General features: G+C 45.0%; 3 protein-coding genes and 1 long non-coding RNA gene across 22 annotated transcripts; 1 reads left to right on the top strand and 3 right to left on the bottom strand.

The window, feature by feature from the left end:
• Nucleotides 1-9,155: 9,155 nt before the first annotated feature.
• Nucleotides 9,156-18,532, bottom strand: PSMD6 (proteasome 26S subunit, non-ATPase 6). 2 transcript variants are annotated; one of them, XM_039482336.1, is made up of 8 exons: nt 18,510-18,532; nt 16,539-16,744; nt 15,629-15,774; nt 14,143-14,362; nt 13,918-14,026; nt 12,309-12,477; nt 9,601-9,678; nt 9,156-9,470 (listed from the first exon to the last, which is right to left on the bottom strand). In XM_039482336.1, the coding sequence occupies exons 2-8, from the start codon at nt 16,740-16,742 to the stop codon at nt 9,374-9,376; spliced, it is 1,023 nt and encodes a 340-aa protein (XP_039338270.1). In that variant the 5' UTR covers nt 16,743-16,744; nt 18,510-18,532; the 3' UTR covers nt 9,156-9,373. The 2 variants fall into 2 exon arrangements, with proteins under 2 accessions (XP_039338270.1, XP_039338269.1); XM_039482335.1 differs by lacking the exon at nt 18,510-18,532 and adding an exon at nt 18,158-18,424.
• An 8,169-nt stretch (nt 18,533-26,701) lies between these two features.
• LOC120368926 lies at nt 26,702-78,252 on the top strand. Its single transcript, XR_005582849.1, has 3 exons — nt 26,702-27,372; nt 35,829-35,953; nt 77,996-78,252. It is a non-coding gene; the product is annotated as an uncharacterized LOC120368926 (long non-coding RNA).
• Nucleotides 78,253-93,710: 15,458 nt separating this feature from the next.
• Nucleotides 93,711-294,830, bottom strand: PRICKLE2 (prickle planar cell polarity protein 2). Of its 10 annotated transcripts, XM_039482375.1 has the most exons (10): nt 221,293-221,498; nt 202,173-202,234; nt 181,254-181,353; nt 152,054-152,237; nt 138,172-138,285; nt 136,108-136,245; nt 133,457-133,660; nt 126,745-126,931; nt 118,282-119,145; nt 93,711-96,579 (listed from the first exon to the last, which is right to left on the bottom strand). In XM_039482375.1, the coding sequence occupies exons 4-10, from the start codon at nt 152,183-152,185 to the stop codon at nt 95,711-95,713; spliced, it is 2,508 nt and encodes an 835-aa protein (XP_039338309.1). In that variant the 5' UTR covers nt 152,186-152,237; nt 181,254-181,353; nt 202,173-202,234; nt 221,293-221,498; the 3' UTR covers nt 93,711-95,710. The 10 variants fall into 10 exon arrangements, with proteins under 10 accessions (XP_039338309.1, XP_039338305.1, XP_039338310.1 ...); XM_039482371.1 differs by lacking the exons at nt 181,254-181,353; nt 202,173-202,234; nt 221,293-221,498 and adding exons at nt 279,594-279,679; nt 280,013-280,072; XM_039482376.1 differs by lacking the exon at nt 181,254-181,353.
• An 11,014-nt stretch (nt 294,831-305,844) lies between these two features.
• ADAMTS9 (ADAM metallopeptidase with thrombospondin type 1 motif 9) lies at nt 305,845-455,358 on the bottom strand. 9 transcript variants are annotated; one of them, XM_039546993.1, is made up of 41 exons: nt 455,248-455,358; nt 454,184-454,560; nt 451,498-451,660; nt 432,565-432,851; nt 431,335-431,418; nt 431,110-431,234; nt 430,620-430,660; nt 430,389-430,494; nt 427,202-427,348; nt 425,733-425,874; nt 424,543-424,650; nt 414,455-414,600; nt 402,593-402,774; nt 402,367-402,503; nt 401,242-401,359; nt 400,875-400,970; nt 394,110-394,276; nt 393,868-393,997; nt 392,857-392,983; nt 389,122-389,332; nt 387,761-387,925; nt 386,141-386,305; nt 385,031-385,150; nt 380,633-380,737; nt 380,328-380,495; nt 379,831-380,118; nt 378,132-378,293; nt 377,356-377,532; nt 350,223-350,390; nt 342,764-342,937; nt 332,094-332,264; nt 330,018-330,212; nt 327,977-328,109; nt 327,621-327,715; nt 327,377-327,471; nt 327,150-327,283; nt 325,467-325,558; nt 322,140-322,244; nt 319,698-319,802; nt 316,840-316,934; nt 305,845-308,789 (listed from the first exon to the last, which is right to left on the bottom strand). In XM_039546993.1, the coding sequence occupies exons 1-40, from the start codon at nt 455,351-455,353 to the stop codon at nt 316,845-316,847; spliced, it is 5,907 nt and encodes a 1,968-aa protein (XP_039402927.1). In that variant the 5' UTR covers nt 455,354-455,358; the 3' UTR covers nt 305,845-308,789; nt 316,840-316,844. The 9 variants fall into 9 exon arrangements, with proteins under 9 accessions (XP_039402927.1, XP_039402928.1, XP_039402929.1 ...); XM_039546994.1 differs by having other exon boundaries at nt 424,543-424,647; XM_039546995.1 differs by lacking the exon at nt 319,698-319,802.
• Nucleotides 455,359-488,053: the final 32,695 nt, after the last annotated feature.

Here is a 488,053-nt window from a genome sequence, read left to right as displayed (position 1 = left end):
AGAATATAATTCATCGCTTCACTTCAGGCATGGACTATTGTGTGACAGAACTCTGATTTTATCAACATACCTATTCATAGAACATTAATCAATAGAAATGGCCTCCGAAATAGGAGCTGGCACTCCTTATTCAGGCAAATCTCCCATTGATGGTGATGAGAATTTGACTGAGTGAGCAGTTCTGTATCCCACTCAATATCTAAAGCCCTGAGCCTGCAAGCTGATCAGTGGATGGAGACTGATGGGGCTGGTCCACCCAAGTGGGTCAGTTTGCAGGACTGGGGCATAAGTTTTGGTCAAAGTCTCATTAGTAATGTGATGCTCCATGGTTGCATTAAGTAGCAGTAATTGTGTCTGTAATTTTTATCACAAAGGGAAGATTTTTTGCCCCAACTTTTCTTTTAAAAGTGTTGGGTTTGTGCGTGGGAAGGAGTGTTCCCATTTTGGGGTTTTTTTTAATGTTTTCTTCTCAGTTTATTATGTAGGCTTCAGTAGTGACTCTTAGGGCAAAGGATGCATTGAGTTGCTCAGGTAAAGTGGGATTTATAGTCCTCCATTAGACACAAAACAGCTCTTTATAGCCAAAATTACTTCTGAGGTAAAGATTTTATTTTCTGGCAAGTCACCAGTTCATCCATCTAGTAGTTGAGGCGTTAATGGTTTCCGATGATATTCTTTGGAACTCATTGCTGGCGTCTGTCGTTTCAGATTCCCTCTAACTTACAAATCGCTTGCTTACAAAATGAAAATGTTAGCGGGCGTGCTAAGCTCGAACCAATGGCATGAATCGACCGGGGCGGGGCATTCATTTGGGAAGGTCCACGTTTTATTTTAAGTGGTGATCTGTGAGTTATACAGTTACGGCTTCAAGCTCCCAGGTCACAGTGTATCTCCCCTTAGGGTCAACAGGATGTTTGTCAGGGTCAAGTGTAAAATTTAGTCTTTGTCATTACCATTATTTATATTGCCTTTGAGTCCTGCTCAGTAGCACTCAGAAAATCCGCACTCCTTTAGTACCCACCACTAGCTTTGTGTCTCTTCCTTCCCGTCTCCTTTCTGCTTCTCACCTTTTCCCCTGTCCGAGTTTCTCCTCTCTTCTTCCCTCTGCATTTCCTTTCCTGGAGGTATTTCCAGATGTCACCTCCCCATGGGCTCCACTCCCTTCTATACGCTAAGATGACCAGCAAGACAATAGTTAATGTCGACACTGAAGTTTCATCACTGGGCTTTAGAGATGGCTGGCCCATGAGATGTACGCAAGACAAGGGAGTTTGCGACTCTGAGCTACTGTTTCAGGCTGGCTGCAGACTCAGCAAGAGGCTGCACTGGCAGCTGCATTCGGTTCACAGTTGGAAGGTTATCTTGGCATTTTACTTTACTTTTTAAAGATGGATTATGGACATCATTCCTCATGTACCCTGGAGTTTGGTGGGTGAATAGTGTATGAAAGTGCTGCTATCTAAATGTCTGCTCTTAAGAGAGAAAAGGTGCCTCGAAGCTCCCCAGAAGCAGGGTGCATCGAACTCAGGACAGGCGTAATCCAATATGGTGTCACTTCCCACGATGTACTGAGGTGCGTGCGTGTGATGATGTCTCTCTCGTATAGCTTAGCTTCTGCTTGTCTGAACCTTGGTAGGCTACAGTGGCGGAGGGGTCCCATGAGGAGCCTGCTCAGTGCCCAAAACAGGTAGGATGGAACCCGCGGGATGGGTTACATAGCTAGGGTTAAGGAGCAGTTCATGGCTCCAGTGGTCCTGGCTGGAGGAGTTCAGTGGGGAGCCGGACAGCTCAGTAAGGGGGGCAGGTAGCAGATAGGATAGGGGGACACATCTGTCCTGAGATCTCTTGAGTAAGGGTACAGCAGGAGCCCTTGCTGAAGGAAAGGAGGGGTCTGCATGCAGCAGCTACCCCAGGTCCCCGAGGAGTGACTAGCTTATCCTTAAGGAACCCGTCCCTTGGATTGGCTCTGAGCCTGTGGCCATGCCCTGGACTGGGAAAGTGTTCGGAAGTGGCCCAGGGAGGCAGCCTCAGAGTCCTGCTTGGTATGGCTGCTATTCATAGAGCCCTGGATTGGGCCCAGTCTTCCCTATCAGCCAACCATGAAGGGGGCATAGACCCCATCTCCCACCCTCCTGGAGAGAAGGGGGGGTAGAGATATTGCACACCCTGAGGCAAGGGTGTGCAACCCACCAGGTTCCAGAGGTGAGCTGAAGACTTCCTTCTGTGGGGATATATATAGATGTATATATCTTGTTGGGACTGTCACCCCAGAAGGAGGTGACTCCACTAGTTTCCTGGCCAGAGGACTGAGTCACTAACTACCATAAGAGGGGACCGCAACACGGCTGGAGTCACTGCTCGCCAGGGACACTGGAGACGAGAGAGCTGGGACCCAGTGACCTAGCCACTAGGCAGCACCACGGGTAAGCCAAGCCCAGCCCAGCCACACCACCTGACGTCCTAAAGCCCATGAAGAGCAGTTTCTCTCCTGCACCTGCTCGGCATTTGAGCAAGTTTTCAGCAGCAGAGAAGCCTGTAAAGTAGAAAAGTTTGGGCCCAACAGATAACGTTCGCAATGTCTACCCTGCTGAAAATGGCAGGGCTCTTAAAGCAAATTGATCCAGCATGGCCGTTATGTTAGACCAATGGTCGGTCTAGCCCAGTATCCTGTCTTCCGACAGTGACTGGTGCCAGATGCCTCAGAGAGAGTGAACAGAATTATTGAGTGATCCATCCCATCATCCAGTCCCAGCTTCTGGTGGTTCGAGGCTTAGGGACACCCACAGCATGGGGTTGCGTCCCTGATCATCTTGGCTAATAGCCATTGATGGACCTACCCTCCATGAACTTCACATTTTTTTGAACCCAGTTATACTTCTGGCCTTCACAACATCTCCTGGCAATGAGTTCCACAGGTTGACTTTGCACTGTGTGAAGAATACGCGGTAAATAACACTTCCCATACAGAATCCCTTTAAATAAGAATCAAGGTTGGTGGAGTGTTGGTATAACCCAAAGATGTCGATCTCCTCTCTGCTCAGTGTATTTCTGCTGCCGCCAGGATGGATTCAGATTCTGCAAAATATAGAGGAAAAAAAGGCAGCCCGAGCTCCTGGGCTGCAGCTAGAGAATGCACAGCACATCTTGGGGAGCGAGTGGAAAAGTGGCTCCAAGCTATGGCAAGCCACAGTCCTGGGCCATCTGTGAACTACACTTACCCTTCCACGTTAGAGCACTCTGAGCTGCTCCTATTTGCACCCACTGCCACAGGGGCCATTGCAGCAACCAGCCCTTCGCTGCATATCAGGGGGAATTATTCCACCAGCTCTGCTTTTTATCACAAACATCCTGCGACAACAACTGATCAGAGATACGTGGTTGTGCCATCAATTGCCCAGGACTCTGATTTGTCTGAACACTGTTTCAAGATCTTGGCTGTTTGGCTCCAGTGCTACAATTACATATTTGATTCACCACTAAGCCGCAGCACGGGCTGCTTATTGAAGAAGAATGGCATTGTTTGTGGTTTGCTGGTTTCCCAAATTAGCTGTCGAGAGGCTCTTGAGAATTTTTAGTTAAAAATGCAGGCAAATTGACTTGCCTACAAGCCGGGTTCTAGGGGTTGAAACCTGGCTCAAGGACTGCAGCGAAACGGCTCGTCCACCCTACAGAAATGACCCACTTCTGACAATAAGTGGAGCTGAGCTGGTGCTCACCGCTGGTTAGTTTCAAGCATACAAGGCTGGAGCATATCCAGCTTATTTTAAAGCCACAAGCTTTGACCTGGTGCCAAATATGCCCCAATTCCTGACCCACTTCAATGACAGGTGACTTTTGTACAGTAGCCAAAAATCGAGTGTCGATTCCCAGGCGTGTAGGTTGGAGGAAGGCACCTGAGTGGTTTCCTGCAGAGATCAGTGTGAGGCCCACACTAGAAACACCTATGTGAAGCAGCTAAAGTGAGCATGTTAAGTGTGTGCACGGATGATGGTACGTTGTGGGGCTGGGCACACGTCAGTGAAAGAAGCAAGACAGTCTTTGGCAGAGCAGCAGGTAAACAAAGGGATTTCAACCAGGGTGCAGGGGTGTGTTACTGACAAGCTACTGAAGACGTCCCTCGTCCCTTCATCCAAGTGCAAAGGGAAAAGCAAGGTACCAACAGCCGGGCAGAGGCTCAGCCTCTAGCATTTCTGCAAACCCGCTTGGGCTGAGCGCACCCCAGGGTTTAGAAGTGCCAGGCAGGAGGGACTCCTGTCAGTACCCACTTGGTATGGTCACGAGTGTAGAGAGAGCCACAGCAACCTGTTTTCTGGCCGCCTGGTTCAGCCCTGGTAGGGGAGGGCACTCAGGAGATCAGCTTTCCTATTTTAAGTAAAGACACTTAAATGCAGAAGCTTGCACACAGTCCTCCAGGGAGCTTCTGCCAGGTCTTTGCTTCCTGGTTCCCTAAGCCTGAAAGCTTTGAGTAGGCACATCTGTCTGGCTGCTTGGGGTTTTAGCCCCCCGCTGAGGGGTTTTTATTTTCCCATTCACTCCCATCAAAAAAGGAGGAAAAAAAAAAACCAAAAAAACCTTTCGATTAGTACCTAGAGCAGGGGTGGGCAAACTTTTTGGCCTGAAGGCTGCATCGGGTTTCATACATTGTATGGCGGGCCGGCGAGGGGAGGGGTACATGGCCCAGCCCCACCTCCTATCTGCCCCCCCCAGACTTCTGCCCCATCCAACCCCCCCGTTCCCTGTCCCCTGACTGCCTCCGGACCCCATCTAACTCCTTCTCTCATTCCTGATGGCCCCCTGAGGACCCCTCCCCTTCTCCCTGTCCCCTGACTGCCCCTATTCAACCTCCTATTTGGCCCCAACCCCTATCCAGACCCCTGACCACCACCCCAACCTCCCCTGCCCTCTATCCACCCCCCCTTCCCCCCATGCTCCCTACCCCCTCACCGCGCTGCCTGGAGCACTGGTGGCTGACGGCGCTAGAGCCAGGCCACGCCACTGCCACCATGCAGCACGGAGACTGGGTCAGGCCAGGCTCTGCAGCCCCGCTGCCCAGAGCATTGTGCCGGCGGCAGAGCGAGCTGAGGCTGCAGGGGAGGGGCTGGGAAGGACAGTCCCGTGGGCCGTAGTTTGCCCACATCTGACCTAGAGGTCAGAGAAATGGGGATTCCACCTGGGAAAATACAACTGACCAAGGGCAGAGGAGTGAACATCCAGGTCACGCGTTTGCAAAGCAGAACCTCCAAGGGCCTCCGGTGGCTACTGACAGTGTGTTTGAGACGAGCCAGCAGTTTTCTACCAAGTAAGTGTTTCTGGGTTTGGTTTTGAGGGGCTGCACAGATAGGTGGATCAGGAAGCAGAGTCCTTTGGGGAGCCTGCACCTTGAATGCTGTATTTGGTTCTGGCTACATCACTACCAGCGTGATGTCAGTGCCCTGTGGTGGGATTGAGTTATGGGAAAATATGTGCAGTTGGGCCTGCAGCTTATGAGGCTTTGGGAGGGTGTTAAAACCAAAGCATGAGAGCAAGTGTGTAAGGTGCTACCCATGCAACCAGGATAGAACTAGAAGTCATGGGCATGAAGCAAAAGAATACTTCCCCCAAGCTCCGGGGCAATGCAAGTTAGCTCCAGGTTAAACACCTGTGGCTGGCCCGTGCCAGCTGACTCGGGCTGTTTAATAGCAGTGTAAACATCTGGGTTTGGGTTGGAGCCCAGGCTCTGAGATGTCCCAGAGCCTGGTCCTCAGCCCAAGCCTGAACAGCTACACTGCCATTAAACAGCCCTGTGAGCCCGTCTGCTGGCACCGGCCAGCCACGGGGATCTCAGCACAGTGTAGCCAGAGGTCTTGTTTGTATTGTTCATTCCTTGACCACTGAGGAGTTTCTCCAGCACCAGGTATGCTAAGAATCTGGGGAATGACTGGGGTGGGATTCTTGCAATCTTTGCACTTCACCTTTGCAGGAAGGCCTGGTTTTAGATTTGTACCACACACTGACATGAGCAAGAGCAGTCCCAGAACCTCTCGCTGTGATGTTGCCCAAGACACACAGGTAAATACAATGGGAAGTGCACGGCCTGTGAATGTCCTGGTCCCTTCCCCTGTTTCGCTGACATTTGAAAAAAAAAATGTAACCCGCCATTATATTCCTCATTCAGATAAATGGCATAAACCATGGCTGCTCTCTCTGAATCCAGAGGCTTAGTGGACAAACGTCTATTGGTAAGAGACAAGCTTCTGAGCTTACACAGAGCTCTTCTTCAGGTCATCTGTGAATCCAGACAGGCCTGGCCTTCAACCAGTGTCATCTGAGCAGTGCACCTGGCCAAGATTTCTCTCCCTGCTCAGCATCACCTATGACTATGATCACTGCAGCACAGCTGAAAGCCCTGAGTAATCACTGAAAGCCTGAGATCAGTCAGGTATGAACTCCCCTGACTCATTCTGCCAGCTCTTGACCCCATCAGGTCAGGGAGCGACAACAGGGGCTGTGTAGGTCAGAGCATGCGATCTCCTGTGGAGAAAAGAGTAGGGAGCAGTGGAATAAGTGAGGATTGGGGATTTTTAAAGAGGGGAGGGATTAAAAAATGAGGCCATGTATACCTGTCTTTAGTGCAATTAATGGTCCAGGGGATAAGGCTAATCACCCTGATTAAGCACTTTACTAGAATGAATGTATCCCAGACAGTTAAAAATAATCTTCAGTTTTGGTGGTTAGGTGGTGTGTTATTTATGCTCTGAACTGGCTCTCACAGCCATGCAAGTGAACTGTATGTTCTGAAAGTTTGCTTCATAGAGTGAACTTACTTTTGCAATATCTTAACATTCTGCTCTTTCATTTTGGCAGGAACAAAAAAAAAAAACCCCACAGATGTGAAGTCTTCACAAACAAAGGCAGTTCCTCAAGGAATCTAGGTACGGAACGGGGAGGGGTGGCATTACGGTGTACTGAGAATTATGATTTAGTTTCTTCCCTTGTTCTTAACTGAGTTAAAATATCTGCAAGGTCTTATTTGGGCATGTACTGTAAGTCCATATCCATACTTTGAGGGTGTCTGTTCTCTTCCCTGTAGGATTGAAATATGTATGTGAAAATAAAAAAGCCACGTTAGAATTTTAGTGAAAGTTTAATTCTGTGACAAAATACAGGCTAGCCCTATAAGGAGGAAAAAATGAAGCTGGGGCCCTTGTGCCCCATGTAATTAGTCCCTGAAGAGAGCTTTTGGAATGATGTTCCTGTTGACTTAGCTTGAATTGTCTTAAAAGGATTCACTTTGGCAGGTTCTACTTACAAGAGCTGTGTTAAAGGGCAGTGATTTTCTCTTCCTTTGGAGAGGAGCCACCTCATGGCATCATGAGGTTTAGAGAAAGTCATATCAAAGCACTGTCAGTTATTTAAGGCCTGTTCAAATATAACTACTGAGCAGAGGAAATTAATCTGTACCCCCCAAAAGTTCTATTAAACAGTCTCACCCCCAACCTTCAAAATCCCATTACTTGAGCCTCTGGCTCTTGCCACCTGTAGTGTGGTCTGGCCATGAGTGAATTAAAGGCAAGAAGATTGCTCATGGCCAGCCAGAACTAACCTGAAGTGTATCGCTACCAGCTTGCTACTCTTCGTCTAATATACAAGTGCAGGTTAGGAAAAGAAGCAACCAGCTGTTCACAGCAATGAAAACAAGCTGAGAGTGAAATACTGGATTAAAGGAAGGCTTGCTAATACAATGAAAAGAGAATCTGGATTCAAATTAAAACTCCAGCACTGTAAACACAGCAATTATTGTGAGAGCACCTACCACTGGCCCAACACATAATTAACTGCTTTAGCTGATGCCACAGCAACAAACTCTCAACACTCTCCTCCATTATTGACCAAGCGAGGCAAATTAATGAAGACCGGGATTTTTTTTAAACAGGGAATGTGCGTGAAATTTTTTTCATTTTTTAACACTGCCCACACTAGTATTGCTCAGAAAAAGTTATGGGTGAGCTGGCCACCTCGTCTTTCCCAACCAGCTGATTACAAATTCAGGTATTTGGGGGAGGGGCTGGGGCTGACCCAACTTCCTAGAGCATGAATTTCAGAACAATCCAGTGAAGCGTGATCTACACCATCATGATATAAAGTGACCCCTCACCTGCAGAGCTTGTGGCTAAGGGTGCTAACCTCCACAGACCAGCAAAGTGGTAGTTACTCAGACATAGGGAGATGCCCAGAGTCCCCCATGACACGTGGAGATAGAGTGTAATTATGGTCTTCCAAGCTCCATTCACCTGCACTCCCTTCCATACATCCCAGATAAGGGTTTTGACACCCATCGGCACAGGGGTGACCATCTTCCCTAGCAGATATCAGACCAGCAATGAATGCAAGGTAAAAAGGTGTGTCTCCCAAGCACTTTGAATTGAATTTCAGCTAATATCACTGCACTTGAGAGCTCTTCTTTTTTAGAGAAAGCTCTGAGCCATCCAACTCAAGCAAGGATGGTGGAAGCAGCTGATGGAGACTCGTGTTAAGGACAGAACTGTGTGTCACTGGGACAACAACTGAACCAGAGTTAAATTTTCTTTCTTTCTCCACAGCGTGTGATTTATACTGCTGATTGATGTATCAAATGGCATTAGTGTCTCCCACCGTTTCATACCATCATTCTGAAACTTGGAAATCTAACTCAGAGGTTAACCCCAGCTGCAATGCTCAGATAATGTAACTGATTAATGTTCTTTGCCACATAGAGCATTAGTAGGCAGCAAGCAAATATACCATTTTCAGAGCAATGTTACTTTAATCAATTAAAGTTACAATCTATGCAACTAACAAAGCTATGCCAATTCTGTACCATATTGGTTAGGGTGTGTGCTGCCGTATACCCTCTACTCGTTGTCTGTCAGCGTCTTTAGACTGTAATCCCTTCAGGATAGGAAATCTCTCTGTATAGTGCCCACCACCATGGGGCCTCAATCCCTAGAGACGCTTTTGGCTACTACTCTAATGTAAATATTTCCTTCTACTGTTAAACTATCTAGTTTTCTTAGTCCCAGAATGACTCATGGGACTTGTTCATTTGTGCCTGTCACTAGTTCTTTTTGCTCACAAATATTAGCCCTGCTTTCTAAACATAATAGTTTACTATGAAACAAAAAACTGAACATTGTACATTACATCCCACTGTATTATATATTTAATGAACTGGGATCTGAAAACATGAATGTAACGTTTATACAGTTTCGTTGTTTACATAATGAAGCAGACTGTAAAAACCCTACTTCTTTCTTATAATTTTCTTAGCTACCGCATATCAACTCATACAGTACACATTACTTCCAAAATGGTCTTAAACATCTACATTTTGCATTCCGTTATTTTTAAAAAAGTGTTACATATTAATTACTCTGGAAAGTTTCTGAACTCTATTTAGCAGCAAATCTCCTTTCTTGATGGTTTCTTGGTACTGCCAGTTCTTGCTATCGGGCCTACAAATTATGAAGAAAGGAGTTTATAGTAAGAAGTCACATTAAACCATGACAAGCTTTTCAATAACGCTGTCAATTTAGTAACTGTGATTAGAATATACAGTGTTAAACCAGATTATAGATACTGTACCTGTTAGTTTCGACTATCTCATTTACTTTGTCTATTTTGCAATGCAGTCGCCCAGCTGCAATAAATCTTGAAAGCTCCCTAATTAAAAAAAAAAAGTAGTATGTTAAATATATAGATGTTGCACAAAAGAGTTGCAGGCTCCCACAGTGTCTTGTTTTCTTACCATCCCACTTTTAAAGAAACGCTTTAAAGTTCTTTTTCCCCCACCGCTATTTTTAGAAGGGCCTTTCATGTTCCACCTTTGCTCATCTACTTCCTTTTCTTCTTTTAAGCTGCACCTCATTTGTTTGGACGTTAGGAGGTGGTGGTGTATTGTGTACACTTCGTTTTTATTCTATTGTACAGCTCCTTAGCATTTGACATTGTCTACAGTTACATTAGTGGAATGGCTCCAAGGCAGGGCAACTACAAAATTAGATGCTATTACATTAAATAACAGTGTTATTGCTTCCTAAAAGCTAAAGATTACCCTTATACTCTGAACCTGGGCAAGAACTCTCTATTCAGCCCAGGCTCCCACTGAAGCCAATGGGAGTTTTGTCCTGTCACCGAGTGCAGAGTGATGTATTTCATGCTTTGTGTAAAGTCACCTTTCAGTTCTGGAGGTTGAAGTAAGTTGTCAGAAGGCCACAATGCAAACATGGTTACCCCACCATTTCTATTTCTCCTACTACAAACCATGTCAGGCCCATTCAATCCAAAATCCATGTATGTCTCCCTTAACCTCCTGCCACACCTAGTGCAAGCATGCTGTGGCTACCAAACCCTTCCTATCACCTCCTGATGTTCTGAGCCAGTTGGAGGAGCCAACAGTCTCCTTACCAGCTGTGAGCACTCCCACTTCCTCCTCCTGCACATCTGTTCTGATTCTGCTGTTCTGATATCCACCAGCAGTGTTAAATGAACTATCCTCAGTGATGGCCAGTAGCACCTGTGCTCAAATTATTCTGATTAGACAGTCCTCTTCCCCCTTGCCACTGCCCTCCTATACCTCTGAAAAATTCAATCGTACAGCCTAATTCTCATGTTTCAGCCCTTCCTATAATAGAAAGTAGCCTTACTACACATTTTTACCCACCCTAGTCCCTTGCCTGAAAGTCCCCCACCCCCAAGTTATTAAAAACCATTAACATTTCTAATGTAGAGGAAAGCAGAGAGCAGTTTGTGACTTGCTCGCCACCATTTCCTAAGATCATGTGGTTAAACCCTGAATCCTTCCAGTAAATAGTCCATTAGAATGTGAACAAACAGCAGAAAAGACTGATGGTATGGAGGAGTCAAAAACCGGCCAATAAGTGGAAAACCTGTCTGACTGCCTGACTGACTGAAAAAAATTGGAACCATTTACAACAATCAAACAATATATGTTTTTTTTTTTCAAGAAAGTACACAAAAGTTTTTTTCATTCCTTAGAGTAGCATATAGTGTTTTGTTTTTTTATTAAATTTGCTGCTCTTTAATTTTTTCCAACTAATTCTTATGAGGTCATATCGCAATAAAACCAACTAGAGTGGATTATTATGGATCAAAGCGTGGATACTAAGGAAAAAATAATGCTGGTGCTGAGCACGTGCCTGTAAATTGATAAGGATTGGTTAAACTCTTCCTGTTGGTCTGTTTCCAGAGAACTGTTTGTGGCTAGGAAAGAAGTGACAATGAAAATAAACAAACCCATAGTAGAGCATGACAACATGAATAAGTACCTATAGTAAACCAGGTAAGTTACAATCATTAATATCTACTCTCTCACTATTAATAGAAACTGGTATAACTTAAGTGCTGATCTCATTAATATGATTATATTCGGTTTCCGTTCAAATGTTCTTTTTTTGCTTTACTAATTTATTTATGTACATTTCAATCAGGACTCAGATTCCTGCCTATTTTTTCTTAATTGGGAATATTTTAAAAAAATACTTATAGATGGAAGCAAGTTATTCCTCTAGAGGTATTCAAACACAAGCTGGCTGTTATAGGTATCAGAGGTAAATCCACTAATCTTTCACCCTAGATTTAGCTTCAAATCCCAATTTAGGTCACAGTGAAAACTAGTTGTAGTTCCAGTTCTAAGGTGAGACCAAACAAGTGCAGGCTGAGGTGTGATTTTTGGAAAGCTTGCACAACAGCTGCCTACACTTTACCTGATTTAAACCACAAATATCAGGTCCAATCTACACAGCAATTATAGGTGAGTCAGGCAATCCAGTTAAAACTTGTAGTGAAGATAGAACTTAAGTGTCCCAAAACTGAAACAAGGACAGTCAAAATTTAAAGAACATGATGAAATCTCATCTACATCATAACTTTTAACTGTGTTATATCCTCGTTCCCTAAATTCAATTGTATTCATCCAGATAGCCCTTGGTCTTATCATTTAAAGAAAAAAATATTTTCTTAGGTATCTATCTCATGATGCTTCATGTGTAAAAACTAAATATAAATTTCTTATGCAGAGAGAAAAAGAAATATTGGACAATGAATTTTTTTTAAACAGACTAAAGTTAAACTGATTTCTACACTTAAACATGAGACTAGTAAAAAATAATTTTGCATGCATACACAGATAACTTGGTTTGTGGATGGTCTAAGTAAATACCTCTTCTCTCTATTTGGTATTGTTTGTTTATTTGTAGCAGGATCATTGTAAACTTGTTACTTTTTAAATGATGACTAAAGTCTCTAACTTACAAAAGTTACTTTTAACTTACTGATCTATGAATTCTACACCGACTCCAAAAGCTTCTGCCATGTACCCTAGTGTCAGTGACCGGTAGGATTCTAGGAGCTGGCTGTATGCATGAATTCTCATTTCCCGTACGTAATAACGATAGTGAGGAGCAAACAGCCAATCTTTTTTCATCTCTTGCTCTACAATAGCTGAAAAGATAAAAATCACAAATACAGTCTATAATCTTAGAGTATATCTATTCTTGCTTATTACAAAAAAACAGAACAAAACACAAAGTTCAATAAGCAACATGATATGGTATGTGATTGTACTGGATCCCTGTGTCCCGTACATGTACATTGAGATACAAAGGCACAATCCAAGTAGATACTCACATTTTTGATAGTACTTGGTTTGTGTTTGCTTTATCAAAACTTGTTCTTAAGAATAACATAGTTGAGGGTAAGACTAGTTTTCTATTGAGAGGGTCTTAAATTGGCTTTAAGAAACTACAGATGCTTCAGGAGCTCTTGGTTTTTGTCACTCTCGCACTTGCAATTCTCAACAGCAGCTGAGATTTTCTGCTCTCTGCTTTTGGTTGCAGGGCAGCCATTCCGATCCAGTCTTCCCCAAAGTAAAGGGGAAGATTTTTTTTTTTTTTAAGTCTTATTTTTGCTACCTTAGAACCCATTTTCATGGAAACTGGAGCAGAAACCAGCAGCATGAAAACTGACAGAACAGTGGCAACAATAAAGAATGGATTTTAAAACTGTTTTCTTTCCTCATTTCTGCCCTGTTCCCATAGAAACCAGTTCTAAACAGCCCTAAATAGCCAGCAGCTATGAAATCTCCCCTTTATAATTTAAACCTGAAAGTTCAGGTTTTAAAAATCAACCTACAGAATTTAGACTCCTTTGGCTTCCTGAAGCATCCAGTGTTTTAACTTTAGAAAAAACTATATTCTCTTTTAAAGGAGGCCTTTCAGGGGGAGGGATAGCTCAGTGGTTTGAGCATTGGCCTGCTAAACCCAGGGTTGTGAGTTCAGTCCTTAAGGGGGCCACCTAGGGATCTGGGGCAAAATCAGTACTTGGTCCTGTTAGTGAAGGCAGGGGGCTGGACTCTATGACCCTGCAGGGTCCCTTCCAGTTCTAGGAGATAGGTATAGCTCAATAATTCCCATTTTAATAGAGTTAAGTACTACTAAGGTCTCAATTCTACAACCAGGAATCTTGTATTTGCACACAGCCTATAGGTCTGACCACAGAATTAGGACCAAAGATAGCAAACTGGCTCTTTGATCGCACCCTATAAAATGGTGCTAGGTGCCCAGACTGTAAGAACCTTCCCTCATCCAACCAGATGCCATCTTCCAGAATGCGCATTTTATAAGAAACATTTTAGAGAGCCATAAATCCATGCAAGAGCAGCTTACTCTACCTCACTGTGCTGCAAAGGAAGAGTGATATTTAGGAGTGATTCACCTAAAGCAAATGGAGGAGTTTAACTGTCAGGGGTTTGACAATACTAACTACATCTGCAGCCCATCCCCATGGCAATTCTACAAAGCTCAGCTATGATTTGCAGCAAGCTGCTCACAGGACCTAATGAGAAACACAGGGGAAAGATACTGGTATATGAAATATCCTTACCTAATGACTGGAAGAAGACTGAATAACGACATTCATAGAGTGAAAAGAGATACTGTCGTACAGTTGGTAAACTATGCAACACTTCCAGAATCTCTGCCCCTTTAATAACCTGAAAGCAATCAAACAACATTTAGAAGTTTCATATACTAGCGTCAGAGAGAGAGAGAGAAAAAATTAAGAATAATTTGATCAGCTTGAATCAGTGTAGTTGTTTGCTTTACTTGCCTTCTCTCTAAGGTCTGGTCTGTCTAATGCAATCATACTGACGTAGACAGTATATGTTACAAATGTTTTGTAATCCATAAGTTCATAGGATGTAAATGTTGAAACTGTATCAAGAAAGAGTTCTGCTGCTTGTTTGAAATCTCGAATAGCTACGCAGTAAAGACCTTGGTAGACTTTCAGACGATTTCTCCTGTCCCAGTCTCCTCCTTCCTCTATTAAACTTAAAACAAATAAGATATATGTTTACTTGTTTTCTTTATCTGAAATAATGAGTACAGTACATTTAACAAGATTAGAATGCATAAGGAAGTCTTAGTTATGAAGTGCACTATATCGTAACAATTAGGGCTTCAAAAATGCGCTTGTCAGTGATAGATGGGATGCTTTCCTTGGTGAGGCCAGAATCCAAGCTACATTTTAAAAAATTTAAAAATTTCTATCCTATTTAATTGTGATGCTAATCTTCCAAATGTGAACCTATGCAGTACTGTGATCCTGAGTCTACAGACACACACCTCCAATGCCTCTGTTGCTCACAGCTTTGTCCACCAGTAGTACACTATAATCATTTTTTAAAAATGCGAGGGGGGGGGGACCCAAAACCTATGGGCAGCAGTGAAACTTTCAAGACCCATGTAATGCTGCTGTAGCCACAAGCAGCAACGGAGGCCGGGCCAGGAGCCATTCACAGGGGAGAACACAAAAAATAGAGACTGAGGGAAAAGTAAAGTCAAAGATCTCTCATTGCAACAGCCAAGATGATGAGGAACCAGTAGTGGAGACCAGCTCATTGCAGCAGCCTGAAAGTGCCACGATGCTAAGGGGAAAAAAGTTCCTCTCCCTTCTAGCAGCTACAGGCAGGAAGAGGTTTGGAAATTCAAACTCAAACACAGGATAGCCAGGAGCAGACACAAAAGATTCAGGCCCCAGGTAGTGTCCAGGGGCAGCAAGCAGCCTCACAGAAATCCCAACACCTGCACCTCCCCACTCCCAGCAGCTGGAGATTGTAAGGGCACCAGCGTTTCTCCTATGGGATTGCCCCATGACTGACTGACGCAGCATCCACTCATCTTTCATATCTAACTCTAGCTAGTAGGTTTAGTCCTCTGGCTAGTGGGTATCTGGTAAGTTTTTCAAGCCCTGGTTATAATCGTTTGTGTCTTTCTTAACTTTACCCAGGACCATAATGTATAACAACTAGATTTAATTGCAAATTAGTAAATAATGAGAATACAAATGTCACTGTATTTTAATTATAAGCTCTATGTGGCAGGAACTCAGATTTCTTTCAGATTGCAAAGTGCACTGTGCACTTATAACAAGAATAAGTACTATTTTTTTAAATTATTAACAAATAAGCCAAACCTATTCACTAGCAATCAGGCAGTTCTATAGCTATCTTCAAAACTAGTGTTTTGTTAGACATATGCAACTAATGATGCTTTACTTCAAAAGGAGATATTTGCCACAAATCTAACAATGGTACCTTTTTGCCTTTTCAATATTCCGTGTGATGAGGTCATTATCCATGTAAAACAAACCAATTCTTAGAAGGTAGAACACAATATCCAGACGATGTCCCAGTGCCACAGTTTTGTCATATGTCTTACGAAAAGCAGTCAGAGCTCCTTCCTAACAAGACAATATTTTCTAATATTAGAACATAAAAAGGAACTGGCACCCCACTAAAATGTCTTATCAAGGGAAGCTGCCTTGGGCGTTACCAGGGTAGTGTACAGATTTATCTTGTTGAAAGGACATTTTAGCAGTACTGTGGGGGCAAAAAACCACAGGCAACTGAAATGTGTCTTGGCACTTAAAAAAGCTGGCAGCCATCTTAGAAAGCCAGTTTAAACTAAATTAGCATGCTCTGATCAAGGTGTATCACCCACAACAGAACTGTACAACTGTCTATCCTAAATAATTAAAATACCAACCTTCTTCAAAAAAGGAGATTAACATTCACAACTTGTCAAAGTTTAAATCTGAAGTTCCAAAAGTTACTCTCAAAATACCTTAACAGAGTCCCCAATGATTATGAGTACAGTAACTAATTCACTTTTCATATGCAATTATGATGTAACAGCTTAAAAACAAAACACTAGGTAGGTAGAAAATACTGTCTACAAAATGTTTTGAAAAGTTTTAAATGGCAAACTTTTATTTGTTCTCTTCTTAGTTTGCCTTTCACTTCCCAGTTTTACATCCCTTTCCTTTCTCTTGCTGCATTGCTTAGATCTCACCATTCACCCCACCCATGTGTGGTTCTATTTTCTCCAGATCATGAGTCAGCGGGCCTCCTCTAAATGGATAGAATGCATAGGAATGTGCCTGGTTTGAAAGACGAAGAATGATTTTAATGACAGCAGCCCAAGGAACCTGTGCCTTTAACTCACCTTGTCCCCAATTCGGCACAGGTACTCAGCCTTGGCCATCATTGCATCACGGATTTCACTCTCCCCCAAGATCTTTTCCGCATCTTCCAGTTCATTGTCGAGACGTTTCAACTCTTCCTCATTCGCCTTTTTCATCTTATTCAACAGCTCCATGTCCATCTGCCAGTCAAGCGGCTTGCAGAGTGCTTCATAGTATGGAGCCATATCTGAAAGAGAATTGGGGTAGCTCTTGCTGTCTTAAACATTGCTGCAGGATCCCATATCAATAGTCTGAAGTGCTAAAGGAAAACTCCCATTGAGGGAGGGATATAACCAGATTAGTTATCAGAAGCTGCCTGATAAAAGGACATTTAGACATTATGCATTGAAGATTGTGTTTCAGGTTCTCTTCCTGTTTGACAGTCTCCTGCCTCTTATGCACAACTCATTCACTTCCCTGGTCCCCAGCCTGCTCTTTAGCTACTTAGAATATCAGGGTTGGAAGGGACCTGAGGAGGTATCTAGTCCAACCCCGTGCTCAAATCAGGACCAATCCCCAACTAAATCCCCAAATGGCCCTCTCAAGGATTGAACTCACAACCCTGGGTTTAGCAGGCCAACGCTCAAACCACTCCACCTGCCTCTTGCTATGTTACTAGTCTGGCTGCTTGGCTATTTTCTTTACTTGCTTATACAGGTCTGTCGCATCTTACACTGGGGTTACGTTCCGCACTCAGTGCGTAAAGCGAAAATCGAATATAGTCAAAATTACACTGAGTGTAATGGTGGGCGGAATCACCCGCACTACAGGTACAGTATTAAAATTGTTTTTTCTCTTTTTTTCCGTTTTCGCCGACCACGTAAAGCTGAAATCATGCATGTTAAATGCGCGTAAGATGTGACGGATCCTGATGCTGGACTGGCACTGCTAGGTGTTACTGCAAGATAAACAACCATTTCTCTTCAGCAGTAGAGACCATGAGGCACAGAGACTGAGATGTACCCACACCCCACAGAATAAGGTGATGCTGTGAACTCCCCCACCCCTATGAGTGGTGGCAGGGCACACGGGGGGCCACAGCTTGTTACCAGAGGAGGGAGAGAAGCCCCAGGCTACACCCCCTCAGCGGGGGAGGGAATGGGGTCTGAGGTTGGGGGGATGTGGAGGGGGCAGGAAGGGGATTATGGGGGAGGGAGGGGTTGGGAACAGGGGATGGGGCTGAGAGGTCGAAGGGAATGGGGACTGCGGGCTGGTGTTGGGGGATGTGGAAGAACAGAGTGGGGGGGACAGAAAGAGGGAGGAGGATGGGGGGGAGAGGGCTAGAGCTGGTGTGGGGGGGAAGGGGGCCGGAGTGGAGGAGAAGACAGAGAAGGGAGGGAACAGGGGTCAGAGTGGGGGCTGGGGCCAGGGAGAGGAGGAAGTGAGGGAGGGGCCAAGGGCCCAGGAGAGGAGGGAATGGGGCAAGGGCGTGGGAGTGGGGTCCAGGGCAGGGGCCAGGAAGAGAAGGGGAGGAGGGGAGGAAACGGGGCCCAGGGAGGGGACCGGGGAGAGGAGGGAGTCGGAGGGGAGGGAACAGGACCCCGGGCCGGGGCAGCGGCGAGGGAGAGGGGGAGGGGGAGGGAACGGGGCCCGCACTGACTGTGGCGCCGCACGGCCGCCATGAGCTCCTCGCGCACGGCGGGGTCGGGGCGCTGCGGCCGCAGGCTGAGGAGGAAGCGGAGCTGGGCGATGCGCAGGTCGGGGTTCTTGGGCAGCCCCTCCTCCTCCAGGTTCTCCAGCGGCATGGCGGGGCCGGGCAGCGGGGCCGGCGGCAGGCAGCGGCGCGGCCAGTGACTCAGCCGCCGAGAGACGGAAACCGGCGGCGGCCGCTTCCGCCCGCCCGGACCCCGGCTCCGGCTCCGGCCCCGGCTCCGGCTCGCAGCGCCCCCTGCAGGCTCGGGGGAGCTGCCTCGCGGCCCCAGAGACCCCGCCGGCGCCGCGGCTCCCCTCACCCAGGGCCGCCTCCAGACCCCAGCTCCAGACCGGGGGGGCGCAGGCACGTCTGCGGGAGGGACACCGGCGCCGCGGGACCGGCGACAGGCAGAGCGCCCCCCGGCCTGCCGCCCTGCTTGGGGCGGGGAAATGGCTAGAGCCGCCCCTGCCCCCACAACGCCCTAGAGACCCCCGACTCCGACCGCCCATATCGCCCCCGACACCCGCCTGATACTCCGACACCCCCACCTCACACCCCCGACTCCGACCGCCCATATCGCCCCGGACACCCGCCTCACACCCCAACTCCGACACCCCCCAAAGCGGCACCGACACCCCCATATCACCCGCCAACACCCGCCTCACACCCCGACCGCTCCGACACCCGCCTCACACCCCAACACCGACCGCCCCATATCACCCCGACACCCGCCTCACACCTGACCCCATATCGCCCCCGACACCCGCCTCACACAACCGGACACCGACACCCCCCTATCGCCCCCCCACACCCGCCTCACACCCCGACTCCGACATCTCCATATCGCCCCCGACACCAACACCCCCCATATTGCCCCCAAACACCTGCCTAATACCCTCAGAGATATTCCCCATGATGCCCCAGACACCCTAACACCCTCAGAGACACCCCCATAAGTCCCCCGACACCGACCGAACACCCTCAGAGATACCCCCATAATGCCCCCAGAAACCCCAACCTCTGCCTAACACCCTCAGAGACACCCCCATAAGTTCCCCGACACCTACCTAACACCCTCAGAGACACTCCCCCTAATGCCCCCAGAGACCCCCCATAATGCCCCCAGAAACCCCGACACCCACCTAACACCCTCAGAGACACCCTCATAATGCCCCCAGAAACCCCTGACACCAACACCCCCACTAATGCGCCCGGGTCGCCTATGCTAACACCTTCCCCTCCCCCAATGCATCCCCCACAGACTCCTTCATATGAGACACATATTTCACCATAGACTCCTCCCACTGACACAGACACTCCTCCCCCACACATCGACTCCTCCCACTAAGAGAGACCCATACACCATGGCCTCAGTATAATCAGACTCCACCAATGGAGACACATGCACAAGCCACCAGTTCCTCCCACCCAAATTTTCAAATTTCTAATTTATATGTGAAACATTTCTGTCAGCTCTAATATTTCACACTTTTCTAACACTTTTCATCTGTTGCTGTTAGTATCACACTGCATAAAACATGTTATTTCTGCTGTAGCTTTCTTTTCTCCCTCATACACTTTAAGGCCAAAACTGACCATCTTGATCAGCCAGTCTGACCTCCTGCACATCACAGGCCACAGAATCTCACCCACCCATTCCTGTAATAGGCCCATAACCTCTGGCTGAGTTACCGAAGCCCTCAAATCTCAATTTAAAGATTTTAAAAGTTATAGAGAATCCATCATTTACTCTACTTCAACAAGCAAGTGGCCGGTGCCCTGTACTGCAGAGCACGGCAAAACACTCCGCCAATCTGACCTGGGGGAAAATTCCTTCCTGAAACCCAAAATGGCAATCAGTTAGCATGTAGGTGAGACCTACCAGCCTCATCATTACTTCTTATTTTTAGTGAAAAGTCTGAGCATTTGTGATAATTTGAGCTTATGTGATATTGTAGTTTGGCCATTAGAATAGCAAACTATTTTTGTTATTAGGTATTAGTATTGTGGTAGCCCCTAGTGATGCCGGCTGAGATGGGGCCCCATTGTGTTAGGTACTATACTAGTCAGTAGTCACTGCCCTACAGATTTTACAATCTAAGGCCTCTATGTAGGAAACCACTTACATAGACAAGACATATTATTTTTGAACTTTCAGGGTTGGCAGTACTGCCTATGTATTTATAATTTAGACTGTGTTCAATTTCTGTCTAATAAAATTTTACGATTGTTTTTTATCTGTCCAAATATCTCAGTTTTGTTATGTTTTCCCAAGTGAACACATAAAGCCCATGTATTTCAGTCCATTTCTAGTGGTGTGATTTTGTTTGGAGACTGTAACATTATCTGGAGTCACCAGATGGCACTATACATACAGATGATCTTGTATGAGTGATAGTGTAACCCGGTCATTAGCAAAACTAGACAATCTATCTCTGTGTTGTTTAGTGGAAGTCTTGAATTTGCGAACTGCTCCAGCAGAGTCGATAAATCATTTATAGCTATGCTGAAAAGGCTTAGGCTCAGATTACATCCCTGTGTTATTCCCCTCTCTTGCCTGAGGGCTGTTTGCAAATTGTTTATTTTTCTTCTGTATTTGATAGGTTGGTAGATTGATACAGTGTCATGTTTTCTCACTAATTCTAGTTAGTATCAATTTAAGAGTCAATCCTGGGTGCCAGACTGAATCAAAAGCTTTCTAAAAAGTTACATGAAGCAGAAAACTCTCATCTCCTTTTATTTTTTAATATGTTTATTGATCATCTGCTGGGTGAAATGCAATCAGCGGCTTAATACAGTTTGGTTTTTTATTATTACATAGTTACTGGCTAGACTAAAATGTATTATTGTTTTCATTGTGGGTGCTACAGAACAGTTAATGATGTTGTTGGTAATATAACGACCTCTGAGATTGTCTGAGTTGAGGCTCTCTCTCTCTCTGCTTTTTGAATGATTAGTCCATCTGACCTTTTCTGAGGGAAGTGTCAACATTGGGGAGGTTGGGCTAAAAATTTAAAAAGCTTTCTAAATGATTTCTATGTTGTGTTTCAGTATCAATTTGAGATGGAAATAAATTTACAAAGGCAAAAATGGCAGCCAAGCACCTAGTTCCTACAGACTGCTAAAGCAAGTTGGGCACCTAACTGCCATTAGTGTCTTTGTAAATATTACCTATATTATCTGGTCTGTATGATTTTCTGAATTTGTGTTTCTGAAGAGTTTTCTTGATTTTGAGTATTGTGAAAGGGGTCTTCAGGATGGTTTGGTGGTTTTAAATTGCATCTTCAGGTCAAATCTTTGTAAAAATTATGCTCTTGTGTTCTTGAATAAGGTTTGGGGTTGGATTTCTTCATATAGATCTTGGAAAGAATTGTTTTGTCCATATTTCACTACTTTGTATTCCTAAAGTTTTTCTTTTTTATTGGGTTTAAATTCTTTACAGGTTTGCTAATAGAAATTGTTACCCAATGCGTCTTTGATTTGTGCTAAATATTTTTAAATGGGATTTTTTTTATTATTATTCCTGTGGAAGCACTAATTAGTAGTTCTGTGGTGTGGTGAGTGCGAGATATGTTAGCTTCAAGTGTTTGTTTCAGTGTTTTAAGTTGGAGAGTTCCTTTGTTTTTCCCCTTTGCTTATGACAGCCTATATCAAACTGTTTTTCTTCTTTTTTCTTTTTGAATTTTCAGTCTTCTTTTGCTGGTTGTATTATGGTTAGGGATTGCTTTGATGATCTGTTGAGAACTCCGTGTAGGTCTTTTGCATCAATGTTTATGTCACTTGCCTGTTGGTCATAGCATTTGTTCCGGTTATCTATGACTAGGGTTTCAGGGCTCTTTTGTATTTTTCTTTTGATTCTTATCCCCAGATATATTTTGGGCAATCTGTATTGGTTTTGTGGTGTGTTGTTTGTTGATGGTATAATTTAAGAATATAAAAGCTGGTTGGCAGTGGTCTGATAAATATGGCTAATGTCTCAGCACACACAGACTCCCCTTGCACACTCATTTACATGCAGACTCTCTTTTTCTTGTTCAGACACAGACCTATTCCCATTAAACTCAATTAAACTGTTTACAACATTAAGAATTCCTTGTGAATAATTATGACAGGATTGGTTTCAGAGTAGTCGCTGTGTTAGTCTGTATCCACAAAAAGAATAGGAGTACTTGTGGCACCTTAGAGACTAACAAATTTATAGTAGCATAAACTTTCGTGGCATTGTACAAAATCTTATGGCATCGTGGCACGAAAGCTTATGCTACAATAAATTTGTTAGTCTCTAAGGGCTAGTCTACACTTACCAGCCGGGTCGACGCGGTGAGTTCGACTTCTCGGAGTTCGAACTATCGCGTCTAATCTGGACGCGATAGTTCGAACTCCGGAAGCGCCGGGGTCGACTTCGGTACTCCACCACTGCAAAAGGCGGTGGCGGAGTCGACCTTGGAGCCGCGGACTTCGATTCCGCGGCGTCTGGACGGGTGAGTAGTTCGAACTAGGGTACTTCGAATTCAGCTACGCTATTCACGTAGCTGAACTTGCGTACCCTAGTTCGACCCCCGCTCTTAGTGTAGACCTGCCCTAAGGTGCCACAAGTACTCCTGTTCTGTTTGTGACAGGATTGGAAACATAGGAATTGCCAGGCGGATCAGATCTGGAGTCCATCTAGTTCAGTATCCTGTCTCCAAGACTGACCAGCACCAGATTCCTCTGAAAAAGCAACCTCGCATTAGGCAGATGTGGGATAATATGCCCTCCCCCCCACCCCCATATTAGGTCTCCTAACTAATCTCCATTAGTTAGTGATTAGTTTTCACCCCAAAACTTGAGGGCTCATATCTCTTCCAAATTGTCTGATTGCATTAACTGAAAGCTCTGGATATTCTTGTTTTCCATGCAAATATTCAATCCCTGTTTAAATCTTGCTAAATTTTTGGCTTCTACAACATTCTATGGCAATATGTTCTACAGTTTAATTGTGCATTGTGTAAAAAAGTATTTCTTTTTGACGTGCCACATTTTAATTAGGCCCTAACTATTGTTACCCCTTTTGAGTGCCCATCCAATAAGTCTGGGTTTTGTAGGTTAGCCCAGTTAGGAGGAGAAATTGATGAGAGAGTTAGGTACCTTGGTGCAGTCTTGTTTGTTTACAAAGAATGTGCAAAGTCCTGTTTCCCTGAACACACGAGGAACCAAACAACAGCTACTAATCCTCTCTTCAGTAGCGGGTCCAGGCACCAGCGCTCCAAGCGTGTGCCTGGAGTGGCAAGCCACGGGGTGGCAGTCAGGCATTTGCCTGCCTGCAGGAGGTCTGCCGGTCCCACGGATTCAGCGGCAATTTGGCGGTGGGTACGCCGAATCCGCGGGATCGGGGACCTCCGCAGGCAAGCCGCCGAAGGCTGCCTGACTGCTGTGCTTGGGGCGGCAAAAAAGCTAGAGCCACCCCTGCCTCTCTTAGCCAGGTCCAAAAATCCTCTTTCTAGCTTCTCTCAGGGCCACACACCATGCTTATCCAGGCTGTGTCCGTAGCTTCCTTTTCCTTCAGTTTCTGTATGCTTTTCTTATTGTCTTCCCCGCTTCCAGTGCCAGAATCAAGTTTTGCATCCAGATCAGGGGCGGCTCTACGTTTTTGGCCGCCCCAAGCAGCCATGCGCGGGAGGCGCCCCGGAGCCGCGGGAGCAGCGGATCTCCCGCGGGCATGACTGCAGAGGGACCGCTGGTCCCGCGTGGCTCGGCTGGACCTCCCGCGGCTGCGGACGGTTCGCGGGTCCGGCGGCTCCGCTTGAGCTGCCGCAGTCATGCCTGCGGGAGATCCAGCCGAGCCGCGGGACGAGCGCCCCCTCCGCAGTCATGCCTGCGGCAGGTCCAGTCATCCTGGGGCTCCGGTGGACCTCCCGCAGGCATGACTGCGGCAGGTCCGCCGGTCCAGCCTGCCGCCCTCCCCGGCGGCAGAGGACGCCCCCTAGATTTTGCCGCCCTAGGCACCAGCTTGTTTTGCTGGTGCCTAGAGCCGCCCCTGATCCAGATGAGGTGAAGCTGTGGTGGACTGGATAGCAAGCCCACCATGCATTCTTCTGGCAATGGCGGCTCTTGTCCCAACGCTCAGCCCAGCTCCCCACTCTGAGCGTTGCCACCTGGAGCCCGGCCACTCTTCCATCATGACAGAGGGGTGACTGGGTCAATTTTGAGTGTGTGGCATTGCGGCATGGTACATTGGATTGCAGTGCCACATCGCAGCTCCCGGAACAACAGCCAGGCCCAATCTGTGGGACTGCAGCAGCTGCTGTTGGATGAGTATAGGGCTGGCTTTCTCTCTAGTCCTGTGTGAAAATGTGTGTCAGATTCCTCCTTTTGTGAATTGCATAATATACTTGAAAAGGCACACGCATACACCCCTAGCCTGTCAATTAGCTCCGCCAGTATCCACCCACATTCATTCAGTCAATACTTGGTGAAGGCCTTCGCCCACATACTTCACATTTCCGAGTGGCCTTGGACATGCCTTTGTTGTGAGTGGACACTGATATTATTTCATAAAGGAGCTTAACTGTTTTTGCTATCTTAAATGACAGACATCAGTTGCACCCGCCAGATTCAATGAGGTTTAGCCCAACCTATAACAGTATGTTGCTATGAGTGAAAAGAGAATAAGACAGTTGATTTTACTTTCAATGTGGTTTTCTATTATTGTTAAAGTGATGCATTTTGTTTTGGCAATTATATGTGAAAACCTAATTAATTTATTTTTCAATTTTTGTCTAAATATTTAGCCCACAGTTTTCTAAATGTATGTGTCTTTGTTCTTCCCTTACCTAGTGGTTGCTTGAAACAATAACTAGGAGGAGAGGAACCTAACTGTGTGCCTTTGATCTTTATTGCCAAATGTGTTAGAATTCAGGGAGGTAATTCTTATGTCACCAATTGTTATAAGAAGAAAATAAGGCTTAATTTGGTGGTAATAATTCTAATTTGGATTAAGATCTCTAAAAGAATCCAAATAAATAAATAAATTCCTTTGTTGCAAAAAGTATCAAAAAGTAGGGCTGAAATGGTCAGATGGGGAAATGGGATCAGAGCTCCTGGGATGCTTCTTTATATTCACATTACTTCATCCATTCCAGAACAGGTGTAGTGCTTGAAGAGGGGTAATGTAGATGCGCTGACATGGTTATTGAAATGGCTTCACGTGACATATTTATGCAGTTGTATTAGTTAATCCATTTTTAAACAGTTCTGCTGTGCTCTTAGTGTGAATGTGGAAGGTATAGTTTGAATAGAAAACTATTAGACTATTAACCTCAGATGATATGGTAGAAGTGAATAATATTGAAGTATTCAGTCTTCAAAATATGCAAATCTTTGTATTATCCAAAATTCAGATCACAACTCAAATTTGTTTTTACCGGCTCCCTGATTTTCCTAAAGACCTTCATATAAAATTGAGGTTTGCCACCATTAAAAAAGGACAATGCAGAGCTGCCCATCATTTCCAGTCTGTGTGCTGAGCCTGGCACCTAGCCAGCTGCAGCTGCTGAGCAGAAGGTCTCTGGCAAGTTTGTTGTTTTTCTTTTTCCTGTAAGGCCCAATCCTGTGAACACTTACACTAAGGAGTAACTTTAATCATGTGAGCAGTTCCACTTACCTCAATGGGACTACAGTAGAACTCTATTGACAGGCCTTCTGCCTCTTGGCAATCCCACTGTAGCAGGTCATGTTTGTCTGTTCTTATATCTGTGTGGTCCTAAATTCAGAAATAACAAGGAGAAAGTAAAAACAATGAGGAGTTTGGTGGCACCTTAAAGACTAACAGATTTATTTGAGCATAAGCTTTCGTTGGTAAAAACCCACTTCTTCAGATGCATGGAGTGAAAATTACAGATGCAGGCATTATTATCAGGGAGAAAGTAATTATATTTACCATTTAGTTGAAAGGATTAATAGGTAGGGCACTGTTTGGTAAAACTGCCAGCTGGCGCCAGTCCTCTCTGGGTGCATTTGTTTATTAAATCAAGAAGTATAACAACATTAACATATGTAAGAGCAACAGCCAGTTATGTTACACTATCCTCCTTGTTCCCCTTCAAACAGCCAGCCCTTCCCCACCACTAAGTTACAGAATTTCTAAGTGTACTTCCAGATACTTCTGTGCTAACGTGTACTCTCACGGGACATTAACACAATTCCTAAGAAAAATCCCTTTCATCTTTTTAATTCAACCTGGAAACCCAAAAGATGAGGCAGCTCTTTACATGGAGAGGTTTGTTTTCTGTGGCTGCCACATGGGATAATAAAAGGGCCTTGCATAGTCTTTCTGGAGCCATAACCAGCTCAGACCCAGAACAGCCAAAACAACAGGTGGAAACTTCCCAGAAGGAAGGTGCCTGGGTTTTACACACTGTCCCGTTTTCACTCACAGATGGTGAAATGTGCCTGTGGCTGCTGAGCTGATATTGTCTATGTTGACAGATACTACAGGCGAATAATACTTGGTGTGAAACTGAAAAGTGGGAGCCCAACTTCCACATCAAGGCTTGGTATTGCTGCTGCTGGCATCCCTCTCTCTTTTTTCTCATAAGATGGCTCCTCCAACAATCCAGTACTAACCCCTTCTCAGTCAAGGGAGCGTCAGGCAGGGCCATGAACCTATCTTGCCCAACACTGCTATCTTGATTTTGGCAGCACTGGAGGGCTCGCCTTCTTCGACTGCAGCAATGTGGTCCTGCCAGGAGTTTCTCTCTGCCTTTAGACCCCCTGCTGTTGTAGCCTTACTGTATTCCCTGCTCACTGATGCTTCTTCTCCTGTCATCTCTCTACCCTATCTTGATACGCCTGCTCCACTGACCAGCTTTGTGACACTTTAGAAGCCACTGCTAGCTAACTCCTGTTTCCTGAGAGTACAGTGTGCCAGAACCATGAGACAGTCACTTATGCATGAACACCTTAGCTCAGGAGGAGTTTATTACCCACCTCTCCTTTGTTTAGGTCTGCCCTGTGCTCCAGTGACAACATGGGGATTTTTTTTTAAAGAGTTACCCTTTTGTAAGTGAGCTGCACATATCAAAGGCAGAGTCTGGCAACTGTTCTTCATGCAGAACTGGTGGCATGTACAACTCTACTGAAGTCAGTGGAGAGACTGTATTCACACCAATGGTAACCGAGAGAGGAATCTGGCCCACTGAGTGGTAAGTAGTGAGGTAAAAAGTTTGGCTTGGGTAGCTGGAAGGAGTTACAGGACAGAATTCATTGGCTGTGTTTTGGAGGAAGGGGTCAAAACCCACAAGGGCTTTAGATGATGAGATGAAACACAGTGGTAGTTCAGTGAATGGGCTAAAGCACTGTTAATCCTCAGTCAATCTCCTGCTTTCATCTCTTCGGCCACAGATACTGGGCTGTAGCAGGGATGGGTGGACTGCTTTGACAAAAGAAGAGCCCTCCTACCTCTTTCTTCTGAACCGTGATCTATTTCTAGCACCGCGCCTAGTCTCCAGAAGTGATCTGGGTTGCACTGTGATGTGATGTGCTACACCTGCAAATTGCCACAAGGTGACAGTGTTTCAGAGCAATATTGAAGCATAATTTTACCTCTCCTTTTTGTTTTTTCACAATGTAAAGTGAAACTATGTCATCACTAAATCCTAACTAAAATGATCAGGTACCGCCAAATTATCACTAAGCAACAGTTGTCGAAATGCTTAGGTAATTAAAGCCATAATTGTGGAAGTCTGGGGTAGGCTGCCTGAACTCACCATAGAGATGATTTTGCCTCTTCTTCATCTGTCCAAATCCATTGTTCTTAAATCAAGAATGCTTGTTTCTCCTTATGAATTGCCTGTGAATGTTCCCACTTGGGGGACATCGGACTCTGACCCTTGGAATTTCAGGATACCAGTGCCTCTCTCTTAGGGCTGACAAACACCATCTTCCAACACTCCTTGTTTAGAGCTGAGGTTATAAAAGTGTCATGCGACCCCAGCCACCTACATTCGTTCTTTCCCAAGCCAAGCTGTGGATGCCAGTGCATGTAGCAACTTCTGATCCACAGCTCCCTTAATTTCTAGTGTATTAGGTACTTAGCTAGTTAGCAAATATTAGATAGTTTACATGATTTGGCATTTAGTTTATTCTGGGCCTTGGGTGCTCAGAGCTTTCAGTCAGGGCTGGTCCAATCTCCAAGGACTCAGATAAGCAGGGCAGATTTAAGTGATGTGGATTGTGGGCCTTCATGTTCCTGAAGCATATTGATTGTTTGTTCAGCCTGGGGGAAGAGCATTCCTCATATCACTGCATGGTGCGTAGAGCCTCCACACCCTTGCTGGCTCCAATGTCAGATCAGTCATCTGCCCCTATGAAGGGACACAGCAGTCCATCTTGGGCTTCAAAGTCAGGGACAGTCCTGAGGTCAAAGTCCACTGCAGATAGATCAGGTTCCAGGGCAGTAGTGTAGGACCCAAGTCTTCTGTAGGGCTGAAATCTCATTGGCACTGAGAACATCAGCTTTAAAACATGAGCCTGCCAATGCTAGAATTCCACCAGTGCAATGGCTGATTTTTCACTTATTAGGAACCCAGTGATTTGGTTCCATCATTGGTGCCATTTGCTCTGCAGGTAGCTAAGAAATCGGATACTAAGGAAGCAGTCACAAAGATTTCTCAGTGCCAAAAGCCAGTGTAGGTCCTCACTTAATCTGCAGGTGTCCATTAATGCCAAGGAAATCGGTACAAGGTCCTTGTTGTTACTGTCACCTCAGTCTCAAGTAATCCTCATTTCAAGGACACTTCAGTGCCTCTCTTCACTGCCATCAAACTAAAAAAAGTTAAACATAAAAGGTACCAAGAGATTTTTGGTGTTGGAGCTCTGAGCACCATCTCAAAAGGGTGGGAGGAAGAAATGTCACTATAGGTATGTCTGTAATGCAATCCAAGGAGTTATTTCAGTTCGGCAGGGTCAGCTCTGGCTTTTTTGCTGCCCCAAGCAAAAAAACCAGGGTGCAAACTTTCGGTGCCACTTACTTGGTGGCTCGCGGCTTCCTCCCCCAGCTGAGCTGGCGAGTCTCTGGGTGGGCGGTGGCTGCACTCTGGCTAGCTGGACTCCCTGCACTGCAGACATGCCCCGAGCAGCGGAGTGCGTGCCCTGGCTGGGGCGGGGGGGAGGGGGAGGGAGCGTGGGGAAAAGAGAAGGGGAGGGCGGCCAGGGCTTCCTTCAGCCGGGGCGTTCACCACTCAGCCCCTCCGGCAGTGCCGCCTGCCGGGAGGGCTCCGCACTGCTCCCGCCTGCAGGTGAATTGAAAGTCATCAGTCGACGGGGAGGGAAGGACGTGGGCTGCCCGGCTTGCTGCAGACCTGGCACTGGCTGGGGCAAATGGAGTGCACAGCTCTCTCCCAGCAGGGCATTCCCCTCCTCCACACCGCCACCCCCTACAGTGGTGCACTGAAAGTCGTCAGTGAAACAAAAGAAAAAACAAAACAAAAAAACACCAGGGTGCAGGGTGGCTGGAGCAGCAAACCAAAAAAAAAAAAAGGCAGCTGTGCCACCCTAGGATTGGACGAAATGCTGCCCCTTAGAATCTGCCACCCCAAGCACGAGCTTGCTCAGCTGGTGCCTGGAGCCGGCCCTGCAGCTCAGGTAGACATACCTGCTCCAGCTTTGCCTGGGCTAGCATTGCTAAAAATAGCAGTGTAAATGTGATGGTCCAGGCTTCAACACAGGCTGTACAAGTGCTTCTGGAACATGGGTAGCTACTTGCATTGCCAAAGACTGTGCCACCTCATCTATGCTGCTGTTTTTCACAGTGCTAGTGCAGGTTTGTTTACCTAGGCTGCGATCGCAGCGTGGGTTGCAATAGAGACATACCCTGTGAGACTAGGGATGTTGTGGCTGAGATATCTACCATGGCGCCTTTGAGGCTGAGGGCTCTTGCACCTCTTTTCTGCCCCAACATCTGTGTTTGGTGCAAATGTCAGAATGGATATTAGAGCGTCGCTTTCTGAATTCAGGACCATCTGGAAGCATGGCATCCCTTGCCTTTGCATTGCAAATGCATACGTGTACATGCCATGGACTAATTGTAGTATTTCAGCCATTGTGGTGTCTGATATTATGCTTAAGTATCCTTTGTACAGAATGACATTCCAAGCTGCAGTTTCCTCTCTCAAATGCTAGTTACATTCAGGGCCGCCCAGAGGATTCCGGGGGCCCGGGGTCTTCGGCGGCGGGGGGCCCCGCTTCGGCGGTAAGTCGGCAGCGGGGGGGTCCTTCTGTTCCGGGACCCGCCGCCAAAGTGCCCCGAAGACCCACGGCGGGGACCCCCCTCCGCCGAATTACCGCCAAAGCGGGACCCGCCGCCGAAGTGCAGCCCCCACTGCAGGTCTTCGGGGCACTTCGCCGGCGGGTCCCGGAACGGAAGGACATCCCCCCCCCCCCGCCACCGAATTACCACCGAAGACCTGGCTGCGCTCCGGCGGCGGGTCCCGCTTCGGTGGTAATTCGGCGGCGGGGGGGTCCTTCTATCCCGGAGAGGAAGGACCCCCCGCCAGCGAAGACCGGGAGCGAAGAAGCTCCGGGGGCCCAGGCCCCGCAAGAGTTTTCCGGGGCCCCCGGACCGAGTGAAAGACCCTGCTCCAGGGGCCCCGAAAAACTGCTGGGCCCGGGGCCTGGGGTAAATTGCCCCACTTGCCCCCCCCTCTGGGCGGCCCTGGTTACATTTTCTCAGACTGTTTGAAACCATGCTGCAATGCTCGGACAGCTTGTTTCATTTTCCAGGCTGCCCTAACTTGACTTTGGAACTGATGATACTTGAGACATTTGTTCTTTATCCTTCAGTTCACTGCTATGAACTGTTGAATGTAACACTAAGATCTGTCCTAGATCTATGCTTCCTATCAAATTAATATATATCTCTGTATCTTTTTGAAACCTAGGGGAGTGTTTTGCAGGGAGTTTCTCTGAATATGTCGTCTAGAAGATTGTGATCTGCTTTAATAACTGATTATTGTTGACATTTTATAATCTGTGGAACTTCTCACATCCAAAAATAATAATCTTTGTGTTTGATAAATTAAAGATACAGGACCAAAATCTCTGCTGGTGTAACTCCATTATCTGAGTGGCATTAAGCCACCAGAGTATTTACTCCGCATTCTCCTGTGTACATTATTAAGTCTTAGGATATTCAGAAAATGACCTTGTTTTGTGATCTTTCCATCTCAAGAATTTCTTGACTCTTTCTGGGGACTGGATGAATTCTTTTGTACTGAGCGCTCATTCCCGGCATCTCCATGTTGCTAATTTCTTTGAACCAATCAGACATTTGTTTCATTGTAATTGGTTTGGGTTTGGTTTGTAGCCTTTAAAAAAAAAATTAGTTGGATGTTTTCCGATCAGCAATTCCCCTCCTGTTACTTCAGCATTATGCTTTGAGATACAACTTTTCACATACTCCTAATAATAAATCTCTTTAAACTTTTTTTTCTGTTATTCAGTACATACTAACAAACGGTCATTTAAAGGGATTTATTAGCATGGGAAGAAGCAAACTAAACTATCATAATTAATTACAAGTTGGAGAGACCTTTGGCCTCTAATGGTCAGGAGGTGACAAAAACTAGCTATAGATCAAATGAGTGTGAAGGAGACCCACACACCCCTTCCCTACTTTTGTCCCAGCCATACCCCCTCCACTGACAGCATGGGCTGCAGCACTGTCTCTACTCCATTATAGGATCCCCCTACAAAACTGGGGTGAACCGCCCAGGGTCTGCTATTAATTCTTATTATTTTGTTTTATCGTTCCCTTATTTGTGTGATAGTAAAACCTAAAGGTACCAACAAAGATCTGGACACATAGTAAGAGACAGTTCCTGCCAAAAATTGCTTACAATCTAACTAGACAAGAGAGAAGTTTGAGAGGGGAAACAGAGGTATAGCTAGGGGAAATGACACAGCCAGCGTCACACAGCAGGTCAGTGTCAGGGCCAAAAACAGAATCCAGATGTCCTGAGTCCCGGTCTGGTTCCCTATTCACTGGATTATGTTGCTCACTGTTAGCAGTGCGATACCTAAGTGGGCACAATGCAGAATCTGTGCAAAATCTCATCACAATTCTGTCTCATGGAAATTTAAAGCTGAATTTCCCACTAACTCAAAGGTCAGTGAATACACTAGATGAAAGCTGATCTCTGTATATGTTCCAGCCAGAGGCGACACGTGGTGGGGGGGGAAGGGTATGCGGGGTCATGTGCCCCTCCCCCTGATTTGCTACTGGGCTTGTACTGAGCATGCTCACACAGACTGAGCATGCGTGGTAACACTGCTGAAGCCAGCTGCCCTCACTCCGCCCCTCCCCCCCCATCGGGTCATCTCTGGTTCTAGTATAAAGTACAGTACTTCATCAGTATAGAGTTAAGATTGTCATAATATGTATATTACCAAACCAAACTAATATTAAAATGCAGGGGAAATTGGCAAACACCATTCAGAAATCTCTGACTTACGCTTTTGAAATGCAACTTAAAGATAATTTTACATTTTGGACATTATATGCCAGAGCCTCACCCCATCTGAGGTTCTGGCCACAGTTTTGTGGATGCAAACTCTGAACTGTTAGAACCAAGCCACTTATTAGCTAGAAGAATCCTAAGGAAATGCTAGATTGCAAGTCTAAATTTCAGAAGAAGGACATTTTAGCTTCTCCTTTCTCCTAAAGTACAGATTTACTTCCGGAAAGTAACTCTCTACTCAAAGTGTAGATGGATGAACTTTGGTGGGGATACAGATTATTTTTCATATAGAACAAAAGAATCTGGGCCCAGATTTTTAAAGGTATTTAGGTGTTGCTGTACTCACTGTTGCAACACCTAACTGATTTAGGAGACTAAATCTCTCAAAAGTGACTTAGGCACTTAGGAGTTGGCGCACAGTAACACCTAAATACCTTAGAAGTCAACATCCATTGAAGTCAGTAGGAATATCTTTATTGGCTTTGATGGGCATTGGATTTGGGCTTTGGTTCCCTGCTATAATTGCAAATCTCAGTGCAACCTCTAGAACGCCTCTAGAATGAAGTAAATGAGACTTTGGCATGAGTAAAGTCTGCAGCATGAGGCCCATTATTTTCTTAAATAACTTAGAGTATGCAAAAACCCATGACTCTTCATTACCATTTGCCCTCCCCAGCTGCGTGCCTATATATTATGTCTTTTTATTTAAGTAATTTGTGCAGTACACTTTTACCAAATCATTGTTCGTATTGTGCACAGTTCCTTCTGGACTTTTCTGTTGAATCTGATTACTACCACATCGACTGCATAAAAATGTTCCTTTACTGTATAATTAACTTTATCTGCTTTGCTACAATGACTCTCACTGTTAATTACACGCACTTCAGCTCTTTCACAGCATTTCTAAGACTTTAAGAAGTGCTGATTACCCTTGCCCTGTCTATGTCCAAACGGAGGGTTTTCACATGTGTACAATTATATCTTTTTTTCCTTGCAACATTCCTGCTGTAATTTGGATATTGATTATACCATGTACAACATGATCTTTAAATAAACCATCTGCTTGGAATTCATTGGATTTGGCATTATTACACAAGCTGGAGGCAGAATGATTGCTTGAATCACCAGGTTGCTGAATTATTAGTGTTACAGTTAAGACTTTCCACTGAGATGATCTGGAATGGAGAACGGGATTTGTGAAATATTTCAATATTTTTGTCCCTTCTTTTGGTATTTTCCAATGCTTGATTTCGGTTAGCAAGCTCAGATGTCTCTACTCTGATTTCATGGAATAGTGTAACCACCTTTGCCCTCTGAATATTTTTTCCTTACAGTGTGCTGCTTTATTCTAGATATCATTGAAAATGTTGTACCATATTTCCAATTCTCTGCAACCAGGTTTCCTTCCGAGCTCACGGACTCTGAGGGCTTAATTTGTTTCACTGTTCTCTTTGCAAAGAGTAAGTCCTTTTCACATTATGTAATAAGAAAGGCTCCCAGCAAAAAAGTGTTAAATACACTCTCCTTAGGCCTGATCCCTTATCGTCTCCAGAGGAAGTGATGCCAACTACTCTGCAATATAATATTATCCTTTAAAACAAGCAGAATGTTGTAATGTTTCAGAACATTGTATTACAATAGCTGAGGATCAGGCTTACCCTAACAGTTAGTGAATTTCAGCTCTGCTCACTGCTGCAGAATGTACATGTGCCTGGAAAGCAGTTTCATAATGCCCACTGATTTGAACAAAACATAAAGTTAAAAGTCACATCAGGTGCCTTTAGTTTCACTGACTGAGCATCCTGGATGAACTCTATCCAGTGAGGGTTTAAGGGTTGTAAACGTTAGCATTATCACTCAGATATAGTGTTGTTTGTGGTTATGACAATGTGTAAGGGCCTACAGGTTTCAAACATGGGCCCATAGCCTCCCAAGCAACCCTCACACCCTGGCCACCCCCCGGATATTTCATCCAGAACTATTGGAAGTGAGGGGCTAGCAGAACTCTGACCCCTCCCAGGAGGATCCTGACTGGGGATGATGACCGGCCCCACCGATTTGCCCAACCACACTATCTAAGCCAGAAGGAAGCACAGGAAGTTGACTGAGCAAGTGAGAGACTTCATGGTGGGCTGGTGCACTGGACCGGACTCTTGCTTGATCCCTGATTCTGCCTCTGACCCCTGGATTGATTCCTGGACTCTGATTCTGGCTCTGACACCTGTCTTTGCCTCTGGCTCTGACCATTAGCCCTGACCACCCCTTCTCTGGTCACTAGGTCTAAGCACCCATGTCTAAGTCCTGACGGACTGTCCTGGAACATATTAATGTTCATTTTTTGAATAGTCTTATCCACATTAAATTTGTGATATCACTTTCATGACAAATTACAGGTGTTCGATAGATGAAGGCAGGGGTCGGCAACCTTTCAGAAGTTGTGTGCCAAGTCTTCATTTATTCACTCTGATTTAAGGTTTGGCGTGCCAGTCATACATTTTAATGTTTTTAGAAGATCTTTCTATAAGTCTACACACAACAATAGTTTAGTTATATATTATAAAGTAAATAAGGTTTTTAAAATGTTTAAGAAACTTCATTTAAAATTAAATTAAAATGCAGAGCCCCCCAGACTGGTGGCCAGGACCCGGGCAGTGCGAGTGCCACTGAAAATCAGCTCGCGTGCCGCCGTCGGCATGCGTGCCATAGGTTGCCTACCCCTGGATGAAGAGAACCCAAGGTGGCTAGGCAGTAAGCCTGTATCCCACCAAATGTGTATGGGATACAATACATCAGGCTAAATGCACAGGAGGGGAACTTTGGAAAGAACAGGACTGGGTTTCTGTTTCTTCCTGGAAAGGGGGAGAAATACAGATTTGGAGGGAGAACAACCCAGAGAGAGTCAGTGAGTTCCAATTAATGGCTTTGAATGGAAATGCTGCTAGTTTCATGTAAAAATACAATTACCAGCCTTTGGCCTGTGTACCATAAAACCTCAGTCTTACGTGGTGCTGAGCATCTCAACTCAATGGTTGTTCAGGATGGCCACTACCAAACAGGATCAGACCCTAAATTTCCAGAACTGTAGTAGCCCAGCTTCCCATAGCTACTTTACTTTAATCTGTTTTTCTCTTCCTTAAATGCAGCTGTGATTGACATTCCACTTTGAGATGGAGATTAATGCTGATCTCCCTGTGAACAAAAGATCCTACGCTCTTGTGGGGTGAAAAGGAACATGATGGAGGAGATGATCTTCTTGCAAACACCCATGGTCAGTGAATGAAATTGTTGTAGCATTTGACCCTTTGTAAGTGCTAAGGATTAGTATTGGTTTAACTTCTAGCATAGTTCCTGTAATTACTGGTACTCTGGAGTTTGTAGAGTTCTGTCTTTTATGTGGGAGGAGGTGGGGGTCAACACGTGGTCACTCTTATTTGGTCAGTTTGGTTTGGATTTATACAGTTTTCTTTTTTGTTGGTAATCATTTTAGTGGTCTATTTCATCTGAAATTTCTGCACCTTCATTTGCACATGTCAGTGTAAATCTTAGCAATTAGTTCCTGGTGGTCTTCTTATGTCATAACTGTGACTCAAGAATCCCTTTTTGACAACTGGCCAGAGGGTTACAGGAATATCTTGATTCTGGTCTGTACCTCCTGGTTCACCAAACATAAGAGCATGAGAAAGGCCATACTGGGTGAGACCAAAGGTCCATCTATCCCAGTATCCTGTCTGCCGACAGTGGCCAATGCCAAGTGCCCCAGAGGGAATGAACAGAACAGTAATCTTCAAGTGATCCATCCCTTGTTGCCCATTCCCAGCTTCTGGCAAACAGAGGCTAGGGACACCATCCCTGCCTATCCTGGCTAATAGCCATTGATGGACTATCCTCCATGAATTTATCTAGTTCTTTTTTAAACTCTATTATAATCTTGGCCTTCACAACATCCTCTGGCAAGGAATTCCACAGGTTGACTGTGCATTGTGTGAAAAAAATACTTCCTTTTATTTGTTTTAAACCTGCTGCTTATTAATTTCATTTGGTGACCCCTAATTCTTGTGTTATGAGAAGGAGTAAATAACACTTCCTCATTTACTTTCTCCACACCAGTCATGATTTTATACACCTCTATCATATCTCCCTTTAGTCGTCTCTTTTCCGAGCTGAAAAGTCCCAGTCTTATTAATCTCTCCTCATATGGCAGTTGTTCCATGTGCCTAATATTTTTTGTTGCCATTTTCTGAACCTTTTCCAATTCCAATATATCTTTTTGGAGATGGGGCAATGTAACAGGGAGCACTCGCCCTGCACTGGACTGGGAAGGGTTAACCCTACATTGTGCGCTGAGGAAGCCATGCCCCCTCAACTCTACTGGGCATGCTCCAAATGCAGCAGTATAAAAGTGAGCAGCTCAGCTCAGTTGGGGCTGCCTGCCGGAGAGTAAGATCACACGCTGCTGGCTCCAGCCGAGGATCAGCCGAAGTCAGAGACTGTGGGAGCCAGAGATGCTGCAACCAGGCAGATGCCAGGCTACCCACAGAGGTCCTGCAGAGTCCAGAGTTGCCAGGGAACCCTGTGACAGCCGAGATGCCCAGATTACAGCAGCAAGAAACACAGTAGGAAGCAGCCCAGAGGAAACAAATAGTGGCCCAGTTAGTGAACCAGAATATTAAGTCAGCATGTTTCAGTGTTCCCCCAATCTCCGCTGACTCAGTGGCATGCGTTCCTGCCACTACCAGGGCCCTGGGCTGGAGCCTGGTGGAGAAGGAGGGCCCAGGCTGCCACTACCTCCATTTCTGGGCATGGCAGCCTCCTTCCCTGACTGAGTCCACTTAACCACTAGGCCTTATTGCCCTGCAAATGGGGGTGAATCCGTTGTCTATGGCCATTAGGCCTTATTGCCCTATGGACAGGGATGAATCCGTAGACTTTGATCACTAGCCCTTATGGCCCTGCGAACTGGGACAGTTCTAATTGACTTCAGCCACGAGGCCCTACTAACCTGCTAAGAGGAGTGAATCCATTGACCCTGGATGCTAGGCCTTACTGCCCTGCCAAGAGGGAGGATCTATTGACTCTGGCCATTGGGCCATACTGTCCTGTTAAGCAGGGCTAATACATTGACTTTGGCTATTGGGCCTCAATGCCCCGCTAATAGAGGCAAGTATATTGACTCTGGTTACAGAGACATAGATGCTGGTGACATACATCCTGCGCCTACACCCTAAGGCGACCACATCTGCACACAATATTCAAGATGTGGGTGTACCATGGATTTGTATAGAGACAATATGATATTTTCTGTTTTCTTATCTATCCCTTTTTAAATGATTCCCAACATTCTGTTAGGTTTGTTGACTGCTGCTGCACATTGAGTGGATGATTTCAGAGAACTATCTACAATGACTCCAAGATCTCTTTCTTGAGTGGTAACAACTAATTTAGACCCCCTCATTTTATATGGAGAGTTGGGATTATGTTTTCCAGTGTGCACTACTTTGCATTTGTCAACATTGAATTTCATCTGCCATTTTGTTGCCCAGTCACCCAGTTTTGTGTGATCCTTTTGAAGCTCTTCGCAGTCTGCTTGGGACTTAATTATCTTGAGTAGTTTTGTATCATCTGCAAATTTTGCCACCTCATTGTTTACCTCCTTTTCCAGATCATTTATGAATATAGTACAGACCTCTGGGGGATACCACTATTTACCTCTCTCCATTCTGAAAACTGTCTTGTGATGGTTTCCCCTGGGATGCCATCTGGAACTGGGGTACCACTGAGACCCCTCTCCCACCAGCCTGGGCTCGCTCTCACTCTGTACTGCTGTGACAAGCTGCAAAACCCTCCAGCCTGCACTTTCACCAGCATTCATACAGTAGGGTCACACCCAGATGCAGTTACATACAGGCTCTGTGACCAGCCCCGGTGTAGGAAGGCTACAGCCAAGGCAACTCCCAGCTCCCCAGGCATGGAGCCCCTCTGGAGTATAAACCCAAAATTATACCATCTTGCACTGCACAGGGAACTGTACAGCGTAAGCTCATAAACTTTGCCCCCTCCCTCATTGTGGAGAGGAATATGCAACAGCCTTTGCCCCTTGAGCTGTGATTCTCATTCACTTCTGTCATAGGTCTCACCCCCACTTGGAGCTGTTGGGTTCACAAGATGGGGACCTGCATGGATCCTTCTAAACTTAAATCCTAGTTTAGATCTGGTAAAATCTGCCACCACCCAATAATGTACGTGTATTGGGACACAGTCCTTCCCCCAAAATCCTTGGGGATCCCAAGAGCCCCAAATCCATGGAGTTCTTACACCTAGGAGAAATAAACCATTCCCCCCTTCTTCTCTCCCCCCTCCCTTTTCCTAGGAGAGATACCGGGATCCAACTACAGAGGGATGCCTCCCCGTCCCCTTTCCCTGAGAATACCCAAAGAAAGATCAACCAAGTCCTTAATAGAAAAGATTTATTAAAGAATAAAAAGAAAGTAACTATCTCTGTAATACCAGGATGGAACAATACACAGAGTTTAACCTATAAACCTGGAGAGAATTCTCCCTCCCCCTTTCTTTCTCAGTAAAAGCAAAGTAACAGCAAACAGAAATAAAGAATTTCCTTCAGCAAACACACACTTGCAAATGTAGAAATCAAATTATAAGACTAATCCGCCTTTCTAATTAATACTCACTATTGAATAGTAGGAACTACTCCAGGAGAACTTGGAGACATGACTGGCCTCTCTTAGATCCAAAAAGAGAACTCAGAGCCAACAAGGAACACAGACAAAGGCTTCCCTCCACCGAGATTTGAAATTATCCTGTCCCTTGATTGGTCCTCTGGTCAGGTGTTTCTCAGGTTACTGAGCTTGTTAACCCTTTCCAGGTAAAAGAGACCTTAACCCTGATCTGTTTATTTATGACAACTTCGCTACAACTCACTGGTTTAGATAAAGCAAAAACAAGTTCATTAACTACAAAAGATAGATTTTAAGTGATTATAAGTGCTAGCAAAGAGATCAAAGCAGATTACCTAGCAAATAAACAAAAACGCAAACTGAGCTTAATATACTAGATAGGTAGGATATGAATTAGCAAATTCTTACTCTGAGTAATAAACACACTGGCATAAAGCAAAGGCACAAGCTGCCTTTGCCTTGCAACTTGGGTTTTCATACACAGGCTAGAAATCCCTTTAGCCTGGGACCATCACTTCCTCCCTGTTCAGTCTTTGTTCCTCAGGTGTTTCCAGGTATGTTGTTGTAGGGAGAGTGAGGTATCATGATGATGTCATTTCCTCATTTTATATCTTCTTCCCATTTGCTGGAAAGTTCTTTTGCTGTGACCTGGGTCAAACAGTTCCCATTATGTAGAGCTATCTCTGAGAGGTTTCTGTTGTACACAGCTCCTGGGATAATCCTTGTGCTTGTGTGCCTTTCCTCAATAATCCATAAACATTGTTTGGCCTTTTTACTGTTATACCTGAAAGGCTGCTTGTGGTTGTTTTCAACCTCACAACATGTTTCTGTAACAGATATATAGCCAAACGTCATAACTTCACATAGAAGGATAGCACATACAATCCAATGAGATATTAATGTCTAGCAGATCAAGACTTTTAGAATGATACCTCACAAGGCATAGTTTGTGCACAACATATCCTAATTATATGACAGTGGTGAATAAGGGGGTGCCAGGGTGTCGTGTGATGATTTATTCCTACCTTTTGTTTCCTGTCTTTTAACCAGTTACCAATCCATGAGAGGACCTTCCCTCTTATCCCATGACAGTTTACTTTGCTTAAGAGCATTTGGTGAGGGACCTTGTCAAAGGCTTTCTGAAAATCTAAGTACACTATATCCACTGGATCCCCCTTGTCCTGTATGGTTTCAAATGAAAGCCGTGATCATACTGGTCTTTAATATCACCGTGAAATGTATGTACAATACTATGTAAGGAGTTATGTGCATATATACTGAAAAATATGTTTTTAAAGTCTGTATCAAGGCATTGGTCACCAACAGAGGTGGAAAAAGGTTTTCCTCCAGACAGAAGGTAAGAAATTTAGCATTGTAAGCTAACACAGTGAATGCCCATGTACATTCAAAGTCAAATGTTATAAAAAAGATGCAAAGTCAATAGGGAAACAGTGCACAGAAAAAACAAGCCCCTGGTAGTTATCCTGTCTCTGAGAACAGGAGATAATGAACTTTGAGTTTATATGTAGGAGGCAAAGAAGACACCCTCTCATCCTGCACCTACAAAGGAAATGGGCAGTGTGTTTACATTAATAAAAATGGGATCTCAGCTAACCTTGGTTAAAAATGCTTCAAAAGACTTAGGTGGAGAGAGAAACTTCTTTTGCCAGGAGGTTAACCCACAGTTAAGTTTAGTCTCTATAAAGTGAGTTATGATTTTGTTTTATATTTAACCATTTGTTTAGAATATCCTTACTCATTATCTCTTGAATCTCTAGACTTCGATAATAAATGTATTTATAACTATAACTATATCTCAGTGCTGTGGTGTTAAGCAAAGAACTGGGTCCTGAGCTGAATCTTACAATCTGGTGTGTGTGCTCTTCCTGGCAGTAGACCTGACAACAGACCTGGTATTTCTGTGGGTAGCAAGTGTCAGGGGCTAGATATCACAGGGGACTGGGGTGCACCTATTGACTTGCAAAGCAAAGTACGGTCTGGCATAGGCCAGAAGAGAGTACTTGAGTGGTATGGCTGATGGTGTCAGGCAGCTGACACCCAGGTCAGCACAAGCATGACTCCCTCCTGCTGTGCAGCGATGATGCCAGCCTCTTCCTCGGGGGAGAGGAGGGGGGTTGAGGTGGGCTAGCCTAAACAGAAAATTGGGAGACTGTGGTGCCCTTGGCATGAGGCCCTGCCCTTCTCCAAAGCCCCACCCCTGCTCCTTCTCAGGTAAGTGCCAGCCCCACCTCCTCTCTCCTCCCCTCCTCCCCCGGGGCCCTGCCCCCTGGCCAGGGCGGAGGCTGGAGGCTGAAGCTGTGCAGTGCAGAGCGGCTGCTGTGCTGGCTGGTGCCACGGTGCGGGTGGCCATGGCATTCCTCCATCTCTCCTCCTGCTGCTGCTTGGGTCCCGGGGCTGCGGCTGCTCCTCAGCTTTCCACCACCCTTCAACTGCTCGGTGCCAGTAAGAGCCACCCAGGCCGGGGGAGGGACCTGGCTCCAGGGCCAGCATAGCCCTCAGGAGCCGGGGCTGGAGTGGGTCAATCTGGGACATTGTGGGGAGCCCCAGACCCTTCACCTGCCCTGGGCAGTGCTCCCCAGTGGGTGGGGACATGGGCTGGGGGATGCTCTCAGGCACCCTGGTCCCCTTCCTGGGCTTACTTGTGTGCTGCTGCTGGCGCTGCCTTCAGAGCTGGGCAGCCGGACAGTGGTGGCTGCTGGCCAGGCGCCCAGCTCTGAAGGCAGGGCCGCCACCAGCAGCAGTGCAGAAGTATCTGCGTAATATCTGACCTTTGCACTGGGAGGGATGGATACGTGGGGGCTAAGGCAAATTTCTGTGTGGTAATAGCCTCCGCAAGTTGCCCCTCAGCGCCGCACCTGGGCTGGTGGCAGGGGGTAACAAGGTGACTCTCAGTCCTGGGTGCCCCAAGAAACATTGCAGTAACTGCTTGGTACCTATAGAAATCTTTACACACTGTTATTTCATAAATATCCATGTAACAACCTAGACTAATCTGTGTTAGCTGGATAGAGAATTCAGTCTGCTCTGGGTTTGGTAGGTATCTACAGTTTAGGATTGCTTTAAACAGGGGTGAAAGTAACTGAGGACACTAAACCACTGGGGGTGGCTCTGGCCCCCGGAAGGGGCGGGGCCTTGGGCAGGAGGGGCGGGGTTGGGGGGGTCAGCAGCCCTTGGCTCGTGCCGCCTGGGGCTCATGTGTTGATTTAAAGGGACCGGAGCTCCAGACGCTGCTGCTGCAGTAGCGGCAGCGGCGTCCAGAGCCCCAGGCCTTTTTAAATCACTGGCCCCAGGGCAGCTGCTCCCTTTAACGTTGCTGCCCCTTCCCCTCCCCAGTCGGCAGCCCTGCTGATACGGACCCTACTGGCAGGGCCCCCAACGGGGGAGGCAAAAGGGGCAGGGACATTAAGCGCTGCCGCAGCAGCACTTTAATGTGGGCTGGGTATGGGCTGGTGCAGGTTCTTACTGGTACAGAGTACCGGCCCATACCGGCTCACTTTCACCCCGGCTTTAAATCAGAGGTGGGCAAACTACGGCCCGCGAGACCCTCCTGCCCGGCCCCTGAGCTCCTGGCCCAGGAGACTACCCCCAGCCCCTCCCCTGCTGTTCCCCCTCCCACACACCCTCAGCTCGCTCCGCCGCTGGCACAATGCTCTGGGCGGCGGGGCTGCGAGCTCCTGGGGCAGCACAGCTGCAGAGCCAGCCTGACCCGGTGCTCTGTGCTGCGCGGTGCGTGGCTGGCTCCAGCCGAGCGGCGCGGCTGTAGCGCCACCAGCCACCAGTGCTCTAGGCAGCGCGGTAAGGAGGCAGGGAGCAGGGGGAGTGGATAGAGAGCAGGGGAGTTCGGGATGGTGGTCAGGGGGCAGAGGTGTGGATAGGGGTCGGGGAGCCAGAGGGCAGGGAACAGAGGGGTTGAATGGGGGCAGGGGTTTTGGGGTCAGTCAGGAAGGGGGTTGGTTGGGGTGGTGGGGGCAGTCAGGAGAAGGGGTGATTGGATAGTGCATTGGATGAGGTGGAGGGGGGCAGTCAGGGGTGGGGGAGTCTGGGGGCGGTCAGGGGACAGCGAGGGGTGGATGGGGCAGGGATCCCAGGGCGGGCATCAGGGGACAGCGAGGGGTGGACGGGGCAGAGGTCCTGGGGGGCCATCAGGGGGTGAGAAGGGGGGGTCAGATGGGGGTGGGGGTGGGAGCCAGGCCACGCCTGGCTGTGGAGGCACAGCCTCCCCTAACCAGCCCTCCATACAATTTCAGAAACCCAACGTGTCCCTCTGGCCAAAAAGTTTGCCTGCCCCTGCTTTAAACATTTGCTTTTAGCTGACTAGAATTTCCACTTGCATATTGTCATTTTCTCTTGATTTGATTCTTCCTTTCAGCCTCCCTACTAGTTTACCTCCCACTCCCACAACATTTATTGCCAGTAAAGCTAAGTATTAATATGGCCCTTACTGCTGGCATTCCCTGTGCATAGTGGTTTGAGTTTCAAGAATTGATTCATAGTTATGATCCATCTTTTTTATTACCATTCCTGACAGCTTCCAGTTGGAATCAACATTTAGCTCTGGCCTCATTCATTTCCACCACCCAGTTGATCCATATAATGGTTTCCATTGATTTTGAAGTAGCCGTGGTCATCCCAGATACACACCTTTATTTTCACTTTGTAGTTTGTAATCAGACTTTGTATCTTGGGGTCCATCTATCTGTCTTCTTGTCGTTGTAGCTAGGTATTCCATGTGCATCCATCACTACATTATCTGAGAAAGCACTGGCCAGAGGGGTATGCTGGGACGTAAAATGAAGTCTGCACCCCCCACCCCCCCGAGGGGCTGGACTGAAAGCTTTCATAGCACTCCCTGCTCTTGCTCATCTGAGTAATTCAGAATGAGGTTAGAACTACCCGGAGACCAGGTGTATTGCCACACTACCAGGTCACTAGCTCTAGAAAATGTCAATAAAATTGGGGATAACCTTTGCACGTCCAAATTCCTTTTATCCTGGTCACATTTTGGATTAAGCTCAATGTTCACTTTCTTATTGCAGGTTCATGCAAAAAAATTGGCTTTTGTTTCAACATCTTTTTGTTATTTCCTCATCTACTCTTCCCCTTCTCCCACTCACTCCAGTCCACCCTGGTTTGCTCACGATGCTTCCTTCAAGTGCGGAGTGTTGATCCTTTGATACACTATCTTTTTCATTCTGGCACATATAATTCTTGGCTTTTTCCCCCCCTACACCAAACCCTGCCAACTTGTAAAACCTCTTCCGCTTTACTGTGCTTGTGTTGTTTTTCCTTGAGTTGACTATTTTTTTTTCCATTTTTCCATATGCTGGTTCCTTTCATTCGAATCTACTCCCTTTTTTTCTAGCTTCCTCTCTTGAATCCTTTTGCATGTAATCTAAAACACACTGCGTGTGAATGGAGGCCCAGAGAAGTATTTGCTCTGGCTCTTAACAGCACCTAGCAATGCCAATGAACTCTGAGAGAACGGATTCTCAAACCTGCAGTAAAGTGAACCTTTCCTGTAAATCCTAAAATGTGAGTCTTTCTCACAAACTACAGTAGAGATGATTGTCTGCCTCAAACCATACATTTTAATCAAATTCTATAGAGTGCATTCAGAACATATTTTGAGTTTAAGCCATGATGAAACATAACTAGGCTTGCAAGGATTAGATTTTTGTTGGTAAATATCGGTCAACACTGATTTCACCATACACACACACACTGACAAAGATATATTTCCATCGATAATAATCAAAATTTACAGATAGGCAAAGTAAGAAAAATGCTGTTTTAGAACTCATGAGAGTCAAAATCCAGTGGTTTAGACTTTTGAGCTAGGCTTGTTACAAATTGACTAACGAATGAATAGTAAAAACACGTATGATTTGTTGATTTAAGGATATTGATTGTATGTTTTGACATGTGATGTTGAAAATTTGTGTTTTAACAGTTAGGAGGTTAGGGTAAGGCAGGGTGGCTAATGGAAATAAGGATATGAAAGTGGAAATGACCACATCCGAGGTGAAAGTCAAACTGAAACATAATAATGGGACTAAATCGGGGATAATCTCCATCCAAGAATATTAAAGGAATTGGCACATGAAATTGCGAGCCCAATAGCAAGGATTTTTAATGAATCTGTAAACTTGGGGGCCATACTGTATAATTGGATTGCTAATATAATATCTATTTTTAAGAAAGGGGAAAAAAGTGATCCAGGAAACGGCCTGTTAGTTTAGCCTCAACTCTATGCAGAGTCTTAGAACAAATTTTGAAAGAGAAAGTAGTTAAGGACATAGTGGCAAATGATAATTGGGATAAAATACAACATGGTTTTACAAAAGGTAGATTGTGCCAGACCAACCGGATCTCTTTATCTGAGAAGATAACTGATTTTTTTAGACACAGGAAATGCAATACATCTAATCTACCTGGATTTCAGTAAGGCATTTGATATGGTTCCACATGGGAAATTATTAGTTAAATTAGAGAAGATGGGGATTATTATGAGAATTGAAAGGTGGATAAGGAACTGGTTAAAGGGAGATTACAGCGGGTCATACTGAAAGGTGAATTGGCAGGCTTGAGGGAGGTTATTACTGGAGTTCCTCAGGGCTTGGTTTTGGGACCAATCTTATTTAACATTTTTTTAATGACCTTGGCACAAGAAGTCAGAGTATGCTAATAAAATCTGTGGATGACACAAAGTCGAGAGGTATAGTCAGTACAGAGGAGGACTGAAATATCATACAAGAAGATCTGCAAGACCTTGAAAATTGGAGTAATAGAATTGGAATGATAGTGCAAACTGCAAGGTCATGCACTTTAGGGACTAACAACAAGAATTTTTGCTAGAAGCTGGGGACTTATCAGTTGGAAGCAACAGAGAAGGAGAAAGACCTGGGTGTATTGGTTGATCACAGGATGACTATGAACCGCCAACGTGATGTGGCCATGAAAAAGGTTAATGCAGTCCTACGATTCATCAGGTGAGATATTTCCACTAGATATAGGGACGTGTTATTACCATTATAAAAAGCACTGAAGAAACCTCATCTGGCTTGTTTAGCCTAACAAAACAAAGGCGGAGGGGAGATCTGATTGCTCTCTATAAATACATCAGAAGGATAAATACCAGAGAGGGAGAGGAATTATTTAAGTTAAGCGCCAATGTTGACACAAGAACAAATGGATATAAACTGGCCATCAACAAGTTTAGGCTTGAAATTAGACGAAGGTTTCTAACTATCAGAGGAGTGAGGTTCTGGAACAGCCTTTCAAGGGGAGCAGTGGAGCAAAAAACCTAACTGGTGTCAAGATTGAGCTTGATAAGTTTATGGAGGGGAAGGTATGATGAGATTGCCTACAATTGTATGTCGCCAATCTGAGACTGCTAGTAGCAAATATCTCCAAAGGCCAGTGAAGGGACACTAGATGGGGAGGGCTGTGAGTTATTACAGAGAATTCTTTCCTGGTGTATGGCTGTTGAGCTTTGCCAAAATGCTCAGGGTCTAACTGATCACCATATTTGGGATCAGGAAGGAATTTTCCCACTGTTCAGATTGGCAGAGATCCTAGGTTTTTTACCTTCCTTTGTAGCATGGGACACGGGTCACTTGCAGGTTTAAAATAGTGTAAACGGTGGATTCTCTGCAACTTGAAGTCTTTAAATCATGATTTGAAGGTGTCAGTAACTCAGCCAGAGGTTTATGGGTCTGTGACGGGGTGTGCATACTCCACATTGGAGAAGAAAGGGTTAACCCTCACACTGTGGGCGGCGGAAGTCCTGCCCCTCAGGCCGTGCTGGGCATGCTCCAACTCTACTGCCTAAGTATAAAAGGGAGCAGCCCAGCTCATTCTAGGTGGATGGCCGGAGGGGAAGGACCTTCAGCTGAAGCTCCAGCTAAAGATCTGCCACAGCCCTTGCTTGCAAGAGCCAGAGACCCCTCGAGCTGGATTGGAGGCCTGTAGCCAAGGAGCCCCAGAGGACCGTCCACGCTGAGGAGCTCATGAACAGCAGCTTCTGGAACTACGGTAGGAAGTGACCCAGGGAGGGTGAGCAAGTGGTATCTCCCACCCGAGTGAGGTCAGCATGTTTCAGTGGGATTCCCCACTGACCCAGTGACAGACCGCTCTGTCACTGTTAGGGCCTTGGGTTGGGGCCCGGTGGAATTGGGTGGGCCCGGGCCCCCCTACCCGGGCTGTCACGCCCCTGGTGGCAGCCCTCACCTTTCCCCACCATATTGACTCTGGCCATTAGGCTCTGTTGCCCTGTGTCTGAGGGCGACCATATTGTCTCTAGCCATTAGGCTGTAACTCCGGCCATTGGGCTGCACCACCCTGAGCCTGAGGGCTGTTAGCCGAACACTGGCTGCTGAGCCACCCTGCCCTGCACCCGAGGGCGATTACATGGACTCTAGCCGCTGGGCCGCACTGTCCTACTGTTACTCACACCTTATTGTCAACTATCTGTAATGGGTCACTCTCTTACCACTTCAAAAGTTATTTTTCCTTCCTTGGCAGCCTGCTGTCAATTGAATTGTCTCATTAGACTGACCTCACACCTGGTAAGGCAAATCACATCTTTTCCTGTATTTATACCTGCTCCTGTATTTTCCACTCCATGCATCTGATGAAGTGGGTTCTAACTCACGAAAGCTTATGCCCATATAAATTTGTTAGTCTCTAAGGTGCCACAAGGACTCCTCGTTGTTTTTGCTGATACAGACTAACACGGCTACTGCTCTGAAACCTGTTACTCTGTTCAGTAGTACCTAACTGTAACAAATGTGACTTCTGCATTTTCAGAGAATGACTTTGAATACTGATTTGCCTAAGTGCTAAGCAACCCACCAACCCCCACCTAACAAATCAATTGACTCATGGGCTCATATGAGCACAAGGGAGACCAATAGATGCCATTTAGAGTAGTAACTGAATAATGAGTGTTACTACTTTGTGTAGACACTAGCTCTTCAAAGCTCCTTGAACATTTATTCATCCTTCTGGTTGCTCCCACTGTTAGACTAAAGATAGAAGTTTTACAGCCTTGTTGGAGGAATTTATCTTTCCAAATGAAAACAAATTATCTGAGCTTTGTGACTTTCATATGTCTCTCTAGACTTGTGCCACTTTAAGACCCTTACATCCTGATTGTATTCATAGGATAAGTAAAATAACAGGCATTTCCAAGGAGAGCCAATCATTCGAAGAGGCTGGGATTCCATTTGCAAATCAGGGAAAGATCCTGGGTGGTGGTGGTCAATGATCCTTCATGGGGGAAGTCGAGTGAGAACTTTATAGTGTCTGTAAAAAAAAAACACCAAAAAAAGAGCCTTGTCTTTCTCTTTTCTTTCCATCAGATAGCAAAGTGCGTTTTATCGCTGTGGAGTGTTTTGTTTCTTGGTTAGCAGAATTTTTATGCTATCATTGTACTTTCTTAATAAGTTATTGGTTACGGGCCCCTTGTTTGATACAAACTTGGACACGGTCACCTGCGTCTGGTTTGTTAGGAATAGTAGAGAGACACTACATAACCATTGTGTCACAGAGGTGACCTAATTACAGTGGTCCTCATAAAAGCACCACCGTATTGCCTAGCAGGTACTTCTGTACCAGATGTGGACTGGGCACAGAGCAAGATACGCACCAGATGTGTTCATCATAGGATGCTTTAATGCTCTGCCTGGCATAGCTGAGTTTCAATAAGATATTTTACATATAGCAGCACCTAGTGGCTGGACAGTATAACACATTTAACATTCCTTTACGTTGCCTTTACCATGCTAGAGCTGTATTCACAATGGGCCCCGTTAATGAATACAGTGCAGTTATACTGAGCCCACTGTATTTCAGGCACATATTGCCTCTCCCTCAGATTCCAGCTATGTCTGTCTATGGAGAGGAGGGGTGGTAGGGATCAGCAGCCTGATACTTAGGGTCCGCACTATTTATCATCAATGCTGGCAGCATCCACAGGCAGCTTTTGGGTGATAAACCCGACTTTTGTGCATCCCTGAGGCCTGGCTGGATTTCCCTAACTGAGCACTATGAACCACTCAAACACAGAGCGTGTAAGGGAGGGGGGTTGGGCCAGCTCTGGGCCTCTCTGCCTTCAAATGGAGAAGAGGCCCTCCCCACAAACTCCTTTGCTCACACGAGTCAAAACGTAAAGGATGGAGGCTGCTCCTAGAGCTTGGTGGGATGATGGTTATTAAATCTCTGGTGGCAGCAAAAGAGAAGACATCAGATGAGGACCGTCTACCCCAGCTTAAACCAGGTTCCTGCTGTCATAGTCAGGAGCAGTCCTTGTGACAATGACCATTTGTCAGGGGTGACCTGGATCTTGAAAACTATAGCTAGGTCCATTGTCTGCAGGTGTGAGAGAAAACCCTGCTGGAAAGTCTGCAGTGAAACAGCCACCATTTTCTGCTTCTGTCTTATTTAAAGGGAGAAGCAGCACTCATGGAAAACTAACTGATAGGAGCCCAGTGTGGGGTTCCTGAAGCTTATATCTGTCATGACTTGTTTTTTGTGTCATTTTTCAATTTAAATGGAAAGAAGAGTCTCCCTTCTGGCTGCTGAGGCAGCTGCTTGTTTGCATTTCTGATGTAGCTTGTTGCAGGGGGATGCTCGCTTGCTCACTGGGCTCTCCTGTGGAGATATTTCTATTCTTGTTTGCTGTTCTCCGGATATAAAATAAAGGTCATTCCATCTGAAAGCTCCGTCTGCTCTTTCTTTATGGAAAAACGCCCCAGTGTGTGAAAACAAAGCCTTTGTGAGAGTCTGATTTCCAAAATGCCAGGTGCTCACTTTGTCTGCATTTGTGCTCCTCGGCTACGCTTCAGCCATTGCCTGCTAACTAGGGACAAATGCACAGAAATGGTCAGTTTTGCACCTGATTGGCCACTGGTGCCTGATGTGCATATTTGTTCATAAAACAGCATGCCAAATGTTTCTGAGATCAGGCACACGGCGTGTCACATTTGCCATCGTATAACAAAACTAATGTATGCAGAGCCTATCAATCTGTTGTTTTCACAGAAATGAGAGCAGTCACTGCCTAGCTGGAGCTCCTAATCTACAAGCATTTGGTGTGTGAGTGACTGTTGTTGCCCACCAGTGGATACAGAACCTGTTACTTAACAGGACTATGGAGTTCTTCAGCACTCTGGCTTTTACTCTCTATCTGGGGTTTTGGCACTAAAGGACACGGCTCTTGTCACAGCTGCTCTCCAGGTGTGATTTAGCTATAATAGTCTGTCTGCAGCATATGGATTTGTTACAAGCTTCCTAGATAATGCTAGAAGTCATTTATCTTTTTCCCAGTTAGAAGGACCCCATTAGAATTTACTGGAGACTGGACAGAGAGTGCCTGGCTATGCAAAAGCAACACATATCCTTGAGAAAGTAGGAAGGATTTTTTTTCATTTGACAGTTATCTGCAGAGTGGGTTTTTTTTTAATAAGCTCACAAAGCTTTCTTAAAAGAAAAGCTATTTTTCCATCTGAAATATTTTCATTTCATAACTGCGTGTGATGTCTAACATCCAGAAAGTCCTTTGCATGAAAATGTAGCTAAGATGTGTCAAAAAGTGAAGTGAGCACTGCTGGGGGAAAAAAAAACCCTGCCAAATTTGCTCTGTGCATAGAGATTGTGTGTACATTCTGACCTGTCTGAACCAGAGCAACAGATAATTATATATATGGAAAGGCTCTTTTAGGCTGGGGCGAACAACAGGGAGAGAAGCCAATCTCTGTCTCTCCATAGAGCTGGAAGAAATCTCAAATATTTCTGGTTGTCTGCAGAACAGCTGGTGGGTTCTCATCTATGAATCTAATTAAGCATATTCCTTGCCACAAACACTTTTAGTTCTATTTTTGAGATGCTGAATGCCTCTCCAAAATGTATCCTGGAGCATATTGCTTTCATACAGCATGCTCCTAATCCCCATTGGAAGGCTTTTTTCTGTGGCAAAATGAAATTGCACTCATAGGCTAACTCAAAACTCACCAAGTAAATAATATTGATTGATGTCCGGTTATCAGTAAAGCATCATGAATTAATGATGGTTGAATTTAATGCACTGGACCATGGAGGCTCCTCTTCAGCCTTGCAAGAATGACGAACCCAACATTTTCAAAACTTGTCTTGGTCCAGTGGTTAAGGTGCTAGCCTATGATTTAGATTGGTCCCTGCTCTACCACGTGCATGCTGCCTGATCTTGGGCAAGTCACTTAGTCTGCCATTTCCCCACAGCAGTTCCCTACCTCCCTGGGGCATTATGAAGATAAGTACAATGCCATTTTGGAGTATTCAGATATTATGGTAACGGAGGCTATCTAATCCCTAAAAAGGATAAGAATTTTGCTCACATGGTCAGTTGCAGATGCAGTGTTTGTGGAGTTCTCAGTTGTGGGCTAGAATGTAAGTCCTTAGAGGCCATAAATAAGTAAGTAAATAAATAATTGAGTGCAGATATTCTAGTTCACTATTATTGTGCATGTGTGCAAAATGCATCCGGTAAATTATCCGACTAGCATTCTTTGATCAGTTCTATTGCCTGCGTGGTTGAAGATCAGGTAGTTAGACATCCCTAACCCTGTCTTTTTAGCAGTGCAACCTCACTGACTGTGGTGGGGCTACACTGACATAAAACTGGTCAGGCCCCTTCTGGGCTGGGGCCCTTTGGAAAATGTGCCCTCAAATGAAACCAAAACATAAGTACTTTACATCTCTGTAGCAGCTTGTATCAGAGGCTCCCAAATCATTAATTTATTCTGGGATGCTCATCACCATAGTGTTTGTCTCATAACTTTAGACTAACATTATCCCGCTGAGCTAAGTAAATCGCATGATCCCCATTACCAAAAAGTGAAACCAAGGCCTAGAGACAGGTAGGGCCTTACAGACACTGGCTTGCACTGGGAGCAAAGCAGAGCCACTCTGCCTCCACAGATGCACCTGCCCATAGTTTTAGACCCTGTGAGGGATGAAACAGGAGCTCCCATCACCAGCCAGTCTGCTCCTTGGGATGTGGTATAATGGCAGGGCCATGACCCCACCGCTTCCTGCTCCGTTTGAGATGGCTAGCACCACTGTCCAATCCTATTGAGAGAGTCTTTTGCCCTCTTTATGGCTTGGGATTTTAGCAGTTCTCATGGCATTTCGACACCTCAGGCAGCTAGTCCCCCACTAAGCTGTGGTGATGGTATTTTTTTTTATCACTTATCTCAGAAAACAAAATAAACCGCAAATTAAGGGGCTACTGCTATGGGACATTTCCACGGCTGTTTAATGAGCTGGATTCGGTGCACTGATTTTCCCACTCCGGATGGTGGGCAGTGACTCAGCAGAGCAGAGTTGCCCCTGTGTTCAGGCTGTGTGGTCAAAGGAGTTTCACAGGAGGGACTTTCAAGTCAAAGGGCTGGATGGTGCCTTTACAATCAGCCCTGAGTATTGGCCCATGGAGCTGCATTGGCGCAGGAGAAGACTGGAGAATTAATTGTGACTGAGGCTCCCCTGCTTCCCTCTTGCCCTGTTCAGGGAGCAGCTTCCTCCTCTCTGCATTTCCAGCTGGATACCCTTGCTACTGAGTATGAGGGCCAGGCATGGACGTTAGGGCTACTTCTGCTCACCACCTGCTCCTTCCCTTCTCAGTCACAGCACTGAGCGTTGGATAAGTAACCCCGGCCTTCCCGCCCATTCACAATCTGAGCAGGGCCAAGCAGCGGGTAAGAGCTTTACTCTGTCGTGCTCCCCTGTGCAGCCGAGTAAGTGCTGTCGCAATCTAACCCAGAGGCCAGAGCTGGGAGGCCCAGGTTACAGACCCCTGAGCTGGGCCATGAAAATGGAATGGATGGCAATAATCCTAAGAACATAAGACTGGCCAGACTGGCTCAGACCAGTGGTCCATATTGCCCAGTATCCTGTCTCTGAAGCAATGAGCAGAACAGGGCAATTATCAAGTGATTCATCCCCTGTCATCTAGTTCCAGCTTCTAGAGGTTTAGGGACATCTGGAGCATGAGGTCACATCCTGGACTATCTTGGCTAATCACCATTGATGGACTTGTCTTCCATGAACTTCTCGTTATTTTTTGAAACCAGTTATGCTTTTAGCTTTCACAACATCCTCTGGCAATGAGTTCCACAAGTTGACTGTGCATTGTATGAAAAAGTATTTCCTTATGTGTGTTTTAAACCTGCTGCCTGTTAATTTTATTGGGTGACCCCTGGTTCTTGTGTTATGTGAAGGAGTAAAGAACACTTCTTATTCACTTTCTCCAACCATTCATGATTTTATAAACCTCTGTCATATGCCCCTTTAGTAATCTTTTTTCTAAACTGAACAGTCCTAGACTTTTTAATCTCTCCTCATATGGAAACTGTTCTATATCTTTATTTTTTTATTGCCCTTCTCTGTAACTTTTCCAATTCTAATATTTCTTTTTTTTGAGCTGGGGTAACCAGAACTGCACACTGTATTCAAGGTGTAGATATACCATGTATTTATGTAGTGGCATTATGATATTTACTGTCTTATTATCTATCCTTTCCTGATGGTTCCTAACATCCTGTTAGCTTTTGACTGCAGCTGCACATTGAGCAGATATTTTCAAAGAAATATCCACAATGACTCCAAGGTCTTCCTTGTATGGTAACATTGTTTTGTATGTATAGTTGGGATTTTGTTTTCCAGTGTGCATTACTTTCAGTTTATGACCATTGAATTTCATTTGCTACTTTGTCACCCAGTCACCCCATTTAGTGAGATCCCTTAGTAATTCTTCTCAGTCAGCTCTGGACTCGACTATTTGAGTAATTTGTACCATCTGCAAATGTTGCCACCTCACTATTTACCCCTTTTCCCATATCATTTATGAATATGTTGAACAGCACAAGTCCCAGTACAGATGCTATTTACCTCTCTCCATTGTGAAAAACTGACCATTTATTCCTATCCTTTATTTCCTATATTTTAACCAGTTACTGATCCATAGAGGACCTTCCTTCTTATCCCATGAATGCTTATTTTGCTTAAGAGCCTTGGGTGTGGGACCTTGTCAAAGACTTTCTGAAAGTCCAAGTACACTATACCAACTGTTCACATGCTCATTGTCTCCCTCAAAGAATTCTAATAGATTGGTGAGGCATGATTTCCCATTACAAAAGCTGCGTCCACTCTTCCCCAGCAAATTGTATTAATCTATGTGTCTGTTAATTCTATTTTTTTACTACAGTTCAAACAACTTGCCTGGTACTGAAGTTAGTCTTACTGGCCACTAATTGCCAGGATTGCCTCTGGAGCCTTTTAAAAAAAATTGGTGTTGTTAGTTATCCTCCAGTCATTTGGTACATAAGCTGATTTAACGATAGGTTACATACCAGAACTGGTAGTTCTGCAAATTCATATTTGAGTTCCTTGAGAACTCCTGGGAGAATACCATCTGGTCCTGTTGACTTATTAGTGTTTACTTTATATTTTTATTCTAAAACCTCCTCTATTGACACCTCAACTAGGGACAGTTTTGTCACCTTAAAAAAAATTGCACAGGTGTGGTAACCTCCCTCACATCTTTTATGAAGACTGATGCAAAGAATTCATATAGCTTCTCTGCAGTGGCATGATCTTTGCTGAGTGCTCCTTTAGCACCTTGATTGTCCAGTGGTTCCACTGACTGTTTGGCAGGCTTCCTGCTTGTGATGTACTTTTAAAAAAAATTTTGCTCTTAGTTTTTGTGTCTTTTTGCTAGTTGCTCTTCAAATTCTTTTGTGGCCTGCCTAATTATATTTTTACACTTGACTTGCCAGAGTTTATGCTCCTTTCAATTTTCCTCAATAGGCTCTGACTTCCAATTTTTAAAGGGATTCCTTTTTGCCTCTAACCAACTCTCTTTTACTCTGTTTTTTAGCAGTGGTCGATTTACTGTTTTTTCTATTTGGGCTATACATTTAATTTGAGCCTCTACTATTGTGTTTTTAAATAGTTTCTTTGCAGCAGTTTCAATCGTGTTAATGTTCCTTTTAATTTTCATGTAACTACATTTCAGATTTTTTTGCAGTTCCCTTTTTTGAGGTGAAATGCTATTGTGGTGGGTTTCTTTGATATTTCTCCCCCTACAAGGAATTCAGGTACATTATGGTTGCTATTACTGACTGGTTCAGCTATATTCACCTCTTGGACCAAATTCGTTGGGCCACTTAGGACTAAATCAAGAATTGCCTCTCACTTTGTGGATTCCAGGACTAGCTGTTCTAAGAAGCAGTCATTAATGGTGTCTAGAAATTTTATCTCTGCATCCCATCCTGAGGTGACATGTACCCAGTCAATATGGGGATAGTTGAAACCTCTCATTATTATTGGGTTTTCTGTTTTTGTAGCCTCTCTAATTTCCTTGAGCATTCACAATCACCGTCACCATCCCGATCAGGTGGTTGGTAATATATTCTTACTGCTATACTCTTATTATTCAAGCATAGCATTTCTATCCATAAAGATTTTGTCATACAGTTTGATTCATTTAAGGTTTTTACTATATTTTACTCTTTCTTTCACATATAGTGCCACTCCCCCACCAGCATGACCTGTTATTACCATGTACCATTGATTATCATCATTTTTCCAAGTCTGTGTGATGCCTATTATATCAATATCCTCATTCAATACCAGGCACTCAGGTTCACCCGGATTATTAAAAACCATCTTTAGAGTATTTGAAGGGGCAATACTGATCATTTGATGACCCTCACATTATACCCCCATCTGAATTCCCTGAAGAAAGGAAAGTAGCATCAGCCTAGGCAATGGAACAGCAGTGCTCCAATGGAAGCTAGAACACAGGAGAAGCCCTCTTTCACCAGAAGGATGTTGAGAAAGGACAAATGGATCCTCCCAGATCTTGACTCGTGAAGGGAGTTACACAGATACTAAAGGATCAAATAGGGTGGTAAGGGTATCTTGTAGGTAGAGGGAAATGGATCAGACCAGGGAGTGGTTAAAAAAAGCTAGAGATGGCACCTGGGAAGAGAGAGATGCCCCCCACAAATAAAAACTTTGACTGGTGTGGCTTTGGAGGTTTCTCCAGGTTGGATGTGCTTTTTTTCATTCTCCCCACTTCTGTCAATGTAGCTTTAATGGTATCAGTATTTCATCAAGTTGTCTGAACTATGCAACCTGGCGTATTTAATTCTCCCCTTCTGGCTTACAATACAATACATTGTTGTTGTTTTCAACAAGCAACATATGTGAACTTTTTTTTTTTTTTTTTTTTGCATGCACAACACTTTTTTCCCAGGCTATGCATTGATTTCAACTTGTGTTACACCGGGCATTGTGGGCAGTCTTGACATTTCAGAGGATCACTTCACATTTCAACACTGATGCGGGTTTTACATCCATGTATGTAATCATCAAGAACAGCAGCGTAGCTCTTTAGATTTAGGTGCCTCACCTATGTCTGAAAGCATTGGCTATTATCTATCTCACTGTAGAAGACAATGGATTTGAATTTCATTTTCACTTTGTTCCCATGTCATGCTGGCCCCAGAGCAGAGTCAAGAGTGTGAAGTGACAGCAGTGATTCTATTTGCAGATCATTTGAAGTTTCTTCTTGCCTCATTTCCTGGCAGGGTATTTTATACTTTAAAAAACAGAACTGATCCCTACTTTTGGGTGAGGGTCCAAAATAGGGCCCTCCCCTCTCCTGTTGAACTCACAAAGGAGTTCTCTTCCATCTACATCCCTCTTTTTAAGAGCTTTGTCTGATCCTGCACCATTCGACTTCAAAACGAACACGATTGCATCCTTTGTGGAAGTACAGCTGGGCTGTGTCTCTTTCTGTTCTCTCCGTGAGCTTGCTTCTTTTCCACTGATACATGTGAAATCAGCTGGAGTAACATCAGGACTGTGCCGAAGGCAGGAAAGGGTCACAGAGCAGCAGAACATGGAAAATGTATGGAAATTTGGTGTCGGGGCATGTGATCGAAAGGAATATTTGTATGATGCACCTGCATGCATGCGAATGAGTGGTATGGCAAATTCATCAAGAGCAATATAAACGTACTTCACACTGGCCCATTTCGCGAAAGCCAGTTTTAATAAAGTGCAGACTATTATTTCATGGTTTAAAGATTTTTCTGTAGAGTCCTGAGTTTTATTTCTCCCATGGTTGGGACCCATGTGCACTACTTGAGTGTAAATGCTAAACAATTATAACAGCGTATTAGACTCCACAGCCCGGCTTGCTGAGGAGTTCTTAGACCTTATATGAACTGATCTCTCCCACTCCTTTCCCTGCTCCATCCATTTGTATGGAAGTGGGCTCCTTTGGTCCCATTACATAGCACTGCCACAGCTGGTGCAAGAACCTTTTTTATAGCTTCCACCATCTGGACCAGCCTTCTTTTGTTTCCTCGTCTTGTGACAGTGCATCTCTTTTCAAACCCCATTGCCTTGCCTGTACCTCTTAATTTGGGTCTCATTCTGTGGTGGTTTAACTCTGTGAAGTTATGTAGGAAACAATTTGTAATGAAGCTGTTGTTCAAAATTGAGTTGCATCGGAAACACATGGTTAAAATCATGGCTGGTGTGGAGAAAGGAAATAAGGAAGTGTTATTTACTCCTTCTCATAACACAAGAACTAGAGGTCACCAAATGAAATTAACAGGCAGCAGGTTTAAAACAAACAAAAACAATGCACAGTCAACCTGTGGAACTCTTTGCCAGAGGATGTTGTGAAGGCCAAGACTATGACAGGGTTCAAAAAAGAACTAGATAAAATCATGGAGGATAGGTCTATCAATGGCTATTAGCCAGGTTGGGCAGGAATGGTGTCCCTAGCCTCTGTTTGCCAGAAGCTGTGATTGGGTGACAGGGCATGGATCACTTGATGATTATCTGTTCTGTTCATTCCCTCTGAAGCATCTGGCATTGGCCACTGTCGGAAGACAGGATACTGGGCTAGATGGACATATGGCCGTTCTTATGTTCTTCTAAACATTGTGATTTGCCTGTGCACCTCAACTAGTTAAATGAAACTATGTTCACTTGCATGTACAAAGTAAAGCTAAAAGCAATGGATTGCCACTAATCTGTTCTCTCTTATAGGAAGCATGATGGAGAATAAAATATATGATCAATCAAGGTATTTCTCTCTCCCCCCCTTCCCCGTGGCATCAGTAAATATCACACACATCTGATTTTTTGATATTTCTTTGACATGTTTCCAACAGTGTGACATTTGCTTGATGATGTCAGAGATGTGAAAGCAGGGCTCGGAATTGGAATGCAAATACGTTAACCCTAAAACTGTAGTGAGAATAGTTCACTGCTCATGATTATAAAAACAGCAGCAGATTATGAGGTAGCCCATAAAACAGAAGCATCTTATGTCCCAGAGGCTCTTGAAAAATGATGAAGGACCTGGATCTTCTTGAGTGCAATAGTGTGCTCATATAAAGCCCTATTGACTAAAGTGGGTCATCATGTGATATAAGGGTTTCCCTGTGCTTCCAGGATCAGGGCCTGAACTTCTCCATCAGCTGGCATTGCTTTGTTATCGAAACAAAGCAGCTCAGTAACTTATATATGAAAAATAGAATTTCAGGTGGATGTAATATATGACCTGGAAAATCCTCAGGGATTACAAAGAATGTGATCACTGACCCTCAAAAGAAAGCCAGAAGTGGTAAAGCTTCATCTCAAGAAATTGTTCACTGGGCAGCTTTTAGCCACTGTGTGAGCACAGTGCTGAATCTTTGGCCTAGCAGTTTAAGTCAGGTTTCTGAAACGTTTCTCTGAAATAAAGGTGAATCTTTACCCTTTTGAAAACTACTTAACAAATTCCATCCAAATTCAAGCTGAGCAAATGGTATCGGAAACTATTTGAAACATTCACTTGAATAAAAATGTCAAGTTTGCTCCACGCCCTTTTGTGTTCAACTTGGTTGAAATCCACCCCTTGCAGTGGGCCAGCACAAGACCTGTGAATCTACCTCTCAGAAGAGCCCTCTCTGCAAATAATCAACATGGACGTGAACAGGAGTGCTTATAGAAACAGATAATTTCAATGAATGTCCAATCTGAGCACGCACACCAGAAATTTGAGTTGAAGAGTTATACAACCAAGAAACAGAAGCAATATCATATAACCTATCTGTCCACGCAAAACTAACTGACTTCTCTTGAAGATTGAGCACGCTTGATGCTTCATGCACATAAACTATTAGCAGAACGAGGGCTATTCACTAGAGCAGGATTTAAAAAAAATTTTTTTTTAAAAAGGTCAATTCTTCACCCACACCCTTTCTTTTTTGCTTCCAAAATTTCAATAAAAATTTGGTCAGATTGTTGAAAATCAAAACATTTCAGCCGGTTCCATTATTAACTGATGCTATCTGGTGAATAATTCTGAATAACAAATGAATTTGCCCAAATCTCAAACTGCTCTAATATAATCTGCAACTAGGCAAAACAATCATCTATAAAATTACTTTCTAATAATTATTTGCTTGGCTCCATAAGTTACAAAGAAGCAGAGGACACTACACGCATGTATTTGAAAATGTGGGGCCCAATCCAAAGCCCACTGAAGTAAATTGAAAGACCCCCATTGACTTTAGTGGGCTTTGAATCAGACCTACAGTTCTGAAGTCAATTGGAGTCAAGGGCAATTGCAAGTCTCTTGCTTGTGCAATAGAGAAATGCTACTTGGAACCTTCAATAGAACCTCTCCGATGTGATTATTTAGGTCACTTTTGCTTGAATGTCCCTTTTATTAGGCAGAACAAGTGAACTCATCTCATTTCCCTCAGATACGCTTTGATAAATATACTTGATATAGCTGGGGATTGAGGAATAGGGTATGAAATGTTGCAACCTTTTGAAAGCACAGGTTGATTTAGATTCATAGCAATAACGGCAAAAATTGTAGTGTCTGAGACAGTTCTGCTGCCTCTTGTTAATTCCCCATGCATTATACTGTCGCCTATTTGGAGATGACCAAGGCAGAAACTCTATTATAACAGCTACTTGTGGGTGTGCACTGGGAAACTGCAGTTTCTTATGAGTGATTATAAGTGTCGCATCTGTTCAAGTTGCTATGGTGATGCCAAGGCTGATTATAAGCTAGGTTAACCACTTCAGTGCTTTTCAATGCACAGCCTCGTCCTGTGGATCAATGCTCATCCATCCTCGGGAATGCATGCTGCACAGCCCATCCCTTTGGCAGGGAAAAAGTGGCCTCAAAATAGACAGTATTGCAGTTTGGCCAGGTGATGAGTGAAATCAGAGCAGATATGAGTTATTGGGAACCACCGAAGAGTGTCTTAGATACCCGAGTAATACAAATGACAATAACAAGCCATAAAGCTCAGTGTTTGCAAATGGAGATGACTAAAAGAGGGGAAATCGGATACACCAAACACTTCCCCAACGGCAAATATACTGACAGATCCTCGTCTAGTGAAAGTCCACATAGTTCCATTTGAATTGTTCAACATTCTTTATCAGCGAATGCTCCAAATTGCTGTGCACTTACAATCAAAAGGTGGTAGACGCTTCTGGGGCTCATACTACAGCACTGAACAATCTATTGTTTCAAAATATGGCATGTACAGTGTAACCTTAAATACAGCATTCTCATAAATTAGCTAAGAGATTTATTCTGCTGTGCAGTAAAGGTTACTGTTTGGCAGCAGGTGGTTTTCTTTTATGTAACAGCTATTCTGTCATTACTAAATAAACATATATGTGATAAAAAGGCAACAGGGTTGACACACAGCTAATCTATTCTTAGATTTGGCATTTGCTTAGGTAAGTTTCACCACATTGTATCTGACTCGCCGCATGTGCCATTTCCCAGACAAGCAGATTTTCACTGCTAATAAATTCTGATTCTCATTTAAAATTCAAAACTACCGTGCAGCCTTCCTGCATGGTGCTCTGATGTAAAGCTTCCTCTCTTACCCTGGTGCTGGTGCATCTTGCACTATCAGCAGCCTGTCTATGGAATGGATCCTTCTATCATTTGTACATTTAGGGGTTCCACAAAATAGTCTTTCAGGGCCCATTTTTTTCTAGCTTTGGACAACTTTGGATCCAGAGATGAGGATGCTCAGCACTTGTCAGAATCAGACCTTTGGTGAGTGTGTATCACTGAAGTTCTTGGAGGTAGTATTAAGTCCCACTGGGCTTTTCAATGGCTGCTACCAAACAGGCCTCCTGGGTTCAGCTGGAGTCGGATCTATTTGGAAACCCTTAATCTGAAGCAAAGGCTCTCTCCTTTGGATTACAAATTTAGTGTAAAAAGAACAGGAGTACTTGTGGCACCTTACAGATTTATTTGAGCGTAAGCTTTCGTGGGCTACAGCCCACTTCATCGAATGCATGTAGCCCACGAAAGCTTATGCTCAAATACATTTGTTAGTCTCTAAGGTGCCACAAGTACTCCTGTTCTTTTTGTGGATACAGACTAACACGGCTGCTACTCTGAAATTTACTCTTCCAGATTTCAGTCATTTGACTGAAGGTCAAGAACACTCTTCTCTTTAGAGGACTGTAATGGAAACAGTGTTACTGCATATGGAAATGGGGCCAGGTGAGCTGCAGAGAGATGGGACAGAGATTCAAATGAAATGACAAGAGCTCTAATTATGGAACTGAAAATATGGACAGAAGTAGGTGAAAATCCCACAGGAGCTTTTGTCCTCTTTGAATTTCTTCAAGAAGTTTAAGCACTCTTTGTTCATCTTGCCTGAAAGTGTGAGGTTGGGGGGCCAACTGCTCTAAGAAATCCACAGGTTGGAAGAGAAAAATGTAGCGGAAAAATAAGCAAATTAAGGTTACTTAAGTCTAAAACTAACTAGAAATGTGTCAGCATTTCACCTCTCACCATTTCGTTAAACCCCACTCTTTCAAAGGTTAGGTGGGTGACCTTGGCAATTTAGGCCAAGGGAAAAAAGACTCAAAGAAACAGTAGAGGTTTCTTTTTCCCCCTTTTTGCAAGCTGTAGTTTGTCATTGCCATCCCAGGCTGCTGAACATGAGCTTACTTCCTGCTGTCCACCCACCTCCTGTCCTTACTTTAGAACTATTTTCTTAACGGATGCATAAGCTTGGCCAGATTTTCAAAAGCAGCCTTTATATTTGCACACCTGAAGTTGTGCATCGAAGTTTCTGCTTAAGTTTTTGCCCTCTCAAAATTTGAATTTAGGGCCAGAAGGGACTACTGCTAGTCTGACCTTCTGTCTATCACAAGCTAGCTACACTACTCAGCACCCACATACTGACTTCAGCATTGCTTGTGCCAGGGGAGGGATAGCTCTGTGGTTTGAGCATTGGCCTGCTACACCCAAAAATCTGCCTGGTGATAGGTCCTGCTTTGAGCAGGGGGTTGGACTAGATGACCTCCTGAGATCCCTTCCAACCCCAATATTCTATGATTGGTGCTCTTATGCACAAATTGAAAACTAACCGATCAACAGACATAAATACCAGGGCAAAATGGGACCCCATTGTTTCATAGATTCCAAGGCCAGAAGGGACCATTGTGGCCATCTAGTCTGGCTTTCTATGTAACATAGGCCAAAGAACTGGCCCAAAATAATTCCCTTTGAACTAGAGCATATCATACCCTCTCTCCACCACTGACACACAAATTAAAAAAAATAAAATCTTGATTCAAGAGCAGTCATTGATGGAGAATCCACCACAACCGTTGGTAAATAAGATCTAGCTTTCTGGACCATGTGTTGGGCTTGGGGAAGAGGCCTGAAACTCCTGACCCACCTGCTGTGCATCACGTGTAGTATGTCATTTCCTGCCTATGCTCTGCAGGTAGGTGGAGAGGCTTTGGATGTAACCTTCCTGGCCATACTCTGCTGCATGCTGAAAATTGGCTTTCCTTGGGCCTTAACTGAAGAAGTGGTGCTGAAGACCCTGTGAGAGCAGTAGAGTCTATTCATGAGTGAATAAGCAACATAGTATTGCAATGGAACCAGTGTGGTTATCGGGGCTATTTGAAGAAAGCATATCAGGTATGGAATTAGATCCTGAGCTTTTCACTTTAGGTTAACAAAATGGAGATTGAGGAGATACTTGAAGAGGAAGAGCTAGATTGCAAAAGCAGAGGCGATGTCACACAGTACTAGAGACTTTGCTTTTTCTAGGGCTAATATAACCAAACCATGTTGTGGTGTCTTACTTTACATCGGTCTAGGTATTACTGTGACGTCCCCCTGGGGATTAATGGATATAGTCTCTCATTTAAAAATATTAATTTCTTGACAATTCTTCACTTAAGATGTGGCTTGTTATGAACGAACACTAGTGTTCGTTTGTGTGTCTTAATTATTCCCCCCTCTCGGAATAAATGAGGGGGTGCGAATTCCTCCATATTTAGGGCTGGAGCTAGCTTCCTGTTTGAAACCCATTTTCATTTTGTTCTCCCTTTTCATATACATTACAAATGCTGAAAGTAAAAAGCAGTAGGGAAAAGAGAGCGACAATAGTGCCATTCAGGTCCTTAGTGTTGTTCCTCTGGCAGCCAAGGTAAAGAAAAGGTGCTCTGTTCTTCATTGACTCAAGGCCAGTCCCCACTGGAGATGCACTGGAGGTACTGTATCAGGCCCCCTGAGGATTTTCCCTCGTCCTACATCACCACCTGTTTCTGGCCTCCAGCATGGTGGCCAGGGGAGAGGGACCATCGATCACTTGATGATTACCTGTTCTTTTCATTCCCTCTGAAGCACCTGGCATTGGCCACTGCTGGAAGACAGGCTACTGGGCTAGATGGGTCTTTGGTCTGACCCAATGTGGCCATTCTTATGGCTGGGACATTCCTATGCCCTGGCAATCTGTGTCTGATGGAATGGCCCATTGGAGCCATGGGTAAATTGAGGATAAATTAGAGCATCCCCAGGCCTGCACCAATCAGTCCCTGTGGGGGCATAAAGGTGGCTTAAACTTACCTTCTCCCACACCACCCATCATCCTTCAGTTGCGCAGCAAGCTCAGCTCAAGTTGTCCAGGATTCAATCTCTGCACCAGTGTGCAATACTGGTTAAAGAAATAAACCTTAATCCAAATAGGCAGCATATTTACTTTTACTTTTTTTAAAAAAAATAATGCCTGCAACTTCAAATACTTTCAAATCTCCACAGTTCTTGGTTGAATGCATAACAGAAGCCTATGCTGAAGCATGTACATTCTGCTGAAGGAATTCAGTCTTTAACTACTTCTTCAGCTGGAAAATCAATTACCAAGGCATTTCTTTAGCAAACTTTTTGGCTTCTCTGGCAATAGCAGAGTGACGAATCTCCTCACGGAGAGTTCTAGATGCTTTGCAAGTTATTCAACAGGGCGTTTGAATTACTAGTATTATTAAATGGAAATCCTGCTGATGACAAGGATTGCTTGATATAAGCCACACAATCAGATTTGGGATTGCTAATGAGCGCGCTCCACTTTTAACCAGCTCGTGTCACACCAGGGTTGTTCTGGTTGTGTAATCTTTCATAAAGATGGATCCAGGTCACACAGAAGAAAAATTGTTTCTATGGGCAACAGACCCTTTAATTTTACCATGAACAAAACCTCAGTCCTGAAGAGATTTCATACACACAGTGACCACAGCATGGTATTCTCCCTGGGTCTGGCAAATTTCCAGACAGAGGTCTTTACAATTGGAAAGTTTTCCTTGGTTTAGCAATTTAGTGCTTACAAGAACCTTCTGTATTTCATCTCTCTGGGTTTCACTCGCTGCTTCAGAGCCTTGGCATAGGCTCCTACTTAGCTCTCTATTGTCTTTGCCTGTTCTATAGTTAATTTCATTCTTCCTCTTAGTTTCTTGAAACTCATGTGGTTTAATCTAACAGTGTTCACCAGTGTCCATATGGCGAGTGGTATGTTGCCTTTTTCATGATGAGCTGGCAGCCATTTTCATCGGGTTGGGATTTAGCATGTCATGTTTTTGAAAGAATTAATTCTCTTGAGTTGTTTTACAATATTGACTCGTCCAGAAATGGGAGGCAGAAGTTGGTGAGTTCAGCGATGTAGTTTTTCTCCACTTATCATGCACCTTATGGCCAAGTCCTGCCAGACATGCAGTTTGCCTGAGGTCTGAATGAAACCTGAGCAGAGATCTCGGGAATTGGGCCCCATTGTGTTTATGACTCATTGTTCATAGTGGCAGTTATTTGACTTTGAAAAGGGGCTATTGTGCCTGCATGTTGGATGCTTATGTCTTTTGCACAATGTTGAAAGCGTGGTATGATTATACAGAGGTTCAACAACCGCATTTCTTATTCGTCGTGTCCACGGAAATGTGTTCCGTACAATACACAAAATCATGCACCGCTGCCCTCTGGTGAGTTTTTCCTGAGTGAGAAGGACCTGCAGACCATGCAAGATGTTGGAGGAAGTTTGGTTTAGACTTATGGGGCCAGATCCTCAGCTGCTGTTAACTGGTGTAGTTTCATTGACTTCAGTGGAGCTATACCAGCTGACACCAACTGGGGATCTGGCCCATGTTCTGGAGCTATTGTAACGATAATGATAATACCTAGCTTCTAGATAGCCCTTTTCAGGCTTACACCTCAAAGCACTTTACAGAAGCGGGAAAGGGTTAGGATCATTATTTTCATTTTACACACGAGGAAACTGAGGCACAGAGTAGAGAAGTGATTTGCCCAGGGTCACCAGAAGGCCAGTGGCAGAGGCAGGATTTGGAGACTGGCCTGCTGAGTCTCAGTCCAGTGCCCTGCCCGCTAGGTATAATGATGGTGCAGTCCTCATTACAATATAATTAGGAAATTTTTAAAAGTGCTTTTCTTTTTCTTTTATTTCTTTGTATTCATTAGCTTGAAAGAAAGAAAGAAAGAAAGAAAGAATATATCAAACAATGTTAACTGGACAGTGTCACCTTTACTAACCTGAAAGCAAGCTCCCCGTACAAGTAGTTTGTTGTTATGACTCCCATCAGGTTAGTCACCTGTGATTCTGTAATTAAGCCAACATGGTAAGTGATGCTGAATGCTTCCCCTTGTTTGCTAGCCCCTGACATGCTGTATATCAAAATTCATCTCCTGTCGTACCTTTTGCAATAAATCACTACATTCATAAACATCCAGTGAATTCTTTGCTCCAAGCAAAACCCTTACCTCTCACAAAGGGAACAGTTAGGCCACGTCTACACTACCCGCCGGATCAGCGGGTAGGAATCGATCTATCAGGGATCGATTTATTGCGTCTCGTCTAGACACGATAAATCGATCCCCAAATCGACACCCATACTCCACCTCGGCAGGAGGAGTAAGCGGAGTCAACGGCGGTCAACTTGCTGCCGTGAGGACGGCCAGGTAAGTCGAACTAAGATACTTCGACTTCAGCTACGCAAGTTGCGTATCTTAGTTCGATTTCTCCCTCCACCCCCACCCCAGTGTAGACCAGCCCTTAGAGAGATAAGGTGGGTGAGGTCATATCTTTTATTGGACCAACTTCTGCTTGTGAAAGAGACAAGCTTTTGAGCTCCACAGAGCTCTGCTTCAGGTCTGGGACAATGTCAAGTCAGGCATAGTAATACACTCAAGGAGGCAAAGTTACCCAAATAATTCTAATTGTGAAACAAACTACTGGGAAAATAACTTTAAGAAAAATGTAGGTTTTATACGAAGCAGCTGAACAATGCCACTGAGTTCTAAAATACTCTGGCTAGACAGTATTTCCAGAGGTGCTCAAGCAATGTGCATTGAACCACAACCCATCAGTGCCTCGCTCCGCAGCCAAGTGTGCTTCTTATTGGTCTGTCACTTGTGCTCAGGGCCTTGCACTCAGTATTTCAGAAGGAACAAAGGAATCTCTCAGCCACTGGGGAATGATACATTCGACTTCAGATCAAGAAAAATGAAATCACTGGTCTGAGCACAAAATATTCAGTGGTAGCAGTCAGAAAAATAAGCCATAGGGGGCCAGATCATGTTGGTTTTTGACCACACTAGCTTTGTGGAAATGCAAAAGTGTTTGGTTTTTTTTCCCAACACACTTTTTCACAATATTAACTTGGCTGCTGTTGGGCCATATCTGGGTCACATGTGTGAAGTTTTACTGTCTTGCAGCTATCCAAGTGCAAGGTCCTCTTCTTGCAGGGCTTGAGGGAACGTTAGTCCAGTTTGGACTCTGAGGACATACATGTGAATACCATTTTACCCCTTAGGACGCCTCTTTACTTACATGGCTGAGTTACCACTGTTCTCTCCTCCCTACCAGCAACAAAGGGGAGTGCTGACTGCCTCTCTGGCGGACAGCAGTGCTGGCTGGCAGCAGGCACTTTTGAAAAGCTAGAGTGTGCCTAGCCTGTTCATGTGTGTAAGTATAAGCAGCCTGCCTTTCTTCCCCACTTATACTCCTGAGGACAAGAACAGTTACATTTGCAGTATCTGTGTCCCGGGGGGAGCACCAGGACTGCTTCCGCCTTGTACCCCCAGTGGCACAACCCACCCCACCGAGGGCAAGGAACAATGTAGAGAGCTGGTCAGATCCCAAGAGGGTAGCACAATGCAATATCCAGAGGGATGTAACAGCATGTCCACGCTCCCTGCTGGCACACCGGGGATGTCCTCTGAAGGCACCGTTCCTCCCAGAACTTTCCCATGAGGCAATGCTGCTCTGCACCTCCTCCTCCCCGGGGCTAGCTATCAATGAGACATTCTGGTGTTTAGGGAAGAGTGGTTCTCCTTTCCTCCCAGCACACAGGACTGGGCCTGGAATGGCATGTCTGAGGAGATTTCCTAGGTTACACTACAGTCCCCAAAATAGTCCAGGTTAACTGAAAAGTTTGCAGAGATGGAAGCATAGCTTAAAGCAGAGTTGGGCCCGCTGAAGATTTTGATTCAGAAGAGGATGAAACTCAGGTTTTGACTGAGCTCTGGGCCGGTTTGGTTGTAGGTTGTAGGAACCTTGAATGCCAAGCAAACACCAGGTGAACCAAAACTGAAGAAAATGTTCACACAGGCTCTTACAAACTGAAATGACCATGTTTCACCCAGCTCTTCTCATAGCTCAACATTGTAATTTAACATCTGTATATGGAAAAAGCTCTCAGAGATGTCAAGTAAGCCTAGTGTTTGGGAGAATCAAAGGTGGAGTTCAGGTTCCAAGCTGATGGCAATGAAATCTTGCAAGGCTTTGGCTCCAAATGATGGGAGTCTTGTGGTATCAGCAGTTCTTGCTAACTTTTGACCATTAGATCTGGGTGAATAATGAAACATAATTTGCAAGTATTTCACTCAACATTTTCAAAACTTTTTTTTTTTTAAAAAAGGTTGTAAATTTTGTTTAACCGCTTGAATATATAAAACACTCACCAGCTGCATAAGTTGGATAAATAATGGGGGAGAGAGGGGAAACCTTGCTAAATCCACACAAATCATGACATGCATGATTTGATGGCAGTAATTTGACCAGGTGTATTTACCATCTTGGGCTAAAATCTCAGAAGGCTTCTGCCTCCGAACTAGAACCGGAAATGTTACCCTTTCAGATTTTGGCGCTGACCCAGAATGAAAGTGAAACTGCACGGATGGAATCAGATCAAAGGGATTTCACACTTGGAATCCTCCACCCAAATTTTGGAGTGCTTGGATTGGCTGCTCTCTCCCAGTGTGTCGACACATGCTACTCAAGATGGCTTTGCTTGAAGAAAAATGCTACTTGGTGTTTAAATTCATAAAAGAAAAACAATTCTATGAAAAAGAGATGGCAAAAATCTATTCACCTGTCTTCAGGTGACTCATGTTTTCATAAGAAGTTGAAGCTAAAGTCACCAAACGTAAGTATTTCTGAAAATGTGCATCAGTTCTTGCTCCCCCTGATATCAACGTGAGTTTTGTGACTGAATTAAATGAGAACAAGGGTCAGCCTTTATTTACCATGGTAGTTTCCTGTTAGAAATTAACAAGACACTAAACGTAATGGGGCAGTATTTTAATATTCTTGCAAACAAACTAATGAGGTCTGTTAGTCGCTATGCAGCACTTTGTGGAACTCTTGTGCATTGCAGATGATAAATAGTAATCATATTCCCAGATGTTCGGTAGATGTTCCAGGCTTCATTTTTTTGGCTTTTTGTGTGTGTTGAGTTACTTGGGTACCGAAAATGTAAATACAGCAGAACCTCAGAGTTCCTAACACCAGAGTTACGAACTGACCAGTCAACCACACACCTCATCTGGAACCGGAAGGATGCAATCAGGCAGCAGCAGAGACCCCCCAAAAAAGCCAATACAGTACAGCACTGTGTTAAATATAAACTACTAAAAAAAAAAAAAGGGAAATTAAAAAAAAAAAAGATTTGTCAAGATAAAGAAACTGTTCTATGCTGGTTTCATTTAAATTAAGATGGTTAAAAGCAGCATTTTTCTTCTGCATAGTAAAGTTTCAAAGCTGTATTAAGTCAATGTTCAGGTGTAAACATTTGAAAGAACAGCCATGGCGCTTTGTTCAGAATTACAAACAACCTCCATTCCTGAGGTGTTCGTAAGTATGAGGTTCTACAGTGATGAGCTGCAAGAATGAGGAACAAAACAAAAGAAAGCTAATTAAACCAAGCCCCAAATAAAACATTTTGCCCAATCCAGTGTCAGCTGCTCATAAAAGAATATTTGTGAGCTAAAAACTGGAGATTAAAGGCGTCGACTTGCAGAAAAAAAGATCCTTTATACAGTTGAACTGAGTTCTTTACGATTCTGAAGGTCTCGGTGAAGCGTATACATAAAGAACTGAATGGAGCTTGAATGCACGTGATCTCAGCGCTTGCAACTGTTTTTCAACACGCAGTTCGGTGTGATGTGGGTGTAGCTGGAGCCAGCTGATCCTTTCGATGGAGTGAAGTGATGCACCGGGCTGACAACAAACAGCTACAACAAATAAAATCCATTTTTATGAGGCACTGAGGAAGAGCCATACCCATTGTGATGGTTCTCGGGGTACTCCCTTCATCTAGCTTGAGGGAGTCCTGCCTGTGGTAATGGGGGTGTCATCGCCCTAATATCATCAGCCTTTCAGCATTCAAGCCCTCTCCTCTGGGCTTTGCTAGCCCCATGTTCACCTTGCAGGTTAACAATGGTATCCCCCAGCTCCCCAATCCCTTTGAATCATTCTGTGATAGCCTGCCCCTGACTCTGCTTACTCACAGAAATCCCAGATCCTTTGCCCCCAAAAAGCTGAGTACCCCAGTTTATCAGTTTCACCTTAAACCTCACTCCAGTTATACACACAGCACTTGTAGTGAAACCAAAGAAGGTTTATTTGAGAAAGGACAGAGATTCTATTAGAAACAAGAGGGAGGGGTGGAAACAAATGGTTGCAATACAAAACAAAACCATGAAACGCGGATCTGAGCCTACTCTGATTAAGCGTTACCTTTCCTATCTAACAAAGCAGAATTTCCCTCCAAAGTTCAGCCTGTTGCAGAGGTAGCTGGCTTCCCAGGAACCAAGATCCAAGTTTTGGTGAGAACATCCCTACTCCCCAAGATGTCGCCCCAGTCAAAGATTGCAGAGGGCCTCTCCCCCACCCCATAGTGAAGCAGTCTAGACCAGTGAGCCTTGCATTGCATCATGCGCTAACTAGGGAGGGTGACAACTCCCTCACATGTGACTGGGCCATCACCGAGACATATTATTCCCTGGTGACTTTCACATCAAGACCATAAACCATAGGTCCAATATTTTTCCTTAAATATCACCTGTACATGTACCTTGCAATGATGATGAGTCCCAGTAAGTTAAAAGCTTTCTGTAGATACCTTAAATGTTACCCTTCCTGGATAAATATGTTGCAAGATGTGTAAGAGTTGTCAGGTCTGAGATGAAAGTTGTTGGCAAAGAACAGGAGACCCTTTATAAGGGAGCCTCTGTGTCATACCCATATGGCCACAGACAGACACACATTCGCTTCCTCTCAGCTCTCACTCTCTCCCTCTCACACACACACAAACACACACAGCTCATCTAGACCAGGATTTAAGCTGCGCTGTTAACACGGACTAGCTAATATGTTAACTAACCTGTTTTAAAAGCCTGGTTTAAATAACGGGCACTGACTTTAATTATGTGCTTTCATTGTGCTTTCAATGATGGGATCTGTTTTCACTGCAGAATTAACCCAAGTTCGTACTCTGGTGTTGGCCCTAACCCCTTTCAGCCCAGGCTAGCTGGCTGCCCCCAGGGTATAGGCTAAACCCCGCATGGGGCTTTCATTAGGGCTGTTAACCCACCCACTTAGCTGTGCAGCTGCAGGCTAAATCACTCCAGTGCAGATAGGCCTCCAATACTGTCCCACAATTCCTGCCGTGTGCCCAGAAAGACGCAGCCAGGCTCCCACAATTCCCTAGGAAAGACTCGGAGAGCAGCTGAGCTTACTGCAGTGCAAAGACCTCTGGGGTGTGATCCCAGAAGTCCTAGCGGCGGGCACAGGGGAGTGTGGCACCAATGAGGATGCAGTCATTTGCGTGTGGCTACTCACGCCCAGGCTAGGCAAACCCAGGTAGTCTGACATGGCTGCCGTCTGCCGCAGTGAAGAAATGGTTTGAGGCCATTCAAAGCCACACCCCTTCCCAAGGGAGGATATTGAAGAGGAGACTTATTCAGCGGGAAGGTCTGAAGTATTGTGAGACTGCACCAAGCTATGGCTGTAGGGACTAATCACATCGTCAACATGGAGTCAACAAAGGCATTTCCCAGTGAGGAACAGCTAGAAAACATTGTCTTGTTCCTGACCAGTCACAACATGCTGTACGATACAGTCACTACTAGCTTTCCTGTGAAGTGACTTTGCCTTCTCACCTCTCCCTTTTTGTGTTTTAACCCCACATGACCCATTGGGGTTAAATTAATAGCTGGTACTGAGCTCTGCACTGCCATGAGACGGGGCAAGTCATTCTTGGTCAAGCGCTTTTCAAATATGGGCAAGATCTTTAAATCTGGCCAGGCTCTGCTTGGTGTAGGACCTGGCAGCAAAGGTAGCCCAGGGTGTCTCTGATTCCTACCTGTAATCACCTCCTAGTGAGGCTGTTCGACCAGTGAAGCTTGCTGGAGTCCAGCATGTTCTGGACACTCCTGCTCCAAGCCCCAGTACAACCGCTATGCTCATGTGATAGAACCACTGTTCCCACTCGGGGCGGCTCACCAGGAGCTAGAGACACTGCAGGCTAAAGATCAGGCCCCGTATACAGCAAGCGAAGGCTTTAGCAGTGTGGCTTTATTGATTATTGATTCTGTGATGACACTGTGCTTGGCACTGTACAGAACACAGATGTGGTCAGTCCCTGTGCTGAAGAGTTAGCAGTCTCTTGGTCTCTCTACCATTGCAGAGCAAAATGCACTCTTTATTCTGCCTCTGCAGGACTCCCGGCATCCTCAAGAGAGCTGTTAGACTGAACTTTCGGCTTTTATGCGAACGAGGGTATCCCTGTACAAGTCACCAGGCAGGTACGTGAATACTAAACAGAACACGTGCAAGCAATAACAGTGCTCCAGAGGAGGGAAACTCCTGAATAAAAACATCAGGCCATGTAACAAGGCTGAAATATCCTGGCTTTAGCCATATGACTGTAAGTAGACTTAGAGGCTCCTTCAGTTACAGTAAGGATAAAATAGACCAGTCAGCCTTAAAGTGAGTGTAAAGGGGGTGGAGGATGATTGTCAAGAGGAAATTAAGGCCTTAAAAATACTTTTATAGCACCTATCACCCAAGAAGCTCTAATCATCTTACAAACAATAATTAAGCTTCATTACACCCCCGTAGGATAGAACAGTTATAGATGGGGAAACTGAGGCACAGAGATGTGTGTCATTCTGCCAGTTAGTGGCCGAACTGGAATGCTAAATAGTAATTATGTTTGATTGTTAAGCACCAATGGTGCACTCAGCTCTATATGAAACACAGTCCCTGCCCCCAAGGAATTTACACTGTGACTAGATTAGGACCTAGGAGTCTGATTCCCTGTCGTCTGTCGTGATGACTAGACCATAAAGGACCTAGCCTTATTTCTAAGGTATCAGTGATTTTTTCATAGAGGAAGATTGTAATTCAAGATCACATTCAAGGCTTAATGCATTTTTTATTTTATGAATGATGTATATGTACTGTGATACAATGCACATTCTTCTGGGTTTATTTAGATTGAATTGACTTGTTTGTTTGCTTATCAGTTCCATTTAGTCAGATCTTGCTTATGAAACTGACTGTATCTGCACACTTAAAAAAAAAAAAGTACAGCAGATATTCTTGAAACATTTGCCCCCACAACTTAAAAACATCCCTGGAAATTCTTTAGCAATTGATTACATGGTTTTGTTTAAAGTAGGGAAGCGGGTACTCTGCCACCATTTCATTAGCAGGAAGCACTGCAACAGGCAGGCAAAGTTGTGGGAAAGATCTTTACGTAAAGTCTGCCGCGTGGCCAGTATTACATGATGAGTGCTCTAGAGTTTGAGTGTCAGCAATCTAGACTCAACGGCCTCCATTCCTGCACCCGTTGGTGCGATACTAAAGTAGGTCCCTCCTGAAATCTCACCTCTTGCTCCAGTTCCACTCATCATACTACACCGTTTTTAGCTGCATCTCAATTACTCTGTCTGTAGACGCAAAGGTCAGAAGTGCTTTGAGCTTTGTAAAAAAAATATGCTATTGAGAAAGAGAATGTGGCGGGCACACAGTAAATTCTTGCAGTTTGAACCATGATGGAAGTGCACAGAAGTCAGCTTTCTCCTAAGGAAGATGGAGTGGTGGGAGCTTGAGGCTTATCTCTTTACCAGCTGTGTTTGCTGCTCGCCGTGAAGGATGAAGACACAATGAAGAATGCCTCAACCCAGGAGCAGGTTTCAGTGGAAGGGACGGTTGAGTCAAGCAAGTTAAAGTTTATGGCTTCCTCTTGTGCCTGAGAGAATTCAGGCAATCTAGACCAGTTTCCTTGCATTAAACACTAATCATAGGATGGCCAGGTGCTGAACAAATATGTGAGCATCTGGGAATAACTGTCTGGGTTAAGGAGAAGAGAATTATTTTCTTCCACAGTGCAGAGGTAGAAAATCATTCTGTGAAAGACTAAAGCTCTTTCTTCAAAGACATTGGATTAGATTTTCAAAGGTATTGCAGTGCCTACATGTTCAGATAGCTGTCTAGTGGGATTTTCAGATCACCTAACCAGGTTGGGTGCTTACCTCCTACTGAAGTCAAGGATTAGTAAATCTTTACTACTAAACCTGCCAAGAGATTCAAATAGACAAGCTAAAGGAAGTGACTAGAGACTTACTTAAGACAGACAAAGAAAGGAATTTGTAAGGCACCTGGCCAGCTGAGCTCATGATGGTGCAAGAAACGTCAACCTTGCTAGAGTAAGCCATGCTAGAGTTTGAGGGCATCTCCATTTCTTTAAAGCCAAGGCCACAAAACTCAGTGGGTAAGTGGCAAGAAGAGCTTTCCAACAGCAGGAACCAGAACACCGTTACAGTCCTCTCCATTGTCTCAGCATGGTTAGACACATCCTGAAACTAAACGTTTGCAAGACAATCATCCTGTGACCCTTGGAAAAGAGTCAAAACCTCCGGCTTACTGAATTTGTTCAGGTTTTGGCAATAGCAGAGGACAGCATGCTCCGGGACAACTTCCAAGGAAAGAAGGGAAAACATGGAACAGAGAGCCAAGCCCTTGGTAATCATTACTGATATCACAGGACTGAGTTGCTACTTTGGTGGCTAGATTAGAGAATTGCCCTACAAATTCTTTATTGATTAAAAACCTCTGGAAACTAGTGATACTGGGAGAACCTTATCAGTGGATAAGGTTTTCAAACATACCTAAGTCCCATTTTTAATGTCATTAGGGCTTAGGCTGCTAAAGGATTTAAGTGCTTTGAAAATGGGACTTTGGGTCCTAAGTCACTAAGGTGTAGATCAGCAGGTCTCAAACTAAAGGGCAGGCCTCCCAAGGGAGGTGCGGGAACGTGTCAAGGGAGGCACAAGCTGTGTGCTCGATTAATTTATTTTCTTTGGAAGAGCTCTGGCTGCCAGCCTGGGGTGGCTGGGCTGGGGCTCGTGCACAAGGGCCGTGCACACCTGAGTGGCGGGGATAAAGAGGACGGCTGGCGCCCCACCACCCTTTCGGAGGCCCTCCTTCCCCTCTGCCCCCATCCCTCACTGGAAGGCAGCCCAGGCTCAAGCTCTCTCCCCCCCGCACCCCCAATTCCTCAGCCTCGGGGTGGAAGCAGCAGCGCAGAAGTAAGGGTGGCAATCGGGTGCTAAGACCACGGTGAAAAGTGCTACTGACGACTACAGACACAAGCGGGGTGGGGAATGAAATAAGTTTGAGAGCCACTGGTCTGGATTCTCCAAAGTCTTTAGGTGCTTAACTCTCATTGACTTGAATGGAAGTCAGGCCCCTAAGCACCTTCAAGGATCTGGCCCTTAGACACTTTATTTCAGGTGTTTAAGGAGTGGTAGTGAATCAAATGGGAACAAAGAGGACAAATTGTCCTTCAAGATCTATGAAATTGCTCTCAGTTACTTACTGAATTATCCCCTGGTACGTTAGTCAAACGGCTCTAATAGGTGACAGACATTCTCAGAGAGAATGAGGACACCCTAGATTTCAAGAATAGCACAATTGTACAACAACACTGAGAAATATTTTCCTCTTCGCGACCTAAAAAAGAACAGCGTTTGTCAGCTAATGGCAAGGCAAGCCGTGGTTATCCAGGCCAGAAGCAAGCTCTTCTGCTAGGCAAGATAAACGGGGTTGGATACTTTTTTTCCCGGAGATTCAAGGACGCATATAGCAAAAGAGTAGCCTGAACTTCTCTTTACAGCCGTCAGCATTGTACGTACAGCTGTGTGTGTGACAGCACTGCTCCATCTGCAGAACACACCACCTGCCAGTTGTCTGACCTAGGGTAAGCTGGGAAGGAGATCCGTTAGAGAGAGAGAAAAAAAATTAACTGCTCTCCTTCTATTTCTCTTTCGTCATGCTGAAGCAGCGGTGCTGAATACTGATGAGGCACTATTTAGTACAACCCCCAGGCAGTCCTTTCTGAGTATTAAATGCTGGTACCAAATGCATGACCTTTGCGAGAACTCTGTTTTCTCAGGTTTCCCAGTGACAGGGCAGGTATTTTTGTAGCCTACTCTGGAATTTAAGAAGATTGAGTAGCCCACTTGCTGATAGCTAAGTAGCCCTGGTGTGTTTTTGTTTTGGTTGTGGGAAGGTGGATTCTCTGGAAGGAGAGGTGCTGGAGGCTTGGGGAAAATAGGAGGTAAATCAAAGGAGGAAAACAAAAAGCAATACACAGCATCAGGCCAAACCTGGACTCAACCCCACCTCCCACAAAGTGGGTGCTAGCTGATATACAGGCGGGACCTGGATCCCTTGAGCAGAGTTGGATTGACTATGGCCAGGGCTTGCAACCTTAGAAGGCTGAAGCTGAAGCACTGAGGGTGGGATTTCAGAAGTGCTTAGCGTTGGCCTCACTCTTCTCCCATTGAAGTCAACGGTCAAATGCCCACTGATGTCCATGGGAGGAAAGCTAGGCCGGCCCAGAGTTCTTCTGAAATCCAGTCCTTAAAGCCACATGGAGACACCTTAATAATTGGCTTGATTTTTCCAAGCTGCCAAACACCTTCAACTCCCATTGAAATCGAGCTCTGGCCCATCACACGTGTGCACGGATGTTACTGATTGATTTTGGTTTGGTTTTGCTTGCTCTTGCACACTTGCTGGTGCAAGCCCACAATGCATTGCACAGGGAGACTGAAATAAGCGAATTTATTCCACTTGCAAATAGGAGTTAGCGCAGGGGTCAGCAACCTTTCAGCAGTGCTGTGCCGAGTCTTCATTTATTCACTCTAATTTAAGGTTTTGCATGCCAGTAATACATTTTAACGTTTTTAGAAGGTCTCTTCTATAAGGTCTATAATATATAACTAAACTATTGTTATATGTAAAGTAAATAAGGTTTTTAAAATGTTTAAGAAGCTTCTTTTAAAAATAAACTAAAATGCAGAGCCCCCCGGACTGGTGGCCAGGACCCGGGCAGTGTGAGTGCCACTGAAAATCAGCTCATGTGCTGCCTTCAGCACCTGTGCCATAGCTTGCCTACCCCTGAGTTAGAGTATAACCATTTTGAGATCAATGTGGTTCTGATTATTTTAAAATCTTTTACTTCCTATTGCTGGCTCCTTTAGCACAGTCTATGCCCATCTGATTATAATTTGTCTGGGTGAATTCACTTGTGTGTGGCTTTTGAACTCTCTGTAACTAGGACTCCAGATTTCTGGGAGTTTCCCTGAGTATTTATGGCTTCAGAGCGACAGAGAGAATTTGAAAATGTGAATCTGCCCTGGGGGGTGATGTTTCTTTCTGCAAAGACTCAGAAGTACATTGCAGGATGCTTTCGAGAGGAGTTTATCATTTTCAGGAAGACGGCAGCAAGTTGTTCACTACAGGTGACAGTGGAGCTATCAAGCAGTATCCCACAGACTCACATGGAAAAAATATTTCTGCTCACCCACTAAAAATGTTCTCTGTCCTCTTTCACTTTGCTCACAGAATTTCATCCAGGTAGCCCAGTACTGGGCCCAGGAACTTGCGTGTGACTAAGGTGCAGCTTGCAGAAAGGCATCCAGTCCTGATCTGAAGCCATCAAGATGGGGAATCCACCCCTTCCCTTGGTAGTTTGTTACAATGGTTAATAAACTTCCTGGGTAAAAGGTTGGGCCTTATTTCTAATTTGTATTTGTCTGGCTTTGGTTTCCAGCCTTTGGTTCTTGTTCTCCCTTTCTCTGCTATATTAAAGAGCCCATTAGTACCTGTTCTTTTGCATATGACCATTCTTGCTTTCAAACTGGTTAGTTACAGTGGGGCAGCACTGGAAAACAGGGTGGCTTTACTGGAAGAGGGATCTTTTCTAAGCCAAAAGTCAGGCTTGTTCTGAGGCCTGAGTCTACTGCTCAGTTTGTTAAAGATGCCAAGAAGGCATTGAGTTGCTGGGAGTCTCACACAGCTCTTCTGAGTCAGAACCTATCTCTGGTAGGCGATTGCTGTTGACGTACCATAGAACAGCTGTACCAGATTTTTGCTAGAGAACAGGACAACTATACTTGCACATCACACTGGAGAAGTTCAGGGCACTTTACACATAAATTAACTAAGCCTCACAACACATCCTTGAGGCAAGTTAATATCTAGTCCCATTTTACAGATGGGAAAACTGAGGTACATGCTAAAGTGACTTGTTCAAAGTCATACAACTAGTGGAAAGTAGAACACAGCACCCTGGCCTCCCCAGGCCCCCTACTGCTCTAACTACTAGGAAACACTGCTTCCCCATACAAACACTCCAGGACAGTACGTGTATCCAGTAAGAGTTGGTTTGGTGGGCAGCAGTAAGCCATGAGCTGAAACAACGGGCTTTAAGGGCAAGCTGCTCAAAGAGAAAATGGTATGAGAATCCTTGGTGGAGCTCAGTTTAGTCCTTGGGGACCTGGACAAATATTGCAAAATAAATTCATGGCCATTCATGTGTTACTCGTAGATGGTCAGACTGGATGCTCACAGTGGCCTTGTCTGGCTTTGGAAGTGCCGAATAGCTGCAGTAGTAGCACATCCCTAGTGAGTTGCTGTGGGTAACATGCATGCCCATAGACAGGGCCAGCACATGCCCAATTCACCATGTAAGTTCCACTTACAGCCTCTAGTGAGTTGAATAGACGTTGGGGAAAACTGCAACCACTTGATCAAAATTACATTGCTACTTCCACCTGCGTCATCACCAAGGCCAAGTGCCACCCCAGGAAGCAGGTTTGACTTGTTTAACATAGCGGATCTGATGACGCAGTAGAGAGCCAGTGACAGTAGGAGTGTGTCAAGAGTTGGTTCTTCTGCCACCTGTTGCCAATTATTTTTATGGGCGTGTCATTGTAATCATGCCCCTTTCAAGGACACATAGGCCACATGCAAAATCAGTGGGACTGCGCTGGATGCAAAAATGGTTTCCTTTCGGGATGCAACCAAAGCTTGACTTGGAAGAATAATCAGCTCATTTCAGGGCACTAACTAGTGATGAGTGGTTGTACAGGTGCCGTGCTTTATAAACCAGAGGACCGGCGCTGGGCATCAGCAAAGCAAGCGCGTGCTTGGGGCGGCACAGTCCCAGGGGCGGCACTCCGGCTGTGGGCCGGGCTGGGCCGTGTGTCGCGCAGCAGCAGGGCGGGCAGGGCCAGCAGGCAGCGCGCGGGCTGCGAGAGCGGCGCGGCGGCGCATGATGGCCAGGTCGCGCTGGAGGCTGAGGCAGCCCAGGCAGGCGGCGGAGGCGAACATGTTGAGCAGCACCCGGTAGCTGCTGAGCTTCCCCAGAGCCGAGCCAAAGGGCCAGTGGCAGAACAGTGCCGTGTAGGGGCCCACAGTGGCAGGGTCACCGCGACGGCCAGGTCGGCCAGCGCCAGGTCGCCGATGTAGGTGGCGGCGGAGCGGCGCTTGGCCCGTGGGCCCCGCCACACGGTGAAGCTCACCGGCCCATTGCCCAACAGCCCCAGCACGAAGACCAGCATGTAGAGCACGGGCAGCAGCGAGACGGAGTCCGCCGGCCATGCGCACTGCGCGCCCGGCCCGCTCTCGTTCGCCTCCCCGTAGCAATAGTGGGGCTCACCGCCCAGCGGGGCTGCGGCCGTGTCCTCCATGGCACTGCACTGCGCCCCACCACCCCGACTCCCGCCATTGCCCCCTGCCCCCTGCGGCGCGCCCAGAGACCCACCCCTGGGTGCCACTCTGCCAGCCCAGCCACCGGGAGCTGGAATGTTCCGGGCCAGGGTCCTGCCCTCCGCCCCCCAGGCACATCCAGGTCCAGAATCCCAGCCCCTGACCCAAGCACATCACTTCTCCCCCCGCCCCACTTCCAGAGTACCCCACCCCCTGCCTCCCAGCACAGAGCGAAGCTTGAAGACAGAAAGGGAATGGGGGGGGGGCTCCCGTTTGCTTGGGTTGGGGGGGGGGAGTGGAATTGCTCCAGACCACACACTGGGGCGGGGGAGGGGGGGGGGGAACAACAACAACAAAATCATTGCAAAGGTGTAAAAGCCAAAAAAGGGGGGGGACTTTTTTTTGCTTGGGGGTGGCAAAAAACCTAGAGCCGACCCTGATAACCCATTATGTTGATGAGTTCCCTGCCCCCCCCCCACCCCCCTGAACAAGTGGTTAAGTATCATTGGGAGGCCTTTACATTTAATCAGGCTGCTAGCTGATGCCTGCACCCACAATTAAGATGTGCACTTAGTGTGTGGTCTTTTCTTAGGAGCACGTCCCCAACCCTTTTATCTAAGAATCATGCTGAACCTGCTGCCTCGTCTCTTAACTCTACATGCCATTGGGTTCTTCCAGCTGGGATTCCCCAGGCCACAGCTCAAACATGCAGGTTATGGTCACTTTGGGTGGCCCTTACCAGATGAGCTTCATTTTAGTTATAACCCGTCCAAGAAGACAGCAGCTGAAACAACAATTGAGCCCCCCTCCCCGTAAAAAAATATGAACGGAAATAATTTCTGAACAGAGTTTAAATGAATTGTAATTAGGGCTGTAATAAAATGAAGGGTGTGGGGAGCTGATAAAATGGGTACTAATTATGGGCTTAGCTTGACTGGTTTAGCCTCATATACCTGATCAGATTGTTAGCAAAAGGGATGACAGGCTAGCCTAGCTCCGCTCATCCAGCTGGCAAAGCTTCTAAAGAAAGAGATGGCGAGTCTTTTGGCAAAGGCGACACACTACGGCTTTAATAACTTGTCATAGACATTACACCTTTTGAGCTATAAACATGGCACCTTTTACGGTAAGCAGAGTGCCAGCACCCTTTCTTTGCTGGGGATGTGAACGTTAGTAACTGCAAAGTGATAGCAAAGAACATAACTCTCTAAGTGCACTTGTGTTCCCACAGGCTACAGTGCAGAAGGTCACAGGTGTGTAGCACCAGCAGCCTAGTTCAGTGGGGTTGTCAGAACCGTTTAATCATGCCCAATGTAGGCTAACAGAAAGCATAGTGGGTGCGAGAGAGCGGCCACTTCAGAGCCCAGCCTAGCCCTGTGGTTTCACCCTGTGTGCTATGTTTTGTATATGCATCATGATTGCCCAACAGTGTCGTCCTTTTACAACCTGAAGCACAACCCTTAAGCAACATCTGAACTCAGCGAAGGGAAAAGCAGCGCGGCACAGCCGTCTCCCTCCAGCCAGCCCACACGCTTCCTTTTGTTTGGTTGAAAATGACACAGGCTTACAGCAAAGCTGGTTGGCAGCTGAAACGTGGCATGTACGAAGCCCACCTTGGGGCCAGCATGTTTTCTTGGCGCCAACGCAGCCTTTGACATAAAGCCGCTGGGACGGCTTGACCAGCGAGACGACCAGTTCCAGACAGTAGGGTCACATGTAACGAGCCCAAAGCCCATTAACGAGGGTGACCATACAGCCTGTTTTGGCCTGGACAGGCCCTTTTTTTAAGCCCTGTCCCAGCCATCCCGGCAAGAGCAAACGGGCCTAATGCCCGTTTTGTCAAAAGCCTGGGGGGAGCAGGAATGTGCGGGGATGGGAGGTGCGGGGGGGAGCAGCGCTGCCAGCCCTGCTGGGGCTGGGGGGGGGGAGAGCCGGGGAGAAGGGCTCATGCCCTACCATTAACCGACGTGCCCTATAAAAGGAAATTGGTTTGTTGTACTCAGCAGAGGAGAGGCCCCTCTGGAGTACTGTGTCCAGGGGCGATGGAGTCTTCCTACGAGCGTCTCTCTGTGTGTGTGCTGGGGTGGGGTGGGACATGAGGCCCCCGCTAGGGTTGCCAACTTTCTAATCACTAAAACCAAAAACCCTTCCCCTGAGACTCCACCCCCGGTCACTCACTCTGCCAGCCACTGGGCCGCACCTGCCACCTGCAGAGTCGGGCTGGGAGGCGCTGACGCGACGCCGGCCCACCTGCCCAATGGGGCACAGTGGAGCCTGGCAGGAGTCAGTTCCCTCAGCGAGGGGCTGGAGAGGGGAAATCGGGCAGAGCGGTGGGGGGGTTGGAGCGAGGGACCGGAGAGGGGAAATCGGGCAGAGCGGTGGGGTTGGAGGAAGGGGCCGGAGAGGGGAAATCGGGCAGAGCGGTTGGGGGTGGAGAAAGGGGCTGGAGAGGGGAAATGGGGCAGAGCGGTGGGGGGCGTTGGAGGGAGGGGCCGGAGAGGGGAAATCGGGCAGCACGGGGTGGGGTTGGAGCGAGGGGCCGGCGAGGGGAAATTAGGCAGAGCAGGATGGTGGATGCGCTGGAGTGAGGGGTTGAAAAGGCAGGGCCAGATCTAGGGTTTTTTGCGGCCCCCCAAGCAAAACAAAATGTTGCCCCCCCCGGGCCTTTTTTGTGTGTGTGTCTGTTTCACATTTGCACTTTGCAATTTTTTTTTTTTTGGCTCCCACAGTGTGGGGTCTGGAGTGATTCCATTCCCCCCCCCCCCCAAGCTCTGTGCTGGGAGGCAGGGGGTGGGGTACTCTGGAAGTGGGGCGGGCGGAGAAGTGAGGTGCCTGGGTCAGGGGCTGGGATTCTGGGCCAGGATGTGCCTAGGGCGGAGGCCAGGACCCTGGCCTGGGACATTCCAGCTCCCGGCGGCTGGGCTGGCAGAGCGGCACCCAGGGGGGTGGGTCTCCAGGCGCGCTGCAGAGGGCAGGGGACAATGGCGGGCGCCCCCTTTATAGGCAGTGGGTGGCGGCAGCGGGGCGCAGTGCGGTGCCATGGAGGACACGGCCGCGGCCCCGCTGGGCGGTGAGCCGCACTATTGCTACGGGGAGGTGAACGAGAGCGGGCCGGGCGCGCAGTGCGAGTGGCCGGCGGACTGGGCGGTGTCCGTCTCGCTGCTGCCCGTGCTCTACGTGCTGGGGCTGTCGGGCAATGGGCCGGTGAGCTTCACCGTGTGGCAGGGCCCACGGGCCAAGCGCCGCTCCGCCGACACCTACATCGGCGACCTGGCGCTGGCCGACCTGGCCGTCGTGGTGACCCTGCCGCTGTGGGCCCCTACACGGCGCTGCGCTTCCACTGGCCCTTCGGCTCGGCGCGGTGCAAGCTCAGCAGCTACCGGGTGCTGCTCAACATGTTCGCTTCTGCCGCCTGCCTGGGCTGCCTCAGCCTCCAGCGCGACCTGGCCATCGGGCGCCTCCGCGCCGCTCTCGCAGCCCGCGCGCTGCCTGCTGGCCCTGCCCGCCCTGCTGCTGCGTGACACATGGCCCGGCCCGGCCCACAGCCGGAGTGCCGCCCCTGTCACTGTGCCGCCCCAAGCACGCGCTTGCTTTGCTGGTGCCCAGCGCCGGTCCTGTGGAGAGGGGAAATCGGGCAGAGGGGAGCCCAGCGCGAGGGGCTGGGAAAATTGGGGTCAGAGCCGGCACCAGACACCAGCCAAGCAAGCTCATGCTTGGGGGCGGCAGATTCTAAGGGGCGGCTTCCCTCCAATCCTAGGGTGGCGCGGCCGCCCTTTTTTTTCTTTTGTTTGCCACGCTGGCCGCTGTAGGGGGCAGCGGCACGGAGGAGGGGAGCACCCTGCTGGGAGTGGGCTGCGCGCTCCGTCTGCCCCAGCCAGTGTCAGGTGTGCAGCAAGCCTGGCAGCCCGCGTCCTTCCCTCCCCGCCGACCGGAGCGGTGTGGAGCCCTCCCGGCAGCCCCCCTTCTCTCTCTTCCCTCCCCCCCTGCTGCCCGGGGCACATCTGCAGCACTGGGAGTCCCGCTAGCCAAGAGTTTGCACTGTCCGCCCCACAGGTTTGGGTTTTTTTTGCTTTGCTGCTCCAGCTGCCCCACAGGTTTTTTTTGCTTGAGGCAGCAAAAAAGCCAGAGCCGGCCCTGAGTGGGGTGTGTGTGGGGGGGGGGGGCGGGTCAGGGACTGGACAAATAAGGATCCAGTGGGGTGGGGAGGGCCCATACTGAGAGGCTGGACAAATCGGGCATAGTGGGGTGGGGAGGTGAGGGGGTGGGGGTGGGGTCTGTTCCTGGAGCAAAGGGCTGGACTAATTGGGGCACAGCAGGGTGGGGGGGGCGGTAGATAGGTTATCCCCACTGTCTGGGAGCAGGCAGGTCTCACCGTCAGGCTGCGGGGGTGGGAAGAACAGCAGCTGCTGAGCAGAGCTGCTCCTCCAGCCTCCAGCAGCGGCTGCTGCTCGTCCCGTCCCGCCCAGTGGTCGTCTGTTCGGGTCAGGTTCCTTTTTCAACCGGACGCTCTAGTCGAAAACCTGGCAACCCTAGGCCCCGCCCACTTTGTGGCCCTGCCCCTCCTCTTCCCCCTAGTGTGAACAGAGTGTAACTGAACCAGCGATGGCTGCTTGAGTCTGCAGCCAGCCTGAAACAATGGCTTAGAGGTGTGTGACCGTCCCCACGTACTTAACAGCACAGTGAGACTACAAGTCTAACATCTAGTGCTAGCACTCTCGGTATCATCATTCCCCAGTTCAGATATTAGCCGGGATGGGGAAGGCGCTGGCTGTGACCCCCATGGGGAGGAGGGGGAGTTCCTGGGAAGGAAATGCAGAGGGGAGAAAAGAAGAGCCACACAGAGACAGGGAAGCGGGAGAAGAGCAGAGCAAGGACAGTAGGGGAAGGAAGCGAAACAAAGGGCAGAGTAGCTGTGGTGCTAAAGGTGAGGTTCCTTTTTCTCCCTGGGAGACTGTGACTGTCACTCACCCAGCATTCGTGATACTGCGCGATCAGTGTGCAAACCTCCCTGTGGCCTCACCAAGCTCTGCTGGGAATTGACAGGTGAGGGCTGGAGCCCCGCTCCTTTGCCCCAGCCTCGGGCCCTCAATTTAAAATGGAAGGTTGACCCTCTCCCGCTGTGCCTTTGCACCTGGTTCTATGGTGACTAAGCTGAGGTGGTTTATTTCAAAGGGCTACTTAGCAAGCCTGGGAGATTTCACACACCTCTGCCTGCTGCTTTCTCCCAGACGCTGGGCCAGAAATTGGGTGCAGAGTCCGTGGGTTCCTCCATTGCGTGTGGGAGATGGGATTGCAGCACATGTCGCTAGCTCAGGCACTAATCGCAGGACAGCTTGCAAGGGGAGCTAGCAGCCTGCGTACAGGCCCCCCAAGGGAGCCTGAGTCGGTGCTCAGGTAGGTAGCCTGTGGTGCAGAACATGCTGCTGCTGCTTCACTGCTGGCAATACCACGGCTTAGCGAGGGAAAACCTAGCTCAGGTAGGGCTCCACATGCTGCGTTCATACCTCTGCCGCGCAGACATACCCTGGAAATAGGCAGCTTCCTCCTATTAGACACACAGTTGTATCAAGCCTCTGGGGGGAAAGGGCCTGGTTTCTTTCACTGCAATCCTACTGAAAAGTTCCAGCTGCAGCGCAGACATCAGTAAAGCATTAGCTCCATTTTGCAGGGCACAGCGCTCAGGCTAAAATGTTCAAAAAGTCTCCTGGAGGCAGCCCACACAAAAGCTTCCAAGCAGGGCAGAAAGAACCAGATAGCAGCCCAGCTTCACAGCCTCGATGCCTTACAGATGGTGTTGGATGTGCTTGAAAGGAAAGCAGCTGATGGACGGGGGGGAAGACACAGGCCTTCAAGTTGCATTATGAATGTCCTGGTTTCTGGAGGAGGGGCTCACCCCCCGGCTTCCATTGACCACAGAGCTTGACTTCAATGGGAACCATGGGTGCACAGAGCTCTGAAGATCAGGATGAAAGAGGAGCTAAAGCAGAGATTAACAATGGCAATGTTGCAACATTCTTAGGAAAGATGGAGCCTAATTCACTGAAAATTAGAGGGAAAATTCCTTCCACTGCCAGAATCCCGGGGTGAAATTCTCTGCCTTGTGTTATGCAGAATTGCAGCCTAGAGGATCAGGACTGTCCCTTCTAGCCTTAAAATCTCTGCTGTTTACGCTGTTAGTATAAAAGGTCCATGGTATGTATAATACATTCAGTCAGCTCAGGCCTGTATGGCTTGCTCCTGGCAACATGGAACCTGATACAACCTACCATGGGTCGGGCTCTCAGTGCCTAAACCAGGAACCCCACCACTCGCTGAGTGATTGGGGGTGGGGAATGCCAGAGACTCACTTGAATGAAAACCAGTATCCATAAAGGAGTATCTCCCTCTGGCGCTGCTGCCTTGCAGCTAGTCCTTGTTCAAATAAAGGTGAGAGGTGTAAACCCTGAACCAAATGCACAGAGGGGGAAAAATGTCAGACACTTTGCACTGCAACTCAGCTCTGCCCTCTGGCATCTTCTGCAGCTGAGCTGGCTTCTGAATATCTTGGCCTCCGAGGCTGTTGGGCCTGCCAAGAGGGGGGGCTTTTCCTGCTTATTAGTGTCTGCCAAGGCAGACGTGCCAAAGGTTTGGATATGATGGTTGCTCTTTTCATACATGCACAGGTATGACAAACAAATAATCTAGAGATGGCCAGTGACCCTAGAAAGTCCTCCACCATTGACGGAGAGCCGGCGAAGCTTGATGTAGACATAGATGCTTCTTACGAAACCAACCTAGTTGAGGCAGGTTCGCTACATGAGATTACATCTCGTTCTACCTTGGAAAAAGCAAACGAGGGTGCTGCGAACTTGGGGTGGGTTTTGCAGTCAAAACCTTATTAGAACCCATGGTTGAATGTCCCGTTGCAACATGAATATCCATCAAAGTTTGCTTTGCCATTATCACCCTTATATATGGCCCAACACTTTCCTCCACCTCTGAAGAAGAGGACTTGCTCTATCAGCAATTCAGCGGCGTCATTAGTAAGTTACCAATGGTTGAGGAACTCTATCTACCAGGAGACTTCAATGCTAGAGTTGACTCAGATCACAAGATGTGGTTGCTATGTATTAGTCACCATAGAATGGGAAAAATGAACGACAATGGGCAAAGAATGTTGGAGCTCTGCACCCACCAAGGATTTTTCATTGCCCAACGCTTGCTTCCACGGTGATCCTCGCCGGAAGGTCTGGTGGAGACACTTCAGAGCTGGACCCTGGCACCAATTGGATTTAAATGTCATTTGTAGAAAACACTTACAGGATGTTCTCCACACTCTCAGTTTTCACAGTGCAGCTAGTGACACAGGCCATGAGTATGCATGTTGCAAAAAAAAAAAAAAAAGGCTTTCACTGAGGAAATTCCATCATACCAGAACCAGCTGTTGCCCGCACATTAACATCAACAGCACAAAAGACCAAGGAAGTTGTTTTCAATTTACTACAAATCTCAGGGAAGCTACGTCATTGAGTGCACCTCCCCTGAATGCTAATGCAGCATGAAATGCATTCAGAATAAATATCCATGTGGCTGCAATCTTAACTTTTGGTTAAAAACAAATCTGTACGTGATAAAGACTGGTTTGCAGCATACTCCGAAGAACTGCTTCCAGTTACTGAAGTCAGCTGTACTGCATACTTCCACCACCACATGTCCTGAGACGTGCTAAACTCAGAGTGGCCAAGAACACATTGCAATGAACAGCAAAGCAATGTGCCCATTCACAGTGGTCGGTATGTGCAAGAAGATGCAAACAGCCTTTGAGAATGGAGATCTGAGCGGTGTATATGATGGAATCAAGACCACAATAGGTCCTTCAGCCAAGAAGTTTGCCACACTCAAATCTCTTAATGGAGACCTCATTGACAGAAGCAACCATATGCAATGCTGGGTGGAAAACTATCACAAACTCTATTTGATTTAAACCACTGTTTCTGAAGCAGCACTAAATGCAAAGCCCAAGGCTCCAGCCTATTGAAGCATTGCTATAGAACCATCTATGAATGAACCACCTCCCTGGCCACAGGAAAAAAAATGCAATTCTAGTTGAAGTACCGAAACAAGGACGACAGATTGTACTTAAACATCTGGCCAATGTCTTGCTTGCCTGCTGGAGGGAAGAAGGGGCACCACACGATACGAAGGATGCCAACATCATAACATATAAAAACAAAGGAGATCAGTGTGTTTGTAACAACTAAAGAGGAAGCTATAATTTTAGTGTCGCTGGCAAGGCATTCACATGGGTCATTCTCAAAAGACTAAGGTCCTGATGAATGTATATATCCAACCAGTCAGTGCAGCTTTTCTGTTGACAGATCAACGATCGACACGGTCTTCACACTACGGCAATTGCAAGAAAAGCAAGGAAGACCTCGCTACATGGCCTTCATAGAGCTTACAAAGGCTTTTGACCCGGTCAGCACAAAGGGCCTTTTCCAACTGCAAGAGCGAATTGTCAAATATTAGAGGGGTAGCCGTGTTAGTCTGGATCTGTAAAAGTGGCAAAGAGTTCTGTGGCACCTTATAGACTAACAAATCTATCGGAGCATGAGCTTTCGTGGGTGAATACCCACTTTGTCGGATCCGACGAAGTGGGTATTCACCCACGAAAGCTCATTCTCCAATACGTTTGTTAGTCAATAAGGTGCCACAGAACTCTTTGCCGCTTTTAAAGCGTGAATTGGTTTCCCCACCTTCCAAATCTCAATCTGATTTGAGCCGTCCGTGGTGGCATGAAGGCTATAGACCAAGTTTAGTATGCTGAGGATGAAGTTGACAGCTTTGAAATCCATAGTGCTGTTAAGCCAGGATGCTCTTTGCCACCAACATTCTTCCCTCACTGCTTTGGCATGCTGTGGCATCTAGCACCAAGGATGTACAGCTCCATGCAAGATCGGGTGGAATATGCTTCACTAGTGCATGTCTAAGAGAAAAAAGCAACATCAAACACCTGCTAATAAGAGAACTTTTCACTGACACAGTGTTCATTGCATACAGCGAAGAGAGATGCTCCAGCAACTTTGCGGTAGCTTTGCTCCAGCTTATGATGGATTTGGCCTAACCATCAGTCTAAAGAAGACCATGATTACGGCACAAGGTGTGTTGGCTGCACCAGAAGTTAGAATAGCTAGTGCACTATGCTGGAGGTTGTGCACAAGTTCTGCTATGTATGATCTACAGTCTTGGCTAACTTAACTCCAGATGAATAGCTTAATTCTCACATTGGCAAGATACCACATTTGGCCAACTGACCAAGTGCATGTGAGGAAACAGGAAACTAACCCTGAACAATTAGCTACAGGGCTACCAGATGTGCGTTCTAAGCCTGCTGCTGCATGGTGGCAAGACCTGGCCCACCTACAGCAGGCATGAGAGAAGGCTAAACATCTTCCGCACCCATTGTCTTCACCAGATTCTAAATATCAAGTGGAAATCCAAAGTCCTTGACACTGAAGTACTTGAGAAAGCACAATTGCCACGTCTAATCGCTAGCCTCAGCTCGTTGGCTTAGTTGTTTGCACTGAATGGACAATGGGCGCATTCCAAAGGATCTCCTGCCAGGGGGAACTTGTGGATGCTCCAAGGCCACGGGGCTGATGTAGGCTCAGGTGCCAGGTTTGCAAGGGGGACTTGAACACTTTCAATACTGACAGGACATAAGCTGGGAAGAGGCAACACCGGAGGGCTGCACTGTGTCAGGGAGTCACGGAGGCTGAAGAGAGGTGGCTGAGAGAAAAGAGCGCACAGGGGAAAGCACAGCAGCCTCAAGACCAGTAGGCCGCCATCCTGTGCCTTATGCCGGATTAGCGGGGGTAAGGCCTTTTGGTTGAGAACTGGCTGTCTTAGCGACGCGTGGTGCTGCAGCCTGATACACAATAGCTGAACTGCGCTTACACTGTCATCTTTCGAGGTGGACAGTGGCTATTCTAGTATAAAGGAGATGCAGGTCCCAAGTATCTAGAGTGTCCTAAAATACACCCAAAGCAGCCTGGCCTAACAGTGAGGTCACATCTGGTGCTATACGCCGTATGTGAAATGATCTTTGGGGTTCTCCAGAGAGGAAGCCATCTGTATGAAACGGCTTCTCTGTAGTAGCATTTCTCACAAAACTATCAATACTCCAGGTCAGAGCCGTAACCCAACCAGATGATTCTGGTTTGATAGACAAAAACTGGGTTAAAAACTGAGTTCCCCCACCCCTGAAACCATACTTAGCATCATTCCTGGGGCTCAAGACAGAACACACCTCCTGCTCCTTAAAACTCTCCTCTGCCACATGCCTAAAAAAATTCAACAGCGGTCAGGCAGTGCTAAGATCACCATTTCTCCTGCTGACCAGTACTGTCTCATTGCGTCCTTGTGCTTTCTGGATATGTCATTGTCTGATACTTTGATTGTAAGCTCTTTGGGGCAGGGACTCTTTTTTTCTTGTGAGCAGCACCATGTGGCCCTGATCTATGGCTGGAGTTGCTCGACACTAATAATTGACAAAAGCATTATTGGTTCTTTCTTGTCCCCCTGCTTTTCTTCATCTGCAACTCTCCTCTAACAGATGTAACTGTACATACTAAAACAAATTATTTGTGTTGCCATAGTGCTTAGGAGCCACAGGCATGGCCCAGAACCCCATTGCAATAGGTGCTGTAAAATCAGATCACTTGTATAGGTGTCTCGCTATAATTTTAGGTGCCTAACTTTAGCAGCCATGTTTGAAAATTTTGACCTAGATTTTTGTGTTGTGTGACCAAAAGGGTCGCTCTGCCCCAAAATGTTACTTGCCTGGGTTGAGTGGGATAACAGTCCTGCATGCCTTTTTTCTTGGGTTCCCCCTTCTAATACACCTGTATTCTTGGAGTCATAAAATTGCGTTGAGAGAGGCGGGATCTCTGGGTGTGATACAGTGCGTATACAGTGGGGAACGGCTACAGAATCAAGCCATAAATTAGAATTAGCCTAAATATGGTTGAGGGTCTGGAACATGGGGGTTGGAGTTTTAGGTGGTAATCTGCACTGTTGGGTAAATATCTTATCCTCGAAACGTTCAGAGGGTTGACCACATGGCCATAGAAACATTAGCTGGGCTGTTGCTACCACGCCAAGCGTTGGGCTTACTTCTCTCCCAAACGGATGGGTTCTGTGACTCTTGCTTCTTTGATTGCTAATTGCTAAACTTTCATTGCTTCCTAGTCGCTCTGGAGGGGCCTATAATCTGAAACATATTGTGAGAACTCATAAGGCATAGGCCCGTTAAAGAGCTGGCATCCTCCCTTCTCCTACCTTATCATGGGCCTTCCAAACATTCCTCAGATAGTAAACCAGCTTGCTGGCGTTCAACCGTGGCACAGATAACACCATCCATCAGGCAGGGAGCAGGAACTATGGCAAAGGACTTCTCTCTAGCTCTTTGTCACAGGAGAGAAGCAGGTTTCAATTGTCTATATCAGGGGTCGGTAACCTTTCAGAGGTGGTGTGCTGAGTCTCCATTTATTCACTCTAATTTAAGGTTTCGTGTGCCAGTAATACATTTTAACATTTTTAGAAGGCGTCTTTCTATAAGTCTATAATATAGAACTAAACTATTGTTGTATGTAAAGTAAATAAGGTTTTTAAAATGTTTAAGAAGCTTTATTTAAAATTAAATTAAAATGCAGAGCCCTGCCCCGGACCGGTGGCCAGGACCTGGGCAGTGTGAGTGCCACTGAAAATCAGCCTTTGGCACATGCGCTATAGGTTGCCTACCCCTGGTCTATATGATGTGACTATATGTTTGTCTTTTATTTAATTTTGTTGCCATGGAAAATATTGGGGAGATGAATTTAAGCAAGGGGTAGAATAGTGTTTCTCAAACTGGGTCACCACTTGTGAAGGGAAAGCCCCTGGTGGGCCAGGCCGGTTTACCTGCCCCGTCCGCAGGTCCGGCCGATCGTGGCTCCCACTGGCCGCAGTTCGCCATGGCAGGCCAATGGGGGGCTGCTGGAAGCGGCGCAGGCCGAGGGACTTACTGGCTGCCGCTTCCAGCATCTCCCATTGGCCTGCAGCGGCAAACCACGGCCAGTGGGAGCCGCGAGCGGCTGAACATGCAGGTAAACAAACCGGCCTGGCCCGCCAGGGGCTTTCCCTACACGAGCGGCGACCCCAGGTTGAGAATCACTGGGGTAGAGTGTACATGGAACTTCTGGGAGATTGCTTTTTCCAAGTAGCCCTACATGAACACATTTGCTGTTGAATGAAGACTGGAGACATTAATATAGGGACTATTCTGGAGCCTAGAGAGGCTCATTGCTCTTTTGACCTTTACCGTACCGGACCCCGCTCTCACTTCCCCGGGCAGCAGGCAGCAATAGCGTGGAGGAGAAAGAGGCCGACAGCAGCCTGGTAGTGAGTGTGGCCCGGCAGCAGGAAGAGAGGGGCTGGCTTGAATGAGCATGCCCAGACACAATAATCCTCTCATTATAGCATGGCATTGTAATGTGGGCCATATTTTCAGTACCTATGGAATGGCCCTAGACTTCATTCATTAAGGTTCTTATCTTCTGCAAATCCAACCCATGTCAGTTGAACCTACCTAAAACAGCCTGGCGGATCGGGGCCTTAGAGAGGGATTATATTGGAAAGGTTGTAGCAATCATCTCTGAGTAGTGATAAACCCTGACCACCTGTTTAGGTAACCAGCAAATGTAACCTTATAGCCACTGATTTTATCAGAAGACTTTTCTTCCCATTTTTCTGTTGGTAATGAGAAGCCATAGAGGGCAATAACCTTTCACATTAGTCCTTAATCTGTTGGCCAAGAAATTTAAGAATTGACTATACAAACAACAGTTAATTCTCAGGAGGTTCAGTTATGTGAAGCACTTAGATCTGAAAGACAGCATGCGGACCTAAGAGATTCATTGTGTTTTTTAATCATTGACAATGAGTGAAAATTGTATTTTTGAGAAGCAAATTATATAAAGTACCCTGCTATTAATGTCATATTTGTCACTGAGAGAAGTAAATTGACCCTACTTACCAGAACTCTTCTGGATACTATCTAAAAAGCTGGGATTCTTGGTAAGAAAAATGATTTATAAATTACAGGTCAGCGCCTCACCTGATGAAAACTGGTGTCACTCTAGATTCCAAGAGAGCTGTGCCAATTTTCATCAGTTAAGGATATGGCCACATATGGGTAAAACTAATGAATCATGGTCACATTAACACAGCAGATTGCCAAGGAGCTCCTATATGCTGATTTCTCAATAAATCATCAAAACCAAATCATATAGGGCACTGTTTCTCAACAACTGGTTTGTGGACCAGTGCTGGTTCCTGAGATCTCTCTGACAGAGTTTAGGAAGGCAGCAGGCAGGTCCCTGGTATCAAAAAGGTTGAGAAGCACTGATGTAGGGGATTTAGTTAGTTTTTTAGCTTTAATTATAGAATAGACTGAAAATAAATTAAAAAAGCGACTCATAACTTCACAAGTAATAGACATTCTTTAAAAAACACACACACACACACACATTGGTCTTTTTCCCCTTTGGATCAATATTTCCATTTATTCCAACTGGAAAAACATTTGTTGTTTTAATACTTAGTCTTGTCTCTCTCTTTCTCTCTTTTTTTTAAAATAATCATCATCACATTCTCCTTACAAACAACAAAAATTTCCTAGCAATAGTCTGTGGTATGGAGACCTCCATCTTCAAGATTTCCCGCATTCGTTGCTTTTGACAGGCAATAGTTTGTTCCCAGTTACAAAACACGTTACGTTAGGTCCCAATCCCGCAATGGAATCTGCCTTTGTGGCTCTAACTGCAGGAATGGGTCAGGTGCATGCAGGTCTTTCAGTGCCTAACTATGCAGACAGGTGCTTTTGTAAACCCCTCTAGGTGCCTAACTCCCATTGACTTTTAGTGGTGCCTAACCTGTTAGGACAATCCCACTAGCCGCTTTGCTGCATCTTTAGGCACCTAAATATCTTTGTACCTCTGCTCCTTCTGCCACTGACATCAATGGGAATTTTACCATCAACTCCAATGGGAGATTGATTGAGTCCCCAAACCCTCCACAATACAGTACAAAAGCTGCTGTGAGCTGGCAACACCCTGGCCTGCTGGGAACACGTGAAAGAAATTGCACCCATATTACAACCCTACAGAAAATCTGCCCTCTTCATTGTCCCATCTGGGACCAGGATGAGACACACCTTGATGTCAGGACCCAAATGGTTTAAAGCATACAGAGAAAAACTCACATCCACCATAGCACAATACATTTGAGTCCTATTTATATAACACTCTACCATGTTGATGCTTTTGTAGATTGATTCTAGCTCCAAATAATGGGCTCAATCCCACCCTGGGACTACACACTCCAACCTCCTATTGACCTCCAAGGGAACTTGGGGTGGGGGGCATAGCTCCATGCTGGAATTAAGCCCAATGTGATTAGTTTGTTTTCATTTTATTATGATCTATGTAGCAGGCGGTGTTGAAGATTCCTTTTGGTAATGAACAGCAGTTAACATAATCCAGGAAACTAGAGCACCATAAAACAATTCTACACTCAAAACAACGTCATGCTGATATCACACAATTGCACCATTTACACTTTTATTTACTCCAAATAATAGTTCGGAATTTAGTAACATCAGCATTCGCTACAGAGATGGAAAATTCCTTCCCCCACTTTGGTTGTTAAAACTTTGCGGACATTTGGTAGTTGGTTCTATTCTAATTGACAAAAAAGTCACTTTTGCAATTGTAAAGACTCCTGTATGTCACTGATAGAGTAACTGAAAATCGAAGGTGTGAGCAGACTCCAAAACGCCATCTAGGCCTCTTTAAGATTGAACAAAGCATAAAATGTTCTTTTGATTTACCAGGAATGAAAAAACTTAACCCCTCCCCCCCCCACCCAGATTTCACTGATATACTTAATACATTTGATGGCAAAACGAGAAGGAATTGTGAAGTACCATTTGTTTAGCTCTGGCTGAAAACAATTATGAATGTGCATGCAGTTTCCCAGTGACTCCTAAGATATAGAAATTCCTCTGATATTACAAAATACAAAAATATTTTCTCCAAACTCTCATTTACATTGCATTTACAACAATCATGGAAATAACTTAGACTCCAGCACTGACTGAGAGACCAATTACTTACCAAAATGGGTACTGAAAACCAAAGCGGATTAGGAGAACACAAGCTATTCGCAAGCTATTGATTATAGTGAACAGTGGTAACTAAAACAGATGGACAAACTGGACTTAAAGAAGTGGCAGTATTTAGGAAGAAGAGGAAAAATACTAGGTAAATATTACAGGCTAAAGTGAATTGTTTTTTTCCAAAGTAAAATGTGCAAAATATATTCACCGTGCCAACGATTTATGACTACTTATAGAAGCCAATTTACAACCTTCTTACAAATCCCGTCTTCAGGTCTGTTTGTTACAATAAAAAGCGCATTGAAGATCTAAAACAGTGCAAGTTTATGAGTGAATTTACATTCTCAGAACGTGCCCCGGCAGTGACCCTGTTACGATATGATACAGTTTTTGCTCTTTTGTCTTTTTCGGCTGTGCAACTGTCCTCTGCCACCCAACGTGGAAGACTTGGGCATGCCATACGATCCGTATTTGTGCAGGAGCTCCTCGCTGGTAACGTATCGGAGATGGGCAGGTTGCGGGATTGGCTCCCCCAGGAAATATCCTTCATTGTCAGACTCCGAAGAGGAGGAGCAGGTAGAACACCAGTCATATTCGGCAAAATAGGGGCCCCATCTCTCCCCCAGATGGTTCTGCAAAGCAAGATCCGACACAGTCCTTGGACACTGACCATACAGGTCTCTGCGGGGGCCCTGTTCCATCGTCTCTCTGCAGCTTCTCTGATGCATGAATTGGTCATAGTCCTCTCTGGCTCGCAGCGAGGGCCTCTCTTTCAATCGGCAGCACTGTTCGCTGGCCAGATGGAGGGCGTTATCTGAGCGGGAGCGTCTGGACCGCCGGGATCTGTGTGGGCGGTAACGCCGATCGTCATCCCGGAGATTAGTTCGTCTGCGTGTGCGCTCGCTCATAGGGGGAAGTCTAGCACTATCCTGTCCAGGAATTTTGTTCCCTGGAATCCCGCTGTCATACTCAAAACTCTGATGCATCCTTCCATGCGATGGCATCTCTCTGTAACTGGCAGGATTGGCAAGGTTGCGCAGGTTCGGCTCCATATCTTGGTACTGTTGCACGGACAAGAGGCTACGGACGGACTCGGCACTTCTAAACTGCACAGAGGAGTTCAGCGTCCCCATATTACTCATCTTCTCCGAGACGTTCATTCCAGAATCTTTGCTCAGATCAGGCATTGAGAATCTAGAGAGGTGCTCCTGGCGCTTGGCGCCACCGTCCGCAGAGAGTCCTGGTGGGGAGGAGGAGAAAAAAGGCCGTTAACACGAGAATCTTCCATTGCAACAGCACAATGTGAGGGGCTGCAGTTTGCTTGGCAAAACCGATCCCAATTGTCAAAAGCAACCAAGGCCGAGAGCCTTAAAAGGTATTTAGGCACCTAACTCCCATTGGAATCACATCTGAGGATCTGGACAGAAGTGATTTTGGGTGCCTCACTTGAGATACCTGAAGGAGGCGTGATTTTCAGCAAGTGCTGAGCACCCTCGCTTTGGTAATCAAGGCTGCTTTAAGGTGGTGCAAGTTGCCTCCTTCCTCCCCCCGCAAAAATTGGGGGTTTCCAAAATTACCAGTCACTTTTCAAAACCCGGACCCAGTCTCCCCTCATATTTCTATTAGGACACGACTGAAACTTTGTGAGAACAACCAGTGCTATCCCTGGCAACGTTCATGCTTCTGCAGCAGTATCAGGCCTTCTGTCCTATGACAGCTCACTGTAATAACGAGTGGCACGATCAGGCACCATTCAGAGATGTCAGGGCTATACCTCGTGTAATACTATTTAGCCACTAGGCGGAGACATGGCCACAAACCGTTGAGCAGACCCATATGCCATCCTGTGGAGGACACTGGTGACACAGAGGTATTCCGGAAGGACAGAGCAATGTACTGTCACAAATCCCAGGCCACCAGAATATCACAGTAATAGCAGTGACAGAAGCCAGACCCTGATCCAAAATCACAGGCCTCCGCCACTTGAGCTCAGAAAGACTCTCCATTAGCTATTAGCAATATAGGGTCTACGTGACCCAAAGAGGAGCAATTCTGTCATCCAGGAGAGGGCAGTAGTGCAAACAGACACTAGCCCAGGGGCAGCCAATCTGTGGCTCTGGAGCCACATGCGGCTCTTCAGAAGTTAATATGCGGCTCCTTGTACAGGCACCGACTCTGGGGCTGGAGCTACAGGCGCCAACTTTCTGATGTGCCGGGGGGTGCTCACTGCTCAACCCCTGGCTCTGCCACAGGCCCTGCCCTCACTCCACCCCCTGCCGACCCCTCTCCTGCTGTGTCCTTGCTCCTCCCTTCCAGAGCCTCCTGCATGCCATGAAACAGCTGACTGGGAGGTGCAGGGAGGCATTGAATGGTGGGGCTGCCAGTGGGCAGGAGGCACTGGGAGCTGGGGGTGCGGGGAGCTGATGTGGGGCTGCTGATGCGTTACTGTGGCTCTTTGGCAATGTACATTGGTAAATTCTGGCTCCTTCTCAGGCTCAGGTCGGCCTCCCCTGCACTAGCCAGTTCACTACAGTGGTGCACATTGTCCCCCAGATGTGGGTGTGGTAAGAGGAAAGAGTTCTTCCATGGCACTGTGTACTTGCAGGCTGATGGTGGGCCTGGGGCCTGGCCAGGCTGTGGTGGGGAGGTATATGGAATCAGGCAGACACATATCTAGGGCCATGGAGATCCCCCAATACAGTGGTGGGATTCTTAAGGACCCCAAGGGGAGCTGGACTGCTACACAGGAGCAGGGGTTGCCAGTGCGGAATGGCCCTAGCCTTCTATTGATCCCTGGGGAACTGCCTAATTTGGGGGCAATTATCAGGGATCGTTGTGTCGATTCTCTGTCTAAGAGCCTCCTCTTGTAGGATGGGGAAGCCAGGCTAATATTAGCAGCGAGCCGTACAGAATGGCAACTGGATGGGAGTTCAGTGACTCTGCAGCAGCAGTAGAGGGCTTGTTACAAGAGCACAAGTCAGCTCACCATCCCCTTTGGACCGGGAACTAGACTAGAGCCAACGTCCTTTACTGTTCCTCCCAGCTCTGCTCACCCAGCCGGAGAGGCTCGGACTATCCGCTCACTGCTTGGGAACTGGCTGTACTCAATGCTCAGGTTGCATTCTCCAGATGCCACATTTCAAAAACTATTTCAGCTGAAGTATAGTTTATTCCAAATCAAATGTTGAAAGTTGACTTTGGCATTTTCTGATAACCTCTGCGCAAACTAATTGGTAAGATCTCTGCAGTATTAGCATGATTTAAAGCATGAGGCATGCCCCCTATGCCATCGCTGAGACATTCTGACTTTGCAAATTGGTTGAAAAAATTCACAAATAAATTGCTCTGTTTTTCTTAATAAAACTTTCCATTGCTTAATCTACAGCCTGACTTCTTTGGCATAAGCCATTTTCTGGCAAACTTCATTTTATTAAGGCCAAATTCTGCTCTCAGTAACCATGGTTTAAATCTAGAGCACTTCTGACAAAATCAAGATGTTAATCTGGACTTTCTGCATATTTTGGTCCCTGAAAATCAGCTGTTACTTGACAGAAAACTTCAGAGATTGACCAGGATTATCAAAAGTCCTCAGTTTTGGCTTAACCCTACTCCACTGAAGCCAATGGGAGTGTTACCATTGCAACATTGCCAACTCTTATCATGAATCCTACAATATTTGGTGTTTTTCTTCAAGCCCCAGCTCCTGGAGTCAAATTATTATGTGAGAATCTCAGCTTTCATTTTAAACAAAGTATATTTCTAGACCTAATGGTTATAGAGAAAAGCTAAAAAATGTGACTCCTAAAGACTCAAACACCAGAAGGCAAATAAAACAATGGTGCATTTTTATTTTTTAAGCCAATCTCATGACTGGGGAGGTGGGGGTGGGGTGAGACTCATGACTTTGGAACATTTGGGGGTTGGCCACACTGACTTTAATGGGAGCAGAGTGAGGCCACCCCTGCACACTTTTGAAAATCGCACCCATAATGTCTGTTTAGAAACAGTCCTGCTTTATGCTCGATGCCATTTTCATTTTTCCTTTCCTCATTTCCCCACTCCGTCATCACTATTGCTATTTTCCTGGCAAATGGATCTTTGCTGCTTGAACAGGTATCTTCTGCTCCTTGTTCCCCACTCTGTCACACCAGTCCCTTCTACAGCAATCAGTTTCAGGCTGTCACCAAGACAGACGTACAGCTTCAAATGAGGAATAACTGGCTTTTAGCAATAAGCAACACCAGCACCACTTTGCATTTATATAGTTTCAAATACCTCTGTGTATTTCCTCAACAGCAATGGATTAAGCCTCAATATCCTGTGACCCAGACAAAGGGAGAGAGAGCACCGCAAGCCTTCTCAGATCAGACATTAGAACCCACCTCTCCTGACTTGCAGACCCATGCTTTAAAAACACTCAGTTTCCTTTAATTCATCATCAGTAATAATAAAAATTACTGTATAGGGAGAGTTAAATACAATATGGAAGTAGATCTAGAGCTGAACAATATTTTTAAATTATCCAGGAGATATAATAGGCTCCTTAATCCCACCAAACAAGACATGTTTAAAGGAAATGCATGTGCCACCATCACACTGGGCTCTTATCATGTGGGAGACATGAAATTCTAAAGAGAGAATCATTTATTTCAGGTAGTGCCCATGATACGCTAGGCCAGGGGTTCTCCCAAGAAATTTTTTGGTGGCCTTAGCGTGTGGCCACCAACTCTTGCTGGGGGCCGCTCTAACAATTTTTCCTAAAATACTTAACTTTAGGAAAAACAAATATGCACATATCCATGTCCAAATCACTGTCATTTATTTCACTAGTGTTCTTTGCTGACTCAGTGACAAAAATAATGTACAATTGTCTCTATTCTTTACTGGACCTAAACAGAACAGAAAGAAAATAAGGTGCTTTGCAAGGTCTTGTCTTTTTTTATTCCTTTTTTTAAGAGTTGCTAGCTAGTAAGTCTGCTGCTTTCAGTTTTCACAGCAGCAGACTTACTAGCTAGCTGGGAGGCAGTGAAAAGTGATATTAACAAACATACCAATATCACTTTCCGCAGCAGACTTACTGAGCCGCGGCACAAGCTGGGTGACAAATGAAGCCCTGGACAGCGTGAGTGGGAAGTGGCGGGGTCCAGAGGCAATGGGGGATTGGTGAGCCCGAAGCCAGAGCTTGAAGCCCTGCAGCCGGGGGATGGAGCCCCACTGCCAGAGCTTGCCGCCCACCGCCCCAGGACGGAAGCTGGAAGCCCATGCGCCACGGCCCCTGGGAAGGTGGGGAGCTCACACAGGCTTCCTGCTCCTTTGCCATTTGTGGCTCCAGACAGGGGTGGTGAGTTGTATGGGCCCACGTTCCAGAAAATTCAGGGCCCCAGAGGCCTGGCTTCATCAACGTTAGGGGCTGGGTCTCTCCCCCGGCCCCGCCTACTGCCCCCTGCATGCCTCTCCCGAGCGTCCCTGCCTCACCTGCTCCCTGGAGAGCGGGCAGCTGCCCCCTGCGAAGGGAGCGGCACTGGCGGCAGGGAGGAGAGGAGAAAGTGCAGTGGCATGGCAGACCCCCTGTCCCACCAGGCGACTCTGAGGGGGCTTATCCTGTCTGGACCTCCTGGGGCACAGATGTGCGTTGTGTGGGTGGGAGGGGGAGGAGACGAGGGCCCCTCCCCTGGAGCTCGCTGATGCCGGTGGGGAGAGGGCTATGGGGGCCTCCTCTCTGGCCCCAGCCCCCGGAGAGCCTGCCTGCTGCACCCCAAAGTTTGAACTCGTCATCCCAGCCCAGCTCCACCCCAGAGCCTGCACCCTCAGACAGAGCCATCACTCAACCCCAACCCTCTGCCCCAGACCTGAGCCCCCTCCTGCACCATGAACCCCTCTTCCCTGGCAACACCCCCCGCACTCCAACTCTCTACCCTACCCTGAGCCTCCTCCCACACTCCAAACCCCTTGGCCCCACCCCATTAATTTTGTGTAATAATAATTAACAATGGATAAATTCTTAATAAAGTTACCCAGAGAAAAAGAACAAAAGGGTAATTCATCAAGTGACGGCCTGAGTTCGACCCCCAGCTTGCAAACTGACATTATACAAAAGAAAGATGTGGAAAATCTAAAAGATAAGAAAAGGAGTTTTCGTTAGTCTTGGCTATCAAGATTGACGTTGTTGGAGTACAACAGCGAATTAGACAGAGCTTTTTGCTTTTGAGGGTTATTGATCCAAGAGTGCTTGCTTGGTTGTTCCCGTATTCAAAAGAGTATTAATAACGTTGATGTTCTTAGTTAAATATTTTTTCTTACGTTAGTGATATTGTGCAAGATTGGGAAACTGTTAAACATTTACTGTTTCCGGTCCATTTTTACATTATTTTAAAGACATATATCAGTTTACAAGGCTGAGGTAGGTAGGTGTGTGTGTGTGTGTGTGTGTGTGTGTGTGTGTAGGAAGGGCGGGACTCTGCTAGGCACTATCCAAACAGAAGAGACACAATCCGTCCCTCAAGGAGTTCACCACCTAAAGACAGTCAGACAGACAGGTTTGTGGAAGGGAGTACAACATATAGACAATGACGTTTCTATTGGCCTTTAGCGCTGTTCCCCTTTTCAAAGATGTCCGAAGGAGGAGAGGGCAGGTCATTAGGGCATTGATGATTAGGTTGAAATTTGCGTTTGGTGATCACGTGGACGCCACAAACATCAGAGGTCTGATAAGTTTGCTACTAACTGACATAAATCGAATGTCCAGACAGACCTCCTTAAAAACTTGGCTAGAGATTGAGCTGGGTGGGGCTACATGCTCCCAGGCCATGTCTTGAGGATGGCAATGTGTTTCCACATTGCACAATTGGGTCAGAAGAAAAATAAATAGCAAGTGGATTTCTGGGTGGCTGCCATATGGTCCTACTCTTGTATACTGGCAACCCATCAACCCATGAAGCTTCAAGCGAAGAGTGTCACTGCAAGTAACAACAGCTGTAATAGTGAAAACAAACAGAACTGCAGAGGATAAACACGGCCAATGGTTACTTGGCAACAGAACATGTGATGGCAACGCAATACTTGCCTGTTGATGGAAAGGGACAAGAGGCACATCGCCATAGGAACTGCAGAAGGGGCAGACAGAGCATCAGGAGGAGGAGGAAAAGTTCTAGAGCAAAAGCTAAACGTCTGCCAAAGAGAAAGGCCCTCTCCTCTCGGATGGACTCACCAATACCCTGGGCCTAGATAAAACTTTATATATAAATGACACAGTTAAAAATAGGACCAATTTCCAAAAGCTAAAAGCCCCCAGAGCGCCCCCAACCAAATTTCTCCCATGCTTTCTCCCTCCCGTCTCCTCACAGGAAAAGCCTGGGACAAGTGATGTGCCTTGTTGTACACACCGGGCATCTGCTTCATAACCTTTGCTCCCTGCTACCGTAAGAACCTCTATGACCGAGGAAGTGGGGGGAGGAGGGGGCTGGAGCTGGCCTTGAAGGTACTTTGAGGTTCTCTGATAAAGGCTCTAGAAAAATGCAAAAGTAAACTCCATGAGATGCTCAGCAGATTTAGGCATCTAACGATGCAGAAAAGTGCCTACAGCTACATCTTTAGGTGCCTAATTCCCTATGGAAATCTGGCCCCGAGACAACGTGTGTATGACACAGTCACAAACACACATACAGTTAACCAGTTACAGTAGTTAACAGCAGTCCCCCTGCCTCCACCTATCGTGCAGCAGAACTACTGCATGATTAGAGGCCTTTCGACATTACTGCAATACAAATGACCAACAGTAAACGTACGGTTAACAAGACAGATGTGGAAGCTTTCGGTTTACACGTGACATTTATCGACATCGCCTCGAGGTACCGTTGAGCTGGCAGTTTGAAAGTGGCAGGTTGTAACGGGCCGAGTACTGGGATAGTTATATGCCTAGTATCAGCTACAGGCCCCAGAGTGCCAGGTGCCAGTTTAACCAGTTCCTCAGCATAGAGGGAATCCTCAGCTAATGCTGAGCTGACGTAGCTCTAAGCATTGTCCTATCGCAGCAGATGAGCATGGGGGAGGTGGCTGGGAAAAGAGGATGTGTCAGGAGCGCCTCTGCAGTCTGGCTAATTCCAGCTGCCAGAACAATGCCTTGGGGCCACGGGCAGCCAGGTGTAAATTAGAGCAGCCTTTGGGCTGCCCTGATTTATACCAGGAGCCAAACTGGCTTGTGCTAGCTCCAGAATTGTTTCTCTCCCAGTTGGATTCCTAGTACATTTTAATATAAATTCTGTTCCCCGACTAAGGTGCAATTGAGGAAACATGAGCCTGAGTCTCCACTCCATTACACGGGGTCTGTAACCATTATGTGAGTGTGTCCCCACTGACATCAATGGAGATATAAAACTGGGTGTGACAGAGCTGAGATCCAGGCTTTACAGCTCAGATCCACAAAGGTATTAAGCCTCCTAACTTCCAATGATTTCAGTGGATCTGGGCCTAGATCTTTAATTGTGATCAGTACCTTCCAGACTCTCCCCACTCACAACACACACTGAGCTAGGTTTCTTGAGAGTCACACAGAAATAATTTCAGACTACAGGGCAAGTGATGCAGCGTTATCTAATAGTGGGGTTTAAGCAGCATTTCTTAGGGTCCATGGGATTCTGGGGCTCTTCACCCACAGAGCCTCATTATTAAACACCCATCGAGATTTAGCAGAGTGGGGAAAATGTTGGTGATAGCATGAACCCAATTCTACCGTAATCACAGCTAAACAATCCCAGGGTAGACTACAGGACACACTCTGAGAAGCCCCCAGCACTGTTCCCGGCGGGAAGACACTCCAATGCAAACAGGAAGTCAGTCAGCTGTCCAGCAGCTGCACAGCATCATACCGCTACTCTGACCATACCCGTGGAGAGAGGTTAGGCCCGCCATAGCAAAGGGAGAAGCCAGCTTTTCATTATCTGGCTGAACTTGACTCAAAATAACTTTGCAAAACCTAACTAAATCCACTTGAAACTTCACAAAGACAAAGTCATGCCAGCATCATTTTTTCCCTACCAAGTCTGAAGCAAATTGGAGACAGTGTTGGTGGAATATGAGGGGTTCAAAACAAAATGAGGTGGGCTTCACTTTAGAAGATTTTGCCTCCTAATCTGTCAAAAAATAACTTGGCCTAGAAACTCCAAATTTGTTTTAATCTTGTTGACCTTGGCAATGAGGGGCACGTTTCACTGGTCTGAGATTGCTGGAGGAAATCAGCTCATTAATCAATGGCATTGATGCAGATATTAGGAATGCTGTGGAGCTCTTAAAGTGAGCAAAGCAAGGACATATGTTCTAGGCTATTCACAACCACAGGCTGTGGAATTCCTAAAGCACCTAAAATGCAACTGAAGCTTTGAGGTTGAGCTACAGGAGATGACTTAGTGATCCAAGCACCAGGGCTGAAATCCTGTCCCCACTGACGTCAATTTGCCGTTGACTTCAATAGGGCTAAGATTTCTAAAAGTCTCCATGAAGCTAGCTTTATACCTAGGGAATAGGTTGGCTCAAATATCCTGATTGCTCTGTCCAAACATCAGAAAATCCATCATGCATCCATCACGCGACGGATTTGCCCTGGTGTCCCTTACCAACCTTCTCCTGCACCCAGTCTCACGCCGCAGCCTGCCAGATAATGAAAAGCTGGCTTCCTTCTTTGCTATGGCGGGCCTAACCTCACCAGAGGCAGCTGCAGCTAAGGGCATCATATCTATATCATTTGTAAAGTGCTTTGGGCCAAAAGGTGCTCTAATGGGATATCTCCTATGATATTAGTCACAGTGCATGGAGTTAGGCACATGCAAAAGCCTTTTTGCAGGATAATGGCTTTACTTTAACGATAATGAATGATAATAACGTCTCTGCTTAAGTGTTATATCCCCTGCTTGATCAAGCAAGTGCCAATAAGTGGGTTCTAACCAGGTGTCACCCATTTTAACTCTTTTAACTCTGGGCTCCTTGTTGCTGTGGTGCTCTTACAACTAATGTGACTTTGCAGCTAGGCTGTCTATGCTTTGCCTTATAAACCACAATGGCCTAGATTCAAGGTGTCAGCATCACCAAATGTTAATACACGTGTCTGCAGGGTTTGAGATGTTCTCAGGTCCCGGGGCATCCAGCGGTAGTGCAGTTTCATATGAGTTAGTCGCGATTATGGTCTCAGATGTGTATTGACTCTCCATGGAGAAATGAGTAACTGTGTTTCCATAATATGGATGAATGTACCATTAACTTTCCATCTTCTCTTTTTTCTGACATTTGTTTTTTAATTACAATTACAAAATCCGGGGTGATTCCCCTTAAATTACTGATATTCATTTACAGCCCCCTTAGCTCCAGCTTAATGATGTGTTTCGTCTGGGAACACAGTTCATAATTCGATCAAGTGAAATGTTACCCTGGAAGCAAGAGAGAGGGTCCCTGCCATGCAAAGGATATTTTTCTATTAAAGAAATTTGAGAATCTGTTTCACCAGACTATCCAGGGGAGCGGAAAACTTACTCTAGCCCATGGCTGGAGCACGTTTTTATTGTACAAATATAGTTTTCCTTTTCCCCTCACCTCTGCAGGACCTTCTGAAATGTCCCTCTTGATTGGGATTAAATCACCATCTCCTGATGACTCTTCAAAGCCTCAATGTGAGGAGCCGGAACAACTGTGTGGCCTTGCCAAGCCTACTGCCGTGTGACTTGGCTGAAGGTAGATGGCTCCCTGGTGCTACCAGAGCATGGCACAGTGCGAAAGGCCAAGCATCTTGTTTTGCTGATTCAAGTCAAACTGTTGAATGAAAACACCTGTCTCATCAAGACACCATGAAATTCTAACCAAAGACCAAATTGAGCCTCCAGTGACTTCAATGGCAGCTGTGCTGGTACACTTGGTTCTTCCGTAAAAAGGCTAGAATGACGGGGGACTGCAATATCTCATTACACCCTGTACATTTCCAGTTCCAAAAAACACTAAAGCCTCAAAGCAAGACTGATCCCATCTACAGTCGAGAAATCTGTGCTCCCGCCCCCCCGATGCGAGGCTGACCAGATAGCAAGTGTGAAAAATCAGGACCAGGGGGGTGGGGGGAGAATAGGAGCCTATATAAGAAAAAGCCCCAAATATCGAGACTGTCCCTATAAAATCGGGACATCTGGTCACCCTACCTCCTGCTGTCTCATTGACAGCAATTGATCTTAAGCAACACTACTTCCAGTCAACAACTATGTAGTTACAGGAGTACACTCCCCCTAATGTAGATACACTGTACAAAGGTAAAATGAGGCTCACGGCCTGTAACAGCTTCCTTGCGTAACATCAGATTAAGCTGCATTGGTACAAACCCCGTTTGATGTCAGTGCAGTGAATCTCCATGAAGGGTTTGCAGTGGTGCCACTGCACTGACATAGGTGCACTAGAAAGCACAGACAGAGCGCTCAACGGAAATGCTTCCAGGAGAATCTCAACTCATGCTGCATATTGGTAACTTTGAGGATCCAGCCAAGGACAGACCTGAATGGGGAGCAACTATCGATAAAAACTGTAAACACTTGGAGAAAGACAGATGCAGCAAATAATGAAAAAAGAGCCAAGTGTCGTGCCAAGTCTTCAATGAGAGGCTCTACCTTCCTATGTGACACCTGTTCGCGACCTTGCTCCTCACAGATCGGACTGTGCAGCCACCAGAAAACACGAGATGCCGTGACATCATTATTGGATACTCGGATAGCCACACACAGTTACACTGGTTCACATGTCTCGAATGTAGGCAGGGCTTCAGTCAAAACGAGTAGCAATGCCCCGTTTCCATGCTAAAGCCATGGAAAACCAGCCTGTAGATGAATGCATACATCATCTGGAGGTCACTCCAGACCAGGCTCAAGTTTCCCTAAAAGCTTTATGAAGATGCACAAGACACGAGGTAGGTTTTGCAATGGTTTTACGGTTTCACTGTGAACATTTTTGCACAACACCAACTTAAATCCCACCCTCGTGCTGTCTCATTGACAGCAATTGGTCGTAAGGCCATGCTTGATGCTTTGCTGAACTGGGCAGAAAGGAGGTTTAAATAATGCTTGATTAGTTTATTATACCACTTGTGAATACAGCAATTCACTACCACTCCACTTCCTTACACTCACCACAGGGCAGGGAAAGCAAGTCCTCGGTGGGGCATAGTAACTGAGTGAAGTGTGTTAAATGTGTAAAGCTGGGCGTACGTTTCCAAAATCAGCATATCCTGATGAGCTTTGTTTAACTGCAGCTTCCACAGGCAGAACAGAACAGAACAGGACAGCTTCTTTCACTTCTAACCTTCCCTCCCTCAAATGCCCCCTGAAGCTGTTGGATTCTGGCGGTCTCTATAGTGCTAGGCAGCCACTTCCCTAAGAACCCACAGCCCATGAAATGGGCTTGATCTTAAATTCCACCCCAGGAATTGAAAGGAACTTAAGAGGAAGAAGAGCAGCACTGTCAGTGACTTGTTTATAGCGCAGCTTCACTCCACTTTGACCTTGGGATTTGCAGAAATAAAAGAGAACAGTTATATAACCACTGGAAATAGCTAAAAGTAAACAAGGCTGGGAGAGAAAGGCAAGGAACCTTGTAATTCAGAGACAAGCAAAGTGCCTGCCAAGCCGTTCATGATTCTGACACTCAGCTGTGCAGCTTGGTGCACTGTAAATCATGACGATTTTCTAATGATTTCAGGATACGTTTCTTGTCACAAACAGCTCAGACACCCAGCGCACTGAAAACAGCCACTATGCCAATACTGTCTGGATGAGAGATTTGACTGGAAATTATTAATGCAGTGTGCCTGGTGTAACCGCCTCATCCGCCATGCCACATTAGTGAAGCCGCAGTCTTTGGGGTACTCAGTGGGATAATCAGGGCAGGTTTCTACACCAGTCATTCTGCAAACAGGGCTCCCTCCCACCCCGATCTGTTTTGCATGCAGCCAGAAAAGACAGCCCACTTCTTGCAGAATCCTTCTGCTGCTCCTTTTGTCTGCCTGCTTTGCAATGGAGGAGTTTTCAATAGGAAAGAAAGCTGCTGAAATGCTTAGATTTGCACGAAGAAGGGGCCGGTTGTCATTTCAATGCATCATTTTGGGAACTAATTTCAGTTTTTCTCCCAACAACTGATTTGCAGGTGAGAAAGATGAACACTGTTCACAGGAGAGCAACAGTTGAGAATGTGTGAGCAAACAAGGGAGCACACACATTAGAGAAAGGGTCTGCAGAGCCTTCCAAGTGGCCAAGGCTGGATTTTACGACTCTCCACAAAACAAACAGGATTCCATCTCCTAGAACACAATGTCCTGGGTTTGGAAGGGTGGCTGACCGGTCAGGGAAGCACAACTATTTGATGCACAATTATTTTCTTGCAACAATATCGGGTTCCAAGGGTCCATTTGAGGTCTCGTTTTGTTTTGCAAAGCATATGCCTCTGTGCTTCTGTCTAAAATAAAAGTCAATGCCAGCAGCCTAGTGTTTACCACCAGAGATCCAAAAACAGCAAACTAGCATGTACTCACGCAAGGCGGGAGCATCTCAATATATACACAGACTGCAGGCCAAAGATCCAGGGGAATGAAGGAATGGAAAACAAGAGAGAGCACAGAGTGTACTAATCAGAGTTAATACACCTTGATATTGTCCTTGTCAGAAGGAGAATCTCAGGCTTCGCCTGTTTGATTGGGAAATGCAAGGGTCTCTCTATATATTTTGAAGTTGCACCAAGTCTGCTAAGAGCTGTTGCCATAGTGACTTGAAAGAAATGTTCCATTTTTCGGGGCTGGAAGGGAAGGGGGTGGCTGAAGACCTGGGAGAGGTCTCCCTGCCAGTGAAGAAGACAGCGACAGCTAAATGGAATTGGGAGCAGCGTGCTGCTTAGCTGTGTACTCGATGGTACAACAGTCTGGCTTTTCATCCACCGCCTTGCCATGAACAGCCGCATCCTCAATGCGGGTGGGAGGGGAAGAGAAAAGAATACGCGAGGAGTGGGATTTTCAGCAGCGCTCAGAATTGGCCGCACAGAGCTCCCCAGCTTCCAGGGACATCAGTGGGCTTTTGGAAAACCCAACCCATGATCTTTCATCTACCTTTGCAGCAACAAAGAAAAGGGAGAGGCTAGTTTGGGCCCCAGGTTTTGCAAGTATGTCTGAACTGCAAGAAGGGCTTTCGGCTTCAAATCCCCTCCTCACCTGGAGGAAGAAAGGGAAACAGATTGAAGGCACTGCCACTCCACTCCGTACACTGACAGACTCTCTCCACCCCCTCGCTTCTGACTCTTTGTCCAATGCAGGGAGGCAGATGGGCTTGGCAGCTGCCATGAAAGGCTGGGAACAGAGCTGCTCCAATGGGGTGAGACGCTATTTGCTGAGATTCCTATGGCAGTGGCCTCGTCTTGCCAAATATGGCTGACTTGGCACAGGGAGATGACCTTTTTAAAAAGGTTTTTCCGTCGTAAAAGGCCTTGTGCTTCAATGCCAACATGAAACGACTTCTATTGTGATGGTCTCACATCCCTCTCCCCCCCTTTTACGCGTGAAGCTATAGTTTGCAGAACATACTTGAGGGCAGCAGAGCTGGTAATTCTCTCCCTCTCCGTTTACAGGCGGTCAGAGTTGCTACTTGAGTTGCTATAAAGCTCAGCTGGAATTTCCACTTTAATTCCAGAACTGGGGCTTTGTTAGATATTGCAGCCTTCTTTTATGCATAATGCTTTCATTTTATGGCCACCGTGTTTACTCCGCTAACGCCCATTTGTCTGGCTCTTCCACCAGTCTGCATCGCGCCATAACCGTAGGCTGGAAATTCTTTTGGGCAGAGACTGCCTTTTACACCTGGTTGTTCAGTTTTTAGAAGAATCTAATTGGGGTCTCTAAGTGTTTTGTGATATAAATAACTCCAGTGGACACCTGCCCTATACCCGTTGAACCCAATTCTGCCCTGATTGATACACCAGGGAATCCCACTGACTTCACAGTAGTTACTCCAGATTTCCACCTATGTCAAATGAGGGCAGGAGTTGACTCTGTGTTGTTAACCTACATCGAGCTGGTTTTCTGGTTACAATTTGTTTCTCCTTTTGAGCCCTCCAACAATATCATCATTCAATGTGGGCCTAATCTCTGATACCTCCCCAAGTTGTCTGCAAACAAAGAGACTGTTATTTGACAGTGAAATTTTGTTTGCCAGTCCTTCTTAAAGGGGGCTATTAGACAACTGGTGTTGGAATCAGCAGAGAGAAGCTTTTATTGATAATTTGGCTGCTAAGTATGCACAATACTTTGCATCATCTTTGACAAGGTTATGAAACACCCATTGGAATTAAAATGACAATAGCAACAAGACAACTATTGGACTCAAGCTCAATTCTATAAGGGATTGAACACCTTCCAGGTTGTGCTTAATCTCTGGCAGGATCAGCTCGTTCTCATGAGATAAGGATCACAAACCCCAGAACACCCGCATCCTGCCAGTTTAATGAATTGAAAAAGGTTTACACCAAAGCTTCTGTTTCAATGATAGAATCTACTGTTGCTAATTTTGTGATGTTGGAAACTTCCATTTAATGGAGATTCCCAAAGTTGGCTGGCCAAAGGAAACTGAATATGATAGGCAGGGGAAAAGTAGCAGCCCTTCAAAGAGTGAGCCGCAAATGTCTTAACATCTCAGCTTCTAAGCTGGGTGACCCATTGCAGAGCAACTCAGAATGCTGAGGTTACTGGAATTGCAGCTGTGAGAATGCTAAAATGCCGATATACTCCCCCTAGTGGCTCCATTCTTGTTGGCCAACAAATAAGTACTCCTGTTCTTTTTTTGAAAATGAAGAGTTCCTTGCTCTCTGAAGAACTCCAAAGCACAAATGTTTTAATATTTCAGCACCCTGTCTGTTCACAAGAGTGAAGCCAGCAGAGAGGCTAGAAAGATGGCACAGCTGGGAATTTAAGAATGTTGCCGCACACTCTTTTGGAGGCCAAACGTTGGGCCTGCCAATTCAGTTCTTTTATGAACCTCTGTTGGGAGTAGAATTTCTGTAAAGTTGCCCATCTGATCTCAGTAGGACGATGCTCTCCGGCTTTCTCATAGAGTTCCAATGAGACCAGGCTGGCTCCAGACTGCGTTGGAAAACTAATGCATTTCTCCTCCCGCCTCTACTTCCGAGACTGTTTCTCATACATTTAGACATATTAGTCTAATCTCAGTGAAGGCACTGTAGCAATTCAGATTGCATCACAGATTACGATTGATATTGGGGCCAGGAAAACATTTAAACAAATCACAGTTAAAAAAACCCGACAGGGAAATGAGAGACAAAAACTACAATCAGGAGTCTATTTTCCTTTGTTGGCGTGTGTGGTTACGTCCCATAAATGTTAATGGAGATTATACATGCCCAGCTAGGGGAGAACAGACCGCTAGTGATCTAATTTAAATCCACAGCCAGAAAGGAAATGCAGGGTTATGGCTAACACTGCAAATTCAATGCTCTAACTGAATCTCAATAGATTAGCATACATGGTGTGACTCCAGAGCACATCCAGACACTTAGGGTGAGTGCTTAGTAGGTTTGCCCTTAACATTAGTGTTACGTATCTTAACTAACTCATTCGAATTGGCTCTAAAGGGATTAAGTAGAATCTGTTTCGAAAGAACCCCACAGGATTTCATGCCATTCTCACGGGTGAAAAGTCTGGCTTACAAAAGTCACCGCTGGGGCACACTTATCCATTCCAGTACTTATTATTCATCCAGTGCAACCATTTACTAGGTAGGACCACGAGGAAAGAAAGATCTGCTTGATGCCCACGCATTGGACTGAGACTCAAGAGATCTGTGTTCAATTCCCACCGGTGGCACAACATTCCTGTGTGACCTCAGGCAAGTCATTTAGAAGAAACTGGTCTGGCAAAGCATTTAAACATTTGTGAACCTCAAAGCCTGTCAGTACCCTGTTGACTTAAATGGGATTGCCCATGTGCTTTGCTGAATCTCTCTGTGCCTGCATTTTCCGCCTGTATCATGGGCACAATACTACTTTGTTTTTCTAGTCTTTGTCTGTCATTTAATTAGACAATAACTCTTGTGGGGGGGGAGGTGTCTCTTCCTGTGCGTTTGTACAGCACCTGGCACAGTGGAGCCTCGATCTCGGTTGGGGTGTCTACAGGGGCGGCTCTAGAAATCGGGCTGCCCCAAGCAGCGCGGAGCGCTGCGCCGCCCTTCCCCGGTCCCGCGGCGGGTCCCCTCTTCCCGCGGCTCCGGTTGAGCTCCTGCCGGCATGCCTGCGGCAGGTCCACCGGAGCCCGGGACGAGCGGACCTGCCGCAGTCATGCCTGCGGGAGCTCAACCGGAGCCGCGGGAAGACGGGACCCGCCGCAGTCATGCCTGCGGCAGGTCCGCTTGTCCCGGGCTCCGGTGGACCTGCCGCTGGCATGCCGGCGGGAGCTCAACCGGAGCCAAATGCCGCCCCCCCGGGAAACGGCCGCCCCAAGCGCCTGCTTGGCGCGCTGGTGTCTAGAGCCGCCCCTGGGTGTCTAGGTACTGTTGACAGTAATGCAGAAATAACAGTAACAATAACTTTTCACAGGTGGATGACACAGGTAGCTTTTTACCCATAGAAAATGGACTCTAGCCACACACCTGGTTATCTGCTTTCCCTGGCACCTCCAGCTAATTACTGGTTGAGCTTTAATAGAAACATCACAGCAGAATTTCCTCCCAGGATGGAGTCAGTCAGATTGTAACATGTGCTGTGCAGGTCAGAGACTGTTTGCCCTTCAGCTCTATATAAAATGAATGCTTTCAGTGATGTCATAAAAATATTGCACAGAGTCAGAATTAATCACTCCACACAGTGTATTTTATAAGGTGGAGCAACCGTGTGGAGATGGAATTTTAAAGGGACTTTTTCAGTGTTTTAGTACAAAGAGAAACGCTGGAGTGTTTTCCAAAAAAATGCACTCAAGCTTTCTTGGTGGGAGTCGCAAATTGCATGGATAGAGTGACTCTGCATGTTTACTTCGCTTCACTTAGGAGAGCTGCAGTTTAACGCTGTGTCAAGCAGTGCTCTGGAGCAAGAGGCACCGTAGGCTGGTTCTGATTTGTGACATATTTACTATGGCATTTGCTTTGCAGGGAGTCTGCACTGAGTGCTTTCCAAAAGCCAGGCTGAGCCATCATGAAAAGTAAAACACCCTGTGGGAGCTGCACGCTGTGTCATGGGCTGAGCAACAGCAGAGTGGGTGGGAGAAAGGAGCCCTGCCTCTGAGAGGAGAGGGCAGCTATACAAGGTAGCCTGTGAAGTACGTAGTTTTCTCTTCCACTACTCTACAGAACATAACCTAGCTGGCTTCAATTCCCAGCTCTGCTACCGATCTCCTGTGTGACCTGGGGCGAGTCACTTAAACTCTCTGTGCCTGAGTTTGCTATCTATTAAATGGGAATAACAATCCTTTCTTTCTTCTCCCAGGCAGAAGACAAGTCAGCCTTATCTCTTCAGATAGTGAATAATTTGGGGCAGGGATTGCCTCTTATTCTATTTGTTCTGTGCCTAGCACAATGGAGCCCTGATCTCAGTCAGAGCCTCTAGGCACCAGGGCTGTGGGGGGGGGGGGAGGAGGAGGGGGCAGGCAAGTGGGGCAATTTTCCCCAGGCCCCAGGCCCCACAGGGGCCCCGCGAGCCCTGGCCTGGCAGCGGTCTGGTCTTCGGCAGCATTTCAGCGAAGACGAAGACGCAGAGCAACTGAAGGGCCTCCAGCCGCCGAAATGCTGCCGAAGACACAGACCGCCGCCGGGTGAGTACAAGAGGCGCAGCTCCCCCGCTTTGTCCCAGGCCTCCTGAATCCTCTGGGCGGCCCTGCTAGGCACCACTGTAATACACATTACCATTGGGAACTATGATCACCTGGATTTCGTAAGTAATTGTTTGACACCTTCAACGCAAGCCTCAGCATTCTGAGCTACTTCTCCAGTAGAGAAAACTAAGCAGGAAGGAACAGATTAATTAACAGACATTAATAGAGCAAGTGTTTGGAAGGACAGTTTGATTTTAAGGGCAGATTTTCAAAGGTACAACTGGGAGTTGAGTGCCACTGAAAACCTCCCCGTAATGCTTTAAAAAGGGATGTCCTAAGATTAAATATAGAGATATTTTGCATCATAATAATTAAAACCGTTTTTTAAAACCTGCCTCTTGATCTGTGGCCAGATAACTTGTTACATGTAAGCTCCAAACGATGAAATAATTATTGAAATAGCTGTACACTGCCTGCATGCTGCAAATCCAGCAACAGACCTCAGTGCGGCCCGAGTTTATTTATGCTAAGAAAGTTTCCATATCGGGAGAATTAAGGGTGTGGGTCTGAGGCTCTCAGATTGCTTTCACCTACATACATGCGTATACCGATTTCTGAAAGCGATTGAATTTTGCCGTCTCTGTCCTCAATTTCAGATTCCCTTTTTGAACTGTATATAGGGTGGGAAGACTGCCTTCCTCTTATGTCCTATTCTGATCTTAATTTATGGAAGTTGAGCGGGGATCTGGCTGGAAACAGATTATTTCAACTTCAGGTACGGCGCTGGCACACTTCCTAGACAAACACACCAGAACCCCTAAGCTTGTCCTGAAGGCAGAGGAGTAACAAAAGAGTCCTGTCGGTCAGGCCATGGAAATTCATAACCCTTCTAAAATTCACTCAGTCTCCACTAACCCCTCTCCGCTCTCAAAGCCGATTGCTACAAAGGGGCTTCAGAGACACCTCTAGACTTGCCCCTACTTCGTTTCCTGAGTGGGGTTGGTCTGCCCTGAGCTCTCAAGGGCTGGCCAGGGCCTCGCATCTGTTCGCACAGTGCCGAGCATACTGCCAGCACCTTGTAAATAACAACAATAGCAGCCAATGCAACTGGACTCTGGGCCATTTCTAGGCAGCTAGTTATGAGGTGAAAGCATGAGAGGTAGATCAGATTTTCCGGGGGGAGGGGACCGTATATGCCTGAATCCAAACAAAGCTTGGCCGAAAAGAAAAAAGCCGGGGGCGGAGTGGGGGGGGGAGGGAAAGAAAAAGCAAAGTAAATATCTGTGGCTAACAAACCATACTTGGCATTTTCTTTTCAAGGAGGTTTCATGCTTTAGGGACTCCTGAGGAAAGGCTGTTAGCTGTGCCAGATTAGCGTGGTCATCTGATAACGTAAACTACTGTCGACTGAAGAAAAACTCCATTGCACTGGGGTCTGAATCAAACAGAAAGCCTGTTTGCAGACTAATGTGTTATATCTCCTAAGCCCCAACAGGCTTATTCCACACACACACTTTGCTGCAGCTAAGGAATGAAAAGCAAATGTAGTCAGACCAAGCGAATACTGAATATTTCATTTGGATACATTTACCGTCATGGGGGGGGGGAGGGGAGAGTGGTTTATATAAAAAGGAAACAACGCTACACAAAAGAGGGTTTATTGTGGGCCTGTCGTGGGTTATATTTCAAAGTATTTTGAAATAATTTTTGGCCCCAACTGCTGCTTAGGGGAGCTCCTTGGGCTCTTGTGGCTAAACTCCAGCTCTTCTCCAGCAGCTGGCATTAATGATTTTAAAGGAAGGATTAAAGAGCAGTGATGGGTTTGTTTTGAAATACATTAACCCCCCCCTCCAGAAATAATTATATTTAGTAAACAAATAAGAGAAATCAAAGTGAGGTGAATTCACGGTCTTGCAATGCTCAACTGTCTTATTAAACCTGCAAATTCTGGGATTTCCCCAGTTAAAGCGGACAGGACACTCCATGACTTGCATGCACCTTTGTCTTACAGACTGTACGGTACTTTCTAGGTTCCAGGGAGGTTGCACTGCTGGCTGTCACATACTGTGTTCTCACTCTTATCTCTGCTCAGTATCCCTGCTTCTGTATAGCTAGACCAGAAGAGGGGCACAAGCTGTCTTCTTTCCTCTCTTTGCTATTCTCTAGACACAATAGGGCATGTACCTCATTTGTCCTCCATCCTACCCTTCTCTCCTAGTCCTGATCAACTAGCATTTACATTGTAAAGACACCTCTCAAACAGATGTGTGGTGCATGAGATCAGCTAAGATGCTCTGGCCACTGGTCCCCAGGGGAGAGAGAAATGGTGGCAGGCTGCTCTCTTGACCTTGTTTCCCTCTCTTGGTCTGACAGCACCCAAGCCTATTGACTGACAGTGCCTACTGCAAAGCTTGCCATATCCTCAAGAGCTCTGCGGAGAGGCGGAGTCAAAAGTGGGGGGTTAATGGAGTTAGATGGAGGAGTGATTTCTGGATGAAGCTGAACAGGTGAGGAGTGTGTGTAACGTCTTCTCTTAAGCAAAGTAAGCTGTCATGGGATAAGAGGGAAGGTTCTCTCATGGATCAATAACTGGTTAAAAGATAGGAAACAAAGGGTAGGAATAAATGGTCAGTTTTCAGAATGAAGAGAGGTAAATAGTGGTGTCCCCCCAGGGGTCTGTACTGGGCCCAGTCTTATTTAACATACTCATAAATGATCTGGAAAAAGGGGTAAACAGTGAGGTGGCAAAATTTGTAGATGATACAAGATAATTAAGTCCCAGGCACTCTGCGGAGAGCTACAAAAGGATCTCTCAGAACTGGGTGACTGGGCAACAAAATGGCAGATGAAATTCAGTGTTGATAAAGGCAAAGTAATGCACATTGGAAACCATAATCCCAATTATACATATAAAATGATGGCGTCTAAATTAGCTGTGACCACTGAAGAAAGAGATTTTTGAGTCATTGTGGATAGTTCTCTGAAAACATCCACTCGATGTGCAGCAGCAGTCAAAAAAGCAAACAGAATGTTGGGAATCATTAAGAAAGGGATAGATAATAAGACAAAAAATACCATATTGCCTCTATATAAATCCACGGTACGCCCACATCTTGAATACTGCGTGCAGATGTGGTCGCCCCATCTCAAAAAAGATATACTGGACTTGGAAAAGGCTCAGAAAAGGGCAACAAAAATTATGAGGGGTATGGAACGGCTTCTGTATGAGGAGAGACTAGAAAGACTTGGACTTTTCATCTTGAAAAAGAGACGACTAAGGGGGGGAATATGATAGAGGGCTATAAAGTCTTGACTGGTGTGGAGAAAGTAAATAAGGAAGTGTTATTTACTTCTTCTCATAACACAAGAACTAGGGGCCACCAAATGAAATTAATAGGCAGCAGGTTTAAAGCAAACAAAAGGAAGTATTTTTTTCACACAACGCACAGTCAATCTGTGGAACTCCTTGCCAGAGGATGTTGTGAAGGCCAAGACTATAATAGAGTTCAAAAAAGAACTAGATATATTCATGGAGGATAGATCCATCAATGGCTATTAGCCAGGATGGGCAGGGATGGTGTCCCTAGCCTCTGTTTGCCAGAAGCTGGGAATGGGCAACAAGGGATGGATCACTTGATGATTACTGTTCTGTTCATTCCCTTTGGGGCACTTGGCATTGGCCACTGTTGGAAGACAGGTACTGGGCTAGGTGGACCTTTGGTCTGACCCAGTATGGCCATTCTTATGTTCTTTTGTTTGATCCAGTTATTTAGGGATTTTATGAGTATGTGCACCTAGCACAACGGACAGTCAAAACGGAAAACAAAGTATCCATGGAAGCGCCCTCTGGATTCAAACGCAAGTCACCAGCTCTGCTGCTGCTTGGCTCCACCACACAGCTGCAGGGCTTCAAACTCTGATTTTTGCATTGCAAAATCAATTAGATTGTCAAACCCGGGAGGCATCCGTACCTTTTCATCATCATCCACATGCACTCCCTATGCTGCTGCAGAGCTCTGCAATTCTACTTCCACACAGCAAACCCTTATTTTGTTTTAACAGGTGGATTCACCTACCTTTCTGTCTGGCTGCAGGATTAACAACAGAACATTGTACTAGCCGGTAGTGTCTTACCTGTGGCATTTGAAAGGGCGAGGGACTCCATTGAGCCCCGTGGCGTTTGCTCAGTGGGTGTTAGGTCCTCAGTGAATTTAAGTGCGTTGATTGGATGCCTTGTTCGACACTGTTGGGTAGACATCCCGCCTTCTTCCTCTTCATCATATTTTGGAACTTTGATGTTTCCTCTGGTTTCATTAAAACTCTGGTTAGACACATCGCTGTAGCTTTCTTGTGACCTAAGCCTTCCTGAGTAATAATCTTCTCTGCACTCCTGGATGAAGCTTCCATTATGCCCCTTCATCGCTATAGATGAACTTCTCTTTGGATTGCTGAAATGTTTGGCCCATAAATCTGGTTGAGTGCCTGGGACCTGTCCTGGGTTATAGGAAGTCCTTATATTACACTGGCTGAGAAGTTGCAAGGGGCTTTGGGATTGACTTTGCTCCATTTGATTTCCATAGTGGTAGAGTTCATCTCTGCTCCTCCATATGTGCTCTCTGTTTAAGCTAGGAGTCTGACTAGACAAACTCAGCAAATCCATCTGTAGCGACAGTGGGTCCACATCTGCAGAAAGTCTATTTGAGGTCACTTGCAGTTGACTGCACTGATTTAACATATTTTCCTCCACTTTCCCTTTGTTCTTGCCAATTTTGGCACTGCGACGGGACTCCTTTGCTCTTGCGTTCTGAAATGCTGAATCTGACGAATCCGAGCCGGTAGGATCATCACCCACGCTGCATGCCCTCGAACAGAATATCTGCCCTTGTTTTGGTAAGAAAGGTCGACCAAGTAGGGATTTCTTGCACTGAGCACAGCAAAAACAGGTTTCTGTAGCATGCCAATGTTGTCCGTCATAAGTCATCTGGCCCTGGTCAATACCTTTGGAGGAATTAAAAAAAAAAATAGAAAGTGTAAGATCTATGTCATGAACTGGAAGTTACTCCCCAGAAATTTCAGTGGTTTCATTTTCTAACAATACATGAAAGATAAATCAAGAATGAAAACACAGACGGTCCTGATTCTACCACCTTTCCTCATGTTGAGGAGCAGGCGCATAAAAATAATCCATATATAGTTCCCAATCCTTTGTTAACTTCAGTGGGACTACTAAATTGTGTAAAGCTAAGTATAAGTCTTCACAGGTTCAAGGCCTAACCCAGGGACTTACTCAATGTGAGAAAAGGCGGCACAACTGAGTCAGGGGTTATTTCATTTTAAATGGTTATTTCATATTTAAAATGGTAGGAACATGAAAGGTTCTTCACAAAGTTGTTGAAGACAATGCAATAAAACCACTAGCTGCTTAACCCTCTCCCCCCTCCAAAAACCACAACAACCCAGAAGAGGTATTTGTGCTGTTTTCCCAGTTACGAGACGTAGCCAAATATAAACCCATCCCTGTCCTTGACTGCTCTATTCCCTGTACATTTTAAGGCCCAAACTTATTTTAATTAATGTAGCTTCTTCTCTAAAGAGGAGAGGTAAAGAGACTACGTGAACAATCACCTTGGCTTGCTTTATAGTCAAAATCCATTAGGTAGCAGCCGCACAGAGGATGAAGTTTGCCTTCATTCAGCCCTGCCTGGCTTACTGAGGGAATTAAATTCATTGTAGGCCTAACAATGAGACTCTCTTCTGAACAAGCAGACTCACGAGTCTTACCAGTCATAGGTTACACTAGCTGTAACTGCAACTGATCACCACTATATCTACCCAAGAATGATCCCTGACAGGTTAGCTCTTCTTTGTACTCACAATGGGAAGCTGGCTTTAAATTATCTATATTCCCTGAAATCCTCTTTACTAACTGGTGTTAAAGTCTTCACTGCAGACAAATGTACCGTACCTCCACTCCCCCACACCAGGGTTCAAAATTCAACAAGGTCTAAAGACAATTTTTTTAAAATGGGGAGAGCGGGCAATGGGCAGTCTGTCCGTCAGCACTTAACCCACACAACCACTACACTGAAACACAGTCATTACATTGTCACTCCAACTTCCTGGGCATCCTGTGGGGAAGATTCAAAATGCCTTTTCATTCACCCTTCCTGTTGTGTATTTGGTTGTCGTCGTAATAGAATCTTGTGTTGCTATGGCAACTGAGTTGGATTATTAGGGGATAGCCCAGCCAGTTTGGGCTGGCTGTTGGTTAGTTCTGTGTGTGGCAATAAATGGCTCTTTCAAGGTTTACAGCTCTCTGTGTCTCCAGTGATTTCTTCCTAAAACTGTGGCCCCCAAGGATATAACAACGTGGTGACGAGGGTAGGATCCCTGTGCTGCCCCAGCAACAGAAGGAAGTAGAAGTTAAGGTACAAAAAAACCCACAAAAACCTTTTTTTGCTGCTGGAAGGGGGTGAGAACTGGCTTATTTGCACTGACTGTGCAAACTGAAACTAAAATCATGGTTACGCTTACAGGGCCACTGGAACCTTTTGAGGAGACTATAGTGCATTGGCATGTGTATACTGAGTGTTTTGAGCTTTTGTTATTGCAAATGACATTACAGAAGAGAAGAAGGTGCTAATATTCTTAAGTGTTGTAGCCAGAGACTAATTACCCCACCTAGTGTCCTGGAGGAGTGGAATGGAGAGGGAGGGACCTGGGCCCGCCCTCTTCTCCAGGTCCCAACCCAGGGGCCCTGAGGTTAGTGGTGAACTACTTGAACTGATGATTCCTCCCCCTGGGCTACTTCCGTCTCCTGCCCTTTAGCTTGTGGAGGGGCTTCTTGCCTTCCTTCTACACAAGCCAGGGGATGCATTGCTAAATTCTGAAGTGCTGACACACTTTGATCCATCCTTACCCCCACATTTGGCCTGCGATGCGTCCCCTTATGGAGTGGGAGCAGTCGTATTACACATTATGCCTTCGGGAGAAGAGAGACCTATTGCTTTTGCTTCATGCACTCTAAGCAAAGCAGAAACTAACTATGCCCAAATCGAACATAAGGCATTGGGAATTGTTTTTGGGATTCAGACGTTTCATCAGTACCTGTTTGGATGGAAGTTTGCTCTTCTCACAGAACATCGACCCCTGACTTCAATTTTTGGACCCTGCACAGGCATTCCTCCATTAGCCGCTAATCATATGCAACAGTGGGCATTGTTGCTTTCCACGCACACATATGAAATCAAATATTGGACATCCACTCTGCATGGCAATGCGGATGGTCTCTCAAGGCTGCCAGTCAAACATCAAGATATTGCCCAAAAGGAAATCTTTTACTTTGAACAGGTAGAGAATATACCCATCACCGCTATTCAGGTAAAGAAGGCAACTCAAGTTGACCCAGTATTGTCCCAAGTTATGGACTGGTGATGCATGGAACATCTCAATGAACCTCTCCGGTCTCACCTGACCTTGTTACCTACATGTCCAGAGGACAGAATTATCAATCCAAACTGGTTGCTTGTTATGGAAGAGACGTGTCATTATCCCACCACCATTGAGTTCACAGATATCAGAACAGCTCCATTCCGGTCACTGTGGAATAGTGCACATGAAGGAAATTGCACTAAGCTATTTTTGGTGGCCTGGATTGGACAGTGCTATTGAAGAGAAGGCAAAAGCTTGTATGTCATGTCAGGATGTGAGGAATGCACCCCAGTGGGCACCCCTACACCCATGGAACTGGCCTGAAAACCTGTGGCAACGTATTCACATTGACTTCGCTGGCCCCCTTGAAGGAAGCATGTTCTTGGTGGTGGTAGATGCCCATTCTAAATGGCCAGAAGTCTCTATAATGCAGTCCACTACTGCAGAGAGTACTATTCAAAAACTACAAGGACTCTTTAGTTATTTTGATCTGCCAGAACAACTTGTGAGTGACAACGGACTGCAGTTCATCTCTCAGGAGTTTCAAAAGTTTATGAAGGCAAATGGGATACACCACAACACTTCAGCACCATATCATCCATCCACCAGTGGATTAGCTGAAAGATTTGTGCAGACAATGAAACAAGCTTTGAAATCGGCAAGGGGACACTTATCCATTCAAAAGCATCTGGACACCTTCTTACTATCTACAGAAACACACCTCATGCTATGACCAAGGCATCCCCGGCCTTTCTAATGATGGGACGACAGCTGCACACTTGCTTTGATCTGCTGAAACCATCTGAATCCCTACAAATTGTGCAATGTCAGCAGCAAGATCAAGTCATCAGGAATGCACTCAGAACAAAAGACCGAACCTTTAGCTCGGGACAGCCGGTTTTGGCTCAGAATTATATTTCTGGAGCTAAATGGGTCCCTGCCACTGTCATCGTTCAAACGGGACCTGTTTCCTACACAGTCCGGACTGCAGAGGATCTCACCTGGCGGCGACATGTAGGTCAGCTGTTGCCAGGTCATACCAGTCCTCTGGACACATCTTCAGTTGAGTTGCCTGACTTCACCACCTCCAGTGAGACACCGAATCAAGAGTCACCTGTTCCTGACTTTTCCCCTCCATTACTGCTAGCGGCAGAGATACCCCTCTGCACAGCACGAGCTGATACCCCATCCTCACCCATTCGCCCTACGAACCCTGAGCCCATTGTCAGGCCTGTGCCCAAGACACTTTCGGGAGCAACACCAGAAGTCCGCCGTAATCCACCTAGAGAGAGACGGTCTCCTCGTCAGGTGGATCTTTAGCTAGGGCGAACCCATGGTTACGGGGCAAAATCATCCCCAGGGTTCAGCCAGGAATGGAGGCGGTCTACCCTCCTTCTCTAGTTAGTGTGTTTTATTTAGGGGACATTCTTATTGAGGGGGGAGGAATATGTTGTGTATTTGGTTGTCTTGGTAATAGAATCTTGTGTTGCTATGGCAACTGAGTTAGATTATTAGGGGATAGCCCAGCCAATTTTGGCTGGCTGTTGTTTAGTTCTGTGTGTGGCAATAAATGGCTCTTTCAAGGTTTATAGCTCTCTGTGTCTCCAGTGATTTCTTCCTAAAACTGTTGCCCCAAAGGATATAACACTTCCCCCCACAACATGTATTGCAAGCGGAGAGCAGTTACTTTGTATTTATGAACAGAAGAGCCTAACACCAAAAGAATTACAACAGACTGGTTCAAAGAGAGGCAGACAAAGAATGTGTGTGGTACATACGTGGTGGTCCTTTTTTTGGTCAAAGATACATGCATTTTTCGGGTGGGGTGGGGTGAAAACAGCTACTGAAGCCACAGCTATAATGCATATTGTTATGTGTTGGGTTACATTGCAATTCTTAGGAAAAAGTAGTTACCTTAGTAACTGCTGCATGAGATACAGAATGCTCAGGGCTAAAGAACATTATGAAGAATTCAATACAAGTGTGCACACAGAGAGTACATTTGACTAATTATATATATGTGTGTGTGTGTATATATATATATATATATATATATATATATATATATATATATATATATATTCCCATTAACCCAGGGGTGGCCACACCGACTCCGGGGCTGGAGCTACAGGCGCCAACTTTCTAATGTGCCGGGGGATGCTCACTGCTCAACCCCTGGCTCTGCCCCAGGCCCTGCCCCCTCCCCTGAGCCTGCCATGCCCTCGTTCCCCCCTCCCCCAAGCCTTCTGCACGCAATGAAACAGCTGATCGGGAGGTGCAGGGAGGGAGGGTCGGGGAGGTGCTGATCGGTGGGGCTGCCGGTGGGCAGGAGGCACTGGTAGCCAGGGGTGGAGGGAGCTAATGGGAGGGCTGCTGACGTATTACTGTGGCTCTTTGGCAATGTACACTGGTAAATTCTGGCTCCTTCTCAGGCTCAGGTTGGCCGCCCCTGCATTAACCCATTAAAATATAAAATATACCCATTAGCCCATTTTGTTCCAAGCTAGAGCTGCTTTCAGTGTAACGAACAAACCACTTATATTGCATTTCAATGCCAAAGGGAGAGAAGACAGTGGGCAGAACATCTGCACTGCACGCTATCAGCTTTTTATTCCGCCACATAGTGCCCTCTCTCCTGAAGTTACCTCCAGGAGAAGCAGGAGGTTTCCCTGCCCCTCATTTAGAGGCCCTGTTATACACCCCAGTTCTGCAAAGGTCTTAAGCTCATGCTTAGTTTTAACTGATATGGGGCTTAAACGGGGGGGGGGGGGCGGCGCAAGTGGGGCAATTTGCCCAGGGCCGTCTCCAGACCCCAGCGCGCCAAGCGCGCGCTTGGGGCGGCGTGCTGCGGGAGGGCGGCAGGCGGGTCCGGTGGACCTCCCGCAGGCATGCCTGCGGAGGGTACGCTGGTCCCGCAGCTTCGGTGGAGCATCCTGCTTGGGGCGGCGCAATTCCTAGAGCCGCCCCTGAATTTGCCCCAGGCCCCGGGCCCTGCAGGGGCCCCCATGAGAGTTTTTTGGGGCCCCTGGAGCGGGGACCTTCACTCGCTCCGGGGGCCCCGGAAAACTCTTGTGGGGCCCGGGCCCCTGGAGCTTCTTCCGCTCCGGGTCTTCGGCGGCGGGGGGTCCTTCCGTTGCCAAATCACCGCCGAAGCAGGACCTGCCGCCAAAGTGCCGGGTCTTCAGTGGTAATTCAGCGGTGGGGGGCCCCCGCCGCGGGTCTTCAGGGCACTTCGGTGGCGGGTCCCGGAGTGGAAGGACCCCCCGCCGCCAAAGACCCCAGGCCCCTGAATCCTCTGGGCGGCCCTCGGCTTAAGAACACGTTTACATTATTAATCATTTGCATTGTGGTAACACCTAGAAGCCCAAGTCCCGCTGTGCCAGGCCTTGTACAAACCTACAGTCAGGCCCGGCTCTACTATTTTCACCGCCCCAAGCAGCGCGCCGAATTGCCGCCGCGAACGACGCGGGCAGTCCATGCACCGTTAGGGCGGCACACCTGTTTCCGCGGTGGCGGCAATTCGGCTGCAGCTTTTGTCTTCAGCCAGAAGACAGAGGCTGTGCCGCCGCGGACAGCTGAACATAGAAGCTGCCACCAAATTGCCACTGCCGCGGAAACGCATGTGCCGCCCTAACAGCACACGGACTGCCCCCGCTGTCTGCGGCGGCAATTCGGCGCACTGCTTGGGTGCAAAAACACAGGGACTGCCGCCCCTTGCAGATTGCCGCCCCAAGCACCTGCTTGGAATGTTGGTGCCTGGAGCCGGCCCTCCCTACAGTAAAAACCATTCCCTCCCTTGAAGAGCTTACAATCTCAGCAGAAGACAAGAGACAGACCGACGGACAGCACAAGGTGACAGCGAGACAAGTGTGATAAGCATAGCAGCTGCTTCTCCAGTGTTGAGTGTTCTGAAGGCATCATAACAGACACCAGTTTTAAGGAGGGATGTGATCGAGGACAAAGTTAAGCACATCCTTAAGTGCTTTGCTGAAATTTTTTATTCCTCTCTGTTGACTAGTTGGTCATTTCATGTGAGAAAAAGGGTTCCCCACCCCCACAGTGAGGTACTGCATAAAAACGTGCACTTACCTACGGGGACAAATAAAGGCCTGTCTGTGCATCCATCCATGTAAAAAGATTTTTTTTTTTTTTACAATGCACAGCACAACAGCCAGGCAGATTCCAGAATGTAGTAACATTAGCTGCCAAGCTCATGTTAACCATTCTGATTGGTACCAGCTTAAGGAATGTCAATGTATCAGTGTTTAGGAAAGAAATTAGCTAGCACCTAGTGTACAAATGTATTTTTAGAGTACCAAAATATCAGCACCAGAAATCTAGATTAAGTCTGCAGTTGTTGTTGGTTTTCTTTTCTTTTTTTTTCTTTTTTTTTTTTTTGCTGAGCACATCACTTCTATTTGTGGATTAAAAAAGCAAATTGAAATGTTAATGATTTCTAATGAACACACATTTCCCCTTGGAACAGCTCATTAACCCACATGCTCCCTTTGAAAGCTGGAGTGAGGAGGATCAGCTACAACAAGTGCAAGAGTATTTAAAAGAAAATGTTAAAACAGACGGTAAATGAGTGAGTGAAATCCTTTGCTTTTGGTAGTTCTATTATCTCCTGACACTGCTTTCCAATGGTTTTCCGGTTTCAAGAAATCCCTCCCTAGCACAAAAGGGGATACGGTCAGCCTCTCTTTCTCCTCCCTGCAGAAGCAGTCATTTAAACAAATAAATTACCTTTCTTGATTCTCCAGGAAAAGTCAGATGTTTGCATCTATAGTTATTTCCTTTCTATACAATCCGCAGGGCAGGGACGTGGCTGGCAGCAGCTGTACATAGATTTTCCTGGCACAGCGGAAATGCGGCGGTATTGACTGAAGTCCCATACAGACTCCTGCACTGCCAAGTGCTTTCTGAAGGATTTATTGAAACAAGTAACAGTGCCAGAAATGTCCTTTCAAGTAAAAGTCATTTCAACAGGTTGCCTCAGGTGTGTTTCGCTCAAAATATCACCAAAACCAATGAAATAAAAGCAACAGCACAATAAAGCACTATATCACCATCCTAAATGAACCCACATCAAAAGGCGGATGGCTTCATTCCCCCCCTGACTTGTGCTCTCTCCTGTTGACAGCTGGCAGGGAATTTTGCCCTTACCTATGTGTTGTGCGCAGGTGTCGCAGTACTCCGCGTACAGAGATTCAAAGCAGTTGCAGCAGTACGGCCTGCCTTCCTTCATGATGTACCTCTGCCCCCCCAGCACCGTTTCGCATTCAAAACAGCAAAAGTGCTTCATGTGCCAGTGCCTCCCTTCGGCCTCGGTGCATTCGTCTGCAAAAATGATCTGGGAAAAGCCAGAGAAGGAAATGAGCCAACCAGGATCACAGACAGACAGAGAGAGAGTTTAGAATGTGGAAATTTGTGTTACACCGGTCATGCCGCTCACCTCCACCCACCCTGTCAGTTTCAGCCTACTGTTGTGTACTGCCCAACATGTGGACTGGGAGATCTCTGGGGGCAGGGAGTGTCATCTTTGTTATTTGTCTGTACTGCACCTAGCACAAGGAAGCCCTGATCCCCGATCAGGATTTCTCAGCACCACCCTATTATAAATCATCGGGGCTGGACATGGGATTTGGGGAGGAAATCGAAGTAAAAGAGCTGCCGTGGTTTTATTTTTAGCCAGGGGGATTGATTTTAATTATGATTTAAATCAGCAAGCAGGAAACCTTGATTTAAAACATCGATTTTAATTGTGTTTTGCATTTCTACTTCTTAGTTATTTTCTTAAAGAAATGTTGATTTGCATTGATTGGTCACCACTAAAATACGTTGAATTGCACCTAAATCTTGGCACTGAATTTGGTGCTTCTGTTTGCTACGCACGAGGCTACGTTCTAGCTATACACCTTTATTTAAACAATTGTTTGGCTTAACTCAGGTCCCCGACCTTTTTACTAAGGTGACCCATCAACTGCCATTCGTCTTTCTTTGGGACCTAATATTATCCCTGTTCCTCCACCTCTCCATACCTGCTCTGCTCCCCTTCTCAGCCCTGCAATCACCTGCTCTGCTCCCCTTCTCAGCCCCGCAATCACCCGCTCTGCTCCCCTTCTCAGCCCCGCAATCACCTGCTCTGCTCCCCTTCTCAGCCCCGCAATCACCCGCTCTGCTCCCCTTCTCAGCCCTGCAATCACCGCTCTGCTCCCCTTCTCAGCCCCGCAATCACCCGCTCTGCTCCCCTTCTCAGCCCCGCAATCACCAGCTCTGCTCCCCTTCTCAGCCCCGCAATCACCCGCTCTGCTCCCCTTCTCAGCCCCGCAATCACCCGCTCTGCTCCCCTTCTCAGCCTCGCAATCACCTGCTCTGCTCCCCTTCTCAGCCCTGCAATCACCTGCTCTGCTCCCCTTCTCAGCCCTGCAGTCACCTGCTCTGCTCCCCTTCTCAGCCCTGCAGTCACCTGCTCCCCCCTCTTCTCAGCCCTGCAATCACCTGCTCTGCTCCCCTTCTCAGCCCTGCAATCACCTGCTCTGCTCCCCTTCTCAGCCCTGCAATCACCTGCTCTGCTCCCCTTCTCAGCCCTGCAATCACCTGCTCTGCTCCCCTTCTCAGCCCTGCAATCACCTGCTCTGCTCCCCTTCCCAGCCCTGCAATCACCTGCTCTGCTCCCCTTCTCAGCCCTGCAATCACCTGCTCCCCTCTCTTCTCAGCCTCGCAATCACTTGCTCTGCTCCCCTTCTCAGCCCTGCAATCACCTGCTCTGCTCCCCTTCTCAGCCCAAGCCACATGCTCAACTCCCTCCACCCCCCTGGCTCTCGCTTTCCCAACCCTGTTCCCTTCTGCAGCCCTAGCCAGTATCTGTTCCCCTGCCACCAGCCTGTGATGGCTACCAGGCTGCTGTCTGTCTGCTCGCCGGTTCCGGTCACTTCCTCTGTGCTGCTGCTGCTTGGAACCCGTTCCCCACGTCGCTGCCTGCTGCCCAGGAAAAGTGAGAGCGCGTCCATGTGCGGAGGATCCTTCCTAAGACCCAGTGGTGAGCCAGGACCCACCATTTGGGAAACACTGGCATAATTTACCATTATTCAGATTCTTAGCTTTTACTTTTTTTTAATATTAGAAAAAAGGTGAATTATGCATTTCTGATTTAGTAGATGATGATTCATTTTTGTACTTATGATTTGTGCCAAGCTCCATTTGGATGGAAAGCCAACTTCAATTAAAAATGCACAAAACCAGATTTTTTTTTTAAAAAAAGAATAAAACTACCATGGATACATAAGAAAAAAAAAAGTTTACCAAAGAGTTGATCAAAACAGCTTTTTACATTTCAAACTAACTGCTTTATTAAAAAAAGTAAAGAATATCTGTAGTTAGTGAGCTGAACTGATTGTTTCTGGTCACCAGGCCCTTCAAAGTTTTAGTACCTGTAGATCTCATCCTCTCACACTACGGCTGTATCCAGAGATTGGAAGAGGAAAAGAGGCTTTCCCGCTCTTTCAACTCCCAATTGGTTTCTTGATTTTGAAAGAACTAGTCATTGAACTGAACTAGTGGAATAAACTGAACCGAAAAAAATATTCTCTTTGCACCTGCCGAAAGCGGCGACTGCTGTCAAAAGCTGACTTAGCCTTTCGACAGATTCTGGTTCCAGGTGCTTAGCCAGTGACTTCCACCAGTTCAGTAGTTTGACTCTCTAACACTTGGAAGCAAACGTATTGCTGAATATTTATTTTTGCATTCAATTTAAATGATTTTAATACATTATAAAATATTTAGGTTTTATCATAAGATGTCAATTTCAAAATTTAATTTTAATGGGTTTATTTTTAAAAAAATAAATCTGGATTTAATTTGAATAAAAAAATCCAATTTGAATAAAAAACTGATTTTTTTTTTACTTTAAAAAATCATCACATTTTATCCACCCTGTTGATAGCACAATATTGCAGGCAGGAACAGTACTTCACAGGAAAACAAAAAGATTAGATCCTGTAACCGGGCTCTTGCTGTAATAATTAGGATCACTGCACAAATTACAATGCAAATAAAGTCACGTTTATATTAAGGTTCCATTTGTACCTAGTGTATGAAGGGTTAATGAATGGTTCATAGATACGGTAAACATGTTACAGACGCGAGTAGTATGAGTTGTAGATGCTTCTGAGCACATCAGTGGATGATGTGAAGTCAAAGTAATAAGCAACTTATCGACCTGTGGAACTCTATTAATAACTGATTAACCATTTTTTAAAACATCTATTAATCATGTATTCACCATTTATAAAGCGAAACAAAAAGGATGTGAGAAGTGAGACAGCAGCAGTAGCAACTGCAATGCGTAGCGCCCCGACAATGCTTTTCATCCACAGATGGCCAATTGTTTTACAAAAAACGAGGAAGAATTAGCATCCCCATTTTATTGATGAGGAAACTGAGGCACAGAGAAATTTGCTGAGTTATTTGAGGTTACACAGTGAGTGAACAGCTGAGTTGGAAATAGAGTCTAGACCTTTTGATTTCTAACAACACTCCTATTCAGTTAGCTGCTTTGCTCTGTGACAGAGGCAGTACAGTATATTCCACAGAGAAGGTTAATCAGAAGCTTTGTTTTGCGGTTATTTTATATTATTTGTGATTATTGTTGGATGTAGAAGAAGTGTTTTAAAGAGGGAATTGAACAGGGTATTTGTACTAGAATTTGTAACAGGACTTTGCAAGGATAAAAATACATGAAAAAAAAATTACTCCGCTTAAAAGGACCAGAAACAGGGCCATTTCAATGCTTAGGAGTTTGCTTTGTACTGGTAACATTACAAATCTAATTGGATACATAAGGCAATGCTCTTTATACTTGATGTGGATATACAATGGGATTTTTATTGTACACTTGCACAGATGGGATTTAGGATTTTTATAATACTTATGGTTTTCCACACTTCAGTTTTCATAACTCTCAAAGCCAGAACAATTTCCTTTACCAGCCTTTAAACTGAGATTGACACTTGAGGAACATCAGAATCAGCCTTGAAGGTTTTTTTGTATATTTGCTCAGCTTCTCATATACCTTTTAATCTCCTCTATTAAGGTCTATTTCAATACAATGTAGAGTCAAACTCTACATATCATAAGATATAGAACACTCTCTCCTCCAGTGCAAAGGTGAGGTTTCCTTTGGTAGATCTGTGTACAGTGGAGGCACCACCACCCATGACTGGGCTGAAATTGCACCGCTTGGTATGTCATTACAGGAAAGTTACTGAAAAGTTCTCCAAGGCCCCTGACCCTGTGAGTAAACCTAGACCTAGGGTAGCGTGACCCTGGGCTGATTTGAAGCCGAAACCTCCCAATGCAAATCAAGTGCAAACTTGAGACCAAAGGGAAAAATGTTCATGAACCCTAACAAACTGAAACCACCAAATCTGATATGGCTTTGTGTGTTTTCTCTTCCACGTAGTGCAGAAGTTGAGCTATATCAGGTCTACACACACACACACACCCACACCCACACCCACCCCCCAGGCTGTTAGAGATACACTGTTTACATTGAAATGGGACTCTGTAGTTACACACAATGGAAGGGAAACCTCACGCCTTAATTAGGAAAATTCATTGTTTTGCCTGCATATGGTGTTGCACCTCAGTCCACGAAACTCAGAACACTGCAGTGTGAGTTTATTTTAATGTTAGTTGCCATATGCAGAGAGTATCCCAACACTAGCAATCCCACAATACGGTGATTATTTTTCTAAAGGAAGAACCTATCTAGAGGCAAGATTTGACTTCTGTCAAACTCTAGTAGCTCAGCAGGCCTGACATTTTTTTGTTTAGCATTTTGGATCTGAGCATAAAAATCTTTGCCTTTTATAAGTAACCAATCACAGTCCATGTTAGAGCTAAGTAAATAATTCATAACAACTCATTTACTTTATGAATCAGCCCTTTTTTTCCGGTCTGCGAACACATTGCGATTCTCTCAGATTTATTCATGATTTAACATGAGTCAAATTTTTTCACCAAGTTAGTTCTGAGCTCGGAAATCAGAGCAGCATTGCACAGTTGTGCTTGTCATAGAAGCTGGACAATATTGATTCTGCTCCATGACTGGATGAGCTTAAACACTTACAATCAGGCTTCTGGTGCAAATTATTGTGGAAAGAGATCTTCAGCTCCACTGGGAGGATTCGAATATTTCCACAATCTTTGGTGCTACTAAAACACAGTCCCACAAACGTTCATGGGAAGTGAATGTCCTTTAAAAATTGCACCGGGAATGTTCTGCAGTATTTGCTAAGCTCATGACATTACAGAAGAGGGGAAATGGTTGGCAGTCAATGCAAATTTGCATCTCTCAGCTACCTTGAACACAAAGGTACCATGAGGCTCTCTCCATCCAAAACAGGGTAGTACAAATACCCTGTTCAATTCCATACTGTTCATGCGAGGCCAACCAGGAGGCAGAAGTAGACTGTTCAGTGGACAGCCTAGTCAGAGGACAGGTGAGCTCCTGAGAATCCCCCACAGTTCAGAGTTGCTGAACTGGTAAATAAGCTTCCCTCACCTACGCACCACAGCCCCTTATCACGGGCCTGGACTCTGCTCCTCCCCATGGAATACACAGTGGTTTCTACAGCCCTCCAGCTGTGAGAATCCCCTTGAAAATCTCCCTAAGGAGAAGCCGAGACATGGGACTGTTCAAGACTACCTGCCTGAGCGGCGGGCCCATTCTCCCACCTGCCAGTCCTAGGAGAGAAGTGGTGCTGGCTGGAGGGGGAGTTGGGACCTACTGACATTGCTAAGGCCTGGTCTACACTACGCGTTTATACCGAATTTAGCAGTGTTAAACCGATTTTACGCTGCACCCGTCCACACAACGAAGCCCTTTATATCGTTATAAAGGGCTCTTAAAACCAATATCTGTACTCCTCCCTGACGAGGGGAGTAGCGCTCAAATCGGTATTGCCATGTCAGATTAGGGTTAGTGTGGCCGCAATTCGACGGTATTGGCCTCCGGGAGCTATCCCACAGTGCACCATTGTGACCACTCTGGAAAGCCATCTGAACTTGGATGCACTGGCCAGGTAGACAGGAAAAGCCCCGCAAACTTTTGAATTTCATTTCCTGTTTGGCCAGCGTGGAGAGTTCACCAGCACAGGTGACCTCGCAGAGCTCATCAGCACAGGTAACAATGCAGTCTCCTGAGAATCGAAAAAGAGCTCCAGCATGGACTGCACGGGAGGTACTGGATCTGATTGCTGTATGGGAAGAGGATTCCGTGCTAACAGAACTCCGTTCCAAAAGACGAAATGAAAAAACATTTGAAAAAATTTCCAAGGCCATGATGCAGAGAGGCCACACCAGGGACTCAGGACAGTGCCGTGTGAAAGTTAAGGAGCTCAGACAAGCCTACCAGAAAACCAAAAGGGACGTGTGCTGCAGGAACGGAACCCGCTGCACTTCCTCCCTGCAGGAATAATTTGCTGGTCCCCCTCATTTTGACCCATACGGCTCCCTGCCATTGGACTCTGGCGGTAGTTGGAGAGGCAGGACCCTCTCGGTTAGGATGGCGAGTCTCCCGGTCTCATGGCCAGAGGGCTGAGCACCGGTTGTAGTTAGTAGAGGTGCAGACTTGAATGGCCACAGGATACCCCAAATCAGTATCCCACAGCAAAACAGACAGGGGTGCTAGAAGCTAGGCGACTTCCACCGTCCAGTAATTTCACATATCCCATGGGCCAGTAGCCACAGAGGCAAGTTTGGGATGGATGAGCTGAGTTTTTAAAGAGGTGGCTCAGTGCTCTCAGAACTGCTCATGTATTCACACAAAATAGCATAACACAAGCCCCGGACACAAAGCCGAGCTTGTTCTTACCTCGTCACACGCCGCACATCGAGGCTTCAGGCATTCAGCGTGGTGTCTGCCACAATAAATCTTCCCCTCTTGATAAAAGTAGATCAGATCAACCAGCAGCTCATTGCAGACAGTGCATATGAAGCATGGTGGGTGCCAGCAAACGCCGTGGCCTGCTCTGGAGGCAAATACAGCGATGTCGCCTCCACTGATTTGGCCCCCGCACTGGCAGAAGAAGAACAAACAGGAAGAGGGCTTGTTTGACACGCCATGTTTCAGAAGCTGACTTACACAATGTGATAAAGCAGGAGCTTCCCCCCCAGCCTGACAGCTCATATGTTTGCATCCATCAAATGAAAGCTGGTTTTGGTGTCACCACCTCTTTGATCTTAGGCTGTGCTTTAGGGCAGCCCGGAAGGTCCCTAGGCGTTACAGCTAGCGCTCTCTGGACGTTAAAGGCAGCAGATCTGCACAGTTTCTCTGGAGGACAAACAAACAGAGAGAATTCTTGGGACACTAGTCGGCTACGATTACTACAGTGTCCCAAAGCTGGCTTGACTCCGGCTCTGCGGCAGTGTCTTTGCGGGGTGGCCAGTCAGATCATAGAATCATAGAATCTCAGGGTTGGAAGGGACCTCAGGAGATCATCTAGTCCAACCCCCTGCTCAAAGCAGGACCATACCCAACTAAATCATCCCAGCCAGGGCTTTGTCAAGCCTGACCTTAAAAACCTCTAAGGAAGGAGATTCCACCACCCCCCTAGGTAACCCATTCCAGTTCTTCACCACCCTCCTAGTGAAAAAGTTTTTCCTAATATCCAACCTAAACCTCCCCCTTTGCAACTTGAGACCATTACTCCTTGTTCTGTCATCTTCTACCACTGAGAACAGTCTAGGTCCATCCTCTCTGGAACCCCCTTTCAGGTAGTTGAAAGCAGCTATCAAATCCCCCCTAATTCTTCTCTTCTGCAGACTAAACAATCCCAGTTCCCTCAGCCTCTCCTCATAAGTCATGTGCTCCAGCCCCCTAATCATTTTTGTTGCCCTCCGCTGGACTCTCTCCAATTTATCCACATCCTTCTTGTAGTGTGGGGCCCAAAACTGGACACAGTACTCCAAATGAGGCCTCACCAGTGCTGAGTAGAGGGGAATGATCACATCCCTTGATCTGCTGGAAATGCCCCTACTTATACAACCCAAAATGCCATTAGCCTTCTTGGCAACAAGGGCACACTGTTGACTCATATTCAGCTTTTCATCCACCGTAACCCCTAGGTCCTTTTCTGCAGAACTGCTACCCAGCCATTCGGTCCCTAGTCTGTAGCAGTGCATGGGATTCTTCCATCCTAAGTGCAGGACTCTGCACTTGTCCTTGTTGAACCTCATCAGATTTCTTTTGGCCCAATCCTCTAATTTGTCTAGGTCCCTCTGTATCCTATCTCTACCCTCCAGCGTATCAACCACTCCTCCCAGTTTAGTGTCATCTGCAAACTTGCTAAGGGTGCAGTCCACACCATCCTCCAGATCGTTAATGAAGATATTGAACAAAACCGGCCCCAGCACTGACCCTTGGGGCACTCCACTTGATACCGGCTGCCAACTAGACATGGAACCATTGATCACTACCTGTTGAGCCCGACCATCTAGCCAGTTTTCTATCCACCTTACCGTCCATTCATCCAGCCCAGACTTCTTTAACTTGCTGGCAAGAATACTGTGGGAGATCCCACGGGCACGTTTCCTCCCTAGGCCTGTAAGGGGGGGAAATGGCCTTCCTGGCATGGCTGAGTTTCCGCTGCTTGGGGAACTCTATAGAAGAGCCAAATGGAGTAACTGCCTTGGCCAGCTGGTCACTTATCACTGCGCTGCAAAACCAAATGCTTCTGATGACTTCAGATGTACCAATGCTGCCTTTCCACTGACAGCTTCCTGAGCGGAACACCAGGGGCCCCATTCGTCCTTCCTCCATCTCCTGGCTCCTCCCTCTTCCAGCAGTCGCCCTTCCCACAACCCACTCTCTAAATGCCCCGAAACCAACCTCCCCTACTGATCCGGGCTTATTCCTCAACTCTCCCCTCTTGCCTGCACTGGGCTGCTTCCCTGTGGTTTTCCCACTCTCGCTTCCAGCCGGTTCCCTCATTGACACTCTGGGCGTGAGCTCAACCTAACTGCCTCAACCCTGTTTTGGGGGTCGATAACCGGTGTTGCAGGAGTGGTTCCTCTGGGGAGCACAGGCTGGAGATTAATCGGGAGTATTTCCAGCGGTGAGGGGGGCAGGATGGGTTGGGACACCTGCCTGGACTGAGTAGTGCATGAAATTGACACCACTGCCTGCTACCTGACCTGGGAAACCCCTAAAAACACCCAGCCCGTTCCCACTCGGGAGCTAGCCAGTTACCTAAGGGATAAATTCAGCCTTCTGGCAGGAGAACCTGGATGCAGAGGTAGAGAGACTGCAGTGCATGCATGTGAATACCAGGTGCATGCATCCTTCTCCATAGGCACAGGGGGATCAGACTTCCCAGTGCCCGACACAGGGACAAGAAGGGCTTACTCTCATTTAAAACAACCCAAACTAATGTATAGCTGCGCTTTCCACGGGGCAGTAAACCCCAGGTGAATCAACGGATGCCACTGGGCAGAATAACAACATGTCCCGTAATTGGCACTTACCTGTTCGCAAATGGCTCCAGTCATGGTGACAGGGAATGGTCGAACATTGCCTCTCCCTAGATTCTCCCTTTTCCTCTGATTGCTGAAGAGTTTTAGCTCCCTTTTCTCTTCCTCATCCAATGAATTACAATAGCGGACCTAAGAGGCAAGCAGGGATATTTTGCTTTACCATGAACAGAACCACAAACGTACCTGTTGTTACTGTGCCTACTATTTTCAAAGCTCAGTTGATTTACAGCCAAGTGAGAACTACTCCCCTGAGACTCGGCAGGGGTGATCTGGAGTAAATGCAGTTCTGCTGATTCAGGGTGGCTCAGGATCTGGCCCAAGTTTGGAAAGGCTGAGACCATGAGTGCTCTTTATAATCCAGTCTACTCATGCCGGAGGTATTAGAGCAGCCCAGTAATGGCTCAGCAATGGCTCTCCTGTAACACCCACTTTTCCTAAGTTTATGATGTGCTACTAATTATTTGTATGGGATGAAGACTCTATGCCCAGCTTCAGCGAAGGATTTATTAGCGATTCCAAATTTTTTTTGGGGGGGGAGGGGAGGTGGGAGGGAAATGGATGGATGTAAACAATCAAATTTATAATCTCACCAAAAGTTCAGCGAATGAGAGGTTTCCACAGCTCAGATATTATTTTCATGCTTACAGATTTGATCTGAAGCTAATTTGATCCCAATGGAATCGGGTTATGGCATTTGGGGAGAAATGTTACTGCCATGAGCAGTAACAGGCCCAATCCCACATTCCTTACTCACAGGAGTAGAGTCATCGAATTAACTGAGTTTCAATGGGAAATGGACGCCTAACTCTCTCCCTGGTTGCAGAAAAATCCCAGGATCAGGCCCCTAACTTGTAACAGCAAATTACCTATTTATTTATTGTCAGGCACTGCAGATTGTCAGGGAGCTGCTCAAGCTTAAGGCCTACAGGATTGGTCCCTGAAGAATTTGACTCTGTCCTCACCGCTGTTCGGAATTCTCCTGGATTCTGAGCATTGTATTTATATGGCATCTTGCCAGGCACAGACAAGCACATTAAAATACGACCTAGATAAAACAAGTCACGGACACGTCTTTCGCAGAGGAGCAATGTGCGGATCATTGTTTATGCAACGGAACTTCATGAGATATTCAAGTTCAACATCCATACTCATAAGAAAAGAATTTAAAAGACGGGGCCCTTTTTTGCTGTCTCATAAATAACACAGGATTTAGTAATTATCTGAATACACCTTAAATTGCTGTAAATGGTTTTGACTGGAAACTCAGAGTTGAGGTTCAGCGTCTATAAAATCACAGATCTTAACTCATCCTCTAGCTATTCAGCGCAAATACAAAATCACTCCCTGTTTAGAGACATTTGCAAGCCCTAGGTGAGATAAAACAGGACTTTGTATAGACTTTTGGAGTTCATTTAAAATCTAGCTCCAGTTGATTTAACCGGAACCTTAATACAATTGTAACAAAGTTTTTGCCTTTGAGTGTAGAAAGGTTTCTTCGTTTTGCACCCACCCAATTTTAGGCAGATGAATTTTAAAAATTAAAGCTAAAATTTGACTTTTATAAAACAAAACAAGAGCTTCTAAATATATAATGTATCTATCACCTTAATAGGGACTTAACGAGTAAGGATCTCAAGAAATTAATATTCTATAGAAAGAGCTCCCCTGTCTACAGGTTTTTAAACCATTCTAGAAAACGTAACAAAGAACTGGATACTTGTTATCGAATGCTGTAGGTTGGTTAAAAAAGTTAGGCTATTAAATTCTACAGGAGTTTTGCATAAGGGAGCTTCCAGTAATATGCGACAGCAAAAGGCACCTGGCCATACCATTTTCATAGCACAATATTCCAGATAGATGATAGAAAATGTAAAAGTTCATTGGTTCTTTTTAAAATGAAATCAAGAAAACTCCAACTGAGAGCTGCAGTAACGTACACAAGATTCTTTCAGTGGTTTGGCTAATCATGACACCAACGCTAAATTAAAAAGGTGCTTTCCCCTCACCGCCAAATATGATATTCTGAAATGTTTAAATTATTTTTAAACCACTCACCTCATTGTCATGTGGCGGCAGTTGGTGCAAAAGCTGCTTGATGCGCAATTTCTCTCCAGGACTGTTCACGTAGGGCACTTTGTCTTCCGGGAGGCAGCTGTAGTACTGGTGAACCTAAACATTAAAAAAGGGCACTGCAGTACAATTCCTTGATTGACTTTGACACATTCTTCTCAACTGACAGAACAGAACACTTGGAGAGCAAGTGGTCACTAAAAACTAAAGGTGCAAATGGAAAAAAAAAGCCTTTAAAGTTAAACGATCTGGTTATTCTATATCTATATTTATTTGGAAACAAAGCAACTAAGTTTGTTTTTAAAAAGAGAGAAAAGAGGAGATAGCAGGAGTTTCACGTCTAACCTAACTCTCAGGGGTTGAGCTTTACCGTTTTCTCTGTTAATGTCCATACTGTTAGCATGTTTCCCTTGTTCGGGAGAATGTGTTAGCACCTGCCTTTGCAACAGAGGTTAACAAGGCTACTCCCTGGCACCCGACGTGTTACTGGGTACTTCAGCCTCCACCTACTCTGAAACCCTCAAGGTCTTTTCTGTAACAATTTGTGAAAATAATCAGCAGATAGAACCTGTTGGAAGGCTTGTTTTTCTCTTCAGTCTCAGAGTATATAATTAAAACAATTATTTAAAAGTACAGCACGGTGGAGCGCAATGTGCCCGCCTCCTAGGAGATCCCGTGCATGTGTATGTGTGTGTGTGTTTGAAGTACATGCACAACTCCAACTCATCAGTTGTCTGGCTGATATTGAGGCTTGGGTGAAGGCTTGCTGGCTGAGGCTCAACTCAACGGAGACTGTGGTGATGTCTGAAGGCTTGGGAAGAGCGCCCAGAAGGTTTGACAGAAATTAAATTGTCCCCCTTTGTCCGCTCACTGGTCAGCTCTGAAAACTGCAAAGAATTAGCGGTGGGTATATGCTCAGCTGGCAGCAGCGGGCCAGATGGCTCTCTTTAATCTGTGCTTGGTTAGAAGGGTGCAGATCTCAGTACGGCTCCTCGTGCCTTCGCCACCTTGAGGTTAATCTCCAGCTGTGCATCTCTACTTTACGATTCCGTAGAAATTGAATCTAGAGCAAGATGCGGCTGCCTGCTAATTTAGCAGTGTTTCGCTCAGACAGCACAGAAGCTACAGTGGCTTCCCACCAGTTCCTCTGTGGAATTTAAGTTGGGTTTGGCCTATGAAGTACCAAGGGATCTGACCTTCCTGAGAGACCACCTCTCCCTGGGTGCCACCCCACTGAAACAGCAACTAGGGCTGCGGTACCCCAGCTAACAAGATCTTTCAAAGGACAGAAACTAGGGAGAGGGTCCTTTACCCTGGAACTCTCTATCCCACTGGTGCTTTCAGGTGGCTGCTGCCCGACTTACCTCTTCTCTTGGGGGCCTTTTCCCAAAGGATAAGTGAGGAATGAGGAATGCACGGCCAGCAGAGGCCAATTTATATTTTGAGAGCAGGAGAGGTTTAGGGAAGACTTCTCACCCTTTAGGTGGCCTGCCTTCCTCTAGCCCGTAAGGCGCCTATGGACACCCCACATCCCAATCACCAAACGGAGGCAGCAGGGCACAAAAGGACGGATGGGGGGAGCCATAGCATATTAAGGGGGAAAGCAGGCCAGCATCCCTAAGGGACTGATCTCCAATGGGGCTTGTGCTTCTGAGGGCTCATTCACACATGGCGTTATTCTGGAATAGCTATTGTACTTTAAGGTCAGACCCTATCTTAATCTGAAACAACTTTCAAGTCACTTAGCTGCTTCTGAAAATCTCCCTCCGCCACTTTATTTTGGAGTCCTTATCTGAAGCAATCCTAATCTCCAACCCTCCCGTTATTGCTTTCATACTGATGATGAATTTTTTACATGCCTCCATATGTATTTTTGCTCTGCTGATGGTAAGGGTCTTCCATGCAGTATGGACTGCTGGATCCCAAGAACCCACTGGGCAATATGCAATGATCCAAACAGATGGCACAGAATTAGTTTCGCTAATGCAAGAGACAGACAACCAACCTTCTAGTGTGGAAACCAGTAAAGAAACTGAAAGTTCCAAATAACTCTTATTTAAAAATAATAACTCAAATAATAAATACAATAATACTTACTTTGCATTTATAAAGCATCCTTCATCCAAGGATATCCAAATACTTTACAAACAATTAAGCCTTACAACACTGTGCCAGGTAGCAAATACTGCCCCGTGAGGGACGACAAACTGAAGCGTACAGATATGAACTGACTTTTCCGGGGTCACGTAGCTAGTCGGTAGCAGAATGACTTATACATTCCAGCAGGAGCTCTGACTGCCATAGCTTTCATCTGAGTGCTGGGCTATACCACCCTCCATATTACTGAGCTCTGCTGATTTCTCTTTGCAAGATTTCCACTCAAGTGTCTGTACCGATAGCTTAGCCTCTTTGCTCTGTATCACCTGGGCTCAGATTGTTGTAAGTGAAGATCTTATGCACAATGTGTCCTTGAAGTTGAAGGAGTCCAGAAATAATTTCTTCTTGACTAGCTGCCAAATTACATTATGTTGTTCAGGTCCCTCAAGTAATGAGCAGTAAGACACACACCGTACGCTAAAGGGGCTAAGGATCTAATGCAGGTCTGCAATCCGGTTTCTGGTAACTAGGTGTTTGTTTCCTGGCCATCAGACAGAAAGTTCTGCACATATGGCCATTAGTGCTTCCTCTGGGGATTTTTCCATTTAATCTCAGGAGACCCGCTGGAGCCAGCTCCCATAAATTTAGCAAAATATTTCTGTAGGGATGGGCAAATTAATTTGGAAAACAAACAAAATAAAACAAAAATAGCAGGCCCAGACCTGCGCGGCATTGCCTAAAATGAACCCGAAACATTTTGTCATATTCAGATCAGCTTAGGCAGGCCTTCCACGTGGTATCTGTCAATCTGCAGAGTCAGCAGAGGGACTGTCCTCATGAAGACATCTGTCTGTTCCCTACGAGTACTGACCCTCCTCTCTGGGGAGGTAATGCTTATTTAAAAAAGTTTGCTTGATTCTCAGGAGGCTGAAATATAATTTGTTTATGGCTTCTGGAGCAAGGAAATGGAGATCCAGCTTCTGAACTCTTGATGTGCTAGGAGCTGCGGACCTTGGTGTTAACCTACTTTAGAAGCTGTCACAGTTCTCTATGTTTAGTCTATTGTTTAGCTGTTTACTGTACCCTTAATGGCGTCTAGATATCAATTCACAGCTGGATAGGGAGTCTAGTTTAATGATTGAAAACTTTGTCATTGAAAACCTAAAACATGTCAGGTGCAGGCCCTAAGTGACTGTCTGTTTGTATTTGATTGTACAGAGCTAAAGTAGAGACATCTGAAAAATTTGTTCCTTCCAAGTCTCAGTCTGCTTAACTGTGAAATGGATATAATGTCATTTGTCTGCACACAGTGAATCATTGTACTTTTAATTCATCACGTGTAAAATACAGATGGAAGATGCTATGTAAGGACCTAATTCAAAGCCCACAGACATGAAAGGGAGTCTTTCCACTGACTTCTGCAGGCTCTGGGGGAGGCCAGAAATGCATATAAGATTTGATTACACCACAGAATCGTGTTGTAGCGTAACGCAAATAATGTTTTTTTTTTTTACTGTTAATTATTTTTAATTACTACATTATTCAGTACTTTTGCCACATCCAACATAAAAGTTCAGTTTTGTGTTATTTCTCTGTGTAACAACCTCCTTTGTCTGTAGCTATTTTAGCAAAAAGCACTGTTATAATTCATAGGCTCTTGAGGAGGCTAGGTTAGATTTCACTCTGAATTAATCTGTGTTCCTCTCTCCTCTGTGACTTGTGTCAGATTTGAATAAGATTGACCGTGAAGGAATTTAAAAGATCTCAGGCCAAATCCTAATAAAAGTTAACCCACGTCACAGACCCCAAGATACAACCTGGACCAGTAACCTGACAGTAATGGAAAAGAAAGGCATTGTAGGGTGGGACTCGGAAATACCGGCAAGGCAAGGGGAGTAGCTTCAACAGGCCTAGTCTTGCTTTTAAGGAGGTCTCTCTCTCTCTCTCTTTCTCTCTCTCTCACTCTGAAATTCACAAAACAAGCAGAGGAAAACAAGACTAAATGAAAGATACTGATCTTTATACTGATCGTTCTTTTCCCAAAGTATGCAAGTCTCATCTTCCCCATCCACCTCAAAAAGTAGATCAAACAATATACATTTTAAAGAAGACATTACTAGCAAAAAAGCTAATAAGTATTTTGGAAATTAATAGCTCCTTCAAGAGAAAAAAATTCCTTGTAAAATGAAACTAGGGGAAAAAATTCTTTAAAGTTGAGCCAACTCTATTCAATTAATTGAGGGAAATAATTACATTAGTACACAAATGCTTGTATTTTTCCAGTCTTAGTTCTGGGGCTGTTTTTGGTTTAATTCCTCAGTTTAGAAGTTTAACCTTCAAAGTATGAATAAATGATAATTTCAGATTCCTTTGGTGAGTCTTTTCTTCTAGTGACTAAGTATGCAGAACCTCTTTCAGAAAGAAAAGGTTGCACACACTGCAGGGATTCAAGCTATTGTTTCACAAAGACATTCCATGTGCAAGGAATGGGGAGTAGCATCAGCTGTCTCTTTTGCCTTGAGCTGCTGTCGCAAAGTGGGGCTCAACCATTTTTTTTCCTCCCAGGACAAACTCTGGATGGTATCTGAACATCTGAGATTGAGTGTTTAGAAATATAAACTGCATCAGCTGTTCTGAAAAATAATCGCTCTCATGTTTCTACAGCCACATGCCAACGAGACCCTCTTATTTACTTATTTCTCATTAAAATGTCAGTCTGGGATCTGATTACTCAAATTGCCAAAATAAAGCCCTTTTTACAGTTCAGACTATTCCTCTGCTTCGGTTTCATTGGGATCATTGTAGCAACAACCACCCGAAATACAATTCCACAACATAAATAACTTTTTAATATTTAAAAGCTTTATTGCTCTTAAAACGTAACACAGGGATACTGATCTCCCTCTTTGTTTTCTATCCAGATAGCTGCATGGTCTTCATTACTGTAATATCAGAGCCTTCAATACCAAAACCACAGCTCTCTAACTCTGGGGCTACGGGAGAACTTGTTTAGCTGTGAGAAAGTAACGATATTCTAGTGTCTGGCCAACACAACTAAAGGAGACGTGATCACATGGGCAGTGTGTTACATAGTTGGTATTTCCAACATCTCAGCTTCAACCCAGCCTGTCCTTAATGCCTTTCTTAGCAGGTGATGCATGTTGCCAAAGTTCCAAGATCATTAATGCAGGAAGCTTAAGTATCTGGGTTTGGTTGATATAAACACTGAACATGGGTTTTACACAGCTCCCAGGCTTGTCTTTTGAAGGTGTTGTGCAGGTTTCCTTTGAGGACAAGGACTAAGAGATCAGATACGGAGCGATCGCTTTGTGAAAAGCATTCACTCACGGATGATAGGGTGTTTTTGTCGTTTTATCATTTTTCTGTGCAAGTTCATTCGAGAGCATAGTGATTTTCTGGTTTCCCCCACATAGTAGTTGTTGGGGCATTTAGTGAACTGGATGAGATACACCACAGGTTGTGATTGGCATGTATAGGAACCGAGGATGTTGAAGGATCTCTTGTGGGGGGTATTGATAATCGTACCAGTGGAGATATTATGTCTGCAGGTTTTGCATCTGTTGTTCAGGCAGGGTCTGGCACTGCTTTGAGTCGGTGTGTCCTGGTCTGTGGGGAGCTTGCTTCTGATGATGAGCTTCACTCATGTGCTTAAAGTCAAGCACATGCTCAAGTGCTTCCTTGGATCATGGCCAGCACACTCAGAACTTTGCAGGGTCTAGCCCTATGCGAACTAAAAGCATTAGGTATATAACTGGGTGTGGATCTGCAGCATATTGTTCAATCAGGAGTTACTGAGAGGCACACATTTATATCCAGCCCATGGCTCTGTGCAAAATCCACGAACGTCAGCAGTCAGTCAGGGAGCAGGATGCATTGAAGTCCACCAGTGACAGCAGGATGATGAGTCACATCTTACATGTGACTAATCAGGGACCAGAAGGGGACTCATGAGAGAGAGCTCTAACATTGCTGCAGGATTTGCTTATGCAGCAGAGAGCTCCTGATTCTACAATCCTATCTGGGAACATATAGAGTTCTTATCCCTCCTCACTGACCCCTCACCGAAAGTGAATTTATCATGTCGGCATGGAGAGCTGTTTACATAATGAGGTGTGGGGCCGTTTCTGCTGGTACATGTGCGTGTATGTGAAATCCACTTGAGGCCTCATCTCATGACCCTCTGTGTGAGAGCTTGAAAACGAACGTTGGCTTAAGAGGGAAGAATGCAGCAAACAGTTTAAACAAGTCTGCACTGGCTTGAACTAGGAGAGCTGCTTCTGCAACTCATCCGGCGGAGCACTTAAAACTCAGGGATCCAGGTTCTAGTCCCACTCTGACTTCTCCCTGAAGACTAGCTTATTAAATGGCATTTTTACGAGACGGTTCATGGACTTTAATAGTGTGTGTTTAAAACTGACATACCTCTAAAGAAATGAACACTGTTCTCTTGCTGTAGTTGGAGTTTATATTTATGTGATTCAGACTGGGCTAAATTAAAAAAATATATACCTCCAGAATTTTGCATGTGCCCTTATTTACATGTCCACGGAACACAATTCTACAACTTCTATGCATGAAAATTACAGCATCTGCAAAATTAGAGGAAGGGTTAAAATCCCTCTGAAAATTTGGCCCATCATGTTTCCTCATGAATAGTATATGATACAATATATTTTGACAAACAGCCTTTGTATGAAGCCAACACATAAACAGCTAGTCAGATACCAGAGAGAGATGACTAGTACTTACTATTCGTAGTAGTCGTACCACGGTAATGTCTAGGCTCCCCTCACTGAGATCTGGGCCCATGTGCTAGACACTGTACATACACATAGTAAGAGAGAGCCCCTGCCCTGAAGGGCTAACAAGCTCAACAGACAAGACAGAAAGGAGGTATTATGTCCTCTATCTTACAGATGGAGATCTAAGGAGCGGTGAGATTAAATGGCTGGTTTATGGTCACACAGGGAGTCTGTGGCAAAGTCAGGAGATAAACCCAGATCTCGACTCCCAGATCCAATGGCTTAACCAGGAGACCATCCCTTCCCTCACCCACTTTCTGTCCAGGGCTGAGGCTGGACACTATAATTAAACCCAAGCTAGGAAGGCAAAACATTTTGTGAGGCCAATTATTTTTTCTATTTTAATACACGAAGACTGGATTTTGGCGTGAGCCTCTGGAATCTCTCCACTTAATTTCCTCCCTAAACATTCCATACTGGGCTGAACCATTGTTCTGGCTCAGAGAGACAGAGTGTGTGTGTGGGTTGGGGGAGGGGGTAAGAGGACGTGCACAGAGGGGTGAACTAGATTTGGATAACAAGTGTTGGAATGGACCTAGCGATAAACACACAGAGAACAAATGAAAACTCATCTAAGATTGGGGTGCGACCACAAACAATTTGACTAGCTAATGGAGCCCAGCGGCGATCACGCAGGAAGAATAAATAAATCTCTCTGGCAGGAAAGAAATCATATTAAAAGAATCCTTGTATGTTTGTTAGTATTTAAAACCACATTAATCCATATTATAATTGAGGAACACCAAGGTGTGCATATAATCCCATGCCTCCGGCGCTGGAAATCATTCTGTCTTTGATTTTAAGCCTCACGGTACAAGACAGGTGTACTTGGGTAAGGTGTATCGTAGATGAAAATCCTAGGTGGGATGAGAACTTCATCATCCTATAAGTCTACATGCACCCTCAAGGGCCCTTAGAAACTGGGGCTTTAAAATTCTGGAGGTCTAATGGCAAAGCACAGGTAGATCTGAATTATCCGGTGTACATCATGGGTCAGATTCTCAGCTACTTTAAAATCGGAGGCCATTCCTCCCCCCATCAAGACATCCAGGGCTGCAGAGAGGGTGGCATAGGACAAACGGCGACCCCTCAATATGCCAATTTACACTAGCTGAGGATCGGGTTCTTTTTATGGGGATTGCTCAGAACTCTTATTGGCAAATCAGAATTCTGCCATGTTTCTTATTCAATCATTATCCGGCAGTGTTGTTCCTGTTGTCTTTCTAGTCATATTTAAAGGAAGAGAGACAGGTAAAAAAAATATTAGAGTTAAAAATCCCTTTGTTACCAATGACCCCATAAACTTTTTGCTGGTTTTACTTCTTCCATTTCTCTTGGCATGGATGGCAGAAGTAGATGAGTCAGTTTCAGTGGTGTTCTACACAATCACACTCATGCTCTAGCAGAACTCTGCAAGGCTTCGTTTGCAAACATTCTTTACGCAAGCCGGCTTCATTGGCATTACAGAAAAAGAAGGAAATTGTGGAAAAATATTGACTAGTGTTAGATTTTGTAAAAGCCTGGGAGGGAAACGAGGAGGGGACAAAACCTAACTGTAGCCTTACAATGACCCTTTAAGATCACTTGTAAAAATGATTAGCAGTTATTTTATGCTGGGATCTACCAACTCACTGCATCAACCCCCCTCCTAACAGCACTAATCCCAGGCGCCTGCGAGAACTGGGATAATCATTTACTACAGGTACCGTCATTGGCATGTTTAGAAATCCACCGGAGCATACCAACTGAGAATTCTTTCGTATTTACAGTAGCATATAACACTTGGAGCCACACTAACATGCAAAGGTAGCGGATGTTGCATGCTGAAATAAAGACCTAACACTGTGGGATGTGTCAATTTTAATTTCCCTGTCCTTGATATTTCCCCTGCTTCTTACCTCTGCTGCCCAGGACACATACACTTCCAGTTTCAAAACATGTAAACTACTTTAGATTCAGTTTAAAGAAAAGAAAAATAAATGGAGAACTATCAGCATCTGGTTTCTGATGTTAACGGTTTATACAAACAAGCTAATTAACTCCCTGATAGTACAAGTCAGGGAAGGGAAATTCCACAAGAATCAAACTGCTCCAGCCATTTCCATCAGCTAGAGGACCAAATTGATCCCACTGAACAACGGGTTGGATTCTCCGCTTTATCATGATTACATTCAGTGAAGCAGAGAGAGAGGCAGGCGCCATGAACAGGGTTACTGTTCTCTGATTCCCAGCATCGCCCCACAGCATGTTAGAGGATGAATCTATAGAGACAATAAAACATATTCCAAGTAAAACAAATCTGTGAATCTAGAGCAGCGTGAAGCTACTGTAACCTGCGCCAGCTGGCAAAGGGCCCCAAGGGAACATCTGGCAGAACACAGCATGCCCTGGCCACTTCTCGTGTCTGCCACCAACACATCCGCTGCATCAGGGGCTGTAGTGAGGGTGACCTGGCTATACTGGCCTTTTCTCTGTTGGAGACTCCCCAACCCTGTGCAATCTTCAGCTGGGAGATGGGGTCTGATCCTTTTGCACAACCTGAGCAATGCACAGGTAGCAAAGCAAGGCAGAGCATCTAAAAATACATTTCCTTCTCCCGTATGCAAAGCTGCAATAGCTGACAACTAATTTAGTGGTTAAGTCTGCGAATTTGACTAAAGCTCTAGAAGACCCTTGGCTGTTCTTTGCCCTACAGCTTAACGGCAAGAATAGCTACTGTTGTAGCGTGAGGGTATTATAAACTAGGCCTCCTTTGTATGTGTCTAGCCAAAGATACAAAACAGAAGCCACTGCATGTATTAACTATTGAATAGATTCTCTGTGACAGCTGCTCATTTCACACCATGTTGCAAAGCTCTCAAGGCCAAGATTGCAGTGTTTGTTGTGGAAGAAATTGGTCTCAAGACCCTTAGCACTATTAATATTACCTTAGATCACATTTTTATAACTTTTAAGGGACTTGTCCTGAGCAACTGTGCTATCAACAAGAGGGGATTACATGTTTTTGCTACATAAAGGGGGGTTTGAGTCTGGGAATGACAGGAAACCCAATTGGAGGTTATGGGGCAGTTGAAAGAGAGGAGCACTAAATACTGTCTTTTGTTCAACTTACAGAACATGCCCATCACACCCCTTTCTCTCATATTATTGAGGCACAGTACAGATGCCAACATTAAGGCTGCATCAAGCTTTTGGTTTTGACGGGGCTTTTAAATATCTCTGTAGCTCAGTCTATATGACATTTCCGAAAAATCGGAACCAGCACTGACGCCGCTTTGAATTTCGAAAGCCATTGGGAGAGCAAACGAGTGCTCCTGTAACAAGCTATAAACCTGCAAAAATCCCTCCTAGTCAGAAATGAAGTAGGGATGTTAAAACTTGGTCTAAATTTCTCTAGCTAACAAACCACAGCCCCTGGGAACTCCAACCCCCCCACTCCCTCCTGCAGTGTCCGACAATATAGAACCTACACATTTACAATTTGAAATGTATGCCCTTAATGGCACATACCTGCAGGGAGCCCTGTGAAGATTTAGCTAGCAGAGCACCAGCTCCAGCCAAGACTTTAGCTCCTGACATTGTATCCCAGATTTCCTGAGTCAGCAGAGAGCGCTGGTCTGTGATTCCAATTTACTCATCTTTATTGTTTTTTTAATACGGAGATGCAAAACACATAAGAGTAATGAACTATGGAGGAACGACAAATACTGCACAAAACCGGTCTTGGACTGGATAGGCCTTCCCTATAGTGGTTCGTCCCTAGCCATCCCACAAACCCCTCATGGGCATATCTGTGTTTTCCTTCACCTAAGAGATAAATCCCTTTCCAAGAAAAAAGACATTTTCAGATAATCTTATAAATCGGATGCTCACAGAGGCCTTGATCCATTGAAGTCAAATGGGCTTTGGATCAGGTCCATGAAGCGATTTCTTTCATGCCAATGTTCCAGTCTTTTGAAATTGGGACTTAAGAGCTTTTCTGTCTTCTGAGATCAATTTTTTTCACAGCTGAGGTCAAATGACAGCCATTTTGTACAAGACTTTGTAGTCCCATGCATTGAACACCATTGTTTAGCTAATGTGGTTTTAACCCAGCTAATAAACACAATTCTTATATCATTATTTATAAAATCCTTGACCCCAAATTTCTATTACTGTTAAACAATGTGTGCCAAGTTACCAACCTGATTCTTACACGGTCAGCACACATCATTTTCCAATGGACCATCTTTGAACAAGTGGGCAAGAACCCACCCCATTCTTTGTCTGACTGCATCGACTCTACTTAAGATATACTTAAACATCTAGGTAGAGACTTTCTGGACCATCAGAATTCTGTAATGACATATCGAAGCTGTCAAAACCCGCTACCGTATTTGTGGACAAGGGATTTCTGGATGTGACCTCATATGGGAATGTGACCTCATATTCATTCATAATTTCATCTACAGATGCCAAAGGAAAATGGAAACACTTCTTTTCTTGCAGACCTTAGATCTACTGGGGGAACTAAACAGAAAAAGGAAACATTAAATCGCTGGCAACCTTGGACAGAAGCAGCAGTTTAAGACTAATTGGTCATGAATGATGGATGTTGGCCATCTTCTCCTCTGATAGCCTTCAAAGGCTCTTAGTAAATTATTGTGTCTTACTGAGATGGAAGCTCTGTGTTCCAAACATATCAAGAAAGCCCTAGTCTTCCACGGGATTATTTCCTAATCTACTCAGACTTTTTTTTTTTTTAAAAAGAGATTTTTGTAGAGTTGAAAACTGAAGAAAAACTCCCCCCACCAGCACATCAGAGAAATGCTATAGAAAAGTAACAAAAAACATGGAAACAGTCACTGTCCGCAAATCCATATTTCAGTAGATTTACTCCAGATTCACAGAAGCGAATCCAGACCAGATCAGAACGTGGCCCAATAGCTAGTTTAATCGCTGCCTTAGGCCTACACAGTTGCATAAGACACAGTGCTTCCAGGGACTCCACATCATGTACACACACCTGACTTATCAGCCAGGAAGCCATGTGCCGGGCTGCAGTTATGTACAACTCCAGTACCAGCGAGTTGCTGCAGAGACTGAATCCCCTCACTGAGGAACCCCAGTTATGCCTCTTGGTAACTGTTCTTCGCTCCACCTCCTGAGCCATTCAGGGGGCATCACCCAATGGTCTGGAACTTCATGAATGGACTGGGGCCAGATGTAGGGGTCAGGGCCTAGTAGACAGGCTGCAGGATGGGGGAAGGGACAGGTATCGTGTGTGTGGACTTAATTATGGCAGCACACCAGGGTCCCACCGGTTGCTTTTCCTAGGGAGCCTGCAAAGTCTAATATTGGCCTAGTTTTTCCACAGTATAGATGAGTCAGCCCTTAGAGGCTCATCAGAAATAGGATGGGTCCCAAAATGGCTCCTGGCTAAGATCAGCAGAAAGTCTTAAAGCATCCATCTTAGCAACAGCGAGTTAGGTTCACAGCACTAGACTTTGTTCGTTCAGAGTACGTATTCTGTCTCTGTCATCTCCGTGGTGATTACAGCCAGACCCAGAGTTGCACATTTGTTAGTCGGAAGATCAAATAAGGTGGACCGAGAACCATAACTAGAAAGTTAATATTCATGTCAAGGAGCAAAGTGACCTCAGAGAGAAGCACAAGCTGGAAGCTAATAGACTAAAATGGATTAACCTGGGCGGTAAGTCAGACTTTCAACATCCTCAGCAGCATTTTTAGATTTAAAAGACCCTGAACCAATGCTCCGTGCACATGCATTATTTCTCAGGATGGGTCTGCATTCAAAGCATCTTGGAAATAAAACAAGCACCCACACAAGGGGCTGACCTCAATGTTCTTTTGGAGCATGTGCCACCATTATATTGGAATTTGGGTTCTTTTGACTCTATATGTGTGTCCTCCGAGTCTCTGGGAAGGCACAAAGGAAATGTCTCTCTTGTGAAAGCTGAAAGAAAACAATGCTGAATCTGAACTAGCCCAGCTAGATGGCAATAGATGAAATGTAAGGTGCCAAGGAGTTTAAAGCCGGGATTGGGCATTGCTGTAATGCTCGCAGAGACAAGAAAGAAAAATGCAACTGGATTTTCTCCAGTCCGACAGATAATATTTACAGCCTATGGGTGGTGCCAAAATATTTCAGGAAATGCCAAAGGCTTTCGGAATAAAGCTAGGGAAAACAGAATATTTAAAGACAGCTAATATAAGACTAAGAATATAGGCTTCCCACCCAGTTTCAGCCTCCTTGCATGATTTCAAAACGATCACCATAGCAATTATCAAGGCTAACCTCATTTCACAATCTCCTCTGGAAATTAAGCTTTAAGTCTAAAATGTAAAAGCTCAGCATAAAGGCTAAACATATCAAGTAAACTGCAAGTAATCGAAATAAATGAACATTTTACACTGACAACATACTGGGATAAATCCACGCTACTAATTTCCTATCTAGAAATATGCAACCTTCATTTTAGTCATTTGAGTGACTTTATCCGGTGAGTTATAGATCGTGTGATGAGAAACCAAACCCATATGGGGAAAGTATGAGCATTTGTCCAGATCTTTAGAAGGGCTGGGTACCTCACATGTTCCTTTGGTCTTAGTGCAGGAAGTCACACAATTACTTTGGTTCCTTATGTGTCATGATATATAGACTCAGTTTTTCTTAAAGAGGAGGCATTACCGAAAACAGCTACAGTGACCAAAAAAAAAAAAAGAAAAGAAAAGAAAAAGGGGCAGGTTCCACACAGCACAAGTCCCAGCTTTGTCTCACTTGTTTACCTAGGCCACACTGTATCTGTTACACTACAGCACACAGAGACATCTAGTGACTGAAGAACATACTGCAAGTGAATATCTCCTACTCAACACCCCTGAAAAATCAGGCTAATTGTTTCTAAAAGAGAGTTTTAAAGTATATTTTAAACCAAAGGTTTTACCTGTTCTGGCTTCAGCCCTGGAGGCACCCATGCATACTCTTCCAAGGCACAGCCTGAGTCATCATCAGAAGTGGAATTCCTCTGAAAGTCAAACATGAGCTTGGTCACCGTCTTCTCCATCTCCAGAGGCATTACGGTTACAAAGTGCTCTTCTTGCGGGCACTTACAGTGAAGGCAAATCTTCCTGTAAATTGTGAAGAAACAGATCCAACTGTGAGTTTCATTTTGAAAAAGAAAAACAATCTGAGTGATCGCTGCCAATCAGCAGAGCTCAGATCCCAAACTATAAACACACACTCATTGGCAGCATGCCCCTGGCAATAACCCAATTCATCCAGAGCAGTTCTCTAATTCAGTATTCATGTCTTTCCTGGGGAAAAAAAAGTCCAGACTTTCTAAAACAACCTTGGAGAGTCAAGGACTGTATCAGATTGTTAAAGGTAGGCAGAGAGAGAATTGTTTCCTCCTTTATGCTGAGAAATAAACTTCCACGGGGCTAATAAATATGTGTAGAGCAGATTCTCAGCTAGTTTAAACTGGCAGAGCTGCAGTGACTTCAGACTGACACCAGCCGAGGCCCTGGCCTGTACTATTAACTAAGGAAAATGGCAGTTTAAATGGAAAGATGTGAATGAAAAGTTCCTTTGCCACTCTAATCGCATAAATCTGCTTTAAAATGGCATAAAACATATTATAATCTAAGCGTGTTCAATTAAAGGCTGCTATGAAACACAATCCCATGGCAATGGTCTCTCTTTCAGTTACTTAGATTGTAAGGTCTTTAGGGCGAGAATCATCTGTTACATGCGTTTGTACAGCACCTACCACAATGGGGTCCGATCCCTGACCTGAGACCTCCAGGTGCTACTGCAATACAAATAACTAGTAACAGTCACCCTAGAAGTTGCCATTCAGAAATGCACTAGTTTAATTCATCGCATGTATCGCCCTTTTTTTAGCTCATTCAGCCTGATCTTGCATTATTAAAGTCAAGGAGAGATTTTCCATGGTCTTGAATGGGAGCAGAAGGAAGCACTGGGGAAAGGCCAAGAAGATACAACACTTGATCTTAGCCAAAATAGTACAACCCCATTTACCTGAACTGCTTCAAGGACATTAAGCACAGTCAGTGAATGGAGCGATGGGAGACTGTGTAACCAGGGAGGTTGCTGGGTATGATTCACACTGCGGGACTGAGATTCAGAGACGAGGGAGTGGAGTTTGGATAAATTGGGCTGTTATTGGCGGTATAGGAAGATAAAATGCTTTTCCGTAACATGGCCTATCAGTGTGTGCTTTCTGTTTAATGTGCAAGACTCTGCGCTCACTTGCACTATTTACTTCAGCAATGATTTACGCTACTGCAGCAAGGGCAGATTCAAGCCTGCTATCTGTTACTCAGAAAGCGATCAAGCAATACAGAAAACAAGGGCAGGAATGGGTTTATAGTTTGCTGGTTTCTTTTGCTATAATTTACAGCCAAGGAAAACCTGAAAGCAGGACCAGGTAGACTCTGTGGCCTTTTTCTCCCAAACTTCCTTATTTCATTTTAGCCGTGGCTTCAAAGAGAGCTAATATTATTAGGACTCTGATCCAGTTTTTGTCTACATTTCCACAGAGCCCTTCCACCCTCGCAAAAGTCAAGAGGCTCCGTTAAGTCAAGCCAGGGAGATCTGCCAGATTTTCCCATTTTCTACTTTTCATCAGATCTAAAATACACACCAACCAAATGCACAGAGCGCGTCTGGCTTGCATCCAGTCCATCAAACGGGCTCAGTATAGCCTGTGGCTGTTACCTTAAAAAATAATCCAGGCACAATTTCATGTGAATACTTTAATTAATCAGCTACTGTGGAAAAGCAGAGCAGCTGGTTTCACAACTGTCTCTATCTCATTTTATGGTATGATTAGAAGCAGCTCAACATGCGGCAATATGGTAGGAATAAATAATGTTGTTAGAGGCTAATACTTAGCATTTCAGAATTTGATATGTATTCTAGAGCAGTGGTTCTCAAACTAGGGCTGCTGCTTGTTCACGGAAAGCCCCTGATGGGCCAGGCCGGTTTGTTTACCTGCCGCGGCCGCAGGTTCAGCTGATCGCAGCTCCCACTGGTCCGCTGCTCCAGGCCAATGGGAGCTGCTGAAAGCAGCGGCCAGCACATCCCTCGGCCCGCACCGCTTCCCGCCATCCCCATTGGCCTGGAGCAGTGAACCACGGCCAGTGGGAGCTGTGATTGGCCGAACCTGAGGACGCGGCAGGTAAACAAACTGGCCCGGCCAGCCAGGGGATTTCCCTGGACAAGCGGTGGACCGGCTTTGAGAAGCACTGTTCTAGAGGGTTTAGTTCTGTTTTACGAAATGTCATTCTCAGGATAGCAATCACATTCTTCCAGCCAGCCAGCAACACAATATTTTCAGCGTGGGGAACTAACAAAAAAACCTCCAATATCAGGGGGCAAAATGAAGACAATGGTGAATGCAGAGAAGAGAACCAGAACATACAGCAGATTTCTCATTGACTGAATTCATAGAATCAGAGAATTTCAGGGTTGGAAGGGACCTCAGGAGATCATCTCGTCTAACCGCCTGCTCAAAGCAGGACCAATCCCCAACTAAATCATCCCAGCCAGGGCTTTGTCAAGCCTGACCTTAAAAACCTCTAAGGAAGGAGATTCCACCACCTCCCTAGGTAACCCATTCCAGTGCTTCACCACCCTCCTAGTGAAATAGTGTTTCCTAATTATCCTAATTCCTGATGGTCTCTCTCAACAGAAGAGCAGTTCAAAGGAAAGATATAAATAACAGATATTAAAGTAGCAGTAACGTAAGCACAATGGAAATGGGTTTTACCCATCTCTCCCCAAACTGCTCATGTCACAAACATTGTCACTGTTCAGCCAATTCGTTATTACTAGTCGTAGGCTCCGATGCTACTTTTAATGTTCTATTTTCTTCCAGTTTGTGTGTCACGGGCACCTCTCACCAGGGGCCTGATCCTACTCCCACTGAAATCAACAGCAATGGTCCCCATACACTTCAGTGGGAGTCAGAGCAGGTCCCAGCGTGAATGTTTAGACTGTTCTACTTCTGGCTGTTAGTTTCATTGTGGGCTTCTAATCACATCCATTCTGGAGGAACTGGAGTAGCTCACACTGAAACCAGAACACTATCATAGATCGGACTGCCTTTTATACAAGGTACAGGACTGCGTAATTGTGACATTGTCTGGACAGCAAGATTTTTGAAAGTACAAACATTGTAACATTAAACAAAACAATCTATGCACTCCCGTCCAGCGATAGGGCCACAATATTTAATGGTACTTAACTGCCAAGAATGTGACCAAAGTTTTCAGTTATGAGATAAACATTTATGATGATTTTTTTAAATGAAAAAAAGTGTCTAACAATGAGAAGTGGCAGCAAAAAATGTGAATGGTCAGTCAGAATCCTTGCTTTACCCTACTTGGTCTCATCACGTCACTGATACCATGTCTATATACAACTCGGCTTGTGAGGAAAAAACCCAGGAAGCTTGTTCATACATAGCCTTGCTTCCTACACGTTTCAGTTATTTATTATTCTGCTATTTGTATTACTATAGCACTCAGAAGGCCAGGTCCTGGAGCGCAGCCCATTGTGCTAAGCATTGTACAAATGGTCTCTCCTGCTGTTACCATACATGTACATTTCACCAACTAAGGGATCCCGGCTGCAGACCTTCACTCTTATGGAGAGGACTCAGTTTATCCTTGGTGCAACTACACTGGATGAATTTGTCCCATCCCTTAGGGACACTGTTCATTTCACACTGTAGTCTGTGTATTAAAAATAATCTATTAAGGGAGGATGTTTTGTGTCCCAATTACTGTGGGTCAGTGCAATCTCCTAGCAGGAAAACGTCTGCCTGTATAAAGAATGGTTCATATAATCAGAGGAGCTGGAGAGGCAAAGATGAAATAGCTTATCTAGTTCATCTCCCCAGCTGTGTGGAATTGTTCTGGACACTGAGCTTTCCAAGGCTTTGCCCATTTCAGTGCTGAATGTCTCAGAGGATGGGACTTCTGTCATTTCTCTGGGAAGATTTTATAGATGTCAAGATCTTGCCATCAAGGAGTTGAATTTTCTACCTTTCCTCTCATTACACCATCCTAAACAACCCCACTTTCCAGTCTCTGACTCACTAGCATATTGTCAACCAGTATACAATGATCAGTCAGCCTGGGCTGCAGCCCTGTCGTTTTCTATAGAATGCCCTGGGGTCTGGTATAGCTGAACCATTACAATTTACTGCGCTACCATATAATTGAAAGCTGAGAAAATAATATTTTTGAAAACCTTATTTTATGAATGTTGGGGTCTGATGTTTCATGAAGGCTATATACCCTGTGGGTACTTTTCTTTACTAAAATATAGTTCCCATTTGTTCTCTATATGGGTAGACATATTTATCTTTGTTTTATGAGCTTCTAGCCCAATTCAATTAAAAATAATCTCCCTTAGTGCAAATCTGATAGAAACGTGTAGATTTCAAACTTCACCTCTGTGAGATGAAACTGATGAGGCAAAGGCATAACAATGATTGGTGCAATAAGCAGATACACCTATAATTATGCAGAGAGATGATGAAAATGAGAAGACAGTGCCAGTATTATATTTGAAAGGCAAAGGGGACCCAATTCTGACTCTGGTTTCACACTGGTGTCATTCCAGTGGCATCAATGGAGTTAGTTCTCATTTGATCAGAATCAAGCCCCGTGAATGCTCACCTCTGTATTCAGTATCACTAACACCATGACCTTGCAAACCACAGCAACTGGAACACTCATTGACTATTGCAAAGATGGTGTTTAGCCAGTTGTACATATGAGGTAAGAATATGAGAGTCTGGACAAGCTCGAGGTTTGTAGCTAGCATGCCAAGTACATTACCATATAAAGAGTAACACAGAGAGGGTTATAGCCACATATTTCACTGCGGGGTAAACCCATTAACTTCATTTTGTCCAGCCGGAAGCACTGACTTAACAATAGTGATGTTTTGATCGAGAAAGACTTTTATCTTTAAAGTTCTGGGCAGACTGTAACTTTTCCACATATGCAGAGGAACCCAAGGCTGTCTGAGAAAACAGTGTGTGCATTTGCTAAGGAGAAGAAAATTAAGCCAATCACTCAGCATCTTTCTAGAAATCTCATCTTCATTCCAAAGCAGGCCTTTCTGGCGTCAGTCTTTTAATAGTAGGGGTCTAATTCTGCCCTGGAATACACACACACAATCCCACTGATGGCAGTGGGGGGTTGCCAAGTTGTATTAGAGAAATGCTTGCCCTATGGTAATTAATATGATGTCAGAAACTCATAAGTAGCTATTTTAACATGCTTTGAAATTTCAGAGATGCCTTTGGGAGACAAGATCAACATGGCCAACCTCAAGCATTCAGAAACCACGAGTCAGGCTCCCCAAAATCATGAGATTGGCTTAGAAATCATGAGAGTTTTTTAAAAATAATAATTTGGGGTTCTTTTTATTTACTTTCTGTTGGGGTTTTTTTTTTTTGAGCCTTTCAGTTTCACCTTTTCACATTTTTCTGCAAAACCAGGAGGACTAGAACTTTTTTTCTTCAAATGATAGCTGAGATCCTCATGGACACACCTGACTCCAGGAAGTGGTGCTTTAAGAAAACACCCAATATCATAAGACTTGCAATAAAATCATGGGCGTTGGCAGTGCTGAAAATTCAAGAATGGATGCGGGACCAACTGGTGCAGGAAACTGGGGAAAATCACTGGGTTTGAAAAATATTAATAGCTTGTGAAAGGGGAGATAAAGAAAGGAGGAAGCAGGATGCTGGCTGCTCGGCTACTGAAGCTTGAGATATGGAACAGCCTTGGTATTTCTATTCTATAAGGAGCTACATAATTGTTTGCCCTACAGCAGGCCCAGGAAGGAGGGAGGTAAATAGGGAGAAAATAACGTTTCCTGGTTTCATAGTTTGTTGGAAAGAAGCCCTTGCTGAATTGACTTCACATGGGACCAAGATGTAACCTCCCTAAACACATTGAAAAATTTGTTCTACCCGGGGTCAACAATTCATTTGACGAAGTTACAGGATGGATGCATTTTATTTTCAACATCTGTCTTTCTGCTGTTTTCCTGGTCTAACTGCTGCTGCACTCTGCAGAGAAGGGACTAAACTCTGTTCTCAGTTACATCAACACTCTCCCCACTGGCCGCAACGGAACAGCTGAATAGAATCTGGCCCATGGGCTTCAAATTAAAAGGGACCTACTTGCCTCTCAGCAAAATAATCAGCACTCATACAGTTACCGCACTGCAAGAATAGCTCAGGCTGGCCTGTGGAGAACAAGGGCCCAGGGCAAGCTCTCTTGAGAAGCCACACTAAACCCCACCACGTTGTTGTACAGCTTAGCTGCCCCATGAAGATTACGGTAACAGTGAGTGGATGAGTACTAGGGAGTTATTAAGAGGATTGTAAACAGGCCTGGTGCTTCATACAACATAAGATGAGGCAGGATCTTTGCTCCCAAGAACCTGCAATGACTTTTAACTGGATGAGCATAGGGTAGCACCTGCAACTCAAATGACAGAGGGGCAGAGAAGAGATTCATGAAGGGGTGAGCTTTAAGGCGGGATGTGGAGAAGAGAAAGAGAGGCTACTTTACAAAACCTCTCAGAACTCGAGCACTAGAGTCTGCCAATGTGACTTCTCCCTGGATGGTGCAAACGTCTAGCTTCCCCAGAGAAACCTGGTGATGAAAATGAATCACCTGGTTGTGCCAAATTCTGTACTGCACAGCTCAGGGCAACAGGATTTTATACCCCTTCCCGGCCTGTCATTGCAGCAACCTTAGTAGCTCCTGCTGTGCTGAAAACCTTTTATTCTGCCCTGTTCTGGTTTAAAACCTTAGTTTTCTGACCAAAGTTATTTTCAAGGCATCATCCGCCAGTTTTGTCCTGTCTGGTAGCCTACTGCATAGTCACTGAACAACTACTAGCTCCAATGGTCGCTTCTTTCATTTCTTCAGTGTTATTACAAAGATGGTGGGCAACTGAGTCTGGGAGTGAAAAAAGTCTAAAGGGAAGTATTTCCAGTTCTGGTATCTTTGATATTTCATTAACGGTGGTGAGCTGCAAAGCAAAGACTGAGGTATGCCCACATTTATGGGCCAGATGATCCTACCGACCAGGCTGATGCATTCTGGGATATGTCCAATAACCAAATGGCAGCTAGAGGGTTTTGGAGATGGGGAAACTAATTTTGACCATATTAGTTAAAATTGATTTCTGTATTGGATTCCTTCCTGTCTCCAACACACAGCCTCTGATTACTAAAGGCATTCAGCATAGAAATCTGTCCTTAACCTCAGGTTTCTCTTTGCAGGTCACCTTTAATGAAATATCACAGATCCCAGCAGTGGAACGTGCCACTCTCTTTAGGTCTTTTTCACTCCTGTACTCTGCTGTTTACCATCTTTAATTAGGGAACAGCTGTGAATGTGTAATGATTGCAAGCAGGCCCCCGCTAGCCACATTTTTCCATCTCCTGCATTATCGTAATGACACGTTGCAACGATTCTGCAGCCATAAATCAATAAAGCTACGTGACACCCCTGTGAACAGATATGCGATTATCCTACGTGTGCCATGATTAGCTGCCGGGGTCAATGGAGATCGACCCTCATCATGTAACCCTTGCCAGCAATCCTGTGTGTCAGTATTAGTACAGTACCCATTCTGCAGACTGGTAAACTGAGACGTGAACGATAAAGCATGCAACTTGCTTAAGGCAATATCAGTCCAAGCCAGGAATAAAAGCCAGGGTCCCTCTGTTCTAGCAATGATGGGGGAAAACACAAACCTCCTGACGTTTGTTACGTTTCTGCAGGTGGAATCTTGTTCTACTTCACAGAGCAGGGGAGAGGTGTGGGGGGGGCAGCAGGCTGACACCTAGTGGATACAGTAGGGCATAAGCATTCTATATTTTGACTCCAGCCGTCAGTAAATCCTACTGCACTGGATCACTGTATGCATGGAATGTACGAGTCTGATCTTGTCTAAAATGGAAGCAGCAGCAACAATCAAGGCAAGATTGATTGTCAAGGCAGAGATGTTAACATCACTCAGGCTGGACAAGGGACAGATCAGGAACACTCAACATTCCTAGCATTGCTTCTCCTTCCTCCGTTGTCTCTTGTGGGACTGAATTCAGTAAATCGTATCAGACAGAAACTTCGTTACCAGGAGAACGTGCAGCAAATACGATTTCCTGACTCGTAGCACAAGCTACTGGCTTTGCTCATATTTGATGCACAGTGTAAGGAGAGGAGATGGTTGTACCATCTGTGTAATAAAGGATCTGCATACATTTGTGTGCGTATTAATATGTGAGGTTTCGTAATCCCTTTAAAACCAATTCTCTGGTTTCTGAACAAAAATTACGGCTGAGTTCCAATCAACTACATTTTGCAAAACTAGTGGGGTGCTTTTTAGCCTCTAGGCTGCTTGATATATGCTTGAGTTCATGATCTTTTGCAGTATTGGACAATGTTTTGATTCTGAGAAAACCCTGAGTCATGTTACATTAGTCAGCGTAACATGAAAGATTACTGGAAATCTGCCTGATCCAACACACATTTCTCAGGCATGGTTTGTTAGGGTCCAGTTCTGTTACCCCCTCCTGCTGAACACAATTATGGAACTATTAGGATGAGCTAATCGGGAATTAGGAGGGATAGTGTCCTCAGCATGCGTCCATCTCTTCTGACCCTGCCAGGAGAAGGAATAATTTACGGAGGCTAAAACATTAACATAATTAGCTGTTGTATAGCACTTGCAGCCAAAGCATTTTACAAAGCAGAGTAAGCATCACTCTCTCCTTTTCCAGATGGGGAAACTGAGGCATGGCAAAGGAACGTGACTTCCCCAAGGTCACACAGCACACCAGTGATAGATCAAGAAAGAACGACCCTGTTTCCTGACTCCCACTTCTATGGTTTACCTATTAGACCATGCTGCTCTAAAGTATGGATGATTGGGACGTAGATGAGGACTACGTGGCTAAGAAAAGTCTGAAATGTTGCTTTGGGGTGGATAACACAGCTGGGAAAAACATCCATGTTTATATCAGCACCCCAGCTATCGCTGCAGATCCTGGTAGCGGCAGTTGCCAAGAGAGCTGCAAACAGTCCTTGGCAGGAAGGTTGAATTTTTTTTTCCTGATGTGTCCCTTGCTGTGGTTACCCATGTCTTTGTCACCTTGAGATTGGGTTACCACAACGAGCTTTCAACTGCAAGCTATCCAGAAATCACAGCCAATGACAGAATGCAGCAGTCTGCTGGCTTTCAGCAGACAGCACATTACACTGGCTACCAGCTGATTTCCAAGGGAAGTTTAAGGTGTTGGTTTGAACTGAAGAATGGCTCTGGTCCCAGCTGCTTTAAAGGCTGCTTCTTTCCCTGTGTGAAACTACGGTAGTTGCTTTGGTCCAAAGTGCTATGATGTCCCAGGTCTCGAACCCAGGCCTGGGAGGTCCCAGACAGCTGCTGGCATCCACCCAATGGCTACAGGAACCAGATGAACTGGGAAGCTACAGGCTACAGCCCCAGCCCAGGCACCACCCAGGGGTGCTCTGATTGGAGGATCGCCCGGCTCCACCAATTGGTCCAACTACACTATTTAAGCCAGGAGGAGGAACAGGAAGCTTGTCTGAGCAACAAGGTGGTTTCCTGTTGTGGCTGCATGGACCCTGCTTGTGCCTGACTACTGCACCCAACCCAGTTCCTGCTCTTCTCCTGCCTTCGCTCCTGTTCCCACCACTCTCCTGCTCCATGCTGGATCCTTGCCTCTCCTTGCCTGCCGACCCTTGGCTTCGTTCCTCCCCCGGACGCCTGTTCCACCCACTAGGCCTGACTCCTGCTCTGACCACTAGGCCAGACCACCTACATCCTAGTCCCTAACAGATGCTCCAGCTACTAGCTCCCGTGAATTAAATGAGAGAGGGCTGAGGGCAAAGTGATTGGGCTTTGGAACTCACGTCTCCTCGTAGGTCCACTAGTGCTGGACACGGCACATGCTGCAAGCTCTGTCTGTGGTTTCTGAGTGGCGGTTGGTTCTGTTCTAATGTCCCTTTTCGCATGGATTTCATTATTGCCTGTGCTTGTAACACTGCACCCGGATATTGGCAGGAACAACCGAGAAGACTCTAAATAAACCAATGTAAGGGATGTTCTGCTGGGGTTCGTACCTCACTCCATATGTCTTTGTTTAAGCAACTTGAGTAATATTAAAAAAACAAATACCACCCTTTGGGTTGTGCCCAGTGAAATTTCCTGTCTGTACCCTGGCCCGGCTGCATAGAAATGATCTGTCAAATATGGAGGTCTAACGTTGCAACAGTCTATGGCAGAGAGACTGAGGCAGATTCATACATAAGCCCTACCAGGAGAGCATACAAAAATAAATGTGTGGCAGTTTAGACATTAGCATAGCCAACTTGAGGCCAGATCCCACACTGTGGTCACCACAAAGCACAAAGTCGCTCCTCAGTACCCTTCTGGAACGAAAGATTCTGAGGTATCGGGGACCGACACAGAAATGCCAAGAAAGGAGCTGGCAGTCTGCCCAGTGGAAACACAGTGCCAAGAATTACCATTGCAGTTGCTCTTGACACTGCAGACAGAGGGATTTTGAATACTGCTGCATTAACCCTGCAGTTGTGGATGGCAACAGGTTTCACAGCTGAACTTGGCAGTTCAATCCACAGGGCTGGAAGCAAACCACCCTCTAGATATTGACATGGAGGCTGGGTGTTCAAACTCCAGCATGCAGTCAACTTCAAGTCTGTGAAAGACGGTTGCCTTGCCCTAATGCCCCTCAGGTTCACCTGTGTAAATCCAGGATGCTTCCAACTTCACTGCTCTAAAATTCAGCTACATCAAAGCCCAGAGAGATTATTTTGCTCTAAACAGTTGTCGTTTGGGTCCCTGAATAATATTTTATGTGAGCGAATTGTATGATCTCTCTAATCTGCACAGCTCTTTCTGTACGCCCTTGTATGCACTTTTGCAGTGATTCCTATAGTGATCTGGTACAAAATACATGCTGCACTGGTAAAGGGCAAAAACTGAAATAGGATTTTTAAATGGCTGACCAATAGAATTGGCCTAGGAGTATCACGTGAGAGATCAAAAGAAGAGCTGCCAACTTGAACCATGCATTGACCCTGAGTTCTGCCCACCAGAAATGTTGGATCCCTCCTGATCCCCCTCCAATCTTTTCCAAGTGCATTCTGACCCTGTACTTTGTGCCAAACTCTCACAACTCTTATCCACCTCTCTGCTGGGAAGCTCCAAAGTGACCACAGAGTTCAGCTACAAAACGGGTCGTTTTTGGACAAAACATTTCTTTGACTTCACACACCCTTCAGTTGCTCATGAGTATGACACTATCGCTTAGTAGAAGAAAGAGCTAATACACACGTACAATAGTTTATTTGTACAATTGGGTTTTAAATGGTATAGAAGTAGAGTATTTATCTGCAAAGGGGTATCGTAAGTCTTCCTGAACAAGGACGCAGAAGTAAAGCTACCACTCCTCTGCTTTAGGAAATTCGAGTTGCCAACGCAGCCAGCAAGCTGTGGTTTTCATAGCACTGAGTGTTCATGAAACAAGGAATTTGATTTAGGGGGAAAAATGGGCAAACCCTCCCTGTGCCAAACCACCCTGTAGCCCCTCAGAAGACACATATTCAGACATGATCATTTCTGAATTACCCAATAACCGCGTAAGGCAGTTGAACGAGCTTTTCTGGTTTGCTCAGGCAGAGTGACAGAGGACAGTGTGAACTATACGGCATGGAACCATTTGGAAGCCAGGTAACAATCAGTACAATTGTCACTCAGCGTGCAGCTTGCTGGTTGCAAACGGAGTCCTGCAGACACTCACTACCTGGCTGTGTTTACTAGCATGAGGAGATGCTTACCACAGTGAGGATTTCCACTGAAGTCCAGAGGATGCCTTACGATTGCAACCACTATGTCCTCTAATGAGTTCTGCATGGCGGACACCTTACTCTTCACAGTGGGATTCATTTTGCTTTGGTGGCAACCGTGACGCATGCACACTGATTCCCATAGTGAAAAGCGAGCTCAAAAATCTGGCACCTGCACAACAAGAACATGCACCAAAGACAAAGGGTGGTGAAACACTGGAATGGTTCCCTAGGGAGATGGTGAAATACCATCCTTAGAAGTTTTTAAGGCCCAGCTTGACAAAGCCTTGGCTGGGATGATTTAGTTGGGATTGCTCCTGCTTTGAGCAGGGGGTTGGACTAGATGACCTCCTGAGGTCCCTTCCAACCCTGATATTCTATGATTCTAGGACAATCAGCTATGGCAGAGGAGCACCCAGGGCAGCTTAAGACTTGGGAGAACCAGGATGTTCTGGATTTAATTCCCTGTGACTTTTATAGTGGCAACAGCAGCTTACGTTTTAGCTAAGCTTATGTTAAGTCTTTAATTATAACTAGGCTATAAGATTTTTATTGGTAAATGTTGGTAAACACCAGTTTCATCGTATACACACTAACTAAGGAAAAAAATCATTCCATCGATGAAAACTGCCGTTTACAGGTAGGCAACAAAAGAAAAGTGCTGCTTGACACTTTATTAGCATTTACAGATAGTTACTTTGCATATTTTGACATGTGACGTTGACAATTTGTGTTTTAATGGTTACTAAGCTTTAACTTTTGACTCTCATCATCTACCATCACTAAATAATTACTGTCTGATGCCTCTCAATATTTCCCGCAACTGGGGAAATTTAAATTGATACAAATAGAAAAAAAAATGCTTAAAACCCATAATTTTGCACAAGTGTGAACATTTAAATCTGTAAAAGTAAAAAACAGGTTTAAATAGAAACATTGATAGCAGTTGTCAACATTATAAAAATAAAAATTGAATTTTGCCAAGCTTAATTATAACTTCCTTTCTCGGTGCTGATAACTCTGAAAAATTCCCCTTTCTGGATGAAATTCTCCTGGTCTGAGACCAAGCAAGAAATTATTATTTTATTTTAAAAAAAGATTCAGCAAAATCGCTTCACCTGTGATTTATAGAAAGGTGAAAAAATATATTGTCCCCCTTTTAAATCAAATTTAAGAGACTTTTTGCTCAGGGGGTTAGGTGTGTATGGCTGAAACTGACAATATGAAATGACGTTTCTGTTAGCTTGTCCTCACTGTGAATTGCGCCTTTCAATTCATGCAAAGGATGAAAGAGACAGAAGTCCCTCGCTGCTCTACTCCTCAGCTGAGCACTAGAACAGAGAAGGCTGGGGGCAAAGTTATCCTTAAACCACCATTGTGCTCCCCTGGATTCTACATCTTACTGGGGGACTGCACAATCTCTGGCACATATTAGAGCAGCCTCAAGGCTGCCTCAATTTATGTTCTGCTACTTATGGCCTCCTAGCCAAGAATAGTTGGAGCACAGAGTCCGGGGAAGCCCTTTATGCACTGGGATTATTTGTGCCTTATTTATAATCTCTTCTACGCTACTGGAGCAGAACCAAGAATAAATCTCATGAATGTATGAAAGCGCAAGACCCGATTCTGCAGTACCTCATACCTTGTGTAAGCCTGTACATCACTGCAGGGAGGGATAGCTCAGTGGTTTGGGCACTGGCCTGCTAAACCCAGCGTTGTGAGCTCAATCCTTGAGGGGGCCACTTAGGGATCTGGGGCAAAATCAGCACTTGGTCCTGCTAGTGAAGGCAGGGGCTGGACTTGATGACCTTTCGGGGTCCCTTCCAGTTCTAGGAGATCGGTATATCTCCATATTTTTATTTTATTTTTTTTAGGATAGGAATGTTTTGATTTGTTCTTACACCCAGGAGTCAAACTGTGACAATAAGTATGAAGTATATTCTGGATAAAGATGAGGAACTTGTAATAATGATAAATATGTAGCTTTTACGCAGCACTTTTCATCCATAGACCTCAAAGCAACTTGCAAAGGACATTAAGTATCACTGCGTCTCATTTACAGACAGGGAAACTCAGACACAGAGAGACAAACTGATGTATGCAAAGTCACACAGCAGGCCAGAGACAGAGACAAGAACAGAACCCAGGTTTCCTGAGTCCTAGTCCTAGTCCAGCCTCCCAGAAGACACATGGTCTGTGGGGGCCCGGCCTTTCTCATGGAAAAAAAAATTATATAAACTACCATAGGAGAGGGAGGTTGTCAACTCACAATTTTACCACTAATCTCATACCATTTAGTGTTTTCTTAAAGCCCCAGCATCTGGAGTCAGGTGATTACATGACAATCATCTTTCATTAAAAAAATAAGGTTTTAGCCCTCGAATTGTGGAGAAAAGCTTGAAAATGTGATCCTGAAAGGCTCAAACCCAGAAGGCAAATATCCCCCACCCCACCTCCCAAAAAAATCACGGTGTGAAATCCTAGTCCTGGTGAAATCAATGGCAAAACTCCCACTGACTTCAATGGAGCCAAGATTTCACCAACTATTGGTATTATTATTGTTTAAATCTCATGATTTTTACACCAATCTCATGATTTTTCAGGGGCCTGACTCAGGAGTTTTGAACGCTTGTGATTGGTAACACTACTGAAGTTTCCCATATGGCAGCACAAACACAGTTCCTAACCTTTTTATGAACTAAACAGACCCTTTAAAACGCATAATGGCAACTCCAAACACACCATTGTCTGGGCTCTACAAACATCATTGCAAGTGCACTGTGAGAACCAGACTTACATAATGAAGACTCAGCGAAATCCTTTACTAAACGCTCATTCTCGTTTTAATTGCACAGCCCTCTGCCCAAGAGAGCTCTCAGTGGTTAACACATCAGTGTCTCTTGAAAAGCTTGCACTGTACCATAGGTTATCTTTTGACATTTTTAATTACACCATTCGGTTGCTTTCCAGCTCAGCAAGATACAGCGCTGCAGTCCAGTCTCAAAGGATTTTTTTATATCGCCTAAATAAGGGAGCAGATTGCTTTCCAATGTTTGATTCTACCAGGGTTTATACTTTAATTTCTAACTGAGCACAGCACTTACTGAGCTCCAGACAGACAACTGTGGCCTTGCTAGCATACGCAGTCCTTTATTTGTAAGTCTGCACAATACTGACCTCTCCACAGTTATTTCATTGGCTCTCCCTTGTGTACCATCACATTCTAGATTTCATTTTTTATAATGAACTCTGTCCGTTCTATTTGAAATTAAAGCTGTTTCACTATGACGTCTCCATGGTGCTATTTTTGATTTAAAAGGATATTTACAGCCTTTGGTGTGTAGCAGGTAGGCAGTAAATATGTTTCCCTTTTAACATCCTGGACTCAATATTCTGAAGAAAGAAAATTTGACCAACACACAAAATACTCAGAAATATTACAAGCAACGTCACACTAAGAACTATCGTAATTATTTCAAAGTTGAGGCTTACCAGAATTACTGACCTATCTGTGAATGCTGTTACCAGCAGAATGCTTTTTGTGCATGTTGGCTAACACCGGCAAATATTGTCTGAAGGAAACAGGCTAAAGCATTTCATTTTGCTCAGTTCAGTAAAGTTGTTTAAAACAAACTACAGGAGATTGAAACACGAAGCAAAATATAATCTTGTTAACTGCAGACAGTTTACTGAATAAATCTTCGCCACAGATTCAAGTCAATACCCTTATAAATGGAACACACTGAGGTCAGACATTTAAGCAGTCACACAGTAGGTGAAAATAATCACTGAATAAAAATAAGTAGGGTAAGGTACAAGACAACAGAGCTAAACTAAAAGGATGACACTGCATTTGTGTGAATAATTATTCTGGCATTACTCTGTCCAATGCTAATCCTCAATGGTTCATAAAGGTTCAATCAGTCTTTAGTATAGCCCAGGAATCATGGCTACAAAACAAAGAGTAACTGGATTAAAATCTTTACATGGTCACAGGTCATGTCTGTGTCACATATGTCTGCTTAAAGGAATATAAAGAAGAATTTACTAAAAGAAAATGACATTAGAAAATATAACGTCCTGGTTTAAGGCTAGCTCAAACTACAGAGCAGGTGTTCTGGCAGTATAACAAAGGTGCAGTATGATTAATATTTAAACACTGTTTTCAGAATTATGTCAGTAAAATAATAAAACAAATAACCCTAATTGTAATGTCATCGTCTAGAAACTATACTGTATACAGTTTGCTTAAAAGACTTCCTGAAGCTGAATTTACCAATGAGAGATCAGCATGTATTTCTATTTAAAACCTTTCATAATTATTTTTAAAATGAAAAACATGTTAATGAAGCTGAAGCATTTCTCTTTGACTTCCTGCAGCTGTAAATTTCAATTTAACAATTAACCTTTTTCATTCATAAACAGCAAGAACAGCAAGGTTTAAAAAAATTCTCTACCGCGTACCGATAACAGTATATCAGCAAAGTTATCACATCATTACACGTACACATAGCAGAGCTGCCTATCCCCTCTGCCCCCCTCCCCACATGCTTCAGCGTCTCTCTAAAAATACAGAACAAAATAAAAGTTGCTAATAAAAGGTCATTTCTTACCTATTCTCACCAATGATTATGCCAGTCTGGGGGGGAAAAATCCGCTAAACTGTTCTGTTATGTTAGTTTTTACAGTTTACTTTCCTGTGATATGCTGCTACCAAGAACACAGACAGCACTGCAGTGTGAGAAAACATCTTGTTTTCTTTCTCAAAACTGTGTAGCATACACTGGTAGGAGCCTTCTTGAAATGAGCAGCAGGCTTTTGCAAAAGCCTTTTAGAAGAGACACACACAAAACATACTGTTGCTTGAAAGAAAATGTGCTGTGGAAACCATCAGCAGGAAAAGGGTGATTTTTGCCCTGTGTCTGGATGGGCTTTATAGTTTACAGTGCCTGCCTCAGAATTCCAGCTTGGTCGTTTTGCTTTTTCCCTACCAGATCCTCTTCCAGCCATCCAAATGCTTTCAGCAGACCCCCCAACGTTGGCTTGGGTAAAGGACCCTTAGAGGCAGCAAGAGTATATTCCATTTGCTCTCCAAAGCACAAGACATTAACTAGGAAAGGTGCAGCCCATCGAGAATCATTGCCAGCTTGATAGCTCAGCCAGAATCTTTACTGTTGCAGTGCTCTCATCTCCTGCATGCTAATGAAGCAGTGATGTCAGCAAGTCAAATCCATTGCATCTGGACAGTTCAAATTGTCATTGGCCGGTGTCTATAATTTATTTACATGTGAATCAGGCTGTTCTTACCAATCAATAATCCCTGCAGGCTGTTTAGAAAAAGACAAGAAAATCCTTTTATCTGGCTCACGTGTATATGACAAACAGTTGTCTAGGTACCAACGATCAAAACTGAATGGTTTGAAGATACCAATTATCCTTCTAGACCTATGATCTTATTTGTTACTGACCAAATCTCAATTTGAGTCACTGCATCCCGTGTAAGCTGTTTTAGCTCATTATCTAATATTACAGCAGGCTTTTAAAGAGACCAATTTTATAGCTCATAATTTATTTTTCTCCTAACTTCCAATGCCCTCTTAATTTTATTCCCCACTGATTTCCTATGATGCCCCACTGATCTTAGACACAGCAGATTTGCACCAGCAGGGCTAAATATTCTGAGTAATACACATTATTATTAAGGCGGCATTTTGTTTAGTGCATATTTTATGACCTTTACTTATCTGGCCGGGAGAGTCATGAGGTTTTCATCTTTTGTGTATATCCCAGGTACATAATCCGGACTATAAAAATAAGCTCACATAGTCAACAGAGAAAGAGAGCATCCCCATCACATGACAGGATCTTAAAAGACGAGAAAACATACGGAGTAAACAGCGTTGTCAACTCTTGAGCTTTCATCACAACACTGGTGTTTCCTTTAAAGCCCAGCTCCTGGAGTCATGTGATTACATCAGAATCTGAGGTTCAATCTAGGAAAAAGTGTGTTTCTAGCCCTCATATGTGAAGACAAAAGCTTGAAACTGTGGCCCTTATAGGAAAACAATTGAAATAAAAAGACTCCAAAATGTATTACGTTTGGACCAATCTCATGATTTTTCGGGGCCTGACTCAGGATTTTGGGGCACTTGCTATTGGCAATGGCGAGTAAGTTAGCAAACCCTATATTTTGCAAACGGACAGCGATGAGTTTCCAATGCCATAAATGATGGATTTTATTATGTGATATAAATTTGGTTTAATTATGTGGCATTATACTCGATTTACCAAGGGCCAGATCCTCAGCTGGCCTAAATCAACATAACTCCACTGACCTCAGAAGAGATCCTCTGGGCCAGACCTTACTGAAATAAATATTTATGGAATTAGCAATTTAAAAAAGAAAGTATCATCTTATTTAAATTACTGGTTCAAACACATGGCCCTACATAGTAAGTTATATGCTCTAGTAAGGAATCAGGCTCTGATCCTGCAGTTGCATTCACGGAGGCAGAACCCTGAGGCTGCTCCAGACTGGCCCTGGCTCTCCTGAGGGACGTGGATGTATGTATGTGGGGGACGAGAAACACAAAGTTGTCTTTAAGCCACCTTTGTCCCCTCTGCCGAGTCCTGTGCTGAGCTCAGCTCAGCAAGACTCAAGGAACTGAAATGCTTTGTTTATTAATACAGTTCTCCATGCAATTCTACTAAAGAGGAACAATATCAAATGCTTTACTAAGGGTACACTAGGGATTTGGGTAGGTTTTTATCCCCTTCTCAAATTACACAATTCAACAGTGTATGTAGGAGAGAAAACAACCTCCCCCGGACACACACTTCCACTGAATAGCCACATTTTATCTGTTCCTGCTTTCATCACTGTACAGGCAGGCTGGCTGTAAACTCAATCCTGAATGGTTAATGTGGATATAGCACAAGCATTTGGTAGAGCCCTGAACAGTCTGCCCGCCAAGGCCCCCAAATGACATATTTTATCTTTAATGTAGGATACGTTGATTCAAATATGTAGTAAATGAGACAAAACTCCACTGAGCAAAGAGCAAAATGAAGTTTGTTTACAGACTATTTAAAGCAGAAACAAATTATATTTATTTACTGTAACAATTTTCCTTGGAAATATTATTAAAACCACATTACATACAGGTAAAAATGGACTTCATAGAATCATAGAAGATTAGAGTTGGAAGAGACGTCAGGAGGTCATCTAGTCCCACCCCCGCTCAAAGCAGGACCAATCCCCAACTAAATCATCCCAGCCAGGGCTTTGTCAAGCCTGACCTTAAAAACCTCTAAGGAAGGAGATTCCACCTCCCCCCTAGGTAGCCCATTCCAGTGCTACATCCTCCTCCTAGTGAAACAGTTTTTCCTAATACCCAACCTAGACCTTCCCCACTGCAACTTGAGACCATTGCTCCTTGTTCTGTCATCTGCCACCACTGAGAACAGCCGAGCTCCATCCTCTTTGGAACCCCCTTTCAGGTAGTTGAAGGCTGCTATCAAATCCCCCCTCACTCTTCTCTTCTGCTGACTAAATAACCCCAGTTCCCTCAGCCTCTCCTCATAAGTCATGTGCCCCAGCCCCCTAATCATTTTCGTTGCCCTCCGCTGGACTGTCTCCAATTTGTCCACATCCCTTCTGTAGTGGGGGGCCCAAAACTGGACACAATACTCCAGATGTGGCCTCACCAGTGCCGAATAGAGGGGAATAATCACTTCCCTCGATCTGCTGGCAATGCTCCTACTAATGCAGCCCAATATGTCGTTAGCCTTCTTGGCAACAAGGGCACACTGCTGACTCATATCCAGCTTCTCATTCACTGCAATCCCCAAGTCCTTTTCTACTGAACTGCCACTTAGCCAGTCAGTCCCTATTCTGCAGGGGCGGCTCTAGCCATTTCGCCACCCCAAGCACGGCGGCACGCCGCGGGGGGCGCTCTGCTGGTTGCCGGTCCCGCGGCTCCAGTGGACCTCCCGCAGACGTGCCTGTGGAGGGTCCGCTGGTCCCACGGCTCCGGTGGACCTCCCGCAGGCGTGCCTGCGGATGCTTCACCGAAGCCGCGGGACCAGCGGACCCTCTGCAGGCACGTCTGCGGGAGGTTCACCAGAGCCGCCTGCCGCCCTCCCGGCGACCGGCAGAGCGCCCCCTGCAGCATGCCGCCCCAAGCACACGCTTGGCATGCTGGGGCCTGGAGCCGCCCCTACTAGTCTGTATCAGTGCATGGGATTCATCTGTCCTAAGTGCAGGACTCTGCACTTGTCCTTGTTGAACCACATCAGATTTCTTTTGGCCCAATCCTCCAATTTGTCTAGGTCACTCTGTATCCTATCCCTACCCTCCAGCGTATCTATCTCTACCCCCAGCTTAGTGTCATCCGCAAACTTGCTGAGGGTGCAATACATCCCAGCATCCAGATCATTAATGAAGATGTTGAACAAAACTGGTCCCTGAACTGACACCTGGGGCACTCCACTTGATACCGGCTGCCAACTAGACATCGAGCCATTGATCACTACCCATTGAGCCTGACAACTTAACCAGTTTTCTATCCACCTTATAGTCCATTAATCCAATCCATACTTCTTTAACTTGCTGGCAAGAATACTGCGGGAGACCGTTATCAAAAGCTTTGCTAAAGTCAAGGTATACCATGTCCATCGCTTTCCCCATCTCCACAGAACCAGTTATCTCATCATAGAAGGCAATCAGGTTTGTCAGGTATGACTTGCCCTTGGTAAATTCATGTTGACTGTTTCTAATCACCTTCCTCTCCTCCAGGTACTTCAAAATGGATTCCTTGAGGACTTGCTCCATGATTTTTCTGGGAACTGAGGTGAGGCTGTAGTTCCCCAGATTCTCCTTCCTTTTTTAAAAGATGGGCACTACATTAGCCTTTTTCCAATCGTCCGGGGCCTCCCCCGATCGCCATGAGTTTTCAAAGATAATGGCCAATGGCTCTGCAATCACATCCGCCAACTCCTTTAGCACCCTCGGATCTGACCCCATGGACTTGTGCATGTCCAGCTTTTCTAAACAGCCCTTAACTTATTCTTTCATCGCTGAGGGCTGCTCACCTCCTTCCCATACTGTGCTGCCCAGTGCAGCAGTCTGGGAGTTGCCCTTGTCTGTGAAGACTGAGGCAAAAAAAAAAAAGCATTGAGTACCGCAGCTTTTTCCAAATCATCTGTAACTGGGTTGCCTTCCCCATTCAGGAAGGGTCCCAGACCTGCTTGACCTTCTTGTTGCTAACATAGCTGTAGACACCCTACTCGTTACCCTTCACATCCCTTGCTAGATGCAACTTTAATTGTGCTTCGGACTTCCCGATTATACCCCTGAATGCTGGAGCAATATCTTTATACTCCTCCCTAGTCATCTGTCCAAGTTTCCACTTCTTGTAAGCTTCCTTTTTGTGTTTAAGCTCACCGAAGATTTCTCTGTTAAGCCAAGCTGGTTGCCTGCCATATTTGCTATTCTTTCTGCACATCGGGATGGTTTATTCCTGTGCCCTCAATAAGATTTCTTTAAAATACAGCAGCTCTCTTGGACTCCTTTCCCCCACATATTAGCCAGATTCCCAGGGGATCCTGCCCATCAGTTCCCTGAGGGAGTCAAAGTCTGCTTTTCTGAAGTCCAGCATCCGTATTCTGCTGCTCTCCTCTCTTCCTTTTGTCAGGATCCTGAACTCGACCATCTCATGGTCACTGCTGCCCAGGTTGCCACCCACTTCTACTTCCCCTACCAATTCTTCCCTGTTTGTGAGCAGCAAGTCAAGAGGAGCATGGCCCCTCATTGGTTCCTCCAACACTAGCACCGGGAAGTTGTCCCCAACACTCTCCAAAAACTTCCTGGATTGTTTGTGCACTGGTGCATTGCTCTCCCAGCAGATGTCAGGGATTCTTCAGTTCAAGGAGTAAATGCCATTCGTAGGGGAGCTCCTGGTGCGCACCAATTTTCATTAAATAGATGAATCAAAGGCTTGTAGTTTATCTGTATTTATTATTGAGGAGCAAGAGTGGCTCATGGTAATGACCATTACACTCCATACTAAGTGCTGGAGGAGCTTTTAGCTCTTCCCCTAACTGCGGGCATCCAGCCTCACACATGCAACTGATCCCAGAGTTACCATACATCTGGGTTTTCCTGGACACGACCTCTTTTTTCTCCTCCATCCGGGACGATTTTTCTGCTCCAGCCTTTGCAGCTCAGAAAGGGCCATCTCTGTGACTGGATTGGGCCTTCCCCTGCATCTGCTGGATCCCACCTGCCTTGGCCCAGCCTGACAAGTAAGTGGAACTGCCAAGTGCCTCTTGGCCAGTGTGCCTGCCCCACCACGGGGCCTCAGAGCCTGGCTGGGAGGGGTGATGGGGCCAGGCTCCTGCTCCCCACCCTGGGGAGGGGAGAGGCCTGCAGGGAGGCAGTGACAGGCTAGCTCTGCGTCCTGGGCCTGTGCCAGCCACCCCGCCACTGTGACAGGGAGCATGACACGGTCCTCCATCTCGAGTGTGAGGCCGCAGGTACCCCATCCAGCACCCCCTAAATACCCCGCCCTGTACACCCACACCCACCCAGCACACACACACCCACCTGTACACACACACACCCCCAGAACCCCAAATACTCCCTCCAGCCCAAATACTCCCCAGTTGTACTCCCTCACCAGCTCCCCTCCCCCCCGGCAGTGTCTTCTATTTGGTAACTTGAAATATGGTAACCCTAAACCTGCAGCTATTTTCCATGCCCAAATCCACTCCCATTTCCATTGCAAACCAGGTGGTCGAGCGAGCAGATATGATCCACCTGAACTAACAGTCTTTTATTGTGCACAGAATGGTCACACCCCCATTTTTATTTATTTATTTATTTTTTTGCAGGCAGTGTCAGCTGCTCCCGCAAAAGTGGCTGTGCAGAATCAGATGCTGGGGCTGAAAATTTAGCTCCCATAGTCAGCCTGTTCTAGCCCTGCCACTCGTCAAGTCTAACTTCTGTGGCCTATTTGTTTGGCTATTTATGTTGTTAACCAAATACTGCTGGAAATAGTAATTACATGCAGAATTCCAAGATTTTAGGTACTAGTTGACACACAATGGTACAATGAAGGTGCAGGTCGTGACCTCATGTAACAGCCCCATAAAACAAATATTTATAGCCATGCAGCTGACCTAGGGGTTAGCTAAGAAGAAGAAACCTTTGCACCACAGGAGAGCATATATTTCTCCTCACTCCTGGCAGATTTCCTCCTCCAATACTTGAGAGACAAAGTATCCTCAAAGTACAATAATTATTGTACAAAAAGTATAATTATTCTGAGACAAAACAGATGAGATTGTTCACGTTTTGGTTCCAAATTTCTCATGAAAATGTGCTTTTCTCTTCTGGAAAGGTGCTGAACGGGTTTGTAATCATCACTTTCATATTAACTGCTCTACTGCCTGTGAAAACACCACACATGTTCCAGTAACTCCAGAGGGCGCATTGTATTCCCTATGACCGAGGCTGTGCATCATGCAGTTTAAAGGGGTGTTTCATTAAGGAGAAAGGTGCTGGCCAAGCAAACTGAACTTGTTTCATAAAGGTCACTTGAATGACTTTTACAACTACGGAGATGAATCTTGCCAACACTCTGATGCAATTATTGCTCCGAGCTACCATTTTGTTCAGAGAAGAACTTTGGGATGGGATTCGGAAATTTAAAAAAGGACAAATTATTATAATCAAAACTTAGAATCCCACTCCCAAATTACGCAGTGCAAGGGAAATAATTATGCCAAAGAAATGTGACATCCTTTTTTGCTGTTGTTAAGGCAGAAAAACTGGACTTTATAATGGTCACTAATTTGTACAAATTCATCCCTACAGCTAGCATGCGGGAACTGTCATTTTAAAAGCACACAAGCTTTTTTCAACAGCTCGGTTTACTGATTACCTGTCAATCAATGCAGATTCATGTAACATTGTTTATTCTTTAGACTGCAAAAAATAATTCACTACATGGCAAGTGGTAGCAGTGGCAGGTAATCGTCAGTGAGGTCACCAGGCTCCTAAACCAGACGGGTGTCAGATCAAGTTGCCTTTCTGAATTATTTATTGAACATCCTCTAAAGAGGCTGACCAAGCTTGTCAAGGCAGCCAGCTACAGAAAGAATGTGGTAACTTGCGGATGACTCACGGGCTAGGAGCTGCCTCTGAGGCTTCCTTAAATGGCGCTCAGTGAATATGCAGCACCAAGTAGCAAATCCTGCTTTGGAACTTGATTGCTGGCCCTTTCTCTTTAGCTAGAGTAAAACTGAGGCTGGTCAACGATCACATGCAGCTTGGAGAATCAGAGGAAGGCACATCAATGAGAGAATGCAAAAGGAAACACTGTTAGATAAAAGCGGCAGTGACCTACTTACAGTGCATTTCAGAAGGGACATTACCACCTTTGGATAGGAAAAAAACATCTAGCGTCCAATGCACGTATCTTCAGAAGAGATACAGGCTGAGATACAGGCTGAGGCGCCAGGTTGTAAAAAGCCTTGCCCTAAACACACAGCGCTAAGCAACGCTCCTGATTTAAACCTACAAAACAATACATCTATTCAACAGCATGTCTTGGCTGGAATTCTTCTTGCAGTTGTGGTGGTGATTGTTGGTGGCGATGGTGGATTATTTTGTTGCTGTTGTGGTTTGTGTCACAGTACTCCATCACAGATCCTTTGTTTGCTCACAATAAGCCTCTCAAACTTCAGATACACACAGCAAAAGCTCACTTTCTCCACATTATTTTACCCACAAAAATGCAGAATTGGTTGTTTTACAGTCATTTTTTCAGTCCCCCCCCACCCTCACCCTTTGTGATTTGCACAGAAAATCTGATACATCTGATCATAAGAATGTCACAGTAAGGGACTTACATTGCAGAAGCACATGGTGCAGTGATAACGCACTAGATTGAGAATCCAGAGCTATGGGTTCTAGTCCTGGCTCTGCCACTGAACTGTTGGGTGGCCTTGGGCAAGTCACTTCTCCTCTCAGTGCCTTTGTGTTCCTTCCCATTGTCTGTCTACGTTGTATGTTCTTCAGGACAGGCACGATCGCTCCCTGTGTGTTTGTACAGTTTGCAAGAGGGGGCCCTGATCTCAGTTGAGGCTACTGTAATACAGCGCCAGCCAGCCTTATTAATCAGAGCCGCAAGTCATTCTGAAACATGGCTAGTAAATAAATAATTTCTTGTTCTGCATATTTCTTGCCTGCACCACACCCACCGTGTTCCTTCCTAAAGGATCTTCAGCACTGCAGGGGATGTGTTATTTCCTCATGAATGTGGACTAAAGAATGCAGTAAGTTGGTTAGTTAGTGGTTTTCACAATGAGTCACTTTCTTTTCAATTCCTCTTTTCGTGACCATTTGCAGGTACAGTGTGTCAACTGGTAGGGTCAGAAGGGCACAACCATACACAGGAGACAGCTACGGTGGGTAGGATCAGAGGTTGGAGAGGCACAGGCTGTTTTTAGCAAAAGCCAAAGGAGAAACAATGCAGTGAAGCAACTTCCAGGTGCCATCAACATCCTCAGACACTAGTCAGCAGTGTGCTGGTCTGAAAGGTAACCTCAGCTCCTGGATATGACCACACAGGGAAATGAAGACACAAATACGCCTTTGGATTCTCGGAATAAAAATCCCCAGCTGAACGAGAGAAAAAGTGAGCAGCTGGTAGACAGAGAAGGACTGATGGCCTCAGAGGAGAAATCATCCCATTTAGAACTAACATGGGTTGGAATGATGAAAGCTAGGTTTGAGGGAAAACAAGCTAACAACAGAAAAATGAAGACTTGTGGCCTTTCAAATCAAGTTGGATGAAATCTGGCAACTCCTTTTTGTTAATAGTGGCCACTAGAAGCCCTGGAGATCAGATTCTTCCCTCTCCAGGATGCAGGGCCGGCTCCAGGCACCAGCGCAGGAAACAGGTGCTTCGGGCGGCCAATGGGCACGCCTGGGTCTTCAGCGGCAATTCGGCGGTGGGTCCCTCGGCCCCTCTCGGAGGGAAAGACCGGCTGCCGAATTGCCGCCGAAGAATGAAGTGGCACATTAGGGCTGCTGCCAGTCGCGGCTTTTTTTTTTTTCCCCCTTTGCTGCTTGGGGCAGCAAAAACGCTGGAACCAGCCCTGCCAGGATGCCTGAACTAAGGGATTTGCCTCCCAGTTTTAAAAAAAAGAGAATGTTGCTGAGTAGGCAAAGAGGCTGCACCATCCTGATTTCTTCAGTGCTGCTGGTGGTTGCAAAAAGCTGTTACAAGCTGCAAGAAGAAGCAGTGAGAGCTAACAGGAGGATTCTTTGACCTGATTTCCTCCTGATTATACCCCTGTCTTTGTAAGGAGAAGTCAACAGTGTAGGGGACATGAAAAATTGTTTGGAAGACATGGGCTATGAATACACTCGTCCTTTTTCAGACAGACTAGGGTTTGTTTTTTTTCTGGGGGGAGGAGGGGTGTTGTCACAGATATCCCCAATTTCAATGCCAGAGGGAGTTTTGGCTTTTTTGATCAATGCATTAAAGAAATTGCAAAAGTAAGTGGGAGGAGGGGAGAGAACAAACTTCAGATGGTGACAGTGTATCCTGAAAACTTGGATTTTTTATATTTTTGCTTCAGTTTGCCTAGGACTCAGGCTTTTATCTGTATGTTGGTTAATGCCTGGCTTTACACGTTACTCCTGCTGTTACAATTGCTACCTTTGATCTGAAAAGTAGACACATGCATAGAAGAGAAGTTGATGGCTGATTTTCTAGATCTTAATGTGTAACACTGGTTGCAATTTTTAAATATTATGTAGTTTGGCAGCAGGCCGTATGAGGGGGGCAGTGGCCAGTGTACTCCATGTCTTCTGCACCCAGTTACTTTCATAGCTGTAATTCTATTTGTAGAAATAATTATTTACATATATTAATAAATTATCCAGTATTGTTTGCTCGGTCCTGCAAAGCCCTAAGCACCCTCAACACCTATTGGGTATGGGTGAAATACACCCTTGTGCTGTACTGGGAAGAATTTCTCCCTATATTAGTAACAGATTAGTCATACTGTAGATCAGGGGTTCCCAAACTTCTTTGCATCACAACCCTCTTATGGCATTAAAAACCTGAGTCCCAACCCCTCAGGCTTTGGCCTCGGGGGTAGGGCTCGGGCTTCGGCCCTGGGCCCCAGCAAATATAAGCCAGCCCTGGTGACCCCGTTTAAATAGGGTTGCGACCTACTTTGGGGTCCCGACCCACAGTTTGAGAACCGCTGCTGTAGATCTCTCAGTATGTGGCTAGAGAACCGTGATCTGTACTGAGTACAGTAGGTTTTCTTGGCCCGTTGGCTCCTGCTCCTGGTTATTCTTTCCCCAGAGCACAGAGGACTATGTCCCATAAGGGTGCCATATGATGCTAGGAGCACAATGAAAACCGAGCCTGTTTTGGATTTCTGTTTTGTGGGAGGAAGCAGGTTATTAGGACACAAAGCAATATCTGATCCTCTTCTTTTGTACTGCACTGTGTGATCCTTGTCGTAAGGCCGTTGGATATGGTATCGGGTATCAGATTTGCCGCACCTACTGAAGTTGGTTAAAAACAATTTTATATTTACACAGAGATACACACATCTCCCCCTCCCCCCGCACATCTCCATGCTGAATTAGGAGTCAATCTGCAGCTACTGACATGAATTGACTCCAGGCTGAACGTGTATTTTCTTTTTCTTTTCGTTCTGGAGAAATCATCCATTCCTAGTAAAGTTATCAACTGTCACTTTAAAGCTACAAATCCTAGAGTAAAAACAAACACAGCGTCCTCCTGTGACCAGCTGTCCAGGGCTCTAGTCCCTTGGGTTTACAAAGAGAGATCACTTTGCTGATCAGGGGTTGCTAGAAAAGCAAAGGAAAAGCTGCTGCAGTGGTGGGCACCGAGGGAGAAGGGCCTGAGTTCTTGTTCCTCTCAGTTTGCTGTAAACTGGAAAGGGCTGTTACCCAATTTTCTGAATGTCTTTGCTCTTGTTCTCGTATCTTCTTTTTGTGACTAAAGCTAGCCCTGAGGAAAGGGCCTTGAACTGGGCTGTAGTTAGGGCTTTACTTTGCCTCATGTGGCTGATGTAAGCTAGTGGGTAGATACAGCTACCAATATTACGCCCGGAGGAATTCTGCGCCACTGCGCAATGCAGAATTTTGTAGAAATTAATGTTGGGTGTGCAGAATTTCCTCCCCCCCCCCACCAAAAATGGGCTGCAGAGATGTTGGCTGCCACTAGGGACCACAGGACCCAGCAGAGCCCAGCTCACAAATAGAAGGCAAGGCCAGAGGGAGGGAATTGGAGGGTTCCCGGCAGTGGCAGTTCCCAGCACACCCTGAAGGAAGAAGGCAGCAGGATGCAGGATACTCTGTGTAAGCTTAGGACCTAGCATCGGGCTTTTTCTCCCTCTGGATCCCTGGGTAAGTGCTGTGAGTGTGTGGGCTGGGAGGACTGCGGCTGGCCTCTGGGGGAGGGGGAAGTGTCTGGGCCGGGTGGGGGCACAGTTGGGTTCTGTGGGGAGGGAGTAGGGGGTGAATGTCTGGCCCCCTGGCTAGGCTCTGGGTGGAGCAGAGAAGCAGGAACTGGGTTGTCCTAGGGATTTCTTTAACTCTCTACTCCGGGGGGAAATTTTGTGTGTGTCTGTATTGTTACAGACATACTTGCTGACAGGTATTTTGAAATAAATTACCCAATTAAATGAAACTGGTGTCATTATATAGTGTTATTTTGACAAATAAAATGTGCAGAATTTTAAAATACTGTGCGCAGAATTTTTGGCGCAGAATTCCCCAGGAGGACAATATAAGTAACCTCTACTCCCAAAAATGGATAGTGTGTTATTTAACCCAACTTTTTTGGGGAGAAGTGGGGGAGGAAAACAAGCCACAACACAAAAGTTAGGCCCTCATCTTGAAAGCGAGTCTTCATGGCCACCACAGGTACAACTGAACGAAGCAGCTTACAGTATGGGGGCCTTAAAGTAGCCAAATTACAGCCCAAAGTGCAGAGAGAGAGAGGAATTGCACAGGAGATGCTTGCATTTACTTGCAGTAGGTCTGAGTACCCTGGCTCAAGTCAGAGCTATCAATTTCTCTTTCATTCGCATCACAATTCTTCACTGTGTACAAGAAAAAGAAAACAGCACCTGAGGTGTATAATAAGGTTACTCCATTGTTAACCCGTCATGCTGTACCAAGCTACTGCAGCGGGCTTGAGATACTGGCAGATCTTACATGTCACGGACACTGCTGAGACACAATGGAGGAAGATACAGACTGAATTTCAATCAATCACTGGATCTTCTGTTTTTATAATCACCTTAATGCTAGACACTTGGAGCGCTTAACAGTAATAAGCCTTCTTCAGAGCCTCCAGCCTTAACTATGCATTATTAGATTTTTTGGTTTTGTATTTTGGTCAGATTTTAAACAATGGCTGTGTTTATTTTTTTTTCCCCTCTGTCCTTCTTTCAGCTTGACAGTATTCTCATTTTAGGAGGAAAAGATGGTCTCTCTAACAATATCTCCAAAGGTCTAGTCAAAGCGTGTATCTGAATGTAAGCTAAATAAACTGATAATTGTATTTTTTTTTTAAACTAAATATTTTTCTTGGGGCCTTTCCATAACCAATAAAGCTTTCTCCAAAAACATGCAACGAAGGAAATTCATAAATCTTCTGCTTCTCTTGTGGGATGTTTTCCAAAGATCTAAACCTTTGATCAGTTACCCAAATTAATTTTCTATTTACAATAAAACTTGCTCGCCTGTTTTGACATAGACCCCGGCAGCATTCGTTCTTTCATTCTAGCTGTTTTTACTAGCTGATGTTGTCTGGGTTAATGTCATGTTAGACATTTTTGGTTTGAAACATACCCACTGGGGTGCTTGGCGAGTCCATCTTCCGCCATCCATCTTCTGTCCCCTTTACTGCGGCCCCGTCCTTCTAGTGGGCGAGGCCCGGAGATGACGCCTTCTGGAGTCCATCAACATACCTCCTTCATCAGCAGACAGGAGGGCTCTTGAGTGGCTTTGCCACAGGATGGTGGCAGTTCACTGGCCCAAGAGCAGAAGACCCTTCTGAAGATTCCAATTAGCTTTCCTGAAGAGCAGTGCCCAGCCCCACTAACTTAGATTGGCCAAAGTCAGCATTATTCTAGAACGGTGTGCTGCAGCACGGCAAGACGACGCACCTAATTTTCAGTGGCATGTATTTGTCCCTCCTCCTCCTGCAGAGACATTCTCACAACTCTCTTTCTTTTCGCATTCTCCAGTCTGCTCCTCTGTGTGTAAGAACGGGTTCTTAATGTCATGTTGTGTGCACTGACTTACCCAACCTGTGTGAGAAAAGGTTTTTCATGTACATTTTGCCTGGACGTGCATGAGCCTCCGCTACTAGAAATCATATTTTTTGGTCCATTAAGTCCGCACAACAGAAATGAGAGCAATGCCATGAGACTCTCCCTAAGAAAAGCAGGAATCTCAGCAAAGGCCAAACCATACCATGGCTAAGAAAAGCAACATGGTGATCATCTGGAGAAATGGGAAAAGAACAAAACCGTCTCCCATAAGCATATAGCGATGCAAACCAGGGAGTTTTCCTCATGTGTTTGCCACATGCCCCCACATGAAACAAAAAACTGTCACAGTTGACAGTACCATGGTTGCAGAGAGATCCCTCATTTACAGTGTTTGATACTGGTACAATAGCTTCCAGATCACTGCCTCCATCTGTCTCCTCAGCAAGGTGTGAATATTTCAGTAATGATGCACATTCATTTGCACGTGCGCGCCTGAGCGTCTCCATGCTGACAGATGAATCTCTGGCCATTCTGGATGATGGAACGATTGTGCAATTTCCGGAAGTTCTTTTTAGAGTTAATCTGCTGGAGCTGGGTTACACCTCTTACACATTGCTAGGGAGCCAGGGAGGATGACGGTCCTGATCCAAAGCCCCTTGAAGTCAACAGAAAGTCCCATTGGCGTCAGTTGGCATTGGATTGGGTCCAATATCCTCCATGGAGGTTGCAGAACCAACCCGATACTCTTGGCTGGCAAATATCTCTTGTGACCAGAACACAGCAGAGCTGCCTGCATGCACAGACAGGTGAACACCCTAACGCTCAGTGATTGCATCGGCAGAGGCTGCTGGGTAATAGCTAATCCATCTAGGAGGAGGAGATTTCCTGCACGACAGTCTTGAGTTGCACAACTTCTGCGACATGAGTGTGACAGACTGACAATACTCTGTCATATTCTGAGCTGCCCTTATAGAATTAAAATAAAACTTCACTGAAGTAAGTCAAACCTTATTGAACTAAGGTTAATACTTTGGGAGGGAGAGGTGTACACCGTGTTCAAAATGTAATTGTGCAATTTTGTACTAGTCTCTAGTAGGGAGAGGAGATGCTAATCTCTTTCCTCTGTATCAGCCTTTGATGCCCCCCCACACACCCAGAGAGAGATGCATATACTAGTTCCAACTAGATTCTCCAGCAGACAAAGAAAATACTTTTGGATAAAAGCCTGGGTTGTAAATGGACTCGCGGCCTTCTTCCTGATCCAGCACACAGACAGGACCCACGGCCATGGAGGACTCCAGTCCTTAAGGGAGCATTGGAAAGACTTGGCCTACCCATAAGACCATGAGCTGAAGCGCCGATGATCTTGTAACCACAAAGAAACCCTGAAAATGGGGTGATGCCTGGTAAGCTTATTAGCAAACATGTAGGTTCTCTTATTGGTTTTAGTTTGTTTTCTCTGTAATGAATAAGAATAAAGTAGGCTTACTTCGATCGAACTGTGTGGTAGCAAGCAGGCCTGGGTAGGCAGATCGCCTGTGCTGGGAAATGCACAGTGAAGACAGGGAACTGGAAAGCCTGGGAATACTGAGGTTAGAAGGGAGAGAGAGAGAGGCGGGTGTCCACCCAGAAAGGCAATGGCTGGGGAGCTGGAAGCTGCGAACGGGTGCCCTTGCTGAAACACGGAGGGGGATATGTAGGTGCAGTTGCCCTGAACTGTGACAATGAGCATCTGTATCGGTGATTCAGTGGCCTAAAAATGCAGCTTTTGCCCCCTTTTGGAGGTAGACTGGGGCTGATGTTGATGCCAGAGACAGAATGTGCAGCTTTGCCCCCGAGGTAGACTGGGGCTGATGTTGATGCCAGAGACAGAATGTGGAAGTCGCTATTTAAAGCATCATGGTCCCATTTCCACACTGAAACCACCATGAGCCACGTACCAGCCTCCTTCCTGAGATCTGCTGCACCGTGATAAACCCTGGCCCTTCTCTTCTCCAGGCAGCTTTCACCACAGAGCCCTAGTTTTGCCCCCTCTGTAATTTAGACTTGAAAATTTCATTGTGACTGAAAGTTGCCAAATTCACTCAGATTGCTCAGAAGGCAAAGCTTGATGAAGACTTTTTATGACACTGATTCTCAGTTATTAAAATCTGACACTGACTGGAAGGTGCTGAGATGTGACAATGAGGTCCTGGTTACAGGACCAGCTGCACCTTTGACTGTTCTCTGTTATCACTGAATGCACCCCTCTCGGGGTGAGCCCACTTGCCTTCACCTGTCCTGGGATGGAATCCCACAATTCTCCCACTAGGTCTTGAGCTCCTGCCCCCGTGTGCCGCCCGGAATGTCTCAGCAGGCCTCGCAGAGCTCGGGAGCTTTCTTAAAGCCAAGTATTGTTTAATCTTAACAGTAGATTCCTCGAGTCATTGATCCCAGGGCCAGAAGGGACAGTGTGATCATCTAGTCTGTCCTCCTGTATAACACAGGCCAGAGAAATTCCTCAAAATAATTCCTAGAGCAGGTTTTTTAGAAAAACACACAATCTTAATTTGAAAATGGCCAGTGAAGAGAGACTCCACCACCACCACCCTTGGTAAGTTGTTCCAAACACAGCACTGGACTTTTAAAACAATAAAATAGTCCATAAGCATATCTGTCTTCCCTGAGGCTTTCCACCCCCTGGCAATTAGCAAACCCCAAATGCTTTAGACTCTCTCTGCAGGACCCATTGGTGTCTCTCTGTGTCAACCTGTTCTACCATGAACAGCTCACTGACCACTCCCTCCCTCCCTCCCCACATTGTCCCTTTCTAACTGTTCAGTTTCCTTGAGCTGTTAGTTTCCAGCCTTGGCACAGGGAGGGTGGGATGTAACTTACCTGGTGTTTGTAAATAGTATCTTCCCAGTTTAATAGCACAGGCATTTTTTTCTTAGCCCTCCTAACATGATTAGCAGGAAGTCACTTATCTAGGGCCAATGTATTGCCTTCCTGTTAGTTTCCCAACAGCCCAGCTATTAAACTAAATCATAGCATGCATACAGCAAACATTCCATCCCAATATAGCTATAACGACTCTTCAAGGAGCAGATTCAGAAATCATTACAGATCAGCACCAAGCACTTTGCATGCAGGATAAGAACCTATATAGAAAGGAACAGAAATAGAATCTGAACTTTTCGTCTAATATTTCTTTGTCTCCTACTAGCTTCAAGCCACTTATATTATTTGTGCTATTACCCATCAACTTTTCATAGGGTTAAATCTCCTTGAAAGCTTTTTCACCAGCTTTCTTTGATGAGAATAAGTCGTCATGATGCAAAGTCTGATCTGATCTTTGTTTAGGGATTTTATCCGACTTTCACTGATGTTACTTGGAATGTCTCACATTTAAAAGACTTTTATTTTTGGTTTATCTTTGCAAAATAAAAATAAGAAAAAATGTTGTTTCGGAATCTAGTTACTATTACTAGATGGAAACAGTGTATTTGCCTATCACAGCAAATACATAACCAGGCACTTAAAAGCAATGAATAGCTCAGAACATCTCAATTCTTATCCTACCCACATAAGAAAAATGTATGTGGCTTGTTTAATGCCAATTACAAAGAAAAGATACTTTGGGGGGGGGGTGTTACTATAGGTCTTTGGGAGAGAGTACAGTAATAAACATATAATGTATGATATTATTAATGTATTTTCCCTTTGGAGGAAAAATGAAAAGCTTGTTAAGGATTCACACTATGCTTTTTATACCCCTTTGGGTGTGTGTACACATGCATAGGGCTTATGAAAATGAAGGACTGAGAATACTGCTTAAATCCAAGCATCCAGCGCTACACTTCAGCTAAGATTTTAGAAAAATGAGTGCATACTGTACTGTTAAGTTCCTGAGCCCTTATTTAGGCTCCTAAATAGGTAACCTAATTTTCAAAAGTGTCGGGCATTTCCATGGGAGACGCTGAGTCCACAACACATTTAAGAACCAGGACACTTATTCAGGGGTTTAAAGAAGGACTTAGATGCCTAACTTTAGGCACCCAGGTTTTGAAAGGCTTTTCCTGCATTCCTATCCCATTTACTGATGTACCTCACCGCTAACCTACATCTGCTGTATCCTGTGGAGGAGCTCGTCAAACTACAGCATGTGCAAAGCGTGTCAATGGATTTGGTGGCGTTGTGATGCAGACAACTGTTCAACTTCGCCCAGCATTCTGGGCATGCTTGTGAATAAGACTGAATGAACTCAGGTGTCTATCAGGTAGAGGCCAGTATGGTGTATTAATCACATTTGATGCCTGCTATTCCTTCCTTCCCCCATTGTTTTAATTAGAAATAATATTGTTATTGTAGCTTGAGTTTTTTTTCATTCTTAGGAATAAACTGCTTTATAGAATTATATATTGAGATTTCAATGTGCTTTCTGTGTTTGTATTAGATTTTGCTAGCTTATAACAAACCATGAAATTCACCACTCCTGCCACAAGCAACCCATGAAATATGCCACCCAGACTGTGATTTATATGGCACCTGACTCATGGAAATTAAAAGGCTTTAATATTCCCTCTAAGACCTTATATAACTGAAATTGTACACAGCTGAATTTGTAAAAAATATGGGGGCTCAAACTATTTCATTGATTTATCTGCCTCAGAGGTATGGATATTAAACTCAGGATAAAAATAATTTGCTCAATATTAACTAATTTGAGTGTATAATTTGAACAGCCTTCTTGATAATACGCTTTCTAGTCTGCAAGCTATTTCATTTGCTTCTTTTCCAACCATTTGGATATTATGTAGAGGAATATATTTAACAATACAACTTCTTCAGGGGTAATTTACTGCTAATTAGGCAAAACACATTCTGGCTGAAATACAGTAATTGAGAATTGTCTCTGCCTTGTAATATTAAATAGGGAAAGGACAGTTTCCCAAAACCACACCAGGAACGTCCACCAAATACAATACACAAATAGCCAGCTGCATCAAAATCATTACAAAAGCCCCACGGGCCACTATGAAGAGGTCGCCATGTCAGCTGTCAAATCTGTATGGTTTAAATACAGATCAATCCCAAATTCACATGAAAGGGGACTAAGGTGAAGCCAATCAAACTGCTGAGTTTGAAAGCTGAATCCCTTTGGAATTATAACACATCCCTTTTCAAACCCTGCGAAACCAGTTTCTGCATTACAAAACGCGACAAAACTTTCATCATGTCGTGATCTACGGGGAAAGTAATCAGCACAGTAAGGGACGATTATGATTCGGGGTAGGACTACATTGGGTCTGAGTACACCAAAATTTGGACACTGATTTCAACACACTCCTCCTTGCACTTGCTCCTTCTCTGGAGAGTTAGCCATGTGGTCACTAGCTCATCCAGTCGGACCTCCTGTCTATCACAGGCCACCAACATCCACACACTAAACCCAGCAACTAGGGTGGCCAGGTGCTCAGTTTTCGACGGGCAATTCTGGTCAAAAAGGGGACCTGACAGTGTCCAATCAGATCTACTGACCGGACACCCAAAGTCCGATTACTGCAAGCCTGGGAGGCGCCACTCCAGCCCCTACTCAGCCTTCTACCTTTGTCAGACAGCTGCAGCTTCCAGCCCCAGCTCCACAGGCAAGTCCCTCCTGGCCCCGGGCAGCTGGGGGTGGGAGGGGAAAAGCAGCAAACAACAGGGGCGAGGGGGAAGAAGAGTGGATGGGGGCGGGCCTCGGGGAAGAGGTGGGGCAGGGGTGAGACTTTGGGGGAACAGGCAGGGCAGTGGAGGGCCGGGGAGAAAGGCAGGGTACGGGAGGTTCCAGCGCTCTTGCTGGAGTGCCTGGTTTTTAAATATTACCAAGTTGACAATCCTACCAACAACCAAAATGAGACCAATGTTTTACAGCCCCCACTGCCTGCTCTTTCACTCCCCTCACTTCCCCAGCTGATACAGGAGATGTAGCCCTCTGAAGACTTCTATTGAAGCCAATCGATCAGGGTCTTGGTGTATTTCATCCAGCTTCTGCCCTGTGGCAGAGAATGGCTAAGCAGCACCAATCAGCTACGTGCGGTGTTGCCTGCTGCTCATTGACCCACTTCCAACCCCGGGGCCCAGATCTCAAAGATCCCGCTTTGCAATTATCCCTCTCCCCGAGACCATGAGGGCATATTGACCATTGTGAAGTGAGCCAACAGTAAGCACAAGAGCTGTTTGTGAAATCAAACTGCCCAGCATAAAAGCGCGACTTGTATTTAACACAAAGGGCAAAGTCATTATTTAATACTATTGCTGCAATGAGCCATTATTCGTTAAGCATGCTGAAAAACCACAGGCCATTTCTTCATATTTTTTCCCACCCCACTGTGCTGCATGCAGCATTATCTTCAAAGGGTGAAACAAACATGTTTGCTAAACATTAGCAGACTAAATTCATCAGCCTTCTAAAAGTAATTACTGCTGCCAGAGATTCTGTTGATCTCGCTGTTTTGTGGCTCCGAAAGTATTTTGCCGACTGCTCTAGCATGGATTGTTCTTCACAGGGAGATCTCTGTGACAATGAACAAAACATTTTTCTAAAAAGCAATAAAAAACAGGTGGAGATCAGAAGGAATATTTTTCTTTGCAAGGATTTAGCTTTGTAACCAAATCAATAACACAACCCATTTTGGTTGAAACGAAAATCACAATTGCAGTCGGTACTGCAGATTAGCTTTACAATGGCACTACATGCGGCCATGTTATAGTTAAGGTATTCACACGATGCCCCCTTATTTTAAGGGCTTATAGTTAAACTATAAAAATTCCTTCTATGCAGAAACTATTATCTCTTTATTTATATTGCAATAGCAGACAAGAGACCCAAATTAGGGATTATGGCCCCACTGTCCTAGGCACTACAAGCACACCACAAAAAGACAGTCCCTATCTCAAAGAGGAAAGACAACAGGTGGCTAAAACAGACAGACAAGGGGAGCTCAAGGTATCAGCAAGACCGTTATAATTAGCGTAGTGAACAGCAGTCACAGCTACCTAGCCATGGCTGAGTATCTGCAATGCTTGGCAAACAAGCCTTCCGACAAGCAGGATGTCTATCACTAAATTTCTAACTAATCTATTTTGCTGGTTTTACAGTTGTTCTAGAGTGACACATGCAGAGGTTGAAGATTACAGATGCCTTCATGCAGTTACAGAACTCAAAGAATTTATCTGAGGAAGTATCACCTGGTACTTAGAGCAGAGGATTAGAATGAAGTGGGCCTGGGTTCTGTTCTCAGTTGTGGGACTAACACTTGGTTTGATCTTGGAGTAGCCACTTCACCCCTCTGAGCTTCAGTTTTCCCATTTGCAAAATGGGGATAATCCTATTTACCCATCTTCATAATGTGCTTCGAGCATCTCAGATGAAAGGCTCTATAGAAAAACGCAAAGTCTTATTAAATTGCTCATCACAGAGATTGTCGGTCACTCATTTCTGAAGTGGCTGGGTGTACGGTGCGTGGCTGGCACTCAGGCCACAGCCAATTCCCATGTAATACTCTGACATTTGCTCCTGCCTTGCCCCCGCTCACAACTTCAGAAAGTTAGTGATGAGGATAACATAAGAAGTTAAGAACATAAGAACGGCCATACTGGGTCAGACCAATGGTCCATCTAGCCCAGCATCCTGTCTTCTGACAGTGGCCAATGCCAGGTGCCTCAGAGGGAATGAACAGAACAGGGAATCATCAAGTGATCCATCCCCTCTCGCCCATTTTCAGCTTCTGGCAAACAGAGGCCAGGGACACCGTCTCTGCCCATCCTGGCCAATAGCCATTGACAGCAGGGGAAGCGGATCTGGAACTCATTTTAAAAAGCCTGGCCAAACAGGTAAAATCTTAAACAGAGTCAGGCTCAGCTGCATATCTGACAGTTTCAGATTCCAGAGGCACACACAGATATCCCTTTGATATTGAAATGCACTTCCTGTAATTGTGGCAACATTTTGTTTTTGGGGAGATCTGCCAATCTCTGCTCAGAACCAGGGAAAAAAGGAATTCATTTGAATCCTTCCCTGCTAGCAACATAAATGTTATTGGGTAGTTCTGGCTGTGAAAAAGGGTTTCCCCATCTACTCTGTAGAAACACTTGGTCAATATTTAAATCATAGCTACACCCATAACTATGGAAGGTTGACGCATATATTTTTGGACAATGCTACAGTATGGGGCTAGCTGCAGGTTGAATACTGGCCATGTGTATGAAACTCATACTAGCTAACCAAAGAGGGTCAGATTCCTCCTTGGTTAAACCTATGCAGTTCCACTGATGCCAAAGAATTTGGCCTGGAGAAGAGAATTCCTACAGGAGAAGAAAGTGGGGGATTCTCCATCGGTTGGTCTTGAATTGAGATTCCGTCTTTCTGAAAAGAAAGCTTCTAGTTCAACAAGAAGTTACTGGGTTTGATGCAGGAATTAGTGGGTGAAATTCTAAGCCCTGTGTTATGCCTAAGGTCAGTCTAGAGCATCATAATGCCAACTTCTAGCCACAAAATCTATGTATTCAACTCTGATACAATGGATGCAGTTTCCACTGACTTCAGTGAGGGTTATACTTATGCAACAGAGCAGACTTTCACTCAGAATGGGCTCCTTCATCTGTTTTCTAAATGTGAATTTACACAAAGTCTTCCACCTCACCATTATATCTGAGCTCGCAGACTAGCATCACAATAGAGAATCCAAAGATTCCTTCAATCCCAGAAGCCTTTGCCAACAGTTCACTATCTGCTAAGATTGCACATTGTTTTTGCTAGACTTTTTCGTCAGTTGTACTTACCGAGATGCTGAGTTCCAGTACGTGTGAGCCATATGAACAGAAAGGAAAGGCACATTGCATCTGCTTGTCAGCTGGGCCATGCAGCCTGCTGTGTGGCTACTAGGTTGTGGTGTGGCCATAGATAAAAGAGCAATTGTTTGACATGCCTTTCACTTTACTTCAAATCTGTGCCATGTGCCACAAGATTCTGCACAGTGCTCTCACATCTAAGGTAGCCGATGCTTAAACAAAAACCGGCTAGCTGACAGGTCTCAAAATAAAATAGTAACCAGGGAATTGTCATCGAGTGGGTGTCTTTCCACTGGGGTCCCACAGGGATCGGTTCTTGACCCTATGCTATTTAACATTTTTGTCAATGATCTGGAAGAAAACATAAAACTACCACTGGTAAAAGTTTGCAAATTACAGAAAAATTGGGGGAGTGGTAAATAATGAAGAGGACAGGTCACTGATTCAGAGCAATCTGGATTGCGTAAACTAGGTTGGGAGGGTAATTAACCAGGGGAACAGTTTACCAAGGGACGTGGTGGATTCTCCATCACTGAAAATTTTAAAATCAAGATTGGATGTTTTTCTAAAAGCTCTGCTCTAGGAATTATTTTGGGGCAGTTCTCTGGCCTGTTGTCTACAGGAAGCCAGACTAGATGATCACAACAGTCCCTTCTGGCCTTGGACTATATACGAATATAATTCTGTGCTGGTCTTTCAGAAAGCAAGCTGTACCCCATTTGCTCATCCCAGAAGTTGGAAATGTCAGTGGATAATGACAATTTACTTTTCGGGAGTATAATGGATATAGGTCCTGTAGTTAAGGCCCTGGACCGGCACTCATGAAAGCAGAGCTTAATTCCAGGCTCTGTCACAAGCTTCCTGGGTAACTTTGGACAAAGCACCTAATCCCTTTGGGCCACCCATAAAAGAGTGACAATGATACTTCCTTTCCATTACCTCTTTGTCTGTCTGGTCTATTTACACTGTAAGCTCCTTGAGGCAGGGAATGATTCGAACTATGTGTATGTCCCAAACTGCGTTGCATAGGACAGTTTCATTAGTGAGTGCATACTGGTGGTGAAATAATGGAATACTGAGGCCAATGAACGCTACGTGAAAGGCTGAAAAAATAAATATTTGAGTTTGAAGCCAGAAAAAAGATTCCGGAAATGTTCTAGCGCAAGAAAATAAATGTGTATTTGAATGACAAACTGCATGTTTAGAGAAACTAGAGGGGAAAAACATTACAGCTTTGATCGTTGTTAGACAAATTCTGAGTCATCCAAAAGAAATCCGGACTGTTTCAAACAAGCGGCATCCACTAACTCGCAAATTCAGTAAGTGTTCTGCCATCATCACTGCCAACGATCCACACAAATGTTAGGAATCAGTTATTCAGCGGAGGGATAGAAGGCAGGTTAATCAAACATGTCTAAGCATTGTGTTACACTGCATCAGTTTACATGAAATGACAAAACATGACACAACAGAAGTTGACGCATAGTGAGAAATTCTCAGCTCTGTGAGAGCAGAATGAGCCATGCAATTTTCATTAATGTTACTGGGAGCTGTAAGGTTCATTTCTCATGCACTGCAGGAAAAAAATAAATGAGACCTTTGGAAATTACAGGTATATTCATGTCTATTACTTGCAGCGTTTGACTCTGCAGTTCTGTTCTGATAAGAATCCAAACAAAATTAATGGGAACACATAGGGATGGCAAAATCAGCCCCATCATGCCTTTCAACTTCCTTGCTACAATAAGCATGCGTCTCCCCTATATCTTTTCACTATTTATTATGGGTACCATACTTTCTCCAACTGTCAAATTAAACAGCACACTTGTATTTTGTTTCCAAAATTATCCTGAATGCTATAAAGCCACTGTCAAGATAAGTTTAATATTAACCTTGGTCTTTTTTCTCTCCTCAGAAATGTTTAATCTTTCTATTAGTTTGCAACTGCTTCAGATACTTTCATTTATTACTGAGGGATACATATTGACACATGCCATTATGCTATAATTAATTATACTGTCACAAATAGTTAAATACACTTCAAACACTGGCTAGCTTACTATTCCAAGTGTAAAATGTGATTTAATACACAGTAATGTAATGTTTTATAACTTGTGATTTCATAACAATTGCCAAATCAGTAAGAGTGTTTATATCACACTAATACCACCTCTAATTTTGAGGGCGTAATTTAGTGCTCCAAAATAGTGCCCCAAAAGAATACTGTCCATAATTTTGCACCTACAATGGATTGTGGTCATTGGCCTTGAATCACAAGGTGGTTTTCAGAATCACTGAAAACTCAAACTCTGAAAAATCCGGCCCCTTTAACATGTCTCCAAGTTGAGCATTCTGAAACAGAAGTACCCCAAAATCACTAGTCACTTGCAAATTTAGGCCTATCTGCCTAACTACCTGTTCTGTCCATGAATCAGGAAGTGTGATGGCCAAGTGCTACTAATTGTGCCTGAAAAATCTGAAGCCAAGTTGGTGCCAGTCAGAAAATCAGGCCCAAAATATTTATCATAAACATCCCCATAATGCGGCAAAGAGTTCTGTGGCACCTTATAGACTAGCAAATGTATTGGAGCATGAGTTTTTGTGGGTGAATACCCACTTCGTCGGATCCCACGAAAGCTCATGCTCCAATACATCTGTTAGTCTATAAGGTGCCACCGGACTCTTTGCCGCTTTTACAGATCCAGACTAACACGGCTACCTCTCTGATACTTGATCCCCATAATGGTAATTTACACTTCTGACATACTGCCATTGTTGTTAATCCAAAGTACGATTAAGGTACAAGGACTATATTAGTATAACAATGTAAGAATTCATAAGCTTTCTGGACTAAAACTCTTTCCAGCTATTTCACTACATGACATAGGTTTGAATTCTCAGGAGAGCTTTGCTGTCCATTGCCAGCACAGCGAAAATGTTACTGAACACAATCCAATAAATATTTAATGAATACTTCCCTTTCAGTCCTGATGGGATTAAGCAGCAACCTCATTACCAAAGTCTACCTTTCTCCTTCACTTTTATCCCTTCACAATGCAGTACGAGCTGGAAATATGGACATATAACGAAATATTGGAAACATCAGTCCATAGTCCAAAGCAGGAGGAGAAAATCCAAACCCAGAGTGTCAGGTCATGTAACAGAATTCAAATAGCAATTACCTCTCTCCACCTTACATCCAGAGTTTGTGCAGAAAGGCTGAAGAGACAAGCCAGCAATAGGAGTTTGTAGATAAGCCTTGGGGCCAAAATATTATCATTATTCATATTCTGGTAGCCCTCAACCAAGATCTGGCCTCATTATGCTAGCCGCAGTGCATACTCATAGCACGAGACAGGCTCTCCCCCAAAGAGCTTACATTTTAAATAGACAGACAGCAGCTATATGAAAGGCAGCGTTATTAATCCCGATTCAAAGGTGGGCAATTGAAAGGCAGAAAGGTCAAGTGAGTTGCCCAAGGTTACCCAGAGATCTGTGGCAGAGCCAGGAACTGAATCCAGAACTCCTGAGGCCCAGCCCAGTGTCTTAACCACAGACCCATCTTTTCTTTCTATTCAATTCTGGCTTCGTTTACACCTGTGCAATTCCATTAACCTCAGTGAGACTGCCTGGGTCTAAGGGACCGCAGAATTGAGCACAAGGGCCTCCATCTCATATAGGATAATCTGCCTCTAAAATGTAAACAATAAGAACATTCTACAACCACAGCTACACTTACCCACCCAGACAACCTCTATTGCGCCAGCCCACTATGGGAGAAGCCAACCTGGCACACAGCAGCAGCATCTTACACCTATAGAAGCAGTACAATACTTTTAATCAAGCTGTCAGCATTAACTCAGAGTCTCCACAGTGATATCTGAGCGAGAAGCATAAAAAACGGAGGTAATTTCAGAGGCTGCTGTATGCTAACTGTGGGAAAATGTTGATTTTTAATGGTGTTTATTGTCCCTTTCTCCAACATAATTTTCTCCCATTGAAACTACATGTATTCATACAATAATGGTAAGAGATGGGTGCAAGAGATAGACAAAATAATTTTCAGATGCAGTATTGCCAACCCTGAGCATGCAAAAATCATGAATCAGGATCTCACAATCATGAGACTGATCAATAATAATAATATGTTCTTTTTATTTGCCTTCTAGATATTGAATCTTTAGAGTTCATGCTTTCAAATATTTCTATGCAATCATTAGGGCAGGAAGCTTAGTTTAAAAAAAAAGGAAAGCTGAGAGTCTCACATGGACTCTTGATTCCAGGACCTGCAGCTTTAAGAGGAATACCAAATATGTAAAGGCTAGTGATAAAATCATGAGAGTTGGCAACACTAAAATATGGTATTCTATAGCTGGTGAGACCAACTTGTATTGACTGCTGGATCTGACACATGGGATTTCTAGGACAGCCATATACGAGTTCTCCAGCTGGAGCACTCTGACTCTAGCATAGAGGTACTGGGTCTGATTTCCCACTGCATTACTCCAGTGTTACACCAGTGTAACCCCACTGATTTTGGGGGTATTATACCAGGTTGAAATTGGAGTACTGCACCAGAGAATCTGACCTGCCATGTTTCCGGTGTAAAGTTCCTTAAGAAAGAGAAGAATGTGCTTTATTTAAAATTTAGTCATTGCTAAAAATAAAATAAAAAAGCACAGACTAAATCCTGCATATTGTACAACTCTTGATAATCCACAGAATATATAACTTTTTTTGGCACACATGTTAAGATTTATCTGAAGGTCACAAAACAACCCTTCACTTTTGTTTTAGTTGGGACCGTCCCAATTTTGTGTCTCTTTTGGCTTGCATTTTAAATATGCAATCAGCCTCATTCTACATGGTACATTTCAGCAAGTCCTGCATAACTTAACAAGGATGGAGAGGAAGTATTAAGGGGCTATTTAGGAGTAATAGGATGAAACTAAGAGCAAAAAAATTAGGCTTAATGTCAAGACTGTGAACTGTCATCTTGTACATCATCAGAGCTAAGAACATGAGCCCCTGCAGACTTTGACTCCTAAATGAGTGCTCTAGCAGAGTTATAGAATCATAGATTATTAGGGTTGAAAGGGACCTCAGGATTTCATCTATTCCAACCCCCTGCACAAAGCAGGACCAATCCCTAAATGGCCACCTCAAGGATTGAACTCACAACCCTGGGTTTAGCAGGCCAATGCTCAAACCACTGAGCTATTCCCCCCCTGCATGCCCAGCACAGAAGAAGAATGCATAAGTTCATACTGAGTAGAGGTTAACCTAGAGGGATTCTCAAACATGTACAGAGTGGACCATCCCTTGATGTAACCTCATGGACATTTCTCCTACCACAGGTGATCAAATAACATCCCTTGGGCAGCCACAATTGCTTACACGGTCAAGTCAGTTTAAAAATACATTATATACTTGCCTAATTTCTCTTAATGTGAAGATAGCCATCACCACGGCAACAGCTGCTCTCTACAGACAACCAGCAAATGCTCTGCGGACCAGTGGAGGTCCATGGACATCTGTTTGGGGACCACTGTATCAGACAGTTGAACATTCTCCAAGACTAGTAAGGGAAGGCGCATTGCATGGCATGGGTAAAACAGGATGCCAAAGTACTGGTGAATATCCTGTATAGAATAACCCAAGCCAAGTGATCTCCCACGGGGCTCTCAACCTTTCTGGACAACTGTCTCCCTTTCAGAAGGCTGATTTGTCTTGCTTACCCCCAAATTTCACCTCCCTTAAAAACCACTTGCTTACAAAATCAGACATAAAAATACAAAAATGCCACAGCCACACTGTTACTGACAAATTGCTGACTTTCTCATTTTTACCATATAATTATAAAATAAATCAACTGAAATATAAATATTGTACTTGCATTTCAGCATATAGTATATAGAGAAATAGAAACAAGTCATTATCTGTAGGAAATTTTAATTTGCACTGATTCCGCTAGTACTTTTTATGTGGCCTGTTGTAAAACTAGGCAAATATCAAGATGTGTTCAATACCCCCTGGAAGACTGCTGCATACCCCCCCGGGGTACGTGTACCCCTGGTTGAGAATCACTGATCTAATAACCACTTCTGATTTCATGTTAAAAGGCCTCGCATGTCAGTCAAGCCCTTGGTAGCCAAAATGTCAATATTTTGAAACAGAAAATCCTTGCAGCCTTAGAGGGGTATATGATGTTATACTGCAAGAAATTTCCCAGATACCTCTATGAAATATGCTAGTTTGCTTGATGACAAGGAGAGGAAGGATGATCTGGGACTCAGGAGATCTGTGTTCAGTTCCTGTCTCTGCCACAGTCTTCCTTAGAGAGCCACTTACTCTCTGTGTGCCTCAGTTCCCCATCTGTAAAATGGGGATAATAATCCTTCCCTTGTCTGTTTAGACTGTAAGCTCTTTGGGGCATGCGTATGGACAGTGCCTACCACAATGAGGCTCCAATACTAATTGGCGCTTCTTAGGGACAGACAGGCCCCCAGCTATGATGCTATTTTTAAAATAAGGAGATGGTTCAATATTCATCGCTAACTGAAATGTGTGCGTCAGAGTACGTTGTCCCCTCCCTTCCCCCGCTGGACTGACCCTGCACTAAGTAACACCAATGGCTACTGTGGTGTATTCATTACTCCAGACATAGTGCATCTTCAGTGGGTTTCCGATGGGATGGGATCAAACATTTTTCCCATCGGCACAGCTGAACGTGCTAATTTGACGGTAACTTGCGATTTCCTACAAAAGCCACTAGGTGTGTGCCTGCTAGCACTGCATGGGAAAGACACAATGCTGTGCTCGTAATTGGAGGAGAAAAGGTGTTTTATTATCTGGAAAGTATGTGCTCCAGGACTCGGCTGGGTGCTCTTCCACAGAGCAAAGGACCCGAAAAGGCATTGGAAGATTAAACACTGTGTATAATTTCTAAAGAAACTGTTAATGAATTGGCCCAGGAGCTCTGACAACTCCCTGGTACTCCTGCAGTACTGGACGGTGTGATAGTAACGCATGACTTCATTCCACCCATGCACTTTCCCCCTTGCCAACAGCGACCATCCAAACACAGTTGTTAGCGCCTGCCGAGTGCAGTGCCCCTCCCACCTCAGCCTCCAACGCTTTACCAGATACACGATGCAAAGATCTGTACCCTACATTTCGGGCTGCATTGTCCCTGGCCTTTGCACGGGGGCAGAGAGAATATGGGTGGAAAAAACCTTCCCTTCTCTCTCTCCCATGCATCTTGTGTAAGGCCCAGTGAATACTCCATCTTGCCCCTACAAGACACAGAGCTGGCCCAGCTCACTGGGAAGAGAAGGACGCACCTTTCCAAAGGATCGTGCAGACAGCACATTTCTCCTGCATGCTGGAGAATGTAGGAAGGTCCAAGGACACAACCCCCTCCCCAAGCTGTCCCACAGATAGTGCATGTCTACACACATCCCTCTTGTGGCCCTGTGCCCAAACCACACAGCTAGTCTACTTGCACTGCACACTGTTTTAAAATATTTTCCCTGATTGGGTTTGAGACAGCAACTCGCCTCCAATTATTGTATGTAATTAATGTATTTAACATGCCCATTTCTAAAACACACTTTTTAATTCTGTTAAATCCTCGCTCTGTTTGAGAGCAACTGCCACCAACAGATACAAATGACTGATCTGTTTTTCAGTGGCACATCAAACAGTGCTGGGTAGCGGTTTCCCCCTCCCCCCAATCCAGAATCTGAAATGTCTGGGTGCTTATTTAGGTAGCCTTCCACCAGCGCTGTGCCCTCTGGCCTAGTTTAAATCCGCGGAACTATCTTACAGAAATATTTTAAGCACATCCGCATCTTCTCTGGAGAGCTGTATTCTAAAGCCATACTCTCTCGTGGACTGGGATCCTCCATAAAAACTCTCTCGTGGACTGGGATCCTCCGCAGTTCTGAACTATCACTGACAAAAGATAAAGGTGCCAAAGAGATGCCATTTTGCTTCGCCTCACTGGGAGCAGCTCAGTGCTGTTACACAAGACTGTATTTTCAGTTTCCCGTTCCCCCTGACATCTTTACTCCTTGTCTGTTCATGAATGATGCGCTCACTGGTAGCCCAGGCAGCTTTAACAATGCTGTCCTTATTTCCCACTCCCCAACCCTGCAATGCAAATGCCATAAACAGTCAAACGGAACTGTTATGTGTTGGCTCAGTAGTGCTACAGCCCTTTAATTGAAGCTCTAGTGTTACCTAAGGAGGAAAGAGTCACCTTTGCAAAAATTCATATAGATTCTAATCACTAGAAGAGCAAATAAAATAAACTCATTGAAGGTATAAGTAGATCAAGCAGCTAATTAAGGAAATAAGTGATAACTTAATCAAGATCATTAGAGAAATCAGCATGTTGCTGTGATTACTTAAATGGTAATGTAACAAAAATACTCTTGCGTAACCAGAGCTTTAAAAGACTCAGGGAGGCCTGCTCTGTCAATAGGCAGGGAAGCACAGAAAGATTGCCCTGGAACAGTACTTTCTTGTATTACACCAAAAGCTGTGTCCCATCTGAGGCTGATTCAGGAAAATACTCAAATCCCCTGGTAATTTCCTGCAGACAGAACATTTAATCATCTCCAAGTCTCCACCACAAAAATCCAAAGTAAATGATTCACACTTTCAGAGGAATTTGCCTTAAGAACAAGAATAGTCTTCTGCTCCAGGATGGATCAACTATTTGTTAGTGCAAAAATATTTTATTTCCCTTTCTCTCAACAGAAATAAAGTCAAGTAAGCCTGGCCATAGCATTTCTCTTTTACTTTTTTTACGTCAGCCAACTGCTCCTACAATCGGGATTATGTGCAGTTCTGTGGATATAGGCTATGCACTGACTCCATAGATACATAATATTGGATCATTTTTATTTTTTTTTATCCCCGCTATGGGGCAGTTTGTAATATGATGAACAGAATTAGAAACATACAAGGTTTTCACTGCTCCAGCTCACTTGACACCTTCAGTTGCCTAGCACTATGTTCTCAAGTTTTTGCAACTGATTATTTTAAGAATTGTCCTAATCCACTCCCTCCCAAGTGGATATTTGCTCTGTCTGTATACACAGATCACTATGTCTGCCTCTCCAATTACTCCACCAGTTGTGCAGATCAACACATCTGCTTGAAGAAAGCAGGAATCCCAAAGCATACAAATGATTTAAACTGGCTAAACGAATGCAAATAGAGGAGGATGTTAAACATATCTATAGCAGCAAATAGCCAAAGTAACTTCATGCAGACCAGCATTCTGTAGACAACGTGCTAGTTTGTATTTGTAAGAAGTATCTTTTTTTCACCCAAATGTGTCTTTTATGACTAACCAGTGAACGTGTGAAATGTGACTTGCCAGTTGCTTAATTGCAAAAGTATGCAAAAGCCATTAAGTTAAGTACGTTTCATTAGATACTTAAAAATCTTTGTTTTACTTGAAACAAAATAAGTGCTTTACTTTGCATCAGAGAAAGTCTACATTCCCTTTAGAATTCATGCTAATATTTTTAATATAAAAATTCAACATCCAAGAGTTAAAAATAACATTTTAGCCTGTATTAAACACAGCTGTCAAAAGGTTCAAGATTTGCATTTTGTCATTCCACACAAATCCCCACAGCAGCTGAGATGACATACGCTACATTTTGAAACTAAGAGCTAAAGATAAGCTTCAGACTCCCACAGTGTTTTACATTTTAGACTCTTAATGCACTAAAAAACTACAAGTGGTCTGGAAGTTGGTAAGAGAATCTGTGCAAAGCCACGGTTCTCTCAGTTTTACAACTTGCCAAGGTAAAAAAAACCCAAACCAAACCCCACTTGAAGTATAGATATTAATAGCCTATATTAGTAAATCAAGTCTCTGAACTGTAATTTAGCAGCAGTAATTAAATGAGACCAAAATTCTCTACCACATTTGAGCTAGTTAGCTCAGTTTTCCTGCCTAATTGCAAAAGCAACCCTGAGTTTACAGCTGGATACAGAATATTACAACTGAAAACAACTTTCCAAGTGTAAATATTAGTCTCAGATTAAATGACTTATGCTTTCCTATGTTACAAACTCAACACGATTACTTACCCCGACTAAACAGGCATTTATTTCGCGTGCACAAAAACCACTGCCTCAGTGGGAAGGAGAAAGGAAAGAGAGAAAGATGGAGAGAAAAAAAGAGAGACGTCTCTTCAATGTCTTCCTAATGAGAAAAGTGTGGTGGCTGAAGCAAAGAGCAAAATGCTTACTGAGGCCCTCTGGGGTACTCAGCGAGAGGTGGAGAAGCATTCTCACACAGCCTGACTAAAACACTGCCATTTGGAGTGGCTTTGCTGTTCAAGAAGGCTGTTTGTAGCTGCGAGTCAGTTAGGTCATTTGGGGAGTTAAAGCACTCAGGCTGTTTCCAGGGACGCCCACCGAAGTTTTAGCTTATTGGCGAAAATCAGGAGGCATAACCCAACCCTGTCCCTCTAACCAAATTCCAATCTCAGGAGCCAGCATCCCTTACAGCTTTAACTAACAGAGCTAAGGAAAAGTTACTCTGCCCAACACAGCTCATGGCTGTACATCAGTAGAAAAAGGTTTATAAGCAGCACGTAGCTCTAAAAGTAATGATGAGTCTCACAGTTAACTATCATGCCATAAAAGACGCCTGGCAAATAACCTGAATACTGTTCACGTGTGTTCTTTTCGATAGAACCTAGCTGTAAAAGAGGCTCAGTTCTTTTCACTGCATACAGATCTACATGCTTGCTCATGGTACTAACTTCTGAAACTTACACTAAACGAGGGGCTACTCATAAAATTATAAACGGCAGAGCTACAACATGTGCCACTTCCTGCAGGAGGCACAATGACCCAGAAACTTTCTGTTCATTCTCAAACAGGTTGGCATGAAAGAAGATACAGGCCTTTTATGCTCACGTGATAAATTTTGATCTTGTACAGTTGTGTAAACCTGGAGAGATTCTGCTGACATATTGTACCTGCAAAATTTAGTCAAAAAGTTTAGTTACATTCGGAATAAATCTGAAGTTATGTTGTAGTTATGGCAGTAGTTTTCAACCTGTGACCCGCGGACCCCTTGGGGGCCACAGACTATGTTTAAGGGATACACGAAAGGTGACTATGAAAATAAACGTTTCGGAACTCAGAAAAGGCATTTCCGTTTTTCTGACCAATCAGAAGTATGCGAATACCCCCACCTACAGGTCAAAACCTGGAAGTGTTGTCGTTACCATAGAAGCCCACAGTTTAGCGCCCTTTCTCACGCTGTGTCAAATGCCAGGCCAAGTACATGCAACATTTATAGTTGAATTCTGTTGAGTCAGTTTTCAGTTTAAGACATCTATGGTAGGGGTTTGCGGACCACAGGTTGTATTTCCAAAGGGTCCACACCTGCTTTCGACATTTTTTTAGGGATCCGCAAATGAAGCAAGGTTGAAAACCACAGCCCTATAGTGTATACTCAAGAATATTGAATTGATGTATGGACTGCAGAAACCAACCTTAAAGTAGTTTTTTCCAGCTTGGCACAGGCATGTGGATAAAGCCAATGAAGACTACATGCGAGCAAAGGAGTGAGGCTAAAAAAATCATTTAGCTATGGTATTCCCAGTTTAACTTTAATGGACTGTTTTGCATTTAAAAGTATTACCTTGCAGATGCAAAATATACATTTTAAATTTAGAAAAGGAACTCCAAACGAAAGTTCCAGAATAACCAAAACACAGGCAAGAAAAAAGGTATGTCTTTAAAACTTCAGGAGGAGCGAGAGTAGGAAAGCAAATTTCACTTCCATTCATTTTCGAGATGATGAAGAAAAATCAAGGGCTGGAAGATCAAAAGAATGCTGAAAGAATAATCATGATTATCTCAGCAAGCAGGCTTTCAGAAACTCGCTCTTTCTGATTGTTGGAAGCACCCCGTTTTCCTGCAGCTAGCTCTCACCAAAATTAAGTGTGTAGAAAATAGTCTAGCAACTTCAGACCTAGAAAAAACATCAGAATTTGGGGCAGGCTATTATTACTACAGAAGGCTAATGAGTGTGCTTGGTACTTTATAATCAAATGTCCCTTTACCAAGGAGTTTACAACGTACGTATGATACATAAGATACTAGTCAAAGTACAAGAACACATTCAGACACCACCAGTACATCACCGTACATTGGAAGGCTTCACAGACTAAGTAGGTTCTAAGGAGGAGTTTGGAGGTTATCCTGCTCATTCAGGAGTCTGCTCAGAGCAACCAGTAAGAGGCAACTTGCATCCGATAAAATCCCCAAATAAGTTTTTACCCAGCCCTCAGTTATACCACACGACTGGGCTTTACTGCAGCTGTTTTAATTGCGTGAATTCTAGCGCTCATCATAACATGATAGCAATGGAAACTGACGTCTTCAGGGGTATCCGCAGAATCAAGAGAACTGCAGGCCAGCCCTCCACACATTGCTGTGGTCTTTCTAGATGGAGGGAGGACAGAGTGCAAAAGGAGGGAGTTTGGTCTCCTTGCATGTTCAGTCCTGGGCTTCTTTGCTGAGGCTCCCAACAAGAGAGGCACTATTTACAAGAGGCATTTCCCGCCTCCGAAAGCAGAAACCTCTCTGCCCATCAACAGAAGCAGCCGGCCCTCCACTGGATGGGAATGTCTTTCAAGCACTATCGACCTGAGCTCCAACCAAATGGAAGAGAACGGTTTTGTATCCATTTACCGAGCCCCAGAACAAAAGTCTACCACCTGAAGCCTAGAGGAGAAGCTGCCAGCTTCTGATTCTGTTCCACTTGTTTTGTAAGCTGCTCTTCGGTTGTACTCCTCCGCTCCAAGAACCTATTCAGCTTGTCCCCCATAGCCTTGGCCCACAGCAGCATGCTAAAGCCCAAGAGGATCTGATTCAGGGCCAGGTATTTGGCTCAGTTTGCTTACACGGCAGGATCTCCTTCAGAGACTGGGTAGCACAGTCCTTCCTCTCAGCCCCTCTGTTACCCAGATACGCTCCATGTGCCAGCAACATCACCTGAGCCAGCAACCACAGTCCAGGCTCAGCAGGGATAAAAAAAACCCCTCTGCACAGCAACCCAGCAACTTAAAACTCCAGCCTGGCAACTTCTTATTTCATTAAAACCACATTAAGAATATCCACAGGAGCGGATTTTACTAGAAGATGTCACGAATATTTATGCATGATTTTTGTTTAGCCGTGTGTATTGTGCAGCTGAGCTGGGGGGTTTCCCCCCCCCCCCAAGTCACAGTGTTACTACAGCATGGACTTCTGTTTGTTTGCGCTTCTCCTCAGGTATCCCAGAGCAAAGGTGGGGCGTTGCAGTGTGATTTTCAGTTCTCCCATGCGTTTACTGAGGAAGACGGCATTGCTGCACTGAAAATGCCAGATGCTTTTCTGCAGTCCAGCCCCTTTGCAGCACTGGGACTGGCAGGAAAGCCACCGAATCTACCCACCTGAGGATTCTGCTGGCACAGCCAGCTCTCCCCCACCCCCCGCCATTATAGAAGACATGGCGGGAGGGAGGGAGCGTGGCCAGGGCCCTCTTGCGGTCTGGCTACTTTTGGCTGGTGTTTGGAGCAACACCAATGCTACTCTCTCGACGCTGTGGCTGGTGTAAAGCCAGAATCAGGGACCCACAACTAATTCCACCGCAGCATCCATCACAGCTACAAATCTGGCCCAAAGTGTTTCCAAGAGAGCACAAGTACGTTGGTGTGGCTGAATCTCATGAACAGCAGCTCTCTCTTGGAGCTCGGTATTGGGTCGGGTGGGAAACTTGCCTTACTTGAGGGTTTTCTTCCTCTTTAATGTTTGCGTTGCTGTGAGGAAATAGGTTAGAGCAACTTTAGCTCAAAATTAACTAAGTTATTTTTTGTCCAGAGATGCTCAAACTCATGAACAATATCAATTTGTTATCCTGAAGGCTGTGGGATGCAATTTCTCTCCAGGAGGCAGCAGGACTCAAAAACTAGAATTTAACAGATTATGAATACTTTCCTATCCAAGCTCTTTTACTGCTCTATAAATCATTTTCTCATTGTCTATACAGTTCTCCCTCACCAATATTGGATTAGCCGGAAAACCAATAAACATCCTTTCTAAGATCCTCAGCTACACATATGGACTGGATTAAATGATATTTCATTTTCCATTTACTAGTGCAAAGAAAATGTGTTCATTGAACCATTTTTATTTTGCACATATAAGCAATTTATTCCTATTTTATAAAACTATTTATCTTCTAGCCAGTACTCCAAACATCCATCTATAAATTCATTCTGAATGTGCCCATGACAGAACTATGTAAGTGCAATTTGCTAAACTACGATTCAAAAACATCATGTTCAAAAATCTCTCGCTCTCTTTGAGATGTGTGTACAGGCACTCAGACACATCCAAACCACATTTTTGATATTTAAGACAAGCTAATCAGTCCTTTCTTTTAGCCTCACCAACATAAAAGCATTATTTACGGACTCTGAGTCCTCTGTACTGATAATATATTTTATCTCTACAGTCAAAATGGATCTATGACATTTTAAAGAAAACCTCTGAAAAGATGAATGAGAAATACTTTGTGAAGTATCTACATAAACTCACAGTGCTATTGGGCAATAACCTGCCAGATCCACAGGTGAATGGATCCTTTGATGTCACTTCACTTCAACTGCGATGTTCCAATTCACATCACGTGAGGATGTGACCCCCTATGGGGATGGTAACAATGGAATTGATTTGGCCTGTCTTGCTGAAGTGCTTCTCTTTCTAGAACCCCCATACTCTTGCAAAGTACGCACTTCCTTCTTTTTTTAAACCAAGGAGTCTGGTTTCTACATGTTGCTGACCTGTTTTCAATGGGGACTTGAGAGGACCCAGCACCTCCCAGGATCTGGCTCTTAACCTCTTATTTACACTCCTCCAGTTTTATTTCTTGCCTCCCGCCGCAAGCAACTCGGTAACTGACCTTGGGTCACTTTATCTACAGCTGTAAGGGCAACACACGCTGCTTCACTTTTCGATTCCCCTTTGAAGCTGCTCTCTGAGCACTTCAGAGACCACTGCCTCGGCTACTTCAAATTTCCATTAATTTTTGGTTATGATTAGCAGGTCAGTCCTCGCAACTCCGATAACAGCAGGGTTGATAAGTGCAACTATATTAAAATTATCTATGCATAAGGGAGAATAATTAGGGGAGCAAATTCTTGCCAACACTTATCAGCTGTATGCTGACTGCTTGCTTTTGTATTGCTAGAGGCTTCAGAGAGCCCTAAACTTCATTGCTCCTCAACACAGTGTCTCCAGGCAGACAAATCTCTCCTCCATTGTGGGGAAGATGTCGACTGTAAAACCGTGGAGGCAATCATTCTGGGAGGCAGGAGCACAGAGAAATTAGAGCAGCGGTTCTCAAACTTTTGTACTGGTGACCCCTTTCACATAGCAAGCCTCTGAGTGTGACCCCCCCTTATATATGAAAAACACTTTTGTGTATATTTAGCACCATTATAAATGCTGGATGCAAAGCGGGGTTTAGGGTGGAGGCTGACAGCTCACAACCCCCCACGTAATAACCACGTGACCCCCTGAGGGATCCCGACTCCCAGTTTGAGAACCCCCGAATTAGAGGAACATTCTCCTCTCGGTGCGTCTGTGCCACTTCCTTTTACGCAGATGGAAATTATGCACGCAGATCAAGTAGGTGACTAGGTTTAGAAAATTCAGCTCTGGCCTTAGGAGCAGGAGGCACGGGGGGAGGGATGGCGAGGAAAGAAACACAATGTCTGCTGAAATCATGAAAAGCCATAGCTGCTTGTAACCACAGGAACTCCTGCAAATGCTCAGTTCTGCACCCTCCAGCAGACGTCATTAGTCCATGGTAGTCACGATGGCGAAACTGATCCAGATAAAAGGTGGTTGAGACCGTCATAAAAGACTTGTAAAAATGTTTAAGATCTCAGCTCCTTTGAAGCCATCCAGAGCTCTGCTAAGTTGCTTATTTTATTTGTTTTCTGCTAAGGGTTAGCTTAGTTTTCAGCTAACAATATTTATTTTAATACACCACATATCTTGGCCTGTAGGTCAAAGCCACTGCAGACATGCGCAATTATTTAGTGTAATTCCCAAGCTATGAAATGAAGCCCAGCACTGAGGAATGCCAACTTCTACTCCCTGAAATTATAGTGGGGTTGTAGGAGTTAGGGCATCGTCTACGTTGCAATCACATAGTTTTGCCATTGACCCCATGGGAGCAGGTTCAGGACTCTATCCGGAAGAGTCTGTTCCATTTGCAAATGTTCTGAAGAGCTCCAGCAAAGTTCTGAACTGTGAAAACCGGATAACACTGATCAACATCACAGGCCAGATCCTTAGCTGATGTGAACTGTAGAAGTCAACGGAGCTAGGCAATTTACACCCGCTGACGATCCGGCCTATTGTTTTTAAAACTGCCTTTCCCAGACAGCTCTGTATAGCACACTTTATTCTTTTCGTTCGGTCACGGTCGTTTCATTATTTGCATTGGAATAATAGAAGGAACATGCCTTGACATGACCTCTCCATTTCTTAAAATAGGCAACTGTAATGAAAGGTTGGACTAATGAGCAGAGATACAGCTCAGAGCTTCGATGCTAGAACTGTTCAGCTTTGCGGTCCTGACCCACACACTACTGCCTAGGTGGCACTATAAGAAATAGCCATAAGACCTATGAATGTAGCTTGTAAAGCTCCTGTGTTCAGCTAGTTAAATCGCTCAACTGGCCGAGCATGCCAAGGGATCTGTCTGTGGATGCTTCTGAAAATGCCTTCTCAGGGAATGGAATGGCTCTCGCAGGGATGAACTGTTCAGCTGTTTCCAGCAGGAGTGTGTTGTGGGCTCTCAAATACCGTAATGAATTTGGGCAGTGGGGTCTGTCTCTTTCCCTTTAGGGCAGGCATGCTAGAACGGTTCCACTTTGCAACGCAGTCCAGGCCACCCGCCGGTTGTGTTTTGTATTACCAGAGTAGCTCACAAGACATCACTCCAGGGCACGTGTTAACATACAGAAGAACGTACAACAGTACGACCACACAGACGTGCAAATTAGACCGCTAAAATGCTTCCAAACAGAACGAGAACATTACATTTTTAATGTGTCAGATTATGAAAAATAAGAGCCTTCACTTCCTTGTGTTTAGGACACCTTACTTCTCTCTCCCTCTGCCATTTCTTTGGCTTCACTGGACCCTACAATGACAGGAATTGTTTCTTGAATTAGGGAAATGAAATCTAATTGGGCTCTATTGGTGACAGTTACTGGAATTCTCTTCCTGAGCACTCCAATTCTGACTTACCTGTCATCATGTATCATTACAGTAAAACACGCCCATGACAAAGACTGTAGGGCCATCTTTTACAAAGCAATTTTGTTTTTGTTTTTTACCACCACACTTGAGGACCAGATTTTCCTTACTGCACACACAAACTCTGTACAAGCAATTACTGCAGCTGCCCATGCAAATGGCCAGTTGGGTATTCTGCATGTGCACTCACTACAGTTTGCTGATGCTTACATAATCACAGCAGCATGCTTAAGTTATTCACATGTATTTCTACGCACTCAACTCCACATGTCATCATCATCATGGTATGTGGAATCACAACTCTTTTTAAACAGGAGGCATTTTATTAAATAAAGCAGCTGCCCCTACCAAAACACGCTAACAGGCTTCCGGAGAGCTTGAGTTCCCATTTTGTCTCTCTTGTTTACCAGGGAGCCCATCCTCTCTGGAATTCTATACAGCACACAGAGACACCTAGTGGCTGGATGACAGTCTGCATACAAAAATATCATTATTGATACAGTAGGACCCTTTATTTAATTCTCTTTTCTTACACCAAACTATGTAAATGCTGTATCCCTTTATAAAATACTGTTGAGGATTGTAAGTTCTTTTCCCTGAGGAGGACCCTAACTGCTCCCTGTTTCAATGTTAATGCCACTCAGCTTTAGTGTTTAGGTTCCTCTCCCTTGGTGCTCACAAAGTCTCTGCCCGCCCCTTATCAAGGTGCACCGTTGGGAAGGAGGAGAACACAAGCAGCCTGCCTTCAGTCGTAGTCATTGTGCCGATGGATTGCTCCATCCTTTCATCCCTATTCGCCAGGCATGCTCAGTGCCCAAAAAGGGGCTTGGGAGGGCTAGAGCATTGGTCCCGCCCCTCCCCACTCATGCACTAGATGGTGAAGCTGGCCGGCCACCTGAGGGGGCGTGAGTAGTGGGCTGCACTCTGAAGGGGCGCAGCAGTGGGCTTCTGCAGACTGAGGGGCTCTACAAAGTGTTCCAGCTCCCAGCGCTCCACTTCGGGGAACGAGCCATGGGAGGATTCTACTCTCTAATCGACACAAGGCACAAATGACTTGTTCAGTCGCACTCAGGATCACAAACAAGGAAGGGGGACATGGGAGACTTCTGGGTAGGGTGACCAGACAGCAAGTGTGAAAAATCAGGACAGGGGGTGGAGGGTAGTAGGAGCCTATATAAGAAAAAGCCCCAAATATCGGGACTGTCCCCATAAAATCGGAACATCTGGTCATGCTACTTCTGGGGGATGGATGAGGGGGGACTTGTCACTGAGGGTGCAGGAAGGTTTCTCACCCAGGAGGATGGTGACGGTGAAGGAGTGTGGTTATTTTTTGGGGGGGAAAGGGGTCACGGGGGGGGGCAGCCAGAAGGTAGTTGAGGGAACATGACACTGGACAGAGAGAGGAGTTTTAAAAGCTGCGAGTGGAGTCTGTTTGGGCATGTCTTGGGTTTTGGAAGCTGTGGAAGGGAATAGGCTCTATTTATTCTATCCTATTTCTAGGTATCCCATAATCCAGGCACTTTCACAGTGATTAAACCCACAGTTATCAGTATTAAACCACCCTCAAACACAAATACATACTGTGCTGCCCATACAACACCCCCCACCATTCCACATCATGGGTAACAATATCAGGGACATCAGATCTGCACCATCAATAAATACATTTCACTCGTGCAGGATTTTTAGAAAACTAAAACGGAAACATGAATTTGCCCGTGTAGATGAATCTAACGAACAATGCCCACAACAGCTTTTTTTCTGGATTTGATTACACAGAGAACGCAACATACCAAAAACATTTTTCCCCTTTGCGATAAACTCTGTGTTCTAAAATTAAACCCAGCAGGGTAAGCAAGATCCTGGATAGATTTCAAAAGATACTGCACTCTTCTTCTTCTTTTTTTGAAACCCTGCCTGCACTGTAGAGGCACATTGCAAAAACTCTTGAGTACCTCTGGCACCAAACGTAAACACTACGAGAGCTAAAAATCATGTACTGTTTTTATCTTGATAGTCTACACCACAGAGCACAGCTGCGGTTCGCCATTTCATGATAAACCACTCTCGGCTTTAGATCATTTTTAGTGTGTAACTGTGGATGCGAAAGCAAGATATTATCATAAAAAGACAAAAAAAGAAGGAGATGGAACAACCAAAGAAACATGGGAATTAAAAAATGAAACAGACTTTTTAAAAACACATTTCTTAGACATCAAAGTTCGCATTTCCCTTAAAGACAACTGAACTCTTTTGTGAGTATATAATAAACCCTAAAGAAATTCTTGATCTTTTGTAAATAGAAGGCTCCTGTATGAATTTTTCAATTGAGATGACTGTAGCTGGGTCTCAGCTTTAATAATACCAATGATTACTTATATCTTCTGTAGTTATTTCTACTGCAAATAGATAACTGGTTCTCATTAGAAGAAAGGAGTAAACCTTTCACTTTTTTTTATAACACTCTCCTCCACATAATAGTGGTAAGTAGGCTATAAGATCAAAACAATGTAAGAGCACTGTCTAGTGGCTTAATTAAATCACATAGAAAGGAATGATCTCTATCCCTGTAATCGCAGAGAGAAAGAAAAGCCAGGAAAAGTGTAGTGAGTGATCAGTATTGCCATTTCGTACGATTTTAGTGAGAGTCTTGCAATATTTGGTGTTTCTCTCTTGAAGCCCCAGCTTCTGGAGTTAGGGGATTATAAGAGAATCTTAATTTAAAAAATTAATTTCCTAGTCCTCCTGGTAATGGAGAAAAGCTTGAAAATACAGCCAAAGGCCAATGACTTGAATGGGGCTAGGATTTCACCCATAAGCCCTACAGGCTCAAAAACCAGAAGGCAAGTGAAAAGAACCCAAATTTTCTCTCTTTTTTTATGAACTGTCTCCTAATTTTTAAGCCATTTCCTGATTTTGGGTGGCCTGCCTGATGATTGTTGAGCATTTGGGGTTGGCAACATTGGATGCTTGAGTGGAGGAACTCCTGCAGAGATGGAATGCTTCAAAACTAGCATGTGGACTTTGCTTTCTGTTTGAGTCAATAATAACAGTTTCCAGTTACACAAGCTCCCCTCATTTCTCATCTTTCCTTAATTACGGCTCCCCTGGAAGAATACACAAATGGCTACTTACAGCGGAAGAAAGCAGTTAAATACTCTTGAACAGTAGGAGTTGCAATTGGCACGTTAATGAGATCATTATTGATTTTTAATGTACTTGTTTAAAAATAAAATTGCATGCATTTGTACAGACCTAGCAGCTTCCCAATGCACGGGAAACCATTTTTAATGCACGTTACCCTGGAGCTGTCTTGAATAAAAAATGATTTCTCCAGTGCCTTCCAGCTGTTTGTCACACTTCCAGAAAAATGGCACCTGACTGGAGGTGTGTACAGTGTTTGGACACAAACTAAAAAGTGCCGAGTCATTTCAGCTACCATTGAGGTCAATGGAAAGTTAGGACATTTTGCACCATGTCATTGCAGAATCAAGTACCATATTCTACTGAGGTTTCATTGACCTTTCGCATATGGCTTATGACCACGTGGGACAGCCACCGTTTCTCCTGACATCAAGATCTGCGCTGGAAACCTCCAGAGCTAAATCCACGAATTTCTTCATCTCAACCTGAACCAGCACTTTGAAGCTGGAGGTTCTAACAGACTCGTGCGCTCTTTGGATCAGGCACAGAGATGGACATATAACAGACCAGTGGGCAAAGTTAAAGGAAAAGTCACAGTGAAATTGTGACCTCCTGAAATTCTAAGTCCTCGTAGAGCAAGAAAGCTTCATCAAGGCATCTTTAACTTATTTCTCATAGATACTGGGGCTTCAGTGGGACTAAAAGTACCTAAAGTTAAGCATGTGCTTAAATCTTTTGCTGGATTAGGGCCTAAAGCCCATTTTATTAAATGGACAAGCTAAAGATGGCCATGCAGTTTTCTTGCTCAGTAGAGGTTGAAAAGACTAATACCGGCTTAGCTAATAGAGCTGGGTCATGCAACTCAGGCAGCAGAAGTTCAAGCTTTCAGAACCAGAAGTCCCAGACTCAATCCCCACTAATAACAACCCACCCACGGGTGCAGCATTACATGTGCCCATATTGGCCAGGCGCGAAGAGTCAATGGAATGCATGAACGAACAGGAAGATGTAAGTATTTATATCATGAGTTCCGCCACACTGGGTAACATTACGAGGCCCATTGTAATCTCTACAGCTGTATAATGTCACGTAGCCTGTGATAAAGGACAATATGTAGTTCTGAGGAGCTCCCATATGTCTGACTTATCACATGGCCACTCCATAGCATTTTGAGGGTCATTCTTAGAAGTGCTGCCACCTGGAAAACTGTGAATTATGTCACACCATGAGCCGATGCCTTATGCTGTGATGCAATACTTACAAGCGCTGTGTCTGTGGCAAGACTTCTAGGAATACTGATAGCCAAAATGGTGGAACTCTCTCTGGCTTAGAGTTTCAAGAGGTAAAATTCTCAAGCTCTCCAGTGTTAGGAGGTACCTGTATCAAGGTATCCCAAACTAAGTGAGGTCACCTTAAATCTGAGATGTTCTAGTTTCTTTGAGGAAAGGTTAGATTACACTGGTCTACAATTTTTGAGAAGTCATCTGCTTCAGAGATAAAATGTGCTATTTATTATGTATTTTGATGTGCTGAATTCAAATATGACAATTAAAAAACACTGATTGCTACTGTGTTTCTAAGATATTTAAGTTTTACATTTTATGTCTATGTATATTGTGTAGATAAGTAGTTTTAAAAATAAATTGTAAACCAGGTCTTTTTTGTGTTTATTATGGTTTGCTTTACATTATAATATTTCACCTGTCCTGTTTATGTAACAAAAAAATCAGCAAAGGTATATATATAAAAATTATTTATATTAAAAAACAAAAAAAAATTATGTACATAGTTTAGTCCTATTCAGTGTCTACTCTACTTCTTTTCTTGCTTCTCTCTTGTCATTAAATGGAGCATCTCTTGTCACTGTCCAGCAATAGTCTGCAAGCAAGCATTGATGCCCATTTGCCCTCCTGATTTTTCTCATTGTTTGCAATGTCCTGGTGAAATCGCGCCGGCCACTCATGCTGCCCGCTTGCTGGAAAAAAAAAAAGAAAAATGAGAAAAAAAAATTTATCTTTAGTGACATGTTAAGGCTTTTGTATGCCTGTGCCTTGCCTTGAGGTTTCACCACCAACAACAAGTTGTGTTTGTTGTTTGTTTTGTAGAATGTGTTGCTACTAACTGGAAGGCTTTTTCCATGCCATTTTCCTTGCCACAATGCATGCATCAAAATCATCATCATCAAGTCAAGTTCACGAATCCTCTTTCAAACACTCTTTTCTTCTTCTTTTCTTCACTTAACCTTGGTTTCTTTTTTCTGTGGTACTTTGTGTTTTTTGCTTGTTGTGTCAGCTTGTGCTTGTCATGTCTTCAGACAGTTCTTCAATAGTCCTATGTGTAACAAGTTGATTCAACAAGTGGTGGAACAAATCTTCTTTTCCTCAAGGCCTCCCAGATTCCAATGACTTTCCAATCTTGAATCTCTCTGGATGAATCTCTTATCTCTTGCACGACTATCCCAAAAACAGAAGAACAGCAGTACTTTGTATCCAGTCTGAGCAAAGAGCAAAGAAGCAACAAACCAACAAAGCAAAAAAAAAAAACTGATGTACTTCATAGTTTGTTGGTGTTCATTTTTTTTTCCATTTGTTTGTTGTTTCCTTGTCATGGATTTGGCGGCATTGCCTGGATTTGATGGAAAAGATGCCAAAATGCAAAAATTTTGCCATAATGCAGTCAATGAACTTAAGACTCATCTTCATCACGAAAGCTGCATCATGAATCCATTTCAGGAGCTGTTGCTGTTGATGTTGTTGGCCACACCATCACCAGCAAGATGAGAGACAAGAAGATCACGAAGAGAAAAAAGAAACATCAACTGAAACCACCAACCAGGACCTGGCAAACCCCCACCATGCCTGCTCCTGCCTGCTCTGTCTGGTGTTCCTGGAGCCCAAGCTCTCTCTTTCTCTTGGGTAGTTCCATGAGGTGTCAGGAGGGATGGTTCACCTTGTGGAGAGGTGTGGAGAAGGAGGGAGGATGGGGGAAAAAAATCTCCCTCCTCCTTGATGGATCATCCAAGAAAGGATCCTGATCCTCTTCCTCTTCATCTCCTGACTGTGAGAATCTCCGTGGTGCAGTCCGCAGTCCTTCTCCGTGTAGTAATGGGATGAGTTACTTTCTTCTTTTGGATAATGCAACTTCACTTTTTCTTCTTTTTTTCTTCTTTAACTGACCTTTCTTCACTGGCTGCACATGGCATTGCTGGTAAGGCATGATGGCTCTTTCCAAATCATTGGCTGCAAATCATTGGATTTTAAAAGTGTTCCAATTTGCACCACTGGCGAACCATTGTTGTACAAGTGTTGTGTTACATGCCCTCCAAACCATTGTGGCCAATTTTGCGCTTTAAACCAAAAAAAAAGTACTCACAAAAAACAGCATAAGTCACCAAAAGTCACTTCAACCACAAAGCACTGCTCATCTTGCTGCGGCTAAACAAAAATGTGTCCATTGCAAATCAAATGAAAGACAATAGAAAGCAAAAACAAAAAAAAACAAATAAAAGCAAATAAAATGCAATTTATTCTAGATGCTGGTAAGCAATTTGTATGATATTTTGAGCATGCATCATCCAGATATTCATGAATTCATGATTGCATCATCAATGATTCAAATCAATAATGACATATCATTTATGCATTCATTGTTTCATGCATCATTCATTGTTGCATTTTTTGCATAGAAATATTCAAATAGAAGAACAGTCAGATCATTTTGTCATTTTTTTTCCTCAGATTTATTTTTATTTATTTTTTATTTCCTTTTTCTCAAGTCAAGGGTCGTATATAAATAGCTAAACGAGTAACTTCTGATAACTAATACCCCAACATAATATTTAGAACTCTAGCATAACTCATCACTAGAGCATTGAGTATTTTTTAGTGAGTTTTATTTAGAATTAGTTTTGATTTTTATTATTTTGATTTTTTGTATAATCCCTCAGCATTGTTTTACAGCTTTTAATAGAGATATGACCAATAGACATGGTGTATTTATTTATTTTTCTGAAACTGAACACAAATAGAGGCTCCTGTGCACTGAAATCGGTAGGAAGCTTAGCATTGACTTGGCTTTTACAGAATCATAGAAATGTAGGACTGGAAGGGGCCTCGAGAGATCATCCAGTCTGTCCCCTGCACTAAGGCAGGATTAAATATTTCTGGAAGCACTTTTGTGAATTAAACTGCCTTCAGCAAGGAACCCTGCAGTACTATCTAATTCATGATAATCAAAAGCAGAGAGCAGCCATTCAGAAGAGAGGCAATGATGCTTGAATGACAGTGATCTATTATTAGGGATCTACTATTCCAAATGGATCCCAGTTTCACCTCGCAGCTCCTCTCTGAAAGGGTATACCAGAGCACTTCTCTTTCAGAATCAACACAGTTGTTTGCGTTGCATTCTTCTCTTTCTTACATATCTCAGCTCCTTTCCTGTGTCCCTAGAGTATTACATGATTGTTAGTGTGAATGATTGTTTGCTAGTCATAATTCCTTTAGCCACACTAACACCAGAGACTGATCAAAACCCTGGGTTCTCCATTTTGAAGCACAGTCACGAGGCAGCTTTTACAAACTCCACATCAGATGCCGATATTCATCTGCAGCAAAAACGTGGGAGGCTAAAGGGTCAGCTGAGCACAGGCAATAACCTTAGGAGAATATGAGAAACCACTCAAGGTACAGCAGCTTCATTTGCATCATGTAAAATTCCAGTGCTCACAAAATGAAACCATTAATGCCAAGGCACTTCACTCAGGCCTTCCCTCAGCACCTTTGCTTTGCATTAATGAAAGAGTTCACCTTCATATCCAAGTAAATTAAATTGTCATAGGTAGCCAGTACCCACAGCAGGATGTAAGTGAAAGTGTGGGAGCTCTCAGAGACAGACCCAATGCTGCTGGGACACACGCCACAGCTTTAGATTGGGCTCATGCTGTTCCTCTTACATTCCAAACAGGCCTTGTTATATGGAGCCTTGATAGCATAAAATCTCCAGGAGTGAAATCAGTGTGTAATATTCTCTTCAGATTGTATAAATCTTTTGACTTCCAACCTAGCAGAAAATAATTCTAACATTATGCAAGGGCAACACTCACAGGTGAAGCCCATTGAAACGTAAGTGTTGTGGGTCACACAGAGTCAATCAAACAGTCATTGTAACTCAGATTGTGTATAAACTTAGCATGTTACCAGTTATAATGCCTTTGAGTTCTCATACCCATGAAGCAGCATTTCTGATGCAATATTTTTGAAAAATCAGAATCAGTGAATAAACACAGAAAAAAGGCACAGCTTCCAAAACTGCAAGGCAAAGTTAATTTCCCCAATCTTTGCCCTTCTACAGCATTCATTATAAGCCAAGGTACTCAACAATTCAAAATTCACTCAACAATTCAGTTTTACCCTCCTGGTTACTTATCAAGGGACAATGTCATTTAATATTTCTGTTATAATAGTGAATCTTCCTAAATCTTTGGAAAATAATCCAATAACATTTCACATTATTAAGTCATTTGTTACATGAAACAAAGCTATGGATAATACTCAGATTATTCCCAAATAAATATCTATACAACTCAGGAGGAAATCGATTAAAATGCATTTTATTGGAAACCATGGATAGAAAAAATATTCACTTTCTTGATTATATAAATAGAGAAAATGCATTAGTATTAATTCCCAGCCTACAAGAGGACTATTTGTTTATCTCAAACAAGACTATAAATATATTCAGCTATTAAAATATTGCATCCTTTCTCACTTCATATAACCTTCAAAACAAGGCAATCATCAAATCTTTATATAGCCTCCAAAATATATTAAATTACTTAAATGTAACATAGGGAAGCCAATAGAATGTTTTGTATCACATGTAGGAATAAAATAATTGACTGTCAGAACTAAATATCAAAGATTGATTTAAAATAAGGAAAAAAAGTTTAAATCCTCAAAATCAGCCTCATATATTCAGACCTGATTTTTGTTTTTGGATATTAACTGGATATTAATAAAATTACATAAAGTACTTCTGATACCAACAAATCTATGTTTCGATAATACTTGTGATTCAATTAATCCCAAATTCTTTGAATGTCAAACCACTTTAGATATTGGGAGGAAAAAACTAATTGATTTAATAGACATTACTACTGAAAGTTGATTTTCATTTGTCATTCTGAAGTCATTCTCCCTGAGTAATCTAGCTGGTATTAAAACAAAACAAAACAAAACAAAAAACAAACCCCATTGCCAGATACTGTCATTCTTATATTGAAGAAAAGGAGAGACGCTTAGAACTCTCTTTTAACCAATGGCACCTTCCCTATTGAAAACACATGTGAAAGATTCAGAAAATCAAAATGTTTCAACTAATTTATAACCCATTTGGTATCCTGTTGAAAGAATATGGAACAATCATTTAGGAAGCTCAGACCTGGTTGACCCAAATCTTTTCTTTCTCGTTTTTAATTTCTTTTCCTGTAATTGTATTATTTGTTATTTGAAGGTCTGTCTGAATGTCTAGATAGATAGATAGATAGATAGATAGATAGATAGATAGATTTAAGGCTGGAGTTTGCAATGGAGCTTTAACTGAACACCCAGTGCTTTGGGTACCTAAATCCCTTAGGCTATTTTAAAAATCCCAACCTAAATCCAGTGGAAGTTCTGATCCAAACAATCCCTCCCCAACACAGAAAAAAGCAGCTCCCATCACACCCTGCTTATTTTTCCTTGTATAGGATGAATACACCACTGCCTAAATACCCTTTAAGAATTTGTAGGTATCATTGTTTCAGGCTTACGATCTTTGTTTTAAAAGGCACTGCAACCAGACATTTTAAAGCTGCAATGTGCCAGCGATGTGTTATGACTTAAAATGCAGTGACTTCTTGGGATTCAGCTTTGCTCAAAGTCTTATTCAGGAGACACAGTCAAATATTAAAATATAACAGCGGGGGTGTGTGTGTAAAAGTGGGGTTTTAACCAAATAACTCCCATGGGAAACACTTCTGCCATGCTGAGACTCACAGACATTTAAATCTGGGGATGAGGCAGGGGATTATTTTATATCTTTTTTTCTTTAAATATAAATTAACAGTTTTAAAGTTCCTAAAAGCAAAACCAGAATGTTAGCAGGACCTAGTCCTACCACTTTTTCTTTTTTTTTTCACCTGCAGAATCTGATCCTAAAATCTGCTAAGCTCATCCTGCAGGATGCTGAGTGCATTCAGCTGTCATTGAGAGCAGAAGGTACCAGGTACTCTGCAGGTGTGCTAAGCAGCTCACTGGATCAGGCTCCCGAGCAAAGCTGTCTAGTGGTGGCAAAGTCTCTAATTTCACAGCTCTCCTACAAACAACAGACACTATTTTAACATGTGATACCCCAGTATAACTTTATTTTATGCACCCACTATGCATGCATAAACGTATACAGATCTGCGCATGTGTCTCCCAGCTCAAAGCTCTGCAAATCCAGCTAGTGGAGGATTCCCCCTACATACAGAGCCAGAGCCTACTTCTCCTCTGACATGGGGGCATGATGGTGGAAAGTGTGCCCCAGGGATACACGGGTGTTGGCAGCTGGATCAGATGCTTATCTTCCCTGGGAGACTGGAAAGGCGTAAATGTGACCTACAACTGCCTTTGTCTTTCCCTTCTCCTCCTGGTCTTGCACTGAGCACTGCTTAGCCAGGCTGGAAAATCTGGCCCATACACACCCATCTGTGCACACGTGCTTCAGAGACAATGATTTGCCCAGCTCCCACTGCTGAGACTCATAAACTAAAATGCACCTTAGCCAAGAGTCAGAATTGCATTCCTTGATCTTTTACACCAAGACTGCAGATCTCCACATCAACAAACGAGCACTGACTGTGTGGGGAAACTGGAGCTATTATCACTTCAGAGCCTGCTGCAAAGGTCAGCTGCTGCAAAAAGGCTACGTGGGCTATTATAAGAGGTTATCATCAAATGTGAGAGTGTTCATGGTGAAAGATCTTAGTGCATGCAGACCAGACAGTGAATGGCTACGCAAAAGCTTCCAAATATGCAATCCCAAAATGGAAACTCCGCAGAGTTTTTATTAATTTTCACTGAAAAACCTCTGTAGTCAAAACTCCAGAATATTCCTAGCCACATCTGTGAAGACAAAAAAGCCCCACCCCAACATCATGCAATTAATCAACTTATAAGTACCCCACAATTCCCCTTCCCAGCTATAGAGGCTGAAGACACCTGAAAGTGGGAAGTAGAACTGACTGCTAAAGCCTGGCTCGGTGCCAGTTTACAGCACTGGGCAAAGATCATAAAGTGTCTGACTCAAAACAGATTAGGCAAAAGTCCTCCCTTGATGAGACTTGCCTGTGAAATGGTTTCCTTCTGGCTACCTATAACATGGTGGGTTGATAAGAAGTCTCTGCTGACTTTTGACTCTCTCTGATAACGAGGGACCTGACTCGACATAAGTCAACTCTTGGCTATTATCTATGACCCCGATTCACTATTGCATTGATGCATGTGCTTAACTTTAATCCAATCCCCATACTCAGTAAAACTTCAAACACATTCTTAACTTGTGGCAAATGCATAAGCCCCATTGCAGCCAATGGCACATAAGCATGTGCTTAGGGGCTTTGCCGAATCAAGGCCCATGCTATGACATCATCAACATTTTAGGGGTTGCACCGTTGTGCTTTTAAATTAAAGGACAATCCAGCCTTCGTTGTAGTATCGGTCATATACCCCTGGAGCAACCACCGCAAGCTCTCTCCCCCTGCATCTTAAAAAAAGGCTGAAAACTATTTAATTTACATATTTTAGGTATTTTCTATTTTAACTGCCAGGTCTCCCTTTGGAATCATGCGACTTTGCTTGTTTTTTTAGTGCTTTATTTGCTTAATTTGCTCTGACTTTCCACTGACATAGTCTTAAAAAGACAGGTTCACCAGGTAATAGTACAAAAATGTGGCAGTGTTTCCTGATGTATAAATTCTGGGCTTTGTTCTCTATTGACTATGACCTTCTGTAGTCATTTACAGCTGGACAAGGGGGGAGTACAACGGGCATACAATGCAAATCAAAAATGGTCCATTTTACTCTGGGGTTGGTCAATGTCTGCACATGGCCCAAGGTCATGGAGAATGAAGCCCAATATTATTATTGTTATAATGTATCTGAGCTCGGACAGAACACGCCAGTCCTTTGTGGGAACAGAGTACTTACAAATGGTCAGCGGAAGAACTGTTTGAGAGAGAGAGAATTTCTTTATAAAAGGTAAATATTTCTATTTACACAAATAGCTCCACAAGATGGTTGTCTTTTAAAACCAAGCAAAAGTATTAACACCCAACATATAGCTGTAAATTATTCTAAGCTTCATATTTTATTCTTTTAAATATAAGGAGTTTCTGGTGAGTTCTTCCAGACACTTATGTTTCTGTAGCCATTTAATAATATCAGAAGACAGAAATCATTTGGAAAGTATTTTTAATAAACAATCCTATGTAGCATAATCTCAGCGTTAAACACTAATTAAAAATAGTTTTAATCAAATTTACCTGTGACAGGTCAGAATATCTTGATCTGTGGGTGAACGTCTGATGCCTTATCGGCTTTGGAAGGTGCCGGGCTTTGAGTGACAAGAACCAGAAACCTGTATTGTTCAGATGCCAATTTCAGCAGGAGTGTGAAAACTGTACAGTAATTGCAGAACTGCTCTTCCTGCCACTGAAGAAACAAGTTGTTCCAGTCACCTTGCTGGGGAACAACATTGGCATGGTTACCTGGATACCTGTTGCTGAGGGATACGTACACTGCAGTGGAATCTTGGCAAGTTAAAATGCCGATGTGTCACCTAAAATGAAAACCCATTAGAAATCTTACTTGGGCGAAACAAATGCTATGACCCAAAACGTTTGAAAGTGAATGGTGATTTGGGGGTACTTCAATTCCTGAGTGGCCAAACTGAGGGTCATGTCCAGACTGCAATCACAAGGTATAACTGCAGATCACGTAGATATAAACAAGCTAGTTTTAATTTAGTTGTACAAACCCACTTAGGAGCTTGGATAATTATTCACGGGGCTAGACCATGAAGTGTGAACACACAAGTTGCTGCATCTTCATTACCCCAGGCCTTGAGCTAGCTAAATTAAAGCTAGCTCGGGTTTGTCTACTCCAGGGGTAGGCAACCTATGGCACAGGTGCCGAAGGCGGCACGTGAGCTGATTTTCAGTGGCACTCACACTGCCTGGGTCCTGGCCACCGGTCCGGGGGGGCTCTGCATTTTAGTTTATTTTTAAAAGAAGCTTCTTAAACATTTTAAAACCTTATTTACTTTACATACAACAATAGTTCAGTTATATATTATAGACTTATAGAAAGAGACCTTCTAAAAACGTTAACATGTATTACTGGCACGCGAAACCTTAAATTAGAGTGAATGAATGAAGACTCGGCACAGCACTGCTGAAAGGTTGCTGACCCATGGTCTCCTCAAACTGCAACCACACCCCATGACTGCAGCACAGACACACATCCTAAGGGCCTGACTTTCAGGGATGGGCATTCTGAACTTTCTGACCAGTCCCTAGTATAGGATTAAGCAGTCAATAAGGATTTAATTATTTTTGGCAAAAGTGTTGGTGGAAGTGGGGTTTTCAGGAAGAAAAGCAGCCGACAAACCCAATTTTAAAGGGAAGGGCACTGGATTTGCAGAAATATTAAAATATTACATGACATTAGAAGTGTAGTTTTCTTGAATAGTCCCGGTTTTTAGAAAAACAGGACCTTGTAGATTCATAGATTTTCAGACCAGAAGGGGCCATATTTAGTCGGATCTCCTACATAATAGAAGTAACAGAATTTCACTCAGTAATCCTTGCAGGGGAAGGGATTACTCATTCTTGCAGATGAACTGGTGTGTAAGAAATGCTTGCTGCACTCTGAAGAATAAAGGGGAAAAAAACATAGGTAAGAAGAATCAAAAACTAAACCAGAAATGACAGGCACAATTGGCAAAGCGCCCCACATACGAAGCTCTTCCACTGGCTGAAAGTTCTGTAGAAAATGTTCCCACAGTAATACAGAATTGGCAGAACGATTCCCAAATAGTATTTCTAACGGAAAGGAGCAAGAGCTCAGCCATTTACTACTATTTTTTAACAGGATTGCTTGGTGGCTAAAAATAAAAAACAGCATAAATGGATTTAATATAACAACTCAGGATGGCTCATTAGTGTGGAAAGTGAAGAATGTGTGTTTTACTGGTATTGTCAGGAGTGCTCATGTCAGCAACAGAGCAAGAACGAGTGTAATCGATCCTAGTTATTTAACAGAAATTGAGTTAGATTTCACCACATGGGAGGGAGGGGTTCCTTCTACAAGGGTGGAAAACCTGACACAAAATCAAGCTTTCCAAAAACCACAGATGCAACTGGGGAAAAATAAAACCCCAACACAATACTGCCTCAGCAATATGCTTGGGCAGGATTTTAACATATATATGTGTGTATCTGCTACTGTGCATATCAAAGAGGTTGATGCTAAGTAGCGCTTACAAGCTCTAGGAAAGTTTATTTTAAAAAATACAAATAAACAATTGTTAAAAAAGTCAAAGGACTAACCCAATGTATTAGTGTTGCCCTTGAAATTGCTCTGCCATGACACAAGCCTATTGATTATACATATTGCTCGCTTCAAAATTCTAACTGCAAACATTCATCTCAGTCATTTTCCTTGGTCTATCGTTTCTCTTGTTTAATTTTTCCCAGCAATATTCTTTAGTCGTAATTGCATGCCCTGGTAGAGTTATGGGCATAGCTATGAACAACTGTGCTCATTATGCCATCAAAGGCTCAAAGTCCCAAAGCCACATCTCTAGGGACTTTTCAAATAAGACAAAGCTATTTCCCAATTAGTCAAGGATGGGGGCTCTTTGTCTCTTTTCTAAAAGTAAAACAACAATATGACCTGCCACCCTCAGCAGAGTGGCAGTACTTACAACTAAAACATTTGCTGCCATTTCAATTTGGTCCAGATGCCCTGCTACTGCCAGAGGCCCCAGACCTACTGGGAACCTTGGAAATGCTTCATAAACTCCCCAGGCCAATACCATTATGTATGCTTTACTAGCGAAGAGGAACTCCATTGCAGTTCTTTGTGAAAGCACAGGAAGGAGTTACCACAGCTTTTCAAAGAACCCCAATGGCAGAGCGTATTATTACACCTGATACAGCAAACAATTCTATCGGATGCCACAGAGGCTGTGCAAGCTGGGGGGCCTTGTCCTCTGATGTTTGTGGGCTCTGTAATAAAGAAAAAGGAAGCCTGATGCATATGCTACAGGACCGTCCTAGGCCTACAAGAAAGTAGTGATATTTGGACCTGTCTGAGTTTGCAGAGAAAGAACAGCTTAGCAACACAGAAAGCAATTATGTGAATTTGTACAAATTAGGACCCTGTTTCTTGATACATTTGGCTAAAGAATGCTGAGATAGCTCAAATAATTCCAGACTTTCATGCTACCCAACCTCTCCACTTGTTCCTAGACCCTAACCCCTCAGACCTCTCCTTCCCTTTTAACCTATTTGTGTATGTCTGTTTATTTATGTATTATTATACCCACCGTAACATGTGATTTGGACAAATAGGGAGGAACGGGTTGAGAATTTGAAAGTAGAAGGCAGCTTGGGTGAAAGTGGCAGAGGTGCTTAATGACTTCTTTGTTTCAGTTTTCACCAAGAAGGTTGGTGGTGATTGGATTTCTAATGTAGTGAATACCAGTGAAAATGAAATAGGATCAGAAGACATTAAAATAGGGAAAGAACAAGTTAAAAATTACTTAGACAAGTTAGATGTCTTCAAGTCACCAGGGCCTGATGAAATGCATCCTAGAATACTCAAGGAGCTGACTGAGGAGATATCTCTGAGCCATTAGTGATTATCTTTGAGAAGTCATGGAAGACAGGAGAGATTCCAGAAGACTGGAAAAGGGCAAATATAGTGCCAATCTATAAAAAGGGAACTAAGGACAACCGAGGGAATTACAGACCAGTCAGCTTAACTTCTGTACCAGGAAAGATAATGGAGCAAATAATTAAGCAATCAATTTGCAAACATCTAGAAGATAATAAGGTGATAAGTAACAGTCAGCATGGATTTGTCAAGAACAAATTGTGTCAAACCAACCTGATAGCTTTCTTTGACAGGATAACAAGTCTTGTGGAGGGGGGGGAAGCGGTAGACGCGGTATATCTTGACTTTAATAAAGCTTTTGATACTGTCTTGTATGACGTTCTCATACACAAACTAAGGAAATGCAACCTAGATGGAACTATTATAAGGTGGGTGCAAAACTGGTTGGAAAACCATTCCCAGAAAGTAATTATCAGTGATTCACAGTCATGCTGGAAGGACATAATGAGTGGGGTCCCGCAGGGATCAGTTCTGGGTCTGGTTCTGTTCAATATCTTCATCAATGATTTAGATAGTGGCATAGAGTACACTTATAAAGTTTGCAGATGATACCAACCTGGGAGGGGTCACGAGTGCTTTGGAGGATAGGATTAAAATTCAAAATGATCTGGACAAACTGGAGAAACGGTCTGAAGTAAATAGGATGAAATTCAATAAGGACAAATGCAAAGTACTCCATTTAGGAAGGAACAATCAGTTGCACACATACAAAATGGGAAATGACTGCCTAGGAAGGAGTATTGCAGAAAGTGATCTGGGGGTCATAGTGGATCACAAGCTAAATATGAGTCAACAGTGTAACACTGTTGCAAAAAAAGCGAACATCATTCTGGGATGTATTAGCAGGAAAGTTGTAAGCAAGACCCAAGAAGTAATTCTTCTGCTCCACTCCGCACTGATTAGGCCTCAGCTGGAGTATTGTGTCCAGTTCTGGCCACCACATTTCAGGAAAGATGTGGACAAATTGGAGAGTCCAGAGAAGAGAAAAAAAAAGATTAAAGGTCTAGAAAACATGATCTATGAGGGAATACTGAAAAAACTGGGTTTGTTTAGTCTGGGAAAGAGAAGACTGAGAGGGGACATGATTGCGGTTTTCAAGTGCGTAAAAGGTTGTTACAAGGAGGAGGGAGAAAAATCGTTTTTCTTAACCTCTGAGGATAGGACAAGCAGCAATGGGCTTAAATTGCAGCAAGGGAGGTTTAGGTTGGACATTAGGAAAAACTTCCTAACTGTCAGGGTGGTTAAGCACTGGAATAAATTGCCTAGGGAGGTTGTGGAATCTCCATCATTGGAGGTTTTTAAGAGCAGGTTGGACAAACACCTGTCACGGATGGTCTAGATAATACTTAGTCCTGCCATGAGTGCAGGGGACTGGACTAGATGACCTCTCAAGGTCCCTTCCAGTCCTATGATTCTATGTTATCTCTGCATAATATTGTCTGATTTTGTACTGTCTGTCCTGGGAAGCTTTGACAAGTTGTAAAATGGTGCAATTTCATAATTTTATTGGATATCCTGTAAAACATGCAGTATTTGGTAACATATACAAGCTGTAAATCATTTATCTATCTGTATTTTTTAGTCTGTTTCTTTATGAAAACTAATAAATTAATCACAAACAAAAATAAGATGAAGCTAAACATTAAGGGCAAAATTCCAGTCCCATTGAAATGAATGGGAATTTTATCATCGACTTCAATGAGGCCAAGACTTTCCCCTAAACATTTACTGTAGGGAGTAGTGCTTCACTGACAGGCACATGTGTTTTCTATCTCTGGCTGCCATAATTCTATGGAAGCAACATCGTGTTTTACTGTATGGGTCAAATTCATCACTGAAGTTACGCCACTAAATATGAGTCAACAGTGTAACGCTGTTGCAAAAAAAGCAAACAAACATCATTCTGGGATGTATTAGCAGGAGTGTTGTAATCATCACACAATAAGTACCGGTAATTCTTCCACTCTACTCCGTGCTGATTAGGCCTCAGCTGGAGTATCGTGTCCAGTTCTGGGCACTACATTTCAGGAAAGATGTGGACAAACTGGAGAAAGTCCAGAGAAGAGCAAGAAAATGATTAAAGGTCTAGAAAACATGACCTATGAGGGAAGATTGAAAAAATTGGGTTTGTTTAGTCGGGAGAAGAGAAGACTGAGGGGGGACATGATAACGGTTTTCAAGTACATAAAAGAGGGAGAAAAAGTGTTCTCCTTGAGGATAGGACAAGCAGCAATGGACTTAAATTGCAGCAAGGGAGGTTTAGATTGGACATTAGGAAAAACTTCCTGTCAGGGTAGTTAAGTACTGGAATAAATTACCTAGGGAGGTTCTGGAATCTCCATCATTGGATATTTTTAAGAGCAGATTAGACAAACTGTCAGGGATGGTCTAGATAATACTTAGTCCTGCCTGGAGTGCAAGAGACTGGACTAGATGACCTCTCGAGGTCCCTTCCAGTCCTATGATTCTAAAGCCACGCGGGTTATTATCAGGGATGAAAAAGACATCCTGTCTCTGGAAGCTTTAATCACAGGTAAAACCAATATTAAAATGCTATTGAGCTACAGAATCCCAGGTGTCTGACCTTGGTGTTAAAATGACATAGCAAGGTTTATAGCTCCTTTGTGGTAGCCATAGTGAGTAGCACCACTTTGTAATTATTTCACGAAATATTAAAATCAATTGCCTGTAACCCGAGGCAAGTTGCCAAAGATTCATCGGAAGATACTCTCTGTTAAGGCAACTGCAATCTAAGACACACGATCTTCCTATCGTGCTTCTGTGATAGCCTGTGGGCTAGAATACATAAAATGGATGATTTCAGTTCCGTTCTTGGAACGGAGACAATAGATCAGCTAGCAAAGTTGAATTTGCTTGTGAAGGTAAATGTTCACACAACAACGTTCTCCCTGCAAGCAAGATAGAGGCATGCTAGATTAGCTGTGTTTATCAAATCAATGTACTATTAGTAATAGATGCAAGAGTCGAGACACATTCAGAACTAACCACTGTGGCCACTCTGGAAAAGCCCAGGACATCTTTGTCAGCAACTCAACTCTGGTCCATGCACAGCAGTGATTTGAAACTGCAAACAAAATGTGATAGAGTGTGGAGGAATGGGATAGGAAACAGGGAAACTCTTACAGTGCCGTTCTGCAAATCAGGCATTGCTACAAACTAATATGGAGGTCAAGAGCTTAATAAAGATTAGCCATTAATATAGATAATGAGAATCTGCGCAGTTACATTACACTGGACACAAACATTATTTCTGGTTTTTACACGGGCTATAAGTCCTCATGCTTCAGGATGCAAACCAACCAATAGCTGATGGCGGTTAGGAAGAAAACTTCACCAGTGGGCTGATTACTCCATAGTTATCCATTACAGGGTTTCTTACACCTTCCTCTCAAGCATCTAGCACTGGGCTCTCTGAGTGTATCCACTGGCCTCTGGTGCTCCTAAGGAAAGAACAAGCTGCAGCATTCATCCCCTGAAAAGGGCAAAATCTAAAAAGAGGAGCCCATATTCTACAACTGGACCCACTGCTTGTTGACGCGAGCCATGTGGAGCACCAACCCCTCCTAGATGGCTGGTACTGGTCGTGTGCTCTGCGTACCAGGAGCTCAGAGTTCAGTTAGGTACTCCCAGGACTAGGCCCGACGGGCTGCGGAGGATTCCATAAATAGTCACACGTTCTGAGTAAAGGAGGAGCTTTGCTAGAGCGACCAGAAATTAAGACGTACTCATGCCCTCGCCACGATGATTTTAATTACAATGGAAGATCCATCCAATAGTTCCTAGCTCAGCCCCTGGCGACAGTCCAAGTACTGGGGCCTCCACACATGCAGTCATCCCTACGCCTGCTGCTTCCAGACCACTGCATCCCCGTGCCTTGGCTACTGCTAGGGTGACCAGATGTCCCGATTTTATAGGGACAGTCCCGATATTTGGGACTTTTTCTTATATAGGCTCCTATTACCCCCCACCCCCTGTCCTGATTTTTCACACTTGCTGTCTGGTCACCCTAGCTACTGCTGGCCTCCTGCCGGCACCAGAATTCCCGTTACCCAGCCTTGCCTCTGCAGCCAGCTCCCAGGATTATGGAGCCCTCTCCTGGTTAGGACACAAGTTGAACTGGGAATCAGAGCCCTCCACTAGCTGGGGGTGCAGGGAAGCTACCAACACAGTAGGGATCCAGAAAGTGCATTAAACTATTTAACACAATGATTTGTTGAAGTCTCACAACTAACCCAGTTTATCCAGCTACAATTCAGACCAACGTCCACAGCTAATCTGCAGTACACTTTAGAAAAGCCATTCTTTAAAAGCTGTCAGCATGAGTTTGACCAAAGATAAAATATTCACTGCTTTTATGGTTATGGGAAGCTAGCAGGAGAGAGTTATTTCTGGGATAGATATATTAGGAAGATTCTAAGACAACATCTGATGGGAACCTCAGATGAGGCAGGAGGTAACAGACACCTGCCTGTCTGTCTGGCCATTTGGCCTCCCAAGGTATGCCTATTTACATACTGAGCCTCAGGTAACAAAAGAGATGGAGAAAGGAAATCTACTAGATGAACCAAACAGCAAGGGGGGGCGTGGTCCTGGTTATGAATAAAGACAAAGGATTGTTCTGGTATATCTTGGGGTGCAAGGGAACACATGGGATCCTTCACTTAGAGTCAAGCTAACAGCGCATCTGTCTCATGTAAGGAGGGTTACAGCCAACGTGGCTGCAAAGATTTTGGGTGAGCAATACTGAAGAAGACAGGAGATTATTTCAAGAATGCGTTATTTCATATGCACTCATTTGTCGTCAATACTTCTCCTGGTTATCATTTGAATCGCTGTGCTTTGTAAAATAAACTTATACTTAATTTCACTCTGAGCATATGTAGGGGTTGTGTGTGTTAAGCGGAGCAGGGATCTGTGGTGGAACCGGTAAGCTGGCGTGTACTGTGATGTTGGAAGCAGCAACTCTGAACACAGAGCGTCCAGTGGAGCAGGGGCTGGACACTCCAGGGAGATGCTCAGAGGGCTCGAGCACTGGGGTGTGCCTATTGCTAACCTACAGAGTAACAGGACGGCTTGCGAGGCCTAGAGGGCAGTGCTTGTGTTGCCAGTAGCTGGTGGAGCTGATGCATGGCAGGCGCTACACACAAGACTTCCTTATGCCAAGGGCAGCTGGTAGCGAGGGGTCTCACAGCCCTGGGTACCTCGGACAGCATCACAGGTATGTCTCCTCTGTGTGTTACTTGTGTTTGCAACCTGGGAGTCTGTTTAGAGTCTCAACCATTGCTGGATTGTCAACCTTCGGCAGTATCCGAAATAGACATCTACCGTGTGTTTATGGCTAGAACACGGTGACTTTTCCTCTTTGGCGTGGAGGCATCATCACCCCAATTCAAGTCTTTGTAACTAGAGGATCAGACTGCTGTGACGTGCTCTACACATTGCTATGCCTCAAATCATTCAGAAATGGAAGCACACCCATAATGCAGTAGCTTACTTGTTCAGTGCATACTAAACCACTGCTCCAGTATGTACTGCTGCCTGTGGGTTTCCAGGTGGAGTTTAAAGGTTTACTGACCTATAAAGCTAAAAACGAAGAGTTTCAATTTGGAAATGGTGCCACAGTGCACCATGGGGTTTGTAGTTCAGATGCTCATGTCCCTATTCTCCTCTATGGCCTGGACTCCTATAATGCACCATGGTCTCTCTTGTTTCTGAGCTACGGTGGTGCATCCTGGGAGTTCCTGGCCACAGTGCATTGTGGGAGGCGTAGTTCGGGTGGAGTACCCAGCCCACAGAGCAAAATGGGGGCATGAGGCACATAATGCAAAACCTTGACAGTGACCTCAGCAGTGTTAAGGCAAAATAACTTCCCACATGCATGGAATGTAAGAGTCAGCTGTGCTGATCTGATGATGTAATTGCTATACAAGCTTAAGGTTTTGCATTTGAGTACAAGTCTGATGAAGTATGGGGGTGAGGGTTGTGTGAGTCTGATTTAGATGAGTATGCATTGCTTAAGGGTATCTGCTGGAGATGGAAGTAGAAACCTTATATAGCATAGGAGTCTGGGCAATATGAAGGTAGAAGGGGATGCATAAATCTTTCTCCTTAACATCTGTCCATGCTTTTAAGATGTTGGATGGATATGGTGTGCCATGCTGCAACCTTAATCACCACCTAGTACAGTAAAAGCTTTGTTATCCAGCATGGTGGGGGAAGCAATCTGGTTAACTAAGAGTTATACTTACCAATGAAGGAAGGGACTTTGGGTGTGGGAGGGGCCTCAGGGCAGGGGGTTGGGTGTGGGAGGGATTTTGAGGTGCCGGATCTGAGCGGCGTTCACCTTGGGCGGCTCCCCTCAAGTGGCGACATGTCCCTGCTGCTCCTAGGCAGAGGGGCGGCCAAGCAGCTCTGCGCGCTGCCTCCGCGGCTCCCATTGGCCACAGTCCCTGGCGAATAGGAGCTACGGAGCCAGCGCTTGGGGTGGGGCAGAGCACAGAGCCCCCATGGCCATTCCTCCACCTAGGAGCAGGAGTTGGTAAAGTGCCAGATAATACAGCATTTACTGTATAGTGTTTGTTTGCTAATTAGATCAACATCTCATCTGGAACAGTGATAAGCAAAATCTCTATCAACAAAATGCTTCTTAAAACAAAGCCGGAAAGAACATTTCAGTTTATCTACACTCCTTCAAGTAGATTTGCCTTCTCAGTGTTGTTGTTGTAGATAATGTTAATCTTTATACTGGGCTTTGAAGTGGATTCTGTTTTTTTTAAAAGATGAACAATGATATTTTTGGTAACTTACATTTCAATTAAAAGAGTCCCACTCCATGAATAAACCCTGCATAAGAGTATATTATCATCTCCCAGAAAACAATGTTCCACACAGTAAGCAGGCAGTGAAAGCACCATCAAACTGGGGGGGTGGGGAAACCAATCACATTTATGTAGCCTATTGGGTTTTTTCAGTGCAAGAATACAAAGCTTTTACCTTGTCAGATGCTACAAGCATTTGACATCGTGAATGCAATCCAATAATGCAGGACACAAAAGGCAACATTCCAGGTCTCCAAAGGGATAAAATTATATGCTATTTATATACAGTAATGCGTGTGTATTTTTTTCCCAAGCAGTTCATGTTTCTTTTAACAAGCTGCCTAACATAATTGTCTAAAGTGACTTAAATAGAAACTGAAAATTCCCCCCAAAGGGCTTAAACTGCACTGTCCAATTTGTAAATTTCCTGGGTTCTATGGAAGGTAGGTAGAGTTAATATAGGAAACCTCACTGATATGGACAGAAAGTTCTCATTATGGAGTTTTCTTGAAATGACAATGCTCAGATCACACAATAACCACGAAAGTCTGCTTTGGATTAGAGGAAACTGTTCAGTGTTACCATTCTTATTTGCTGTTTCTATGGTTCTAGTTCTGCAATACTTTACAGAAAAATGTAAAGACACATTTCCATTGACTTCAATGGGGCCAAGATTTCATGCAAGGTCATTGCCCTGGTTAGTTTACAACGAGCCTCTTTCTACAAGCACTCATGCATGTGAGTAATTTTACATCCGTGAGCAGTCCCCAGCAAGGGGAAGGAGACTGGGGTTCAGTTATCATGCAAATGCTGATATATGGTTTTACCAGTGTTGCTTTCTGTGAATCCAATTAGAACTATTGTTTCTTTGTTTTTTGTTGTTTTGGGGGGGGGGGACTGGAAAAAGCACAATTATTTTGTTTGTAGTTTCTCCCTTTCCCCCCCACCAGTTAAAAACTTCGCAATGAAATCTTTGGAAATGAAATCATTTGCATGTCCATTTGGGGAAAAAATTGTTTTGAATTTGTGGACTTCATGTAAGTCGGTTTAGCTTCACCCATGTACACCAGCTGAGAATCTGGTCCGTGTAACTTAATGTTCCATTGTTAGCACGGCCTGACCACTCAGCTCTCTGCAGTGAGCATGTTTAAACTGTAACTTCCATCTGAATGTCGGACAACACGAGAAATGAGATACCACAGAGCAGGGGTTCTCAGCCTTTTTCTTTCTGAGACCTCTCAACATGCTATAAAAGCTCTATGGCCCACCTGTGCCACAACAACTGTTTTTCTGCATATAAAAGCCAGGGCCAGCGTTAGAGGGGGGCCCACGCCACAGGGGGGGCCCCCAGGAAGCTACATTGCTCAGGCTTCGGCTTCAACCCTGAGTGACGGGGTTCAAGGCCCTGGGCTTCAGACCCATGTGGTGGGGCTTCGGCTTTCCGCCCTGGGCCCTAGTGAGTCTAATGCTGGCCCTGCTTGGCAGACCCCATGAAGCCTGCTCGCGAACCCCCAAGGGGCCTCGGACCCCTGGTTGAGAACCACTGCCAGACTAACAAAAGCATTTTCAGCCGTCCTTCTAGGAAATCTCTCTCTCTCAGGGCTAGTCTACACTTACCAGCCGGGTCGACGCGGTGAGTTCGACTTCTCCGAGTTTGAACTATCGCGTCTAATCTGGACGCGATAGTTCGAACTCCGGAAGCGCCGCGGTCGACTCCGGAACTCCACCACTGCAAACGGCGGTGGCGGAGTCGACCTTGGAGCCGCGGACTTCGATTCCGCGGCATCTGGACGGGTGAGTAGTTCGAACTAGGGTACTTCGAATTCAGCTACGCTATTCACGTAGCTGAACTTGCGTACCCTAGTTCGACCCCCGCCCTTAGTGTAGACCTGCCCTCAGTGTGTTTTAATCAACATGAGGCTATTTTGACTAAAAATGCAATCAATCAGGTCAGTATTTTAGAAAATTTATCCAAATCTAAGTGGGAGATGATAGTCAATAGTCCCATAAAAATGTGCACGTGTAGTTTACTAACCCAAGGGATTTGGCATGCATTTCTTTTTGCTACAAGGAATGACACTCAACCATACAAAAGAGACGTACCCTTGCAAGCCAGTTTGTGCAGTATTAATGAGACAATATAGATGATAAGAAATAGATCCAGTGTCTGGATATAATGTATGCTCAGGGGAACAAAAGTCATACTAAACTGGAAAATAATGATCTATTGTGTATAGGATGGATGTTTGAATGAATGATTTCCAGATGGGACCATGCCACTCACAGATAGCAATTGTAGAAGGCTATTTTTAATATCTGTGTTCATGCTGTAGCTTTTGTGCTTTCAAAAACAATTTATAAGAAGAATTCGTAGCAGCTTAATTGTAATTAAGAATTGAATGTTCACTGAGCAAATATTTAGATCTGTAATTTTCAGTGAGTTGTGGTTTTTTTTGGCAGGGGAGGGCTGGTTGCAGCTCTGTGTAGAACAGGTTTTTTAACTCAGATGAGGGGAGATTAAAGGAGCATTACCAAACCTTGTTGTATAAACTGCCAGATCCGATAACTCTCTAGACAGCAAAGATGCATTCACAGACTGGTGCTCAGACGCTCTGTGTCTGAATCCTGGAATTTCTTCGTTTTATGGCATTCCTATCTGCATCTATGAATATACTCCGTGTAACCAAAATCATTGTTGAGCATGAGCTAAAATTAATCAAATGTGCACGGATTTAAATGAATGCATCAAGCTATCAGAATCTGAAAGCTATTTGACACAGCCCAATCAAACTCCTAAAATTACTGAAAGGTCATTTAATAAGGCCACATAGAAAGATCTTTACTAACAAATCATGCTAAAAGATTATAGTAGCAAAGAGCAGCACGTGTGTTTTGGAGACTGGTAACTGGAGACAAATGCCATTCTAAAACTTGATAGAGAGGTTATTAAAAAGCTGATTAGTTTATTGTGCACAGTGCTGTTGAAAGTCTCCCAGTTTGCCAATGAATTTTAAAGCAACTTTCAACAAGGTTTGGAGTTACTACTGAAAGTCCTATAGGCCACGTCTTCATTGTGGAGTGAACCCGGGTGATTGGCACCTCAGGCTGAGAACCTGGGTTTGTCCTCGCCCAGGTGCAAGCATCCCGACCGCAAAGGCCTACCCATGTTACTGCATCCTCCCCGTTTCTGCACTTGGCCAGGTGTGTTTGGGGGCATATCCCATGGTTCTTTGTGCTGAGCTGCTTTAGGATTCTTTCCCAATCAACCGTGGGAGAACCTGTCTGTCCTTCTGGGGGGAATTATGGGAAGGCTTTGGAGGACTATCAGCACTCATGTGATTTCGACTGTCACCTCACTGCAAAGCAGGTGGGTTCCCACTCAAGTTAAAGCAGAGCCAGTCAAGCCAGCTAGCCCAGGCTTAAAGCACCTCCATACAGAGGTTTTTTCTATGCGGATGGCAGTGGGTGGGCTGGGCTAATATTCTGGGTTATCTCTGCAGTGAAGATTACACCCTTAGGGCTCAAACCTGCATTGAGTGAAAGTGTTGCCATTCTTAACGTCAATGGATCTAGGATCGACCCTTTCAGAGAACACCACTAAATAAGCAGACTCTGATTTTGCTTGTTAAGGTTAACAAGCCTAACATTTGACCTATCTTCTCTTTCCTGTGTCAGTTTGCTCAGTCCAGATATTTATGTATTTTATTTAAAAAATACATATTTTCCCCACAGAGAATGCCAGCAGTTCTGCGCTTCTGAGTAAGGCCGCGAGTCTGTCAGAGGTCACGGATTCCGTGACTTTCCAGGACCTCCGTGACTTCTGCATCAGCCAGTGTGGTTGGCCCGGGGGCCACCCAACCAGCTTGGGGCAGCCGCTGGGCCGGTCGCTGCTGAGGCAGTCTCAGGCCACCACACCCTCCCCCAGCAACAGCAGCGGGGTCCCGGGCTGCTGCGCCCCTCCACCCCAACCTCAACAGCACTGCACCCGCCCACCCTCAAGCAGCAGCAGTGGTCCGGGCCGCCCGCCGCTCCCCCGGACCCCCCGTTGCACCAGTGGGGTCCTGGGCTGCGAGCTGTGCCCCTGAGCCACCCCCATCCACCAGAGCACCCAAGATTTAGTCAGGGGTATAGAATACAAGTCATGGACTGGTCACAGGCTGTGGATTTTGTTTACTGCCCGTGACCTGTTCACAACTTTTACTAAAAATACTTGTGACTAAAACGTAGCCTTACTTATGAGCTACCCTACAATAGCCAACCACCAGAACCTCTTACTGACTTTCTGGCTGCACTTCTCCCCACACCCCTTGATCTTGGCACACACTAGGGCTGCCAGGTGTCCAGTTTTTGATCAGAACACCCAGTCGAAAAGGGACTCTGGCAGCTCTGGTTAGTACCATGACCATGACCAGGCTGTTAAAAGTCCAGTCGGCAGTGCTGCGGTGCTGAGGCAGGCTAGTCCCTACCCATCCTGACTGCACTGTGCCCTGGAAACAGCCAGCAGGTTCGGCTCCTAGGCAGGGGGGGCCAGGGGACTCCATGTGCTGCCCCTGCCCCGAGCACCGGCTCTGCACTCCCATTGGCTGGGAACCAAGGCCAAATGGAGCTGTAGAGGCGGTGCAGGCGGTCCACTGACTGCATAGACACCTTTGAGGAGCAGTGGGTGCTGTCGGTGGTTCTCTGCTTGGTGTCCCCTTCTGGTTCTCTGATTTTCACCCTATGACCTTCATTCCATTTTTTCATTTGTTGTCACCAGTATTCAGTTGTAGCCTGGGTCCTCTGGTGCCTCCCCCCTAACTAAGGGGGAGTACCTTTCACTATGCGTGGTTCTAGGCCTGCCATCTCCCGGTACCCACTACTGGTACAATAACCAACCATTCGTTGTACACAAGTTGGCATATTTTTAACTTTTATAAATACAATTTAGTACCTGACAACACAATGTGTTTTGACAACTGAGGATTGTTATGCATTTTGACATGTGCTTTGTCAAAACAATAGACTGAAAAAATGCAAAAGACCTGATTCTGATCTCATTTATACCAATATAAATCAGAAGTAATTTCCCCAGTGGCCAATGGACTTATATCAGTGAAAAGGTGGTGAAAAATCAGATCCCGTTCATGAATTTCATAAGTTTCAGCCCCCAATACGAGTAGAACTAACATAAGATTTGTTAGGTTCTTAACAGACCACATATCAAAGCAAAATCTCAGTACAAAGAGCTCTGGGTGATGCTATGCAAGGTGCCAAGGTCCGAAAGAAAGAGTCAATGCCCAGCCACAGATATTTACCATTTTGCCTCAGATTCTGAGATACCTGTTCAGAGACTGTTCGAGGCAAAGGATAGCAGGTGAAATGACTACAAAGATGTGATATTAGTGCTGAGTTCTGCAACAAATGTGTGTCACTGATAAGCTTCCTTGTTAAAAAAAATGAAGAAAAGTATCCCCCCCATCATTGGACGGGTAATTAAATTGTGGGTTTGTGCTTTTAAAAACATTCCATCGGGAAAAGTTTTTTTTAAACTCTAGATAACCTTGGTTTTACATTGGTAATCACACTGGTAACCGTGCAACTCATTTATGGAACTGTTTCTTTGGTTACCAACATTTTCAAAGATTTTAAATCATTTGTCAGAAAACTACTAACTAAAGGATTTTTTTTTCTTTTTAAAAAGACAGTATCTTGTGGCCGCTTTAATTACATCACAATACCTCCTTATTCCCCAGGAAAGATCGATTCAAAACAGAGCTGAGCTAGAGAAAAATCTGATCTTTTCCTGAATATTCCTGACACTGGCACAAAGTATCTCACTTTTACAACATATGAACTACAATGTTTCCTCTGAATAAGGCTCTCTTCTCTATCTCAGGTATAAGAGCTTGGTCCCCACATCCACGTAAGTCTAATATAGACTCTCCAGGCTTGGTTTTGGTTTCTTTTACACTGGTTTCTACAGAGGAGTTAAAACGATCAGAACCACACCCACTTTATAGATTTAAAGAAGAGTCTTACCAGCTCACCAGCCTGGTACTGTAATTAGTTACACTGAATGATACCAGCAATAGCACTAAAGCAGAGGACAACCAACTTATGGGAAATTTTCGTAGATTTCAAAACTTAGGCCTGGACAACACTATCGGGGGGGGCGGGGGGGGGTTCGAACTAAGATACGCAACTTCAGCTACGCTATTCGCGTAGCTGAAGTCAAAGTATCTTAGATCGACTTACCTGGCCGTCCTCAAGGCGGCAAGTCAACTGCCACGGCTCCCCCATCAACTCCGCTTACTCCTCCTGCCAAGGTGGAGTACGGGCGTCGATTAGCAGATTGATTTATCGTGTCCAGACGAGACACGATAGATCAATCCCCGATATATCAAACACTACCCGACGATCTGGCGGGTAATACAGACATACCCTTACTTAAACACTGATTACAATTTGCTTCTTTTTTTGTCTTCTATGCAAACTGACTTAGAACTCAGAACATAATTTAAACCCCTTCTCTACCAGCCTCTGGGCAACACCCGCAGTGGCTGATGAAACTCCACGGATAAACATACCATGAATTCCTCTGTTACTAAGGTTAGGTCCACTCTCTGGTGACTATACCCGCCCGGCTACGGCACTGTAGCTATGCCAGCATACCATATAGCATAGACAAAGCCTATACGGACAGAAGGGGTTTTCCATCGGTGTAGGAAGACCACCTCCCCAAACAATGGTAGCTACATAGAAGAAGCATTCTTCCATCAACATAACTGTATCTCCTCTGGGAGTTAGCTCAGCACAACTACCTTGGTCAGGGGTGTGGGTTTTTCATGCCCCGACCGATGTAGCTTTGTCGATCTAAATTTTACACATACACCAGGCCTTAGTCTGAGCCCAAGCTAATTAGCTGACTGGATTCCTTTCTCTGTACTGTGTTTACTTAGTGCAAAAGGCAGTTACAACATTCATTTATTACAAATTCATGAGCCAGAATCAGCAAACATGATGTAATTATAAAAAATAAGCTGACTTGGAAAATCTACTTAAAAAGCGTCCTTGAGGGAAAGTACACTTCTTGATAAAATGCTTCCAAAAAAATTACTTAAAAGCATCTTGACAACACCACAGTAAACAACCTAGAAAGGGATTTAATTTCATCTTGGGCAACTGATACTCCAGGCAGCTCAAATTGCATTACACAGCAATACTGTGTGTTCAGAGCACAGCAACAAAGGACCAGGTCCTGCAGTGAGTGTCATGCATGCAGCCTCCTTCCATTTTGTGCACAGGAACAGCTCACTCATCGCTATTAGAATCTAGTGTGAAGAGTGACAGAATGGCTATCGTTCTCCACTTGTCAGGAAATGCTAGGGGATCTTCAGCTTCCACTTGTTCAGCCTCTAGAGACAGGCAGAGGAGACCTTTGTTTAACATCTCATCCGAAGCATGGCAGCTTCTTTTCATATGCTCGAATGATGTCAAGTCAAAACAGAACCAATGCGCTTTTTAACACTAATTTTTAGAAAGCTGCCCAGCATTTTGGGCACTTCAGAGTGGTGATGCTAAACCAGAGGGAATTGAGAAAAGCACAACAAAATTATTGGGGGATATAAGAAGGAAGATTAAATGACAGGAATATATATTGCTTGACCATACTGAGGGGGAACCAGGATAATGCTCTGCATTTAACCTCACAGTATTCGAGAAGTGCAAACAAATAACGGAAATGAATTACTTTGGGTGGCACAAGTACATAACTCACAAGATGAAACTGACCAGGGGAAAATTTAGATTGAATATCAGGAAATAATTTCCTAAACAGAGAGATCTATTAGACTGTGGAATAGAAAGCAACGGAAGTGGTAGAAGGCTTGAGACATTTAATACCAGACTGGACAAAGAAACAACTGCTTGAGTCATTTTCAGCTAGGCTAGACAAAACATTTGAGAACACACAGTTGTTAGGAAGATGAACAGGATGAACTAATAGTTCTATTCCAGCTCTAGTTTTTAAGAGTATTTTTTGTTCCACAAGGTTTCTTTTAGCTTTTATTGAGCATGTACATGCTAATCATCCGAAAATTACATTTTAATTATATTTTAACTCCAGTTACCGAGACCCAGAACATTTGTTAATTTCCCTTTTATCATTAGTCGTCATCTAGCCACAAGCAAGGCTGGAAATAGCTGTATTTATTTGAACTGAAGATAGCCGACTTTTTTAATACACGGCATCACTCTCAGTTTTCCTTTTTCCATTTGCAGCAGGATTTCCATGCAAGGGATAATAAAACGGTCAAGAAAAGCTTTGCACAATACATGCACCTTCAAATGGTCAGGCTGTTATATTAGATCTCTCAGCAGCTCATGAGAGCACCAACCCCCGAGTTTACTGACTTGCCCACAGGACCTGACAAGAGTGGACAAGGTTATTCTTCTGTGGCACCTTTTCTTCATTTCCAAGACACCCTAAAGGGTGGTGCTGGGCAATTGCTGATCTACTCTGAGGGCTCCACTGAGTCATGGCCTCTTGTTCAAAGTGGGGGTCACTTGAGGAGACCAGGAAGTATTTTAGGTTGCAGAAATATCAGCTTAATCATGACACTTAATTCCACTTCTCCGATATGTCAGAGCCAACAGCTTTCTTTCGTTTCCGACAGCTTGCAAACACGGGAGCCTGGATGATACCTGAGATGGAGCTGGATAAGACTGAAGCCAGCTTATTATTTGTACGACAATGGTGCCTAGTAATTCTAGTTATGGATCAGGGCCTCACTGCACTAGGCACTGAACAAGCACATGACATGAATCCAATTCCTGCCCCGTGAAACCAGGCTAATTCTAGCTGGCAGGGAGAAGCAACTGGAGGAACTCAAGGGGTGCCCTTGCTTAGAAGCTCTCAAGATAGGTCTGTTCTCCTCTCCAGCCTGCCCTGGCTCCCTTTTAAACTCCTGGTCCAGCTGCAGAAGGCTCTGCAGGGACAGAGTCACCTCAGCCCAGAACTGCTCCTTAACCCTTACTGTCCCAGTGTGGTGTTTACAGACCCCATCACAGGCCCCTAGCCACTACCTGGCTGAATTTAATATCTCTACACACCTGAATAACATTCTGTGATTTTCCAGAGTGTCTATGGAAACATGCACAAATAAATAGATTAAGTTGGACACCAGGGGATCTTACTCACTTTCAACATGATTCCCTTTTACTTTCCTCTTCCTCGTACTAATTGCTGCTCCTCACTCAGTTCAGAAAAGACTGCACTGAATATCTCGCCAGTTCCCAGCCTTTGTATTTCCCATTGGGTCCCCTCCTATCAAAAAGAAGCAGGTCATTTTTGCCTTCCACTGGACCAGCAGACCAAGGAAGCACAATTGTTGCAGGTCTCCATGTGTGGTCTGTATTTAAGCGCCATCTGTCTTGAGTTTAGCACAACAACACTGCAGTATAAGCAATTAAAACAAGCTGCTCGAGTTAAATCCTACATGAATGCAAAGTTAAGTAAATGATCAGAGGTAAAGATAAATAGAACTAGAATTCTGGAGTGACAGAATGTATTATACAACCAACAGGAATAGGCTAACACAGCTGAGAAATATTTTGGCTACCTTCCATTATGAGGGTACTTGCAGTGCTGCCTCTTGAAATATGTGGCAGATCGACACCACAAAACCCCACACCCGTGCTTCCAAGAAAGTGGCTGCGGTTCCTGTGATTGAGCTGTAGGCTTGGAGAAGGAGTTTTTATAAAAGCTTGTATGAATAGACAAGCTGTACATTTAAGTAGGCAGATTCAAAACAAAAAATGTCAAAACCTCACTCGGGTTTCAAGTCCCCTCTGGTGGCAAGAGCTCAGATCTTTCTGAAGGTTAGCTGCCCGTTCACGTCCCAGATTTGAACACATGTTGGTTTGCCAGAACATGACAATCGCTTATCTTAAAAAAACTGAACAGAAAACAAAACTTTACAATGGACTTGGAGTGATTCCAAGATAATAACCAGGAGATCCTCTAATCAGAGGCTAGTAAAACATGCAAAAGCCCAGGACATCCAAGACTCAAGGGACTTGATTCCTTATACACTTATGCCACTTTATAAACCATTTGTTTCAGCTGAGCTTATTCCTGATTTAATACCAGAGCAAGAGAAGATCAAACCCTGCACTTCTAAGGGACTGGGGAATAATGACAAGGATGAAAAGACAAGCCACGTTCCAAATGCTCCTGAAAATCCCCAAAGCAAAACAATCCTGGGCACATCCATTTCCTCATCGCAGCCATTAGTGTTCCAAGATCCCAATGAAGTTAGGAGACCGGCTTTAAAATAAAATTGCAGATCTAACAAGTACACTGATTCCTTTTCACTTTCTCGCAGCACAAGCATTAGTCAAAGGAGGGAGGATGAGCATGAGACATCACTCTTGAAAAGGCAACTGACTGGCAGAGCCCAGTGTTAGTGGAAAATGACAGTGAAAATGTAAAGCCTGGGTTTGCCATTGAGGGACTAAGCCCATGAGTTAAAAGCAGGTGCAGGTTTCACTAATGGAATTCCAGATTCCTCGAGGAGCATCTAAGCTTTTGCCCGTGTTTCCCCCCATTTTTGACAAGGAAAAGAGAAGGAAAAAAGGATGTGGGGAAAGGATAAAAGAGCAGTGCTGGCCTTCTGAGCATGTGGCCAGAGTGATACAGTATGAAATGGTGGCCATGAAATCCACATACGGAATGAACCAACCATCTGTACTGGTTTAGAATATGAACATTGCTGAGTCAGGCTCATCTCTGGACTCATGTTACCATTTGATGTGGTTTCCACCAAACCTTTAGTTACATCCATGGCTACAGCTGACCTCTATTAGTTTTTTCTTGCACATTCTGCCTAAAATAAATAAATAAATAAATAAAGGTTTATTCCACAGTTTTAGGAAGTGATATGTAGAAAAGTAAAGCATGATTAAAGTAAGCGGAGAGTGGGTCAGGTTTACCCAGCCATAGATACACAGGTCAGAGATTACACAGGGCATTAACTGTCCATTACAGCACATTCCAGGCTGCCAGCTCTGAACGACTTTGTCCAACTCCTTCAAACTGTCATCTGGAAACATGAACCGCTGTGTGTTAAAGGGCTTGAAAAAGACCACACTGAACTCAATATGCTGTGGGAGATAGAATGTCAGCTAGCTCACGGCTTACTCGCCATGCCTCGGATTCACTGTGTCCTACGATGGTGTTAATAAAACTTGTCTAGTATGGGAGGGTGATTACATACCCACCCACCCCCACCTTTAACACTGCTTAAACTTGCTGAACAAAGGCCTTCCTGTGCGCTGCAAGAAGCTGAGCACTTGGAAATACATCTATCAGTGTGAATAGTTCACATACTCTGCAAGAAATGAAAAATCCTGAACCAGGAACACAACAAACGGGGGGCGGGGGAAGAGATAGCTCAATGTTTTGAGCATTAGCCTGCTAAACCCACAATTGTGAGTTCAATCCTTGAGGGGTCCACTTAGGAATTTTGGGCAAAAATCTGCCTGGGGATTGGTCCTGCTTTGAGCAAGCGATTGGACTAGATGACCTCCTGAGGTCCCTTCCAATCCTGATAGTCTATGATTCCTTGCTGAAGCATAAAGGGAGCAGCTCCAGATTGTCATAGCTGAACTAAGCATGGGACATATTCTCCTCTTTTCTCAAGCAAAACTCCCACTGAGACCAATGCTGGGAACCAATGGAGTCTTGGGGAAGGGCTGAGAAAAGGCTGTTGGAGCCGTGCTACTGAGGTCTGAGGGGAAAAAAACAAAACAAAGATAAACCAGCTACATTGCCAAAATGCCTCACAAAAGTAGCAAAGGGGTTGCCTTCCCTTTTGCCCACTAGAATCCTGTCACTTAACTTTCTGTGGCTATTGGGTTTCTCAGCAGATGAAGGCTGGTGTGGGGAAATAACCCTAGCTGAAACTAATCTGTCTTGGGGTTTTTAATATGGACTAAATGTTTGGTCTGTGGATCAGTCCTTGCCTTTTATTTCTTGTAATTATTCCTCAGTGCCCCCTATTCCCAGGTGTATAGCACTGGGATTTCAAACCTTTTGATCCTACTTATTTAGTTTCTGCAGCAAACAGATGGGAGCCTCTACCGCAGTTACACTGACGGAAGCATATGGCTCAAGTGTCTTCATAAATACATAATCTGAAGTGTGTGCACCTGCAGATGTGAGGAAAAGGTTGAGGCCATAGCTTCAAAGCTATCCTTCCCGTCGCAGAACTGGTGGAATGTTTTGGAGGAAGTTACACTGCTCAGTGCACGCGCTCAGGACCAAGTTAACACCACTACTTCCACGCTATGCGGGCGGATTGTTGAAAGAATGATTTATGTGCCACGTCCTGGAGGTTTTGCATTTCTCTGCCTGCTCTCAAAATAGACGAGCTTCTGGGGATTTTCGGAGATGCAAAAGTGACTTGTGAAAGAGTAAGAGGCACAGTGACACTATTAGACCATTAGCCAGTCACAAAACCCATTCTGTTTGCCTTTGCCTTATCCTAGGGCTCACTGCCAACACCCCAAAATGCAACAGGATTATCCAGGCAACCTGCCTTGCTTTAAACCAGTGGGGAAATGTTTCTATGTTGGAAGACACGCAATAGATTACAAGGATGTAGCAAGTCACTTGGAGTGTATACACAAACACAGATCAGCTAAGCCATGTGTCCTAGTCACAGGATTTCTGAACCTAGACAGCCCATTGCACCCGGTCGCCCAGATTGCTGTACTCTTCCTCAATAGTTCCTGAACTCCACAAACTCTCCCTCTGACTTCAGTGGACTGACTCGTAGCGCAAGGTACTGTTTAGCATCAGTGAGGACTGGCCAATGTGATCACTAACGGCCTGATTCTGCTTTCATGGAAGACAATGGGATGATGCCATTGATTTTAGTGGCAACAGGAGTCAACCCTAATGCAGCAGGTGCACAGACCTAGCAGAGGGCTAATCAGGGGCCTGATTATAGCTGTGTGGTAGCATCCCGATAGCTAAGGTTGAGACTAGCTTACTGTTCATCGGCTGATGTTTCTAGGTGCTCTGAAATCCACCCCGCCTGTGGACCCGAGCTAAATCTAATGGGAGTCTTACCATTGACTTCGGTGGGCTTTGGATCAGGCCACTTTTGCATAAGATCCACTGCTTCCATTTTGTTGGCTTAAGAATTGCAGGTGTGAGTTGATCAGCACAACCAGCAGCAGAGCAAATTCTCACACAAGGGCTGGTAGCACAGAAAAAAATCATCATCACGCTACAGCTGAGTGGACCACCTTAGGAAACGTAGGCAGCCAAACTCTGGTCACCTGTATCCTACATTATATGATCTATAAACATCATATAAAATATCCCAGTGCTGATTTCTGTGCAGTAATGCATCTGCTTGTATTTACCACCCACATACTATTTTATCCAGACATAATCAGCCTCAAACGAGAACTGCTGCCATTGGTGAAGTTTATTTTAACATATGGTTGACTCAGCCTAAGAAAAACATGTAAAATACATTTCAAACCTGTTATTCTTGCCTAATGGTTTTTATAATTTTCTTATGCCCAACATACACAGTCCAAACATGGGGGGTAGGTAAAAAAAATATTGTATCAGTCATAGGGTTACTTGCTAAGTGACAAAGTACTAGATTATCTTTGCATTAGTCCGAAAATGCTAGTGCTGTTTTAATTTTCAATATACGAAGGCTAATTTGTGGTTTCATAAATTCTGTTCACAACATCATAATTCGTACATGGTAACAGCTGTCAGAGGTAGATATGCTTTACTATGGCTAAGGACTTTTAAGCCAGAGATGGATCCTCATAGAACTCATGAAGAATGTAAAATGTAGCTAAATGATTCCAGTTTAGAAAAGGCCCAGATAACATCCTATTCAGGATTAGTCACTAAGGTCACAATTCAGTGAGGCACTTAAGTACCTGCCTAACGTTAAGCATGAGAGTAATTTCATTGACTTGGGTTGGTCTACCACGTGCTTAAAGCTATGCACATGATTAAATACTTTGCTGTGTAATCAACTAACTGGCCATCATTTTCAGAGTTAATGGCTCTTAAGAAATGTCCTCCGAGCAGCATCTTTCCCCAGTGCTGTAATGTCATTCGCACAAGTACTGGAGGTAACACCTGTAGGAATGACACGTCACTTTCCAAATCTGGGGGCGATGCAATCACAAATCATCAACCTGATCCAAAGCTGCTGAACGCTCCAGTGCTAGAGAAAATTAGCTTTTCCCAAACTGCTTTCTGGCAGCTAATTACTATCCCCAAAGTGTTTGACATGATGTTAGTCAGAATGAATAGCCCTCCTAGTTTCACTGCTAACCACCCGGAAAAATCAGGCTTGCTAGTTCTGTGCAGCTATGAAAAACTATAGTTCCCCATTCTTGGCCAACTGCAGAATAAACACCACTTTAAACACTGGAATTGTCCATGTGCCTGCAATGCATTTCGTTTTGTTTTTAAGATCCTTGCCACATTTTGACAGCGTGGGCTGATGAGGGTTTCCAACATTTATCACCTTCAGTTGTTCACTAAGGTATCATTCAGAAACTCCTTGTTAAACAAACTTGCCGGTTGTGTTCCAGCAATGGTCCTGAAAAGACACAGGAAGAATTGCCTTGTGGTTAACACACTGAACTGGGACTCGGGAGATCTGTGTTCAGTTCTCTGCTCCATCACAGATTTGTGGGCAAACCACAATCTCTCTGTGCCTCAGTTCCCCATCTGTAAAATGGGGATAGTACTTCCTAGTCTCAAAGGGGTATTGTGAGACATTCAAACACTGCCCATTGTGTAGCATCTGGGTGCCATACAAAACACCACCGCACCAACTGTTCCCAGTAGCCAGATGGAGTATAAAATCATTCCTCATAACCAACTCCTCCTATTGTTGGAAAAATTCCTAGTTACAAGGGGCGGATCATGCATAATTTATCATAGCCAATAGAGCTGCCTACATAGGCCTTCTAAACATTTCTTGCTTTTCAGACAGTCAGAGAGCAAACTTTACAGGCATTATCCCTACGTTAAAGCCCACCGTGCATTATTTAATGGAATGTATTTTAAAATATCAACTTTTGTTTCTTGACAGATAAACCAGAAAATGGGTCTCTCTTTTATGTATATTTGAAATAGGGACTGAACTACGGATTCAGTGGTTATTTAACACATTCCCCTCTGAATCTAAGGTTCAAGCCCGGGATTTAAATATTCACATTATGAGATGAATTTGCAAGACAAGTTTTAAACTGCAGTAAGCACATTCTAAAAAAGGAATAAAATAATCAATTCCATGTGCAAATCTCTGGCTTCCCAGTAACCTTATTGACCGAAAGAAGACTGACACCATGACTAGTTAAAGTCATTTAACCCTCTGCCAGCTCATTGCCTGAAGAAAGCAAGCTAATAGGCCAATTTTGTAGGTTTCGGGATTCATCAGAAAACAGATGGCAGGACTAGCTGGAAAGATGAACTTGGAGGATACTTTATGCATACACTGCATACCTTTGTGCATTACTGACGTTCTGATTCACATCCTGTTTTGATCGAGTCATAATGCTACTTAACGGCTGTTTGCAAATTTGGCAAGTTCTAAGGCTGATCTATCAAAGCCCTTAAGCCTGTGCTTACCTTCAGGCATGTGAGCAGTCCCTTTGAAGTCAACAGGGCAACTCAGGAGCTTAAAGCTATGCACACGCCTCATTGTTTTGCTGGATCGGGAGGTACCGGAGGCCAGGGCCCAATCCTGTAAGGTGCTGAGCACCCTCACCTTATTAAGAGTCCTGAGTTCCTTGCAGGAACCAAGCTCATAAGAAGATATTTAAAATTGTGCTCGGTTAGCGCTCCGATCAGTCACATTAAGTTATGCTTTGCTGCTACACACGATGCAGTGACAGAACAGTGAAATCTAAATTCTTAGTACATAGTCAGTTTGATTTGGTTTAGGGTATCCATGTGGAAACAGCTACGCCACAGGCCAAGGGACGGAGCTCGAAAGGAAACCAGCACTGGCTACATCACAGAGAAGCCCACCACCACTGAACGCACACTAAGGGGGTGGTCTCTTCTCATGCAATGCTATTTGTATCATCCGAATACACCCTATTCTCATGGGAAGCTCTCAAGCTTGAGCCCGTGCCAGCTCTGGGTTGTCATTTTTGTGACCCGGCTCTGGGTTGTTTTTTTTATAGAAAGAATTATGGCTTTCTACATCCAGTGAATCACACGCCTTATAATTAGGGTTGCTGGTTTCTATGGCAACAAGGAGCCAACTCTGTTTTATGTGAAATAAAATAATAATAAAAAAAAGAATAGCAACACTACAGCTGTTGGTGTGGTCTGGGCATTGAAAGCCAATAAAGAGATTTCATTGCTCGTTCAGTACAGCCAGGGTATTTAAGCATATACGTCCTTCTCTGGTGTCAAGGTGCTGAAAAAACTCAGCCCAAACTCTTCTTTTTTTATTTGATAGCCATTGTAGTTCGGGTTCCTCAAGCTTCCATTTTCCTCTCTCGGCTGGGCTTGCTGGTTGGACTGTACCTCCTGTGATACGTCGCAGTCTCCACTCTTGGAAAGTGGATCATGGGAGTCCCTGGTCACGGAAGATACAGTCTAGCTGGGGAGCCAGGCCCACAGGGGAAAATGGGGACATGAGGAAATCAAACGACAACTCTCATGAGACATTTCCAAATTGAAATAGTGCCATTTTTGGACATTGTTTTTTGACAAAATTACACTGTGCATGGAAAGCAGACGCTTTTTGTGGGGAAAAAAAATCATTTAGCTGAAAACCCAAGTTTCAGTTGAAAGACAGTTGTGACAGAAATTTTTCAACCCGCCCTACTTGTGAGTGACCAGCTTATCCAGCAACACTTTTTGCCGGCTTTTCTTCTCCATCTGGAAGTGTGCAACGTACGCCATCGATCCCAATGCGTTAGATCAAATGGGGAAAGTCACACACACAACCTACATTTACAAACATGACTAGTGATTTTGCATGCCTGGGTGTTTGAGTGCCCAACCTGAGGCACTTTAAAGACGGCTTGCTTTTCAGAGGTGGGGACCCCTTCCCTTTTAAGGAGTCTCAAGTCGGGCACCAAAAACACTAGTCACTTCTGAAAACGTAGGCCAGGTTATTTTCTAACATGGCCGCTAACTCTAATCCTGCTTCTGGTGAACCTGAACCCAAAGTAGGTTCACAGTCGGATCTGAGCACATAACCAGGTTTGTTCCAAGCTAACTCTTTTAATATTCCATGTACCTACGCGAACGTACCTGACACAGAAGTTTGCCAGCCCACTTCCAATTACACACTGAGAAGGGTGCACATAGGTCCAGCCATGAAGTGTCTCGCTTCCAGATGTCATGCTAAAATTATATTTATATACATATTTATTTTTAAAAGAGCCTGGTTAGGTTTACTCTGGTATGACAGTTCTTAAACACAAATTGTTCTTGCTGTTTGCACAGAGAAATGGTTTTGTATTTGTGCTGAAGGATGTCTTTAACTTTTGAAGGACTTTTTAATAACAGTGTTTTCATTAATTTTGCCCTTCACCATAGCCAAGCCCAATGACTTTTCTTGTCACCATGATAAATATCACAGTCTTAACAATGATAAGAGTATGTACATTGCTCAAAAAAAGTCAGGTAGTTTGTATGAGAAACACTAACAAGCAGGTTAGGCTAAAATATCCGATGGTCTCTATAACTGGACACATATGTCAAGAGTTTGCACTGCTAACTGTCCAATTTGAATATGTAAATATCCATTTGTGCAAGAATTTGAGGGCTTGTATATACCAATGGATTAGTCTTTAAACGCCACAAGTGCATTTTAGGAGGCTGTTACATATTTAACCCTCTAAGGTTAAAGCAACATATCTAGACTAAGCTGGTATTTTTTATGAAAAACATCAAATTATTTAACAGTTATAGAGACTATCCGTGGTGAGACTATAAAATGTTACATCGGAAGAATTAATATACATTCCCTTTGCTTCATGCAATCTAACCAGATTTTGGTGTTTTCCCCAAGTTTTAGCAGGTTACAAACACCAATGCCAGTCATGTTTTTTCACTTTAAGACTAACATTAAATAATGATTGAATTCCTGAGGCACGCCTTGAACGAATCCAGTGGGGGAAATTACATAGTGTGATAGGTTTACAAAATTCACTTGGTTAATTCACCAGAGAGGTCCTAGCTCTCTAAGAAAGCCATCCTGATCAAAACAAAAATTATATTTTTTTCAAAGTTACTAATTTTTTTTTAATCAAGGAGGAGAAATTTTTAGTAAGTTTTCAGGAGAAACTATATTTTTTGTTGCTATGACAGCTAAAAGAAAATTTCACATACTACGAATAGCACTGCTGAACCCTTTGTTAGAAGCAACATTTCTGGCTCTCGGTGCTTATAATCTGACATGGATTTAAAGAACTCAGTTGCAAACTGGCAACTCACATCATACAATCTATGCAGTCTGTAAGTATCTACCTGGGGAACAAATATTTAATAATGGGCTTTTCAGTCTAGCAGAGAGAGGCATAACATGATCCAATGGCTGGAAGCTGAAGCTAGACAAATTCAGACTGGAAATAAAGCATTAATTTTTAATGATGAGAGTAATTAACCGTTGGAACAATTTACCAAGGGTCATGGTAGATTCTCCATCACTTGACATTTTAAAATTAAGATTGGATGTTTTTCTGAAAGCTCTGCTCTAGGAATTATTTGTGGAAAGTTCTCTGGCCTGTGCTCTACAGGAGATCAGATTAGTTTATCACAATGGTCCCTTTTGGCCTTGGAATCTAGGAATCCATGGAACAATCAAGTGTCACTGAGGAACAGAAGCAGCCTAGTCTACAACTTGAGCAGCTGAAATCAAGCTAAAGGTGTTGGCTTGAATCTACACTAGGGGGAAAAAAGAGTAGGGTTTATGTTGGATTTAGCTAACATGGATTAGCTAAACCCAACCTAAATTCAACTACCTTTCCTAGTCAAGACAAATGCTAATTCAAACAGATATGATACAAAGGAGAGGGTGGAGAGGAACACCTTTAAACCGCTGGATTAGACATTATTCAAGAAAACAGGTCTCTCTTCCTAAAGGAGTGGGAAATGGTTTTCAGAGTTAGTAGCATTAGAAAAGATGAGACGAAAGAAGTTCCATTTATGTTTGGAATGGATGCCATGCCATGGGACATCTGCTGAAAGAAACAGGGACTACAGCTAAAACTTACGGCCCTGGTGAATAAGGGATCTGATCCAAAGCTCACTGAAGTGAATAGATTTTTTCCCCAGTGGTTTTAATAAGCATTGGATCAAGCCCTAGATGAAAAACAACTGCCATGAACGATAATGGAAGATGCACCTCTAAGCCAACATGCATAATGTTGAAAAAATTATATCCATTAACCATCAGTAAATATGGCAAAGTTCCCAAAAAAGGCCTAAATGTGTAATCATTTTTTCTGACACTCCCCTCCCATGACTATTGGCCTTCCAATACTAAAGCAGTGCCCAGATGAAAAAAATCTTCTTTCCCTTAGCAACAGTGCAGAGTAGGCTTTTTAAAAAAATAAGAAACAAATCTCAAGCTAACACAGATGATTTCAACAGCAATAAATATAGTACGTGGGTGTAATCAAAATCACTGAAACGCAAATCACACTTTTTAGCCTGGATTATTTTAAAGCATGGGTAGAATTGCTAGTGATCTGCAAAAGAAAAGAGGACGGGGGGAAGGGGGTTGGGAGGAGGGATCTTGTTAGTATGGAATGATATTTTACATTCTTCTTTACTAAATCTCAATCCTTTATTGTTGATGAGATGCTGGATATTTGTCTTCAGCACTCGGTACTTTCTCAAATTTCAGCAACATATTTCTCTGCCTACACGTTGCAAAGGTCAAGTACAGTCAAAATCTGTTAAATGCATAGCCTTGGTGCACAGCAAACGCATTCTTTTCACAGCTCTATTCCTTTAACAGGTCATTTAAGAGAGCTGTGTTGCATTTTTCCATTTGGTGTTGGGAAAATGTTTTCTTTCACTTGGCTTTGAGCCCAATTCAACAGAGAGATTAAAAAAAAGCCCTTCTAGTTTCCATGGGGTTCCGCAGTACGGAAGCCGGACACATTTTTGCTTTAATTTGGTCCACTTCAGTCTTTTGTCAGATATTTGTTTAGCCCTCTTTTCCCCTTTTCCTTAGCCGTTTTCTTCCCCTTGTCACTTAGTGGATGATTTAACCCTTTGTTGTTCAAAGTCCACCTTTACCAATGGTAACAGTCAAGTGCAAATTCCTCGTGCTGCTTTTCTTGCTCCAAGTGTTGGAAATCTTAGGGCCTGATTCCAATCACACTTACACTAATTTGACTGCATCGATTGCAGTGGAGTGATTCCTGATTTACACCAGCATAACGGAACAGAATCAGGGTTGGAATCCTGACTCAACTGATGACAACAGACGTTTTGCCATTGACTTTAATGGGGCTTGGATTTCACCCCAGATCCAAACTTATCCAATTTGCGTTGAAATCAATGCAAGACTTTCCGTTAAGTTCACTGGGAGTTGGATTGAGCCCTAAACCCATGCCATGCCTTCTCCAATTTCTGGTGCTCAGAAACACCTTGCATGGCACATCTCTGATTCTATGAAGGCTCTCACAAATGGCTCCTACATTTCTATTGCTAACACCAAAACAGAACCCTGGGGTTCACACAACCTGCATTGACAAACCAAGACCCCATGAATAGCCCGGAGCCTGCACCTTTCCTCATTCAACCCAATGGGGCTTTGTGCAGGTGAAAAGATCTGGAATGGAATCATTTGCAGGCTCGGGTCATCTGGACCCATGCAGAGATCTTCGGAGAACTCCTTGTTCCTAAGCTGGTAAAGCAGTTTGAAGGGCACATTAAATAAATAAATAACAGTACTTTAGATATGTTTTCCATTGTTTTTGACCACATCATGCCCTTATCTTATTGTGAAACTAATATACAAACAAGAGCTTTCATGAATTCTCAAACAGTTAGAAAAGATGAATCAATTATCGCTGTAGTCTCAATTATTCCACCCAGAAAACAATTCCTGTTGTGTTGTATTAGTGAAGCTGTGCACAAGACCCTGTGCATTCTGCAGTAACATGAGCCCAATTCTGTGGTACAGTTCCTGGCACTCTCAGGTGGCAGATGGGGGACTCCTCAGTCTTCGGGCAGAAGCCTTGAAATTAAAAAGTTGGAGATTTTTTACTAAATAAATTATGCATTCAGCACAAGCACCGGCATTCATTGCTATATTTTCTGTCTGCCATGAGGGAAAGATTGCAGCACTGACAACGCACAGCTGCAGGAAAGAAGTTGTCAAGGGAAAAACAGAGGCTTTGGTGATCGGAGAGGACAGTTGAGGCTTCTGGCACTCAGGAATGCATATGGGACTCTAGGATAAACTAGAACAGGGCAGATCACAACACTTGGAGCTTTCATTTCAGGTTCTCTTCAGACTCAGGAAGACAACAATATAGCCAATTTACACTCAATCCCTGAATGTAAAAAGTTTTCTAGCAATCATTAGGGATAGAAAAATAGCGTTAGTTTTCAGTTAAAGTGGAAATTCTGGAGTGCAGTTTCACAACCAGGGAATCACAGGATGCTGGGCTCCTCCAACTGAAAGAGCGTGCAAAAAGCTTGCCTGCCTGAAAACTTATCCTCCCTCTTATTCTCATACAATTTACCAGGTGCTTTTGTCTAAATAACTGCCAACTTTGGGGAAAGTCCTTGACAGAACCTTGGCACCATAGCATGGATTAACTGAGAGCTAATTCTCATCACATGCGGACACGATTAATCTCTCTGAGGTCCCATATGTTGCAAGACCACAGTATACACCTCTACACCGATATAACACGAATTCGGATATAACGTGGTAAAGCAGTGCTCCGGGGGGGTGGGGCTGCACACTCGGATGGATCTAAGCAAGTTTGACATAACGGGGTTTCACCAAAAACACAGTACGATTTTTTGGCTCCCAAGGACAGCGTTATATTGAGGTGTATATCTGTGTGTGTATATATCTATCTACTTCAGTAGAGCTATGCTGATTTACACCAGCTGAGGATTGGGACCTTTTATGTTTACCTACAATATGTGTATATGAAATCTCTAAACCAAAAGTAAAATAGTTTGAAAGCTCCAACTATAAAAGGCAGATTTGCTCCCAAATCCCCATCATTTTCAATCTTAGTCTCCCGTATTTTTCCTACATTCAATGGACCATTACGGGAGGGATTAGGTGGCACGTGATTATGTCTTATCTTCTTTATGTTCATAGTGACTCATTTCCAAACCTTCACCAACCTTAATTAAAAGCTACAGGACCAACTCGCGTTGAACTGAGAGAGAGGCGCAGCGAAAATAATTTCTCAAACCAAATTTATCTCTCTAAAGCGCTCTGGCATGCGAGCGCTTCAGGGCAACTGCATAAAATCAGCTTACAGATAGAGCAGTATGGAAATCAAAGCACTCATAATATTAAACTTCCAGAGACCAGCAGATGTCTGAGATCCCTACATTCAGAGGAGAGGGGAAAAAATAGTATCTGACCAAAAAAAAAAAATCATAAAAAATACTCAAAAAGTAGCAATTTGTAAAGTAAGAATGTCAGTCAAACTCAATAAGCGATGCATGCATGTACAGAACCACAAACTATCACACAGAAGAAATGTTAAGGGTTTGCCTTAAAATGGAAACTCAGAGTTAAGGCTCAGTTCAACCCCACCAGGCTGTTTTGAAGTACTGCAATACACGAGAGGATATAGATCCTCTCAAGATACCACTATAACTCCCATTAAAGTTAATGGAACTGAAGTGTGCAAAGTGCAAGACACACAATTGTATGCAAGATTATACCACTACAGAAACTGATGCACTAGCTAGGCACAAGAGAGTGAGTTAAGAATGAATAATCAATCTGAGCTCCAAAGTAAACATCCCCAGAAGTGATCTTGGAGATCTGCTGGAATTGTAAGTTTAATGTGATTTATTTTAAACGGGAGCTGATAAAAAAAAAATCAGATCAGGTCCTGTCCCCCTTACTGACACTGTGCTTCAGCCCAGGCAGACTTTTTGCAGCTGAGTTTTTGCACTGATCTATTACAGAAATACTTAATGAAATGTAATTGGTGCCAGTGACTGCAGCTATAATACTAATATTATAATTTATAGAAACTACGCGTGAGTAATGGCCATCCCAAACTCAGCCCAATAAAAATATTTATACCACAATCATCATCACGGTTATATTTTAGAGGTAGGACAAAGCCAAAACTTTGACTGTGAACCCCTTCAAAATTCAGGGATGAGGTTTTGGACTTCAAGCACTCAGGCCCAAACTCATGTCTGCAGTTCTGGTTCCAGGCTGGATCTGAAGTTGGAAGAATCTAAAACCAAAGGTTTCAGCAGGGGCACTGGAATCATTTTTATGGGGGCAGGGGGGATGCTGGAAGTCATTGAACCAAACTGTAAACCCTGTATCTAATGGAATCCACTTCAAGCCAGGGGGTGTAGCAGCACCCCCCCTACACACACACCCTTAGTCCCAGCACCTATGGTAGGTATCAGTTACCAAATTCACGTCCAATCTGTAGCCTGAGCATTACCTCTGCAGTCCATCAAAACAAAACAAAAACAACCCTTGTTAGGAGAACGTTAAGGATGCAGGGTTACGACCTCAGGAGTCAGGTGACATCCAGATTAGGGCTGCACACACTCTTCACTCATGCAAGGGGAGCGTGACCATCCTTAACTGTGTCTCTTAGGTGAAATTCACACATGAAGTAGGAACAGCCCTATTCAGCCTTGTCCCACTGAAGTTCTTAAACTAGGGCAGGTAGGATTTCAACCATGCGCGGCCTTTGGGCTTGCCCTCTGTGCCGTGGTGAATTCACTAAAACGGATTGTGCACACACTGTCCTCAACATGTCAAAGTATTATGGGTCAGTCAAATCAAAAGCAGTTTTCCCTGGCACACCCCAAGGCACTTCCCAGGAAAGGCTATTTTCATTCCAAATTTCAGCTTTCTATCCCCCAGTCATTGCTGTTGAAGAGCTTTCAAAAGTAGTGAGGTTTTCTTTATTAGAAATCGTGGAGAGGTTTTTTAAATCCTCATTATGCTCCAAAATACTCAAATTTGTCAAAAATAAATTATCTTCAGGCAAAGACCAAGGATTAAATCCAGGTCCCATTTCAGTCAGTGGCAAAACTCCTATTGACTTCGGTGGGGGGGCAGGATCTCCTATCAAGCCTGGACTATTTCAGGACAAAAAGGGTGAACAGTTATTGTGAGTGATTGAAAAGAGGAGTTAGAACAAAAAATGTGGACCTGGCCCAAGACTGGGGCTCCTACACACTACAATTATGTAATGGTTGCCAGCACCCTGATAAATTGTATATTATATGGCCCTAAGGTTAGGGAATCCACTTTTTTCTTTATGCAATATTGTGTAAAGGGTCTGCTCCATGAATCTCTGAGCAATAAGGGAATGTTTCAGTGGCCCCTTTTTTCTACTTTGGGGATTTTTGCAAGTTCCAGCATCATCCAGAAAAAACCTGAAAGAACAGAAGATCAGCTTAAAATAAATTAAGTGATAAAACTTGGCTGGAAGATTATCTATTACAAAGGTTTTGGCTGTCACATATAAAAACATAGTAATGAAAAAATGTGATAGACTATCTAGCTGGACTTCATTGCACTAAGAAAACAGTGCAGCATTTCCTTAACCCTGTCACTGGGACACTGGGGTGCTGAAGGTGTGAATTTGGTACACCGAGAGGAAACTGATGTGCTCTTTGCATGTATGAAGTACACTTGGCAGCACTCGACTGGTTAATGCTGTGAGGTTTTAAAAGCCTTTTGTATGTATTGCATGAGGGTCCTTTAAATGATTATAGTTAAACAGTAATCTTGCAGGGAGGTCCACACTTTAATATAAGAAAATATTTTAACTGAGTATTTAAGTAGTTTCACGTCTATTGACATTGGCAAAGGTGAGTCTTTAGACTAGAAGGTCTTCAGAACAATGCAGGGCTGTCATTAGCGCAGTCATTCTAATGATGTGTTGATAAATACACATTAATGCTAAAAAAACCCCTATGAAACGATTATAAATCCTAACCTCCCAACTGGTCAATATTCTGAAGCACTCTTCTTTTGCTACGTGTGGTGTCTCGTGCAGCTCCCACTATGTGGGGGAAGCCTGAATGGCAGGAGAGAAGACAACCAGAGACTGTATTTTTGTTCTGTATTTGTGCAGCACTTAGCAAAATGTGGACCTGGCCCAGGACTGGGGCTTCTACACACTACAATAATAACATCATCTTCTAGGGTAAGGAAATCTATCGCAGAGTTACACAAACAAAAATATAGACAGTACTGAGTTCACATGTGGACATATTTTTCTACACAGCTTTGGATTTCTCCTATCTATGCCATTCCCAGAATAATACTATTGTAAGTGGTTGCAGATATCAGACCTATTAAGTCATCCTCCTGTTGGAAGTGAAATCAGTTATATGGAATCAGGGTATATTCTCAGTTCAGTTTGGTTTAGACTATATTCCCTAGTCCTGGAACAAAGGTGGTTACAAACAGCATGCAAGCAATCCCCTGCTATAGGAATATCAGGCAAATAACAAACACCCAATTCCCAGGGAGCAACTCTGCCTCCAGAACTGACTCTGGGTAGAAAAATGGAGGCAGAGAGCAATTCCTTTATCCATGCCACAGCTCCGCCCCAAAACATGCTGCCTCGCAAAACTGACACTACAAACATTTCCTAGAAGGCTGAACAGTGCTCATGTTAAGATGAAGAACTTGTTTAAAAATTTTTTTAAAAAGAGGCCTATCTGTAACAGCACCATCTGGTGACTGCTCCCATAACACCACTCAGACATTCATAACAGGATAAATGTTAGCATATAAAAGACTTTCCAGCACGGAGTGTACTGTGCAAGGTTTACTAAACTGTTATTATTTCAAATATTTTGAATAGAAGGTATTTTCAAATGTCAAATATCCATATTTGAAACATGGGCAATAGAAACCCCCCAATCAAAACTGATTCTTCATCTGCTCCTTGCTATGTATCAGCATGCAGGGAAATGAGCCACAGAACTCATTTTTGCTTCTGCATCCCAGCTGCTGCTGCTGGCACTGGTTTCCCGTTGTTATAGTTAATTCCTTCCAGCACATCACTGGTAACTCAGCTCTCGCCTCCAAGATTCCAGAAGGAAAATCTACGGTCACAGCCGCAGGTGTGGCCTGTTATCTCAGCTAAACAGCACTGGAACACAGGAATTGCCATGTAGCATCCGAACAATGGGCCACCTGGTCCAGGATCCAGCATCTCCAACAGCGACCAGTACTAAATGATGCAGTGAGAGTTCCAAGTGGGCAGTTAGGCCTCAGTCTAGCAAAGCATTTAAGCACCTCCATGTCTTTCTGCCTGTGAGCAGCCCTGGGACGACTCATGTCCTTCAAGTTACGCATTGGGCTAAAATGATTTGCTGCACCAGGGAATAATCTGCCAATGGAGAAAGTCTCTTTCTAACACACTCAGAGGTCGTTTTAAGCCCAAAGGCCTTAAGGTTTATATCCCTTCCAAACTCTGAGGGCTTTTTAACTCCTTACTAATATAACTCTGCATGATTCTGATAGTATATCATTCCAGTTGATCTTTAATCATAGAATCATAGGACTGGAAAAGCCTCAAGAGGTCCTCCAGTCCAGGACTAAGCATTATCTAGACCATCCCAGACAGGTGTTTGTCTAACCTGCTCTTAAAAATCTCCAATGATGGAGATTCCAATACCTCCCTGGGCAATTTATTCCTGTGCTTAACAACCCTGACAGTTAGGAAGTTTTTCCTAATGTCCAAGCTAAACCTCCCTTGCTGTAATTTAAGCCCATTGTTTCTTGCTCTATCTTCAGAGGTTAAGAAGAACAATTTTTCTCCCTCTTCCTTGTCATAACCTTTTATGTACTTGAAGACTGTTATCATGTCTCCTCTCAGTCTTCTCTTCTCCAGACTAAACAAACCCAATTTTTTCAACCTTCCCTCATAAGTCATGTATTCTAGACCTTTGCATTCTTGTTGCTCTTCTCTGGACTTTCTCCAATTTATCCACATCCTTCCTGAAATGTGGCGCCCAGAACTGCACACAATATTCCAACTGAGGTCTAATCAGTGCAGAGTAGAGCGGAAGAATTACTTCTCATGTCTTGCTTATAACATTCCTGTTAATACATCCCAGAATGATGTTCGCTTTTTTTTTTTTTTTACAATAGTGTTACACTGTTGACTCATATTTAGCTTGTGATCCAATATGACCCCAGATCACTTTCCGCAGTACTCCTTCCTAGGCAGTCCTTTCCCATTTTGTATGTGTGCGACTGATTGTTCCTTCCTAAGTGGAGTACTTTGTATTTGTCCTTATAGAATTTCATCCTATTAATGTCAGACCGTTTGTCCAGACCATTTTGAAGTTTAATCCTGTCCTGCAAAGCACTTGCAACCCCTCCCAGCGTGGTATCATCCACAAACTTTATAAGTGTACTGTCTGTGCTAGAGAGTGCTGCACACTACCGTAAAACTCTTCAACATTTCCATGTTTCTCTAACCGTTCTTTACAGTCCACAGACATTCAGTAACAACATTTATATAGCATGAAATTTTGGCTATTTTTGACTACAAGGACTATCACTATAGTTACCAGCCCCCCCTGTTCAATACAATGATGTTCATACTTTCTGCACACAGTCGGTGTAAAGCCCTTAGAGACTGTTTTGACTGCACAGTTTGAATAGAAAGGGGCTGGTTGCCAAGGGGGAATGTTGAAATCCTTCTAGATGAATGGCAAATTCTAAAATTCGGTATGGAAGTCTATGGATCCGCCTTAAAGTACATGGGCCAAAGTGTAATATCAGAAATGCAGCTGTATTGAATATTCAAATATGCCATAGTGAAGTAAAACAATGTAAAGTTTAAATTGAACACAGGCTTGGCATTTTCACAATCATACAACTGCTTGCTGAACAAAAGCCAACACATCTCACTTCTTCAACAATGCACAATATGAAATACAGACCATTTAAGCGTGGTTTTTCCCCTCCCCCTTAAAAGAAACACTTAATATACATGAAGTAGTTCAGTGAGAAACAGCGCCAGTGTTGGATTTACTATTTAAAATGGTGTGTTTCTGTCTATGGCACTGCGTTAAGCAAGCTACAGCCTCGATTTTGACTTCAGCAGGAATGCTCAGTGTGCATAATGAATCACTTGCCTAGGTCTCTGCAGGACTGGGGACTTAACTAACATGTTTGCGGTTTGATGAATTTGCACGTGTGAGTAACTTTACTAACAGAAAGAGCCCCACTGACTTCAGAGTGACTACACACGTGAGCAAGGTGGCGAGGCTGTAAACATCTTAATTAAGGCCTGATCCTGCTAGCCTTACTCATAAGTAAGATTCTACCTACCAGGAGTGCCACTGAAATCCAGGGAGGTATTGGCAGAGTATGGCACCTTCCCTGTGAGAAAGGTGGCAGAGTCTGGACATTGGATTGGAAGGTCTCCTTGGCCAGGATCGTGTCTCCCTTTTCTGCTGTGAAGCACTTCTGACACTTTTGGGTGAAATACATATAATCTAATATTGTCTAGATACCGTTCAAGAACTCTCTGATTTGTAATAGTGCCCACAGCTATACCCACTGGTAGGGAAAGACTCCTTCAGACATATCCCTACAATGCTGACATCTTTCATCATTACTCCTCTTTGTCTCTCAAAATGTATCTTTCTTAGCTTTAAACCCCTGAAGCTTGGTGTACCAACAGGCTGAACACTAATCAATATGACAAGCTACTGAACCAGCTTCAGTGGTGGCCACATATATTATATATACAGCCGCACTGCAACTAATTTCTAAAAAATATGATTCAAGCAGTTTTTTCCCTTTATTAAACAGAAAAATACTCAGCTAAGCATTATATGGTGCCCTCTGCTGTACACTGATACACATGCTCCTTTATGTAAAATGAAGAACCAATGAGCGATTTTAATATTTATAATTTTACTTTGGATTAAATGTTTATTAAAGTTAAATGTTTGTGCAATTGAGATGCTGAGCATAATACTAATGCCTGGAGATTTCTCCCATTAGACACTTTCAAATATTCATGTTTCATATGCCACAGATGCATCACCTTTGCAGAAAGTAAATGCAGTCTCTACTGGAACTTCGTGATGTGCAGTTTGGACATGATTTATTTATATCTCTGAAAATAACAAGGGAAAATCAGAGCAAACAATGTGGCTTCATTATTCCAGAATGTATCGGATAGTTTGCATACTTAGCCGAATTTCACATCTATTACAGGTACAAGCTAAATCCATCACATGACAATATGGAACCATTTTTCTTCTGCAAGAACATCATTATTCCTGGTATTAGGAAGAAAAATCACCATAATAAAAACAAATTCAAATGCATCTATTTAAAGCCTTAAATGCACAATATTACTAATCTGTACAAACTGCAGCGAATAATATTAACTTTTATTGTATTCACATTTCTCCACCTTCCTTAAATCTGACATTTAAAGGAGATACAGTTCCAGCACATTTTCTTTATGGCACAGAATACAGATTTAATACAGCAGGAACGCAGCTTTGTTATAAATGTTACAATTAGTTCTGCATGTGAGAAGAGAAAGCAATTCTGTATCTTGCATTGTTCTCGACTGATTGCCTGTTCTTTAATAGTCATGTATTTTAAGTAAAAGCCTGACTTTTAGAGCTACAGTGATTAAATAATCTGTCGAAAGTAAAGGCATGGTTGTTAGGACTCAGGTCTATTGGGGTCTGGTAAAGCTGGCCTATTTTCATCACCAGGCACATGATGCAAACGCCATCTGATTTGTGCCTTCTATGCAGAAGACAAATAGTTACGAACTTTGTGAAATGGAACACAACGGGCAAGAGAGATTCCTTTCAGCACAGGCAAGAAAAGTCCTTCAGTCTTTGCAACCTGACACGTTGCCCTTCAAATGGCACTTTGCTCAAATAGGTTCATTGCCATAAACAATTAGTATTTATGATTTGTTAAGAACTAAGCACAGGACGTATAGACAAAATTACAACCGTCTGTGGCCCAAGGAGCTATGCCCATTGCTCCATTTTCCCAGTGTTCATGAGTCTGTTATAGATTCTCTTCTCCTGTGCATAGTTCACGACTAACAGAAGTGCACGGCTACTCAACCGTAGCCAGATTAAGTTTGCTGAAGTTTCACAGCACCCAGGTTTTACTTTGAGTTTCAGGTTTACGCAAACCTAAAACTTGTCATAACAAAGCTCATCTATTTAATTAGGAAATCAGCTACATTCTCCCATATTCTCTTGACACATACATTCCAAAAAGGCCCAATATCTCTTATCCCCTCACTCCCAACTGATGCAATCTTCTGGGGAAAGGGACAGCACATGACAGCATTAGCCAGAAAATTAGAATTTTTTCCTGCAAAAAATTTAGATGAAAACCAAAAGAATAATTTTTTATCTAAACTTTCTATGGAAAATTTAAATTTTTGATGAAAATTCAAAACCCCAAAATATTTCAGTATGGAAATGCCACCACAGTGCCCCATGGAAGTTGTAGTTTGGGTGCCTTCTGGTCCCATTCTCTTCTATAGGAGATGAGACCTCTCACGATGCACCATGGTCCTGCACTTGGAGAGGGGAGGTGGTACAGCATGGAAATCTCTGACCACAGTGCATCATGAGCGATATTGTCCAGGCAGGGAGCAAGGCCTAGGGTTGCCAATCCTCCAGGATTGTCCTGGACTCTCCTGGAATTAAAGATTATGCCATCTGATGAAACCTCCAAGAATCTGTCCAACCAAAGTTAGCGAACCTAGCCTGGCCCCCCAGAGGAGAATGAGGACATGAGGCAAAGAAAATACAACTCCCATGAGGCATTGTGGGTGAATAGCCAAATCTAAATATTTCCAGAAAAAAAGTTTTGAGGGAAGTTTTTGACCAGCCCTAATTGCTTCTCCAGTCCAATAGTCCAAAAGGGACCAGAGCAAGGGCCTTCACATCATTAGACACCCTCTCGTCAGAGGCTAATATGAAACAGTACAAGATCTAGAGGCAGTTCTCTCATAGAAATCCCAGCTACTGGAGTTGATGAAGGCTGCCCCGTAGCCTCACAGACAGGGCTCTACATACTCTGGTCTTGTAGTATGGACCGGTCACTGTGACAGAGTGGGATGTGTCTGGGTCAAAGTGTGAACTCCATGTTGTATTTTAACCTCCATTTTGTGTTACATGCTGAACTCATGTCTAACCTGGCCCACCGCAAGGTTATCACACCATGTATTTCAGTCAGCAGCCTTGCCCCAAAGAAGTGTTTGACATCTCATTGAAGGACTCTCCTGGAGAAGCCATCACAGAGCAGATCTGAAGCCATCAACTTTGGTTGCTGCTAAACTGCTGGCCCCAACCCCATGGAACAACGGACTCTCTGTAAAGAAGCCCAGAGTGGGGAAGGGACAAACATGGCACAAGAGAACATGGCAAAAGGAGACAGAGCCTGTATTCAAGGGTGAGTGCTTCTCTGTGGAGTGGGATCTCACCATCGCCACAAGGAAGCAGGGGAGGAGAGGGCGGGAGGGATCTACCCAGTCTGAAGCACTGACAAGACTTTGGACCCACAGAAGTGGTCAGATCAAACGAAGGGAGGAGGCATCTCAAGACTTCTGTTAGTTTTCAAAGATCTGTAACTCTCAAGTGCTTTTAAAAGTTAAATGACTATGGTTAAGAAATTCCTTTGCTAAGCCTGGGTCCCTTGCTTTCCTGCCACACTGTGCCTAAAGGAGTTAAACTAGAAGCCAGAATGCCCACAGCCTTGTTGGAGCTTTAGGGTTGTATGTGTAAGCAACTGAGGGCCTCGGGGGGTCTGACAACTGTTTTCAGGTCCTGGGCAGCTGGATTGCAGAGTCCCACATCCCAAGGAAGGATGTTAGACAAAAGGCCTGAGCCTGGGAGTGTGCCCTGTGGATCCAGAGCTAGAGACAGGCCAGACCCAGTTAATTTACGATGACATGGGACCCAGAGCTTGGGTTGACTTACAACAGATGGGGGCCCTACAGAATGGCACTGGGCCAGGGTGTAATAGTCACACGATGGAAAAGTACAATTTCCCATCAAATGCAAAATGCCAGTTCCACATAATTATCATCATCATCTCACCAGCAGCAAGCAGTATGAACTGTCAAACTGCCCTGCTGAAGCAGAAGTTGAATTTCACCCTTCCCCCGCAAATCTCAAAAAAAGCCTGGTCCAGCTGTTTTTTGTTTTCCCCCCGTGGAGCAGCAAGGACTGGCAGTGCCTCGATATTTGTGCCAGCATATACTGAGGTGACGGGGAAAGATGATGACAAGTGAAGACCCCTCCTCCAACCCCACCGAGTTCTCTAGTCTGGCTAGTTTATGCATGCTTCTCTCCACACATCGGTCTTCTGCACAGCAGCCCGTGTGTGGAATTACCAGCACTAATGCTGTCCCTGCAATGGCCAAGGTACAAACTGAATGGTGGTTTGTAACACACAGCAGATGGAAGGAGGAAAGAGCAGACCCGTAGGCTTGTCACTGAAGCAATATATATTTACAGAGATTGTAAGCGCCTTGCAGCAGGGACCGTCTGTTCCGTGTTTGCCCAGTGCCTAGCACAATGGGTCCTGAGCAATGGTTGGGCCCTCTAGGTGCTACCACCATACAAATAAATAATAATATATGTTTTGGGGGTAGGGAGGGAGTGAAAGGATTTGTATTTCTGCCTTGTATGGAATAATATTAATTGTACTAATCATTAATGGAATCTTGCCCTCCTCCTCACCTGGCTAACGGTGATACCAAAACATAAGTGGCCTGTTCCCCTCCCCATAATGTTCATGCCTCGAGCTGGGCTAAGTATTTTTTATTTTTTGCTAACAATTGCCCTTTTCCCAGTGCCAGGATTGTCTGTGAACTTACCTGTCTAACTCTAATTTGCACCAGTGGTTTCCAATTCATTATGAGGATTAATTTAGAAGCTTCATTTCCAGCACTAGACTTGCTTTTCAGTTCAAGTTTCCTACATGCAGCAGTACCCAAGGGACCCCTCCTCTGAACAGGTCCCAGAGAAAGCAGGTGAAAACATTCCCTATTTTGATTTTCTCATAAAACTTTCAACAGAATGTCTATTTTCAACAAAACATGTTCATGGCATTTTCACATTTTTTTCTTTCAATCAGGTTTGCCCCAGATTCTCCATCCTTGCTGAATGATAAACATTCCAGCTCTTTTGCTCACTCTGGGTAACTGTCAGCTCTCCAGGGACTGTGTTACTCTGCGTTTGTACAGCTCCTAACACAATAGGGTCCTGTTCTTGGGGCTCTCGGCATCACAGTAATACACAATAGTTACAGTAGAACCTCAGAGTTACAAACACTAGAGAGTTACAAACTGACCCGTCAACCACGCACCTCATTTGGAACCGGAATTACACAATCAGGCAGCAGCAGAGACCAACAAGAAAAGCAAATACAGTACGCTACTGTGTCAAATGGAAACTGCTAAAAAAAAGGGGGAAAGCAGCATTTTTCTTCTGCACAGTAAAGTTTCAAAGCTGGTACTAAGTCAGTGTCCAGCTGTAAGCTTTTAAAAGAACAACCATAATGTTTTCTTGAATTACGAACATGTCAGAGTTATGAACAACCTCCATTCCCGAGATGTTTGTAACTCTGAGGTTCTACTGCATAGTACATCCTTGCTGCACCAGAAATACAACATCTTTCTAAAATATTATCAGAAAGAGCAGAGAAAGATAGCAACAGGGAACCAGGTACTGGGAGCCGATTCCCTTTTCTTTCTAGAGCAATTATCATCAAACGTACAATGTTATTTGCGTGCGCACAGGAGTCAGACGATAGCTGTGAAACTTCATTTCTTCTAACAGATCCTCCTACAAAAGCTTTTCTACCCAGCTAAAGGGAATTAGTCACCACATCTTGGTTCCCCCACCCCCAACCTGTGCAGTTGTGTGAAAACTGTCCAGTACGCTCCAAGGAATGACAGACTTGAGGTGCTCAACAGCCAAGGGGCACAGTGAATATTCTCGGCCATTTGCACGGTTACAATGTGCCCAGAATACCAGTGATACTCGCTGTTCCGTTTGCAGAGTACACAGTTAAAAGAAAGGAGCCAGGAACCACACAAGACACATTCAGAAGGTTTCCTATGGTTACTGCTGCCATGGAAATCATTTTCATCAGTATGGCCTCGGAAATATCTGGCTACACAACTAGAAAACCTGCTCCAGTCCTGGTTAAAAAAAAATTGGGACCTACAAGAAGAAGTAGAAAATAAAGAAAAATAAGCTTGAAGTTTGGGTCTACACTGCGGGTTTTGGCCACCAGCATAGTTGCACTGATGCAAGCCCGTAGCACAGACTTGACAAACACCAACACAGGGCAATGGGCACTGGGCAGCTTCTCCTGGTTCCTAACCGGGGGTGAGCTGAACGGGTACAACTCAGGCTTCACTGGTGCAAATCACATCTGTGCACAGGGCTAAAATACCTACTGTGGAAAAGGCCTTAGAAACGAACTTGTAAGTGTTTTGAGACCTTGGCAGCTCTGGGTAATTGGATGCAACTCCCAATAGTTTATAATGAAGCTGAATTTGTTCCTGTGGGTAAGTTAGTGAAAGAACAACAGACCTTTGTAAACCTGTTAGCCACAGCGGCTAATGCAACTGCAATGTCACTAACTACATGTGATTTGCTCAACCCAAGTTGCTAGGGGCTTCCCTTTTCTCACTCATGAATTCCAGCGGATTGGTGACAAGAGATCGGAGGAGGAAAGGTGGTGGTGGTGGTGGTGGTGGTGGTGGTGGGGAGGGTAGCTAATTGCTCACAGCTGTGACCAAACAGCTCCAATTTCATATGCCAGAAGCGGCACCCAGTTGGAAAGTGTGCTGCGGCGAGTGGTTAGCATGCTGGTTAGGGGGAGTTTGATCCCTTCTCAAGGGCATAGCAAAGTGCTTCAGGAGCATCCCTTGCAGATAGAGAGGCAGAGGGACTCATCTATCTACAGGCTTTCCCACCCCCACCCCGCAGCGGGACTTCAGTAATTATATTTCTATAGCTTCCTTATCTCCCAAAGCAGCTATTATGTTTTTTATCATTGTAGCAGCAGCATGTGCACCAGGGCAACTGATACCGAATGAACTATTTGCCGTGATGACTGAGTGCTAAGCATCACCCCCCTTAGTAATAATAACAACAGTGATTCTTAGCATTTCAAGCGCCAAGCTTTGGAGTCAGATCACTGCAGAGCGTAAGAACCATACATGGAGGAAGAAATACCCAGGCTCTTTCTGCTTAACGCACGAGTGCACTGTGATTTTTGCAGCTCCAGCCTAACTTCTGTGGTTACTGCTCTCTCAGGCCCCGATCCTGGCTGGAGCTCAATTTTAATGGACTTCTCTGTGCCTAGGCAGAGCGCCACTGACTTCAGCACAACTCCATGTAGGTGCAGAGCTCTGTGAGAATGAAGGCTTGGAGTCCAAATTCACACAATGTCCTCAGCTCCCTTTGAACACAGGGATCGGACTGTCGTCGGAGGCGGTCAGTGCCTTGCAGATCCTGGCTGTACGCTATGGATCACCCGTGCAGCACCGACGGGAGTACAAGTGAACAACAAAGTGAGTGATTTCCAGCTGAGAGATCATTTCCCTTACATGGATCTAAATGAGGAGCAGCTCCACTGAAACTAATGGAAGACTAGATTGGTGTAAAAACAGTGCAACGGGACCATAAACAGCAACAAGCATTTTACGGCACATGCAGTGCTATGTTTTAAACACCTAGACATACCAAGACTTAATTGGAAAGACTGTCTGTGTAGCAACAGCCATGCTTGTATGGCTTACGCAGAAATTTCTTTTCTTTATAATCAGACAAATTACAAATAGTATCACGAATTCCTTAAATGTTAGCTAATGACCACAGATCAGCATCATGTTGGGTGCACTGCTTACAGAACCGTCACCCCTGATTTCCTGTGTGACAACCGCCTGGTTATTCATGGTAGAAAAATTAAATGTACAGCTGAAATTCACAAACAAGCTATTATGAGACCATCAGGCAAAAATCTGAGCTGATGCTGTTTGCCGTTACTTAAGCTTTTCCATATACTTAGAGGACCAGGATTTCTATGAGGAGATAGTATTCAATTAGAATGTAATAGATTATTAAAGTAGTGAATCACTGATACAATCATTAATGGATTACAATTGAATGTACAACTGAAAACTGAAAGAATGTGGAAAGATTTTTAAAGATGAACAATAGACTAGGGAAAAGAATCTCTGGAAAGAAGTGAGAACAATTATCTGTAACGGGGAACAAATTAAAGACAAGGACTTGACTTCTGCTGCTGGAGCTCAGCGTAGGTACTGCACTGCTTTACATTTCAGTTTTTTAAGTCCCTTCTCTCTTAGACTATAAGCCCTCTAGTGAAGGCGTAGGAGTTTCTCTCAAAGTGTAAATGCCCATTCGTGCTACAATCCCCACCCATGGTGGAGATAATGATACTAATACTGAGCCCTTTTGATTGGGCCTTATGCATTGAGCACTGCACAAACATTCATTAGCCCCCTCAACCACCCTGCAGAGAAACAGTACTATCCCCATTTTACTGGGTGGGGAAACAGGTATATAGGGCTGCATTGTAGCTCTCCCAGCTTCAGCCATGCTCCAGGGGTTCCCAGAAGTATTCTCCCTGCAGGGGGCTGAGAAGTAGAGGGTACTATGGGGGAAACCAAGTCAGAACACTCTTGAAAGGGTCCAATGTACCCTCCCTCCCACAATGGTCCCAGAGCCCCTCCCCACCAGCCACAACCCAACCCAGCTAACAGGCTCCCAGTTGGGCTCACAAAGCTCAAGGTATGGGATTCTTGGAGGCTGACAGTGAATCAAGTAGAATTAGAATCCACGAGTTCCCGTTCCCAGTCCTGTGCTGACTCCACTAGACCAGGCGGCTTCCCCGCAAATGAAGTCTGGCTGCAGCGTGGGTAGGCGTATCCCCCGCTAGCTTTCACCTGGATAGCATGGGCAACAAGAGCAGTGAAGACAAGAGAGTGAGGAACCCGGAGCAGGCCAGCAACCCAAGCCCTTAGGGTCCTCAGCGGGCACGGAATGGGGCAGCTAGCATGCGCTGAAGCCTGCGTGGGCCCCATCCTCACTCCCACTGTTACTCACGCCAACTGGACGAAAGCTGGCTCGGCCGCGCACTGCAATCAAACCTGCATTCGTGGTGTAGACGTACCCTGAGACGCAGAGTCGATTTACCAAATAAGAAAATTTAAATAAACAATTTAAAAAAACCCAACGTACTCACACCTAGATGGCCATAAACCACAGCTGCACTACGATGAGCCACTAAGCCAAATGACATCTGCAACAATCAAGCCCTTATGCTGGTGTAATTAAGGCCAACTAAAAGCCTAACAAAACGTGTACGCCTTACCATCTTAAGGACAACCACACCTGGACTCTGTCAGAATACTGGAGGAAGTTATTAATTATTATAGCATTACAGACGATTACCTAAAGGCGTATTGTGCTTGGCACTGTATATGTGTGTACACACACACGCGCGCGCGAAGATGTGGTTCCTTTCCCAAAGAGCTTGCAAAGTGAAGAGAAAACAGAGTGGGAGAAAGGAAGTATTATTATCCCCATTGTCCAGATGGGAAATTGAGGCATCATCGAGAAGATCTGTAATTGAATCCAGACCACCCCACTACCAGTCCTGTGGCTTAACCACAAGATCATCCTTCTTTTATGGAAGTGAGCACGAGACTGAAGGACCTTCAAGTCTAAGGAAAAGGACCTTATCCAGGAAAATTCACTCCCAGGAATTGGCAGCAAGAACACCTGAGACAATCTCAACAGCTTCTACCAGCCAGGAGAGACTCAGGATCCAACTCTGCTCTGACTTACACCAGCTTTACACCAGCCACATCCCGTCTCTTGTGACTCCATGGGAGTAATTCCCAATTTACAGCAGCATAAGTGGAAGGAGAATCAAACCTTCATTCTCTTATATCAGAGGCCTTCAAAGATCTTTGCAACGTGGACCATATCTTAATAGAGAGAGAAGTTGTCTCGTGGACATGTCCCACTGACAATGTCATGGACACCCTCTCCTTCCTATTTGTTATCCCATAATGTCCTGGTGGCAACTATAGCCATTATTTCCAGTGAAAAGTAATACTGGGGAATTATTGAATGTATTTTTAGTTGACTTTGGTGCAATGTGGCACCTAGAAACAAAAAATTGCCAACATCACGAGAGCTGACAACTCTCCAGGGCTCTTCACCGAGTGCTAGGAGGGCCACCAGTGGACCACAGCCTGAGAAACACTGTTTCAATAAATCACGTCCTTTAGACGTCTTTGCACACCCTTTTAATTTTTAGCTGTGTTTCTCTTCTCTGTACCTAGGTATTTTTCTCACCAACCCACTAGTGTTACTCTGAATCTTTTCACTGTTGGATCTTGAATTGCTAGTTTAAAAACCACTCTGCTATCCTAGAGCAGCAGTTCTCAAATGTTCAAGTGATCTGAATGAATGAAGGGCTATTCAATCCCACAAACACTCGGTCAGCGATGGCTGTATTAACTTCCACCATCCATGATGGAGCTCTGCTTCTGAAGCGTTGGGCACATCTCAAGAGATTGCTCCCACTGAGGGAACCCAGCCCCTTCCAACACTCATTGAGCCACATGGCATGTGAAGTGCTGATGATAAATACAAGGCTCAGGCCCTTTCAGGAAATAAATAGTAGCCAACTACACATTGTTACTATGCAAATCGGAAACCTGACTTGAAAATTAGAACAATATCACTGCAATAGCTCTATATAAGGGAGCTTTGCTACAGAGTACTGGGACTTCACCAAAGGCAAGTTCTTTTAAGTAAATATGTGAGATGCCTTCAGATCCATCTGCCAGCTGAATCCCCTCAACAACCGCACAACAGAATATTGTAGAATTCAGATCAAAAACTTTGATCAAAGCAACCACCCTCCCCCCATAAAAATTCTTTCATTTCACAAGTTCTCCAACTGCTGCTAATCAGTTCTTTTCATACCAAGCATTACTTCATTTCCATGCACCTAGCACAAAACGGCCTTGATTCCTGATTGTGGATTCTAAGCAATACAAATAAATATCAACCTTACTAAGGAGTAAAACGACATATCTTCTCAATTACTCATAGAAGGCAATGCCTGCTCAACACAGCAAGAACCCTTCATCTACAGGGGGTAGCAGAAATAAGAAAACTGATTGCCTTCCCCCCACTCCCCTTGAGAACTTGGTCCAGTATGCAGATTATCTGAAGCATTAACGTCATTGCAGCAAGAGAACCTCATGAAACAAAATGTAATGGCTACCATTTTTTCCTCCTGGCACCTCACAAAGGAGAGAGGCTAGTAGTCAAGGCTATAACTTGGGGAAATGGTGCTGTATTGAAATATGAGCCATGTCAACAGGCAAAGCCACTGAAACCTCATCCAGTCCCACAAAGGCCTTATGAGAAGGTAGGCACTGATTTATACCTGGCCGTCAAAGAATTATTTAATAGTCACAGATTCTTATTCTTGGCATCCAGAAATTTACACACTGCACAGTACTAAGAGTAAGTCTTCTCCAGACATGGAATTCCAGATGAAGTCTTTAGCAACAATGGGCCCCAATTTTCCAGTGCAGATTTTAGGCAATTTGCCAGAGATGGGGATTTTCATCTCAAAAAATCAAGTCCAAATTATCACCAATCATATGGACTTATGGAAAGGTCTAAAAGGATAGTAAAGAACCTTAAAAAGAAAACTTTTGAGAGTGGGGGTGATTTGTATAAACTTTACTGGTTTACTGAAGTATGCCTCTGGAGAATGGCTTTTCTCCAACTCAGCAGTTAATGGGAAGAAGGATCCGAGCTAATTCACCAACTTCCTGAAATCTCATCACAATGAAGCCATACAAAGATGAAAGAAAATCAGAAGTGGAAGCAGAAAGATTATTTTGACAAAAGAGCCCATGATCTCCCATCTCTTAACCCAGGTGATAGAGTGTGCCTGAGGAATCACACCTCTAATACTTCCCTACCTCACAGGATGCTGTAAGGACAAATACATTAAAAATTGTGAGGCGCTCAGAGGCCCATATAAGTACCATAGATAGATCAATAATATTAACACTGTTTTTTCATTGAAAACTTACAGAGAGAAGTCATAAAATAATAAATTAGGTCCCAATACTACAAACACATCTACACATGCTTAACCTAACATGTCTAAGTAAATGGGACCATTGAACTCAGATGCTTAAAGTTACATGCAGGCACAAGGATCTTGCTAAATCGGGTTTTTGTCTGTATAGCTCAACAGCAGCACAATTTAGTTTCTAGTTTATGGCTCAGAACAGAAGACTGAAGAACTTCAACTTTGGCAAGAAGTTATTTTCCCTTTCTTAGGGTTCACCGATTGATGGATCAATTTTACAATCACTGAAGACAATGTAAATGTTTTTCTTAGAAGCAGTTTTATAGCGTTCAATAAAAATACATTCATTTACATTTGGTCGGTCTTTTGAGTTGGCCATGACTACTATTGTATGTCAGAGCGTTAGATTGCTTCCAGGGCTTTATAGTACACACATACAGTTAAAAAAGAAACAAACACGTAGAAATTCTCACAGGTATGTGGAGATAAATTGTCCCATTGGGGTTAATTTTAAGTCCTGATGTAAAGTCAATGGGCCAAAGCAGCAACTCCAATGTATCTATAGTATGTCTATACTGCAATTAGACACTTGTGGCTGGCCCATGCCAGCTGACTCAGGTAGAACCCCAAAACACATGGCATTCCAAGGAATGGCTTCTGGAGATGGGAATGGAAGGGTATTCGTGGTCATTAGGTTCAATATTCTTCCCAATCCCACCAGTACAGTTTTGTCTATTTCAACAACCCACCGCAAAAACTGAATAAGATAACATGGCCTTAAGCTACTGCAATGGAAGTGATACGAACAGAAGCTCAAACAGGATAAGATTGTGTAAGGTATGCTCATGGTCTGCAAACTAAAAGCCTTAAAAATAAAAATGCAAGGATGTGTAGAATATCTGAATCCTAAAGGAGACAGCGATGCAAAGCATGTTTATTCACGAAAGGAAACAACTGCAAGCCGTGTAAAAAGGCTGAAAACATATGGAAGCAATAATCTGTATTTCCATTTTTTTTTTAAGCCAGAGACAAATGCTTCAGAATTCACTGTTATCATTCATGTGCTACACTGAAAACACTGTTGTTTCTGCCCTTTGGAAGCTACACCAGTAATCAAACTGAAGACCAAGATCTCCAATATATGCAGATTTGGGTTATGTAGATATATAGAATTACTAGTTTCAGAGTAGCAACCATGTTAGTCTGTATCCGCAAAAAGAACAGGATGACTTGTGGCACCTTAGAGACTAACAAATTTATTTCAGCATAAGCTTCAGTGGGCTACAGCTCACTTCATCGGACGCATAGAATGGAACATATAGTGAGGAGATATAGATACATACAGAACGTGAAAAGGTGGAAGTAGCCATACCAACGCTAAGAGGCTAATTAACTAAGATGAGCTATTATCAGCTGGAGAAAAAAAGCTTTTGTAGTGATAATCAAGATGGCCCATTTCAGACCATCTTAATTAATTAGCCTCTTAGCGTTGGTATGGCTACTTCCACCTTTTCACGTTCTGTATGTATATATATTGCCTCTCTATATGTTCCATTCTATGCATCTGATGAAGTGGGCTGTAGCCCACAAAAGCTTATGCTCAAATAAATTTGTTAGTCTCTAAGGTGCTACAAGTACTCCTGTTCTTTTTATAGAATTACTAGTTATTTTATTAATGGTATGTTAGTCCCTAGGACAGTGGTTCCCAATCAGAGGTAGATGTACCTTTGGGAGTACACAGGTGCATCACCTCATCTAGAGATTTGCCTAGTTTTACAACAGGCTACGTTAAAAAGCACTAGCGAAGTCAGTACAAACTAAAATTTCATATAATGACTTGTTTATACTGCTCTATATGCTGTACAATATTTATAGCCCAATTAGGGTGACCAGATGTCCCGATTTTATAGGGACAGGCCTGATTTTTGTGTCTTTTTTTTATATAGACTCCTATTACCCCTCCCCATCCCCTGTCCTGATTTTTCACACTTGCTGTCTGGTCACCATAATCCCAATTGATTTATTTTATAATTAGATGGTAAAAATGAGAACGTATGCAAGTTTTCAGTACTAGTGTGGCTGTGACACTTGTGTCTTTTTATGTCTGATTTTGTAAGCAAGCAGTTTTTTAGTGAGGTGACACTTGAGTACACAAGACAAATCAGACTCCTGAAAGGGGGACAGTCGTCTGGAAAGGTTCAGAGACACTGCCCTAGAGGACTCAGCTGAGAACAAGGACCAGACCCTGTACAAACACACAGTAAGAGACAGTCCCTACCCCCAAAGAATTTACCACCCAAAATAAAGCAGACAAAGGTTGGGCCTGTCACCACACAGAGATGAGGTGATTTCCCCGAGATCACACAGCAACTAGGTGTCTTGACTCTGTCCATTAAATCATACCACCTCTATATAAATCTAGGGTCCTCTTTCCTTGAGGCATTGTATGTTTTATGAATACAGTGAATGCTTTCAACAGCTCTCTCCACAGGATTTCATTCATTAATGTTAAATATTACCGAGCCGAGAAGATGGTTGAACAAATGGTTTCCCTTCTTTTAAAGAACCTGCTTTAGAGTGTCTGTTTAAGTACTGGGCAATGCTTGTTCCATAAACATAAGTCAAAGTTATGGAGACTGTAAAACATTTTAACAAGCTACTTGAGGAGAAGTGGAACTCTTGACCATCAAAATATGACTTAGGGAAAAACTAAGCATGTTACAGGGACAAGAATTCAATAAACAACACAAATGTGATTTCACAGTGGCCGTCAAAAACTAAAAGCATTAGCATCATTTTTTATGGCACATTTCTTACTGCTATTTAAAGCTGTTGCAAATGAGAAGCATAACTATGGCAACAAAGATTTTCTGCAAGAGTTTGGCTAATTTTAAAAAGACTATCTATCTTGGGGTTTTATACTGCCACCTGTCAGCACGGCATCTGGGCACCTTCCATGTAAACCCAATAGCAACAGCGAAGTCTCCAGTGAACTTCACGGAGTCTCTGGCACTTCTCCATTTAAGAACATAAGAGAGGTCATACTGGATTAGAGTCCATCTAGCCCAGTATCCTGTCTTCTGACAGTGGCCAGTGCCAGATGCTTCAGAGGCAATGAACAAAACAGGACAATTCTTGAGTGATCCATCCCCTGTCATAGACTCCCAGATTCTGACAGTCAGAAGCTTAGGGACACCCAGAGCATGGGATTGTGTCCCTGACCATCTTGGCTAGTAGTCACTGATGGACCTGCCCTCCATGAACTTACCTTGTTATTTTTGAACCAAGTTATAATTTGGCCTTCACAACATCTCCTGGCAACGAGTTCCATAGGTTGACGACGCATTGTGTGAAGTATTTCCCTATGTTTATTTTAAAGCTGTTGCTTATCAATTTTGTTTGGTGACCCCTAGTTTGAAAGTAAATGCTGGTCTAAAGAGGTAAACAACACTTGCCTATTCCCTTTCTCCAGTCAGGATTTTAGAGACCTCTATCATGCCCCCTCTTTTGTCTCTTTTCCAAGCTGAACAGTCCCAGTTTTTTGAATCTCTCCTAATATGAAAGCTGTTCCATAACCCTAATCATCTTTGTTTCCCTTTTCTGTACCAGTACTAATATCTCTTTTTTGAGATGGGGTGACCAGAACTGCACGCAGGATTCAAGATGAGGGCAAACCATGGATTTATAGAGTGGCATTATGATATTTTCTGTCTTATTATCTGTCCCTTTTCTAATGGTTCCTAACATTCTGTTGGTTTATTTGACTGCCAATGCACACTCAGTGGATGTTTTCAGAGAACTAACCATGAGGACACCAAGATCTCTGTCTTGACTGGTAACAACTAAACTAGACCCCATCAGTACTTTACTGGATCAGGCCTATGGTAAGATGAATATTCATGGAGAAATTATGAGGTTAAAACTCTGCTTGGAGTAGGGTTTTTTTGTGTGTGTGGGGGGAAGACGAGGTTGGGGGGTTGAGAATAAAAGGGGTGTTTGACTTGTGAGGGTCACTGATGGTGAAAAGACTCTCTGAAAGAGGAAACACGTCTAAATAATACAGGGCAGTAGATGATGCACCAAAATCAGACAACATGCGGCAGACAGCATGCGTGATTGTATTCAACAGTATATTTTAAAAGCGGTACTAAAAGCAATTTCAAGTATAACTTTCTCCAATGTCCATATGAAAGGACTATCAAAAACTTCAGGGTGGCAAAAGCAGCATGAGCCATTCCGCTGATTGGTACTCATTTGTCACCTTTAAGGTTTGCATATTCATACTAATTGCATTAGGAATAGGCTATAAATTCCTTTCCCTTTTCTCTCCTCTGACCACCTCTTTTGCAGGCTTTTCTTCGGCCAGACATTATGCACAAGACACTTCCAATGGCTATTCATTCACTCAACTCCAGTGACAGCTTTATTTAATGCAAAGCTTGTTAACAAGTTGAATGGCAAGGAGTTTAATGTAATGCAGATCTGATTAGGAAACAGCAGCCAGACTCCTAAGGAGCTGGAGATTTTATTGAATAAGATTTCACTTTCTCACACAACGCCACCTTTCAAGTACCAGCCTATATTAAATACCGAACGAGGAGTCTGTTGTTTACATTATTGGTCATTTTCAGGAACACAACCATACACAAATATTTGTCTTTTTAGACCTTTAATTCACAGTCTACTGTAATAAAACAAAACATGTTATTAAAGTAAAAAGTCACTTTGCTGTTCAAGACCACTGGGAAATTGCAGGCCACAGTAGCTACTGTTTGATAGTCATGTCTTTGGAGGAATGCAGCACAGAACTGATGTCTAGTGATGACTAAATTCAGTCTCGATTCTTTTAAATAAAATAGACTATTTTTCTTCTCTTTTTGCTAAATCACTGCAAACTGAAAATTTTAATTCTGAATTATAATAGGTGGCGGATCAGTGATGCACAAACTTCCATGGACTTCATATGGGTATTGTGCATATATAAGGGCCCAAATTTAAAGAATTTGTTGCATATGATTTATTCTTACTTGCATCCATTGAAATACATATTAAAAATGCTGGCACATTAACATAGGAAGTCCACAAGCTTACATGAATGTGACATTGTGATGTAAAGATATGATTAATACTATTCATTCATCATTATAAATCAAGATCGTTTGAAAACCCCCTTTCCTTTTAAATTATTATTTCACTTCCTCTAAATTAGACAAAGTGGTCTTATTCTGAAGGCAGAAATAGTTTGGAAGAATATAATTTATTTATGAACGGTTTCCTTCAAACAGGAAGCATGCATATGCTTCCAAGAATGATAATTTCAATCAATAATCAAAATCAACTCCATACCTGAAAAAGTGACTTTCCAATTAATGTAAAAGCATAAAAATCTCTGAGATCTGACAGGACACAATTTTGCTTGCTTGTTAACATGGACCTATAGATCATGCCCCAAACTGCAGTTAATTAGAAAACACACAATTCCACATAATTATATATACCACATAAAGCTTGCCTCAGCAACTGGGATGAATTCCACTTTCAGTATCTGCATGCTTATAAATTCCTCTCTCCCTGATGTATGCTGTAAATTCCCATCTTTGAAGCCCAAGTCCAATTTACATTTATCAGCAAAAGTACACTGTTAAAGGATTACAAAAAGGCTTACGAACCGCTAGCGGTTAATTGATATGGGCTTGTACATCCCCTTGAATACTATTGTTTCTTTCAATTTCACACAGCGGTTTAATGCAGAATCATAGAATCTCAGGGTTGGAAGGGACCTCAGGAGGTCATCTAGTCCAACCCCCTGCTCAAAGGGGGACCAATCCCCAGACAGATTTTTGCCCCAGATCCCTACATGGCCCCCCTCAAGGATTGAGCTCACAACCCTGGCTTTAGCAGGCCACTGCTCAAACCAATGAGCTATTGTTCATGAACACCCCCAGTACTACTTAAATATACTTTTTTCCATATTCAGCAGGTCTATTCTCCCATGAGTGTGTGACCTACAAAAGGAACTGTTATTAATATTTGCCTACTTATAAGTCCTAGGCACTAATGGGAAAACAAACCTCTCAAAAGTAAAAATGAATGTATGTCCACTGTATATATTTATTTAAGTAGGCAAATTAGTTGGCTTCATTTTACTTGATTATATAGTCTTATATTTAGGCAATTAAAAATAATTATATGGGAGCTGGTACAGTCATCAATGTAACAAAACAGCTAAAAGAGGTTCTAATTTACGCACATGGGCTATTAACATAAGAACATAAAAATGGCCATTCTGGGTCAGACCAAAGGTCCATCTAGCCCAGAGTCCTGTCTTCTGACAGTGGCCAATGCCAGGTGCCCCAGAGGGAATGAACAGAACAGGTAATCATCAAGTGATCCATCCCCTGTCGCCCACTCTCAGCTTCTGGCAAACAGAGGCTAGGGACATGGTCCCTGCCCATCCTGGCTAACAGCCATTGATGCTATCCTCCATTAATTTATCCCAGGCCAATGGGGGCGGCAGGAAACCGTGGCTAGTACGGTCCCTCGGCCCGAGGCACTTCCCACCACCCCCATTGGCCTGGGACGGCGAACTGCGGCCACTGGAAGCCGCGATCGGCCGAACCTGCCGATGCAGCAGATAAACCAACTCGCCCAGCCCGCCAGGGTGCTTACCCTGGTGAGCCACATGCCAGAGGTTGCCGACCCCTGATATAGAATCAGTGGACTAGACCTTGAGAAGTCCTCTAGTCCAGTCCCCTGCACTCCCGGCAGGACTAAGTATTATTTAGACCATCTCTGACAGGTGTTTGTCTAACCTGCTCTTAAAAATCTCCAATGATGGAGATTCCATAACCTCCCTAGGCAATTTATTCCAGGCATCGTTCATACCAAATAAATTAACCCTGCCAGTTCCAGCATTATTTCGTTCATGTCCCTCATTTTGAGTCTGCAATTCAATCTGATGAGTGAGACTCAATTGTTAGAGGGATGGCAGAAGCCACAAAGATGAGTTGGGCATGTAGAAAGCAGTGGCAGCTCAGTGGGCAGGTCAGAAACAAGCAGCCGGGGACCATCATTCTAGCACGCAGGGGGAAAAAAATAAGTGCTTAGAAATGTTGGTGTTTCTCTTGCTCTGGGTGTAGGATGGATTTCAGCGCTTTACAATCCCAATGCATAATACCAGAAATCCACCTGTGCCCCAGGAGGGAAGCAACTTTCTTACGAAGAAGACAAAACCGACAGTACGTTGAAAATGACCAAACATGACAGGTAGCAGATCTAGGGTCACAATTCAACAGTCACAGCTGATTTAAATAAATACATTTAAAAAAAAAACCCATAGTGCCATATTTTCAAACTGGAGCAGAACTGTAAAAGTTCTGAAGCACAGTAGCAATGAAAGGAGAGTGAACCCCCAACCGAAGGACACTGAGATAAGCATGGCTGGTCACACCTGGGAAAGGCCACTGAAGGGTGCACCGCGGCTGCATCTCCTCTTTGATCCTTCAGGTGGAAAAACAAAGTGAGGGAATTCACACACAAATCACCCCCTTTTGCATTCCGGTAATGAACTTTGTGGCCTGCCCGTGATCCAGTTAAGGAGGAAACCGTAAAACACGCGGGGGATCCTACCTCCATTTATGCAAGGCGAACCCAGGGCACCGCTCGCCACACGCGCTGCAGGGCTGCCCTCGCTCCGGCTCGCCCAGGGCGGTCAGCTTGGAGAAAAGAAAGCAAAGCAACGTGTTTCCCCCGCCAACTGCACCAGCCTCCGCCCCGCTGCCCCCGTGCCGGCCGGGGCTCCGATCTCCCACCCGGGGAAGTGCCCGGCTAGCTCGGGACAAAGGCCGCGCGAGCCCCGCTGGATGAGGCTCCCTGGGTCCGTGCCTGGGAGCCACCTTCTGCGGCACCTGCGGCGCGTGTAGCGCGGGGCTCGGGCAGCGGACTCCGGGCGCCGGCTCGGATCCGCAGGGGCAGCGATGGGTGGGGGGCTGCCCGGGCGCCCCCGGGAGCAGGTGCCGGTCCCCGGGCCGTGGCCGCGGCGCACTCACCGATCTGCTGGAGAGCCGCTTCCGAGAGCCCCGGCTGAACATGGCAGCGCCCGGCCCCCGGCTGCCGCTCCCCGCCGTCCGTGTGCGAGAGAGCGCGGCCGGCACAGCCCTGCGCCCGCAGCCCGGCGAGCCAGCGCCCCGCCCGCCCCCCTCCCACCGGCTCCCTCCCGGCTCCCTGCCTGCCTCCGCTGGCTCCTTTCCTACCCTCCCGGCTCCCTGCCCGCCCCTTCCACTGCCGGCCTCCCCGGGCTCCTGTCCTGCCCCCTGCCTGCCCCTCGTCCGCCCCCTCCACTGCCCGCCTCCCTGCCACCGGCTCCCTCCCGGCTCCCAGCCAGCCTCCCCGGGCCTCTGTCCTGCCCCCTCCCAGCTCCCTGCCTGCCCCTTCCACTGCCCGCCTCCCTCCCACCGGCTCACTGCTGGCTCTGTGCCCACCTCCCGGGGCGCTGTCCTGCCCCCTCCCCACTACCTGCCTGCCCCTTCCACTGCCCGCTTCCCCGGCCCTCTGTCCTGCCTCCTCCCGGCTCCCTGCCTGCCCCTTCCACTGCCCGCTTCCCTCCCACCGGCTGCCTGCCGGCTCCCTGCTCCCTGCCTGCCTCCGCTGGCTCCTTTCCTACCCTCCCAGCTCCCTGCCTGCCCCTTCCACTGCCTGCCCGCCTCCCCGGGCTCCTGTCCTGCCCCCTGCCTGCCCCTCGTCCGCCCCCTCCACTGCCCGCCTCCCTGCCACCGGCTCCCCCAGCTCCCTGACTGCCTCCCCGGGCTCCTGTCCTGCCCCCTGCCTGCCCCTCGTCCGCCCCCTCCACTGCCCACCTCCCTGCCACCGGCTCCCCCAGCTCCCTGCCCGCTTCCCTGGGCCTCTGTCCTGCCCCCTCGCAGCTCCCTGCCTGCCCCTTCCACTGCCCGCTTCCCTCCCACCGGCTCCCCCGGCTCCCTTCTCCCTGCCTGCCTCCCCAGGCTCCTTTCCTACTCTCCCAGCTCCCTGCCGGCCTCTCCGGGCTCCTGTCCTGCCCCCTGCCTGCCCCTCGTCCGCCCCTTCCACTGCCCGCCTCCCTCCCACTGGCTCCCCGGGCTCCTATCCTGTCCCGTCCCCTTCCACTGCCCGGCTCCCTCCCTGCTGCCTGCCCCCCATCCCACTGGATCCCCCGGCTCCTTGCCTGCCCCCTTCCACTGCCCCTTCCCCTTGCCCAAGCCTGCCCCTTACACTGCCCCCTGCCCGCCCCCTTCCACTAATTGCAGCAGCTTTGGTTAAAGTTGTTGGCTTTTTAAATGAGTATTTTATTGAATTCAATATGAAAATAAATGCACTCAGTACCATAGCCCTTGGTATGTTGTTCAATTTATTTTATGCTGTCCTCACAGTTCCAGTTGTCAGTAAGCTACAACATGTTGTCATTAAGTTTCAGAGTTAACAGTCTGTTGTTATTATTGTTTATACAGTGTAATCAAATAGGTGCAGCACCAGCACCTGCCCTAAGGCCTTTGCAACCTGAGGGGTTATGTGGCTTTAGGCCAAAATGAAATGCAGAGAGAATGTTGTGGGGCACTCACATTTCATAAAACAGGGTTCTATAGAAATACTTAGAGATAGGATCAGGAAGGGCTCACCTCCAGCCCAGATGATGGAGCAGCATCTTCATTATTATTTCGTAGATTCACCCCTAGTATTTCTTGTCCCTCACAATGTCGTCTCATCTCCCTCCTTTCCTTCGTGTTTGTTCTCTTCTCTGCCCATCTCACTCACTTTGGGACCTGTGTCTCAGAGGTAGTCAAAAATCTGTTTATCTGCTCCATAGTTTTCCATAAAAATTGAACTTTTTTGCTGGAATTGTATAATAAAAATAATTTTTAATGTTGCTCCAAATGTCCAGTGAGCATTTTTTGAGGTTTTGGTGAAGGAAATGAAACCAAAAACCTTATTTCCTGGTTTTTACATATTAGTTTGAGTTAAAATGTTCAGTTTTCAGGTCAAATGATTGGTTTTCCAAGCCCAGTAACTGAACATTTTTACCAAAACTAGACAGTTTTTACCCTAAAAGATTCTGTAAAAGTTATGGAAAAGCCAAAACATTTTTCTCAAAAACAAAATTTTTGCACAAAATTACATTTCAATGAAATCATAGAATATCAGAGTTGGAAGGGACCTCAGGAGGTATCTAGTCCAACCCCCTGCTCAAAGCAGGACCAACCCCAACTAAATCATCCCAGCCAGGGCTTTGTCAAGCCTGACCTTAAAAACCTCTAAGGAAGGAGATTCCACCACCTCCCTAGGTAACCCATTCCAGTGCTTCACCACCCTCCTAGTGACAATGTAGACCACTCCGTTCCCTGTCTCCCTGTACCCTGCTACTTCCCATTCCCCAAACTTCCTCTCTCCTGTAGTCACTCTTTTCTGGCTTTCTCCCTCATTTTCTTTGTCCTCCTGGATTCTTTCTCATCCTGTTCGCTGTGAGAGTGACTTCTGTACACACTGCAAGCTGTTTGCGGGGCAGAGACTGTCTTTTGAATATGTGAGTACACAATGGGGCTCTGAGGTCTGAATTAACTTCAGGTTGATACTACAGTACAAATAATAATGGGACATGGTAAATAACATACAGTAGTAATAGGTGAGTACTGAGCGCTCTCATCTCTAGGCAAAGTCGAGGGGATTTCATGGCACTAGGCACCTTGCAAGATCAGGCCCTAACTTTATGGCATTTCAGTGCCTTGTATGAGGTACAGAATAACTAAAATGTCAATTTGAACCTGCCAAAAGAAAATCAGCATCAGAAAAATGATTTAAAACCAGAATCAATGTGCTATGGAAAATGCTTTCCAGGTTACCTGCAAATCATTTTTGGTTTAATTGCTTTTGCTCTAAGGTCTGCAGTGCTCTCAATAGTCTGGCTGGTCAGGACACGTGCAGTGGGTTTAAAACATTTTTTTTAAAGTAATCCAGACTTCTAGGGCTAAATTCCCTGCTGGCGTAGCTGCACTGAAATCAGTGAAGTTGGTCGCACTTAAGCAAGGGCGAATTTAGCCCTAATGTACAGGCTGTCCCTCTTGGCTCAGTTACTGGGAGCATATGGCAGGAATTGCTACAGATGGTTCCATTTTTTAAAAATTGTGCAGTTCACTCTTAATTTAAAATGATATGGGTCCAGCTTCTCTGCTGTACCTCGCTGGGAGCAGCAGAACTAGAAAGCAATGACGGCTCCATGATCTTCTGCTCTAGCCCCATCCTGGAGGCTGCTCTAACTTGTCCCAGCTACGTGTGGTCCCCAAAGGTCCCTGTGTCAGTTGGGGATCATCAGAGCACACTGTGCTCCCTTCCCAGCCAGCACTCCCCCTTCCTGCCACCAACACGCCACCTGCACTAGGGGCTACCAGGATGGAGGTGTACAAGCTTGCTGCAGAGTCCTCTGTGCCCGGGGAATCCCCACTGGGGACTTGTGGGTGGCTTCCCCAGCCTTCACAGTGCCTGGGTGGCACAAAGCACATTGGAGGACAGGCTTAGAACTCAAAACGACCTTGGCAAATAAGAAAATTGGTCTGAATTCAACAAGATAAACGTCAGTAAAAAGACAAGTGCAAAGTACTTCACTTAGGAAGGAAAAATCAAATGTGCTGCTACAAAATGGGGCATGACTGGCTAGGCAGTAATGCTGCTGAAACTAGTATTTGAGGTTCTAGGGGAACACAAATTGAATGTGAGCCAACAATGTGATGCAGCTGCTAAGGAGAAGAGCAACAAAAGTGATCAAAGGTTTAGAAACTCTGACCTATGAGGAAAGGTTAAAAAAACTGGGCATGTTTAGTCTTGAGAAAAAAGACTGAGTGGGGACCTGATAACAGTCTGCAAATGTGTTTTATAATGAGCATGGAGAGCAATTGTTCTCCTTGTCCGCTGAAGGTAGGGCAAGAAGTAATGGGCTTAGTCTGCAGTTAGGGCAGTTTAGGTTAGATATTTGGGAAAACGTTCTAACTGTCAGAGTAGTTAAGCACTAGAACAGGCTTCCAGTGGAGGTGGTGGAATCCCTGTCACTGTTGGTTTTTAAGAACTGGTTGGACAAACATCTGTCAGGGCTGGTCTAGGTTAACTTGGTCCTGCCTCCATGCACGGGGCTAGACTAGATGACCTCTTGATGCCCCTTCCAGCCCGACATGTCTATGGTGCTATGAAAGGGAGTTGAACAGTACCGAGAACATGTCCTCTGGTCCCAATGACCTGCTTACAGACCACATTCACAGCCAGTGGAACTCCACTAGTAACGCGAATAAGGTCGGCATCTGGGGCACTCTACAAAGCTGGATTCTTCAACTGGCCCAGCACACTGAGCGTGTTCTTGCAAACTGCTGAGCCCTCTCAGCTCCTAGTACCTTCAATGGGTTCTCTGCACCACACAAGGATCGGGCCCATCAGAATCCGAGCCCAAGACTGGGATCCAGGAATCCTGGGGGGGTTTAACTGGGTCCTGTCACTGACTACTTGCGCAACAGTGGGCAAGTGACGCCATTTTTCTGGCCCTCTTTTCTCCCACCTGTAGAGAAGGGACATTTATCCTGCTTCCTCACACGGCCTTAAATGATTAGTGTTAGTGAGACCTGAAGAAGAGCTCTGTGTAAGCTCAAACGCTGGTCTCTCTCACCAACAGATGTTGAGCTAATGAAAGATATCTCACCCACCTTGTCTCTCTAATATCCTGGGACTAGCATGGCTACAACACCACATACAATAGTGTTTCCAAAGCATTTGGGGCTCCTGAGATGAAAGGAGCTAGAGAAATATAGATTGTACGTCACATTCATGGCTATATTGCCAGCTCCTTTCTGCAACAAAAATCACATTGTGGCTACTTCCATTTGCACTGGGGCGATATTTCCCATCCTCTGGGGCCAGCCCCCTGAGGCCCTGGGAAGCGGGCATGGACCTACCTCTTAATTGTTCACCACTCTCAGTTTTAATTAAGATAAAGCCAGTCTCTAACTGTTATGGTTGGAAAGAAAAGCTTCCGAACGTGACCGGAGTGTAGCCAGTGCAGAGGTGTCTGCCTGCCTTTGCAGAAAGCCTGAACAATAAGGCTGGGCTGTGCATTTCAGTGGGTGCTAACTCAGATGCCAATGGTGATGCTTCAAACACTATATATGTTGTAGCTCAAAGCATGTAAGAAAAGAGGGGAAAGTGCATATTATGAAGATTTACAACAGCATGTCTCAAAAAGTGGGGTTTGCACCCCTTGGGCATGAAAGATTAGCTGGAGGGGGGGAGAGGATCTAGAAATTAAAATCAGAGTTTGATTCTTGGCTTTGCCACAATGTCCCTGAGTAAGCCTGGGCAAGTCATTTAATCCATTTGCCTCAGTTTTCCATCAAGAGAATGGAGGTGGCCATCCTGCCTTCCCTCAAAGCCCTCCTTTAAGGAGGCATTCATTAATGTTGGCAAGATGCTCGGATACCTACAGTGCTAAGGGGGGGACTCAAATAGAGAGATGGGCCCGGAGAACATGCGTGAGATGAAGTTTGGGAGCATTGTGCATTTTGGGAGGAAGAGGGAGCCAGGAGGCAGCCCCTCACCAAACCTAGCCTAGGGCGCTAGCATTTTGGGGGCGGCATTTTGGGCCCTTCAGTGGCGACCCCGGCGGCCAGATCTTCGGCCACCCCTGTCATCGTCGGCATTTAGGTGGAGGGACCTGGTGCAGGGGGGGTTGGGAAGGGCCACCTGCAGCAAGTAAGGGGGGGCGCAGCACGCAGGGAACCGCTCCCCGCCCCAGCTCACCTCTGCTCCGCCTCCTCCCCTGAGCACACCACCCCGCTCTGCTTTTCACCAAACAGCTGATTGGTGCTGCAAGCCTGGGAGGCGGGAGAAGTGGAGTGGCGGCGGTGTGCTCGGGGAGGAGGCGGAGCAGAGGTGAGCTGGGGCGGGGAGCTGCCGCACAGCTCCCCGGACCAGGGGGAGCGGGGGTGGAGAGATGCCACAGGGCTCGGGGGGGCACAAGGTGGAAGTTTCGCCTAGGGCAAGAAACATCCTTGCACCTGCCCTGCCACCACCCCCGTCTCCTCATAAACCCTCTCTTTCCAGAGGGAAACGCCCTGGAGCTATCTACAGACGTGTCATCCTTCCGTGGGTTATTCTGCAGAAAAGGATGAAATTCGAAGCGGTATTATTGTTTGGCGAGACAGACACCTTCAGCAATAGGCTCAGAAACAGAGCGGGTAGAATAATATTTGTCAGAGACAATATACTTGACAAATTGTTGGCTTTTTTTGTTATTTAAATTGTTCTACACGTTTTGCCCCATATCATTCCACCAGCCCTGTACAGAGCTGTCAGTTCCAATTACTGCCCGTCTCATTTTTAAGTCTATTCCCATTTTTCCATAGCGAGCCGAGCTCTTGCTTCCTTTTGATGTTTCAACCTGCTGGGATGTGCAAAGTGGCAGGATCCCTTCCCTATTGTACTGGTGCATACAATCAATGAGCTCCAGGGAAGGTTGAGGACAGTTCCTGCCTAAACTTTAATTACCAGGCTGGGTGGCTTTCAGTTACGCTGCAAACATTACCGAAATCCCTTCTGTGTACAAATACTGCAGTGTGCACTATTACTTACCAGCTTCACCAAGCTAAACTGGAATGTGTTCAGGAGTCTTTTCTCCTGAGCAATTCAGGCAATGGTTCTTAATTCTGATTGGTCAGATACGTCGTATGGTATAGTTCCTATTCCCTGACTGGCTGAGCACACTTCTTGGATGAAGTTTTGCAGAGCAAATGTAAAATTCTGTCTCTGCAAACATTTCTGGCAGCAAAAGTCAATGGCATGAAGGTGCTTGGAAAGCAGACACACACGAGGGATGTGAACATAACTGATTTGTTTAGGGCTCGATTGTGCACTGACGTTGGTCCAGCCTTCAGAGTCACGTTTCACTGCCTCAGACACATTGCCCCCCAGTGCTCTGGAGGAGCGCGAAGGACGTTACGCCCGTTTAAGTGGTGCAGCGTACGAACGCTGTTCAGCTTGTGTGTGCGGGGGGATGGGGGGAGCGGGGGATGCAGGCAGAATCGTGGCTCTGCCTACTCTGTGCCTTTCCGGACACCTGGCAAGACAGGGGAATAGCTAGAGTGCCATCTCTGAACTCCCCTGCAGTGGGCACTGGAATTCAGTCTGGCCTTTCAGGGCCAGTCTTAGGGGAAAATGGTGCCTCGGTGAACTTGTATTTTGGTGCCCCCGGTTCCCGCTGTCTCCTTGGGCTCTCCACAACCCAGCACTCATTCCCCCAAGCCCTTACTGCATCCTTGGGCCCCGCTGCCTCCCCACCATTGCCCCAAACTCCCTTCTGTGGCCTCGCACCCCAGGCTTACCCTGCTTCTAGCCTTTTGACCATGATGTCCCCTCCCCCGCCCGACCACAGTGACCTGGGCGGTTGCCCACCCATGAGACTGGCCCTGCCTTTACAGGGCAATGCAAGGAACGAGAGGTTCCTGATTCCCTTCTGCTGCCCACCCCATACCATGCTTGTAAAATCTAGACGATCACCCTTCAAATTTAGACAAATGTTCATGGAAAATTTCTCGTGTTATTCCCCCAGCTCTTCCCATACTTCTCCCCAGGTGCTGTGCAGGGCCAATCCCTGTCCACCTGCAATCTGCCAGCAGCCCCACTGCAGTCAAATAAATTGCATGAGCAAAGGAAGCAGAATGTGGCCTTTCTAGAGAACATTTAACATCAGCTGCTGCTGTGAATAAATTACAAGGCAGCGGACCAGATCCTCAGCTGGAGTAAAAATCATCATAGCCCCTTTGTACTCACTGGAGCAATGCTGGTTTACGCCAGCTGAAGATCTAACCCCCACAACAAGAGTTTACATCACAAATGACGCTGGAGTCAATGGTGGGCCCAGCTGCTGCTGTTCAGATATTGCTCAGTCCTCCCTCTTGTGGCTCTTGACAAGGAGAGCTTCAGCTCAGGTGAATTACAGCCCTTTATTAATTCTGCAGCCATCTCCAAGCCCACTGATAATAACCCTCTGGCTGGTATTGTCTAAGCCCTTTCAATAACAAAAGGGGAGTTAGGAAACGAAATAAGTGGCTCTAAATGCCATGCCGCTGAAGGACTGGGCTATAAAACAGGGATCTATTTTACGGCATTGTCTTCTGCTTATTCACCAAACCCTTTTCTTTGTGGCTAAATGTGCCCTCACTTGGGTCCTTTATTAGGGAGACAAAGTGATGCTTCCACTCTGGCCTGAAGACCTTACGGTTATTGAAAATAGAGCTGATTATGCCTCAAGCCTTAGTTCAAGACAAGGATGGGGAATTTCAAGCTGTGCCAAGCAGAACAGCAACTCAAAACAAGATGAATCATGTCATAGTGCTTCGTTTACTTGAATTCATTTATTTATTGCACTGTGTAGGTTTTCTGCTGCATAGTCCATTAGCATTCTCATACTGGTAAAATGTACGTGGAATATTCACTGCACAGTTATTCTGTGATACACACACTTTGAATGTCTGAAACAGCAGCAAAGTAAGCCTAGAGACTCATCGAGAGCACTCTGTGTTCCATCCATACGTGCTTGTCGTGCTCATTATCACAGCCCTCTGACTAACAGATGAGCGTTGCTTTCCCACTTGTGTCACATTGCTGGGGTATTTTGATTGAAACAGCTTTGAATAATTGTACAGCAGTTCCCTGCCTTGATCAATACAATAATTTGTAACTATCACATGCATTTTCTTTGTCCTCCCACCCAGGAATGTAAAACTGGGCATTAGGTACACACCAAGGTATTTCTAAATAAGCCCCCTCCTTTTAACCTTTGCATTTTAGTGGGTTAGTTGCTAGGTAACTGATTAAGATTTATAGTCATCTATTGTTAATTTCAGAGGCTGTCTTCAGTTTCACCATAAATAGTATTTGGGAGTCAACTTCACAACAGAGCATAAGAAAACCAACCAGCCAGTTTTTAACCACGTTGAGACAAACACACTCCATGCAGGTCAGAGCCAAGCAAAAACAGAAAAACTGCCCCCCCCCATCCCAAGGATTTGCATGGCCCCTCTGAACAGATCCCATAATATACCTACATTCAGTCAAATCCTCAGTGCCCTCTGGCACCAGCTCACAGAAGTGCTTGTATAGCTTAGCATCCAGGGTGCACTCCGTCTGACTGCAGCCTGTTTACCACTCTACTGGTACCTCACCTCCCACATAAATACCCACCACTTGTTTTTACATTTCCTTGTCCTTTTAAGCTATTGCTCACTAACGAGCAGAAATGACAGGGAACAGCTCATCTGAGAATTGCATTCCTCTGCCATAAAGAATAGGCTATTCTGAATATAGCTACATTTTGCATACGTTTCTTTGTGGGTTATGCTACTTGATGCATTTGTTTTAATTAGGGATTTAAAGCAAAGGTTAAATAAATACACAGAGATGGGTCAGCAAAGGGGGCTTCTTTAGCCATATGTTGGGAGTAATAAAAGGAAATGCAATGTACATAATTCTCTCCCTTTCCTGCAGTGACCTCTAGTGTGACCTAGCAAGACTACTTCCTTGTAGTCTCCTGTACTACCTTAGTGTTGGATCTTAACTGAAGCAGGAAGATCTGAGATTTGGGGAAATCCATAGAGATGGAAGCAAAGGTGAGAGGCACTATATTAAAGTATTTAGAACAGAGTTATGCTGATGTTCGCTTGGGAGTGCAATGGAAGAGCCAAAGTCACTTTATTCAGTGCCTCAAATTAATCTTGCAATTTTTTTAACCCTCTTGGCGGTTTTCCCTCTGCTCCCTGCCTGCCTATTAGGAATAAAACACAGTATGTTTTTCAAGGCAGTAACCAAATGTACTTAGCATACAGACTGTTCTCCCTGATTTTTTGGAAAACGTGGGAGTAACAGAAGGGAATACGTTACTCTAAGGAAGAGCTGTATTTCAGAAACTTCTTTTTCCTTTTGTACGTGTGACAAAGTGGGAATTTTTTGTAATAATCTTGTGAATCCTACTTGTGCCTCAGTTTCCCTATATAATTTGAATGGCCACCCAGTGGGGGATTCAAGAGTTAAGTCTGCTTTGGGGGCCTGCACAGGGCATAAGAGGTGGGTGTTGCCTTGCTGTCTAGCTGCAATGAATGAGTCATTAAGGAACCAGATGGAACCTTCTGAAAACAACGCAATCAGTGCAGAAAAGAGACAACAGCTGGCCTCAGTGACCAGAACATGAACACCTAGGAAACCAGAATCCAAAGGAAGAAGGTTTCCCTCTGACCTCTCAGCTGGGAAGCTGTCCAGAGACCAGCTCGAGAACAAAGGACTGAGAGGTGACACACCAAGGATAAAGAATGAGCTTCTGGAAGAGCCTGGGACTGCCAAAGAGGTCAGAAAAGAGACAGAGCCTGAAATGTTGGCTGGTGGATTGCGATGGCTTGGCCAGACGGCCTATGTCTTAATGCTGATTCCTCTATGCTAACCTAAGGACTTCCGACCTCGTGTTACAGTTGCCTAATCAATCCGACCATTCTGCAAACACTTCAGTCCCTGAAGAGTGCAGTCTCTAACCAGGCCTCTATTTCAATTGGCTGAGCTCATGGCATGAAGGAGTGCTGAAGCCAGGTAAGGCTGCGTGGCCTACCATGAAGGAAGAGTGGGACCCCTTGGGGATCCAGCACGCTGAAGGGATTCCTCTAAAGCAGGGGTGGCCAGCCTGAGCCTGAGAAGGAGCCAGAATTTACCAGTGTACATTGCCAGAGTGCCCCAGTAATACGTCAGCAGCCCCCCATCAGTGCTCCTTCCCCTGCTCCCAGCGCCTCCTACCCACTGGCAACCTCTCCTGATCAGCTGTTTTGTGGCGTGCAGGAGGCTCTGGGGGGGGAAGGAGCGAGGGCACGGCAGGCTCGGGGAGGGGGCAGGAAGGGGTGGAGTGGGGGCAGGGCCTCTGGCATAGGCTGAGCAGTGAGCACCCCCCGGCACACTGGAAAGTTGGCGCCTGTAGCTCCAGCCCCAGAGTCGGTGCCTGTACAAGGAGCCACATTTTAACTCTGAAAAGCCGCATGTGGCTCCGGAGCCACAGGTTGAGCACTAAAGAGACTGTTTAAAAGCCGGGGCATAGCCCCGATCCTGTGGATCTGCGGTGGTACTATGGCCAAGACTTTCAAAAATACAGGAGCCTCAAGTTAGGCTCCTAAATCATTATTCCTGCTCCTAAATAAGTGATGTGACTTCAGTGGGAGCTACCTTTAAGATTCAGGCCACTAAGGTGCTTAAATAAGGGCGTATGGTCTAGCTTCAAGCACCCCGTTTGGAAGCTCTTGGCCTACATTTTGTTGATGTGCAATGCAGTGCAGTGCCGGGTTTTCAATCTATAATTTTTGTGAGACAATTTGAACATGTTTAGGTCACTTATATTCAGAAACGCAAAATATAAAGAATCAAAGGTGGGTTAGCTTGGAACTTGGTGTTTGCTGGGCTGTGAATTGAAACCTATTACCCAGTGGGCCTGACATCCAGTTCAAAGAAGAAGTTCATAATGCAATAGTCATTAGATCCTGGTTATGATGATTACGTTACATTAGGATGTGAAGGCCCTAGTGTGCTAGGTGCTGTATATACACGTAGCAAGAGACACTCTCTTCCCCGAAGACTTTACAGTCTGACTTGATGAGCCAGCCAAAGGGTGGGAGGGGAAACAGAGACTTACACAGCTCAAGTGACTTACCCACATCACACAGGAATCCAGAGGCAGAGGTGGGAATAGCCCCACGGTCTCCTGACTTCCACGCCGGTGCCTTATCCACTAGACAAGTGTCACAGCCACACTAGTACTGACAAATCGCTGACTTTCTCCTTTTTACCATATAATTATAAAATAAATCATGCCTCCCCCCCCAGATTAAGAAACACTGCTATAATATAATATAATATAATATAATATAATATAATATAATATAATATAATATAATATAAAGAAGTCATTGTCTGTATGAAATTTTAGTTTGCACTGACTTCGCTAGTCCTTTTTGTGTAGCCTGTTATAAAACTAGGCAAGTATCTAGTTGAGTTGATGTACCTGCTAGAAGACCTCTGCGTACCCCCAGGGGTACACATACCCCTGGTTCAGAAGCACTGCACTCAACCATATATAAAAGACCCAGAAAACTCATTCTGTCAAATGAAAAACCAAATCGTGAAATCAAAGTGCCCCAATTTATGTCACAGAATAAAATCTTCTTACACATCTTCCCCAATACAGGAATAAACTCATTAAGGAGAAGGCAATTATCAGCCTAGTAAGGTCAGATAATTAAGAGGCCCTCCACGGTGCTAGCATGCATTCTTATTCATTTCAGTTACACCAACAACCACAGAAATGAACTAGCTCTGGAAAAACCTATCGTTTGTTTTCTATTACACAGCACAAATCTGTGGATGCTGATAGGGGTTGTTGGAAGCACTTTCCTAAGATGATTGAAAGGGACTGCTGCAATTTGATCAGCAGAGTTTGCAAATGCCAGTGTCATTTCAAAGGAAGGTATCAGAAACAAGTGCATGCTGGCCTAATAATGAGCTAAATTTTCATCTTAGTTGGAAGAGGAAAAGTTACTTGGCTTGGAAGCCAGCAGTACCGTGAGTCATGACACTGCTTGATCCTGTTGTGCAGCTTTTGTTGTTCTGAAAGACGTTTGTGTTTACACAGATATGATATATGGGGAAATCCATGAAGGAGGAAGAGTCAGCAGACCAGGCAAGAGGGAATGAAGGTGTCAGGGTTACCCCCGACTCTGAACTCTGGGCTACTGATGTGGGGACCCTCATGAAAGCCCCCCTAAGCTTATATTCTACCAGCTTAGGTTAAAACTTCCTTTCCTTGTCCTTGGACACTATTCCCACCACCACCAAGTGATTTATACACAAATTCAGGGAAGGGTCACTTGGAATCTCTATCCCCCCAAAATATCCCCCCAAACTCTTTCACCCCCTTTCCTGGGGAGGCTTGAGAATAATATACCAACCAATTGCCTGAGCAATGTGGGCACAGACCAGACTCTGTCTTCAGGACACTGAAAATTAATAAGGTATTTAAAAAAGAACATTATTATAAAGAAAAAAGTAAAAGACTCACACCTGCAAAATCAGGATGGAAGGTAACTTTATCAGGTAATAAAAAGATTTTAAACACAGAGGATTCCCTTCTGGCTCAGCTTCACAGTTACAAAAACAGGAATAAAATTACCTCTGTAGCATAGGAAAATTCACAAACCAAAACAAAAGATAACTTAATGCATTTCCTTGCCCTACTTACAACTTCTGTGATTTTAGATGGATTATTCCAGGTATATTTTCAGGAGATGTTGGCTGCTTGGCTTCTCTCTCTGTCCAGAGAGGGAACAAAACAAAACAAAACAAAACAAATTCCCCCCCCCCCACCCTGATTTGAAAGTATCTTCTTTTCTCAGTGGTCTTTCTGGTCAGGTGCCAACTAGGTTATTTGAACTACTTAACCCCTTACAGGTAAGGCGATTAAGTACAGCTGCCAAGAAGGGATTTTATGCTACCCTTCTCTCTGTATTTATGAGAGAAGGCAAATCTAAGACTTTCCCTGGAGGTGGAATTGGGGGAGTCACATACATGGGAAATATCGTGGATGTAGTGGCAGATGTATTAATTATGTTATAGTAACAGCAAGAGGCTCTGTGGGAGCTGAAAGTTGTAGGAAAAGGACACTGTAGTCTCCACTCCTGTAGAGAAAAGTTCAAATTTACTTTCTTGTTCTTTGCAGGCATATTGAAGTCAATGAATTTGCACCCATTTACACTGGCAGAGAATTTGGGGCATAGTGCACTTGGCTTATTACTTGTGAGTTCAGTTAAGCATTTGCGAGTTCAGTTGAAACAGCAACATTTCATTTGCATCTGAATTTATCTCACGTAGGGCCAAATTTTCAAAGTCTGGCCCATGTAGCTATGTACATGCAGCTATATACTTCTAATGCACAACCGTCCCTGGTTGAATGGCCACATTGGGTAGATGTGCATGGAAGCCAGGTATGTGCAAATGAATGCGATCAGTTGCATGCTCCCAAAATTGAAAATCTGGCCCATGCTGTAAAGGTCTGGCATAACGTGAAGACTGTAGTACAAGAGACATAACATGTATTTATATGATGGCCACCAGCTTGGCCAACACCATGGAATGAAGCAGGGTGTTCCCGAAAAGCATGAACTGCCACAAGCTTGAGCTAAAGCTCTCTAGGTGGAGCTATAAAAAAAAACTCAGATCCTCTGGACTGGCCACAGAGGGAAGTCTGTAACACACACTCACCAGTGGATTATATATATACCATATCTCATTAACCACTTTAACTCCTGGCCACTCACCAGACTGCTGTGACGAGATCCAAACGCTGAATCTATGTGCTTAAACCCTCCAAGTCCAGGCACTGCCGCTGCCTTGGGATCTCTCAGCACACGTTCGGGGTGCAGGACCTCGAGCCCGCTTTCCATCCTGGCAGCTGAGCCCTCCGCAGTCCAACAACCTCAACCCTGGTACCAGTGTTGACTCCCAGATTTCCCCATTGCTTAAACACACCCACTGCCAGAACTCTGGGTCTGCAGCTCAACTCCTCAAGGGCTGTAAGATAGCTGGAGTGAGCGTGAGCACACGCACACACACACACTTTGCACAGGATTCTAAAGCACCATTGCTCTTTCCTGAAGACCTAAAGCACAACAGAGACCAGATCATTTAGAAAACAACAAACACCCTGCACACAAGGATTCTCACTCTAGCTTACCTTTCCCTGGGGACCATCTGAGTTTAGGTAGGAAGGATCCCCCACAGCTTCATCCCTCTACTTGGAGCTGGCAAAAATGGCAAAAGCTCTCAAATAGAGAAGCCTTCCATTTTATAAACTTGGTCAGGTGACTCCCAGCTCACCTTCCTCAGGTGATCACAGACCCTGACCAGGTGACTTCATTGCTGGGCAACCTCTCCCCTGACAAACTGTTTCTCTTTGGTGTGAGCCAGGGTATTCTCTAGGTTGTTTGTATTTGACTAGAGGAGCTTTCCAATGCAAGGGCCCTCTGGTGTCAGTCCTGTATCACCACCCCTTGGAATTTCAGCCCAACACAGAGGTGAAAGGACAAGAGAGAATTTGCAGCTTGGTAAAGACACGTACAGAGAGTGCTTAAATTATGTGGAGAAGTAGGGGCCCCCTAAATGTCAAGTGGCTCACTTTAATTTAAACAGTAGTGGGAAGTAAGGGGGCCACAAGACAGAAATGAGGTAGTTCCTAAAAGAAGGGGGCCCACCTCTTATTTCCACCCCTCAGTGAGAGTAATTAACCATTGGAACAATTAACCAAGGAATGTTGTGTATTCTCCATCACTGGCAATTTTTAAATCAAGTTTGGATGTTTTTTGAAAGCTCTGCTCTAGCACTTATTCTGGGGCAGATCTCTGGCCTGTGTTCTACAGGAGGTCAGACTAGATGATCACAGAGGTTCCTTCTGGACCTTGGGATCTATGAAAATTCACTCCCACCCCCACTAATTCAAGCGTTGCATACAGAAAGTTCACAATCTCACACAGTATTTGTAAATTGTCATGCCAGTATTCTTACATTTACCATTCAAAGGTGTAATCTGCATTGTGTTTCTGCATTTAAAAGTATTTCTGGAGACTGGGACAATCTCCAGTACTGAGAAACGCTGGTAAGAACATAAGAACATAAGAAAGGCCGTACCGGGTCAGACCAAAGGTCCATCTAGCCCAGTATCTGTCTACCGACAGTGGCCAATGCCAGGTGCCCCTGAGGGAGTGAACCTAACAGGCAATGATCTCTCTCCTGCCATCCATCTCCATCCTCTGGAGGCTAGGGACACCATTCTTACCCATCCTGGCTAATAGCCATTTATGGACTTAGCCACCATGAATTTATCCAGTCCCCTTTTAAACATTGTTATAGTCCTAGCCTTCACAACCTCCTCAGGTAAGGAGTTCGAAGAAGAACTTCCTTTTATTTGTTTTAAACCTGCTGCCTATTAATTTCATTTGGTGACCCCTGTTCTTGTATTATGGGAATAAGTAAATAACTTTTCCTTATCCACTTTCTCAACATCACTCATGATTTTATATACCTCTATCATGTTTCCAAACTGAAGAGTCCTAGCCTCTTTAATCTTTCCTCATATGGGACCCTCTCTAAACCCCTAATCATTTTAGTTGCTCTTTCTGAACCTTTTCTAGTGCTAGAATATCTTTTTGAGGGTGAGAGACCACATCTGTACACAGTTTCGATGTGTGTGGTACCATGGATTTATATATAGGGCAATAATATATTCTCAGTCTTATTCTCTATCCCCTTTTAATGATTCCTAACATCCTGTTTGCACATCTTCAGAGAACTATCCACGATAACTCCAAGATCTTTTCCTGACTCCCATCATATTGTATGTATAGTTGGGTGGGTTTTTCCAATGTGCATTACTTTACATTTATCCACATTAAATTTCATTTGCCATTTTGTTGCCCAATCACTTAGTTTTGTGAGATCTTTTGAAGTTCTTCACAATCTGCTTTGGTCTTAACTATCTTGAGTAGTTTAGTATCATCTGCAAACTTTGCCACCTCACTGTTTATGCTCCAGATCATTTATGAATAAATTGAATAGGATTGGTCCCAGGACTGACCCTTGGGGAACACCACTAGTTACCCTCTCCATTCTGAGAATTTACCATTAATTCCTACCCTTTGTTCCTGTCCTTTAACCAGTTCTCAATCCATGAAAGGACCTTTCCTTTATCCCATGACAGCTTAATTTACGTAAGAGCCTTTGGTGAGGGACCTTGTCAAAGGCTTTCTGGAAATCTAAGTACACTATATCCACCGGATCCCCTGTCCACATGTTTGTTGAAAGAACTCTAATAGATTAGTAAGACACGATTTCCTTTACAGAAACCATGTTGACTATTGCTCAAGAGTTTATGTTTTTCTATGTGTCTGACAATTTTATTCTTTACTATTGTTTCAACTAATTTGGGTCTGTAATTGCCAGGATCATTTAAATATTGGCGTTACATTAGCTAACTTCCAGTCATTATTTAAAGGACAGGTTACAAACCTTAGTTAATAGTTCACATTTGAGTTCTTTCAGAACTCTTGGGTGAATGCCATCTGGTCCCGTGACTTGTTAATGTTGAGTTTATCAATTAATTCCAAAACCTCCTCTAGTGACACTTCAATCTGAGACAGTTCCTCAGATTTGTCACCTACAAAAGCCAGCTCAGGTTTGGGAATCTCCTAACATCCTCAGCCGTGAAGACTGAAGCAAAGAATCCATTTAGTTTCTCCTGACTTTATCATCTTTCCACTGGTTGTTTAGCAGGCTTCCTGCTTCTGATGTACTTAAAAACATTTTGTTATTACCTTTGGAGTTTTTGCTAGCCTTCTTCAAACTCCTCTTTGGCTTTTCTTATTACACTCTTGCACTTAAGTTGGCAGTGTTTGTGCTCCTTTCTATTTGCCTCACTGGGATTTGACTTCCACTTTTAAAGGGAAGTCTTTTTCCTCACTGCCTCCACTTTTTAAAGGAAGTCTTTTATCCTTTACATGGTTGTTAAGCCACGGTGGCTCTTTTTTTGTTCTTTTACTGTTTTTCTTAATTTGGGGTATACATTGAAGTTGGGCCTCTATTATGGTGTCTTTAAAAAGGGCCCACACAACTTGCAGGGATTTCACTTTAGTCACTGTACCTTTTAACTTTTGTCTAACTAACCCCCTCATTTTTATATAGTTCCCCCTTTTGAAATTAAAGGCCACAGTGTTGGGCAGTTGAGATGTTCTTCCCACCACAGGAAAATCTGTGCCAAATCTGTGCGATTACTGTGCGATTACTAAGGTTTTCCCGCTCAGACATCCTTGCAAAATAGGGAATATTGGCACAGGTTAGTTCTTGCTGTTGGGTTGGCAAGGTGTTCCCATGAAATCAACCATCGTTCTCTGCTACACCAAGTGAGAGCAATTAATGAGTTTTACTTAAAATATTCCCTTCTGTGTAGTGCAAAAAACCCAGCAGTGGGCAGCAGCTTCAAAGAAGGTTAGCAGCTAGCAAGCCTGGATTAATATAGGACAATGAGGCAAAAACCTGATTAATTTAATTGTTCATCAGAAGTGTAGTTAAAGATTATAGAAGGATGATGAAAATGATGAACATATGAATGGAACCAAGTAATCATTTTTATTTAAGGAAGAATACATATGTAACCCTACCCACAATCTCTCACACACACACACACACTTTGCATGCAGGGATTACTCTTTAGACATCTGGGTTTTGTCCCTAGCTTTCCTGTCAAAGATGAATACTTTTATACACCAACCACTAACAAATGCCTAATTAGTTGTAGTTTGATATCATTGTAGGCTCTGATTCAAGCCAGGCACGGATTTGAGCAAGTGAATAGACTTCACATGCTAAAGGTTAGACACATCCAAGTGCCTTGATAACACCAGGACCTTAAGATTGTCCATTTTCACCATTAAGTCACAGCTTGCCACTTGCCTAATCAATGCTTCCATATGTGCACTGCACCCCAGCTAGATTTTGTCTTAAAGGAACAGCTACTGGGTATAGGAATCAATGTTTACATTAGAGAGAGGTAAAATTTTAAACAGAGTTTGATACATGCTTATATATGATTTATTTTGGCTTTTAAGATGCAATCTGGAAATAAATCTTGTGCACATTGATTCTATCGTATGTCCAAACATTTTAGAAGTGATACTTCCAAGTGAAGCTGTGTGGGAACCAGAATTTCTGTTTCATGGGAAATTCTGCAATTTTGAAATTTGAAACCAAAGAAATTGGAAATTTCCAGCAAAATTTCATTTCTAGCCAAGCAAAATGTTGTTTTGATAAAGTCACAATTTTTTTCTGATTCTGACTTTATAAATTATCAAATAAAAATTTAAAATCTAATCTAAAATGAAATACATTTCTAAAACAAGAGACAAGGTGGGGGAGGTACTGGCTTTTATTGGATCAACTTTTGTTGCTGAAAGAGACAAGCTTTTGAGCTCCACAGAGCTCTGCTTCTCAGTGTAGCTTGAAAACTTGTCTCTTTCACCAACAGAAGTTGGCCCAATAAAAGATAGTACCTCTCCTACCTTGTCTCGCTAATACCTTGGGACTGAAACAGCTACTACAACACTGCAAACAATTTTGAAACAAATAATTTCAAAATGAAAAAGTGAAATATTTCATCCCTACAAGGTCAGATACCCTTCTCACAATACCTCATTTCAACTTCTTTAACGTGACATTTCACCAAAATCAACATGTTCCTGCAGAAAGTTTCAATTTCAACAAAACAATATTTCTGATGGAAAAATGTTCTATCAGAAATTATTCAACTGACTACAGTATGAACATACCACAGTTTAAAATTAGCTCTAAGATGACTAAACTTATGCAAAAATGCAGAAGCTGGTCCAGTAAAATATATTACCTCACCCACCTTGTCACTCAGGAAAAATAGGGCCATTTTCAGAGACTGTTATGATTGTGACGTTTATGACGATTTTATGCAATAGCCTGGACCAGCCTCAGTGAATTAAATTAAACCTTACTGAATGAAGTTGCAGTATTGTAGATGTTCTCTGTATTAAAAAGGCAAATATTTGTGTAGTATTGTGGGATTGTATGTAACATCTCTAGGGAGGAGAGCAGACTAATGTAAACTCTGGGAAGTTATAAGCTTCAAAGGCCTATTTGAAACAATGTGAACTTTTAGAGTTAAGTGGGTTTCCTAGGAAATACTTGGAAGGGAGTGTGGAAATGCAATTTTCCCACCTCCGGACTGAGCCCTTTGAAGCTTCACCATGAGGAGGGGCCCTTTTGTCTGCTGACCACCTGTTACATGAGGAGGGATCGAAGACCCAAACAGTATAAAGACGTGACTGAGGACAAGTCTCCCTTAGAGATGCTAGTGACACAGCTTCAGCTACATAGCTGTAGCGCGGTAGTGTAGACACTTGCTACAGCAGTAGAACAGCAGAGGTTCTTCCATGGCTGCAGTAAATCCACCTCTCAGAGGTGGTAGCTAGGTTGATGGAAGAATTCTTCTTTCAACCTAGTGCTGTCTACACCGGGGCTTTGGTTGGCTTAACTAAATTTCTCGGGGGGGGGGCGTGTGAGTTTTTCCCACCCTTATGCAACGTAACCAGATTGACCTAAATTTCAGATGTAGAGCAGGCCTCACAGATCATGGGTGTGCTCCTCACAGATTCATGGATGTGCTTGTTCTCACCCAAGGCAGTTTTGAGCTTGTAACGACAAAAAAACACTCGGTGGGGTTTGAAGGACTGTCAGCTGCCAGAGCCCTTGTTGACGCTGGGGTGATCTTTGAAAAGCATACAGTAACACCTCACTTAACATTGTAGTTATGTTCCTGAAAAATGTGACTTTAAGCAAAATGATGTTAAGTGAATCCAATTTCCCCATAAGAATGAATGTAATTGTGGGGGGGTTAGGTTCCAGGGATTTTTTTCACCAGACTATATATATATATATATATATATATATATACACACACACTATAAGTTTTACACAAACAATTTAATACTGGTACACAGCGATGATGATTGTGAAGCTTGGTTGAGGTGGTGGAGTCAGAGGGTGGGATATTTCCCAGGGAATGCCTAACTGCTAAATAATGAACTAGCAATTGGCTGAGCCCTCAAGGGTTAACTCTCACACTCTACAAGGCAGCAGGAATGGAGGGAGGGGAGACAGCATCGCAGACAGAGACATACACTGTGTGTATGTGTGAGAGAGAGATGTGCATTTTACCTTTAAGTACACTGCCTTGTTAATTAGATCAGCTTGCTGAGACTGCAGCTGCTGCCAGCAAGCTCCCTCCATCCTGAGCCCTGTTGTGTGTCCCCCCTGCTCTATGGAAGATGGGGTAAGTGGGGTGCAGGAGGACACCCTGATATTAGCTCCTGTCTTTCTCCCCTCCCCCCCTGCACAGCAAGCAGAAGGCTCAGGGAGCAGTTCCAAGGCAGAGGGCAGTAGCAGCACATGGCAGTAGGGGGAGGGATAGCTGCAATTGCTAGCCTGTTGACAGCTGTTGCACAGGGAACTTAGGGGAGCGGGGAGCTGATACGGGGAGCTGATGGAGGTGCTGCCGGTCCATCCTGGTTCCAAGCCCCCACCAGCTAGCTGCAATGGGCTGCTCTTCCTGCAAGCAGTGGACAAAGCAGGCGCCAAACGACGTTAGAAGGGAGCATTGCACAACTTTAAATGAGCATGTTCCCTAATTGATCAACAACGAAACAATGTTAACTGGGACAACTTTAAGGAAGGACTTACTGTACTGGCATACGTGTAGGTTCTTTTATTGTTCTCCGTGTGTTTTCTCTGTATTGCTTTCACCTTAAGAATAAGTGTGCTTGCTTAGAAAAGGGTATGTGGTAACTTTAGAGAAGGCAAAGCAGGCCTGCTGAGGTAGACAACCTTATTGGGGTTATCACAGTGTAGGCCGGGAGCTGTGCAGCCTGGAAATACCCTAGTCAGGATGCAGAATGAGACACGTATCTCTGCCCAAGAGAGGTGACGGCTGGGGAGCCGAAAGCCTGCGAGCGGATGCCTTTGCTGGACCACAAGAGGAAATACAGGTGCCGTTGCTCTGAATGGTGACAATGATCATCTTGTCTGAGCTCCTGGGTAGCACAGGCCAGAGAATCTCACCTAGGAATTTCTGCAATGGAGAGACTCATTGTCCCACACAATACAGGTAAACACTCCTGAGTCCAACAACGTTTGAATGGACAAGAGTGTATCTTTTAGCCAGGGCGGCTCTGGGGGGGGATCTTGTCTTAGCCCCCCTGTAGCTACCCCGTAGCAGCCGCCGGTCTCCAGCTGCCCAGCTCTGAAGGCAGAGCGGAGAGAGCAGCGGCTGCTGGCCGGGCACCCAGCTCCAGCAGCGAAGCCCGGGTAGTGGTGCTCGAGAGCAGCCCCCGGCCCGTGTCCCCACCCACTGGGGCACACCATCCAAGACAGGTGGAGGGTCTGGGGCTCCCCACAGCAGCCTGGATTGACCCACTCCAGCCCAGGCTCCTGGGCCCTGCTCCCTGAGTGCCACGAGAGCTCTGCTAGTCCCAGACTGGGTCTCCCTGCCCAGGCAACTCTTACCCCCTGCGAGCAGCTAGTGCCACGCACTGCCTGGATCTGACTTCTGGGCTCTGTCCTGGCCAGGGGGTGGGGGCGAGGCCTTGGGGGTGGAGAGGAGGAGCAGGGCCTCCGAGGCACGGCCTCCTGGTAAGGGGGGGCTAAGGCCCATCTCAGCCCCACCACCACCAGGAAGAGGCTGGCACCACCCCTGTCTTTTAGACAGACCTTCAGTCTTGCTGTAACAACTCCAACTATGTCCCTTGGTGAGCTGTCCCACGTGTTAATTACCCTCACTGTTAACAAGTCGTATTTCCAGTTTGAATTTCTGTGCTGTTGTCTGCTAGACAAAAGGGCCTTCTAATGAGTAGGATTAGAGGGGGAGGGATAGCTCAGTGGTTTGAGCATTGGCCTGCTAAACCCAGGGTTGGAAGTTCAATCCTTGAGGGGGCCATTTAGGGATTGGGGCAAAAAATTGGTCCTGCTAATGAAGGCAGGGGGCTGGACTCAATGACCTTTAAAGGTCCCTTCCAGTTCTAGGAGATTGGTATATCTCCAATTAGTATTATTATTTATCTAGAGTCCAACTAGGAGGGGCAGAAGCAGCAATGGCTGCACTGGGTGGAGGGGGGGAAGATGGGGCCCAGACAGAGCCTTCCCTCCCCCTGCACTGCTGTGGACCCAGAACTGTGCGGGGAAGGGCCCCCCGCAACACCCACACACTCTGGGGGCAGTAGGACCCTGGAGGTGCTTTCCCTCTGCTCCCCAATTTGGCCTTTGGGATCAAATTGCAAAGAGGCCAGCTAGAGACACCGTTTAGATTGTAAATTCTTCAGGGCCAGGACAGTGAGTTCCTGTGTTTGTACAGAGCCTAGCACAATGGGGCCCCACTCTTGGTTGTCCCTTAGACACTACGATAATAAACAAATAATATTAATAAGCTAAATAGGTCTGGCTCCTTAAGTCTTGCCCTGTAGCATATATCTACCCGACCTCAAATCATTCTTGCAACTCTTTGACCTCTCGCCAATTGTCCAAAGTGTGCACACCACGCCTGGCCACAGGATTCCGAGTAGTGATTTCCCGGATCTATAGAACATATTACTCTCATTTAAAAGCAGGAGAAAAAAGCATTCACGCAGGAAATGAACAGATGCAAAGTAGCTGTGTTATACAAGAGATCAATGAAACCATGGCATGGATGAAATATTTATGTTGAACACATAGGCATGGAAGTGATGCAGGAGACATCCTGCTTGTTGACAAATTTTTAGCTGTGCACCAATTCTGTGAGAGCCGATCACCGATGATTTTGGGTGGTTTAAGATCTGGGGTGAAATCCCGGCCCCATTGAAGTCAATTGCAAAACTCCAATTGACTTCAACTGGGACGGTACTTCCTTTAGGTGTCTCCATGGCCCCACTGAAGTCAATGGCAATGTCCCTCCTCTGTGATGACAGCTTGCAGCAGCCTTTAGGGTATGGCAGGGCTTTTCCTTTTCTCTGCAGAGAGTCTGTTAACCCTTTCTTCCCCTTGCTGATGAAAAGGGCAGGGTACATCCACCCCATCAAAGGCAGCTCTGTTATTAATCATTATTAGTAGTGTTTGCATTATCATAGCATCCTGGAGCACCAGTCATGGACCAAGTCCCCATTGTGGCAGATGCTGTGCAAACATAACCAAAAGACAGTGCCTGTCTCACAGAGCTTACCATCTAAGTAAGCTTTGTCTCACTCTTATCCCCTGCCACCACATGCCAACCAGCCCCCAATCCAACCTCCTCTCAAAATGACCCTGCAAGAGATGGGACAGTCCAGAAGCAAGAGCTGGATTCTGCAAGGTGCTGAGCGCTGCAGCCCCTCCATCCAGCCAGGCACTGAAGCACACACTTCACTTGCGGTGGTTGACTTCAATGAGACAACTCGTGCTCAAAAATAAGCATGTGTGCAAGCGATGGACTGGAGTCAGAGTGCTCAACACCTACCAGATTTGAGCCCTAACAGCCTCAAGGGATAAGGAACATGGTGGTGCTTCCGGAGATGCCAACATGGTGGTCATCTTAGTGCATGTTCTGTATGAGACCCCGGCATTGCTGTACACTCCCCGGCTAAACAAACAATCTCAATTCCCTAAGAGAGGGGGAATACTAATTTATATGGTAATATTTCCTACAAGGGATACACCAGTAGATTAAGGACCAGACATTCTCTAGGTCTTTTAACCAGCATTTCATGGGGGAATTCAAAGACAATGGGAACAATTCACTAAGCAGGCAGGCTGCTTCATTCTGCTCTGCCTGAGGGGACAGAGCCTGCCCTATGCCTACCTCCTCAGAAACACCCCAAAGCCCTGCCCCTCCATGCCGAGCTTGCTACAACAGCTTGCTTGATTGCCCAGCTCACCCCCTCCTGGCAGTGATTTAAGTCTCTACCAGCTGCTCTGGGCACCCGAGCCAACCTGCCCATGCTGCCAGGGAGGGCACATGACTGCTCTTGCAGCTTCCCTTTGCTTTCCCATCAGAAGTCATTTTTCTGCAGGGAAGCAAAGAAAGCTGTGGGAGACATGAATTCTGTGCACGTGCAGTGATGCAGAATTCCCCCAGGAGTACACTACTAGTGGCAGCAGAGGCATGGCTTAGCTGTGCCAAGTGAATACGCACCAGTTTCAAGCAGGCTGGGGAATCTATTAGTGCTTGTCTACATAGAGCATTAGTCCCACCAGAAGGGTGTAAATTTTAGTCTGCACTAACAGGCTGCGAACTGGCCTGCGTGGACCCTGCTGGCGTGCATTATAAGTTCCCTACTGCATGTTAACATAGTCCTGTTTCTAACAGTTCTACGTTAAACAGCCCACGGGAATTTTTAGTGCATGCCAGCAGGGCCCACACGGGCCGGTTAGTGAGTGACACAGTTCTGCAGACTAAAACATACACCCTTCTGGTGCAGACTAACACATCATATAGACAAACCCTAAGATACAGTATTCTTGGTGGAATGTAGCATTGCTTGGTAACGTTCCTGTAGGATGTTCTTATGAAATCTCCCTGCCTTGAACCCAATTTTATCTTGTGTTCAGACTTCCTTACATATTTAATATTCATCTAGCTTTTCATAGTGCTATATAAGGTACATATATATCACCCACTATCTGAGCCCCTCCCGACCCTTATCAGATTGATCCTCACAACAGCCCTGTGAGGCAGGGCAGTACTATTATCCCCATTCTACAGATAGAGGATCTGAGGCACAGAAAAGCTAAGTGACTGACCCAAGGGCGCACAGGTTGTTTGTGGCAGAACAGGAACTTGAAGCCAGTTCTCCCAATCCCAGTGTAGTGTTCTAACTCCTGTACCATCCCCCCTTCCAACCAACATCCATTTTTGATTAACTCTTTAAATCAGCGTGGGCCTCACTGGAGCTACTACTCTTTTTCCACCAGCGGAGGATGTGACACATAATATTTCACCTTATTCCTACCTTCTGAAACTTTTGATAATGTGGTATTACGTCTCGTATGTTTCCTTCATTGCTTTGCACTGAAGAACTCCAGCAATCAGAAGCTTGGGAAAAGAGATGTTAGTGGAACATTCACTTTGATCAGCAATGAATTATTCCCATGTGTACAAAGTCTCTGGTCTCTACAATAGCGCGCAGGTAGTGAGCTGCGATGATGGCAAAGAAAGACCACAAATGCATATGCTACAGATCTTTTCATTTCCTTTTGGTGATAAGAAAAGAAAAAAATAACCTTGTACAGGAAAGTGCTTGGAAAAAAACAATTTTTAGAAAAATAATGGCATTGGTACAGCAAAAAATATAATTATATTTACTTCACAAGAACTAATATCTCAGTGGTCCCCACCTTTTCTTTCTAACTTATTTAAATCTACCAGTGATTCTAAAGATAAGTAACTATAAATAATTCCCTTACATTTTATTTCATAATTTTAGGTTTCTCTTGCCTCTGTTGCCAGTGGTTATTAAACTACATGGTAGAAAGGAATGCGTACAGGTCTAAATAATATTTCTTTTTTATAAATACTCAGTCACTTCATTACAGAAAATAAAATCAGCCTGCACTGTCTAAACATTAATTGAGCACCATTGTTTTTCTCCTAAAGTTAGTGCAATTTTCCCTTTTTCCCTACAGGACAGAAGCTTTAATGATGAGTAGTTATCACAAAATCACAATTTCATAGCTACTCTCTCTCTTCCCCCTCACCCTGTTTTTTTAAAATAAAACATACTTTGAAATGGTATTTTTGGCATTTTCTCAAAAAATATTGTGGGTGTCATTTCATTACAATTACTCATATACATACAACCCAGATTGGTGATAGACTATTAGTCTGTCTGTTGTATGACCATATCCTACTACTTGGTGAAATATAAGATGCCAAAAGGCATATGGGATAATGTATCTTCTTTTTGGATCCAAAATATTACATGCATGAATTCTTAGGCAGCATTTGACAAAGTAGGCAAAGGCTAGAGTTTCTGAGTGGTAGAAATTGGCATAACCTTGTTGACTTTAATAGAGCGATGCCAATTTATACCCACTGGGGATCTGGCTAGAAATTTTCTTTCTAAAATAGACCAAGTTTAGATGGCAGAATAAAGATGCTGATAACACCTAGCAAAGGCATGGATTACAAATCAGTGGACATGATCACGAACAGATTAGACAAACACCAGCCCGGGATGGTCTAGTTAACAATTAGTCCCACCTTAGTGCAGGGGAGTGAACTAGATGACCTATCGAGGTACCTTCCAGCCCCATGTTTCTATGATCGTAGTTTATTGATACTATAGTTTTCAACAAACTGATTACATTTGTTCTCCTTAGTGATGGCTGAAGTATAATGCAAGTTAACAGGATCTCAAAAGGTTCTGAGGTTGGGTTTGGTAAGTATGCGCACCCCAAAGTATAGGTATTTATCCAAATTTTTGGATATACTCTTTGGTTTTACACATTGATGAAAGTCCCATGACGTTCCCTTCCATACTGTTCCTGAGAGTTCCTGGCTTCTGATCACACCCGAAATAGTGAGAATGGGCAATATGTTCCCACGGTTAGTAAAACTGTAGGGAAAGAACTAAGGGGCAGAGTCACCACCACACGATGTACTGCAGAGCTCTGGGTAGATGGTCTATATTAACAGGCAGCAAGGCTGGTGACATACAGACAAAGACCACTTCTGCAGTCCTTACTCAGCCAAACTTTGACTCCAGTGGGAGCTATTCTTGAACAAGGACTACAGAAGCAGTTGTGCCTGGATGGAAGAAACCCAAAGAGCACGGATGCCTTGTTGGGGAAGAGCAAAGCAATGCACTGGTACATTAACCAGCGTGTGTAAGTGGGGTGGGGTGTTGACACGTACAAAGTGATCTGATCGAAACACCTTGTAAGTCTGAGATGAAGCTTACTCATCCCCTCTTGTTTGCAGATGGCCCTGTCTGTATAGAAATCCACTGAAGCCCTGCAGATGTCTGCTGATACTGAGTTACTGCGGCCCAGAACAGTAACTTATACATTGTCTGGTAAAATAGGATGTTTTTCCAGCGTGTCCTGGCTGTTCAATGACCCCTCCCACATTTTCACAGACCCCACTCCCAAGATGATGTTTAGAGGCTTGATGTCCCAAGGTGGCAGGAGCATAATGCGAAGTAGGTGGGTTTGGCTTACGATTTTGCGGCAGATTTTGCTATGCTTTTCAGCGTACACGTCATGGGATCATATGGCCCAATCAGACTGTCTTGGACAAATCCAGCACCCCATATCCGGACAGAACCAGGAAGTTCCACAGCTGATGCAATTAGAATATACTAATTTAAAAAATGTAACCAAGGTTTTGTGAGCCTTAAAAATGGGTTTCAAGTTTTGGATCCATTAGCAGGGTGAGATCCTAGGTTTGGGTTAGACCCTAGTTTATCTGAATTGGCTCATCCATCCATTTCCCCCTTTTATCTATGGGGGCACTGTATCTAATGGTCTAAAGCTACAGAGAATTAATACATACATTGTGGTAGCACCGAACCAGCAACTGTTAGCACTGGCCACAGAGGTCATATGAAATTAAGAATATACCTAAAAGATAATGACTGATAATACAGAAAACACTGTATTCATTCTTCATGTGTTCCCTTAGTGCTGTCTGCCTAATAAGTAAAAACAAACAAACAAAAAAAAAAAACCCAACCTGCTCTATTTTCCTTATAAAAAGATTGTACTGAAATGCCAAAAATACCCCTATGCAAATTGTGTAGCACCTTGAAAGGGCAAAGCAGCCTGTAACAAGAAGACAAATTACTGATTGAAAGTAAACAACTGAGTACAGTGACAATGAAGTATCACTTTTGTCATAATGCTACATATAATGTAGAGTACGTAAAATGCAGTGGTTTGACTGCAAGGTTTAACACAAAAAACAGTAAAAGCAGCCTTAATATAAACATTTTACGTACAAAAATATTAAATCAAAATAAATAATTCCAGCCATAAATATTATACTTTACATCATTAAGAATATACAATATCTATACATACACACTCACACACACACACACAAGTACAAAAGTAGAAGGCGGAGGTATTGCAACACTATCCTTCATCCATCTCATCTCCCTGCTTTCAGAAAACCTGAAATATACAAATAAGTTACATGGTTCAGTAAGATGGTTATTTTTGCTTTTGAAACATTGATTTCTCATATCAGAAAAGTTTGGAGCCAGAACAGCTTGAGGACGCCAACTCGAAAATCAAATATCCATCTGAAAATGTTATGTTATATCTGCTATTGTTACAGGTAGCACCTAAGGTTGCAAGAGCTGAAAAAAGCAGAGAAAACATGCTTCTCCACTTCTTTCAGTTTGCATATGACAGTTCTGTATGTACAGTCAGTCTCACACTTTCCCTGAGCTTGACCCTGCTCCCAGTCAAGAAAAATTGACAAATTCCCATGAAATGTAATGGTGCAGAATCAAGCGGCTTATGGTGTGATCCACTCAGCACGGGATGGGGGAAGCCATCAAGGAACCACAACCATAAGTGTAACTGGAACCTTGATTCTAAGGTGCAGCTGCTTCAGCCTGAGGACCTGGTGTGAGTTAGCGCAGGGGCTCTAATCGACCCCAGCTGGCTATGGTACACAGCTCTTGGTACTTCTGAGTAAAATCAACCTGTCTCCAAGTATGGGGTCTTCTGGACAATATCTTAAAAATGGAGGCCCAGCCTACATGGAAATGGGGGACTAAACTTTCAATGGGTAATTTGAACATTAAAGACTGGACCCATGTGATTTACCATTGACTGCACGTGTAATTGCTGCACGTGCAGATGAATATTTAGATGTCTAAATCCCCATTCTGCACATGTAATTTCAGTAGCTGTGTGCACAATCATGCAAAATGCAGGCATAAATGTAGGTCCACAAATGAGCATGCCTTTTTGCATGTGGACCTTCTCTGAAAATTTGGTACATATGATCGCTGGTATTTTCTTCAAGTAGAGTGGTTTGTCTAGGTGTCATGAATAGTTAGTAAAGGGTTAAAGCATAGTACCTGGTGGGCACCTGACCTGAGGACCAATCAGGGAAGAGATTTTGAAACTCCTAGGAGGGAACTTTTTCTCTCTGTTTGGGGGGGTCTTTGTCTTTGGCCGTTTGGAGTTCAAGAGACCAGACGAGTTAATCAAGTCCCTACAAGTTCCACCTTTCTGAACTAATTTCTTCTAGTCAAGATAGTGAGTATTAGAAAGATACTTTGTGTCCTCATCTAATAATCCTATGTTTGCAATTCTGTGTGTTTGTTATTGATTATTCTTAATTCTGCTTGTACTGGTTGTACTGAGAAAGAGAGAGGATTCTCTCCAGAACTTAGCAAGGTTATACCCTATGAGTGCCCAGCTTGGATTCATAGAGATTCTGTATTTTCTTTTGTTCTCTTAATAAATTCTTTTCTTTTCTTTGGACTTGGTTAATTCCTTCCCTTGGGGAAATTCAGGGGAAGGGGAGGGGGAAGTGGGCTGCTTCCCTGTGTGTAGAGATTCAAGGCGTTTGAATCCAGGCACCTCTGTCTCCAGAGCAGGCTGGAGAGAGGGGGGAGGGGGAAGGTTCCTCCTCTGTGAATTGATCTGTGTTCCCAAGGGGGGAAACAGGGGTGTCCCGGCCCACGGAATTGACCGGGTGGTGGCAGCCGAAGGGGAGACCTACCCTAGGATTTTGGGGTGGGGGGAAGACATGCGGGTCCTCACTTTGAAACCGCCCAGTTTCAAGTGAGGGTAGACTCTGACATGGTGGCAGTGGTGTTTCGGACCCAGAGAGAGAGGCAAGGCTTTTCTACCAGAGGCAGTTTGTAGCAGTTTCAGGGTTAGAAGATTTTCAGTTTCTTCCAGGGCTTTCTGTTACAAAGCCTCCTGTGGAGCGGTACTTGCGTCCATTGTGATACGAGGTACCACTCAGGATTCCTGAGGTGGGGGGAAGGGCTCGCCAAAGTTCATTCCCATCCAACAGGAAAAACAGGTTTGGGGGGGGGAGACAGAAACCCTCCAGCCAAGTTTTTTTTTCTCCCTGTGTCTTTTGAAAGGATCAGGAGACAGGAGAACAGATCCCTGAGGAAATAGACCAGATTTTTCTCAGGGGTATTGTTAGCAGCAGCCTTTCAGCTGGGCTGCTGAGTACAGCAACTCAGAGCAGAGGGAGACAGAGGAATTTTTTTTTACTCTTTCCCTCTTTCTCAGTACAAAACAGTAACATTACACAAACCACAATTTGCTATACAAAGGATTGATTTCTCTTTCTTTACTCAAGTTATCATAGCCAGGGTTAGGGACTGTCAAACACCAGAGACAGTTCACTGACTGCATAGGGGTGTGGCCAGCACCAGAAGGCACACAATCATGAGTACTGGTGAAACAATTAGCAAACTCGACCTGGCCAGGCTGCAGGCTGAAGAAAAACAAAAAGAACATCAAAGACAGATGGAACTAATTATTGCAGAAAGGGCCAGGGAAGAAGCTAACCACAAGAGGGAGCTGGAGAAACAAGAGGCTGAGCACAAGAGACAAATGGAAATCCTGAGGGAGACCCACCAGCAGGCTCTGGAATTAGCAAAGACTAAGCAGCAGGAGCCAACCAATCCAACCCCTCTTCAACCTACTGATCAACCTTCTCGGAGAAAATTTCCCGCCTACAGGGCAGGGGATGATGTTGAGGCCTTCTTAGAAAACTTTGAGAGGGCCTGTATTGGATACCATCTTCCTGAAGATCAATACATGCTGGAGCTGAGGTCACAGCTCAGCGGACAATTATCCCTGGTGGCAGCTGAAATGCCTAGAGACAAGATGGACGACTTTCCACTGTTCCTAACCAAGGCCAGACTCAGAATGGGCATCACCCCTGATCACGCCCGTCAGCGTTTCAGAGTCCAGAAATGGAAACCAGAGATGTCATTTCCAGAGCACGCCGCTTACCTGGAAAAACACTATTTCTCCTGGATATCAGGATCCATGGTTAAGGAGCTAGACGACCTACACCTCCTGATATTGATGGAACAGTTCCTAGATGGTGTTCCTGAGAACATTAGACGCTACATCCAAGATGGTAAACCAAAACTCTCACTGAGGCAGGAGAGATTGGAGCCAGATGGATGGCATCGGTAGACAACACGAAAGCTACTGCCAAAGGGAGCGAATCACACAAGGTACCCACCGAGACTAAACCTTACCATCGAGGCCAATCAAGCCCACACCTACAACCCAAGCACAGTCACACCCTACCTCTTCTTCTACCTCACCAGTTTCCAGTAAACCAACACAACCCCGTGACCCATCAAGTGGGCGATGTTTTGGATGCAATGAACTGGGGCACATCAAAGCCAAATGCCCAAAGAACCTGAACCGGGTCCAACTCCTTGCACCTGCACACCAAGGAAACCCGGAATTAGATATCTCTCAAATACCCGTATGCTTTAGGGAAACTTTGAGAGTGGACGGAAAGGAAGTTATCGCATGGAGAGACAGTGCAGCACATGTGTCAGCTATCCACCGAACCTTCGTGGACCCCAAATTCATCAACCAGAAAACCAAAGTGACAGTCCGCCCCTTCATGTCAAAACCTGTAACATTGCCTACAGTGCGTTTACCTGTCCAGTACAAGGGCTGGTCAGGGACGTGGACTTTTGCTGTCTATGACAATTATTCTGTCCCCATGATTCTGGGCAACCACTTGGCCCATCACGTTGAGCCGCCAGAAACAGAGGGAGTGGTTACACGCAGCCAAGCCAGACGAGCGGCTGCACCCATCCCTGTTCCTGAGACATCCCCCAAGACCCCGTCTGTGTTACCAGAGACCCAGACAGAGGTGGTGGAACCGGATCCCAGGCCAACACCGACAGCAGCCATAGTACATCCAGTCCCAGAACCGGAACTGGAAGGGCACCCAGCGCCAGCACCGGCGCCAGCTATTACAACTCCACCACCAGAGGGCGACAACGGGCCTGAACTGGAAAAACCAGCAGACAACCCTACCCAAGAGGCTCAGCCGGAGCCTGAAATGACACCTTGTGCACCAGCGGAGAGCGGTTCACAGTCAACGGAAACAACCTCATCACCTACATCGCTCCCAGAGGAACTGGTGTCTCCCGCCTCAAGGGAACAGTTCCAAGCAGAGCAGGAAGCCGATGACAGCCTCAAGAAAGCATGGGCGGCACGCAGCAACCCACCGCCTCTCAGCTCTACTAACCGATCCCGGTTCGTTGTGGAGCAAGGACTGTTATACAAGGAATTTCTTTCTGGTGGACACCAGGAGGGCTGGCATCCTCAAAAACGGTTGCTAGTTCCGACCAAGTACCGGGAAAAGCTCTTAAGCTTAGCCCATGATCACCCTAGTGGCCATTCTGGGGTGAAGCGAAGCAAAGACAGGTTGGGAAGGTCCTTTGACTGGGAGGATGGGCAAGGCGGTAGCCACTTACGTCCGGTCTTGTAAGGTATGCCAAATGGTAGGAAAACCCCAAGACCAGGTCAAGGCCCTCTCCAACCACTTCCCATAATGGAGGTCCCATTTCAGCGAGTAGCTGTGGATATTATGGGTCCTTTCCCAAAGAAGACCCCCAGAGGAAAGCAGTACATACTGACTTTTGTGGACTTTGCTACCAGATGGCCGGAAGCAGCAGCTCTAGGCAACACCAGGGCTAACACTGTGTGCCAGGCCTTGACTGACATTTTTACCAGGGTGGGTTGGCCCTCTGAAATTCTTACAGATTCGGGAACAAATTTCCTATCAGGGACCATGAAAGACCTGTGGGAAACTCATGGGGTGCATCACTTGGTTGCCACCCCGTACCATCACCAAACTAATGGCCTAGTGGAAAGGTTCAATGGAACTTTGGGGCCATGATCCGTAAATTCGTACATGAACATTCCAATAATTGGGATCTAGTGTTACAGCAGTTGCTGTTTGCCTACAGGGCTGTTCCACATCCCAGTTTAGGTTTCTCACCATTCGAGCTGGTGTATGGCCATGAGGTTAAGGGGCCATTACAGCTGGTGAAACAGCAATGGGAGGGGTTTACGCCTCCTCCAGGGACTAACATTCTGGACTTTGTAAGCAACCTTCAAAACACCCTCAGAGACTCTTGGGCCCTTGCTCGAGAGTGCTTAAAGGATGCTCAAGCGGAGCAAAAGGTCTGGTATGATAGACACACCAGAGAGCGTTCCTTCAAGGTTGGAGACCAGGTCATGGTCTTGAAGGCGCAACAGGCCCATAAGATGGAAGCATCCTGGGAAGGACCATACGTGGTCCAGGAGCGCCTGGGAGCTGTTAACTACCTCATAGCATTCCCGGATTCCTCTTTAAAGCCTAAAGTGTTTCATGTTAACTCTCTAAAGCCCTTTTATCCCAGAGAATTACAGGTCTGTCACTTTACAGTTCAGGAAGGAGATGACACCGAGTGGCCTGCAGGTGTCTACTACGAAGGTACAAGAAATGGTGGTGTGGAAGAGGTGACCCTCTCCACAACCCTGCAATGTCAACAGCGGCAACAGATCAAGGAGCTGTACACTCACTTCGACACCTTGTTCTCAGCCAACCCAGGACGGACTGAGCAAACCTGCCACTCCATTGACACAGGTAATGCTCACCCAATTAGAACACCACCCTACAGGGTGTCACCTCATGCCAAAGTTGCTATTAAACAGGAGATTGACAACATGTTGGAGATGGGTATCATCCGCCCTTCTACCAGTGCATGGGCATCTCCAGTGGTTCTGGTTCCCAAACCAGATGGGGAAATACGCTTTTGTGTGGACTACCGTAAGCTAAATGCTGTAACTCGTCCAGACAACTATCCAATGCCACGCACTGATGAGCTATTGGAAAAGTTGGGACGTGCCCAGTTCATCTCTACCATTGATTTAACCAAGGGATACTGGCAGGTACCACTGGATGAACCTGCCAAGGAAAAATCTGCCTTCATCACCCATGCAGGGGTGTATGAATTTAATGTGCTTCCATTCGGACTGCGGAATGCACCGGCCACCTTCCAACGGCTGGTGGATGGTCTACTAGCGGGATTGGGGGACTGTGCAGTTGCATACCTCGATGATGTGGCCATTTTTTCTGATTCATGGCCCGAACACCTAGAACATTTGAAAATGGTTTTTGAGCGCATCAAGCAGGCAGGACTTACTGTTAAGGCCAGAAAGTGTCAAATAGGCCAAAACAGAGTGACTTACCTAGGGCACCAGGTGGGTCAAGGAACCATCAACCCCCTACAGGCCAAGGTGGAGGCTATCCAACAGTGGCCTGTCCCAAGGTCAAAGAAGCAGGTCCAATCCTTCTTAGGTTTGGCCGGATATTACAGGCGATTTGTACCACACTACAGCCAAATCGCTGCTCCACTAACTGATCTGACCAGAAAAACCCAGCCAAATGCAGTTAAGTGGACTGATGAGTGTCAGGAAGCCTTTACCCAGCTTAAGGCGATGCTCATGTCGGACCCTGTATTAAGGGCCCCAGACTTTGACAAACCCTTCCTAGTTACCACTGATGCATCTGAACGTGGGGTAGGAGCGGTACTAATGCAGGAAGGACCGGATCACAACTTCCATCCTGTCGTGTTTCTCAGCAAGAAACTGTCTGAGAGGGAAAGCCACTGGTCCATCAGTGAAAAAGAATGTTACGCCATTGCGTATGCCTTGGAAAAGCTACGCCCATACGTTTGGGGCCGGCAGTTCCAGCTACAAACTGACCATGCTGCGCTAAAGTGGCTTCACACCAACAAGGGAAACAACAAGAAACTTCTCCGCTGGAGCTTAGCTCTCCAAGACTTTGACTTTGACATTCAACACATTTCAGGAGCTTCCAACAAAGTTGCTGATGCACTCTCTCGTGAAAGTTTCCCAGAATCAAGTGGCTAAACACTGTTCTTAATATGTTTTCATGCTTAGTAGTCGATGTAATAGTGCATGTGTTTTATCACTCTGGTTGTTTTACAGTTCTAGGAAGAAATCGCCGCCAGTGGATCCCACTGTGACGATTTGGGGGGCGTGTCATGAATAGTTAGTAAAGGGTTAAAGCATAGTACCTGGTGGGCACCTGACCTGAGGACCAATCAGGGAAGAGATTTTGAAACTCCTAGGAGGGAACTTTTTCTCTCTGTTTGGGGGGGTCTTTGTCTTTGGCCGTTTGGAGTTCAAGAGACCAGACGAGTTAATCAAGTCCCTACAAGTTCCACCTTTCTGAACTAATTTCTTCTAGTCAAGATAGTGAGTATTAGAAAGATACTTTGTGTCCTCACCTAATAATCCTATGCTTGCAATTCTGTGTGTTTGTTATTGATTATTCTTAATTCTGCTGTACTGGTTGTACTGAGAAAGAGAGAGGATTCTCTCCAGAACTTAGCAAGGTTATACCCTATAAGTGCCCAGCTTAAATTCATAAAAATTCTGTATTGTCTTTTTGTTCTCTTAATAAATTCTTTTCTTTTCTTTAAACTTGGTTAATTCCTTCCCTTGAAAAAATTCAGGGAAAGGGGAGGGGGAAGTGGGCTGCTTCCCTGTGTGTAAAGATTCAAGGCGTTTGAATTCAGGCACCTCTGTCTACAGAGCAGGATGGAGAGAGGGGAGGAAGGTTCCTCCTCTGTGAATTGATCTGTGTTCCCAAGGGGGGAAACAGGAGTGTCCCGGCCCACGGAATTGACCGGGTGGTGGCAGCCGAAGGGGAGACCTACCCTAGGATTTTGGGGTGGGGGGAAGACATGCGGGTCCTCACTTTGAAACCGCCCAGTTTCAAGTGAGGGTAGACTCTGACACTAGGACATAAAGCAATTCCCTGCCTTGTGTTGTATGTGCCAGCTGGCAGTCCTCTCCATCCCAATGGTGGCTGAGTATCCGTGAAGTATGGCTGTTTGATAATCCCTTTGGATTATATACAAGTCAAATTTTAATACCAGTGGCATTTAAATACTGGGTAACATTTTCAAAAGCACTTAAGTGACTTAGAAGCCCAAAGCCAAAGTCTCATTTTCAAAAGAGACTTGGGCACTCAGGGTAACATTTTAAAAAATGCCTGAGTCCCAAGCAGACAGAATTCGAAATGCCTAAATCTGGTTTGAAAATAGGACTCAGGAGTGTTTTTCTTTAGCAATAAATTCCTGGAACGATTTCCTTTAGCACCAAAACAATGGGAACCTACCATTGCTACAACACTTGAACCTCGAGGCCTGTTCCAGATGACGGAGTGCACTTTCCACAGTAACCACCACATTTCCCTACGACTTTGGTACCATCCTGTGGGAAAAATCAGAAATGATGTCTCAAAACCATGGCACACCAGAGGAAATCATTCCCAGACACCCGAGTCTGTGGGTGTTTTAATAAAAAAACTGAAAAAGTTTATTGGAAGGGAAAAAATCCCTCCCAAAAATCTATAATGATTTACAAATTAACAGCTCTTTTTCCCTTTGATGCAAATGTAATTACATTATGGCTGATAGGTCAGATGCTGGCCCATTTGAATGCAGACAAAGTAGAGTATTTGTGAACTGCCAAATGAAATGACACCCAAGGGGCAGGCCATTTGATGGGAAGTCCTCTAGGCCTGAGCTTTCTCCAACTTGCCCCCACAGAGAGAACTTTCTCATGAGTGAATTACTTGGCTCCTCCCCTTGGATAGGAACACAGATTAGTCACGAGAAACAAGAGAGCTGGAAAGAAACTGCACCTCTAATGTTACCGAGCACGTGAAGGGCAAGGAAAGATGTTTGCCGACACTACATCCAACTGTTTATTTGGAGGGGAAATGCCTGGTGTGGCTCGGCAGATGAAAAGTGATGCTGTGGGACTGTGGAGTTCACTAGATCTGGCGGCTGTTCTCCCAGATTCCTACAGCGCTCTCCATCCTTTCTACGCTGTAGACCAGGGGCAGTCAATTATTTTTTTGTCAAGGTCCAAATTCCTTGGTCAAGGTCCAGACTCCTGACGAAAATAATAAAAAGCCAAATAACCCCACCACCACCCACCCACCACCTCAAGTAAATCAGAACGATTTCTGGGTCTGTTCAAAAGCGTCTGGCGGTCCAGATTTGGCCTGCAGTCCACCTATCGACTACCCCTGCTGCAGCCACCTGACAGACAAGAATGAGAAGACCTTAGGCCTGAGTCTGATCTCAGTTAAACCAGTGTAACCCCATCAGATTCAATGGATCTACATCAGAGTAACTGAGATTTGAATCTGGCCCTCTCCGCCTCGTTTGTCTACGTAGCATGCCCCCCACTTGGTCCTTTGCACAAACAGACACTCTTCAGAGGGGAATTGTGCCTTGAATTACCTGACAATTGGACGTAAGTGCAGTGCAAGCCTGCACAGAGCACTTATTTTTAAACTGCAGTGTATGAACTCTCTCCTGTGCTTGGTGCTATTGATCTGTGATTGTAGCAGACCACTCTCACCTCTGATTGGTGTTTCTTCTCTCCTTCGGTTTGCTCTGGCACTTACACCCCAAGAAGGATGCCAGGCAGGTTGCCAAGGGTGATCAAACTAAGCCATGTCCCTCAGGGTTTGTTTTAATTCTGCCAACTGTAATTGCCTCATTCGCCTCTCTCAGCACCTAATTCAATTGCGGGAGGTTTGCTGCTGAAGCTTCTCCTTCCTGAAGGGGAGCTGAATAGGTCGTCCCGGCCCCGACTCAGATCCAGGACATTGCGTCCTGAGCTCACTGGCAGCTAAAGCGGAGCAGAAGCAGCTGTTCCTCTCAGTATTAGGTACCAGTGATGTCATCAGGTGTTGCAAGGGATACAGAGAATCCTAAAACTGACAAACACCAATCTCAGGCTGGATTCTGCTGGGCCCTGACATGGGTGCAGAGTGGGGTGTGGCACAAGGAGCTTCCCCCAGCACTGAGCTGCCTCCAAAAGGACCAGACAGAACTGCTAATCTTTCAGGAAAGAGAGGAGAGGGGCAAAGGGATGCAGGAGAAGAGGACAGGGCTGTGGCTGGACTCCCCTGCACAAAGGTGAGAGCAGAGATTTCTTTGTTCCTATTACTCTAGGGGCACACAGTGCCCTCAGAGGAGCCAGAAGGGGCAGAGAAGAGGGAAAGCTATGCCTGCTCCCCCCGCACACTCCATGCACTGGTGAGCAGAGAGGGACTGGTGCACAGGAAGCACAGGCATGGTAGTGTCCTTTGTGCTGGGGGAGGTATTCTGCCTCCTGGTGCTAGCCCTGGGACAGCACAGCGCCTCACCACCCCTTTGGATGAGCTCTGACCCTCGTCCATAATCAGGCACAAAATTGACTGCCGGATCCAAACCCTCTCCCCCCTGCCACCAAAATATAATCTTTAGCAAAGTGAGATAAAAAGGTCTAGAAAGAAACACTGACATATCACACCATTGTTATGAGAGTCCAAACTGACTAGCATCAGGAGAAAGCACCAGCTCAAACACCAGTGGCATTATCCTTATCGAAGAGCGCCTGAGTTTGGACAGCACCTAGTACAATAGAATCATAGACTTTAAAGGTCAGAAGGGACCATTATAATCATCTAGTCTGACATGGTCCTGGGCCATAAGCATGGCTTCTAGGCACTATCACAATACAAATAATAAATGGTGTTATGCTGGATGGTGTGAATGGCTGCCATCAGGTGGGGCTCTGATCATGAGACCTGGTTAAATAGCAACTGGAAGAAGCAATTAATCTCCTTTTATATAGTGATGGCTAAAACAATAGAAGCCACTGCCCAAGGCATTGGGGTGCATGGCAAGCCTGAGCAAGAATTAACTGAGGGAAATAAGAAGGGTTTCTTTGGCTCTGATTGCAAACACGGCCCCAAGGGCTTGTTTGACACACCATGTGTGTGTGTGTGAAGTGAACAGACTGTGAGAGAAGCAGTGGTGAGCATGACCCTGAGAAAGATCAGAGAGACAGAGTTCCTTGGGACACATGACTGCCTAGAGAGCAGGCTTGGGAGCAAGGTAATTGCCTGCCATAGAGAAACAGGAGGTTGTGTACGTTCTTTGTAAATAAACAGGATTGCATCAAAGAATATACCTGACTTGTATCTTCCATTCTTCCGAACGGAAGCAATCCTGCAAAGCCTCGATAACTGGCTAGCCACTTGGGCCACGGAGCAACAAGAATAATAATAACCAAGCCCTAGAGCAGAAAAGTAATGCAAGGTATAAATGTTACATGCTTATGGTGACGTGGGGTTGTAGATGGGGGCTCTCTGAGGCACTGACGTCTGGATAATACCGCACACTGGAAATAATGACCAAAATCACTTCCAAAAGTTAGCACCGATTCTCAGAGTTCAAAGCATGATCAATATCTGGAGGGGGGAAGGTGTGAGAGGTGAATATCCACAGGGAACATCCACCTCCCATTGACCATGTGCTGCAAGCAATTCACACCGTGTCTGTGCAAGCCATGAAGGGCTCCATTGGATGAGATGTTGAGCACTGTGGCCCAGGTCCTGCCGGGCACGTAACTTTGATTTCAGTGAGGCTGCTCTCACGCTGCTCGGCACCTGGCTGGATGAAGCCCCAAGTATAAAGTGGGAATCTGTAGTGAGCAGAGGGCTGATCCTCACGTTCTTATTCAGGGTGCTGGCTGGAAGTTTGAAAGGTGCCTATGGGAGTCAGATGTCCAGTTCCTCTTGAAACCCACAGAGGCTCCTCTGAAAACCTTAGCCATGAACTCTAAGAGGACGCAGCCAGAAGACATTACAGCCCAAGATTGACTCTCTTCCTTAGTTCTTCTCTTCCTCTCTGCTAGCTTCAGTCTTTATCTTTTCTCACTTCCCTCACCCCATCTTCACACCTCATGCCCTGACACCCTCTTCTCCCACTCTCTGCCACCCCTTCTGCCTCTTTCTCTTTCTAAGTAATACCAGCACCACAGTTCAGGGCAACTGCACCTGTATTTCCACCTCTGTGGTCCCCCAAGGGCACCTACTCTAGGCTCCAGGCTCTTCAGCCATCACCTCTCTTGGGTGGAGACCCGTGACTGGGCCTCTCCCCCTCCTGACCGGGGTTTTTCCAGACTGCACAGTTCGCTGCTTACACGCATGCTAAGAAGCTTACCAGAGATCACCTTCCAACTCCAACAAGGGCTCTGGTTGGAGTTAGTCCTTCAAACCTCCCCAAGGGGGTTTTGAGGTTACAAGTTCATAACATGTATCAGAGGGGGAGCCGTGTTAGTCTGGATCTATAAAAGCAGCAAAGAGTCCTGTGGCACCTTATAGACTAACATGCATGCATCCGACGAAGTGGGTATTCACCCACGAAAGCTCATGCTCCAATAGTCTATAACATGCCACAGGACTCTTTGCTGCTTTTAAAGTTCATAACAGCCTCAACTCAGAACAAGACACCGACAGCGCAGATCAGCCTGTTTCTTTTTTCCGCTTGGGCCTTTGATCCCCAACCTTCGGAAACAGGTAATGAGCAGACAACAATCCCTTCCTCCGGGCCTGGCTTCAAAAGGTTGCGTTTTGGCCAACCAGCAGATGGCATTTTTATTCACCTCCTCCTAGAGATTCCCCAGGAATTCCGCGTCATGCCTATTGTCCCAAAAGATCATTCTTGTCTGCCACATTGTTCGATACAGCCCCTTGATCACCACAGCCCACAATAATGCAGAACCTCGGCATTTCATACATTGGACTCCAAAGATACTTAAACTTAATTCAGTAAGGTTTCCCAAGCATATTGCAGGAAATTGCCATGCCTGTCACAACCAGCATCTGATACTTACCAGGGATAAGCCAGCATCTAACCCTAATATCGTCCCATGCTGGACAGAGATGGACAAACATTGACTGAGTGGGTCTTTAAGATTACCTACTCTAGCAGCCAAAAGAGTTAAGCTGCTTGAGGGCAGGGACTGTCTTCTTCATTACATTTGTGCACAGTGCCTAGTGAAATGGGATCCTGATTCCTGGCTGGAGACTCTAAATGCTCCTGCAAGCAAATAATAATAGCCACACCCCCATTATTGGTTTTACTGATTAATTTCATGACCAAGAGCCCACATTATAGATAGAAAAGGCCAATGAGGTCAGATTTTGCAGCCTTTACTCAGGCAAAGCTCCTAGCAAGAACTTTTCCTGAGGCAGGGACACAGAATGTCCTGGTTCCACATCCTGTCTGGCGCAGGCTCCCTGCAGAAGGATTCAGAAGCTAATTAAAGACACGTCTGCATCAGAGTGTTCAGTGATTTCAGCTTCCCGGTTAAACAGCCCCATTAATTAATTGAAATAATTCAGATCAAGTTAAGTTTACTACGCCTGTCTTACTCCAACATACACACACACACACAGACACACACAAAGTTATGGGCTATGATTCACATATCTAATGCCTTACATTAGATTTCATTATGACATGTTGTTAGAAGAATGATTCTATGCACCATAATGTGGCACGATAATTAGGTACCTCACATTAGCAGGTATAACCAGATTCAGAATTAATATGCTCATTCTCTTACTGGGGATTTTTGAATTTCCGACACTGCGTAATTCCCCTGCGAGATCCATTTTGCTGTTTCTGTTAGCGAAAGGCCTGTTCTGTAAAGGTCAATGCTAAAGCGACCCTAAAAACATAAAACATATCGGTTATCACAAAGATGTACCTTCTGAAATGGCTAAAGCAAAACATGCATGATGTTATTCTTCACTGTTGCAAGCATGCTTCTGTAACAACATGCCACGGTGTCATTTTTCTAACAAGATCTTGCCGGCGATGTTTTCAATTTTTCCAAGCTCTGAGAGTGATTAGCACATACTGTACAAATCACAGCATGACTCAGATTAAGAATTTCTTTTCATTTGGGGCTTCAAAGGAGGGGGCTGTTTTTCCACCATTGGCCAGCTGAGGGCACTCTTGGCCTTCCCATTGCAAGCTGCAGAACCTGCTATGCTTCAGCAGCTCCTGGAAATGGAACAAAACTGTATCCAACTCAACCTCACTTCATAGCTTTTTTTCCCTCCCTTCTCACCTGCAGAGGGCATCCATGTCCTTATTTTGTCCTAACCGCCCCCCCCACCCACCCCAACTTAAATAAAAATCAAAACTCTGTTTTGTTTGGTCTTTAGCTATGTCCTTAACTTAACTGTCTTGTTTTTTTCCAGAAGCAAAAAATGCTCACAAAATTAAGGGGTAAGTCTGCACTTGATGCCCATGCATAACTCCCATTGGCAAATGCCCACCTGACTTTGTGCTTTGAAATACCCCTTTCCACCTAACCCAAAGTCCGTGAACCTGCCGGCTGTTATCTCAGCCTGACCCGGAGTCTGAGATGGCTGCTCTGCTAGGAAAAGGCAGACCACGGCTAGCTGTGCTCAATGTATTCGCTTCCTCGGCAATGTGAATTTCCAGTTAAATGCCAAGTATCTACTTAGGTGGAGAGAAATCAACATTCCTGAAGTAACAGGTCAATCCCTGAGACGTGGTGCTGTACAGAAAGACATCCGCTCCAAAAGTTGGAAGGCAAGGAACTGGAGAGACTTCTCTTCCGCTGTCAGCTTCCTGGACTCCTTATTCACTAAACCTCGCTCCCAGACCCTTCCCCTATTGAGAAACAAGTTCTTACTATCGGAACTGATCATTTGTTATTCTTACTCCAGAATTCGACAGTGTTATAAGCTGGTTGTGCTGGAAGCTGATAACACCTAGGAGGCTAAATGAGGCACCTGTAACATAATGTAAACTAGCCTTCCACTGACATATTGTATTTCAATATGGTGTATATCACGCCACACGTCAGGGTGAAGCTACTACATGCTAGCAGGAGTGGCAGAAGGTCCCTAAAAGTGGGGGGGCTACTGAACGGAGGCTCTGCCCCCCCTCCGGAGGCCCCACCCCCACACCAACCCTTCGCCCATCCTTGCACCACCCTTCCCCCCTAAGATCCTGCCCCCCACTCACTCCCCTCCAGCCTCTCCTTCCCATCGCTAGGTAAAAAGTGGGAGGGCCATGGCCCCCGGTCCCCATTCCGGCCCCCCTGCATGCTAGAGCATTTCCAAATGTGCATATTGGTCACAACCACACTTCTCCACCTCACCGGGCCTGTCCTTCCCTCCTGTCCACAAACATCTCCACACGTGGCCCCTTTGCTCTCCTCTCCCTCTGCTGTGTGTGCCCCGCGCACTGCTCCCCTGCGGCGGAGACCAGAAGATATCCCAGACTTCAGTAGATTGATCGATTCTGCCTTCAGCGCCACCATCTTCCTTGCCAAACAGCTCTACTGCTCACTGGCTGCACCTGTGCCCACAGCCCCCCGGCCCCTTTCTGCTTCTGACTCTCAACTTCCTCTTGCTTGCATTCTCTGGGGGAACGCGTGTGTTAGCTGAGGAGGCCTCTCTCCACTGCCTTCCACTTGCCTCAGTCCTCTTCACACACCTTTCCCAGCACTGTCTTCTTCAACCTGGTCTCCAGCTTGAGGTGTGTGTCTCGCTCCTCTCTCATAAATCCCCCATATCCTTCCAACTCTGAACCTTCCTCTTCCATCTGCTCTCCCTCCTCTTTAACCACTCTCCCTTCGCCTTCAGATATGCCACATTTCCTCCAGCCCCTGAAAACCTTCCTGCAAGCCTCATGACAAGCCCATCTCCATCCTCCATTTTGCCTCTAGGCTTCTCAAGTGCATGATCCCTGTTCCTGCTCACCTGACTTCCTTCTCCTTGATCTGCTGTTTGGCTCTGTCCCCTTCCCAGCCACACCTCCTCTTTGGTTGCATTCTTCTTGGCTTGGCTGGTAAAGCTGTCCTCTCTCTCTATGCCGTAGCACTCTGTGACTGTGCTACCTTGATCTCCATCCTTGTTCTCCAGCCGCTCCTCTCTCACTAGTGCAGAAGTCCCTCAGGGTTCCCTGATTGGCTCTCCCCTTTTCTCTTTGTACGTTCAGCCTGTGAGCCCTCAGCCACTCTAGCAGTATGAAGCATCACTGTTATGCTGATGATTCACAGATCTGCTGCTCCACCCCAGACCCACCCCTGTAGTTCAGTTACATCACACATCTCTGACTGTCTCATACTGTGGTTTTCAACCCTGGGGGTCCACAGACTATGTCTAAGAGGTCTGAGAAAGGTTGTCGTTGCCAGAGAACAGTGGTTTTCAACCTCTGGTCTGCACACCCCTGGGGGTCTGCAGACTATGGCTAAGATTTCCAAAGGGGTCTGCACCTCCATCCAACATTTTTTAGGGGTCTGCAAATGAAAAAGGTTGACAACCACTGATCTAATAGCTCAACCTAGCAGAAGACTGGTTCAGAGCTTAAGGTGCTAGCTAGGGATTTGGGAGATCCAGGTTCAATTCCCTACTTCGCCACAGACTTCCTGGGCAGGGCACTTAGTCTCTTTGTGCCCCACCTGAAAAGTGGGGGTAACAGCACTGCCCTATCTCACAGGGCTGCTGTGAGGATCAATGCATTAAAAAAGCAAGGTGCATAGACACTACTGTCCAATATCCAAGATTGATAGATCCCACCAGTGCAAACTGAATCAAGCAAAACCACCCCAATCTTTTTTTTTTTTACCCTTGTTTCCCCTTTATTGTCAATTCTCTCTCCCCATGTTGGGCTGTTGGATCAGGCTTTATGGAATGTCTCTTTCTGAACCCTGCTGGTTGTCTCCCAACAACCCAATGGCTGTTTGCAGAACAGAAAGTACACTTTGTACAGACAAAAGAAAGTTTCAGACCGCTGAGATGAGAATGTGACAGTTGTTGGAGTTGGGCTGACGTGATCAAGAGTAATTAATAGAAAGTCTGAACATAATAAATGGAACCAGTCCCTAAGAAATGTTATTGTCAAATACCTGTGGGCATTTGGCCGCACTGTAGCAGTCCCCCGCAGTGGCATAAGGAACAGGTCGTCCATCATGTGTCCGTGCAAACTGTAAATCAGTTGCTGAGAAAATTATTTGGTGAACAGCATAGAGAGGGCAGATGGAGAGAGAGAGAAATTTGAACACGTTATTTGCTAACCAGTACATCTAGGAAATTTGCTTTTATACGTTTATCTAGGGAGTTCAGCAAAATCTTTTCTCTTAGCTTTGCAGCAGTAAAACCCCAATTCAGCAGGATGCTTAAGAACATGCGTAACATTCCACACACGACTAACGCACTGAACAGAGTGAGATTCCTCGCATATTGAAAGTTGCGCATGTCTTCAAGTACCGTGATGAATTTGACTGTGTAGAAACAACAGCTAACACGGACATAATGGTTTTATTCTCACAGCAGAAAATTTCCCAGTAACCCGAACCCACCAGTAACACAAAACACATGAACATCTAAAGCGTATATTTTCCCTTAAACAAAACACGGTATTGGAACAGAACAAAACTGTTGTTTCAAAGTTAGAAGGGCTTAGTGAAAAATGCCAGCTGATTGATTTCAAATAACGTACAACTCAACAAAATCAGACTGGGATTTTCAGAGGAGACTATGGAGATTAAATGACCATTTCCTTTTGTATTTCGATGGGACTGGGGTGTCTCATCCCCTTAGGCTCCTTTGAAAATCTGAACCTCCTGGTTTCTATAGCTCACAGGGGCGGGGATATTGCCAGGGTGCCTAGCAATTTGCAAAGGAAGTGATAGCAATCACGTGAGACTGGTTTATTTGGCTGATTTAAAAATCTGCAATCTTTGCCCCCTCAACGCCAGTACTAATCCTATGTTGCATTTTTTAAATATTTACTGAAAACTGATACCCAGCCAAATTCTACCCTGAGATGTAGGTGTGTGGGGCTCCTCTTCGAGTCAGTCTAAATGGGCCATCGGACAAGCACCCCCAGCTCACCCAGCGTCCATGGGCATGGCAGGCATAGGATTTATATGTCCCATCCTCCTCCCACTGAAGCCAATAGCACAGCTCCCATCGCCTTCAACAGGAGTAAGTTTGGTTCCCTACGGTTGGCTCAATGCCTACTGAAGTCAAGGGAAATACCTTGTTTTCCCTTGTACAAGGGAAAGTCCTATTGACTTCAATGGCCATTGGATCAGGCCCTTAAAGATCGCAGAGTTCAGTTCCAACTGCACTAATGGGAGTTATATACTGGAGTGCTCCATGCAGGGATGAGCATCCCTGGGGCCCCATCCGGCAACTGCCGCTAATGGCATGTGTGAGTGAGAGAGAGAGAGACGCAGGGCCAGGCTCTCCAGGGCTATATTTACCATTCGATTCCAATTTAATATAAAAATATCAACAAACCAACACATAAACCAGGCTGAGTTCACAGCCAGGTAACAGATAATTCAAAGGAATGAGAAAACAGTCATGATTCTGTGTTTTTTCCTGTCTCAAGGTGATATAGTTTAATCATTCCTAGTGCCCCTAAACTGCTTTTCAGGGTAAAGATCTGATGATTTGGGGTGACCGGGTATAAAATGAAAGCAGGTCTTTCACAAGACAGCCCAAGAACACGGCACACTGAATTCCCTCTCTCTGTCTGTACTTACAGCTCCATTTGGGTAAAAGGCCCTGTTTTTACTCACTTATTATCTGCATTGTGTTCAGGTCCAGCCTGACTTTGCTGAAGGCAGAAAAACCAGCTGCTGTGTAATCTTTCCTACACTGGCAGTCTTCTCGTCTGCTCCCGTTATACGGACATTCAGTCGGGTTATGTAATCTAAATCAAAAGAAAACCCTTTCTACTCATGACAGGAAAAGATTGCCATGGAAAACAAAGCAGCATGAAGCTCAGAGCCAAGAGATTGCTTACCTGTAGCCGTACACTTCAGAGAAATTCTCCGCATACCCACTGACAAGCGTCACATACTCTTTTGGGCTGTCAGTCTGCATCCCAGCACAATATATCTGAGAGTGACAGAGATCATAATTTTGTCAGGCACTGACTGTGAAAAGCATGTGACTAGAAAACTGACGGTGGGAAATGCGTAAGTGAAGAGTGCACACAAGATAATCTTGCAGCTCTAAGAAATGCGGACTAGGTTGCCGAAACACACCTTTAATATCCTTCCTTTGACTTTAAGGTAATATTCACCATCTTCAATGACACCTTTGAGTCTTTTAACATCTTGGCAGCTGCTTGGTAATTCACCTGAAATGACACCGAAATAGTTGTAGTCAAGTAGTCATTGTAGATCACCATTCCTTCTGGGAGCGCTTAGGGCCTGATCCCGGGAAGCATCTAAATATGCTTAACTTTAAGCATGGGAGTGGTTCCAAGGAAACCACACACAGGTTCAGCGCTTTGCCGAATCAAGGGCCCGATGCGGGAAGTGCCAAGGACTGCAGCCCTCAGGCGCTCGGTGCCTCTCTGGCCCCACCGTAAGTGGAAAGCACCATTCCGTAGACTTACAGTCATAGATGTTGTGACACGTCCTCCTCTCTTCAGGTTTTAAATCAGCATGGCACAAAGAGCTCGCCTGGTCATCGTTGGTCAAGCATTGCACTGACCGGTGCATCACTCCAATGCCACAAGTCACCGAGCACTATCAAATAAAACACCGTAAATCCTGTGCCATTACTGGTGCTTACGTTGCTAGGCAGGTAAAACACAGACCGTTGGTTGGTGAAGATCAGATTGCCAGCATAGCATGTGAGCACACGCTGAACTTTAGACACACAAGGAGACCCATAGTTTCAGTGGGACTACTCATCAGCCTTAAAGTGCTTTGCTGGATTGGGGCAGAAATGGTTCAAGTGAACAATATGCTCAAGCAAAGAGTCCCAGAGGCTGCTCGTTCCACTTGCTCAACCCAGTGGATTGACATTGTTTCGCATCAGCAGGGATGCACGACAGAGAAACATTCATTAGGGAGCCAGAATCCAAGCAAGTCTCTGCTTACGAATGTGAAACTCTGCTCCAGGTCACAGAAAGGCCCCTTTGAACAAACATGGGTTCATGTATGATTTCATATGCAAACTGTGCAAGAGATCAGGTGAAATGGTAGCTACACCTGGGCTCTCTTTGAAACCCAAACTCAAAAGGAAACTCAGGGGTAAGGACTGAAACCAAAGGAAATGTTTACACCAGATCCTGTAAACAGAAACCATCCAGTTTTGAGCAGCTCGAGGCCTGAATTTTCAAAAGCCATGAGTGCTTTTGGATGCTCTCCATGTTTGGGTGCCCAACCTGGGACATCTTAAAAGGACCAGTGCTCCCATTAAGTTTTAAAAATCAGGCCCATTTACGGTGTCTCAGGATGGGCAACCAGAATCACTAGTTCCTGTTGAAAATGTATTCCTAACTAGTGCACAGTCAGATGGCGAAAAGGTTCTTCACGTGTTAGAGCCAATCACAAATGATCAATTTGTGCCTATCCCTGGGTCACAGTGGTCACTCTGTATCAGTCCCTGAACCATAACATTTCAATGGGAGCAGAGTGGGGCCAGGATTTGAACAAAGCTGAGAATTATTTCCACACTAAATTATTTTGAAAATCAAAGGCTGGCAAAGCCATGGTAGTTTACAATGGTTGGTAAGGACAATAGAGGAAACCAACAGCCACATTTTTACTTTCTGAAGTGTGTGTAACTCCCAAAAGAAGTTCTATTAACTCAGACAAATTTCACAATGTTTTGCTTGACTCAATCCTCATAAAGATTTGATACATATCCTTATATGCCTGAGATGTGTTAATGAATCAAAGCCATTGGGGAACATAACGTTTCAAAGAATGGCGAAGTCTTCAAATGTGAATTGTCGTCTTTTAACTAAAATCTGATCTGGTGGTTTAGGATCCAGAAAAGGTTTGGCACTATAATAATTGTACACTGAAAGGCTAGATTCTTTTCACTGCTCTATCATAGCACTTGAAGTAAGGGGAGAAAGGAAAGTGTAATTCTTTGTGTGTTGATGCTCAAAATTTGTCCAAATTTTGGTGTATCAATTATTCACCTATTAAGCCTTGAACATCCACGTGAGTGAATTTCATTCCAAAACACATGGCTAACCATCGCTTTTGCTAGATCCCAGTCAAAAGATCACTTCCTCCTTTTTGCCCATCTGTGCAAAGGCTGCTGGGATATACAAGCTACCTGGGATGGCAAGAGTAAGACACGCAGAGCACAGAGGGGAGCTGGGAGGAAGCGATCTGTGCAGTCTTGCTAAGACAGAAGGGGAGAGCAGAAAGGAAGGGCCATAGGGATCAGAGAACCATTGATGGTTCTCAGTCACCTGGCTTCAGCAGAGCTGATCATCGGAGCTGTCAGCTGTTTGACTGCTGGGTGTGGGACCCTTGGGAACAGACTCATAGGCTAAAGCTGCCATTGCCTGAATGTGTGTTAACCAACGCATCAATTTCGGGCCAATGTTTTGACCCACCGGCTCAACTTCAACCTCTCTCGCCCCTTGGTAATACTGCCTCTCTCCAGGCACAACGCAACATTAAACTTACGCTTCCCCAGTTGCCAACTCGCCATGTTGCCAAAACTGGACATTCCCCAAGGTAGCATGTGTGGACATTTGGTGGCTGGGTGCCAGGGCAGTTGTCTGTATTCTGGTAACCGTACTCGTAATGGTCCTTCTCGGTGTAAATTTCACTGCACGAGACCAGCCTTTGCTTATAGCCCTTGCCGCAGGTCACAGAGCACTGGGGAAATGAAGGAGTTTGGTTAACGTTGTACATGGGCGCACACAGCGTGTCTTTGACAAACAGGGGAAAAGAAAGGCTAGCTTGAATTTTATGCCAGTTATGGCGGTGGTGCGGGGGAAGGGATACTATATGCTTGTGCTCAGAATGATCAATAAATGACCGGCACGCCTTAAAGCACAGCACTGAAGTGGCTGCTGATTATTGTAGTGGCCACTGGCAACCTACAAAGCCAAGTGCTAAAATTAGCTGTGGGTCACACTCTGACCCCCCTTACTCCCTCTGAATGGTAGCTCAGTTCACAAGTAGTCTCATTTGGACAGATCCTCGGCTGCTATAAATCTGCGTGCGTGAGTCCACTGATGTCAGTGGGACTCCTTGTGCCATACGGTATTTCTCTTCACGAGTAAGGGGAGCAGTGTGTGGTCCTCTGCGATCAGTAAAACGCTGCTGTGAATCTGTGTTGTTCTACAGGATTTTCAGAAAAGGTGGGGGGTAAATGCCTGCCCTGTACCACTGGAATGAAGATATGCTAGGAGGCTACAGGAGAATGGACGATGTTTTGGCTGCAATTCTGTAGCGTTCCCTTTATAGGCTATGAATTCAGCAGCAGTTGGGGTGAATACATTGTTGATCTGTGCGATAACATAGGCCCTGATTCTGAAAACATGCACACATGCAACTTTATGCATGTGAGTAACCCCATGGCACTGGCTAAATGTAAGCATGTGCATAAGTGTTTGCAGGATTGGACCCACAGTAGTCTACTGAAGCAGATACTTTGGTAGATCCTCTCATATTTGAAGGAACATTTTTCCAGAAAAAACATTTGGCACTTGAAGAATGCTGGGTCATAAGCTGGTCCTCCCAAAAATCTCTCTCTCTATCTCTCTCCCCTGTATTTTCTTGGGCTCCTCCCCATCTCACCTTTTACCATTTCTTTCTCTCTCTCTCTCTCTCATCTCTGCTGTGTCAGCAGCAGCCTTGTCAGTTTCCTCTGTTGCTCTTCCAAGTGGAAAGTACTCCACTTGATGCAGAAAGAAACAATCTGCGATTAGTTTGTTTCCTTCTGCAGTGAGCTCTGGCTCCAAAGGGAAGAAGACGCCTCCTCCTTCATGCTTTACTCACTCGCACGAGTAGCCCTATGAGTGGGGTCAGGAAAGCGAGCAGGAGTGGGCTCTCAAATGCTACGGTATGCAGGATTAAGAGAAGGATCTGGTAATTATGCTGATCTTCGAAGGCCAGATTCTAGGCTGATGAAATTGGTGTAGCTCCACTGAACTCAATGGAGTTATACAGATTCTCACCAGCTAAGGATCCATTTCTAGTGGAACTGTGCAAACAAGAGGCCATGGTTTGACTGGGTTCACTTATGTTACGTGTACCAGGGGAATAAAAACATATTTAATCTACACTGTACAGTAGGTGGAATCCATGTGGGAATAAAAACACTTCAAGTTATCAACCAGGACCGAACTGGAAACTGATCTTTACTTTTTAATATCCTCTCTTTTGTTCCTCTCTCTCACAGAGAAACTACACAGAAAGAAACAAACTAATGATTAGTATCCAGCACCGTGCTGCCAGCAGTAATTACTGCTCCAGCACATCAACCCAGGCTTTTCTTGGCGGGGAGAGGGGGCAAAGGGATGGTGCTCCTGTGTGGAAAGACTTGAGTTTTTTGGTGACATTTGCCCCAAGCTGAGGATCAGCGTCACTCCATCCAAGCCAAGGAACTCCATTAATTTGCTCCAGCTGAGGGTTTGGCTCTGTACCCTACTCAGAGGGCACATTCAGACCCCGATCAGACTAATGATGTTGAGGGTCCCAGTCCAATCAGCAGAATGACAATCACTGCGGTAGATTCCCTATGGGGCTCACCTCAGACCACTCCCCTGTAATCCAGACGTACTCGCAAGGCGGTAAATTGCAGCTCTCCCTATCAGAGGGGCGCTTGCTCGCATCACAATTCACGCTGTCCTCCTCTTGGTTATTCTGATTCACGCACACAACTTTCCGGTATCGGGACCCTTCCCCGCACGTTTTCATGCACTGCCAATAAATGAGAGAGGTCAGCACAGATGTCCCAGAACTTCATTTTAATTCACGTAGTGACGCAAAAACATTTTCCCAGTACAAATGATAAACTAATGGTACTTATGAATGCTGTCGCTTTCTATTATTAGTTATTTGTTTCAGAGGTAGCGACTAGCGGCCACAACTGAGATCAAGGCCCCACTGTGCTAGGCACTGCACAAACTAATAAAGAGAAAGAGCCCAGGTCTTGAAGAGCAAACAATTACATAGTAGGGCTGCCAATTTTGGTTGGATGTATTCCTGGAGGTTTCATCACAGGACATAATTTTTAATTAAATATTCGTCTTTAATTCCTGGAGACTCCAGGCCAATCCTGGAGGGTTGGCAACCCTACTGCATGAACAAGACAAAGGGTGGAAGGGGAAACAGAGGCACAAAGAGGCTGAATGACTTTCAAAGGGTCACACAGCTAGTCAGTGGAAGAGCTGGGTATATAACAGAGGTTTTTTGATTCCCAGTCCAGTGCCCTACCCACTCACTAGACCCTACCTGCCCCTTATTGTCTTTCTAAAATGCCTATTTTATATCCAATTAATGTAAAATAGGGTTTTGCTTCCTTATTGGCCACCCTTATTTTGAGACTAGGAATTGTTCAGGGGCTGCTCGCAGCCTGATGTAACAAGAGTTGGCAAGAGTCAATAGGGCGGCACTGGTTAGTTTTTAAACGCTGGTGGATCCAATTTGTCCTTGGCTACCTTGCGCAACCCCGACGGAAGAATTAACTTCAGTGTGGGTTTATGTATTTAGATTTAGCCAACAATATACTGAGGAGAATGGCAGGTAAGCAGTAAGGTAAGAATGGCAGGTAAGTGGAGGGTAGACAGAATGTGCATGGAACAATGAGGGGAAGATAAACTTGGGACTCTCTCGTTGATGGACTGGCTGGAGAATGCACATTTGAGGAGGGTTGGAGATGTGATAAGAATGGGAGAAGAATGACCGGCAAAGAAAGCACTGGAGGAAAGGGACTGCAATGGAAGACAGAGGATACAATGGAAAGACTCTGCCAAGAGAAGACTGAAGAGAAAAGGATTTGAACTCCAGGGCCTATAACCATAGGGGTAGGTTGACTTCTATATTTGGGGAGACAACTCCAGCCAGGCCAACGGGGCCGCTTGTGGGGGGCAAATTCTGCACATTTCTGAGACTCACAGTTTGGAGGAGCAATGCTCCCCCATAGCCCTCCCCAAACTATGTGCAGGCCTATAACCTGCGCCATGAACCAGGAGGAGTGGCAAATAATCATGGGCACCTCTGACACCATGGAAACGGGAAAAGGAGTTGAGAAGTGAAATGAGGTTTATGTATTTAGATTTATTAAAAAGCACCTATCACCAATATTAAAAAATAAAAAATGATTTGTGTCCTACACAAAAGATGGGAGCCCAGGGAAGGACTCTAGAAGAAAGGTTCCTCAATGATTGCTCATTTCGAATAATAAGCCAGCTACGTACAGTACGCATCTGGCACCCTTTACAACAATATTTCAGCGCTTCACAATCTTGAATATATTTATCCTCCCCACATCCTTGTGAGGCAGGGCAGGGCAGGGCTACCACCCCCATTTTACAGAAGGGGAACTGAGGCACAGAGAGACTATGCAACTTGCTCAAAGTCTGTGGCAAAGCAAGGACTTGAACCCAGGTCGCCACTCGACAAGAGCCCTAACCTCTGGACCAGCCTTCGTCCACTGCCCTACAACCAAGCAACTCAACCCTTCCTGCAAGGCCTAGGAACCTTTGTAACATACCCCAAAGCTTAACAAGACTTGGGCTTTGTTGGGCCAAAAGTAGGGGGAAGTGAGACTTCCAGAGTGAAGCAGAGCCACCCGGGGGTGGCAAGTGGGGCAATTTGCCCCAGGCCACGGGCCCCTGCGAGCCCTGGCCCAGTGGCGGTCCGGGTCTTTGGCCGGCATTTTGGCGGCAGGGGGCCCTTCAGTGTTGCCAAAGACGCGGAGCGACTGAAAGGCCCCCTGCCGCCGAAATGCCCCGCGAGCCTTGGCCCGGCAGCGGTCCAGGTCTTCGGCGGTATATCGGCGGCGGGGGGGGCCCTTCAATTGCTCCGGGTCTTTGGCAGCATTTCGGCGGCGGGGGGCCCTTCAGTGCTGCTGAAGACGCAGAGCGACTGAAGGGCCCCCTGCCGCCAAAATGCCGCTGAAGATCCGGACCGACGCCGGGTGAGTACAAGCGCCGCTGCTCCCCCACTTTGCCCCAGGCCCCCTGAATCCTCTAGGCGGCCCTGGAGTGAAGGGAGCCTGTCAGCTGGCCCCTTTCTTTTAAACCTGGGGTCTGTCAGCTCCTCTGATTGCAAACGCCACGTTACCCCCGAGGGAGAGGAGCCCTCTCTCTCTCTCTCTCTCTCTCACAGCCTGGGCCCAAATCACGGAGGGCTTCCTGGCTCAAAACCAACATTTTAGACTCCACTTAGAATCTGACTGGAAGCCGGTGCAGACCTGGGAACATCAGCACAGCACGTTCACCGTCTGATGGAGCAAGCAGCCTTCTGAGCTAATTTACGTTTACAAAAGATCTGGAGGGGTAGTCCCCCGGGGGGGTGCACTGCAGCCGTCTTGCCTCGAGGGGACCCAGGCATGGCTCATTGGAGCAAGGCCCGCATTTCGAAGGGAAGGTCGTCCCTGGTTTCCCAAGCACTGGTGAAGAAAAAGCAGCCCTACTGAGACTGCTTGGACTGTGGGAGGGCGACAGAGAGCAGAACAGGAGCTCTTCATCAGCCAAAACACGCTAGGCAAACAGGTCTTGTGTACACGCTTTACCCACCTTTGGCTGGGCTCTGAAAATCCCTTGATCAATGGATGGAGAGGTTCACCACTGCTCCTGAAAGGGCCTTTCCAGACATGTTAAGGCCCAGTCATTCAGCCCTCTCTGTGGCACTACTCCCATGAATAAGGGCTGGAAGAGCAAGCGCCTAACTGAGCTTAAAGGTTAAAGTGAGGGGAATGGGCAGCTCCCCAACCCATGCTAAAAGCAGAAAGAGAGCTCCCCTTCTCAGCTTGGCTTGAGTAAAGCGGGCTCCCCTCTCTCCTCCTTGACTGGTGCCTTGAGAGGTCCCCCTACTGCTTCAATCTGGTTTAACCACTGCTGCTACAATGCACAATGCCAAGCCCAGCAAATGCTTTCTAAGCCTTCTGCAGCCACAGGAGGCAAACCGGACTCGTCTCCTTGTCCTCTGTTAGTGGAGAAACACTCCGGTCACAGGGTCGTGCTGAACTAGGGCATGGCTCCTTCCTGCACTCACACACATAGAATGCGCTTTGGGAAGAAAACCTACCAAAAATATGGAAGGGTCAGAGCCATTGACAGCAGAAAAGTCAAAATAATAAATTACCAGAAGCTGCTAAGCTTTCAGCTACCTGGAGTCGTTAACAGGCCATTTCTTGAAATTATCATTGGATATAACGTGCAGGAATTGTCTTCCTCTAAGCAAATTCAATCGGACTGCACGCACACGCACAAATCTACATGCCAAGTTACCTAGGGTTTCATCCAGCTAGCTTCACCATTTGTACATCATTTTCAAGATCTCTGAACCAGTCACTGCTTTCCTATGATGAGCGAGATCTACCAAGTACACCTAGGCGAAAGGCAGTATGATCAGAGCCTTTTGTTTTTAATTAGCTGTCAGAACCCAGACTGCAAATTATTTCTTGAGAAGGCTGAAATAAAATGTCAATAAGTAGAAGTGCTGTGGTTACGAGCAGCATAGCCCTTTGGATGCAGAGGGCTCGCAGGAAATGCAAGTTAATGCTCAACATCAATATTTAGTAAATAGTAATCATGCAAAACTGCAAACAGCCCCACCCAGCAGCATTTATTTTGGAGGAGTCATTTAGCAGCTCTGAGGCAAGAGTCAATATTAAAAAATCTGCAGTCTGGCAAAAGACCCCACGGGCTGCATGTGCTTTCAACCTTATTTACTCTCCTGTTGTAAGTCCCTAGAGTGGAAATTTCCCCTAGGTCTGAACTGAAATGTAGCACTCCTAAGGGGAACAGAATAATTTGCTTGACTGTGATTTCCCCAGAGGGCGAACCAAATGTGCTGTATTTGCCCTTCTCAGGTATCACCTCATGGTATAAGTAGAGAACTCCTTTAAATTACATTACTGGATTCCCTAAGCACAGTCAACAAAAAGCATTAATTGTCACCTTTCCAATGCAGCCATAGTGCTCCACTCTAATTAGGGAGTTTCTGCAGAAACCTGGGAATAAGTTGTATGATTTTTAAGCTAGACTGATGCCAGCACCAGTAAATGAAGAGAAACTTCATATAATACCAGCAATAATACCACAAGCAACAGGTACTGGAAGCCCCCTTGCTAGGCTGCAACATGTACTAGAAAAAGTTCAGACTGTCACATTGTCCAAGACGCAGAAGAATCCTCAAACATGACTTCCAGTTTGCCCTTAGATGCCATGGGAAAAAGACAAAGTGACTGATAGATACAGTGACAGTATATTGCCATATTGTGTTATTAATTTTTAACTTGAGAGGAAAGAGGGTCTTGCAGTTAAGATACATGGACTGAGACCCAGGAAATGAGATTCCAGTTCCTGGCTCTGCCACAGATTCCACGAGTGACCCTGGGCAAATCGCTAAATCTCTCGGTGCCTCAGTTGCTCACCTGTAAAATGAGGAACCTTGCCATGTACTACCCTAAAGGGCAAAAGACCTGGGCAAAGAGGAAGGGGAAGCAAGTCTAATGCATCTCCTGCCTTTCTTCTGTCTTGTCTATTTCGGCTCTGATTCAGCAAGATACTTAAGCAGGCGCTTAACTTTAAGCTCATGAATAGAGCTGGCCAAAAAAATTAACTTTTTCCCCCACCAAAAAAATTGCAGCTTTAGGTCAACTGAAGCATTTTTTTTCCATGTCAAGCAAGCAAACAAAACAAAAAAAGTAAAAAACAAAATCAGAACATTTTGTTTTGACATTTTTCAGTGGGCATTCTGCCTAAGTCAGCACTGAAATTTTCTCCTGAAGTAACAAATGCCAGAAATACACAATTTCAGATATATATCTATATCTATCTATCTATATATCTATCTATCAGAAATTGTGTATTTCACCCTTATGCAAGAATGCTGCAAAAAAATGGAAATTATATATATATGCTGCAAAAGAATGGAAATTCTCTCTCTCTCTCTCTCTCTCTCTCTAATTTCCATTCTTTTGCAGCATTCTTGCATAAGGGTGAATGTACAAATTCTTTCCCTCCCAATTTTGTCCTTTTCCTTTTGGTCCCACCTAGGGTGACCAGATGTCCCGATTTTGTAGGGACAGTCCTGATATTTGGGGCTTTGTCTTATATAGGTGCCTATTTCCCCCCATCCCCTGACCCGATTTTTCACATTTGCTATCTGGTCACCCTAGTCCCACCCCCATTTCGTCCTTGAAATTAACAGGCCTTTTCTACTGACATCTGTTTCATGGAATCACTGAGTAGAAGGCCAGAAGGGAACACACAGCATGATCTCCCCTCAGGCCCGCCGACAGCAATTCCAGACCCCAAGGCAGAACAGTCAGTGGGTCCCCTAGAAAGGGATGGCTGAGGTTTGATTCATGCAGGACGGGCTGGAGCCGGGCCCCAGGCTGCTGCTGGCCCGTGGCCACATGGGCGTGGAGCTGGACCACGTGCGGTGGCTGGTGCAGGCACGTACAAGCCACGGAGTTGGTCCGCCTGACATTTGGGTGGTGCTGCACCTGCGCTGGCTGGTGCCCAGCGAGCTTCCAGCTGTGCTGCTGGGTGCGCTTTTCTGGCACGGCCAGGGCTTCCACCTGCCCGCCCGGCTGCCTTCACCACTGCCAGTTTTGAGCCACCAACTCCGTGGGTGCTCGAGGACTGGAGCACCCACAGGAAAAAATGGTGGGTGCTGAGCACCCCCACCGGCAGCCCCACTACCAGAACCTCCCCCTCCCCGCAGCGCCTCCAGCCCTTTGCCGGGCCCCGCTGATCAGCGCCTCCCCCCGCTCCCAACAGCTACCGCTTGCCACAGATCAGCTGTTTCTCGGCATCTGGAGGCACTGGGGCGGGAGGGGGCAAGAGCAAGGGGGCAGCATGTTCTGGGGGAGGGGGCGGAACTGGGCGGGCGCAGGAAGAGGCGGGGCCTTGGGGGAAGGGTGGAGTAGGGGGGGGTCAGGGCAGAGCCGAGGGGAGCACCCCTCCCCCTCCCCGCAGATTAGAAACTAGGTGCTGGCCATGCACGCCTAGGAGCCCTGTGGCCTTCCCATGGGGTTTAAAAGGGCCTGGGGCTCCCGGCTGCCGCTACTGTGGCATCAGCCCCCCAGGCCCTTTTAAAACTCCCAGGCCCCTGCAATTGCCCCTTTTCCCCCCGTCAGCAGGCCTGTCTCCCCTATATCAGAGGCCACCAACACCATACAGCACCTGCCCACTCAATCCAACCACTTCAGCATCCTCAGTGCTGTAAGAAGCCAGAAGAGTTAATTAACCGATATAACAAGAGACGGTTTCCAGGATGTTCCCTATGGCTTTTCACTGGCAAGCCTAGAGCGGTGTTTTAAAAAAGGAAGACTAAACAATGCTTGACAAGCTCCCTGTAAAAAATGAACTCAGAAAGTGAAGGGTGCTGTAATGTTATTTTAGGTCATGCCATTCGTGTCAGTTTGGGTTTACTGCATTACTTGTTCAGAGCATACTAAAGCAATCTGTGCCTTAGCCCTATGAATAACATGCAAGCTATAGTTATAGCTGGCAAGGAGGTGATTTTGCTTTAACCGTACATCTGACAAAATAAAAACTACTCCAAGAGAAGGACTTGGAAACGGATACAAAGCGACAAATTTGAAATGGGCAACGTCCGCAGTGGGTTTCAATTAGTGATTCTTCATGGGCAAGGAGGGTTTTCTCTCCCCCCTCTAGCCCTAAAGCTTCCTTGGAATCCTACGTGTCCCATGCTCGAGCTCTCCAGAGTGCACACAGTCTGGTGGGGAGCCCTTTAAGAAACCCATGTGAACATCTGCCTCCCACAAAAGTGGTGGGAAGAGGAGCGGGTCATTCTCTCCAGTGGCAAAAAGTGAGAGAGGGGACCACAGGTTGGAGAAGTTCCTTTAAGGGCTAATTATGTTGTTTGGTAAGTACTAAAGCTGCATCCTGGTTGGTGATCTACTTTCCTTCCCGCTTGCACATTCATTAGCTGAATGGGTTTAATGTGCCCTGTAGAAGAGAATGTGTTTGGCCTTTTGCACAGCTTGGCCTTTTGCAAATTTCTTTTCTGCTAACACACTTCTGTCTGAGGCAACCAGCGCATCGTCTATTCTGTTCTGCCTCCGTTTCTTACCTCCTCAGTCTTGTAACTGCAGGGTCAGATCTTCAGCAGCTGTAAACTGGGGTAGCTCCATTCAAGTCAATGGACCTATGTCACTTTACACCAGCTACAGATCTGATCCCCAAGGTTTCTAGTAGTCTTGGAATCATTCCTCAGCTGCCCCCACATGTGAATCTATCATCATTACAGCTTTCAAACATTAAGATTATGGCACAGCTAACGGAACAAAGTTGGTTAAATTTGTCTGTAACATAGTCCATAAGGCCAAGTACTTCAGGGCCGTGAGGTATATACAATAATCCATTATGCTGCAATGAGTGAGTGTCTCGTACAGTAATGAATCAAGGATGAGCTAATAAAAGAAAGAATGGAGCTGCTGCTTTGACCTTGAATCTTCTTGCTGCAGGTGAAACATTCCACAGCCTTTGCAAGACTGAAATGTTTTTTGTTTCATCTGTGAATTTTTTTTTTCTTTATTTCTTGTATACAACTGCAGAACAATAATAAAGAAAATGGGAGTTTTCGAGCACACCAATATTCTAAGCAGGTGACTATAGTAAACGGGCAGCGCTAGATTGTCCTTTGCATTCTGAATAGAAGGGATCAGATTCTCATTTAAATTGAAGACCCCCTCTGGCAGCGTAAACAGGCCTTAAAGAATTTATTCCTGCTTTAAGACCCTTTTGCATTGCAAAGGCATTGTAAAGGGGCCTTAGTGTAAATGAACACCAGGCCCTAGATCGCTTAATGATTATTCTGCTCTCCTTATGGGATGGAATCTGCACCATTGCAGCCTTCATTACTAACCACAATGTACATAGGTTCAGGACATGGGCTCTGATCCTGCACCATTAAAGTCATTGGGAGCTTTGCCGTTGATTTCAATAGGTCCTTAATGCGCACCAAACCCCTACTGATATCAATAAGGGTTATGTGCCTGCGGCAGGAGGCAGAGCAAAAGGCACATTAAGCAGGTTGCCATTTGGATTGAAGAGGAGATTCATGAAAGGTTTGTTACACATGAGGATGCAAAGCAATTCTCCTCACAAAAGCAGCAGAATAAAACCCTGTACTTGAAGCTCTCTATGCTCAGAAATCTCTCAGCCGTTGCTTACTATGAAATATCCAGCTCCAGGGTTCTCACTGAGAACAGGATGGCATTTAAAAAAAAAAAACCCATAATTAAATATTGACAAATTTTAAAGTTGTTTCTATTTTGCAGTGTTTGAAACAGACCCACAATTTTCATTTCGCTAGAAATCACCAAAAATGTCTGCAATAAATGAAACATTTCAAAAAAGTCAGCAGGTTGTCAGATTTTTTTCAAAAAATACCATTTTTTGAACAATCCAGCAGAAAAATTTTGAACAGTCCTACGCTCACCCTTTTTCATCTCCTGGCCTGTTGTGTAATACAGGGATTCTTTTGGGAGCCATGCCTCTCCCCTCCCCTTCAACACTGTACCACTTTGGAGAAACTACAGCAGAAAAGTAATGTTAGGAAGTTGTGTGTTTTAACTGTGTTAGAACGTAACGTAGCAGCTGGAAATAAGGGGGAGGGGCTAGTACCATGTGACCAGTCAATTGCCAATTGATTATGCCTTGAGAACCTCTGACATAGGCCATTTTAGAACAAAATTGGCTGTGTTCTTATTTCTAGTGTACATTTTGTGAACGGGGATTTGTAGACAATCATATTTATCTTCAGAAAAATAATCTGGCATCATATTAAGCTTTCTACATTAATAATTGTCTGTGTGTCCTTCATGTTGGTTCATTAGAAGTCTGAATTCTGACTGCGGATGGCCTAAGAGGCATAAAAATCCTGCAATTAGATAATCAAATTGGCAACCTGAATATCCAAATGCACGATTTAGACAGCTGAAAAGTAGACCCTACATCCACTTGTAGGCCTGGGTAGACAGTAAGAATCCATAGCTTCCCTGCTGACCTTAGAAAGGCCTCTGGTTTCATCCTCATTTGCCCTTGCTATATTCACAGGGTCCAGCAGCTCTGTCATAATCTCGGCTATAACTATCATCATCCCACTTAGACACATTCTAGTAGGTTTACCACAAGTAATGCTGAAATTCTAACGATGCTTGATACCGCATGTAACCCCAACAGATCTTGGTCGTCGGCGAGCGGGATAGAGCCTAGGACCTCTGCAGCTTAGCATGAGCTAAAAGCCATAATACTCTTAGCTAAGACTATAGAGCAGACTCAATAATCTCTCTCTAAGTGGTCTCGGTGCCACTAGATGGGACAGAACACCACACCCCGGAGGTGTGTGGGTTACACACGTACCTGTCATAGTAAGTGCACACGGTGCAAGAGATCTGAGTGCATCTTGAATCTAGGTGTGTTTCAAAGATGGCGGACTGGTGGAGTAAGGAGAAGAACTTGTCATGTTGGATGGGGAGAGTTATCATGTTACGGGGGGGGGCGGGGGGAGAGCAGGGCGGAGGGAGTTTGGACAAGTATCCCAAAGGCACACAGATGATTATGTAGTGTGGGAGGTTACTTTTTAAATGCATAGCTTACACAGCTTCCTACAGCTCTGCAAATAGTGAAACTTAGCTCAATAAAACATACATACCAAATTACTACTTCATCATGTGTACGGATGGGAGACTCCCGCCCAAAGTCAGCTACTAATGAACGGGACTAGTGGAGTGGAATCGGATGCAGCGCCAGCAAAATGTGAAAAATACTGGCTTTGTGCAGGTCCTACCAAAACATTCCGCAGCATGCACATATAAAACTATACTATGCATCTTCTCACGCTCCAGTGCTTTCTTTGGTACTTTCTAAAAAACTGGCACAATCTGCACACACATCACTATTTAATTTACGTCACGCTTTTTTTTTTTTTGGCCATCCTAAGTTTTAAACTTAAATGCGTGCACGCACATACATACGCACACACACAAATACACACTCAGTCTGCATCAAGGCGAGCTCTAACCCTGCTTAGTGTAAACCCTGGCCATCTGACAACAATCTTTTGAACAAGCCAGCCATCTCTTAAGTCTCTCTGTAGTTCACACTTCACAGAACGAGTAATGTGATACTGGTAAACGTCAGGAAGAAGGTCTTACTTTGGTATGCTTTGAATACTGCTGAAGCTGCCCACTACGGGCCCTTTTTACTTACAGCTTGCCATTCCTCCATTTCCCAGCTGTAACGGGGACATTCAGCACTGTAGCATTCCTGTTCAGAGACTGGTCTTGTGAATTGGTAACAGTCGGTCTCCCTGGCTGTTTTCTGAGTGCCCGTGTGGCAATAAACGTTTCTCTGCTGAATGCCTCGTCCACAGGACACGGAGCACTAAAGAGGGACAACAAGAAGTAAGTTGCAGCTTTCCTTATTTCCCTTGTGAAACTCTCCATTGCTATAGTGAACCTCCCTGATTTCAGACGAGGAAGGGAGCTGAGATGCTGCTCTACTTTGAGTTCTGAAAGACATTTAACACTTGTCTGAGCTGGCAAGCAATAGCACCTAGACATTTAAAACTCTGACTCCTTTTGATGCAGAAAGTTCTTCTCCATGTAAGAAAACATTCTGCAGGGAATCTGAATGCATAGGGTGAAGTCCTGGCTCCAGTGAAGTCAATGGGAGTTTTGCCATTAACTTCAGTGGAGTCAGGGTTTCACCTACAAGATTTATACTGCAAAAATCTCTAAGGATAGCAGCATTGTTTAAAAAAAAAAATCACAAGATGCTAGAGTCAGCAGGAATTGTATGTTACTCCTTGCACACTCAGTTCAATAGTTTAAATAAATAAATCAAACTTTACAGAAACATCGTTCAGTAGACTGGTCAGCCTGTAATGAAAAGGAGCACGAATTATATAGAATAAGAACTAAAGCACTGAAGATTTGTAGGTACGAGACTTCTGGAATTACTTTTAAGTTACATATACACCATAGCAAATTACTACATACTGCATATCCCCACAAACTATTTTTGTAAATTAGTTGCTTTATTTTCACATATAGTAGCTTCATTATGGCATGAGCACATTTTTATCCACTTCTAGTCATATCATGAAAGCCTGATTTTAATCATGATCAAAATAAGTTTTTCTGATTTTTGAATATTAATATCTACAGCTCACTATTTTCAATAGCTTAATTTTTTCCATACAAAAATACTTTCTGCTAACATCCTACAATATAATATTTTTAACTGGTACTTAACTTCACTGCTCTATGGATTCTTTATTGTTAGGTCCTAATATATAGTTTGTAAATGTGGAACAAGATTAGTAAAGATTAGATAGAAGTGTGTATAACAGAAATGTATAGTTGAAATGTAGATATTATGATTAACATTTTGCTTCATTAAAAATTAGTAGAAAAGACCTAATTAATATATGAGATATTGAGAAAACAAGTTTATAATACCACAAAAGTAAGCCTTATTAAGTAATGGAATTAAGCAGTTTATAATGTGCAAGGAATCCTCTTCCAAAACGTTAAAAAGTATTCTTCTGTAATGCAGCATTTCCTTTACTATCTGAACACATCAGAAAGCAAAGGAGACAAAAAAAAATAATAAAATAAAACCCACAAACCCCTGACTGTGAACATTCTCCTGGTTATAAATATTTATGAAAGGCTGGTTTGTGTAACTTGGAAAAGTCGCACAACGCAGTTAGATTCCTATGATTCGTGATGCAAATACATCCCATATGCTGTAGTGCTTCTATTATGATTAATAATATGGTTTATCTTAAACATTCCACGAGAGAGAGTGAGCTGAATAGGAGAAACACAGTCGGAGAAACATATCCATCTTTAAATAACTTTTGCTCATAAACTTGCCCACCTACAAAACACACATTTGCAAGACTGTTGTGATATTGACAGAAGGGGTTAAAGTTGCAGCTCTGTCCTAGAAGAGCCTGATCCTGCATTAGATATCGAATTGAACAGGAAAATGTTATACAACATAGTGAGCCAAAAAAGACAATGTCGTCTTATTTTAGTAATGGGAGTTTACTGTATGTAAAGCTGTAATAACTGTACTCCAGTTTACTGTATGTAAAACTGTAATACTCCCAAGGACCCGACAGGGGCTTTTAAGTCGTGGACACAAGCCCCCAGGAAAAGATTTTGGCTAATTTAGGGGCTCACCTGGAATGAAACCCTGGCTCAATTGAAGTCAAGAGAAAAACTCTTGCTTAATTCAGTGGAGCCAGGATCGCACCCCATTTGTGAGCTTAAGTCAGGAAAAATCTTTTTCATCAACTTGAATGGGACCAGGATTTCACTCCTGAGATCCCTGCTATACTATCATGTTTATCCAGAACACATCCCAAAATCCCCAAAGATACAAGGCTTCAAAACAACTTATTTGGCTTAATCAATAACAGAAGAGAAACTACAGCCGCTGTTAGAAAATTAATATTGGATGGACGTCATTCTTCTTACAAATCAGAACGGCGTCATCTCTAAGGTTCTGAAAAGAAGGAAGTTGCGAGTTTATGGGCTAGAATTCTTTTAAAGGGGCTACCACACCTAGCGTTCAGAGCCAAAGGTGATTGAAGTCAATAGGAGTCAGTCCACTGACTTCAGTCCGCTTTGGATCAAGCCCCTAATCAGCATGCAGCCCTCTCACTCTTCGTGTATAACGTTTACATATTTGTCAGAGTACAGGTAGGATTTTACAGCTGGGTTCCTAATAACAGAATGATACACTATTATAAATGCCCATTTAGACAGAAACTCTGCCCTACAGCATTTCTAACAGTGATCATGGTTTTACCAATAACTCTGTTGATCTGAGAAGAGCAACTCTGATTTATACCTACTAGATATCTGGCCCTAAAAGCATAATAAGCCTGATACTACAGTTCTCCCCCGTTCATGTAAGGATCAGGGCATACTGTTACTATGCTCATATATTTATCCTCTATGCATGGGTGGCAAGTTTGTAAAAATTTTGGTGGGGCCCAGAACCCGCCCCCAACTCCGCCCCCCCAACTCCGCCCCCACCTGCCTAAGGCTCTGGGAGGGGGCTCGGCGGGGGAGGTCTGGGGTGCAGATCCTGGGCTGGGGATTAGGGTGCAGGAAGGGTGCTGGGTGCAGGCTCTGGGCTGGGGCAGGGGGTGGGTGTGCAGGAGGAGGTGAAGGGTGCAGGCTTTGGGATGGAGTTTGGGGTTGGGAAGGGGTGTGTGGGAAGGGGGAGGGAGTTTGGGGATAGGAGGGAGTGCAGGGTGAGGACTGTGGGGCTGAGGATGAGGGGTACATGATGCAGGAGGGGGCTCAGGGCTAGGGAAGAGGGTTGGGCTGTGGGTGAGGGCTGTGGATGAGGGGTTCATGATGTGGGGGCGCTCAGGGCTGGGGCAGAGGATTAGGGTGCGGGGGGATGAGGGGTTCATGATGTGGGGGCGCTCAGGGCTGGGGCAGAGGATTAGGGTGTGGGGGGATGAGGGCTCTGGCTGGGGCTGAGGATTAGGGTGCAGGGGGATGAGGGCTCTGGCTGGGGCTGAGGATTAGGGTGCAGGGGGATGAGGGCTCTGGCTGGGGCTGAGGATTAGGGTGCAGGGGGATGAGGGGTTCATGATGTGGGGGTGCTCAGGGCTGGGGCTGAGGATTAGGGTGCGGGGGGAATGAGGGCTCTGGCTGGGGCTGAGGGTTTGGGGTTGGAGAGGCTCAGGGTAAGGGCAGCCTGCCTTGCCAGTACTGGCGGAGGGCAGGCACTAGGACCCTGCGGCAGCAGACAGCAAATCTGCTGGGAGCCCTCCGGGCAGCAGGCAGGGGAGAGGCGCGCTGCGTTCTGTCAGGCAGGGACGCAACACAACGCGGCGGAGGGGGGTGAACACACGGAGGGTGGGGAGGCAGGCTGGGCTGGGACCTGCTCCAGGCAGGGTCGCAGCGGCGGGGGGAGACCTACGGTGGCCGGGGCCGATCCAGGCAGGACCGGGGGGGGGGGGGCGGGAAGAGTCCCAGCTCCAACTATTGCTGGAGCAGGGCGCCCAGCCCTGAATATTGCTGGGGCCCGGGCCCCACACAAATATATAACCTGCCGCCCATGCCTCTATGGGACAGAACAAACCTGCCACTTTTTTCACCATAGACCTCGATGTAGTTTAGCACAAATTCTCCACTGTCTACAGAGAAACACAACAGTAAAAATGGAACATATTAACTTACATTACGCACAAGTTTATCACTGAGAAAAATATAGGACCAGGTTTCAGCCTGAAATCTACATAAAGAAACAGACAATTTTCAGACTACAGAATAAGTATTGTTATTTTTAAGCTGTCAGACGTCTCGGGGCATTTCCTTAGTTAAAAACACAGGTCCATTCATTACTGGAAGAGAAAAACCTTTTCAGATGAATGCATAAATTAACAAATATTTTGCTCTAGGAAGGAGGATTTATAATTATCTAGAAAAGAATTGCCCAGAATTTAAATACAAGCAGTCCAGATAATAGAAAACATACGGGACTGGAACACTCTCTTATACTTCGTGCTGGCTAGTATTCATTATTAATCATTCCCATACCATTTCTAAAAGGAAAAGGAAACAGCCACGGGCACACACAACACAAACCGTGGGTGTGTGGTGACAAAGAAAATGTATGTGTATTTTAAAACTCTGTCTTACATCTCACACAGTCTATTGCTGGTTTACCCGCTACAGAAAGAGACAATCTCATAGTAGCATAGCACCGTGCTTATTTTTACAGCTGATAAGATCTACGAAAAAACAGAGTGCTTCTTTGATGGTATCCAAACTGTTCATAGCTAAGATTTCAAACAGCACATAGCTCATTTCACTCCTGGTGTGGAAGGATCACACCAGCTCTCTGCTCTCTCTTTAACATGGAGTGTGAATGGCGGCTGGGCCTTGAAAAAGTGACAAAACGTCACTCTCCTTGAAAAAGGCATATACAACTGGCTGTAGTTTTGCCCATATTTATATTAATTAGGGACCTTATCCTGCAGTCCTAATTCAGGCCAAACGCCCCCTGGTTGTCGAAGCCAGTGAGCCATCTGCATATCAACTCCAGATACTTTCCTGCCACAGTGCCTGGGGCTGTATCCTGTATCTAAGGTCCTGCTCCAAAACCCATTGAAATCAACGACTGAACTGACTTCAGAACACACTGGATCCAGAGTGCGATTGCTAATTTCTTCTGTTTTAGACTCCAGGCACATTAGATACATGTTCAGTGTTACAGAACGCAGAGCTTTACTTTTTGCTGTCAAGTTTCCAATCAGAAATCAATTTCTTAACTCATTTAACCATTTTAGTAACATCTTTGAGCCCAAATAGAGAGCAGATATTTGAAAAACTCTGGGCCCAGGCTTCAGTTGGTGTAAATCATTACAGCTACATAGGCGTCAATGAAGCTACATTGATTTACACCAGTGTGGGATCTGGCCAAGCTGACTTCAGTTGACCAGTTATACTATTTAGCAGGCTTCAGGATGTATCAGACAGAGAAAGCATTTTAATCACTGCTGTTCAGCCATTTATAAAACAAATCACTTGTATACCTTCAAAAGTATTTATCATAAAAGGCCCTTCTAGAAGTGTGACATGCATGTCACTATGGCATGACATTATTGAAGCCTTCTAACTGTTCCAGTTTTACTATATCAAACGTAGACACACTCTGCCAATTTACTATATGGTGACTGGCTCTGTGTTACAGACAGAATATAAGGAAACAGTATCATAACATCATTATTTTTAAACGATCTATTTTGCTGTTATAAGATGCGTTTTCATCTTTGCTTTTATAGCTAATTTTTAGGGTCAGATCCTCAGCGGGTCACGCTGGCAATGCTCTATAGTATATAAAGAATACAAATATTCTTTAATTGCCTAGTCATAACAGATGACTTTAGGCCATAAATCACCTCATATTCTCATTAAGCTGAGCTTCTTTCTCAAATTGTATGAAACTGAATCCTATCATGCAGTAGAATGTTTTGAATTTTAGAGCATTTATCTTTATCAATTAAAATTAGCATATTTTTAAGCAATCAACAGACCGTTGTGTTGGTACATTGACTTTTATTAGCTGCAAAAATTGCTTTCAGGAGCAGTCACTTTAAATAAAGTGCAGATCTGATATGATGAGACATTTTAATGGTCACGTGATTCTTTATTCTTGTAGGCTTATGGACAAAATTAAGGCCTCGGTAGTGCAAACAGTAAGGCACTGTGCTTAACTTTAAATCTGGGAGGAGCCCCATTGAGTTCAACCGGGCTGCTCGCGTGCATAACGTTAACTACTTGTATATTTTTTGGAGGATCAGGGCCTAAACAACTAAACCTGTATGATGAATATATGATTACCCCACTCTCCAAGAAAGAAACACAAATATTGTACAACACATATTCTACTTGTTCTAAGAGAAGAATAAAAAAATCCAAGTCTGAAAATAATGATAGCTTTAATGCTTTTTAAATTTAATATTTGACATTTGATAAAAATGTATCTATTAATATTTGTCTACACAAATGCATGTATAGATGTGTTCATGTTTTATCTTTTAGGGAAGGATGCATACAGCAAGAATCTTAGGGTTTCATATAGAAAGCAGAGAAAGATTGTGAATGAATATGACATTGTACAAGTTAAATATTCATTTACTTATGGATCTTCAATAATTTGTCTGATTTGCACATCATTAATGTACATGCAAAATGGAGATTCAGAGGTAAAAATAAATCTGATTAAATAGGTTAAATTTGGTGTTATGGAAAATATGAAATTTTAGTTTCAAAACCCAAATTCCACTATCAGTATTAGCGAAAAAAAAATGAGAAAAGCAAACTGATATTTTTCATGCCTGAAATATTTCTCAATAGTTTAATATGGGGAAAGCAATGTAAATAAAGAATCAAAATGAATTAAAGTTGTGGTCTGAGCAAACAGCATACTTGAAAAATCCAGACTTTCGTACTTTCCTGCAGCCTATGCACTAAGCATCTGATTTTGTACTGACACAGAGGAAAACTGCTGTTACAGTATCAGAGGGGTAGCCGTGTTAGTCTGGATCTGTAAAAGCAGCAAAGAGTCCTGTGGCACCTTATAGACTAACAGACGTATTGGAGCATGAGCTTTCATGGGTGAATACCCACTTCGTCAGATGCTGTTACACTGTAATGCATTTGGAAGAACACAAAACTGAGCGAAAAGTATGTTTTAAAATGAATAGCTCCTATATATTTTCTCAGCTTTAATAGGAAAATGATAAACAAACATATTTTAATTTCATATGCCTCCAAATTCATCACAATTGTACTTAGGAGCCAACGCATTTAAATAATAAGGAAGGAGGAGGAGAAGAGAGTCTGCTTACTCATACACAGCAATGCCTTTTCCAGCAGCAGTCCAAGACATTTACAACAGTTGCTTTTTTGTTAACAGTTGATCTCCTTTTTGTATCTAAAACAGTGCTAGGGCTTCAGCTGATGTAGATAGTGCAGCTCCATAGGCTTATCTGGAGCTGTGCCGACCTACCCTGCTGAGAATGTCACCCAAAACATTTATACTTTTATTGCAAAAGGACTGAAATTATGCTGGCAACCAGATAAGGAATATCTAATGGTGCAAAAGGTAAAATGTTGCATCTCACCTGTCCCCAGTCTCCCGTTTTCCACTTCGGACATCTGCCCCCTCTGCACTTTCTTTGCACGTTCGGTTTAGCAAGGTGCTTGCAATAATCGTTCTCTAAGCGGTTTCCTTCCTTTGACAAGCAGTGCACATTTCGCTGTTTATGTCCCCGTCCACAAGAAGCAGAACACTGGAAATGGAAAGCAATGAGACAGTTTTAATGCAGTTAGGGCTACATTGTTACATACATCCAATAACTAAATAGGGTATTTAAACTCAATGTAACAGGCCAAAAACTATGCCCTCCATCTCACCATGGTAGCCATTAATGATGAGGGGTTGTAACTGAGGACAGAATTTAGCCCAAGAGAAATGTCCTCCTTTGTATCATGTATTGCATCTTATTCTTGCTTGTAAAAGTCTTTCTAAGAAGAAAATACCAACAACATCATAAAGGAATTGGATAGAAATTGGCATTCAGCTGGCTAGATTCTTAGCTGATATAAGTCAGCATGACTCCAGTGACTTCAAAGGACCAAAGTCAATTTACAGCAGCCGAGAATCTGGCCTTTAGTATGACACATTCTACCACTAAAAAAATTAAAGGGACAGAGTCCCTTTTGGGCAGCCATTGACTTTTGTGCCAAGCGAGAGTAAAAGGCGGGTAAACCAGAAGAGCAACACACTACGCCCACTTTGCACAAATTAAAATGACTCCACAAGGAGTGAGGCAGTGGAGAAACAAATCCATAACCTTCCAAACGCCACGTTTCTAAAGCTATGTTTGTTTTAATGTTGTACTAAACAGTGCAGACTGATTTATTTTTTATTAAATAAATACTGAAATCGGGACAAGCTCCCACTTCAGATTTATATGTTTTTAAACCGACTCAGAAGAAGCCAAGAAGACAGAGCATAAAGAATCAAAGCAAAAAGCAAATCAGCGGGTAGGTGAGCTGTAAGCTTTGTAGTGAAGCAACTAATTTCAACCTCTCTCTGCAGGTTCTTTGAACTTTTTCAAATGTGACCACTTCTGGCCTGCCAACCCTAAGCAACTTCGCTTTGATTTCAGATTAGTCTCTTCCAAAAGATTTAGGACTCAAAAGGGGTCTGGAATCACGACAAGAATTTAATATGACAGTTTCTTGTTGAACAAACCCCTTACTCAGCATGATGCACTGAGAGATTCAATTTCAATTTCTTCATTACATGTTAGGCAAGTCATTGCATGTTATATCACAACCATACTGATTTAATCCTTCAATGCAAGCACAGGATTTCTGCAATCTCTCGGTATAACAGTTCTCCTGTTTTCATTTTAGAATGGAATGAATGCAAGAAGATGGAGATAAATAATGTCAGATAGACCTTAGGATTCTTCCTTCCTTTTGATGACTTTTATCAGTGCTTTTACTAAGAAATAAATCAAGCCAAAAGTTTCCCCTCACCCTAAGTTGGTAAATAAAAACACAAGGATTGTACATGTAGGAGCCTGGAGGTTACATTAGGTCTAGAAATTGGCCAGAGCCAACCCCCATCTATTATTATTTTAATAACAGCAGTCGGGTTCAATTGTGTAGGACATTGTGCTGACTAGCCATCAGAGAGAGTTACTGCTCTGAAAGGCTTACAAACTAAATAGACCAGATGAAAGTGGGGAACAGGGGAGACAGCACATAAGCAAAAAGTACAAACTGAGGCAAGGAGATATTTTAGGTCCCAGATCAGGGAAGCCTTTACACACACATTTAAGTGCTGCCCTGAATAGGGATTGTTCCCTGAAGCAGAGCCTAAATGACTTGCCCAAAGACACACAGGAGCTAGGAACTGAACCCAGATTTCCTGAGTCCCAGTCCAGTGTCTTAAGAACATAAGAACGGCCACACTGGGTCAATCCAATGGTCCATCTAGCCCAGTGTCCCGTCTCCCGACAGTGGCCAATACCAGATGCTTCAGAGGGAATGAACAGAACAGGGCAATTACTGAGTGATCCATCTCCCATCATCCACTCCCAGCTTCTGGCAGTCAGAGGCTTAGGGATGCCCAGATCATGGGATTGCATTCCTGATCATCTTGGCTAATAGCCATCGATGGACCTGTCCTCCATGAACATATCTAATTCTTAACCACTAGATCATGCAGATGCAGCGTACGGGGAAGTCCAGATCCAAACCATGTGCCTGGTCCCAGTCACTGTAACGTGTTACATCAAAAGCCTGAAGGTAAACACCCCGGTCTTTGAAGGCATTCAGATCCATATTTGAACTCCGTATCTCAGGCCCAGCCCATTACTTTGTAAATTACTTGTTAGGATGGCCGGCTGGCTGTTTCACTTCTTATTCCTTATGCCTGATCTATAGCTCCTTTCATCTCAAAGGATCCCAAACTGATGTGCAATCCACAGAGCGGATTTTTGAAATACTTACACAGATTACGTAGTAGTTACCGATGCTCATCTCATTGACTTCAGCTGAGTGTTACTCAACACAAAAAATTGCAGAAACTGGTACTGTGTAAACAGAGTATCCCCGAAACATGACACCCCTTGAGATCGAATGAAGGACAGTGTACAGCACATTTGAAATGGGGGAATGGAAAGTTTGGCCAAAGCTTTTAGGTTTAATCCTTACTCGTACAAAAAGAGCCATGGGATATTTATTGGTGTAACAGAGCAGATGTCCAGCATCTTGGTTTTTAGCATCTCCCCCAGAAGACACCCTCCCCTCACCCCATATCAAAAATGGCATGGTGAACAATCTACCTTGGAAAGTTAAATAACCAAGTTGACCCCACTGGGAACTGAACCTGAGAGGCCAGGTATTCAAATGTTCATGTATTTGAGCAATCGGAGTGGGAGGAAGCCCTTGTGTGTGATTGGGAAAGGGGGAGCCAAGCACCGTCTCAACTGTAAAGTAATACAGTCTACTATGGAGCACTCAAAGAACAGAGAAGATGAACCAAGATAGGATGCAGCGGTGCCTACACAGTGACCATAGTTAGGCTACCTCATTCCACCATGCTTTGCGTCAGTGGTGGGATTTGAGCAGGCTGAACTTTCCTCTGGATGAGTCAATCCACTGTGCCACCTAAGAGAAGACCACACGTATTTTCAGTTAGGAGGGAGTCTAAGTTTTCCTAAGAGTTTTGTTGACGTGTACTGTAGTTTCAAGATCAGTCAAAAAATTGCTCAGCCTCACATTAAAAAACAAAGAGAAAACACAGTTCCTTCCTCCAACACAGGGATGTCTTAAAATTATGGAAATTCACAATCTTGACAAAATTTCAGACATCAGCCAAAAAAAAAAAAAAGGTCAGAATTTTTTTCCAAAATTTTGTTTTGCTTTTTTGCCAGGCTTCAGAGCTGGTTAAAAAAAATTCAATGGTATTTTTCATTGGAAACTCAGTTGTTTTTGTGAAAAATGTTCAAACAGCTCAACTTCAAAGCAAATGTAATTAAAAATAAATTGTGTCTGGGCAGCAAAGATTAAGAACATTCTCAAATATTGTTACAACCAAATACCTTCTAATGTTTTCATTTGGTTACCGTCTTTGGACTAAATCCTGCCATTATTATTTAATACAAATTTCCGCTATCTTCATTACACATTCTGCACCTGGAATGGAGGCAGACATGGCTCTTAAACCTAACAGTGAAAAATCAAATAAATCCCTAGACTTGATTAGTATTTTCCCCCAGTCAATGGAGAAATGTACGTCTTTAATTTATAATTTTTCCTCCCATTCATTTAATAGAGAGACTAATAACGATGCTCATGCATAGCACCTTTCTAGGGAGCTGAAAGTATTTGACAAATATTCAGTCTTACAAGAACTGTGGTACTGGTAGGTACGGTGCCAGTGGTAAGTGTTTTTTTAATCCTCATTTTACAGATTGATGAACAGAGAGATACAAGGTCCAATCCGGTGAGATGCTGAGAGCTCTTATAGAAGGTCAACACCTTACAGGATGAACTTCCATGTGAGTTGGGGTCACGCATGCAATTCATTCACAGTACCAGGAAGAGTATCCAGAGTATGTGACTCTAAGACCTATGCTCTACATGGGAAAAGAGTTAGAATCATAGACTCATAGGACTGGAAGGGACCTTGAGAGGTCATCTAGTCCAGTCCCCTGCACTCAAGGCACGACTAATTATCTAGACCACCCCGACCGGTGTTTGTCTAACCTGTTCTTAAAAATCTCCAATGATGGAGATTCTACAACCTCCCTAGGCAATTTATTCCTGTGCTTAACCACTACGACAGTTAGGAAGTTTTTGCTAATGTCCAACCTAAACCTCCCTTGCTGCAATTTCTCTGCCTGTAGCACACAATAGTTCAGTCTCCTGTCGGCTGTAATATTTTGGTTATTGGGTTTAGTGAGTAGGTGGCCTGTGATATATGTGATATGATCTGATGGCCCCTTCTGACCTTAAACTTGATGTCGCTAGGTGAGTTTCACACACATTTACATGCACATTGTTGCATTCTGACCTTAAGGTCTAGGAGTCTATGTACATTTAACTAATTTTGCTAATGCTTGAATATAATTGGGATATTCTCAAGATGATGTCTGGTACCAAACATTCTTCTGTTCTCCCTTTCTAGAACATAAATGAAAAAGAGACAGCTGTGCATAAACATTTTTGATCTAAGCCATATTTGCTTTCATGTATATGTGAATTGTAAACTCTTTTACTCTTAAAAGGAACAATAGTAGGATGAACAATCAAATGAAACGAAGACTCTGAGGATTGAAATTCCCTTTGACAAGAGCAGACATTGTGATGTTTTTAAAATTCTTTTTAGCTATTTCCAGTTTTATTGGGGCACTATTTTATGCATATGTGATGCAGAAAAAAAGCTTAAGGATGTGCTTCACTTCTACTGTATGTGATTTATGGAGGTAGACACCAAGGTGGTGCACTCTGACTCCTTTTATTTCTAACACTGGAAGAACTTTGCATGTCGTTAACAGAATTTAGAATTCTTTTATAGCTGGAAACAACATGGTCCGCTTACAATTTATGCCAGTAACAGCTCCACGGTGAGGTAAGCTTTGACCTTGGCTTCTTTAAAGCCTGTGAAGTGTACGGATGAAAACACTTCTTTTTTCTTGTTTTGTTTGTAGAAAATACTTCAAAGTAATGGGGAAAGGGGAGAATTGAGACTCTCTTTTCATGGAATATCAGCCTGATCCAAAGATCATTTAAGTCAATAAAGAGACTGCTACTAACCAAAACTGGCTTTGGATCTGGCCCTAAATGTGCACCAATGTGCATTGGATGGATGGTCTTATGCTAACAGGGTTTCTGGACTTAGCGGTTGTACTCTCAGACATGCTCCGTTAGTCTAACTCTGTTCCGACTGACCTGCTTTTGAAGATTCTACCCTAACACCTTACAAACTGGGCAGATTGTCTGGCGTAACAAAGGAAACAACAACAAAATCCAACTTGAATCTTGCAGTCTCGCCTCATGCAAAACTTCCATTTGCTACGGCTGGGTTTAAGAGAGTAGAAAGACTCCAGGAAGTTGATACCATGGGGTTTTTCATGTACTTCGGAGCTCAAATTAAATGGAGAATTCCCATTTGTCTGAGAGAAAGAACAGCCCAGAAAGTCAATCTGAGCTACTGCAATTAGTCGACATAGGCAACTGCCACTGATATTAGACACAGACTGAGGACTGCAGAAGGCCCTACAAGCGAAACTGGGCTCTAGGTTGCACCAACATAAAGTGGAGTCACTCCCTTGAAGCAATGGGCACTCAGCCAGCACCTGGCAAGACTGGGCCCTTTGGTAGCTATATGAACGTTTTAAACATATACCGACAGTGAACTTAGAAGTTCAAGTGAAGTTTTTCTTGGGTCTTTCAGAACTGCCTCAAACCTTTACTCCCTGCCACGTGGGGCTTTAGATGGTGGTAAAGATCCTCCCTCTTGCACCTACATGCGCTAGCCTGAGCTAGAGAGGTGCTTCAGAATAGCAACGAAGTCCCAATCCACTCCCAACAGGCTTAATTCACTGCCAGCTAGAGAGTGTAACTTGGATCTTATCAGCACAAACTGATGAAACAGTGGTGCTATCTTAGGGTGACCAGATTTCCCAATTGTATAGGGACAGTCCTGATTTTTGGGTCTTTTTCTGATATAGGCTCCTATTACCCCCCATCCCCTGTCCTGATTTTTTACATTTGCTGTCTGGTCACCCTATGCTATCTGGCAAAGCAGTCTGCAGGCTGATTTCTAGTCAATTTCACTTTTGTTTTCTGTCCGTTTTAGCCTTCTGCTTCTCATACTTAAGCAGGTTGCTGCAATGCTGGGGTTGAGAAAATACCCCAACTGGAGATGTGTCCCGCTGTGGCGGCGATGTGTCCAAAGTGTTATTACTTTAAAAATAAACGGTGTCCACTACCTTTAAAGGTATAGTGAAACATTTCTATTGTTTATTGTTATCGTTATTCTTTAACATGTGTATAGCACTACAGTCCTGCCTTCTGCTTTACACAGAGAATAAACAATCTCTTCCCAGAAAAGCTTAGAATCAATGTCCTGGGGGCATAGGTTTAATTTACTTCTATTTTTGGTGTGATTATAGTAAGGCACCTAGAGTTTTGGAAAGGTGTCTATTTAAAAATAACAAACCTAAAATGTTCTACTTAAATTAAATAAATGTTCTTATTAGTTGTTCCCATCAAGGTCAGTGAAGCTGTAACTCAGAATGTGAAGCAAAACATTTCCTGAGATGCAATGCTCTGTTCCATTGTCCCAGTGCTGGCATTTTCATTTTCACAGAAATTTGCTTTCTATTTCAGACTGCAAGAATTATGAAGATTATTTCATTGTTACCAAGTATGTGTGAATTGCATCAGCTTATTCCTCACTATGTATAAAATCTGGAAGATAAGAAGCCACCTGCTTCATTAAGGCTCTTACAAAATGGAAAGTCTGCAGTAGATTCCAAGATTTCTGACTGGCTTAGTGCATGAAAAGAACGGAATATATACCCACAAAGACCACCTAGGTTATAAAAGATTTCCACAAATTATAATCAGTTAGGACCAACTTCTGCAACTGGATATATGTGGATGATACCAGCGCAAGAACTGACCCTTATAGTATGCATACTTTATGCTGTCTGTATTTTGAAAATGGACAACTGGCTGTAACTACAGGGCAGAACTGCCAACTCCCACCAAGAATATGGCTAATTCTTCAGAGTAACAAAATTTTATAGAGTGCTGTCAAGGCCATTTTTACCGACACTGTGCAGCAGCCTTACAATTTGGGAAGTATTAAATGTAATGAATGCAAGCTGCAACAAAAGGGCTTCCTCAGATAATTATAATCAGTTACCTGAAGAAGGGAGGGAAAAATAAAGCTAAACACATTTTTATCAGATTTTGCAATGTGCAACTTTTCAAAGGCAATTAAAACCCATTTCTGAAGGTTTACTTTTCCACATTTTTAGGATCATATTAAACGTAAACGCTCAGTCGTCCTACCCAAAAATCTTAGCTGAAACATGCTAGATGAAACAAAACAGAAAAACTAAGGAGGTTAATGTTTCTCCTTCATACAACGCAGTGTCATTTTACATTAGACACTAAGCTACTGAAATTCAATGAGCCTCCTTAAATGCAGCTGTAACCAGATCATGGCAATCAAGTAGCTACTGTACTTCGCTTCTGCATTGGTGCATGCAAACAGATCGACTCACAGATACCGCTGGTGCTCTGCAAATGCGGCCCTATGAAGCACACAGCCTCATTTCTATTGTCAGGAGGAAGATATGTTAAGACCTATGCAAATATGTTAGCAAGATTTGCATGGATAGATTCTGGCCAGCACGCCGCTCCATTGGACCACATGGATTTTTAAAAACATATTAAAGTCTTTACATGGCATTCAGCAACACCAAAACAACCTCCAAAAGTTTCATAGGCCCTAAATCAGCAAAGTATGTAAGCACCTGCCTAACTTTAAATACATGAGTATTCCCATTGACGTCCATGGGTCTAGGCACTTGCTTAATTAGGGCTCTAGTTTTCATATAGAACAACTTCACCACATTTGTGGAACTCCTGGTGCTAATGATTGCAGTGCTACTAGTGCATCTCTACTGCTGGTGTCTGTCTCTGGTAACAACTCAAAAGACATGTCAGCTATTTACAACTAACATGGGAAGAGTAATCTTTATACTAAAGAGACAGAGCTACTGAAGCAGGGACATAAACAAAAATTACTCCACAGCACCAGAGTCTACCAACGTCCTCCCCTTCCCCCAAGCGATGTACACGGTAATACTTTCCTTTCCACCGACACTGTGAGAGAAAGGAGGGAAGTGAAAAGTAAATGGACATTGGGATTTTTCTTGAATGGGATAAAATTAATATATTTGTTACAGAAAATGCACATGCCTGCAACAGAACACCACGTTTTTTTAACTAATAGTTTGTAGACATGTGCTAGAGAACACTTCAGACCAAATTCTACCTCCACTGAAGTCACTGGGTTTCCTTGAGGGTGATCCGGGCAGAACATGCCTATGTTTCCGTAAGGAAAGTTACTGCCATGGACACAATAGTGTAGTATCATGTTTGGCTTTTCAGCCACATGAAAAGGTGGTTTTACAATAGACTATCTGGCTTCTTTGTACTTCTGCCATCCAATCTATGGATCAGAAGTACAATCAGTAGAGCAGGTTGACATTTTCTGGCATTTGAATTTTTGAATCAGTTTTTCATTTCAATGACAAAACCACGGCCAAAAAATGGATGAAGTGTTCACAGTTTCTCCTCCTCCTCCATAGCTGCTGGAATTAGGAGTGTTGCGGGTGTTCCTGCACCCCCTGGCTTGAAGTGGTTTCCATTATATACAAGGGTTATAGTTTGGTTCAGTGGCTCTCAGCACCCCCACTGTTCCAGCGCTCCTGTCCTCCTCCGCCTCCTCACATTTTTTGACAAAACTCTAGTGATCAATCCTGCTGACAAAAAAAAAAATCATTGACTTCAAATGGAGCAGTAGGCGCTCAGAATTGCTGAAAGTCAGGGCCTTTGGACACATCGCCGCCACAGCGGGACACATCTCCAGTTGGGGTATCTGACTATTTCCAGTGTGGGTAGACGTACGCACGCTAGCTCTGCTTGAGGCAATCTGCTAACATAGCAGTGGGTTGGTGGCAGCGGGTAGTGGCGTGGGCTAGCTGCCCTACACGTACCTACGGTCTCCGAAGGGATTGTAGCTGGGTGGCTAACTCAAGCTGCCGTCCCCACCCTCCCAGCTACGCTGCTATTTTTCCCACGCTAGCCTAATCGGAACTAGCGAGTGTACATCTACCGGAGCTGGGAATTACACCTCCAGCTGCAATGGAGACGTACGCTAAGTGCGTAAAGACAGGAACCCATAATCTGAGGCACCTAAATTAGTGAGTGCTGTGGAAAATTTTGCCTTAGAATACTGTGCAATTTGTACAACAGAGATGGATATGCATGTAGCTTATTTTACTGGTCCTTCAGGGTGCACACTAAGCCCGGGCTCTGACTCAGGTTTGAGCCCAAGCTCCCCTTCTGTCCACACACACACACCAGTCTGCCTTGGGTCAAACACTCAGGTCCCTACTAGGGGACTGGGTCAGAGCCAGCCAAGCCCTGCAAACTGAAGCGAGTCAAAAGGTCTGTGTATGGACACATTGGCATGGCTCTGACACCGAATCCAGTAACCATAAACCCAGGTTTATAATGCAGTCTGGACGCTCAAGTGCAGGGTTGGAAACACTGAGTCCACGAGCCCAGATCCCATAAACTTGGGCTCACATTATGGGGCTAAAAATAGCAGGGTAGATGTTCCAGCTGGAGCCTGGGCTCTGAAACCCAGCGAAGGAGGTTGACCTGTGGTCTGAGACTTGCTGATGCGGGGTTTTATTTTGCAGTGTAGACGGACCCTTTGTGCACAGCGAAGCCCTACCCTGAGAGATGGCCCTTGGTCAAAGAACTCTTTGGCGGGGACGTTGCGCTAACTCTTCAAAGACCTGAGCCAAAGCCCACTGAGTTCAGTGGAAAGATTCACGGTGATGTCTTCACGCTTTGGATCAGGTTCCAACCGCACATATCTGTGGGCAATAGGGAGCTCTGAGTACACCACAAGCCAGGAAAAAGTCACGTACTCATCTTTCTCCCTGCAGCAGCCAGGTCGTATTTGTAATGGCCCATATTTCCTTCTAGGGCTGTTCTGGACTATCTGTTCTGCACCGTCATTATATTCTGTACAGTGATGTGCCAGCTGCTGAAGACCACGCTCTTGCATATGTATCACTACGTGCAGAATTTTCCCAGGTGTCCCATGGTCCTAGCTATTTAACTTCAAAAAATAATACCTCGTAATGACCTCGGGTTGCACTGATGCGGGCAGCATTACCGGCGCCATTTCCCCAGTGCATTAGCTACTGATGTATTTTCAGTCAACATGAGGCTTGCACGTTTTCCTTCCCCCTTCATCCTCCAGGACAAAGTGATATCTAGGTTACGTGAGCAAATTGGTATATGAAAGTGTAGAGGAGTCTGCGTGTCCAGGGAATGTGATTGACATGCTGAGGAACTGAGATGGGATCAATTAAAGCAGAGGCTGACCTAATTTAACGGACATCACACTTTTATAATGACTAAGTATTTGTACTACAGTAGTGCCTAGAGGCCCCAACTAAGACTGTGGTTTTGTTATGCTTGGTGCTGTACAAACACATAGTAAGAGACAGCCCCTGTCTGGAAGAACTGACAATCTAAATAGGCAAGACAGAGAAAATAACTTGCTACAGGGATTTGGTAGCAGGGCTCCCTTAAAACAGAAAATATCTTGTTAGGACTTTATATTCAAATACATCATCGCTCACATACTGTCCAGAGGCTAACATATGGTGCTTAGTATCTAGGAAATCATGCATGCAGCTAACCCACCTGCCTTACCAATGAGATAAAAAAAGATAAAAAACATGAGTAGAGTTCCTTAAGTGTCTTTGCAACTAGGTTTGCAACACAATTTCTTTCACAACCGAACAGTCACTATGTGTGTTATATTTATGGTAAATGCCTGCATGCTCAGAGTCCATGATAATAGCATATTCTTCTTTCTAAAGGACAAATCTATTACCCTTTCTAATACTTCAGCAATGAGGAACCAACTACTATTGTAGTCTAGGGTATTTATGTATAAATTTGCAACATGGGAAAAAAAATATGTGCAGGCTTCAAATCACAGCCCAGGGATCCATCTAGCTTGAAGGCACTGCGTTCTTCATCTCATCCATGGACGTTCCATTTCTGTGTTACTGCCCTTCACGGTTTCCTGCCATCTGGCACACTGTTCAATTGCTGTACAGGAATTCAGTGCTTTGGGAGACAAAATGTAACCTTGGGGATAAATGGCAACCATTGTTGGTTTGCTTCCTCCCGGCGGGTGGAATGAGGATTAGCTGAATATGCTGAAGTGAGTACCTTGCTCTCCGAAATCACTTAATGAACCATCAGCATTTGCCAACGCAACTGCTAAATATCCTTTTGATCAAGTTCATACCAACGTGCTGCAGAGACCAGCAAATGTCCAGCTGATGGGAAGAGGGGATACTAAAGAACTAGTAAAGCACAACTTGCTATATAAGAAAGAAAGAAGAGCTTAATGCACTTATCAATTACATCCTTCGTGACCAAGGACTCTTGCTCCCTACCTGATTTCACTGCATATGCAAGAACTTTGTGTGGTTATATAGCAAGCTAGAGGCAGCCACAGGTAGGGGTTAGAGTGAGAGGCTTGCTGCTCATTGGAAGAAGGAAGGCAAAAATTCCTAATGTAGGAGCATGCAGGGGTCAGCAACCTTTCATTTATTTGTGGTAATTTAAAGTTTTGCATGCCAGTAATACATTTTACATTTGCTGGGGCTGGCGGATGGAACCCCAGGCTGGCAGCGGGCTGAGCAGACCGGCAGCTGGGACCCCAGGCCAGCACCGAGCTGAGAGGCTCAGCCCACTGCCGGTCTGGGGTTCCATCCACCGGCCCCTGCCAGCTGGGGTCCTGGCCATCGGCCCCGCTCAGCCTGCAGCTGGCCTGGGGTTCCGTCCATCCAGGCAGGCAGCAGGCTGAGCGCGGCCGGCGGTGGGGACCCCAGGCCGGCAGCAGCGTGCCACGTAAAATCAGCTTGCGTGCCACCTTTGGCGCACATGCCATAGGCTCCTGACCCCTGGGCTAGATTACAAGAGAGCGTAGGACAAAGAGCAGAATGAGAGCATGTGTAGCTGATCAGCTCCGTTCCCAGCCACAGTTGTCATGGTATGACAAAGAAAATACTAGGGGAGCTACAAGAACACGAGTACTTGTGGCACCTTAGAGGCTAACAAATTTATCTGAGCATAAGCTTTAGTGGGCTACAGCCCACGTCTTCAGATGTACAGAATGGAGCATATAGAGAGGAGATATATATACATACAGAACATGAAAAGGTGGAAGTAGCCATACCAACTCTAAGAGGCTAATTAATTAGGATGATACTTCATCGAAAAAAACAGCTAAGAATCTACAATGTGTCCAAAACAAATTAAATTATAAAATGGTTCATTTAAATGCACTATCATCAGAGGGCCAGATACTGAGCATTGTCACTACAGTGACTTCAATGGAAATAGAAGGTGAGGTTTAGTTCCATAAGGAATCAAGCCTGGAGAAGTGCTGCATGTGGTGACGCTGATCCAGGAAAACACTTACGCTTGTTTAAGCACTTCAATATTCCCCTTGAGTTCAGTGGGACTACTCTCATGCTTCAAGTTAAGCGGATGTTCAAGTGCTTTGCTAGATCTGTTCCACAGTGCTCAGCAGAAAAGCTAGCCTGAAAGAAGCCTCTCTCTAAGGCTCTGTCTGTGCTATCAGACTGCAGTCTGGGTTCTAAGTAGGATGGATGTTAAATGCCGTTAGCCAGATTCTGGCTGTACAGTAGCACAGTAGATAACTAAGATTGTGCGGGGGCAGGGGGTGGGTAGACAGTCTGCGATGACTCATTATTCAGGTATGCTGCAGCAGCCAATCCACGAGCCAGGACTGGGTCAGATGACCCCCAAGCAGCTATTTATTGCCACAGAAAGCAACAAATCAGTCTGTGCAGTGTCATCACTCAGCTGGGAACTCTCCCTCTGCCTCAGGGTGTTACCGACGGCCAGGTTTCCAGCCTATTCCTGCTCCTGGCTCAGGTTTCCAGCCTGTTCTCACCAGCTGACCCTACACCAGCATCCACTTACCCAAACTGACTCCACCCCACCCTCGGTGAGTCACCCAGCAACCTCTTGACAACCACCAACGCTATGTCTACACTACTGCCGTAAGTCAACCTACGCAACTCCAGCTACACGAATAACGTAGGTGGAGTCGACGTACCTTAAGTCGAGTTACCGTGGGGGGTCGATGGGAGAAACTCTCCTGTCGACTTACCTTACTCTTCTCGTCGGGGGTAGAATATAGGGGTCAACTGGAGAGTGATTGGCTGTCGATTTGGTGGGTCTCCACTAGACCCGCTAAATCGACCGCCGGTGGATCGATCTCAGAGCATCGATCTGGGTTGTAGTGTAGACCTGCCCTAAGCCTGGCTCTTTGGAAGCAGCGTAAGTTGCTGGATCACTGACAGAATTTCAGTTAAAAGAAGCCTATGGTCTGCAGGTGGATCTGCCAGCAGATAATGCAGTTGAAAGGGAGAACAGGTGTCATAGTAACAGTCATTCATATTAACACTGTCACAGTCAGATAAACTGCTTGGTTTTCTTAAGGAGCTTTTCAACAGAACATGAGCAAAGTGAAACCTACTACGTGCCTTTGAATTGTGCTAAGGTCAATTCTATGCTGATTGTCTGAGTCGTGTCAAATGCCACAATCCCACCAATAATAAGATGTTCCACAACAGTCTTTAAATGAGTATTTAAAAACCCTCAGAACATTTTTCTTGTATTCCTGTTCACAGAGTCTTTGAGAAATAAATAGATGCTTCAGAGTACTGTGACACTACAAACCACAACACAACCAGAACTCTTTGGGGTTTGCATGTGTGTGCACACAGCTCCATTTTGCACAACTGTCTCTTCTCATCTAAGGAGAAATCATTTTATACTGTGATAAAATGAATAATTTTATCCATATTAAATAATGGTATGAAATTAATTTCTTCAAATTTATTTTGTAAGTAGTTGTAAGTTGTAAGCAGTTGTAAGTACTTTCAACTGCTCATACTCTCCATTCCAGATAAAATCAAACAAACACTGATTCAGGATTTCAGGATTAAAAACAATGGTCATTTATTATGCATTAAACCAGTTTGTGTCTAAGAGTTAGATTTACTGTAACCATTTTAACTTTCAGTTCCTGATGTTTTTTTCCTTCTGGGAATTTTCCGGGATTATTTGTTTGAATCTAGAAAATATACAAGTGTATAAAGAACATGAAAATAGTGCCTCCAAAAATACATATGTCCACAAAATTTCACAAATTGAAAGGTAAGGTTGCTACAGTAATTCTAATCCCAAAGCATCAAGGAAATCCTGGTCCAGCGACCACTTCCTACTGTTGGATTCTTGGTTGCAAAATTCAGCCCTTATTCAGGTCAGCAATTAAGCATGTGCTTGACTCCTAATGAAGTCAACGGGGCCTTAAGCACATGCTTAAAGTTAAGCACATGCATTAAGTGTTTTGCTGAACTGGGGTCCTAAGCTGTACATGTCTGTGAGACGCTAAACAATATTACAACTGATGCTTAGTTTGTACAGGGCCATATTGTGACTGTAACCCTCTCTGGAATTAGTTGTTCCTGACATGTTACTCTAAGCGACTCGCCCTTGGGCTATAGCAGCAATGGCCGCAGAGGCTCAGGACTCCATTTCCCAGACTGCCTAGAGTGCAGACTAGTGACAGAACAAGCTCGAAGCTACTACCAGAACCAAGCATTAGCTAGAGCTCAGATACAAAGGGTTGGGTTGTTGGAGTGAAGCAGAGACAGAACAAGCATCACAGCCTGGGAGGTTCCCATGAAACTTCCCATTCCTACGCAGAGGGAAACGTTGAACTCTGGCGGTGGTCACTGGGTCACCGATGGGTGACAGCCCAGAAGAGACTAGCAACCCAGGAGGATGAGGAGCGATTCCAGGTTAGGCTACCAAGAGCCAGCATCATTGTCTCTGGGACTCCAGAGAAGGGAGCCTCAGGACAATCCTACCCATTTAAGGGCGAAGGCCTTGTAAGAAATCCCATGTCAGTTTATTTTGCTTGTGAGTTTTAAGCTGGCCAACAATTACAGTGCTGCGTTCCCCAGTCAAGAACCGATTCTCCACTCACATACGGCCCAGGCAGGTGCTAGGAGGGACTGGGCCCATAGGAAGTGCTGGCAGGTGGAGGGTTTCAAGTATTGTTGCTATTTTATTATTCTAGTTACTCCTATTCTTTCCTTACCCCTTTATCCTCTGTGCCCTGGGCCTCACAAAGTCCCCTTATTGTTGTGTTGTTACTTTGGAGACTGCAATACTTATTTTATCCCTACATTCCTAGTATAGTACATGGTGTTAAATGTTTTCCCAAGGGACAGCACCCCCTGTATCCCTGGCTGAGGGAGGAGTCACGTTGGGTGGAGGCACCAGGTGCCAGAATAAAGAACCCATGGCCCTAAAGGAAGAGGGAGAAGCCGCCCTAAGCAACAGGGAGAAGGCTTGAGCCAGGCCCCAGGGCTGCGTTTACATGGACTCAGGGATGGACTTGTGACGGCCCCCCTTGCTCCAAGAAGCCAAGACAGTAATTGGCTACTGGTGTGGGACTATAACAAAATTACTTCCCCCGCTGTGCTGGCGCAACTGTGCATGCTGGCAGAGCCTCGCACTTTGGCAGGAGTAGGAGAGGGGCTGCTCCCTCCGTACCTCTCCCTACCTGCTTTAACACGGGGTTCAGGGACTCTAACCTGCTGAACATGCTTTCTCCTCTTTTCCAGACAGAGAGCAGTGATGATATGAAGGGATATGCGGCACTGCACAGTAAATCACAAACTTGCCCATAGGCTATAAAGAACTACCTTCAGATTACAGCAAGTGACCATTTCAGAGTCTCAGTCTCTGCTCCAGAACCGGCGGCTCCACACCAGAACCGGTGGCTTTTGCTCAAAGCTCTCTCAGTGGCAACACACCTTTTATCGTAACCATCATGACTATTATACCCAGCACTACTGCGCATAAGGGACAAGACTTCACTGGGCGTTGTGCACATGGCATTACGGTGCCTCGTCCCTGTTGTGGAAAGCTGAGTACTCGCAGCTCCGAGGCACAATGCCTGAGGCAAGCACCATGTCTGTGGAGAGGAATGAGGGGAATTGTTTTTCTTAAATGCCTGCATTAAAATAAAGTCACCTCTTCCCCAACCCACACAGACATCAAGCCATCCATCTGTGCCAGGCCAATACAACAGGAGCTTTTTTTATTTTAAAGTTGTCATGTTTAATTGAGGTTACTTAAAAATCTTCTAGTCTGCAGTGGGGTCAGCTGATGGGCAGTGAACGCACTACACAAAGAAGCAAAAATAGGCACAACAATCTGAAAGCGACTGTGCTCTCTCATGGTCATTATGGGAGCAGCAACAAAAAGGAGGTGAATGGGCCTAACCTATTCTGAACTAGATGGCTCCTCTGGGCAAGGACTGTCCCTTAAGTAGGCCCAAAGCCAGGTTGGAGCCTTTGGGCACTCTCATAGTACAAATAACATAACATCAGAATGTCCACACTGGGTCAGAGCAAAGGTCCGTTGTAGCAAACCCAGGACGAATGGCTACAAAGGAGGGGGTAGTAATTAGTCCCAGGGGGTTAAAAGGCCTCTCCCAATCCACCGCGGAGAGAGAACCATGGGGAAATAAGGTTCAGCTGGAAAAGGCGTTACCAGGGAACTAATTAGGTTCAGCTGGCTCCAACTGCTTGAGACCTTTTTAAACCCTCCCCGGCGTGGGGCGGGGGGGGCGGTGAGAATGAGAGAAGCAGAGGAGCTGCCAGCAAGCGAGGTGCAGCAAGGCTCTGAACCCTTCCAGCCAGGAAGGCTGCGCTCTGTCCCCAGAAGGGAAGAAAACAAGCACAAGGGACTGACTGAGGGAAGGAATAGCCAGACCCTGTGCGACCTAGAAGGATTTGCTTTGCCCAAGCCTGTCTCTCCCAGGCTAAAAAGGACAGAGCCTGCTGAGAAGAAGGTACTTTGCCACCCGACCTAGTCCAGTATCCTGTCTTCCGACAGCGGCCAGTGCCAGAGGGAATGAACAGAACAGGGAATCACCAAGTGATCCATCCCCTGTTGGCCATTCCCAGCTTCTGGCAAGCAGAGGCTAGGGACACCATCCCTGCCCATACTGGCTAACTGCTATTGACATATAGGACTATTCCTTAAGCAGCACCAAGCTGCCCTCATCTGGAGGGAACCCCCATACGATCTGTCTAATTAAGTTGCTCCAATTTGGTCTTGAAATGAAATGCTAGAGAAACCTGACAGTACTCTCAGGTGGTCTTACTGGAGTATGAAAACATTGAATATTTTTGTGATCGGGCAACTTTCTTTGGGACACACTTTTATGATACAAAACAACCTACCTAATCCCTACCATAAATCTCACTGAATCCATAAATGACCCTAACTGTAGCTGCAAAATGCTTGGGTTTCTATGCTTTTCGTAAAGGTTGGATTTGTGCTTCTTGCTCGATATGTATGATGACTGGAAGATCAACATGGTGAAAGATGGGGGGCTGACCTAGGTGGTGAATCATGGCAGAAGACACTAGGTAAGGAAACAGAAGACACACGTCAACTCCAAATAATGGAAACTTGTGGGGGAGGATGATATTAAGTATGAGGTTAGAAGATAGCAAGGAATCTTCTGTTGAGATTTGTTTAGGAGGAAACAACAGAAAAGGGAACAGTTGAAGAAGACTGGGAGTGGCTGTGTCTAGGCACATGGAAGTCCAGAAAAAATATTTGATAGGGAACTGTATTTAAGAGCATAGTGATGAAATAATACACTTATCTACATTTCTCATTTCATCCCAGGTCATTTCATAAGTTACGTACATCGAGTGATGGAATACACCCCTGTATTCACACCCTACACATTATTGTAATCATCTTTGTACATAGCATGCCGTGTAAAGTATCATTTGAAAACTCAATTACTGATCAGTAATAGCCTGGTAAAATGCATGTGGCACCATTATGTGTAAAGTCATGAACATAAGCTGAAATCATGACTGAAATGTGTTTCCCAGATGAGTCTGGGGAGTGGCTAAAACCGTTTCTCAAAGACAAAGGGCAAGATGACGCCCCAGCCAGGTGTCAACAAAGCTAATGGGCCATCACCTGTCAAGTGGTCATTCTTTGGCAAGAAGGAGGGACAAAGAGATCTGCATTGTAGCAAAGAAACAGCAGGAGGTCTCCTTCCTCTGCCAGACTGCCTGTCTCTTGGTTCTCAGCTGGGAAAGCTTTTCAAAGAGGTAATGAATATATAAAAAGGAGGAGCAAACACCCCAAGACACCCCTTTCTCTGTCCCTGCCCATCTCATTTTCTGGGCCTAAGGAAACAGCTTTTGGACTCTGGGGGAGGGGTCCTGACCTGCAAGTGTGGTCAGTAATGCTGTTGGAAGCATGTGGTGAGAAACTTTGATTTGAATCTAACAGCGTTTGTCAAGTTAGGCACTAGAAGGCATTTTTATCTTTATTTTCTTGTACCCATTGCTTGTACTCACTTTAAATATATCTCTCTGTAGTTAATAAACTTGTTTTATTGCTTTATCTAATCCAGTATGTTTAAATAGAAGTGTCTGGCTAACTCCATTTGGGATGGCAAGTTGTACGTATATTATTCCCTTAAAGGAACAACAGATTTATTTTAATTGTCCAGGAGAGGGTTGCACAGTACAAGACATAATTTTTAGGAGGGAAATCTGGGATTGGGAGTGTGCTGGGGTTACCTGGCAGAGTTAACTAAGGCTGGTAAAAGTCAGAGTGTAACCCAAGTGTGGCTGGCAGGTTGGAGTTACACACAGACACTCATGGTGTGACTTACATGCTGGAAGACTGTTTGTGAGCTGTCCAGGTTGGGAACTACACTAGTAAGGCATTGCTAGGCAACCCAGGTTGCAAGGCTGGGGTGACACAGCCAGACTAGTGGGGAGCTATCACCCCACTAGATCACACACAGTACTGTTGAAATTCAGGCATCTCTGGGGTGTATAGAGGTAGCTAACTGGCACATGGCAACTGCTCAACAGTGGGCACGGGGCAAAGGGGGAATGTTGGTTAAGGACAACGGGATAAACTCCTAGGGTGGCACCTTCAAAAGCATTCAGCATTGGCCTAGCTCTGCTCCCAGTGAAGCCAATGGAAGATTTACTATGGACGCCTGTCGTGGAAAAATTGACCACACCTTTGATTTTGGGTCAGACACGCAAGGCACCTTTATTAGGGTACACAATACAATTATGCATAAAGGGAAGGTCGGCGCATTCCCAAGCAAGGGGGGGTCAGCCGCCTTGTCTTCAACAGATTTTCTCCAAGCTTATAAAGGCTAAAACCGCAAATTAACACACACTTAGATTTCCTTATTTGGGATTAACAGTGGCAAATTAAGCAAGCTAGTTCAGTACTTTTCCATATTTGGTTTTTCCTGTTATTGTTCTTTGACAGTTTCTGTTGGTAGTCTGTCTGCCTTAAGACCCCCTCCTTTGCGGTTGCATTGGATAAGGCTCTTGTCGCATTCTAGCTGAGCTTCCCTCAGTTCCCCTTTCTTTGGTTTCTTCACCACCATCACCCCCCCTCGTGCCCCTTACAGACAAACGAGTTTTGCAGAAGTTAACCTTTGTTCTATATAGCAATTGGGTTTTGCTAACAGGCCTGGGCCTGAAAGGCAGGGGTTAGGATGCAATCTGCTTCTGACCCTATGGGTGGGAGTCTGGCAGCTAACTTAGCTTGGGGCAAACGGGTCACAGTCTGGGGCAAGCGGGACCCCTTAAAATCCCCATCAACACCAATGGCAGCAGAGTTAGGCCGGCACTGAAAATCCCAGCCCTTTAAGCTCATGAAGACCACAGTGCTTTGAGCTGATGGTGTCAGGGTTTGAACCTAGGGCTCTAGTGAATCCAGATGTTCCAGATCTGATCCCTATGCTATTAAACCAACCCTTTCGTATTTCAGATAACGTGGCCAAGGTTTTGGAGGTGCTGGCACTTAGATTGACATGGACTGGAGACGCTGAAGGAAAAGGACCTCATGTCCAATACTTCTATTCTGATCCCCGAGGTGACAGTGAGATTTGACTCAGCTGTAAGTGGTAGTGGTTTGGGGTGAGCTCTTCAGTTCTGGAACATACTGAGAGGAAGCAAGTTTTGATGGAGTCAACAACTGATAGGGCAGAAAGTGAGGAACGGGCTGAAGCATGAGAGGCACATGGAACAAGGTACCCTCTGCAGATGAGTGACGCCCACGGCTGCATTTAAGGAGGTGAGGAAAGGGAAGAGGGGCCCAACAACGGAACCCTGAGGACATCACAGTGAAGGAGTCCATGCCCCAGAGAACTCAGTCGAAATGGGCAGAAAATGACTTTCACAGAGGGAGAAGCTGGTTTAGGAGATTGTGAATAGAATATGGAGCCTCTCACTTTATTTGCTGCGACTTCTTATGGAAATATTATGTTTTGTTAAGCCACCTACTTCTCAATGCATCCCTGAGTACATACTATAATACCACCCATCTATCTGGCAATGTTAAGGACCGTAGAACCTTATGTCTGTCTTTCCACTGCTGCTACAGTATTTTGTCCCCACACGTAAGTGTCCACAGACCGATCATTATTATTTCTATAGTGGCCATGGAGGGAGCGGGGACATGACACTTTACAGAGCTGTAAAGTTCCCTGCTGTAAGGCGCGCACAGTCTGAAGAGACGTCCAAGAGGCAAAGGACGGAGGAAGCAATGTAATGGCAGAGGGAATGAGCAGTTCTGTTGAATATATATCTCGTCAGTTTCAAGGGTGTTTTTGTTACAGCAAAAGTAAGAGTAAAGGATCATGCAGCACCTGGGTAATGTTGCTGTCATAGCAAATACATTTTCTGAGGAATAGAGGAGACTGGCAGAGCTATAGTCAACCAAATCTGCCTCTGGTTATCACTTAGCATGTCAGCTCTTAACATAAGAACGGCCAGACCAAAGGTCCATCTAGCCTAGTATCCTGTCTACCGACAGTAGCCAATGCCAGGTGCCCCAGAGGGAGTGAACCTAACACGTAATGATCAAGTGATCTCTCTCCTGCCATCCATCTCCATCCTCTGACAAACAGAGGCTAGAGACACCATTCCTTACCCATCCTGTCTAATAGCCATTAATGGACTTAACCTCTATGAATTTATCTAGTTCTCTTTTAAATGCTGTTATCGTCCTAGCCTTCACAACCTCCTCAGGCAAGGAGTTCCACAAGTTGACTGTGCGCTGTGTGAAGAAGAACTTCCTTTTATTTGTTTTAAACCTGCTGCCTATTAATTTCATTTGGTGACTCCTAGTTCTTGTATTATGGGAATAAGTAAATAACTTTTCCTTATCTACTTTCTTCACATCACTCATGATTTTATATACCTCTATCATATCCCCCCCTTAGTCTCCTCTTTTCTGAAAAGTCCTAGCCTCTTTAATCTCTCCTCATATAGGACCCATTCCAAACCCCTAATCATTTTAGTTGCCCTTCTCTGGACTTTTTCTAGTGCCAGGATATCTTTTTTGAGATGAGGCGACCACATCTGTATGCAGTATTCAAGATGTGGGCGTACCATCGATTTATATAAGGGCAATAATATATTCTCCATCTTATTCTCTATGTAAGGGCAATAATATATTCTCCATCTGTCTCCCCACTCCCAGCCGGGCTGCTGCCCGGACACTCCCCGCTCAAGGAGTCGATAAGCCCAGGTGGTTGCCCCCTACTCCCAACTAGGACTGGGGAACTGAGAGCCGGCAGGAGGGGGAGCAGCTGGGCTCCTGGCAGGGAGCTACACGGAGGGCTCTCAGCACCCCCAATACCCCTCTTCAGTTGGTGGAAGCGCTCCTGGTGAGGATGCACACCACTGACAGAAGGAGGGTAGTGTGGACATCAGCCACCGCAGTAACATAGACCGACTTAGGGTGTAGCGTAGACATGCCCATAAGCCCAGGTTTTTGAAGGTATTTAGGTGTTGCTGCACTCAGCATTGCAGTACCTGACTCTCATTTTCAAAATTAGAGCATCTATTTGGATGCTCAAAAACATCTAGTCACCTACCATCAGTTGAAATCAATGAGTTTTAGGTGCCTATGTGCTTTTTGAAAATCCCACTAGGCACCTAAAACACTTTTAAAAATCTGGCCCTAAAGCCCTTTTGAACATTTCTGTTGGCTAAAGTCTCCTGATAATAATGATTGATAAACAAGGAGGCCTGCTGGCAAAAACCACACAGTAGATCATGTTGAAATTGACAATACTCTTCTAGAGTTATCTCAAATACAGTGCACAAGCCAAATTCAACGCTGACCTATACCCCACTGCCAGGCAGCTCCGTGACTGTCACAGCTGAAACCAAGGGGATTGCATTGGGTAAAATAACTGCTTCATTTGACCCTTTTCTAATCAGAAGAGAAGTGAGAAGGTTGTGAAGCCTGTGATAAGTAATTTCTTCATTACACAGATCTCATATCAATGTACAGCTGTGCTATCTATTAGGGTACACTAATGCAATCATTTATTTTCTTGAGAAAAAACATGTACCCTGAATATTTACCCTCTAATCACTGTATGCCATTAGTTTGAAGTGCTCAGTTTTAATAGGATTGTTTGCAGTGGTGTTGTAGCCTCATGATTTAGCAAACCAAAGTCTAGATTATTGGCAGGCTTTTGATAAACTGTATGCAGCCAATCAGATGTTGTTTTGCAAATGCCGTTATAGGACTCAATGCCCCGATTGGTCTGCCCACGTGGATCTAGTGGCAGAATGAGGGCCCCAGTTTCTCCTGCAAGTATTTGACATAATCCCCATTAAAAACACTGAGTACAATACTCATGCAGTGAGGGTATAAGAGACCCACCTCAATAAATAACTAGTAGGTACCCTATGATTTGCTTACTCTTTCAAAGAACTGGCTTTCACAACTCTCGTGTCCAATTCGCCACGACCTGTAAGAAACTCACATCAGTTTCAGTGGGGATTCTATACTCAGGAGGGTGAAATTCTGATCCCATTGAAGACAATGGGAAAACTCCCATTGACTTCAACCAGATCAGGATTTCACCCAGTTAGTTTCTGGATACATGGATTCAAGGTTCTGAGTATACTGACTCTTGGCGACCTAGTTTTTAGAAGTGTGCAAATGTTTCCCTTCACCATTTGCACGTACATAAAAAGTTGTTCTTTGTCAGCCAACTTAATTATGCACCTGAATGTTAAGAAAGTATTAGTTATCCCCAGTAACAGTCTTTATATGTTTGTGTCCTAAAAGCAGTTCTATCAGATGGATGATGATTTCCCCAGTGCTTGAACACTAAATGTTCTTGAATAAACAAGGAGTTTGAAAGGTACCACATTGTTTTATGATTCTTTTGTTCTCCTGGAATGTACATTACAAAGGTAATGCTTGGTGCATTTACACCAGCCATGCCATATGATAATGGTATGATTTCACACACAGCTTTAAAAATTGTATATATAAAATCTCTATCTATTGGCTACATCCTGAAATGTTTAGGTCAGATAAAACTCCCTCCATCTGATTTCATAAAAGGTCACTATAGAATCTGCCTGAGTAAGGGCTGCAGGACTAAATATTAATAAAACCAACAGTCTAAGTTCTGACGTTTTACATAATACATTTCAGTCAATCATGCAAGAACACTATCCAATTAAATACTTGCATGAAATGACTCCTCTGTACGTCATAGACACAGTGAGAGGTCTTAGAGCAATAGCATTATTGCAAAAGTAACTAAATGTCTTTCTAAATATAGTTTATATTACTTAGTATGAATGACTGATTTCCTTAGAGAAGCACTAAATAAATAATAATGATTTTTAAAAAACTGTTGACAGAAGATCTAATCTCACATTACCTATTCAGAAAATCTTGCCATCTTATAGCGGTAAGTGTATTATTGTAGTTTAGCATAAGACTCAAGAAATCATTATACAAATTCATTTCTGATTACATTCTACTTGTTTTTAATTTTCACTGTTCGATGTTAACATTAAACATTGTAAATGTATGCAATATTTATATAAAATTAAATAACAATATTGGAAAAATAAATACACTTTATTACATAAATACATAAATCCACACTGCTGAAAAGTTTCAGCTAATACTATACTCTTGTTACAAAAGTGACCAAAAATATGGTAGTGACACTCCATCTGAACAGATGAAGTATTAACAGCTACTGAATGACGTCTGCAATCAATGTCAGAACTAGAAGCAAGTGAGGTGATACAATAATAAAAATTGGACTCTCCCTACTACCTACTGTAGTAGCGCATGGTAATATGAAAACGAGGGACACATATATATTTATTAGATTTTTCAGGAGAGCCAAAACTGGTTCCTTGTTGAGCCCACAGATTATCATCCAGGTCCTCCAATATACAGCTCTGGAGTCACTTACAGCAGAGCTCAGGCAAACAACAGATAAGATACTTGACATGAAAAATCAAGACCCTACATAGGAACAATAGTGGCTCAGTTCTGAAAATCTTTCTCCAGTGGAAACTTTGCAAGAGAAAGGATGGTCCGAGCAGGTGACTACTGAATGTTTTGGTCACAAGATTCTCCACTGAAGAGTTAGAGCAAACATTAATTAACATAAGACTAAGAACACAGTTTACAGCTGCATGCACCCCAGTGCTGCATGATTGATTCTGCACACCTGACCCAGCTCATTGACACCTGGCATCAGTGGGTGGTTTGGCTGGGGAAGGAATGCAGGATGGAGTCCTGTCTATCAAACACTAGGGGGCAGACCCAGCTGTGATGTAAGTGGGCACAACTCCACTGAAATTGACAGTTACGCCAGAGCTGCATACAGCCCTATGGTCTGTTCCTGAAGAGACACGGTGATCATGCCAAATGCTGGATTACACCAAAAACCAACAGAACAGTCTAGCCATCTCTTTTGGGTCTTGCAAACATTCAAGCACATGAACTAGAAGTTAGCAGCAATTTTCAGGACGTAGTTGTGGGAGAAACCAACTGCATCAGGTATTGAGTAGTGCCAGGGGCAGCTCTAGACATTTCGCTGCCCCAAGCACGGCGGCATGCCGCGGGGGGCGCTCTGCCGGTCGCCGGTCCTGGGGCTCCGGTGGACCTCCCGCAGGCATGCCTGAGGAGGGTCCGCTGGTCCCGCGGCTCCACTGAAGCCGCGGGACCAGCGGACCCTCCGCAGGCACGCCTGCAGGAGGTCCACCAGAGCCACGGGATGCCACCCTCCCAGCGACCGGCAGAGCACACCCCGCAGCATGCCGCCCCAAGCACGCGCTTGGCGTGCTGGGGCCTGGAGCTGCCCCTGAGTAGTGCTCAGCTCATTCACTGTTAGCACCAACTATCAGTATAAAAGTGATACATTAGCACCTCAAATTAAATATTTCAGATCACTGTCCCTTGTAATGATGAAGCACCGTATAAATACTATTCAGCAATGTTATGGCTATCACATAATTCACTGAGGTATGAAAAAATATTAGAAATGTTACCAAAAGCATCCACAGAAACTACAGTGATGTTAAACTCCAGCAATGTGACTTTTAAAACCATAGTGTTTAAGGAAGTCAATATATTACAAAAAGGCCTTTTTTTTTTTAATAAAGTGCTTTCAAGTCAAATCACCTTTAAAAAGCCTTCAGCTACGTTATAACAAAATATACAATATATTTTGACATGTGTTTGCATGTCATTTTAAAACGGTCACATCAAATGGTTTTCATTGTATCTAGCCAGTGTCCCAAGTCCCACACGCACTTCAGTGTAAGAGCACCTGTTAGCAACCAGCACTAGAATTCCACCTGTCCTCAGGTGGAGAGGGCCTTTTATACAGGAAGTCAGTATTATTCTGTGGAGTTCACCTTGCAGAGCAGACAGATCCCAGGCTGGGCAGGGTAGAGTTTTAAGCTACAGGACACGATATAATGGTCCAGATCATCCCCCACTTTGCACTGCTGGAGCTGTGGGTGGCTCACTCCAGTGCAGGAGAATCGTCCCAGTGGCACAGAGCCACATAACCACTCCTATTCCACTCCCCTCCCAGAGGTTGGAGAGGAAAGATGACCTAAAGTAAGGGGGCTTCCCTACTTCCTGTTGATCCTTGGCTGCCATAATAGTTCCACACGGGCAGCTAGTGTAATTGAGAGCAGTGGTTGGGGATTTGACCAAGGATCAGAGAAATATGCAAGGGTAACTTAAAGCCGCTTTAAACATGGCCCCTCATCAGTTGCACTGTGAGGTGAGAATAAGGGATGTTATATGTAATATGTATAAACACACATGGACATACATAGAAATACATATATATGTATATATGCATTATACTAATGTAGGAACGTGCATGTGTTTTCTTTATGGGTGTGTATACATTTATAAATTAATAACACACTTATAAACACATATACTTACAAATGAGGGCAACTTAGCACCAAAATCTTCCCGTAACTATAATTTTTTTTTTGGCAGAGGAAATGCAACATGTGCACTAAGAAGTGCACAATAAAATATTAATATAAAATATAATCAAAACTTTCATTTAAATTTAAATGTACTGCTTAAAATGCCAGGTTTTAATTTGCACGTAAAGAACTCAGTCATAACCAAGATTCGTAATGCATAGTGCTTGCAATGTAGTAAAATGTACAAAGTTGGTTATCTAGCAGAAAGTGCCTTTTAAATTAAAGGAGTTTACCTTGCTAACGTAAGCCCTTCCTGAATGTGTCACTCTGAATATATTGTAAATAATCTTCTTTAAGTGCAGTTTTAGGACACAAAATATTAACACCTTAGCTTTAAGCATATTAGATTTGTTGTTATGGAACATCTATAAAAAGAGTCACAAAGATAAATATGTTATGGTCGTACCGAGCTCCACGGACCAGCATTCCAGGCTGCATCTCTAGGACAGTCCTGCATATTGCACTGCTCACGGTCTGGTGGTTTGTCGAGAATTTCACAGCTCAGATCGGGAAACCTTTCGCCGTTAGGGCGCTGGCACACCACAAGCCTTGTTCTTGTTCCTGCACCACATGACTTTGTGCACTAGAGAAAGGAAACCAACAGAGAACGGAGTAGTTATAATATTAGTAATTTGCATATTGAGCATTGTCTGAGCCAACTCCCATTGAAACCAACAAGAGTCTTTCCACAGATTTCAGGGTGGGGCGAGACAGGCCCCAGAAGAGGGTCTTTTTTTCTAAATTTCAGAAGGGACCAGAGATTTTTGGGGGCCACTATTTTTGGGTGCTCAGAAAAAGACACATTAAACGGGACCAATTTTTAGAAAGTGCTAAACACCAGCCCAGTGCTTCTGAAGATGTCTGAAGCTGGACACTAAACTCACTAGAGCAGGTTGACATAATTCAAATCAGTAGTTTCTCTCTCAAAAAATGGCCTTTTTAAAATAGAGTTTTCAAAATCTGTCATTGTCTGGAAAAGTTTCTGCCACGTACCTAATTGAAAACATTATCAGACACTTTACAGAACGGTTTCAGCTCCCAAGAACTCGCTTTTCAGTAAACGAAACATTTTGCTAACCATTGCCAGTACTTTTTTCTTTCATTTTTCAACTCCCTGCCCCCCAATTGAAAACCTTGGCTTATGTCTTTGGAGAGACAGGAAAAGGTTCACTTGGCTCTCACCTCTCCCCAGCTGCCATAAGCCCACTGAGGACAAGGGCCAGATTCACATGATCTCTGCTCGACAGGTTTTGCTTTCTCATCGCAGTTACTTGCAGGATATCCGTTTTCATCCTGGCACACCACAGCCCGCCGCTGGAATCCCCCAGCGCACGTACTAGAGCACTGCAAAACACAATCACCCACGGTGCCAGAAAGTCCAGTTATTGCTTAGCTTTCACGGGCTCTCCCGAAGGACCATGAGCACACTCAGCTCTGGGAGTGCGCTCGCGCAACAGGCAGCGAACCCCCCACCTCTTGCCAAAGGAGCTAGAGTTAATAGACAAATGTAAAGTCTATGGTATTAGCATAACTAACATCCTTTTACCTTTGCAGGAAAAAAACCAGTGGGCGCTCAGCACCCACTGGTAGCCCCACCGATCAGCTCCTCCCCCTCCCTCCCAGCGCCTTCTGCCTGCCACAAATCAATTGTTCAGTGGTGTGCAGGAGGCACTGGGAGGGAGGGGTGGAGCGAGGGCAGGCACACTCGGGGGAGGGGTGGGAAGAAGTGGGGGCAGGGGCTGGGCAGAGCGGGGGTCGAGCACCCCCAGCAAAATGAGGAAGCTGGCACCTGTGCTTTGCCGTCTACATAAATCAGGCAGAAAAGCCTGTTGTTACCAACATCAAATCCCCCGTGATGCTTTAGGCCCCAACTCAGCAAAGGAATTATGCCTGGGCATGAGCCATTCCATTGACTTCACTCACATATTTAAAATTCCTCCCACACCTCATCACCTTGCTGAAGCGGGACCTTAGAAATGCACTGTTTCAAATCTGAGTTCACTGGTTGTGTTCAGAGAAAAAATAAGTTGGCCTCAACTGGAGTACTGTGTCCAGTTCTGGGCACCGCATTTCAAGAAAGATGTGGAGAAATTGGAGAGGGTCCAGAGAAGAGCAACAGGAATGATTAAAGGTCTTGAGAACATGACCTACGAAGGAAGGCTGAAAGAACTGGGTTTAATTTGGAAAAGAGAAGACTGAGAGGGGACATGATAGCAGTTTTCAGGTATCTAAAAGGGTGTCATAAGGAGGAGGGAGAAAACTTGTTCATCTTAGCCTCCAAGGATAGAACAAGAAGCAATGGAGGTTTAGCTTGGACATTAGGAAAAAGTTCCTAACTGTCAGGGTGGTTAAACACTGGAATAAATTGCCTAGGGAGGTTGTGGAATCTCCATCTCTGGAGATATTTAAGAGTAGGTTAGATAAATGTCTATCTGGGATGGTCTAGACAGTATTTGGTCCTGCCATGAGGGCAGGGGACTGGACTCGACCTCTCGAGGTCCCTTCCAGTCCTAGAATCTATGAAAGTCTCAATTGTGGCTGGTCGCTAGCCCTTAGCAAGAAGCAGAGCTGCACTGCCCCAGGAGAAGACCAGGAACCACATGGTGACTCAAAGGCACCATCTGGTCCCTAGTTAGTCCTTGGCCTCAAGGGAAGTAATGCTGCCAGCCCTATGCCAGGCAGGTCACTTACCCTGCCGTGCCTTCTGGTGCTTTGAAGGGGCAGAGCTAACGATCCACCCGTATGCATGGGCAGAGGAACAGAAGGCCCATATGGGTAGTGAGTGCAGGGGAGTGAGGTGGTACCCAGTTGCACATCTGTGCGGGGGGAAAAGGGATGCAAGGTTCATAATTTGGCTTGAAGTGAATAAATTGACACTTACAGCACCCCATGGGCCAATTCTCCACTGGTTGCCTCCTGGTATGTGCGCGGGGCCAGCGTTCTGGTTTAGGTTTCCCCCTGGGTGGGGTTTCGGTGGATGCTCTGGGTATGGGAAAGGGTGGATTGGCCTGCCGGAGTCATGGGCGTTCTGACAGGAAGAGACAGAGCAATCCTGGTCCGTTGCCGGGAGATCGTCTGGATCGCATTCACTTCTATCAACCACCTGGTCGCTGAAATTCAAGCAGACCACCTGCCGCGTTGCCTTACCTTGGCCGCACGTCACTGAACACTGCATTGACAAAGTGGAAAAGAAGACACTTTTATTTCCAGCCTGAAGAGATGCTTTTTAAAATGAAATCACTTGCTAATGAAAAGAAGTTGAAACACCTCAACTTCTATGCCTTTCACCTGGATGACAGAGCACATGAGAAATATATGAACTAAATTGAAGGAACAGGCCATACAGATTGTATTGTGGTAAGAACTGGATTTGCTTACAGAACTCCACTCCAGAGCTTTCCATTGTCCACACGGCGTTACGGAGCACACTTCTGTCGCTGAAGGCTTAGGGAGGTGAAAGCAGGCGGCTTCATCAGCCACTGAGCCCTGATCATCACGACAGCTGACATACCTCATCCTAGTACCTTTCCCACATGTCATCGAGCACTAGGAAAGATCAACAAGTAGTTTAGTGAGAAGTCATCTCTTGTTGCGCAACGTCACAGACTTTGGGATAAAAATCAAACCAACGATAACTAAAAATGTGTCATCTTATAAAAGAAAACCATTGACCACACACTTACAGGTGTCCAAGATCCAAATCTCCATTGTGTCCTGTGAACACTGGGCATAGATCTTTTCGTTTCTGGAGCAGCTGGATGGAGAGGACATGCTGCTATTTCACAGTCCTAGCAAACAAACGTATGAGAGGAAATGAAAAATATTGGATTATTGATTTGCAGATGCGCCAGGTAAGTAATTTCCCCAATGTGGTTAAGAAAGAAGGAAAAACATACAGTGCCCTACAATCTGTTGTTATTTACAAACTCTTCACTTCAATAGAAGCAGGTTCTGCTCTCAGGTCCTGCTCTCAGGTCCTCATGACAGATCTGCAAAATTTGAAATGAATAAATTGTGGGTGGCGGGGGAAGAGGGGAACTGAATTGCATCCAAAGAAAGGAGTTTGGGGGACAAGAGTAGAGATTGTCACCAAGAAGGCAATAGGCGTTCCAACTCCTAACAGTTTTCAATGGCCGTTGGGCTCCTAACACCCTTAGGCACTACTGAAAAATACCAGCCAAACTAATTTTTTTTTTAAATCACATGAAAAAAATTGGACCTGGACCAAATGTACTGAACATAAGTCATGCTGGTTTTGGAAAGAATTAGATGAATTTTTAACCTTCCTCAAATATGTTCCAAATAAGGAACTGTCTGGTCAATGTCTTATGCCTCTTTCAATCAGGCTTTCACAAAGCAGTGTGGGTGAGAAGACGGAGCACTGAACTGGTACTCATGAGCCATGGGTTCCATTCCTGCATCTGCCACTGGCCTGCTGGGTGACCTTGGGCAAGTCACTTCACCTCCCTATGCCTCGGTTTCCCCAATTGTGATCTAGAAATCTATTCACTGATTGATGTCCGAAAACTGAACCCCTTTGTATTGGTGGATGAAATGCTGAAATCTCTGTTTCAGTCAAGGTACATTTGGCAGAGAGTCCCGAGTGTATTAAATGTAATAAATAATCCAAAATAACTGGAACAGAACATGGATATGGAATGTGACCTTTACATATTGCCCATGAGGAAAAATGCTTCCATTTTGCAAACTACATAATTTTAGCATGTACTTTCCTCCCCTGAAGTAAGATACTATATTTTGTATCTTTGCAGAACTTTTCCTATCTAATGGCATCCAGATACCATCCACACTGTGACACACAGAGAAGCTGGATTTGGATGTAGGACTAGACTGTGATTCTATCCTTCTGAACTGGAAGCGTGATAAACTGATCGGACAATATCAGGAGTTCTGCGAGCCAGAACTGGTGAGGTCAGGCAGGAGCCATCAGTATAATTTGAGCTGCTTCTTGTCTTACCTTCCTTAACATCTTTGGAATTAATGGAAAAGGAAGGAAAGCCTACATCTAAAACGACAAATGGTAGATGTTTCTTCTGTGCAGGATTTATCAACACATGACAGTAAGCTTTCTATAAGGTCAGGGTGATGAACCAATCCATAGGATATAAAGCGGGAATAATTGAAGCTACCATACCAAATTTGGTGCATTAAATGTATTTGTAATCATTTCCGAGATCCAGGATCAGACGACAAACTCTTTTCTTTTTTGGTCTGAGGAAATAAGGGGAATACAAGCCCTTTCCCACAAATTCTTGAGGTACCAATTCTGTCGCTTCTGGATTGATTACGTCATCCCCTCTTGATGCATAGTGCTCTCATGAGACTAGTTACTAAAAAGGAACTGGAAGGGAGGCAGAGATTGAAACTGAATGGTGTAACCATCCTCAATACGTGAAGAATCCACTGTCACCCAACCCTCCTGAAAAATAAAGACAGATGGGAACCAAAGCGAGGGAGGAAACGGTATAGATCCTTGTAGATTAGTCCAAGCTCCTTGATGGTGGCATCAAATCTGATGCTTTTGCATATGTCCTGATTGTGAGTTTACCAAAGAGGATGATGGATCAGTTCTCTCCTTTTGATATCTCAATCTCATCTAGGATTGGTCAGAAGATCTCTTTTGATAAAAGTATCAGAAAACTGATTCCTCTGTCTCGAGGAAGAAGGGTAAGGACAAAATTGCTTCCTTCTAAATACTAATATGTCTATAAACTCAGTGATCTAACAGTGGATCTTGAGACTTTCAATGAGTGAAGACACTCATCCATTATAGTACTAAACAAACTGTCCATTGAATGGCAAATCTTCAATGGTCGCCTGTACTTCCTTAGGCAAACCTGATGCAGACACATTTCATAGTAATAGCTCTAGCCCCTGGACAGACACCAGTATCAGCAGTGTCCAGAGCAACCTGCAGTGCGGTTTTAGCAATTAAGTGACCTTCTTCACAGATAGATCTAAATTCATTTGTAATTTCTACAGGTATCTTGTTCTTAAAATCAGACAGAATGGCCCATTGAAGAGTATCATATTTAGACAGCATGGCTTGATAATTAGCTATCCCAACTTGTAAACACTGAGGAATAAATTTTCCTTCCAAAGATGTCTAGTCTCCTTGATTCTCTTTCTTTGAGCGTTGACTTTCCTATTTGTTTTGATTTTGCATTTGCAGCAGTAACAACAAGTGAAGATGGAGTAGGAGGAGTATAAAAACACTCTAAACCCTCGGACAGTAGTGGATATCTATGATTAGCACTCTGTGAACTAGTGGCAACTGAGACAGGAGTAACCCAGAGATCTTTTGCCAGATCTAAAATTCCTTCATTTATAGGCAGTAAAAGCAGCAAAGAGTCTTGTGGCACCTTATAGACTAACAGACGTTTTGGAGCATGAGCTTTCGTGGGTGAATACCCACTTCTAGGCAGTGTGACTCTCCTCTGTGATGCTGGTTGAAAAGCACGGGCAGGTTATGTATACAGTAACTAGAGTTCTTCAAGATTGTCCTATGGGAGCTCCATGTCAGGATGTGTGTGCACCTGCATGCTCTTGATTGGAGCTTTTTTTTTTTTGGTCAGCAGTGCCCTATGCATCCTTGTAGTCTGTCGGAGGGTATGCAGGGAGGGGAAGATCCTCCGCTGCTCCGTTTTCTATTCATGGAGCCCAGAGCAAGGACAGCGGAGAAGGAGGGTGGGTAGTGGAGCACCCACAGGGACAAAACATCTCAAAAAAACCCTCCTGTTTCTCTACAGGTAAGTAACTGCTCCTCCTTCTTCTTCGAGTTATTGTCCCTATGGGCGACACGTAGCCGGCCCACACTCACCAGCCACCGCAGCTTGCTGCACACAGCTGGAGACAGGGCCCTGCTTGCCAAGAGTCGGCACGCAGTGGGGGGCTGCGCTGATGCGGCAGCCGGCCCCATGCACTGCAGCTTTGCCTCGTCACCAGCCTTACACACCCATCCCTATTGTCGGCCACTGGACCCACAGGACCCACCAGTACTGATGGGGGGGGAGGAGAGAAGGAACAGATAATATGGGACAATTTGCCTGTTTTTAAGAAAAAGTCGGGACACCTGCAGGAGGGCTTAAATATGGGACTGTCCCTTTAAAACCGGGAACTCTGGTCACCCTAGGCATGCTCCATAGTACAGAATTGACACTAGGAAGCTCACTGTGGCTTTGACATCAAAACCAGAGCACGTGACAACTTCAACAAGGCTGTAGAGATCCATATCATGGCATACGTACACGTTCAATCCTCACCAGATCTGGCAGAAATGCACACTGGAACCCCCTGCCCACTGCCAGGTTTGCTACCAGACAGCATTGGAGCAGAACGGGCACGGCTTACAAGCTCTGCTGCTTTTGCCTGAGATCAGCCCAAAACCACTCAAGTTGGCCACTGATGGGCCGGCTACACTGCAATTAAAACCCTGGGGCTGGTCCATGCCAGCTGAGTCAGGCTCATGGGGCTGTTTAACTGTGCTGTAGACATTCGGGCTCAAGCTGGAGCCCGGGCTCTAGGACCCTGTGAGATGGAAGGGTCCCCAAACCAGGGCCGGCTCCAGGCACCAGCCCAGCAAGCAGCTGCTTGGGGCGGACAACGGTGAGGGGTGGCACGTCCGGGTCTTCGGTGGTGGGTCCCTCACTCCCTCTTGGAGCGAAGGACCAGCCGCCGAAGACTGAAGCGGTGGTGGTAGAGCTGAAGATCGCGGCTTTTTTCTTCTTTTTGCTGCTTGGGGAGGCAGAAACCCTGGAGCCGGCCCTGCCCCGAATGTCTGCACCTCAGTTAAAGAGCCCCACAGCTCAAGCCCTGTGAGCCAAGTCAGCTGGCACAGGCCAGACGCAGGTGTCTAACTGCAGAGTAGACCAAGTCAGTAAAGCTACGTTGATTTGCACCAGCTGAGGAGTGGGCCCAGGGATTTTCAAAAGAGCAGATCTTGGTATTGATTTACTAAGCCAGGGACCATTAATAAAGAGGAAAGGCATGTTTATTTTAGCACTCTCACAAGAGGCAATGCCACGATGAGAACAAGGGATGGAGAGAAGTGTAACATTTACCTGTGTGTCCGTTGGCCGCGTAGCGGCATTACACGCATTGTCATCCACTACTGAGACATAGGCACCGACAACACATTTCACTGCTCTCATTTGGTAGCCCTGCCCACATGTCATTGTGCACTGGGAGGGGAAAAAAAATAAGAAAGACGTGCACATGACTGAATACAGATTTGACCTGGAAAATATTAAGCGGGGTAGCGTATTCGAAGCGCATCATTTCTTTCATAACATCCACCAAAAGTAAAAAAGCCTCTTTCTTCTACTTCGATCATTTCAACTTAAAAGTAGGTCAAACTTAATTCACTGCTTCCGTCGGAATCCTGCATGCTTCATTTATCGTCTTCAAATATGGATGTATGAGTGTTTAAATGATTTCCCATTCTGTGGGATATGAATTTAGTATAATCCCTGTCACATTGCTTTGCATGCAGGCTGTGCAAACTTCCAGTAACATATCATGATCATGAATGAAAGGAATTATGCCGATCAGTAATTTGTGTGGTCCGGCTAAACTTTTTTTTTAAATAACTAAATCATAAAAGTTACAGCTGCAATGGAAATCAAGACGACAGAATTCTCTGGAAGATATGAGCACAGATTGCTTATTTTCCCCTCTGTGAAAATAAATTTGAAACACAACAAAAACTAAGGCAACATTTTGAAAAAAGGGCTGCGGAAAGTCAATGGGTGCTGCACTTATGAAAATCAGGGCACTTCTTATTAAAAGGAGGTAATATTGCCGAGTGGATGGAGCACTGGCCTGGGATTCAGGGAACCTGGGTTCCAGTTCTAGCTCAGCTGTTGGATGACCGTGGGCAAGTCACGTCACCCCTCTGTGCCTCAGTTTCCCCCTCTGTAAAATGAGGGTAGCGATAATAACCTCTTTTGCATAGTGCTTTGAGATGCCAAGCACTGTATCAGAGCGGGTATTGCTATTATTTAGGTGCCTAAATATGGACTTCGTAGTCTAAGCTTGGAAACCCATTGTTGAAAATCTTGGCCAATCTATTATAAACACAAATGAAATTTCGCATGGTCCTGCTACTGCTGACAGCTCAACAACAGACCATTCATACCAGGAGCTGAAGGAAACAGAGTCTCTTACATTACCTGTCCCCAAGGTCCTACTTGCCACGCCGCACATTCCTGTTGCTGACAGGTCTGCACAGAATTGGGCTTACTCTCCGCATCACAAAACCTGTCATTTAACCGATCTTCTCCAAACTGGCACCAAGTCTGGCGATGTTTGTGCCCTTTCCCACAGGTCACCAAACACTGCAAGGAGCAAATCACAGACTCGGGGTCAGATCCTTAGCTGGTGTCAATGGAACTATGGTGACGGACAGCAGTGGAGAATCTGCCCGTGATATTAAAACCAGACCCGAAACCGCCATCAAACAATTGTTTGCTCAGAGGCGTGTCTTTAACTAGGAGGAGCTGGTTCACAGCACCGACTGGAGCTGAAAGAGAACTATGGGGGTCGAAACAAACATACAGGGAGGGTTGAAAATAACATCAAGTCAAAGAAGATGGAGAAATATCAGGATTATTATTAATCACCCTTTTGGGTAAATCAGTGTAATTAAGGATGTACAGTGGAAACTCAGACAGGATTTACGGGGCTGGATTCTGATGTAAACCTGGTGTAACTCCACTAACTTCAGTGGGGCTAGCTCAGCTTTACAGCCGTGGAACTGCTCCTCTGTGTTGCTAACATTCTTGTTATTTGTGAGGTTGGCTCCCTAGAACTTCTTGAGAAGTGCCAGAAAGCAAAGGCGCAAATGACGGATGCTGTAGCGTGAGGGCCAAAATGGGAGGTGTGCCGAGGACAAAAGGTGCAGAAGCCCTTGCCTCCAAACCAGTCCAGGGCAGAAGGCAGCCATGTTTTGTCTCCAAGGACCGAGGAGTCTGGAAGGCCACAGCCAAGCACCAGCCGGGCATCTCTGCAAAGATGTAGCAAAGTGCTCCTCTTCCCATGTTCCCGCCAGCCCAAGCGTTCCAAAGGCATCACAGCTCCAGGGGCTGACGCTCTCTCTTCCTGCAGCACGGCTCATGTTCTTAGGTGCCGGAGCGGGACCAAAGTGCACTCACTGCGGGAGTTTTCCTCTGTCATCTCATGACTCCTGAAATAACATGGCCCCTGGAGAAGTGAGTCCTGTTTAGACGAGCTACTGGGGTTTGCGTTTGTGGAGCTAGGGAGCAGGAATACCCCTCGCCATGAGCCCCGTCAAAGGTGACAAAGCACCCCTGGAGCTGAAGTAATCCCTCATTTCCCTATTGCAGGCACATGCTCTGCAGAGAGAAAAAAAGGCCAGTGGAGCTGGAGGCTTAAGACCAAGGGCACTGCTTCCCCACTCCTCCCTCTATCCTGGCTCCCAACTTTTCCTGTGTGCGGGGGTGAAGAGAGTGTCTACAGAGCAGAGGGCTGATCCCCCAATGGGCATAGGACTCGGTGTGACAGCTTTCACTCCTTTTTCACAGCAGAACCCCAGTGGTTCCAATGTGCCCCCTCTAAGGGAAAGGATCTGGTCTTTAGTAGCCACTCGTTAGTCATGGGTAAAGACAGGCACATCAGTGCAGGCTGACTACTAAGTGCAGTGCTGTACCCGGGTCGGTCCCAGGACATGAGACACACAGGGTGGGTGAGGTAATAGCCTGTTGGTGAATGAGACAAGCTTTCAAGCTCCATGGAACTCTCCTTTCTTTGGCTGTAAAACACTAGACACTTACTTCTGACCAGTCACCTGTTTTCCACTGTGGACACAAGAAGTCACTACAGCGCTCTACAATGAGCTTCTCCTGCTGGCTGCATTTACTGTCATCCAGTACATCATTGAGGGTGTTAACGCAGATGGCTCGTCGTCTCCTTGTGCCACCACCACAACTTTTAGAGCACTGAAAGAAAGAGAAACTCAGTAAACACACATAGGAATTGTACTCTGGGCCAGGCCAATAGTCTATGTAGTCCTGTTACCTGGACTAGATGCCTAGGAGGAGATGCAAGAACCCCCATAAAGAACTGCACAAAAAAGTGTCCCCATAGGGTAAGCGCCTTCCTAAGCCCAGGCAGCTGATGGCTGGTCTTGACCAGAAGTACAAAGGTTAGTATCCCTTATATATCCTTTTTCTAAATCTTACCAAGCACAGTAATATCTTGTGGCAATGAGTTCCACAGGTTTCATTATGGGTCGTGCCAAAAAAGAATTCCGTTATTAGTTTTAAATTTGTTGCCTTTCAATTTCATTCAACTGGTGTCTCTTTGTACTTGTATCATGAGAAATGGTAAATAGCAGTGGCCTGGTTTAACTTTTCAATACCAAACATTGTTTTCAGGGCTTTGGAACTGTGCTCCAGCTCCGCTCCTGCTCCAGGCAAAAACCTGCAGCTCCAGCTCTGGAGCTGCTCCACACTCAGCTCCGGGCTCTGCTCCAAAGCCCTGATTGTTTTACATCCTCTACCATTTATGCCAAGGTTCCTTTACACCACTCAGGCACGTTACGTGGCCTCAAGATGTGCCAATGCCAAAGCAGGGTAAAGGGGCCTCAGTGTAAACGAAGATCAAGATACACAGTATTCTAAAAAGTCAAGTTATTTATATTGCAGTCATGAAACAAACTCCTGTCTTTATTCCAGTCTGCATGCTAAGGCCACACACAAACCCTTACTGATGGTGCTAGCAGCTGTATGTGCAGAGAAAGGTCAAGCTCTGTCTTACAGACATCGGAGGAATGCAGAAAGCAATGGTGGATGCGTTACTGGGCAGCTTTGGACCCAGAGAACATGCTGAAAAATCAGCAGAAATGTCACTGTCTCCCAGTTCCATGTGCTATTTATAGCTACCAGTTGCACAGACTAGGTCCTCCTGATGCCGGATCCATGCAGGACTGACCGACTGTAGCGCATATCTAATGCACTATTCCAGTACAGGGCTTCAAAGCAGCAGCACAGGACTGCAGGGCACTTTCCAAAGCCACTTTTATTACTAGGTTAGCCTGACCAAGTGCCTGCCCCACCCAAACATTTGACTGAGAGCTGCCAAGAATACACAGGCTGAAATAAGGGAAATTTCACCACTCAGGTGACATACTTACATCAGACCAGGCTGAATACCGCCATCCTCCTACGTTACAGTCTCCAAAGCATTTTTCCCTAGTATTTGGCTTGGTTTGGCCACTGCAGAATCGGTCGTCGACTTTCTCTGTCTTCCCTTCCGACCTACTGTACTTTGTGCAGTAGACATCTAGCGTTCGGTATCCCAGCCCGCACTGTGCAGTGCACTCGCTCTTTCTAGCAATACGCCACCTGGGCACAAAACGCCCCCCCCAAAAAACACCATCAGTAACTCGGCCAGTTTTATGCTATCTAAAATAGTAAGCCTGGAAGAGCACGGCAAATGCACCAGAAGCAGAAAGAGTTGCTGCTTTTTAGTATCCTATGTGTATAATGCAGTTAGTATCACATTACATAAATAAGGCATGTACGTACTTTAATTACACAGATTTTTAACTCATTACAACACCACCCAAAGCTTTGCATCTTCAAAGTGCTGTCTAAAACATTAGCTAATTACTCCTTGCATCACTCTTGGGATGTACATATATATTATTGGCCCCTTTTTACAGATGGGGAAACCAAGGCAGTGAGTTTAAGTGACCTACCCAAGGTCACAGATAGAGTCAGTGGCAGAGCAAGGATTAGAATTCAGGGGTTCCTGGCTTGTAGGCCTGTGTTCAGACCCCTAGACTATGCCTCACCCTCAGAAAACCAAAAGCTTTCCAAAAACATGGCATCAAATGCATTAGATTGTATGGGCATGAAGTGTACGTCAAATGTAATTCCATGGAGCAGAATGCTTTAGCAAAACTTTCAGCCCTCTGAAGTGGAACCTAGTGATTTGTGCACTGGGACGAGATAGAGTTCTATCAGGGATTACAAAACACTTGCTCTCAGCTGGTGGGACTCTGGTCCTGGTGTTTGCCAGGGTGGCTTCTACTGCCTGCAGGCAGCGATGCAAAAATTAAGGCCATTTAACTAAGACCCTCAGGGCTTTTGTCCACCTTTCGGTTCTTGGACACATTTTCCTATCTACAGCCACATCCTCATGCTTTAGTCACCTTTCCTACCCTGAAGCTAGGAGATCAGACATCCTCCTTTAAGAGTGAAATGGCAAGAATGCAATGTGTGTGGCATTCTCCAGAATACTCCAGAATCACCTCCATGCTGTCCCCAGGCTGGAGAGCGAAGGTCCAGATGTTGCTGCTGTGCCTGGATTTTTCCCATGTGGTTGCATTAAATTTATGTCCACGTATATATGGTGCAGTTTTCATAAGGCACCGGAGGTCTGGTTTTCACAGTTCCCGTGGACTTTAGCTGGAGCTATGGGTGCTCTGTGCTTTTGAAAATAAAAAACAGGCTCCAGATGTGCTTTCCAATGTTTCGATACGCGCCTCATGACTATAATAGATCTGTGCAGGTGATGGGAGACTTTAATTCACACTATTGGGATTCCTCACTCCAGAATCTGGGACTAACATGTTTTCCAGTATAAAGGACTTGATATAAATATTAAATTATATCCCAGAGTGCTGGATGGGTGGCAGAAAAAGCACGGTCCAGTTGACGGGCCACCGGCCTGGGAAATTGGAGCCCTGAGTTCTATTCTTGGCTCTGCCACTGATCTGCTAGGTGACCCTGGGGAAACCCTTTCACCTTTGTTTCCCAGCCTTTGTATTTACCTTGCAAACTCTTTGGGGGCCAGGTTAGTCTCTTAATGTGCCGTTAATACAGATCCTAGCACAATGGGCCCCAGACCAATAATAAATAACAACAATTAAATGCATGTTTAGTCCTAAAGGCTCACTTTGATATTTGGTCACGAGCACTTGTGTTTATTCTCCCATCAATGTACTGAGGATACATGCAAGTAAATGACATTAGTGCCATCTACACAGGCATATTGTCCGTGAGGCAGAGAGGGACTAGACCCCAAGGCACTGAATGTTTTTCATAGCTATTGGGCAGAATCCTGTCTTTGCAGAGATGCACCTGCATATCTGGGAGCAGAAGTTGGCCTTTCATACTCTTTTGAGGGTGTTCTCCATGGTCCTCTTACACATCCCCCATCCGCACTCCCATCCGCTACACATACACACACTCTTCCGGGTCTTATCCAAGCCCCCACCCTAAAGATCATCCAATGCAGACACCATTTTTCCAAGTGAGGACTGCTAAACTGCTCTGCCTGTATCACTGCCTCTTCACCAGTCGGCCCCGACCCTGTAGGAGGTGCTTGTGATTACTTCGCTACCATTGCAGACTGGCAGGATATGACACGGTGAATGGGGCTTGATTACATGAGGTCCTGAGAGCCCACTTGGGACTTGAGGGCACTCAGCACCTCGCCCAAGCACCTTGCAGAATTAGGTCCACAGGAATTAATGTCCACTGAAGTCAATGGAATGAGTCCCATTGACTTCAAAAGGCATCGGATCAGAGCCCAGATTAGAGAGTCTCCTCTATAGAAAGTGCAGAGCTCCTTAACTTGGCCACAAAGCCAAACTCCAGCAGAGAAGCTAGGAAAGTAAAATAAAGATCTGGAGCCAGTAGCTCCTGATGTACAGGTCAGTCTCAAATCTGTTATCACTTTCCTAACTTTGAGTGTCCCCCCCTCTGGAGCTTCCAAGCTGTTGAAATGGCAACTGAGTAACCTTTCAGCTGTTACAATGACAACCTGAGAGGACCATCACATTCTCAGCTGGAATCTAGATAAAAACTAAACTAGCCCCGCAGCAGCCACTTAACCCCCGCTCTGCCCACACTTTAATTCAAAAGTTCACAATGTAGTGGTAGAATCTCCATCCTTAGAGGTTTTTAAGGCCCAGCTTGACAAAGCCCTGGCTGGGATGATTTAGTTGGGGTTGGTCCTGCTTTGAGCAGGGGGTTGGACTAGATGACCTCCTGAGGTCTCTTCCAACCCTAATATTCTGTGATTCTATGAAAAGTGTAAAAGTTAAACAGCTCTAGAAATAATGGTTCTTTCAGAAAGCTTTCCCCCCTCCAAAATCTTTCGCCATACTGTAATAGTCAGCGGCAGTCGTCTGGCTAAGGCCCTCATCCAGCAAAACACTTCAGCACATGCTAACTTCCAGCTCACGAGTACTCCCGCTGACTCCAGTAGGACAGCTCACATGCTTAAGTTGCTTTGCTGGATTTGGGCCTACTTTTGTTTATTTTTTAATGTTTGCAGACTGCTTCTCCTGGGAAGACAAGACCACCATGCAGTTCCCAGCCTCGTTGATCAAGTCAGGATAGGAATCACAGGCTTTTGTCTCATGTTTCTACATTTTGCAGCATTGAATAAAAGATGTGCCCCTTGCAGTTAGTGCTTCTTTCACCATAGAAAGGCAAGCTGAAGTGAAGAGAGCAAAACATAGTCCTGACTCCCTCCTACAAAGAAGCCAGTGTGCACCATTAACTTGTGGCAGAACTTTTATAGAATCATAGAATATCAGGGTTGGGAGGGACCTCATCTAGTCCAACCCCCTGCTCAAAGCAGGACCAATCCCCAGACAGATTTTTGCCCCAGATCCCTAAATGGCCCCCTCAAGGATTGAACTCACAACCCTGGGTTTAGCAGACCAATGCTTAACCCACTGAGCTACCCCTGCCCCACATTACTCTGCAGAAGCCTACAAAAGCAATGTTATTGTCTGCTTCAGGTAGCGTGGTTCACTGAGAAATAGGGAACCACAGCAGGCAGTGAAAGGAAAGAAGACTAGGCAATAAATATATGGTGTAATGTATATACATGACTGAGTAGCATGCACCTTAATTCACATTCTGTGCTACAAGGCTCAGTTACTGGAGCAGGTTGGGGAATTCGATCACATCTTTGATCTGACACCATGAGTTGATCAGATTCTCTCGTACAAATGGGTTTCCTCTTTCGTTCCCCTAAACAGGAAAAAATACATTTTTAAACACATACAGGAAAGTGATCCAATCTAGTCTCTCTCTCTGTTTTCAAAATAGCGTCTTAAAAAAATTCAAATTGTGCTCTGCAAATCTATTTGATCTAGGGGATCCACTACAGAGGTGAAATCTGCATCATGAACTCAAAAAAGATCCAGCTTATTTAGATGGACTTTAGTACAACTGGTGAATGAGAGAGAGGTCGTGTACAAGAACATAAGAATGGCCATAGTGGGTCAGACCAAATGTTCATCTAGCCCAGTATCCTGACTTCTGACAGTGGCCAATGCCAGGTGTTTCAGAGGGAATGAACAGAACAGGTAATCAAGTGATCCACCCCCTGCCACCCATCTAGAGGTATACAGAGATACAGAGACAGATGCTCCTGAATGCTCACCCCAGCTCTGACATTGACTCTCATTGCAGGTCTGGGAATGAGAAGGAAACTCTGTGCCTCAGTTTCCCCATTACAACACTGCCGTACCTCATAAGGTTGTTGTGAGGCTCAGTGAATGAATGTATGTGAAGCGCTTTGAAGATGAGAAGCACCAGAAAAGTGCTAAACATTATCAGCTGGCATAAGGCAGCATAGATCATTCCACTACTACAGCTCATGGAAATGATCAAACTCATATAGGGTGACCAGATGTCCCGATTTTATAGGGACAGTCCTGATTTTGGGGTCTTTTTCTTATATAGGCTCCTATTACCCCCCATCCCCGTCCCGATTTTTCACACTTGCTGTCTGGTCACCCTAAACTCATATGATAGAAGAAGCTCAGAGAAAACAAGTGAAAATGCATTTATTACCACCACCAAAGTCCAGAAAATGCCGTGACTGATTTAAAATACTCCAAAGCACATACCTTGGCAAAGTTTACTGCAGGCTTGCCACGGGCCATAGATGTTCCAGTAATACTGCTGAGGTTTGTCTTCAATCGGGATATTGAATGTGTATCGAACATCAGGGTTATATAAATTACCCACTGATAGAATCTGGGGAAAACAAAGACACACACGGATAAACTAAAACCAGTCAATATCTGTGCTATTTTCACTCAAATAAAACCCAGCGGAGGTGCGTTTGCGTGAAGGAAGCACACTGTACCTGAAGAACGATATCTTGCTCAATGCGCTCCGTAGAATTAATCCTTTCGATGGTATTGTCTGAGCCACTGTATTCGATCACAGCATTCCCAACTTTGATTTCCCTTTTAAACATGCTGACGACAAAGTCTCCATTCAAGATGAAGGCTCCATGGCTGTTTGATAAGGCTGCGCAAAAGAGGTAAAAACAAAACCCCACACTCACATAAGCAACTCACGGACGCTGAAGCAACGTAGATCGAGCACTTGGTTTGAGGTCCCATATACAAACATTTTAAAACTATGGTGGAGCCGCATTGGCGTCAGTGATTTCCCTCCCTGATTCCCAGTGGGGGAGGAGCTTGCCCATACAGGTTTGGAAACGCCATGCTTGACATTAGTGGAAGCGGAGGGAAACTCCGCATATTACAGGATCAGGCCCTTAGGCTGGAGTCGTTGCTCCATTGTGGAGCCCAGCAGCCAGGCAGCAGCGTCAGGCGAGTCAAGGCAGTTATACAATTTTGCAGCTTTTGAGACTTTTTTTTTTTTGGTTAAAAATCCTTATTTTGAGCCCTGATTTTGTTGACAGGGAGCCAGTAGTGTAGCTGGGGGAGGGAGCGGGGCAGCGGCCACTCCCCCACCGAGCACAAGTGGCGTCTTTTTAATTTTACTCACCTGGGAGTGGGTTAAAAAAAAAGGCGCCACCTGCTGCGGTGCTTTTACTGACGGGGCGGCTCTCCGGGGCTTCGGAGGCACTTCAGCGGCCGGCCCTTCACTCGCTCCGGGTGTCTTTGGTGGCACCTCGGCGGCCGGCCCTTCACTCGCTCTGGGGGTCTTTGGCGGCACCTCGGCGGCGGGCCCTTCACTCGCTCCGGGGGTCTTCGGCAGCACCTCGGCGGCGGGCCCTTCACTCGCTCCGGGGGTCTTCGGCGGCACCTCGGCGGCGGGCCCTTCACTCGCTCTGGGTGTCTTCGGTGGCACTGAAGCTTCATTGCCGAAATGCCACCAAGACCTGCAGAGCGACTGAAGGTCCCGCTGCCAAGGTGCCGCCGAAGACCCGCAGCGCCTCCCCATCAGTAAAAGTGCCGCAGCAGGTGGTGCCTATTTTTTTTCCACTCCCCCTGTTCCCTCCCCCTGGCTATGCCACTGCGGGGAGCTGCTGTAGTTTTCCAAGGAGGGGATGGGGAGCAATCAACAGGACAGGCCTTTTCTGGTCCCAGGCTGGGACTGAGAAGAGGAGCCTCCCTCTGTGAGAAGAGCCCTCGGTTGTCCTAACTCACGTTAGCTGGGGGGGAACAGCTTTGGCTTCCTGACAGCCTCCTGCATTGAGAAGATTTCAGGCCTGGGGACACTCTATCCTACAATGGTGTCTCTGATTTTAAATCAAGATTGGATGTGTGGCTACATGTTGATGGATGTTTGGCAGTGCATGTGTGTGTTCCTTCTGTGTGCCACCACCCCAGCCCTGCGCCGACAGCTGGCATGGCAAATCGAGCGAATCGCCCAATGACCACAAGTTCCGTTAAGGGATGAAGGCAATCTGCTTTGATCTGTTTTCTATCACTTAAAACCTATCTTTTATAGTCAATACTTTTTTTTTGCTTTGTCTAAACCAGTGTGCCTTTGAGTGAAGTGTCTGGGGAAAAATCTCAGCTCTGTGAGCAAAGGCTGTTGCATATCTTTTCCACATCGAGGGTAAGGCAAACTTTATTAATGAGCTTACGTGGTACAGATCCCTGTGCAGGGCAAGACGGCCAAATTTTGGGTTTATACTCCAGTGGGAGGGTGCACGCCTAGGGACCTGGGAAATCATCTGTCTGAGTGGCTTAGGTATAGGGTTACCAGACAGCAAGTATGAAAAATCGGGATAGGGGGTTGGGGGATGGGGGGAAGTAATAGGAGCCTATATAAGAAAAAGACCCAAAAATTGGGACTGTCCCTATAAAATCGGGACATCTTGGTCACCCTACTTAGGTACAGCACTGAGGTAGCTCAGTTGGGTGTGTGGCGCCACCTGCTGTCCTGCTGGGTGACAACAGGGCCTGGTGAGGCTGGCTGTGTCTCCAGCAAAGCAGTGAGAGAAAAGGGCCAGCCCAGCTCGGGGGTTAGAGGGGTGCAGCGGTCCCTCTGGGGGTGACAACCTGTCTGCCCCCTGGGGGTGACAACCCATCACATGCTTTTCTGAAAGGTCTGCGCTAGGAATTATTTGGGGGCAGTTCTCTGGCCTGCGTTACACAGGAGGTCAGGCTCAATCACAATGGTCCCTGCTGGACTTGGAACCTATGAATTATTTAAAGATGATCTTGTAGATCCTCTGCCAGTAAAACCCATTGGGTCTCTCAAGGAAGAGGAGCTGGAGGACAGCGGCAGTGACAATACAGTCGCTGTGCCTGCAGCTGAGGACTGCTCCTGCTTATTGGGGTGTGCCACAGCTCTGCGCTGGGAGACCATGGGGACGTCTACACCGCACACCCCTTATGGCGGCACGTAGAATAGAGACACTGCATGGCCCCCTAGCACGGATGCAAACAGCTGTGTGGATGGTGAGACACTGCTTGAGCCAGTAGAGTGGAGACACCCCTGAACTCCTCAGGGATCTACCCTGCACCTGCACGGGTCTCTACACACCCAAGCAGTGCCTCCCCCATCCACACACCTATTTGTAGCAGTATCCCACTGCCTGCCCACTGCTGGAGCCTTTCCTAGCCATACGGAACTGCTGGAAACTTTCCTCACCGCAGGGAACGACTCTGCCAGTGGGGAAAGGCTCCGGCAGCTCCCCGTGGCAGGGAAAAGCTCTGGTGGCGGGAAGCTGCAGCAAACTACCGGAGCCTTTCCCCATTGCCTCCCCGCTGCCAGAGCCCTTCGCTGTCACGTGTCGCTCCACACCACAGGCCGGAGGCTTTTCCCTGTGGCGTGTAGCTACACAGACCCGACAGGCCACTGCCAGTGGGGTACAGGGTAGACAGAACCCTTCAGGGAAGGTGAAATTTCCAGCTCGAGCGGACATACCCGTCCTAGCTCCGATCAAGAGAGTGCAGGTGGGGAGGTGCGAGCAATGAGAGGGGCTCGTCATGCTGAGTACAATCCCAGCAGAGGCCCTAGGTACATACACAGGACAAGCTGCCATGGCTACACTGCGAGGGAAATCACAGCTTCCAGCTGCCGTGTAGGCAGACCCTACGCTGGCCCCAGGCCTTATCAGAAGAAAGGCGGCCTGCTGGCCTGCTGGCGGTTGCTCCTAAAGACCGGGCACAGGCGGGGCGGCAAAGAGGTGCCAGCTTGGTCTCTTTAAATGGTACATGTAAACTGCACCTCAAATATTGCAACACAAGAATTGCACAGATAGAGACGGGGGCTGGGCAAGGTTGTTTGCTGTAAAGGTTGTCAGACTGTAGAACCTTTCCATCCTGCATTCAGGTGCATCGGTAGGGTACGCTGCCTGGATTTCACCTTCCAGTGGAGTTCAGCCAACAGCATCTTTTTTTGTTTTATTCCAGGCCCTGAGGTATGCAAAAGCACTGACGGCTTAAAGCCTAACTGCTTTCTAAAAGGACCGGTTTCCTGCAAACAGCAGTCTGCTGCACAACTTCACACTAATGCGATTAAGTAGCTAATTTCCTAAGTTAGTTTCCCCACCATTTCACCCATCACAGCTACATTACTACAAAGGCTCTCTACTGCAATACCTAAAGCTACCATCAAAACATGGAAGGAGGGGTTGAAACATAACTAGGAGAGAGAATAAAGCAAACGATTGCTCAGCAGCTAACACGTACATGGCCAAAGGAAAACCTCAAAATGCAGGGTTCAGCCCCAACTGAATTCCTCCTACTGTGACTTAACACTATTAAGCAGCACTAAAACACATTAAAGGAATCCATTCCATTTAGTGCACCTTCCTACAACAATAGGGGAGACCGGTTAGACATCACAGACTTGATGACAACATCAAATTCCTCCTAGATTGTTATGTAACTACTACAAGGTTCACAATCTCCAGGGCCTAAGATTTCACACTCAGCGAGCTGCGAAATGAGTGTTCACATGCACACTTTTCACTCGCTTTTATTCAGGCCTGATAGGAAAAGCTGCTTTCCCAGCAATATTCAGTTAAAGAAATCACAACTGGCCCAAACCCTATACTCTACACTGCAACATTAAAGAAGATCTGACTTCATGCTTCTCAAGAAGATTAAAGCCCTCCAGAAAGAACTGAGAGGTTCCTCTGGGCGCAGGGGCCTGGCCGGGGTAGACTGTTCTGAATACACAGCAGGGAACTATATACATGGAAGATTATTTTTCTAGGAAAGAGAAGAACAGGGAGGAATCTCTCCCTCTGGAGAAAGACAGAAAGTGTTTGGAAAGTTTTACGGTTCTCTTGGTAACAAAGCTTGCAGATTCATCCAGTTTTGCTTAATTAGACACTTGTAAACATGAATTCATAATGGACATAGCCACAAATTAATGGCAATATGTATATAAGGTCAAAATACCTTGAATGGTTCCAATCCTGGAATCAAATCCATACAGCTGGACCCTACTGGGGCACAGGGGTCCACTTGCATGGCTCAACTGTCAGAAGCAGGGCCCGGGGCCCACTTAATTTTGTATTTCCTTTCCCTGCACTGTATTCTCATTGGCAAGATTCTCTAATGACTGCAAAGGAAATATTTTCTGCATCTTAAACCATGCAGAACACCATCAGGCCACTGATTCTCTTTAGCATATCAGGCTAGCTTGAGCCCTCCGGGGTCTGCTGGACAGGAAGCGTGACTCAGAAAGTCACCACCTCCCCCTGAGTCTCCTCTTGCTTTTAGCTCACTTCCCCCTTCAGGCCTGGCCAGTCTGGCTCCGCTCACTCACTTGTAGGGGAAAGGTGCCTCCACCCACTCACTTATGGGGCACAGAGCCTCTACTGTCTCTCCCCACTCCTGAGCTGTGCCATGCTGGGGGGTGTTCCTTACACCCCACTCTTCCCTTGAGCATCTGTGTTAGGATACGGGACAATCTCCCCCACAGTAAATCGAGGCCTAAGTAGTGATACTACCAAAAAAAGAAAAAAAAAATCCATAGGTGAAATTATACACAAGGTCCGTCCATCATTTGTGTCCTACTTTGAGGGCTTACGTGGAACTTAAGCGCTGCAGGGGTTACATGCCGGCCCTGTGCACAGGGATGAATTTCACCGCAAGTGAAGACAACATTCCACAGAATCATAGAATGTCAGGGCTGGAAGGGACCTCAGGAGGTATCTAGCCCAACCCCCTGCTCAAAGCAGGACCAAACCCCAACTAAATCATCCCAGCCAGGGCTTTGTCAAGCCTGACCTTAAAAACCTCTAAGGAAGGTGATTCCACCACCTCCCTAGGGAACCCATTCCAGTGCTTCACCACCCTCCTAGTGAAATAGTGTTTCCTAATATCCAACCTAGACCTTCCTCACTGCAACTTGAGACCATTACTCCTTGTTCTGTCATCTGCTACCACTGAGAACAGTCTAGATCCAGTCTTTGGAACCCCCTTTCAGGTAGTTGAAAGCAGCTATCAAATCCCGCCTCATTCTTCTCTTCTGCAGACTGAACAATCCCGGTTCCCTCAACCTCTCCTCACAAGTCACGTGTTTAAAATAAAACTAATCATTAAAGCCAACACACACGAGTTATTTTTTAAAATCTATTACAATAAAAAACAACCTAACAACAAAACCAGCCTGTTTTGACAAGCTGATTATTCTGCCTTTGGAAAACAAGACAACGCCTATTGTCCAAAGAGGGATCTAGATAAATGCGAATGAACCACAGCGCTGCTGACCAACCCAAACAAAGGATGTGTGCAAAGGAAGAGAAACAGAGCCACAGTACGAGCACTCTGCAAATCAGCAGCAAAACTTCCTGGACTTTAATGTCGCCAGGATTTCACCTGCCTCAGGATGAAATTGACAGCTGTGCAAAGGGCCAGCATGAACCCTATTGGGCGGAGACAGCAGGGCTGAAGTCGAACACAGGCCTTACTGGGCATCTGCCCAGGTATCAAATTCACCCATAGGTGAATTTCCGTAGTGCTGGATTCTGCCATCCTTGCTGTCCTCACTCAAGCCGTACTATTTCAGGAGCAAGTTACTGCTCGGCATGAACTGGGGGTCAGAATCTTGCTGTCGGGGGTGCGCAATAGCTAAAGGTCGAGTTACCATTATAACATATCAGTTTAAATAAAACCAAGATTTTTGGGACCTGATTCTCATTTACACTGCTCTGGCAGGGGTAAAGGGGAAGGTGTGTATGAGGATCAGGCCTGTTATCTCCCAGTGGAATAGTAAATAATATATATTTTGGTTACAATACCTAAAAATCTGTATATAATTTCCATTGAAACCTTGTAAACATCTCTGTCTTTATACTCCAGCGAACGTAGCTTATGAAGGGATCTGCTCTGGGAGTCTGGAAATCAGAGCTCAATTCCCAGCTGTGTCACAGACGTCCTGAGTGACCCTGGGTGAATTACTTAATCTCCCTTACTTCCTACCTGTGGAATGGGAATACTACTACTTCCTGATCTCACAGGGGCATTGTAAGGATAAAGTAATTAACATTTGTTAGCCTCTCATGTACTACAGCAACGAGGACCTTATAAGTACCCAGACACAGAGAGAGGAAGCAAAATTAAGGCTAGTCCATATGGAAGATATACTGTACATATTTTTGACAGTGAAATCTAAATATTCCTTAGCTGAGAAAGGGCCACATAAATAGCACGTGTCTCCACATTCTAATGGGCATTAAACTTACCAAGGTAGTTATCATCTTCTGGTTTCCCTGAGTAACTGTGCTGCCGCACATCAATATTTGTAGCACCAGCGGGTATGCGTACCACGGTGTTATAGCCTAAAAGATTGAGCAGAAGGTCAAGACTATTCCTCAGCCATTCCATTTACTTTTTTATGGGAGGAGGGAAACATCTTTAAAGATTTTAAAGGATCAGGCATTACACAAACCAAATTTTTCCTGTAAGGGTAGCATAAATAGTTACAGAACAGAATATACCACAGCTAGAGGGATTTTGCAACTTACATGCGCGTTTTCATGGACTGTATGTAGTTAATGCTTTTATAGGCTTGCATTTTTCTCTATAAGTTTTCTGGTGACAGAGTCTTACCATAATGCACTGTATTAAATGTGCCTGCAACTGTTTTGCATGAAGAATTATCGCCACCACAAACGCCACATTTGTCTCTCCTTGCCTTGGAATTTAGCACATGATCACAGCCAGCTTGCTTTAAGAGAAAAAGTTAAAAACTAGATTGAACAAATATTAAATAGGACAGAATTTACAAATCTCCTAATTAAATCATATTAATCATCTGTGTACAAAGACCACCGCCAAACTATTCTCCCCCTTTTCCACACGTTTAGTTAATTTACAGTGTAACCATCTTACATTGAAGCTGTTTTTAAGCAGAGGGTCTCCAAAAAGCAAGGACTCGTTATAATCAAACGTGGAATTTGCACACTGCAACATTATGACAATTTGACATTTCTTTCCATAACGGACAGTTTATTGTATCCTACTTCACTACTATTAACAGTGGGTAGCAGCGTATGCTAGTGTCCCTTACTCCCAAACAAGGCTTAACGTCAAGGGATTGTGTACTTGTGCCTGCAACTGTGCCACTGGTAGAAGAAGAAAAAGATGGCAACGTTATCCAGTTTAGAGATTGCCATGTGTACAAGGGAACCTCAGTTTGGGGAGTCACTCAGATTCAGGAGAATAGCATTACAATAATTGTGAAGAGGGGAAACAAATTCTGGCATGGTCAGACTTTCAAAAGAGCACGGGGTAGATTTTCCATGTCCTTCCCACCCAAAATTGGGCTGAGATTTCAAGAGTGCTTAGCACCCAGAAACTGCAAGACTTACGGACAGATCTTCAAAGAGGTCAGTGTTGAGCTCTTTGGAAAATCTGGTCACTTATTGAAGTGCCGAAGTAGTTGCTGAGGTCTCTGGAATTTCCAGAGGGCTCAACACACACAACTAGAGCTGGATTTTCCAATCACAGGACACATGACCACGACAGCAGGACTTCTTTGATTTGCCTCGGGAAGAATCCACACTAGTACCCGTGAAGCCCAGAATGTGGAAACGGGATTGAGAACTGATCTTTCAATAAAAACAAGAAAACAACCTATTTAAACCTATTTATTGTTTTTCAATAAAACAATTTATTGTTTTTCAATAAAAAAAAACAAAACAACCTAGTTAAACAGCAGAAGGAAATATTTACCCGACAAAGTCCTTGCACACAGATGTCATTTGTGTCCGGGCCACAAGGGGTGCCATCAACAACTCGGTCCCTGAGCTGATAGTAGGCTGTGTTTCCTGCTACCCTACAGAACAACTTGCACCGATCTTTCATTAAAACTGGAAAAGCAAAAGGTCACGTTATTTTAATGCTACTCCTTTATGCAGCCATTGCAAAGAGGCTGACGTTAATTTCCTGACATACTCACTTCCACTGTATTTAGGAACCCAACGCACATTAGGAGGTAGACCGTTAATGTTAAAATGCTTCCCATCAAAGTCAGCGCACTGCTCATCTCGGAAGTCTTTCTTTAGTTTAGAGCATGGTTCAGTGTTGCAGGATTTAAATTTCATTCGACGACCCACGCAATATTTCCCACCATTCTTGGGCCTGGAGGGAAAAAAAAAATCGCTTTAGTTCTAAGATGCAATGATCAACCACAAGCCTAAGATGCAATGCATCAACTGAGCCTCTGTTTGAGTTCAATCTCTCTCCCCCTAATATATCAACTTTTGGCACTTTTCATCCTCTGAGCCTCTCAACCTCGCCCTCCCATCTCATGAAAGATGCTAGTCAAAATGAGACTGGAGGCTATGGAACCAATACAGCAGCCAGGGAAGTAGTTAGAATGGTACCCATTTTCCTTTCCCAGGGAGTGCATATGCTGCCTTGATTGCACGTGAGCACGTATGTTACTCTTCCTGGGTTTGAGCCCCAGGCCTGGTAACAGGTGGCGGTGTTCTTACGATGATATGGAGAGCTTGTATTTAACTGTTAGGTTGTTCTTTTATTCAGAGATTCCATAACACAGCAGCCAGAGCCTGCAGCCATCCACAAGCTTTCCCCAGCCTTCCAAAAGGGAAGACGACTTTGGTCTCTGCTGCCACCCTCCACCTCATTACACAACAACAGCTGTTCTGCACTCACAGGGGTAGGGGAAAAAGCTTAAACTTCCTTGAATCGCTCCCATGCTTGTGTGTGTTGGCCTGGTTCAAAGCCTACTGATGCAAACAGGAGTTTTTCCACTGACTTCAATGAGCCTTGGATCAAGTGCTATGCTACCAGCCACTGGTCCCACAATCACATCCCTTTAACTAGTTCAGGACATTTATTATTTACAACACTTCTTCTGTTCCTGATGATGGAGAGCCTATATTTTGTTCTTGCATTTCTTTAAGAAAGATCTCAAAGTGACAGCTAAATACTGCAAGCAGTAAGTGGAAGGGGTTAAGAACAAAGACAAGGGAAAATAAAGATCGGGGCGGGGGGAAGGAGGAGTGAGGTAGAGAGAGCTGCACCCTACAGCTCATCACAACAAAGCCCTGATAATTTGCCGCTTCTCAACAGGCTAGTGGGACACCTGAAAGGCAGATAGAGCCGGATACTCAACAGGACACAGCTCAAAGGGGGCTGGAATGCAGGCCTGAATATGGAGCTACAAAGGGGAAACCTCAAACAACTTCAGAACTGCTTTGGACTGAAAATCTAGTGAAAACAATGCTCCCTGGTGAGATTTCCATTCACCTGCTTCTGGTTACAAATGAAACCTGGGAATGGTGGAGGCATTGGAGGCACACAAAAAATCCATAGGTGAGGGAGTCAGGGCAGGATGCTTAACAATCCTCAGACCCCAAAAAATAACCAAGCAAAGTCCAGGGTCAGTTTGTTTCTATACAGCAGTTGGGAGGGCGCTTGGCAGAAGACTTCCTGGGTGGCAGCTCAGGGGGTCAGGAGAGATTGTACTGAGACAGCTAGCCCGAGCCACCACCCATGCAGTCACGGCCATACTGCTATTTTTAACATGCTACCGCAAGCGGACTAGCTAATGAATCAATGTGTGTGTATATCTTTAAGGGAATCACCTCATCAGCATGGCAGACTCCACCCTCTTCTGAGGAGCACCGATTATGATGGGAAGAGTGGGCAGAAAGAAAGATTCCCAGGAGGAACGAATTCCCCCTCTGCTGCAGTCATTTTAAATTTTATGTTGTGAGAATCTACAAATAAAGATGGGACAATCCCTAGAGAGACATACACGGACCTCATCACCGTAAGACTTTATAAGCATTGATGGCCCAGAGCACCTTGCTGTGACAATTATTGTTTGAATTACTGGAGAGCCTAGGAGCCCTAGTTGATTCTGAGGAACTAAAACACCAACAACGTTTACCTTGCACAGCCAAGTAACAGCTTCTTCACATGGGTGAAAGTCTAGGCTCCTCTTGTCAATTTCAATGGCAGAAAGTGAAATTGACAAGAGCCTTCCAGGTGGGCAGCTGTCATTTTGACTTTACTGATGGGGGAAAAAAATATTATTTTCCCCGCAAAACTGAAATTTTTCCCACAGAAAGGGCACTTCCCATCAGGAAATCATTCCGGCAAACAGCTTTTGACCAGCTCTACTCATAACCTGCCACCCCAAAACCACTAGTCTCTTCTACATGAACCAAAGGAGACCTGCCAGTAACTGTCAGTAGTAATGAGAGAATGAGCGCTCCTGCTGTGACATTAGAGGGACTGATCAGAAAGCACTTTCAGGACAGGAACTCATTTTCAGACCTAGAAAGTCCCCTTTGGGATGAAGTTTATGATGCTTATTGTCAGCTCAAAGGATAATGGTTCCAGAAACTCTGGTAAAATTCTCTCTGGCCATTTTTGAGGACCGAGCATGAGAAAGGTTGCAACATGCCTTATAGAACATGCAATTGTCCAGTTTAAAAAACAAAAACAAAACACTTTTCCAACTCCTACCCTTCATCATGGGCAGGATAATGGCTGGTCAGGACAGGAAATGTTTTTAGCACCCCCTCCCCAGAGGGAAAAAAAGGCTGAGTGGCACAACTGTACAGTGCCCTCTAGAAGTTGGCCCTCCCGGCAATCATCCTGCTTGCCCACTCCTAGAACTGGCCCCGATCACCTGCTTGTTAAGTTTTCAAGCAAGCACCTTCATGTTTTCTTTTATGCTGCCCCCTTGCAGTGTTCTTCCTCAAATCCTTCTTAAAACTCATTTGCTGTGATGCCTACAGAAAACTTGATGATGGATAGGCCATAAGAACAGCCAGACTGAGTCAGATCAAAGGTCCATCTAGCCCAGTATCCTGTCTTCCAACAGTGGCCAGTGCCAGGTGCCCCAGAGGAAATGAACAGAACAGGGAATCATCAAATGATCCATCCCCTGTCACCCATTCCCAGCCTCTGGCAAACAGAGGCTAGGGACACCATCCCTGCCCATCCTGGCTAATAGCCATTGATGGAACTGTAAAAGCAGCAAAGAGTCCTGTGGCACCTTATAGACTAACAGACGTATTGGAGCATGAGCTTTCATGGGTGAATACCCACTTCGTCGGATGCATCCACAAAAGCTTATGCTCCAATACGTCTGTTAGTCTATAAGGTGCCACAGGACCCTTTGCTGCTTTTACAGATCCAGACTAACACAGCTACCCCTCTGATAATTGATGGATCTATCCTCCAGAAACTTATCTAGTTCTTTTTTGAACCCTGTTATATTCTTGACCTTCACAACATTCTCTGGCAATGAGTTCCACAGGTTGACTGTGCGATGTGTGAAGAAATACTTCCTTTTATTTGTTTTAAACCTGCTGCCTATTAACTTCATTTAGTGACCCCTAGTTTTTGTGTTATGAGGAGTAAATAACGCTTCCTTATTTACTTTCTCCACACCAGTGACTTTATAGACCTCTATCATATCCCCTACCCCACACCCATCATCTCTTTTCCAAGCTGAAAAGTCCCTTAATTAATCTCTCTTCATACAGAAGCTGTTCCATACCCCTCATCATTTTTGTTGCCCTTTTCTATACCTTTTCCTACTCCAATATATCTTTTTTGAGATGGGGCAACCAGATCTGCATGCAGTATTCAAGATGTAGGCATAGCAGGGACTTGTATAAAGGCAATATAATATTTTCTGACTTATTATCTATCCCATTCCTAATGAGAACCAACATTCTGTTGGCTTTTTTGACTGCTGCTGCACATTGAGTGGATGTTTTCAGAGAACTATCCACAATGAATCCAAGATCTCTTTATTGTGTGGTAAAAGCTAATATAGACCCCATCATTTTATATGTATAGTTGGGATTGTGTTTTCCAGTGTACATTACTTTGCATTTATTAACACTGAATTTCATCTGCCATTTTGTTGTCTAGTCACCCAGTTTGGTAAGGTCCCTTTGTAACTCTTCACAGTCTGCTTTGGACTTAACTGTCTTGAGTAGTTTTGTATCATTTGCAAATTTTGCCACCTCACTGTTTACCCCTTTTTCCAGATAATTTATGAATAGGTTGAACAGCACTGACCCCGGTACAGACCCTGGGGGAAACCACCATTTACCTCTCTCCATTCTGAAAACTGACCATTTATTCCTACCCTTTGTTTCCTATCTTTTAACCAGCTGCCAATCCAGTTTTAACCAATTACAATCTTTTAACCAGAACAATGCTGACCAGTATTTCCAGTCATCTCCTTGTGCTCCTCGTCTGTCTGTTCTACCCACTTGTCACCTGTCTTACATTTAAAACAGGAAGCTCTTTGGGACAGGGACCTTCTTGTTCCGTGTTTGCACAGCACCTAGCAAAATGGGGTCTTGGTGTACGAGTGGGACTCCTAGGCACCACGATCAGATGAATAAACAACAACAAAATAACGGGACACTGGAAAGAGCCCATTGGCAGATTAAGCTTTTGTGGGGCCCTGGGCCAGAGCAAGTGGGGGCCCCTCCCCTCCCCTTCTGCCTGCAGTCCCCCCTCTGCCTCCTCCCACACTCGTACCGGGGAGCAAGGTCGGGGCTCGGGGGCTTCCCCTGCTCCCTGGCAGGAGCGCTGGGTGGGTGGAACTGGGCATGGATCCCGCTCCTCGCCAGGAGTGCCATGGGCGGAGCAGGTCAGCTGCGGGGATGCCCATTTTTCAGGGCCCCCGGGCACGGGCCCTGTTGGCCCAGTGGCTTATCCGCTTGCAGTTTGTTCTAGCCACTGTCTACAGCTGCAATTTAATATTAAAGCTCCAAAAGGTGAAAAATTAGATTTAAGAGTAGAACTGTCAGATCACACATTCCAATGTGGGTTTATTTGGTTGATAACACAATCAAATGTAGCTGCAGCTCTCCTTTATTTCCTGGTGTTACTGAAGGAAAGATACGACACTTTGAATGAAATCTGGGAGGAGCCAGTTTAAGTGACTCATGAAAAATAGTATCCATAAGCCAGAAGTGATGCAGAACAGAACATGCGCACACAGGGGCCGAGTTAACTTTCCTCATAACTTTTGGGCATGGAAAATATCAGCCACCAGTCTCCATTAATTCACCTCGTTGCATTTACTACACTCTTTTTAGACCAGCCCATAAGAGGGCAAGAACCTTCCCAGTCGATAAATGGTGAATGGGGCTGAAACGTTCTATCCTGCAGAGGGCAGCGTGACACAATCTCAGGGGAAGATCTGTAAAACTATAAATGGGAGATTGAGTGTAGACTGGAGCTTGGTGCCTAACTTCCATTTACGCCTCAAAAAACCCCTCCCCCTAAAATGACAGTAGCATCTGCTTCCCATTCAGTATGCCCATGAACAAAACAAATTGCAAGGGAAACTTTCCAAATTCAGATACATTCTGAGATTTCCCTAATGAGCCACAATACAAGAAAGTGAAACAAAAATAAATTGTGCAAATGTCAGAAGATCTTCAATGACTAGCATGACAACATGCAGCCTACCACTAAAAATACATCTTCCTGCATTTATAGCAATAATATTTAGCTTGCATATAGTGTTTTTCTTCTGCAGATCTCAAAATACTTCTTCAGTGGAGGCAGCCCCAGTAATATCTATTATGCAGAGAGGGAAACTGAGGCACGGAAAGGCAAATGCACTCTCTTAGCAGGTCACTGGCAGAGCAGACATGGACACCAGGTTGCCTGCCTCCAAATTCAATGCCTCCCAGTCAACACTGCCTCGCTACTTCTTATTACTCACTTTCACGCTCCCTTTTAAGATGAGTCAATAACCAACCATTATTATTATTTATTTGTATTACTGGAGTGCCTAGGAGTCCAAGGCATAGACCAGGACTCTACTGTGCTTGGTGCTGTACATACACAGAAGAACAAAGACAATGCCCGCCCCAATCTAAGGATTAGACAAGAGACAATAAACACATGGCTATAGACAGGCTGACAGGGAAGTATAAGGGAACAATGAGACAATATTGATCAGCATATCACATATCAGATACTCCATTCCCTACCCTGCGTCACTGAAGAAGAGATTATGGGTTGTTCTACCCATCTTTACATACCATTGTTAACACATGTATGGCGTATTTTAGATAGATTGGGCAGGCAGGCATTTCATCTCAACCAACGACCGCAAAAGAAACACAATGCCTCAGTAGCTAAAAAGGCACCACTTTGCCTGTCCGTGATTGCCTCTCCTCAGTGAAATGAAGGTGGTTGTAATGTAGATCGCTTAATTCTTCTCTAGACAGAGAGGACTAGATTCTGGCTTTCGGCACAATTCTCTGCAAAGGGTGAAGCGTAAGTTCTACCCACTCCAAGAGCAGTCTTATGACTCTGCGGCCTTGGCTACTTGGCCATTTATTTAAACCAGTGAAAAACACAGTGCAGACACTCTCAGTTCAGGTTAAAGTCGGCTTATTTTGGTTTGGCTTAACCCTGTTCTTAATCACCTGAAGCTCAAATCAATAGAACTGCAATTTACATCAATGTAATATAGTGTTCACCCAGCCGTTTGCACTGGGTAAGTAAATCGATTTAAAATCAACCCTTTAGCTAAAGCAGTACACTTAGACAAGCCCGGAAACACATTTCAGAGGAACTCTCTTCTCTGTCCTGTTTCCAAGGAGTTGTAATCTACTGCTGGCTACGAGCACCAGTAACATTTTCTCACTTCCCACTCCCACGCTGGCTCAGCTAATTATGGGTCCAACTGTTCTTTATCCCTGCTCCGGGTAGGAAGTGAGCAGATGAGTAGTCGTGCATACTCCCATGTAGATGCCTCAGGAGGGGTCCCTTACTCACTTATGCAGGCATAACGTCTAAGTGAGAACCCAGCCCTCAATGCAGGTAGCTAGACAGGGCCATATTGACCATCTTACAGCATAATTCTTTGGAAAGAGAAATAGGAGGCACTCGGAACTGGGACAGATCCTCTACTTATGTAAATTGCGTGGCTCCATTGACATCAATGGAGTTACCACAATTTAGACCCATATAGGATTGGACACATTGATCTTAAACCAGGAAATAAGAGCAGGGCTCTACTTGTTGTAAACACATACCCATCATGCACAAGAGGCATTTGGTCATCTGAGTAATCCAACATGCTACAGCAAACTCCAACACAAACCCAGGCGACATGACTTGACACCACTGAACGTCATCTGGGAACATGAATTTGAACTAGAATAGGTCAAAATTTTCAGAATTACAAATTTTTGATGTTATTTTAGTCAAAAATATTTTAAATTTAAAAAAATTGTCAGGAATTTCAGCTTGAACGGTCATGGGTTTTGTGCTGATCTGCAGTAAACCCAGCAGCATATCAAATTTGCTTCCAACCTTCAATCAGTAACACTTGAGGTTGAATGCTTGGCATGAGAACATAGATCAGAATAATAGTTTAATTATTAGCGCTGAGAGTTTTCATTCTTAGGTGAACATTACAGATCTTAAACCAAAAAGAATCCAGTGTAGGTTTCACAGGGTTCTTATGACACAAGCATTAGTTTCAGTTTGAAAATATTTTCTATTTACATTTGCAAACGCAGTACTACAATGTCATGATGGCCTTAAATTATGCAAACCTCTACAAGGCTTATGTTTTAAAGAGAAATACATTGCAACTATGATACTTTAAAGCATAATGCTCCCATATAACAGATATCATTAACAGAATATGTATTTTTCATATTAAGGTAGTAAACAAGAACATGCAGGATTCTTGTCATATATAATACTAACCACTTCAACACCCGCCTCCCATACAATTAGACCTCTATGCAATTACATTTTCCAGACATGATATTTGAGATTAGAGATAATATACTGCATACAAGAACCCACCATAAAACAAAGAATGCTAAAACTCGCCATGAGCTGGCTGTCAGCTTCGTAACTTTGCTATTCATTTTCCCTTCTGCTAGTATTTGAGGCTTAAACACATTTACACTGATTATTATTTTTTTTGAGACATACTTGAAAAACTGTAACAGAGCCTGGTAAAACTGAGATGGCTGACCCTGACAAAGAAATCAGCTTCATATAAAATATTTTCAGACACTGATTTTCACCAATAACGTGACATTTTTAATGTCATGAAGAAATACTGGCGCATTAGCCATTCTCAACCAGCACGGTCGAATACTTTTTATGGACAGCCATCAACAAGTGGCAGATGATGGGAAATGAAGTAATTCATGCATACAAAGCTGCTCATTCTATGCATAACCCTACCATTTCTGAAGCATCTGTACTAGCAGGTAACTTCTGTTGTGGACTGTTTCTCCAGTTTAGCAACATTTCCCTTCCAACCTTGCTCCACACACTCACAGCTAAATCCCTGCTAGAGATTCAAAGATCCTTCCATTTCATAAGAACATAAGAACATTTCAGTATGTGGCCTATCAAATCAAAGTAGGAGACAAACCTGGGTTCTCATCCGTGCTCCCACACTGACTTGTTTTGACTATATAAGGCACCCTATGTAGATACTAAGCTTTATTATTTTTCACCCGTACCTCTCAAGGCATCAGAGTGATTGTGTTCTGCTTCAGGTGAGCTGGACACAACTCCACTGTCCCGAGTTATTATACGAAGTCCACTTATGTATATGCAACACCTTTGTGGGCACAAATGACATAATTTACACGAGCAACACCTGATGGTACATACACAAAACGGGTTCTGAGTATGCAAATTCTATTGTATGCGTCCAGGTCACTGCATTTGCAAACGGGCACACAGAGGTAATATACAGAAACACCCACAATGTTTTGCTCTGATCTTATAGGATCATTTTAGTGTTGCATGTTTCAAGCCAAGTGTTGCCCGCACACCATTTTCCTGACCAAATATTTCACTATAGAGCTAGACTTCCATTTTACATGCATCAAAACCTGACCCACGAGGGCCGGGTCTTCGGTCTCCACCTGCATGCAGTTCAATGCCCCAGGCTCTGTGTGCCCAATCACTTGTGCAGGCAAATGATGGGGTTTGTGCAGGTGTGTGAAGTGGAGCTAGAGTGACCAGATGTCCCGATTTTATAGGGACAGTCACGATTTGGGGCTTTTTCTTATATAGAGGCCTATTACCCCCCGCCCCCGTCCCAATTTTTCACACTTGCTATCTGGTCACCCTAAGTGTACTCAAGTGAGGCTGCCCAGAAATGTGGAAAGAGATGGCATGGACACCAACAGAGGCCACATTTTGAAAACCCAGCTGTGACAGATCTGACCACCCCTTTACCAAAAAAAAAGGCTGAACACATTTCAACGGGGAAAGGCTCAGAAGTATTTTAATCTGTAGCTCTATTACCAGCTAACTGTATTGCCAGCAGCTCGGTGGTTAAGCGGTTAAAAACATTTATTTGTAGATATGCTTACATGTCAACTCAACACATGTAGCTACTCTTGTGACATACCAGAAATGCAGATCTGACTAGAACTACAGACAGGGATGACACAGACATCCAAACCGCCTTTCCTGCAAACAGGGCTCCCTGTGCTGCTGATCTAAGAGCTATGTTTTCTTCTGCTGTTATCACAACTGTGCCTTTCTTTGACACAATGTGCCAGCAATGCAGATACTGTCCGTGATATGCCGCAGCAGTTGGCTTTAGCTTTACCATCCTGCTGGATTTCCCAGGTGAAGGGTCTAGTCAGCTAATACATTCCTCTGAGTGCATGTCAAAACACAGTCTGCTTGCCTGTCGTAGGCTTACAGCTTCCTACTGTTCTACAAAGTGCTCAGCCATGTAGGTGTCAAAACACATTATAGACAGAGGCAGTAGCTGTACTCCAGCTAAGAGTTCGTGGGCTTTTTCCACTTTAAACGTTGGATTGGAGAGGATCTTCACTCAGCCAGTCTAATAGACCGTTTCATTGGCACACAAGGCGCCAACCTGCATGCTCCTATAAAAAAGAGCTGCTTAAAAATGTGAAGTCTTTTTTTTTTTTTTAAATATACCAGGGCAAATAAAAAGTCATTTGGATCAGACTTCAGAAACTGGGGTTGTTTGTTGTTTTCTTCATCAGGGGTCATAACAGAGTCCAAACATTTAGGAATAAAACTGCTTTTCAGCTAGACTAGTGCTAGCTGATATTTTAGAAAAGAACGTTTTGAAAAGGGGGGGAGAGAGGATATGCAGAGGTTGGTTCTTTCTTTCTAACTTTATTCACTTGTCTCACTCACATGCACATCACAAAAATCTCATGAGGAGAACGGAGGTCCTTGCAGCCCACATCATATCATCAAATTTAAATGGCAAACAAAGTCACCGTAAAACCTATTTGGGCCAGCCTAAGACCAAAAAAACCCAACAACAACTCTGTGGAGACTTCATGGTGGGTTCAAGGGGAGGACAATGCCGCTTATAATGCTCTTGAAAGGAATCAAGGAAAATAAGCACAATTGACTGCACTCCGGGTGGGGTTTTAAAAAATGCATTAGGTTGTTAAGCACCCAGATTTTCAATGGGCGTTGATCCCTAACTCACTTAGGTGCTTTTGAAAATGCCCCCCACAACGTTTCTTAGGAAATACAAATACACCCAATTTCACTTCTGAATTCCAGAAGGAGGTAGAACAGATGGGGCTAGGCTTGAGGTCCAGGAGGCTTCTTACCAGAGAATCTATCCATCCAGCTGCCTAGTGCTCCATACCACCTGGAATGTATTTCACCAAAAATGTCTGAATGTTTGGCTGGATGACTACTTTGTGCGATCCTTTGCACACGTGGAATTATATTTTATCTGTGAACAACCATCCAGTTTCTGCATTGCTCGGTTGTTGCAAAACTGGCGGAGGCCGTCTGGAGTGAGAACGCTCTGATGCTTGTGGTTCTGGCATTATGCTCAGCATTATTTTAACGAACTTGTCGACGTCCAATTCCCTTGCCCTCAGCCTTTCCTTTACGGTGACATTTGCTCACGCAAACAGAGCAATCTCCATGTATCACTCTAATGGCAGTGTCCCAGGCTAAACCTCCCTTCCTCAATTAACACTCATCTACCACAGACTTCAAAGAGCTGATAGCAGGTTTTGCGGAGTAATGCAGAAACTGACACGGACCCACTGCTACTGCCAATTTCCTTGGCAATAACCTTTCTGACACTACCGGCAAGAAAGTGGAATGATTCCTGCCTTCAAGTGCTCACTCGACTCTTACTTTGCCTTTTTAAATTCCTGTTTTCAGCCAGCTCAGCAGAACACTCTCTCCTGCCCACCCCAAATCAGAGCCCCAAATGATCCCTTCCTCTCCTCAACACTCACAGTGACTGAGTGCAGGCAGTAAGGCAAAAAACTGCCCAGTCACTGCATTAAACGGATTGTTTTCAAACCAGCTGCTAACATTCTACAGGTCACGTATTGATCCTATTGAAATCAATGGCCACATTCCCTATGATTTCAAAGGGCACATGAGTTTGCTTGACATGTTTATGATAAACATCTTTAAATGCTTTTAAAAAAAAACAAAACACAGGGTACAAATTTCCATAGAGCTTGTCTAGTCTGTGCCAGCTCACGTGTAAAAGCATAAAGGGGCTTAATGAAGTGTTTGTGGAAGGAACTAGATTCATACAATAGTGCTGGGTGGACATTTGGCTGGTATCTTAAAACTCTGAGTTCCAAGGACATTTGGAGCAGAGTCAGGCCAATGCTTTTGAGCAGCTCACCACCTCTCTTAAAATGTTTAGATCTGGGTAGCCCAGTCAGTATTTTGGTCAGTTTGGGCTCCCAATCCAGCGTCAATGTCACCGCTCGAGCCATTTGTTTATCAAGAACAGCAGCAGGTTTTTCAGTGCTATTGTACTCACTCAGGCCTGTTGCATTCTCGAACCGCGGTTTTTATGCCACCACCACAGGTTCTTGAACAGCTTCCAAAGGGACTCCACGATCCCCACGCTCCATCTGTTACCGGCGCCTCTCGTTCCTTGGGGACACACACGCCAAACTTGCAGTGCTGTATGCAAAAGAGAGCATCACAGAACGACTCTTTTCCATTACAGAATATTGATGTTTTAGAGGACAGCAAACAAATTTCCCCCTCAGTTTTCAGCCCACGTTCATTTGTCCGCCTTTTCTCAACAGCTACAGTCACAAGGCAAGGAACACGTTACAAAAGAAGCCTTAACTTACTGTTCATCACACTGGCTCAAAAACTTGGGAAAACATTTTTAAAGAGTGCTTAAAATCCCGGGTGTCTGATCCTGCCCTCACCGAAATCAAGGATGAAACTCACAGGTCCCAACTCAGGAAACCACGACATGCTTAGCTTTCGCTTTAGGCACATGCTTACGTGCTTTTCTGACTTCAGTAACAATAAGAGCGGGTCACGTGGCGTTATACTGCTCTGCATGAGATTAGGGTGAAGCAGCAGGTTCAAAACTTCTGCATCCTTAAAAGGTGAAGACCAGACAGATTGCAGAGGCCAGAAGAGTGATTTATAGAGAAACGATAACAGCTGCACCAGCCAAAAAATACCCCTTGTTTACTGATCCTGAACTGTAAAGCAACACTCGTAGTGAGGACTTTTGGAAAAAAAGCTACTTATCTGATTTTCTGGCTACAGGCTGAGAGCCACAATGCATCAGTACAAAGAGACAGATGAGCAGGAATATAAAGAAAGAAAAATCTGCTGAACTGTAGAAACTGCCAGAATAAAGGTAAGGGAAAACGTAAGAAAAGTAGAGCAATAAAAACAAGTGGGGTTTCTCCACCCCCAGAACACTTTTTCCACATCCCTTTCCCCAGGCCTATTTCCATGTAAAAGTTTTGTTGGCATAGCGACGTCAGGTCCGAGCGTGAAAAACGAAATCACTCCCCTTAACCCACACAGCTGTGCCAGCAAAAGCCCTAGAGCAGATGCAGTTATACTGGCAAAAAAAGCCTTTTGTGGGAGCAGCTTATTTTGTCCAGGGAACTGGTATAAGCAATCCTGGCAAAAGTACGTCTTTTGCTGGTCTAAGCTGTGTCTCCCTTAGGAGGGTTTGCTGGTAGAGCTACAGGGGCATGGCAAACCCTCTCTAGTGGGGACAGGGCCTGAGAAACAGAGTCAAATCCGCTGAATTCCACGGTGAAACTTCAAGGGGGCCAGGATTTCACCCCTAGTAAGTTTTGCGTTGCCATAGCCCCTAGAAGCCCTACTCGGGGACCAGGACTCTACTGTGCTTTTTCACATGGAGGGTAATTAACCACTGACATAACTCGCCCAGGGAAGTGATAAATTCCTCACACAATTGGTGCTGTTCATTGGAGACAGGATGTCTTTCCAAAAAGACGTGCTCTGGCTAATCCAGCCACAAGTTATTGGGCTCAATAAATGCTCCCTTGCAGAAACTACTGGGTCAAATTCTACAGCCCGTGCTATGCAAGGGGTGAGACAAAGGGATCATAATGATCCCTTCTGGACTTAAATCTATGAATGTGGCTATTTGCTACATCCTATTTTTACATTAAAAACGACACTCTAGAGCCTACAGTGGTGGGCATGGGAAAGGAAACAAAAGCAAAGGCTACCAGTTTGTGTGCAGCGCATCCTGTTGCCTTGGAGTACTGACGGGGGTTCTGAATAACGGATGCAGATCACCTAGGCTCCAACATCTAAGAAGAGTGGGATGAAATAGGGCCCTGAATCTGAAAACACTTATGTACGTGAGTAGCTTTACGCAACCAAGTAGTCCCAGGCCTTGTCTACATTACGGGAAGAGATCGATCTAAGTTACACAACTTCAGCTACGTAGCTGAAGTCAGTGTACTTAGATCTACTTACCGCGGGGTCCATGCTACGCAATGTCGACCTAAGATGCTCTCCCGTCGACTCCCCTTGCATGTCTTGTTCAGGTGGAGGACAGGAGTCGACCAGAGAGCGATCAGTGGTCGATTTAGCGGGTCTTCACTAGACCCACTAAATTGACCGCTGATGCATCGATCGCCACATGTCCAACCCCTGGTAAGTGTAGACAAGCCCCCAGTTACTCGTGTAAAACAATTCACATTCATAAGTGTTTGAAGGATTGCAAGCTACTAGCCTGATCGATGCATTTCTTATTTGGGAATGCTTAAAGTATTTGAATGTTTAAAAAAAATTCCACTTTATTGGCTATAGTGTTAAATGTGATTCTGGTTCAGCAGTCAATCCCTATTCGTGGGAAATCAATGGGATTCCCGCAGGTGCTTAATTGCTTTGGGGCCAAAAATAAATCAAACACCCTCCATCGACTTCGTTTGAGATCCATGGATTTTTCAGTGCCACTGCAACACATACGGCTATTCCTCTGACATCGCGACAGCTTCTTGAAACTCACGGATTTGGCACAAAATTCTTCTCAGAAAGTGACGGTCCCTGTTTCTGGGCATTTATAAAGGGATCAGCAAGAGGTTTCATCCTAACAGATGGAGCCTGTTTTCAGGGGATGCTTGTGTGCAAAACACTCTGCATATTTCAGACAGCAGGGAATGTTGGTACCTTCAAAATCACTATGATGCAATTTTTTTTGCCCTTTAAAAATGGCTGGTTAGTTTTATATCACATTTCAGGCACAATAGGAGCACTTTCCTAAAGCAAAAACCTATTGAAATCACTGTTTGTTCGCTGCCTGCGCAGTGCCTAGCACAATCCATGCCTAGGGCCGTTAGGTAATAATTATGCAGGAATAAAGACTGTAGGTGTATAATAAAAATGATCATACTTGGACTGAGAGTTTAATGCCAGAAATACTAATAGTTTACACAAATACTTTGCAGACAACAACTCATGAATCTTCATAAATAGCCCCATGAGGTTGCAGAAGCAATGTGACCATTCCCTTTTCTCAGACTATGGTTGACAGTTTAATCTGACCTCCTGGCTAGCTCTGGCCAGCAAACTCACCTAGAACAGGGGTGGCCAACCTGAGCCTCAGAAGGAGCCAGAATTTACCAATGTACATTGCCAAAGAGCCACAATAACACATCAGCAGCCCCCCATCAGTTCCCCCCTCCCCCTCACTCCCAGCGCCTCCCGCCCACCAGCAGCCCCACCGATCAGCGCCTTCCCCCACACCTCCCGATCAGCTGTTTTGTGGCGTGCAGGAGGCTCTGGGGGGGGAGGAGCGAGGGCATGGCAGGCTTAGGGGGAAGGAGTGGAGTGGGGGCAGGGCCTGTGGCAGAGCCAGGAGTTGAGCAGTGAGCACCCCCTGGCACACTGGAAAGTTGGCACCTGTAGCTCCAGCCCCGGAGTCGGTGCCTGTACAAGGAGCCGCATATTAACTTCTGAAGAGCCGCATGCGGCTCTGGAGCCACGGGTTGTCCACCCCTGCCCTAGAACATCCCGCCTCAACCCAGTTAGCTTGTGGATGAGGAAAGCGAGGCACGGAAAGCTCTTTGCACAAGCCCACAGATCCCAGGAATTCTCGCTTCCCTGTTCTGTGCTCTGGCCATCTGGGAAATCCAATGTTAAACCTAAAGAAAATGTAGGGCCCAATCCAACTCCCATTAAACATCAATGGTGGTTGGATAAGGCCTTTAAACTGGGGAGTTGTAAGCCTATCATAAAACAGGCCTCGCAATGAAAATGCTGACACACCCGTAACTAAAGTGGCACTGCTCAAATATTTAGACAAATCACAAACCATTTATCAAATTAATGCTGTGTCAACAAACATTGCTAGATTACTGCTGAGGCTGGACTGGCACGAAAAGAAACCGAAACGGAATGGTCTCCATGGTAATGGAGTCAGAATTTGCTGATGCACCCAGGTTTCTCTGGCACGCTGGGCTCTGTGCATTTCATATTTAATTTGTGACTGATCTCTACAGCCACAAAGAACCTGTGGGGAGTTTCAACAATTTTTGCAGAATTATCCAGTCAAAACTCCATGGAAAAGCTCTGTAAAATCTCAAGAAAAGTCTGAAAAGAGATTTCCCCTCTCACTGTCCCTGGCCAGGTTTAAGTCATCCTGAATGACTCCATGTCTTCTCTCTCACCTGCACATACCCCATCCCACACCATGCGCTGCAAAAACGTGTGACCAAATCTTTCTCCGTTAGCAGGAACACTGCACACGTACTGGCTACCTGTGCAGGATGAGGAGTGGAACTGGAGAAATATAGTCAGGTTTCCGAAGGGGGCTAGTTTAGTATGGCACCAAGGGCTCAGAAATGCAACCAGGGTCCGCTGCTACCACGCTAAACCTATATAAACACTGGCCTCTCCGTATGCTTAAGAAAGATCTCTTTCCTGCAGCACTGCCTGCCTGCCCCTTGCTAATGCAGCAAGATGGTCCTAGCTGCGTTTGGCTAGCTGCTCCCTATTAGGGATGGGGTCTATTTGCTGGATTCATTTGAAGATGTGCTTGTCCTTTAGCCTACAGCATGCCCTGGGTTTGCCTTCCTCTGCACACTTGATTACCAAAGGCCATATTGTTTAACAAGAGCCTGCCGCAGTACAGTCCGTTTTATTAAAAAGTTCTACAACGTCTGTTTCTCCATTGTGGGCCCAGTCCTGCCATCCGCTGCATACATCGCTGCCACTGACGTTTCGAGAGTTTAAGCACTGCAGGATGGGGCCCTATCCTAGTTGTTTTCAGAGGCACACAGGGTCAGCAGCTGTCATCAAAGGAAAGAGACACGTGGCATCAAGATGGCAGTGCCGTCCCAGAGGAGAGACTTCCTGCAGAAATGTTGACTTCGGCAGTGAAATATCCAGCCACACACAGGCTTGGCACTGATGACCCAGTGAAGCAGATGGAATAACTTATGAATATAGGCAACTAACAGAGCTCGACATGACTTACAAGCTTCACATCTGATGGCTAAGGACACGGAACTCTGCCAGGAAATTACACTATTGACTGTGTTCAGAATTTCAGGATTTGTGGTCATAAATAGCACATCATTAAGGAAAGAAAGAGGGAGAGAAAGATGTTCCACTTTAATAAACAGCAAGATTAAATTAAGGAAATACAGTTGTGTTTCTTGGAAACATACTGTGAATATTCAAGTTGTGTAACTTTCATGTCTTTTTTTTTGTTTGTTTTACATCTATGTTTAAATATTATTTTTATGTTTTGGAAACACATGAATTAAAAAACAGAAAAATATACAGTGTCTGCCAGAGCTCTCTTTCCTATGGGCCTGTGTCTTATGGAATGAGTGGAAGTGCTGTTGTTAATCCAGTTTTTGTCTGGACCAACTTCAAAATAACGTACACAGACATAAATTCACGAAGGGAGGTGGTGATGGTGGAGGAAGGCATTCTAACAGAGTCTACTTTCCATTGTCACTCCAAGAGACTCCTAGATAATTCACTCAATCCAGAGCCCAGGCATCAGTTGACTTGCTACTAAATAGATTGGCATGGGGCAGACAAGTGTACCAAGACTTCACGCATGCATAGCCTATCTGACTACCCACTGCCCTAAACAAGAAACCAAAACTCATGATTATGCCTCTACCGGTAGCAAAAAAAGGCAACTATAGCTGTAATTCTATGCTTTTTTAAAATAGTTTCTAAAACCACAAGATTAGCAGCCTTTTTTCTTTTTTTTGCATCGCTTATTTTAAAATCAGTGAAGCAGTGATACTGTGAAACAAAAGTAAACGATCACCACAAGTATTCACCTAGCAAAGGCCAAAAACCGGAGGTTGGATTATTACTTGATTTAATTTGGTGTCGGCTTCAGTACTCTCATATTCAAAATATGTGCAAGTTAATACTCCTCAGTTACATAAATAGCTTTGATTTAGGAATAAGATTTAAAGGTGGGGGATAAGATATCCGAGTTGTTTTAGCTCAGTTTGGACAGGCAAGCCCTTTGGTTTCCAAAGATATTTCCATTAAAAAAAATGGCACTTTATTTTCCCTGCCAACCCATATATAACAGACTTTAAACAAGGCAACTTGAGGCCAAGCATTACTGAGCATGCAGGGCTGCTGGCCACATCACAGCTTAGTACTAAAATAGCTACTCATTCCAAATAAATTAACTCCAGATTTTATACATCAGTGTTTTGCAAGACGCAGCAAAATACGGGGGAGGATTTTTATGCTGATCCAAACTTTGGAAGGGTAAATTAGACCAAGACGCAGAGATGCTCCCTCCTCCCACTTTTCTATAAGGCCCTTTGGCCCAGATCCACAACGTGACTAAGGCCTTGTAATGCTCAGAGTCATGACACCTAATTTTTAGGTGCTTAGAAAAATCACAGGAACAACGATGCGACCCACACAGCCTGAACTGGGTACCCAGACTCCCTATTCAATGAATGGGGAGAGAGAGGCACCTTAGAGTGTGAGCCGCAAAAAGCAAGCATGCTAGGTAGGGACCCGCCAAGGGGAGATGCCGAGGAGAGGGGTGTATCCCAAACTCCACTGCCTTATGGGGATAGGCACCTAAGCCTGGTCTGGGCCTGTCTACGCTAGTGATCCACAGCTGGGAACACTCTCCTGGACACTTAGGCATCTCAGTCGTTCCTTGCAAGAATGAGTTAGGTGCCTCGCTCCACACAAAGCAGCGGCGGTGGTGCCTACTGGTTAGAGCACTCACCTGGGATGCAGAAGACCCAGGTTCAATGCCCTCCTCAGGCAGAAGAGGAGAAAGGATTTGAACAGGGGTCTCCCAGGAGAGCGTGACGGGATAGTCTGATGGGGAGGGGTCCTCCCTCAGTCTCTCCTGTTAAAGCTGTTCCACTGTGGCTAAATAGCAAAAGCATTAGAGGGAGGGAGGGAGAGGCAGACAGAATATGCCCATTGGGGATTTGCTGGCTTACAAACAGAGGGTCGTCCCCCCCCCGACGCGTGGCCAGACTTATGGACAATTGCCTTTAGACGTTTTTCAGACACCACAGACCTCAGCATTTGCCTCCATGCGGAAGAGCAGGCATTTGCCGTGTATGTCCTTTGAGTCTCTGGGGGTGTTGTTAACACAGTGGTTTTATGCTACTGTGGCAGAGCGGCTGTTAGGCCTGTCTTTGGGCTCGGAACACCGCACCTGAAAGGCTGATTCCCACAATTTGTGCCGTTATTCAGTTGCTGGCTAGGGCGGAGGGGGAGAAAAAAAAAAGAATGTGATTGGAGGAACGGGGCGGCACTGGCCGGACTTCATTTTCAGGCACATATTTTGGGCTGAGGAGGTTTGGATGGTTTCTTTTTGCATCTGTGATTCATTAGGAATGTGACTGCCGTTTCTGGATTTTGTTTTGAATTTTTTAGCCCAATAAACACGAACAGACGGGATGATTCTAAAGCCAAGTGGTTCGGGCACCCGGCTGGAAAGCAGTAAGCTGGGCCCACAGTCCAGTCTCCAGTGTTTATATACAGACAGAGCTCCACATCAGACTATCCCATAGCTCAGTGGTTAGGGCATGATCCTGAGAGGTGGGAGACCCCTGTTCAAATCTTTTCTTCCCCTCTGCCTGGGGGGGAATTGAACCCAGGTAAGTGCTCTAACCACTAGGCTAAAAAAAATATCAGCTAAGCCACTATCACCGCCAACACCTCCTAGCTTTCGAAGGGGACCCAATCCAGTAGGTTAACTCTGAGCAGGCAGCCCTACTGCATTGGGCCCCAGGGGTGAGACAGGTACTCCTCTGCCTATTGCCTCATGCTTTGTGGCTTGCGCTGAGACTTGGGCGTCCATCCAGGTGCCTGGAGGGAAGCAGCCACGTGCATGATCAGCGGCAGAAACTTTAGGGCCCAGGGAAGTTCTACCCCGAAAACTTGGATGCAAGTAAGCTGAGGCTCCTACAAGACTGAGTGGCAGCCGAGTGCGTGTTTTGTGGATTGCAGTGAAGCCTAAAACTGAGACTTAGGCCCAGATCTACAAAGGTGCCTTTATAGGCTCTTATTCCCCCATCCCAATTTTTCACATTTGCTGTCTGGTCACCCTAGAGCAGTCCCAATGAAGTCAGTGGGAGATAGCTTGTTGCTTTAACTTTAAATTTACCTGTCATTAATTCTTACCACGCCTGAGTGTAATACATCTTCTTTATTTACTACAATGCAATACAAACACACACAGCAGCAGATCTTATACACACAGAGTAGTAAGACATTATCTGTTAGTCTTATACTGTGAGCAATACCGAATGAAGTCGCTGAAAAGCGACTCATTTGGGATAGTAACTACACCCAGTAGTTTTTTCAAGATCAAGCCTGTATGTCTTTTAAAGGGTGAAATTCACCCTTATGCAGTGGGCCACCACAAGGTCTACGCATACCCGAAGTTCCACTTACATCATCAAAATAGGGTTCAAACTGACCGCAATGATGCACAGGCCTTAGGCTGACTCTCTGACCAAGGGGGAACCTCAGGGAAAAGTGAATAAAATTGGTTAGAGCGGTAGACTGAGCCACTGCCTCAGAGCTCCGAAGAGCAGTATAGAAATGGGAATTTCAAGGTTATTCCCATGACCCAGTCCCCTGCGTGGATGCAGGAGAAGATGTACAATTTCTGTGCCTGTGCTTTTTTATCAGAAAGAAAAGTAAAACGATACATTATGCCCATTGACTTGAATCATCACTCAGCAAAACATGTTGACTAGAAAGGTTTCAGAAATGCAGAAAATTTAATAATCTATTTATTTTATGGAAGTATATGGGTCAAATATAGCCTAAATGCATTTTAATTAAAATGCATTTAAAAGACTGTGTGTATTAGACCAGGGATAGGCTGCTGGCCAAAGGTTGCCAATCAGGGAAATCCACTGATGGGCCAGGACGGTTTTTTACCTGCAGCATCCGCAAGTTCAGTCAATTGCAGCTCCTATTGGCCGTGGTTCGCTGTTCCAGGCCAATGGGGGCTGCGGGAAGTGGTGGCCAGTGCATCCCTCGGCCAAAGCCACTTCCCGCAGCCCTCATTGGCCTGGAGCAGTGAACCACAGCTAGTGGAAGCTGCGATGGGCCGAACGTGCGGACGCTGCAGGTAAACAAACTGTCCCGGCCCGCCAGGGCCTTTCCCTGACGGGCCGCATGCCAGAGGTTGCCGATCCCTGTATTAGACAGTATTAGGGACTGCAAGTCTTCTAAGGCTATGACAACTATAACTATTACTGGTTATCCAGCGTGTTACAAACGTGACTTTTTAAGACAAGTCCTTGAAAACCATCAAGCTTACAGCTGCTTGGGAAATGTTTTTTGTTCTTACAAAGAATTCTGATAAAAGCTAAAAAGTTTTGGTTGAAATTTTTCTTCAGAATGGTTGGGTTCTCCTGGAAAAACTAAAATCTCATAAACTATCCCCCTGCCCTCCAGTTTTTTACACATGAACACTGAAAAATTGAGATCACAAACTGAAACATTATGTTGAAATCAGACATTTTCCACAGACATTTCCATTTCTGGTGAAAAACAACTGTTAAAGAAAGTTTCAAATGAAACATTTTGACCAGCTCTGTATTCTACTCTGAAGTTGTCCAAGCAAAGAGTCAATTTTAAACGTACTAATTACCAACTGCATATATTTAACTTCCTACGAATGGGACAGGAAAACCTCCCAGAGTTTGCTCAAGTAATTCCATAAAGTACAATTAGCTTTTCAAAAAGTAGAATGCATTTCAAACACACAATAATGGCAAACAGGAGATTATATCAGGAACAATTTAGAGGCATTTGCGAAAGGCATTTGCAGATGACACATTACTACATTAATTCCACGTTAGAGAGAGACTATCATTTTGATATCAGACACCATCAGCACTGACAAGGAACAGAACACATTACCTCCGACATCACAAGCCAGCATGATTACACTGTGCCACCATCAAAGCTATATAGAATTAGCCTGGGGTGAATTTCAGTTGTAAATTACACTCCATACAACTGAACTTCAGGGGGAAAAAAAAAGACTTTTGATTGATATATACAGCATGACCCTTTTAACACCATTTTTATCTACAAGGGGATGAAACATCAGGTATTACAGACCTTTCCAGGTTCACACTCTGTCCCATCAGCCCAAGGTGTGTGTTGAGTACGACATCCTTTGTGAGCGCCATCACTGCTGATGCACCAGAGGCGTCTGCACTGCATCTGCTTCATTTATTTAAATGATCATAGTATTAAGTAATGTTCGGCTTGGACACTGTTTATCACATGACATTTCACAATAGATTTGCCATCACTTACACAATGAATATGTGCAATATAAAACAGGGCCGGGGAAGGGAGTACTGAATAGCTATGGGGACATGGAGCCTTTCAGCTCTAAGATATATCAGTCCTGAACCTGGATGAGTGTGGGCAAACTTCTTCACCTGCGTGGAGCCCACCTGAAATCAAGCTACCAGTAGAGCTGATTGGAAAATTTCCGTCAACAGGCGATTTTGACAAAACATGGGCTGCGCGTGTGTGTATTGGAACCAAAATCACGAAAAATCCTCCCCCCCGTCTCCTGCTACCAGTTCCAATCGAACCTAAGTTATGGTGGTGATCATAAGCTGTTCCCCTCTGGTAGCATTTTAGTAGCCTATGTGAAATGGAACACAAAAATAGCCACTGGAATTGGCACTAACTGGTACCCAGGTGGGGAGTCTCAGCAAACAGCAGGGGACAATGTTTTTGCTTTTTACAAGCTGCTCAGTAGAACAGGAGTGAGGCATGCTGCAGGGCAGAGTGAGGACTATTGTGTGATGCTTCTGTTTGGTGGACAGAGGGCTTCTCTCTCCAGGGTAGTCATATGTTAAATAGCCCCTCTGTGCCTGGTCCACAGAGGACAGTTGCATTTTATAGCTCCCAGCTAATCATCTAGGGCCTGGATTTTCCAAAGGGACTAGTTATTTTGGGGTGCCTCTGTGTCTAGGTGCCCAACTTGATATACCTGGGAAGTGATGAGCACCCACCCTCTGAAAACCAAGCCTCTTTCAAGTGTCCCAAGTGGGACCCCTCCAGACTAAGGCTCTCAAAATCACTAGTCACTCCTGAAGATGTGAGGAGATGGAAGCCCTGGAGTCAAACCCTGCCGATGGCCTATGGTAGTGGTTGTTATGGCGACGCCTTTTGCCACTGACAAAAATGAGCCACCTGGGTACCAAACGATATGGTAATGGGACTAACCCAGCAATGCTTTATTCCTATCGCATGTTGCGAGCAAAACAAAGAGGTGGAAAAGCACTTACCATGTATGGGCAGACTTGAGACCCTGGTCCAAAAATTAACTCACATTGTTTATTAACATCATAAATTACTCCTGGGAGTTGCTGAGGCAAAGTGTAAGTCCTTGATACAGGCTCATCGAGTAAACACTCCCCATAACCAGTGCTTCAATAAAACAGAAGAACAACAAGGTTAAATAGGGATTTGTCAGGCCAGAGCCCATTTCTTTTTAATGTATTCATCAATGCAGTATCTGTGTGCCACATAAAGGTTAACAAATTAGTCCCCCAAGACTCCTGCACCATATTGAAATCTGACTGTCACCCATTTTACACATGGGGCTGCTCAGGGGCATACCCTGCTTACATGGTATGCCCCAGGTCCTTGCTTATAAACAGAACTGTGGAAAAAAAACAAACCAACAGATTGCCTTCCTCCCAGCCTGGGCCTTAACCCACAAGACCATCCTTTCGCCCTTGTTATTGGGTTGTCATATTTAACGTACACTACTTCAGCTACTGAGAAACACAGCACATTGCTTTGGGTGCCAAGAGTGAGTGCAGACTGAAAGAGGAAACATTGACTATTCCCACAACACAAACAGTATAAGAGCCACCTCGAGGGATACAAGCTCTCAGATCTGACTATACACAACATTGGTGGGAGCAGGTAAAGGCCCAAAGCAATGGGAGAAGAGGACAGGCCCAGGACATGTTCACAAAAAGCTCTTCACTGTACGTCAGAAGAACTCCGAACGTCCAACCAATATCATGGGCACTGATCCTGGGCCACATTAGGGCAACTTTGTGCCCTTCCGAGAGGTTGATGCGGCCTCAGAGCTACTTAATTAAGCTACCGGAGGGCTCCTTCTGCATAGGGGGATCCTAAAGAGGTGCAGTGCCACTGTAGCGGCTGCTGCGCTAACCCCTTCCCAGCTGCCCACATACGGAGTATGGCCAGAGGAAAGGATGCGTGGCCAAGCCCCTTTTCCCCTTCATCCTGGTCATTCTCAGATGCCAGAATGGGCAGTCAGTGTAAACCAGAGCAACTTCAGGGCCTCTCTAATTTATTCCAGGGTCCAGGCTGGCTGCAGGACAGCGCCAAGGCCTGCAGAGGTAGATTTCATGGATTTTAAACTGCCTTCCTAGCTGGGCCAAGTGCTCCTAACAATTTGGTATCTGGGTCACAAAGCTTGGGAAAGTCGCTGCTCAGGTTTAGCAGAGATGACGAGTTCCTTAAACGTGATTTCCAGGGGGGTCAAGACTTAGCCTTCCCCCTAGAGAAGCAATTCCTTGCCAGCTAACCATGAGACTGAACTGGCAGAGACTGAAACTCAGAAGGTGCATTTCTACACTCTGTAAATGGGACACCCCCACACGCACCCCACTTCAGCTCCTTTCCAAATGATGCACACTTGACTTTCAGTGTAACAAATGAGCTCTTTGAAGGAGGCTGTATATATAACAACACCGCCACATAGATAATGTCTTACTCTAGAAACTCAGTAATGTATTTCCTACTACATTTTGACCACATCCACGGGTTGGTATAGAAGTTCAGTGTTGGCGCCATGACATGTTGTTGATTTTTCCCTCCATCTTCTTTGCATTTATTATTGTCATCATGTGGCATGTTAAATCTACAAAAAGCAAAACAAGTCGAATGAAGTGCACGTTAAAGACCATGCATACTGTACTACAGCAGAAATAGGGTGTATAAAACATTTTGTCTCATTTTGAAACTGCTGGTCAATATTACAGATAAAAATAAAATTAGCCAAAATATTTGGAATAACCAATACACAGTAAGTGCTTTGGAACATTATTGGATTCTTGGGGTGTGTAGCCATTTGCAGCCAGAGTACACAAAACCTTTCAACATCAGAACTCTAAGTGGCATTGTGGGTACTCCAGGCATTCTCAAGCCAGACACTTTGGGTAAAATTCAGATGCAGTTTTCTTTCTTGCTACCTGTAGCCATGACCCTGCAGGCATTCAGGACCTCACAGGATTGGGCCCAATGTTATGCCAGTGACAAGTTTTCCTCAGCCAATCCAAACACTCAAAGACTTTGGCTGGGAATTTGAAAGTCAATAGGAATTTGGCACCTGACTCTCTTTGGCTCCTTCGTAAATCCCAGCCTTCCACAAGCTGTGGTGAAGTTATAAAATATGGGCATTATTTTGGATTTACAAAGTTTGACACCGAGGCACTGTCTGTACTGCGAATGCCTATTGGCGGCCAGTCACCAGTACAAACCCCTAGTGCAGAGAGACACAGCTAACACAAATCATGATTTGTACCAGTGCAGAATACCCCAGTTCCTAGTAAACGGCACTGATGCAAATCGTGTTTTACAGCAGTGTTGCTTGTCTACTCTAGGGATCTGCAAGCCATAGATGGCTGAAGTCATAGAATATCAGGGTTGGAAGGGACCTCAGGAGGTATCTAGTCCACCCCCCTGCTCAAAGCAGGACCAATCCCCAGACAGATTTTTGCCCCAGATACTTAAGTGTCCCCCTCAAGGATTGAACTCACAACCCTGGGTTTAGCAGGTCAATGCTCAAACCACTGAGCTATTCTCCCCCTCAAAAATTTTTTTAAAAGCCCCTAGTATAGTTAAGCCCTGAGAGTTCAATACCCTAGTAGCAGAAAGTTTCTAATGAAACTGAACTGTAGGTTTAGACATCTAGGGCCAAGTTTGTCCCTGATGTAGTTGCCTAAATGGAGTCACACCAGGGATGAACTTATATTTTATCTGGTAGGTTTACCGAATGCCATCAAGAATCAATATCAACATAAACCCATGTGAGATTTGCAGCACACGCTCAACTGAAGAATGCTGCAAAAATGTCACCGAGACAGAACATCTTAAGCTGCTTTGCTATTTGAAGCGGAAGAAGGGAAATGACTTGATGTGATCCAAAATTTGAAGGTTGATGAGTTTCTATTTCCATTAAGATTTCGTCCAGTGAGCCAACTCTTCCCTCTGCCTCCCACACAGAGGCACTCCTGTTCAGGACCATCTCCTTTGGATGAAGTTTGTGAAGTAAACTGCTGCAAGTTGGGGGAGGGGGGGGTCAAACCTTGGGGATTGCCGTCAGGATATCCAATTAAAAAAATACAACTGCACTTAAATATACACTGCCCAAATGAAAAACCGTTTTAAGCAGTGAATGAGCTGTTCATTAGAACTCACCAATCCCACCTCTGAAGTCTCTAATCTAAAACACAGTATATTATTTTAATTGGTGATGTAGCCATCGGATAGATAACACATCCTGCACTTGTAAGGCAAAGGACTAGGTGATCTAAGCCCATCTTTTTCGTCCCTACTTTCAACGATCAATTGGGGGCTCAACTGGATGTGGGGGCATCGGGAATCCTAGCTTCAGAGATGTTCATGCTCATCCACATGAGCACTGCCTCGGTGGAAGCTGTCTCAGTCGAATGCCAATCACACTAAGCTAAATTCATCCTCTGGCGTAACTACTCCATTGACTTCAGTAAAGTTACCTGCCAGGGTAGGGTCTGTTCTGAGAAACACGCAGTGGCAGGGGCCTTGAGGCTAGGTGGCAGAAGGGGAGAGGTTTGCCCATGTTTACTCTGAGCTCTTCCATCATTGCAACCCTGTGACGAGTGTGAGTGCGTGCCAGGTGAGCAAAGCATGCACTACGCCATAAAATGTGCCAGCTCCATAGGCCGTCGAGACCTTGGATCTGCTTGGAGGCGCCCTACTGACTCCCACCCTCTGCCTTTACAGGCGAGTTAGGCCTGAGAGGAAACGACAGTGCAGGAGGGGATACGTATTCGTTTGATTTGGGCAGGGGGATGGGAATGGCAGCATCCTTTTCTCCCCTACTCAACTGCTACCCACAGCTGGGGACTCTCTCCACAGGTACCAACTTTCCTTGGCACCGATGGGTGGTCATGCCTCGCCCCCCGCCCAATTCCGGCCCCTTCCTGCCCCTATTGGACCCCTCCCCAAATCCCCATCCTGGCCCCGCCTCTTCCCCGTGTGCGCCGCATTCCTCCTCCCTCCCCCGCCCAGTGCTTGCTGCGCGAAACAGCTGTTTCGCAACGCAAGCGCTGGGAGGGAGGGGGGAGAAGCAGGACACAGCAGCACGTTCAGGAGAGGTGGCGGAGGCAGAGGTGAGCTGGGCGGGGAGGGGAGCTGCCAGTGGGTGCACAGCACCCACCAATTTTTCCCCTTGTGTGCTCCAGCCCCGGAGCACCCACAGAGTCGATACTTATGACTCTCTCTGACACACCCTCCCACCCATTCTGTGCTCCCCCGGGGCTGGGTCTTCTCTTGGCCACTCCATGCTGCTACCACTGGATGTTATGGAGCATCTTCATCTGCCTTCCAGATGCTGCCTGCTGTTTCGCCTCCTTGTCCTTGCACCTCCTACCCAAGTACGCTCATTTCTTAGGCTCAGCTGTGCATCATAGAATCATAGAATATCAGGGTTGGAAGGGACCTCAGGAGGTATCTAGTCCAACCCTCTCCTCAAAGCAGGACCAATTCCCAACTAAATCATCCCAGCCAGGGCTTTGTCAAGCCGGGCCTTAAAAACCTCTAAGGAAGGAGATTCCACCACCTCCCTAGGTAACCCATCAATTCCACTTAGCATATATCTTTGGCTATTTAAATGTAAACTTATTTGCATAAAAACATACACATGGCCAAGTTCATGCGCGATTGTAAAAGCAGTACTTAGTCCGTTATCTTCGCTAATTGAACAGCTTCTGTACGGATCACAAACAGTGCCCAGTTCAGCCAGACCTAGAAAGGCAAGGGCAGAACAAGAAGGGTTACGATAAAAAATGAAATACTGCTCAGAGTTAAGCACATATTAACATTGTCACCTCAAAGGAGTAAAAACAAAAACAAAAATAGATGAAGCTTACCTAATGTATCACATTTGTCGTGAGCTCTACAAATATCCTGTCTGAAAGCAGAACAGACTTGACGCTTTTAATTTTCATGTACACGCAAGTTACAGTACAAATGCAAAAATAAAAAAAAAATAATTCAAAAGCAATTCTTGGTTCTCCAGCTGACATTCTCAAACTGGTTTTGTCACATAAGCTGTTGGTGAACTGAACAAAGAGGTCTGATTCAACTGCCTATTTAAGTCAAATAGAGTTTTACCAATTTCCTTCAATGGCATTAGGAGCAGATCCTGGATACTACAATCAATCAAAGATGCATTTAAACAGAGGGATAAATATTTACCATACTTCTTTTCATTGCTACACTACTTCCACAGTTGCAATCCAAACACTTATTGTCATTACTGGGCTACCCCAAATCAATTATTTCTGATAATCACATGCATTATAAATTCTAACTGTGATACTCAAATGGCTACATTATTAATGAGAAAACTTAATATACCTGGTAACAAGTACAGCGGTATCATGTTTGGGTAGCTTGTTTTCTTCAGGGTGGTTCTGGGAATGCTGCCATTGGCAAAAGTTTTTTAATGTTGTCTGGGCATTATAAGATATTGAAGGACCATCCTAGCCATAAAAATATATATACAAAAATATGTATTTTAGTTATTTATCTCAGTGCTCACTCCCTGTGGCAAACACAAAGCGGAAAAAATACTTTCATTACCTGTTCGTTATGTATCACGACTAATTTCACAATAACAATATTAATTAAATTTCCAATACTTGGGTCTTTATAGATAGAGGCTACCTGCATCAAAGAGAAATTTTCATAGTTAATGCTAGCTTCAAACAAAGAATCACAGCAACACAAATTTGTCTTCTGTTCTCTGAATGAGCAGAGCGTGGCAGCTCTTCGCTCTCTCAGTAGGTTTTGTAGTAGAATTTTAGCTAATGATCTGGTCATGAACATCATCTTGGCGCAAAACCTTGAGAGATTTAGCATCACACCTTGAGCACAAAGATCCAGGGGCATTTGGAACCATTAAGCCTGCGTAACCCACCTCCTGGGTGTGGTGTTCTCTCCCATCTAGTGGCACCAAGACCATTTATATATATATATATATATATATATATATATATATATATATATATATATATAGAGAGAGAGAGAGAGAGAGAGAGAGAGAGAGAGAGAGAGAGAGAGAGAGAGAGAGAAATGAGTTTGCTCTACAGCCTTAGCTAACAGCCAGTTGGCTTTTAGCTCATGAGATAGAGGTTCATGCACTAAAATCCAGAGGTCCCAGGTTCGATCTTGCCTGCTGACGACCAGGGTCTGTCAGCATTACACCTGCTCTTGAATGGGGTGAGAAAGTTAAAGAAGATGCCAGCAAAACCACCCTACTACTGCACACAAGCCAGAGTTGCAACTGGGACTCCTACTACCATAATGGAAAGTCAGCTGTTACTACTACTCTTCATGAGCTTTAAGCAGCAAAGAAAATTGGGTAACAACTCAACCTCTAAATCCCAGCATGTAGGAAGGGGGAGGGGATCCACCCTCATGACTGCGTACGCTCGGAAGCCACATGCAGCAAGATTCTCATTCAGCTTGTACATCACACGGGCCTGAGTGGGAAGGAGACAGCAGCGCTAGCCTGTGGCAACCCTACTGTTGGAGACTTGGGGAACTGAAGGAGTGAACCACAGGAATAGTTAATTTGTGTGGTGGAGCCAGGGATGGAAGAACCCATCCAACGGGACTGGAAGAGTCTCTTGTGGGTTCCGACATTTTCTATATTGAGGGAGGACATGACTGAAGTTTTGTCGATATGAGCCACATTCCATCTTTACCTAATCCTGACTTTAGTACAGTACAAGCTCTGAGTATCGCACCCTCGTGGGGTGGGATGAGTAAACTCCAAGGGGAAAATTCTTCCTCTATTTTGATACTTACTATTGACATTAATGTTAAGATATAGTGTTGCAGATTAGCTCCGTGGTAGGCAACCATTCTGCTGTCTGCCACCACCATGACCTCCACAAATCGAGGGTAGGAGAGGAATCGCTTTGTTCTTCGGTGTATCTTGACATCACTTGTGTTCTCAGTCTTGTTGTTATATGTAGAAAATTGATTTCCTGCTATGCTATGTTTTAATACATCCACGTCCGAGAACAGATTACTTCCTTGCCATTGTCTTCTCCGGTTTTTCCTCTTGCCCTTCTTGCGACTGTTTTCATGCCCTATGGTTTAAAAAAAGATGGATTCCTGATTGAATGCATTCAAAAACCACACGTTTTTCATGTTAGGAACACACTTCAGGCTACTAGCTGTTGTATGAACTGTCTCCTACACTCATTCAGATTTGTTCTAAGCAGCCATGCAAAACGAGGATTGCATGGAAAGCCACAGTTTAGCAAAGCACTTAAACATGTTCTTAACTTTAAAGACACGAATAGTCCTAGTGAAGTCAATGATGCTTAAAGCTAGACGTGTTCAAATGCGTTGCTGGACCAGGACCAGAGTAATCCTGTATGTAGGAAGAATTCGTACTCAAAAAATCATCTAATTTTTTTTATATTTGTATCCAGGAATTTTAACTATTCTGTCTGTGTACAGATTCCATGTGTGTCCAACGTGGCTATTAACCCACATAAGAGAATAAGGGCTAAATCCTGCCTCTCTTACTCAGGCACAACTGAAGGACGGAATAAGGACTGCCAGATTTTGGCCCCAAAGACTGAAGCAATTACATATGATTCATTTCTGCCTGTAACAATAGCATGGCTGTGCTTCAATTATTTTTTCCCCTCTTATTATTCTGTGCCACCGAAACAGTAAAGGTCATCTAATAACACAGCTGCCACTGACTAAAGAATAGAACACAGGAAGTTTCACATATACTGCTTTTGATATTCAATTAGGCACAACATAAAAAGGGACCTGGAAAGTATGCTAAAAGCCGATATGAAGATGACAGAGTGAGGAGGGTGCATGGGCAAAGAACACATATGGAACATGTACAATTAAGATTTACCATCTGATTACTATGTAATTATAGAATTATTTAAGTGTAAGAGCAAAATCACTGGTATTTGATACCACTTAAGTTTTAATCAGCTCATCAGAGGAAGTAGCTAATTGAATATGATTCATCCAAGAGAAACAGTTCAGTACTGCTAAGTAACTGAAAGCCAAATCAGCACTGTTCATCTAACGGCCTATAGACCTCGTAGTCTTTGTAGCTTTCCTTTCATTTCATCATGCTGGTGAAAAATATCCCCTTTCCTTATCTGACCCACTGAGAAGGGCACAGGAAGCAGAATATTAGGGAACAAAGGAACGCTCAGAGTGCAAACAAGATTTCAACGATAGGGAACTTCTTGGCTATTTGACATGTGCCGTTTCCTTTTCGGATGTTTTAGTAATAATTTCCAAAGAACTGATTTTACAATGTTAATAAATAGCAGCAGCCAGCTAAGCGTATGACCCAATGACTGTTCAACTGAGAATGGATAATTTGCCTCCTCCATGGCAATACACGACATTCTAAAATTAAATGCTACCGTCAGAGCTGGCTCCAGGCACCAGCATCCCAAGCAGGTGCTTGGGGTGGCAATCTGCAAGGGGCGGCAGTCCCTGTGTTTTTGCCCCCAAGCAGCGCGCCGAATTGCCGCCGCGGATGGCAGGGGCAGTCCATGTGCCATTAGGGCGGCACGCGCGTTTCCGCAGTGGCGGCAATTCGGTGGCAGCTTCTATGTTCAGCTGTCCGCAGCGGCACAGCTTCTGTCTTCCGGCTGAAGACAGAAGCTGCCGCCGAATTGCCACTGCCGCGGAAACTCGCGTGCCGCCCTAACGGCACACAGACTGCCCCCGCCGTCCACGGCGGCAATTCGGCGCGCTGCTTGGGGCGGTGAAAAGAGTAGAGCCGGCCCTGGCTACCGGACAGCAAACAATACAGAACTCATATGAACGCCAGCCATGTTTCCTCATGTTTGGTGTGGACTACCTTATGACAGCTAACAATCCACGCATAACAGCTATTTGAGTAGGAAGCCTGAGAAAACCCATGGCATTCATATATAACTGGGTTGCTCTAGTTATCCTGCACTAAGCAGTGCTGTTAACTGGGCAGGATTCTGCTCTCATGGTAAACTAACTTCAGAGGCAGCACTGGCATACCCCTGATAAATCAGTGCAGAAGCAGGGGGAGATGGATCAGCATTCATGTTGCACTGCCTGTCAGTACTCAGCCCGGACCAGGGACGCTAATGATCCAACTAGAAGATCACATTCGGTGATGAAGCCTGGTCACATGCCACCCGCATCTACTAAGGAGTAGCGCAGAAGCAGGCCAACTATACCTATATGTAATCCCCTTTTCTTTTCTAGTTTTGGGCCAAAAACCTTATAGCTGTAATTACAGCAGCTGTTTCTACTTGCTGTGAGTGGATATGGAAACATTCCCAGCCTAGGGGGCAGCATACAGGCTTGACTGACTGCAAACGAATAGTTGCTATTTGAGCATCCTTGAGCAGTGGTTCTCAAACTTTTTTACTGGTGACCCCTTTCACACAGCAAGCCTCTTAGTGCGACCCCCCTTATAAATTAAAAACACATTTTTATATATTTAACACCATTATAAATGCTGGAGGCAAAGCAGGGTTTAGGGTGGAGGCTGACAGCTCACAACCACCCCCCATGTAACAGCCTCGTGACCCCTTGAGGGGTCCCAACCCCCCGTTTGAGAACCCCTGTCCTAGAGGGAGTGTGGGAAGTTGTTAACCAGGCTCTCCAGCTGTTCTGAAGCCAGTGTGGAAGTTTGCATTAAGGACCGACATTCCTGCATGTACACACATACCCCGTAGTTAGGACTTGGAAGCTCTTGATTAATCAGCAGTGAATTCTCTTGCCAGGGGTACAAAACTGGCAGCCAAGTTGAGCACCTGTTGGAGCAGGCGTGGGCAAACTACGAGCCGTGGGCCAGATTTTGCCCACCAGCTGTTTTAATCCAGCCCTCGAGCTCTCGCTGTGGAGTAGGTCTGGGGCTTGCCCTGCTCCGGTGCTGCAGCCGGGGAGCAGGGTCGGGGGCCATTTCATATGGCTCCCAGAAGCAGTGGCATGGCCCCCCTCTGGCTCCTACATGTAGGGGCAGCCAGGGTGCGCCACTTTGCACGCTGTCCCCACTCCAAGTGCCGCCCCCGCATCTCTCATTGGCCGGGAACCATGGTCAATGGGACCTGCAAGGGCGGTGCCTGTGGAATGAGCAGCATGCAGATCCGCCTGGCCGCGCCTGACATAGGAGCCGTAGAAGGGACATGCCGCTGCTTCTGGAAGCCACTTGAGGTAAGCACCGCTCAGAGCCTGCACCCCTGAGCCTCCCCCCATGCCCCAATCCCCTGCCCCAGCCCTGATCCCCCTCCTACCCTCCAAACCCCTTGTCCCAGCCCGGAGCACCCTCCTGCACCCCAAACTCCTCATCCCCCGCCCAACCCCAGAGCCCACACCCCCAGCCAGAGCCCTCAGCCCCCTCCCGCAACCTGAACTCCTCATTTCTGGTCCCATCCCGGAGCCCACACCCCCAACCAGAGACCTCACCCCCTCCTGCACCCCAACCCTAATTTTGTGAGCTTTCATGGCCCACCATACAATTTCTATTCCCAGATGTGGCCCTCGGGCCAGAAAGTTTGCCCACCCCTGAGTTGGGCCCAGCCCTGCTGGGGGAAGACAGCACTGCCAGGTGTAACCCAGACCGAATGTGGTGTTGGTTCACAATATGGTTTCCTGTAATTTTACAGGTTAGCTGGACCTTACTGGTCTGCAGCATTTCTATGGTAAAGTTCTGCAAGGTCCTTAGATCCAAAAGGAAAAGAAGCGAGAGGGGATGGATCCCTTGATGATTCCCTGTTCTGTTCATTCCCTCTGGGGCACCTGGCACTGGCCACTGTCAGAAGGCAGGATACTGGGCTAGATGGACCCTTAATCCTCAAACAGGGTTCGTCGCTTGTGTAGGGAAAGCCCCTGGCAGGCCGGGCCGGTTTGTTTACCTGCCCTGTCCGCAGGTCCGGTCGATCGCGGCTCCCACTGGCCGCGGATCGCTGCTCTCGGAGCCAGTGGGAGCCGCGATCGGCCGGACCTGACGACGGGGCAGGTAAACAAACCGGCCCGGCCCGCCAGGGGCTTTCCCTACACAAGCGGCGACCACAGTTTGAGAAACCATGCCTTAGTCCGACCCAGCTAGGGTGACCAGATGTCCCGATTTTATAGGGACAGTCCTGATTTTGGGGTCTTTTTTTCTTATATAGGCTCCTATTACCCCCCAGCCCCGTCCAGATTTTTCACATGTGCTGTCTGGTCACCCTAGACCCAGTAGGGCCATTCTTACGTTCTTAAGGATTTGTTCTTCCTCTAGCAATGAGTTACGGCTAAGGGGATAGGGAAGTTTGGTACTTGCTGCCTTACTCGTTATTGGAAGATGCAAGCTTAGAAGTAAGTAAGTAAGTAAACACAGTTGTATTTGTGTGACTATATAGAGGGCCGGGGAGGGTTGGCAGAGTTCATTTTTAAAATTTGGATGGAAAATAACAATACTTATGTTAAAGCTTTTTTATTTGTATCGATTTACATTTTCACAGTTGCGCAAAGTTATGGGTCGTAAGTATTTGTTTTATTTTTATCTATTTTAAACGTTCACAGTTGCGGGAGCTTATGGGGCAAGGGGTCAGACAATTCTTTAATGATAGAGGAGGCCGAGATTCAAAAAGTTACAGTTTTGTATCTGTTCAAACACAAATTGTCAAAATATACACAGTAAAAAGCCTTAAAAATGAATCTCTCAGACTTTCTCAAGCAGCATTTTTATTGCTTTATCTATCTGTAAATTTCGATTCTCAATGGAAACATTTTGTCATAGGTGTGTGTGTTGTGTGTTTGGTGAAATCATTGTTTACTGACATTTACGGATATACATCTAATCCTTCCATGTCTCTCTCTATAGGTACACCAGAAAAGCACCAGTCAGTCATATTTATACACTGGCTATTCCAATCTCGTTACTGAGGGCTTGTACAGTGCTGCAACCGCACAGTTATAATGCTTTAGTGAAGATGTTACTATGCCAACAGGAGAAGTTCTCCCATCGGCATAGCTAATCCACCCACCCAAGAGGTGTTAGCTATGTTGATGGGAGAAGTTCTCCCATCGAAGTAGTGCTGCTTGCATCGGGGGTTAGGTCGGTGTAACTACCCTCGAGCAACATAATTGTACTGATACACATTTATAGTGTAGACCTGGCCTAAGAAACTAAACACAGTCTGGCAGGGCAGCAACTGATTTAAAACCACTCGTGTACTTGGACAATAATGAGCCGTTATCTTAACCCAGCCAGAAATGGGACACTTTAATTTGTAAAAATAATAATAATAATAATAATATGAAACACTAACTGCAATATACTGCTCTCAAGCCATGCATAAAACTCCCAACAGCAATTGTGCATACAGATTAAGAATGCCATATGGGTCTAAAGCTGTTGATATCTAACTTGTCACCATTAAGATGGCCACCAAAGGGTAGAAATGTTGCATACCTCTTGAATAGACCTACATTCTGCAGTCTAATTAAGCAGAAGTGAAAAACTCACACACCATCCAGAATACCATAAATTAACAGTGTGGGTCCAATAAAGGATATTACCTTACCCATCTTGTCTCTCGAACACTCTGGAGCCAACATTGCAAAAATCTAACTTAACAATGGCAAGCTTAGTCTGATAACATGGAAAGCAATGAAAAACGCCTATATTTTGAGCTATAATAAGAGTGTGATGGTTTGCATTTGTCTACCACGTTGATACATCAACAGATAACAGGAAGCAAAATATCTGTTTGGCAATCTCTCAGTTCCTTGCAAACGGCTGGAAAGCACCTACCTACCCATGACAGTAATTAGATGGGTTTAAGGAACAAGACATTGGCTTATTCACAATACAATCCAAGTCCCACTGATGAGATGGATTTTCAGTGCCGGGCGTTTAAAGCCAAGCCACCACTAGATTAATAATTCAGGAATGAGCAAAGCTATCCTTTGTACAGCTTCAACAGTTGATATTCATTTAAACGTGGTCAAAGAACCAGTCTAACAATTTCCTAACATTGGATCTTTAAGCCACGTCTGTTTTTAATGATTGCTTCAGTTTAGCAACCACCCAGTACAGTACTTGCTGGATCTAAACTCTAACAATTCATTTTCACTTGCAACAGGAAGGAAGAAACGAAGCCAACGGAAGGATATAAAGACCCAATCCTGGAAATTTCATTCACACAAGCAAACAACATAGGCTTTGTACATTGCGCCGTCATTTACAGTGGTGCAAATTGGAGGTAAAACACTCCCATCCTGGTCTGACAGCACTTTACATTTACTTGGCACTCAGTTTGGCCAAAGGATGATTCAAAGACCATTGCAATTAAGTCAATGGGACTCTTTCCACTGAACTTAATGGACTCTGGACCAGCCCCAAAGGCAGTGGAGAATCAGGACCTAGGAGTACCCGGACTGATTGCATTAGGAAGGGTGACAGCAGTGGACCCCCGGATTGCTTTTGAAGTAGTAACTATTGTTATGCTAAAATCAAAAATTCAAAGAGTGATCACTTGTCCCTAATAGCTCTAATCCTTTCCACTTCCACCTTAACTTGCCCTTGGGACTAGAAAGCATTTTGCACAATTAAATAAGGCATGTGACAATGACAGCAATCCCAGTTCAAGTTCATGGACGCTGGGGTGGGGGGAGGGAAGCAGCTTCTTAGCTAACAGTATTAAAATTCCCTTCCAGGTTTTTTTTTTTTTTAAAAAGTGCTTTTAAACTAACTTATTATCAAATGCAATTTGAATACATAGACCAGGTGTTTTAGTACTTAAGACTCACTATTTGGTAGTTAGCCTATAAAGTCTCTATAACTACTCTGACCCAGCGAAGCAGATGCTAAGGCTGTAGTTAGGAAGTTAATTATTGCACGCTTTCATAAAGCTGAGCAAAATTTAACTGAGTTCCCTCAAGGCGGTTAAACACCTTGTGACTGGACTCCCTGGAACTGAAGTTGTTAGGGAGCACTATAGGCAATTCACCCTTGCAGAATGGCTTTGCATGTGTGCTTGGTTTCAATATACAGGCCTGATCCTGCTACCCACACTCACAAGAACTCCCAGTGAAATCGCTGGAAACACACCTAGGAGTACTGGCTATAGAATCCAACCCTAGTTGTTCTAACTCTCAATAGGAATTTTAACTCCGATTGCTACCAGTGACAATTATGCAAGGAAAGGAGAATAGACCCTCACAATGAACTTCAAAACAACACAGCAGGCTTTTAAACAGCCCTTATATCCCTTTTTTATTTACCTCCCTTTAAAAATATCTAATTGTTTCAAAGCAGTGGTCCCCAACCTTTTTCGTCTGGTGGGTGCCAGATGACGAGCCACGGAGGACGGTGGCAGCGGACGAGCATCCGCCGAAATTCCGCCGACAAGCGGCAACGTCAATAGGCGTTGCCACCGAAATGCCGACAAGTAGCATCATCCAGAGGCATCGCTGCCGAAATACCACCGAAAATCGGCGACATTTAGGCGGCGACGCCTCTGGATGACACAGCTTGTCGGCGGCATTTTGGCGGATGCTCGTTCGCCGGCCAGTACGCGGGTGCAGCGCATTGGGGACCCTTGTTTCAAAGAGTCTTTTCACTGACTTTCATGAAAGGTGCTAACAAGAACATAAGGGAAACAAAATTCCTCTCTCCGCCCAACACACAGGTACAAGGTGGGGAGCAGTAACACAAGCTTTGCAATATTGCTAATGTGCCTCAACCCTGACCTCGTGGGGCCATCGCTAGGAGTGAGAGGAACAGTTCAGATTCCATGCCAGCTGAGTCCTGGGCCTCGCTGAGGCCGCTAACAGGGGATGACGTTTTGATTGCAGTTTCTGTGATGTGGAGACCAGAATTAGAGGAAGACTTGGCATTTCATTTCACAAAAACAAGCACCGGCCACTGCCATTTTAGGAGGGCTCTGAACCAGTCACCTGTAGATGGAAGAGGCTATAACTCTGATCCATCCATCCACCCCAGATTTCAAGAAACGTGCACACACTTTTGACTGTAATTTATGAAGATTCCCACAGTCCACTGAGAAATCACATGCATGGTGACAGGATAGTAGCTGTATTTACAGTCGCAGTCTAGAAAAATATGGTGTTTACTGTATTTGGATTAAGCAAAATAAAAAAATCCTACCTTATTCAAATGATGGGCATTCATTGAACTGTCCCAGAAGACAAACTTAGATCCCATGAGGGCCGGGGACTGGACTCAATGACCCCTCGAGGTCCCTTCCAGTCCTAGAGTCTATGAATCTTTCCCTTTTAATGACATCAAGGCAAATTCTCTTTCTGTTACACCACAGTGTAAATCTGGAGTTACTCTACTGTAGTCAATGGATTTATTCCAGATTTACGCCAATGTAACCCAGAGCAGAATTTAGTTTTGGTGATGGAAGTTTGTAATGCTGCTAGGATGACAGCTGGAGATGGAGGAGTGAAAAGAGAGGGGAGCTGAGTGGCTTGCTTGGTAGCATATTCTGACAATCAATCAATCCTAAAGGCAGAATTAATATTAACTCCACAGGATGTTAACTCCACTTCCATGACTATGGGCCCAGAGAACTGCAAATTGCTACAGCAGGATATAGAAAACAGCATTTATGGACTGGGGGGTGGGCATGAAGAACAAAAACTAAATGGGAAATGAATAATCAAACCCAATCAAGAATCCAATGAAAAACAACATATTCTACGTTCCTACATACGAGACAAAAATGATTGATAACTGTCTGATTACTACTTGCACTGCAAACCAAAGAAACTTCAAATACAACTCAATCTGAGCTTGCTTAACAGCGTATAGAGCTAACTTAGGGTACGTCTTCACTACCTGCCGGATCGGCGGGTAGCAATTGAATTCTCAGAGTTTGATATATCGCGTCTCATCTAGACGCGATATATTGAACTCCGAACGCGCTCCCGTCCACTCCGGAACTCCACCACCGCGAACGGCGGTGGCGGAGTCGACGGGGGAGCCGCGGACGTTGATCCCACGCCGTGAGGACGGGTAAGTAACTCGAATTAAGGTAGTTCGACTTCAGCTACGCTATTCGCGTAGCTGAATAGAGTCTAGATCTAGAGTCTTTAGATCTAGAGTCTTTAACGGCAAAAGGATTCACTAAAAAGGTATAGATATAACTTATAGCGTATGTGCAGACAAAACTGTAATACAGCAAAACCATACAACACAGCTCACTATTCACAGGCATGTTAAAGCCGGGCGGAGGATGGAAATCCCATTTCACAAAGGATTTGGAGATTTCAGCATTTGTTTTATTCCGATTAGGAACAAAAGCAGAAAAATTTCTAAATTCTCCACAAAGGCAAATTCTGAAAAAAAAAAAACTTTGTTTCGATTTAACCCTTTTTATATAACGCACAAGAATTTTGAAACAAAAAGTCATTTCACACTGAAATATCGAACTGTGCCGTACATTGAGATGTCTGAGTACAGGACTAAGACCTCATGGCCCAAGTTCACCTCCTTGTTAATGGTCGTGGCTTATTTTGCCCCACTTGGAGCTTTTCAGTCTCTGCACCGATGTATTTTGCAGGGTGGCAAGACCAAGCAGTGCAATATTCTGACCATCAGAAACATCCAACCCAGAAGCATCTGCTCCAGGGACAGTTGTCCTGCAGCCCTGAATCCCGGGTTTTCTTCTTGAAATGTATCAAGCATGTGAACAGCTCAAAGCACAACAACGTTTAATACCGCTCCTGCAAACACTGCACCTTCCTGTCTACGACGCTTGATTCCCGTGCTATGAATTCTTACGCACTCAAGCAGATTGCTGCAGGCAGTGGGCTAACTGCCAGCTAAACCAGAGGAGGGTACCGGGCGGGGCGTGGGGGGGGTAGTAATATAGACCTTCACTATTACCACAAATCCCCCCACCCCTTCTGCAAAGCCCCAGCCAGGGCAAATTTGCTGACATCCCTCTCCCCAATCATTCCCTTTTCCAAATGTCTTGTATCTTCGCTCAAGCCCCTCCCCAAGGCTTCCCCAAGCCCATGTCCCTCCCAAAGACCCCCATGCCTATTTCCCCATCAGCCCCCTTCCTCTCCTCACCAGACCCCCAGGGCTGAGTCACCTCCTCCACTTCTCCTCTCTCCTTCATGGGTGGGGAGCTGGAATGGGCAGGAAGCCCTGACTCAATCGTTCCCGGGAGCTGGCTCAGCCCCCTGGCCTAGGCCAGCTCGGCACTCAGAGCCAGTGGGAGGGCAAAGGAGGGAAATTCAGCCCAGCCCAGTCAGCTACTGAGAGCAGCCTTGTGGCCGCCCAGCCGGGGGACAGAGAAGTGCCCAGTGGGCCCAGCTGCCTCCTCCCAGCCCAACCCGGCCCACCAGCAGAGAAGCAATTGCTGAGCTGCACTAAGATGCTCAGGCTGTTCCCTCAGCTGCCTCCCTCCCCTCCAGAAATTGTCTCCACCTGCCCAGTAAAATTAAGCTGTGCCGGTGCCATTCTACTATTCCACTACCCCGCTTCGTTCCCCCTCTTGGGCCTGCTATTAACCAATTGGTTCCTTTGGACTTCCACTGGGAGCGTGAGGAAGGGACCAGCCCCCCCGAATTTCTCCTCTTCCGGATGCCTCTGCCCTGACACCCTTTCCTGCCCTTCCCGGTGGGCTGAAGTTCTGCTGTGCTGCCCGTCCGGGTCTTGCTCTGCTGAGCTGTCATTCCAATCTCGAGACACAAGGAGGCAGTGGTGGGTGGGCTGAGCAGAGAAGAAGCCATATGGGGCACAGAAGGCTGCCTGCAGCAGTAGCCTGGCTCCAGCAATCTACGCTCCCAGGGGCCCAGCTTCTGTCTGAGTGCGGGGCAGCAGGAGGTTGAAATCAGCAGGCGAATGGAGAGCGTCTGGGATCATAGGGGCCCTCCTGCCAAAAATCACGAGTCAGGCCCCACACAATCATGGGGTTGGCTTAAAAATAATAAAGGTTGGAATCTTTTTACAGACCTCCCAACAGTCCCGGGTTTCTCGGGACTTCCCTCTTTGACCCCCATGTGCCCCTTGTCACAGGTAAAGCTGGGAACGTTTCCCGCATTCAGGCCACCTGGGCGGGGGGACTGTGCAAAAGGGGCAGGTTGTCCCAGAGCCCCATTTGAGAGGGCCCCCAAACCCGGTGGTATTGCAACCTGGCGCATGGGGTCACGGCGCCACTCAGGTTTGGCTCAGCCGCCCCTCTTTTTTCAGTCTATGGAGGGGCAGCTGGGCCAAATTTGAATGACACTGGCCCCGGCTTTAGCCATTAGAACCATTGGGAGGTATGTTTTTATTTGCCTTCTAGGTTCACGTCAGGCTTTTCTTCACAGCCACAAGGGCCAGAAGCTTACTTCTGTAAGAAAGGAAAGCTGAGATTGCCACCTAGTCACATGACTCCAGGAGCTGGGGCTTTAAAACACACAGCCAATATTGTGAGACTCACAACAATGCTGCAAGCTAGAAACACAGAAGCAGAGATAGGAATGATTCCTGAGGGATGAGTGCCTGGGGTGGGAGGCAGGGTAAGGTTGTATCAGGTTGGGAGGGATCCTGTGGGATGTGGGAAGAGACATAATCTTGAGATATGGAGGCAGAGGTAGGGGATCCTGGGAAAGGGGAGATTTGGACTCTAACAAGTTACATATAATCTCATTATCCGGAATCAGGTGTTCATTTATAGGTATTTCAATGGCGTACAAGCCTCATTTTCTCTCTCTCTCTCTCTCACACGCCTTTTCAACGTATCTGGTGGCTAGCCACATCCTGAGGCACATCCTAGAGTTGAACACATTCCATCCTAAAAATCTTACAATCAAATAGTGTGACCCCAGTTTCCCCATCGCTCAAACACCAGTTTACACAGTCTCCTGCACAAAGGAAATGGAAGACCCTCTACCCTCTCCTATGACAAGGCCCTCACCAAGTCATTCCTCAGTCTGAGCCCCTCACCTATGGGCCCCCAGCCTCCCTATATGCTTGTGAGAAAATATGGGATTTGCAGTGGGCCCATAAGCTTTAGAAATCCAGGCTCTGGCAGACTCAGGCGGGGCAGTCCCAGGCCAGTGGGAATGCCCTGGCTGCAGCTAGTCCTGGGAGCGCCACCAGTAATCTCAGGGAGAGAGATGACGACAGAATGGCTGATGGGAATGGAGGGTGCTCAGCACATTACAGGTGCTCGGCATCATTTAGGATCAAGCCTTTGTTAATTTTGGGCCTAATTAGAACAGCGATCTGGTAGCTTAGGCCATAGTACAAATGGCCCCAGGCTACGGTGACTCTCCTGTGTTGTGTTCAGCAGGAAAGGCCGTTAAAAGTTACTTGGAAAGCGTAATGTATTACAAATTACTCATTAATGTACCTGACAATCGGTGACACGTTACTGATTATTTCGGGGTCATGCGTGTCAGTTGCACGGCGAGACATATTTTGTACCATGACTCTTGTGGCATCATCAGAAAAGGACACTTTTTCAAGGAAAAAAAGGACCAAATGGAATCCACATAATATTAGGTCTACACAGTAATAGGTTACTTCTATGGAATAGGGTCTAGAACCACTTACGGTGTAAATGGATTGAACCCAATAGAGCTACACTGATTTACACCACTGGAGAAGCTGACCCATTTATTTTGGCCATCTTATCAATGTGATAACTGCACATTCAACAGCCTACACCTTTGGGAACTGCAAGCATTCATCTGGCCAGAAGTCTGGGAAACGTCGGTGTCCTACAATATAATAATGACACTCGCCATGACTGCAGCAAAAGCTGCCTCTCTGTTGGAGAGGAGCAAATAATTCACAGCTACTTTGCATTTCACCTGTCTCCCCGCTGGCAAAAAACCATCCACGAGCGGACTGAGAAGTTCTCAAATGCTAGGAGCTAGCTAATGTCTTCGGAACGTTTTTATGTTTATTTTTTGGTGCTCTGGGAGCTAGCTATCCAAGTCGAGTGGTGACGTTTCTGTTTGCTGAATCACTGTAGCTAAACAATCAAGCAGGAATTTAAAATGTTAAGTCAAAATACGCAGGTCAGAATTTGGGACTTTGCATTTGGGATACTTTTGCATTCGCTTTCAGGAGGTGCTAGAACATTCTACGCTCGAGAGCGGCTCCTAACGAGCATCGGTGCAAGTAAAGCTCGGGGACTGGTAGGGTTATGGAAATTGAACAGAAAAGGTTGCAACATAACCGCATTTCCTCTCCTCCTATCAGTCTGTGTCTGCAGGGGACTCTGCTGTAGCAAGTTCTGCCTGTTCTCCCACAGCTAAGGGCTCCTCTGTCCTGCACTAACCTGAGACCAGCTCTCATTTCTTACCACCACAATATGAAATAGCAGGACGGCCTTTTCCTGGCTCTCTTTCAAGATGGGGAGGACTCTCATCATCTTATCAGCACCGCACCAATGAGGTGAGTGCTGCTGTTTCATCGGCGAGTTTTGCCCCAGTGGATGCTTCTGCTTTAACAAATGTCATTACAGGGCTAGGCCCAACATGACTTGCGAGTGCCATCCAAAACCCACTGCCGCTATCTCCCAGTCCCGAGGCAAACGAGTGGAAGGGGGCTACTATTCTAGCAATGAAAGTGGGGACAGCAGCCAGTGCTCACATTTGATCCTTGTTCCTACATATGAGAAAAAACTGCTTGTCTATTTCAGCCACAGTCTGAGTCTGTTATGTCAAACTGAAGGAAAAATGAGGTGTAGCCGGGGGAGTCTGTGCTAAACATTTTTTTTTTAAAATGTGAAGCTGGAAAGAAAACAGAAAAAGCATAATGAAAAGTCAGGTGGTCAGAGGACAGATATCAGAACACAATTGGAACACAAAGGAGAAAAGAACAGAAACAGCTCGTTCAAAATATAACTTTTGCAAGGGGTTTCTAGTAAAAGATATAAAAATGGGCAAATTGGGAGTAAATAATAAGCAAGAACAATACTGAGAAAACAAAACACAACAGACAGGTAGAATTATAACAGAAAGCTCCAGACAAGCCACAAGAGCTGGAGCATGAATAGATAATAGTAGCAAAAGATCAGAAATAAATTAACCAAAACTGACCAAACACACCCCAGGAGAGATACAAGAGGCAGAAGGAAAGAAAGGTAAGCAGCAAAAACCAGACAAAGATGAAAAGTAAACACATGAGAGCAATAAAGAACCATACAGCACAGAAGGGGTTGGCTTCCCATCCCTCACTTTCTGAAAACAACAAATCAAATTAACACCTTCAATAGAGGCGGCAGGCTGGAAGGGGAAAGCCACAGATATAAGCACAACTAAGGAGTTTGTGTGACGTGTACACACATACAGGTGTGTTTGGAAAAAAATGAGTATGTTAGAAGTGGTGTTCATCCAACCCCCTCTGGAAATGGTATGGAACAGAATGAGAGATGAACCCCAGTGGTTTATTTAGATATAGGGGAGGTTTCCTGTCAGTGAAGTAATAACCGTAGCTGGACTAAATCAAGACTGGATGTCTTTCTAAACGATATGCTCTAGTTCAACCAGAAGTTGTGGACTTGATGCAGAAGTTATGGGTAAGGTTTCCTGGCCTGTGCCATGGACTAGATATAGTCATAGTGCTCCCCTGTGACCATGAAATCTATGAATCTACAGAACCTGCAAGTGTACACAGGTGAGTGCACAGTTATCATCAAGTCTATTGGACGATCTCTCAAGTGATTCTAATACGGATTCTCGTTCCTTTCGACAGCAGCGGCAGACCCTCCTTCCATTGAGCTCAGGAAGCTCAGCTCTCCGCCTTCACTGAGCAGTCTCGCTTCTGGATTAAAGTTACATTTTTTAAACTCTCAATCTCCACCTTGCTAATCGAGACTGCTTAAAAATCCAGTGGTAGTTGTAATACCCAGGGGAGAGTTTTGTGGGAATGCTCTGCTGGCATGAAGCAAGGAGAGCGAGCAGGGCTGCCACAGGCGGCTTGTCTAAGTAGCACCCCCTAGTGGTATTTCACATCAACCCTGGCCAGTCTTCATTTCTAAATGCTGTTCAAGCAAGTCTAGTTAGTTATTGTACCAGAGCCTGCGCGGGTATAAATCAGGGGAGGAATCACCTCAGCAGGTCACCCCATGTTCAAGAAAGATGAATTTAAACTGGAACAGGTGCAGCGAAGAGCCTGTAGAATGATTAGGGGAATGGAAGGCCTCCTCTTAGGAGAGGAAAGTGGAAGAACTTGGCTTGTTTAGCAAAAAGAAATCAGAGAGATAGGATTGCTCTCTATAAATACATGGGGAGGGAGGGGGGAGAGGATAAATACCAGGGAGGGTGAAGGGCTACTTAAGCTAAAGGACAGCTTGGCACAAGAAAAAATGGATATAAATGGGCCATGAACAATTTCATGCTGGAAATCGGAAGAAGGTTTCTAACCATCAGAGGAGTGAGGTTCTGGACCAGCCTCCCAATAGGAGTTGTGGGGGCAGCCAACTTAATTAGTTTTAAGAGAGAGCTGGACATAATTTATGAGTGCGACTATATGACAGGGTTGCTTGTGATGGTAGGAGGCAGCCCTGGGGCTCACTTGCAGTTTATGTCTTATGCTCCTAAAGCTCATGCTTCAGGGTTTCAGCCAGCCACCTGCAGGGGTCAGGAAGAGATGTCTTCCCCTAGTGTACGCTGGGCGGGGTTTTATCTCCTTCCTCTGAAGCATCAGGAATGGCCATAGCTGAAGATGACATATTGGGTGGGATGGGCTCTGAGCTGGCACCAAGCATTCTCTCGCTCAGGGGCTTGGCTGGTTGGTACTTGCTCAAATACTCAGATCTAATTGATCAACAAATGTGGGTCAGGAAGGTGTTTGCCCCCAGGTCAGATTGGCAGTGACTTTGGGCGTTTTTCACCGTCCTCTGCAGCATGTTGGCATGGGTCTCTCACCAGGATTATCTGGGTAGATCTCATTTAATCATTTCCCTGATATTGTGGGTGCGTTGGACACTGGTGCCTCCTATTCTCTGGCACAGAAAAGTCTAGTCTCCTGAGGGCTGAGATACTTTGGTCTCATTCTGGCTTTGGGGTTTAGCATGCATGGGCTGGGAGCTGTTGGTGGCCTGTGATACACAGGAGGTCAGACTAGATCACCTTAAACGCTGGGACTCTATTGTGATGGCCGAAGGAAGGGAAGGGTTAGTGAGGGTACGAAGTCCGCCTCTTAACTCCCAAACTACTCTGGCAGGAAGCAAGACACAGAGAGAAGGATATGGGACAGGCCAACAGTGGAAGAACAAGGAGAAGCTGCTATTAACAGCCTCATAACCCAGGACCTCAGCATAACTACAACAGCCTGCTATACTGAACAACAGCAAAGCCTTGGCAACAGTTTATTATAACACACGTCATTAATCCATTAACCTGTATGGCAGAAGAGCTAGGGCATGTGGTCAGGAAAGCCCATATTGCATTGATCTAAAAAGCAGCTATAAGAAACTGATTTGGGGTCTAAGTCTTTTCTGGGGTTGAATTTCCACTTTTGACGGATTTCCGTTTTCCCCATTAACTTGCAGTACAAATGGACTTTTCACATGTTGGCTGCAGCAACAGTATAAATTTAATGTCATCTACAGATCCCAGGTACAATGCAACTGAGCTCATAAATTCTAATGAGATCATTTCCTTTTCCCCTGGCTTATGTGAACACGGCAGTTTGCCCAAAGGTGACTCCTAAAGATAAACTTGAGAAAAATGTAGCTGGGCTTCACTTTTTCCCTGAAGCTATCTGAGCTACTCTCTTGCCTCTAAGGCAGGGGTTCTCAAACTGGGGGTCGGGACCCCTCAGGGAGTCGTGAGGTTATTACATGGGGGGTCGCGAGCTGTCAGCCTCCACCCCAAACCCCGCTTTGCCTCCAGCATTTATAGTGGTGTTAAATATATTAAAAAGTGTTTTTAATGTGGGGGGGGGGTCGCACTCAGAGGCTTGCTGTGCGAAAGGGGTCACCAGTACAAAAGTTTGAGAATCCCTGCTCTAGAGGTGGTGAAGGTGAAAGAATATTGGTGAGCCAGTGGAGGGAAGTGCATATGGCCACTGACCACGCTGTGCTTTGCTATTTCAACATCCACAGCTAACAACACAGCACCTGTCACCAGCACAAGATTCACTTAAAATTGTTGAACCAGAAATGGGGGAAGGGCAGAACCATGCTGCCTATTTTGGGTCCTTTGAACCTTATTATTTGGACAGAGTTTTAACTTATTGGGGTTTCTCCTTTTCCACACTGTGTGGAGCAATTAAGAACAAGCAGCAAAGGAAAAAGGGAAGCACAGCAGATTAACAGAGGACAGAAAAAGACCTGGGTAATTAAGCAGAATAATACACCGGGTTGATTTCTTGCGAAAGCTAGTGTAGCACAAAAACCTGATCTGAAACTATTAGACACTTCACAAGGTTGAACGATATACGATCACTCCACAAAGGGAAAGACCATAAATTATATTCAGGGCCTTTCCATCTACCTTTGATTCAATGGGTTCCGAGATCTGCTGGTCCATTCCTCCAGGGGTTACTGGTGAATTGTGCCAGATTCCGTGTTTCTTTCCAACTGTTCTGAGTCTCCTGCATCTGATCTCAAAGAAGGGAGCAGAAACAGCTGGAAGAGAGAAACCAGAGTGGCATAGTCCAGCAGCAACCCTTGGAAGAACAAACAATAAAAGCCTTGTGAGATGTACTATTATTCCCCCAAATGTGCGTACATGTGTGTGTACCACCATGCTTCCATCACCATTAAATCTACCTTGGTCTTTGATCAGTGCCTTGGGACATCTCCTTGAACCACTCTGTCATCATACCAGCTCTAACTATGTAGACAAAACCACTGCCTATATCCTCTCTCCCGCAATGAGCCACAAATGTAAGATACAGTGTAAATTCTGTATAGCACTAATACAATACAAATGCATCACATAATAGTCCAAAGGAGATTCTCACTATGTACAAGCTAATGTATACAAGCGGCCAGATTCTGCTGCTCTTACTCACATCAAATCATAGCTTTATTCCGTGAGTAACCCCATCTACTTGAAGAGTAACCATACCACTCAGCCTGAGTAAGGTTGGCAGATTCATGCCCACAGTGTTTAGGTTGCAATATACCTCACAAGAGGCATCTGTAGGTTTAGTACACCAAGGAGTGGTGCCGAAACATGGGGAGAAAACAGGAGACCCAAGAAGTAAATTAATCAGTGAAAGCATTAAGTAACCTCTGGCAAGGAAGAGGAATGGTTGGGAGAAGAGACAAGTCATTGCATTTTGGACCAGTTCAAGTAAGGAGAGATCGGGCCTAGAAAGACCACGATGGAAGGAATTATAGCAAGCAAGATGATGGAAGTTGAAGGCACAAGTGAGTTTCAGCTGAAGTGTAGGAGAAATTGTGTATTTTAGGGCTTATGGTTAGGAGGGAAGAGAAGTAAGGTGGTACAGACACAGAAGCCATTTAAGGCACAAGAGCTCAGAGATGACTACTTTACCTCACAGTAGGCATGATTGGGATCAACGGTGGCAATGGAAGTGGTAGAATTTGGCCTCCGGTTGATCTTCTTAAATTAGAAGTCAAAGACAAGATGAACCTCACCTGAACAATAGCAAAAGACTATCCCCAAAGCAAAGAGCACCACACCTAGATGTTCACAATAGCCCCTTCACTGCACGCCCACAGTGCCAATGTCCCCTCCCATATCACGGTAAATGGTTTATAATTCAGCAACGCAGAATCATGGAAGTGACTGTATGGGGAATAGTCAAACGAATACCTGAAGTATCGCAAGTGTGCCGTTCCCTTGGTAAGTCTTTTTGAGGTGCACTGTGTCTGTAGACCACATGTGGCTTATTGTGCTCTTCTTCGTACTCTTGTTCATCGGGCGATAGCAGCGGCTCTACAAAATAGTCCCCATTGTGAGACCTGAATGTGCCTAGCTGAGAGCGAAGAGAGAGACAGGTAGTCAGCTTCCAGTTGGAATATGCAAGAGACTAGGCCTACATAATTACCCTATAAAACAGACATGGTAACATGCAGAAGTTTCTAGGGCATTTACACTTCCTTACAATGTCCAGTTTGGCAAGCAACCCCTACATCTGGGGCGGCTGAAAGCTATGGGCCCAATTCTGCTACGCTGAGTAGCACTTTACTCTGTATACTTTGCTCCCATTAAAACCAGGGAGATCATTCATGGTGTAAATTACTACTCACCAGGAGTAAAATTCAGCCCTGTGTGAAGAGAGGACACATATTAGACCCAGTTCTTCAGATATGTTTGCAAAATTACTCCTCATCTCAATGGGAGGTGCTGGAGTACATCTTAGGACAGAGTTGGGCCCTATTATGTTCTGCCCTCTCTGTTTCTCATACATAAGATATGCCAAGAGCAACTCGGAGCAGAGACAAGCTGAGCATGGCATCCAGTGGCTTGATCCGGGAAAGGAACTCACCTGGTGAAGCTACTGCCTAGGAGAGAATATCAAAGCTCTAACCCACATGACTGTGGAGCAGGCCATGGGGAAAAACGCCACTCCCAAGCAAAAGTATGCCATAAGCCAAAACGATAGGACCATACGGCTAGAAGGGACCACGAGGGTCAGCTAGTCTGACCTCCTGCCAAGATGCTGGTACTAGAGCACGATCCCAGTTCTGAACCACACAAGAGACACGTGCCCTGGCCTTGCGCAAAGCGTATCCACCTGCATCTCCGGGGACAGGTATGCGAGCGGCAGCCTGTCGGGGGCCGAAAGGGGGCAGGCAGCAGCGGCACCTGGTTCTCCCTGGGGAACCCCTTTAACCAGGAAGGCTGTAGGTGGAGGCTGCCCAGGAGATGGAAAGTATCAGCAAAGTGCCCAGGCGCTCTGGCCAGTGTCCCACAGGTCACCCCCCAGCTAGGACGGATCAGGATCACCCTTGGAAAGGCTCCCTGCTCATCACTAAGCTCCCCCCCCCCCAGGCAAGCTGAGGACACTGTACCCAGAATGTCTGCACCCCCCCTGCAGTACCCGCCCTGAGCTGCCTCCATCCCTGGCTCATCCCAGCTCTCAGGGAATGAGCCCCGGCTCAGGGGGAAGGAGCCAGACAAGCCCTCCTCCCCCGCAAGCTTCCTGCACAGCTGTTTGTGTCGGCTCCTTCTCCCCGCAGCGCCTCCCCTCGCCTCCCCCCGAGCTGGGAGGATGGAGACGGCGTCTTGACATCTCCTCCGGCCTCCTTAAACCCCCGCAGCCCTGGCTCGGGGCTGGCAAAGTGCCTCGCACCTCCTTAAGGTCGTCCCCGGGAAGGGAGGGAGGGAGAGCTCTTAAGGCGGCACGCTTGACTGGTGGGGTGGAGGATTAGGGGAATTAAATCCTTCCCCCCCCCCTCAATCTGGGGAGTGGTTCGCAGCCGTGCCAGGCCCCGTCCTGCAGCCAGGGCACTGCCTGCTGCTGCTGGGCTTCCTTGCAGCTCCCCACCCCCCGGGCCCGGCTCCTTCGCCTCCGCCCACCAGGCTCAGCACAACAACAAACAGGGGACGCCGCTGGGAGCGCGCAGCCCCCGGGAAAGCGCCGAAGGGGGGGGCTTGCAATGGGACTCCCCAGCGGCAGCAGCAGCTCGGCCACCCTGGTGAGTATGCGGGATCCCGGCTGCCTGCTCTGGAGGTTTCTTCTTTCCCACTGAATGGGGGGGCACAGCTTGGAGGACTGGCCCCCGCCCCCACTGGGGGGCCGTTTGGCCAGGACTGGAGACTGAAGGGGTTTGCCTCACGTGGAAGTTTGGAGACCCCCCCCGGAACGTGCAAGCTCTGCCGGGGTTGGGGGGGGGCGCACCAGTGGGCCAGCACCCCCTGCTCGTCCCTCCTTTTGGGACAGACGTGGCCTAACCCTCCCCCCCCCCCCGCTCTATTGAGGGCAGAGTTTCAGGCCAGACTTTTGCAACTCCTCCAAGTCAGCCCGGCGCGTGTGTAGGGCGAAAAGCCATTGGGGGGGGGGCTACCTCGGTGTGATTGCGGGGGGCACGGGAAGGGGGGCTCGCTCCACCTTCACTGCGGCTGGCGTCCAGCCCGTGTGGCCAGCGGCCCCCGGGGTGACCCCCCTACTTGCTTCCGCTCGGTGCCCCCGGCCACCGGCGTGTGAAAAAGCCCCGGCCCCTGGCGACCGCCGGAGAACCCGGGGCAGCCCCGGCAGAGGTCCCGGGCTCACGTACCGCAGGGTCGCTTCCCTGCCCGGGGGCTCTCCCCTTCCAGGGTCTGTGGCAATGGGAGCGTGCGGCGCTTTGCCACCACGGAGCTGCTCGACATGCGGAGCCACAGCAGGCGAGCCTGGCTGCGAGAGAACCAGGGCAAAGAACTCCGCATCGAGCTGTTCCGTGTAAACACAAACCCCGGGCAGACCAGGCTTGAAGGCGCCAGAAGCACCGGCGAAGCTCAGCCCTGGAAATCCCCAGAGGCGGCGAAGAAAGACGGCAGAGGGGACGGCACTTACCATCCCTGAACACAGGCTGATGACCGCCGTGTGCTGGGGCTGGCTATTCACATGGCCTCGGTAAAAACAGTGCTTTACGTCGCTGGCCTCCTCGCTGTAAAACCGGCGTTGGTGAACCCCCGGGGCTCCGAGGAGGCTGACCGTGAAACGTGGCGCGATAAATCCAGACTGGGCCGTGAGGTTGAACAGAAACTGCTCCCCGAAGGCGGAAAGCCGGTAGTGGGCCGAGGAGGAGTCGGTGGCCCAAGGGTCCGTGTCAGGATTAACACTGCGTCTCCTTCGTTTGAAGTGTACGTGCGTGGGAAAGGGGGCTCCGAATTCGTTCACACGGGTGGGGGTGACGATCTCGAACTCGCGCAGTTTCTCCAACAGCTGGGCTGCAAACAGTAACACACACGCGCCCGGTAAAGAAGCGCTCTCTCGCTCAGGCAAGGCGTAGCTTTTTCACGCACACTTACCTTGGATGAAAGCAGCAAGGCCTGGCTTTCTAAAGTTGTATCTAGCAAGGGGGGAGGATGTAGGGAGCTCTGCTTACAAAACAAATCAATGCACCACTAGCTTGCCTGCACCAGGCACTGGTGGCGAAGTCGTGGTACTGTATTTGCATTGCAGGAGCACCTAGAGACTATAATCTAGACCAGGACTCCCACAGAGCTCGGTGCTGCACAAAAAAAAAAGACAGTCCCTGCCTCCAGCAGCCCACGAAGAATCCTTAGCTTTTCTGTAAAGGCATCAGGGACTGCCAATTGCCCAAAGCCCTTCCTCTACTTAAAATGGGTTTCTAGACTCAGGCTATTTGGAGCTTCGGAAAGGTTTCAAGGAGAAGACCATGTTCAGCAGCTTCTGTCCCCCTGTCCCGTGTGCACCAGCCTGAGAAAGGCGCACAACTTTTTAAAGTCCTTGTAACTGGTGACTGAGGGCAAGCCAAGGGGAATCAATGAAACTGACACCGCAGAGCTGTAGAAATACCCCCTCCCCCCATGTTAAAATGAGGTCTAAGAAACAGCCCAAAGAACGGGAAACTTCCCCTGAAGGAGCTTGAGACGCCAAAAGCATCATCTTACCTTGTCTTGGGTGCAGCTTCTGCTTCCTCGCTGCGGTGGTGGCTACGTTCAAGACGTCCTGGAGAAAGAGTGTTCCTAATCCCAGTGCCCAGAGCACAAGCTGCATGGTGCTGCGAGCTGTTCCTTAGCAGAGAGCAGCCTTCCCTCCCCTTTTAATTCCACCCTGCCCCACCCCGTGCTCCTGCTGCTGCTCGGAACAAGAAAAACTTCAGAGCTCCCCGCCCCCAACTTCACTTTATTAAAAGTGGGAACCGCTCGCATCCGATGTGTTCCCCCTGGGCTCTGCTGTGACCACAACTGCCAGCGGAGAGCAGATTAGCAGCAGCAGCAGCGGGAGGAGGAGGAGGAGGACTAATCGCGCACGGGGTATCGGATACACCAGCATAGTGTAGTGAGAGGGGCTCGGGAAGGAACAGGGGAGAGCCTGCTGCACTTTTGGTGGGCTGCTTTTTCCTCTCTCTCCCCCCCTTCTAGCTGGTGCCCTCGGAGATCTTGGGAACCAGTTCAGGAGACCGGAGGGGGGCGGTCTCCGGCAAAGCAAATCTCAGGGCCCGCCTCTGTGGAGGAGGGCTCCTCCCTGCTTCCTTAGCATGTCACTTTCTTCCCTTCCAAGGAAGCTTTTGCTTCTGGGTTTCCAGGAGAAAAGACCTTGTCCGATTCAGTACCTAGGCCAGGACTCCTTTCCCGGGGCGGAGGGAGAGAGATTTACAATAAGCTGAACACTGCAGCAAGAATCACACTGTACTTTGTTCCCTGCTGGGCACTTTTTTCCCCTTCTCAACTTAAAGCTGCCTGATCAGAAGAATCTAATGATTCCTTGAATCTTATTTGTTCTTCTGCATCTAGTGACTTTGGATTTCTGAAAATATATGCAGCTCCTATAGACTTGGATCAGTTCATTCCTCCAGGAATGAATAGTTCATCTGAAAAAGAAACACGGTATTAAATGCATTCAGAGGAGTGAGAATGAGAGCCTCTCTCTTTAAAAGAAATAAAAACAGCAAAATGAATGTGGCAACATCCAGACCTTGTAAACAAACTAATCTCTTTACTTTTGTTTATTGAAAGTACAAGAATTTTTAAAAAATCAATTAACTTGCCACTTTTGATGCTATTTGTTTTCTTGTGCATTTCTCAGAGTTAGGACAATTAAAATCGGTGATGTGGCCCAGTTTTGTGTATAGTCAGTTTCATTTCCAGCAGTGCCAAACATTACACTGACTCTTCTATTTTTTAATTCAAAATATTTCCATTAATCTTAAGTTTTATATAAAAATCTAGTTTAAATTGTGCTCCATATTTAAATTGAGGTGGTCCCTTTAATTTTTTCCCTGTTTTCAGGAAGGGGAAAGATACTGTCAAATTTAAAGGCTTCTAATCAAATGGAAAGCAAGTTACTTATGATCTCTCTAGCACTTTTAAACTACTTTTACTCTTTGTGAACTTGGAGCAAAAGTCACCAGACTTTACATAATGAATGTGAAGACCAACAAATTGTCCCATGCAAGGCTATGCATGCTATGTCTCTTTAAATCTGTCACCCAGGCCAGCCACGGGTGGGGAAATGTTCTAGGCAGGTCTACAGTGAAGCTAAGAAAGAATGGCTTTGTAGTTCTGATAAAGTTCCTTGTTCAGTGTTAGAAGGCAGCGACTCTTTCTGCAGTTCGTTTAATTGTTGATGGCATAGAGCAGGATGCAGACCTTTGTCAGAATAGCTGAACTGGAGTGTTCCTCCATGAATTGAATTGCCTCAGTCCTGCTTCTCTTTCTGTAAATTGCCTATACAACGTGCAGCTGGATGTACCCACCGTTAATTGATTGTGCATGTACAAACAAGCTAAAATAAACCTTAAAATAGGAAAGAGACCAAACCATTCTGAAATAACTTCAAGCTGCTGGGCCCACTTGGCGTTCCATGCGAACCCACTGTTTGTGCGTGTTTTCGCCTGACTTTTAGCAAAAGTGGGTCACTGCAAGTGGGCGGAGTCCCCACACTGGACTATGTACTTGTGGAGGCCTGAAAAGTCACCCCACCTGGGGCTGGTGTATGACCAAAAAGGGAATCCGAAAACAGCACTACCTGGAGTCCCAGCTTGAGGCTTCTCCCCAGGCCCTGTCTACTCAATTAGTGAGTCAGCAAAACCTGCTTAACCCTTTCACAGCAGGAGCAACACCTGCTAACCAAGTGTGGGGTGTCAGGCAAACACTGCCAGCCTGTGACAGTCACCATGTGAGTTTCCTGAATTCCCTCTGTGATTGCAGGAAACCACCATGCCTGTGAGTGACAATACATTTTCTCGGTATTGTGTCAGTCTGAGAGAAATACTCTTGCCCAGCAGCTTGGGACGAATGGAGGTGCTACCTGGGCAGGTAACAAAGCGTATGTCTTCACTGCGGCCTGCACCTGGGTATCACCCTCGGCTCCCCCACCTGCCCTGACAGGCTGACGTCCTGATTTTATAGGGACAGTCCTGATATTTGGGGCTGTGTCATATATAGGCTATTACCCCCCACCCCCATCCCGATTTTTCACACTTGCTGTCTGGTCACCCAATGCCCTGGGTTTATTGGTGCTTTCATCCCAGGTTAGCTGGCCCAGGTGGGGCTATAGGCTGAAACCTGGGTGTTGCTTTCACTTGGGCTAGAAACCTGCCATGTTGCCGTGAGGCTGCAGTTAGTCACGTGCTGATAGCAGTGCAGGTGCTAGGATATGAGCGAGAGAGGGTGGGGGAGGTAATCACTCTCCCTGGACCAACACAAATATTACCTCCCCCCCGCCCCCGTTTATCTCAAGTGCTGATAGTCCACCACTGTCGCCCCACAACTCCCCCCCCCCCACTACCTACCTCATGTGCCCAGAAGGACAGTTTCTCCCACAATTCACAGGGAAGGAATCTCAGAGCAGCGCAAAGAGCTCTCAGCCACACCCCTGGAAAAGTCCTAGGGGCGGCGACACGCGTGGGGGAATGCAGCACCAGCGAGGACTCAGGAACCGGAGTGCGGCTTTGCAGCTGGCTGCTCACACCTAAGCTAGGCAAAGGGGGGGGGGGACTTAGACCAGAGTGCTGATAACTCTATGTTCCCAGCATCTCACGATTTCTTCTCCCAAGACCAACATAACAGGGGAGGCTGGCTGCAGGTGCTGAGCGACATCAGGCTGCCAGTCAGCAACACAAATAACGTCCTTGTGAAAAGGGGAGAGCCCTGCTGAGTACGGTTCTGTTAGTGCTTTAATCAGAGATTGGGTCCGTAGCCACTATTATTGTATCACAGTCGTGGCTCAAGACCCCTTTCTCAACCTTTTTGATACTAGAGGCTGGCTTGTTGTCTTCCTAAACTCTGTCAGGGAGATCTCTGGGACTAGCGCCAGTCCATGGACTGGTTGTTGAGTAACACTGCTAGACAACACATAGTAAGAGAGAGTCCCTAGCTCAGAGGTTACGGTCTACATAAACAAGACACGGGGTGGGAGAAAAACAGTATTATTTCCATGTTACATATGGGAAACTGAGGCACAGAGACCCCCTAGGCTTTGTCTATACAGAAACTCAGTGCACGGCAAGCCAGCATGTGAATCTACCGGGCACTAACTGGCTCTGTGGAGCCTGCTACCGTGCACTAAACTTTCCACAGTACGTCAAACCCTACTGCAGAACTAGCAGGGTCCACATGGCCAGTTTGTGCATGACAAACTAGCGGCTGTAGAGTCACACTCCAGCTTGCCACGCAATAAGTTACCATGCAGACAAGCCCTTAATGATTTGACCCAAGTCGTACCATCCATGGCAGAGAGCTGGGAATAGAACCCAGAATTCCTAAATCACAGTGCAGATCATTTACAACACAACCATCCATCTTCTCAGCCTAAACCCGTAGGGGGGACAGAAGCAGAGATGGTAGGATCTAGGCTTTGGAAATTAAGAGGGAAAGGTGAAGACATATATACACAAATCCATAGACTAAGGCCAAAAGGGACAATCATGATCATCAACTCTGACCTCCTCCCCATTGCAGGCCAAAGAACCTCACCCAACCACTCCTGAAACAGATATTAATAAGACCCCACTTACTGAAGAACCTGAGCAGGAGACAGGGAAATTGGAAAGAGACGCAATAAGGGACCTGGAAAAAGGGAAAAATCAAGATTGTATCATAAATTCCTAAAGTAAATTATTTGCTCCCTTGGAGAATTTTATAATCCTTTATTTTAGATTTTCGGGGTTAGAAATTGTAGGATACAATTTCAAAGGGACAAAATTTTAAAACACATTCTAGCAGTGGTGTTAAAAATCACAATCTTGCATTACTGCTGTTCTAATCCATTCCAGTCCCCTTCCTGTTCAAGGCAAGAAATGCCTCCCATGATGATACATTATTTTGAATTCAATTTCAATGTCATTTGAAAAAGCTAAATAATTTAACAGTAAAGTTCAAACAATACATGTTAATCATCCCAGATGATCTGTGTTCTGTGCTTAAGCCCGTATACAATCAGATGCAGACTGGCATTAAAGTTCGTCTCTCATTCTGGGAGGTGCGGTATTTGCCTATTTAAAATGTATTTTTATTGGCATTTTGGATAATGAAATAAGTTGTATATGGTTCATCATTCTGAATAGTTACTGCCGTGGACTGGGAAATACAGCAGGAAAATCTTAGTATAAGTGACTAGATGCGCAACATCTGAAGGAACTAAGCCATAAATACAAACTCAGCAACACACTTTCCTATCAGGGAGGATCTGTTACTACTTACAGCGTGCAATGTCTCTACACCCAAAGAAATAACTAAAGGCTGAAACCTACACAAGCAAAAATCCTGTGTGACAGTGGGAGTTTTGCCTACATAAATACGGCCAAAACAGTCAAGCAGGGATTGCTTGATTTAGGGAGTGACAGAGCACTTCATCACAACACACAGACAGTACGGTATCTCAGGGAACAGACATAGGTTTAAGCAGAATACTCTTGGGGACACCAAATTTGCCTCCAGCTTTATAACTCTATTTTCACTATCTTTCCTGGGTCTTATCTTTCTAAGTTGGGGTGACTGTGAGCCTAAGTAACTTTAATCTCTCTGGTCTCTGCTGTCCTGCTTGTTGGTATCAGCATTGTCTTCTTTTATCTGCTTCCGCAGTGTGCTTGCCCAAGTCTTAGTCCACAAGGTGAAATGTTTTCCTTTGATGGTAGATCCTGGGTGCCACAAGATAACCAATGGCAGCAGCCAGGGTTTCCCTTCCTCTTGGGACCAGATTTAAATCCAGGAATGGAAGGCTCTCATTCCTCGTAACCAGCTTACTTGTTTCATAGCATATCTTAAATTCTCTCTTATCGTATCCGCCCTCCAGTGTTTTAGCAAAGATATTGCCCCTGTGCTCTTTTTTCTCTGAATTCAGTAACTTCTCCATGCAAAAACGGATATCCCTCCAAAAGTGTTTTCAGTCATTGTGCCAGAGCCTTTATTTAAAATCCGACAGCTTCTGAACCTTTCCAACCTGGCCAGGAAGTTGAACACCTGCAGGTTCTTGGCATGCACTTCATTTTCAAGCTTCTCTTCATTTCTCTGCCAAGCAAAAGCTTTTGATGGTGCACTGGTTAAAGGATTTAAATTCGTGGTCTAACTCCTCTGCAGGAGCCATTCCAGCTTCTGCTTTCTCCATTCAATTCACTGTTCTCCAACAGAATCCTGTGGCACCTTATAGACTAACAGACATTTTGCAGCATGAGCTTTCGTGGGTGAATACCCACTTCTTTGTGTGGGAATACCCACTTCTTCAAGACTTGCATCCAAAGAAGTGGGTATTCACCCACGAAAGCTCATGCTGCAAAACGTCTGTTAGTCTATAAGGTGCCACAGGATTCTTTGCTGCTTCTGCAGAACCAGACTAACACGGCTAGCCCTCTGATACTTGTAGTATCTGAGCAGCTCAGTCATTAATGGATTTTATCCTCAATACCTGTATGAGGCTGGGAAGTATTAAACTCATTTTACAGATGGGGAACTGAGACACGGAAAGGTTAAATGATTTGCCCGTCACAGGAAGGCTGTAGCTAAGCTGGGTATCAAACCCTTGTCATCTGAACGCTAGTCCAGAGCCTTATCCTCTGACTAGACCATTCTTCTTATCAGCAAGAATTGTGCCTCTGGGAGCAGAAGCTCCCCCCTCCTCCCAGGAGCAAAGACGAATGATGCAACCTACACAGTGAGATAGCTGCATGGGCTGATGGAAGAGGGTAATAGTTTGATTCTGCCCTTTTCCTAGTAGAGGCTATTTTATACCACCCTCACCTCTCCACCTCATATGGAGGGAGCAGTCCCTGCTTTTCCTGGAACATGAGGGAGCTGAAAGGAAGTTTCTCCTACACCCTCCCCCTTGCAAAGTTCAGGAACAACCTGTGCCACTGTGTTTAATGCCTCCAGGTTTTCCCTCAGCAGAAGCTTGTGTATCTCATGGAGCCTGGAGGATCGCTTGATACTAGTAAGTTGGGGGTGAGAGTGGGAGAGGCAGGCTCAACGGTTATAAACTTGATGCAGAAAGTGGGTGAGGTTCTCCGGCCTGAATTCTGCTGGAGGTCAGGTGAGATGATCCTAATAGTCCCTTCAGGCCTTAAAATCTATCAGTTTTGCAGGTCCAGTGCTGGCCCATCCCTCACTTTTTAAGGTTACCTCTGAAGTACATTTTCAGTATATTAATTATTTTGCTTATGCCTCCTTTAGTTGTGTTCACAGAAAGTTTGTACTTAGTTTGACCTAACTGCTGGATCTTGCCATTACATTACAGAGCTCGGGAGCGGAAAGCACATACAGACTCTATTTTAATGCAGCCATGAAATGGGACAGAATTAAGGTTGCTGTGGGACACTTAATGCTGCATTTCCTGACTCTTGGGCAATTAAAACCTCAAACTAAACATTGCATTAATTTATAGTCTGCATTTAACATGCTGTAAATTGAGCAGAATCTGAACACGTTTCTTTTGATTTTTGATATTACACATTCCAGGTGCCTTTGCAAAAAAAATAAATAAAAAAAATACTGTCAAATTAAGAGTAAATATAGCAGATGTTCCTTATCTCCACCCCAGAAGACAACCTATGAATGCTGAAGCTGATGCAGGTACAGAGTGTTTCCGCCCCAGAGCAGTGGTTTTCAGTATGTAGTCCACAGATCTTTGGTGGGGTCCACAGACTATGTCTAAGATTTCCAAAGGGGTTTGAACTGCCATTTGAAATTTTTTTAGGAGTCCGCAAATTAAAAAGGTTGAAAACCACTGCCCTAGAACCGTGTACTTTTACAGTATTTCTTAACAGATGTTCCAATAAACTAATTCTCACAACTGTCCTGTGAGGCAGATATTACATGTATTATCGGCGCCTTAGAGATGGGGAAATGCAGTCAGTCACTTGACTTGCAAAAGGCCACGCAATAAAATGGTGCCATAACCCAATCTTGTGATCATTCCACTGGAACACCTTCCATCCCATTCACATCTATATGCAGCACTGAACATACAAAGCAATGTTAGTGGCACATCTGATTAAACCATCACATTTTTATTTGAGTGACGTTTTCAGGCTTTTCCTGAAAACTTGGCCTTCCCCAACAATTATAAAATGGAAATAGCTAGTCTTTTTAAAAAAAAAATCAAAACCAAGATACAGTACGCATGCAAAAAACTCTTCTTCCACAAATTGGCCTCTTTGTACACCATACATGACTTGAAGAAGAGGGTCACCTTTTACTCAATTGCTTTAAAATCTTCCTTCAGGAAATCTTTAGCTATATTGTACTATGTACGGAGTGTTATTAAATCTGCACTGATTATAAAACTATCAGAAAACAACTAATGGCTAAATGAGGGTAAACTCTTTAGGCTCAATCCAGCTTCCACTGGAAAATCATTGGCAGCTGGATTGGATCCTTCACGTGCCTTCCTGTTGATATTTTACAGCACCACAGAAGGTTTATTAATATTCCCCTAGACAAGCGAATAGCCCACGTTGGATTTCATTACAAGCAGTGGCTTGAAAGAACCATCTCTCTCCAGCATGGCTGCATCCTCTAGAGTTTATCACAGTAAAGCCGCATGTTTAAAAGACAGGCCAAGTAGCTAGGGACCACATATGGACTTAGGGGGGAAATTCTAACAGGAGCTCCACCAGACCCAAGAGCTACCTGAACTGCATAACTACCATGGCCTGAATGCATCTGTCTCAGCGCCAGCTTCTGGCATGTGGCAACCTTGCAGAAGCATGTGGCACCCCCGGCCTGGAGCATCTTCTTGGTGGCCAAAGCAGTGGCAGTCAAGTACATTTCCTCTGTAAGGCCCTGGTACAGGAAAGCACTTACGCACGTGCTTAAGTCCAATCCTGTTCAGCAAGGCACTGTAAGCATATGCTTACATCCCGTTGGCTTCAGTGGGACTGAAGCACATAAGAGGTAGGCTTGCTTGAAGCAGGGATTAAGCGAGGAAGAAGATGGAAGAGGTGAGAGTGGCTGGAACCTCCTGAGAAGTGGAGCCTTCTGGTGGGACAGCAAAACTGAGTCAGCTGGTACCACCTCAGTGGTTCACACACCTCCTCTGAAAGCAGCACCGACCAGCAATAATCCCCCTAAAATTTGCTCCTCAAACTAGGTATAAGGAACTACCGCTGGACACCTCCCTCATCCCCAATAGCAATAGGCCAGTGTTCCTCAGACGGCAGGATGCAACTGGCAGGTGGGTGGTGAGGGCAGGACTGCCTCAGTTAAGAAAAACCAAACCAGGAAAATGGCACAGGTGAAATGGAAGTTTTCTCTCTCCCTCTCCAGCTGCTTCCGTTCCCCCCTTCTTCTCATGCCCCATACGCACACTCTGCTCCTGGGGAAGCAGCTGGTGCACTGCAGCACTGATGCTTGAACCAGCACCTCCCAGTGGAGCAGAGTGGGATGGGGGTAGAAATGGACACCACCCCACCCTAAACCAGCCATAGCTTCTGGCTGCAGCCTGCGGGCCTGAGATCAGCAAGGAACCCCAACTGGCATTTGGGGGTTTGGGTTGAAAGCAGCAGAGAAGCACTAACAGACTGATTTCACTAGCCCACAGTCTCAGATGGAATTTGCTGAGACACGTCAGTCTGTCTGAGTGAGTAGCCCAGAGAACCAGGGTCAAATATTGGAAGCACAATCTTCTTTTAGAGCAATAAAGTTACCAAATACTTGGCCATGAAAATAGGGTACCAGGTGGCTTTGGAAGAATATTTAACAGAAGACCGTTCTGTTGCCATGCCTAAAAGGACCTAGGGAGTTTATATTTATAATGATCTATTTCTTCGGAGGCAAAAATGTATTAGTATCGTCAGTTCTGATTAATTTAAAAAAGAGAGTTAGCAAGTAAACACACACATTTAGGAGGTTTTCTAAAATTAAATGGCCAGAGAGGAGTTTTTCCTCCCCGTCTCCTAAGAGAGAATGGCTAGCACAATATTCCTCCCATGGTTTTATAATTACATAGTGATACATGAAAACGATCATGACAGTTCGCTGCAGGATTCTGTTTCGGAATCAGTTTGCTCCACAGATGAATTATTCATTGCATAAAGCAGTACAGTAAAAGCTCTTTTATTCGGCACTTCGCCAGCCGGAAAGCTCTGTAACCCGCCATTTCGGTTCTTCATTGAAATTCCAGTTTATAGTCCGGTTGGCGTGGGGCCAGCACGGGGGTTGGGGTGCAGGAAGGGGTTTGGATGCAGGCGGGGGCTTGGGGCAATGGGTTGGGCATGGGAGGGGTGCAGGGTGCCAGATCCAGGGGCACTCACCTCAGGTGGCTCCCCGCAAGTGGCAACCTGTCCCGGCTGCTCCTAGGCGGACACGCCGCTCCCGTTGGCCGTGGTTTACAGCCAATGGGAGCTGTGGAGCTAGTGCTTGGGGCAGCGTGCACAGCCACCTGCCGTTCCTCCGCCTAGGAGCTGTCGGGACAGGTTGCCACTTGCGGGGAGCCACCCAAGGTGCGTGGACCCTGGATCTGGCACCCTGCACCCCCTCCCATACCCCAAGCCCCCTCCCACACCCTAACTACCTCCCAGAGCCCACCCTCCCCTTGTGCCCCACCCCACATCCCCTCCCACTCCCAAACTTACTCCCTCTGAGTTAACCGGCATTTTTCACTTACCAGCACCCCCATTCCCCCAACATGCTGGATAAAAAAGTTTTTATTGTAATTAATTTTAGCTGTTTTACCTTCTTATCAGTATTGCTAACTCTAAGCACTGAAAAAATCATGAGTCAGGTTTAAAAAAAATCATGATTTTTCTTTAAAAAAAAGTGTGATCTGTTTTATTTGACTTTTTGTTTCTGAGCTTTTACAGTGCACCTAGGGTAACCCACACACTTCCTGGGTCTGTCTCATCTAGTGGCACCAACACTGCTTAGAGAGAGATTAATGAGTCTGCTCTACAACCTTAGCTAAGGGCCAAGTGGGAATAAGGAAGGGTTGCTTACTACTTCTCATAACACAAGAACTAGGAGTCGCCAAATGAAATTAATAGGCAGCAGGTTTAAAACAAACCAAAGGAAGTATTTCTTCACACAATGCATGGGCAACCTGTGGAACTCCTTGCCAGAGGATGTTGTGAAGGCCAAGACTATAACAGGGTTCAAAAAAGAACTTGATAGATTCATGGAGGATAGGTCCATCAATGGCTATTAGCCAGGATGGGCAGGGATGGTGTCCCTAGCCTCTGTTTGCCAGAAGCTGGGAATGAGAGACGGGATGGATCACTTGATAATTCCCTGTTCTGTTCATTCCCTATGGGGCACCTGGCACTGGCCACTGTCAGTAGACAGGATACTGGGCTAGATGCACCTTTGGTCTGACCCAGTAGGGACATTCTTATGTTCATGCAGTGGAGGCTCATGCATTTAGTTCCAGAGGTCCTAGATTTGATCCCAACCACCGTCGACCGGGGTCTGTCAGTGTTACAATAGCTCACGTTTTCAAGTTTTTCTCAGCAACCATGAAGTGTAGACTTATTTTTTCCAATGAAAGCTGAGCTTCTCACAATCACTTTAATCCAGGGACTGGGGCTTTACTGAAAAAAAAACAAAACCCAAACCAAAAAACAACACCTCAACGTCATGAGATTCATGACAAAGTCCCAAGAGTTGGCAACAGTGAAGAGAAGGCAAAGGAAGCAATGATTTGCTTTGGAATCCAGCTGTTCCCAGTTTCTTTTTCATTATATAGTCTACCTGCTTTGCTTTTCAAAAATTAAAAAAGAATAATCCAGAAGATGCCGGAGTGAAGACAACGTAACTCTTGTAAACTACTCTGTAGTTAATAGATCAGTTGACTTACTGGACAAGGCTGATATAGTGTTGTTATTAATTATTTGATTGCAGTAGCACTGGGAATCCCAATTGTGGGCCAGGACCATCATGCTCGATGCTGTACAAAGTCTCTGCCCCAAACAGCTATCGTGTAGCACTATTTTATATTGTGGAACTGGTGTGCTTTCATCTGATGAAGGTTACTTAGAACTAACCATATGGTCATGTGTTGCACTTATCAAGTCACAGAGAGCGTGTATTTAATTATTGCATTATTTCCATCTAAAACATTTCATAACACAGCAATGAGAGCCTGCTGTCAGAAGCTGCTCCCAGCCCACGGTCCCCTCTGCAGTCCAAAGTCCCAAATTCCCAACTGGAGAAGGCCGACCTTGGTCTATGTAGCCACACCCCACAACCATGCACAATTCTGGCAGCTGCTTCACCCAAGCTGAAGGTTAGTATTGAGTTGTAGCCAGCTACTGGGATCAGCTGACCTCTCCATTAATTTTAAACAACCCATTACCATACCTGCAGTTTAGAACAGCGGCGTCCTACCTGTGGCCCTCAAGGGCAACTGTGTTACAAACGTTTGCATATGGTGATTGAAAAATGGGCTCCAGGAGCAGGATGCTTCAGCTTACAAAAAAGGGAAGTGTTTGAATCAGCCTCATTGCTCCAGGGGTTGCTGCTTCCCCACCTGCCTCCTGCAGCCAGGCGCTCCAAACAACTACTCTCCCTTCTCTGTTCCAGCAGCTCAGCTGCGGGCCACCTGGTGCATCACCGATGAGAGCAAGGGAGAGGAGCTCTGGCTGCTTCCTGCCGGGCTGTGGGAGCTCCAGGGAGAGCAAGGTTGGAGCTCAACTGGCTCTGCCAGCTTAGAGAAATAGTTAAGGTATTGATTGCAACCCCTCGACCTTTTAAAAGGTGTTTGGCCCTCGGGCTGGACTCTGCTGCGTGAGAGCATTAGCCATTGTTTATTCTGGAGGATTCACCCTTTCTAAACATCACAGTGCCATTTAAAAAAGCTGAGGCGTTATCATTTGCAGCACAGTGGGTGGCATCAAGCTATTAAGGGAAACATTGAATGATCTACTAGGATTTTTTTCAGGGAGAAAGGGTTGGCTATTAGCTCCTCTTTATGGTGCAAAGGTAGCTTCCAGAGGCAGAGCGGACTGTCCAGCTAGAAGTTACACCAAGATGTAGATGCTTCCTGTATTCGCACAAGTCTTTGTTGAGATCCCAGATACGTGCCATTGACGGCTGGTGTTAGAAGGACCATTTGACAAATCAAAAGCCATGCTCCTGAGTTGTAGTGACCTTCTGTCTCCAGATCACTGTTCTTGGAGCAGAATGATCAGGTTCAATTGTCTTATAGCAGATTATATGCTGTGAGAGCCCGGGTTGCATACAGCTATAACTACAGCAAAGGTTGTGAAGGACAGAGCTTTTGGAATATTTGTCACTGACACCATCCTCACTCCTTTCTTTGACAACTTCTTGTTTCCCGGGCCTTCTATCCAGATGTTCCTTTGGGCCACAATCAAAACGTGCTTGTTTTCCCTTTGCAGCCAATGCTCAGGTTAGCAGAGAGCTGTTTCTCTAGGTGGACGTACAGTGTCACTTTCATAGATCAGAGTAAGCACTTCCTTCAGCTTCTGTTGAAAACCATGTGAGGTGCATGGATCTCTCTTTTATCCAATTATACTTCTGCTTATTTTACAACCTGTTAAAAACAGGTAGTTTACAGCCAGTACACATGATCTGACAAAAATGATCTTCAGAGAGGGAGGAAAAACATGGATATAAAAAATAGAAAGCATAACACAATCCTGACATTAGCTATCCAGCATCATTTGCTGCACAAATACTTTTAAAGTACCTACGGTAGTTTTCCTTTTCAGCTGTATGGTAGAAATGCTTTTTGACTAGTTATGTGATAACATAAAATACTAAATTGTCATCTGATAGGAGTGTCTTTAATCAGCCTCACTTTACAGCGTAAAGTGTCTTCAGGACCACGCAGGTCGGGCTACCGCTGCCATTTATTAACGTAGGGGCCTCTTGCTATGCTAAATGCAATGAATCTGGTGGTCCTAGCTCCTGTGGCACAGCAGTGACAAAACAGACCCACAAATAATTCAGCAAGCTTATTTGGTAGCTGCTGTTTAGGGAGGGAGACTGGAGTCTCCTTCAGTTATAAAAAAAAGGGAGATTCCCTTTGGTTTATGGCTGAGGTCAGTGGAAGGCCAGCGCGAGGAAATTTGTATTGCAGCAATTTGTACCTTATCTTGTTTATAGATGTAAACAGAAGTTTTAAATTTCCGTTACTGAAGCCGTCTACACAGACAAAGGGTTCAGTGGAGAGGGAAGAAGAGAAAGATGGGTAGCTAATATATATTCTTAAGCATATGTTGAGAAGTATAGTAAAAGGGTGTCTTTTTTTGCAGTACGTGGAAGCGTTAGGACTTCATTGTAGTGAATCAGAAAGTAAACTCTCCTTAGCCTTCTATGCGCAGTCTGAGATCTCAGCAATTCTCCAGGCATGGTAACTCTTAGCTCTCTATGGGCTTGATTCAAAGCCCACTGAGTCCTTCTGTTACTTTCAGTGAGCTTTAGATGAGGCCTTAATTCCCACACTGGCTAACAGCCTGCAGCACTTAATGTCACCACACGAGCTCTTCGCAAGCTTTCAGTGCTGGCATATGTACATTCTGCGAAAGCATTGTCAATGTGTTTGACTACATCAATCCTATGCCAACTCATTTCTGCATGCCCAAACTGTGGATAGGGGCCTCTCAAGAGGAGAATTTGGCCCACTGAGTCAGCACAGCAACAATTTTATCTTCCCCACAATACAGCCAGGAACCATCCAGAGCAAGCAGATTGTTCAGGACTCCCCCATATCTGTAATATGCTGACCTCTTTTGGAGAATCTGACCTCTTATTTTGGTGCCTGATGAGTTCTTGAAATTCTGGCTGGAATTGTGGCTACCTCATTCTTTTGAAAATCTGGCCATTGGAGTAGGCCAGTTCATATAACTGGATAATTGAATAAAATATCAGCTTCAGAGACCATTCCAAAAAGAATCTACAGCTTGTTTTGAAAGGGAACAAGAGCAAGAAATGCATGCTGTGTTTAAGACATAGCAATACGGTAAATGGTCCTGGGATTGGTTCTCCCACATCCAGTAGTTCAGTAGCCTTGATGCATGGAAGATGTTTTCAAATTCTTTCCCTTCCTTGGGAAGGTGTAAGGAATGGTTCTAAGCCATCTAATTCACATGTATACTGTACAGCAGGAAATACATCTCTGACTCATTCTTTGTGACATGGGACCGAACTGGCATGCCCCCGAATGCGCCTGAAAAGGTGTGTGCTTACTCGTTTTCACCACCTTGCACTTTTGTGCCAGTTGGACCTATCACTTGTTTCATTATTGAAGAATTCTAAGAGAACCAAGGAGGAGGTATTTTGGAATTATGATCTTATTAAAAAAAACCCTCTAAAAATACTCTACAGTTTTAGTAGCATACAGGCAAAAGTGCCAGAGAAATTCACTTATTTATTCCTACTTCCACAATACTGATATAATTCAGTACTGGAGACAAAACATCAAGGGCACAGATTATCAATGACTTCAGTCTAAAATTGGTTTAAGAAAGTAAAGCTAACAAAATAATCCCTAGTGATCACTTGTTTAAAATATGATATTTAAACATACTTTTAATCAATCAAAATAGATGAAATACAAAAGCAAATTCATCCTTACAGGATGTTAGAAGTGTGTTTAGGGTTAGGCTGTATAATAAGCACATTGGTAGAAAGCTTATTTTTAAAATCCCAATGCTTTAAAATAATGTATTGCTTTTCTCAAAATTAAAAGGCACACTACAAAATAGTTGTAGTCAAACATCGTTATGGGTAGTTTTCATGAGCATACAGCTGCCCTTTAATGTCTGCGTCTTTTATAATCATCAGATTGTAACTAGTGAGACTGAAAACGACACTACTCACCTCTTTTAGAAATCGAGCAGTCATACAACACGTTGAGTAACAATGGGGAAAAAACAAGGTAAATTGCAGTTTGCCTGCCATGGGGTTCTAGATGTGTTATCAACATAGATATGATCCCCAGTTCACAAGTAACACATTTTGGCAACTCTCTTGATACATCATTTCAAGTGCACTACATCAAACCCATCCCATGCATGGTCAAATAAGTTAGCAGAAGTCAATGCAAACAGCAGAAGACCTGATGGATTTGAGGGACCTGTACTTAACATAATTTGACTATCAACACACCTCACAATGTTGTATTGGGGTCACCAGTTTGGAGAATTATGGGCAGAACAATAATAATCTAACTGTGAATCTCTAATAAGATTGTTGCGTCAAAGGCAATTGTCCCCCATGTGGTCATGAGAGCTAAATGGAAGAAAGGTAAATGCACAAAAACTAGGCGAGAGATGCTATATAGCAAGAATGCCATATGGTTACTGCCTTGGCAAATTGCAAGGATAAAGTTAGATTTCAAGCAGAGCGTGGATGGTAGTTTGCCAAAGTAACAGCTATGGTATATGAGCAATGGGCTTAAATCGCAGCAAAGCCGGTTTAGGTTGGACATTAGGAAAAACTTCCTAATGGTCAGGGTGGGTAAACACTGGAATAAATTGCCTAGAGAGGTTGTGAAATCTCCATCATGGGAGATTTTTAAGAGCAGGTTAGACAAACACTTGTCAGGAATGGTCTAGATAATACTTAGTCCTGCCTTGAGTGCAGGGGACTGGATTAGATGACCTCTTGACTCTATGACATAACCATCTCTGAGGGGCAGTACCACACAAGGAACTGAAGGCATCTAAGCAAACCCAAGGACACTGGTGCTCCATTTCTTGAGGGCACCCAGAATGCTCTTAGTGCGGACAAAAGTAACAGACCCCCATCCAATCACTGACAATTAAACACACCAGGATCAGCAAAAATATGCCCCAGCTCTGCAACTGAACAAGTCTTCATAGAAGGAACTGAAATGAAGGGTGATCAGAAAGGCATTGGCAACTAAGAAACTTAAGACCACCCTGGCCCTCAAGTATAGTTCAGCTGGACCAGAGAATGAGTGCCTTGATCTTTAAAATCCTTGCAGTCTTAATACTGACCTCCTCTGTTAACTGCTTTGAGATCTATTGATGAAAAGTGCTATACAAGAGTTACGTATTAGTATTATCATTACTAACCAAATAGTGATAGAAGTGGAAACGTTCTTTTTCATGACACTATTTTAAATCAAGGTTTCCTGCCCAGTTCTGTGCATTCAGGAGTTTCAGACAGGGCTAATCAATAAAAAGCAGTATTTGGATTGAACAATTTAAGGTTTGCTCATCCTGGCTTAAACCCACATTTTCCTGGTTGTCTGTTTCAAACCTTTCAGAAATTCTCTGCTTGATAAATTTGGCCAGCCCTCCTATGCAAACGCCAGGAAGAAGTTTAGACACTAAGAACCGTGCATGTGTACATGAAGGATTATTTCCTTTTGCCTAAAGGCTTTTGGAAGGTGCTTATCTGTGGCTCGTTTGCCCCATGCAGAGACAGAATGACATCACACTCAAAGACTGCTTACATTGGTCTACTCGTGTTTTTCTGTGTGATTAAAGAATCCCATTAAGAGGGTTTAAAATGTTTAATATATTAATATGATTTTTAAACTATTCTTCTCCACCCCCTCCCCGTGGCTGTAGATACTAATTACCTATATTTGATTGCACTGTTGGCCAAAAGAAGGCTATTGAAACATTAATTCAAAGACAGATAGGGAATATTTTCTAGAATTTAAAAAAAATATCAAATACATTTTAAGTCTTGATGAAGTCAAACCATTCTGATATCTCAATATCTATTAATCAGAAACAAATCCTTCACTGAATAGGTTGTTACTTTCTGTAATGGATTTACTAGAGGAAAAATGGAGCTATATATTATTTGGATGTAGACTGTAGGGAGGATAAGCATGAGATCAGCTCAAAAACCAATCCAGGGGTTCTTGGCAAGCGTAGGACAAAGTGTGTGGTTTGCATTGTTTAACAGTCTGCAGTATTGCATGAATCCCAAATGATGTGCACAGTGATCTTTGAAAAGGACACAGGAAATCAGAGCTGTTGTTGAGTTAATGAAAATGAGAGGGGAAGAGGATTGAGAGGCAGGCCAGAGAGAGGGGTCCGTTTCCTGCCTCAGATGCATTTTATTAGGGGTACCCAATTGGCATCATGCATAGGTTGTGAACATGTATTAATTTGTAGGAGTTCTGTTTTAATTGGTCTGTGATTGCAGCGTTAGCTCCCTCCCTTTCTTAGTTCAAAACTGGGGGGGAGTCGAACTGACCTGTACTTTCAGCTCTCAGAGAAGCCTGAAAACTGGAACAGAGAAGCAGTTCAAATGCAAACACTGGCTACAGTAGACCTTTTTATAAATAGTTTAGAAGAACAGCATGAACTGTAGAAGCAGGGAATTTTCTTTTTGTTTTTTTCTTTCTACGTTGTGCTGCCTCAGTGTTTAGATTTGCTTTGCTACACACCAGCAGGCCTTGTGTTATAAAAGAGTAAAATTCAAATACAAGATTCAGCAAAGAACTTGCATCTGCTGAGGTTCCGTTGCAATCACTACTTAAGCTCTTTGCTGAATTGGGGCCATTCTTCATCTGAACTCACCAGCTGCAATTGCCATTTTAGCACCCAATCCTACAAAGATTCACGACTAATCCTCCCTCACACTAGTAGTCCCATGATGCCACCAGAGCCAGACAGGACAGTGGAAAGGGAATCAAGGATGCAGCATCGCCAACTCCAAGTGTTCATGAGTTAGGCCCCCAGAAACCAAGACAGTCATGAGACTTACAAAATAACGTTGTCAAGTATTAGAGGGGTAGCCGTGTTAGTCTGGATCTGTAAAAGCAGCAAAGAATCCTGTGGCACCTTATAGACTAACAGACGTTTTGGAGCATGAGCTTTCGTGGGTGAATACCCACTTCATCGGATGCAAGCCGACAAAGTGGGTATTCACCCACGAATGCTCATGCTCCAAAACGTCTGTTAGTCTATAAGGTGCCACAGGATTCTTTGCTGCTTTTAAAATAACGTTGGGTTCTTTTCATTTGCCTTTGGGATTTTGAGTCATTAGGGTTCACGTTTTCAAGCTTTTCACCACAATTATGAGGACCAGAAACTTCTCTAACAAAATGAAAGCTGAGATTCTCATATGACCTGGCTGGAAGAAACCATAACAATCACCAATAAAGTTTGCAGATGACACAAATTGAGAGAGTGATAAAGCAGGAGTCGGCCACTTCTGGCACATGGCTTGCCAGGGTAAGCACCCTGGCAGGCCGGGCCAGTTTGTTTACCTGCCGCATTGGCAGGTTCGGCCGATCGCGGCTCCCACTGGCCACAGTTTGCCGCTCCAGGCCAATGGAGAAGGCGGGAAGTGGTGCGAACCGAGGGATGTGCTGGCCGCAGCTTCCCACCTCCCCTGTTGGCCTGGGACAGTGAACCGCGGCCAGTGGGAGCCGCGATCGGCCAAACCTGCCAACGCTGCAGATAAACAAACTGGCCCGGCCCGCCGGGGTGCTTACCCTAGCAAGCTGCATGCCAGAGGTTGCCGACCCCTGTGGTAAAGAATGAAGACAACCGGGCATCAATTCAGAGCAATCTGGATTGCTTTGTCAACTGGGCGCAAGCAAACAATAGGCTTTTTAACATGGTGAAATGTAAATGTATACATCTAGGCATAAAGAATGTAGGCCATACTTACTGGATGGGGGACTCTAGCCCGAGGAGCAGTGACTCTGAAAAAGATTTGGGGGTTGTAGTGGATAATCAGCTGAACATGAGCTCTCGATGTGACTCTGTGGCCAAAAAAAAGTTAATGCAATCCTGGGAAGCATAAATAGGGGAATCTCGAGTAGGAGTAGAGAGGTTGTTTTACCTCTGTATATGGCACTGTTGCAACAAGTGCTGTTGTCCACAGTTCAAGAAGGATTTTTGGTAAATTGGACAGGGTTCAGAGAGGAGCCATGACCATGATTAAGAATGCGTTCCTTATAGTGATAGACTTAAGGAGATTAATCTATTTAGCTTCAAGAGCTAGTTATGGGATGACTTGATTACAGTCAATACATACCTATCTGGGGAACAAATATTTAATAATGGGCTCTTCAATCTAGCAGAGAAGGGTAGCGCCTGATTAAGGCTGCGATTCTGTCATTGAGGTCATGGAAGTCACAGACTCCGTGACTTTCTGTGACCTCTGTGACTTTCGCAGCTGCAGTGGCCAGTGCGGATACCAGGGCCACCAGAGCAGCTGGCCCTGGGGCCAGCCACAACAGGAGCTGCTGGAGCGGCCCCAGGGCCATCCACACCAGCCACTGGTCAGGTGGTCCTGGGGCGGCTGGCCCCAAGGAGTGCCTGAGCAGTGGTCCCAGGGGCCTCAGAGCAGAGGTGGCTGGGGGGAAGTCAGCCCCCACGGTCAGTGCAGGAGCTGGCCATCAGCCCCCAGGTTCCCACAGCAATGGTGTCCCGGGCCCCCCCAGAGCAGCAGTGCCCGGGGCCCCAGGAGCTGCTAAGTTTTAGTCATGGGTATTTATATAGTAAAAGTCATGGACAGGTCACAGGCCATGAATTTTTGTTTATTGCTCATGACCTGTCCATGACTTTTACTAAAAACACCCATGACTAAATCTTTGCCTTACGCATGATCCAATGGCTGCAAGCTGAAGCTAGACAAATTCAGACTGGAAATAAGGGATACATTTTTAACAGTGAGAATAATTTATCGTTGGAACAATTTACCAAGGGTCGTGATGGATTGTCCATCTCTGACTATTTTTAATCAAAATTGAATGTTTTTCTAAAAGATCTGCTCTAGGAATTATTTTGGGGAATTTCTATGGTCTGTGTTATACAGGAGGGCAGAGTAGATGATCTAAGGACCCATCTCGCCTTAGAATCCATGAATCATACAGTCACATGACTCCAAGAGCTTGGGCTTTAAGAAAAACTGGAAATATAATGGAACTTGCATAAAATCATGACAATGGGGAACACTGGGGCTGGTGTTCTAGCTAGCAGGTTTAATATGACATAGGGAGCTATATAGCTACACAGAGCTAAGGTTGTCCCTGTGCCTTTCCCCCAATCCCAAGTTAACACTATTGTTTTGTTTTTAGATGCCTTTTAAAGAATGAATTAACTTCTTTTTAAAAATCTAGGTCAAATTGCAACTCTAACGTTAAAAATAATAAAAGGTAGAAACTCATCAAAAGAAAAGGGTTTAGATTCTCACAGTAATCGGGACATCTGGTCACATTGCACATCCCTCAAACCTACTTTAAAGACTCTAATGTGCAATCAAAAAATATACCCAACTGAGTAAATTCATTTTCTTAGCCTTTCTCGTTTCCTGACTTTTGTGTCTTAAACTGATAACCTTAACATTGCATCGACATCGGATTGAGGGGTTGTGTTGCACTTTTCTTTTGTTTTAAGAGAGGCATCACAAGGAAAACTACCCCTGGCCTCTCTCTAACTTGTACCTCCTCCCCTGCCCCCAAATAAAATCTGGCAACACTAGATTTTTTTCACCATCATGTGGCATTTGAATCACATTTCTCTATGAGGAAATCAGTGGTCAGCTCTAGAATATTGCCAGAGCTGGAGACATTTTTCAGATTTTGATGTGTCTATTAGCTTTTTCTTCAAAAATTTGAATTTCAGCATCGAAATTGGATGTTTTAATCAAATATTACAAAGTTCTGAAAATTTTCAAAATTAAAAAGTGTCAGGGAACATTTTCAAAATTTTTCATTTTTTACTGGTTTTTCAAACAGTTCTGTTATTTATGCCTTAAATTCATCCCTGTTCTACTGTTAATCAGCCCGCCCCCCATTCCATTCCACATACACACCAGATTTCATTTGGATTCCTGTTGCATTTCAGATCATAGAAGATTAGAGTTGGAAGAGACCTCAGGAGGTCATCTAGTTCAACCCCCAGCTCAAAGTGGGACCAACACCAACTAAATCATCCCAGCCAGGGCTTTGTCAAGCCAGGCCTTAAAAACCTCTAAGGATGGAGATTCCACCACCTCCCTAGGGAACCCATTCCAGTGCTTCACCATCCTCCTAGTGAAATAGTGTTTCCTAATATCCAACCTAAACCTCCCCCATTTAGGGTGACCAGATGTCCCGATTTTGGGGTCTTTTTCTTATATAGGCTCCTATTACCCCACACCCCGTCCCGATTTTTCACACTTTCTGTCTAGTCACCCTACCCCCATTTCAACTTGAGCCCATTGCTCCTTGTTCTGTCATCTGCCACCACTGAGAATAGCCGAGCTCCATCCTCTTTAGAACCACCCTTCAGATAGTTGAAGGCTGCTATCAAATCCCGCCTCGTTCTTCTCTTCTGCAGACTAAACAAGCCCAGTTCCCTCAGCCTCTCCTCATAAGTCAAATGCCCCAGCTCCCTAATCATCTCTGTTGCCCCTCCACTGGACTCTCTCCAATTTGTCCACATCCTTTCTGTAGTGGGGACCCAAAACTGGACACAATACTCCAGATCTGGCCTCACCAGTGCCAAACAGAGGGGAATAATCACTTCCCTCGATCTGCTGCCAATGCTCCTACTAATGCAGCCCAATATGCCATTAGCCTTCTTGGCAACAAGGGCACACTGCTCACTCATATCCAGCTTCTCGTCCACTGTAATCCCCAGGTCCTTTTCTGCAGAACTGCTGCTTAGCTAGTTGGTCCCCAGTCTGTAGCAGTGCATGGGATTCTTCCATCCATTCTGTGTGGCCTAAGAGCAGAGCACACCTGAGTTCTGGCTTGGTTTCACATATTACCAGTCCCGTTCTATATTAGCTGAATATCCGCCTGAGTTTCCTTCATATCAACAAACCTCACTGGCTCTTCTCACCCTCACCCTCATTGCTTCACATGTAGCATAGATTTATTTGAGAGAGAGTCTGGCAATAAAGGAAACCCACAAAGAGATGCACGGTTTTTTTGGCACATCAAGACAGAGAATAAGAAGGATTGAGTTTTACCTAGTCTATCATTCTGAGTTGCCTTTATCTTTTTCCTTAAGCTAATGATACTGTGCCGCTGCTGTCTAATCTGTTTGGTACTGTGGAAGTTGTATTTATAGTCCAGTTACTATAATACTATTTATACTCTGGTACTAGAGTTACTAATTATAGTCCAGCAGCAGAACTCAGCTCCCCATTGTGCTAGGCACAAATGGCTAGTAAGAGACAGTTCCTCTCCTTAAGAGATTGACAAGATAGATAAAGGCTGGGAGGGGAACCAGACCCAGAGAAGGGAAGTGATTGTGCCAAGGTGGGATTTAGGACTGGAACCCAAAACTCCTGTCTCCCAGTCCATGCTGTCTCTCAAGTGTGTGAACCACGACAGGAGGAGATTAACTCCATCCCCAAATCAAGAGGCCTCACTACTCTCCTTCCCTCTTCGCTGGCCACTGAATGAGAACCTGGGAAGGAAGTGTGGGTTATCCCCATGGAAATGCACAGAGTACCGTCCGAGTACTTCAGCGCAGTGGTATCTTGAATACTCATTACCAGGATGTCCCACGTTCACTCCATCGTTGTAAAAAAGAATAAAAAATGTCTAGAGCCAACCCTGCAAACGCCAGGGAATACAAGCTGGGTCATTCACTCCGGAGCTGGAGAATTCAGGACGTGGTTGTCATGAATCTAAAATCAGATTCTTCATCAAGGCTATTACCTAGAGAGAGCCCAAGAGACGTTCTCCTCCTTGCTCTAGCTCGCTAAAATGGCCTGTGCTGTCTATTGTCAAAAGACAGGGTTCTCCCTCAATCCTGGCATGGATTAAAGCATCATGGAGTGGGTGGCTGCTACGCTACAGAGGTAAACTGAGTCCTGGCAGGTGCACAGAGATTGCCTTGCATCGGCAGCCAGCGCGGCGACAGACCAGTACTGGGTGGCTCTAGAGGTGAAGTTCAGCAATGTTATGGGGAGGGGCCTTTACCCCTCCCAACAGCCCTAAAAAGACAACAGTGGTTTATTCTGGCTACGTGTCGCTTGTTTGCTTTTCACAGCTGGGGCCTGATCCTGTCGAGTGCTCTGCATTTCCTGCAAAACATGCTCAACCACCAGGCATGTCTGGGGCTTCTGAAGGCCCCGGCACAGCTTCTTGGAGGATCAGGCCTACAGGGAGCAAAGTCTCGGATGCGCCGAAATGCTCTGGAGACTGTTTTCTGCACAGCAGCCTATTGAAAATAATATCCAAATGCAGTGAAATTGGCAAACCAATCAGAGTACAGGGATTAGCATAAAGAATGGTAGGTCCTGGCTATTGTTTGCTGATATAGAAATAACCCAAGAGCCGTCCCTTGAAGTTCTCCATAAAGCCTCACATGTGATATAGGGAAAGCTGCTGCTCGAGGATTAGGAGGATATTTTCAGGACAGCTTGCTCTGCCCCCTCAGCCAGGAGGCAGAAATCTGAGCAGCAGTGATTAGATAATATAATGCAGCATTAATAGTAACAGAAGCAGCCTAGTCCGGAAGACAGGAACTTCTGTGCCCTTTCCTAAAGGGAAACTTCCCTTCTCAGTGAGAGAAGAGAAGCAAGGAAGCATTCGAACCATGGGTGGGGTGCAGAAACAGGAGAAAGAACAGAAGCAAAAAGGAGGCAAGGCAATGACAGAACAGACAAGAGAGGAAAGGGAAATCAAGCATTTTCGTGTTTTATGGTACAGCTAGCATAGAACCCAGAGATAGGAAGGACCTGCAAAGTCATCCAGTCCATGCCCTACCAGTGCAGGATTTTTGCCTTGAGCGTATCCTGGAGTGTTTTGTCCAATCTAATTCCAAATGATTCAGGTGATGGACCTTCCAGCACTCCCCGGGACAGGATACACCCCAGCCTCGTAATCTCACTGCTAGGAAATATTTGCCGATGTTCAGCCTCCATTTTAACTTGGCTCAGATTTGTATGATTTTTCCTGGTCATACCTCCTCCTGCTGCTGCAGGACTGGACAGTGTCTAGACATGTCCCTTCCAAAACCCCTCTCCACTCCCAAACCCCCTTTGCACCTGGGGCTGCTGCCGAGGCAGTGCAGAAGTTCCTTGAAGCAGGGGTATTCCTGTGGGGGCCCAACACAGGGTGCTCTATTCATTGCTGCAGTGCCTCCTTGTGGCCACAGCTGGAGTTTAGCTCTGCCAGTCTGACACCCCTTCCTGCAAGTGCTCACTCCATCTGTCTCTCAGGACTTGACTGTTCCCTCTTCGTGGCTTGACCCTCTGGCCAGCTCACTGTAGTTTTCTCCTTCCAGGGCAGCGTGTTCCAAAGTCTCTCTAGACCAACCGTTCTGGAAAGCCTTTCAATTCACTTCCCCTCAATGGTGCCACTTCCCCAGTGGCTGGTAAGGGAACATGGGCCTGTCCTGTTCTCCGGTATCCTGCCCAGGGATCCTACAACCAGCAGCCAACGTCGGCACTGTCCCACCTCTTGCTGCTGTTTCCCTGGACTGCTTCCTACATTTTCCTCTGTCAGGCTCCTTCTCCATCCTCCTCTGGATATTCCTTTCCCTCCAGGCCAACCTCCCTTCAGTCCTAGCCTCAGAGAGAGTGACTACAGACCTTGTTCCTGCAGCCCCTTTCTGCCCCCAACTACCTGGCTTTATAGAAGCTCTGCCTGTTTCTATCGAGGTGAGCGTCATCCTTTAATTAGTCCTCATTGCTTCCTGGCTCCTTCTCCAGGTGCAGCTTAGGTTAATTGGCCCACCTAGCCACCTTAAGACCTTCAGGGGCTGATGTGGGGTAAACACCCCATCACAGCACCCATATATCTGCCCTGTGACCCCCTTGTGATCTCAAAGGGGCTTCAGGACAGTGATGAATAAGGCTCCTGTTTGCTGGAATCTGGACTCACTTCACATATGAGCAAACATCAGAGCCGCCATCTTGGTTGATACAGTGAGCATTGGTTCTACAGTGAGCGGCTACAGCTTGCTAAATAGCCAGGCTTGCTAACATGGGCTACAACAGAGTCATATCCTCTGAGGACTGGGCACAGTGTGTGGGGGGGGATATGCAACATACACTGACCAATGGATTACCACTAAAAAGAGATATTAGGATCAATCCAAAGCCCATTGAAGTCAATGGAAAGGCTCCTAGTGACTTCACTTGGCTTTGAATCAGTCCCACCAGCTGCAGAGGTAAATGGTTTCTTCAGTGAAGGGAATGGTAATTTGTTGGTTAGGCCAAATACTTCACTGCAAAAAATATAAATTGTTTATTAATAAAGGTTTTAAAGATCAGTTCCTGTTTTTAGAAAAAAAAAATCTCGCCAAGTAGATAGTCACAGCTGAGTTCCTGGAAGGAATAGAGGAGGGTTTCCTGGAAAGGTAAACAAGTAAAGCACTCACATTTGATGTTTAAAAATATTAATTTGCAAATGAGAAGGTTCTTGGAGAATCTATCACTTGCATTTCAAATCTTTTCATACTGGTTGGTGCTTTCAGGAATAATCCTGCTTTGGCAGCGGAGGTGGACCAGGTATTTTAACAGGCCTTTCTTGTCTTACTTTTTGATTCCTGGTACAGAGCAGTCTGAAAGTTTCCTCAACAAACAATTCTGCCCATGGCTAAGATGTTACCAGATAACTATACCCACAATTGGACATTCAGAAGAATGATGGTTAGGGCATGAGCCTGGTACTTAGAAAAAAAATTATATTCTGTGCTCTGCTGCAGACTCCCTGTGTAACATCAGGTTCATTCAGCTAGGCAAAGATTTTCAAAGGTATTTTGGTGCCTGAAGAGACAGATAGGCACCTAGTGAGACTTTAAAAATGCCTGGGTGCTTCACTCCCACTCAAGTCAATCAGAGTTCATTAGGCACTTAGGTGTTTGTGAAAATCCCACTAGGCGCTTAGTTATGTCTTTAAACACCTCAATAACTTTGAAAATCTGGGCTTCAGACCCTGTGCCTCTATTTCTCCATCTGTAAGAGGGATAGTAGTAATTCCATTCCTCACAGGTGTGCGGGAAAGATAAATATATTCAAGATTGTGAAGTGCTCAGATACCACAGTAATATGGGTCAAATAAATACCAAAAACACAACGGTACTTATTGATTTGATCTTTTGTATGACCTGAGGTCATATGAAATATTTTCCAACAGGTTCGTAGTAACAGAGCATCATCCTAACCATTGTCCTCACGTTATTAGGCATCACCACAAATGGTAGATCCCTGCAGCCCATTGGATTACTGTTTCCAATGGGAAGCTCTTTCGGAACTTGGGCCCCTGTCTTGCAAATGATTAACTTTGCACAAGTGAGTAGTGTCATTGGGAGGACGGGATTGCTTGCACAGATGCAATTAAGCATGTGCATGAGTAGGATCAGGTTCTTGTAATCCATATCCTAAAGGCTATTAAACCAACACTCCAAATAAATTCATGTGCAAAATTATACGAGAGAGTTTCAAAAAGCTGAAAGCGTGGCTAAACGTTAACACCTTTAGACATGTGTTCACTAACAAAAGTCTAGAGCTAGAAACAGATGCACATCTCTGGTCCCACTGTCTAACCAGCCTGGCATGTGTCAGAGACTCCTGGTCTTAGCAATAGTCATCAGAAGACAATTCTGGGCCCAGACCTGATATAGAAAACACACTCCGTTTTTGTGTTCTAGGATGATGACAACATTGCGCTATGCCTGAAATATCTTGCAAGCATATGTTTTGTTTGTATACAAACCTGTACCCCACATCTGAAATACACTTGCATAGCATCATATTTGGCAAGAGAATACTTGCTAGAATTTCTTCTCTTGCACCAATTTTCTTTTGTATTTAAAGTGATTATTATTAGCAGAAAGTTCTGAAGGTTGTCTATTGGGTAATGAAAGAAGATTTTCATACATTTTGTAAGAGGCAACCCACCATTCTCCAGATTTACAATGAGATGAAGGAAAAGACAGTGTAATCATCTTTGGAAGCCTCATCGAGTTGTTCAACATCTTAGTCTTGTCATCAGCAGCCAAATGAAGACGTAGAGGAAGATATTTGAACTACAGAAGCATGTTTTCACAATGGTCTTTTGGGAAATACCTATTTTTAGCACATCAATAATGAAAATAGTACAAAATTGGAAATATATAAACACAGGCTGAAAATAAACCAGAAGTGCATAAATAATCATAAGGAGAAGAAAGACACACATTGAAATCTCTGTTCCTGTTAACATAAAAGTCTGCAAAATATTGTGGTGTCTTAAAGTTTAAGTCTACAGAGGGGACCCACCTCAATCTGTGGACTTGGGTCCCTGGTGGTGCAAATGGCAGGGGACAGTGTCAGAAGCCCTGTTGTGCTGATGAGCCTAAGAGCTGGTGGGTGCAGCCTATAAAGTGGGCAAGGCCAACAGGGGCTTGTGGTTCCAGAGATTCAGCATGTTCCCTTAGCAGCCTCCATGGATGGGGTTCTATCTAGTCATGGCCAGAACCTAAAGCTGCTCTCATCTGTCAGAGTCGGGGCATGGGGTGGGGGCAGAGGGGGAACCCAAACAGAGTTACTTTTAGGCCCAGTAGGTTGAGTTTTACTGGCAATTGAATGTTCTTTCCTATGCAAGTTTTGTGTTTGTGGAAGGGCCCTAACATTCATTGTGGCTGCAGACGTTATCTGTCCCCTGAACTGAAGCTGTGTTTCTCTCTGCCCAGACATGCCTCTTAGTTTGTATTTTAAACTATTGGGAGTAATTACTGAAAGTCAAATAGTACGTAAGCCCTTAAATCACTAAAGTACTTTTGAGACTTTTACCAAGTGGTTTGACCAAGTTCATACTTCAAGTGAATGGCAAAGCCACCAGCATAACTCAGGGGTTTGTCACTAATCAGTATTGGTGACTGCAAAGAAAATGCCTCTTCACTTTTAAAAACAATGCAGCTAATATTTTGAATCTAATTCAGGCATTGGTTGATGCCGTCTTTATTTTTTTATTGGCCACCTAATACATCAGACTTTGCAGGAAGATGCTGCTACCAATGAGTCCTTTCCTATCTAGTCAAGAAATACTGGTTTTAAATGATCCATTGTTTTTACGCTGTGGGATTCCCTGTCACAAGATCCCATTGAGGCTAAGAGATAAGTAGGTTTCAGGGGGAAAAAATTAGGAGAATGAGAGCATCGTCCAGAGACAGTTGAGTTAAGATTTAAAAAAAAAGTGGGTCAGAGATACAAATCCTCAAGTTTAATAAACCAGTCCACCGACTGATAGGAGGTTAGAAAGACTCTTCCCATCTGGAGAGATTATTCCTAATTGCCCATTACAGGATTTCTTGCACTTTCCTCTGAAGCTTAAGTTACCAACCACAGTCAGAAATGAAATACCAGGCTAGGTTATGATCTGGTATGGCAATGGTTATGTTCCTGTTTATAGCATGAGTTAAGAGAGAACATTAAATACAAAGGTAAAATTGAATTAAGTAGCAACCCCACTTACCTCTTATTTCCCAGACACCAACATTAGCACAGAAAAGAGATTGTAGGAGAACTAGAGCCACAGAATCATAAAGTTGTGCTTCCCAGTGAAGAGCACAGCAAGAAATCCAGACACCGGCCCTTTCCTTGTCAAGCTGTGTCTTTACTGGCAATTAACACGGCGGCTGCTGCGCCGAAAGCAGTGGTCAAAGCTAGCAGCATGCCTGGTGATGAAGCTGGTGGCTGGGTGATAGCTGACATCAGTAGAGGATATATCAATTTGTTAAATAAACCAAAACAAATTTGCTGCCGTTTTTTCTTTTTTTAAAGTCACACGTGAAAGTGAGGCCAGATGAAAGCTGACATTTCCTGGTCTGACAACAGATAGAATAACTGATCCAAAAATACTGCAGCGAGGAAGTCACTGCCAGGTTTCTGTTTGGGTGGAGAATGAATGAATGAATGAATGAATGAATGAATGCAGTAGCTTCATGAAAGGAGATGTCGCATTACACCACTATACAGCGTTCCAAAGTATTGTAATTTGACTGCCTTCGTCAAGTGAGGAAAGCAAAAACATCCACCTTGGCTGCCTTTCCGAAGAAGAGGGGCTGACTTGGCAAAGCCGAGAAAAGTGGTTTGGCTTCTTCCAGGCTGATCAGCTTCCGCAACCTCATGCCGGCTGTCAAGTCTTGTGCTATCATATAGCGAGGCCTTGAGACAGCGGAGAGCCGCACAACCAAGAATACAGAGAGAAATCTGTGTCTCTGTCAGCGGCTGGGACGCGGGCAGACATGCCTACTGGTTGGAGCAGGAATCAAGAGCCCAGAGTCAGAGACCAGATGCCGGAGCCAAAATCAGGGATCAGGGCCGAGGGTCAGCACCTGCTTACCTGGAGCGAGGCAAGGCTGGGAACAAGCCATGGGTGACCTGCTGCTGTTGGGCTTAGGAGCTGGCCTGCCAACTCTGCCAACCAATTAGGCAGTGTAGCCAACCAGGTGGCTGACTACAGGTCATTAGGTTGCCCAGCGACTGACTCTGCTGCAAGCCCTGTTTCCACATGGTTCTGCCTGGGCTGCATGGTTCCACTGGTGCACAGTCCCCGCAGCAATTGGTTTCCATGGTTTATGCAAACTAACCCAGCAGCAGTTGGTTTCCCCACCCTGCTAGCCAGGGACCAGCCTCATGTATTCTATCAGAACATGAACCCCCCCCAGAAGCCCTCCCACAACCCATTCCTCCACTCCTGGGCCTGCAGCCACGTCATAGTCACCATTAGAGAGCTAGAAGGAAAGAGGTTCTCTCCATGCCTCCCAGGGAATTCAGGGGATAGCATATGGCCTCTCTTCAGAGGGCTACCAAATAGGACCGCTCTGCTTTCCAGTCCACAGAGAGGCTGCCTGACCTTCCAGCATCCAGGACATAGTCTCTCTCTCTCTCACTGCCAGTGGCTGAATAACCAAATAGGAGCACGTATTGTTTCATAGTCCTTTGTGTACCTCTGACACAGAGGGACCACCCAGCTCCAGGAAATCCATATATTCCATCCATCCAGACTGTGACCCCCTTACTCATGCCAGTTAGCACTGACATGCCTGAGGAGTCCCCTGCACTCAAACTGCCCACCTATGAAAAATATTTATATTTTTAGACTAGACTACAGTATTGTGAAGTTTGTCAATACAAGTTATTCAAACAAATATTATTCAGCCAGCTTTCGGTTTCAGCCAGCTGTAGCCTCTCCATACTGTTGTATGGTTGCGAAACTTGGGCACTGTGCCACTCAGTCTGGGCAAAGCTAGAGGGTTTCCACACAATATGCCAATGTAGTATATTGGGCATGAAGTGGAATGACTTCTTCTGAAATGCAGATGTTTACAGTCGCTCCGGTCTATAGACTACTGGGGCCATTGTCCACATTCGGCGTCTTACCTTTTGGGACATGTCGCAAGGATGCCACAAGACAGTCCGGCAAACGCCGTTCTCTGGGTGGCTGGAACATCTGTGATAAAATAACACCAATCGCAGGTAGAGGCGGCCCAGAGGCAGCCCCCCTATTACATGGGTTCATCAAGTCTGTTCTGATGTATTGTGGCCGCAAAGGAACAGACCAAATGGCAAACAATCACTATGGCTGATTGTCCAGCTAAGCATTGAAGAAGAAGCTTTTGGTTAAGGAGAAGTTGGTATTTTGACCTCTTACTTTTGGACAGTTTCTAGGGTTAAAAACAATTAGTTAGAAATGAGGTGAGAATAGTACCAGGAAGTCACTGCATTCTGTGGTTCACCTCATTGGCTGAAGTTAAAGGAAAGACTGATTGATTTCACCGGGCTTTAGATTGACCCCTATGGCCTAAATTTTCAGATGTGACTGGTGATTTTGGATGCCCAAATGGAAACACTGAAAAAAAACAAAACCCTGATTTTCAGAGGGCGGGTACTCAGCACTTTCTGAAAATCAGGGCCCTGTCAGATGTTTCAAATTGGGCACCCAAAACCACAAGTCACTTTTGAAAATGTAGCCCATGGGACAGGTCAATTGTGGGTGTATAGGGCCAGATTTCCAAGACAGCTTACTTCCCAGCAGCTCCCACTGAAAAGAGGAGGGATGTTAAGAGCTTAAGCCAATCGCTAATAGAGATCAGGATGAAAATGAATCTACTGCGGGGTTCCTACATTTCCTTCTGAAACATCTGGTACAGACCAATGAGAGATTAGATACTAGACTAATGGACCCAGGAGCTGATCCAATATGGCAATATTTATGTAATAATGAGAGCTGCTAAGAAATGAACACTTCTGAAGGTCCGATCTGGATTTTTGAACTTCCATCAACTTCAATGGAAGCTTTGTTTATGGGAGGAACACAGATCACAACCAGTTCTGGACAAGGTGCTTAACGCTGGTGTTTGTTAATATCCACCTCCTTCTAGGCATGGGCAGACGCTCCTTTTTCCTAACTCCTCCTCCCTCCCCATTCTGCCCCAGGGTGGGTGCAATGTATTGGTTTACTTTTTGTCACCCTTTGCAATAGTCTGGTTCCTCTTTATTTTTGTGCAGCAGTCTCAGGCCTCCAGATGAAGCACTTTAGCAATACAAGTGATTATTGTTAATTTATCAGCAGCCGATTTTGTCAGCCGTTGATTCTATCTCACAGCAGTTCCCTGCAACCCTTGGTTCTTTTAGTCGGCACAGGACTAATCATGCAACCTTTGATTCTGGTTTTGACCCACAGCAGTCACCAACCCATTCCCCAGGTAGCTAGGTTTAACTTCAGATTTACCACAGGCATAGGCGCCGACTCCATGGGGCTCCAGGGCTGGAGCACTCATAGGGAAAAATTAGCGGGTGCTCCACACCCACTGGCAGACAAGCTCTCCCCTCCTCACCCCCTCCCCCCAACTGAGCACGCCGCGTCCCTGCTCCTCCCCCTCCTTCCCAGCTCTTCCCGCCCCCCCCCCGCTGCCTAACAGCTGTTTGGCGGCACTTAGGACTTTCCGGGAGAGAGGGGGAGGAGCGGGGACATGCTCAGGGGAGGAGGCGGAGAAGAGGGAGGGCAGGGGCAGGGACTTGGGGAAAGGGGGTAGAATGTAGGGGGGAGGAGGGCGGGGCTGAGGTGGGGAAAGTCAGGGTGGGGCAGGAACTTTGGGGAAGGGGTGGAATGGGGGTGGGGCGAAGGCAGTGCAGGGGTCGGAAGAGGCGGGCCAGGGTTGGGGGGATGGTTGAGCACCCACTGGGCAGATGGGAAGTTGGCACCTATGACCACAGCCTACTCCAGTTTTGCCTTTATGGCCCTGCGCCTGCAAACAGACTTGCCACCTCCACGACTGATTTTCCCACATTGGGACGTTAGCAGCTTTGAATCTGCCAGAGGACTCCAGACCACACAAGTTTCTCATGATTTGGGGTTGCATTGAGGAAGCCTCATGTCCACAGTATAGAATGGAATAACATACTGTGAGCAATACCGACATTTATA

The sequence above is a fragment of the Mauremys reevesii genome, linkage group 7 (assembly GCF_016161935.1).
Source record: "Mauremys reevesii isolate NIE-2019 linkage group 7, ASM1616193v1, whole genome shotgun sequence".
NCBI classification, from domain to species: domain Eukaryota; kingdom Metazoa; phylum Chordata; order Testudines; family Geoemydidae; genus Mauremys; species Mauremys reevesii.
This window is presented reverse-complemented; position numbering and strand designations above follow the sequence as displayed.

Coding starts and splice junctions, on each gene's coding strand:
- PSMD6 (XM_039482335.1), bottom strand. CDS start 18,302: ATGCCGCTGGAGAACCTGGAGGAGGAGGGGCTGCCCAAGAACCCCGAC. Junction 12,478..13,917: donor AGTCTTCTTCCAGTCATTAG/GTAAGGATATTT, acceptor TTATCTTTTCAG/CTATTGTAGAGCAAGAGATG. Junction 9,679..12,308: donor GGTGTAGAATTCATAGATCA/GTAAGTTAAAAG, acceptor TTTTTTAATTAG/GGAGCTTTCAAGATTTATTG.
- PRICKLE2 (XM_039482371.1), bottom strand. CDS start 280,054: ATGTTCAGCCGGGGCTCTCGGAAGCGGCTCTCCAGCAGATCG. Junction 279,680..280,012: donor AGCGGCTCTCCAGCAGATCG/GTGAGTGCGCCG, acceptor CTTTTCTCCAAG/CTGACCGCCCTGGGCGAGCC. Junction 133,661..136,107: donor CTGGAGCCATTTGCGAACAG/GTAAGTGCCAAT, acceptor TTCTTCTGCCAG/TGCGGGGGCCAAATCAGTGG.
- ADAMTS9 (XM_039546993.1), bottom strand. CDS start 455,353: ATGCAGCTTGTGCTCTGGGCACTGGGATTAGGAACACTCTTTCTCCAG. Junction 386,306..387,760: donor AAACAGGTGACTGGTCAGAA/GTAAGTGTCTAG, acceptor TGCTCCTTGCAG/TGTTTGGTGACCTGTGGGAA. Junction 342,938..350,222: donor AAACGGGAGACTGGGGACAG/GTGAGATGCAAC, acceptor GTCCCTCTTTAG/TGCTCCGTGTCCTGTGGACG.